General features: G+C 41.9%; 4 protein-coding genes, 7 long non-coding RNA genes, 1 other non-coding gene and 1 pseudogene across 23 annotated transcripts; 6 read left to right on the top strand and 7 right to left on the bottom strand.

Moving 5' to 3' along the window:
• Positions 1-43360: 43360 nt before the first annotated feature.
• On the bottom strand, positions 43361-99183 carry MRPS9 (mitochondrial ribosomal protein S9). Its single transcript, XM_005575177.5, has 11 exons — positions 99023-99183; positions 88815-88994; positions 71430-71492; positions 71316-71346; positions 63100-63179; positions 54168-54253; positions 53242-53317; positions 50686-50854; positions 49611-49719; positions 45967-46136; positions 43361-43638 (listed from the first exon to the last, which is right to left on the bottom strand). The coding sequence occupies exons 1-11, from the start codon at positions 99155-99157 to the stop codon at positions 43547-43549; spliced, it is 1191 nt and encodes a 396-aa protein (XP_005575234.3). The 5' UTR covers positions 99158-99183; the 3' UTR covers positions 43361-43546.
• LOC141408309 (uncharacterized) lies at positions 98484-261924 on the top strand. 4 transcript variants are annotated; one of them, XR_012422001.1, is made up of 7 exons: positions 99355-99746; positions 148155-148247; positions 198652-198796; positions 249560-249651; positions 252307-252462; positions 255499-255763; positions 256745-261924. It is a non-coding gene; the product is annotated as an uncharacterized lncRNA (long non-coding RNA). The 4 variants fall into 4 exon arrangements; XR_012421998.1 differs by lacking the exon at positions 256745-261924 and having other exon boundaries at positions 255499-256527; XR_012422000.1 differs by lacking the exons at positions 99355-99746; positions 148155-148247; positions 256745-261924 and having other exon boundaries at positions 198658-198796; positions 249564-249651; positions 255499-256527.
• On the bottom strand, positions 185624-187429 carry LOC141408310 (uncharacterized). Its single transcript, XR_012422002.1, has 2 exons — positions 187205-187429; positions 185624-186244 (listed from the first exon to the last, which is right to left on the bottom strand). It is a non-coding gene; the product is annotated as an uncharacterized lncRNA (long non-coding RNA).
• On the bottom strand, positions 204531-237730 carry LOC141408311 (uncharacterized). Of its 2 annotated transcripts, none has more exons than XR_012422003.1 (3): positions 236895-237030; positions 208744-209666; positions 204531-204926 (listed from the first exon to the last, which is right to left on the bottom strand). It is a non-coding gene; the product is annotated as an uncharacterized lncRNA (long non-coding RNA). The 2 variants fall into 2 exon arrangements; XR_012422004.1 differs by lacking the exon at positions 204531-204926 and adding an exon at positions 237656-237730 and having other exon boundaries at positions 208480-209666; positions 236895-237005.
• Positions 261925-269734: 7810 nt separating the features above from the next.
• LOC135966759 (uncharacterized) lies at positions 269735-274516 on the top strand. The gene is made up of 2 exons (XM_065526698.2): positions 269735-270148; positions 270907-274516. Exon 2 carries the CDS (start codon positions 273284-273286, stop codon positions 274364-274366), a length of 1083 nt encoding a protein of 360 aa, XP_065382770.1. The 5' UTR covers positions 269735-270148; positions 270907-273283; the 3' UTR covers positions 274367-274516.
• Positions 274517-279022: 4506 nt separating this feature from the next.
• On the bottom strand, positions 279023-283479 carry POU3F3 (POU class 3 homeobox 3). The gene has a single exon (XM_045368687.2). It carries the CDS (start codon positions 282086-282088, stop codon positions 280586-280588), a length of 1503 nt encoding a protein of 500 aa, XP_045224622.1. The 5' UTR covers positions 282089-283479; the 3' UTR covers positions 279023-280585.
• A 925-nt stretch (positions 283480-284404) lies between these two features.
• On the top strand, positions 284405-330865 carry LOC123568308 (uncharacterized). Of its 8 annotated transcripts, none has more exons than XR_012421994.1 (4): positions 284405-284484; positions 325703-325731; positions 325822-326007; positions 330598-330865. It is a non-coding gene; the product is annotated as an uncharacterized lncRNA (long non-coding RNA). The 8 variants fall into 8 exon arrangements; XR_012421995.1 differs by having other exon boundaries at positions 325628-325731; XR_012421993.1 differs by having other exon boundaries at positions 325585-325731.
• A 35964-nt stretch (positions 330866-366829) lies between these two features.
• LOC135966760 (high mobility group protein B3 pseudogene) lies at positions 366830-367608 on the bottom strand (annotated as a pseudogene).
• Positions 367609-382309: 14701 nt separating this feature from the next.
• Positions 382310-392090, top strand: LOC141408313 (uncharacterized). The gene is made up of 4 exons (XR_012422006.1): positions 382310-382676; positions 384307-384421; positions 389217-389385; positions 391573-392090. It is a non-coding gene; the product is annotated as an uncharacterized lncRNA (long non-coding RNA).
• Positions 392091-392276: 186 nt separating this feature from the next.
• Positions 392277-435652, top strand: LOC141406938 (uncharacterized). The gene is made up of 5 exons (XM_074012529.1): positions 392277-392313; positions 392529-392879; positions 419395-419571; positions 421087-421152; positions 433698-435652. Exons 1-5 carry the CDS (start codon positions 392277-392279, stop codon positions 433937-433939), a joined length of 873 nt encoding a protein of 290 aa, XP_073868630.1. The 3' UTR covers positions 433940-435652.
• Positions 405369-405497, bottom strand: LOC123568497 (small nucleolar RNA SNORA72). Its single transcript, XR_006691872.2, has one exon. It is a non-coding gene; the product is annotated as a small nucleolar RNA SNORA72 (small nucleolar RNA).
• Positions 435653-458383: 22731 nt separating the features above from the next.
• On the top strand, positions 458384-481876 carry LOC141408312 (uncharacterized). Its single transcript, XR_012422005.1, has 2 exons — positions 458384-458625; positions 480902-481876. It is a non-coding gene; the product is annotated as an uncharacterized lncRNA (long non-coding RNA).
• Positions 473469-478663, bottom strand: LOC123568311 (uncharacterized). The gene is made up of 3 exons (XR_006691509.3): positions 478274-478663; positions 476236-476385; positions 473469-475081 (listed from the first exon to the last, which is right to left on the bottom strand). It is a non-coding gene; the product is annotated as an uncharacterized lncRNA (long non-coding RNA).
• Positions 481877-487174: the final 5298 nt, after the last annotated feature.

Below are 487174 nucleotides of genomic sequence, written 5' to 3'. Positions count from 1 at the left end.
CTGCTGGCACCCCCTACATGGGAGACCACAGTGACTGAAGCCCAGAGGGATGACTGCCCCGAAGGAGTCACACAGCCTTGCTTTAAGCAAACAAACAGGGCCCATGCCTGCTTTCTGCTGCAGTAGAAGCAGAATGTGCAGAAGAGAAAATGGCTCTTCTCTCCTCGCCAAAGGCCAGAGAGTGGGTGAGGATGCCTACTGCCGGCCTCAGTGGGATTCCTGGACACCGTGGGTTTCCCTACTACCATGAATCCAGGAAATAATCCTTGGGATGCTGAAGGGAAGGGCTCATTCTCTGTCCCCTCACCCCAGTCGAACTGGTCTCAGTTAATGGAACACAATGTTCCCTCTCCTGCCTCCCCACGCCTTACCTCTTCTTATGAATCTGTCCCTGACAACCTCAGGCAGAGGAAGGTCTCTTCAGTCTGAGTCCCTGGGCCTGCGCTGCATTTGTGATTAGAGCTGTTGGTTGTGATGAGAGCTGTTGGTTGCTGTGTGCATTGTATCAGCCTCTCTAGACTGCACGTACTGAGAGCTGGAACTGTTATCAAGTCTCAGTGTTCCCCATAACATCCTGTCCATTGCCCGACCTGGTACTGGTACAAACAATACTTCATATAACATACACACAAATAATAGGCTGTCCTCCCAAGGAGTGTGGCCCAGGCCAGGATTTCCATGTTCTGTAGCCAGCCCAGCAACTAGCCCAGGTGACTCAAACCTGCTCACCTGCCAGCACTTCCCTGGGGTGGGCAGGGCCTGGGGAGGAAGAGATCTGCCTCTGTAAGGCACATTCAAGGGCCACGATGATGAGTCTCTGATTTTGTATCTTCACCTCCTGGTTGCTGTATATTCTCATCCCCAAAAGGGGAAGCACAGTTACTTGCCCTGGCATGGTCCTGAATTTCAGTGACCTTGTTCTGAAAAGAATAAACCTTTCCCTTTTCCTTGTACGTTTCTACCATTTTCATTCCCTCACTTGCAACTCTCTTTTCCTTCCCTCTCTTGTAATATGGATTATGGTGATCTTTAAAGAAACCTTTTGGTATGCTTTGTATCAATTAGACATAATGTAGCCATAATGTAAAATTGAGTCTAACGCTGTTGTGGAATGAGATGAACAAGTGAAATATGTGGTGTCTGGTTCTGCTCATGGGAGGACTCTCAAATTGTAGGTCTTCTTGCAGAATGAAATATTTGGGGGATACTCAGACCTTCTGATTCTTTCGGGAAATAATTTTTACCAAAAATGTCTGGTAGTGTGTTCAGATGAAACACAGTGAAGAACATTATGAGGACCCATTTGTTCTTTGTGGACAATCTGACACTTCAAACCAGCTCTAAGAGAGAACTCTATAAACTATGAAAATGACAAAGAACTTCAGTCTTGATAAAGAAATAGAGTTTGGTTTAGCTAAATGGAAGACTATACAAGTGTGGAAAGGACAGCTTGTGGTGATGAATGGATTAGATGACTATAAAGATCAACTTACGGAAGATTAATGGAAGGGGAGATGTATAATATCTGGGCTTCCAGCTGTTGAGGAATGCTAAGCTTATTGACATTGAAGATAAGCTTAGATAAAAGACATTTAGTCCAAATGGAGAGAAAATACTTTAAAATAAGCCTAATGCTAGCAACTAAATTAAGGCAGTAAATATATCTGTGGTTCCAGCCCATTTACTATTATAGAGACGACAGATCATTCTAATGAACAGTAGATTATTAACCACAGAGCGCCCTATGCATCACAAGGAATTTGAGCCAGTCACGCTCCCACATCAGAGGAAATCCAGTTGTCTCGACAAGGAAACTTTCATATCCTAGTTGGAAACTAAAAAAAAGTTGAGAATGTCATATGGGGTGGTTCTAAATCATCAGGGGTCCATGTCCCCTCCCTGTGGACCCCTGGATGAGCTTGCCGATCGGGAATACTAGAAGAGCTGATAAGTGGTCTCCTGGGACTAGATCATAACAGGCATGTACCCTGTGGCTCACTTGGAATGCTTACCTTCCAATATTCCCTCCTGGGAGACACCCACTCAGAACTCAGCCTGGGAGAGGTCTAAGCCACAGGGAGAGGTCGTAGAGAGGTGCTCAGGCCAACAGTCTCAGCCTTTGAGGCATCTCAGCCCAGGCCCCAGATGTAAGAATACATGTGATGATTCCAATGTCTGTCTTCAAGTTACCTCCAGCTGTTTGAATCTTTCTAGCTGTGACCGCAGTATTGTAGAAAAGAGATTAGTCATCCGCTCTGTATCCCATGCAAATTCCTGACCCAGGGAATCCATGAACATAATAAAATATGATTGTTTAATGCCATTAAGTGTGGGTAGTTGTTATGTAACAAGAGATAACACGAATACCGAACAATAGACAAGCATATGTCAGGTGGAATGAGACAGATTTTGCCTTCAAAAAGCTTACAGTCTTAGCAGGAATCAGTGTGAAATAAGCTGAACATGAAGGGATCATGCTGAATTCCAGGCTGTTTTCTGCCCTTTCTAGATGCACAGACCTGGGAAGGTGTTGACTTTTGTGCCCAGTGTCCCCATCTGTAAAATAAGCATAACAATAGTACCTCCTGCATGGGGGCTTGTGAAGAAAGAATACGTGTGGAGCACTTAGGACAGGGTGCCACTCCGTAAGTGCCAGTCCATCGTTAATATTATTATGCTCCAGGCACATTTATTCCGTGGCACATGCAGGAGAAATGGCTCCTGAACCCTGACCATATCACTGAGTGATCTGTGTTTCAAGAAAAGTAGATTCCTGTAATGGGTTTGATTAACAAGCCCCAGAGTTTTATAATGAGTTCACAACAGCTTCTCTTCAATCAGAGTTTTATCATCTCTTCTGGACTGTCACCTGCAGTAAGAAATACATTTTATATTGTGACCATGTATCTACCCATATAAAACTATATTAAAATTTTTATAAAATAATACTTGCCCTTACTAAGTGCAACATACTCTGTTTTCTATCTTTTCCCATGGCACTCTTCAAAATCCACTAAATTGATTTCACAATACACAAACGAGTCAAAATCTGCAATTTGAAAGCCATGCAATAAATAATAATTTTTATATGGTTTCTGTGATGGTCCATCTCATGTGTCAACTTGACTGGGCGAGGAGATGCCCAGATAACTGGCAAAACATTGTTTCTGTGTGTGTCTGTGAGACATTTCTGGAAGAGATGAGCATTTGAATCAGTGGACTGAGTCAGAAGATCACAGTCACCAGCATGGGTGGGCATCACCCCATCCCTTGAGGGCTCAAATAGAACAAAAAGCAGAGAGAAGGGCAGTTTCGCTGTCTTTCTTCTTTAACGGGAGCATCCATCTTCTCCTGGTCCTGGACATTAGAACTCCAGGTTCTTGGGCGTTTAAACTAGGACTGGGACTTACACCACCGGCTACCCTCACTCTGAGGCCTTCGGGCCTGGGCTAGAACCAAACCACCAGCTTTCCTGAGCCTCCAGCTCGAAGATGGCACATCATGGGACTTCTCAGCCTCCATAATCATGTTAGCCAATACCGTATATGCAGTCTCTTTGTATAAATCTCTATACAGTCAATGGGTCCTGTTTCCCTGTAGAACCCGGATGAACACAGATTCCTTGCCCTAAATTTTGTGTTGCTTTTGCCCTTGTTTGCCTAACTCTTCTCCACTTTCTGTAAGTCCTGCCCCTCCGTGACCGCCAGTCTGTTGCCTCCCCAGCACAACTGACAGTTCTGAGTTCTGGTAGAATCGTGGATCTGTCCCATGTGGTGGTGCTGGATGTCAAGCTGTTTGATGTCATGGTTACTGTATCAGATGCATTCCTACTGTTTCCACAGTCCCTAGCACCATACCCAGTACATAGTAGGTGTCAGACAGATTCTTCTGAGTTGATCTTGGCATGGGAATACTCACCAGTATTTTTCTGCTCACGTTATGTGTGTGCTAAGCAGTTAACTGTTCTCAGATGGTGTGTAATTTGATGTTATTATTGATGATGATGTAATTTAAGTGTCAGGGAGAAGCGATTTGGGCAGGCTTCTTTACTGTGGTGTCTCAAGCAAACATACTTGAGGAGTTCTACCTGCTCACCTCTGACATGATGCCTATCCTTCTTGAAAGCTGTTTTCATTTTGTAACAACAAGGCATTTAAAATCAAAATCCAGAAAATGCCTCCCATTAAAATTTTACACTGTCTATTGCTGCACGCCAGCTTTGCTATGGGTTGATGTTGCTGCCTATTAGAAATAATGACCCTAGGACATATTTTGTTATGAGAACCATTAATCAACACGCCATTCTGCTCACATGAAGGAAGCCATGTATCTGCTAAGGCGACTTGTGGACAGGTTGTTTTGTTTTTGTTTGTTTGCTTGTTTTTCTACATAAGGTGGTAATTTTACAGAAATGTAAATTACAGCTGCTCTTGAGTTTTCAGGGCTCATAGTTCAAAACACTTTTTTCTGCTCTTGGGCTGCTATTATCAAGAGTGTATTTGCATGGGGCTGTCACATTAATGAAGGCCACCTGAATGCCATGGCCTCAGATGGAGAGAATTGCTTTCTCTTCAAGGGTAGCAGTGTGATGGGGTAGAGAGTGGGTTTGATGTCACACCAAATTTGGCATTGAATTGCAGCTCTGCCATTTATTAGCTGAGCAACTGGAAGCCTGTTACTTTAGCTCCTGAAGCCTCAGTCTCCTTATTTGTAAGGTGGGGATAGCATTATACCTCTCCAGGTCATAGTACTAGAGAAAAGCTCATGAACAAAAAGTGGCCAGAAGCCATTCCTTGGTCATATGAAGAATGCCTGCCTTGTACCATGTCTTCCTGACTAAAACAGAAGAGGCCAGGGCTGATGGCTGAGCCAAAAGCAGCCCACTACGGGCTGACCAGTGACCAGGCTATGGCCTAAATAGAAAGTCACCAGTGATAAATGGGCCCAGTCAATTCATCTTTAAAAATAACTTTATTCAAAGAAATGATTATCAGAAAAATCCAGACAGTCGGTATGGCAGTCAGAATAATGGCCCCAAAGATGTCCGTATCCTAATCCCAGGAACGTGTGAATAAGTTACATTATATGTTAAAAGGGCTTTGCAGATGTGAGTAAGTTAAGGATCCTGAGGTGGAAGGGGTCAAAGCCCTTTTTACCTTTTAAGGCAACATATTCACAGGTTCCGGGTGAGCACAGAGTAATCACAAGGCTCCTTCTAAAAGGGTAGCGGGAGGGTCAGAGGAGATGCCATTGCTGGGAAAGGCCAGGAACAGAGGAATGCTGGTACCTCTAGAAGCCAGAATAGACAAGAGCCTGATTCTCCCCCAGAGCCTCTGGAAGGAACGCAACTCTGCCGACACCTGGATTTTAGCCTGCAAAACTCATGTGTAGACTTCTGATCACCAGAACTGTAAGATAATAAGTTTGTGTTGTTTTAAGCCACTAAGCTTGTGGTAAATTGTGACAGCAGCCATAGGACACATCTCTGAATGGAGAAAGGAATACAGAGAGTTGGTGGACTTCGGAAATGCTGACCACAGTCCAGTTTTCATTTTTGGGTGGTGGTAGCATGGGTGTTCCATTTATAATGACCTGTTCAACATTAGAACCATGTTATATATGCTTTTCTTCCCGTAAATTATATTTCACAATTTTAAAAAGAGTTTCAGTGGATTTTTTATCTTTTATTTTATTTTGTTGTTTTCAGACAAGTCTGAGATCCTGCAGGAAGTAAATCAGACTGTCCAACCAGAATTGAGAGAGTTTAAAGAAGGGATATTGACAAGCTGTGGCCAGGGGTTAGGGAAGGAAACAAAAACCAGTGCAGAATCCTGAGACTAGCAATGGTGGGAGGCGGTGACCCCTCATGGCCCTGCAGAGGCCAAGGGAGAGGATGGCTACCAAAACCGAGAGAAGCAGCTCCAGGCAGACAGGAGCTGTCAGTAGAGAAATCACTGTGGGGGTGGTGACCGCAGGCTCCTAATGGTGCCACCATTGGCTGGTCCCAGCCAGAAACCAGAGTGCAAGGGACCTGGTCGATGTCACCCAGAGAATCTCCTGCCCAGCCACGAAGCAGGAGAAGGATGGAAAGTGGATCTGGATGGGCTGATGCCAAATATCCTGTAGAGTCTCTCTCCTCTTGTCTTCTGTTCAGCTAAAAAATACTCATGGTCTCTAAAGAGGGACATGCAAAATCTCGCTAGATATTGCATCATTGCGGGTGATGTCAGTTCAGCCATAGGCACTGTGAAATCTGACACTTTAGCCCTAACAGTGCTTTTCCTGCCATGTAGCAGGGGTGATGAGAAAGAAGGAAGAATGAAAACAATGAACACAAACGTATCTGCTGCCGTCTCCTCTTCCATAGCTGGTTCTGAGGCCCACCCGGGAACTGCGGCTGATTTTATGCTATGTTCCTCTTACTCTCTGCAGCCCTCAGCTGGGCAAGGGTCTCTGTTGTAGGGTGCTGACCCAAACCTCCAATCTGAACAGGTTTGAATCCTCAGTTCACTGCAGTTTTCTGTGGATGAGGACTGCTGGGCAAGAAAGTACTAGAAGGCTGTGGCTCCTGAGAATCCCTGGGCTACCTATGCAATCCTCCCTGTCCCCATGGGATAGCAATAATACAGTTTGTTTGTTTTTTTTTTCCCCTGGTAACTAAGATCTGTCACTCTCTCAGTTCAGTGACCCTTTCCAGGCCTTTTGGTTCAGAAGCTGAGGAACCCCAAATGGCCAAGGGCCAGTCTCAGCTTCTAACTTAACACAGTGCCATGGTTGTGTTCCTTCTGGGACTTCCACAATCACCCATTCCAAGGCAACAGAATGAGAAGCAAAAATTCTTCCAATGAGTTTTTAGGTATCACAGGCTCAGAAACACAGCCACTTCAACTCTTTGATTCTTAGACCCATGTATCTGGCTCCTGGGGAGATCAACCAAAATACTGGCCATTGGTTTGAGGTACTTGCTGATTGTCCTAAGACAGCCTCCAGCATCTCTGAGGTTGCCGCCTCCCATCTGCTACCATAACTGAGCCTCCAGCAGACCATCCTACCATTGTATGAATGCTGCTTCCAGGTGATGGGGGCGTGGGGTAAGACCAGTGCATTTCATGAACTTTCATCATCATACATGGTGTCTCCTGGCTATTTGTTTATGAATAAGGAATTCTTGAAGCCCACACTCTGAGGGTCTGGCAGAACCTTGAGGACAGGGGAGGCAAATTCATACCTAGATTATGAGTTTATCCTTTTGAAGACAGTTTATCCTTTTGAAGACAGATTGTCCCCTCTATGATGACAGAGGCCAGTGTAATAAACCCCTCAAGAGGTAGCACATTGCCCACCATATGCTCCAACTCCCCAAGAGAATGGCACCATATCAGGGGCTCAACTGGGTACTACTGGAAGTGCCCGGATCCACATTAGTAGGGAGAAGGCCCTGTTGCTCAGTCCTGCATGACTCCCATCCTGCCCCCAGGGCCACTTTGTACTTGTACAGTATGGTAGGGAAAGGGGCTGACTGACAGCTACAGGACATGACATCTTGTGAACCTGATTATTGTATGAGAGCCTTGATTCTGGTCTCTTGGGAGGATTCCCTTGGATTGTGAATTACTTCACATTCCAAGAGCTTTATTCACATTCCTTTCTCCAAGAGCTCCTTGCCACCAGCTCTCTAATTTTATTCTTTCATCCCGTAAGTCACCGCTTGTGAATCCGTGTAGATCCAGACCTGTTCTTCCTCACAAGCGGACATCCTGATGTATGACCTGAAGTTTTGGGAAGATTTCCCTTCACCACTGTCCCTGACTGTGACTGCACTGCCATCTGCCTCTACCAGCCCAGGTCCCAGTTATTCCTACTGAGATCAGGGAACCTATTCTGTTGCAGTATCTCCCACCCTGACCTCACCTTCAGAGGACACAGCCACAGAGTTCAGCTAAGAAATACTCATGGTCTCTAAAGAGGGACACGCAAAATCTCACTTTTTCATGCAACAACTCATACAATGATACAGGTGCCCATTTCTTAATTCCTTGGTGAGGGGGATGTCATTTAGACCCTTCCAGGGAGTATGCTTACAAGGTAAATGTACAGATGGCACGTAATAAATCCATGCTGACCTAACATACCTACCTCATTAAGCCTGTGAACTCTTCCCCTATGGAATACCTGGGGCATTCAGGAATTTTGAGTTTGGTAACTGTAAGCCATGACTGAATCCAGGCTTCAAGTAGCTAACCAGCGTACTATGAATGCGTACTCTCCCTGGGTGCTTGCATGTATGAGAGGCACAAAGGTGGGCTGCCTTATTTCCAATTTAGGGAAGGACTTGTCATCCAGCTCTGGGAAGTACAGTCAGTAGAGAGCTTCTAGCTGTCTAGAGCTGCCTCACCTGGATCATGCCCTTTCAAGGCCACATCTTGTGATTAAGTCAGGTGGGGATATTTGTGTCTCAGAATAGCCCAGATATTCTGATCTGTCATGACACTCCTCTGATAGGATACACTTGTTCCAGAGTTCCCACCAGATGGGCTGGGGCTTGCAGTTTGATTTTCTTCTCAGCCCAATCCTCCAATCCTGCTTCTTCCTGCTTTGAAAATAATTTTTTAAAAAATTCTGGTGAAACAATCAAACATAAAATTTGGTATGTTAACCATTTATAAGTAGAAAATTCCATGGCATTAATTCCATTCACGGTGTTTTGCAAACATCATCACTACCTATTTCCAAAACTTTTTCATGATCACAAACCAAAATTCTGGAACCATTAAGCAGTAACTCCCCATATTCCCCTCCCTGCAGCTGCTGCTGACCTCTAATATATATTCTGCCTCTATGAATTTGCCTAATCTAGAAAGATCATAAAAGTGGAATTATACAATATTTGTCCTTTTGTGTCTGGCTTATTTCATTCAACATAATATCTTCAAAGTTCAGCCACGTTGTAGCATGTGTGAGAACTTCATTCCTTATTCTGACCAGATAACATTCCACTATATGTATACGCAGCATTTTGTGCATCCATTCATCCATTGAAGAACACTTGAGTTGCTTCCACCTTTTGGCTATTGTAAATAATGCTGCTATGGATATCACTGTACCAGTATCTGTTTGAGTCCTTGTTCTGAATTCTTTTGGGTATAAACCAAAGGAGTGAAATTGCTGAGTCGTATGATGATGATTATATGTTCGGCATTTTAAGGAAGTGCCAAACTGTTTTCCATACCACTCACAATGTACAAGAGTTCTAATATCTCCATATCCTTGCCAACACTTGTTACATTCTGATTATTATTATTATAGTCATCCTCGTAGGCATGAGTATCTCATTGTGGCTTTGATTTGTGTTTCCCTAATGACTTAAGATATTGGGTGTCTTTTCATGTGCTTGTTGGCCATATGTATATTTCTTTGGAGAAATGTCTATTCAACTCCTTTGCTGTTTTTTAATTGTGTTGTTTGTGTTTTTGTTGTTGAGTGTTAAGAGTTCTTTATATATTCAGGATGTTAATCCTCATCAGATAAATGATTTCCAAATATTTTCTCCTATTCCATAGGCCGGTTTTTTACCCGCTTAACAATCGTCCTTAGATAGAAAAAGTTTTTTTTTTTTTTTTTTTTGAGACGGAGTCTCGCTGTGTCTCCCAGGCTGGAGTGCAGTGGCGTGATCTCGGCTCACTGCAAGCTCCGCCTCCCGGGTTCACACCATTCTCCCGCCTCAGCCTCCCAAGTAGCTGGAACTACAGGCGCCCGCCACCATGCCCGGCTAGTTTTTTGTATTTTTAGTAGAGACGGGGTTTCACCATGTTAGCCAGGATAGTCTCGATCTCCTGACCTCGTGATCCACCCGCCTCGGCCTCCCAAAGTGCTGGGATCACAGGCTTGAGCCACCGCGCCCGGCGAAAAAGTTTTACAGTTTGATGCAGTCCAGTGTATTTTTTCATTTGTCACTCACGCTTTTGGTCAGTTAGAGAAGAAGCTGTGATGACAGAAGCCAAGGTTGGAGTGATACCAGTCCTGGGAAAGGGTCACGAGCAGAAGAAAGCAGATGCCTCTAGAAGCTGAAGAATACAAGGAACAGATTCTCCCCTAAAAGCCCAGTGCCCAATCCAAGGTTATGAAGACTCACCCCTATGTTTTCTTCTAGGATTTTTATAGTTTTCTTTCTTATTTTTAGGTCATTGATCTATTTTGAGCTAATTTTTATTTATATGTGAGGTAGGGGTCTAACTTCATTCTTCTGAATGTGGAAATCCAGTTGTTCCAGCACCATTTGTTGGAGAGACTGTTCTTTCCCCATTGACAGACTTGGCACCCTTATCAAAAATCAATTGGCCACACATGTATGATTAATTTCAGGACACTCAATTCTATTCCATTGGCCTATGTGTCTATCTTTTTGCCAGTACCATATGCTTTGATTACTTTAGCTTTATAGTAAGTTTTGAAATCCAGAGATGTGAGTCTTCCAGCTTTGTCCATTTTTTCCAAGATTGTGTGGCCATTTGGGGTCCCTTGCAATTACACATAAATTTGAGGGTTGGCTCTCCCAGTTCTGCAAAGAACACTGTTGGAATTTGAACAAGGATGGTGTTAAATCTGTAGACTGCTTTGGGTAGTGTTATTATCTTAACAATCTTAAGTCTTTCTATCCAGAACACGGGATGTCTTTTCATCCATATCGACCTCCCATCTTTCAACATGTTTTTTAGTTTTCACTGTACAAGCCTTTCACTTCCTTGGTTAAATTTATTCTCTGGTATATTATTCTTTTAGGTCATTACAAGTGAAACCATCTTCTTAATTTTCTTTTTGGATTGTTCATGGCAAGCGTTTAGAAACACAACTGATTTTTATATGTTGATCTTGTACCATGAAGCTTTGCTGAATGTATTTATTTGCTCTAGTAGCTTCAGTGTAGATTCTTTTGGAATTTTCTAAATGTAGAATTATGTTATCTGAAAATAGAAACAGTTTTACTTCTTCCCTTGCAATTTGGATGCCTTTTATTTCCAACGTGTGTAATTAGATCAACATATTTAGCAGTTGGTGCAGCCCTCACATTGGGTACTTGGACTGTGGGGTAAGAGGTACTGTGAGAATGGCCAAGTGGAAACCTCTGAAACTGCCCACCCTTCCACCTAGACAAGATAGTTGGTCGTAAACAACATTGCATGGGGTGGTGGCAATGCAGACATTATGGACACTTTTAAGAGTGTAAAAGATGCAGAGACGGTAAGCCCTATCATACCTCCTTTTGATCACCAGTTAAACTGGTTGGATCCTGGAGGAAGACTATAGATACACCACAGGCTCAACAAAGTCATGCCCTGATTGCAGCTGCTGCACTAGGTGAGGTGGCTTTGCTAAAGCGGGGTGATTGCCTTAGACTCTTTGAGCTGCTTTAACAAAATACTTTAAACTGGGTGGCTTGCAAGAACAGAAATGTATTTCTCACAGTTCTGGAGACTGAGCAGTCCGAGATCAAAGCACTGGCAGATTTGGTGTCGATTCACCTTCTGGTCCATAGATGGCGCTTCTCACTGTATCTGCACATGGTGGAAGAGGCAAGGAGTCTCTCTCAAGCTTCTTTTATTAGGGCACTAACTAATCTCAGTCCTGAGGGCTCTGCCTTCATGACCTAATCCCCTCCCAATGGCTGTACCTCCTAATACCGTCGCTTTGGGCGTTAGGATTTCAATATATGAACTTTGCGTAGACACAAACATTCAGAATACAGCAGTGATTCAGCCTGAGGCACATGCTATGCAGCCATTGATCCAGAAAATGTGTTATTTTCTATCACAATTAGAAGAAGAGGATCAGAGGTAGTTCATCTCACATGGAACAGGCAACAATATACATATACAGTTTCCCCTGAGGTTATGTCAACTCACTCTCTGTTGTAATGTTGTCTGAGAATATCTGCACTATCTGGACCACCTGCACTGATCCGTTACATGCATGACATCATGTTGACTGGGCTAGATAAGCAGGAGGTGGCTAGGACACTGGAGGCCCTGCTAAGGCACATGTGCTCCAGAAGGTGGGAGATAAACCCCTACAGAGATTTGAGGACTGGCCACATTGGTAACATTTTTAGGGGCTCTATGGACAGAAACATGCTGGAACATCCCCTTCAAAATGAAAGACAAACTATTCCATGTTGCACCTCTCATGATGAAGAAGGAAGTACAATGCATGGTGGACCTCTCTAGTTTTTGGAGGGGGACTGCGTCACAGCATCTTCTATACTACTTCTGCCCATGTACTAGTAACATAAATGTCTCCCAGCTTTGAGTGGGGCCCAGAATGAGAAATGGCCCTGCAGTGGGTCTAGGCTTCAGGGCAAGCATTTATGCCACTTGGAACTTATGGTATTGGAAATATCAATGTAGGAAAAGATGACATGTGGAGCGTCATGCACATGCGTGTGAAGAGACCACCAAACAGGTTTCGTGTGAGCAATAAAGCTTTTTAATCACCTGGGTGGAGGCGAGCTGAGTCCGAAAAGAGAGTCAGCCAAGGGAGATAAGGTGGGGCCGTTTTTTAGGATTTGGGTAGGTAAAGGAAAATTACAGTCAAAGAGGGGTTGTTCTCTGGCGGGCAGGAGTAGGGGTCACAAGGTGCTCAGTGGGGGAAGTTTTTGAGCCAGGATGAGCCAGGCACAAGATAATGTCATTGCTTAAGGCAAGGACCGGCCATTTTCACTTCTTTTGTGGTGGAATGTCATCAGTTAAGGCGGGACAGGGCATTTTCACTTCTTTTGTGATTCTTCAGTTACTTCAGGCCATCTGGGCATATACTTGCAAGTCACAGGGGATGTGATGGCTTGGCTTGGGCTCAGAGGCCTGACATTGAGTTTGTGACAGGGCCCAGTGGAAGAATCTTGTCACAAGACCCTGAGGTTCTGTAATGAAGCCATGCTATCTTTTGACAAGCAACTTCTGCCATGCTGCCAGATCCTTGTAGAGTTATGTCTCCTGACCACAAAACAGCAAGTGACCAGTGACCAGGCAGGGAGAATTACTTATCACGAGCTGTTTCCTGGCAGACTCCCCAAGTCATAAGGTTGGGTTGACTCACAAGCAATCCTCTGTAAGATGTTAGATGAAATTGATGCATTCAGGCATTCCAGACTCAAGGGAATGCATGCACAAGTGTTCCAGACCTCAATGACGTCTACCTCTGTTGTACCAGTTTCCCTAATCTCAATTTACATTCATGGCCATGTGTGTTTGTGTGGGTCCTTTACAACCAGAAGAAGGAGGAAGAGAAAGCCTGAGCTGGGGTTGCAAATGGGTTGGCTTGGCATGTGGGTGGAAGTTGCAAATGGACATCAAGTACACTACAGCCTATGCTACAACAACTAGAGTACTTTCAAGGGTGACCTTGAAAGACAATGGCAAGGGAAAATATTTGCAAAGGCCAGAGCTTTGAGCAGTATACTTGATCACTGACATTATATGAGAAGGGAAGTAGCATGAGTTAGAATATATATGGACTCTTGGGCAATGGTAAATGGTCTGGTTGACTGGCTAGGAGTAAGGAATGGAGTAAGGTTAGGAATAAGATTGCAATATCATGTACAAAGAAGTCTAGGGTAAAGTCATGTGGATGGATGTGTGGGAGGGATCATGAAGAATGAAGATAATTGTAAAACATGTTGTCATCCACAAGAGTGCATCCACCTTGGAAGAGACAGTAACTTGTCAACATTATTGATACTTTGGGCCATATAATTCTTTGTTGTGGGGACCGTCCTGTGCATTGTAGGATATTTAGCAGCATCTTTCATCTCTATCAACTAGACGCCGCTAGCACCCTCCCACTTGTGACAACCAAAAATGTCTTAGGCATTACTAAATGCCTTCAAAAGAGGGGTGGGCAAAATTGTCTCCATTGAGAATCATTGCGCTAAACAACCAAATAGACAAAATGACTCAAATATTTGATGACCAGCCAGTCTCTATCACTAACCACTAGTGCCGGCATGGTGAGCACATGAATTAAATGGCCATGGCAGCAGAAATGGAGGGCACACATGGGTACAATAGCATAGATTCCTGCTTACCAAGGCTGTTCTTGCCACAATCTCTGCCAGATATTTGACCTGTCAGCAACAGAGACGGACAATAGGCCCCAATATGGCACCATTCCTCAAAGTGTCCAATTGGTCAGCTGGCAAGATGATTACACTGGACGTCTTTCTTTCCGAGAGCCTCAGTGGTTCATTTTCACAGGAAAGATACACATTCTGGATCGAGGTTTGCCTTTCCCATTCATGCGGCCTCAGCACCACCATCCACAGGCTTACGTGGTGTTTGAGCCACTGGCATGTGAGCCTGTATTGTGCATATCTTTTTATTCTGATGCTTTGTCATGTGGGGCCTTGTGACCCTAGGGAAGCTGCCTTTTTTTTTTTTTTTTTTTTTTTTTGAGACGGAGTTTTGCTCTTGTCACCCAGGCTGGAGTGCAGTGGTGCAATCTCGACTCACCGCAACCTCCGCCTCCCGGGTTCAAGTGATTCTCCTGCTTCAGCCTACCGAGTAGCTGGGATTACAGGCATCTGCCACCACACCCACCTAATTTTTTGTATTTTTAGTAGTGACGGCGTTTCTCCATGTTGGTCAGGCTGGTCTAGAACTCCTGACCTCAGGTGATCTGCCCGCCTCAGCCTCCCAAAGTGCTGGGATTACAGGCGTGATCCACTGCGTCTGGCAAAGCTGCCCTTCTTAGGGCTGGCCAGTTCCTGGAGACAGTAGACGACTTACCTGTGAGTGTACTTTTCATATGCACCAATCCAGAGCCCACACACTGACCACTTCCTTTATGAAGGTCTCACACTCCGGGCCAGTATTTCCCTGCCCTTCATACCCCAGGGCCAGGTACCAGATAACGAGGGAAGCCCCTGCACCCCAGAGCCTGCTGAAATTATTCAAAGGAGCCAATCCTAAATCTGCAAACCATGCCTCACTCATTCTTTCCTGTGGAAGCCACAATGAATGTTCTTGCCCATGCTAGCCAGCATCCGTCCCCTCTGCCTCCTAACTGACCCTGGTGTTTCCTCATGTGTCTCTGCATGGCATGACTGCCCCCCTCGTCTTGGGAACTGTGAGTAACAAACTATCTTTTCAAAGGCAGTCATCTCCCAATCTGCTGGTCTTACCATACCTATATAATAACAAAATCTGCATTGTAAATAACAGGCCCCACACAGTCTCAAACTAGAGGACCAGTTTACAATGACAGCAAAGGAGGTGTGCGGTGAGCTCCTGACCGTGGACACACTAGTTGTATCACAGACATGTTTTCTCTCAGAGACGGAGGTCTCTGGGATCCAGGAGAAGATGCAGTTACCTGAACAGGGCGAGGGGTGGGCTGGGATAGACATGGAGCTGTGCCACTTTCTACGAGGCAGCACCGCCCTGCCCAGCGCAGGAAGCAAGGGCCACAGGCACCTCTACTCATCAGCTCCTTCTAGTCCTTCGAGCTGCAGAGAGCTGCCTTGCCCGAGATCACACTCATACAAGGGCCACTCACATCTACAGACTAAGTGAGGGAGAGGAGGAAGGCACAGCTGTCTTGTGATTCTGGGGAGCCGTTCTTGCCTCAAAGCCTCCTGCCAGATTGGCTACAGCTTTGTGGGGGTGCATGTCACAGTACAGTGTCCTTCTCTGTCCACTCTTTCCTCTGCCCTTTCCCTTCACAGGTTCTGATCTCTGTGTTAGTCATCTTGGACTGCATAGCAAAGTACCATAGGCCCGTGACCTTAAACAACGTAAAATTATTTTCTAACAATTCTGGAGGCTGAAAGTCCAACATCAAGGTGTCAGTAGGGTTGGTTTCTTCTGAGGCCTCACTCCTTGGCTTGCAGATGGCTACCTTCCTGCTGTGTCCTCACATGGTCTCTCCTCTGAGTGTGTCTGTGTTCTAATCTCCTTTTCCTCTTGGAAGGACACCAGTCCTATTGGATGAAGCCCACCCCAAGGGCCTCATTTTAACTTAATCACCTCTGTAAAGACTTCTGCAAATACGGTCACATTCTGAGGTACTGGGGGTTAGGGCTTCAACATGTGAATAATGGGAAGACGTAATTCGGCCCATTTAAACCTCCAGTGAACATCTTGCACCCAAGCTCCATCTCAGCATCTGCTTCTAGAAAACCCAGCCAGGGACTCCAAGCCAACGGGCAAAGTCCTGATTCCTGATGCTAACAGGCCTAGCCTGATCTAGTCTCCTGTGTCCTCCCTTCTGGTCCACAACCCTTATCATGCACCCGTCTACACTCCTGCATTGCTCCTTCAGTCGGTGTAAATGCTGTCTCCTCCTGGAGCAAACAATTGAGTAAAAAGCCTTAACATCTTAATATAAATACTAAGTATTTCTTTATTTTATTTTATTTTTTGGAAGTAAGTTTATTAAGAAAGTAAAGGAACAACTAATGGCTACTCCATAGGCAGAGCAGCCTAAATATTAATATTCCTTTAATTTGCCTCTCTGCCATTCCACTGCCCCGCCTTAGTTAAATTCACCACCATGCCTTGCCTGGGTTTTTGCAACAGCATCCTCAATGGCCTCACTGTCTCCTGTCCTGTGCATGTTTAATTCATTTCCTGTGCTGCAGCCTGAGTGATCTTTCTGAAGAACTCTGCAGGCATAATGTTTTTGTGCTATTAAACTGCTGTGTTTTCCTTTCTTGTAGATGATGTAGGTTACCCTTGTATGGAATCCGTGGCAGTCAGAGCTTGGGAGGAAGACTGCAAATGCCTAGAAAAAGGGATCCCTGCTCAGGTTTAATGACAAATCAGGTATTTTGAGTCCATGGCAGGAGTGTATTCTGTAGACCTGGCTGGAGTAAGAAAAAGGTTTATTTGTTTTTATTTCCTTCTATGTTTCAAGAGCATTCCTTTGCACATCAGGAGCCAAGTGGAGAGTCCTGAGCACAGTTTGCTGAGGACACGGAGTAGCAGTACAAGGAGATTCCCCACTGAGGGGACCAAAGGGAGCCCCTCTGGAGTTGAGAGGAGGAACTACAGGAGAGAAGGCAGGCAAGGATGCAGAGAGGAGGACTCTGGTTTTGCCTGGGGTTGACCCGCCCACACCCACACCCATGTCCATGCCCACCTGAAACTTCTAGACAGCTTTGAAGGAAACCTCAGGACAGGGAGGGTTTCATCTCTATCCTTTGGGCAGAGGCCATCAACTACAGAATCCCTCCCTGCCTCCTTCCCTCCCTCCTTCCCTCCTTTCTTCCTTCCTTCCCTCCTTCCCTCCTTCCTTCCTTCTTCCCTTCCTCCTTTCCTCCTTTCCTCCCTCCATCTCTCCTTCCCTCCCTCCCTTTCATCCTTCCTTCCTCTCTTCCTCCTTCCTCTTTCTAAATTAACCATTCGTGAGCAGGGAGTATAACATGGTCAGGAGGGAAGACCCAGAGATGCTAGCTGTGAACAGGCTGCTTCAAACGTCTTCAGCGCTTGCTTGCTTGCTTGTATGTTTGTGTCACCTGATTAGCCTGTTCTGGTGGACAGATGGCTATAAATGCAGCAGTTAAGTTAGAAGCACTGTAGGGGGCTCCTGTGATCCTGTCTCTTCCTCATGTTAATCTCCTCCCCTTGAGTGTAAGGGGACCCAGCCAACAACTAACCTTAAGATTGGCCCAGAAGGAAAGACTAGAAAAGGTGATATTTGGACTTTCAAGAAGCCATCTCCTTGAAGGCAAAGCTCCCTTCCCAGATATCAGCAGCACATGCCATGTTTGCATCTAAAATGATGAGCAGTGTCTGGGTGCACATAGCACCCGGAAGCCCTGGGCTTTCCTTGCTTCAGGGAAGAGGGTGAAAAGTTGGTGGGCTTGGGGGTGGGGGCGGGCTTTAATCTGCCCTCTGTCGAGGGGTAAGGCTGTCTGTGCTCTGAGCCTAGATGCTGGTGAAGGAGTGGGTTCAGAACCCGGAGTGGCCTCTCCGACTTTTCCCAGGTAGATGCTTATCCTGCAACTATGTTATTTCGTCTAAATTGAATGCCCCCAGAATATTAAACATACGCATAATGAAACATAAGTACAAGCCCACATTTGAAAGTCAAATAGAAAAGATTTCCCGGATTTGTATCATTTGGCATGATCCAGGCCTCTGCTTTCATCCACAAGAATGAATAAATAAGAGTAGTCTCAAACCAAAATAATTTTCTGGGCAAAGCAGAACAAATGTGTTAAAATGAAGAAGAAGAAGAAGATGAAATCTCTGGAGATGAAAAGGTTTTCACCCAAGATTGAGCTCAGAGAGATGGAATATGCCTGTTACTTTCAATTTTTATCATCCAGCTTTTTTTTAAATCAAGGTAATGATAGGGGAGTGGAGCCATTGTGGAGGGGAGGAAAGGAAGCAAAAATGAACCCGCAGTGCTCATCAATTAGCCCCAGGCAGGCACTGCTGGAGCCCCCAACACCAACCTCTGAACACATTAGATTCTAATCAGTTCTCCTCAAGGTCCTAATCAAATTCTTTTTTCATGAAAATCAAATTTCATTTGATAAACTTAATTAATATTTTCAGAGAGAGCTTGAGAAAACAGCCCACCTAAGACCCTCAGTAGGCTGGATGTTCATTCAGATTAAGGAGATTCTCCATTCTGTTTCCTCTTTCCATTTTTAGAAAAGAGTAGACATTTTATCGCTAGAGGAATTTTCAAACCCTTCTATATTGAAGAGAGATAATTTATTATAAAGCTGTTTCTCTTCTGACAACTTGATATTTCTCATCTTGGGTTCTCCAAGAAGGCCTATCTGTAGTTGTAAAAAAGGCCTTCTTGATAACATTTATGCAAGAATTAGCTCTATTTTTAATTACACACAGATCTCCCCTTGTCAAATTTAATAGGTGCTTGGATTAGAGAAATGGAATCCACGGCTTGAAATCATATTTTTAAAGAGGCTACTTAGATTTTTGCTTCTCTGAATACAGACGATGCACTTTTTACTGTGAAATATGACGTGCATGTAGACACGCACAGCTTAGTAATTCTGAAGGGAACACTAGATAGATCCACTACCTAGATCAAGAACTAGAACATTGCCAGCACCCCAAAATCGCACCCTGTGCTCGCTGCCTCACCCACAACCCTGACTTTGCTGGCGACCATCTCCTTCCTTCTTCTTATATGTTTACTTCCTAGATATGGATCCCTAAAGACAAATTTCTCTCTCCCTGCACTTCTCTCTTCATACACTCATTATGGTCCCCCAGATTTTTGTTTATTCCTTATTGTATTTTTATTTTTTATTTTTAGAGACAAGGTCTTTCTCTGTTGCCCAGGCTGGAGTGCAGTGGCCCGATCACAGGTGACTGCAGCCTCAAACTCCTGGGCTCAAGCAGTCCTCCTGCCTCAGCCTCAAGTAGCAGGGACTACAGGCACAGGTCACCACACCTGGTTAATTACATTTTTTTTTTTTTTGTAGAGACTGAGCCTCACTATGTTGCCCAGGATGGTCTTGAACTCCCGTGTCAAATGATCCCAGATGAACACCTTGGCCCCCAAAGTGTTGAGCCATCACGCCCAGCCTCCTCTTCCTTATTTAAAAGTGATGATTTTTTTTGGATGTTCAAATTGTCCTGATCTGACCAGAGGAAGCCCTTCAAGGTGGCTTCTGTGTCCTCTTGACTTCCCAGTTTAATCTTTTTTTTTTTAAGCATCAATTTAAGTGCAATATTAGTTATAGAAAATAAAATGCAATCATTCTGACTTCTGTGGAGTTCAGAGGTTTTTGACAAAGGTAAATACTTGTATGATCCCACCATTATCAAGACACAGAATTTTCATCATCCTACCAGTTTTCTCGTGCCCCTTTTGGGTGAGTTTTGGCACCACAATCTACTTTCATCACCACTGATTCATTTTGTCTTTCTCAGTTTTCGTATCAATTAAATCATACAGTACGTGTTCTTTTGTCTGTTATTTTTTCATTGGCATCATGTTTTCGAGATTTATCTACACTTTTGTGCGTATTTGTGGTCGGGTCTTTGTTATTTCTCAGTAGCCCTGCACCGTAACATATACCAGATTTGTTTATTCATTCCCCTGTTGACAGACATTTGGGCTGTTTCAGTTTGGGGTTTGTGAGAATAAAGCTGCTATGAAATTTGCAGTGTTTGTGTGGACATATTATAGTTTTCACAGGTGTGGGATCGCTGGGTCATATGGCAAGTGTGTGGCTAACCTTACAAGACGTTAGCACAGGACGACCATGCTCCCTTTCCACAGTTGCTGACCTAGACACTCCTGGCATTTCTCCAAGGAGTCAGGATTTCTTTAAAATAAACATGAGTATTTAGAAATTGGGATTGGGGCTTGGTGTGCTCAATTTTACTGGCGGAAAAATGAATTTTGACTTAAACATCACAACGTACACAACTAAAATCAAATGAAAACAAATCACAAGCTTTTAAAAATGCAAAATGTCAAACCATCAACCTTTTAGAAAAATGTAGAACATTTTCTGGACTTAGGACTAGGAGTTGGAGCTCAGACTTGATTCCAAAAGCACAATTCATAAAAGGAAAAAATGGACTCAATCAAAATGAACAATTTTGCTCTGCGAGAGATCCTGGCAAGAGGATGAAAAGACGAGCTACAGAGTGGGAGGAAATATTTGCAAATCCCACTTCTGATAAGAGACTAGTATCTGGCATATAGAATTCTCAACACTCAACAACAAAACACAACCAAAAGCAATCCAGTTAGAAAATGGGCAAAAGATATGGACAGAGATATAACACACCTTCACTGAAGAGGATACAGATGGCCAACAGGCTAGTGGAAGGATGTTCAACATCACTGACCACTAGGGAAATGCAAATTAAGCCACAATCAGATATCAATATACACCTGGAAGAATGACTAAAATGAAAAATAGTGATGACACCAAAGGCTACTGAGGATGTGGTGAAACTAGGCCACTCATACATTGCTGGTGGGAACGTAAAATGGCACAGCCAACTGGGAAACAGTTTGGTAGTTTCTTATAAAACTAAACAGGCAATTACCACACAGTTGTGCTCTGGGGCATTTATTCCAGAGAAACGAAGACCTATGCTCACTCCCAGACAGGTACATGGATGCTCATAGCAGCTTCAGTCATTCCCAAATTGCAATAAAAAATATTTTAAGTTAAAGAAAATGTAAAAAATCAGCCATATTCATCTGCACTTGCAAAAATAACCGCCCCACACTTTACAAAATTAAAAATAAAAGCCTTCTATGAAATTATTTCCTGCTTTGTAGATAATGCGATCAGTGGATAATCAGGAAAAGTTCTTGTTATGATAAGCTGTTTTCTATTTAATTTATTAATATTTCAAGAAGATTCTCTCACACCTGAAATGCCTTTTGAGAATAGAAGTAGAGAGAAATTTCTCTGTTTAAATGCAGAGACTCTGCCAGACCCCGGCGGAGAGCAGCAAACTTCCTCCTAACAACATTTTAACGTCTCTTATCATCTCGATGAATCGGCAGAAATTAGCACTTGGCTTCATTTCTTGTCTCTCTCATTAGAAAAACCCATAAACTTTATATTCTACTTATGCTAATGTTTTTAAACAAATCTTTCAATCTTATGTGCGTAATATCAAAATATTGTTTGAAATCTTATATTCATTTATGTTGGTTCATTTCAGTCTCAGACATACGTGAGCACTGAGACAAGCCAAAACCTCCTGTGACCCCTAAATTCCTCCGCTCTGTGAAACTTAGGCCTCTGACTGACAGGTAGCTGCTTTCATCGTCACTGCTGCTGGCAGTGCCAAAGATGCTGAGAGAGCGGCCTCAAACAGACCAGCCTATGCATTCCTTCCAGAACTGGAGGTATTTCTCCTACAACTTAGTGCTGGATTAGAGACTGCTCTACAGCTTGCTGTGTGCCAGGCACCGTTCTAAGCATTTTATATATGCTAATTAATGTATTTCTTATAACCACTGCATTGTACTATAAACAACAACAATATGGTAAATAATATTGTTATCCTCATTTTACAGTTAAGAAAAGTGAGGCAAGGGGAAGCAAATAACATGCCCAAGATCACACAAGTAGGTGGCAGAGTCTGGATTCAGGCCAAGTGTTTCAGATCTGGACTCAGGCTGTGCTACCTCCCAGTTGAATGAAAGAGTGAATGACTGGAGAGCGCATGAATATGTGGATGATTGAGTCAACAAATAAACAAGTTTGTCCCATGTGGCCTAAGGTGTGGGGAGGATCCCACCAGCCCGGGAGCTCCATGGTGCCTGGGGCCTATCTGGGACCTGTGGCCTTCTTCCTGGCCAGGACTCGCTTTTCCATGAATGTTGTGGTTGCTGAAATGTAGTATCAGTTCAGAGTTGGGAGGCGGGAATCCCTGCCTTCTTGTTTTGGCAGCACCAACCAACCAAGTTTCTGTGTGTTCTCAGGGGAATCAATGACCTATTTCCCCTTCCCTAAATGAGAGAGTTCAGCAAGAATCATTTCTAACATTCCACAGTGCCATACGCTGGCTTGTCCGAGTGGAAGTCTATTGGCAAGGCTAGAAAAGTCCAGCTCTGATTTTGAGACTGATTTTGGAGAACATCCTCATCCCCACATAAGAAAGCACGGGGCCTCAGGCCTCTAAGTGGTCTCCATGAACAGGTTTTATATGGGCAGGTTACAGTCTATGTACTGTAGACATGTATATTCACCTCGCAACTTGAGAGTCAACTTGTGTTGACTGTTGAGTTTAATAAGTGAAGGATAAAAGTGAATGCTTGGTTAGATCGCCCTGTCTTCAGAGCTGAAGCAGAACTCTGTACAAAGTAGGAATTATAGAGAGTGTGAAATTACACCTTCAAAAGTTTAATAATGCCCCAGAGAAAACCTGGTTCATTTTACAAAAGGGGAATTTACAGTCAGATAGCTCCATTCATTCTATGAAACCAGGGGTCCTCACAGAAGTATTCGTCATCTGCGTGGGTTTCAGTGATTGGGAACAGTACTCCAGTAATCTTGCTGCAAACATCTCCATAGATCTTCAAATACAAATGGCTTTTCCCTGAAGTCCATCCAGTTTGACTCTGCCATTTTTCTGTTATAAAAGTTTTGCTTCTTGGCCGGGTGCGGTGGCTCAAGCCTGTAATCCCAGCACTTTGGGAGGCCTAGACGGGCGGATCACGAGGTCAGGAGATGGAGACCATCCTGGCTAACACGGTGAAACCCCATCTCTACTAAAAAGTACACAAAACTAGCCGGGCGAGGTGGCGGGCGCCTGTAGTCCCAGCTACTCGGGAGGCTGAGGCAGGAGAATGGCGTGAACCCGGGAGGCGGAGCTTGCAGTGAGCTGAGATCCCACCACTGCACTCCAGCCTGGGCGACAGAGGGAGACTCCGTCTCAAAAAAAAAAAAAAAAAAAAAAAAAAGTTTTGCTTCTTATCTCTATGGGTGATTCAAGCCTGAAAGAGAGAAGTTAGTTCTGTTTTTCAGTTAACAGGGGCATGAACACGTGTAAATTCTCTGCATTCGTCCCGATCCCCTGGTTCTTCCCATTAGTAGGAACTGAGTGGTGTTGAGGTTGTCTGAGAGCCCGGGCACAGCACATGGCATGCTGCCCACTTCACAAGGGACACAGGGCATTCCCTGGTGAACAGCTCTTCAGTTTCTGGGCTTACTGCTGAATTTAGGGTAATGGCTATAATTGTTTCAGATATCCACTAGTGCTGGAGAGACAATGTATTGAGGAGGGCGCATCAGATTATCTTGTACTTTCAACTTTTGCCCAGTGTTCCCTCGAGACAGCTTCATCTAAACCAGTCTTCCTAAGGAGGAGGCAGCCAGGACCGTCCTGCAGGCACACCCTCCTCAAAAACATTTCCACAGTGAAACACTGTCAGAAGTTGTTAGGGTGAGAAGGAAGCTTAGGTAGACGCACTAGAGGAAAATTACTATGATTAGCATTTAGAGAGATTAAAAACTGCCATTTATTCCACAACCAAGGGACATAATGAAACCAAGAAATATGACTACCTTGCTATGTATGGCTCTCGTCTTGAGAAAAGATTCATTTCTTCATTTCCTCATTTGGCAAATATGAGTTGATGTTTTACTCTCCATCACAGACTGGGCTGAGGCAGAGATGACAACTGAGTCACGTAAGGGAGACGGCACAGTGGACGCTCACGTCTGGGGTGGACATGAGCAGTGAGGGCGCGTGCTCAGGGCCCCCCTGGGGCTGCATGGAGGCCTTGCTTCCTGAAGGCGGCGCTGTGGATCCAGTCCCACGGACGCGGAGGGCCAGGCCCGGGACCAGGGGAGCGCCCTGCCAGAGGCCGGGTGTTGGTCAAGGTCACGGCCCCAGAGACCACAGTAGCATTGTGTCGCTGCAGCCAGGGAGAGCAGGCGACAAGGCCTGAAAGGTAAACTGAGACAGATCCCCCAGGGCTCGGCACACGCCCTGGCCTCTCAGCTGCGTCTGTAGGCACAGAGGAGACACTGAAGGGTTTTTTTATTCTATTGCATTTTTCTTATTGTAGTTTAAAAAATATATACATACACACATAAAATATACATGTGTGCATATTTAATATATAAAACCATATATTATATATACATTTTGTTTTATATATATTTTGTGTTAAGCAAATATATATAAAATATTTAATATTAATATAAAATATAGAATATTACATATATTATATACAATTTGTATATATAAATATATATTTTATGTTATAAAAACGTATAAACGTATACATATAACATAAAATTTACCGTTTTAACCATTTTAAGCACACAGCTCTGTGGCATTAAGTACATTCACATTGTCACAGTACCATCGCCATCATCCGTCTCCAGAATTTTTTCATCTTCCTCAACTAAATTCAACCATTGTAATTCAACTAAACGTAACCATTATACAATAACTCCCTACTCCCCTCTCCTCAGCCTCTGGCAATCACAATTCCACTTTCTGTCTCTATGAACTGACCGCTCTAGGTATTTCCTGTGAGTAGGATCACACAGTCTTTGCCTTCCTGTGACTGGCCTGTCCCCCACAGCACAGCGTCCACACCGCAGCATGTGTCAGACCTCCTTCCCTTTAAAGGCTGGATGACATTCCATTGTGTGATACGCCACGTTTTGCTTATCCACTTGTCCCTCGATAGTCATCGGGTTGTTTTCACTTTTGGCTGTTGTGAATAATGCTGCTAAGAACACGGTGTACAAATATCTCTTCAAATGGCTGGGTTTTGAGCAGAGTAGTGGTTGGAAAAACCCTTTAGAAAGAGCTCCCTGTTGGTGCAGAAGATGATGATGATGATGATGATGATAACACAACTAATACTCAATGTGTGCTAGGTGCTGTGCAGAGTACTTGACATGCATCAACTCATTTAATCCTCATGACTGCCTCATCCTCACACTTACTTTTTTGAGGTTGATGTTGTTATTATCTCCATCTTAGGAACCAGTGGAACCTACCCGAGCTTGCAGATAGCAGAAGACAGAGCCAGGAACTGCATCTGAACAGTCAGCTTGCAAAGCCTCGGCACTCAGGCTGCACCACATGGCCTCTCCTGGTGGACTGGGAGGGGTGAGCTAATGCATGGAGGCAGTTGCTGAGCCATGGGAATAATCCAGGCAAGAGCTGACAAGAGATGTGAACTGAGCTCAGGAAGCAATAAAGAACAGGCATGTGGCCAGAGACTTGAGATTCTTAGGGAGTGAGATGGACAAGCTCCCCGGAGTGACTGTGGGTGTGAGGAGGGGGAAGGGTCTAGGATGACAGACAGCTTTTGAACTTGATCACCTGGGTGGAGAGTGGTGCCACTGACTAAGAGAACATGGGTAAATTGGCAGGTGTTGTGGGAGGGGAAAAGAATGATTCTATTCAGTACCTGCTGAATCTGAGATTCCACAGGACATTTGGATACAGGTGCCCAACTCATATGGTATGAGTCAAACTCAATAGAAAGATCTTGTTGGAGACACAGATTGGGAAGTCATTAGCATAGGGGAGAGTCGGAATCTTGGAAGTAGATGAGCTTGTCTGTAGATCATGTGTGTGGAACTGAAAAGAAGAAGTGGAAATTGAAACCCAGGAATGGGGACTTGAAAGATGGGGCAGTGGGAACACACGAGGGCTTATAATTTCAGAACTGACATGACAGCAGAGAGAGGGTGAGGCCCCACTGCATTGCCCCATGTGCATTAACCCACACTGTGCTCCCTTCTGGGGGGAAACCAATGGTTAGGGGCTGGGTCAATGAAGAGGGGACAGCAGGCATTTGGTGGGAAGCATCAGAAGGGTAGGAGTATGTGGAAGCCACGGTGGGGGAAATATTTCTGGAAGGATAGTATCAAATGCCTCAAAGAGATCAAATTAATTGGGACCAAAAAAAGTACACACTGACTTCTACAGGTAACATTGCTGGTGACCTTACAAAGGGACATTCTGTGGAAAGGGTAGGAAAAGGGGCTAGCTTGCCCTGGACTGAGGCATAAAGGAGAGTGTGGGTGTATATGGAGTATAGACGTCAGGAGAAGTGTGCAACTGGGGGTTAGGGGAACAGGCAGTAGCTCCTAAGTCCTGGCCTGTGGGAGACCAATGGAAGATCTTGAGCTCATTCACAGATAGAGGGACAAAAACCAGTGCAGAAAGGTGGTCAGGGGGATCAGGACTGGGAGGTCAGAGGACAAGAGGAGGAGCTCATGTTTACGAGCATTCCATTTCAGTAGAGGAGGGCTGCCTGAGACCGGAGAGGAGAGCGGCTGGGCAGGCACTGCACTGAGGCCGTGGGGAAGCCAGAGCCTTTGGAAAATGCGAGCGCTCAAGGCTGATCTTGACACAGTGGGGCTGGGACACACACGTCGGAAATGGCAAAGTCCTTTGGGAAATCATTTGGCAATGGATATAAAGTTAGTCTGGGGAGTTTACCCAAAGGATAAATGAAAGAAAAAGCATCCGTACAAATATGCTCCCGGCACATTATTTACAATATTATTTTTAAAAAGCACATGTGGCTAATGGTATGGAAACGAGTTAAGTAAATTATGGAACATATGCTCAATGGATGGAATATTATGAGGTCATTAAAGTTATAATTACACAGCTTATAGCTATACAGAAACATGGTTATGATAGTAAATGGAAAATCCGTCCTAAAATTGTATGTATACTCTAATTGCAACTATGTGAAGTATGCTTTCCCATGAAAATACATTATAAGAGAATCCGTAAACTGATACTAGCTGTTGGCTGGACATAATGGTAAGATTATGGTTGACATTATTTTTTCTTTTTCCATTTGGAAAGCTTGTTTTGAATCCTAATGCTACAGTTCTCATTAAAACAATAACAACAACAACAACAAAAAGTAGCCTTATATTTTATTAGCTATTACCCTATTTAAACAGAACATCACTGGATTTTTTTCCTTTCTACCTGACACTATCGAGGCCTAATAGGATGGATTTTATGTGGCATGGCCATTCCATTCAAAGTTCCTCACCTCTGATGTTGAGATTGAGTGCTGATGGTAATGGGAGTCTGCTTCCTGCAGTCCAAAGCGTACTTGGATGCTTCTAATAGAAAAGATGCTCGCTAAACCTTGAACATTCCTAGCCCAGGCGCCATGCTGGGATGGGTTGCAAATGGCAGGCAGGGCAGAGACAGACATCCTTGCCAGTCCTGTATCCAGCACACAGGTACGTAGCTTTCATTCTATTGGGGTTCATCCCTGGAGGAGCCCGCGAGCGGCTTTTCATAGAACCCCTACCTCCCTCGCGCCCAAGTCTTAGGATAGACTGCCGTCCTAAGCCTCAACCTCTTAATATTTTTCTTCTATTTTGAGTTAAATTGTCTCTATTTTTCTCTTTTTTGGGTACACTAATATTTAGAGAGCTTATGAGTGGTTCAAAATATTGATACAAATAGGCATTTTGAAATGGCAACTCAAAAGTCAAATGGTAGCCATTTGATGCTAGAGACAGGGCAACGTGGGGTGGAAGAAGTGGATCCCAGCCTCCCATCTGCAAGAATTTCCCTTCATTAGAAGAAGCTGCTGTTGGCTGGTAGCAGTAGCTCATGCCTATAATTCCAGTGCTTTGGGAGGCCGAGGCAGGTGGATCGCTGGAGCTCAGGAGTTCGAGACCAGCCTGGGCAACATGGCGAAACCTCATCTCTACAAAAGATACAAATTAGCTGAAAGTAGTGGTGCACGTCTGTGGTCCCAGCTACTTGGGAGGCTGAGGTTGGCGGATCGCTTGGGAGCAGCAGATCGAGGTTACAGTAAGCTGTGACGGCGGCACTGAACTCCACTCTGGGTGACAGAGTGAGACCCCATCTCAAAAAAGAAAGAAAGAAAGAAAGCTGCTGCTGCTAAGTACCCTAGCTCTGGCTTCTAGTCTAATAATTTACCTCTTTCATTGAAAGGAATCAATTTAATAGGTAAGATAATTGTAGGCTCAATGTAAGCATAAGAAAAAATCAGAATTTAGAGATTCATCTGCAAGAGATGGATTAAAAAGGATAATTAATACGCCTGATGTTTTCAAGAGGCATTAAAATGCGCATGAATCACTAGATTACATCCAGGAGTGGGGCAGGAATTACATTCTCTTCCTCCTGGTCTCTGTGCGCCTAGTTGCTTATTCGGTTGTAAACTACTCCATCTTGTGGCTAAACAAGGGTACTAATCGAGATCGAGGTGCTCTTATTTTCACGCTGAAAATCCGTTTTCCCCTCTTAAAAGTTATGCATAGACTTTAAGAAATCCAAGCCATTTAAGAAATATGAACGAGCTTTAAAAAATTCCAAGCATATATAAATGCAGAAAGTAAACATAATCCAAAATCTCGTTATCTAGACTTATCCACACAGGCATATATTTTTAGGCAAATACAGGCACATAACATGCATACTGCTTTACATGAGAACTAGTTACAATTTGTCTTTTTTTCACTTCAAATGAATCATTATGTTAATACAATTCAGGAATGAGGGCTGGTCAGTATTTGATTAAAATTAACAGGTTGAACTTTCTAGTTGCTATGGTAAACGGAACAATCAGGAAATGTGTAACTTTGGGCAGGAGAGCTTTATTTCTTATAAAGGGTTACAGACTGTAAGGTACACATTCCAATACGCTGGGAAGTGTAGCCTCCAGCCAAAGCCATAAAGGAAGGCACTTGGAGAGAGGGAAGGGTAAGACAGGAAAGTCAGCTGAAGGGTTTGGCCAGGTATACATATTCAACAGGATGTAGGAGGATCCATGAATATTCATGAAAGGGGGTCTTGCACATGTGTAATAAGCAAACATGCATGTTGTGTACATCCCAGGTTCTCCTTGGGTTGGAGATGTAACATTTAAATGAATTATAATTAGGCCTTATATGTCGAAAGGTGAAGCAGGGCGTCAACACACTCAAGTGGGCAGCCTCTGTAAACCAGCCAGAACCAGTCCATGGCCTGTGGTCTCTTATCAGGAGAAAGTTACAGAAGTCAGTCTCTTGTCCAATCAAAGCTGTAGTTGCAGCTGGTGGAAAGGGGGTGAGTTAGTCAGTGTCTGGCGGTGGATGAACTGCAACTAGTTGAACACTGCTTATATCAAGGCCAGTGCTTGTTCAGCTGCTAGAGAGAACAACCTCTGGCAGTTAGAACCTAGTTTATTCTTTAAATGTTGGGTGCGTGGCTTAACCCTTCCCTGCCATGGCCTTAGGTCTTGTTTATAATTTTATACCTTATTGCCACAAAGAGTTTGTTCTGTCAGTCTTATGGTCTCTGTTATAATATTAATGCCGGTCCGTTGTGTCTAAACTGCAAAAGGGGGAAGGTATTATATAATGACACATCTGTCCTCCTGTCCTGTTATGGCGCAGAATTTTCATTAAGGTTCCTCTGGGGTCCCCTTGGCCAAGAGGAAGTTATTCAGCTGGCTGGGGGGCTTAGGGTTTTATTTTTAATTCTCACTATACATATGTTCATAGCAGTTAGGGTTAACTACAGTCTCCTTGGGCCTGGGCCTCCTGATCTGTTAAAGGGGATGAGGGGCGGGTGTCAGAGATTGCACACCAGTGGACCCCAAATCCCCCCCGCACACCTTCTGGCCTCCAAGGTGCCCAGGGTCTTACAGTGCTCCCTGCATTTGTTGCCTGCCTGGGGAAGCATTTGGCTTGCAACAGTGGCATTAAATGATCCCTAAATTCCCCGCCACTTGAGACATTCAGTTGATGCTGTTTTTGTCCTGAGAACATTTAATAAACTAGAGAAGTGATTCTCAAAGTGGGGTCCCGGGACCAGCAGGATCAGCATCAACTGGAAAGTAGTGAGAAATGCAGATTCTCAGGCTTTCTCTCGGGTGTCCTGAATGACCTGGGGGTGGGACCAGCCACGCGTCTTGGGCCCTCCAGGTGATTGTGGTGCACAGGTAACTTCCAGAACCACGGATGCAGAACATCAATGAGATCACCCCTTTCTTATTCATGTATCTTTCACCCTCTCACTACTGATTTTCACCATCTTATCTCTACACAGATGAGGCTACTGCAATTCAACTGACCACAATACAATAAATTCAGAGGCGGGCTCCTTTCCTCCAGCTCCACTGTTAGCACTGTGGGCCAAGCCACTGCCATCTGTCACCGGACTCGCAACAGCCACCACCCTGGGCTTCCTGCTTCCATTCGCACCCGCTGCAGTTAGCTCCACTCAGAACGCTCCCATGGCTTCCCTCTTAGCCCAGGAAACACGGCTGCCTTAAATCATGTCAGGGCCTTATCGGCTGCCCTTTGGCCTCTCTGACCTCATCTCCTACTATTTCCCTGTTCTCTCTGCTTGAGATGCATTTGCTTCGTCCTCATCCCACCACAGGGCCTTTGCATTAGCCGAGCTCATTGCATTAGCCTTCAGGTCTCATATGTGCATGTCGCTTGCACTCTCGCTGCCTTCACATCTCTGCTCAAACACCACTGCGGTGTCGAGGTCCCCGTGATCATCCTATTTAAGTTGCAACCTCTTCTATCTTGAGAACTCTTAATAAACTAGAGAGGTAGTTCTCAAAATGGGGTCCCTGGACTAGCACCCCCTTCCCTCCTTCCTGGTGCTTCCTACCAGGGGGAACATCAGGCACTTGGCTCCGTTTAAGGCTTATTTCCCCAGCTGGCACGTGAGCTCCATGAGGACTAGGCTTTTGGTCTGCTCCAGGGACATCCTCAGTGCCTAGCACAGGGCTGCGTGGGGCAGTGATCAATAAGCATTTGCTAGATGAATGAAACAGATGCTTATTAGGGGCATGTGCACCCTGACGTGGGGGGCCCGTGACTGAGGGCAACCCCACTCCCATGCTTTGGCCAGCTTGCATCTTGCTTCACCACCTGTGTATGCTTGGATCACCCAGGAGGGCACGGGAGACGCTCTCAGAGCCCCTGCCCCACTGAGGTTACCTCAAGTCCCACAGGGCTCTTTCCGGTCCAGTGAAACTCACATTCTGAGTTGTCCCAGCACGGGCTCCAGGCTACCACACCCGGTTAACCCATCCATGGGCAAGGCCCAAGACTTGGCCAGTGAGAGGCTTCGTCATACGTAGAGGAAAAGAAATTTTATTATTTGGTTTGTATCTGGAACATCTATCTCCCAGGCACCTTGAGTTGTCGCACCAGCCTGATCTCATCATTCTTTTTATCTGTTCTGAAACATAAAACCACCAGTCTCCATTCTCTCTGGTGTAAAAGTAAAAACCGGTACTCTATAAACACCTGTAGCAGCTTCTATGGCTGCTGTGATGGATTACCCCAGGCTTAGTGGCTGAAACCAGCACGATGTCTGATCTGATGACACCGTAGGTGCAGCCTTGCTGGGCTAACAGCAGGTGTGGGCAGGCTGCGCTCCTTTCTGGAGGCTCCCAACACCTTCACAGGGAGGCTAGGAATCTATTTTGAGGTTAGATTTAAAATATAGAATATGAAGGAGACTCAGATCTAACAGTTACTGCGTGCTTATTGAGCTCAGAAGTTAATCAAATAGCTTAAGATTATTCTAAAAGACTTTAGAGCTATTAATATAATGAAATGGGTCACAGCCACATACTAAGTGTGTTAGAAATGAGAAATACCAGGCCGGGCACAATGGCTCATGCCTGTAATCCCAGCACTTTGGGAGGCTGAGGTGGGCGGATCACTTGAGGTCAGGAGTTCGAGATCAGCCTGGCCAACATGGTGAAACCCAGTCTCAACCAAAAATACAAAAATTAGCCAGGCGTGGTGGTGCGCACCTGCAATCCTAGCTACTCAGGAGGCTGAGGCAGGAGAATCGCTTGAACCCGGGAGGCAGGGGTTGCAGTGAGCTGAGATTGTGCCACTGCACTCCAGTCTGGGCAACAGAGTGAGATACTGTCTCAAAAAAAAAAAAAAAAAAAGAGGAAAAGAAAAAAAAGAAACGAGAAATACTCAATACTTTCTTCAGAGCCACTTTCGTCTTGTTATCCTTGCAGCCTCACAAGCATCGAGGCATGCTCCCTGGACAACAGGATATCGTGGCTCTCCTTCTAAGTGACCCAGGAGTGGTTCCATTCTCTCAGGGGAGCTGAGTTTGCAAGTTCAAGATCTGATTGGAGTTTGGGGTGGCTTATTAGAGATTACCAAATTCTCCTGCTGCTTCCTCGACCCAAGAAACCCACAAAGGTTTCTACCGATAAGCAGGGCAGCCTCAGCAGTGGCGAGTGGAGACCCAGGCAGCTCTGTGATGATGGGCTGCCCCCACCCGCCCAGCATAGCCCCCTGCTGCCCTGCAGGTCCCACATGCCGAGGCAGGAAGGCTGGGAGCAGAGAGAAGGGAGGGAACGAGAGTCAGTCTGAGCAGGGAGAGTACCCACATGGAGAGGCCCCACAGGCAGCTAGAAACACCCGTCACACACCACACGATACTCGGGGCTTATGTTTAGAGAAATTATGTACAAAATCAATCAAAATTAATCCACGATGCTTTTTAAACAACAATTATTTTAATGGCAGGAGCAAGAACATTGGAAACTAAATACATTGTGATCAAATTTGACCACAAAATGTTGAAGGCTGGGCACGGTAGCTCACGTCTGTAATCCCAATTATAATTAAGAGGCCAAGGTAGGAGGATCACTTGATGCCAGGAGTCTGAGACCAGCCTGGGCAACATAGAGAGACCTCATCGCAATAAAACATTTAAAAAGTTAGCTGGGCATGGTGGCACACACCTAGAGTCCCAGCCACTCGGGAGGCTGAGGTGGGGGATCACTTGAGCCCAGGAGTTTGATGCTGCAGTGAGCCCAGGAGTTTGGTGCTTTAGGATTGCATCACTGCACTCCAGCCTGGGCAACAGAGTGAGACCACATCTCAAAATAAATAAAAACTGTGAATGTGTGCCATCATAGTAATGAACTGAACAGGAGCTCTGAAGCTGGTGGGATGTGGACCCCAGCCCATGGTGTGTGTCAGGGGCACTGAGAGTCCCTCGCTGCCGTTCAGCACGGCTTGTCCATGCTGCTGGCCGGGGTGAGAGTCCTTTGCTTTCATCTGACTCCATTACCCCAACGTGGCTTATGGGAATTCTGGGGTCATTTAAATTCAGCTTATTCCGACAGAAGGCCAATGTGCTGACCGTGTGCACAATGGCCTCTAGCTTTGATGTTCTTTGTGTGCAAAGATGTCTATGGAGAAAGCCCTCCTAACCTTTGAGCCGGCTGCAGCTGCTCACCCTGTGACTACCGTGCTGGAGCAGGCAAGGTGCAGGGAGAGACGTGAGGACCAAGCAGGGCCCCCGGAAGAAAGAACATCACCGCGAACTCCAGACCAGCCAGTGCAAGCCAAACCAACTCACAGACGGAGAAACAACCATGGCCTGGGACTCCCAGACCCAGTACAACAGCAAGTGAGTATCGTTTTCCGATGAATTCTTTTCTCAGGGAGAAAAGCTCTGCCTCTCTAAACGCTCCCTGTGACTCGGGCTTCACTTTCCCCTTGGGACAGCCTTGCTTTTGCTGTCGATGAGATCACACCTGCTTACCCAGGGCCCATCCTGTGTCAGAAACTCTGCTGGTGTTGCGTCTAAGTCCTCAAGTGGCCCAGAGCCCTGGAGGGTATGGTTTTGTCAACATTTTTCAGGCAGGAAAACGGAGGCTCACAGAGACTCAAAGAGAGGCGTGGCACCTGAGCACCTAAGATGTGCCCGGCACCATGCCAGGCCTCTCCCAGCGAGAGCCCAAGACCCCACAAGGCTGTTACCTGCTCCCAGTCTGATCTGACAGGTGAGGTCGCGTCCCCACCATGTGGGGACAAGCCCTCAGCATTGAGTCATTACCCTGGCACTCACAGTCAGCACCTCACAGCCAGGATTTAATTGCTTTCTAATTGTTTTCTCTGTTTGTTGTTTTTCTGTAATTAGACTCGAAGCTCTCAGGACAAAAACTCTGACTTGACTGTATTTTGTAACCCTGACTGCTGGACCCAAAGGCGTTATTAGTAAATATGGATTGACTGACAGCAGAATCCAGACTGCACAAGGCAGACGGGTGGGCAGATGGCCACCGTCCAAATTACCTGAACACCATTACGAGGCATTGGTCATGAGGTCCTCCAACTACTAGGCAAATACTGATTTCTGTGCTTTCTGCATGCCAGGCCCTGGGGACCAAGGATGGGTGGAACAGGATCCCTGTGTGTCTGGGGGGAGGAGAACACACACATGACTGAACCCCAGAAGCACCCTCATAAGTGCCCCAGGTAGGTGCTGCAGGGCATGAGGAGATGTGGGGTGGAGGTGGGAAGGGACCAGGCCTCCCCTGTGGGCAGAGGCAGAGGGAGGTGCTAGGGCCTGTGTGGGCTCAGCCATCTGGGATGGCGGGTGGGAGGGTACTGTGGGGAGGAGGAAACAAGCCGGAATGAAAGATGGGGCAGAAAGACATTTCGTGAGGGGCCCCCAATACCCTGTGGTAGAGAGAGGCTTCAGACTGCATTCTACAAGCTGAAATGACAACTTCTACTTCAAGATGGCTCTTTCGTCTGTGCGACTCACTGCCTTCTGGGAAGCGGACCCGCTGTCTGCTAGGAATTATTCCTTCTGCTCCAACCACGAACTTCAACTGGAGCTGCCATCATTCCAGCGTGATCCCAGCTCCCTAGAGCCAGCTCAAGATAAGCCAGTGGCTGATTTCCTGACATCTTTTGGAAGAATCCTGAGAAGCAGTTCTGCCTAGGAGGGAAGAATGCAGACACGGTGGCGACGGGCTCTTCGGGGGCATTTCAGCTGTGAGACCCAGCTGCTGCTACCCTGCCTGCGGGTCGGCTGTTCAACTCTTCTCTCAAGAACACTAGACACCCCAAGACCTTCTCAATAAACTGAAAGAGCTTCCTCCTTTCAATTAAAAGATAGAACAAGTTGGACTTTTGCAGCCTGCAACCAAGAGTGTCCTAATATCACCGAATACAACCCCTGACTGAAATACAGTCCTCAGCGTCCTTTATTTTATCTATTAAACACCACTACGAAAAAACACCTTCCCTCCACCACTTCATCGCCTCACTTCAAAGAAGCAATATTCTGAAATTACAAGAAAGACATTCAACTTAATAGAGGGGGACGCTGTGAGGGAACAGTTTACTCCACAAAAGTAATGATGGCAACCTCGGTGGAGAAGGTTTGCCGTGAGGTTAGATACAATTATGGAGAGTTCGGATGAATCTTTCATTCCTGCCATGGAGGGAGAGACCTCTCACTGCGAGGCTGGCTCCCCTGGAGAGGTTTCAATCTTTCTCAGAAAGTACAATCAAGTCCTGGGAAAATGAAAAAGGAATACATTTGAAGTTCTCCTGAACAGTTTTCCTAGAAGATCCAACAGCGGCTGTAACTTTCGTTAAAGCTTCCATGGCAGTGATTTAATGAAAAGTGCTATGAACTCATCACTCTAATAAAGGGGTCTTCCTTCTTCCTTTTCAAAAAGTTTTCTAGAAGGAACTTTGGCTGGCTGATGCTTATCACCTTAGTAGATAAATATTTGATGAGTGAATGAAAATCAAATACAAAAAGACACAAACACAGGCAAGTTATACTCTGATCTATTTTACTGCTATAGTAACAGTGCCAGACATTATTATTATTATTTGTATGGGGAGGTCAACCCATCAGGAGACGACTGCTATTGAAAAGACAGCTTATTTTTCACAGACCCCAGGAGGGGGCAGCCACGCCGTGCAGGACCACGTGGGGAGGCAGGAGTGAGGGTACACATGGGCAAGAGCCTTGACTGTGGTTTTTCCTTTTAGGATCGGCTACTTTGAATCATTTCATTTGGTTTATGATTAGCTATGTTGAATAATTCCAGGGGCTGTAGAATTAGCTACTTTGAATAATTTCAGTAGGTTTAGGATTGGCTACTTTGAATCATTTCAGTGATTTTAGGATTAGCTACTTTGCATAATTTCAGTGGCTTTAGGATTGGCTACTTCGAGTAATTCCAGTGGGTTGAGGATTGGCTACTTTGCATCATTTCTGTGCGTTTAGGATTGGCCACTATGCATCATTTCAACAGGTTTAGGATGAACTATTTTGCATAATTTCAGCGGGTTTAGAATTGGCTACTTTGCATTAAATTCAGGGGGTTTAGGATTGGCTACTTTGAGTAATTTCAGTGGGTTTAGGATTGGCTACTTCGAATCATTTCTGTGCATTTAGGATTGGCTACTATGCATCACTTCAGGTTTAGGATGAACTGTTTTGCATAATTTCAGTGGGTTTAGAATTGGCTACTTTGCATTAAATTCAGTGGGTTTAGGATGGGCTACTGTGAGTAATTTCAGTGGGTTTAGGATTGGCTGCTTGCATTCATTTCAGCAGGCTCTGGCATGTGGGGATTGCCCTTAATTCTTCGATGCCCTGGGGTGATCAGGGCTGGGGAATTTCTGCCTGGGGTGTGACGGCCTATAAAGGAGGTGGCTGGGCGTGGCTCTGGATTGGCTGGTTTGTATAGGAAAGGTGTACTTGCAGGCTAGTCCTTCACTATCTCTAGAAAATTTACTATTTTTAAACATTGGCTAGCTCTGGAAGGGCCAGTCCCTCCAGGGTCAGCAAGGCCCCAGAATTTTGTCAAAGCATCAGAAAACCATGGCTAAATACAGGCCTTTGCTCCATAAAAATCATGCTCTTTAATTATCCTCTAATTCTAATATAATTATTAATTCTATTGTTCTTTTTTCTTGGCTATGACATTAATTTTATTGATTACTTAGTTTAAAAGGCTAATGGCCTATGTTGAAGGAAAGGTCACACAGTAACATGACTTGAATTCTTTTTAAAATATATTTTAATATTTTGTACCTCAGTATTAATCTGTATTTTCTGTGAAATGACAGAAAAATAAATGTACGATTTTGCTTTTGTATTCATTTTGATTTTGTGTTGAGGTTCAGTAGTTTTTATAGCTTAGTGTTCAAAGATTACTTTCAATTTTTAGTAACGAGTTTATTGCCTTTAAAGTGTTTTAATCGAAGACTTAGAATAAGAAGAAAGGCTTAAGCTACACTTCTGTAGCCTACAAAGTTATTGAGGAAAGGTGGTAATAATTGTTTGCCTGATTATTATTATTACGCCTTGCCTCTTAATTTTGGAGAATGCATTACAGCCTTTCTATTAAACTTCAATATTTATAAAAATGATGTACTGATCCTTTCTTATAAATATTTATAAGTTCTTAGCAGGAGCTACCTAATATGGTTCTGATAGTTCTGTGAGAGGCTGAACACACTTAACGTCTGTGGGGTTTCCTGAATGGAGACTAGCTGAGGTATTTTAACTGGCATAAAAACACCTGGTCTACAACATCAAATCTCTCCAACATTGATACCATTCCGTTTTAATTTTTTCTGAGTAGTTAGGTCAATGAACTTAGCGCTAAAAAAGGACGGAAAATGTACCGAGTGACTTTGTCATTCATTTTCAAGGAAACTACTTATTTATTCCATCACTGTATGGCTTCCTCTTCCACACTCTCGGGTCTCTGTGCACCCTGGTTCAGCCCTATGACAGAGGTTAAGAAGCGATTTTCTGCGGGGGGAAGAGAATCATAACCAACGTTTATAGACCTCTTCCTATAGACTAAGCGGCTCACGTGGATTGCTCCGAATCCTCGAAATCCTTGGACAGGTGCTACTATTCTCCCTTCTTCACAAATGAGCAGTAGAGGTTTAAGGTGATCAACTTGTCCAAAGTCACACAGGAGCTCCAGAGCCCGTGTTCTGAACCATGTACGTGCTTCTTCAGGTGGGCTTTCATCTGATACCGTAGTGCACAAGAAGCACGCGAGTCATATTTGGAAGGTATAATAAAGTGGACACTAAGGTAACCACCCACCAGCTTCAGATAAACATCACCACCAATACCTCTGCAGTCTTGCCGGCCCGCCTTCCACTCCCACCTGGTACAGGTCTTATCTCCAGAGCCTCCTACCAACCCCTGCTGCACTTCCCCCACTGGATTCTGTGCTGCAAAGGCTAGGCTCATTGTCCTTAAAAACAACAACAACAACAAAAACAAAAACCGAACTCCTTAGGCCATGGACATGGCCCCGTTAGGGCAGGTTCTGAACAAAGGACCTATGCCGAGAAACAACGCACATGTCTATGACACTCTGGAAATGACTTCAATGTTTGGCAGACTTCTTCAAACTCATGATTTATCATTCAAACTGGGACGCTTGGAAGTAAAAGGGGGAACTATCTAGTAGTCACACTGGGATAGCAGGATGGTGGGGCCCTCCTGGGCAAACAAGTGGCACAGTCACCTTTACTTCATCCCTGGACTCTCGTAGTTCTTCCATCACAGTGCCCGGAATGCTCTCCTCCAAACATATGGCCCACTGACTGTCCTCGTAATGATCCCGGCTTGATGGAGTGGTTATGACGTCGCCTTCCTAAATAAGATGAGGGTTCTAGCTTGGTTGGAGAGCATAGTATATATAATGCTTACTAATCAACACCCATCCATTAGGATCTGGCTGACATCCACCTCTCCCATCAAGTCTTCTGACTGTATCAATGCCGTATTCTCTCCTTTTGCAGATGGTTTGAGCACAGGCTGTGTGCCTGGCTTGCGTGCTATCATAGCCGGCCTGGCATTCCTCCACAGTGGTTCAGAGCACTGGCTCTGGAGCCGGGATTCTAGGTTCCAACCTGGCTTGGGCATTCACTAGCTTTAGGACTTTGGGCAAGTTATTGAACCTCTTTGAGCACTAATTTTTTCAATATCTACCTCATAGGGTTGGCTGAGAGGATCGAATGTGTTACTTGTATTTAGAACAGTATCTGGAACAGAATAGGAGCCATAGAAGCATTAGCTCTCACTGTCACCTTAAGGCAATAATATTGTCAAATGCCTGTTTAAAAAAAACAGCCCCTAGAGAGCCCTTCCCAACGTATGCACACAGTGTGTGTCAAAAATACTTCCCAACAGGTATTTCCCACAAAGGTATGGGATGTCTGAGAAGCTAAGTGCTCCTGTGGTAACAAACCTGGTGACAAAGGAGCCTGTGTCAAGTCCGAACAAAGGAACAAGGGCTCCGATATACTTTAATCCTCTTCCCTGGCGGCTTCACATCAACACTGTCCACAGTCTAGTTCCTGTGACAGCTGGAATGGAGCAGATGGCCGGTGGTTTTACACTTATCTTACTTGATCGTCACACAAGGGCAGATGGGGCTGGTAGGGCAGAGAATGATCCCAATTTGACTCAAAGAAATTGAGACTCAAGGGGTACAGTGGCCTGCGAGGTTACAAGCCAGTGTTTCCTCCCGACATCACCGGGAAAGGCACCTGTAACATCCGCCTCTCCTGGAGGCTGCTTCTGGGTCGTCACTGACGACCCTGACCGCTGTGCTTGGCTTGCTGTCTTCCTATCACCGCCCACCACTCCCTTTGCTGGCTCTTCCCTCCTTCCTACTTTAAACTTGATGGTTCTTTCTCTAGTTGAGCCTTGGCCTTTTCCCTGCCCAATCCTCCCTGCTGATCCAGCCCATGTTTCAAATTCCCCTTCCATACAGCAGCCTCCCAAATCTGTCAGCAGGCTGACCCATCGCCTGAGTCACAGCCCTCGTTTCCAACTGTTTCAAGCGTTTCATCTGAGGTGGCCCCAAACACCTGAAACTCAAGGACACCCAAGCCAACCCCCTCTGGTGTCTCCTCCTACTCCCACCAACTTTTCTTCCAGTCTTCCTGGCTCTTTGCATTCCCACAGTCTGTGGATCTCATACCAAATACCCGCCCCCAGCTCTCCCGCAGCCAATCAGCTATCACACTCCGTCCAGGCGAGAGTGGCGACATTTCTCACACCTACCTCCTTTCTGTTCCCGGTGCTGGGTCCCATCCCCTCCGTGTACAACAGTTGCCTGGCAGGTCTCCTTCTAGTGACTCCCTGCTCCTGCAATCCCTCCGTTAACCTTCCTGATGGGGACATCCTCAAAGCCTTTTCCCAGGAGTTCGGGGTTCCTGAGACCCAGAAGAAGGTGAGACTTAAGGGTCTGACTTTGTTGTTATATTATGTACTATGACTCTAATTAATATATATATTTTTAAAGGGTTGCTAAAATACAGTTTGAAAACAGTTCTAATTTCAACCCTCATCTGTACTCTCAAAGGAGAAAAAAAGACTAAGTGATTCCCCTTTGGCAGTGCAGGAACATCACCACGAATTTCAGGCCCTCCACAAACCTGCCTCAGCCTCCTTCCCAGCTGGTTTCCACAGGGCTCTCCTCCCTCCCCAGCAATGTCCTGGCCTGCTTGCCTTCACTCCCTGCACACTTCCTGAACTTTCCTTCCTCCTTTCTTGCCATTTCCTCTATCTGTACTCCCCACCTCTCCTCCCATGGCCTCTTTTTTCCCCACCGCCGCCTCCTCAGGGTGCTACCGTCCTCAAGGCCCCCTTCCTCAGCTCTCCTCCTGTGGCATTGTAGGAGCAGGTCTCCCATTAGACTTGAGAACTTTGTCTCTTCCACGTCACCAACAGTAGCTGATGCAGGACCAGACTGCATATACTCCAGGCTGCCCCGGAGGACACCCAGGTATGGCAAGAGCTCAGCAAGTGGGCGATCGGTGCTGACAGGGCCACCCGCCATCCCATCTCAGCACACCCACGCGACATGGGGGAACCACTTATCACTTCTCTCTTGTCAAAGTGATAAAAGTATGCTCCAACAGATACAGGCTAAATCAACACCACCGATCAAACCTGCCACAGACAATTTCACTAGAGAATGACTGCCACACAGAAAGAACCCCAGAAAGTATTTTCTACAGTTTCATCTGGAATGAAAAGGGCACTGGGTACCGCATGATGGTACTCACTCTCACTTGTTCATCATCACGTTATTTTATTTTACCACATAAAGGATTTGATGTGTATATACAGGTCTCAGAACTTATTCAAGATTATTTAAAAATAAGACACTTATGAAGAAATCAGTGGATAATTGAGCATTGAGGGGGGTCTAATTCTTGAAGCAATATTTTTACTTAAAATAACTGCATTGAAATGAATTTTTTTTGAGACAGGATCTGACTCTGTTACCCAGGCTGGAGTGCAGTGGTGCAATCTCGGCTTACTGCAACCTCTGCCTCCCAGGTTCCAGCGATTCTCCCACCTCAGCCTCCTGAGTAGCTGGGACTATTGGCACATGCCACCACAGCCAGCTAATTTTTGTATTTTTTGGTAGAGATGGGGTTTCGCCATGTTAGCCAGGCTGGTCTTGAACTCCTGGCATCAAGTGATCCACTTGCCTCAGCCTACCAAAGTGCTGGGATTACAGGCGTGAGTCACCAAACCTGGCCTGAAATGGATTTTAAAGTACCCGTCACCAACTGCCCCTTTCCCCCCTCAAAAACCTACTGCACAATTGCATTAGAGTCAAAATGCCAAAGCTTCTTCGTTTTAAGGTACTTTAGAAATCCTAGAGCAAAATGCAGCTGAACGCTTAGCTATGACGGAGGAGTCTAGCTCCTGGTTGAACACCGATGTGTGATCCTTCATGCCAAACCATGGTCAATCATAAAGACTGCCGGGTGGGCCTCGCGGGGGCAAGCTACACTCCCCAGCCCTGACTTGTGCACAGCCAGTGCATGACAGGTTCTGGGGGCTGCAGTCAGGGACTCAGCCCACCTCCCGCAGTCCATGCTCTTCCAGAGCTATGTGCACTCCTGGCTGGGTGCCTTCTTCAGAGGGATCTGTTCCCTTCAGCCAAGTCCTCCCTCAGCTCACCTCAGCTGAGACTTCCTGGGGAACGGGAGCTTGAAGCCACTTTTCTCCACATCTGTGCTGATCCAAAATGGAATCCACAATTGTTTCAATAAGGAAACTGTGGCATATAGATACACAATGGAATACTATTCAACCTTGAAAAAGGAGATCCAGCCATTTGCCACAACATGGATGAACCCAGAGGACACTAGGATGTAAGCCAGGAACAGAAAGATAAGTAGTGCAAGATCTCACTTAGCTGTGGGGTCTTAAAAAGTCAAATGTATAGAAGCACAGAGTAGCACTGTCATTACCAGAGGCAGGGGGTGGAGGAGGGCGAGATGCAGGTTAAAAGGTACGAAGCTGCAGTTACGTAAGACGAGTGAGTCTAGAGACGTAACGTACAACATGAGGACGACAGTGAATCACACTCTATTGTATGCTGGAAATGAGACCTTAGGTGCTCTTTCCACACACCCACACATAGGAAACTGTATGAGGGCTATGCTAGTTTGCTTGACTGCAGTAATCGCTTCACTCTGTAAATGTGTATCAAAACATCCTGTTGTGTACCTTAAATATACACAATAAAACAACTTTTAAATACCCCCAAAACAAAACTGATCCAAAATAGGGGGCAGGGGTGCCTTCTCTGCTGTAGCCTTGCTCGTATTCCTGCAGCGAGTGAGCACAGGCAGGCTCGGCTGTGCCTTTCACTTGGCTGTTGTCTGCACCGGCACCTCCCACACCTGGCAGCTCAGCTCCCTGGCTCCGCTGAGCTCCTGACCGACTCCAGTTACTTCATTCTTCTGAGCGAGCACTCTCACCTCTCATTTTGAAGAACATGCGGTGACAATTGCCAAGTGGGAAAGCAACAGAATCAGGGGAAGTGAGTGCTAGTCTAGCTCTAGCACGAAAAGTCCCAACAGTATGGCTCTGGTTGGTTGCTTAATTTTGGGGGCTTAGCCTTCTTGTCTGCAAAATGAGGTAACTCAACTATATATTGCTGAATATTCCTTTCAGGTCTAATATGCCAGATTCTATGAATTATGCTTCTTAAAACTATCTTCTGAAAAAGTTAAGAAAAATAAAGTGGCAGAATGAGACTAACATTCTTCTTTTTCCTTTTATTTTTTAAAGGTCACCTTTACAAAGTAGCATTTAAAAATAAATCTATCTCACAACTCAAAGAAATTTCTGACAGTACTGCCCTCATGCTGGGCAGTCACTGTTTCCTCTGTGTGTGCCACGTGCCAGCGCACATACACAGCTCTTCCTCTTCTTTCCTGGGAGCAAACAAACCCTTAGCGCTTCTTCCAGGTAAACTTTCTGCGGGATCCCTCTTGGCCTGGCTTCTTCCGTTCTCTCACACGTGGATCAGTAGTGAGGAGTCCAGCTGCAGCATAAAAACAGAAGCCTTTAGGAACCATTAATATGCACGCTGCCAGGAAGAAAAGCAGGTTCGTGAATTTATACGTACTGTTGTCTGAGAAAAAAAATTCGAGGAAAGCAACCAGACCAGTAATTTACCAGCCCAGTATCAACCTCGTGACGGCAGTTTGCTTCCACTCTTTGAGGATATTCTTCCAACCTCTGAGACAAACACCAGTTCCGTTATTTAAACCTGCTTTCCTTATCTCATAAGAATCATGGTTCCCTTTTGGCTTTTCAGCTGGTCTCATCTAAGCGAGATAAAGCTGCTCTTGTGGGGGCGGTCACTATTCACTGTAAAGGAACTTAACCTGCACACTTACTATTGCAGAGGCCAGAGTTTTAATGGAGACAAGAGGCAGAGAAGAAGAACTTACTGTAAAGGTGAAGTATGAGAAAGTATTTAGATATCATCTATTAACAGTTTACATGAATATGCATATACATACAAATATGACTTGTCAAACATTTAAAAAAGGAAACTTATTATTTTAATTTATGCCATAATATTCCCTGTTTTTTTGTTTGTTTGTTTTAGAATCTAAAAGATAAGTTTTAGAGTTGTATTCTCAGCACAGGCAGTTTCTTCTAGAAGAATAAAGTCAATTGAAACAGGAAACTGTCATTCTCCCAGTCATCAGGAGTGAGTATGTTTCTAGGCAACTGCTGGGGTGACTCCTAGCTATGGTCCACACGGAAGAGCCCAGCAGTGGCAGCAGCTATAGTAAGTTAGTAAAGACCACAGATTCCAAGAATACCACTGATGGGAAAGCTCTTACATTGCTTTTATAAATACGTAAATGTACTTTTTCCTTGTCTTTTTCACTCTTCCAACGTTAGCACTCCTCTTACTGTATACAAGGCTTGGGTATTTTATTAAGGACCATTTAATGTACATATAGCAACACTTCAATTATTTATTACATGCCCGTAAGCTTTTACACTTGCTTGTACTTAAAGGACATACATGGAATAAAACAGCGGTATTTGACAAAATACAGACAAGACCTAAGTTCTAGCTTCAGTTGTAAGTAAGAATGCTTTATTACTTTCAGATATGCACAGGAGCTTAAACTAATCAAATTGTTAAGGTTCTAGCAAATTACTTCAATGACTAGATATGAATCCCATATGATGACAAATTGCTTATAAGCAAATGGATTTTTAAGAACCTTAAGCAATTAAGTAGCCTAAGCCATAGGTAGTGTTTTTATTGAACCCCAGTGGCTTGTACTAGCAGGTCTGGTGCCCAGAGACCATCCTTCTTGCCCAGAGGAGGAGCTTATGAACTTCGGTGCTAAGTGACTTGCTCAGGACCATGCAGCTGGCTGACAGCACACACGGTGCTTTCCTCTTCTCATAAACAGTGCGAATATAGTCTTCAGCTCAAACTTCCCTGATTTATTCTAACTGCTAAAGCAGTACCCTAATTAAAGAATCAACTGCCCATCCTTTTTCACATTACACAGGGACTCTTGTATTCATGCTCAGGTAACAGGGTTACACAGAGTAGGGTAAAAGAAAATTCAAACACCGCAATGGGAAAAAATTGAAACCTTCAATAACTTACAAAAACAAAATACTCAAAGAACTTTATCATTAACCAAACAATTATTACAAATTTCGATGACAGACCAGGTGTGGTAGCTCATGCTACGTAATGTCAGTGCTTTGGGAGGCCAAGGCAGGATTGCTTGAGGCCAGGAGTTCGAGAACAGCCTGGGCAACATAGCAAAACGCAGTCTCTACAAAATACACAAAAATTATCCGGGTTTGCTAGTGCACGTCATAGTCCTAACTACCTGGGAGGCCGAGGCAGGAGGACTGCTCGAGCCCAGAAGCTTGAGGCTGCAGCTAGCTATGATTATACCACTGCACTCCAGCCTGGGTGACGCAGAGAGACTGTTTCAAAAACAAAACACCCACACATTTCTTGACAAAACAAAAACAAGCAATTTGTCTCTTAAATATAACTAAGCTAAGCACTTTGTTAAGCTGGACAAAAGGTTATGCATTAAGGACAAAATTAACTTTTCCCTGAGCTTGGAACTGAACATTTTAGCAGGGCTCAAATAATCAGTGCGGGCAGTTCTCCCCTTTTTCTAATTCAAGCTCACCTTGTAGAAATCAAACCTGAGAAATACTGTTGGTTCAGCAAGAAAGAAGATAGCGAAGGGAAATATTACATATGTAACTATGTATTTTCTCACGAACTTCAGGCACTAGTACAAGAAGCAGATGAACATGTATAGCCAGTATTGGGCCACTATGCCCATCCCACCCAGACTCATACCTTGTCTCATCCACTCGACCTCGTCCTCGGTGACAAAGCTGCACAAAGCTTTTGCCATTGCCAATCGTATCGCTCCAGCCTGCGCCGACCTCCCGCCCCCTGAGACTGTGCAGGTCACATCGTGCTTTCCCAGCCGGTCCACAAAGTGGAAAGGGAACATCAGCTGTTCTCTAAAGCACAGCACAAGTAAATGTGGTTACATTTACTATAAAGATACATAATTATGTAAACAACTGAAATTCTGAATATTCATAAAAACAATATTCTGCATGCCACTGTTATACTTTCCATACTTCTCAATCAATCCATTTTACCAAGATATAGAAACACATTTCTGACATTTTGAATGATTTGCTGAGAGTTGTAAGGTTTATTTCTTTTTCTTGGGTATAGCAGTACACTCTATCTTACTGTTTGCTGATCCCCTTTATCTCAGAAGATCTTTGCAAAGCTTGAAAATAACTTCGTAAAGATGTCTTACAGTTGGGGAACTCCATTAATCAACTGAATTTAATGTCTCTGGACTGAATGATCAGATATAAAATCAATAGGCCTTCCCAAACAATTATCAAATGTCATTTGGATTCCCTAAATATACTATAAATATATCTGTATAATGTATAATGCTCATCTTGATATGGTTAGTTTTTAAAGTTTCTAAAACTGTATTCGACCTTGCACTTCCCTGACACCAAACGCATATTCCCAATATTCTTACAGTTCTCTAAAGTGCAGGGTCCTGCTACCTTCCTGGGGCCAGGCTGACATTCTACACAACCCCTGGCAGGCCTGCTCTCTCAGGGTTGGTCAGGGCCCACAAGACCCTGGGGCAGGCACCACAGACAGAACATGGCCCTGGACTTGCTCTTGCTCAACTCAACAAGTATTTGTTGAATACCATTTTCACGCTAGGGAAGATGTTCACCATTACCTTTGTCAAGCACTTTGATTTTGCTATTTTGCCTTAATATCTTGCTACACTTTTATTCAGAAAAGCTCACTTATATTGTATTTGCTTTCTTTGACACTGTAGCTTCTGGACCCAAAATAAAGTTTATATAACACAGTTAAGCTGAGAGACAGGTGTGGATAGGACATGCAAGTGCTATTCTTTATACCACACTAGTAAAATAATCACATGCAGATGGGTAAAAGATGACTTTCAAAAGCCACAGCAAATCGGAATTAATACAATCTAGGGATGACATAACTCCCACAACAACAAAAAAACCCATAAACCTATACTGTCTTTTTGAACAAATGCTTCCAAGAAACCAAAAAAAAGTAGCCATAAGTTATAAAAACAGTATTATTAGTAGCTATTAATATACTATGATAACTAAAGAAAATTCCAGCTGGGGACCTGCAGTCCAAGCTGTCAAGAGGCTGAGGTGGGAGGACTGCTTGAGCCCAGGAGCTTGAGTCCAGCCTGGGTGACATAAAGAGACTTGTCTCTTAAAAAAAAGAAAAAAAAGTGAATATAAAAGAAAATTTAGGTTGAGCGCGGCGGCTCATGCCTGTAATCCCAGCACTCTGGGAGGCCGAGGCGGGTGGATCACCTGAGGTTGGGAGTTTGAGACCAGTCTGACCAACATGGAGAAAAGCCGTCTCTACTAAAAATACAAAATTAGCTGGGCATAGTGGTGCATGCCTGTCCAGCTACTCAGGAGGCCGAGGCAGGAGAATCGCTTGAACCTGGGAGACAGAGGTTGTGGTGAGCCAAGATTGCGCCATTGCACTCCAGCCTGGGCAACAAGAGTGAAACTCCGTCTCAAAGAAAAAAAAAAAAAGAGAATTTACAGACCGAAAATCTAATTCCACTATTGCATTTATGTAACCATCTGGGTCCATGACTCAGTTATATACCTAGTAATTACATCATGAAATCTATTTTTCTAGATTTTAATTGAAGTCTCTTTATTTATCTTTATTTACATAAGCATTTGTTAAAGAATCATAAAATTTTAAAAATGAAGCTGGGTAAGAGTTTAACCTCCCAAACAACTGGCTATCCAGAAGCCTCCCTTATAACTTCACTTACATGGCTAACCCACTTAACTGTGTGTTAGGTGATGAGAGAACTCCGATCAAGATCCCTGATTCTGGGTTCGCAAGTCTTCCTATTAGTCAGTGGTCAACTCACTGCTGATTTGTAAGTTCCTGACGTGGCTGCCCTAAATCCCAACAACTACTTTAAAATAGTTGTAGGTGCCCATTCCCACCAAGACTAGCCTTAGGCTTCCCAACCATGTAGGAAGTTTCTTGCCAATAGGAATCATATCTCAAATATCTCTGATATCTTCACAATGCCCAGAACAAGACTGGAGAAACAGATGATCCTTAGTAAATAGCTGCTGAATTCAAATCAAAGGATAAGATCTAAGAATGTAATTTCATTATGAGATCAAGCCATAACTGAGACTTGCTGTTAAATCATCAGGAGTTATGTCTGAATACAAATCAACAGACAGGTTATTGGTTAAAGGACATTCCTTCTACAGTTCCCAATGCTAAAGTTATCAGCCCCCGGAGTATGGGTTTCTCTCTGGCTTTTCCTAAGGGAAACAAAAGCTTCCTCCATCCCCTGCCCTGTGAGGATAATAGCAGAACTAATTCATCTTAAATGGAGTTAAGAATCCACTGCTTGTTGACACAGGCACACACAAATAAAATAAACATACACATCCTAAAGTAATGATTGCGTCCAGAAGCTTACACTGTATTAGGAGGTTCCTCTTTTGCCTACATCAGCATTGGTATCAAAAGAGCTTTAGCCCTTTTGACCTTAAATACCGTAAGACATGCAGGAAACAGGAGAAGGATTAGGAAAGGAGGAACTAATCATACCAAACTTCTGTTACTCGTGGATAATGACAGTAACTACTGGGAAAATAATAACCATATCAAGAAGAGGCCTTTATATAGCAAGTCAGAGAGAGTTCTGAGATGAGTATATTTAGATTAGAAGAGCTGTAGTATCTATTTATGATTAATGCCTATTTCTCCATAGGATACAAAGTTTAAAAATTAAAACTGCCATATTTAACACCCAGCACTAAGAAAAGCCTGATGAGTTCTTACTTTAACCCATAAATGCCAGGTTTCTTTGCTTGCTCAATACATATAATCACATTCCTCTGAATAGGAAAAAAATCCAAAATGATAAAGCAGAATTTTTTCCAATATTTATGATCAGAAAAACAAACACAAGCCACAAGAAATTACTCGCACTTTTCCTTGCCTAGTGGGTTAGGTCAGTTTTAAGTGCCAAGGCTGGTTTTTGTGGTGATTGTTTTGTGCACACCGGTCCCCAAACTAGAAGGTGGAAATCTACCTTTCTTATGTTTTGGCACAGTCTGCACTTCAGAACATAAGCTACATATAAGACTACTCAAACTGCAGTAGGATCTGATGAAAAGGGGAGTAAGAGTCAATTAATGAGGAATTCTAGAGATGCTTTTTAAAAAATCAGGAAGCTGCTTTAAAAAATAGCTTCAATTAGCTAGTTTGATATGTTACATTGGTAAAGAGAAATAATCATTCAGATAAACAGAATTAGAAGATCACAAGCGTTCTTAAATGATCATGATGTATCATAAAGCATGTTTCCTTTAAAAACAAAAAAACCATAACCCAAAACGAACCTGTCCTGTGTGACGGGGAAGTAATGCTGGTAATCAATTCCATTTACTTTTATTCTCCCACTTCCATGTTCATAAACAATTGCTTCTGCTTTTGCAGTCTTTCTTTTACCTTCAAAAATATAAAATTCCTATTAGTAAATATCTTGAAGACCTGTGCTTTGAGACAGGTAAAACTACATTAGAATTTGTTTCCCCAAAATAATATACAACACTGTATATAAGCAGGTCCTATAACTATTATTTCAAGTCAAACCAAAATAAAGCAGGTAAACTACACCGCAACAGATGCAATAAAGCTCACTGTGGGGTAATTTTGTTCTTCAATTCCATTTTAGAAACACTACAATGATTTTAAATTAGTTTGAACAACCAAGAAAGTAATTTATATTCATTTCGCTTACTTATGAGAATCCACAACCAATTTACACAGCGTTCTTCTTTCATAAACAGTAAGAATATATCTAACAACATAAGTTTTAGAAATATATAAATAGTACGATGAAATATTACTAGTAGAAATAAAAAAATACTCAGGAAAGGTCACATTTCTTTGAAAACACCACAGTAGTTAAAAATGACAATGATGAGAAATCTTTTAAGAGTTGTAAACATTTTAATAGGTCAAGTCTTCAAAGCTGGACTACGTCTAACGGCTCTGAACAAGAATAATGTGAGTTAGGGATGTGAAGTTTTCATATTACATAGTTTCGGCATTTGATATGCAGATTCACTGAGCATTTTCATTTTTTGCAAGGAAAACTTTATTATAAATATTGTGCCAATTCTAGCAGCTTAAAATGTGAAAATTAAAAGATTTAATAATATAAATGTGTGAAAATAAAAAGTGTTAATATGACTGTATAGGTATGCATCCACATTTTTTTTCTTGGGATATTATAAAGTTCAGTTTTGAAAAACTTCAAGAGAATCTTAAAAATTAGGAAATCCAATGTAACAGTAGCAAAAATAAATAAATAAAAAATCTAACGGATAACAGAGAGCAACAGCAAATAAAAAAGAATTGTAGTTTTTCAACCTTCACTGAATTTATTTTCTCTCCACAGAACGTCATTACCTTCGCTTTTGCTAAAGGCCATTCCTTGCTCGTCATACTGTACAGGTTCAATCAGCTGTGTTTTTGATGCAACAGCTATCTTTCTTCGAAACCTCTGCACAAATTCTTCCTCAGCAGCGCCGCACCGCGATGTCAATAACTTTTCTAGCAGCTGAATGAGTTTCACATACTGCAGACAATAAAAATTCATTAGAAGGTGCAAGTGTAATTGCATTTGCTAAATTTTTTCTATTTTTGCATCCTTGATCTTTCCAATGTCGCTTTTCCTGATGAATTTTGACGGGATGACACTTCTGCATCTTCCCGCTGCTTTTAAAACAGCATGCAGATGCATCGCTTTTCCTGCGCATCTTTAGTGCCAAATCTTTTCTTTCAAGAAACAAAGAGATTTATCATTCAAAGAAAAATCAGTTTCTCTGTATTATGATTATGAAATTTCGATTTAAATTCACTTTCAAAAAGTATTTAGATGATCTTCAAGTGTAATTTCCACTCTTTTATTAGAACTGTATCAAGTGGAGCTTTATAAATAATTTCAAGTAAGTTATGTATAGTAATATGGAAAGAGTTTGATTTTGAGAAAATGTACCTCTTAAATTATATTTCATAATACATTTGGCAAATATATCTTTGGCTGTTCAAGCTGTGTTACTTTAATGTTTATGATTTCCTTTAAAACCGAACAATCAAGCTATTTAAAAATTCAAGAGATACTTGACTTAAAGGGCAACCTCTTGAAATAAATTATCCTTGCTCCTGTGTGCATTTTTTTTAATAGTTCTTGAACATGTGATTAGAAAGTAAACAACTTGGAATTAACCCCTTAAAATTAGAAGCCAGAATAATCACTCTAAAGTGTTTATGGAGAAGGAAACAACTAATGCTTGAGATTCTTAGTTAATATGGATTGTGAAACTCAGTCTTTGATAGCCTTCTTTATGTTTTTTGTCAGCCTTAAATATCATACTCATCTTTGTCACTATTGCCTTTATTGTAAAAATCTGCCATTAATAGTTTGAAATTTTTAAAAATCTCACCAGTAAGATTAATATTAAAAGAACTACTTCGACTCCAGCTTCCTATGACGTAATGAAAGAGAAGGCACTCTTCTAGTAAGGGTGAAACATTTAGCTACCTAGGATATTGGGTGGACGGAGCTCCATGCTCCTCTCCAGTCACCCGTCTGGACGTTCTGTGCTTAGCTACTCTCTCGATTCCATCTCACAGACTCTCAATGACTACTTTTGCACCTACAAAGGGGCACTACGGGTGGAACTCAGCCTTGCTTCTGAACTAGGTTAAGAAGTCACTGACCACCTCCACATCCCTCATCTCGATACCAGCCATAAACATCAGGATTTCTTCTGATATCCAGTACCCCAAAGTACAAAGTATCATATATAACTTGTTTCCTTTGTTTTCATACTTGTACACCTGCATTAAAGTTCTTGGGATATTACAAAGCAGAAAAAAGAATACCTAAGTTATTTAAAAAAAAAAAAAATCAAAGCAGCCAGAAACAGAGGAAATAATGAAATTACTCCGTAACGAAAAATGAGATTTTTCAGTTGAATTCAAGTACAGCAGTACTTGGAAGTTAGGATATTAGAAGGGGTAACGCTGGATCCACCACTAACCAAATGTCCAACACTTTGTTTAAGCAAACTGCAACTTCTCCAAATCATTAATTTCTATAATACATTAAATGAGAAAAAGAACAATTCAAGTACATGACTTAAAATCTATATATGGTGGCAAAGTACTAACAATGTTAGCCACCACCATCAAAGAAAAACTCCATCTTGGAAAAATTTATGAAATTGAAAAATTTCTGGAAGATTTACCCAATCTTCCAGAAAGTAATAAATTCGGAACATCGAAATGTTTAAGACATCAACTGTCCTGTGATAATGTTGATATATTAGAACATTTAACAAAATAAGACCTAAAGCAGGGGGTCACAAACTTTATAGGGTATAAGATTCATCTGGAAAGTTTGTTAAAAAGATTCCTGGGTAACCCCTTAGAGACTGCGCTAGATCTGGGGTGAGGCTTAGGACTCTGTAGTTTGTAACCAGCATTTCAAGGGATTCCGATAGAGGTGGTTTGCAGATCCCAAGATAAAAACCACTGACCTTACAGATATGGCACACAAGGTAAACAGTAAATTGCATGAAGGTAACCATGTGCTGCATCCCTTTTCAACTTAACCAATAATGACTCCTTACACTATTATCAGCTTGTAAAATTAGCTACTGGCCTTACAGAAGGAGATCAAACAACATCTGCTGTGCTTCCCTAAAACAACTGGCACAGGACATGAGGGCACTTATGAGAGGAGGACCTGGAGACTCAACAAGGCACCTCCTGACCACAGATAAGGTCATCCCAAGGCAGAAATCAGTGATGAATTTTTTTTTTTTTTTTAAAGATAGAAAGAAAAATCATCTTAGGAACACCTGCTTTGAGGAACATTACTATTAGGATCCTAAATACAGCAATTGTCTGCATTCTTATGGCACAGGTCCCCTTAAATTAAAAAGATTAATTACTTACATCTTGATCTGACAGGTTTTCCACTAACATTTCTTCTAGTTCCTCCTTAATCAGCCATCTGCTGCCAATCAGGTTTCTGTTAAAATATCACATATATTCTCTTTTTAATCAGCCATGCAATTAGAGTTATATCACAAAAGATCCCACATATAGTAGCAATTTTGTGATTTGGAAATAAGTTTTTATGTTATATAGCAGTAATTTTACCCAACTAAACTATTTTTGACATACGTTCCATTTCCTCAATCTACTTTAGAAAAGGTATCTACTCTAGCAAATGTTTTAAGAGTTAAATATGCCACTATGGAACTCATTTGGTATTAAAAGCCCACCAGATTTCTTAAAGATTAAAATTGTGCCCGTATAACTTACTTCAAAGAAGATGTTATGGATACAACGTTAACCTGTCAATAGACTAATGTGGTAGCAAGTCCAACTAAAGGGACAGGAGTGCATTTAACTTAACTTAAACAAGGTGTTCTTCCTTTATGGAAGAAATCTTGAATAGATAGGCCAAAATTTAACACTGGCTGATCAGTTTGATGGATCTGATCTATTGCTGTTTGCCAAATGGAAGCAGAAACCTTGATATACCAAAACATAAAAATAAAATGTAAAAAATTAAAGCATGCAAATGCTAAATAAATGTGTAGCTATATACATAAAAATTCTGAGGGCATCATATCCAGGTATAGTAATTAAATATCCTATCATATATAAATCTGGGATAAAAATGACATAAAAATAACTTCAAGTCATGCTTTCTCCTAAATAAAAACCACCTATTATTTTGAACCCTAACCTTAATGCTTAATGATAAAATACTGAACAAATTTTAGGCTTCAGGTATGTCTAAAAAAATACCAATGAGTGGCATGTTTTTAGTTCAAATTTTATTTATATTTTAACACAAGAAAAGAGCTTACCTGGTTTCAGTTTTTTCTGGAAGCAGATCTTTGGCTTGCAACTGACTTTGATGTTTTTCTAAATTGAGTAACATTCCATATACATCCTATGGCAAATAAAATATACAGTACATACTAAAAATTAAGAGCAATGACACATTATAACTTCTGATATATTTTATAGTTTTCTCCTGTAAGTACTTCCTAAGGTGTCCTCGTCTTCAGAGAATCAAGCTGCAGAGTAAATAAAACTGAAAATGCTTTTAATAACACTATTTCTCATTTAAACTAAAGGATGATAGAGTAATTTCAATGAGAATTTAGTGTCATACATCACAGCACACTTAACTTCAGCTGATTTTAAAATAACTCTATAAAAATTTTACAACTCTACTTCAGTGAGGTTGGTTAAAAAAAACCAAAAACCTTAAACGATTTTCCCTTTCCTTTGGAAAAATCATTAATTTATATGGCAATGTGTACGTTAAACTTAGAGAATTATCCAGTAAAATATATGGTATTTACAGGTACTTATGTATTATTTAATACAACTTACTACTTATTTAATATTTAAATAATATTTAAGTCCTTATCATATAGTTTTTATCTTAAAAAGAGCTTCTATTATATTTATTTGATTTCTTCCTATTAATTTACTTCCTAAAAAAATCTGTGAATGTATGTCACTTGTTAAATTACAATGGAAGTAGAAGTTTGCCATTTTGTTAGAACTTGCAAAAAGCAATAATCCAGCAATAAGGATCATCAATGAAATGTATTTTCTAGGCAATGAGTTTACAATAAGCAAAACAGTACAGCTTTTGCCTGAGCAAACTTAACTTTTTGAAACACTCAATACATTTGTATTTATTCATTTATAATTTACACATAACCTACCATACTAATACCCAATGAGCAGACAGGCATTTTAAAAGAATGAGCTAGAGATGACATAAATTTACTTTTTGTTTTTGTTTTTTTTTGCTAATCATGATACCTTCTAGTATCAGCAAATCTCAGAAGATACACCTTGTTACTGATAAGAGATGTCAATCCATATCTCAAACAGTCTTAATAATTTCAAGTTTTCAGGGGCAACTTCTTGTGGGCTCTGATTAGACTGCCATATTACCTCATAATGTTGCTGATAAAGTTTTATCTAAGTGTAGGAGAAACGTCCCTTTGCCCCGTCATCATATTTACTAGTGCTTGCATTTCAGCACGGTCTTCACTCTGCAACCTGTTTTCAGGAACTGAAGGAAGGAATCAAAGGAAGGAAGGAGGGAAGGAAGGAGGGAGGGAGGGAGGGAGGGAGGACAGACTAAGCCTTTGAATTTTTGTAACATAGGTGAGAAAAGCTGATATAATACTCAATGGGTAGGACTCCTCAGTGAATAAGGACGTAAAAATTCATTCCTTTTGGCTGGGGAGATTCAGGTAAGTGTTTTTGGCTTTGTTTTTCATTAAGGGTAGTAGAATTGATAGTTTAGAAAAGAAAAAAAGAAGCAGAGACAAAAAGAAGAAACAGCACTTAGAAGCTACAAAACTGGTGGTGAGCTAGACATTACCAGTGGACGTGAGTATCTCAAATTGAAAGTAAATCCATCACTCTAGCTCAGCAATTCTAAAAGTGCAGTCCCTAGATCAGCAGCAGCAGCAGCAGCAGCAGCATCCAAGCCTAGACTGGCTAGAAATATACATTCTAAGAACTATAGAGAATCTAGTTCAACACAATAGCAAAGGGACAAATGAAGTTAATTTAATCCTAGTATTCATATTAAGTGTAACTGTCCCTACAACTACATTCCAAGTACACATCCATCACCTGCAGCAGCAGAGGAATGTATTTGACAATTAAAAAGCAAACAAAAGCCAACTGTCCACCCTAAAGCAAAACCACAAACCATCCACATATAGAAAAACAGGGGTATATATCCACATACATATATCCCTGTCACTCAACTGAAAGTAAAAGTTTACAATTTATCTCCCAAGAATTGGTAAGCCTTGTTGATTGTGGTTAGGGTACTTTTAACTCACTTTTAAAGGCTAAAATAATGGTTTGGGACTTCAAATGGATAGTATATCAGAAAAATTTCAATGCACCTGTTTCTAGAAGCAATTCTCAAATGAGCTGAACAAATAAAGAACTCCCCCACCACCCCCCAAAAAAATGAATGCTCCCCACTTATATGAAATGGACAGACTCAGGCAAACAGCACGCCACTGTGCACCCAGCACAGCCTGACAGCAGGCTGGACCACAGGCAGACTGTGGCTCCATCGGGGCGCTCTGGTAAGGACACTGCAGTGAGCCTCTCAGCTGCCGGGTTCAGAGTCCGGAGATTCAGAGAGTGCAAGTCTATCTTTCAAACTAGTGAAGAATATATGAACTTAAAAGAATGCCAGCAATAGTAGTAAACTGCTGAGTAATTTACTACCCTCCTCTGCTTACAAGGGCTTACTTAATTTTCTGAAATAATTAAGTCAACTAAAATAACAACAATCAACCTATCTTGTACGTAAGTTTTAAGTAAAAGGATAGGCTGTCATCTCCCAAAGACTTTTGAGCAATTTTTACTCTAAATCCTTATTTTTCTTAAAGTATTCTTCCATGATGCCATTTCCTCCTAATGTTGTACTGAGATCCATAACAATGTATAAATGGTACAAATAAAACCGTCAGAAAAAAATGTAGAAGAGGAGAAAATAACCCATGAAAAGGACATGTCAGATTTCAAACACGGTGAATTCGATTCATTTGCGGCAAATGCTTACAATTTGATGATTGTAACCCATCAAATCACATAATGCCCATTAAACCACTCCATACACTTCTTTAAATAGGAAAATATATGTAAAGTACGTACTTAGCACAGTGCCTGACCTATAGTAATGGTCAAGAATGATAGCGGGGGTGAGGTATGGCTTTCAAGAGTCAAATAAACAATTTTACTGGTGCACCATTTCCATTTATTCTATTTTGCATAATAAAACCACTCTTAAGATTCTACCTTGGTTAGTTAGAGACAACAGTTCTCTGGAAAGTAGATTCTATAGCTTCAACTCCCTGAAGGGAGGTGTACTAATTTACATCAAAAAAATCCTTAAGGGTATAAAATATGCCAAGAACTGTCAACATCACAGATTACCACTGGTAGCTTCTGGTATATTGTTAAGTTTCCACTTAATTTTTAAGGGACACTAGAGAATTAGTATGACCCACCTACACTAAGTTTATATACTGTATTTAACAGTGTAATTTTCAAATATGACAGGAATAACCCAGATGTGAAATGCTGAATCATTAATCACAGCTATGATTAATATTTCATAAAATCAAAGCAAGCCTATCCACCCCTTGTGTCATCAGATTTCCATAATGTATGAGTCAAATTTAGAATGTGCCTAATTTGAAAATACCAGATGCTCAGGTTACAGAAAAGAAATGCTTAATCTAAACCCTTCTGAGAGCATGAGCACTATGATTTTTAGTATCCTTCTGAAATCTGTTTTGGTTCTATTAAATCATGTGGAAATTCCAATTTTAGGAAGTGTAAACAAGTAACATTTCACGGGAAAGTGATACAGAAAAAGTCTGTTGTATTTTGGTACATGACATAAATAGTAACTAATAGTAATTATCTTAGATACTATACAGTAACAGTAAAATAACTGACTTAAAATTTGTGTTTGTTAAAGAAATCACAGAAAATCAATTTCTTAAATAATCTCCTCAATTTTTTGGCCACTGGCATATACAAAATCAAATCAACAAATGTAAATATAATCCACTTATCATTAACTAAGAGAGGTTTACACTATATATCTCAAGTTCCAAGTGACATACTTCTGTTGTAGACTCTTGGTATTACTTTGTGAATACAATACAATATACTATATAGATTGCACATCATGTAAATGCCATTCAACATACAAAGAAAGTCATCTCAAGATGGATCATATGAAAAAGGACTCTGGGGAAGTCCACACGCAGGAGTGATGACCTGAAAAGTTCTTGTAACTCAGACAGCATATATTTTTACTATTCAAATTAAAGCCCCATCATATATTATAATAATTATACCATTACAAAGAGATAATCTAATTAAAACCAACATAGAGACAATAATATGCTGAATCCTTTTCTAAAAAATTAATTTTCTTAATTGGTACACTTGGAGCATACCAGATATACAATGGTAATTATTCATATGGGAGGAAAATGTACATTAAAGATACCTCTAGAACAGCAATTTCGACTGCTGAATTAATTACTGAATTAACTCCTGCTGTCAAGGAAAGTCTTAAAACAGCATGCAAATATGTTTTAGCACCAGTTTGTAGCTTTTTAAAAAATAAGCACTTTACATAGTCGTAGTTATTCCGCAATACCTCGCTGTGAGAAGGGTCACTATTTTAATTCCATTTTAAAAGACAGCACTACATCCAAGAGTTTTCAACAAGGTCACAAAGACGATCTAGAGACATCTGAACTAAGTAAGAATTCTGTGATACTCAGTGCCCAGGACTTCTGCTAAGAGTCTGGAATCTTCACATAACGAAGCAGCACACTTCTGGGGCTGCTTCCAGGCTTTAAGAACTGAGTAGGTTACTGAAGTCCTTTAAAATGAATTGGAGATTCTCCAAATACGCCAGGAGCTTCTTTCACAAGGCAAATGAACCCTCTTTACACATAAATTATAAGGATTAGAATTACCTGATTTTCTCTCACATTTTAAACTTTACTACTTATCCCTTCATTTTACATATACATATATTTTTTTTTCAGTATAAATTTCATCTGTGGCCATGTAACTCCTTCAGTTTAAAGAAAAAGTTTGAAAATATTGAATTGCTTACTGTAAAACTGGTTCTAAAACATAAATGAAGTTTCTACACAATGCTAAATTCCTGGTGCAGTGTTTAGAGTTGCATACCTTCCCATCTTAAAGACTGAGATGAGGGGAGCTTTTGTAAAACTTCAATAAATGCTTAAGGTATTGGGGCTGATATCAGTCTTAAAACTGGGACTTTATTAACCTCTCTTTTGAGAAAATGTATTTATCTAAGGCGAGTAATGCCTACAATGACAATGTATAGAGTTTTCAATATTCTGTACTACGGTCCTTCCCAAGCACTGGTTTTGTGGGACATCAAAAGGGGTTTGGAGTAGAAAGTGTTCTACAGTCCACTCGGTTTGAGCAGCACAGTGTGAAAGCAACGTGTTTCTTTACTTAAGGACTTCACAGAGCTTGGATTCTACTAAGTGTCTCCTTGTTAGAGTTCCCCAGTACACAATATGTAACATTCCTAAATGAACACTTCAGAGCTTTCTTGAAGAATATTTCACAGTTTGTATTCTGCAGAAAGCACTTTGGGAAGAGCTGGGTTACAGACATGCCTTGACTTAACGGGTCATGTTTTACAAAAGGGTTACCACTTCAGAGTTAAATAATCCCCTCGCATTATGAGTTTTAAAGGATTTTCAACTTACTTTTAGTGAGTGAATTTTAATTTTTTTTTTTTTTCCAGAAACATACATATTGGTAAATGTTTTTTTCTTCAAATTAAAGGACCTTCAGAAACTGAACCATGACCACCAAGGCTGCGGCCTTTGTCACCAGCTTGGTTGTCCTGGACAGGCCCAAGCTGCTGTGGGAAAGGGGGTAACCCTGGTGGGGTTTACAGCCTTGGATCCAACGGGCAGCCCACTCTCTAGCCTAGTCCTTTCTCCACTCCCCACAGTCTTCACCTAGGCTAGCCACAACTCGGTTATCTTGCTGTATAGCATTTTATTTTTTACACAGACATCTATATCCTCTTTAACATTCTTCCCTCTCCTTTACACCTTTGCTCAATTGTTTCAGGAAACTTTATTCTTTCTCTCTTTCTTGAAACCTAAAACCCTAAATCATGTCAGAAAAGCAAACAAGTTCTACTAGTTCAATGGACATTAAGGAAATGGGAAGCCATCCATTTTTGGCGAAAAAGCCACCATGCAGGGGATCCCTTCATGGTACTCAATGATGCTTTCAGAAACTCAGGAAGTTTCTTATTTCTTCTTAAATTACTTTTTATTAAGAAATTATTTGTTACTATGGTTTTATACTTTTTTCATTATATACATACATCTTATTAGTGTAAAATAAATGAGTTTTTAATCGACTTTCCCAGGAACCTGAAGACACGTGGATCATTATATCCATAGGAAAATGGGGGCCCAAGTGCCCTGCAAGTGAACCTGTGGAGTGTGGCACGTTTCCAAAACGTGAGAACATCACGGATCAGCACATCCCCCTTCACTTTATACTTTCCTATCACGCTTCGTTTCTGGGCAGGAACAATAAACTGTATCTTATATTTCATGGCCATTTTTCCTCAAAAACCTCCCCATTTCTCCACAGAAAGTGGACAGACTAAATACAGGTCAACTGGAAACAGGATCCACTAAAGCCTCATACACTGATCTTAACTGCAAGGTGCATCCGCGCCATCTTTTATTAACTGCTATAATGTAATATATATGCTTCGTATGCAAACAGTCACCAAATACTCCAAAGAAGATGTGGCATCTTGGAGGAGGATAAGAAAGGTTAATCGGCATGAGAAGGGTCTCCCCACGCCAACTGCACGCAGGCTCCAGATGTGTTTTCCTGTCACAACTCCTGGCCAATGGCATCCGGGCCTCACACAATTACAGTTGGGCAACGACGTGGGAAAAACAGTTTGGCTTAGTGTCTGTTACCCTGTCACATAGGGAAAAAATTCTATCAACGAAAATAAATGGTAGCAACAAGGATTCATTTCCAAGTCTTTAGAGCTTGCCACAGTCTTCAGGGGCGACCTCCCGTGCCGCGGTGGGGACGGCCGTCCTGTGATCACTCACGGTGGGAAGGGGACGGCTCCCCTCACCATCAAGACCAGGCAGAACAAAGAGAGTGCAGGCAGGCGAGATGGCTCCTAGTGTTATAGCTGGACTTTCTACGCAGTGCCTGGCCGCTACAAAAACGCTTCTGTAGGGTGAATGATGAACATTTTGTCACTATTTCAAAGTCTCAGTATCTCCAGCAGGTGATCGTGATATGTGTTATCTGGGAAACTAGGCTGGTGTGACTGCAGCTGTAATTAATAACACCTGCTATACATAATGCTGCAATGTATGCATAGGGCATACATTTAGAAATTACTGCATTGCACTAAAATAGAAAAGTCCAAAGGACTCTTCTATTGATCCATAACAAAACTTAAATTACTCAAAAACAAAGAATGTTTATTAATCAGATATCATTTGACATTTTAGTCAGAGAGCATGGTAACATTTTATCCACTTAGAAACTGATCAGTTTCTTGAACAATACTTTTTAAAACATAAAAACAAACTTAAAAAAAAAAAAGTTAGGTCTCTTATAGGATGTGTAATTTCCTCATTATGATGGAATGCAACAAAATATCTTGCCCTTGGGTTGTTCAGTTTCAGCCAAAACAAATGCAAATGGCATGTCAGATGACAGCTGTTTGATAAGGCTCCTCTACAAGACCTGCATGCTTTACTTTTTTCCGTGAAACTTGGGATGAAAGGCAGAAGGCAGGAAGAGAATTAATGTAGCATACAGTCTAAAGGCAATGCTACAACCGTGATTAAGTAGAAAAGTTAAAAGGCACAGATTTTCCACAGCTTCGCTGCGTGCAACCCATCCGTGTAACAAGTTGACAGGCCTAGCGCGTCAGCTCCATCATCCCCTCCGACAGCTAAAACGCAGCATTGCATCCCTTTTCAGAGAAAATTTGCGTCTGCACCATGAAGCGTTGTACATTATTTCTTAGCACTGCAGGGGGCTCAAGTCCATATGGAACCTTCACAAATATTACCACAGATCAAACCGGCGGCGTTTGGAGGCAGATTTGACATACCTATTTAAATGAACAGCAGGGGTCCTCGGGCAGCCTCGGGCTGTGCGGGAGAGAACCTCTACGAGCCCAGCCGCAGCTCCATTACTCAGCAAAGACACACTCTACATTTATCATTCATTTCATTTCTGCCAGGGCAAGAAGCTCATTTGCCCAAGGTCAACAAAAAGCGAAAAGAAGGTTTTCTTTTTCTTCCCCAAGAAATAAATGTACCTGACAAGTGGGAATTTTGTCCTTTGGGTTTGTGGAGCACAAATAAACAGCAGATAATTCTAAAAAGCAGAGTAAATGTGTGCACTGATTCAAGCCACTGCAATCTGACTGTAGATGGGGGAAGCCCAATAAATATTTCTGAAACTTTAAAAAAATCATATAACGAGTAAAATAGAACTTGATATCATGTTCTAAAAATAAAAACAGAATATTGGCATCCGGCCTTTTTTTCCACAGCAATTCTGCGGAACTCTTACAAATTTGCACACTATCAGATACTTATAGCTCTGAAAACAAAACAAAAATTGTTCACAGCACCCTAAATGCAGTTGGAAGTCAAACTGTAATAAAATCATTTCTTAGGTTGTTTCGGGGCCCAAATTCTAGGCTCGTCCACTGCATTAATCTATGAAAGGCAAAAATTGTATATAAATAACAAAAAACAAATGAGAAGTAACCATTTGATTCTTTTTCAAGGCAAATGCCTCAGAGCCCCTGACAGCATCATACACTTGGCCTCCTCCTTCCATACCCTGGAAGCACATGCACACACTATATAATTGAGCTGAACATCTATCTTCGAACATGATTTCAATTTGTAAGTAAAAGCATTTTAAAGACAAACCATTCTGATATAAATTCTATAAAGTTTACCTTTAGCAAAATGAATTAATATAAATCATTTCATCAACACACTGTCTTACCTCTAGAAGTCTTATTTTTGCCCATTATAAAATACTAGGTAAATTCTGAAGCTGAGAACAGTATCCAGTATAACTAGTTTTGTAGCTTACAGCTCGTATTATTTATCATAAATGCAATATACTTACATGCATTAATGAATAGTATGACTGTTTGCCAGTATAGAAGAGATAGTGAAATGGACGGCCATCTTCTCCCCACTGGATTGCTGATAAAAAAGCCAGATGAAAACAAATAAAAATATACACAGAGACAGAGCAAATAGCTGCATTTAACCACAGTTAGGAGACACATTTATAATTGAGTAACAAAAAATACAAAAATCACCAACATTTAGAATTTGGATATTTAGTTTAGCATATTTATATGCAATTATTTAGGATATTTAATATTTCATACCATTAACATAAAACAATGTTTACATTTAATTAAAAAATTACTAAATATTAATTATGAGAATTTCTATAATTTGTTTCAAATAAAAGCTTATAAAATAGCCAAAATCATCTTGTTTGAATAAAAAAATTTAGGCTTGGCTACATACATAATGCCCTCCCATATTTTTAAAAGGGAAAACTGATAAAGTAAACAATGCAGTACATTCAAAGAATCTAAAACAGGTAAACAAAGATGAAAACGAATGTATTTTTCTATGCTACATCATTTGTTTCAACCCTGTGGTCATCCACCTCCGAGTGTAAAACATCGACAACAGAAGGGCCTCAAAAAGGTGTTGGGTGCAATTCCTTCTGGAATACACATGGCCATTCACATCTAACTAACCACCACCAAGCAAACTGAGAAGTGGCGTTAGTCTAAGAAACAAGACAAATGCTAACTCTGTGTCCTCTGCCCATGCTATCTCTGTTGAGATGCTTCTCTGAAGCAGATTATCCTCCTTGGTCCATTACAGAAGTTGTAAACTATTTTCCCCCAGGCCGTCACTTGCCTTTTACTTTTACTTACGTTACCTTTCATAATTGAGAAGTTTAAAATATGTAAATAGTCAAATCTGTCGCTTTTCCTCTATGGCAGTGTGACTTGTTTTTTTCATGATTCAGCCCATGAAGGAATCCTTTATAGGCATTTTCTCCCTAATTGCAGCCCCCCCATGAAATGTTAATACCACAGGCACACTACACATCTGCTGATGTATAGTGTGGCCCACCGGAGGGCCACAAACCATTGTAACAGCTAGGTTTCCCCACCCCCGTGAACCAATCTTTGCCCCCCACTGAGGAAACATGCTTTAAGGCTTTGGGCTCTCTAAAATTATTTTCTTGTATTTCTTCTGGAATTTTTATTTATTTTCATGTTCAAATATTTAATCTATTGGAATTTATGTTTGTGAGGCAGAAATCCAATAACTATTTTGTCCAGCAAAGAGTCATTATCTCTCTACAGTTTTTTGAATAGGACAGGCTTTTCTATTGAAATACCACCTGTATTATATAGGAGGATGTCTTTCTTCTGAAACAAAGACCACATTTTCATAATAAATGTTGAAAAGAAAGTCTTGCTTGGCTACTTAGCTTGAAAAACCAAATTCTTATTTGCTAATGGCTTATGGATGATTTCAGCACTTTTCCACAATCATTGTCATAGACTTCATGAATCAAATCCAGCATATCTTCTAATATTTTTCTTTTCTTATGCAATTGATTTTCACTGTATGGTTAGTCTGTCAGAAAGTGATTAAAAAAAGGACAAACATGGTTGCAGACAAGACTCTACTGGTAAGCTTGGAGATATGTTTGAGTTGAGTCTCATATCATGGGATTGATTTTATTACATATGTGAATGTGTATACACACACACACACACACACACACACACACACACACACTCTTGACCTCACTGAACCTAAGGTATCACAGATTTTAAGATGCCGCATCATGTATCTTATATATCACAAAGAAAGAGGAAAAAATACGGTCAAACCACGATATGTATCATAGCTCACAAAAACTGTAAAGTGTTTCCTGCTGTCAGACATTAAAATTTGAGGAAAAAAAAAAAAGTCTTAGAATTAACTAAGTAAGGCACAAACATATGCCGCCAGTACGTTGCTCATTGGTCTGTCTACTCTGCGTCAGTAACTGCCAATTTAATTAGCAGAGCTTTTTGCTGGGTTTTGATACCAGGTATGATGAGCTCCCTTCATTACTTAAAAAAAATTTTTTAACCACTGCTTCTTGCACAATTAGACTTGACAAGTTTCTCCCAAAAGCTGTACCAAAACTTTAAGTAAAATTATATTCAATTTATCAATAATTTAGAAAGCAGCAATTTTGGAATATTGTCTTCCCTTAGAGAACCACAGAATTTTTCCAACTATTCAGATTTTCACTTCTGATCTTTAACTGAGTATCATAATTCTCTATATAAATCTCATATATTTTGCAAGTCTTATTTGTGTATTTTAGTTTCTGTTTCTCTTGATACTGCCCTCCCCTATTCAGTTATCTATAATATAAAAGTAACTTTACACAAGTAACACATACTTCCCAGATCATATGTTAAAATTCTTTTGTCAGAGCAAGGCGGGAGTTTATTGCTCTGGACTCTCTGTGCATTTACGTATGTATGCCTGCATGAAATAGGATTGTCTGTGTGGGTCTTTTAAAGATAAAAGTGGTATTAAACTGTATTTATGCTACATACACCATTTTTACTTGCTTTTTTAACTCAACAATGTTACACCTCTACTAGCACAACTAGCTGTATCTCACTCTTTTTACGGCCTGTATATTATTCCACAGCATGAGTTTATTTAGCCACCCTGTGATGAACATTTAGACTCTTTCCAATTTCTTGCTGATACAATATTTACAATTTCCGATCTGATGGGTGATAATTGCCTCTCATTATTGTCTTACAAGATGTTATTTCTGACCTCTGATATTTTCAAATGTTTACTAGTTTAATTTTTTCCATTATGAATTGCTTATTTTCCTTTGCTCATTTCTCTAGTAAGCCGTTTTTGTTAATTTGTGAGTAATTTATTCTAGGTATCAGGCCTCTGGCACATTTCAAATTTTCTGGTGTCTTCGTCAACCAGAAATTTTTAACTTCAACATAAATAATTTATCATCTTTGTCCTTTAGTTTTTGTGATTTAAGGACATAATATCTGTTACTTTAAAAGTATTGAAAGCTGTATGTATATTCTTCAACTAGCCACTTTATTTCTGTTCTAGAGTTTGAATTTCTTAACTCCAAAAACACACAATAATTTTTAAAGTCTTGACCAAACTCTGTTATCTTCTGCATACATCCTATTTTTCAGCATACCATTATATGAATTGAGAAAAGGAGGCACATGCATGCATATACATACGAATGTGTCTGTATGAGTATGTAGGTATGTATTCGTATAGTTGGAATTCAGTGTTTTTAAAACAGTTCTTGTCTGCCAAAATACATAAAGGAAGTGAAAGATTGCAATTCATTTGCTACCAATAAGACCATCATGTTACTTAGATCATCATTACATGCCATCCCATACTGATTTCTTTGTGTGTAGATGTGGCCGCCACAGAGTCATCAACTGACAGGATGCTCATATGATCTCTGCAGGATCAGCATTTCACCCTGTAACTATACTGTGGCCTGCTTGTATAAGAGGGTATCATTTTGTAAATTTTCAGAACAATTCATGGTTTAAATGCTTGGAATTCAGGGACCCAAATAATGGTAGTCTAGTGAAATTCTAATACAGTTTTTAGTGTATGTTTTCCATTTTCTAAGCAGGCAGTCATAACATCTGTGAATAATCATCAATTTTCCTAATTTCTTTCAGTTTTCTAATTCATACTTTTTACCTTTTTAAGCCACACTTTTTTTTAACCACGCTAGTTAAAACTTCCAAAACAATGCCAAATAACAGAGGTGAGTATGCACGTACCTGTCTTATTCCTGAACCAGGATCTATTGATATATTTTAAATTTGATGTGTTTCTGTTTGTCATGATAGGCTTTCTCAAACTTAGAAAGTTTCTTTTTATTTCTAGTTGTGTTTTTACCAAAAAAATTAATGCTCAATTTTGTTAATTAACTTTTATTTATTGAAATGTTTTAACCTTGACTCAATTAACACAGAGAATTACATAAATCATCCTTATTTTCCCGGAGAGAAAAAAGGCCCTCTGGTATATTCTCTTAATATAAAGTTTACTTGGTTTGCTAGTGTTTTATTTGGTGACAATAGACTATAGGTTCCTTTTTCATGAAATTTGTGACCAGATTTGATAATTGTGTGAGCCTCGGAAGGGAATTTGGAAGTTTCATTCTTTTCTTCTGCTCTGTAACAGTTTAAATAACAATAGTTACATCCTCCTTCAAGGTATGTCAGAACTTCCTGACAAAACCTTCTGGGCCTGGGCTTCTTTCATTAGACCTTTGGTGCCCTTTGATAACTTCTGCGGCTTTTAGATTAACACGGGGTACCCAATCCCTGGACCACGGACAGGTACCAGGTTCTACTGATTTTTATTTGCTGTCATGACTGGTCAACTGGGACCAGAGTGGGTGTTTCACAATAAGAGCACTTGGTTCTATAGCAGGGGTCCCCAGCCCCTAGGCCACAGACCAGCATAGCTTCATCTGTATTTATAGACGTTCCCCATTGCTCATATTACCGCCTGAGCGCCACATCCTGTCAGATCAACGGTGCCATTAGATTCTCATAGGAGCGCAAACCCTATTGTGAACAGCACACGCAAGAGATCTATGTTGAGTGCTTCTTATGAGAATCTAATGCCTGATGATCTGTCACTGTCTCCCATCACCCCCACATGGGGCCATGTAGTTGCATAAAAACAAGCCCAGGCCTCACGCTGATTCTACATTATAGTGAGTTGTATAATTATTTCATTGTATCTTACAATGTAATAATAGAAATAAAGCTCACAATAAATGTAATGAGCTTGAATCATCCCGAAGCCATCCCCCAACCCCTGGTCCGTGAAATCGTCCTTCACAAAACTGGTCCCTAGTGCCAAAAAGGTTGGGGACCACCAGTTTAACCAATACTCTCCTGATTAAGACATCTGTGGCAATTATATTATTCTTTCAACTACATGTCTGAGAGTCAGTTGAGTCTGGTGGTCATATATATATGTGTGTGCCACAACTGCCTGGGCCTCTTTCCATTCTGGCTCAACTATTTCCTAGCTGTTATGTCCTTGGTAAGTTAAACTCCATGTGCTTTTCATTCCTACATTTGTGCAGTGGGGGAAATTACAGTATCTACTTAATAAACCTATTGTGAAGAGTGTAAGTTAACACATAGGAAGCACTTAGAATTATGCCTGGTCTACTCTGTTTCAATAAACGCTAACAATTCTTACTTGAGAGATTTTTCAAGTTAGAAGAAAGTTACCCATAACAATTGTATACTTTAAAATTACCCTCTGAATATTATTATTTACAATTCTTAATATTGCCCTCTTATGTTTTCTCTTTTTTCCCTGGCCAGATTTGCCAGATGTTGATTGACTTCACTAGCTTTTTCAAAGAATGACATGGTTTTGTTTATCATACCCCTTCTTTTAAATTTCTTCGCTATGCTCCTCTATTCGATTTTTCTTTTTCTGGCTTCCTGAACTGAAAATTTAGTTCATTTATATTCATTCTTTCTTAATTTCTAACAAATATATGCTTGTCTCTGTATAATACAATGTCCATATTCCATAGGATTTAATAGGAACTGTTTTCATTGTCATGTCTGTAACCTCAATTTTGATTTTCTCTTTAATTCAACAGTAATATGGTTTTACTGATTTTAACTCAGAAAAATCTAACGATATGATTTTTACTACTTGGAATTCGTTAGGTTTTCTTTATGGCCAATTACATCATAATTCTAGTAATAGTCCATAGGCCTCTGCATAGAAAATGTATTCTTTGTATCTGTAACTATAAAATCATGCTGTGTTATTCAAATTCGTTAGAGCCTTAGTTAACAGCTTTTGCTTTAAATATTTCAATGCTAAATGTTGGTGCAAAAAGGTTTGTGGTCATCAAATCTACTCAATGGAGATAAGGTTTTATCAACATAAATTAACATTCTTGTTTCATTGAAGTATTATTCACACTCCTTGAATTCCATTTTGTCTAATATGAGGTGCTACTCTTTGCTTCTGTTGACCCAGTAGTTATCTTTGTTTCACCTAATATTTTTATCACTTGCTTTAAACCATAAAGAGCAAGACTTTTATGTTAACTCAATCTAGAAGCTTCCATCTTTTAATAAGGAAAGTATTAGTACGCTATAAATGTCATAATCTACCCAAATCTAAAATTCACTGGTACTTTTTTAGCATACAAAAAAATCAGTTTATCCTTTATTTACGAAATACAACAAAATTGGGAGGTAGGTACATAAGCAACAAAAAATATTTTACTAATTCTCAAGGAGTACTGTTTACATATAGCTACATATAGTAAACTACAACTTAAGATAATCCTACCAGAAGTGACATATTTTCAAAATAACACATGGGCATTTTGCAGGGATATATAGAAGTTTCAGTTGATACAACCTGGCTGCTGATAACAATAAACTTCTAATACTGAGAAGCTGGTACAATTTGAAAGAACAAACCAGTCTTAGGGGGCAGATGTATAAGAAGAGATGCAACTAGCAGAGATATAAAGAACGAAGAGAGAGACAGAGAAATAGGTGGGGAGCCTGAGAGGTTAAAAAAATAGAAGAGTTAGTAAAGAAGAAGAAGAAAAAAATCACTGTCATTACAAACATTTACTGAAAAGTTACTAGGTGTTTAATATAAGTTACTGTGCCCTGTGCATAGTTTTACTTCTGTAACACTTGAGTTGTATCTGCAAAAGTGATGTGCACTTTTAACATAGTCTTCATTTATTATTTCCCCAAAAGCTATTGTTAGATTGATGGTATAATTTATAATCAACCATGTCTAAGAATCGAGCAAATACCAATGATAGAGCATACTTATAAAAAGATTCAAAACATTTATAACAAGATTCAAACTAAAAGTTATCATTTCCAAGAGTGAACTGGAGAGAATAAATTCCTAGCTTTGAATGAAAATAGGACTTAGCAGAAATACCACTGAAAAATAAATAAGTCTTCTATGGAAATATCTGCTATCTTACCAATTTTTATTTAATTCTAAACACACTGATAAAGCGGCCTGCACATTGAGCACCTGTGGCCACCCAGCTGTTCTCAAGTAGATCCACACATTTTTGCTGCTGAGTTTCATGCTTACTGGTAGTTGTGTTTACTCCCAAGCCTACTTTATTGCAGTTGTACTTATTTCTATAAATACAGGAATTAAGTATTACATAAATAAATGAAATATGAGTGCAAACATAAAGTTCCTACTTCTAGGAAAACTAGGTTGAATGCTCTAGAAAGGCAAGTTGCTAAAAAAAAAAAGTCATGCCAACTTCAGTGAGGTTGATGGGAAGGATTTATAGAAATACAAAAATACTCTGCACTCAGATTTCTTAGGAAGTGTAAGTTCACTGCTCCACTGCAAGAAAATCAAAAGTGAAAGACTGCGATGATGCATCAGCGGCGATAGTTATACAAAAGCTGCAGGGGGAGCGGACACACTCACAACCACCAAACCTCTAGGGTCACAGCAAAAGCTTGATGGGTAAGTTCAAGTTACATTTGGAGTGTTTTTTTAAAGAAATGATTTATAGCTTTAATACTTTTTAAGTTAACAGAGAACTACTGGTCCTCACTGGATAAGAGGCTTCTAATGTATAGTAAATATATTATTCATTTTCTTGGCAACCTTAAAGCTTGTTGTGTATTTTCTTCAAGATTTTTTTTTTACACATTTAAAAGACAAAGAGAACATCTTAATAGAAGCCAGAGAAAACAGGAGACACGATTAGAAGATGGCTAACTGCTCACTAGACGCATGTAAGACAAGCCAATGGAATTACATCATTAAAGTATTGAGAGAACAGAAAAGAAAATCTATAGTCAGTGAAAATGTGCTTCTGAAATCAAGGAAAGTTTTAAATTTTCTTATAAACAGAAGTTGAATTAGTTGCCAGCAGCTCTGTACCAAACTCTCCCTCAAAAGGACATGTTGGAATGCAAATAATTAGTGACATTCGTATAGTCACAAGCTCTAACCCCCTCTAATTTTAGTATTTAATTTAAAAGATAAGGTTTGCAAACTTCACTCATTCATTGTTAGTTACAAAATTTTTTGACCTACTTCACAACTACCGTGACACAGGGGGGCCACCCTACAATATGTGAGCAACTGCTGATACATAACCCGACACGGAAATACGGTAAAGAAAAAACTGTTGATCTCATTCTCGAACAAACTTACCTCTTTGTTTTGGAAAAATCTGTTCAGGATGCTGTAAAATAAATTAATAATGTATTAGATAATTATCGTAACATATAAAAGTGAAATTTTTAAAATAGTAATTAAAATAACTACCTTCATTATTGGCCTGGCTCGTTTCTCAAACAAACCACTTGGGAAAAGGTAAGCAATAGCTCTCTGAAAATATACACAAAGGTTAGTTAACAACTGTTATAAAAAAAAGGTTGGAACTAATAGTTATAGAGTGCTTTCTAAAGGCTGAACATTGAATTAGAGTTTCAAAGCATTATCTTATTGCATAATTGTTTCAATGGGATGATAAAATTACTACACACTCATCCAAAAATAAAAAATTTTAACTATTAAACTGGTTATTGACAATTTTCAAGTGTGAGCTTTAAATGTGTCATTCCTTGAATATGAAAGCACAAATAATCTCTCTTTTATTTTTAAAGGATCACTTAGAGATGCGCCTGTCCAGCTTCTGTGGAAATGTGCTTAAGAGCAATTGTTCCAGCTCCCAGCTGGTCGTGCACATATCAAAGAGCAGGCTGCAAAGAGCAGGCTCTAAGTCTCACCCACTATGACACCCCTGATGTCTTCAGATGGTCTTTCAACTTTTTCCAGAGTTTTTAAACTACACTCTTCCCAAACAAGTTCTTCTTCCATGTCTGTTTTTCAATAGGGATGCTGCTGGCATTGTGGGTGTGACAGCTCCATCACAGGCACCCTTCTCCCATACTGTAGGTCACTGAATATTCCTGGCTTTTTTCCAGTCGACACCAGTAATACCCAGTGCTCGTGATAAATCTCATCCCCACACCTTTCCAAATGCCCCTACATCCTAGGGAGCAGCACTGCCTCCCAGCTGAGAACAATAGCTTAAGCCTGTATAGTGTCTTCTCCAATACCCTGCCTCACCATTAACAACAAAATGTACACTTTCCTTCTTGTTGAACAGTGCCAGAGGAAGAGTCCACGGCCTGGGACCCGGTAATGCATTTAAATACACTTCTGCTCGTTTAGAGAGCCTGTTCTGAGTGGGCCTTCTCTGCCCGCCCACATAGTAAATGTGTTGGACCAGACTTTGCCCCCGAAAGGAGAGGTCTATAATTTGGAGGTATAAATTCAGTCATATTAGGAAGCCTAATTGTGTCTCTGGGTCAAGCTTCATTCTCTCATTCAGCTTTTTTCAGAACAAAATTACACTTCAAACAAAACAAAAAACCTAGCTCAGGCACGGTGGCTCACGCCGGTAATCCCAGTGCTGAGGGAGACTGACGTGGGTGGATGAGGCCAGGTGTTATAAACCAGCCTGGGCAACAAGCTTTGTCATGCAGGCTCAAGTGCAAAATAAACAAACAAATAAAAAACTTTGATCAAACATCAGTGTGCCCCTTTAGCAAACTTTTTTGTTTTAACTAGGTCCCTCTCCAGCCACCCCCTTCCTTCGCTGCAGGGAAAAAAGGTAGACTTTTTCTTTTATTAGAGACAGGACCTCACTCTGTCGCTGAGGCTGGAGTGCAGTGGCACAATCATGCTCACTGCAGCCTTGACCTCCCAGGCTCAAGCAGTCCTCCCACCCCAGCCTCAGGAGTAGCTGGGGCTATAGGCTTGCACTACCACACCCAGCTAAATTTTTTTTTCTTTTTCTTTTCTTTTTTTATTTTTTTAGAGACGAGGGTCTTACCATGTTGCTCAGGCTGGTCTTGAACTCCTGAGCTCAAATGATCCTCTGGCCTTGGCCTACCAGTATTGGGATTACGCACATAAACCTTAATAAGTGATACTGCGACTGATTGCCATTTGGGAAAAAAAGATACAACTGAAATCCAAACCTCACATCACATAGCAGAGTAAACTCCAAATGAGTGAGAGGGCTACACATACAAAATAAAAACAAATACATACGACACGGGCGAATTCCTTTATAACTAAGAAACGGGAAAGTCTTTCATAACTATGACTCAAAATTTATAAGTAATTTTTAAAAAAAGATTGACAGGCCAGGCTCGGTGGCTCACGTCTGTAATCCCAGCACTTTGAGAGGCCGAGGCGAGTGTATCACCAGGTCAGGAATTCAAGACCAGCCTGGCCAACATGGTGAAACCCCGTCTCTACTAAAAATACAAAAATTAGCTGGGCATGGTGGCGGGCACCTGTAATCCCAGCTACTTAGGAGGCTGAGGCACGAGAATCGTTTGAACCTGGAAGGCGGAGGTTGCAGTGAGCCAAGATCACCCCATTGCACTCCAGCCTGGGCTACAGGGCAAAACTTGGTCTCAAAAAAAAAAAAAAAAAAAAAAAAGATTGACCAATTAAATTATATTTTTAAAAGAAATATATGGCTCATAACAAGATAAGTGCAATTAAAACTACTGAGAGAACACTTTTTATCTAACAGGACTAGCAAAAGTTCAAAAGTCTGACAGCACACTGTTGGTGAGGCTATAAAAAACACCCTGCCACCTTGCTGGTGGGAATGCCAACCAAGTGCTGTAACCTCTTCAGGGGGAAGGTGGGAGCTTTCTAACAAAACGACATACATATTTCCCTAGCCATCTGACTCGATGAATTTACCCAGAAGATACACCCCTATGAATACAAAAGAACATAAGCACGCGTTATTCACTGATTTATGAGAACAAAATACTGAAAACAACCAAATCCCCATACATAAGAGGTTGGTTGAATAAATGAGGGCACATCTGTGCAATCTAGTACTATAGAGCTGTAAAACAGAGAAAAGCCAAGATACAAAAGAAATGTACCTAGAACGCTGCTTTGGTGTAAGAAATAGAAAAAGAAAAGGCATGTAAGTATAGGGGGAAAATACGCATAAGCTTCTTTTTGCAACATAAACACAAAAAAAGATAAGTAGAAACCAATAAAAATCATTTCTCAAGGGCTGGGTGAGAGTAGAGGGAGGGGCACAGGGATGAGGGCAAACTCCTGTGGGCATCCCTCGTATAGTTAAGCTCTGAAGCATGTAAATGTTTTATATATTAAAGAATCATGTTTATAAAGAAATTAAAAATATAACCAGAAACAAATAACAACAACAAAATAATTGCAAAGAAATCTTCATCTTTACTTGGCAGGCTTATGGCCAGTCAGAACATGGATATTATAATTCTGAAATATTTTATGTATACTGCAGCATAAATAAATAAATAAATATATTAATTTTATGGAGACCAATATTTTATTATAGAAGAGATCCAAATGTAAAAGGGAAAACCCTATAATGTTAAGTAATATAAACTCTTATCTTAAAAACTGTTTCCTGTAATATTCAAAAAATATTATTTCCTAGTTCTGTTCCCTGAAAAAGCATAAAGCAATGGAACTTTAGGAGCAGTGGGAGGATCAACTGGTTTCTACATATATCCCAGTATAAGGAACCAAGTACCTTGGAGAAATGGCTGATTCTAGGCATAAGGCAGACAAAGCACAAAATGAGTCTGATCCCTTTTTAGAGATAGTGAGATCCCAGCTCTAAAAAAAAATTTTTAGAAGTGTGGTGGCACATGACTGTAGTCCCAGCTACTTAGGAAGCTGAAGCGAGAGGAATGCTTGAGCCCAGGGGTTCAAGTCTGCAGTGAGCTATGACAGCGTCACTACACTACAGCCTGGGTGGTAGAGCAAGACCCTGTCTCTAAAAATAAAAGAATAATGATAATGCTTCACAACACACTCAATATGTGACATGCACGTTCATGTGCATGCACATACCTACACATACACACACACACACACTTGGGAGGAGGGGCAAGAAGAAAAAGAAAACTACTTTACAGAACAATATGTTATAAAAATAAAAGTAATGACAGAAGTAGAAAATCACCATTTTACAACTTCCAAATTAACCATCAATTTCAGGCAAGGATCACCAACAAATGCTAAAGCCACTGGCTGAAAGGTTACTGAAGAATGGCAAATTCACATGAACTCAAAATATTACCCTATGGATTGGTTACAAAGGGAAAAGGCTACTTCTACAATAAAGAGGTCTAGTGGTCACCACTAGAGGGATCAGTCACAGCAGGACAAACTGACTATGTACCTCTTAGACTTTGTGGATGCAATGAGAAGTATACGATATCACCTGAGTAGTATCCTTTATACATTCTAAATCTGATCATGAGAAAGCAAGCAGAAAGCCAGGATGTGACACAATTGTACAAGACAAGTGGCCTGGATTCTACAAAACAACTAGTCAGCTATAAAGACATTCTGGGGAAAACTGAGGAAATGTTCACGAAGATTATATATATGGCATATAGAATTATTATAATTGTATCAGATGTGATGATGATATTGTGGGAGATAATGGTATGAAGAATGTACACATTTAGAATGGTATGAAGAATGTACCTATACATATTGATATATTTCGGGGCTCAGTTTATGTGCAATTTTCAATAAAAAATGTTTTACATATACAAAGAGACAAAGAAAATGTGGCGAAATGTTAAAATCTGGCAAATCTAGGTGATGGGGGTATGTGTTTATTTTTATTCAATGCATATTGAAGTTTTCTGGAAATTTGAAAAGTTTCAAAATAAAAAGGTGGGAAAAAAATGTTAAAAATTTAAAAATAAATAAGATTTTCCCAAACGCAACCTGTCTCAGTAAAGCCAACACTAGCCTATAGCACTTGTGGCCTATCTAGACCTCAGGCCTCGTTCTCAGTCGTACAGGGCAGCCCAAGGCTGGCTGGCATCTTAGCAAAGAGACCACTGAAGCCAGGGCCTGGATCAGAACACTAGACGGCGTGGAAGACTAAGCACAATTCTTCAACTTAGAGTGAACACACTGTAACCACAAAGGAGACAATTCAATCAAGTTTCAAACTGTCATTGGCATCATTTCCAAATATGAAAATTACTGTTAATTTACGTGACCAATGAATAGAATCCTAGAGGGAAACGAAAATTGAAGAATTGCAACCTACAGCTGGATTTGTCACGAAGACCAAGACAGAAAAGTCAGGAGGAAGCTAATGGGTGGAAACTGAAAAGAAAGCATCGATTGCAAAGGATGTCTAGGGCTTATGGGCAATCTCTCTTTTAAAAAGACGAAATAAGCCAACAAAGAATTTGCTAGAAGTCTTTTGAAAGTATCAGAAAATGTGGTTTTGCCTTTAAAAATTTTTCTCAGCTAAAAGGAAATTAATACACACTTATTAAATTACAATCCCTCACTATATTAGGTACTATACCAAATACTGTGAAGAGGTCCACAGAGCAAAAGATATGTCAGATAAAAAGCAATATTGCACATTCGGTGAAAACAATGAAAAACAAAAGATGAAAGAAAAACGAACAAAAGAGGGAATAGGAAATAAAATAGGCAAGTTGGTTTTAAACCAAATAACAAAACACACAAAACAGAAAAGGCATATTCCCGGCACGCGATCTGCCATCTGTTTAGTATGTGTGGAACAGTACTAACACAACCTAACCTATTACTTCCATTTATCTCCTATGGGCATTCTATGCAGAATTTTTTCTTTTTCTTTTTTTCTGTTTTTTTTTTTTTTTAAACAAATTCTAAAGCAAACAAAGGACTACCTGGCTATTACGAAAAAGAAACTGTGTTGCTTTCTGTGTCTGCTTAACTTTCAGTTACCACAGTTGTTAAAACACAAGTAGATGAATATCCTTTTGAGATAAACAGCAAATACACATAACAAGACAATCTTGAGTGTTAGTACTGAGTTGAACAGCCTTACAGATATGTTTTGGGCAGAGTATTATGTGCTATAAAACAGGAAAATCTTTACTTTCACTAAACACTGCAGAGTTCAAAAGAAAGGAAGCGGTGAACATGAAAACATGATGAAAATGTAAGTAATAACATAATCCTCATTGTGTCTTATTATAACCATAATAAGACTTTTCAAATACTACCACTCCCAGTGATTCTGATATGCGAGGATATCAACTTTATCTAGTTGTTGTGAGGATTTACAAAGGTATTTGTAAAAATACAACACAGTAGTCATTCAATACATATTAATTAACTATACAAAAATGTTCAGTTTATGTAAAACACATTATTTCCCATATTATTTTATGACATAAAATAGCATGCATTCATGAGCTCTATTTTACAGACCAAGAAGTAGCAGTTAAGTAGCTTACACTGAAATAAATGGCAAAGCCAGAACCTGAACCTTCTGAAATTTAATTTCATAACATACGCTCCTTTGTTCATACCAGGGAACCAATCTTCTCTCAGGTAACAGATTCGCTTTTTCACTGACATCAAGGACATCCAGCTATTTAGTAGTAAAATTAGGAGAAAAAGCCAAATGTGCTTAAAGAAATAGATTATTTACCTAAATAAATTTTACTCAACAAATATTTATCCCACCTGAGTTCTAGGTACTCTGCTAGTTTAGAAAGATACATATTAAGATATGGCTCCTGACCTCATTCTATCAGTGGAGACAGATGCACACATAGTCTCAAATACAGGGGCTGCTGTAATAGTACACAGAAAAACAACACGGCATGATACAATAATCCACACAGGACCTACGAGAGAAATCTTTACAGGTTACACAGAGGGTACAAAGGAGAGTGGCCATCTACTCTTTCCAGTGATACTTTGCATCTGTCTCTTTTTACCAGTCATCCAGTCATTTATTGCTTTCTAAACAAATGCCTTTGCAAATTGTTTTGTCTGCCTGGAATACTGCTGTTGTTCTTCTCCACTTAACATATCGCTGTTTGTCTTTCAAGATCTTTCAAGATCATAGATCAAATGCAGCCTTATCTGGAAGTCCTCCCTATTCCACTGGGCTCTCCATTACTCTTCTTGGTGCCACCTCAGTCAAACAGAGAACGAGCCTCTTTCAAGGTCCACACCATCTGGCCATTCCATTCCCTCCCCATCCTTGTCACTGCCTTCAGCCTCCACGTTGCTCACAGCACTCATGAAGGGGTGAGGCCCACCTTTCTCCCTTCCATACCAATGATGCCACATTTGTGAACAACCTCAAGGATCATGTGAAGCACCCATCTAAACAAGACTGTGCTCCTGGTGGCATCCAGGCCCATAAACAACTCAATTCTCACTCGCATTCCTGTCCTGAGAAGCAATCACCCACTCCCCTAAGTACCCACTGCTTTCCTCCCCAGATTTCAATCTGGCCTAACCATAATTCTGGTCCTGCAATTACTTTGTCAGGGGTCACTGAGGCCTTTTTTCAAATCCTGTGGCCTCCTTTCAGGTCTCATCCGCAGGAGGCTGCTGGCTCCCTTCCTTCTTGTAGCCACATTCCCCTCTGACGTCTCTGCAAGTTTCCTCTTGATGTCTCCTAAACACACCTCTGCTCATCCCTTAAGTGCTGTTTCCTCAGAGTTCCATCTTTGATTCTCTTCCTTTCAAGCAAATTTATGTAGGGAGAGAGACCAAATCTATTTCTGTAGTTCTAAACTATTTGTCAACTTCCTTAGGGATTTTTCCATTTACGTATCCAAACAGCACATCCAAAACTGTTCCTCAAAAAACTTATTTTGCTTTCTACCAGTTCTTTTTTCTCCCATGCGCTGTTACCAAATCTTTGATTTTACCTTGGTCATGTCTGCAGGTGTGTTTTTGAAGGCAAAAGACCTTGTCTTAGTCAATAATTTCTCACTCCAGAATTAGAACATAGCAGATACTCAAAGAATAAATCAACAACCAAATGGATTGCAGGGCGCTTGAGAGAACCAACTATAAAAACTCCTTTATAGACAACTAGGGAAATGTAAATACAAACTCATAGACAAAATTTTCCACCTCCTGCTACAGACTATATTCAGATTAATTTTCTTAGATGTGATAGTGATATTGTGGTTATACAGGCAAATGTCCTAATTTTTTGAAGATATATTTAGGAGGGAAGCATCATGATGTCTGTAATTGTATTTTACTTTAAAATAAAATAGTGCAGCCAAAAAAACATAAAGTTGAAGCAAATACAGCAAAATGTTAAGAAGTTAATCCAGGTGACAGACATATGGGTACGCATTGTAGAATTTCTCTTTTTCTGTCTGAATGAAATGTTTCATAAGAAAAAGTACACAAATTAGCATTGACTGCTGTTGCTATTAGACTAGGGTGTTTTGATGTTTCTCAATTCTGGTTCCAACATCCATGCAATATACATATTAATACATAAATACGTATATATATACATATGAAAGTCATATAAACCTTTTGTTCTTCTATAATTTGTGCCTATTTTAATAAATTTTTGTTTGTTTTTTAGAGATTGGGTCTTACTATGTTGACCAGAAGAGCAGTGGCTATTCACAGAAGTGATCATGGCGCACTACAGCCTTGACTCCTGGGCTCAAGAAATCCTCCTGCCTCAGACTCCCAAGAAGCTGAGACTACAGCATGTGCCATGGCACCTTGTCCATTGCTGTTTTATTCAGATAAAAGCAACCATGTTCTATACTTCTAAATTTCTTTTTTCTCTTTTGTAGTATTTTTGAACTGTTTTCAAAGCCAATTCTTCAGATGTTTTTAACTGTTTCAATGAAAGACAAAAGAGAAACTGTAAACCAATATTACTTATACTTCCAAGTATTCTCTTTCCTGTAAGTAACACAAGGCAAAAATTACAAATTCTTATATGGGAAGAAATGAAGGAGCAATCCTAACACGTCCAGCAGAACTTCCTCTGATAATGGAAATACTCTGTAACCTGTGCTGTCCAAAATGATAGCCAGTAGCCTACGTGGATACTATGCCCAGTGTCATGTGGTTGGTGCAACTGAGGAAGTAAATTTTCATTTTGTTTACTATCAATTTCATTTTATTTACTGTCAATTAATTTTAATCGTGCAACTCAGCACTGTACTAACGTTACTGAGATGTATTTCAGCAAGGTTTTTTAAACTTCATTAAATGGTTACAAGGTTAAAGTCTGTATTGTATTGTTATTGATCTAAATTAACAAACATATCTATTGTTACGACAGAATATTAACAACCAAGTGGTCTCCGAATAGGGGATTTCTACAACAAAGCTGGTAATAATGGCCATTGAACTACAGCATGTCATCTATACTTAATGTGAATCCAAAACAAAAAAGTGCTGAGAGAAAAGACAGAAAAGGTAAGAATGTAAATTTTAAAAATTTAATCCAAATAAGAAATGGAGTAAGGTAATCCTCATTAGTAAACACATTTCTTCCATTTTTAGGTTTTAACTAGAATACTGATATTCAACAGTTCCCTAAAATGAAAGCAAAGTATTTGAGTATATTCTTAGGCTTCAGTCAAAGTATAAAGGGATTGCAGACTCAACCCAGCAGCACTGGGTCAGGAATGCAATCTCTATTAATTAGGCATCCCAGCTGGGCAGTGGGTTTGCAGCTGTTAACTTGATCAATGACTTACCTAAATGTCATCTCTACTGATTCGCTTATAAATTACCAGCAAGTGAGACTAATGTACAGGTGCTAATTTATTTAAACTGTTCTCTACAGTTCTACATAGCTTTATAAACTGCATCTGGCACCTAATGTTAGCTGTCAGTTGTACTTAGACATGCCTGTCCTAACGACTCTGTTCATTAGAAGTGAGCACAAATTATGAAATATTGTGAAAAATGATACATCAAATGGAATGGGCACAGCAAATCAATTAGAGAAACTTCATATAGCATATTCACACTTAGGAGAATAAAACATTCTGGTTTCAGAATGAGGTCTATAATACCAATTAAAAAGTAATTGGTAGACTTCAGCAGTGCTATATATCAATTTGCTGGCATTTTTCCTGAAATTGTATAATAATGTAGAACTTAACTTTTAATTCCCAAATAAAGACATTAGGAAATGCAAGTGCAAGTCCGTATTCATAATATTTAATATAACTGAAAGGTCTCCAAACTAAACTTTATAACAACTACATGCTTCATTGGAAAAGGAAAATGCAAGTATCACTGGTCCTCAACTTTTTGGTGTTTACAGTATGATTTGGAGTAAAAGAATTTTTGATGGTGCACATGACAGGATTAAGAGGCTTCACTAAACAGGTTAGCAATCACTGCTACCCCACGGCCACTCTAGCACAAGGAGGTGTTACAAGGTCTATAAAGTTAGATGGGCACTTGCTGCCCTCCTCACCTGGTTGTTCTTTAGTCTTGGGGTCAATAAGGAAAACTGTTTCTGCTGCCTCTGTTACTCACTCATGGGCTTAGTGCTTCAGTTTCCATACACACCAAATTTTCTTTACACTAAAAAACAAGACTCACTCAGCTCAAGTTTCCATCTGACAGATTCCTCCTAACAGTTATGTATACTCTTACAGCCAAAAATAATTTGTACACACTGATCAACATTTGGCAGTAACCTGTGAAAGATTTATGAAACAGGAGTTGAGGGTAACAGCATTAAGGTCTATTTGCTAAATATTTAGTCTGCATTTAAAGTCCTTTCAGCATAACACCATATACACTACTAATTTTGTTAGAGGCTACCTGCTTTTCCTCCTGTTAGATCTTCCAAGGTTATCAGTAGCACCATCATGGTTCAGTGAGTAAGAACAATAGGTAGTTTATTTTGTTTCAATATAATTTAAGAAACTGGGCAAAAATTATACTACTTTGAAATGAAATTCTATACCTGCCAATGACTACTTCCTTTTTAGTTATAGCACTTTACTTTTTCACCAATAAAAATAATATTTTTCTTGTAAATTTAATAAAAAGATTGAGCACCAATTTAAGCTAAGTAATCCTGGAAAAAAAAAAATCCAAAATACATAGAATCCTGTAGCCCTAATAATGATAAATCTTCTAAGTGATAAAACTTTAAAATAAGTACCACCAGTGACAAGCAGAATTATTTTCATTCAAAAGTTTTATCCGTCATATTCCTTTTTACCAACTCACATTGTACTCTTTAATAAACCTTATTAAGGAAGCATTAGCATATTAGATTAGCTAGGTGTAATTTACACACATAAATTATATATGCTGTATTCGGTGAGGCCAGATTTCTATTCAAACTTAACCCTCTGAAGTAAAGTTGTAAAACTAGAAATCAATGAAAACGACCTATAAAGAATTGCAAGAGCTGATATAAATTTATGGATTTACTTACTAGGAGGGCACATAGGTCCTCATTCAGAGTCCAAAGGCTTTTAGTTTTCATTCACACACTTAACAAGTTTAGTTATGCCAGAAGGTTGGAAGACAGGTGAGGGTGGCTAGAGGCAGACACATAGACTAAGACATCTTGACAGCAAGGGAGATGACAAGAATCAGTAATACAGCATAGCCAGGCCATTCATCGCAGGGACAGTCGTGCTCTATGAGCCACAGTCAGGGGCTAACAGCCATACTAAAAAGGAAAATCCTAAAGCACTGTAAGGTTAAATTATACTCACTATATCCTACTAAATAAGGTTGGGGAGACTGAAATTTATTTTAGAAAATGTCACCTAAAAGATTAATCTGAAAGTGTAGAAAGAACAGTCTTTGGATACAGAAAGATCTTGTACAGTCTTAGTATCGCTTAAAAAAAAAAAAAAAAGATACCTGCCCTATAAGGTTTTTACAAAGATAAAATGTGGCAATGTATATCAGGCTCCCAGATGGCATTTCACACATAACACAGAGGGTTTTTAGTATATGGTAGTAATTTTCATTACAAATAACACTTAAAAATAGGTTTCCCTTATCTGGAAAATTCACTTTTGTGGAATATCTAATTTCCTGATCAAACTAAATAATTAGAGAAAAGTTACTGCACCTAGTCTTAATTAATATGTTAAAAGCCAAATATTTTAAAAGCATTATAACTTCTAAATATGTAACAGCAATTGCAACAGAAGCTTAGAATATTTTCTTGATTTTAGATAAATTATTTTTGTTTTCAGAAATAACCGATTGTTGCAGCCTGGAAATGCTGACTTATCAGCCATAATGTCTCTTTCAGTTGATATACACTGTTGAGCCACGTATAAAAACAATAGTTTAAAAAACATAAATGAAAACAGAAAACCATATGAGTACTTAATTTTAATTCTTTGGTAATGGTTGTCACAGTCCTCTTTTGCTTTTACATCTACTCAGGTGCCACAAAGGTGGAGGGGGTCCACTAAATTTAATAAAATGCAATACCAAAAGGGGTGCACTACATTTAATAAAATGCCACAAGAGTCAGTGAAGCCGATCAATCACCTGCAGCAAAGTCTAGCACAGCAGAATTATGTCACTGGTGTCAAGGAAAATGGTTAACGCTAACTTCCATAAGGGCTTTTTAGATACCAAGCTAGGTGAGACAATGTCAACCTACAGGAGATAAAGCAATCTCCCCTTTAGTCAATCAGTGATAAATCAATGTACCCAACAGTGTTTCAGATGATTCTCCCCAGCACTCATTCTCAGGTGGCATGGAAGACTTGTGTGACAAAGCAGAGAACTAGGGAACGATTCCAGTTATGGCAGATGGTATTTATTACTGTTAATAGTAACAGGAATAACAACACATTGCATTAATCTCATGCCTTTTAGATATATTCTGAGGTAGGCAAGTTGGTATTATTATTTTAGAGATAAGAAAATAATAAGAAAATCAAGTGACAGAGAGTGCTGACTTGCTCAATGACACTAGTTAGTGACATCGCAAGGAATCTCCTAATCCCAGGTCCTGTATTTTTCTACAAGACCATTTCAACTACAGTGAATTTTTAATAAAAAGACAGAAAAAAATCAATCTAATAAAGCTGTCTATGTGTTCTGCATTTACATTCCTCACAAGAAATTCAACTTCATTTTAGAAGAGTCTATATATTTTAAAGAAGCAATTGGATGTTTTTTCCTATTAATTCATGATTTGATTACTTAATTGGCTAAATCTAAAGGTAGATTTTTATAATATTCGGTTAACACAATCACACAAGATGACATTAAGTTGCTTTTATCATATATACACACGCACAGTTTTAAAAGTATAGAATAGCTGCCACCACTTATCTTTACATAGTGATGTTAAATATCTCTTCTCTATCACAAAAAAGTGCCAAATTTAGACTCTGAAAATAATTCTATATTTTGAGAACCGGAACTAAATACATTGTTTAAAATTTGTTTCTACCTGATTGAATGATAATGTATTCACTAAGCTATCCTTTTAGATTTCTCTAACTATTAAAAATGTACTCTAGATGGAATCACCAGTTTTTATCTTTTATCTTTTGTAAATACTCAAATAAAATTTTTAAAAGATATTTTAATATATGAAATAATTGTTTTAAATCTTAAATATTTTGCTCAAATGCAATTAAAAAATGGTCTTCATGATCATTTAGTAATTGGGTAACTAGTATGAAAAAACTAGTTTCTAAAATATATAACTAATAGCTTAATCTGAATACAATGGTGCATAATTTGTCTATGTGAAAATTATAGTGAGCCTAGACTTTTAACTATGTACTTGAATTAAATTATAGACCATGGCTACTCTATATAAATTAAGTCCTCATGAAAATAATATTAACATCCCAAACTAATATTCTGGGTAAACATCCAAGCAATGAACAAACTACTCCAAACAACAAAATTCATGTTTAATACTTACACTGTGAAAATACTTATCCCCTCAGACAAAATTACAAAATTGTTGAATGATTCTGTTTTCAATAAGCTACATATGCCCAATGTACATCCAAAAAGGTAGTTAAGTGGGGCTGGGCATGGTGGCTCATGCCTTTAATCTCCCAGCACTTTGGGAGGCCAAGGTCAGAGGATGACTTGATGCCAAGAGTTCCAAACCAGGCTGTGAACAAAATAGCAAGACCTTGCCTTTATCAATCAAACAAACAGACAAACCAAAAAGGTAGTTAAGAGTTGCTCAAAAACATGTTAGTGGTAAACTTAGTTGGGTAATGAAATCCTACTGCTGAGAACAGTTACTCAGGGACACATAAACCACAAGGAGAGAGGTAGGACCATTTTAAAAAGCAAGCAGTTAAAAAAACCCAACAACAACAACAACAACAACAACAACAACGCACAAAGAAAAGCCCAGGCCCAGACAGCTTCACTGGGGAATTCAACCAAATACTTCAAGAGGAATCAATACAAATTCTTGACAAACTTCCAAAAATAGAAGAGGAGAGAACACTTCCCAACTCATTCGATGAGGCCAGTATTACCGATATCAAAACTAGACAAACACTTTAAGAAAACTACAGACCAATATCAATTAGACATAAAAATCCTCAAGAAAATGCTAGCAAACCAAATCCAGAAACACACAAAAAAGAGTATATGCACCGAAGTAGTGGGATTTATTTCATGAACACAAGTTTGATTCAACATACAAAAATCAATTTGTGTGATACATCATACCAACAGAACAAAAGACAAAACCAAATCATCAAAATGGAAGAGAATCTGACAATATCCAATACCATTTCGTGACAAAAACACTAACGACCACAACAAAAAAGTTCAACAAACTAGGTATGGAAAAAAACTTACTGAATCTGATAGAGCATCCATGAAAAACCCACAGCCAACATCATATTTAATGGTGAATGACTGAATGCTTTCCCCCAAGATCAGGAACAAAATTAGGACGCCCACTCTTGCCATTTCTACTCAACATTGTTAGAGGTTCTAAGCCAAGGAAATTAGGTAAGAAAAAGAAATAGAGGTATCCAGATTAGGAAAAATGAAGTAAAACTATTTCCATTTGCAGTTGAAATATCCTACTAATTCTCGTAGTTTTTAGTGGATTCTTTGGGATTCATAAATATATGGGATATCCTGCTACACCCTTCTATATATGCGCTATCTTGCTATATCCTATATTTAGAAAATCCCAAGGAATTCACTAAGAACTATGAGAATTAGTACGTTCAGCAAGGATGTAGATTCAAAATAAAAAATAAACAAAAATCAACTGTATTCAGTTGCAATAAGAAACCCAAAAATATTATAAAAGAGAACAATTCTATTTACAATAGAGAAGTTTCTAAGGCATTAATACTTAGGAATAAATTTAACAAAAAAGTGCCAAATTTAGACTCTGAAAACTACAAAACATCACTGAGAAATTAAAGAGGATCTGTATCTATAGAAGGACACTCCATGTTCAGCGATCAGAAGACTTAATTAACATAAAGATGGGAATACTCTCAAAATCAATCTAGAGATTCAGTACAATCCCTATCCAAATCTTAGGTGGCTCCTTGCAGGAACTGACAAGCTGATCCTAAAATTTCATATGAAAATTCAAGGAGCAAAGAACAACCAAAATAATCTTGAAAAGCAAGAAGGAAAGAAGAGAACTTACACTTCCCAATTTCAAAACTTACTATAAAGCTACAGTAATCAAGACAAAGTGGTACTGGCATAAGGATAAATGTATAGATCAATGGAATAAAATAAGGTCCAGAATTAAACCCTTACAGTTACACTGATATTCAATATGAGTGACAAAATAATTCAATGGGAAAAAATAGTCTTTCCAACAAATGATGCTGGAACAACTGAATGTCCACATGGAAAAGAACAAAGCTAGACCCCTGCCTCATATCACACACAAAAAAAACCTTAAAATGGATCAAACACCTAAATGTAAGAGCTAAAACTACAAAACTAGTAGAAGAAAATACAGGGGTGAATTTTCATGACCTTGGATTAGCAATGGTTTCTAAGGTATATACATAAGAGAAATAAAAACATACGTCTGCACAAGAACTTTACAGCATGCACATTCATGGTAGCATTATTCATAACCAAAAGTGGAAACCCAAATGCCCATCAACTGATGACTGAATTTGTAAAATGTGGTATATCCATACAACCGAAAACTATTCAGTATTAAAAAGGAATGAAGTACTGACACATGCCACAATGCAGATAAACATGAAAACATTGTGCTAAGTGAAAGAAGCCAGTTACTAAAGACCAAATACTATATGATTCTACTTATATGAAAGTCCGGGGTAGGCAAACCTAGAGTCTAGAGAGTCTATGTTCTAGGTGATTTGAAAATTAGGACCTGAATTCTATTCCTGTTGCACTCTTCAATTATTACATTCCTGATAAAAGCAATAACGGTCAATAATTTTTTTTTTTTTTGCTAAACGTCCCAGGATAGCTAGCAAAGGAACTTAAATTTAAGAACTTTGAACTTTGTTCTAATTTTTAAAAAGTAATATCAAATTTAAATTTAAGAACTTTGAACCTTGTTCTAATTTTTAAAAAGTAATATCTAACATCCCATGATATTTTATACATAACTGAAGAATAGCATCTCTTCATAGATAATATCCCCCAATACTGTCCAGATTACCATAAAATTCAAAAAGAGGGCAGCAGCTACAAAATCCCTAACTACAAATCACCTAACCTAGAAGAGCAATAAGAAATCCTTCTGGACCAGGCCCAGTGGCTAACGCCTGTAATCCCAACACTTTGGGAGGCTGACGTGGGTGGATCACCAGAGGTCATGAGTTCAAGACCAGCCTGACCAACATGTTGAAACCCCATCTGTACTAAAAATACAAAAATTAGCTGGGTGTGGTGGCACATGCCCGTAAGCCCAGCTACTCAGGAGGCTGAGGCAGGAGAATTGCTTGAACCCGGGAGGCAAAGGTTGCAGTGAGCCAAGATTGTGCCATTGCACTCTAGCCTGGGCAACAGAGCAAGACTCCGTCTCCAAAAAAAAAAAAAAAAAAGAAAGAAAGAAATCCTTCTGGTTGAATAAAAAATGTTGCTCTGGGGCCTGAAAGTGATACTTCAGTACCATTTATAAATAGGAAAGGTATACAAAAAGATTGAAATTAAACTAAAGTGCACAAAATGACTAAAAATAATATTAAAATCATGTAAGAATGTTATTATCTATACAAAGATGTTGTTCTTCGGTTAAATATAAAACATCATGGGATATTAGATGTTACTTTTTTAAAATAAGGACAAGATTCAAAGTTGTTAAATTCAACTTCCTTTGCTAGCTACTCTAGGATGTCCAGCAAAAATACTATCAACAATTATTGCTCTTATCAGGAATATAATAATTCAAGAGTGAATAGAATTCTGATCCTAATTTTCAAATCACTTAGACTATGCCCCCATTTTGAAAATTCAGATATATATTTAAGTTGACAAAAACACTGGGCCAAGGTTTACTTATGGGACTTGATATAAATTTGACTCTATTTTCATTATCATCTGTTTTATCATTTTGTAAGAAAGCTGAGTCTAAGACTACACAATAGGTTAAACATTTCCCAATAGTGTATGAGCATTTATAGACTCATTTCTAGGTAACACCTAAAACTCACCACACTATGTAAATCCTGCACATTTGTCTTTGAAACTGTGGCCCCAACTTGCAATGGATAGCAGCATTTTTCTTTATTCTGACAGCTTGATTAAAACACAGAGCTAAGGGGCTCATGAAGAAAAGTGCTTTTAATATCTAAAACTCTACAGCAATTACTTTTCCAACAGAGTAACTGTACTTACATCAATATCTTCTTGAGTGAAAGTCTCTGGATCTTCTCCCATCATGTTGGCTAAATGTCTCTTTCCTATGTTGAACTCTTCAATCTGCTTTTTAATAAAATCCTCTGTGTAAGTTTCACGTTTTGAGGCGGGAACATTTTTCTTTGTTGTTCTAACTGCAGTATGTCTTAGCCTTAATATCTAACAAAAAATACAGATGGAAAGAAAAGGAAATAAATTAGACTGTGATCTTCTAGGGCACTGCCCTTAAATAAAATAATATATGCGAGTAATTGTCTTCTTTTATTATGGTAAAGTGACAAGAGTCCAAAAAAAAAGTTTAAAAGGTCTGCTAAAAAAGTTGTTAGAATCTGTCCCCTGCTCAAAAGCTTGCTTACAATGTAGTTTAAGCTACTAGCATTTCAATACATTAAAACCAAAAATACCTGTAAGTGGTATGCTACCTCCTGATCTCTTTTAAACATCCACTTTTGATAATGATTGGTCAATGTCAGTGAGTTTTGATATTTGGCACATGGGATAAAGAGTAAAAGGCCACTCCCTTAAAAAAGCAAATACCGATGCACCAGAAACCAGCAGGCAGAAAACATGAGAGCAAATGGCATGGCCTGGGGAAGAGCACCTTACACTGCGGGTATTCACCTTACTCGTGGGTAAAAATCCGGCCTATCTTTAACCATCTTTTGGCTTAGCTTAAGACTTTATTCCATGGTCCTTATATTAAAGTGATAAAAAGAAAAAATTGCTTGACTAAACATTGGGAAGATTTATTATTATTAATTTGGTTCAACATGCTAACTGCAGAAATAAGGGCTCGCATATCTTTTAAAGGCATCAGTAATTATATCACACTTGCTGCTGCTGGTCCTTTTATGCTGTGGTACTAGGAATTTCCCTCAAAGGCATTAAGATTTCGCCTTCAATCAAAGATGCTAAAGAACGAGAAAAATGTTTTCAAATGCCATTCAGCTGCATCCGGTAGCTGGAAATAACTAGAACAGATCTTTCTGGTCCTGGCTTTTCTTAAGATCTTAAACCTGTAGTTCTCAACCTTCATCCTGGCCCCAACAATTCTAAACACTCTTAAAGCAATATTCAGGCTTTAAAACCACAATCTTAGCAATCCACTCACTTCCTTTTTCATAAACATAAATCTCACTCAGACAGACATCATTCACTGGCACCATCCCTCCTATCTCCATCCCCTTCCTTTCCGAGAATCCTAAATTCAGATGCCTCTACAGTAATTTGTCACTAAAGTTACACTAGAAAATACAAGAAAAAAATACAGGAGAAATGTAACAATACCCAATTAATGAAAAAAATGTATGTTTTTAAACTCTTCCGAATTAAGATAGTAAAAATATAGTTTCTTCTTACTCTTTAATGAGTAAGAAAAGGGCAATTCAAAATTACCTGAAACTTGAGTTTATTTTTACTTAGGAGATCACATCCTTCTAAAACATACTACTAGCCAATCATTATCGTTTCTTACAATGCTTTGTGAAGATACAGTGTTGCCGTCAATGAGTAAAAGCATGACCACAACTGGCTAATGCATGGTCCCTTCTTTTACAGGCACAGCCTGTCTGTACACCCCTGCTCCCCTTGCCACAGGCCAGCACCACCAGCACCAACTCCCCACCATAGTGGTTCCCATCTTACGTTTTTACTGTTTTCCAGGGGATTTTAAAATGTGTTCTTTATGAGTCTACGTCTTCTTTAGGCAATGCAGAATGTTGCTTCACATATTCAAAGTGAAGAGAAATTATCTTTCTACCTCAAGAATCATAGCAAAGGTGTGATTAGGGGGCCGAAAAGTAGCAATCACATAGTAGAGATAATTCTCCCAAATGTTCCATTGCCAAAAGGATGATTATATTGCTGGTTTTTATACATAACATGACAAAATGTTTTTGTTCACAGCTAAAACAATCCTAATACAGGTGAACCCACAAAGACTTTCTTTCAGGTCACTACAACCACACTCCCTGCCAATCACCAACCACAGCCCTGAGGAGGAGAAGTGTGCCTCCTGGAGCATATGGCTCCTCTCACTGAAGGGATTCCAGACGAGGAGCAAGATCAGGGAGGAAAGTGATGCGTTCAGATTTGAGAATGTGTGTGAGATGTTGATGGACATCCCAGGAAGACAGATGTCCAGGAGGCAGGTGGCCTTGTGGGTGTGAGCATGGACAGACCTGAGCTTCAGATACAGGTCTGTTAATAATCCATACCTGAGACATGAGGTTGACACTCAAAGAGAAGCAGAAAAAATGGCAAGCATTAGTGCTAGGACAAAAAACAGTCTTCTACTAGTAATGAAACAAATTGTAGGTGAGGGAAGGTAGGCAGAAAGGCAAGGTTACTTATGTCTTACGCCCACTATTTTCTCCGTGAAATAGAAGATGGTCTGCTGAGACCAAAAGGTGGTAGGTTTAACAGATGGAATACCACATATTCAAAGAACTGTGATGCAGTGGTTGTAAAGACAGAAAAACTGTAAGAAAGAAATTAGAGATGGCTAGATACAGTGGCTCATGCCTGTAATTCTAGCACTTTGGGAGGCCGAGGTGGGTGGATCACTTGAGGTCAGGAGTTTGAGACCAGCCTGGCCAACATTGTGAGACCCCATCTCTACAAAAAATCACAAAAATTAGCAGGGTATGGTGGTGGGTGCCTGTTATCCCAGCTACCCAGGAAGCTGAGGCAGTAGAATTGCTTGAACCAGGGAGGCAGAGGTTGCAGTGAGCCAAGATCACGCCACTGCACTCTAGCCTGGGCAACAGAGGGAGACTCTGTCTCCCAAAAAAAAAAAAAAAAAAAAAAAAAAAAGAAAGAAAGAAAGAAAGGAACTAGAGAAAAAAATTTTAAATATCCATTCATACTAAGAAAATTCTCATTACTAGTGAGCCAGGAGAATAATTCCAAACAAACAGGAATCTATATTCATAGAATGTCTGTAATCTTTTGTCAATTTTCTTTCCCTATGGTTGGTTTCTTTTGTATGTTTCAGTGGTCTATTCAATGTGCTATTTAGTTCCAGAGAGTTATATCTTAGGGTAGATTGTACCGTTCAGCATTACAAAGTTTTCTACTCCTATGTAATATTTTTTTTTCTTCAACTCTGTTGGGTCATAATATTGTAACCCTTTCTACCTCCTATTTACATTTCCCTGGAATATCACTGCCCATCTTTTTCATTTAAGTTTTAGACAATTTTAGGTTTTGTTTTTTTAACCCAATCTGAGATTTTAGTAGATGAGAATACCCAAGTCACATGGGGTTTAACAGCTATTCTGTCTTGTCATTCATCTTATTTAATCTTTATATTTTTTATGCTTCCTTCCTATTTTCTCTCTTTTGCTATAGGAAAAAAAAATTGGGCTTTCTTTTTTATGGCTTTTGAGCTGGCAATTTGGACCATATACAGCTTGCTCTCATTTTACCAGTGACAATACATGTGTCTCTGAATAAAATGTTTAAATGTACTCCTATCAACTTCAAAAATAAATATCCAATGAATTCTGACTGACTTATTCAGCTCTCTTTTTCAGCCACAGCAATTATCTGTTCTTCTGTTCTCTACAGTTTAGATCAGCTTCTCGTAGTCTTATTTCTTATCCCTTGTTTGTGCATTCCGTATGATTTTGAAATCTTGACTCTATGGTTTTTTCCCTCTTTCTGCAGTGTCAATTCTGCTTACTGCAGCCACTATGCATTTTTAGCTTTTTATATCATTGGTCTATCCTCAAAATTCTCGCCTCAACAGTTTCTTTTAATCACATCTTCTTGTCTTATCCTATCTCATAGAGCTCTTCCTCACTCAACTGATTTTTAAATGTTCTTGACAGTGTGAAGTAGCTGTGGTAAAATAATTCTTCCATTTTGCTAGGTAAATATCCCTTTGTATTTTCTTCAGCTGTCTCTTCCACACTGTTCCTTTTGCTCCTACAACGGTTTAGCATCTTCTCAAGCAAAAGAGTTGATTATTGAAGACTTGGTTTTTCACTTGATTTAAAATTGCATCTGTCTATAGTCTCCAGAGTTTGTGACATGAGGTGGCGGCTTTCCTACTTTTAACATGATTGAGGTTTAAACATATATATAAACATTTTCACTGTTGTTCATTTAGAAAAGGTTTAAAAAATTGCCCTAATTTGCTATTTTTCATAAAAAGTCTTTAAGATCTTTTTCAAAGACATTTCTACATATTGCTTAAGAGTATGACATTCTGGAAACTTATAACATTAAATTTACAAAGTTATCACAGCATCAGTATCTGGATATTGAATATGTTTATTAAATGTCCAGAATTATTCCAGCAATGAATTCACACAAAAATATTTACATTCAAAGGAGTCCATTGTTCATTGGTATAATCCATTAAACAAGGTGAGGTTAAGAGTGTGAAAAAAACAGATCTTTACCTAAAAACACCAAGAATTCTTGAAGGGAATTTGCTTTGCCACTGTTAAGAACAATTTGCAGGCAGGTGCAGTGGCTCACACCTGTAATCCCAGCACTTCGGGAGGCCAAGGAGATCACGAGTTCAGGAGTTTGAGACCGGCCTGGCCAACAGAGTGAAACCTTGTCTCTAATAAAAATACAAAAATTAGCCAGGTAAGCTGGTGGGCACTTGTAATCCCAGCTCCTTGGGAGGCTGAGGCAGGAGAATGGCTTGAACCCGGGAGGTGGAGGTTGCAGTGAGCCGAGAGAGCGCCACTGCACACTCCAGCCTGGGTGACAGAGTGAGACTCTCTCAAAAAATTAAAAATAAAAATAAATAAAAATTTAAAAAAGAAAAGAGAAAAGAAAAGCAAGCAGGCAGGGTCCAATGGATGTCTATCAACTAAAAGTTATCCATGCAGGTTCAATCAGAATGTGTCCATTAAGACAAAATGGCATTCCAGCTGTCCTGCCTGTATGCTCAGGATATCAGGAGGAGGAACATCTGATAGGATTACTTTGAGTCAGGTGTCCCAGATTTATTCCGCACTATAGCCAGATCTGCTCAACTATAACCAATGAAAAAGAACTAATTCCTCCTGGGGAAATTGGGATGCTACTATGAAGGGGAAATGGATACTATGTTAAGTAAATAAGGAAATCCACTTATTTAAACAAAATTTACCATTTATGTTAATTCCACAACCTGTTATAAATTAAAACACTTAATATACTTATCAATCAAATAAAATGCATAAACCCTGTTTAACTCCCAATTAAAATAAACCAACTATAAAAAGCTACCATTGGGACAATTCAGAGAAATTTGAACATGAAATAGGTAACAGATGATAAGAAACTACTGTTCCTTCTGTTAGATACGGTGGGGGCAAGGAATCTATTTTTTTTTTTAAAAAAAACCTTTCTGTTAGAGATGCATATTCAAGTACCTATAAGTAAAATAACAGAATGTTTGGGGTTTACATTAAATGACTCTGGGGGGTGGGAGGGGAGAAATAAAAACAAGACTGGGAAAATACTAATAATTGTTGAAGCTGGTTGACAGATCTGTGGAGTTCATTATATTATTCTATTTTTTATATGCTTGGTTTTGCAGAATAAAATTCTAAAAATAAACTACTTTACTAGTTCATTTAACAAATTTGAGCAATTATTATAGACCAGGCTCTGTATTAAGTGTTAACAGAAAAAACTGTAAAGAAATGAGTGATATTAAAATGAGAATGTTGCCATAATGAGATAAGAAAACAAAACATAGTAAAGATGCAATTTTCTTTAAGCTAATAATCCTATCTGACAGAAAGAATGACACAGCAGGTGTTCAGATGTACCCACATGTGCACACACATAGGCACTCATATATGCCTGCACATCAGAACCGTAGAGGAAAGACCTAAATACATGAGAGAGACACTGAGATAACAAGAAAAGAAGTATATGTGGGTTTTCCACTGTTGTAGGCAGCTTCCAAGATGGCTCCCAGTGAATCTGCCGCCTGCTGTTCTGCTCTCTTGCTTACCTTTTCTTCATCAGCCTGAGGGAAGCCAGATGTGCTGAGCTGCCCTAGAGGCACATGTGGCAGGAGCTGAGGGAGGTCTCTGGCCAACAGTCAGCAAGGACCTGGGGCCTTCAGTCTGACAGCCTGCAAGAATCTAAATCCTGCTAATGACAACACTGAGTGAGCCTAGAAGCAGACTCTCCCCACCCACAGTGGAGCCTTGAGATGACTGCAGCCCCGGGCAATACCTGGACTGTTGCCTTACCAGAGACCCTGAGCAAGAGGACCCAGCAAGGGGTGTCTGGAGAACCCTGACCCACATAAACTGTAGAAAACAAATGTCTGTTAGTTCAGCTGCTAAGTTTTAGGATAATTAGTTATGTAGCAATAAATAACTGATACATTCATAATCCTAATTACAACAACGAAGCATAGTACAAGAAAGTTTACTTATCTTGTTTTATAAGGGAAGGAGGGGTGGGAATGACAGTAGCATTTATTATCAAGCCCTTATTAAATAAGACACTTATAAATTGCCAAATAAGGAAAGTGTAAATTTTAACGTAGAGGTATTTTTTGTAATTAAAACAATGAGGAACACACTCAATTCTATCCTTACAAGGACAGGATTAGATCTCAAAGGCAATAGCTTATCCTACCAAAGGGCTTTTCTTTTCCGTTGCTAATAAACTGGGATTCAAAATAAATATATTCAAAAATTATCAGGGGCGGGGGCATAACTAATTTACAGAGCTGTGTAGAGCATCTGATACAAATTCAAGTCAATTATACCATTTGTTTTCCAAAGCGTTTTTTAGCCATTTGTCAAAAAAAATTTATGAAGCCCCTACTAAAGTAGACCAACAGAATGCTGTGATAAATACAGTTATTATAACCTCCAGGAGCATGGGAGATGAAAAAACAAAACAAAACAAAACAAAACAAAAAGATACTTGAGACAGAGACAGGAATGTGTTTACAGTGTAACCGAAATATAAAGGACCAAGCCATTTAATGCCATTGATCACTTCTCTAGCAGACGGTCTAAATCAACAAAGGAATCTTGGCTTGGCAAAAACTAAATGTTTAAGCACTAAGAAAGTGTTCAGTAGTAGAGAATAATTAAGAAGCACCCTATTAACGTTTTGTAGAGATATTTCTCAAAATAGCATTGCTTTTGCTTTTCCTTATTACAAAAATCACAAATATTATAGAAAGCCAAATTAGCATTCCTGTATTAGCCATATTGATAGAGGATTTATGAATTCATGGGTAAACTTTGTAGTACAGCATGGAAGGGAACTGTCAACTGCTCATAATAATGCTAACACTATTTGCATTTGTGACAGATAAAAAAAATCAGCTACCTAAGCATAGCAAAACAGACCATACTGATTCCCGCCAAACTTTCCAGTCCTGTCTCTCACCATTCTCTCACCAAAACCCTATGCTATAACCAATTGTTGCTGACAAAACCCGCTATCACTCAGTACATCTCTATAGCCTTGTGCACCTATTATGTCTTCCTTGAAGAGAATAGCTTTCTGTTTTCATATAACTTCTAATTGCTGCTAAAGACGCTATTTCCCTTTGCTTCCTCGGGGAAGCTGCCCATGACGATCCTCTACCTGGTCAAAAACTCTAGTCTGACTCAGGCGTATCATTTCTGTGCTCTTCTGTACTTACCTCTGTAAATATCACAATACACTATAGATCCCTGATATTCATGGATATATAATCTGAAAAGTTTGGCCATTCATGAGTAAGACTGCCTCTTCCGCCCCAAATTTGGGACACTCAGACATTTGCAATTGTACTGAGGTATTAACACAAAACATGCATACCACAAGACTGGTATGCAAGAGGTAGTCTGCTAGTGAAGGTCTCAGCTGAGAACCCAGGAATAGCTTAAGAAAACTCGCTTCTTTTTCCTTATTGAATCAGTGTTTCTCAAACTTTTTAAACTGTGACCCATAGTAAGATCTACTGTTTATATCACCACCTAGTATACATTTACATATATAAACAAAATGCAAAAATACTCTGCAGGAAATGCACTTTATTATTATTCTATTCTCCTACACCCTTCAAGTTTGCTGTAACCTCTGAAGAGATTTTCTAATTAAGGAAATTAAACTTTGAACAAACAAAAGACCAGGTATAGTGTTTTGTCACTCATTAAGTGATTAAAATTTTTATTATTTTATAAAATAATAAAAAACTTCTCTTGGGCTACCAAGAGAAATCTAACTATTAATGTTGTAGGCAGAAGTGAAAAAATGTTAATATTTAAGACAGATAAGCTCTGCGCCAGGATAAACAAAAATCTTTATCAACGTCTTTAGGTATATGTATGCAATCATAAGAATCTAAAGGGGAGTCAGCTAAGTGTTTCAGTTATAGCTGAGCTGTACTTCATGTGGTAAAACACATGCTGTAGTAGTATTCAGGAATCTGGGGATTCAGCCATTTCAGGACCATCCCTTAAGAGTGCTAAGGGTGGACACTGTCTTGTAATTGTTCGACTTTAAATTGTTTACTTCACAGTGCCTGGCAAAGTGCTCAGTAAACATCTGCCATATGGGAGAAAGGGGTTGTTTCAAGACTGGTCAAGGAGATGAAAATTAAAGTAACAAGGAGAAATCATTCTTCATCCATTTTACTAAACCAGTACTTAACAACTAGACCAGATGTTTACTGAAACTTTATTGGTGCAAAGAAAGTAGAAACAAAGCAAAAGTCCATCAATTGTTATATTAACTTTGATATATTCTTATCATGGAATAGTATGCAGCAGTTAAAAATGCTTTTAAAAACATAATAGGGGACCCTGAAAAATTTCTACTTTATAATATACTGCATATGTAGAAGAGAAAAGCAAAAAAGTAAAATGCAATCAAATATGGTCCATTTTTTGTAAAGTACACCTGTGCATGTATGTTTATACACGATTATAAGAACACGAAAAAAGCATAGAATAGATACCAGGAGGGACAGAAAGTTAGCCATCCCCCAATACACACATTAAATGTCAACAATAAAAATACTCTGTATGACACAGTCCCTCTCATAATCATGTGTATACAGCAAAGATATACTCAAAGAGATGCATGAAAAAATAAAAATTTCTAGCACATTTTCCAGTAAGAAAAAAAGTAAAAGCAAATATCCACATGAATAGATAGAATGGATTGGTTGATCTAGGTTCAAATATAAAAGAAAGAACATAAAAAAAGATGGTTTTTTTTTTTTTTTTTCCAATATAGTTTTTAAAGCATGGTGTTTGACTTCCCTGCAATAATTGGTACTGGTTATCACTCTCCCTCCTTGAAACATTCACCTGTTTTCCATGATACCACACTGGCTGGTTTCTCCCCTGCTTGTTTGGTCCCTCATTCTCAATCTCTTGGGGCCTCCTATTTCTTATTTGTCCTTCAGGGCCCTGTCCCTCTGCCTACTTCTCAGTACACTCTCCCTAGGTAATTTAATTTGTTTACAAGGCCTCAATTACCATCTACAAGATAACAGGGCACTTCGAAATCAGTTCTTCTCCTGAGCTATAGACTTGCCTATTTATAGACCTACTGGAAATCCCAGATGCCTAAAACATAATCCCAAACTAAACTCGTTTCTTCCCTCTCAAATCTTTTTCCTCCTCTGAGATCGCATGTCAGTAAATTGGCATCATCAGCCTACCAGCTGTTGACTCCCCACTTCCCTCTGGATTAAACGAAATGTACAAGTTCTGGCCTGCATCTTTCCATAGAGAAAGATTCGGGAAAATTAAGAAGACAGAAATTGCGCAGATTGAAGGCACTTCTAAAAAGTCACTGTCCTCTACAGAACGTGACTTTCTCCATTGTCTTCCAGGCCCCTGCAGGAATCCAATTCCCGTCATTCTTCTCTGGCGCGGCTCTCCTCCTCTCTGGACAACAGGGCAGGGTAGGACTGGACCCAACACCAGACCTAGGGCACCGACCTTTAGCTCAGCCGCCAAATGAAAGAAGAGGTCGCTCCACTTCCACCTGCAGGTAAGTTCCCCTCGCTGCAACCCGCGAAAAAACAAGTAACAATCTCCAGAGCGGCCGCTGCAAGCCAACACCCACCTCCCCACCCCCAACCTCAGATCTCCACTAAATATCTACCCTGCCTGAAGGCACGAGACGCTGGGGGGTGTCCGCGCTGGCTCCACATCCTCGCGCGGCAGAGATAAACCGCTTCCAGTCCTCCCAGGCCTTACCTGGGATCTGACATTTGGTTGCAACTCAGCTGCCGCGGTTTTCCAGAGGCTTTGCTTCCGGACGAGGGTACCCCTACCCCAGAGAAGAAACCAGTAGGAAACTCTTCCGCCGTAGGACACACACGGGGCCGCCATGTTAGCTGTGGGAGATCCAGGGCCGCAGGGGTGACGGGGCGGGGCCTAGAGACGGCGCAGGCGCTAATGGACGCGGGGCTCCAGAGGCTGTCCTGAGCAAGAGCTTCTAGGGCCTTTGGATCGGGGGGCGTGTCCCGCGACCCGAGACGGCAAGTCGCTGATTGGGTGCATGGAGTGCGCGGGCCGTATCCGACTCCACCCCTGGCTGCTGTCGCCCTCAAGAAGGAACGCTAGTGGGTAGTTTATCGCGGCCGCTTTCTCTTCACGTCCTGAATTCTGTCTCTTTGGAACTCACTTCCACGCTCTCCTAGTCTCTTTGGCGCTCACTTCCACGTGGCACTTTAGCCAGCCCTTCCCTCCCAGCCCCCTTGCTGCATCTCGAGCGGGCTCTTCCTCCACCTTGGCAGGGCGGCCGGGGCCCCAGATGGATTCCAAGCATTGCTTCCTGTGTGTCTTATCCTAGTAGGGGTTTTCCCCTCCTCTAACTTTCCACGTTCTTCTGGATCCAAGTCAAGACTCTCCTGCAGCAGCTGTCAAACTGGCACTTTCCTGCGTTGTTTCCTAACTGTACAGGATAAACCTTAAACCGGTGAGGTCAAACACTACCTTTCTCGTTTTTGCACGTCCCTCCCTACGCGTTGGTACTAAGCCTTACTTGAAAGCCAATCAGAACTGATCAATTGTTAGAGATGAGTATGTCTTGCTTTCTGAAACTTGCGTGCTCCTGACGGTTAACTCCCAGGGCGCTTTCTACGAAACACATATTAAATGATGTAGTAACACACTTTAAAAGGGTTTACAAACCCTTAGATTTGAAGGGTCAGTAAAAGTAAAACACAGAAAATCGGAGATCGTATAAAGTTGTCAAGCAAACACCCTGTACTATCACCATCATTTCACGAAACAACTTTTTAACATTAAAAAGGTAGAATGACATAATTTCACAATAAATAAAAATCTTTTAAATGGAATACATTTACTTGTATAAAATGCTCATCCTGTTGTTCTTTCTGTTATTAGCTTTTAGACTAGCAAAAAATATCATGAGAAATTGGCAGAGGTCAGATGACTAAACTCTGATTTTTTTATCTTGCCCAAATTCCTATACACGTGGTTTGGGGAGTCATGCCCTACAAATCATAAATTCTTATCAGATGGGTTTTACTTAACCCTATATATGGTGACTTACTTTCCAACCTGACTCTGGCATAACATTACGAGACAAGGAAGAAAATCAAAATATTTTACCCCAAAACATGTTTCTTTGCCATATCTTGAAATGGCCCTGCAAAGCTGTCCTTGGAGGGGTGGGATATGCATCCGTAAAGAATCTCTGTTAACATAGCTAGATCTTTTTCTTCCAGACCCTTCCAATCCTAAAGAGATTAACTAAGATCTGAATAGGAAACATTTGTCATCCATTGTCTCTAAGGGCAACCACTATAAGACTTCTAAAGAACTTTGGTCTCCACAATCTTTATCTTAAACTGAACATTCCCTTTCTATCAGTCCCAGGTCTTTCTGGACCAAACCAATGTATTTCTTAAATGTATTTGATTGATGTCTCATGCCTCCCTAAAATGTATAAAACCAGGCTGTGCCCCAACCACCTTGGGCACATGTTCTCAGGACCTCCTTAGGGCTATGTCACGGGCCATGATCACTCATATTTGACTCAGAATAAGTCTCTTCAAAATATTTTACAGAGTTTGACTCCTTTTGTCAACAGATGGATAAACTAGCATTTGGGAATCAAGACTTTATTTATTTATTTTATTTATTTATTTTTGAGATGGAATTTCGCTGTTGTCGCCCAGGCTGCAGTGCAGTGGTGTGATCTCGGCTCACTGCACCTTCTGCCTCCCGGGTTCAAGCAATTCTCCTGCCTCAGCCTCCTGAGTAGCTGGGATTACAGGTGGCCACCACCACGCCCAGCTAATTTTTGTATTTTTAGTGCAGATGAGGTTTTGCCATGTTGGCCAGGCTGGTCTCGAACTCCTGAACTCAGATGATCCACCCACTTTGGCCTCCCAAAGTGCTGGGATTACAGGCATGAGCCCAGCAGAGAACCAAGACTTTATAGCTCATTAAAATAGATGTCTTTAAACAGTAGTTCCTACACATTGTGAGATTATTTTAAATTTTTTTTAAAATTTTAATTGTGGAAATTTAACCAAGTAAAAAACAGTAAGTATGTGGAAGCAGGATTTATACTATTAAAAAATTATTGATATTAAACCATATAAAAACTAAGTACTAAAATTAAGGTTAGGAGTGGTGGAGATTTTTCCTTTTTCTGAAATTCATGTCGCAGTTCTTTACTAGAATGCTGTCATGCACTGCATTATGCAGTTTTGGTCAACAGTGACCTTCACATAAGACAGTGGTCCCATAAAATTATAACAGAGCTAAAAAGTTGCTATCTCCTAATGACCTTATAGCCATCAAGACATCATAGTAAGGGAGGAGACCACCCCTCATATTGCCTTATGCCCAATTTGTGCCTCCAAAGAAAGAAGAAGTAAAAACTAAAAGGCAGAAATGGAATCCACAGGCAGATAGCCCAGCACTGCACCCTGTGCCTGGTAGTTGAAAATCAACCCCTAACCTAACTGCTTGTATTATCTATAGATTTCAGACATTGTATGGAAAAGCATCGTGAAAATCCCTGTCCTGTTCTGTTCCGTTCTGATGACTGGTGCATGCAGCCCCCACTCACGTACCCCCTGCTTGCTGAATCGATCATGACCCTCTCACGTGGACCACCTTAGAGTAGTCAGCCCTTAAAAGGGATAGGAATTGCTTACTCGGGGAGCTTGGTTTTCGGAGATGAGTCCGCCAATGCTCCCAGCTGAATAAAGCCCTTTCCTTCTACAGCTCAGTGTCTGAGGGGTTCTTGTCTGCAGCTCGTCCTGCTACAATAGTACAATGCATTGTTTACCCGTTTGTGGTGATGATAGTGTAAACAAATCTATGCACAGCCAGTCCTATTAAAGGACATACAATTATGTACAATACATAATACATGATAATGAACTATGTTACTGGTTTATTTATTTATCAGGCTATACCCTATAGTTTTTATTGTTAATTTGGAGTGTACTCCTTCTACTTATAAAAATAAAAAGTTAGCTGTAAAACAAACTCAGGTAGATCCTTCAGGAGATATTCTAGAAGGCGTTATTGTCATAGGAGCTCCATACGTGTTATTGCTCCTGAAGACCTTCCAGTGGGACACGCTGTGGAGGTGGAAGACAGTGACGTTGGTGATCCTGACCCTGTGTAGGATAATGTGTGTATTTGTGTCTTTGTTTTTAACAGACAAGTTTAAGAAGCTAAAAAACAAATTAAAGAATAAAAAAAGCTTATAGAAGAATAAGGGTATAAAGAAAGAAAAGGAATATAAAGAAAGAAATGTTTTTGTACGCCTGTACAGTGTGCTTATGTTTTAAGCTAAGTGTTATTATAAAAGAGTCAAAAACTTTTAAAATATTAAAAATTTTATGAAGTTAAAAAGTTATAGTAAGCTAAGGTGAATTTCTTATTGAAGAAAGACAATTTTTTAATAAATTTATTGTAGCCTAAGTGTATTGTGTTTGTAAAGTCTACAGTAGTAAACAGCAATGTTCTAGGCCTTCACATTCACTTACCACTCACTCACTGACTCACCCAGAGCAACTTACAGCCTTGCAAGCTCTGTCCATGGTTAGTGTCCTATGCAAATGTACCATTTTTACCTTTTATACAGTATTTTTACTGTACCTTTTCTATGTTTAGATACACATTTACTTACCATTGAGTTACAGTTGCCTACAGTGTTCCAGTAACATGCTGTGCAGATTTGTTTCCTGGGAACAATAGGCTGTACCATACAGCCAAGATGTATAGAAGGCTACACCATTGAGATGTGTGTAACTACACTCAATGATGTTTGCACAGTGATGGAATCACCTAACGACACATTTCTCAGAATGCATGATTGCAGATTGTACAGTAAAGCGAATGTAGTACATTTTCCACCTCTAGGGGCAATGCTTGTACTCCTGCATTACATTTCCTGTGTAGCCTTTGAATTTGGGAACAAATGCACTGCTAAATGTTCACATTAGATTCATAATTTGGAGACACAGGAAAGATTGAAATGCACTGATTAATCTTTAAAATATGAAAAAAAAAGAGGCCGGGCATGGTGGCTCACACCTGTAATCCCAGCACTTTGGGAGGCTGAGGCGGGTAGATCACCTGAGGTCAGGAGTTCAAGACCAGCCTGGGCAACATGGTGAAACCCCGTCTCTACTACAAATACAAAAATTAGCTGGGAGCGGTGGAACACGCTTGTAATCCCAGCTTCTCAGGAGGCTGAGGCAGGAGAATCACTTGAGCCCGGGAGGCAGAGGTTGCAGTGAGCCGAGATTGCGCCATTGCACTCCAGCCTGGGTGACAGAGCGAGACTCTGTCTCGAAAAAAAACAAAAAAGAAAAGAAATGTACTCATGTACTTTACCAAATCGCTAAAGCTTAGATTCTTTTCATTTTGTTCTCACTTTTTGAGCACCTATTGTAGGCATCAGGAATCCTAGGTCCTAAAAATCCAATATAGTGGGGTCATGTCTAATGTGAGGGTTTTGTTCTAAAGTCAGCTTGTTAGATGAACATCAGGAAAATCAAAGTGTTGTACTAACACCAAGTGTTGCTGAGATGTGGGATAGCAGGAACTATTAGATGCTGCTGATAGGAGTGTAAATTGGTACAACTCATGAAATCAACCAGGTAATTAGTAACCTATTCAACTTAAGATGAGCACAGCCAACAATTCATCAATTACATTCCTATATACATGCCCTGCAGAAGGTCTTGCACAGTGCATCAGGGGACATGTATCAGGATGTTCATAGCAACATTTTTATTTTGGTAACACAAAAATAACCTGTCTGTTGATAGGAGGATGGATGGACAAAAGAGCACCATACAGCAATGAGAATGAATGAACTTTAATTATACATATGAATATGGTTGAGTTTCACCAGTACAGCAAAAACTAGGAAGTCACATATGCATAGCCACAGTAGGATTCCATTTACAAAAAATAGGCAAAAGTAAGCAAGATATTGTTTAAGGGTTTATCCCTACATAGTAAAACTGTAAAGAAAAGCAAGACAATGAAAACACAAATTTCAGGATAGTAAATACCTCTGGGAGGAGGAAGAATGCCTTCAGAAGGGTACAGGAGGTGCCAATGTTTTTTATCTTTAGATGACTGGTGGATAAATAGGTGTGCAACTTACCATTATTCTTGAAATGCTACATACTTGTTTTATATACTTCTGACGAAAAGAGTTGATTTTCACCTTCCATCTCTCTCTGACTCACACTGAAAGGTATGGCAGGCTGTGGCACCAGTGTAAATTGGCACAATTGTAATTTCTTTCTCCTGTGTTCCACATACCTCATTTCCTTATTCCTGTCTCCTTTACCACCTCTTCCCCATCCTCCTCCCCTCTTCCTACCTAGTGAGCATAGCTAAATGATGTAGTCCTCAAAAAATTGATGTGCCCCTGCTCTGCCCTGCATTACAGGATTCCTGGAAAGCATCCCTGGAGCTGCAGAACTTTGTGGATCTATACAAAAATCTAAGCCTGGAAAAAAATACAAAGACTTAATGGTTTCCACAGACAAGTGAGATCTTTCACTCCCCAAACTCCTTCCTCCAGCCCCTCACACCCACCATTCTACTTTCTGTCTCTATGAGTTTGACTGTTTTATGTGCCTTTTATAAGTGGAATCATATCCAATATTTGTCCTTTTGTATCTGACTTGTTTCACTTTGCATAATTTTTTTTCATTTTGCCATTTTTTTCCAACTTTTATTTAGATCTGGGGGTACATGTGCAGGTTTGATATATGTATATATCATGTGATGCTGAGGCCTGAGGTATGAATAATCCTATCACCCAGGCACTGAGCATAGTTCCTAATAGGTAATTTTTCAGTCCTTACCCCCTTTCCTCTTTCCTCCCTCTAGTAGTCCCCGGTGTCTATTGTTCCCAACTTTATGTCCGTGTGTACTCAATGTTTAGCTTCTACTTATAGGTGAGAACATGAAGTATTTGGTTTTCTGTTTCTCTGTTAGTTCACTTAGGATAATGGCTTCCAGCTGCATCCATGATGCTGCAAAGGACTTGATTTTGTTCCTCTTTTATGGCTGCATAGTATTCCATGGTGTACATGTACCACATTTTCTTTATCCCTCCACTGTTGGCAGGTGTCCAGATTGACTCCATGTCTTTGCTATTGTAAAAAGTACTGCAATTAACATACTGTCTTTTTGGTAGAATGATTTCTTTTCGTTTTGATATATACCCAGTAATGGGAGTACTGGGTCACATTATAGTTCTATTTTTAGTTCTTTGAGAAATCTCTAAACTGCTTTCCACAGTGGCTAAACAAATTTACATTCCCACCAACAGGGTATAAGCATTCCCTTTTCTCTGCAGCCTCACCAACATCTGTTATTTTTTTGAGTTTTTTTTTTTTTTAATAATAGCCATTCTGACTGGCACGAGATGGTATCTCATTGTCGTTTTGATTTGCATTTCTCTGATGATTAGTGATGTTGAGCATTTTTTCACATATTTGTTGACCAGTTGTATGTCTTCCTCTGGGAAGTGGCTGTTATGCTTTTGCCCACTTTTTGATGTGGTTATTTGTTTTTTGCTTGCTGAATTATGTTTCTTATAGATTTTGGATATTAGTCCTTTGTCAGGTGCAGTTTGTGAAAATTTTTCCCATTCTGTAAGTTGTCTGTTCACTCTGTTGTTAGTTTATTTTGCTGTACAGAAACTCTTTAGTTTATTTAGGTCCTATTTGTCAATTTTTGCTTTGGTGCAATTGCTTTTGAGGACTTAGAGATAAATTCTTAGCTGAGGCCGATGTCCAAAATGGTATTTTCTAGGTTTTCTTTTAGGATTTTTATAGTTTGAGGTCTTACACTTAAATCGTTAATCCATCTTGAGTTAATTTTTGTATATGGTGAAAGGTAGGAGTCCAATTTGATTCTTTTGCATATGGCTAGCCAGTTATCCCAGCACCAGTTCTTGAAGAGGGATTCCTTTCTCCATTGCTTATTTTTGTCGGCTTTGTTGAAGATTAGATAGTTGTAGGTGTGTGGTTTTATTTCTGGGTTCTCTATTTTGTTCCATCGGTCTATGTGTCTGCTTTAGTACCAGTACTGTGCTGTTTTGGTTACTGTAGCCTTGTAGTATAGTTTGAAGTCAGGTAATGTGCTGCCTCCAGCTTTGTTATTTTTAGCACAATGTATTCAAGGTTCATCCATGTTGTAGCATTTGTCAGAATTTTCTTCCTTTTGAAGCTTGAGTAATATTCCATTGTATAGATATACACATTTGTCTACTTATTCATCCATCGATAGTCACTGGGGTTGTTTCTACCTTTTGGCTATTGCGAATTATGCTGTTATGAACATAGATGTACAAATATCTGTTCAAGCCCCTGCTTTCTGTTCTGTGGGGTATATACCTAGAAATGGAATTTCAGAATTCTTGTTTTTAATATGGCCAGATTTTTAAACTTAATCCTCACAGCCAGATACCCACAAAAGATAGCTTGAGTGGTATTTAAATCTACAACTTGAAAAGTCTCTAATTATCTAGACCAGGGGTCCCCAACCCCTGGGCCGTGGACCAGTACTGGTCCATGGCCTGTTAGGAACCGGGCCACACAGAAGGGGGCCAGTGGCAGGTGAGCCAGCATTACTGCCTGAGCTTTGCCTCCTGTCAGATCAGTGGCGGCATTAGATTCTCATGGGAGTGAGAACCCTATTGTGAACTGCACATGCGAGGGACCTGTGTTGCATGCTCCTTGTGAGAATCTAACTAATGCCTGATCTGAAGTGGAACAGTTTCATCCTGAAACCATCCCCCAAACCCCAGTGGTGGAAAAATTGTCTTCCATGAAACCGGTTCCTAGTGCCCAAAAGGTTGGAAACCGCTGATCTAGACCACTCCCAGCTAAATAAATATATATGGGGTAAGAAAACAAGTAATGTAAATTTCACTGAAATTTAAAAATGCTTATTAGAGGAAATTTTAGTACATAATTGCTATATATTAAGCTTCTATACTATTCAAAATGGAACCTGTCCTAGCCCACAAGTAAATCTATCCCAAGATGCATATATTTTACCATATTAATTGAATCTTAATACATAACAAATAGAGCAAGTATCTTCTTTGATTTTTTTTCACTGTGTTCGGTATGGACCAAATCCATACACATGTGCAGCTCTTTAGCTATGAGCTGTCAATTATGTTTGCTATAAAAGATGCAACACTTAGGGAGTTGTCAGTCAATGCTGTTGTGATGCTTGAAGCATCATTTCTCCAAGTTTAGCTGTCAAAAATAAAACAAATTTACATGAGACCTAAAGGTAGATTGATCGCACCGCTTGCTGTGCATTGAAAATGTCTTCGAAAGTCCCCAGGTTCAGAGACAATATGCTTAAGGTCAGTGTTTCTTTGGCCATGTTTGTAATTATTTTACATAGACTTTGTTATCATTATTTTTTAAAGTGGAGGCCAGGCACAGTAGTGTGCATCTGTAGTTCCAGCTACTTAAGAAGGCTTGACTCCAGGGGTTTGAAAGCAGCCTGGGCAACATAGTGGGATCCCATCTCAAAAAACAAACAAACAAAAAGCCCCCTAAAAGTGCATGTAGACAATGAAAGTAGTTGTTGTGAAATGGTGATGGGATTGTAGTGCCTCCTCTATTTGAAATAATAGTGTGTAGACAATTTCTATGGTGTTATGGACATCTCTTTCACACATGGATTTGGAGTCAATGTAGGACTACTCTGTGATGAACAGAGTAGAGGTAAAGAAAGTCTAGCAAAAGAGAACTAAATGACCACAATTATAGACTGGATTTATTCAGGATACTGGGACTTTCTGAATGAAAGAAATGAATGTGAATAAGGAACATAACTAAAATCAATAAAATCATGAAGGGCGTAGTGAAAATAAATAAGACTTAATCAAATTTCAGAAACTAGAACCAAAGTGAAGCTGCTTCAAGCATAAAAGAGAGGAAGTACCACTTTACACAGCAGGGAGGCAACTTAAAAATCACATTGTCCCTAAGAAGTGGATGCAGCCTGAAAATATAAGCAGAAGATGGTGATTCAGAACCCAAAAATGAGAAACATTCTGAAGTGGGTAATTTTCATTCTTTTTTTTTTTTTTTTTTTGAGATGGGAGTCTCGCTTTCGTTGCCCAGGCTGGAGTAATGGCATGATCTCGGCTCACTGCAACCTCCACCTTCCAGGTTTCAGTAATTCTCTTGCCTCAGCCTCCCAAGTAGCTGGGGTTATAGGCGCTCACCACTATACGCAGCTAATTTTTGTATTTGTAGTAGAGATTGGGTTTCACCATGTTGGCCAGGCTGGTCTCAAACTCCTCACCTCAGGTGATCTGCCCACCTTGGCCTCCAAAAGTGCTGGAATTACAGGTGTGAGCCACTGCACCCAGCCAATTCAGTTTTCATTCTTAATCTTTTTTTAAAATTAATTAATTTATTTTTATTTTTAGATGGAGCCTTGCTCCCTCACCCAGGCTGGAGTGCAGTGGTGCAATCTCAGCTCACTGCCACCTCCACCTCCAGGGTTCAAGCAATTCTCCTGCTTCAGCCTCCCGAGTAGCTGGAATTACAGGCACATGCCACCACGCCCAGCTAATTTTTTTTTTTTTTTTTTTTTGCATTTTCAGTAGAGAAGGGGTTTCACCATGTTGGCCAGGCTGGTCTCAAACTCCCGTCCTTAGGTGATCCACCTGCCTTGTTCTCCCAAAGTGTCGGGATTACAGGCATGAGTCACCATGCCTGGCTTCATTCTTGATCTTTTGAGGAAGCAAAGGTAAGAGTGACATATCTCTTGTGTGTCTATCAGAGAAAGAGTATTGATTGAAATGGACCATGGGATGCAATTCTAAGAAATACAACAGAGAATAACATAAATTATACATATATGTGCATATATGTATAATTTATACATAAACAACACACATTATATATAACATTAAAAATTTTAAAGAACATTATGTAACATTCGATGGCTAGGCATGGTGGCTCACGCCTTCATCCCAGCAATTTGGGAGGCCGAGGCAGGTGGATCACCTGAGGTCAGGAGTTCAAGACCAGTCTGGCCAACAAAGTGAAACACCGTCTCTACTAAAAATACAAACTTAGCTGGTGTGGTGGTGCATTCCTGTAATCCCAGCTACTTAGGAGGCTGAGGCAGGAGAATCACTTGAATCTGGGAGGTGGAGGTTGCAGTGAGCCGAGATTGCGACATTGAACTCCAATATGGTCAACAAGAGTGAAACTCAGTCTCAAAAAAAAAAAAAAAAAAAAAAAGAAAGAAAGAAAAAATTCAATGGCATTAATTGAGTACTGTACTGAGTACCTTAAAGGTTTTATCTCTGTTAGTCATAATACCATCCCTGTGAGGAAGGTACTGTTAGTATCCTCGCATTAGACATAATGAAGCTGAAGCGTCTCCTAGTCCTAGCACCTCATCCTCGCCTTTATCCATGTCATCTGCCCTCTGTAGCCCTTCTCTTTAGGGACCCAGCTTACTTGTCCTCCTACTTCAGCACTCAAGCCCCACTGGTTAACTCTGCCTGCTGTTCTCACAGTTATCACCTATGCCATCTCCTGTGTAAGGACATGAGATTCTATTTGTCTAGGTTGCTCTTTAGAAGTGAAAAATCTGGCAACCCTTCAGCTATGGTTTCTATGGCCTGAACAGTGTTGGGGGTGTGTGTGAAATTTAAACGTGGGTGCTATGATTGATCACACAACGTCCCTTCACCATGTCCCCAGCACCCGTGGTGTTCCCACATTAACAAGACAGCCTTGCATTCTACAGTGCCTATCATGAGTTCAATACATGCACACTTGGCAGATGCAAGCATGAACCCCAGAATTGTTCAGGCTTTGCCTACTCCATGAGGGATTGGAGTGCTGGGGCTAAAAGACCCCCAGGATTCTTCCAGGAAGGTCAACTGGGAGACTGGATATTTCACAATTTGGAGACGTGGACGATCCTGCCCAGCATTCCTGCTGACTTTGCTGCCCTGCTGGAAAGTAGAAATTTGGTACTTTAGGAATTAAAGTAAGAATTTAATCTATACAAAGGTGATTTTATCTCTATCAACCAATATTTAGTGACACATGCTTTGCAAGGCTCTGTTGTCAAGAACCATCTAGGTGTTAAGATGATACCTGCCTTTGAGAGGCTTATTAGCTTATAGAAAAAGAAAAGATGTTTACATGAATATGATAATTCTAGGAAGACCATGATAGAGTCAAGAAAAAATTGCAAAGTAAGTTGGGAGTTCAAGAAGGAAAACATTACTTCCTGCCAAATGGTTCAAGATGGTTTTATTTCCTAAATGTTTTATAGAGTTGCAAATCAAAATAAAGAAACTGTCTAATTCGTTTTTTTACTCTTATGCAGAACCACTTCTAAATGCTCTCTGAAAGCAATTAACTCATCCCATTTTATAGTACCTACAAAGTAGAATCTTCTGTCTCAATTTATCAAATCATATGATTAACAATTATTCTTCAGTAACCTTAAATGATTCTTAAGCATTTGCATGCCACCTTTCTTATTTCCACTGGAGAAACATTCTTGGCCCATTTTCCAAGTGTTTTCCAAAATCAAGTATCATATCTGATATTTAAAATTGTGTCCAATTTCAATGAGCATATCACAGCCTAGTGTGTGATTAAACTATCTCATCTCTTTATGAACAGAGTTTGCTGTGATTAAATTGTAAACACCTGCATGATGTTATTTTGACTTTAGACTCAAAGGAACATTTTATCCTGGGAAATACAGACTTCCTGAAACAAGCATATCAGTTTTCCAACCAACCTATTAGCATTACATTCTTAATGACCTTTGAAGCTTAGAAACATTTGTGTTTATATGGCAAATCCATGTTTTCCTGTCATCTAAATTATGTGTCCAGCACTATTTAGATATAGATTGCTGACCTCAGGGCATGCACTTGTCAAATATTCATATTCTCAGTAACTTCTTATCCAGTCGGCGAAGTGTTTCTTTATGTTGTCAAAATTAGAGTTCACTGTAGAAATTCAACAAACTCGTGCAGTTTATAGCAGGGAAGTTAAAACTGATAGGACAAATTAGCATAACTTCTAGATTTATATGTATATACATTTGGCTCATTATTGGAAAGAGAGAATGTTAAAAAAGCAGTGGAATTGTAGCTTTTGCCATCTTTTGTTTCTTGTGTGTGCTGTAATCACACAAAAAATCATCAGTATTTTAGATGCACACCATCCTAGCAACAGAGAGAGATTCCCACTAAACAGTAGGCACAAGCATTGGCTCAGAAACAGCACATCCATTGTGGTCAGTTGCAGGCAATGGAAGGAGCTCTAACTGGTTTCAGTGAAAGGAATTTATACCAGGTATTAACCATACAAAATTATAGTAAGGGAAGCTGGGTCATGCCTTAGCTGAACTTTGGGAACACCTCTAGTCCCTGAAATGACACGGCCTCTGCCATGAACTGCACCAGCCAAGGGATATCTTATTCTCTGCCCACCTATTCCTACTTAATTCAGTTCCAAATCCAAGTCTCATGTGAGTGTCTCTGTCAGTAGAAACTAAATCAAGTCTAGAACTCTAGCTCACAAGAGGCTTTAACTTTTCATCATTAAGTGTATAGTAGGAAAGTTTTTTTTTTAACTGTTTTACTCATTGCTGTAATTCCTAACAGTTTTCCAAACAGTACCCAGTGCCTAGAACCTGGGACATAAATGTTTTTGAAGGAGTGAATTGGAATGGATGTTGAGCAAGCTAATCCACAGTTTTTGTAACAACCGCTTAATGAGGATATTGCAGAGGGGTCTTAAATGTCTACTAGATGGTTTCGATGAGAGGAATTTGAGGTCATTCTCAAATGCTTTGAGGGCAGGATCCATGTCTGTTTTGTTTATATTGTATCCCCAATCCAAAACATGCCTGGCATATACAAGGCAATCAATAAACACTTGGTAGAATGAGTGACTGTGTAACACGTAAGTTTCCTTTTTCTCCTATATTCTTCCATTTTTTTGGTGTCATATAGACATTTATGACAAAATATATTCGTATTATATTTTGTCATTATTTTCAGTGGCAAAAACTGCAATGACTTTTGCATAAACCAAATATTATCTTTTATAATTTTATCATTGAGTTTCCTCTTTCTAATTTGAGGATGTGTACACATTGAGAATTTATATGTTTTTGTGCACTTTCTCTATACCGACAGCTAACTTTATTTTGGTGCTTAGTTAACTCAGGGAAGGACTGGCTGTTACAGGGACTGTGTGTGGTTGTCTAATGGGTTCATGTCTATTTTTACTGCACAGAAAATTATCATTGAATATTTTTACCCTCACAGAAGATGTCTTCCTTTTAACCTTAGAAAATGGTATCTTAGCAGCACACCAACATGGCACAAGTATACATATGTAACAAACCTGCACGTTATGCACATGTACCCTAGAACTTAAAGTGTAATAATAATAAAAAAATAGCATTTTTTTAAAAAAAAAGAAGAAAAATTAACATCATTTACTGTGAAGAAAGTAAATTTTTAAAAGTCATGTTTATAAAATAATACTTTCATAGCTTATATATTAAATGTCATATTTTAAATGGATTTTGTAATCAATAAAATGATGTCATATCCAATCAAAACAAAAGGAAAAAAAAAAGAAAATGGTATCTTAGCTCTCGAAGGAAGGCAAACGCAGCATGATTAATTGGATTACAATGGTCGTAATGACAGTTTTCAAAGGAGCAAGTGCTTGATTCAGCTTTGTTTCTGAGATATCGGGCTTAACAAGGAGAAGTGCCAGTTGTTTGGCACGTGGTCCCTTATGACCATATTCACAATAGGAGTTTTTTCCTACATATTTTTTACTTATAAAGAACAACCGATTTTTTTCCTTTCCTAAAAAAAAATTCATTGGTGTTTTATTTTCTGTTCAGATATGTGTAGAAACCTCCATTTTATTTTGCATGCAGACCCAGCATCTGTGTATTTCTATAAACGAAGTATTATAATGATTATTTAATTGAAATATCCAAAGTTCAGCACCTTTAAGAATTAAAGTGAATTTCTTGCACATTACACACAGCTCCATGTTTTATTTTACAGGCTTCTACTGTGTAAGATTTTTTGTCAAAATTAGATTTATAACTAAGAACTAAATTCATACTTTTATTATTCAATAATTTATGTTTTTCATAGTTTACCTTGAGTCTCACAATGACCTAATTATATTTAAAACATACCAGAAACTGTTAAGTTTGGATACACTGGCTTGCATGTTTTAAACACTAAAAACAATGGAAAGGTGTTATTTTAACATCTAAAAAGAGAAAAAGTGCTACCTATTCATATTGTGAAAATTAAATACTTCAAAAGAAAACAAAAATGTTATCTAGATTGGTCGAGAAAACAGAATAACTTCTTAAATTTCTTAGATGTTCTTAATTTCTTCACACACACACACACACACACACACAGAGGGAGACAGAGAGACAGAGAGAAAAAAAATCTAAAATACTCTCAATAATATGAGAAAATCTTTTAAAAGTTTTTGAAATAATTTCATCACCACAAACACTAATTTGCCCTAAGGATTGGTATCCACATTTCATGGAATGTTCCTTTGGCCAGATGGATCAAGTTTATTCTTCAAATTCAGAATAAGAGTGAGTGAATGAGGATTTAGAAAAAAAACAATTTGCTGAGATATTCCTTCTATCATTTCCTTGCCATTTTCCTTGCTTGGCTTATTATCCTCTCCACATAAACCATTTCTCCCTCAGCTTGATAGTGATGTCTCTTTAATTTTATCTTTTTAAAAAATTGTGGTAAAATATACGAAACATAAAATCTCCCATTTTACCTGTCTTGAAGTGCACATTTAGTACTATTAAGCACTTTCATATTGTTGTGCAACCATTATCACCTTCCAAGAGTTCCTCCTGGAACTCTTTTTATTTTACAAAACTGAAACTCTGAGCCCATTAAACAAAAATTCACCATTCCCCCATTCCTCTCAGTCCTTGGCAACTATCTTTCTACTTTGTGTCTCTTTCAGTTTGACGACTCAAGGAAACTTATACAAGTGAAATCAGACAGTAGTTGTATTTTTGTGACTGGCTTAGTTTGCTTAGCTTGATTCCTCAAGGTCCATCCATGTTGTAGCATGTATCAGAATTTCCTTCTTTTTTCGGGCTGAATAATATTCCATTGTATGGATATGCCATATATTTTTTATCCATTCATCTATTGAAGGACTCTTGGGTCATTTCCACATTTGGGCTATTGTGAATGATGCTGCTATGTGGTTACTATTTGCATCAAAAATATTTTTCCAGCCTTTCACTTTCAACCTATTTGTGTCTCTAGAGTTAAAGTGAGTCTCTTATAAAAAGCATATAGTTGGATTGTTTTATTTTTCTGTATTCTGCTAATCTCTGTCTTTTGACTGGAGATCAATTTAATTTAATCCATTTACATTCAAAGTAGTTACTGATAGGAGGGACTTCTGTCATTTTTCTTTGTTTTCTTTATTTTTATTTTTATTTTTATTTTTTTTGAGACAAAGTCTTACTCTGTCACCTAGGCTGGACTGCAGTGATATGATCTCAGCTCACCGAAACCTCTGCCTCCCAGGTTAAAGCGATTCTCCTGCCTCAGCCTCCTGAGTAGCTGGCATTACAGGGACCTGCCACCGCACCTGGTTAATTTTTGTATTTTTTAGTAGAGACAGGGTTTCACCATGTTGGCCAGGCTGGACTTGAACTCCTGACCTCAAGTGATCCACCTACCTTGGCCTCCCAAAGTGCTGGGATTACAGGCGTGAGCCACTGCACCCAACCTGTTTTCTATATGTCTTATAGATTCTTTGGTTCCTCATTTCCCAGATTGCTGTCTTTTTTGTTTTTAATTGATTTTTTTGTAGTGAAACATTTTAATTGTCCTCTCATTTTCTTTTGTGTGTGTATTCTATAGATATTTTCCTTACGGTTACCATGTAGATTACATTTAACATCCTAAAGTTATAATCCACTTGTTTGAATTTATACCAGGTTAGCTTCAATAACAAATAAAGCTCTTCTCCTTTAACTGCTCAGTCCCTACCCTTTTATAGTGATTGATATAACAAATTACATCTTTGTACGTTATGTGTTCAAAAACACAAACCGATAGTTGTGTTGTTATGCATTAGCCTCTTAAATTATTTAGAAAACAAAGTGTGGAGTTACAAATCAAAGTTACAATTACACTAACTTTTATACTAATAATTTTTAAATATGTATGAGTCCCTTAAATCATGTACAAAAACAAAAAGTAGAGTTACAAACTGGTGTTACAACACTAGCTTTTATAATTGCCCACGTATTTACCTTCACTGACATCTTTATTTCTCCATACAGCTTTGAGATCCTGTCTGGTGTCCTTTATTTCAACCCGCAGTAGTCCTTATAGCAGTTCTTGAAGGGCAGGTCTAGTGATTACAAACTCCTCACTTTTGTTTATCTGGAAATCTCTTACTTTCTCCTACATTTTTGAAGGACATTTTTGCTAAAGATAGGATTCTGTTGGCAATCTTTCTTTCAGCCCTTTGAATATATCAGCCCACTGACTTCTGGCCTCTGAAGTTTCCAATGAGAAATCTGCTGACCATCTTATTGAGGATACTTATATTTGACAAATTGCTTCTCTTTTGCTGCTTTCAGGATTCTCTTTGCCTTTGGCTTTCTACAATTTGATTATAGTTTGCCTTGGTGTGGGTCTCTGTTCATCTATTTGGAGTTTGTCAAGCTTCTTGAATATTTATTTTCATGTCTAAATATAATATTTATATTCATGTCACCTTTAGGAAGAGTTCATCCGTTATTTCTTTGAATAATTTCTCTGCCACATTCTCTTCTTCTTTTAGTCTCCCACAATACATATATTGGTCTGCTAGATGCCCCACAGGACCCTTAGAATCTATTCAGTTTTCATGAATCTTTTTTTTCCTGTTGCTCAGACTCAATAATTTCAATTGCGCCACCTTCAGGTTCACTTATTCTTTCTTCTTCTTGCTCAAATCTGCCTTTGAATCCCAAGGGAATTCTTTTTTTTTTTTTTTTTTTTGACAAGGTCTTGCTCAGTCGCTCAGGCTAGAGTGCAGTGGTGCAATCCCAGCTCTCTGCAACCTCCGCCTCCCGGGTTCAAGTGAGTCTCCTGCCTGCCTCAGCCTCCTAAGTAGCTGGAATTACAGGCATGAGCTACCATGCCTGGCTAATCTTTTGTATTTTTAGTAGAGACAGGGTCTCACCATGTTGCCTAGGCTGGTCTCGAACTCCTGAGCTTGGGCAATACGCCCACCTTGGCCTCCCAAAGTGCTGGGATTACAGGCATGAGCCACTGAGCCCACCTCCTAGTGAATTTTTCTTTTTTCTTTTTCATTTATTTATTTATTTATTTATTTATTTATTTATTTATTTGAGACAGAGTCTCACTCTGTCACCCAGGCTGGAGTGCAGTGATGTGATCTTGGCTCACTGTAACCTCCTGTTTCATATTTCAAAACAATAAAATATTCTCCATGTAAATCTCTGCAAAATTCTTAATAGCTTGTCCCTGCACCAGTTAAATAATTTTTCAATAAACACCAAGTAATATATTAATAGGGAAAAAAGGATGACTTTTTTTTTGCCGAAAGCAAGACATTTTTTCTATTAACATGTTATTGTATTGAGGGGCAGAATGTTTTGTTTTCCAGATCATAAGCAAAAGCCATCTTAACAAAGGAACTACATCTTTTTGCAAGTGCTATCAATATTGAGACTGTTCTCTATGCCAAAGTTTCTTAACATTGGCTGCATGTACAGGCTGAAAAGACACATGTTGAAAAGAGACATGTGTGGTCCCAGGCCCAGAGATTCTGGTTGAATGATCTGGGGTGTGACTTGGACTTTGGGATTTCTAAATGTTTCCCAAATAATTCTAATGGGCATAGGAATCTCTGCTCTATGCCTTTTTTTCTCTGATGGCCATGAGCATGCTACTCAACATATGATGCTCAGATTTTTAAATATTTTTCCTTTATGACAGAGCTCATGATTTCTGCATGCACATTTATCCTTATATTATAATTCCAGGCATATTGTCACATGCCATACATTTTATGTGAGCAGACAAGGTATTCTTCCATTCTCGCAAGGAAAATTTTGGGTTATTTTTAAGTTGGTCATGGTGGTTCAAGAGTCGTTTGGGGATCACTTGCAGATGGAATGACATAGTGGGTTCAGTGTAATTTCTGATCCGTGAGGATCCAGAAAGCACTGCCCTAACAATTGCTCATTTTTCCACTTAAGGCTGCAAGCTGAGCCAAGAAACAAATACTGGGTCAAGAATAAAAGTAACCTAAGTCGTCTTTTAAGGAGTAGTCTCTCTAGTGCGAAATGGAGGCCAATAGCTGCATCAAGGCAGCGCTTTTCTGCATACACTAATTCTGAAGCTGAATAAAAGGCTTCATTTTCCAGAGCTGTCAGTCTGGTGCCTTTCTCGACAATTAGATTTACTAAAGAATTTTATAGAGAAAAAAGAGAGAGAGAGAGAAATTAAGCAAAATGTCCAGATGTCATCTGTTAAAAATGCTTTATTGAGACAATAAACAAATAACATCAGCAAGTACTAAAATTTTAATTAAAATATGATTTACAATGTTGCTATACACCACTAGAATCTTTCTTATTGATGGAAAATAAGATTGTTTTGCTTGTATCCTTAGGACACTCAAACACCCCATTTGACTTTGTGGGTCTCCCATCCAAGTCTTATAATGTCTTTTCCATGCCCATGAGCATGAACATTTTCTTCAACACTTTAAAACACAATGGCAGTATCAATCGTTCCCTTTCATTGCTGGCTACATCACTAAAGATGTGTATATTATGTTCTCTTGCCTTCTGCTCAGAAAAATCTAAGTATTGCATTTCTGTCAATTCATTGATTGAAGAGCTTCCCCTCAGAATGTTGACAGCTGTTTCAGACATTTATAAAATAACTTGGATAACAGCTGCAAATGGATTGGCTAAAGATTTCGAACCATGTAATTAGCATTCATCAAATGCACACATTTCCATTGAAAAACCTCTTCAACCCAAAAGTTGACTATCAGGAAGCTGATAATTCTTGCTAAGTCTCCAAACAGGACTTGCTAATGCTTAACCCTCCATTAGCTGATTTTCGATGGAGCATATTACTGTATTTACTACTAAATAATTTAATATTAAATGCTGTCTGTAACTAACACTGCTTTAATTTTTGTCCTTTGTCCATCTAGACACTCATCCATGTGAGACTGATATCAGGTAAAAAATTAACATAAATACATATATCACACACAAAAATAAAAAAAGATGATAACTCATCGTGGTGTGTGATGATCTCTTAATGATAAAATGCACTGATAAATCCTGTGTACGTGAGCATATGTAATTCCCCAGGTATAAGGTGAAAATAAACCTTGTCACCTAATTAATTACCCTTATGTACATAAAAAATAATCTTAGTAGAACATGAAAATGTTTATGTATTTTAATCACCACTATATTAAGAAGTGCAATAAAATCCTAGAGGTAAACACCCAAATATCAGTGATTGTTGCTCAGCGTAGCATGAATATAAAAGACTTTTTCTTCTTCCTATATACTGTAAATATATTATTTGAGCATGTAATTCTTATATAATTGAAAAAATAAACTTTATATTAGAGTGCTTTGAGTACCTGAGGGAAGTACAAGTGTACCTTCAGAGCCAAGGAAACCACTGGTCTACTTAAACCTCTTGAAAGCATCTTCAGTTTAAAAGGAACTTCCTAAGGGACGAGGTTCCTACAGATAGATAAACAGATCATACACTGTTTGTTGCATAAACATTTCAGTACCTATGAAAAGACTAGTGTCCTACAAAGAATAAAGATACTCAAACATAGACTCACATTTAAAAATACATGATTATATTTGATATTAGAAATATGACTGCAAATCTGAATATCCATGGAGCAAAACTTTAGAGACCTGGAAGAAGGGATACTGCTTTTCAAGACCACCTGTAAGTATTTCCAAATCTGTGCATTTGTTCACCAACTCAGTCTACTAGAAATTTCCTTCCTTACCATCCTATTTAAATCCCTTAGGGTCTGTTTTAAATCTTGCTTCTTGAAAGTGTTTGTGTACATGGATTGCAGCTCCCACAGTGATGTACAGAGCAGTGTGTGGAGACTTGCATCGTGAACTTTTGCTCCAGAGCTACTGCAGAAATAAACCAGGAAAGCTGAGAGAACCCACAGACCCTCTGAAGGAAGCAGATTGCTCCTGCGGGACCCAGGAGACACCCCAAATACTGTGCTGGTGTCCATGACTGAGAGACCTGCAGATGGTTCATATCACAAGACTATGCAGACAACCCCCAGTACCAGCACAGAGCCTGGTAGACCTGCTGGGTGGCTAGATCCAGAAGAAGGATAACAATCACTACAGCTCAGCTCTCAGGAACACATCCATAGGAGAATCGGGAGAGTACTACATCAAGGGAACAGCCTGTGGGACAAAATCTGAACAGCAGCCTTGAACCCTAGACCTTCCCTCTGACAGAGCCTACTCAAATGGGAAGGAACCAGAAAAACAATTCTGGTAATGTGACAAAACAAGGTTCTTTAACACCCCCAAAAGAATCACACCATCTCACCAACAATGGATCCAAACCAAGATGAAATCCCCAATTTACCTGAAAAAGAATTCAGAAGGTCAGTTATTCAGCTAAGCAAGGGGGCACCTTGCTTGGAGGTACCATGCTTGCAGGTGAAATCCAATTTAAGGAAATAAAAAAAAAAGGATACAAGAAATGACGGGAGAAATCTTCAGTGAAATAGATAACATAAATAAAAAACAATCAAAACTTCAGAAAATAATGGATGCACTTAGAGAAACGCAAAATGCTCTGGAAAGTCTCAGCAATAAAATTGAACAAGTAGAAGAAAGAAGTTCAGAGCTTGAAGACAAGGTTTTTGAATTAACCCAATCCAACAAAGACAAAGAAAAAAGAATAAGAGAAAATGAACAAAGCCTCCAAGAAGTCTGGGATTATGTTAAACAACTAAACTTTAGAATAATTGGAAAACATATTTTGGGGAATAATTGAGGAAAACTTCCCCAACCTTGCTAGAGACCTAGACGTCCAAATACAAGAAGCTCAAAGAACACCTGGGAAATTCATTGCAAAAGATCATCGCCTAGGCACATTGTCATCAGGTTATCTAAAGTTAAGACGAAAGAAAGAATCTTAAGAGCTGTGAGTCAAAAGTATGAGAAAACCTATCCGATTAACAGTGGATTTCTCAGCAGAAACCCCACAAGCTAGGAGGGATTTCTAATGGAGCTTATTTGGATTTTCTCTCTTCTTTTGTTGGTCAGTCTTGCTAAAGGTGTATCAATTTTATTTATCTTTTCAAATAACCAACTTTTTGTTTCACTTAACTTGTGTATTTTTCTTGTTCCAATTTCATTTAGTTCAGCTCTGATCATGGCTATTTCATGGCTATCCCTATCTTCAGCCTCCTTAAACAAAACAATTATCAGTCAAGAATTTTGTATCCAGCGAAACTAAGCTTCATAAATGAAGGAAAGATACAGTCTTTTTCAGATAAACAAATGCTGGGAGAACTCACCACTACCAAGCCAGCACTACAAGAACTCCTAAAAGGAGCTCTAAATCTTGAAACAAATCCTGAAAACAGAACCTTTTTAAAGCATAAATCTCACAGGACCTATGAAACAAAAATACAATTAAAAAAAAACCCCACAAGGTAACAAACAGCACAATTAATGGAATAGTACCTCACATCTCAATACTAACGTTGAATGTAAATGGCTTAAACGCTCCACTTAAAAGATACAAAATTGCAGAATGGAAAAGAATTCACCAACCAAGTATCTGCTGCCTTTGGGAGACTTATCTAACACATAAGGACTCACATAAACTTAAGGTAAAGGGGTAGAAAAAGACATTCTATGCAAATGGACACCAAAAGTGAGCAAGAGTAGCTATTCTTATATCAGATAAAAGAAACTTTAAAGCAACAATAGTTTAAAAAGACAAAGAGGGACACTATATAACAATAAAAGGCCTTGTCCAATGGGAAAATATCATAATGCTAAATATATATGCACCTAACACTGGAGCTCCCAAATTTATAAAACAATTACTACCAGACCTAAGAAATGAGATAGCAACACAATAATAGTGGGGGACTTCAATACTCCACGGACAGCATTAGACAGGTCATCAAGACAGAAAGTTAACGAAGAAACAATGAATTTAAACTACACCTTGGAACAAATGGACTTAACAGATATTTACAGAACATTCTATCCAACAACCGCAGAATATACATTCTGTTCATCGGTGCATGGAACTTTCTCAAAGATAGACCATATGATAGGCCACAAAATAAGTCTCAATAAATTTAAGAAAATTGAAATTATATCTAGTACTCTTTCAGACCACAGTGCAGTAAAACTACAAATCAACTCCAAAAGGAACCTTCAAAACCATGCAAATACATGGAAATTAAATAACCTGCTCCTGGCTGGGTATGGTGGCTCATGCCTGTCATTTCAGCACTTTGGGAGGCCAAGGTGGTTGGATCACCCAAGGTCAGGGGTTTGAGACCAGCCTGGCCAACATGGTGAAGCCCTATCTCTACTAAAAATACAAAAATTAGCCAGGTGTGGTGGCCCATGCTTGTAAACCCAGCTACTTGGGAGGCTGAGGCAGGAGAATTGCTTGAACCTGGGAGGCATGGGTTGCAGTGAGCTGAGATCACACCACTGCACTCCAGCCTGGGTGACAGAGTGAGACTCCATCTCAAAAAATAGAAAATGAATAAATAACCTGCTCCTAAATGATCATTGGGTCTACAATGAAATCAAGATGGAAATTAAAACATTCTTTGAACTGAATGATGATACTGATACAACCTATCAAAACCTATGGGATATGGCAAAGGCAGTGCTAAGGTGAAAGTTCATAGCCCTAAGTGCCTATATAAAAAGTCTGAAAGAGGACAGGTAGACAATCAAAGATCACACCTCAAGAAAAAAGAGAAACAAGAACAAACAAAACTCAAACCCAGTAGAAGAAAGGAAATAGCCATGATCAGAGCTGAACTAAATGAAATTGGAACAAGAAAAATACACAAGTTAAGTGAAACAAAAAGCTGGTTATTTGAAAAGATAAATAAAATTGATACACCATTAGCAAGACTGACCAACAAAAGAAGAGAGAAAATCCAAATAAGCTCCATTAGAAATGAAATGGAAAATATTACAACTGACACCACAGAAATACAAAAGATTATTCAAGGCTACTATGAGCACCTTTATGCACATAAACTAGAAAATCTAGAGGAGATGGATAAATTCCTGGAAAGCTACAAACCTCCTATATTAAATCAGGAAGAATTAGGTACCCTGAACAGGTCAATAACAAGCAGCAAGATTGAAATGGTAATACAAAAAATTACCAAGAAAAAAAAAAATCCAGGACCAGATGGATTCACAGCTAAATTCTACCAGACATTCAAAGAAGAATTGGTTCCAATCCTACTGACACTATTCCACAAGATAGAGAAAGCAAGAATCCTTTCTAAATCATTCTATAAATCCCAGTATCACCCTAATACCCAAACCAGGAAAGGACATAGCCAAAAAAGAAAACTATAGGCCAATATCCCTGATAAATATAGATGCAAAAACCCTTAACAAATACTAGCTAACCAAATCCAACAACATATAAAAAAGATAATCCACCATGATCAAGTGGGTTTCATACCAGGAATGCAGGGATAGTTTAACATATGAAAGTCAACACATGTGATACACCACATAAACAATTGAAAATGAAAATCACATGATTGTGTCAATAGATGCACAAAAAGCATTTGACAAAATGCAGCATCTCTTTATGATTAAAACTCTCAGCAAAATTGGCATACAAGGGACATACCTCAATATAATTAAAGTCATTTATGACAAACCACAGCCAACATAATACTGAATGGGGAAAAGTTGAAAGCATTCCCTCTGAGAACTGGAACAAGAAAAGAATGCCCACTCTCACCACTTATATTCAACTTAGTACTGGAAGTACTAGCCAGAGTAATCAGATAAGAGAAAGAAATAAAGGACATCCAAACTGGTAAAGAGGCAGTTAAACTGTTTCTGTTTGCTGATAATATGATTGTATACCTAGAAAACCCTGAAGACTCCTCCAAAAAGCTCCAGGTCTGATAAAAGAATTTTGCAAAGTTTCAGGATACAAAATTAACGTAGACACACACACACACAAAAACAAACAAACAAACAAACAAAATTAATGTCCACAAATCAGTAGCTCTCCTATACACCAACAGTGACCACGCTGAGAATCAAATCAAGAACTCAACTCCTTTTACAATAGCGGCAAAAATATTGAAATACTTAGAAATATACCTAACCAAGGAAGTGAAAGACCTCCACAAGGAAAACTACAAAACACTGCTGAAAGAAATCACAGATGACACAAATGGAAACACATCCCATGCTCATGGATGGGTAGAATCAATATTGTGAAAATGACCATACTGCCAAAAGCAATCTACAAATTCAATGCAATTCCCATCAAAATTCCACCCTCATTCTTCACAGAGCTGGAAAAACAATCCTAAAATTGATATGGAACCAAAATAGAGCTCACATAGCCAGAGCAAAACTAACCAAAAGGAAAAAATCTGGAGACATCACATTACCTGATTTCAAACTATACTATAAGGCCATAGTCACCAAAACAGCATGGTACTGGTATAAAAATAGGCACATAGACCAATGGAACAGAATAGAGAACCCAGAAATAAACCCAAATACTTACAGCCCGCTGATCTTCGACAAAGCAAGCAAAAACATAAAGTGGGGAAAGGACACCCTATTCAACAAATGGTGCTGAGATAATTGGCAAACCACATATAGAAGAATGAAACTGGATCCTCATCTCTCACCTTATACGAAAATCAACTCAAGATGGATTAAGGACTTAAATCTAAGACCGGAAACTATAAAAATTCTAGAAGATAACATCGAAAAAACCCTTCTAGATGTTGACTTAGGCAAGGATTTCATGACCAATAACCCAAAAGCAAATGAAATAAAAACAAAGTTAAATAGCTGGAACTTAATAAACTAAAGAGCTTTTGCACAGCAAAAGGAACAGTCAGCAGAGTAAACAGACAACCCACAGAGTGGGAGAAAATCTTCACAAACTATACATCTAACAAAGGACTAATATCCAGAATCTACAATGAACTCAAACAAATTAGCAAGAAAAAAAAAAAAAAGCAAACAATCACATCAAAACACACGCTAAGGACATGAATAGACAATTCTCAAAAGAAGATATACAAATGGCAAACAAACATGAAAAGATGCTCAACATCACTAATGATCAGGGAAATGCAAATCAAAAACACAATGCAATACCACCTTATGCCTGCAAGAATAGCCATAATCAAAAAACAACAACAAAAAAAGATGTTGGTGAGGATCCAGTGAAAAGGAACACATTTACGCTGCTGGTGGGAATATGAACTAGTACAACCACTCTGGAAAACAGTGTGGAGATTCCTTAAAGAACTAAAAGTAGAACTACCATTGGTTCCAGCAATCCCACTACTGGTTGTCTATCCAGAGGAAAAGAAGTCATTATACGAAAAAGATACTTGCTCACTCATGTATACAGCAGCACAATTTACAATTGTAAAAATGTGGAACCTACCCAAATGCCCATCAATCAACAAGGGGATAAAGAAACTGTGGTATATACATATGATGGAATACTACTCAGCCATAAAAAGGTATGAATTATGTCATTCACAGCAACCTGGATGAAATTGGAGACTGTTATTCTAAGTGAAATAACTCAGGAGTGGAAAACCAAACATCATATGTTCTCACTCATAAGTGAGAGCTAAGTTATGAGGATGCAGACATAAGAATGACACAATGGACTCTAGGGAGAAAAGACTACAAATTGGGTTCAGTGTATACTGCTCAGGACAAGGGTGGACCAAAATCTCACAAATCACCACTGAAGAACTTACTGATGTAACCAAATACCACCTGTTCCCCAAAACCCCATGAAAATTAAAAAAAAAAAATTTAATCTTGCTTCTTCCCTTCCTCTAGTTCTCAGAGGAGGTGTCCCTTCTCCTCCTTGGACTGATCTCTTTTCTTCGAATTTCTCTAATACACTTATTGGGCTCTGGCTTCCTCCGGTCTTCCAGACCACAAGTACCTCTCTCACAGAGTTGCTGTTCTGCAGGGCGTGAAGTTTTCACAGGCAGAAATAATCTCCTTCATTATCCCTGACAATGAGCTATAATATTTTTCATTTTTGTGTGTGACACGTATTATTTTCATTTTTACCTGACATTAGTGACTAATTCATAGTTCTTTTTTTATAACTTAATTGAGGTATAATTGACATAAACTTATATGCAGTACACCTGTGAAACCCTCACCACAATTACGATAATGAATATGTCCACCATGCCTCTAAATTTCCTCATACCCCTTTGTAGTTCCCTCCATCCAGCCCTGGTCCCAGGCAATCACTGAGCTGCTTTCTCTCACTGTGGATTAGTTTGCCTTTTCTAGAATTTTGTATAAATGAAATTATGTGGTACATACTCATTTTTGGTGGTGGCAGGGAGGGTATCTGGTTGCTTTAGCTTGATAATTATTTCAAAATTAATCCGTATACTTTTGTATCAATAGTTTATTTGTTTTTATTACTGAGTAATATTACTTGTCATGGATTAATCACATTTGGTTTATCCATTTAATAGTTAATGGGCACTTGGGTTGTTCCCAGCTTGGGGTTATTATCAATAAAGCTACTAAGAACATTTGTGTACAAGTTTTTGTGTAGACACGAGCTTTCATTACTCCTAATTCGATAAGTACCTACAAGTGGAATAGCTGGGTCATATGGCAAATGTATGTTTAACTTTTTAAGAAATTGTCAAACTGTTTTCCAAAGTAGTTGTGACATTTTACACTCCTAACAGCAGTGTGTAAGAGTTGCCCTAGATCCTTGTTAACACTTGATGTAGTCAATCTTTTCACTTTTAGCCGTTCTAGTGAGTGTGTAGGGGTATCTTATTGTTTTAATTAGTAATTCCCTAATAACTAACGATGTTGAACATCCTTTCATGTGCTTATTTACCATCTGGGTACCTTATTTGGCTAAGTATCTGTTTAAATCTTTTGCCCATTAAAAAATGGTTTGTCTTCTTATTTCTGAGTCATAAGTTTTTTATGTATTTCATATAGAAGTTCTTTGTAAGACATTTTTTTCAAATAATTTCTTCTAGTATGTGGCTTGCCTTTTAATTTTCTTAACATTGTCTTTTGCAGGGGAAAAGTTTTAAATTTTGATGAAATCCACTTGTTCTCATTTTTCTTTTTATAGTTTATACATTCTGTGTCATATTTACAAATTCTAGCTGGGTCTGGTGACATGTGCCTGTAGTCTGCAGCTACCTGGGAGGCAGAGTGGGGAGGATCACTTGAGCCCAGGAGTTCAAGTCTAGCCTAGGCAACACAGCAAGACCCCATATCTAAAAAAAAGAAAGAAGGGAAATGCAACAACAAAAAGAACTCTTTGCTGAATCCAAGGTTACTATGGTTTTGTTTTGTATTCTATTTTGGATGTTTTTAAGTTTTTGCTCTTATATTTATATATATGATCCATTTCAAGTTAATTTGTTTCCTCCCTTGACTGCTCAACAGAATCCAGCTAATTAATTATATGATGGGAATGTGAAGAAAAGGTTATTTTTTGTGTACGGCTATCCAATTGCTCTAACAACTATTTGGCGAATAGATTGTCCTTTTCCTACTGAATTAACTTAGCACTATTGTTGAAAATAAATTTACCATACATATGTTAGTCAATGTTCTAGAATCTATCCCATTGATCAGTTTATTCAGTTTTACACCAATACCACACTGTCTTGATTATTGTAGCTTTATTGTAAAGCTTACATACAGATATTTGAGTTAGTCATCTTTGTTATTCTTTTTCAGCATCATTTTGATTCTTCTAGGTCCCATGCACCTCCATATAAAGTTTAAAATGAGCTTTTTCAATTTCTATTAAAAAAGGCAGTTGAATTTTGCCTGGAATTTCACTGATTTTGTATACCAGTTAGAAGACTCTATATTTTAACAATATGAACTCTTATCTATGAGCAAGGTATATGTTTTCATTTATTTATGTATTCTTTCATTTTTATCAGCAATGCTTTGTAGTGTTAAGTACACTGGCCTTGGAAATATTTTGTCAAATTATTCCCAACTATTTTATATATATTTTTGTTGTTGTTGTTGTTGTTGTTGTTGTTGTTTTTTGTGAGACGAGTCTTGCTCTGTCGCCCAGGCTGGAGTGCAGTGGCACAATCTCGGCTCACTGCAAGCTCTGCCTCCCAGGTTCACACCATTCTCCTGCCTCAGCCTCCTGAGTAGCTGAGACTACAGGCACCCACCACCACACCCAGCTAATTTTTTGTATTTTTAGTAGAGACGGGGTTTCACGTTTCACTGTGTTAGCCAGGATGGTCTCAAGTCTCCTGACCTCATGATCCACCCACCTTGGCCTCCCGTATTTTATATTTTTTATGCTATTATAAATGGTATTTCTTTTTTAAATTTCAATTTATGATTGTTCATTGCTATTATGTAGAAATACAACTGATTTTTGTTTATTGATCTTGTATGGTGCAGTCTTGCTGAACTTACATATTAATTCTAGAAGGTATTTTGTAGATTCCACATGCTTAGCTATATGTCTGATCATGCCATCTGACAATAAAAACAATTTTAATTCTTTCTTTGAAATATAGATGTCTTTTTTTTCTTTACTTATCACATCAGTTAGAACCTCCACCATGTTGTTAAATAGAAGATAGTGAGCAGTCTCGCCTTGCTTACGATATTATAGTGAAAGCATTCAATCTTTCATAATGTTAGCTGGAGACTTTTCAAAGACTTATTGTATCAGTCTGAGAACATTTCCTTCTATTTTTAGTTTGTAATTTATCTGAAATAGATGTTGGATTCTTTCATTGCTTTTCCTGAATCTGTGGAGATGTTAATATAGTTTTCCTTTCTAGATGGATAATTTGGTGAATTATTGGTTGATTTTAATGTTCAACCAATCTTGCTTTCTTGGAATGAGCTCTAGTTGAGAGAGAGAGAGAGAGAGAGAGAGAGGGAAAGAGAGAGAGTTCGGTTTGATTTTCTAAAAATTTATAAAGAATTTTATAATTCTTTGGATATAATGTTCATAATGATCATAATGGATATATTTTTTTTAGGGTTTTTTTTTTTTTTCAATGTCTTTGGTTGGTTTTGGTATTTGGGTGATTCTGGCTTCATAGAATGATTTAAGAAGTAATCATTTCTCTTCAAGTTTTTGGAAGAATTTGTTTAGATTTGGTGAATTTTGTCCTTAAATGTTTGGGATATTACCATTGAAGCCCTGTGGGTCTGGAGTTTTAACTACGAATGTAATTTATTTAATAGATAAAGAAATATTCAGATTATCTCCCCCCCCCCTTTTTTTTTTTTTTTTGCAGGGATGTCCAAGGGACAGAATATAGTTATGGGTTCTTAGTTTCTGTTTCTGGTTCAGCCAGTGAAGCCCCTTCCTCATCCCTGTTTTCCACTTATCACTACAGACAGAAACTAAAAACCATGGCTTCAGGCTGCTAAAAGCCTAAAATAAAACAGAAAAACAACAACTACAAAAATAAGGTGGGTTGGACAAGCTTGTAAATCTAGAGTGAGTTTTTGTAGTTTATGTCTTTCAAAAAGCACTCTGTTTTCTAGAAGTTAGTGAATTTATTGGCTCAAAGTTTAAATTGAAGGCAATGGCAAAAACCACGATTACTTTTGCACCAACCTAATATCATTCCCTACCTTTAGGGTCTGTAATAATTGTCCCCTTTCTCCTTTCTGATACTGATTTTTTTTTGTGTTCTCTTTTTTGTTCTGATCGGCTTAGCTAGTGATTTATCAATTTTATTGATTTTCTGAAAGAAATAACTTTGCTCTCAGGGTTGTGTATTGGTTCTACTTTGCATTGTAGTGTCTAGTTGCATGGCAACTGATGAATCTGTTTCCAGAGTTAGAGGGTTGGGGAAGTTAGTGGGCTCTCTTCTCTCTCAGAGGTACCAGTAAGGTTTTGCATCTCAGTTTCTGATGGTATCCCTCTCATTATTTTGTGTGCCTTCTTTTGAAGAACTTGGAACAAATTCTTTTTGAGCTGGGTCTAAAAGAAATATGAGTGGTATTACACACACAAAAAACTTAGTCCACACAAGATCTCCCTCACTTCTGACATCGATTGCAAATTTAAAAGGGTCCCTAATAGCACTCTCAAGTTCAATAATTTCTTAAGAGATTCACAAAACTCACTAAAAGGCTGTTATACACATGGTTACAGTTTATTACAGGGAAGGGGTATAGATAAAAATCAGCCAGGAAGAAGCACTTCAGGCAGAATCCAGGAGGAAGTGGAGCTTCTGTTGTCTTCTCTGTGTGTAGTCAGGTTGCATTCATCCTCCACCATCAATGTGTGATAACGTTCATAGAGGATTGCCAGCCATGAACACTCACCCAAGCTTCAGTGTCCAGAGTTCTTCTTGGGTCTTCATCACATAGACATTATGGATTGATTGAGTGCTTGACCTCAGTCTTAAGGCCAACTGACACAGTGTGACTGCAATCCAGAGGGACAGAGGTAAATATTTGAGAAAGGGGTAGAATAGAGGGATGTTGGTTAAGTGGGGGAACTCTGGATACTTCTTGGGATATAGAGACTGATTAGAGCCTACGGTGGCGGATACAAAAAGTCTAACAATAAGAACAGCTAACCAGCAATTTTTAAAGTTTTGTTACGTGGTATGCATGGCAACTCTTTACTATAACCATGGTCTTTATAAAAGCTTAAATTCTCACTGTTATGGGCTGAGTTGCACTCTCCTCAAATTTGTACTGAACAAACATCCTAGCTCCCAGTATCTCAGAATTTGACTGTATTTGGAGACAGGGTCTTTAAAGAGGTAGTTGATTAAAATAGGGTCATGAGAGTGGGCTACAGTTCAATATGACTGGTGTCCTTATAAGAAGAGGAGATTAGGACATGGATATGCACAGCAGGGCAAGCGCATGAAGATACAGGGAGAAGGTGGCTGTCTGCAAGCCAAGGAGAGAAGCCTCCAGAGAAACCCACCCTACTGACACTTTGATGATGGACTTCCATTCTTCAGAATTGTGAGGAAATAATTTTCTGCTGCTTAAACCACTCAGTCTGTGGTGCTTTGTTAGGGTAGCCCAAGCCAACTAAGACACTCACCAAAATGTAGTATAAGTAGTTTAGGAAGTGTGTAAATCAGTGCACAGCTTACATGAATAAATCAGAGTAGACCAAGTATGGACCAGAGGCAACTCAGGCCAAAGCAGAAGTCTAGAAATCTATTTTAAGAAATCTCAAAATCTTTACAAAGTTTGAGGAGAGATTTGGACACTCACAGGAATATTAGGTCAACGTTACCCAGATCCAGCTGACCACAGGCCTTAGCTGTACTTAATCACCTAGGGGAGTCAGTTTCATCTTGGCAAGTGCTTATTTAGATTAGGTGTTGGCAAACTAAGGCCTGGGTGCCTCATCCTGCTCACTGCCTTTTGTAAATAAAATGTTGCTGGCACACAGCCCTGCCCATTTGTTTACATATCATCTATGCTGCTTTCTTGCTGTAATGGCAGAGCTGAATAATTGCGACAGAGGCCATATGGCTTGCAAAATCTAAAACAGTTACTAAACGTAACAGAAAAAGTTTGAAAGTTTGAAATGAAGTGAATATTACAATAAAGTGCTCCTTCCTTTCAAGCACATGATGAGTTTGCTGATGTTCGGGCACCTGGAGTTCAGGGTAGTGTTATATACTTACAATGAAACTGTGAGAGTAGTGGGGGTAACCCCAAGGGTCAGTGGCCTGGGGAAATCAGAAGAGATGTACTTGGGAAGCTTATGTTGGATTTGACAATGAAAAAGCATCAAGTCATGCTAATGGAGATGAAAGGCTGAGTAAAAGGCAGGGGAGGGGGAGGTCTGAGAACCCGGAAGGAAGGGAGGCATATTTATCAGAGGGTTCAAACAGGAAGAACCCAAGGTGCAGGAGGCATCCTGGAGAGAATGGTTTTGTTCTAGAGGTGGAAGTACTTTGTGACCCAGGTGTCAGCTGGAATGAAGTTTTCCAGGCCCTGGCTATCTAGATGGGCTTGGCTCAAAACTTTGTGGAAGTGTAACCTTCTCTCCCACCCAAGATTTCTACAAATGCTGGACTTTCATCCTTTCCGTTGTCTCTGCCTCCAGGTTCCTCATTTTGGTGAGACTGCCTCTAGTCCAGACACATCAACCTACATGTTACACTTAACCCCTTCCGTGAATTTTGTGCACACACAAACACCAACACACATGCACACACACACTCTTACACATACTCATAGAAAGTATTCAGGAGCACAAAATATTTTACTATCAGTTTCTGAGGTTTGTGGGAGCATGAGAAAGTAGTTTATGTTGTAGCAATATAAATCACCTTAAATTAAGTTTTGCGTTTTTTTTTTTATCCTTAAATCTCCTTTGGCTACTTCACCACTGGGAAATTTCTTGTGGCTGTATTTCACCACATAAAGTCTCCAGCCTCAGACCTTCTCACTCTCCAACACTATCTTCTCTTCCCATTTCTTTCTTCTGTTTAATCTATCTGTATCTCAGAAGAGAAGCAAGAAGAAATTCCTCCCCATGTTTTATACAGACCCATTTAGCCAGCCTCTTTGGGTCTCTTTAAAATTTCACTGCTGTGCCGGGTGCAGTGGCTCATGTCTGTAATTGTAGCACTTTGGGAGGTGGGGTCATGAAGATCACCTGAGCCCAGGAGTTCAAGACCAGTCTGGGCAACATAGTGAGACCCCTGTCTCTACAAAAAAATTTAAAAAATTAACTGGGTGTTACGGCACTTGCTTGTAAACTGAGCTACTCAAGGAGGGTGAGGTGTGAGGGTTGGTTGAGGCTGGGAGGTTGTGGCTGTAGTGAGCCATGAATGCACCAGTATACTCCAGCCTGGGCAGTTGAGCCAGATCTTGCTTAAAACAAAAACAAAAACAACCAACCAAACAAAAAAACAAGTCTTACTGATGTCTTCTTGATGCCAATAATACTGTTGAGAAGCCTGATGTCTTTTGGTCTATTGTATATAATTTGCTTTTTCTCTCTGAAAGTTTTAGGAATTTTAAGTCATTATGAATTTTTTTCAAGTGCTTTCTCCTCTCTGTTTGTTTTCCCCTCTTCTTTTGGCACTCCTATTACCTGGATGTCGACTTATTATTATTTCCGATGCTTTCTGGGAAGATTCGTTGACCTGCTCTTCTGCTCATGAAATCTTCCTTCTGTGGAATCCATTCTGATGTGCGTACCATCAACCCAAGTTCTTTATTTCATTAATTACAGTTTGTAATCAGTATTTCTACTTGGTTTCTTTCCTTCTTTTTTTTAGAGACTGGGTCTCTCTCTGTTTCCCAGGCTGGAGTGCAGTGGTGTGATCATAGCTCACGGTAGCCTCAGATCCCTGGACTCAAGCAATCCTCCTTCTTCAGCCTCCTGAGTAGCTGCAACTACAGGCACTGCCACTGTGACTGGCTAACTTTTTAAATCTTTTGCAGAGATGAGGTCTTCCTATGTTGCCCAGGCTTGTCTCAAACTCTTGGCCTCAAGCAAGCCTCACACTTCAGCACCCAAAATGTTGGGATTACAAGTGTGAGCCATCTTACCCGGCTGGTTTTTTAAATATGTATATACTTGCAGAGTATTAAGTAGAACATAGTAAACTATATCCAAGAATAAAGGAAACATGAAAGACTTCAGAGAGAAGAGTTCAAAGACCTGAGGTTGAAAGCGTTCACAGGATAGATAATCAAATCTTACATTTAAATACAGTATAGTAAAATTGAAGAAACTCAAAGACAAAGGAAAAATTTATTTACCAGTTCTACTCTATTTCTTTTAAATGTTCACGATCTGTATATTCATTTGGGAGAGTTGTTCAGTGTACTTTCTTTGCTTTACTCTCAAAAGAGTGTAAATAATCTACAGATAGTAGCCATTGTAGACCTGTTCTTTATTTAATGGTAGTCTCTTGGGTAGTTTGTGAAAGTGGTACTCTCTGGGTGGTTTGTGATGTTGGCATTGTTTTGAGTTAGATATTCTTTATCATGTCCAGGAGGTAGAAGCTTGTTTTTGGTTTTATAAGACTTTTTATTTTTCATTATAATTAGATGTTAATTTTAAACATATATTTTCTAAAGCAAAGAAAGCCTGCATATTGTAAATTAATACTGTTTGAAAGTACGATTGGTACTCATTGCTTACGATGAAAAACTTTTAACCTATACTCTCCAGTTTATTAGTAAATATATGTCTTAAATTCTCTTATAATAAAAGACCAAGCCTCTTAGTCTGTCACTTCCCTTTAAGCCTAATTGAAATTTGATAGTTCTCATGTTTATTTGTTAAAAGTAATGAAAATAAAAATCTCTAGTAAGCCTCAGTCTAATGCAACGTTTTAAACAACCCGTTTAGGCTTTCTGCCTGTCTGCCCTTATTCTTCCTGATTCTGTTTTTTTCTTGCTGTTTTCTAGCAATGCTGCAGTCTTACATGCCTACCTCTCTACCTTTAGCCTGTGCTATGCTATGGCCCCTATCTTTTGTTGGATGGCAATGGGCTCAAAGTTGGAGTTCTTTCAAGTGCTTGTAGCTTGCCAGTTTTGTGCCCAGGAAAGGGCCTCTGTGACTTTGGATGTCTGTTTGTTGAGTACAGAGTTCAATGTGTACACATTAGTTCAATTCTATTAATTATATCATTTAGGTGTTTTAAAAAATTCTTTACATAGATTTTGGAATATGGAATATATATTTAGTCTCTGCTTCATATCTTTTAACCCCTGTTTAATGTTTTCTCTTCTTTATGCCTCTGTACTCCATTCTATACCATTTATAAAAATACATACAAATGTAAAATACATATAACTCACTGAGCTTCTTTAAGATGACCATTTGGAATTCTTTGTCAGGCAGTTTATAACTCTCTATTTCTTTAGGTTTGGTTTCTTGTGCTTTATTTTGTTCCTTTGGTGGTGTCATATTTCCCTGATGGTTTGTGATCCTTGTGGCCATGCACTGGTATCTGCACATTTGAAGAAGCAGACACTTATCCTAGTCTTTACATACTGGCTTAGGCAGGGAAAGCCCTTCATCAGAGATTCACATAGGCTGTTTACTGTGATCCATCAGCAGGCTTGCCACTGGAGTCCTTGGACAGGCTGGCCCAGTGTCAGGGTCAGCAGGTGTGTGGGCAGGACATGGCATCTGGCTCTGCAGGGTTGAGCCTGGAGCCTGGGTCCACTGGGGTGGGCTTTGAACTTGGGTCTGATGGGATGTGCCTGGATAAGAGGGCTATATGGCTAGGTGTCAGATCTAAGACTATCAGGACAGGCCTGGAGCCCATATCTGCAGGGACTAGCCTGATTTTGGGGTCCGTGGGCCAGCCTAGTGCTGGGGTAGGCCTTAGTCCTTGGTTTGTGGAGGACAGTCTACAGCCTGGATCTACAAGTATGTTATTGGAGCTTTGGTCCATGAGGACTGGCCTGGTGCTGGGGTCTATTGGAATGGGCTTGGACTCTGGACCCAGGACCCATTGGAACCTCGGACTAGCCTGGTGTTGGGGCAAGTATGAAGTCTAGGTCTGCAGGGGCTGGTTTGGATTTGGGTCCACAGGTATTAGACTGGTGCCTAGAGTTAAGGGGGCTGACCTGGAGCCTGGGGCAATTAACAACAATTAGTGTTCCAGATTAACACATAATTGACAACAATCATTATTATTCCAGATGAAGTTTAGAATCAATTGAATTCCTTCAAAATTCCTTTGACATTCTCATTGAAAAAACACCACGTTTATCTATTGCTTTTGGGAGATCAACTTCTTTATGCTATTTGAGCCTTCCTATCTAGGAGGATAGTATTTTCCTCATTTATTTGGGGCCTCATTTTATGCTTGTTTGTACATTTGCATAGTTTTCTTTGTACCTTTACATACCATTTTCTGGTTGATTTTTTTTTTTTTTTGAGACGGAGTCTTGCTCTGTTGCCCAGGCTGGAGTGCAATGGCATGATCTCCACTTACTGTAACCTCCGTCTCCTGGTGTAGGTTAATCAAATGATTCTCCTGCCTCAGCTTCCTAAGTAGCTGGGATTACAGGCATGCACCACCATGCCCGGTTAATTTTTTTTATTTTTAGTAGAGACAGGATTTCACCATGTTGGCCAGGCTGGTCTCGAACTCTTGACCTCAGGTGATCCGCCTGCCTCAGCCTCCCAAAGTGTTGGGATTACAGGCATAAGCCACCGTGCCTGGCAGTTGAATTTTTTTAGTTGCCATTTTTGTGAATGAGGTTTTATTTTTTATTTCATTTCTAACTAGTTATGAGTAGTTGGAAAGAAAAAATACTAATGTGTAAATATTTATGGAGTTTTAAAAGTGATCACTCTTGCATTTTTGCAGTTTCAATCATATCTTAGGTAAATGCTGTCTTTTCTTCAATTTTTTTTCCTCATTTATTTGTTATATTTACTCCATTCTATAGACTGTACAAAGTAGTACTTAATAATACAAATAGTAAGCATACTTATCTTGTTCCTGGTTTTAGTCAGAATGCTTTTAAACGTTGTGAATTTAACACAAAGTTTACTACTAATTTCTGATAAATAGTGTTTAAAATGTTTAAGAAATATTCTTTTATTTTTATTTTACCAAACATTTTTATAATGGAAAAAGAATTCTATTAAGTATTTTATATCTATTGAAAAAACTCAATCACCACCAGCCATTTGGCTTTTAGTTTTGATTTATCAATGTAACATACTATGTTTCCAGTTTTTGAATGCTGAAGCACCTTGTTAATGCAAGAAGGCATCCGATTTAGTTATTTTATACCATTTTAAAATATACTGCTTCATTGTGTATGCTAGTTTTTTAAAGAATTTTGGCTATTTATTATTATTTGTTAGTTATTTATTCTTAGAAATTTGGTCATTTTGTATCACAGGACATAAACAAGTAACTAAAACAAGGCTCCAGTAAAGATGAAATATATTATCCTGCATAAGCAAAAAGTCCCAAAGTGCAATTCCAGAGAAGCTGTGAAGAAGTTGAAACTATGTTCTTTTGCTTAAATGTGACTGGTCCTTTTTGCCAGAAAATTCAAAAACTATTTTTTTATTTCTTTTTAGGTTCAGTGATTTCCACTAGGATATGTCTGTGTGTTGATAATCTCCTTTTAGTTTTTTGAGGGATATTGTATAACTCTTAAACCTGTAGATTTCATTGACTTTTTAAAAAGTGTTTAAAGTTTTTCTTGAATTATATTCTTTGATTTCTTTCCTTTTTTTTTTTTTTTTTTTTTTTTTGAGGTAGAATCTCACTCTGTCACCCAGGCTGGAGTGCAGTGGCATGATCTTGGCTCACTGAAACCTCTGTCTCCTCGGTTCAAGTGATTCTCCTGCCTCTACCTCCTGAGTAGCTGGGACTACAGGCATGGGTACCACGATTGGCTAATTTTTGTATTTTTAGTGGAGATGGGGTTTCACCATGTTGACCAGGTTGTTCTTGAACTCCTGACCTCAAGTGATCCACCTCCCTCAGCCTCCCAAAGTGCTGGGATTACAGGTGTGAGCCACGATGCCCGGCCTTTCCCCCATTTTTTTTCAGTAACATGAAATCTATCATTTTTATCTGATTATTTTATCTCCTTGTTAATTTCCATCTCATTTTACTCCCCTTCTACAGTCTTATTGTCTATTCTCTGTATTTGAAGCAGTGTTTAATCTCCTTAGTGCTGCTTTCAATTTTGTTTTCATTTATTTTCCCTCCACTTAATTTCTGACAACTGCCAGCTCATACTGTCTCTTCTTCTTGAACTTGTATTACTTTTCTTTGCCTTTTCATATTATGATAAAAATGCAATTTTTATTATATAATCACTAATTTAAAAATGTTTAGTTACAGTTTTCGTCTGCTCTGCAGCAACATTTTTCTGCTTCATGGTTCTTCATCTCCTGCTTAATTTTCCCATCCATTCCATGTTTATTTGCTAATTTCAGATAGATTCTTATGTTATTCTTTCCTCATCTAGGACATAGCATGTACCTCCATATAATTTATATCACATTCCCTTTGGACTTCTGTTCTCCTTTAAATAAGATGAGCTCTTCCTGGACCAGTTATCTATAGGAGGTACACGGCAGGGAGCAGGCAGGGTCATGCTCCAGGTTGGCAAGAATTCCTGCAACAGAGAGGCTTGTGCAGACAGTGATATACTGGGCTCTAGAGACTCAGAAGGAGGAGGCGACAGGGGAACCAGGGATAGAAAACAACACATTAGGTGCAATGCGCACTACTCAGGTGATGGGTGCACTAAAATCTCAGAACTTACCACTATATAATTCATTTTTGTAACCAAAAACCCATATATAGCTTTTTTCAATGCCGAAAGCTATTGAAATAAAAATGAAAATAAAAAACAAAAAGCACCAACAAAAAACAGAGAGCTTTGTGTGGTGTTCTCTTATATGTGACCTCTCCCTGGACAATGAACATAAATACTGCAGCTGGTTCACAGGGCTGAGCCTCCTTCCTTCCCTCCCACTTCGTTAGGGCACATCCTGCTGCACTTGTTGTCTGCCTGTGTGATGGTCTATCCAGCATCACCCTTCCTGCTTCTGGAAGCTTCCCATCAATCCACGTCCAGGGAAATTCCATCAACCAGCCCTCAGGCACTATGAACTTTGCCCTTCAGGGTGTGTTTCTTCCTTCTGAGAATGGTGATTTTCATATTAGAGTCCACTTGGGAAAACAGAACTCCACCAGTTATTTTAGCACAGCAAATTTAATATAATAAATTGATTAAACAGATTTTGGGGCAAAGCAAAAGTAAAAAGTGATCACCAAGTTAACCCAGAGATAGTAACTGCAGGAGGCAGCTAATACTTCTAGTACTGAAGGAACAAAGAGGAAAGCTTGGGGTTATTATAATCTGCATTCTCTTGTTCAAAGCAGGTCATGAGGCATCCCAGATTTAAATGGTGGGGAAATGAGAAAAGCTACAAATAATTTGTGCCTACTTCTAGTAACTGGCCATGATGCTTTGAACAGGGCATAAGCCAGGAACAGGAAATAGGGGATTGGCAATCACCATGTCAGTCTATAAGAGAGAGCATTAACATCACTTCTTTGACCGCCTACACCCATGCAGAGTAAGAATGTTCGGAGAATGAGACACTGCTGCTTTGGAGCAGAGGAGTGAGACTAGAAAGATGGGCAATTAAGGCCATTTATATCTTTTCTCTTTGTCAACAATATGAAATAAATCGGTCTTTTAAATTTCCTTTTATAAGTACCATATTCTAGGACTGTTTAACTTGGCTTCGGGGGAACTGAAATAGGCTTTCTGTAAATAACCCAACCTGTTACTGAGGCCATTTTGCAGTAGTGAACACAATGAAGTTCAAGTTCAACTGCAGATACTGTGTACAGACACTGCATACAGATGCTGCATAATACTCTATGTTTATCTGACACTCAATGTGGGTAGGGGAGATGTGTGTGTATGATGATTATTGTCTCCCATCCAGGTTCTTTTCGTGAAGTTATTGCACTTAAGAGTTGTTTTTTTGTTTGTTTGTTTGTTTGTTTGTTTTGAGATGGAGTCTCGCTCTGTCGCCCAGGCTGGAGTGTAGTTACGCCGTTCTCCTGCCTCAGCCTCCCGAGTAGCTGAGGTGCCTGCCACCTCGCCTGGCTAGTTTTTTGTATTTTTTTTTGTATTTTTTAGTAGAGATGGGGTTTCACCGTGTTAGCCAGGATGGTCTCAGTCTCCTGACCTTGTGATCCGCCCATCTCGACCTCCCAAAGTGCTGGGATTACAGGCTTGAGCCACCGCGCCCAGCCCGCACTTAAGAGTTTAAGAAGATATTTGAGATGTTCTTGACTTTGCAGCAAGCAACTCTTTGAAAAGACAAGTTCAAAATGTACTGAAATAAACTCAAGCTAATTTTCATGGGTACAAGTGAAGGTTCAATGCAAAACAATAAGTATGACAAAGATTTCGGGGCAAAATTGAAATTAGCCTAACTAGGACTGTTTATGTTGAAATGTTTTCAAAGTTTCAGTGCATAAACATGTCAGCTGGAAATGATACATTTCTACCCATATTTATCCACCCACTCAGGTGGAAGAGAAAGTATATTGTTATAACTTTAAAACATCAGTTATTTTTCTCAGGCAAATGCATCGGTGGGATTTTCAAGGCATTTTCCAATGTTACACCTGCATACTGGGGAATGGAATGAGCCTCTTTGTGTTTCAGGAAGGGGGAAAGCACCAATCACTGAATACCTGTTGGCTTTTGCACAATTACGCTATTTAGTATGATATATATTTAAATTATAGATGCAAGCCAGCATTTAGGTGTGTAGCTAATATATATTCCTAACATTACTGCTGAAATAGCAATATAATGTGATATAAGTTGGTGATGGAAACTTGACCCATCCAGTTTAGATTTTGATAATTTGCTGAGTATTGTCTGTGTCTGTATATCTGAGTATAGGACAGAATTGTGCAAATTCTTGAGAACTATATAACAAGGACACTTGCTGTTTTGGCCACAAATAGTAACATTTCATAATGATCTCAGAAGGGACCTGTTCAAATATCCACAATCTTACCAGCTGAGTTGAGAAAGTATTTGAACATCTCCTCTTGCTGGCCACTGTTCCTGGGGCTTCTTTTGAGCTTTCTCAATATTCTTCAGACAGAACAGAATGCATTCAATGCTGCAGACTTCTGAATTACCTTTATCCATTTCTTTTAAGTAACATCATATTCTTGAGATGCACAATACTCATTTTTCCCAGGAATATTTTTGTGTATAGTAAACATAAAGCTACGTATTTGTGGGCCTTTTTTGGTAAGGTATCAAGGTGCAAAGGAAAAAAACATGGGCATTGCTGTCAGATGACAACAGTTTGGTAACGGCCACTGTTTAGTTCCAAACCTCTGTGAACCTATCTCTCTGTGTATAGGACAATAGTCCCAACTATGCAAGTGGTTGGTAATAATTAGTGATAAGGTATGTACATTTCTTAGCAGATAGTAGGTGTGTTATAGATCATAGATATTGTTATAACTATACTTTGCACTATTAGAACATGATTGTGTTTATATCTGTAGTTTATCTCTTAGTTATGTACTTTACATTTTTCTTTTACTATTAAAACATTTAGTTTATACATTCTACCAGTTTCCATGTTCCATAATGCACACTCGTATTCCTGATCATGGCTTCACCAGCAGCACTTACCTCAACTGGAGACATACATGGGCTCACTGGGGACTGAGCTCTGAGCTGTCTGCTCTCTATATGGTGTCATGGGGAAAGCATTGCCTTCAGAGGCTGGAGGCTGCTACTTTGCTTTGGGAAACTATCAACTCCAGTTGATAGTTTTTACCCTGAGTAGTCCATGTGGTTATATTTGATGAAATATGACCATTTAAAAAATGTTATTATTTTTAAAACTATCTTAAATTATTTTTAATACTTTATATATTATTTTAAATTATTCTGTTTCTATGAGTTTGACTATAATTTTTGAAAAAGTTATAATAAGTATTGCTGAGAATGTGGAGAAATCAGAATCTTTGTGCACTGCTGAGAATGTAAAACAATGCCACTGATAGGGGTTGGCTGTGTCCCCACCCAAATTTCAACTTGAATTGTATCTCCCAGAATTCCCATGTGTTGTGGGAGGGACCCAGGGGGAGGTAATTGAATCATGAGGACTGGTCTTTCTCATGCTATTCTCAGGATAGTGAATTAAGTCTCATGATATCTGATGGGTTTATCAGGGGTTTCTGCTTTTGCTTCTTGCCCATTTTCTTTTGCCGCTGCCATGTAAGAAGTGCCTTTCACCTACCACCATGATTCTGAGGCCTCCCCAGCCATGTGGAACTGTAAGTCCAATTAAACCTCTTTTTTTCCCCAGTCTCAGGTGTGTATTCTTCCCCTTCCCAGGTATGTATCAGCAGCGTGAAAATAGATTAATATAGCCACTACTGTGGAAATGTTACTGTTTTAGATCTCATTCAAGTGGAATCATACTGTGTCCTTCTGTGGCTAGCTTATTTCACTTAGGATAATGTCCCCAAGATTCATCCATGTTGTAGTAAATGGTATGATTTTCGTTTATTTTTTTTTTTAAGGTTGAATAGTATTACATTATTATGGACTGAATTTTTATTCTCCCAACCCCCTGCAAAATTCATATGTTGAACTGTAATCCCTAATGTGATGGTATTAGAAGGTAGGGCCTTTGGGAGGTGGTTAGGTCATGAGGATGGAGCACTCAGAAATGGGGATTAGTACCCTTATAAGAAGAGGCCAGAGAGCTTCCTCTCCCTCTGTCTCCTGCAACAAGAATATGGCCATCTACAACCAGAAAGTGGGGCCTCAATAAACACCGAATCTGCCAGCACCTTGATCTTAGACTTCCCAGCCTCCGTAACAACGAGAAATAAATGTTTGTTATTTAAACCACTCAGTCCATGTTAATTTCTTACAGCAGCTTGAACCAAAACATCCATTACATATATGTGGATCTATTACATCCATTTAACACACACACACACACACACACACACACACAAGCATACCTCAAAGATATTGCAAATTTAGTTCCAGACCACCACAGTAAAGCAAATATCACAATAAAGCAAGTCACACAAATGTTTTGGTTTCTCAGTGCATATAAAAGTTTACCCTACACTGTCATCTTTTAAGTATGCAATAGCATTATATCTAAAAAAAAGTACATACCTTAATTTTAAAATATTTTATTGATAAAAAATGCTAAAGGTCATCTGAGTCTTCAGCGACTAGTAATCTTTATGCTAATGGAGAGCCATGCCTTGATGTTGACAGCTGCTGACAGATCGGGATGGTGGCCACTGAAGGCTGAGTTGACTATGACAATTTCTTAAAATAACACAACAACGAAGTTTGTGATTGACTCGTCCTTTCACAAAGAGTTTTCTGTAGCATGTGATGATTTTTGATAGCATTTTACCCACAATAGAATTTGTTTCAAAATTGCAGTCAGTTCTCTCAAACTCTGTCACTGCTTTCTCAACTAAGTTAATGTGATATTCTATATCCTTTGTTGTCATTTCAACACTGTTCATAGCCTCTTCTCCAGGAGTAGATTCCATTTAAATAAATCATTTTCTTTACTCATCCATAACAAGCAACTCCTCATCCATTCAAGTTTTACCATGAGATTGCAGTAATTCAGTCACAGCTTCAGGCTCCACTTCCACTTCCAGTTCTCTTGCTGTTTTAACTACATCTGCAGTTACTTCTTCCACTGAAATCTTCATCCCTAAAAGATATTCAAGATGGTCGGAATCAGCTTTTCCCAAACTCCTGTTAATGTTGCTATTTTGACCTTCTCTCATGAATCACAAATGTTCTTTTTTTAAAAAAACTTTTAAGTTCAGGGGTACTGTGCAGGTTTGTTACATAGATAAACTTGTGTCATGGGGATATGTTGCACAGATTATCTCATCAGCCAGGTATTAAGCCTAGTACCCATTAGGCTATTACCCATTAAGCCTAGTACCCATTTTTCCTGATCCTCTCCGTCCTTACACCCTAATGGCATTTGAATGATGAATTCTTTCCAGAAGGTTTTAAATTTACTTTGCCCAGACCCATCAGAGTAATCACTATCTATGGCTGGTATAGCCTTATGAAATGGATTTCTTAAAAATCAAAATTATTCCTTGATCCATGGGCTGCAGAATGGACTCTGTGTTAGCAGGCATGGAAACAACATTAATCTCCTTGTACATCTCCATTAGAACTTTTGGGGGACCAGGTACATTGTCAATGAGGTGGACTGTCAATATCTTGAAAATAATCTTTTTTTTTTTTTCTTCTGAGCAGTAGGTCTCGACAGTGAGCTCAAAATATTCCGTAAACCATGCTGTAAAGAGATGCGCTGTCATCCAGGTTTTGTTGTTCCACTTACAGAGCATAGGCAGAGTAGATTTAGCATAATTCTTAAGGGCCCTAGGATTTTTAGAATGGTAAATGAGATGGCTTCAACTTAAAGGCAATTAGCCCCTAACAAGAGAATCAGTCTGTCTTTTGAAGCTTTGAAGCCAGGCATTGACCTTTTTTCTCTGTCTGTGAAAATCCTAGATGACATCTTCTTCCAATATAAGGCTGTTTTGTGTAACCACCTTCATCAGTGATCTTAGCTAGATCTTCTGGATAACTTCTTGCAGCTTCTACATCAGCACTTGCTGCTTTACCTTGCATTTTTATGGAGATGGCTTCTTTCCTTAACCCTCATGAACCAACAGCTGCTAGCTTTAAAGTTCCCCTATGCAGCTTCTTCCCCTCTCTCAGCCTTCATACAGTTGAAAAGGCTTCAGCTTTGGCTTAAGGAAATCGTACGTCTGATTTGATCTATCCAGATCACTAAGACTTTCTCCAGATCAGCAATAAGTCTGTTTGCTTTCTTATCATTCCTGGGATCACTGGAGCAGCACTTTTAACTTTCTTCAAGAAGTTTTCCTTTGCATTCACAACTTGGCGAGCTATTTGGTACAAAATGCCAAGCTCTTGGCTTATATTGACTTTCAACATGCCTTCCTCACTAAGCTTAATCATTTGTAGCTTTTGATTTAAAGTGAGAGATGTGCGACTCTTCCTTTCACTTAAACACTTAGAGGTCATTGTAGGGTTATGAATTGACCTAATTTTAATCTTGTTGTGTCTCAGAGAATTGCGAGGCCCAAAGAGAGGGAGAGAGATGAGGGAACAGCCTATTGTTGAAACAGTCAGAAAACATACAATATTTATCAATTGAGTTTGCCATCTTATATGGTGAGACTCATGGCACTCCAAAACAATTACAATAGTAACACTGATCACAAATCACTATAACAGACATAATAATAATAAAAAAGTTTGAAATATTGTAAGAAATACCTACTACATGTGATACAGATTCAAGAAGTGGTCATATGCCTTTGGAATATGATGCCCATAGACTTGTTAGATTCAGGGTTGCCACATTTTGAATTTGCAAGAACAAACAAACAAAAAAAAATGCAGTGTCTTTGAAGCACAATAAAACATGGTATTTTCTTTATTCATCCAATGATGAACAATTAAATTGTTTCCATATCTTGGCTATTGTGAATAATTCTGCAATGAACATGAGAGTTCAGATATCTCTTCAACATACTAATTTTACTTTACTTTTTATATACCCAGAAATGGGGTTGCTGGATCATCTAGTAGTTTTCTTTTTAACTTTTTAGAACCCCCCATACTGTTCTCCACAGCAGTGGCATTGTTTTACACTCCCAACAGTGCACAAGGATTCCAATTTCTCCACATTCTCACCAATACTTATTATAATTTTTTAAAATTATAGTGAAACTCATAGAAACAGAGAATAGAATGCTGGTTGCAGAGGCTGGTGGAGGAGGATGTGGGAAGTTGTTCACCAAGTATAAGTTTGCAAGATGAATAATAATAATTTCTAGAGATCTACTGTTCAACATAGTACCTATTCCTTTTTTTGTTTGTTTGTTAGTTTTTTGGACAGAGTCTTGCTCTGTTGACCAGGTTGGAGTGCAGTGGCACGATCTCAGCTCACAGCAACCTCTGCCCCCTGGGTTCAAGCAATTCTTCTGCCTCAGCCTCCCTAGTAGCTGGGATTACAGGTGCCCACCACCATACCTGGCTAATTTTTGTATTTTTAGTTGAGACAGGGTTTTTCCACGTTGGCAGGCTGGTCTCGAACTCCTGACCTCACGTGATCTGCCTACCTCAGCCTCCCAAAGTGCTGGGATTACAAGTGTGAGCCACCGCACCTAGCCAGTACTTATTCTTAACAATATTGTATTGTGCACCTACAAATTTAAGAGAGCAGATCTCATGTTAAGTGTTTTTACCACCGTAAAAAGTTATTACATTAATTAATTTTAAATTATTTAAAAATGTTATTAGAACATTTGTCGAAAACCCATGGAATGTGCAACACCAAGAGTGAACCTTTATGTAAATTATGAGCTTTGGGTGTTAATGATATGTCAATGTAGCCCCAGGACTACCGGGTCCCAGGCTCTGGGCACTCCTCTACTTCTTTATCTTCGAGTGCTCACAGCATAGTCATGGAACCTCTCATTTCAAACCGCACTCACCCCCTTGATAATTTCATGCACTGTTACAGCTTCAAATTCCAAATTTAAATCTTCAGTCATGATTACCCCTCTGAACTACAGACTAGGAAATCTTATTACCTGCAAGCCCCCCATCCCCACTTGGGTGCCTAGTAGACCTGACTACACAAAGTGAGCTGATGATCTGTGGCCCCCTCTCCCATCCCTGCTGAACCCTCATTCTTCCTCCTGTCAGTAATGGCAACTCTGCCTTTCCAGTGCACAGACCAAAATGTGGAGTCATCTTTGACTCCCTCTCCCTTGTCTCACATCCCACATCCAGCCCATCAAGAATTCCTGTTGAGTCTGTCTTAAAAGTAGATCTGGAATCCACTCCTTTCTCATCACCTCCACTGCTCACCAATCTGGTTTAAGCCACTCTTGTCTCTCATCTGGACGGTTGCCATCACCTCCTAAGTGACTGCTCTGCTTCTGTTCTTGCTGTCTCAAGATGTTGGTCGGAACATATTATTCTTCTACTCAAAACCCACCTCACACAGAGTGAAAGAAAAGTCTTTACAATCATCTACAAAGGCCCTACGAGATCAACCTACCCATCTCCCCAAAACTGCGCTTACCCTCCAACCTCATCTCCTACCAGGACTGCCTTACTCACTCTGCTCCAGCCATGCTCGTTTTTTGTTGTTGTTGTTATTGTTCTGTTTCTGAAATATGTCAGACATGCTTCTCTGCAGGGCTTTTGCTCTCTCCTCTCCCTCTTTCTGAGTTCCCCTTACCACAGATATTCACATCTGGCCTCAGATATTCATGCGGCCAGTTTATTCCCTCAAGAATGTGTTCAAGGCCGGGCAAGGTGGCTCACGTCTGTAATCCCAGCACTTTGGGAGGCCGAGGCAGACAGATCACGAGGTCAAGAGTTTGAGATCAGCCTGGTCAACATGGTGAAACCCCGTCTCTGCTAAAAATACAAAAATTACCCAGGCATGGTGGCGCATGCTTGTAGTCCCAGCTACTTGAGAGGCTGAGACAGGAGGATGACTTGAACCCGGGAGGCAGAGGTTGCAGTGAGCTGAGATCGTGCCACTGCACTCCAGCAAGGGCAACAGAGTGAGACTCCATCTAAACAAACAAACAAACAAAAAACAAGAAAAAAAAGAATGTGTTAGAATGTTCCCTTCTCAATGAGGCTTTCCTGGATCACATTATTTATTTAATTGGCAGCCTCCAGGGTTTATCTTCCTTCATCATTTCACTTTTCTTCAAAGTATTGATGCCTTCTTGGAGTATAGTTATTCATTGTATTTATTGTCTCTCTCCCCCAGCTAGAAGGTAGGGCGTGAAACTTGTGAGTGTACGTGATTTTCACCCCTGCAGCTGTATCCCCCAGTGCCTAGAACACATGGTAGGCACTCCACCGATACAAGAATGGATGGATTAGTGAATGAAACATACATTCCCTCTGAAGTGAGAGTTCTTCCGCATGCAAATGAGGAATAAGTATTTAACTGCTCTTGAAGACCTTTCCAATGCTAAGAAAAAAAAAAAAATTAAGCCAGAATCTCTAAAAGGATTATTGTTGTAAATATAGCCAACGTATTATGCTGCAGCTTGAAATGTAAAATAAACACTATTTTAACAGAAAGAAAGCTATTTACTTGCACTAAACTCTTGCTTACCTAGGTGCCGAAGGGTAACTGAAGGGGCACATGCCTTCTGTAGAAGCTGAAAGGCAAGAGAAGTCTTATTTTTGAGTCAATGGCTTGATTATGTCAATTTGTCATATTTCTACTTTTATTACTCACTGAATGAAAAATGAGCTGAAATATTTAGCTTTGCAATTCCTTGCACTGAGGAAGTTTTAAAATTTAGTAAGAAATGTGTCTTGATTTTTTAAAGCTCTCCATATATATAGAGTTGAATTCAGATTGGAAGGAATTTCAGTGATGCTATTAAGAATTGGTAAGCAATGTGATCTGGTGGAAAGGAATTTTTGTTTGCTTTTTTTCGGGTTTTTCCCCTTCTACCTTTGCCAATTATTTGCGGTGAAATTTCAAGGAACTCTCATTACTTTTCTGTTTTCAGGTTGAGAAATATGAAGAAGAAAAATTACTACCCTTTTACAAGAATATTGTCATGTTTTATAAACTAATGTCAGTTAAGGTAAAAGTACTTTAAAATCTGAGGAAGAATTCACAATGTATTTATTTTTATTTTTTAGAAACAGGGTCTCGTTCTGTCACCTAGCTCACAGCAGCCTTGAACTCCTGAGCTCAAGGAATCCTCCTGCCTCATCTTCCCAAGTAGCTAGGACTATAGGCACGCGCAACCACACCCAACTCATTTTTTTTTACTTTTTGTAGAGACTGGATCTCGCTGTGTTGCCCAGGCTAGTCTTGAACTCCTAGCCTCTGGAAATCCTTCTGCCTTAGCCAACCAAAGAGCTGGAATTACAGGTATGAGCCACCGTGCTTAGACATTTTCATAGTTTAAGTTTAAGGTGGTATTATACATTCACCAGGTGAATGGAAAGGTACTTTTTGAGTCTAATAACATGAACACAATGATCAAAGACTTCTGCTGGGAACGTCTCCACCATATGCCACCCTTGTCCACAGGGAGGCCTGAATCCATCTCCAAATCTGTACAGTTTACAAAATTTTTTACAAAAATGCAAGGTATTATATTATTATTTTTTTCTTATAGTCAGACAAGTTTAATGAAAAGTTTTGAAAATATGGAAAGCCTCAGTTTGCTTTTTTCACATACTTCTTATAATGTCTGAACTGTTCATCTACTATAGCAACCATTCTTTTGACTAAATGCACTTTCTCTTTTTTTTTTTTTTAATTATTTACTTTAAATTCTGGGATACATGTGCTGAACGTGGAGGTTCGTTACATAAGTATACATGTGCCATGGTGGTTTGCTGCACCTGTCAACCCATCATCCAGGTTTTAAACCCTACTTGCATTAGGTATTTGTTCTAATGCTTTCCCTCCCCTTTCACCCCACCCCCACCCCCTCCCTGTGTCCATGTGTTCTCATTGTTCAACTCCCACTTATGAGTGAGAACATGCAGTGTTTGGTTTTCTGTTCCTGTGTTGGTTTGCTGAGGATGATGGTTTCCAGCTTCATCCATGTCCCTGCAAAGGACATGAACTCATTCTTCTTTAAGGCTGCATAGTATTCCATGGTATATATGTGCCACATTTTATTTATCCAGTCTATCATTGATGGGCATTTCGGTTGGTTTCAAATCTTTGCTATTGTAAATAGTGCTACAATAAACATATGTGTACATATGTCTTTATAGTAGAATATTATATCATTATAATATTATATTATTAAATTAAATTATTTTCTACTTTAGAAGAACTCCTTGATAGACAATGGACCTCAACATTTATGCAACACTTTATGTTATATTAATATCTTTCATGCTTGAGAGAATCAAGAGCAATAATGACTGTGTTGGCCTAAATTTTGGGAAAGCATTTTTTTTTTTTTTTTGAGACGGAGTCTCACTCTGTCGCCCAGGCTGGAGTGCAGTGGCGCAATCTCCACTCACTGCAAGCTCCGCCTCCCAGGTTCACGCCATTCTCCTGCCTCAGCCTCCCGTGTAGCTGGGACTACAGGTGCCCACCACCACACCCGGCTAATTTTTGTATTTTCAGTAGAGACGGGGTTTCACCATGTTAGCCAGGATGGTCTCGATCTCCTGACCATGATCCGCCTGTCTCAACCTCCCAAAGTGCTGGGATTACAGGCGTGAGCCACCGCGCCCGGCAGCATTTTAAACTGTAAGTAATTTGCACAGATGTGAGATGCTATCATAATACAATTCTGTGAAGCAGGCATGACATATTCCCATATCTTACACAAGGATATTGAGGGTTCACAAGGTTGAGATGTGTGTGAAGTCACATAGCTGGCAAGTGGAATAGTGGAGATTCTAAATCAGGCCTCTTGATCCCTCCCCCATTCTCTTCCCATTACTCATGAAAGGTGGTTCAGGTGTCAGGAGTGGGCATATTTACAGTACTATTTTTTATTTTTATTTTTTGAGATGGCGTCTCACTTTGTTGCCCAGCCTGGAGTGCAGTGGCATGATCTCAGCTCACTGCAACCTCCGCCTCCTGGGTTCAAGCAATTCTCCTGCCTCAGCCTCCTGAGTAGCTGGGATTACAGGCTTGTGCCATCATGCCCAGTTAATTTTTGTGTTTTTAGTAGAGACAGGGTTTTACCATGTTGGCCAGGCTGGTCTCAACTCCTGACCTCAGGTAATCTGCCCACTTTGGCCTCCCAAAGCGCTGGGATTACAGGAGTGAGCCACCATGCCCGGCCTTACAGTACTATTTATATTGATAAAATATTATCCTGTTTTTTCTATCAGAATTTTAAATATTTCAAAAAGAAAATCTGAAAAAAATTAACATGTACTATTTGGTGTTCTTGAAAAACCATCTTTTCATGCCCTTCAAGAGAAATGAACGTAGATCTTATACAGATGCACAAATTCCAATGGAAATGTTTTAAAATAACTTGTGTTATTGGAAAGTATGATTATACTCTAAGATCTCTGAAACCATGTATCTTCAAATCCCCCATTATCTGGTAAATAATAGGCACTCAATAGATGTTTTTGAATGTACAAATGAATAAGCGCAAGCATTTCTGTATTCATTATTTGCGTAAATGTATCTTTTCCATGTGCTAGCCTATATTGTTCGTTATCTTTGCTTGAGTGCCTATCTGGCCTTCTTAACTAGATTTTCATTTTTGAGGCCAGGAACACTGTCCTTGGGGAGCATTGTGCACACAGCATGTTTATAGTGAACATTGACTCGAAATGGAAAGAGAGATGAGTATCTGCCTCTGACCCCTCATAGGCACTTCCTCGGATGCTCCCAGCCCCCCCGCTACCTTTAGGACTCTTTGCAGCTTGTTTTCTCTCACAGCAGCCATGTCCACCAGCTCAGATGGGGCTCCACCAGCAGCCCCAACATTGCAGACTTCCCAGGGGTGGACTTTGTGCTACCTTCCCGGTGTTGATCCCCTCCTGCCTCCGAGGCCTGGGAGGTGGAAGGACCCACGTGGTACCAAAGTCCAGTGCAGGTGGTTAACATTCTTGGGCCAAACCTTCATAGACAGGAGCTAGGAGCTGTGCATGCATTCTTCTCCTTCCCTCCCCTTCCCAGTTGGAGACTGTAGTTCATGGGATTTTCAGAAGATGCTTCTGTGAGATGAAGCAGTCCATTCTGACAGCATCCTCTCAGATCAGCTCTCCATCTTCCTTTCTTTGTGCTCTCTTTCCATCCTCTTACTTCCCTAGGACTATACTCCCTAATAAAGTGGCTACTTAAATGCTTTGATCTCGGTCTCTGCTTTCTAGGGAACCCTGGCCAGGACACTATTTTGAGCAGTGCTGACAGTGGTTCCCTTTGGTTTGTGGGGTAAGGGAGTGGAAGGCAGCTTGTGATGGATTTCTGGGGGATTGACTCCTGGCAGCCTTCTCTCCTCCTTCTGGAAACGGTCCCCTCTCACAAGCCCATCTCAGGGGCTTCTGCTTTCTTCTATGGTCCCACCTCTCAGGCCACTGCAAAATGAGTCATGCACCTAATTTGAGCTGTTGACTCTTAATCCTGCTCCCACCCCCATGGCACTTGATTGGTCTAGGGTTGGCCCAAGCCAAGTCCTTCCTGTTATTTTGTTTTATTTGTTTTATTTAGTTCTGAGGAGAGTAGTCCCTTTCTCCCGTGGCAGAAGCATGAGATGTAAAATCAGGGAGCGTGTTTCATGAAGTAGAGGAAGCTGGTCAGTAGTAAGAACTAAGGAAGGCAACACACAGAGGAAAAGGAAATGAGAGGCAGAGGAAACATGAAAGGTATTGACTGGTACAAATCCCAGTTGTCCTTTGTGCTGATGAAGGCATAGTCCCTAGGCCAAACATTGGTGATTGTCCCACTCCCTATTTTGTTTGCTACTAGATTCCATATTTTGTTTAGGGCAGAAATGAGCCGTTATGACAATCCTGCTTTCCTTTGGCAGGCACACAGTTTCCCAGAGTCATATGACCCTGTTCTATCCAATAGAAAATGTCCTGGAAAGCTCTCCTTTCATGATAAGATTGACATAAGAGGAGAGTTACCTGGTGCTGCTTCTTTCCCTGTCTAAAACATGGATGAGATGGCTGGAGCCACAGCAGCCACCCTGCAACAGAAGGCCACCAGCATGAAGGTGTGTCTTAGCAAGGCTGGGCTATGATAACAAGGTTCCAGAGCCTGGGTGGCTTATAAAATACAGAAATTTATTTCTCACAGTTCTAGAAGCTAGAAGCCTGAGATCAGAGTGCCAGAATGCCTGGGTTCTGGTGAGGGCCCACTTCTGGATTCCACACTGCTGACTTCTCATTTTATTCTCACATGGCAGAAGCAGGGTGACAGAACTCTTGGGGGTATCTTTTACAAGACCACTAATCTCATTCACAAGGCCTCCACCCCCTCATGACCTGATTACCTCCCAGAGGTCCCACCTCCTATACCATCATCTTGGGGGTTAGGATTTCAACATAGGAATTTTGGGGGTACAGAAACATTCAGCCCATAATAGAGTGAAAAGCCAGTACTCTAAGGATGTTGGACTAGAAAGAAGAAATAACCATGATCTTTCATGATGTGGTCGAGCTGTGGGAACCAACCCTGAGATAACTTAATATTCAAACTTCTGATTAAGCAGGCAACATGTAGTTTTAATTAGGTGTTCTTTCTTCCTGGCAGTTGAATCTGTCTTAACAGAATATAATAGAGTAGAAATAACCTAGAATTTGTCGTCTGGCTGTTAGAGATGTGGAAGTTGTTCTGGGTCCCAAGACACACTGAAGAGAGTTGGGAGAAAGGTCCGGAAACAGCATGGTAGGCTGGGATCTGGTGGTGGTGTTGGTGGTGATAGTGACGATAGTGAGAGTGATGGTGAGGTGAGGTGGGTGGTGATGGCGATCCTGCTGGTAGTGGTAATGGTGGTGGTGCTAGGAATGACAGTGGTGGTGTGTTTATTATGGCCCAATGGGTCACCAAAGTGATCTGGCTCCATCTTAAAGTGCTGGCTTTAAATGAATGACTGAACATAGGAGCCCAAACTCTGGGTCTGAATATTTTTACAGGTTTTAGAAATGGATAGAAAATTAAATCATCAGCAAAAGATTCATAATAACAAAAGTAGTATTTTTTGTTTGTTTTGTTTTTTTTGAGATGGAGTTTCACTCTTCTGGTGCAGGATGGAGTGCAGCAGTGGTACAATCTCGGCTCACTACAACCTCCGCCTCCCTGGTTCAGGAGATTCTAAATCAGGTCCCTTGACCCCTCCCCCATTCTCTTCCCATTACTTGTGAAAGGTGGTTCAGGTGTCAGGAGTGGGGCATATTTACAGTACTATTTTTTATTTTTATTTTTTGAGATGGCGTCTCACTTTGTTTCCCAGACTGGAGTGCAGTGGCACGATCTTGGCTCACTGCAATCTCCGCCTCCTGGGTTCAAGCAATTCTCCTGCTTCAGCCTCCCAAGTAGCTGGGCTTGCAGGCATGCACCACCATGCCCAACTAATTTTATATTTTTAGTAGAGACAGGGTTTTATCACTTTGGCCAGGCTGGTCTTGAACTCCTGACCTCAGGTAATCCGCCCACCTCGACCTCCCAAAGTGCTGGGATTATAGGCGTGAGCCATCGCACCCAGCCACAAAACTACTTTTAAATGACTTTCTTTTAATTCAGGAAATTGGTGAATTAACTGGAGGTCCCAGAACAACAAAGATCTGTTTTGTGTTAGACACCAGTGGGCTGGTTTTCTTACACCCCCATTCTTTGTTTTTCTTTCTCTCTCTTGCCTCATTTTACTTACTCTCCTTTTCTCTTTCTCTTTATCAAGTAATGAGAAATAAACTGATATCAATAAAATTTGCCCCCATTTCACCTCCTTAATCAATATGTGTTCCATCCCGGTCAGAGAGTCTTGTGGGTTTTAGCTGGGAAGGCCCCCACCTCAGTCTGTTCTCACAAGTTCCATTCTTCTGTGCTTCAGCTGAGATATTAATATTATTTGAGCTTCTACAGGCTGAGAAGTAGCTATTATCTCAATATGACAGTAAAACAGTTGATTACTTCCTGAAGTACCTCTTTAAATCAAGAATCCCCCTAATAAAACCTTTTAAAAATTCTTTGAAATTATAGAATGTGAACCAGCCAGTCTCTGTACACCATGGAGCCCCCTCCTAGGCTTAATCCTGAAAAGCCCCCTTTCTCCCTGAATGGCAGGAGGTCAGAGAATGCAGATGCAGTGATAGTGGCCAAGGGGTCTGTGAGAAGCCAAGGGCCTGCCTCAAATTTGGCCACCAGCCGCATGACCCGGGATGGATTGCTGGTTGTCTCTCTGTTCCTGCTTCCTACCTAGAGCTCGACATAGCAAAAATGCCTCCATGACATCAAATAGCAAAGAGCTATGAAGGGAAGGTGCTTATGGAAGTTCCACGTCTAATTGTTCTATTTGGATTATATTTTGTGTTAATCATTTAAACTAAAAAAACTAAGCCAAACTGCTTATAGTTGGCCAGAGTGAAAACTCACAGGCTTTTCCATCATTCTTGTGTCAAACATTCGCATCTGATAGTGCTTTAATAATGCATATTCTGGCCGGGTGCGGTGGCTCACACCTGTAATCCCAGAACTTTGGGAGGCCGAGGCGGGCAGATCACGAGGTCAGGAGTTTGAGACCATCCTGACCAACATGGCAAAACCCCATCTCTACTAAAAATACAAAAATTAGCCAGGCATGGTGGTGGGCACCTGTAATTCCAGCTACTTGGGAGGCTGAGGCAGGAGAATTGCTTGAACCCAGGAGGCAGAGGTTGCAGTGAGCCAAGATCATGCCATTGCACTCCAGCCTGGGCGACAAGAGCAACACTCCATCTCAACAACAACAACAACAACAACAAAGCGTATTTTTTCTCTGTCTTTAGGCCTGATGGCTTCTGCCATTGTGAGTGCTGCATTTAGTGTCTGGCTCCCAGCACAGCAGTCACACCCGCAGATTTCCCATGGAGGGGTCTGCTCATGTCACTGTGGAGGGGTGTCTTCCATTTGAGACGATTTCATCTGATTGTGGGTGGCAGAAAAAAAGCAGAATTTGATCCTTGCTGAAGGGATTTTTACTGGTTCACACTGAAATGTTAATTCTGCATAAACCATTAATTTATAAAACCTTTCAGTGTACTTTAAACTCTTCTTTTGGAGGTAAAGTCATCCTGCCACCTCCTTTCGGTTTTTCAGAGCTAGATAAACTGTTATCATTGGCAAGGTAATGTAGGCTCCCTTGAGCGTATTTGGTATTTTTTCTTCACGGGTGCTATGGTCTGAATTTTTGTGTCTCCTCCCTAAAATTTCTATGTTAAAATCCTAACCCCCATCCTAAATTTACATGTTGAAAACCTAACTCCCAAGGTGATGGTATTAGGAGATGGGCCTTTGGAGGGTGATTAAGTCATGGGGGTGGAGCCCTCATGAATAGGATTAGTGCCCTTATAAAGGAGGCCCCAGAGAGTCTGTCTACCACTTTCTCCATGTGAGGACATAGAGGGAAGGTGCCATCTATGATCCAGGAAGGAGGCCCTCACCAGACACTGAATGCCGGTCCCTTGATCCCAGATTTCCCTGCCTCCAGGACTGTGAGCAATAAATTCCTGTTGTTTATAAGCCACCTAGTTTATGTTCTTTTGCTCTAGCAGTCTGAATGGACTAAGACAGTGAGTATGCATGCAAATGTAATCCTTCCTTATCTAGTGTAAAATACTCTCTACAGCATCTACGTTAACTAGAATATTTGAAAATGAGAAATGAAATATTCATAATATAAAGCCTACAGCCCTGAATTTTAAAATATTTTGGCATATTTTGGGAACTTAACCAATGAGATGAACTTGCTGAAAATCAGCATTTCAGTGTTTATTGAGTACGTGGGAAGGGAAGCCCCGCCCCTTATTCCATTGTCCACTGGAACGCTTGCTCCACACCGCCAGGGCAGGGCGTGTTTGGTTAGCCAGAATTGTGTCTGGCACCTGACTCCCCCTTAAAGTGGCTAAGCTTTTCTCAATTCTGGGACAAAATCCCTGTCCTATGACCACATTACACACAGACCACATATGTGATGGGAAGTAAAATTTTAATGGCTCTAAGAAGTTGTTCAGGAGGTTGGAAAAGGAAAATAACTTTAAACAAACAATATTCTCTTTACTTATAGAAACTAGTGTTGGAGGAACCTGGGCCCAAAGACAGGTCCTCCTGTGATGTTAAAGGTGGAGACCAGATGAGTGAGTCCTTGGTCTGACAGATCACCTCAGTGAATTTCAAGAGTGTGGAAGGGCAGGCATAGTGCTTAGTTTAGGGTCCACTGCAGTGCAAAGCTTACCTGAGGCAGAGGATGAACTAGTGACTTTGGATGTCAGCAGCCAGCAGGTAGTGAGAGAGAAAAGGGAACACGAGAGGGAAAGTGGCTTGAAAGATGGCAACAAATTGGGCCCAAAGGGACAAAATTGGCTAACAAAAATGTCAGGGGATGGCAATGGATTTTGAGGACAGCTATGTCTAACAACATTTTATTGCACTGCTAATTCATTCAGCAGACCTTTATTGAGTATGTATTATTTGTCAGGCCCTGTGTTAGGCACAGGAATACAACAGCTAGTTGCAAAAAGAAAAATCCAGTATCACTACTTTCCTGGGGCTTACTGTCTAGAGGGGACCAGGATATTAACTAAATAAGTGCACTTGGATTATAAGTTATGATTAGGATCTGAAAAGAAATGAACAATGTGAGGACCTTCTCTAGGCTGGGGAAAAGGGAAGGGGAGAGCAAGGCAGGGATCTTCTGAGGAAGTGACTCCTGAGCCCAGGGATGAAGAATGAGCCAGAGTTGTATATGCAAGACATGGGGAAGAGAACATTTCAGAGAGAGGCAAGGAGGAAGAGCAGCAGGCACCAGCAAGAGCAGAGTGAACAAGGAGGATGGCGCCAACTGAACCTACTGGGCTACCCAGAGATGAGATCACAGAGGGCCTTGTAATTTTTGCTAAACAATTTTTTATTTTCCTGTAAGTGAAATGGAAACTTCTGAAAGCTTTTTGATAAGGGAAGGGCATGGTCCAATTTGAGTTCCTAAGGACTCACTCTGTCTCCTTTATGGAGAATAGATTGAAAGGCGATAAGAATAGGATTGGAAAGACCAGCCTTATGGTTAATTTTGTGTGTCCACTTGACTGGGCTAAGGAATGGCCAGATAGCTGGTACTATATCATTTGGGGGTGTGCCAGTGAGGGTGTTTCCAGAAGAGATTAGCATTTGAATCCACAGACTGAGCAACAAAGATTTGTTCTCACGAATGTGGATGGGCATCATTGAACCCATTGAGAGCCTGAACAAGACAAAAAGGTGATCCAGTTCACTCTTTTTCTGAGGCGAGACATCCAGCTTCTCCCGTCCTCAGATAGTAGAGATCCTGGTTGGGGGCCTTTAGATTCAAACTGGGGCTTACACCACTGACTCTCCTGCTTCTCAGGACTTGGGCTTAAATTGGAACTGCACCACCAGCTTTCCTGGTTCTCCAATTTGCAGATGGCAAATCGTGGGACTTCTCAACCCCCCATAATAGCATGAGCCAATCTTTTACAGTAAATTTCTCTCTCTCTCTCTATATATATATATACACACATACATACATACATACATCCTAATGATTATACTCTTATTGATTTTATATATATATCCTTTCTATCTATATATAGAGAGATAGATATCTCTTCTCTCCCTCTCTCTCTATATATATCCTATTGATTATACTCCTATTGATTTTATATATATATCCTCTCTGTCTCTCTATATATGTAGAAATAGATGCACATCTCCTCTCTCTGTCTCTCTCTCTCCATATATATATAAGTGTACACACACACACACACACACACACACATACACACAAAGAGAGAGACATATAGCTAGCTAGTCAGCTGGATAGATAGATAGATAGATAGATAGATAGATAGATAGATAGATAGATAGATAGATGGATGGATAGAGAGATAGATAGATAGATACATAGATAGATAGATAGATAGATAGATAGATAGATAGATAGATAGATAGATAGATAGGTAGATAGATAGATATAGCGAGAGACATATATACATCTCCTATTGATTCTGTTTCTCTGGAAGACCCTAAGTAATACAACCAGGTGAAAGACAACTGCAGAAGCCCAGGCAAGAATGATGACAGAATGGACAGAGGTGTTGCAGTAGAAATGGAGAGGAAGCACAGGGCTACACATATGTTTAGGCCCGACCACAAGAAGTGAGTCAGAATAGCTGCCTCACACCTTCATGAGTGCCTGCAGCATCTCCTCTACAGAATCTGGCTGAGGAGGTGTGCAGTACGTTAATCGCTAGCACACTGAGTAGAGGAGAGACACCAGGCATCAGTCTGGGCATCCAAATAGTGAGTAAGGAAGTAAGTTATTTCCTTTTGGATGAACCACTGCTCGTGGGAACCATTGCCCTCGTGATTATTTCTTTTCACAACAGGTGCACGCAGACAATGCCTTTTGTTTGGTTGGTAGATCCCTTTCTATTGGCTCTGTTTCCAGCTGCTCTGTTGGCCTGGCTGACATTTCGCCTTACACTTTTCATGAGCCACCCATGTCTGAGTGCTGTTTTTCATGCCAGCATGTGTATGTCTGTTTTCCCAGCAGCCCCCGAGTGGCCCCCTTCCTCCTCACCATGTGTCAGGGTTCCCTTGCTGTATCTATTCCGAGAAGTCTGAAAAATTCTACGGTTAGCGTTTGGAGTTAAAAGGAGGGAGAAGATAGAGCGAGGCTGTGAAAATACCATGCTAATAGTAGCAGAAATGTAAATGAAAAACACTTACCGAGAGATGCCTTTTATAGCGTCTACATTATTATACTAACAGAAGTAAATTGTATTTTGATTGTGGCCGGTTGAAAACCACATCCTCCATGTATGAAGTATATAATCAGCTTAATCAGTTGCTGATCCCAGGACAATTTCATCCCAGTATATTGGGAGAGTGCAAATAACATGGAGTTTATTCCATTCTTCTTAGTAATTTAAATGTCACTTTGTTAAATGAACTTGAAGACAGATTTGCATTACTTGAATTCAGTGTTTCCAATAATAATGTAACACTTTTCCTCCTTCCAGTACTAAAGCAATAGCTTAATATAAAAAGCAAGTGGTTAAATTCAAAACATTTTCCCACATGAGTGTCTTTTACTGCTATAATTTTTTTTTGTTGTTTATGGTGTCAAATTTATTTTTAAAATCTTGCTAAAGATGCCAGTTATTAGGTGATTGTCTGTCAACTTCAAACCCACTTCTATGTAGTTTTGTGTTGCTGGGGCTGGGACTCTGCAAACCACACTTTACCTTGCCAGAGACTTTGCTGATGGACTTTGCCAATAGATGATGCTAGAGGGAGGTTGTGCTTTGGAGGTGGAAAAGGGGACCTGGCTCCTTCCTGTTTCCTTCCAGTTTGCTTCCTGTTCCTGCCATGTCATTTCAGCCTCATCTCTTCACGCAGGCAGCAGCAGTTCATTGCAGTAGTAACAGCCGGACCTAGTTTGCAGCTTTTCCAGCACTCAGAACCAGCTTCATCTTGCCCCGTGAGAGATGCCTGCACCAGTCAGCTGGTGCCCCTCCTCAGAAGTCTGCATCCCAGCGCTGTGGGGCCTCTTCTTCAAGCTTCTAAGCTTCAATAACCTCCACCTCTAGTCCTAGGGGAGGGAGCTGCTTCCTGCTGTTGTTACCTCTGTGATATCTTAGTGTTCCCTTTTTGCTTTTTCAGTTCCTCAGTTTCTAGTTAATGGGTCTTTATGCTAAATGGTCTCTGTTAAAATAGCTGGTGTGGCTTCAGTCTCCTGGCTGGACACTGAATGATATGCAAGGTACCCTGAAGCCACTATGAATGACTGACACTTGTGTGACTTTCCAGCCTCTCTGAGAATTCTGAGCTGCATTGAACAAGACTTAGTGTTGCTGGGCTGTGAATGCCCCAGTTTCGTGGCAATGAACACCCACGGCAGCCTAGTGAACTGGTACTGCTGGAAACCTCTGGTCCTGCCAACTTTGTTTTACGCAAAAGTCCACGCAATAGAGACATTTGGAGAAAAAAGAGAAATCGAAGCCATAAAAGTAGCTCTTGCCAGTTTTTCCAGCTGACGTCCACCGAAAATTCTTATATAGAAGATTAGAAGGATTTATTTCCCTAAAGGGAGCTGATAAAATAAAAGAATTTTAAGTTCTGGGCTTGCATCCCTGTAGCTCAAAGCTGTCATTAGACTTCTTGTGGCCAGGGTGACAATAGGGTAGTCAGGGAACTACCCTCAGCTGTTAAGTCCTTTTATTCTTCATTTGCAAACACCCTGACAACAAAATGCTGAAAAGGAGCTTATAACAAAACCATGTAGGCGATAGCATGGATGTGGGGTCAGAAGCCAGCGCTTCTGTTCCTGTAAGGGGAGTGGTCTGAGGGAGTTACGTTCCAGCTTCCTCATCTCGAAAAACACAACGGTGATTTCTGCCCTGGATGGCTCTTTTGAGAATTAAACAAAATAATATTTGTAATGAAGTGAGCCGGGGCTTGGTATCCAACAGGTGTGTGATGATGTGGGCAGCCTTTCCACTCCCGCCAATGTCTGCTCTCTTAAGTCCTTGTTGGGCTAAGTACTCCTAAGTACTCCTAAGTCCCAGTTGGGCTAAATACTCCTAAGTACCCCTAAGTCCCAGTTGGGCTAAGTACTCCTAAGTAACCCTAAGTCCCAGTTGGGCTAAGTACTCCTAAGTAACCCTAAGTCCCAGTTGGGCTAAGTACTCCTAAGTAACCCTAAGTCCCAGTTGGGCTGACTCCTCCTCAAAAGCACAACCTGCCAGCTTGGTGTAAAGATGAGGTGCAGACTCCTGTCATGGGATAGGAGTCACAGTTGTTTCTTGCTTTTAGTTTCTAGTTTAGCGCCACCTCCACCGACCTGCCACCCCCCCTCATTACCACATCCACACTGTCATGCAACAAATAGAGCCAAGACATATGGTGTACAATTTATATAGCTGGTTTCACGTTTTATCGACCCTGTTTTGTTTTGTTTTTGTTTTTGTTGTCGTTGTTGTCATTTTGAGATGGAGTCTTGCTCTGTCGCCCAGGCTGGAGTGCAGTGGCACCATCTCGGTTCACTGCAAGCTCCGCCCCCTGGGTTCACAACATTCTCCTGCCTCAGCCTCCCGAATAGCTGGGACTACAGGTGCCCGCCACCACTCCCGGCTATTGTTTTGTAATTTTTAGTAGAAACAGGATTTCACTGTGTTAGCCAGGGTGGTCTCGATCTCCTGACCTCGTGATCTGCCCACCTTGGCCTCCCAGAGTGCTGGGATTACAGACGTGAGCCACTGCGCCCGGCCCCGACCCTGTTTTTAATAGTTTCCCATTTCTTTGCTTCCTCTGGGACATTAGGGAGTTATGTCGGAGTGTGGCCGAGAGAATTTAAATCATGTGAAGCTTCTCTCTTGATGTAGCACTTGCTGCTCTATTTATATGGATGGAGACTCACTGCTTTGGGACTACAGGGATGTGGGCTCTGTACCCCCTCCAGGCATTTGAGAGGTCTTCAGGCCTCCCCAGGTATCTTTGGTGTCACCCAGAAAGGAAATGGGTCATTCCTTCCCAATCTAGTTCACTTAGTCCCAGAATGATTGAAACCAAACTGAAATCAAATCCCTCTCTTGCTTAAAAGCCTCAATGACTCCTCATTATCTACAGGATAATAGCTTAGCCGCCACCTAATCCTCGAAGATGCCCCTTTCATTGAACCACGTCTCCTGGTAGCCACGCCCTTGTATAGCGCCCTCAGCATTGAATCTGGGCTGGCAGAGAGGCTTTCAAGTCTAGGGCACGGGACTTCGCAGCTTCTGTCCTGTTCCTTGCAACTCTCACTTTGGAGAAGCCAGGTACTGTGAAAAAGCCCAATTAGCCTGATACCTCCATGCTGTGAGGAAGGCAGGGGTAGCCACATGGAAGGCACAGAGTCTGCATGGAGATGGAGAGAAGACAGCTGTCCCTCTGTTCCAGTCCAGCCTTCACATGACTCCAGCCCTGCCACCCACTGAGTGCATTTGTACGAGACACCCCAGTGAGACCAGCAGAAGAACACCTCGGTGGGGCCCAGTCAGACAGTGGTTGAAGCTGGAACAGTGAGGAGCTGGAGCAGGTGGAGACCGGCCACATCCCTGTCTTCACAACGTCTCAGCTTCACCGTGTGTTCACCCCAGGTGGGCTATGTTGGGCTTCCTCCAATCATGTGGTGGCTTCCAAGAGCAAGTGACCTAAGAAGCAGGAATTGGAAGTTGACAGTTCCTTGGGCCTTCCCAGGCTTAGAAACCAACATGGCATCACTTCTGTCATATTCTATCAGTCAAGCAATCACAAGATCCAGGCTCAAGGACAGGGGACTCAGACATGCTCTCTCGAGGGGAGAAGTCTCAAAGAATTCAGAGACCATGTTACAAAGTGTTTCAGTCCGATCTCTGGCCAAAAATTACTTATCTTTCTCTCGTGTGCAAAGTACACTCGCCCTTTTTCTTCCTTGCACATATTCCTACCATTGCAGGCACGATACTGTTTTAATTAGTCATTTACATGTTTGCCTGCATTTTGAACTTCCTTAGAAACAGATAGAGTGACAAATTCATCCTTAATTCCCTTGTGCCTGCTATGCTTATTACACAGCATATAATATTACCCAGTGAAGGATGAACCACCAGGCCGGCCATGGTGGCTCCTGCCTGTAATCCTAACACTTCGGGAGGCCGAGGCAGGTGGATCACCTGAGGTCAGGAGTTCGAGACCAGCCTGGGCGACATGGCGAAACCCCGTCTCTACTTAGAAAAATACAAAAAATTAGCCAGGTGTGGTGGCAGGCACCTGTAATCCCAGCCACTCGGGAGGCTGAGGCAGGAGAATTGCTTGAACCTGGTGAGGTGGAGGTTACAGTAAGCCAAGATCACATCACTTCACTCCAGCCTGGGCTAAAGAGCAAGACTCTGTCTCAAAAAATAAATAAATAAATAAAAAGGATGAACCACCATAAACTACACTGTGCACACGTACAGTCAATGGATTGTGATGAACATGCATTGAGAAAGTAGAATATCAGCTAATGGTTGGAGTGAACATGGTATTGAATGACACGTTACCGAAACAGCTATCTCCCTCTTCTCAAGTCTATTCAAATCATTCTGAAAATTAAAAATAATTATTTAAAATTTAGAAGTAGAAATGGAACCAGCAGAAGGCTACTCATAGTGTTGCTAGGGGAGCAAATAATATTAACATTCGTTACTCCGTCCTATCTGCCCACTCATGTTTTATCTTTATTTTTGCCTTCCTTTTCTACTGAGCTGGGTCAGGTGAGAGCAGGAGTCAGGCTGTGGCCTTCCTCAGTTGACAGTTAAATCACCAGTTCTTCTTTTTCTCTTACTGAAAGCACTTTGACCCAACCTGTCAGAAATATAAGCCAAGGCAGTAGGTCAGTACTGCCCTGAGCCATCATGAACCCTTGTCCATGGGAGAGAGGAGAATTGGGGAGCAGAAAAATGGAGAAAAGTTTCAATTGAGATTCAAAAAAATCTAGGAGACATTCCCATGGTCACTGGATCTTTTCTCAATTTGCAGCAAAGGGAGAATTTTTGAGCTCCAAATGTGATGTTTGTCCCACATCTGAACCTGGAAAGAAACTAGTTCCTGCCTCAGTCCATTTGTGTGCAACCTGGTGCAGGATGGAAGTTACAGGAGGGTGCTCCTGGAAGGGAGTAAGGACTCAGTGATGAGGATCTAGGGCTGGCCAAGAGAGGGAAAACCGTCATTTTATTCACCAACATCTATGTACAACCTGCCCTGTGCCAGGCACTGAGCTAGGCCCTAGGAATATGATGGAGCACTAGACAGTCGGGGTTCCCACCCTTGGGGAGCTTACATTTCAGTGAGCGGGGCACACATGTTTTAAGCTAAAAATCCACGTGATACTTATAAAGGAATCAACAAGGAGATATCATGGAGAGTCCGTGGACAGGGCAGTATTTTAGGCAACGTGGTCAAACCCTCTGAGGATGAAATATTACAGTTAAAACATGAGGGGTGAGGAGGAGGCAGCCAGAGAGAGCTCTGGAGGAGGAGAAGCAGCACCTGGTAGGTCCTAGGTACCTGACAGAGGTGGACAGAGGGAGATCCTGCAGCCTTCACGAGACAGCTTGAGGGGTATTTTAAGGACAATAGGAAGTCATTAAAGGGTTTTAAGAAGGAGAGTAAAATAATTATGCTTTAAAACCTTCAGCCTATATACTGTATGGAGAACAAAATAGAACTGGGGAAACCAGTCTTCATACTCATTCAGTAGTCCAGACAACATAGGAAGATGGCTTAGACATGAGGAGTGCCAGTGAAAGTGGAAGGAAAATAAATGGATTTGAGGCATATTTTGGCAGTATTGCCAACAGGACCCACAGGTAAATTGAGGGAAAAACAAAAGAAGACTCAGATTTCTTCAGAACCGTGTGACCCCTTATTGACAGGATCATCTTAAGATGCCTACAGACATCCAAGTGGAAAAGGCAACTCAACAATTGCATACATGAGCCTGGAACACAGAGGAGCATTCTGGAGGTGCCAGCACAGAGATTTAATGCACAAGATCGATGTGTTCACTAATGAGAACACATTATGCAAGACACACAGGAACCCAGGACCAAGGCCCAAGGGCACCACTATTTGGAGGCTGTTAGGGAAGCGAAGGACTAGGGATGAGTTGGTGAAGCATATTTTTACACCTTCACTCATGCTATTCCTGTTGTCTTTAGTGTTCTTCTTCCCTTTCTTTGACTGGTAAGATCCCATTCATCTTTCATAACCCAGTTCAAATGGCATCACTCCAATGTTGACACACTATCTCAACCAGGCTCCATGTGAGCTTTTGCTGACCCCACCGGCCCCATCCCCAACCCAGCAGAATCAGTTGCTTCCTCCTCTGTCAGCCCTTTGTTCAAAGGCTCCCTGGGTTCCAGGCAGTTACTGACTTGTCCTTTTCCCAAACATGATTGGAGCTCTTCCAGTCAGGAACCGGTGGCTTTATTTCTTCTTATTACTGGATACAGACCTGGTACTTAGCAAACTATGCATATTCGTTGAATGAATGAATGAATGAATGGATAGATGGAAGAATGGTCTACATAGTGTAAAGTAACCTGACAGTCAGCTAGTAGATGTGGGCTATCTGAAAAGATTGGATAATTTAGGTTGGGAAGTTTAGGTTAGGAAGAGTGGACAGGAATCCTCAGAGCAGATCTTTGAGAACCAAGCTGACTGTAGAATGATCCATACATAAGATGTTGCTTCTAATTAAGCTTGAGGAATATTTATTGATGAATGTTCACCACTGAGTCATTGATCTCCTTTTACAGCAATGAAGTTTCTTGTGGAAGCCACTGAAGAGACACAAGGGAGTCTTGCTAAATATCAGGGAGTCAGGGTGTGCCAATCTCCAGCAGAAATCCAGATTCTAGAATGTAAAGATGAAGACGGCTGTGAGAAGACAGGGTCCACTACTGGCCTTTGGTTCTTCTTCCCTGAGTTGATTTTCTGAATGCATGTGGTTGCTGGCAGCAGAGAATCCATCTCTCCCAGTAACAGAGTTTTGCCAAAGAGTAGCTCTAACAGGTTGGGTAAAAGCAGCAACAAAACACGTCTCCGTTCACTCACAACTTGCTGCTGCTTTCTGCGCTCCCAGCAGTGCTGGGGCTCCAGTGTTCTGGCTACAGCAGTGCCAGTGACACAGGCGTTGGGGGCAGGAGTGGGCCTGCCTGGCAGAGAGATGGCAGTCTCCCTGATCACCCAGCAGGTCCAAGGCGGGTGAGGAGTGGACGTTGAGGCCCAAATGAAGGATTTCCCTGCCCAGTCCTAGCCGGATACTTTGTCACATTTGCCAGAATTTCCAAGGCCAATCCCATGTGTGTTCTTTGCATAATGATTTAGGGGTCCAAAATGCTATCTACTCTTCTTAACACCCAGGACTTTAGGGTTGACAGGAAGGCACCCGTGAGGGGGTACCATGCTTCCGAAGGAGGTCCTCTGGCAGGTAGACATCCATCCATAGCCGTTACCTGTTCTGACAGAGGAGCAACACTGGCCTTTTCTCTCTTGTTAATGCTTAATGACCTTGACTTAAGATTTCTCCCTGGACCTTTACTTAAGATTACTCTTACAAGGATTTGACTTCTAGTTGGTTATTTGAGTTCTTGACCCTACCCACATTCCTTCTGCCATTAAACATTGGTCTGATACCTTGCTCTCCTGGAACCTGACTCTAGCACTCCCATTTCTGCATGCTAACTGGATTGATTCCATCTTAAATACAAAGACAGAGCCTTTCTGTCTGCAGACTTTATGCTTTGGGAGTCTTGACTCATCCCAGGATTCACCCATTCCTACACTCGTTACCTTTTCTTAGTCACCCCAGTGCCAGGGTTTTGGAAAGTAAGGCCATTTCCTTAAGTGTCCCAGGATCACCATACTGGTTTAAAGTAAAATCCATACTAATCATAGAGCCACTTCCTCATCCTAGCTGGGTTTCCCCGACCTTCTCACTGTAACCCTGTTAACCCTGTTTGCCTCTATCTCCCTGTACTAAACATAAGACTTTTCTTCTCTCTTGATGTATCCTGGGTAATGTGCCCTGCATTTAGTCTTTGGTTTGATTTTTTTCTAGAGACTCCAAATGTCTATTTTAATGTTTCACCTGTTTCTCAACCCTGCAGGTTGACATTCTCTGGAGCCAAGACCTGGTTCCCACTCCCACCTTTCTTTTCCATTTTCTACATTGATATCTACTGCCCTTTTCTGATTCAGCTCTTTCTCTTGATTTGAGCTGTGTCTCTACTATTCCCCTCCCCAGACAAGGAGATAAATTTTAATATTTTCTGCTAGGTGGTAATTTCTAGCACTCCCCATATCCAGCCTGGCTCTTAACAATGATACCTCTCGGTAGCATTTTAGAGGTTTAAGAATTATCTTAAAGACTTTCTGATTCATTCTCTTACATTTTTCAAAATATGCAGTTTTCTATTCAAATCTAAGATGAGGAGCTGCTTCATCGAATATGTAAGATTGCATGCATACAGGATATTGCTGGGATTTAAATGTATTTTTTAGGATGTGTCACATTATTTTATGTTTCAAAAAATATTCCTCAAATGAGAAAGACACTGTACATTTTAAAAATGCTTTTGACAGTGTCTCACAAGCCATGTATGGGGAGTTACAATTTTGGGAAGTCATGTAAACTTTCCTGAGTTGCGAGTGAATTCAGTGCTTCCTCCACTCATAAATGTTACTACCCTACAAAGAAATTTCAAGATTATCCCACATAAAAGAGAAAACCAAATTCGGGAAAGACCATAAAGTAATGAGCTGGTACCTTTTCCCAGCACAGAAAGCAGAACTGATGGCTTTAAATTAGAAGTCACATACAGCTCATTCTTAGAAAGCTCTCTGTGCAAAATTTCATTAGCATTTTGTACGATGCTTTATACAGGGTACATACACAAGAAGGATTGACTGACAGTAAATGTTTACCAGTTCAAATTTTACTGAACATCTCTAATATCAGTATCTACCCTGATGGTTTTTAAAATAATGCTATATTCATCACCATTACCACCATTATCATTCTTGATTTTTTGTACTGATTAGAATGTTTTCCATTGCAACAGAAACCCCAACTCAAAGTAGCTAGCAGCAATGAATATTTTCTCCTCTCATGACGGGAGATTCCTTAAAATGATGGGCTTTAGAGTTAGTTGATTCATCAGATTACTAGTGTCATTGAATATCTCCTTGGTGTAGTAGTAAGGTTGGTAGTGACATTTCCAGATACAGCATTATTCCAAGAAAAGAAAAGTTATTTGTCTCTTCCTATGGCTTTATCTAGCAAGAAAAGACCTTTCTCCAGGAGCTTCTCAGGAGCATTCCCTCATGACTCAGCCATGAGGGTAGGGTCACAAGCCCATTCTCAGATCAATTACTAGCATGATTGATTTCTGTGCACCCTCTAAAGCAGAATGCATCTTGGGGGATCACCTATGGTGTCTACCATACATTTATGTAGTGATATCAGCTTACCAAATGCTTTATGCATCCATCTAAGGTATAAGGTAAGGTAAGGTGGTGTTATCATCCCCATTTTATATGAGATGATGGAAGCTTATAGAATATTACCTTGTTCTTATGAATGTGCTTCTACAAGGAATGGTAGAGTAGCATGTCGCCATTTGAAAATCCCAAATAAAACAATCAGTGAAGCCAATGATTATTAATGTCTGCTAAACTATCAGATGAGTAGCCGATGGGATACATTATAATGAACAGATCTGTCTGACAATGCCTAGACCTATTAATCAAATCTAACATCACAGAAAAGAGGGGTAGTCAGATAATTCAATCTCCTGATGTGATATAATAGGTAGTACATAAACCTGAATTTCATCAAGCCTCTAAATCTAACTAACAGCTTATAGAAAATACAGGGGACAGAGGAATACATTAAAAGACATTATAGGAATGCAATAAAAATCCAGAATGTGGGAAATTTTACATAAACATTTACATAATTATGTAAATGTTATGTAATAATTTGATTTCTTCAGTAGATACATTATAAGAAAAAAAGAGAGTCAGGAGGAAACAAAAGATCAAAAGAGACTTAAAGGACATGTCAGCTAAATGCAATTAAGACCTTGTTTAGAGTGTGATTTGGACAAACTAAGTTTTAATAAACAATCGTGGAAAAAGTGGAAAATTTTCATGGTAGGTGGAAATTTGATAGTATTAAGAAATTTTTATTAATTCTGTTGCATATACCAATAATAATTTTCTTTTAGGGATACATTCTGAAATGTTTATAAATGAAATTATACAATGTCTGGGATTTGCTTTCAAATAATTCAGGTCAAAAGAGTGGCATCAACAATATGGCAGAATGTGAAGTCCCAGGCCCTCCTTCCTCTTCAGAGACACTGACACAACAACACACACACCAGCTGCCTTTGTGAAAAATCCAAAAACAATTTAAGAGGCTCCTGAACTCCAGGAAAACATGAAGCCAACTGAATCAAAGCACAGCAGGAAAATTCGTGGCACTCACTCACTAAAATCCCTCCTCCCCACACAGCACTGTATGATTTGAAGAAAACTTCCAAATCCCAAGTTCTCCCCAGGCAGAGAAAGAGAAGAGCAGAATATGTGTCCAACAAGTCTGACTTTTGGAGGGAACTGCCTGAGAGACTGCTTTTTGTCTTGTCTGGATCAAAGTGGTGACTGGAACAGGGCACTGGGTTAGGGACCACTGAGAACAAAGACAATAATCGTGGCTTGGTCCAGCATGAGAGTCTGCACTGCCACAGATAGGCAATAGGACGACCAGCAAACCTCTTCAATTAGGAGATGACACACATGCACAAGCCCAGAAAGAACATATCACAGAAAAGCCTTGCAAGATCTCTAGAACATCCAGCTGGGTCAAATGGTGAAAGATTTCCCTGTACAAACCAGACCACATAGACTAGGAGAGGTGGCTGATTTTTCAAATGCCAAGGTCTCAACAGAAGATAACAAGGCATACAAAGATCAGGGAAACACACTCAATCAAAGGAGAACATTAAACCTCCAGAAACTGACCCTAAAGAAACAGAGATAAACCAAGCATAGTGACACATGCTTGTAGTCCCAACTACTTGGGAGGCTGAGGCAGGAGGATCAGTTGAGCCCAGGAATTTGAGACCGGCCTGGGTAGCAACATAGTGAGCCCCATATCTAAAACAAACAAACAAATAACGACAACAACAACAAAAAAGAAAAACTTAATAAGAAATAGAGATATATGAATAACTTAACTGTCGTAAAAATGCTCAATAAATTAAAAGAGAGCGCAGACAGATAACAAAAACAAGAAAACTATGCATGAACAAAATGAGAAATTAATAAAGTGATGGAAACTATGAAGAAAAAACAAAAAGAAATTCTGAGCCTATGCAACATAGGAAGATTCCATTTCTACAAACTATTAAAAAACAAATTACCCAGGCATGGTGGCATGCACCTATAGTCCTAGCTGTTCAAGAGGCTGAGGTGGAGTATTGCTTAAGCCTGGGAGGTTAGAGCTGCAGTGAGCTGTGATTGTGCCACTGCACTCCAGTCTGGGTGGCAGAGTGAGACCTTGTCTCAATAAATAAATAAATGAATAAATAAATAAATAAAATTCTGGAGGTGAAGAATTTGATAACTGAATTGAAAAATTCACTAGAGGGAGTCAACAACAGACTTGATCAAGCATAAGTAAGAAACAACAAACTTGAAGACAAGCCATTTGAAATTATTGAGTCAGAAGATCAAAACACAAAATTAAAGTGAAGAAAGCAAAAGGGACTTATGGCACGTGATCAAGTTGACAGATATATGAATAATGGGAGTTTCAGAAGGAGCAGTGAGAGAGAAGTAGACAGTGAGCTTATTTTAAAATATAGTGGCTGAAAACTTCCCAAATCTGAAGGAAAAAAATGGACATTAAAATTGAAGGAGCTCAAAGGACTCTAAATAAGATGAACAAAAGAGGCCTATACTGAGACACATTATGATCAAACTGTCAAAAATCAGAAAGAGAATCTTGCAAGCAGGAAGAAAACAGTGACTTGTTAGATATGAGGGAGCTCCCATAAGATTATCAGTGGATTTCTCAGCAGAAACTTTAGAGGCCAGAAGGGAATAGGATGATATATAGTCCAAGTGCTGAAGGAATAAAACTGTCAACCAAGAATACCATTTACTGTAAAAATGTCCTTCAAAAGCAAAGGAGAAATAGATTTTCTCAGATAAACAGAAGCCAAGAAAGTTCATCACCACTAGATCTGCCTTACAATAAAGGTTAAAGGGCATCCTTCAGGTTGAAATGAAAGGACATAAGATGGCAACGTGAAAGCATACAAAAATATAAAGCTTGCTAGTAAAGAAATATAGACACAAATACAGAATACTATAACACTGTAATGGTGGTACATAAATCACTTTAAATTCTGGTATAGAATTTAAAATATGAAAGCATAAAAAATAGCTACAACTATAAACTATGTTAATAAACACAAAATATAAAAATACAGTCATCCCTCAGTAGCCACAGGAAATTGGTTCCAGGAACCCTCGCAGATATCAAAATCCATAAATGCTCATGTCCTTTATTTAAACTGGTGTAGTACTGCATATATATGCACATCCTCCAGTGTGATTTATGTTATCTCTAGATTACCTATATGTTAATAGATTACTCATACTTAAATCTACTACATGTAAATGCTTTATAAACAGTTGCTATATTGTATTGTTTTAATATTTGTATTATTTTTATTGTTGTATTTTATTTTTATTGTTGTGGAGGTGTTTTTGACCTACAGTTGGTTGAATGCATAGATGTGGAACCCACAAATGCAGAGGGATGATGGTGCTAATTTGTGTCATCAACAACATAAAGTTGGGAGGGATGAAAAAGAGTTGAGTTTTTGTATGCAACTGGAATTGTTATCAGCTTAAAATAGATTGTGATAACTGTAAGATGTTTTTTTGGGCCCCATAGTAATCACAAAGGAAATACATATGGTAGATACACAAAAGAAAACAAGAAAATAATCAAAGCATTAAAAAAAACCAACAAAACACAAACGAAAGCAGCAAGAGAGGAAAAAGGAGACAAAATAACTACAAAACAGACAAAAGACAATTAACAAAATGGAAATAGTAAGTCATTCCAATCAGTAATTACTTTAAATGTAAATGAATTGGCTGGGCTCAGTGGCTCATGCCTGTAATCCCAGCATTTTTGGAGGCTGAGGTGGGCAGATCATGAGGTCAGGAGATCGAGACCATCCTAGCTAACATGGTGAAACCTCGTCTCTACTAAAAATACAAAAAATAAGATGGGTGTGGTGGGGCTCACCTGTAGTCTCAGCTACTTGGGAGGCTGAGGCAGGAGAATTACTTGAACCTGGGAGGAGAAGGTTGCAGTGAGCTGAGATGGCACCACTGCACTCCAGCCTGGGTGACCGAGTGAGACTCCATCTCCAAAACTAAAGTAAACTAATAAATAAATAAATAAATTACATTCTCCAATCAAAACACATAGAGTGGCTGAATGGATTAAAAAAATAAGATGCCACTATGTATTTTCTATAGAGATTCACTTTACATTTAAGAATGCACCTAGGCTGAAGTGAAAAGATGGAAAAAATATTTCTATGCAAATAGTAACCAAAATAGAGCAAGTGTGAACATATTTATATCAGCCAAAATAGACTTTATGTCAAAATTTGTCACAAGAGGCAAAGAATATTATGTAATGATAAAAGGGTCAATTCTCCACGGAGATATAACAATCACAAATATGTATGCATCTAACTTCAGAGCAACCAAATATATGAAGCAAACATTGACAGACTTGAGAAAATAGACAGTAACACAATAATTATACATTTCAATACCACACTTTCAATAATGGATAGATCAACCAGACAAAAGATCAATAAGGAAGCAGAGGACTTGAACAATATTGTAGATCAATTAGACCTAACAGACCTATGCAGACACTCCATCCACCAGAACCAGAATACACTTTCTTCTTAAGCACACATAGGACATTGTCCCAGATAGATCACATGTTTGGTCACAAAGCAAGCCTTAAGAAATTTAAGAAGACTTAAATCATATCAAGTATCTTTTTCAACCACAATGGAATGAAACTAAAAATTAATAGCAAAAGGAAAACTGGGAAACTCACAAATATGTGAGAATTAAGCAACACACTCTTGAACAACGAATGAGTCAAAGAAGAAATCACAAGAGAAATTAGAAGTATCTTGAAACAAATAAAAATAAAACCACAGCATACTAAAACTTGTGGAATGCAGCAATAGCAGTACTAACAGGAAAGTTTATAGTGGTAAACACCTACATTAAGAAATAACAAAACTTGCAAATAAACTAACTTTACACCTCAAGAAACTAGAAGTAGGCAAGCAAATTAAATCCAAAATTAGAAGAAAAAATGAAATAATAAAGATTAGAGCAGAAAGAAATGAAATAGAGAATAGAATAACAACAGGAAAATTAAAAAATGAGTTTGTTTTTTGAGAAGATCAACAAAATTGACAAGCCTGTAGCTAGGCTAAGAAAAAAGAGAGAAGACTCAACCAATTTAAATCAGAAATGAAAGAGACATTACAACTGATACCACAGAAATAAAATGATAATAAGAGACTACTATGGACAATTATATGACAACAAAATAGGATAACATAGAAGAAATGAATAAATTCCTAGAAAAATATAACATACCAAGACTGAAGCATGATGTAATATTAAATCTGAACAGACCTATAACTAGTAAAAAGATTGAATCATTGATCAAATATCTCCCCACAAAGTAAAGCCATATGGACCATATGGTTTTACTGGAGAATTCTACACACACTTAAAGAAGAATTCATACCAATCCTTCTCAATTTTTTCCAAAAAACATTGAAGAGAAGAGAACACTACTAAACTCATTTTATGAGGCCAGCATTACCTGACACCAAAGCTAGGCAGATAGTGCAAGAAAAGAAAGCTGCAGACCAATATTGTTGATGAATATTGATGCAAAGATCCTCAACAAAATATTTACAAGCTAAATTTAACAGCACATTAAAAGGATTATACATCAAAACCATGTGGGAGTTATCTCTAGTATGCAAGGATGGTTCAACATACACAAATCAATCAATGTAATATACCACATTAACAGAATGAACAATAAAAATCACATGATGATCTCAATTGATGTAGAAAATGCATTTGGCAAAATTCAACACTTTTATGACAAAACACTTATATATGAATGGAAGGAATATATAAATATAATAAAGACTATATATGAAAAAACTAAAGCTGAGATCATACTCAATGGTGAAACATGGAAAACTTTCCTTTAAGGTTAGGAGCAAGGCAAAGATACTTACTCTCACCTCTCCTATTCAACATTGTACTAGAAGTCTTATAGAGCAATTAGGCAAGAAAAAGAAACAAAAGGCATCCAAATTGTAAAAAAAGAAGCAAAATTACCTCTGTTCACAGATGATGTGATCAAATTTGTAGAAACTCTAAAGATTACACACATACACACATACAAAAATTGTTAGAACAGATAAACAAATTTAGCAAAGCTGCAAAATACAAAATCAACACACAAAAATTGGTTGTATTTCTATGCACTCACAATGAAAAATCCAAAAAAGAAAATAAGAAAACAATTACATTTGCAATTTCATTAAAAAGAGCAAAACATGTAGGAATAAACATAAAGAAAATTGCTACCTAAATCCCAATGTCACTTTTTGCAGAAACAGAAAGAACAATCCTGAAATTCAAATGGAATTGCAAAACACCCTGAATAGCCATAATAATCCTGAGAAAGAAGAAAAAAGCTGGAGGCCTCATACATAATGTTTTCAAAACATATTACAATGTTACGCCAATCAAAAGAGTATGGTACTGGCATAAAGACAGACATATAGACCAATATAAGAGAATAGAGAGCCCAGAAATGTTCCCTTCACATCTGTGGTCAAATAATCCTTGACAAAGATACCAAGACTACACAATGGGGAATGGATAATTTCTCTAACAAATTTGGTTAGGAAAATTATATATTCATATGTAAAAGGAAAAAGTTAGACCCTTTTCTTATACCATACACAAAAATTAACTTGAAATTAGTTAAAAACCTGGAGGTAAGACCTGAAACTATAAAACTCTTAGAAGAAAACATAGGAGGAAACTTTCATGCCACTGGATTTGGCAACAATTTAAGAATATGACACCAAAAGCACAGGCAACAAAAGTAAAAATAAATGGGACTACATCAAACTTTAAAACTTCTGTTCAACAAAGGAAGAAATCAGCAGTGTGGAAAGGCAACCTGCAGAATGGGAGGAAATATTTGCCAACCACATATCTGAAAAGGGGATGATAACTGGAATATATTTTTAAAACTCTGACAACCCAATAACAACAAAAAGCTTGATTTAAAAATGGGCAAATGACCTAAATGGGCATTTCTCCAAAGAAGATATACAAATGGCCAAGAAGCATATGGAAGAGATGTTCAACATCATTAATTACAAGGGAAAAGTAAATCAAAACCACAAAGATATATCACTTTATGCCTGTTAGGATGGATACTATTAAAACAAAACAGAAAATAACACATGTTGGAGAGGATGTGGAGAAGTTGGAATCCTCATGCACTTTTGGTTAGATGTAAAATGGTGCAGTCACTGTGGAAAACAACATGGAGTTTCATCAAAAATTAAAAATAGAAGATTCCATCCCAAGATGGCCAAATAGGAACAGCTCCGGTCTGTAGCTCCCAGTGTGATTGACACAGAAGATGGGTGATTTCTGCATTTCCAGCCGAGGTACCTGGTTCATCTCATTGGGACTGATTGGACAGTGGGTGCCACCCATGGAGGGTGAGCCGAAGTAGGGCAGGGTATTGCCTCACCCAGGAAGCACAAGGGGTCTGGGGATTTCCCTTTCCTAGCCAAAGGAAGCCATGACAGATGTTACCTGGAAAAATGGGACACTTCTGCCCAAATACTGTGCTTTTCCAATGGTCTTAGCAAATGGCATACCAGGAGATTATATCCCGCGCCTGGCATGGCAGGTCCCACACCCATGGAGCCTTGCTTACTGCTAGCACAGCAGTCTAAAATCAACCTGCGATGCAGCAGCCTGGCAGGAGGAGGGGCATCCACCATTGCTGAGGCTTGAGTAGGTAAACAAAGCAGCTGGGGAAGCTCAAACTGGGTGGAGCCCACCGCAGTTCAGCAAGGTCAGCTACCTCTGTAGTCTCCACCTCTGGGAGCAGGGCATAGCTGAATAAAAGGCAGCAGAAACCTCTGCAGACTTAAACGTCCCTGTCTGACGGCTCTGAAGAGAGCAGTCGTTCTCCCAGCACAATGTTTGAGCTTGGAGAATGGACAGACTGCTTCCTCAAGTGGGTCCGTGACACCCATGTAGCCTAACTGGGAGACACCTCCCAATAGGGAGTGACTGACACCTCGTACAGGCAGGTTCCCCTCTGGGATGAAGCTTCCAGAGGAAGGATCAGGCAGCAATATTTACTGTTCTGCAATATTTGCTGTTCTGCAGCCTCCGCTGGTGATACCCAGGCAAACAGGGTCTGGAGTGGATCTCCAGCAAAATCCAACAGATCTGCAGTTGAGGGACCTGACTGTTTGAAGGAAAACTAACAAACAGAAAGGAATAGCATCAACATCAACAAAAAGGACATCCACACCAGTACCCCATCTGTAGGTCACCAATATCAAAGACCAAAGGTAGATAAAACCACAAAGATGGGGAGAAACCAGAGCAGAAAAGCTGAAAATTCTAAAAACCAGAGCACCTCTTCTCCTCCAAAGGATCACAGCCCCTCACCAGCAACAGAACAAAGCTGAATGGAGAATGACTTTGATGAGCTGACAGAAGTAGGCTTCAGAAGGTCGGTAATAACAAACTTCTCTGAGCTAAAAGAGGATGTTCGAACCCATTGGAAGGAAGCTAAAAACCTTGAAAAAAGATTAGACAAATGACTAACTAGAAAGAACAGTGTAGAGAAGACCTTAAATGACCTGATGGAGCTGAAAACCATGGCACGAGAACTATGTGACACATGCATAAGCTTCAATAGCCGATTCAATCAAGTGGAAGAAAGGGTATCAGTGATTGAAGATCAAATTAAGGAAATAAAGTGAGAAGACAAGTTTAGAGAGAAAAGAGTAAAAAGAAATGAACAAAGCCTCCAAGAAATATGGGACTATGTGAAAAGACCAAATCTATGTTTGATTGGTGTACCTGAAAGTAACAGGGAGAATGAAACCAAGTTGGAAAACACTCTTCAGGATATTATCCAGGAGAACTTCCCCAACGTAGCAAGGCAGGCCAGCATTCAAATTCAGGAAATACAGAGAACACCACAAAGATACTCCTCGAGAGGAGCAACCTCAAGACACATAATTGTCAGATTCACCAAGGCTGAAATGAAGGAAAAAATGTTAAGGGCAGCCAGAGAGAAAGGTCGGGTTACCCACAAAGGGAAGCCCACCAGACCAACAGTGGATCTCTTGGAAGAAACTCTGCAAGCCAGAAGAAAGTGGGGGCCAATATTCAACATTCTGAAAGAAAAGAATTTTCGACCCAGAATTTCATATCCAGCCAAACTAAGCTTCATACGTGAAGGTGAAATAAAATCCTTTACAGACAAGCAAATGCTGAGAGATTTTGTCACCACCAGGCCTGCCTTACAAGAACTCCTGAAGGAAGCACTAAACATGGAAAGGAACAACCGGTAGCAGCCACTGCAAAAACATACCAAACATCAATGCTAGGAAGAAACTGCATCAACTAACGGGCAAAATAACCAGCTAACATCATAATGACAGGATCACATTCACACATAATAATGTTAACCTTAACTGTAAATGGACTAAATGCCCCAATTAAAAGATGCAGACTGGCAAATTGGGTAAAGAGTCAAGACCTATCGGTGTGCTGTATTCAGGAGACCCATCTCACGTGCAGAGACACACATGGGCTCAAAATCAAGGGATGGAGGAAGATCTACCAAGCAAATGGAAAGCAAAAAAAAAGCTGGGGTTGCAATCCTAGTCTCTAAAAAAAACAGACTTTAAACCAACAAAGAGCAAAAGAGGCAAAGAAGGCCATCACATAATGGTATAGGGATCAATTCAACAAGAAGAGCTAACTATCCTAAATATATATGCACCCAATACAGGAGCATCCAGATTCATAAAGCAAGTCCTTAGAGACCTACAAAGAGACTTAGACTCCCATACAATAATAATGGGAGACTTTAACATCCCACTGTCAATATTAGACAGATCAATGAGAGAAAGTTAACAAGGATATCCAGGACTTGAACTCAGCTCTGCACCAAGGAGACCTAATCGACATCTACAGAACTCTACACCCTAATCAACAGAATATACATTCTTCTAAACACCACATCTCATTTATTCCAAAATTGACCACATAGTTGGAAGTAAAGCACTTCTCAGCAAATGTAAAAGAACAGAAATCACAGCAAACTATCTCTCAGATCACAGTGCAATCAAATTAGAACTCAGGATTAAGAAACTCACTCAAAACTGCACAATTACATAGAAACTGAACAACACGCTCCTGAATGACTACTGGGTAAATAATGAAATGAAGGCAGAAATAAAGATGTTATTTGAAACCAATGAGAATAATAAAGACACAACTTACTAGAATCTCTGGGACACATTTAAAGTGTGTGTAGAGGGAAATTTATAGCATTAAATGCCCATAAGAGAAAGCAGGAAAGATCTAAAATCGACACCCTAACATCACAATTAAAAGAACTAGAGAAGCAAGAGCAAACACATTCAAAAGCTAGCAGAAGGCAAGAAATAACTAAGATCAGAGCAGAACTAAAAGAGATAGAGACACAAAAAACCCTTCAGAAAATCAATGAATCCAGGAGCTGATTTTTTGAAACGATCAACAAAATTGATCGACCACTAGCAAGACTAATAAAGAAGAAAACAGACAAGAATCAAATAGACACAATAAAAAATGATGAAGTGGATATCACCACTGATCCCACAGAAATACAAACTATCATCAGAGAATACTATAAACATCTCTATGCAAATAAACTAGAAAATCTAGAAGAAATGGATAAATTCCTAGAAACATACACCCTCCCAAGACTAAACCAGGAAGAAGTTGAATCTCTGAATCGATCAATAACAGGCTCTGAAATTGAGGCAATATTTAATAGCCTATCAACCAAAAAAAGTCCAGGACCAGACAGCTTCACAGCCAAATTCTACCAGAGATACAAAGAGGAGCTGGTACCATTCCTTCTGAAACTATTCCAAGCAATAGAAAAAGAGGGAATCCTCCCTAACTCATTTTATGAGGCCAGCATCATACTGATACCAAAGCCTGGCAGAGACACAACAAAGAAAAGAGAGTTTTAGCCCAATATCCCTGATGAACATTGATGCGAAAATCCTCAATAAAATACTGGAAAACTGAATCCAGCAGCACATCAAAAATCTTATCCACCACAATCAAGTTGGCTTCATCCCTGGGATGCAGGGTTGGTTCAACATATGTAAATCAAAAACATAATCCATCACATAAACTGAACCAATGACAAAAACCATGTGATTATCTCAATAGATGCAGAAAAGGCCTTTGACAAAGTCCAACAGCCCTTCATGCTAAAAACTCTCAATAAATGAGGTATTGATGGAATGTATCTCAAAATAATAAGAGCTATTTATGACACACCCACAGCCAGTATCATACTGAATGGGCAAAGAACTAGAAGCATTCCCTTTGAAAACCGGCACAAGACAGGGATGCCCTCTCTCACCACTCCTATTCAACATAGTGTTGGAAGTTCTGGCCAGGGCAATCAGGCAAGAGAAAGAAATAAAGCGTATTCAATTAGGAAAAGAAGAAGTCAAATTGTCCCTGTTTGCAGATGACATGATTGTATATTTAGAAAACCCCATCATCTCAGCCCAAAATCTCCTTAAGCTGATAAGCAACTTCAGCAAAGTCTCAGGATACAAAATCAATGTGCAAAAATCGCAAGCATTCCTATACACCAAAAACAGACAAACAGAGAGCCAAATCATGAGTGAACTCCCATTCACAATTGCTACAAAGAGAATAAAATACCTAGGAATCCAACTTACAAGGGATGTAAAGGACCTCTTCAAGGAGAACTACAAACCACTGCTCAGTGAAATAAAAGAGGACAGAAACAAATGGGAGAACATTCCATGCCCATGGATAGGAAGAATCAATATCGTGAAAATGGCCATACTGCCCAAGGTAATTTATAGATTCAATGCTGTCCCCATCAAGCTACTGATGACTTTCTTCACAGAATTGGAAAAAACTACTTTAAAGTACATATGGAACAAAAAAATAGCCCACATTGCCAAGACAATCCTAAGCAAAAAGAACAAAGCTGGAGGCATCATGCTGCCTGACTTCAAACTATACTACAAGGCTACAGTAACCAAAACTGCATGGTACTGGTACCAAAACAGATACATAGACCAATGGAACAGAACAGAGGCCTCAGAAATAACACCACACATCTACAACCATTTGATATTTGACTAACCCGACAAAAACAAGAAATGGGGAAAGGATCCCCTGTTTAATACACAGTGCTGGGAAAACTGGCTAGCCATATGTAGAAAGCTGAAACTGGATCCTTTCCTTATACCTCATACAAAAATTAATTCAAAATGGATTAAAGATCTAAATGTTAGACCTGAAACCATTAAAACCCTAGAAGAAAACCTAGGCAATACCATTCAGGACATAGGCATGGGCAAGGATTTCATGACTAAAACACCAAAAGCAATGACAACAAAAGCCAAAATTGACAAATGGGATCTAATTAAACTAAAGAGCTTCTGTACTGCAAAAGAAACTACCATCAGAGTGAACAAGCAACCTACAGAATGGGAGAAAATTTTTGCAATCTACCCATCTGACAAAGGGCTAATATCCAGAGTCTACAAATAACTTAAACAAATTTACAAGAAAAAAATAAACAACCCCATCAAAAAGTGGGCAAAGGAATGAACAGACACTTCTCAAAAGAAGACATTCATGCAGCCATCAGACACATGAAAAAATGCTCATCCATCACTGGTCATCAGAGAAATGCAAATCAAAACCACAATGAGATATCATCTCACACCAGTTAGAATGGCAGTAATTAAAAAGTCAAGAAACAACAGATACTGGAGAGGATGTGGAGAAATAAGAACGCTTTTACACTGTTGGTGGGACTGTAAACTAGTTCAACCATTGTAGAAGACAGTGTGGCAATTCCTCAAGGATCTAGAACTAGAAATGCTGTTTGACCCAGCCATCCCATTACTGGGTGTATACCCAAAGGATTATAAATCATGCTACTATAAAGACACATGCACACATATGTTTATTGCAGCAGTATTCACAATAGCAAAGACTTGGAACCAACCCAAATGTCCATCAATGATAGACTGGATTAAGAAAGTGTGGCACATATACATCATGGAATACTATGCAGTCATAAAAAAGGATGAGTTCATGTCCTTTGCAGGGACATGGATGCAGCTGGAAACCATCATTCTGAGCAAACTATCGCAAGAACAGAAAACCAAACACCACATGTTCTCACTTGTAGGTGGGAATTGAACAATGAGAACACTTGGACACAGGGCAGGGAACATCACACCTGTTGTGGGGTTGGGGGCAGGGGGAGGGATAGCATTAGGAGAAATACCTAATGTAAATGACGAGTTAATGGGTGCAGCAAACCAACATGGCACATGTACACCTATGTAACAAACTTGCACGTTGTGCACATGTACCCTAGAACTTAAAGTATAATTTAAAAAAGAACAAAACTATAAATTTCTAGAAAAATCACAAGAAAATACATATCCAAAGCATGATCCATAACAGAAAAAAAATTGTACTGATATTGATAGACCATATTTTGTTTATCTATTCCCCAGCTGATAGACATTTGGAGTATTTCTAGTTTTTACAATTATAAATAATGCTGCTGTGAACATTTGAATAGAAGCTTTTGTGTGCACATACATTTTCACTTCTCTTTAGGTAGACGCCTGGGAGTAAAATTAATGGGTTGTATTGTAAGTGTACATTTAATCTTTTAGATATTGCCAAATAGTTTTCCAAAGTGGTTGTATCATATTACATTTCTACCATCCATGTAAGAGCGTTCCAGTTTCTTCACATTCCTAACAACACTTGCTATTGTCAGTCTTTTTAATATTAGCTATTCTGGTGAGTGTCACCAGTAGCTCATTGTGGTTTTACTTTGCATTTCCTCTGTGACTAATGATGTGATCATCTTTTTATGTACTTATTTTCCATTTGCATATCTTCTTCAGCAAATGTCTATCCAAATCTTCCACCACCCCCTCTTTTTGTTCTATTATTGATTTGAAAAAGGGCTTATATTTGAATTGTAATAGTTTGTTATATATTCTGGATACAAATCTTTGATCAGACATATGTTTTGCAAATATTTTCTCCTGGCCAATGGCTAACCTTTTCATTTTCTTATGTCTTTTGAAAAGGAACATTTTTAATTTTGATGAAATACAATTTACTAATTTTTTCTATTATGGATCATGTTTCAGTGATATACTTTCTTGGTTTTTTTCTAGAAAGTTACAGTTTTTGTTTTTCTGTTTTTCGTTTTTGTTTTTTGTTTTTGTTTTTGTTTTTTTGGTTCTTTTTTTTGACGACAGAGTCTCACCCTGTCGCACCCAGGCTGGAGTACGGTGGCGTGATCTCGGCTCACTGCAACCTCCACCTCCTGGGTTCAAGTGCTTCTCCTGCCTCAGCCTCCCAAGCACCCGGGATTACAGGCATGTACCACACACCAGGCTAAGTTTTGTATTTTTAGTAGAAACAGAGTTTTACCATATTGGCCAGGCTGGTCTCAAACTTCCAACCTGAGGTGATCCGCCTGCCTCAGGCTCCCAAAGTGCTGAGATTACAAGTGTGAGCCACTGTGCTCGGCCATTTTTGTTCTTATATTTAGGTCTATGTTCCATTTCATGTTTATTTTTATGCATGATGTGAGGTAAGGATCAAGGTTTATTGGAGGGTTTTTTTTTTTTTTTGCATGCAGATAGTCTATCGTTTCTGCCATTGAATTACACTGACACATTCATTGAAAATTAGTTGATCACATATGTATGAGTCTTTTCCGGACTCTTTATTTTGTTTCACTGACCCATATGTCCGTCATTACACCAGTATCACAGTCTTGATTATTGCATCTTTATAACAAATATGGAAATCAGTTAGTGTAAGTCACCCAATTTTGTTCTTCTTCAAAATTGTTTTGTCTCTTTTAAGTTAGGAGTTGCTCCCTGTTTTTGTAAATAAAATTTTATTGGCACATTAAAAAAATTAAAAATAGAATTACCATATGATCCAGAAATCCCACTTCTGAGTATGTGCCTAAAAGAATTGAAGGGAGGAGGAACACGAAGACCTATTTGCACACCCATGTTTATTGCAGCATTATTCATAATAGCTGAAAGGTGGAAGCACCCTAAATGTCCATACTCAGATGAATGGATACAGAAATGATGGTGTGTGTGTGTGTGTGTGTGTGAGATATTCCATGCAATGGGATATTATTGAGCCTTTGAAAAGAAGAAAATTCTGTCACATACGACATGAATGAACCTTGAAGACACTGGCTAAGTGAAATTAGCCAGACACCAAAAGGCAAATACTTCAAGATTCTACTTATGTGAGTGTTTCTTAAAGAGTCAAATTCATAAACAGAGAGTGCAATGGCGGCTGCCGGGGCTAAGGGGAGGAGGAGGGGTGGGACGGGCGCTGTTCATGGGTGTAGATGCAAGATGGAGGGTTCTGCGATCTGTCGCACAGCAGTGTGCGTGTGGTTGACAATATTGTCCTGTTCACTTGAAAATCACTGCTAGGGTAAATTTGATGTTACATGTGGTTTTGCCACAACTAAAAGATAATAATCCAGTGCAGGTTGGGGGGCTGATGAGTGAGTGGGGTGCAGATGTCTGGCCTTACATGGATAATCAATCACTGAAGCTGAGAGATGGGTACATGGGGACTCATCCTGTTCCTCTTTCTAATTTTGTATATATTTCATATTTCCATAATAAAAGTAGTTTTTTTGAAAAAGGAAGGAAATATTTTTCTTTCTTGTGAGCTTTTAATTTTTAATAGCATTTATAGGTCTGAGTTTATGAGTTGACTGATTTGCGAAGGGTGCAGGCCTTGCTGCTATTAATAGTTCTTTCTGCTAACAGGCAAGGGCTGTGTTCTCTTAAAAATGCTTTAGCCCCAAACCTAAAGTAATGGAGGAGTAAGGAGGTCATAGAAGAGTGCGGGGTAGTCCTGGGAAGTTCAGATCCCATCAGTCTCCTGACAGAGCCCATGATTTGTCTTCCTACCCACAGCCCAACCTCAGCTCCGAAACCAGATGGAAATTGACCATCAGACCCGAACTTCACAAAGTCACCTGTCTATTGAGAATTAACCAGTGCATAATATAAAAACTTCCTTTTACAGTTTGTTCTGAAACATGTTTTCCCATTCACTTCCTCTCCCTAGAAGTTGAAGATAAGCTCCTATAAGATAAATTGTACCTTTTGCCAACAATTGTATCACATGCTAATATGCCAGATAGTTTTTAACAATTTGATCACAGTAAGACCTGGAAAATCAACTATTCATTTGTGTCTTTGGAAACAGGAAAGCAGAACTGAGATAAGAGCCCAGGCTTCTCTGTGGATTAAATGAAACAAACAAACAAAATCAAAATGCCAAACTGTAACCCTGCTTATTGTTGTAGGATTGTATCTATCACAAGGGATAAAGTAATCTTCCGTATCCAGAGTCCCACGTATGTTCCAGCCTTAGTCCCACCAGACTAAGTGGGTTATACTTTTTCCTTATGGAATAGAGTCTATGGTAGGATTTTTTCCCTGAGTACATCAGTTTTGCTCTGTTCTCTTTTCCACCTCACCTGGCCACCTGTCTTCCTCACACGGAGTGATCTGTCAGAAAGTTTTGGTAGAAAGCCTTCGTAAATTTAGAGGGCAAGGCTGCTCAGATACAGGAAGCACAGGAGTAAAGGGAGTCAAAGGTGATGAAATCGAAGAGAGTGCATCAGCAGCCAGGGATTAAACGTCCAGTTTGTGTCTCTCTGTTTCAGTTTCTTCCCTTCCTTCTTCCTTGGTGTCCAAAGGCCCCTCTCTGCGGGCCTTCCCGCAGTCTAGAATGTGAAATACCAGATTGTTCAGTGGATGTAAAGATAAAATAACTCTTCGAATGTGTTTTCCCTTAAACAATTTGTGAGCCCTCCAGTAGTTATCTAGTGAGTGTGTCTGGGGAAGTTTTGGGTCGCACGGATGTGCTAATGACAAGACATGCCCCACCGCTGGGTGGTTTAACTTACTTTTCTTCTTCGTTACATATTGTGAAGTTTAAACTTATATGTGTCCATTTGGCTAGAGACAGAAGCACAGAGGACACTGATGTTGTAAAGTAGTTAACAAGAAGCATACAAATGGTCACATCTGCAAATTCCTCTTAAAGCTATCTGCATTGATCCACACACAACCATGTCGCCAGTATTTCCAAATTCAATGTGAAAAAGATTAAATGTATCCAACATGGCTTATTACTTATTGGGAATTTAAAATGTCAAACTATACTCTCAATGTGTTAGTTGCAAAGTGTTAACAAATATCAGTATGAACTTTCTCCCATAGTTTGTCATTGAGAAACAAAAAAAAGCAAAAATTATAAAAATAAAGCTCCTGATATTTTAAGGGCAACATGCAAGATTTCTCTGTATCAAGGAATAAAAAAGGCATTCTTGTATATTTGACATAGTAATGTGTAATTGTTGTATTGTGTGTTAACATACATTCAGTCTTCCAATGATGAGACAATATATCATTTTAAAGCAAATTGGCCAACAAAATATTCAGTTTTTCTAAATTATGACTTTAATGTGAATGAAATGTCCTATGTCATTTATTTCTTGATACAAATAAGGTCTATTTTATGGACAATAATATTTAAAGATTATTAAACATGAATTCTAAGACAACATTTTAGTAACATTGACATCAAATTTTTAAACAAAATTTTACCAGAAACAGTGGAACTATTTGGAACAATTACTAAGAAGATCTAGGGGATTAAATTATTACTATTGAAAGAGTTTACAATAAAAAAGGAAAAGGCAAGGACCGTTGCTTGGTAAGATCCTCACCAAATGCCCCGTTTCTGATGTCCTGGTGCCACTCTTGAAGGTCTTTCTTTTGGTGTGAAGATCTCTGAGGACAGCTAGCACGCCACAGCCAGAAGCTGCTGATTGCCAGCAAATTCACAGCTGCTCCCTGGAACTGGCTTTCGGGACTTCTCAATGCTCCAGGAAGGGCTGAGCAGAAAGCCTGTTCTCCCCAGAGATTCCAGCAAGGATGTGAAGTGCACACCGGGGCTCCGAGGCTCCGCTTGGCTGTGTGGGGAGCGTGTTTTGCACCCTGATGAGCTCAGAGGTCGAGCAAGGCCAGCAGGTTGCAAAATGAAATCAATAATGACGTTTTCTGTTGGTTAAAGATAATTACCAAAATGAGTAGGGTGACATCTCTCAAAATGAACAAAGTGACAGTGAAAAAGCTGGGGAGATCTGAATGAAGTCTGCAGTTTAGTTAACAGCACTGAATTGATTTTAATTTATACGTTTTGACGAATGTACTATAGTAGTGTAAGACGTTCTCATCATGGGAAGGTGGGTGGGGAGTATATGGGGATTCTCCGTATGACCCTTCTGCAGTCTAAAATTATTTTAAAATAAAAAGTACATATATATTTAATATATATGTGCAAATATTTCTTTTACAAGGAGTTCTAGAGGAGTTAGGCTGAGAGATTTTGATGCCACATGGAGGGAGTCTGTTGCCGATCTCAAATACGGCACCTGGCCTGATAAATATTTTGTGGGCAGGACGTTGAAGAATGCATCTCCTGTGCCGAGTGCACACAGTTCATTCTTTTGGAGCACTTTCCTGCCCTGAGGATCACTGCGAGTCCCCCGTGGTAGTCTGTTTGCACCTGGAGATGTGGGGGCAGCACCCTGCCCCATCTCTTTTATGTCCTAATAATGCTGCCGTTCTGACCATCCATTGAATCGGGTCCCTACTGCATTTCACACTTGGATTAACTCAATCATGCAAATTATGTCAAGCCTAAAAGAAATCGGGCTGTGGGCAAATAAGAAACGCTAATAAAAATTGAAAATACGGCTCACAGCCGAGATGCTCCTTTAAGAGGCGGCTGCTCTCACAGTCCTCAGGTTCCCCGGCTTTGGGAGAGTGGGAGTGGGGTGGGGGGGTAAGCAGGGTGGGGGCGTAAGCAGACTTGAGCTGCAACATAAAGAAAACCCACAAGGTCAATTAGATTCCCAAATCTGGATTCACCTCTTCATGTGGAATGAAATGGTCCCGACAAGATTAGCAGGACACGATGAACAAAGCATTCCTTGAAATATTTTTGTTTGTCCTTACCAAGCAAAGATTTCCAGCGGACTTTTAGTAGGTTTCCCAGTATTCCGTCTTGCATTAACACACAGTGTTTCGGTGCCAAGCCTCTGCTCTGCTGGTTCCTCCACTTGGAAGCCCTCTGGTAGACATTTCTATCACACATCTGGCTCTTTACTGTCGTCTGAGGTCCGGTTAAAACACAACCCCTTAATTCAGACAGCTTTCCTGACTGATCTCAAGAGAAGCACTGTCTCCTGCTCTGAACCCTGTCCTGTTTTGCTGGTTTTTCACGTACGTCACCTAACATTTCCTGCCTTACATCAGACTCATTTGTGTACACTCAGCTCCTTGCTGCCTGGAATGTAGGCTGCCTGATGGAGAAGCCATGCTCTCTGGGTACGACACCACAAGTTCTGGTGTCATGGTTTATACACATCATTGTGGGTGCTCAGAAGTTATTTCTAGAAGGATTTCCTTGGAGTTTAGGTCGTGAATGAAGAAAAGACTATAATGGGAGAGGCTATGAGAGCTTCTAACTTCTATGTCAGACTGGCTTCATGCTCAATTTGGTCTCCGTTCTTCATCAGTAGGGAACATTAGGTCATTAGGTAAAGGAAGGGACCTGGTGTGTGTGTGTGTGTTTTCTTTCTTTTCTTTTCTTTTCTTTTCTTTCTTTCTTTCTTTCTTTCTTTCTTTCTTTCTTTCTTTCTTTCTTTCTTTCTTTCTTTCTTTCTTTTCTTTCTTTCTCTTTCTTCCTTTCTCTCTCTCTCTTTCTTTATTTCTTTTTTTAGACAGTCTTGCTCTGTCACCAAGCTGGAGTGCAGTGGCACGACCTTGGCTGGCTGCAACCTCCTCCTCCGGGGTTGAAGTGATTCTCCTGCCTAAGCCTCCCGAGTAGCTGAGCCTACAGGTGCACACCACCATGGCCGGCTAATTTTTGTATTTTTAATAGAGACAGGGTTTCACCATGTTGGCCAGGATGGTCTTGATCTCTTGACCTTGTGATCTGCCTCGACCTCCCAAAGTGCTGGGATTACAGGCATGAGCTACTGTGCCTGACCAACCGTGTGTGTTTCTAAACAAAAAACCAAATTTGAAAAGAACCATGAATATGCAAGGAGGGCCTGGACCCTGTTGGAAGCCCTCAGAGGCATGACTCCAGCTAATCCTTAGCTTCCAGGGGTGAACCCAAATGTGTAGCAGGTGCTTGGTTTGATTCCCCGCTTACTCCTGAATTCTTGATCTACTCAGCACTAGTCTCCCTTTAGGGGTTTCACCTACTTTACTTGAAAGCTATTGACCTAAGATTGCCTGTGCAGATAATTTCCTGTACCCACTAACATGGATTAGATTTAAGTTTATTGAGTGCAGAGATGACATTTAAAACTTCTCTGTATCATTCACAGCACCTAGCCCAGAATGGAGTTCAAAAGTATTAATTCAGTCATTGCCCCCACCAGTGGGATAAGCTGAGCTGGCAGGACCCTTCTCCAACCTCTCCTTGTCCCTCCCAGCTACTCCTGCCAAGCGGATTGAGGATATTGTGTGGAGGATCACAACCTAGAGCAAATGACACTGTCTCTGAGGATGGAGATGATGATATTACTAATAGCAACCCCAAGAACAACGTTTACAAGTGCTTCCACCTATGGACCATGTGCTGTGTTTAAGTACTTATGTGCCTTATCTCATTTAATCCTTAAGAAATCCTCCAAGGTATGTGTTAAATGAGTGTCAATGATGCACCTTTTACACACAAGAAACCTGAGGTTTTGGGAGAATCAGAAATGTGGATCTTAGAGCCCAGGCCCTGAGTCAGCAGGAAAACCTACACTTCCGGTCCTGTGGTCTTGATCAGCTGTGCTGGTGCAGCCAGCACAGAGTGGAGGCTTTGAAACATACATCTTCTCACAAAGAACCATTGTTTCCAACAGAGGGATCAGAATAGCGCTGCTTCTGTCTTCTGGGCTGATGTAAACAGTCTGGGTAGACCAGGGTCTTATCTCCATCTACAGCTGAGGAGGCCGGAGACAATTTGATAGAAGCTGCACTTCAGTGACCACAGGCACACACAGAGTCTGCACAGGTTCACCCAAAGATCTATCTCCAAAAGCTGAGCTTTTCCTAGAACAGCCATAATATCTGGCTTTATTCCACATTTGTTTTTACCTTGCTGCTTCTCCTGAAGAAAGCCCTATGACAAAAATTGGCAATAAAATTATTAACCATAATCATTTTTATCTTAAACCAGCTCACTTATGTTTAATAACCACTGAAGTAAGTGAGTTAAAAATAACCTCGTATTCTATTTCTCCTTCTGGGTGATTGGCATCTCTTTCCATTCAAAATTAGAGAAAATACCAAAGCTCAGCCGTGATCTTCCTTCTAGAGGCTTGTTGGAACTCCAAACACATACCCCTGACAGATACAACAGGGATTAATGAGCCATGACCAGAAGTTTGATTTTTCTGTCAAGTGCTCCCATCCGTCTTTAATAAACAGAAGAATAACATAAACTCCATTGCCTGCCTTCCACTGCTGAAACTGAGCTGGCTGTTCCTGGTACCGTGTGTGTTGAGTTGAGTTATGATTCTAAATGACTTGACAAACGCTTTTACAAGCCCCTTTGGTCTGCTACTCTGGTGACTGTCTTTGCTCCCCAAGTTCCATTTCTTTGCCTCTGTTCAACGTGGGCAGCTCAGTGCTTTGCCAGTGGAAACCGTCAAATGTAATATCACATTTACAACTAAACGACTTCAATTTAGTGTCACTGGTGCACTATCTGTGGTGTAAAACTGCCAAAATACCCACTGTTTTCCCTTTAAGCCATGCTGTGTGCGTTTTTGCAGAAGGCTGTCTCCTGCGAGGACCAGAAGTTGAGCCAAGGCACAGGGAACCTACAGTAGCAGATGGTAAGAACCAGGTATGATCGCGGAGCAACGCCTGATGTCATGGCACTCTTCCTCTATTCTGATGAAGCTGTATTTTGTTTCAGGAAAATATCTGTCCTTAACAAAAATAATTGCTCAGTCCACGTTCACTGAAAAACTGCGTTGCTCAAAAAAAGAGAGGTTTATATTGCAAAGATTATTAAGAACAAGAATGTATTTCTTTTCTCTTTTCTTTTTCTTTTATCTTCTTGTTCTTGCAAAATAAACTAGGATTTGTGTGGGACATTTATTTCTTTATTCCCTACGATTGTTGCTGAAAAGACTGGCTGCCTTAAACCAAGCTGACCACAGGATGTCCCCAGTGTTCCATGAAAATTCCACTGAAAGGGCATTTACCTGGTAATGCAAAACTTGATTCTTAAAGAAGAAAGGTCAGAGCACGTAGATGTGGTCACATCTACAATTTCAAACAAAATCTGGTTTTGCAGAGGCAGCCTCAGTGTCATCAGATAAAAATCAAAGCAGATCTGAATGGAGGTTGTCCTTGAAGAAGAGTGTGCCACCTACAAGTAAAGCCACTAAACTTAACAGCCCAGAGCTGCTATTTAATTGCCCCTGAAGAGAAGTCACCCTGAGGTGGAGTTAATAACCAATACTAGATCTTTTTTTTTCTTTCACTTTAATTTTCTTTGAAAGCTTCATGCTCAAGCGACGTGGTGACCAATAGCTAATGAAACTATGCTGCTCAAATACCTTCCTCGGGCTGACATATTTAGCAAATCCCAAAACGAGAGTCTGAAGGAGCCCAAAAGAGAAAATATTTGAAAGAATCATGAATATGCATCTAAACTTATTGAGTTAACACATTTTAAAATAGAAATGAGTTAAATATTTAACTCAATCTGCTCTGGCACAAGGGCAGGGGTGACATAGCCACGGTGCAAAAAAGCAGCTATGGACTAGGTATTTCACAGAAAATTCCCAGGGAAGGCAGTGGGAAAGGGCAGCTCTATCTGTCACTGAACTCACGGAGGCATGGTGTGGAACTGCGTGTGTGAAATATTTCCTTCTGTCTTTTCATGGATTGATAGGTCACAGAGTTCAGTGCTAGGTCAAGTCACCCAAGGACCACGGCAACTCGTCAGCCTCCTCTCTGGCCTGGATGATCCCAGGTTCAAGCAGATTTCTGTTGGTCTATGTTATCCAACCTTCGTGAGTTGAGTCAACAAGTATATCACACTGATCAATTCCACTGGTGGTATAATAGCCCTCACCTCTGCTTGATTTTAACTTGTCTACAGACTGTGAGTGTCTATTCTGCACTGGGGAACAGTCACAGAGCATGCAGCTTCACCTCAGTGAAAGTATTCAAGGGTCTGGATAGAGTCTGTTTCCCATTTTTTTCTTTTTTAATTAATTACTTTTTATGTATAATTGACATAATAAGTGAACATATTTATGGGATACAGTGTGACGTTTCAATGCATGTATACATTGTATAAATGATTAAGTCAGGGTAATTACCACATTCATCACTTTAAACATTTATCATTTTTTTTTGTAGTGATAACATTCAAAATGTTCTCTTCTAGCCATCTTGAAATATACAGAACATTGCTATTTGCTATAGTCACCGTACTATGTAATAGAACACCGCAATGTATTCTTCCATCCTAACTACAACTCTGTATCTATTGATCAACCTCTTTTGTTTCCCCTTACCCCTCCCCTCTCCAGGCTCTGATAACCACTATTCTACTCTCTATTTCTATTAAGGCAACTTTTTGAGATTCCACTTATGAGTGAGATCATGCAATATTTGTCTTTCTGTGCCTGGCTTATTTCACTTAATAATGTCCTCCAGGTTGATCCCTTTCATTTATATACCTGTGTATACAAATCTGAACTTCTGTTATTTTAAAACTCTTGATGGAAGCTGTGCTTCTACTGATGCGGAGGCTATTATGAGCTGAATTGTATTTCACCAAATTCCCACGCTGAAGTCCTAACCCCCAGTACTTCAGAATGTGGTGGTATTTGGGGATACGGTCTTTAACAAGCTAAGGTTAAAGCTTGTCATTGGCATAGGCCCTAATCCAGTGTGACTGGTGTCCTTATAAAAAGAGGAGATTAGGGCACAGACATGCACAGAGGGAAGACCATGTGAGGACATAGGGAGAAGGTGGCATCTACAAGCCAAGGAGAGGGGCCTCAGAGGAATCGACCCTGCCCACACCTTAATCTCTGACTTGGAGCCTCCAGAATTGTGAGGAAATAAATCTCTGTTGTTTAAGCCACTCACCCTGTGGCACTTTGTCATGGCAGCCCTAGCAAATGCATATAGAGGCAAAACATTTCAGTATGGTAGTACTAGTTATGTATTATTAGTTACTACCTCTTTGGTTAAATACAGCTCTCCTAGGCCAGGCACAGTGGCTCACACCTGTAATCCCAACACTTTGAGAGGCCAAGGTGGGAGGATTACCTCAGGTCAGGAGTTCAAGACCATCTCTACTAAAAATACAAAAATTAGCTGGGTGTGGTGCTGCACGCCTGTAATCCCAGCTACTCAGGAGGCTGCGGCAGGAGAATTGCTTGAGCCTAGAAGACAGAGGTTGCAGTGAGTCAAGATTGTGCCACTGCACTCCAGCCTGGCCAACAGAGTGAGACTCTGTCTCAAAAACAGAAACAAAAACAAAACAACAAAATACAAAGCTCTCCTAACTCAATAATAATGGCTGACATCAACTTAGAACTTGGTAAATTCTGCGCATTCTACCAAGAGATTTACATATATTAACTCAGATAATCATCAAGGCATCCTTCTGAGGTTGAAATCCCCATTTTTCAGATGAGAAAACTGAGGTAAGCACCCCTGTCCCATCAGCCTCTAGGGCCCACACTTGAGGACTAGCACAAAATCTTCCAAACCATGGGGAGGGAGGATCACAAAAAGGTAGAAAAAAAATTGTGCTATTTTCTTCATATTCCTGTTTTATCTGCTAACTTCTGACACAGTATTTTTGCCTCTTGTGGGTAAATCTTGAATAGAATACACTTGCCCTACACATATGCTGATTACCCAAGAGTTAAGCTTGATTTCCACTCTTTAATCATGGGGCCACACCTTTTCCCTTTTTTAGGGCACATCTATATCCATGGGTATATTCCAAATTATTTAATCTAATCTTCCAAATTACCTACTACCGCCAAATCCCCGTGGATTGTATGAAGAAGGCCAGGCTGGACAGGGGCGAGCAGGACATGGTGAGCATTGAGTGAGTGAGGCCAGTGACTGGGCATAACCCAGTTGGTGAATCCATGATTCACATGGAATCAGAGATCTGTGGAGCTGGGCAGGCCTTATAGATCTTCTGGTTCATTTAATTCATGGTTCCATTTCAGCACTCATCACAGTCTGGACTGATTTAGAGTGGGCTGTGTGTGTGTGTCTTCCCTTCCCACCCCTGAAAAGGGGTTCCCTGCAGACACAGTGCAGGGAGAGAAGCACCAAGAACTCCTCCTTTAGCAGCAGTACACACTGACACTCAGGGATGTGTCCTTGGGCTTGTAACTTGCAAGGATGTACAGCTAGTGCTGGACCAGCCCAGAGGCTGGCTTGGCTCATAGTCCAGTGCTGTTTCCATGACAACACACTGTCTCATAGAAATATCCAAATTTATTTTTTAAAAAAGATACACTGGGCTGGGCACGGTGGCTCACGCCTGTAATCCCAGCACTTTGGGAGGCCGAGACGGGCGGATCACGAGGTCAGGAGATCGAGACCATCCTGGCTAACACGGTGAAACTCCGTCTCTACTAAAAATACAAAAAACTAGCCAGGCGTGGTGGCGGGCGCCTGTAGTCCCAGCCACTCGGGAGGCTGAGGCAGGAGAATGGCGTGAACCTGGGAAGTGGAGTTTGCAGTGAGCCAAGATCACGCCACTGCACTCAAGCCTGGGCGACAGAGCAAAACTCCGTCTCAGAAAAAAAAAAGAAAAAAAAAAAAAGATACACTGGTAGATAATTATTCTCATCACAAAGGAATATGTTACTGTGAGGAAGGATTCACTGTTTAGGACAATGAGCTTCGTAAGAAAACAGGGCATGAGCTTGAAACCAAACTTGAAATTGAAAAATAAAAAAGCAGCAACTAGACATTCACTACCTCAAAAATAGAGAAAAGCATATTGACCTTCTGGTTTTGAAATTGTTTAATAACTGGAAACTAGTTTCAAACTTGAGTTTGGCATAGTTTTAAGAACTCAGTCAAGAGGAATGCAAAACCCTATTTTTAAAATACAGCTGCTACATTTTTAAGGCAACACCATCAATCTGCAGTGGAGGGAAACATACAAAGGAAATGTACTTCAAATGTTTTATAACTAATGGATGTATAAAGTAAAATATAAAGAAAATTTGTTTAGTTTTAGCAATCGCAGAGTATTAAAAACATCCATTTTTTAAGGATTACGGAAAGTATTCAGGTTATTATTTGTTCAACTCAACCAGTTAATTATGTGAATGTCTATTTCAAAATACCCAACCGGAATCTCAGGGGATGTGTGTGAGTGTTCTATCTCATGACTCTTTATAATAATAAAAATAAGCAAAAAGTAAATACAATTTGGGTTTAAACAGCTTTCCTCTTTCCTCTGGCCACTTGGGCCTTCGTTTTGTTTAATTAATCTGTTCATTTCTGGTGAGACCATCTCTTGGCAATGCTTTGGGATACTTAGGTTTCCTGGAGTACAGAAGAACGGTCCGTGTGGTTTCATACTGAACTGTGCGGTTGGAGGGGGGTCTGCTGCAGTCGTTCTGGACACATTCCTCCTCCTATCTTGTGTGTGATAAGAGATTTGATCAGCTCTTAAGCAGCTTCTGCCTGTTTTCGGCATCTACAGCGCATCACTTTCCTGGCTGGACTCACCAGCTTAGAGAAAGCAAACAACTTAGAAAAATCACAAAGCACAGTGCAGGTGCCCCACTGGATGGAGGGGACACGCTTTTGCAGTTATCTGCTGCTGTGTTGGGTGTTAACTTCTGTGGCTGAATATTTAAGCCTGGGAACTTTCTTGGTTTTCGCCCTCACATCGGGCATTATCTGGCCTTTCCCTGGAGGGTGACTTGTGCGGGTGGGGTGGGGTGGGGTGGAGGGAGAGGAGCGCGAAGGCAGGGATGACTGCCCACCTTGGATGCCTTTTCCAGCACGATGCGCTGACTAATGAGCAGAGGCCACTGCTGAAGAGCAAGGCTGGGTCTCCTTTTCCGGAGACTGAGCCCATTACCCTCTCGGCCCCACTAGCCTACAGGCACCCTGCCTGCCTCCCAAATGGATGACTTCCGGCTCGCTACGCCGCTCCCGGTCCTGGTGCCAGTAGCCGTGAATAACCTTGCTTTTGTGTGTATTTATTTTATTTTGAATTTCTCCACCCTGGATCTTTCCACCTCCAAACCCCACCCCCTGCTTGCCGGCCCCATGTGGTGATGTTTCTTGAAATGTTAGATTCTTTCTTCCTCTATCCCCCCCTCCAGTTCTGGAAGCATTTTGTTTCTGTACTGCTTTGTGAAGCTGGTGCTGAGTCCAGATCCTTGGGGCTTTAAAGTTGAATTAATTATTAAACAGGAAGGGAGCAGTACTTTCAGCAGGCGCCAAGTAACTATACTTAAACTGCAACCTGGCACTGTTTTTCCCACCCTTGTGCTGTGGTTTGCTGAAGGCAACTGGAGATTTTTATTCCAGTTTTAATCAAGCATTTCTGTAAGTTTTCAGGCAGTTAAGATTTGGCAGCCAAGGGCTGGGAAGTCAGTCTTCATCACCTCCTGACCAGTTTGGCCAAAGACAAAATTAAAACACAATCAGAAGTACTTTCCCAGTTCATAAATCAATCTGAAATTGCCCATTCTCTACGGGTTGCTTTTCCTGAGGACAGGGTGGGCTTTTCTCTCAAATATATGTGTATTTTTTATTGATTAGCTCCCATTTGTAGAGAATGGTGCTTTTCAAATAAAACCATCAGAACGTTGGCTTTAGTTGCCGTGTGATTGTTATAATCACTGCTTTAATTTAGGGGCTATGTTGAAGATACGAAACCCTTATTTAAAAATATACTCAGGAAGGCTGGGTACAGTGGCTCATGCCTGTAGCCCTAGAACTTTTGGAGGCCAAGGCAGGAGGATCACTTGGGACCAGGCGTTTGAGTCCAGCCTAGCCAACATAATGAGATCCCCATCTCTAAAATAATGAAACATTAGCCGGGCATGGTGGTACGCCTGTAGTCCTAGCTACTCAGGAGGCTGAGGCGGGAGAATCACTTGAGCCCAGGAGTTTGAGGCTGCAGTGAGCTAGGATATTGCCACAGGACTCCAGCCCGGGCAACAGAACAAGGCACTCTCTCTAAAAATAATAAGAGTAATAATAAAGTAAAAATAAAAATACGTGTGAAGACACAGCAGAATTTCTTACTTTTCTGAGGCTGGGTATTGATGTTTTTCAGAAATTCGCAACTTGATGGAGTTGGTAGGTCAGCTTAGCCCCGATACTGAATACAGACATTCTCGCAGAGTGATATGAATGAGACAGTGGCTGTGTTCTAGAGAAACCCAAAGCCTTCCTAAAGGTATCAAACTAATACCCTTAAATGACAGCAAGATGCTTTTTGGAGGCTGCCCCTGCAGAGGGCTGACCCTCTGATTTTCACCTGGCTCCTGGCATTTGGTGGTGGGCCTTTCCCAGTCTTGGCTGACTGCTCTGCAGGAAGCTCGCTAGGAAGTGCTCTGCTCAGCTCCATTAAGTCTCACCCTGTAGCTGAGCAGCGGTGCAGGCTGTCGGGGTGGGGAGGGAGGAAGAGCTATCTGGGTGCAGCTGGGTGCGTAGGCAGGAGTGTGAAGCAGCCTCAAGAGGAAAGAGAACAAAGATTTGGTTAAAAATTTAGATTCATGCATATAAATTTGGAACAGGGCAAAAAAAAGTAAGCCCAACGCACACAACCCTCCCGCACCCCTTCCAGTTGGCTTGTGGTGAAGTGTGCATGTGAGAACAGCTCAAAACCGAAACACCGTACACTCATGTCACCCCTAACGATGTGCTGGGAAACCTTGCAACAGATATATCCTTAGAACTTTTAAAAATGAGAGACATTCTGTGAGCCTTCAGTCCAAATACTATTTTTTTGGACTTATTTTCTATTCAGGGATTTTTTTAAAAAAGTATTCTTGCTGACAATTCTTAATTTAAAAAAAAAATTAAACATTTTAATCATACATATAATCTATGTCTTCACTGTGTAATTTCCATCAGTCAACAGATTTAATTATAATAAATTAATAAATATACTTACAATAAGCAAAAAACTGTGGTCCACTGGCTTCTTGAAAAAGATTAGCTAGAAGAAACCAAATAAATGTACACTTCTAGGAATTTAAGCTCAAAATTTCAAGCACCTCTATTTTTTCTGAATTGTCACCTTTTCCAGGGACTGATCCTTTCTCAATAAATCATCCTCCGACCTTGGTGTTGAGATTGTCATGGGGCTTCTACTCTCAGGATGTCAGATTTGGTCATATTATTTAGGATTCTATCATGGCCACATTGCACTTCTAACCACAGGAAATAATTTAAAACCCAGACTGGAAATGATATATTCCTCAACAACCAATATTTGGAAAATATATTTATTAAATGCACAACTTTTGTACAATTTCTATCTGTTCTTTATGTCCTATTTTCTTTCCAGAAAACATATTCTGCACTGGTTTTAAAATCACATGACAAGATTTCTAATCTTTGGGCAAAAGTCCTCATCCTTTATGTTTGGAAATGGGTTGATACTCTTATCCCTCACCCATGGGAAGTTCGCAATATAAAATTTTTAAAAATACTTTATTTAAAATAACTTTCCAACAGCTGGCCTAGTCTTCTATGTTTAGATATTAGAAAACACTTGAAAAGCACTTTCACTTAGTTAAAAAGGAAAACTAGTCAATAATAATCATAACAACCCTTTAAACAAAAAAAAGAATACGGAGAATACCGAACAGGCATGCATTGCGTTGTAAAAGCCTTTTTCTTTCCCTAGTTAAGGATAACTCTGAAAATATTGTGTATACCCACCTATGGTTTCCTGAGGACTTTCTTGCCAGTCTGCTGAAAAGCAAAAATTAGGAAATGATGTCTGATTTGTGTCAAATATGTTCCAAAGAATCATGGGGTTTTCCTTTCACTATAAGGAGTATTCATGGAGGAAGTCGTCCTCTGAGCAGTTGTCACCTTTTCTTACGTGGTATTCCCAACTGCAATGCCAGGCGTTGGGGGCTTTGCCACCGTGGGAGCGGCTCCAGTTCCTGGGTGAGCCCAGGGCCTGCCCAGACGTCGGCCATCTCTGCAGGTGTATGGGCTGCGGCCCTAGGCAAGACTGTCTCTGCCTTCCCCAAAGGTCTCTGAGCCCTTCTGCGGCCCAGATGGTTCCAATTTGAGGCCTACATTCAGTGCTGGAGCTGTATTGAGTTTCTTCCCTGAAACCAACAAAACCTGCTTCAGCATTTTGCTTGGATTAAAATATTTGTCCCTTTTTTTCACAGGGCAGAAGGAGGACTCCTGAAGCCTCCGAAGGAAGGAAATCATTACAGGGCCCTACAGAAGTAGGTCATGTGCTACAGCTGCTCATAGTTTGAGAGGAAGAAACACGGGACCTCAAACCTGGAACACGACTCTTTCAAAATGCTTGTGAGTAACCCAAGGAAAACATCCTCCCCAGGCTTATCTAATAACCATGATCTCTAATCGTCTCAATGTGTGCTCAGGTTTCCTTAGGAGTTTGCACCCACTTCTCAGAGCTAACGAGACGCCGAAACAGAACACAGCAAAAAGTAATGAAGGAGATTTAATAGTTTGTGTTAAAGCTAATATGGTCCATTAGGAGCTGTCATTTTTATAAACAATGAGGATATGTTACCCTCTTCTTTGGTGTAAAGTCATTCCATGCAGGACCTGTAAACATTCGGTAATGATCTGTAGAACATGCATGAATGACAATTAAAGCGCCACTTGAAAAGTCTGCTTTCCTCACATATTTGGTTTCTCGCTAAATAAACTTGTAAAGTTCATACATGTGTACGCATATGCTTACATTATAAAAAAAGGTGTGCATTTCATTAAGAAAATCAACGAACAGATATCTTGTAAGTGTTTTTGGTTCCCATTAGCTTGAGAAATATCAGAAGTGATTAGTTAAATGAGGAGCATAGGTTCTGTTTTTTAGTGCATACTATAACAATAAAACAAGTAGTCTTTTATGGTAGCTTAGTGAAATAAAATTATAGTTCACAATGTCATGAAAGGCATGATTACTGAGTACGATCTTTGAAAGTTACAAGTAAAAAAGCTTCTATAAAACCTATCTGTTGCAAAAAAAAGTACGTTCTACAGTGATTCAGATATATTTCTGAAATGTATTTTTTAATTGTGGCTTATACCAAGCAGAGACAAGACTGGAGAACTTGCATTCTTTTTGAGACTCACTGAATGTACTTGAGAAAATAAAATCAGGTTGACTCCCTCTGACTTTGTAAATAGAGTTTGCTCCCTTGCTTTCTCTCTCTTTTAAAGGACAAATGATTCCTTTTTATAGGTTTTAGGTTTGGCAGAATTTGATTAAAAAAAAAAAATTCTTACAACCCCCTAACATTTTCTGCTGCAAACAGGAGTGGGTAGGGAGTAGGGGATAAAGAAAGGTCCAGATTAAAATTATTCTAGTTATTCACATAGACTTGAAAGCTCCAGTGACGAGGTTTGAGAGGTAGCCTTAGGCAGAACTTGCTATCAAAGAAGGCCAGGAACAAAAAACATTTAAAAGCAGATTACGAGTCTCTCCTAACAAAGCAAAATCAAATCACTGATGGATAAGTGCAGCTGGGTTAAAATTGTTTCCTTAAAAAGGCTTTAAAAACTTTTTTGAGTGATAAGCTGGAGGCTGACCCTTTTATGCTTTTGAGCAGACTCCTCCTGGAAAAGCCTTTTCCATCTCTTCCAGGGCGACCTCTTTTGGGGTGAGCCAGAGTCTCTCTCTTCTCATTTAACACAAGCAGGCCCTTGGCTGGAAAAGGCTGGCAATGTGGTTTCCAAGAAAGGGAAAGATGCTCTTTGATCTAAGTCAAGCCCTCCAAGAGAGTTTAGCTACTAGTCCCAACAGCATAGCTGGATTCCCCATGGTCATCTATGAACTATTTGTGCAATGCCCAAGCTGGAATGACCATTATTGGTGTAAAATCAACTTGAAACCTGAAGAAAATCTTCAACAAAGAAAAGCCCCAGACTCCAGGTCACTTAAGCCACAAAAATGTGCTGGGTAGATTGTGGCTCGCTGTCTAGATCAAGGCCATGTGGACGACGTGGAGGCATACCTCCCAGCGTCAGATGTAACTCAGATGCTGGGTCTTTCAGAGACTGATTTCAAACAGGGCTTTTAAAAACAAGGGAAGAGGGGAAAAAAAAGAAAACCAATGAGCAAGTGGTGTTCAATTTATTCACATATGTTCCAAATGGCACAGAGATAAGCAAAAAGGGTTCTGGTATGTTTTTTAATGATTTCATTATCACCAGACAAGAATGGAAAGATCGTCCAGATGCTATTGAAGAGATAGAAAAAGAAGATTTAAAAAATAAGAATAATATCTTGAATGGTTCCCTGCCCGGGTACATAAACAGTGAAGACTGACCAATGAGATCTTTGAAGTTAGGTCTATTTGCAAGTCCATTTATTTAAAAAGGAAGGTTGAGATGATGTAGAAAAAAAAAGAAAGAAAACTTTTAGAAAAATTTGATCTTGGCCTGGCTGTCTTCTTCTCTGCATGAGCATTGTTTGCCTGGGGTGGATTGTCATCTGAGCCAGTGATTAAGCAGGGAGGGAGAGTGAAGCAAAGCTACAGTCCCCTCCGGTAGAGCAGGGGCTGGGCCAGTGCCCTGCTGGGGAAGCCCGTGTCACACATAGCACACAGGGAGGATGAGGATTATTCCCATTGCAAGGGCTGCAGCTCGGGTCACAGATCTGCCTCTTTCCTTCTCTTGGCTGCTCCTTGTCCATCCATAATAGCCGTTGTGGTGTGTCAAATTCTGCACTATTGCAAAGTGCCCCAGCCACTGGGTCTGAAAAAAGCTCTCTCCCTTTTCTGGAGGCTCTCTGAAAAGTGAGTACTCTCCATTGCTTGTGTGGATATACTTGGCCACCTAGAAAGTGAGTTTATGGTCTCTTTTTAGTTTTATAAAATTATTATTATTTATTGTTAGTGTTTTTAAAGACAGGGTCTCGCTCTGTTGCCCATGTTGGATGCAGGGTGCGACAGCCTCAAACACCTGGGTTCAAGCTGTTCCCCAACCTCAGCCTGCCAAGTAGCCAGGACTGCAGTGGCACGCCATGCCCTGCTAAGGTTTGTGATCTCTTTATGGGTGTGTGTGTGTTGTGTTTCTAAGTAGATTGTAAGCTTCCTGAAGGTGGAGGCCACAGTCTTCCTGATCAGGTCTATGACCTTCTAATTGTTCAGTAGAAATGGGTCTGTTGCTGGGTGCATGATAATGAAACAGAATAGACCATGCCCAGGAAAGTGCGTAGAGGTGCAAGTCTTAATCAAGGATGCAAAGTGTGTTTGGCGTGACTCAAAGTAAGCCAAAAGTATTGCTCAAAGCAGCCTCTACCTATGGAATGATCGAAACAACGCCTCTTCAGAAAGACAGCATGTGTTTTACAGACCCACGGTTCCCCTGGAGTTCCCGAAATCCACTGAGAGTGTGGGGACTTGGATTCTTCTCTTCCCCAATTCTCCTGATTCACTGCCACACTGTCCCTGGGCTTTATTAGGGTAAAACTTGCCAGTATCTGGAAAAGTAGTAAAACCCTCATTTCTCTGAAAGCACTGGAATTGTACATGCAGGATGGATCATTTTCATTTATGTTTGGTATGACCATTATTTCAGCTGCTTCGTGTCTGTCAGAACTTATACATGCTGTTCGTTTCATGGCCAAAATATGGTGTGACCTATCTTGAAACCCCAAGAAAATTTCTCTAGCAACAGCATTGTTTTCTGACATTGTAAATCATCTCTCCTTCTACATAATTTTGCATGGCCATGATAAAAATAAATGTGGATATCTGAATTTTATAGTTGAAGACGTTAAGAGGGTACTTGTAAATTAGATTCTCTGAGTCCCAACAACATCTATTTATTGTTTTGCTTATAATTCTTTAATGTTTACCAAAGGGACCTCCTATTGCTTACAACAAAATAGCAAAAAACACAATATCTAGAAGTGTGTTTAGTCCAGCTAAGGGCTGATCTGGGGCTGCCCATGCAATCAAAACCTCTGTCTTAGCTCTCCCTGTGCCTTGAAAGGTAAAGCTCTCACCCGTTAACTCGGTTCACGGATATGTCACCAGAATTATTTTTTGTTTTGTGTTGTTGTTGTTTTTTTTGTTTTTTTTTTTTGGATATGGTACAAATCATATTGGAAAGAGGCAAATTAATCTCTTTAATACAAAATCATTTACTTAGTACCCACTATATGCAACACCAGTGACAGAAAAGCTACACAAAAAGCACATCAGTTGGGAATGTGGTCGTGTTCAGCTTCTTGCTCATGTAAATAATTGGAAACAGAGTCAGTGCGTCGCACTCCCACAACTCAGGTGCTGTTTCCCTTAATGGTTCCCTCCCTGTTCAAAGGCAGGATCATCCCCGGATTACTGCAGTTTTAGACAGCACGCTAATGTTCACTAACAGGGTAATGGAAATTAAAAATGTAAATAAGTGCTTGGGTTCCCTACCCCCAAATATGTCAGATAACTGCTTATTTTCCTCTAAATTAATGTGCTTTGAGGTTCTGTAGGCAGAGGCTAAACACCTATTACGAATATTATCATATGTCTTGTTTTTACTAATCTTTGGTTTGGGTGACTGGATTTAAGTGACGTAAGCAAGAAGGTATGGAAAGTGAGAGTAATCACAATGTGAAAATGCCAGTGAGACCCCTAGTGCCCTATGGCCTATTGGAGCAATTCCACCCGCCTTTTTGTTTTGTTTTGTTTTTTTGAGACGGAGTCTGGCTCTGTAGCCCAGGCTGGAGTGCAGTGGCTGGATCTCCGCTCACTGCAAGCTCTGCCTCCCAGGTTTACACCATTCTCCTGCCTCAGCCTCCCAAGTACCTGGGACTACAGGCGCCCGCCACCTCGCCAGGCTAGTTTTTTGTATTTTTTTTTTTTAAGTAGAGACAGGGTTTCACCGTGTTAGCCAGGATGGTCTCGATCTCCTGACCTCGTGATCCGCCCGTCTCGGCCTCCCAAAGTGCTGGGATTACAGGCTTGAGCCACCGCGCCTGGCCTCACCCGCTTTTACAAGTTTCTCCCTCCTCCATCCCTTCTCCTCCTGGAACTTCCTGCCTTGGTTTTCACTAGTTCAGACAGGCACTGTGTCTTCTCACCAATCTCAGCTTCCTTTCACTCTAGATTTCTCCATTCTGGCCTGGGAACTTTACTTGTCATTCAGTCACCCCAGAGTCTCTTCCACCTCATCCCCAAACAACTTTCTAAAGTTTTCATTTAAGTAAAAACTAGTAAAACACTGGTAACACTGGTTAAATAACCTTTGTGAAATAAAAAATATGTAATCGAATTTGGGACTTCTTTATCTGATGACAATCTATGTTATTCATTTTGTGATGTTTCTAGAAACTCTCCAAATTAATCTCCATGTAAATCTGGTCCTTCCACCTTCAGAGGGCCTTTGGCTTGTAAAAATCTCAGTTTTCCAGTTTTATTATATTCGTGTACTTATCTGAAACAAATGCTCCGTGTGCTTGTGCATGTGTTATTGTGTGTGCATGTGTTATTGTGTGTGCATGTGTTGTTGTGTGGATTGTGAATTCTTTCAGGAGGACATATCCTTTATCGTCATCATCTTCTTTTTCTTATTTTTTTTCTCTTTTCATCATGAGTCCTATACTCACTGAATATCTATAATCGCAGAAGTCCCTCAATAAATGTTGTAAAGTTATTGGCAGTTTTGTGCTTAGGCAAAATTCCCATGATGTCAATAAAAAACTTTACCTGAAAAAGAAAGATAGGATAGAGCAGACAAAACAGTATAATTCCGAGCTAGTTGAAATCTATATTATACCCATTTAACAAGGAAGCTTATTAAAAATAATTAAAGAAAATGAGTAGTTTTAAATGTAAATTTTGTTCAAAATTTCTAATTTTAAATAGGTTTTGAAATACATAAAGCATAGTTTGTCATCATACAATGTATTTTCCCTTATCGGACCTACCTTGCAATTCCAAGAAAATTTCTCTGGCAACGGCATTGTTTTCTAACATTGTAAATAATCTCTTCCTCCACACAATTTTATATTTGTGTAGCCTAAAACATTTGTGGGTGTGTGTGTTTTATGAGAGTTATTCAACCAAATAAGTGATTACCAAAGATATCATTTTATTGTTTTGTTTTTTATAAGTATGGATAGAATTTTTAACTCAATTTTTGTTTTTCATTTAAAACTGCGTGGCACGGCAATTAGACCATCACACCAAAAAGCAAGTTAGAAAGGGAACAAAGGGCATAGCCATTTGTTTTGCATTCAAGGAAACATATTTCATAGGAAATAAAGAATATCTACCTGCGTTAAGAGATCAGAAACAAAATGGTGGTGTCATCCACAAGGACAAGGTGGAGCTAATGTATTCCCATCAGATGTCCTGGCAAGGCTTTTGAGTTTTGTTTTGAAATTTACTCAGACATACAAAGCCCGGGTAGAGAGTAAACAGCGTACTGGAGTTCAGTAATCCAGGCGACATTTCTAGTGCCTAACCTGGGAGAGAAGAAATGTACAAATTCTGAATGAGGTAAAGAATAGGCCCCTATTACTTTACTAGGAGATTTCTGCAGGGGAATTTCTGCAAACACCAGCTCATTACGACGCAGTAACAAATGCAGTTCTATAGAGACACCTACTAAAATTCCTGATTAACTAGGGACAAACCTGGCTCCTTGTACATCTAATGCCACTGTATTTACCTAGAAGTCAGCAAAACCCACAATAATGTACCATTATTTTCCTAAGTAAAAGTAAATGAATGTAAATCTAAATCATCCAACGCTATTGTGCCTTAAAAAGGCATATGTTCATAGAAAGTAACAGTGGGAACTGCGGAGTTTGTTGTCTGAATTAAATACAAATTTACACACCCAAATGACTAAAATAATGAAAGTGATAGATTAGGGTATTGATGCATAATCACTGTCTAGAATGCAGAACTTACGAGCAGCCTGATTTTGAGAACAATTACTTGTAATTAAAGCTGTGCTGGTTACCAAAAAAAATAAATAAATAAATAGAGAAGTCCTTTGTGTGTAACACCAATTAATTACTTTTTTTTTTTTCCCCAGCAAGAATAGCTCTTAAATGTTTGTGCTGCTATTTATATCTGACCACGTTCAGGAGTGGTATGAAATATGTATTGCTTAGCACCTTTCTCAGAATGCTATTTGCAACTCACGCTTTTCAGTCAGTTTTCCTTAAACCCATTTAAAAAATAGTAACATCCGTAAGACTCTAAGAGTGATATTAAGATTCTTGTTTTCTTCATAATTAATAAAAACAAATCCCTAGACCCAACTAGACAGTTTGTAAATCAATTTCTCTAGCTGCCACCACCACCTGAATAGTGATTCAATTATAAACACAGTGCTGCTCAGGTATAGCAAGTATTTTTTTCTTGGTAAGGACTCAAAATATGACTGTGTTGTATTTAGCCACACAGCAGCCCTGTGGTTCTTAGTCAACCCAAAACAGGAGGTGGTGGTGGTTGGTGATTGTGTCACTGAGCACTCTTTGTCTTTTGGGAGCAGGGCAGGGTCAGCTGGCTGTCAGGGGCTGAAAGAGGATTGGCCACTGGCATCCAGCTGCCACCCCAGCTCCCAAAGGTCTGATGACTGGCTGGCTCATCCACTGTCCCCAGTTTGAGGTTCCTGCTGGAACTGGCCCTAGGGAGAGAGCTATGAGCAAATGCACCACTCAGTCCCCTCCTCCACTTAGTGACAGAGCAAGTTCTGGATTTTTCAGAACAGCCCCTTTTTCAGGTGAGTTTATTATTTGCTGTGTAACCGACAGTGACTGAATTCCTTACCTATTGTGAATCTGTTCATAAACTAGGCAACTACATCAGTTACAGGGTTCTGTTTCTACATCTGGAGTTCTGAAAAGAAAATCACTGTAGGAAACAGATCAGAGTAAATGTGAATATGAATTTTATTTGGGTGAATAATCTCTGAGTGTCATTTTTCTTCTTTTCTCCATTTTTCCAAGGTGAATGTAACATCTCTGCAATGAATAGTGATCTGTGTTGTGGTTAGAAATGCAGGATCAGAGATCCTGCTGCCCGGGTTCAATTCCTGGCTTAATCCTGTATTGCTGTAAGACTTTGAGGGACTTATCTTCAGCCAGACACCAGCGGCTCACACTGGTGATCCTCGCACTTGGGAGGCCAAGGTGGGTGGCTCCCTGGAGATCAGGAGTTCAAGACCAGCCTGGCCAACATGGAGAAACCCTGTCTCTACTAAAAATACAAAAATTAGCCAGGCGTGGTGGTGCCTGCCTCTAGTCTCAGCTTCTTGAGAGGCTGAGGCAGGAGAATCGCTTGAACCCGGGAGGCAGAGGATGCAGTGAGCTGAGATGCTGAGATCATGCCACTGCACTCCAGCCTGGGCGACAGAGTGAGATTCCATCTCAAAAAAAAGAAAAGCTTGTCTTCACCAAGGACTCCATGGGTCCTCTCTATGAAACTGTAATGGTAAGGCTGTTGTGAAGATTATGTAAGATATATATATAAAGAAGTTTTTACATTGCCCAATCCAAAAGAATCACCATTAATTAGTTGCATTTAAAAGATTATAAAAACACAAAAATAAATTATTTTCTCATGATTATTATGCCTCAAATTCTCATAATAGTGATCACTTCTTTAAGATGTTAAGGCATAAGGTTTTCCTGAAACACATTTAAAAAATAGTAACATCAGAAAGATTCTAATGTAAGAGAGGCATTAAGATTCCTCTTTTCTTCATAATTAATAAAGACAAGTTCCTCTACCCAGCTAGATGTACTAAATATGGACCTGGTTTTATGCTTAGGATATTTTTCAAGAACGGCACACACAAAACTCTTAATAGTGATTTCCTCTGTGGAAAGGGAGAGTCTGGAGAAGGAAGGAAAACTTTTATCTTTTATATTTTTCTGTAGCATTTTTACTGTGCATGGGTATGTCTTTTACATTGCCTATTACAATACTCATTAACCCATAAGTGGAAATAAACGTTTAAATTAACTAGTGGAGTACAGGATTCTGAAAGACCGGAGGTGAAAGTGAAGGAGCAGTGCAGGGAGTACAGACGAGCCCACGGCCCACCTTAGGGTATCACTGGGACATCCTGGGCCACTGAGCAATCCTGGGCCACAGACGCCATTGCTGACCTCAGCATGCCCTAATGCAGGCATGAAAGCACATAGGATTTGGGCTCAGTCAGACCTGATGTTGAACATTGGTCTGTTCATCAGTGATCTGTGTGGCCTTAGGGAAGTTGCTTAATTTCTCTGTACAGCAATTTCCTCACTGGATATCTTTTTAAAAGGAGGATCATAATGTCTACTTTCATTTCTCCACGTCTAAGTGTGTTGTGAATACTATGTAAGTTCTGGCCTAGTGTAGGGTGTGGGGAAAGTTAACAAATCTTGGCTCTTCTTTCCCTCCCCTAACTCCTTGTCCAGTCAACTTTTTTTTTTTTTTTTTGAGACAAGGTCTCACTCTGTCACTCAGGCTGGAATGGCACAATTATAACTTACTGCAGCCTTAAACTCTTGGGCTTGAACAATCCTCCTGCCCCAGCTTTCAGACTTACAGGTGCACACCACAGCACCTAATTTAAAAAAATTTTTCTGGAGATGGATGTCTCACTGTGTTGCCCAGGGTGGTCTCAAACTCTTTGGCTCAAGCAATTCTAATGCCTTGACCTCTCAAAGTGCTGGGATTAGAGGCATGAGCCACTGCACTGACCCATTTTTAAAAAATTGTAAACGTGTTAATATTTATCAGAGAGTTAAATCCCCATCCTTTTCTCTCTCTCTACCCTCTCTCCTTTTCTTTCTCCCTGCCTTCTCATCTTTGTTTGTGTGTGTCTTTAAAAACTCACCAGAAGGAAGCTTTCCTGACCTTGTTGTGATGAACTGGATATCTGTGTGCCCCCAAACGCCGTGTGTTGAAATTCTAATGCCCAAAACGAAGGTGTTAAGAGGTGGTTAGGTTTTGAAGGCAGAGCCCTAATGGGTGGGATTAGTGCCCTTATAAAAGAGACCCCGGAGAGATTCCTTGCCTTTCCCACCATGTTGGGGCATAGTGAGGCCAATTTTTATATATGTACTTTAAGTTCTGGGATACATGTGCTGAATGTGCAGGGTTGTTACATAGGTAGACACATGCCATGGTGGTTTGTTGCACCCATCCACCCATCATCTACATTAGGTACTTCTTCTAATGCTGTCCCTCCCCTAGCCCCCCACCACCTGACAGGCCCCAGTGTGTGATGTTCCCCTCCCTATGTCCGTGTGTTCTCATTGTTCAACTCCCACTTACGAGTGAGAACATGCAGTGTTTGCTTTTCTGTTCTTGTGTTAGTTTGCTGAGAATGATGGTTTCCAGCTTCATCCATGTCCCTGCAAAGGACATGAACTCATCCTTTTTTAATGGCTGCATAGTATTCCATGGTATATATGTGCCACATTTTATTTATCCAGTCTATCACTGATGGGCATTTGGGTTGGTTCCAAGTCTTTGCTATTGTGAACAGTGCTGCAATAAATGTACATGTACATGTGTCTTTATAGTAGCATGATTTATAACCCTTTGGGTATACACCCAGTAATGAGATGGCTGGGTCAAACAGCATTTCTAGTTCTAGATCCTTGAGGAACTGCCATACTTCTTCCACAATGGTTGAACTAATTTACACTCCCACCAACAGTGTAAAAGTGTTCCTATTTATCCACATCCTCTTAAGCATCTGTTGTTTCTTGACTTTTTAATGATTGCCATTCTAACTGGCGTGAGATGGTATCTCATTGTGGTTTGATTTGCATTTCTCTAATGACCAGTGATGATGAACTTTTTTCATGTTTGTTGGCCACATAAATGTCTTCTTTTGACAAGTGTCTGTTCATATCCTTTGCCCAATTTTTGATGGGGTTGTTTTTTTCTTGTGTATTTGTTGAATTTCTTTGTAGGTTTTGGATATTAACCTTTTGTCAGATGGATAGATTGCAAAAAATTTCTCCCATTCTGTAGGTTGCCTGTTCACTCCAATGATAGTTTCTTTTGCTGTGCAGAAGCTCTTTAGTTTAATTAGATCCCATTTGTCAATTTTGGCTTTTGTTGCAATTGCTTTTGGTGTTTCAGTCATGAAGTCTTTGCCCATACCTATGATGAGGACAATCTTCTATGAACCAGGACAAGAACCAAATCTGGCAGCACCCTGATCTTGGACTTCCCAGTCTCCAGAACTGTAAGAAATAAACATGTGCTGTTAACACAACCCAGTTTATGGTATTTTGTTATAGCAACATGAACTGACTAAGACACTCATCCAAAATGGGTTCTTAAACAAATATACAAAAGAACTCCCGACTGGGAAATTCTGGCTCAGAGTCTAAGCACTTTATGGCTGGGCTAATTTTCTCTGATTCTGTCAGAGTGGAAGTTCAGCCAGAAGCTATTCTTCTCTCTAACTCTGAGGAAAATTAATAGTTTTTTTCTCCTTAGCCTTTATTCTAGGCTAAATAATCACTAATCATTTAGCTTTCCATTGTGGTCTTACTTTAAAACTATTTTTTGCATTTGAAGATGTTTCTCTTACACCTTCTCTAGGTTCTGCATGGCTCACAGTTGTAGCACCCAGTTCTGCATAATCCAGACAGAGTCTATTTGGTTGGTCCAGTGGCCTCCTCCCCACCCTCTTTTGCTTGTATTTGAGGGTTATTGTAAGGGACACAAGTCAGGAGAGTAAGAGGAAACCTTGGGAATTTCTTACCCACTCAGTTTCCTTCTTCTCTTATTTCCAGTCTCACAAGCACATCCTTCCAAACCTAGAATCAATTCTATGTTCATTCCCATTTAATACCCTTCTCATCTTATTCTCATGTAATGATCTGACATACAAATCAACAAAAGTGTTCTCAAATGAAGATATAAAGGGCTACCTTTCCCAGGCACAAATGGTATCCAACAATGCCCATCAAAGTGAAGACTGGATTTGCTGGTGGATAAATTGGTTTCCCAGTTCTTCTAATCACTTGTAGGCGTGAATAAGAAAACACTAGATTGCTCCAAGGTAGGCTAGGAGTGAATATTCATTTTCCCAGAGATTGTCTTCTCATTAAAGGGCTTCATGATAGAACCTAAATTGCAGATTCCTTAAATTGCACTGAAAGTTGCTGGATTGAAATATCTTTGCAGTATAAAAATTGCCATGTCTATAATGCTCCCTACCTTATTTTTGAAATCTGGTGCAATTAATAGATACACAGGGCTATTTTCATAGTACCCTAGATTCACAGAGGAAGAAGTAAAACTAATCACCTTTTACAAACTAGCAAAATTTCGGGACTGCTTAATGGAACTAGTGAATAGTGTAGCCAGTAGAGGTTACATTTCATCAAACAGTTATACGAAGCTCAAAAGTGAGATGCAAGATTTCAGACAAAGAGTAAAATCAATTCAGAAAAAGAGAGGATGAATAGATCAAAAGATGAAGCGATGAGGTTATGAAGAGTTGGAAGTGGAAAATGAATTTGAAAACTGTTTTGGTTAGAGGTTATAAAGGAGAAGGATCGATAATTATTTCACAGTGTTGAAAATCTTGTTAATATGAGTCCAAAGTTGTGAAATGTGATACTTCTTGGAGATAGATCTTGCAATTAATTGGAAGTAACGAGAACAAAAGCATCAGAGTGGGCCGAGGGAGAGCTGCTTGGGAGCAAATGAGTCTTTACATAACCTTAAGTAACCAAATGTCTTTGCAGACAGAAGATTGGGGTTTGAGTTTACTCCCCTCCCCATCAATTCTGCATAGCAGTCAAAATGCTTTTCTAAACAACTCAAATATCATCATGTCCTTCCTTAGAATTGGTCAGTAGCTTCTTGTCATTCTCAAAATCCAAAACCTGTAACATCATCTTTCCATAGGTGGTCTGTGTCCAGGCTTGCCTGGGACTGTCTGGTTTGTGCTGCTTGTTCTGGAGTGATTTTTTAAATAACATATATTTTTTTTAAATCATGGTAAAATACACAGAACATAAAATTTACCATCTTTTCAATTTTTAGGTGCAGAGTTCAGTGGTATCAAGTACATTTATGTTGTTGTGCAATCATCACTATTGTCCATCTCTAAAATTCTTATCTTGCAAAACTGAAACTCTGTATCCCTTAAACACTAACTCCCCCTTCTCCTCTCTCCCCAGCCACTGGCAAGCACCATTCTATTTTGTCTCTCAGAATTTGACTACTCTACCCACCTCATAGAAATGGAACCCTACAGTATTTGTCTTTTTGTGACTACCTTGTTTTTAACCACTGCTGCTCTCTTCTGGTTACTATTTGTATAGAATATCTTCTTGTCCTTTCACTTTCAACCTGTTTGGTCCCTGGAGCTAAAGCGAGTCTCTTGTGCATAGTTGAATCAGGTATTTTTCAAAAAAATCTATTCTCTCAATCTTTGTCTTTTGATGGGAGATTTTAAAATATTTACACTTGAAGTAAGTACTGATATGGAGAAGCTTACTTGTGTCATTTTGCTATTTGTTTTCTATATGCCATATAGCTTTTTTGTACTTCATTTCTTGCATTACTATTTTGTGCTAATTGATTTTTTGTAGTAAAATGTTTAAATTCCCATCTCATTTCCTTTTGTGTATACTCTACAACCATATTTTTTTGCAGTTACCCTGAAGATTACCCTTAACATCCTAAGGTTATAACAGTGTGATTTGAATTTATAGCAGCTTAATTTCAATTAAAAAACAAAAACAAAAAACTCTGCTTCTACACCCTTTCAGGTATTGGTGTTACAAAATTAAATGCTTAAATATTGCATAGCCAAAACCAAACAAATAATTTTTTAAATGCATTAATGTCTTACATTATGTAGAAAACAAAATTGGAGTTACAAACCAAAATTACAATAATACTAGCTTTTATAATTTCCTATGTATTTACCTTTACTGAGTTCTTTATTTAATCATGCTGCTTCATGTTACTTTCCAGTGTCCTTTCATTTCAACTTTAAGGACTCCTTTCAGCAGTTCTTTCAGGGTAGGTCTAGTGGTAATGAATTCCTTAAGCTCTTGTTTATCTGGAAATGTCTTAATTTATTCCTCACTGTTTTGTTTTTTTTTTTTTTTTGAGTTGGCGTCTGGCTCTGTCACCCAGGCTGGAGTGCAGTGGCACGATCTCAGCTCACTGCAAACTCCACCTCCCAGGTTTACGCCATTCTCCTGCCTCAGCCTCCCCAGTAGCTGGGACTACAGGTGCCCACCACTAAGCCCAGCTAATTGTTTGTATTTTTTAGTAGAGACAGGGTTTCACTGTGTTAGCCGGGATGGTCTCGATCTCCTGACCTCATGATCCGCCCGCCTCAGCCTCCCAGAGTGCTGGGATTACAGGTGTGAGCCACCGCGCCCAGCCTATTCCTCACTTTTAAAGAATAGTTTTGCTGGATATAGGATTCTTGCTTGACAGTTTTTTTTCCTTTCAGCACTTTGAGTATATCAACTCATTGCCTTCTGGCCTCCAGAATTTCTGATGAGAAATCTGTTGATAATTTTATTGAAGATCCCTTGTATGTGATAAGTTACTTCTCTCTTGTAGCTTTCAAGATTCTCTCTGTCTTTGGCCTTTGACAGCCTGATTATAATATGTCTTGATGTGAGTCTCATGGAGTTCATCCTACTTGGAGTTCATTGAGCTTCTTGGATGTTTATGTCTTCCATCAGATTTGGGAAGTTTTTGGCCATTATTTCTTCCAAAAATCTCTTTGCCCCATTCTCTCTCTTTTCTCCTTCTGAAACTCCCACGATGTATGTTGGTCCATTTGATAGTGTCCCATGGGCCTCTGAGGCTCTGTTTACTTTTCTTTGTGTTTTTAAGGCTCAATAATTTCAATTGTTTTAACTTCAAGTTAACTGATCCTTTTTTCTTCTGCCTTCTACCTTCTACCTTCAAATTCCTCTAGTAAATTTTTCATTTTAATTATTGTGTTTTCAGCTCCAGAATGTCTTTTTAGTTTCTTCTATTGATAGTTTCTTTTTGTTTATGTATCATTATCTTGACTTTTTCCATGATTTCCTTTAGTTTTTTTTTTTAGCATCTTCAAGACAATTGTTTTAAAGTCTTTGTCTAGCAAGTCTGTCATCTGGTCTTTCTCCAGGATGGTTTCTGTTGGTTTTTCTTTTTGAATGAACCATACTTTCCTGTTTCTTTGTGTGCCTTATGATTTTTTATTAAATTGAAAACAGGACATTTGAATCTAATAATGTAGTAACTCGGGAAATCAGATTCTCCCCCTTACTCAGAGTTTATTGATTTCTATTTTTGTTTTTGTCCTGTGATTGTTGTAGGCTGTCTCTGTACCAGGGATTAGCGTGAGGTATAAACTTAAAGTCTTTTCAGATCTTTTTAAAGGCCTGCATCTATCCTTGAGCATGTACTGTGACTTTCGAAATTCCTGAATATGTGGTCATTTTTTTTTTCTTTGAGATGGAGTCTTGTTATTTGGAGTGCAGTGGCACGATCTCAGCTCACTGCAACCTCCGCCTCCTTGTTCCAGTGATTCTCCTGCCTCAGCCTCCAAGTAGCTGGTACTACAGATATGTGCCACCACACCTGGCTAATTTTTGTATTTTTTAGTAGAGACAGGGTTTCATCATATTGGCCAGGCTGGTCTCAAACTCCTGACCTCACGATCCACCTGCCTCAACCTCCCAAAGTGCTGGGATTACAGGTGTGAGCCACTGCGCCCAGCTATGTGGTCACTTTTGAATGTCCTAGAGTCTGAATGTTTGGCTCCCAAAATAGGAAAAACGAGAAAAATGAAGTGAGAGGAGGGCACTAGCCTATTAAATCCCCTGGAAGTTGCTTCAGGCAAAGGAAAAGGGTCCTTTTTGCCCTCCCTGGATCTTAGAAGCTGCTGGCAAGCTGCTCCAGGAACCCATGTATGGCTGCCTGACTTGGGACTGGGGGCTGAGTAGCTGTTATGAGTGGAAATTGATCACAACTTGCCATAATTTACTGTCCAAGCTTTCCCCCAGGAAATTGCAAGCTTTCCCCCAGGAAATTGCAAGCCTTCAAATGTACTCCAGAGTTTCAAAATAGTTACATCAGACAGATTCTGCCAGTGCAATTATTGTCTAGGTGGGGAAACAGATTCCTGGGACTTTCTACTCTGCCACCTTTCCAGAATTCTGTCTATTCCTGGTATGATTTTTGACAGCACCCCCTTCATGCATATGACCATCCAGTTTGGACACTGGCTTGTCTGCACCACCAGACTCATATCATGGCCTCCTCACCTCCATCACTACTGGTCAGATACACAGCTGGTTGCTCCCATTGTGTGGTCCTCTTCTTTCTCTTAATAGTAGACCTCTCAATTGTTAGCTGAGCCCCTATCTCAAGGAGTAAAGATGATTTCTCAGCCTCCTTAGCAACTAGGTGTGGCCCTGGACTATGTATTAGACAAAAGAGTGTATGCAAAAGTGATGGATGTAAGTTTGAATAAAGACTTTAAAGGGAGGAGGTGTGCCCTTCCTCCCTCTTCCTAATCCTGCTGCTTGGAACACGAATGTGGACGGAGACTTCTTGAACCATAGGGCTAAGAGTTTACCTAAGAGATTGTAAGACAACTGCAAATGAATTAATGGTGCAGAGCTACATAGCAGCTCTGGATGACCTACTGTTGGACTGTTGTATAAGTGAAAATGAATACCTATTTACTTTATGTCACATTTATTTTAGAACCCTTTTACATATAGCTACATGTATAGCATACCCAAGTAAAATAGAATCTGATACTAGAAGTGCCTAAAATATGTGGTATTGACTTCAAGGTGGAAGCCAGCTTCAAAGACTCAGAAATTGCAGGCTGGAAGACAATTGCCCCTTTTTATGGTATGGTAAAATGCTTGGTGAAACCATCTTCTGCAATAACCTGGAAGCCAGATCACATACTGACCACATCTTAGCTCTAGGGAAAATTGGTCGGGTAAATTTAAAATTCTGTTGGGTGCTGGCTGCTTCTTGCTGCTTTTTGCAAAAGGCCTAAAAGGGAGAGAGAAGCTCACATTGGAGATAGTCAGTTGGCAAGCAGTGATGGAAGGGGATTTTGTGCTGCAAAGGGCAGAACTCAATGTCTGTAGCGTAAAAAGTCAGCTGTGGCTGGGTACAGCGGCTCATGCCTGTAATCCCAGTACTTTGGTAGGCCAAGGCAGGTGGATCACCTGAGGTCACGAGTTCAAGACCAGCCTGGCCAACACGGTGAAACCCCATCTCTGCTAAAAATACAAAAGTTAGCTGGGCATGGTGGCGTGCGCCTGTAATTCCAGCTACTCAGGAGACTGAGGCAGGAGAATCCCTTGAACCCGGGAGGTAGAGGTTGCAGTGAGCTGAGATTGCACCACTGCACTCCAGCCTAAGCAATAGAGGAAGACTTCGTCTCAAATAATAATAATAATAATAAAAATAAAATAAATAAATAAATAAATAAAAACTCAGCTGTTCCTGTGCCCTGAAATAAAGCCATTGTAAGTAAAGCTACTTGATTAGGAGGAGATAAGTTAGTGATCCAAAGTCTTTTTCGGCCACCTCTGTGTGTGCGTGATTTTTCCTTTTTGCCAGACAATGAGAGAGAAAAAGAGAGAGAGAGAAAGGAGGAAGAAGAAGAGGAAGAGGAGAGGAGAAGGGGCGAAGAGGGAAGGGAAAGAGACAAGGGAGGAGAAGAGGCGAGGGGAAAGGGAAGGAGAAGAGAGAGTAAATGGCAGTCCAGTGTCAAATACATTGTATGGCTTCCTTTCTCAAGCCTATCGTTTCAGGAGTCTCCAAATGCTGTCATGCAGTTAAGAGAAAGAGAAGTAAATAGAACACAGGGTCAGTAAATACAAACCAAAGCTTCAGGCTTAAAAACTGTTGTTAATTGGCTGAAGTTACTTGCACATGGGATTGATAGGCCAGGAGATGACTGAGTTTTTGAGGCAATTACATTGCCAAATAAGTTGGATGTTTGGCCTGCCCAAGCCTGTGAACACTCAACCTCTAAAGCCACTCCTGGGCCTCTGAAGCGGCACTGGCAGGAATGGGCTCTGAAAGCTGGACAGCTGCCAAGAAGGACAAACCCACCAGTGCTCATCTCAGATGTTGCCAAAGAGGGGAATGGATTAAGTCCAGAAGGCAAAGTCCAGGAACGCTGAAGACCATGTGCAGGGAAGTTCCTCCCAGAGGGCAGGATGTGGAGCTACCAGACGGTCCAATGTGCACACACACACAATGCACACTGTACTCCACAGGGAAGCTACCATAAAATGTTTTCCTGAATGAGCGGTCACTGGAAATTTTTCATCTTTCTCCTTACAGATTGGGGCAGGAGAGTGTTATAATTACTCTATGTATTAGCCTACTAGGGCTACCCTAACAAAGTGCCACAAACTATGTGGTTTAGTGTCATCTCCCAGTTCTGGAGGCTGGAAGCCTGAGATCCAGCTGTTGGCAGGATTGGCTCCTTCAGAGACTGTGAGGGAGAATCTGCTCCAAGCCTCTCTCCTGGAGTCTGGTGGTTTGCTGGTGACCTTGGGTGTTCCCTGGTTTGTAGTGTCATACACCATGTCTGTCTTCCTTGTTCACATGATGTTCTCCCTGTGTGTACCTGTGTCCAGGTGTCCTCATGTTATAAGGACACCAGTCACCTTGCATAAGGACCACCCTCCACCAGTATGGCCTCATCTTAACTAATTACAGCTGCAATGACTCTATTTCCAAATAAGATCACGTTCTGAGTGACTGAAGGTTAGAACTTCAACATATGAATTTTGGGGAGACCCAATTCAACCCATAACGCTCGATTCCTTCTCTTCCATTGTATAATGGGTATGTCAAGGATAGACAATTTGTCTCTTAGTTCATGGGTCACTAGAATAGAGTTCTACATCTGGGCCTGCTGGAGGGAATTCCAAATTGAAAGAATTTTACTGGCAAGAAATCCTGAAACTTTGAACCAGATGCAGTATCCAGATGTAGGCTTGGGATTTTATGACTTGGGAAGTCAGTGAGTGTGTTCCAAAGGGAGATCTGCAGAACTCTTTGCAGGGACAAAGGAACAAACCATAGCAGAGGTTATTCTTATGCTCTAATTGAACAGAATCTTCAGTTTTTATCTAGGTACATGGATGCCCAGAATGAAGTCCATATTTCCAGGCTCTCTTGCAGCTAGGTTTGGTCATATAACTAAACTCAGGCTAGGGTGCACCTTCTAGGTCGTATCCTGAAAGGAAGAGGATAATATATGTTTCTTCCTTCTCTTGCCCCATTCCCCAACTCTGCTACTTAGAACACAGATGTGGGGGTGGCTGATGTAAACTCTGAGGACAAGGGCAACTCCCCAGCAAGGGAGGGATAAGAAAGAAGAATCCTGGCTTCTTGGACATGGAGCTGAATCACCACCCTAGTCCCAGGCTGCTTATTCATGTCGTGTTCCTGAAGAGAAAATGACTTCTATGCTACCTGAAACCAAATGGATAGTTTCATGAAGACACTGAACTTCCCTCACTTCTTTACAAAGCCAAGTTAGAATTTCTTTGCACTTTGGAGCCTTTGCACAGACTGTGCCCACTTCCTCTTCCCTGCTGCCCCCTTCTCGAACTCCCATCCCCCAAAATTTCATTCAAACATCACTTCTTCAGAAGAACCTGTTACCTTTAGACTTGCTCAGGCCTCTCTCTTATATACCCTTGTAACATCCTATGCCTTGCCTCTATAGCATATCAATCAATTCTAACTCAACACAGTGGAATTATTTGATTAAAAATTGTCTCCACAGCCATAGTTGTTGTCTCTATGACAATAGTCATCTCAAGCTCCTGGGAGCAGGGCAGTTGTATTAGTCAGGGTTCTCCAAAGAAAGAGAACTCATAGTTGCCGGGTGCGGTGGCTCACGCCTGTAATCCCAGCACTTTGGATTACAAAGTGGGAGGCCGAGGCGGGCGGATTAAGTGATCAGGAGATCGAGACCATCCTGGCAAACACGGTGAAACCCCATCTCTACTGAAAAGCCAAAAAAATTAGCTGGGCATGGTGGCGGGCGCCTGTAGTCCCAGCTTCTAGGGAGGCTGAGGCAGGAGAATGGTGTTAACCTGGGAGGCAGTGGAGCTTGCAGTGAGTGGAGATCATGCCACTGCACTCCAGCCTCGGCAACAGAGCGAGACTCCGTCTCAAAAAAAAAAAAAAAAAGAAAAGAAACAGAACCCATAGGATAAATGGAGCCATACCTATGCATAGATGATAGAGGAAATTTAGATTGCACACTGGCTTATGCAATTATGGCTTATGCAATTATGGAGGCTGAGAAGTTCCACAAGCTGCCATCTGCAAGCTGGCCCAGGAAAGCTGGTGGTGTGGGTCTCATCCCAACCAGGGGAGCCAGTGGTGTAAGTTCTGGTTTGAGCCTGAAGGCCTGAGAACCAGGAGCACCAATGACTGAGAGCAGAAGAAGACGGATATCTCAGCTCAAGAAGAGAGGGAGCGAAATCACCTTTCTGCTGCCTTTTTATTCTATCTGTGCCTTCAGCAGATTGGATGGTGCCCACCCACATTGGTGACAGCTGATCTTCTTTACTCAGGCTACTGATCCAAATGCTAATCTCTTTTGGAAACACCCTCCCAGACACACTCAGAAATGGTGTTTTGCCAACTATCTGGGCATCCCTTAGTGCAGTCAAGTTGGCCCATAAGATTAACCTTCGCAGCAGCGTAGGACTTGCTCTGTCTGTTAGGCAGCCTCTAAGAGGGCCCCAGATCATCCGTGCGACCTGGGACTCCCATCCCCTCCCCTTGAGTGTGGGCCCACCTTATTGACTTGCTCTGCTAGAATATGGGAGAGAGAATCAGAGGTCATTTGTAAGACTAAGAAAAAGGCTGTGGCTTCTAACTAGGGTATACCTCTTGGATCCCTTCTGCTGGGGGACGCCAAACACCATGTCATAAGGCAGCCCTGTGGAGAGAGGCCCACAGGGGTGAGCTTGGGAGCAGATTCTCCAGCCCTTGTTGTGTTTTGAGACAAATGGAGCCTCAGTGACAGCTGGACTGTAACCTCATGAGAGATTTTGAATCAGAGGCACCCAGGTAAGCCACGCCCAGACTCCTGAACCATAGGAACCATGAGATAATAATCTGCTAAGCACTGGGTTCATTTCTTACCCAGCAAGAAGTGACAAATACACTTGTTCATCACTGCATCTAAGCACCTATCCTAATGTTTGGCACAGAGTAGGCTCTTGATAAATCTAGTTAAATAGATAATGTATAAATTAAGGGATTATCTAATCATAAGCTCTCAGGCTCTCTTAAATCTTGAGCTCTTTGTTATTAAAATGAGTTATATTTATCTTTAAATGAGAAGTAGACGGTCTTCTGCGTTAGAGTATCTTATAAACTCTAAGGGATGGCACAAATATTAAAATTGTTTCATCATGTTCATCATGTATGTTTGCTGTATGTTTAAGAAGTGATCTGAGGGCACCGATGGTTTTATTTTCTATGAAGGGCCACCCTTGCTGGAGATGCGTACAGCATATCATATTGCTTACTTTAAATACTTCACAGTCAACCATGGATGTGAAGTGTGTGTTCACCTTTGCTTTAAAGGACATCCTAGGAATGGCAATCAGCATCTAAAAGAACCTAAGCAGAACCCACACCTCAGGGGTGAGGAGTTATAAGGTGAAAGATTTTCACCAGGAACCCACACTCCAAAGGAAGTGCTTCAAATATCATTCTCTAAATGTGCCCTGGAGAGTCCAACCATTTGCATCCGAGATGTTAGAAACAACCTCTCACTAGGACCGGGCGCGGTGGCTCACGCCTGTAATCCCAGAATTTTGGGAGGTCGAGGTGGGTGGAGCACAAGGTCAGGAGTTCGAGACCAGCCTGGCCAATATGGTGAAACCCCCGTGTCTACTAAAAATACAAAAAAGTTAGCCAGGCTTGGTGGCGCATGCCTGTAATCCCAGCTAATCGGGAGGCTGAGGCAGGAGAATTGCTTGAACCCGGGAGGCAGAGGTTGCAGTAAGCCAAGATTGCGCCACTACACTCCAGCCTGGGTGACACAGCGAGACTCCGTCTCCAAAAAAAAAAAAAACAACCTCTCACTGATGAAATAAACGGCAGTGAAGATCAGTGGTTGGCTTAAGGGATTTGGGGATCCTCACTACCCTTATGTCTGTAAGGAGCTGGTGTAGTTTTGGCCCAGTCCCCACTAGAGGAGGCCTGCCAGGCTGCCACAGACACCACTGTGTGGGCCACGGAGCCAGCCTTTCATTCAGAGTGCAAGACAGAGTGGGACTTCCCTAAACTTCTCAGAGTGGGTCCCCATGATTCTTTTTTCATTCGTGTGGCATAATTTTGCCAGAGACTTGCTCTGTGTGTAACAAAGGGTTGTGGGGCGGGAGACGAATAGCATTTATCTACCTTCAATTCATGGCCACTACTCAAATTCAGCTGAACAACCTGATGTGGTTGAACCTCTCAGTTGTCTCAGGCTAGCTCACAAAAGCAAGTATCCGTAGGCGCTTCCTGAACTTCAGGACTTACCGTGGCCACATTGTCTGCTACCTGAAACAGGGCACTCGGTCAAAACTCAGAAAGACCAATACAATTACTATTTAATTAATCCGATTTGCCTTAGGTCTCCCCAAATGGAGAGTTCTGATGGGAATCAATTTGCTAGAAATAACTCAGGTCTCCAGGCTCTTGCCATGCCTTCGTGCAGGTCTCCAGCTTGTCACAAGCGTGACCTTCTGAGTGATCCTGTGCTACCTCACATGCCCAGCTGTGTCTGCTGCTGCCTATGAATATAGGTCCTGCAGGCACCTGTGAGGCCTTCAGGGCTCCACAGAGAGGTTGGCAGACTGTCCTTGCTCCCCGCAACTCTTTGTCACCTTCTGTCACTCTAGCCCTGAAATATCCCTGCTTTTACCACGGTCTCAGGGAGTCTTTCCCAGATTGCAGCTTGTGCCAATGGCACACCGACTGTCAGGGTCAGATCTTCTCCTTGCAGGGAGACGGGACAGGAGATAAATACTGTCTCTTTCCCTTTTCTCTCTACATCCCCTTCTGCAGGGAACATCATGCTATCACCCTCTCCCTCCTCCTCCTGCTAAAGCAAAAGTCCCTAAGCCGTCTGGTTCTGAGTCAGCCAGTCTTCCAACTGCCAGACACACCAGATATACCCACACCCTCACCACGGACACTGACAGGCTCCAGCTGGGATCTTGGCTACTTAATTAATGTAATTTCATAGCAATACTTTAAAAACATCAGGTCCAAGAGGGCTCTTGGTTGGGCGAAGATAGGGAATTTTCCCCCTACTCTGTCCTCATGAAAAAAGAAGTCTCACTCCTCAGTTTCTTCCTCCAGCTCTCACAGTCTTGGCTTCTGCAGCTTGGGAAGAAATGATCAGCTCCTATCCTAGATCAACCCGGCAGAGGAGCTGGAAGGTGGAGGGGATGTTTTCCTGGCAAATGTAAGAACATGCAGAAAGTGGCACTAAGATTTTACATCAACAATTAGTCCTCTGTTGAGTTAACAAGTGGATTAACACCATTTATAAGTATGAACCCAAGAATGTCCTGGAAAACATCCTCTCCAAGATGTATTGGGATGGAGCCGTGAGAACAGATGAACAAATTCTGGCCAACAGACCGGATATTCTGTTGTCTGACACACTTAATAAAACAGAGATGCTTACTGATATTGCTTTCTTACTAAATAGAAATATCCCGAGAACATATGCGGAGAATAGAAATAAGTATGTGGCTTTGACAGAGAGTTGGAAAGAAAACAGAACGTGAGAGACAATAGAAAAGCCAACTGCCTTTTCTATATCTTCCAGGGGTTCCCCAGATCCAGCAACTGGACATTCACTTTGAATGAGCCTCCCCTAAAAGGCAAAAGCTATGTATACTTCTATGTTGTTATTTTTTTTTTTCGTTTTAACAATAGATAATCAAATGTGCTTAGCTTTTGTTTATTTTCAAAGTATATACAGAGCCATTCATCCCAATAACAAGAATGTAAAAATAACGATGTGAAGATATATCAGGCTCTATATTGAGGGTGCATAGGTAGGGGTACATTTTCTGTGTGTGTGTTATACTTCAATGGAAAGGTTTTAAAAATGCCAGTGCTGAAGATCGTAGCTCTCGTCTCGGCCTTGGTGAACCAACCTTATTCACATACGTTTTCCTGAGTGCTCTGTCTGGTGTTAAATCCCACAGCAGAGCCTTTGATTGCGCGATTCCTGGACCAAGTGGCGACTTCAGCACTGGCCACCTGAGTCTTCTGATAGACCTGCATTTTGAGCTCTGATAGACACAGAGGATGATGTCGGGAACATTAAGACTGTTACCCCAGGGCCTTCGTCAGTGCCCAAGCCTCTGCCTTTCACCTGAGAAGGAATTTCCAAACTGCCTGATGAGGGAGAAAACCATGTCCGTGGTCCCAACAGAGTCCAGAGGACCCCCTGAGAATCTGGATAGGAATCCAGAAGATGTGCCAGAAAAGACCCACAGATGATACCCTGGGATGCAAAAGGAAGACTCCTTCAACACCAGCGAAGGGATATATGTAATCCTGCAAGAAGCCAGCTGAGGATTCTATTCTTTAAAAAAAAAAACAAAAAACAAAAAACAAACCCAACAGGCCCTTGTCTGCATGGCCTGTCACAGCCACAAGCGCTGCCATTGGCTGCGGGCTGGAGAACAAGGCCCAACAAAGCTGCCTTTCAATTGCCCTGCATCCAAGTGGTTTGCAATCCTGTGGCTATTTAGTCAGTAAGCCCACTACGTTCTTCTTTGCAATCTAGGTAAATGAAATAAAAACACGCATCTTGAGAGTAATAATTCAAGCAGTATGAAAATTTATTGGGTTGAAAAAGTCTGGAGATGAGTAATGCTTGAACACATTCCAGAATCTTCTGTCTGAAGCAAACCCAGACTGATCCGCAAGGTGACAGTGGCATTGGCACGGTGAATGTCGCACACCTCAGAGTCAGAAGGGAGCTGACATCATGGCATCCTCATCCCGTGGGGTCGCACAGGGCTGCTCACTGCCATGTGTGCTCACCCTGGCAGGCAAGAGGCATCCCCAGCAAAACCAGTAGCCGCCCATGGATGCCCAACCTGTCATGTTGTGCATATGACCTGGGTTGTGCTCAATGTTCAGGCTTGGAGCACCCTTACATAGAAATAAAATAAGAGAAAATAAGAAAATAAGTAAAGTACACATCTTGAGTCTTGTCTTCAAACCCTAAAGATAAGAGAGAAAAAGTGGCTCTTTGGAAATGTGAAAGAGAAAATAGTCAAGCTACTCAGGTATTGAATCTGAGCAGATTATCTTTATCCATCTGTTAGCAACTCCTGTGCCGCTCCCTGCCCCTCCACACACACCACATAGGGATTTTTTTAAGCATGCTTTTAAATGGTGCTCAACAGTTTTGGGGTTGGAAATGCAAAGAGCAAGCAAGAGTAGAAGCAGAGCTGGCTTCCGTGAGGGTGCAGAGGCCAGTGATGCCGGTGAGTCATATCAGCTATGATGGAGGCTTCCCCAGCCCCAAACTCCCTCCTTCCCTCTTCCTTTGTTTATTCAAGAAACACTTGTCAAGCACCTCCTACAATGCCTAGATTCCGTGCTTGATGCTTGCCTGACCAGCATGAACAAACTCGGCACTGCTCTGTGCAGTGATAGCAATCAAACACGCTGCTCCGAATCCCTGGAGGATATGGCTCCCATGACTGCACCCAGGGTGCTGGAGGCAGAGAGGGCCTGTGAGGCTCCAGGTTTGGGCCTGTGGGTGGCGTGAACACCCAAAGAGCTATCAACAGGTGTGTTGCAGTCAGAGGTACACTTTTATTGATAGGCTTGATTTCAGGATAAAGACTTTTTGAAAATTGGCTCTTAAATTTTTAATATAATATTATTATATATCAGCTTGTATTTGCTTATTTATTTACACAACATAACTTTTCCGTGTCACTTACAGCTTCTCCCCCTCTCTCCCATCTCTCTCTCTGCCGAGACCACTTGTTTGGGTCTGGGGTAGGTGGAGTTTCCTGAATCAGCTTTTCATGCTTCCAAGTCTTGGATGGCTCCTCTCTTTGCAGTTGTCCTTTCTCTTCCACGTCTTTTCCTCCACTCTCCTCCTTATCTTTGTTTTTCAACTTGACTTGAAACACTCATGGATAAACGCATGCTTTTCATTTTCTCTGTGTCAGGGGTAATGTAGGGCTTTCTAAGTCCTCAAAGCCAGCCATGAACCTGCTGGGAGATGCTCTTCTCCCAGGCTTTCAGGACATGGTTCCCACCACACTTCTCTTCCCAACGTGCAGCTTTATGTTCCACTCTGCTGTTCCACTCTGTCCGCTGCCTGGGTCATCACAGGCAGCATCTCCCTTTCAGCACATCCCTTGCAATGTCTTATGACTGTTTGTGGCCATGGAGCCCTTTTTTTTTTTTTTTTTTTTGAGACGGAGTCTCGCTCTGTTGCCCAGGCTGGAGGGCAGTGGTGTGATCTCAGCTCACTGCAACCTCCGCCTTCCAGTTCAAGCAATTCTCCCTGCCTCGGCCTCCCGAGTAGCCGGGATTACAGGTGCCTGCCACCACACCAAGCTATTTTTTTTTTTTTTTTGGTACTTTTTAGTAGAGACAGGGTTTCGCCATATTGGCCAGGCTGGTCTTGAACTCCTGACCTCAGGTGATCCGCCTGCCTTGGCCTCCCAAAGTGCTGAGATTACAGGTGTGAGCCATGGTGCCTGGCCCGTGTATCACATTTTGACCATACAGTTGTCCCTCAGCATCCATGGGCATTTGGGTCCAGGACCCTTTGGGCTATGAAAATCCTTGAATACTCAAGTCTCTGATATAAAATTACCAGTTTTGTGTGTATGACCTACTCACATCTTCCCGTATACTTTAAATCGTCTCTAGGTTACTTATAATACCTAATACAATGTAAATACTATGTCAGTAGTTGTTATACTGTATTTTTAAATTTGTATTTTTTTATTGTTGTATTTATTTTTTGTTGTTATTTTTTTCTTTCTTTTTCTCCTGAGCATTTTACATCCATAGTTGACTTAATCCGTGGATGTGGAATCCATGGATACAGAGGACCGACTGTATACAGTTATCCTCTTTCTTAAAGTCAACTTACTCTCATTTTGCAAAAACTCCAACTATTTGTTAAACTCTCAGTAAATTTGAAACCATTCTTCCATGTGGAGAGCTTTATGATCTCCTTCAAGTACAATAGTAAAATTAGCTAACCGTTTTGGAGTACTTACTATGTCTTTAGAAGCTTACTAAGCACTTCACCGTCACAATAGTTGATATATCATCTCTCAATTGACTCTCACATTAGTCCTATGAGGTAGGTATTGCTATTTTACAGATGAGTGAAATAAGACCTGGAGAGTTTGTGCGATCTGCCTGTAGTTGCATGGCTGTCAGTGGAATAAGGAGAATGCAAAGGCACGTTGAGTGGAGGAAAAGAGAATTCAGACATAGCATTTCTTTCCTTTCCGCTTAATTTACAGAGTAGAGAAGACGCTGCTTGTAGATATTTTGCTTTTCTAAGTCTTAGGGGAGCCAAAGGGAGCTATAACAATCACCGTTGCCCAAACTTGACCTTCATTTGACCCCAGGGAAAGTTGAGCAGCCCAAAGAAGACATGGGCTGAAGAGCTTGAACCTCATAAAGAACCCCAAGCCCCTCTATCGTACCCCATTTTTAGTGCTTGAGTCTGTCATAAGGGCTACCATATTTTCCTCAGATACTTAATTATCACCAAAGCCAAGTTGTTGGTTGATCATAATGTGATTTTTAGACCATCTATATAATAACAAAAATGATGAAATGGTGAAAAATTCAGTCAAGTGCTTGGTTGAACCTTTTTTTTTCCTTGTTTATGTAATGTCCAATAAAGCCAAATCTAATTTTTTACAGAATGAGTTGGGCCCACATTTTTCTGTAAAAATAGATTTTCAGGGAAAATGGGAAATTGACAATTTCCCTAAGAATTATATATGAAGAAGTGCTCTCTTGTATTTGAATAATGACAAGAGATTAGGCATTCCTGCATGCTTTTTCCCCCTTATTAATGAATTAGAATCCACAATTGATTTAAAATTAAATAAAATTCGCATAAGCATCAGTCACGTCTTCATTACCAGTCACTTGCGCTTTGTAAAACTGGATTTCCATTTAAATGGCTTCATGTCAAAATGGGAGTTGACTGTGGCTGTGGGGAGCCCAGCTGGGAGGCAACCTGACCTGGCCCAGCCCGCAGCCAGTGCCCTGGCACAGGCAGCTGTGAGGGGCACAGCCAGACATGGGCAGAGGCTGACGGGCAGGCACAGACACAGAGGGCCATGACCAGCCGGAACAGGGGCAGCAGGAAGCACCAAGTGAGACTCCTGGATCACGGGCACCTTAGAGCTTCATCTCATGACACTGGCTTCTTACAGTAACACACACATCCCTTGGTTGGCATTGAAGGAGTCTTCCTTTTGTGTCCCAGGGTACCATCTGTGGGTCTTTTCTGGCATATCTTCTGGATTCCCATCCAGATTCTTAGGATCCTCTGGACCGTTGAGACCATGGACATGGTTTTCTCTCTCATCAGGCAGTTTGGAAATTCTTTCTCAGGTGAAAGGCAGAGGCTTGGGTGCCGACTAAGGCCCTGGGGTAACTGTCTTAAGGAATTTTGGCCTCATGATTCACTAGTTGAATTGAAAATGTGAGAACACAATGTTACACAATTAATTTTATTTCTTAATTCTGGTGCTGTTTTCAAGAAGTGACAGATTTCAGAATAACTAAATAATTTCTAGTGTCACTTTTTTCTCCCAATATTAGTATCTCAAGTGAAACCTGGTATTTTGAGACTTTTCATCACCCATCTGGTTCTCTAGGAATCTTTAAAAAGTGCAAGTACTTAAAAAAGAAAAGAGTAAGAAAGAAAGAAAGAAAGAAAGAAAGAGAATTGTTTTAAAATATACACGTATGTCCATCTTGCCTAAGTATTTTCTAGTATTATCAGCAGGACACAATTTACTATGCATCATTATCTACTCTTATGAAATAATTTAAATATTTTAGCATAATTGATGTCTCCATGCATTGCCTAGCTTAAGGATTGATTCTTAACATTCTTTGCTGTAGACCACTGGAAAATCATTAATGAAACCATATTTAAAGTGGATTTAAATAAACCTGAGTGGTTTCCCAGCTGGGAGACAGGGTAATCTTCTGCACTCTTGCTCGAATAGAGTTGATCTCAGCTTCTCCTACTCTGCTTATATATCATTAGATCATAGAGGATCATGAGGTCACAGCGATGAGTGAAGACAGTGGGAGATTCCTCAGCTGCTCCTTTCCCCTTGGACAAGGTGGTCATGTGCTCTTGAAAATTCACTCATCTTTCTTCTACAATTCTTTACTTCTTACTCATAATGATTGTACTCTCTCATCTTCTCATCCAGAACTATTTCTACAAAATTATCACTGTTTTACCATGTTATAAACCTGTGTGAAGATATGAGTTCTGAATCTTGGTTTCTTTTTTCTCTTCTTTTTAAACTTTGCTTCTAGAGATGTCCTCATCCCAAAGCATTTTCATCAATGACAGCCCCAGAAAGTGAACCATCCATGTCTGGGGGTACTCATGTACGTTGCTGCAAAGATCCTGAATAAAATATTAGCAAAAAGAAATGGCAGGGTACACTTGAAAAAGACCAAATGGACTTCACCTCAGAAGGAAATAATAGTTTAATATTAAGAAATCTATTCATGCAATTTGCCATATTAATAAATTAATCACCAATCATTTGTTAACCTGAACAAGTACTGAAATGTGTCTTAATAAAGACAATATCCAATCCTGACTTCTAGAAACCTTTCTATAATAGGTCCAGGTGTATACATTCTTAACATGATAAAATCACACACACACATGCACACACACACGCACACACTCACACATTCATTCCAGTATCGGTATCATAGTATCATGCTTTATAGTAAAACCCTACAAGAGAAGTGTTTCTACTAAAGTCAATAGCAAGTCAAGGGCCCCCGTTATCACCAGTATTATTTAAAATTGTTCTAGAAGTACTAGTCAAAGTAATTAAAATAACAAAATAAGAAATATAAATAGTAGAAAGAAGGAGGCAAAATTTTTATTACTTGCAGATTATGTAATAGGATTGTATACCTGGAAAATTCCGTAAGGATTAAACCAAGCCTTAGCCAAAAGCAAAAGGAATAGATAGCTACTTCAAAAAATAGTAACAATAATAGCTTCTTATTCTGCAAATATAAGACAGGAGAAAAAAGCAGAGGCAACATCCATTTATTTGCTCAATGCTTTTTTACTTGAGAAGCTCCTTTGTGCCAAGCCCTAGGGACAGAGCTAAAATAGGAGAGTAGTTATTCTCCAATCAGTTGCTTTGTAATTAAAGGAAATAAGCAATACACTAAAAAGCAAATACACAAGGATACACAAGGCTTTTCAGGCAGTGGCAAATGCTGTGAAGGAATTCAGGAGAATAAGCGGTGGGATGCTGGAATTAGAAAGGTTAGGGACAGATGGTTGAGGAAGTCCTGCATTCTCTCTCTCTTTTTTTTTTTTTTTTTTGAGACGGAGTCTCGCTCTGTCGCCCAGGCTGGAGTGCAGTGGCCGGATCTCAGCTCACTGTAAGCTCCGCCTCCCGGGTTCACGCCATTCTCCTGCCTCAGCCTCCCGAGTAGCTGGGACTACAGGCGCCCGCCATCTCGCCCGGCTAGTTTTTTGTATTTTTTAGTAGAGACGGGGTTTCACCGTGTTAGCCAGGATGGTCTCGATCTCCTGACCTCGTGATCCCCCCCGTCTCGGCCTCCCAAAGTGCTGGGATTACAGGCTTGAGCCACCGCGCCCGGCCGGAAGTCCTGCATTCTCTAGAGTGGCCCAGGAAAGCCTCTCCTAGAAGGTGGAATAGGAGCTGAGATGTAATGGATGAGAAGTATCCACTCATGCAAAGAGTCAGAGGAAGGCGGAGAAGCAAGCACAAAGGAAACAGCGAAAGATCTGTGGAACAGGAGCTTGGCATGTTAGAGAGATGGGGGAAAGAGCTAGGATGACGAGGAGGGGCTGGGGCAGGATCCCACAGGATGCCTGCTAGGTCTTTTTTCGCGTGCAGTATGCCACCGAAGGTCTGGAAGGTAGGGGTGTTGGTATGATTTTGTGGACTGCTGAGAAAGCCAACCCTGGCAGATATGCAGAAAATAGATTGTCGAAAGTATTGGTGGAAAGCTGTGGCCCAGATGAGAGAGAGAGAGAGAGAGAGAGAGAGAGAGATGGCGGTGGGGTGGTGACAGGTTTGACGTATACTTCAGATGCGGAAAGAACTACCAGTACTTGCTAACAGATAGATGTGGAGAACGAGGAGGAGGAGAAATGAGGAGAAGGAGAAATTGATGTGGAGAATGAGGAGGAGGAGTAATTCAGAGATTCCATTCACAATAGAAAAACAAACAAAAACACGACATGCCTAAGAATAAATTACACAGGCAATGTCCAAAATCTATATGGAGAAAACTAAAAATCTGCTGAAGGACTTAAAAAAAATCGCATAATGGAGAAACAACTTTGCTGGGACAGGGCAGATATCGACAGGTTGAAGAAGTCAGTCCTTCCCAGCGCAATCCCAATAGAAGTTCCTGTTTTAATGCCACCAAAAGGACACCAAGGTTTATCTGGAAGAATAAACATTTATTTGGGATTAACCAGGACAATTCTAGAAGGAGAAAAGAAGAGCAACAACAGAAAATAATCTCTACCAGACACTAAAATGCACCATAAAACTGCAATAATAAACACTGGGAGACATTGTACAGGGACAGGAATTAACAAGCAGATTAATAGATCCAATGGACAGTCTAGAAATAAACCCAGCTACTGATCCATTGTCTGTATTATAAAAAGGGCATTCCATGCAGAAAAGCAGGGGTATTACATGCAGATTGTGAACTAGTCAACTAGCCCTTCAAAAAAATAAAAGTGGTTCTCTGTTTTACTTCTCATGAAAATAAATTCAAATGGGTCAAAGATGCAACAGGAAAAAAATGAATATGCTCTATTTCTATAATCTTAAAGTGAGGAAGACCTTTCTATGCATCAAACAAAAATTAGAAGCTGTTTGAGGAATGATTGCCAACTAGAACTGCATGAATATAGAAAATTGTTTGTATGCCAATGAAGCAAGCAAGCAAGCCAACCAAAAACTCTTCCGTCTATTTGTTCATGACTTTCAAAGGCTATCACCAGCCAAACATGTTCCCATTGCTGTGGGTTGAAATGTGTCCCCTCAAAAGGTATGTTCAAGTCCAAACCCCCAAAACCTGAGAATGTGACCACATTTGGAAACAGGATCTTTGCAGATGCAATCAAGTTAAGATGGTCATACTGAATTAGAGTGGGCCCTAATCCAAGAACCAGTGTCTTTATAAGAGAGTATTTTGGACACAGACACACACAGAGGGAAGATGGCGTCCTGCAGAGGAAAGCAGAAATTGGAGCAATGAAGTTATAAGCTAAGGAGGCTGAGGATCGCTGGAAGCCATTAGAAACTAGAAAAGAGGGCTGGAACACATTCCCTCTTAAAACCTTAGAGGCGTGGCCCTGCCAATGCCTTGATTTTGAACTTCTGGCTTGCAGAATACATTTCTGTTGTTTTAAACCATGCAGTTTGTGGTAATTTGTTATAGCAACCCCAGAAAACGAATACACACATTAATGTCTAATAAGACACTGAACTTAACTTTGTTAAAACAAAACTCTTCTTCAGTTCCATATTAATATATGTGTAAGTAAAATCTGACATACCATTCAGCAGACAGTTACAGTAGTTAACCCTGGAGGGTAAGAATAAGGGGACTTCCACTATATGCATAAAGTGGAAGTATGCAGTTTATAAAATAGTCTACGTACTAAATGCTATGGTCTATTTAAAAAATTGCATGTGTTACTCTTATAATAGAATGAAATTTTAAAAGAAAGAAAATAGGTAGTAGAAGTCTGCCATGATGCTATGAGTGGGATCCAACAAAATCAATTGTGTGAGATGAAAGGTCATGTTATTGAGCTAACAGACCAGGATGCACATGAGCAGCCAGCCAGCGAGGAGTTCCAGGTGTCCAGATGCTCATTTCCAAATCCATCCTCATCCCAGTTGGACCTTGTTGCTGCGATGGTGGTTGTCTGTGCTGGTTAAATACCCATGGGGTTGATACCGGGTCTTGGGGCTGGCTAGCATCTCTGGAATAACGGCTCCATTTCCTACGTGTTTCATGAGCTCACTGGGAAGCCTGGCCTTGGGAATTCAGCAGACCCAGAGACCCACTCTCTGCCTTTCTCTTCCCAAACTGCATAATTCACCTGCCTGGTCTCATCCCCTCCACGCCCCTCTCTTGCACCCCAGGTACCACAGCCTTAAGGGCTTCAGCCTTGGAGGGCTTGGAATGTGTAAAGGACAGGAACTGATATACATCATCCTATATACCAGACGTGTAAAGGTCAGGAACTGATGTGCCTCAGTATACATTTGAATTTGCCTTTCTACAGGGTGTATTAAAGAAGTGTGGTGCCATATCATAGATTACACCACGATTTAGATAAGGAACACTATAAATGATGTTATTATATCCTACATGACTCAAAGCCCGAGTCTCACCATCCTAATGTTTTCATATTCTTGTTTGAGATTCACGTTTCACAGATTATTGGTTATTAACTGGATTCATTCCACTGGATTGCCCTTTACAGTACATACTCATTAATACTTTATTTCTTGATCTTTTGGTTGATTTTTTTATGTAAATACGAACTCACATTTCCAGGACTTTTTGCTATACCCATTTCACTCCTACTTTATGTACACTTTACTGTGGCCCTGTTGGTGACATATGATAGACTATACTGTAATAGGTTCAGATGAACTAAAGGTACATCATTTGATCACCTAAGAAGGTTTTAATGGTTCACTCTCTGATAATTAGCTCTAAGTAGTTGACCCTCCAACCGTTCCCCACAGCTGCAGAGGAGACGGTGCCACTTAATGTGCTACTTTGGGCTACCTAAAATATTGCAAATCCAATTGCTGGCAACTTGCTCTTCTCCTGATGGAAATTCCGGCTTTGTGATGCTTTGCAAATGCTTCATCTCCACAGTACCTACCATGAAAGTTCTGTTTCATACTCTAGGCCCTCTGGAACCTTCCCCATCTCGGAAAACTAAGTCCATTCAGCTAAGAATCTGAATCTTACCTATGACTTCCAATCATTCCAACTCACCTTGGCCTTTCCTTGAGCAAGGAAAGGAACTTGCTGGTCATTCAGCAGACCAACTTGAGTGAGTATCATAGCAAAATCAGAACCAAATCTTAATATAGCTGATGTATGTACAAGCCAAAGAATGAAAAGGCCATCTTCCTGGCAGAACTCGTAGAGCCTCTTAACTCCCGCAGACAAACGTTTTTCTAACAGAAAGGTTATAGGAAGGAGAGGCTGAATTTATTAACCGTCTCCTTGTCCTGCCACTGCCTGACTTCCTTTGGGCTCACCAGACAATGTTTAGGCGCCAGACACGTATGCCTGGTGCCATTTGCGTGTCTGTGTTAAAGTTGACTTAATTAGGAGAGTTTACCTCAAATAAATGCTTAAATGAATTCTCTTAGTGGTGTAACGTTTTGTCTACTGCCTATTGCTGTGCCTTGTGGCTGAAACAGAACAGCACATATGAAGCATGCAGCAGCTCTGAAGTCATGTTTACACGCATTGATGTGCAGTAGGAAAAGAAAATGGGACTAGGGTCAGGTGAACTCCTGTAGGATAAATAGAGATAAATAATTCAGATTCTCATTATGATAGAGCCATATAGCACCGGTGCATGGGAGCACCCTGCCTTTGTACAAATTGGTATGCAGTGGCTGTTCAGAAGCCATAGCATGTAATCTAGCATTAATATTAACATAAATCAGAGGCAGGAATTAGCAATATTTCTAAAGTCTTATAGGATAACTGAATTCACACTATATTGTTTAGTCCTCCTGGGCATTTTAGTAATTGTGTAATAGAAATGTTGAGGTAGTTGAGATATTCTTTATATTACACTATGAAAGGATCTCTAACACAATGTCTTTAGCAGACAGTTTTGATAGAACGCGTTGAACAAAAAGAAATATGCCTATTTTGGTAATATGGGTATGTTTCATTAGCTCAGCCTGCAGCGATATGACATTACATTCTAAAAGGAATACAATTAATAACAATGAGAGATTTTGAGCTCTCACAGTGTCGCTGGAGGAACTAAGCGCGATGTCAGGGCAATTAAGCGGAGGCCCTGGATTACCTTTGTCTGCACACCCTTAACATCACCCTGTCTCAATGTGGTGAATAGTTATTTCTTTAGTGGAGAATTTGTAATTTATTTTGATGTTTCTTATAATTCAGACCACCATTATAAAAATGTTTTTTTCTCCCTTTTTTTCTCAGGTGAGAAAAAAATCATTAAACATAACTAGCTAGTAGAAATTAACATTTCTTCAGATTGCCATAGCTGCCATTTTTTTTTTTTTTTTTTTTTTTTTTGCTATAAGGGAATGAATGACTGCAAGGGAGATGCACACAGTCACTGCTGGGAATTCGACTGACCACTACTCTCCTATCGGTATAGCAGAACGGTGGGAAACCACCCCAAAGCGTGTACCGTCCACATGTTCTATAAGAGCAATCCAGGGGAAAAAGTTGTACTTTGAGACTATTAAAATAATCAGCCAGGGTATTATTTTATTCAGTGTTAACCTTTATGTTTTATGTTAAGTGACAGTGAAGGTTCTGGAACACGGGGATTCCCCAGAGTCTCGGGAGTTGAGATTTCTTTGATCTCTAAAGAGGCTTCATTCCACTCTGCAATGCCGAAATGCTCTTACTCCCTCTTCACTGGTCAGTTTTAATAGGTGCAACAAAAGATAAAATATTTTAAAACATGAAAACTCTGGTTTTTAAAAACAGATGATGAAGAGACTGGCTTAAAAATCCCCCTTCTGAGTGTCCTATTTGCTTCACACTTTCGGAGTCGTGGCTCTGTTGGGCAAGGAGAAGGTTGCAGGTAATAGGGAGTGATGGGAGAGGGGGCGAGAGAGGGAAGAGAGGGAGAGATAGGGAGAGGGAGGTAGGAGAAGAGAAAGAGGGAGGGAGCTTTGCCAATCATTCCTGACTCCCCAAATTTCCCCTGATGGACTCTTCCTGGTGAACATCTACAGTCTGTAAGCAGGTGTCTAGAAATGTTGCTGCTGAGTCTAAGCCTTGGGGCATTAATACGCAACTCCATTTCCACTCATGAGTAATGTATTAAAATTTTGTAGCTAATAAATTCTTAATCTGAGAAGCTCCAGGTTATTTCTTACTTACACAGTGACTTGGTTAATGGAACACCAACCTGGCCATGGCTCTGGCTGCCTGTTATTTTCTGTACTGTTTTCCCAAGGTTTTCAAATGCAGTCAGCTCCACTGCTAACTCCCTCTGCCTGTGACCACTGCTTAGTTCCTGCATATATGCAGAAGCACACACCTCTTCAGACAATTAAATCACACCAAACTGCTCGGGGACTGGAGACCTGCGAGTGTTATGTGAGCAGTCCCCCTCCCCTGCTAAGTATTATTGACAAATCCATCAAGGGCAGTGATGCATTGGTTTCCACCTTACCTAGAAGGACACTAGGGCAACGGTGACATGCTGTCACCGTGGTAACTGCGGCTGAAGTGAACAGCCTGTTAGGATAGGTGACCTCTGTTGGCAGTGCGCCTAGAGATGTAGCACTCACCCGGCTGCCGTGTCATGGGGACCCCAAGGAGCAGCTCAGTGCCCTCAAATTGATTCATTAGGCCCTAAACATATCGATCGCTCCAATTTGCAGGAATTTATTATATTGATATTGGACTGATTAACATTTTGTGCCAGACTGGTTCGATATGTGCTTGTAACAGCTTTTAATGATTAATTGACTTTTATGATTCCATCTCAGGGCTGTCAGTGAGCTGTGAACTGTGGGCAGGCTCGCTCCTGGGTTGTCTCTCCAGTGGCACAGGGCAGTGATTGAATACCTAGGAAATTAGTGTCCTTGCTGTCTCATTTTATGAAAGATAAATGCTATGACATTTAATGCAGACCTTAATTTAGAACAGAACTAAGCAGATCATTTTGCAATTTAATCATAAACAGGTAAATATCAAAACTTCTTTAGCATTTTACAAGTTAAGCACCCAGAAAACAGAGGTAAAGTGGAGCAGGCAACCAGGGGAGACAGCAAGAGGTAAAATAACATAATATGGGCAGGAACTGCACAGCATTTTAATAATCATGTAATTTATTAGGGCCAACATCCGAGCCCATTTTTCAGTCCAGAATATACTGCTCTCATTCACTCGGTAGTGAGCCGAGGGTGTGCCACTTGGCACGGGCTGAAAAGTTAGCATTTACCTTCCTGGCCACAGGCAGCCCTGCAATATTGCCCGGTGAGTCAAGGAAAATACATTGATTTGCCACAAAAGTAAACAGCAGAATAAGGGACAGGCTCTAGTTTAATATGGGCCCCTGACATGTAATAAGGGGAATATCACATTCAGTATGGTTTACGTGTTACCTAAAACAACCATAAACATTATGAAAAGATGACAGGAGAAGATGAGATTTTATTGTGCTCGCTAACAACAGTGAGAGAAGAGTAGGAAGACTGGGGGCTGTCAACTGACACCTTCTCGCATTCATATTTAAAGCGTATTTTCTTCCTCTCATTTTAATTAAAAGACTTAAGTTAGGGGGAAACTGTCTAAACATCATGTCAAATTATTCATGTTTGTACATATAAGGAATAAAATGGAATGGTTCTCCTGCTCACGGTTCTTCTTTCTTCTTTACCATTCCATATTTTTCCATGTCGCTGTGCAGCATAAGGACGCCTTCACTTGATCTGCAAGGGTCAGTTGTTAAACTGTCACCGAAACATGGGCAGTATACATCGTTTATGGCCCTTGACTGAGATACACTCACACCATAGCATTTTTATTTTATCCAGCCCTCCACTGGTGAGAAGAATTGGAGGTCACCCAGTCTCCCATCATAGTGTCACTAGAAACTCTATCTTGCTGCTCTGCCCATTTTCAACAAAGGCCTAGGCCACCTCCCTCCCTCCCCCAATGTGTAGACAAGCTACCTGACATCGTCTCCATTTCAATTTGGAACTATGGCATCTTGTGATTCTTGCGATCCTGGAGAGGAGGATTTAAGTGGGCTCCCTGCTGTGTGCTTCTCCACTTAGACACACACGCACAAGGGCAGTCTTCGAATGTGTGTATTTCACCTGCGTGGTCGGGAGTGCCCTCACCTCAAGTCTGTCTTTTGCCACGGGCCTTGCTGGGCATCCATTGCTGTTGACCAAGCATGACATCGCGGTCCCCTCCCTGTTCAGCGCCCAAAGTGTAGATACGACGAGAACCTGGAAAGCCTCAAAGTGGTGGAAATTGAGAAAGCACAAACATAATTGCTTTTGTTGGATCACAGTCCTGAACAGCAAAAGACATTTTAAGCATCTGCCCTTCCTTTGATTGGTTCTACATCCTCTCTCTTTTTGGCTACTGTTCATTATTCTGCATTATATTCATTACCGAGAAATCTTCTCCAAGCCAGTATTTGCATTTGGATTCATTTGGAAAGATGACTTGGATTCAGGGTATTAATCTGATCCGGCCCCACACAAACCCATAATAGACTATGACACATCACATATAGATAAATTCTATAGAGAGAGCTGTGTTTCAGGCTTAAGGATCTGATCCTGTCTATTGTGCCAGAAATGCCATATCCTCAGGCACAGAGGGGAAAAATGGATCTCTTTCTAGTTTCTCTCCTTCACCGGAAAGGGGAAAGGAAAGAAGCAGGGCTGTCCCGAAGCTCTGCTCTGGGCTCACACTGTACTCATGCTGCCGCCCCGGAGTTCCTCTGTGGGTGTGGAAACACACACACCCAGGCACACCAGGCACTCACAACCCACGCTGCCCATCCGTCGCTTATGTGTTGGTTCTGTGAATTTTCCTGTGTCAGGGAGGAGTCATCCTTTTGAGTGTCTCAGTGGCACTTCATGCTCACCATGCTCCTTGGATTAGAATTCAGATTTCTTCCTTTGGTCATATCTTATTGGTTTCATCTCACTGGCATTCACTCTAGAGGGAGAATTTTCAGGAGTCACTGAATACTCTCTGGCCTCCTTCCTTCCAATCACTAATCGAATAACTTTCTGTATCTATTTTGTCTTCTGGTTCTGCTGTCAGATACCTGTCATACTATTAGCAGGAATTCCATGAAAAATTAAACAGGAAAAAAAAATGTTGATTCCCCAAAGTGGACTACTGGAATACATTCTTTCCTTATCCTGTGGTAACAGCCTTCAAAATGCTTACCTTTTAGTAAGCATTTTAACTCAGGCAGAAAAAGGTACAAAAAGAATGGGAAGTGATCTTACTCTGAATCTGGCATCTAAGGAAAATATTCAAAAATTCAAGCAGAAAAATTCAAAGTGTCTTATTTTTTAAAAACACTTTTTATCTGTACATTTTGTTAGTAAGGCTTACCAAAGGACCACTATGGTATGCTTTACTTCATAATCATAAAATATGACTGTCTTTAATTAACTCTTTATATGTAATAGAACCTCAGTACCAAATATTTTACATTTTTGACACTAGAATTTCTATTCTACACGGGAATTTTACTTAACAGTTATTGCCATTAAACTTGACAGCATAATTGATCACACTGGCTTGAAGACTTATTTTATTTTATTCTATAATCATATTTTTGTGCCTCTAATCTAAATAATAATATCCCCAGGAAAAGGTATGTTCATTTAAGCATCTTAGTTCAGGCTGCTATGACAAAGCATTATAGACTGGGTGATGTACAAACAGCAGAAATGTATTTCTCACAGTTCTGGAAGCCAGAAGTCTGAAATCAGAGGACCAGCATGGCTGGGACCTGGTGAGGTGCTCCTTCCGGGCTACAGACTGCCTACCTCTCCATGTGTCCTCAGTGGGTGGAGAGAGATGGAGCTGGCTCTCCACCTTCTTCTTAAGCGGGCACTAATCCCATTCACAACATTCTTGAAGCCTCCACCCTTGTGACTATCATCTCCCAAAAGCCCCACTTCCAAATTTCATTACACTGGGGATTTGATTTCAACACAGGAATTCTGGGGGGACAAGAACATTCAGTCCCTCATATCACTTAGGAAAACAATTTTTTCTCAGATATTTCAGTAGCCACATGAGTTGTGGTTTTGAACCCAGCCAAGCTTATCTCTTAATCTATCTTCATAAGGCCCTAGAAAGAAAGCCTGTATTGGCCTCCACGTGTTGGTCTTTGAAGGGATACTGAAATGTCGTATCCACCCAGCATTTCCAAATATCTAAACCTTGGTTGAAATGCATATAAACATCTGGTTTGAGGTGCAGTCTCACTTTTTATCTAAACATTTCAGCAGTGTGCAGACAAAAAGACTGACTTCTGAGTCATCACTGACTGATTCTCCATTCCTTTCCAGCATTGATGAATGCTTTGCCTGAGAGCAGGGGTATCTGTGTTCCCCGCATGGGGTTGGGGTTCATCCTGGGCCTTGGAGTGGGAGTTTGCGCCACTCACCACTAAGTGGGCTTGTGAGCTGGCTGGCAGTGCTCCTGGGGATTGGCTGCGTGGGCTGTAGGAGGAGGAGGCTTTGTCCCCTTCCTTCTTCTCCCTATTCCAGGTGGGAAGGTAAAAATGGATGAGCAAAGGGATGCTCTGTTTTCCTTTCTCCCAGGTGTGGCTCTACCAAAATGAACAATTCCTAAACACCTGCCAGGGTTGGGGAGCAGAGACCCGGGTCTCCAGTTCTGGGTGGAAGGGCTCCGGGCAGCTTCTGTAGGAATAAAGACTCAGTACAACTGAGGGTCTGGTTCTTCATTCTGACTCTTACTAGCTGTGTGATCTTCGGCAGCTTACTTTATGCTGCTGGCTTCTCCTTCTTTAGCCCTAAAGTCAGGTCCTTTCAACTCTAAAATGCAACGCCAACCTTGGCATCTCACTCCTGATCTGAGGTTAACTCCCCTTCCCAATTCCTCTACTCCTGGACTATCAGGTATTCCTGACACAGGTGTGCTGGGATTTTAATGGTAAGCTTGTAAGGAGAGAGGAGGAAACTGGACTATTTAGGGCAGGGATTCAAAGGTGCAATGCAAATTTAGGACTGCCCCTGAAAAAGGGCATCCAACAGCCAGAGTCCCTTGATTTGAAGCTCCGAGGACCAATCTGTGTTGCACCCATGTCAAGAGGCCTGACCTGGTGACCCAAGCAGGCATCCGGATCCCACAGATGAAGGGAACACCGCTGTGGGATATGAGACCATCGTGATCCCACATCGGTCCATCTTCACTCAAACAGGCTTCTCCAGGAGATGCTGGGTGCAGGTGTCAGCACTCAGGCTTCACCCAGTTTCGATGAGGGAATGAGGAGAAAGGGACTGGGAAGTGGAGTGTCATGAGGAAACTGAGCAGAGGGGATGGTCTGGCTGCAAGCCAGGCTCTCAGCCACATGATTCAGCCGCACAACCTCAGCCTTTCCTAAAGATGCCTCGTGTGCTACTCGTGGATGAGGTTGTGAGGGGATTTTAGAAACCTACTTAAAATAGAGTTATTACAAAAGTATGGGGGAACAATGCAGGTGTTAGAACTGGGCTGAACTTTGAAAGATGCCGTATTATCTCATGGAAACTCCCTCACAAGCTTCTAGGGTTTCAGGAATTTTTGGCTTAGGATCCTGCAGGGCTCTTTAGTTCATCTGGAATTAGATCCCAGTCTGGCCTTAAGTCCACGTCCTTTGGATTGCACCAGGTGGCCTGGGGGTGCAGGTGGCTGGGGCCCTCATTCCCCCAAGACACAGGGATGAGAGCAGAAGGTCCATGCAGGGACCGCCACCCAGCCAGGTTTGGGTCTAACAGGTATGGGGATGAGAGGGCCAAGCAACACACAACTAGATACTCTGGAGTCCTTCCGGCTTCCTTGGAGCTGGGAGGAAGCTTCCAGCACCACACCCTTTTACTCAATCCTGCCTTATTCTTGGATCCTAAACCCTGGTCTCCACATTTGAGTTCCTGCTCCCTGCCGCTCAGGCTTCCCAGTGCTGACTGCCCAGCTAACCAGCCCTTGTGTGCTGAAACAGAGTCCCTGGTCATCTGCCCCAGCTGCCCACCTGCAGGGCAGTGCTGGCCCTTCTTGGAGATGACTCTAGAAGCTTCCTGGAGAGAACTCATGCTCCCTAGGGCTAGCTGGCCTTCAGCCCATGGCCTTCTAAGTCAGATGCTTCTTTGCTCGATTATGCCCATTTCTGACCCAGCAAACAAATCCTAAGTAGTTACACAAATGCTCCAAACTCCCAGATGAACAAACTTTCTCTTCAATATTTTATCCAATAGACCCAACGATTACCTCTGAGGTTAAATAGAAAAACTGCGGCGTAGGAAGTGGAAAGTAACATAAGTAGCAGCAGGAATAGGGTGCAGAATTATTTCTCATTTGCGTTTGTTTGTCTCTTGTGGCTCTTCTGTTTTTCACTGTGTTTGGATCTCTGGGAATAAATTTTTCAAATTGCATGTTAATTACTGCATTTGTGGCTTCCGTAGTATCAGACACTTTCAGGAAATATTACAGTTATAATTTCTAGATTAATAAAACTGGAGACAAAGTTGACCCAGTAGACATAATTTACTGTACTTTTCAGAAAGCTTCTGATAAGGTCCTTCCTAAAAGGCTATTAAGGAAAATAAACAGCCATAAGGTAGAAAGCAAAGTCCTGTAAATTACAGCATCCAAAGGAACTGAACCAGGTGAAGAGAGTTGCAGAGCTTGCTTGTATTTTGTTGTTTACCTAAAATATGTGGGCAACTGGTAGTGAAGATTTTTTAAAAATACCCCTCAAGTTTCCATCAAGCTTGATTGGCTTTGAAATTGTCAGGCCCCTGTAGAGAAATAAACACAGCAAAGGCTTTGAGGACTGCTCAGTACAAAAAGGTGCAGCTGTCTGTGAAGTATGGACGACGCTTGAGGGATAGGGCCAGTGAGAAAACACACACACACACACACACACACACACACACACACACACCCCTGCGCACACACATGGTGAAGATGCCCCAGTCTGGGCTCGGAGGTCTGATTTATTTGGATTTTTTGTAAAGCTCTAGATAAAATCCCTCAGGAAAACAGTACAGTGAAGGAAAAGATGAGCACATGCATAGAAAAAAAGAGAGAACACCAGGCCCAGAAAATAGACAAGGCGGCCCTAGGGGAGACCTGGGAGCTCCCTGCTTGTTCACACCCCTGTGGGTGCAGGGAGCAGGGCTGAGTCTGAGTCTCCAGAACAACACGGGAGAAAGACCAGCTCCCCTTAGCATGTCTATATTGTAGGGTCGTTTATAATGATCTCTATGCAGATTTTTTGGACAGTGTGCTTTTCACTGAAATAGCGATGATCTTGGTAAGGGAACTCTTACTATCTGTTTCTTTTGAACTCTGTCCTGAAAGGCACAGCCTGGCTACCAGTTGACTCCATGGGGCGCCTGGGTCAGGAGGTGACCACACAGCTCAGGTGGACTAATCCCCTTTCCTCACCCCATGGTGGATGCAGACCCAGCACTCGTGAAGGCTTCAGGGGAGGAAGAGGGAGCATGAGCTGAACTGTTAGGCGCAGACCCGTCACCCATGGGGCTGTGACCAGGAACCCTCCGGAACTCACCATCTTGGTTTTTTTCACCTATAAATGGAAGTTCTTGTCAGCATATATCTCACAGGAATCATAGGAAAAAGCTTAACTAATGCTTTCATATAACAATGTGGAAGCAGTTTTTAAAGGCAGACCATTAGATTAAAATGGTATGTCAGTGTGGTCAATGCAGAAAAAGGCCATTCTACATAAAATTCTTAATTTAATAGTGATAATGCCTAACATTTGCTGTGCAACAGCTACAGCTTGTGTGCGATGCATATTTGATCCCGTTTAATCCTCACAGAGACTTTCACAAAACCCCACTGGACACACAAGGACACTGAGGCACAGAGAGGCTGAGGAATGGGCCAAGCCCATGAAGCTGACTAGCAGAACCAGGATCTTAACCGCAACAGCCAAATTCTGAGGCCCATTGGCTCACCCTTCATCCTGCCATATTTATGTAATTTCATACAATATGGTGTGTACGTAGCTATGCCATAGGAGTGAACACGATTGAAGCACCTACTTGTACTTAGTACAAACCCCTTGGCGTGCACTGCATCTTTTTTTTTGTTTTTGTTTTTGAGATGGAGTTTCACTCCTGTTACCTAGGCTGGAGTGCAGTGGTGCAATCTCGGCTCACTGCAACTTCCACCTCCCAGGTTCAAGCAATTCTCCTGCCTCAGCCTCCTGAGTAGCTGGGATTATAGGCACCTGCTACCACACCCAGCTCATTTTTTGTATTTTTAGTAGAAGCAGGGTTTCGCCATGTTGGGCAGGCTGGTCTCCAACTCCTGACCTCAGGTGATCCGCCCGCCTCAGCCTCCCAAAGCGCTGGGATTACAGGCCTGAGCCACTGAGCCCAGCTGCATCTTTTAATCATCATCCAACTCAGTGAAGTCAGTGCAATCACCATCCTCACTGAAAACAATGCAGCATCTGTATAGATAGTTCTGGTCCAAGACATTTCTTTTCCTTAGGTAGGTCAACCATTGCCCTCTGCAGATACCCGGAGACTGCTTCCTTTCCCTTGTGCGGCCACAGAACCCAGTGGTGGGTTTTGCCTTCTCCGCAGTCCAAAGAGCTGATCCAAGTAGCTCATTGCTCAGGACACTGGCCCAGGCTTTTTCAAGGTGACATCCAGACCCACGTTGAGCACAAGAGGAAGCTGGCCCAATGACAAGGGACCCGTCACACTGGGGACCGTCCTCACCATTGGAGAGTTTCTTTTCTTTTCTTTTTTTTTTTTTTTTGAGATGGAGTCTCGCTGTGTCTCCCAGGCTGGAGTGCAGTGGGCGATCTCGGCTCACTGCAAGCTCCGCCTCCCGAGTTCACGCCATTCTCCCACCTCAGCCTCCGAGTAGCTGGGACTACAGGCCCCGCCACCTCGCCCGGCTAGTTTTTTGTATTTTTAGTAGAGACGGGGTTTCACCATGTTAGCCAGGATGGTCTCGATCTCCTGACCTCGTGATCCACCCGCCTCGGCCTCCCAAAGTGCTGAGATTACAGGCTTGAGCCACCGCGCCCGGCCCACCATTGGAGAGTTTCTAACTCATCTTTGTCAACCTGTGTTTGTTTTGTTTTCAGAAGAATGTTAGCTGGGGCCCTGAGCACACCATTGAGTGACTGAGTGACTCGGAGGGTTCTGAAATTCTAACTTTATGCTCATGCACATGAAAATGGTATACACACACACACACACACACACACACACACATATATGTTGCTAATCGTCCATAAAACTTCATTTTGCAGAGCTGCCCTCTCCTTACACATTTGGGGTTTTCTGTGAATAAGCCTGCTGGTCGAATCTAGTGAAATAACACGAATGCCCTTGGCCAACCCCTGAGTCGAATTGTACAGGCCTTGGTACAGGTAAGCCTCTCAAAGAGAGCTGTCCTCTTCAGTCTTCTTACTCACCTTCCATCCTCTGAATCTAAAGCATGAATCCCCATCTAAAGCATGAATCTAAAGCATGAAGCCCCAGTGGCTCACATCTGTAATCCCAGCACTTTGAGAGAATGAGGCCAGAAGAGCATTGAAGCCTAGGAGTTTCAAACCAGGCAATTCAAAGGGGAACAAATTGAGACTCTCTCTGTCTCTCTGTCTGTCTTTCTCTGTCTCTCTGTCTCTCTGCCTCTCTCTCTCTCTATATATATATATATACACACACATATATATATGTACATATAAGATCAGCCAGGCATGGTGTGTGTGCCAGGCATGGTGGCACACACTTGTAGTCCCAGCTACTCGGGAGGCCGAGGCAGGAGGATTGCCTGAGTCCGGGAGGTTGAGGCTGCAGTAAGCTGTGATCACACCACCGCACTCCAGCCTGGGTGACAGAGTGAGACTCTGTCTCAAAATAAATAAATAAGGATGAATATCTCACATGGTCACATGTTCATGACTGAGATTGTTAAATACTAAAATGACTCAGTTGCTTGAAAGCTGCAGCTTCTCACTAATTCTGCCACTAACGAAGTGAATAAGCCTGAGGGCGTCATCCCGGGGCAATGCAGTTGGCTGTCCTTGTCCCACATGGAGGCCAACAGATATTCCCATACTCTTGCTCTCTCTGTGATGGGCCATCTTCACCGCAGGACAAAATCATGGAGTTAGAAAGTATGACTCACTCTCTCCCATCCTGTCACTTGATAGGTGAAGGGTGCCTGGCCAGCAGTGTGCAGAAGGTTCAGGGCATGCTGCTCAGGTCTCCAGGTCTTCCCCTCAGGCACGGTGTCCAGCTCACATCATCAGGGGGTTTGATCAGAGCCAGGTGTGCGCTTGTGTCGCCTGATGGAAAAATTTTGCTACAAATTATCTCCCTGTTTATACCTCAAGAATGTTGCTTCTTCAGTGAGCTATAAGCATAATGCACTTTAGGCTGTGTCTGAATAATGTATTTCTCCAACCAAGAAGCAAAAACTCAGATGGTTTGTGCCATATTTTTGTATATTTAGAAACAGCTGGGTGATTGACTGGATTTTTAATTTTTCACAGGAATGTTTGATGTCGGGGAGACTGCGCCTTTAAAATCCTCTGAGGAAAGAAGATTTCTATAAAAGTTTTCTCCTATAAATATTTTATGTTTCATTGAATTACTATGAACAGAAATTCGGTGATGGAAGAGATGTGCCTTCTCTGCCCCCACACCAACCAAAGGCCCATTTCCAAACTCATGGCCGCGCTCTGCCACCTAGGAACCTGCCCATCTAATCCCCTCTTCAGGATTCAGTCGCCTTCAAACCCTTCTATCACATTTTAGAATTACTCTTCTGATTGATTTGTGCTATCTGGCTGCTGTGATTTTGAATAAACAAGCCTGAATATTTGGTCAAAATGTTTAAGTCACCTGGGTTGCAAAAAGTACAGCAAGACTGATTTCGTGATTTGCACATAATAGACACCCAATATATATTCATTAGGTATATATTCTACCAATATTAAATATTTATTAATTTTAATATACTAAAATATTAACATATAATTACTGTATGTTATCTAGTAATAAAATATTGATATAAATGAATGTATAATTAAGAATATAAAATATATTAAATTGAATGATATCCCTCAAGGCTGATATATACGGGTAAATAAAATGATCTGATTCAAAGAGCTACAAGACCCTGGATGGAAAGAGGAGCTAATGTTTACTGAATATGAAGTAGGTGCTAGGCGTGGTGAGAGTTGCTTCCTAAATGATCTCTTTTAATCTTCACAGAAACTCAGCAGGTAAGAGCCTACTTTCTCTAGCTTACAGATAGGAAGCCTCAAGGTTCAGATAAGTGAGGGAACTCGCTCAGGGCTGCACAGCTAGTAGCCGGAGCAGCTTGAAAGTTATAATCTAGACCAGTCTGGTTCCATAGGCCGTGGCTTCACCCCTTTTTGCTCCCTCGAACCTGCTCCCTTATAGGGTTCCCGTAATCATCCCGACTCTGCCTGGAAAATTCTACCACTGGGCGCACTTGCCAAGATTAGAAAGCAGAATTCCAAAGGTCCATGATGAACATGCACCCATGTGGCCCGCGGTGGAACGGGTGGGGTGGGAATCTTTCTGCCTCTTTTACCCGAGTGAGGAGGAACATATCGGATGGGCGGACTATGCCCCTGCATGCCTGTTAAGGCCCAGCAGGTTTGACATGATAGGACCCTCACCTCCCACCATAATTGAAAAGCACTGACGCAGGGGCCAGGAGACCCAGGATAGCCAGAAAGAAGAAGGAGTGAACAACGCAGGTGTTTTTCACCAAACACTTACGTACTTGGAAACATTCCGGGGGTGGCACTTTTTCTTGTGCACAGGAATGCTTGATGCCACTTCCCCTCTCTTATCAGACACAGGCTGCTCCTCGCACGGGGAGTTGGGCTAATGAGGTCGCTCTCCTCTGAGATGTTATTGTGGCCATGGAGATGAAAGAGAATAAAAGAAAGACAAACCTTGTATTGCAGAAAAAGTCAAGTTCTTGTCACACGACTGAGAAAAATCAGGCTCGCGGACACATAGAAGGGTGAGGAGAAGAATTTATTGGGCAAGAAGGAAAAAGGAAAAGCAATGCAGCAAAGTGAGATGGAGCACTGCTAACAGCCTTTGCACCTCACGGACTGAATCCCAGGTCCCCACCCAGGGACAGGAGAGACCAGGCTCCTCCCCACTGCAAGCGGTGCAAACTTCCCGTGGCTCCACCCTGTCCTCCCAGTGCGCAGGCTGGTCGGAGATTCTGCGGGGAGCCCTTTTCACTTGGCTCTCTCACTTGGGACCTGAGAGTTCCATGAGAGTCAGCCACAGTAAGATACCGAGGGTTAAACCTTGAGGTCGCGAGCTGCAGGGTGAGGAAGGAAAGGCACAGCCACGCGCTGCCTGCCTGTCATCCAGGCAGGCCACCCAGGTTCAATTTGTTCCTTGCCCTTTGGGTTCTGATAAGCCAGTGAGTAAAAACAAAAGCTTACAAGAAATGATTATTTAAAAACAGTTTTGCTATATATCAGAAACAGCTGTTAATTAGGCATGTTGAACTTCTTCCTCATGCCAGACTTTATAATGTTTATGAAAGTTGTAAACTCACTCAAGTTAACAAGCGTTTGCCTGGCACTTGCTATGTGCCTTCTTGAACGATGCCAGGTAGGAACATGAAGAACTGTTACCTGACAATTTAACTACGATAGTGCCCCTTCCACCGTGGGTCTCAGGGTTGGACACTCTGTGTCATCTTAAAGAGGTGGCCCTTATCAGAGGGGAAGAGTAGGCTTTGGAGGTGCTGGCCCCATTGACCAGCTCCGGGACCTTGGCTGAGTTACTCAGTTCCTCTAACTTTCCGTTTTCCTATTTATAAGGTATATAAATGCTACTGAGACAGCCAGGTGGGAGGGGCTCCCTGGCAGAACCTGCAACCGATGGGCACACTGGGAGGAATGCGCACTGGGGTGGAGCATGGGGAAGTTCCCTATTTGCAGCTGGGAGGAGCCTGGCCCGTCCTCTTCCTGGGTGGAACCTGGGATTCAATCTGCGGGGCGGGAAGCCGCACTAGCAGGACCTTGGCTTTGCAGGGAGTCCCTGTGTGCCTTTTTTCTTTTCTGCTCTGTAAATTCCATTATTCTCACCCTTCAAAGTGTCTGTGAGCCTAATATTTCATGGCCATGTGACAAGGACCCGGCTCTTCGCTGAACTAAGGAAAAAGTCCTACAATACTATCTCTTTTTTGCGAGTACATTTGAAGTTTAAATCGCATCCTGGAAAACATTCAGTAGCGCAGCCTCTGGCTCCTAGTCGGCTCTCACTGTTATTGCAGCTAAGGAGGTGGGCCTTCTACATGGAGTTCCACTCGTGCGTGGCAGAGCAAGGCTCAACACATTGGTGAGAAGCTAGGTTCAGCTTATTTTGAAAAGCATCATCAAGATGTGATGAAAGGTTACAAGTAGGACAGCTGAAAACAAACATTTTAGGTCTTTGCAGTATGGATGCAAACAGGGTTTCCCCTCTTTTCAGTGGTATGATTTGGGAAGCACTGACTAAAGTGTTTGGATCGGTGAGAGGGAGGGTGGTGGTGAAGGAGAAAAGAGGGAGGCCTCTTAGCCAAGATTTGCAGGTGTTAAATACAAACCCCAAATTGGTTACTGTGACTCTCCTGAGAGTGGGGAAGGAAGTGAGTGGGTGGATGGGTGGGGTAGGAGTGGCAAAATCAGGCCCGAAACCAAGGACTCCATATGATGCATCTTAACAGATACTCCCTCAAATTTCCTTCCTTCTCCTGGGGGTGGGATTTACATAAGCATTTTCTTGGGTCCAGATAACAAAACCATGCCTTGAAAGACATTTCACTTTTTCTGCCCATAATCAAGGCTGGTACCTTCCAAGATTCAGAGATCCTTGATCAACAACAACAGAAAATGTCCTCACCGTGTTCTGAAAGCCTTCCAAAGCACGGCAGAATGAAGAACGAGGAGATGGCAGACCCTACCACCAGCCTGGGGTCCCAGCTGCCCTTCTATCCAGAAATGTTCTCATCTCACCACTCAGAGCTTCACATGCACCCTGTTCAAAACCCACACCAGCTTCTCGATTTCTTGCACAACAGAAACTACTCTGTCAGACCTTCGTAATAAATGCTAACCCTTTAAAGAGTATCTAATGTTTGCCCCCCAAGAACCTGTAAAAATATGTCCATTTCACACACACCAGAGCAAGGCTGTCTCCAGAAAGAGCGAGGTGTGTGTTTTTCAGATGAAAGATGTCTTTTTTTAAGTGCAGCATTGTTACTACAGGTGCATTATATCTGAAATGGATGCACTCTTGAAAGATAATGAATGATAGCACTTCCTTATTGTTGGTACCCACCCATCACTCTTCTTAAAAGCACGTGCTGTATAGCATTTGCGGTGTTCCTACAAAAGAAAAATTTGAGATGATTTAAATACCTAACTGCTCCTAATTGTTATTCAGAATAAAAGGTTGCACTTCTTAAGTGTTCCCCGCTTTTAACACTGTTTTTAGTACCTCCATTTAAAGCCTGAAAATAAAATGCTTTTGCATGTGAATGGGTTGCTGTAAGTTCACGACCATGGAGGCATCCGTCCTTGCGGCTGGGCGTGGGCTCCGAAGGTCTTGCACAGCTTACGCTACTCTCTTTGGAGTGCACCTGGGACTAGGCAAGGCCTTACGAGCTGGCATGCTTCGCAGCTCTCTAGAGGTCACAAATGAATGAGATTTTCTGCCCAAACTTTAGAAATTTAAAGTTTTTTTTTTTTTTTTGGCAGGTAGAACCATTCCATCCAAGTGTCCCCCGCTCTGGGCTGGGGACAGTGAGCAATTCCGCATCTAAAATCACCCCACACTGGTAGACGCCAGGGTAAGTTTAAAGTCCTCTTGGAAGAAAGTTTCCAGAGATTCTGCATTATTCCATGATTCTTCCTTTAAGCCTTATCTACGCAACTCAAGACATGCCTTGATCAAATGATGGAGATGCATTCTAAGAAATGTGTCATCATGTCAGAGGCATGTAAACCAGAGCAACTCCATCTTGAGTAGGGGCTAGGTAAAATGAGGCTGAAGCCTACTGGGCTGCATTCCCAGGCAGTTAAGGTGTTCTAAGTCACAGGATGAGATAGGAGGTTGACACAAGATACAGGTCGTAAAGACCTTGCTGATAAAACAGGTTGCAGTAAAGAAGCCGGCCAAAACCCGCCAAAACCAAGATGGCGATGAGAGTGACCTCTCATCCTCGCTGCTACACTCCCACCAGTGCCATGACAGTTTACAAAGGCCATGGCAATGTCAGGAAGTTACCCCATATGGTCTAAAAAGGGAAGGCATGAATAATTCACACCTTGTTTAGCATATCATCAAGAAATAACCATAAAAATGGGCAGCCAGCCGCCCTCGGGGCTGCTCTGTTTGTGATGTAGCCATTTTTTTTGTTGTTGTTGTTCCTTTGCTTTCGTTTTTTAAATTTTTTTTTTATTTTTGGGGATAGAGTTTCACTCTTGTCACCCAGTCTGGAGTGCAATGGCGTGATCTTGGCTCACTGCAACCTCCACCTCCCGGGTTCAAGTGGTTCTCCTGCCTCAGCCTCCCCAGTAGCTGGGATTACAGGCATGCACCACCATGCCCAGCTAATTTTGTATTTTTTAGTAGAATGGGGTTTCACCATGTTGGCCAGGCTGATCTCGAACTCCTGACCTCAGGTAATCCACCTGCCTCAACCTCCCAAAGTGCTGGGGTTATAGGTGTGAGCCACTGCGCCCGGCCTGTTCTTTTACTTTCTTCATAAACTTGCTTTCACTTTACAAACTTGCCCTGAATTCTTTCTTGTGCGAGACTGAAGAACTCTCTCTTGGGGTCTGGATCGGGACCCCTTTTCTGTAACGGTTATGTGATTTTCTTGTTGTGCAAACATCACAGAGTGGACTTACACAAACCTAGATGGTATAGCCTGTTACACATCTAGGCGCTATGGAATGGCCTGTTGCTCCCAGGCTGCAGACCTGTACAACATGTCACTGTAGTGAATACTGTAGGCAACAGTAACCAAAGGGTTTAACTACACATATCCAAACACAGAAAAAGTACCATAAAAATATACTATAATCTTGTACAACCAATATTGTATATGTGGCCTGACGTTGACCAAAATATTGTTACACAGCACATGACTGTTCTTGGACATTGCACAAGAAAGCATTCAGGGTGAGTCCTTAGAGTAAAGTGAAAGCAAGTTTATTAAGAAAGTAAAGGAACAGGCGAGGCACGGTGGCTTACGCCTGTAATCCCAGCACTTTGGGAGGCCGAGGCAGGTGGATCACCTGAGGTCAGGAGTTCGAGACCAGCTTGGCCAAAGTGGCGAAACCCTGTCTCAACTAAAAATACAAAAATTAGCCAGGCATGGTGGCAGGCACCTGTAATCCCAGCTACTCAGGGGGCCGAGGCAGGAGAATCACTTGAACCTGGGAGGCGGAGGTTGCAGTGAGCTGAGATTGCAGCATCGTACTCCAGCCTGGAGGACAACAGTGAAACATTGTCTCAAAAAAAAAAAAAAAAAAAAGAAAAGAATGGCTACTTCATACGCAGAGCAGCTAAAGGCTGCTGGTTACCCATTTTTTGGTTATTTATTGATTATATGCTAAACAAGGGGTGGATCATTCATGAGTTTTCCGGGAGAGGGGTGAGCAATTTCCAGAACTGAGGGTTCCTTTCCTTTTTACACCATATAGGGTAACTTCCTTGGGTTGCCATGGCATTTGTAAACTGTCATGGTGCTGGTGGGAGTGTCTTTTAGCGTGTGAATGCATTATAATTAGCATATAGCGGGCAGTGAGGAAGACTAGAGGTCACTTTCATCGCCATCTTGGTTTTGGCAGGTTTTGGCTGGCTTCTTTACTGCATCGTTTTATCAGCAAGGTCTTTGTGGTTTGTACCTGGTGCTGATCTCCTATCTCTTCCTGTGACCTAGAAAGTCTAACCTCCTGGGAATGCAGCAATGTAGGTGTCAACCTTACTTTATCCAGCCTCTATTCAAGATGGAGTCACTCTGGTTCAAACGCCTCTAACAACTGTTTATACCATTAGTAGCAGGAAGGAAAGCTGGCAGACTTTCTTCAGTCATATAAACTGTGGTGTTCACCAAAAAAATGCTTGGATTGATTGCACAGCTGAGAGTATTCTACTGTTCAGATCACTGGACAGACATTTTTTCAGTAACAGAGTTTAACCTAAAATCCTTATGCTTAATGTTTAAGTCAATTTCCCCCTTTCTACCCTGGTTAAGGATGGACGATCACATTTTTTTTTTTTTTGTCACAGACTGGGATGTGCGTCCTACATTTTGTGTAAAAATGCTGCCCTCTTGCCCCTTGCCCGTTCCACCAGACAGGTCTCAGTGCACACTAAGTATGTGAGGAGCCATATCAGACGCCTTGAGTGGCTCTGTTTTCAATGACCCCACACCTCCACATTCCCTATGAAATAACCTCTTCTTTTCTCCTTATCTGTCCCTCGGAACACCTAGGTTTTCCAAAACAGAAGTCCCTCTCCAATAACAGGATCACTAAGACGTCCAACCTTCAAGCCCAACTCATCTCACAAAGGGGCTTGGTGCTTCTGCCACAATACAAGACTACATGACTGACTGCTGTGGGCCCTTCTGAGTCAGAGAAGGGTCCTTGTAAGTTTACAACACCACACCTTTGGTGGGTTTTTACAGGGCTAGAGGGTTTGCCTAATTCAACTGAGACGTGGGTGCCCTGCAATTATCCCCATTAGCCGCAGTGCCAGATGTACTGAAGTGGAGCGGGGCATTCTGGCTTCCTCAGAAAACCAGCTTCCAGGTTTCTTCTTCAGTTGGCTTGAGGCTCACAGAGAAGCTTTTCTTAAGTTGATGTACAGCCATTAGTTGGATGCCTGGGGAGATCACAGTGGTCTCCTGCGGTGTCGACCTGAGCCCAGCCTTCTTAGAGAGTCAGTGCAGGGCTGAGGGAAGGGCTCCTCTGCCAGCAGCTCCAGTTCCACGAGTTCTCATCCTACACTTGATCAGACATCCGCTGCTGCTGGGTGCATCTAACCTCTGGTATTACCCTGTGTTTGTTCAGAAAGACTTCTTTTGATACCACCCCCAGACAAATGTGTTTTGAATTTCACCACTACTCCAAAGTAATTCTGAATTCTAGTCACATTCTATCCGGTAGAGTCACACTCTTCCCTGTCCCCTGTTCCATAGTCCACTCTACAGATCACGCCAGATTGGTGTCATCTGTAACTTAATGAGCATGGTCTCTATGCTTATCAGTCCCCACAGGTAAGACCAATTCTACCTCGTCTGCAATTTGAAAGGGACCCCTGGAAACTCACCCGGGGAAGCGAGAGTTGCAGAAACATTCTTTTTTCCATCTTCCTCCCATTTCCTGCCCTTTCCCAGTTCTGTCCATAAGCTACTGGCAAGCTCAGCCATTCTGAGAAGGGATCTCCCTAGGAATCAGGCTACTCACTATCCCAAGCACATGCTGACTTCCTACCAGTGAAGGAGCCTTTTGAAAACATCCCCCTACTCCTACCCTCTATAGCCTCCCAGCATTCAGAACCTTAATGATATTTATTCTGGATGTTTGCAACTTTAGAACACAACACACTGATTTTCTGACATTAAACACACCAACGGCTATGAGAGAGTTCTAGAAATATGTTCCCCCCTCTGTACTGGGAGTAGGGAATTGCGTTTGTCAGAGTCTCCCAGGTGCTAAAAGAAGAGAAATGGGCTGAGAATGGTGAGCTGGACAGAGTCCAAAGCTGCTGTGTAATCTCTCTGACTCTTCCTTGGCCAGCTCCTCCATGTAGGATAGCACACTGTGCACAGAGCTCCCACAGAGGAAAGAGCTGCTGGTTTCAGCCCTGTCTAATGAGAGACCAACGTGTGTGCATGGCCAATTTGAAGAAGAAGGGAAAAAAACAAAAACAAAAACAAAACACAACCAAAACTGTAGCTGTGCGGCTTCTATTGCCCAAAGCAAATCCAGGCTCTTAAGCTGTTTCATGAAGCCCCACGGCCAAGGCTGCGATGTGCCTGGGGGAGAGGTGCAGCTCACACATGGTGTCGTGCTGCTGTGTTACCCACCAGGACAATCCTACCCTGCTAATGGCCCTGGGCACTTGTAGTGGGCTTCTCCCTGAACACAGATCAGAAATGTAGGCTCCTTTTCTGCAGTACTTCTCCTTAATCCCGGCAACTCTCCATAGCGAAGACTAGTTTTCCACAAGGAAACCAAGCTGGTCATCTCCTCTCTCTGCCAGGAGAGTTTGCCTTGCAAACTGCTGTGGGAATGACTTCCCCCCTAGGACCTATCTAGGTGCAGAATTACATTTAGATGGTTATTATTTTCTCATATTCAATATTCCTCTTACTACCACCTGTCATTTTCACCTATTGTTCTGGTATTCAATTCTAATCCTAATACTCTTTGCAAAGCTTCCACTTTGTTCTTTGATATTTCTTGGTTCTTTCTGGAGGAAGAAAGTAAAATTAAAATTTAAAGAGGAAAGAAAATAATCATGTGGGAAGGTGTACATAACTCTCGAAACACTTAGAGTGTAAATTTGTTTCTGAATTCAGATTTCAAGTGTTTTAGTCACACAGTGTCAGATACGAAGATGATAGAATTCATAGATTACTCTGACCATCAATGTTTGAGATCTTAAAAGTCAGGACAGCTTTTAATTCCAATATTCACTCTATGGATATTTATTTAATTCCAATATCCACTCTATGGAGAGCCTCGGTGAGGCTGAAGGAAGAAAAGCACAGTTAAAAATATTCAGGGCACGGTGTCTCACACTTGTAATCCCAGCATTTTTGGAGACTGAGGCAATGGATCACCTGAAGTCCGGTGTTCGAAACCAGCCTGACTAACAAGGTGAAACCCCATCTTTACTAAAAATACAAAAATTTGCTGGGCATGGTGGTAGGTGCCTATAGTCCCAGCTACTTGGGAGGCTGAGACAGGAGAAATTGCTTGAATCCGGGAGGCGAATGTTGCAGTGAGCCGAGATCACGCCACTGCACTCCAGCCTGGGCAACCGAGTGAGACTCCATCTCAAAAAAAAAAAAAAAAAAGCCAGGCGCGGTGGCTCAAGCCTGTAATCCCAGCACTTTGGGAGGCCGAGACGGGCAGATCACGAGGTCAGGAGATCGAGACCATCCTGGCTAACACAGTGAAACTCCGTCTCTACTAAAAAATACAAAAACATAGCTGGGCGAGGTGGCGGGCGCCTGTAGTCCCAGCTACTCGGGAGGCTGAGGCAGGAGAATGGCGTGAACCCGGGAGGCGGAGCTTGCAGTGAGCTGAGATCCGGCCACTGCACTCCAGCCTGGGCGACAGCGCGAGACTCCGTCTCAAAAAAAAAAAAAAAAAAATCAGGTTTTCTTCCCAACCAGAAATATTTTCCAATCAGAAAGCTGATTTTGTCAGGCCAATACCTGAAATTTTAAACTCAGATAAGACTTGAAAAACATACAAACAACCTTTCACTTTGTAACACTCTGTATGTATTTTTAGAAACCTATTCCTTAACAGATTTTATCTGCTGTAATAATCTTTTAGTAAGTCAATAACTCTCCCAACTCTACCAACTAGGCAATAGGCAAAATAACAACTTGCTTCATTATTTTCTTTAAAGTCCAGGTTTTACTCATCTTTCTCCATTTTCAAAGAGAGAAGAAAAGAAGAGCAACCAAGAGAGGCGGTGGAGTGGAAACACTGATAATTATCTAGTGACAGATATCCGGGTAGAAGAGTGGGATCACCCATGTCTGAGGCCAAGGGACAGTTCTCACTGGCTACGTGTTCATGTAGCACCAGCTCAAGCTGCAGAGAAGCACATGGGTTCCCGTGAGCCACGTGGAACCCTCCATCGGAACCCTCCCAACAAATCACCATCGTTTAAAACTTTAATCAAGATTATTTTCCTGAATTTAGGTAAATGTATTAGTTTTTATAGATACACCAATGTCTATGTCTAATGAAAATCAAGACAATCCATTGAAAAGCTGATTTGAAAGAACACCTACGTGTGTGTATGTGTGTAGAGAGAGAGGGAGAGAAATGGAGACAGAGAGACAGCAACAGAGAGAAAGAGAGAGGACAGAAAGAGAGAGAATGCTTTGAACCTCTGTGTAACCATTGCATATTAAAAAGATTAGGATGGGTGTGGGGGCTCATGTCTGTAATCCCAACACTTTGGGAGGTTGAGGCAAGAGGACTGCTTGATGCCAGGAGTTCAAGAACAGCCCAGGCAACTTAGTGATACCCCCATCTCTACAAAAAAAAAAAAAAATTTTTTTTAAGTTAGGTGAGTGTGGTGGCATACACCTGAAGTCCCAGTCACTGAAGGGGTGGAGGTAGGAGGATTGCTTGAGCACAGGAGTTCAAAGCTGCCATGAGCCATGATTATACCACTCCCTCCAGCCTGGGCAACAGAGAGAGACCTTATCTAGGAGGAAAGAAAGAAAGAGAGAAAGAGAGAAAGAAAGAAAGAAAGAAAGAAAGAAAGAAAGAAAGAAAGAAAGAAAGAAAGAAAGAAAGAAAGAAAGAAAGAAAGAAGGAAAGAAGGAAAGAAAGAAAGAAAGAAAGAAAGAGAAAGAGAGAAAGAAAGAAAGAAAGAAAGAAAGAAAGAGGAAGGAAGGAAGAGAGAGAGAGAGAGGAAGGAAGGAAGGAGAAAGAAAAAGAAAGAAAGAGAAAAAGAGAAAGAGAGAGAGAGAAAAAGAAAGCAGGAAGGAAGGAAAGGAAGAAAGAAAGAGAAAGAAAAGAATATATATGAGTAAAAGAAGTTTATATGTGAAATAAATGGTATGTTATTCATCCCTCTAAGGGTCTAAAGTCTTTAAGAAATAATATGTTCACCTGATGAATGTAATAAGTTATTTTTGATACACTGTCTTTGTCTTATGGACTCTTTAGAGCATTTAGGTGATGAATCTAATTCCACAAGTTCTGCCTAGGAGTACACGGCAGCCTTGAATGGGTTTATCTAGTGGAATAGCCCACCATTCCTAATGCATCCCTGCCCAGGGTAAAGAAAACCTGTCCCAAACTCTTGGCCCACAGAAGACATGACATGGTGCTCTCAGGCATTGCTGAGAGAACACAGGGACAGCACAGAACCCCTAGAGGACTGGGCCAACAAAACACAACCTTCTGACCTTTAGGACAGAAGAGGAACATGGAGTGAAGGGGTCTTTCTCTTTTCTGTGTGCTGGCACCTATCCATTGGCACGGAAAGGCAAACAAGTCAGAATGGACTTGAGAAAGTAAGAGTGGACTGAGGTGGACACTTACAGGGAGGCAGTCACCAGCAACACTTACAGATGCGGCCAAGGATCTCCACGGCAGCATGGTTGGGCACAGGGCAGATCTGGGATCGGGCAGGATTTGTGAGCATGTTGGGGAGCCCTAGGCTGCTCCCCAAGAAGAACAGGTCTCACCGTCTCCACTCCAGCTGGCCCCAGCTGAGCTCATCGTTGTACAGACTGCACTCTGTCCAAGCACAGAACCTGGAAGTGGAGCCAAGGGAGGGCTTTCTCCTCCTCTAACGTTGGAGAGGGCATTGTTGTAGACTACGTGAATGAAGGAGAATCTGGCACGAGGAATCTTTCTACCGTCCTGGCTGTGGAGTGAACAGGTGGCCCCAAATCTGTCTATGTGGTGGGGGGCGGAGGCGGGTAGGGAGAGGATGAATCTGAAAATATAATGTCCTGAAGCTTAAATCTGAACCACATAAAGGAGAAAGAATAAGCTTTAAGGTAGCACTCCCAAAAATTTCCACCGAAATATCAGAAGAAATTGCTTACGCTTGGATAAGAAGGAGGAGGTATTGGCCCAAAGCCACCCTCTCTAGTCACAAAATGCATGCGAAGTCTTAGTTTTTGTTTTTAAATCATATGGTGATTTTGTATTCTATTGTATAGTAGATCTGTGATTGTTTTAATATAAAGGTATAGTTTGAGGTTCTCAGTTAAGTTACTTAGCTTGTTCCCCAAAGAACCACGTGGTAAAGAGATGCTCCGGGAAGACACCCCATACTTAGTTCTGTGACTTGGTTTCTGCAACCTGGATACATCCCCTGCACCTCTTGGTAGGTATGAATTTCACAAGCACAGCTAGGGAACAGGAGATCTCCTCCTGAAACAAACAGAGAGAGGCCACAGTGGCAGAAGGAGGTCACGCAGCAAGGAAGGAGGGGAGATCAATGCAGCCAGTGCCCTGCCCCTCAGGGCACCCCACTTCAGGGCCACCCCATTCTGCTTACCAGAGGACTCAACCACCAGCCATCTTTACACGCCCCAGCCCAAATGTGGAAACAACTTACTTCTGGTTGTTTCTCTTAACCTAGCTGAGACAGGTAATTTTTTTTTTTTCAAAGAAATTGGGAAAAAAATAAGGAGAAATAGGAAAACAAGTACAAGGAAAATAAAAAGCCAGCTTTCTTCCCTCTCCATGTACCCTCCCCTGTGACAGCCACACGTTACCTCAGATGACTGGAAGGCTGTGCAGCTGTTTTACCCAGCACCAGCTCACATGCCCGAGCCAGGGCTGGTCTCCCAAACACCCCAAGAAGGAACTGTGGTCAGAGCCCAATCGCAGCTTAAGACATAGGTTCCTTTCTCAATTTCTTCTCTCTCTGTCCCTCTCTCTCCATCTATATGTGTGTGGTGTGTGTACTGCATATGTTGTGTGCCATGTGTGTATTGTGTGAGTATGTACTGAAGATTATGTGTGTTTTGAGTGTGTGGTGTGCTCTGTGTGGTGTGTGTGTGTGTGTAGTGTATGCTGGATCTGCTGTGTGTTGTACGTGGGTTGTACGTATATGTTGTGTGTGCTGTCTATGTTTCGTGTTGTGTATGTTGTGTGTTGTGTGTGCCATGTCGTGTGAGTGTGTTATGTGTTGTATTTGTGTGTTGCATTTGTGTGCTGTGTGCATGTTGTAAGTGTGTTGTGTGCTGTGTGTGTGTTGCATTTGTGTGCTGGGTTGTATGCTGTGTATTGTGTGAGACACACAAACACAAATCTGGACATAATGCAGTGAATCCTAGGACCAAACAGAGCTCTAACCTATCTTTGCCACCCACCCAGAATGCCCCCCTCAGTAATTCCACAGGGGAAGTTCATTCTTCACCAGGAGGTGGCAAGGATGGGGTGACTGGCAGGTTAAATAATCCCAACACTTAGGGAAGATGCCAACTTCTATATACAGGATTTGCCTCAGCCTTGTAGTCTACCAAGTGTTAAATAACACTAAATTCATACAATAAATATAACAGTCACACAGTAATTCTAACTAGAATAGTAAGAGTGCAGCCTTTTCACAAAAGCATAATGTGGAATAAAAGCACCAAGTTTCCATTGAGGATATGCAGAAGGTTGCAAGTAGTTCAATTTAATTATTTCATTACAGCCTATGCTGTAGTATGTGCAGGTAGACAATATTTATATAACAATATAAATGATATATCTTAGGCTTTCCCTATAGCATAGTAGAGAAATTGGCAGGGAGGAAAAAAGGATCCACTCCACTGGAAATAATTCATTCTTATTTCCAGACCAAACTCTACAATTGAATTCAGCCTCTAAAATTTGGGTAAATTGCATGATTTTGTTTCCCCTCTGACCTTTGGAATCTGGCTGATTAAGGCTGGGTCTGCTAGCACAGCTGGCCTCTCCTTCCACCAAGTTGACCTGCTAGAAACCAGCCAATTCAACCCCACAACCAGCTACTAATCAGCCAGCTTCTGGTTAATCTGTACTGCTTACAAACTCCCAGATTACTTAACTGCCAGCATCCAGGGGGGGTGAAGGAACCTGTCCTTATTCCCATGAGGACAGGAAGGACAGTCTCCTGCGGGAAGAAGGGTCATTGTACAACTTAGAAAAGAATCGGTGGCTGGGCATGGTGGTTCACGCCTGTAATCCCAACACTTTGGGAGGCCGAGGCGGACGGATCACAAGGTCAGGAGACTGAGACCATCCCAACCAACATGGTGAAACCCTGTCTCTACCAAAACTACAAAAATTAGTTGGGCGTGGTTGTGGGCGCCTGTAATCCCAGCTACTCAGCAGCCTGAGGCAGGAGAATGGTGTGAACCCAGGAGGCGGAGCTTGCAGTGAGCCGAGATTGCACCACTGCACTCCAGCCTGGCGACAGAGCGAGACTCCGTCTCAAAACAAACAACAAAAAAAGCCAGGCCACACACACTGCGCACATCACTCTCTTGGTTTTGTCTCAGCTAGGTCCCACTCTATCTGCACTGTGACTAGAATGGAGCTGTATAAATATGGGTGGCATTAGTGCACACTCCACCATCGGTGGAGATCCTCCACTGATATGAAAACAAGACACCAAAATGAACTGCAAAGTCCTGCCTGTGGTCTCTGGGTTTATGGGAAGGGCATTTTGCAGGGTAACTGTGTGTTAAGGATACACTCCCCTGGCAGGGTCAGTTGGAGGGAGAGCTAATCGCTCAGTAAACAGAGAGAAGAGAGATGCTTATACTTAATAAGCCATTGCAAATGGAAAAAGCAAGTTCCTACCCACCGTGATTCTCTCTAGAAACAAATGGCTTGGATCCAAGCACTACAAAGCCCTTTCAGAAAGCTGAGAGGGTCTCCGGGTCCCAGTGCCCCCAAACGTAACCCTTTTGTGTGGTTCTCTTTCTTGTGGAAGTAGCTTTAACAAGGGAAGAGGCAATGACTGTGTATGTGTGTGTATGCCACAGTCACGATTTTTCCTTTTGTCTTAAGTTATGGCCCTCCTGATGTGCAGTTCACCCTTCCCCCTTGGAGGCAGATGCAACAATTACAGGGGAGGGCCAGACTGAGGTGCTGAGTGCTGTTTCTGCAACACCTTGTCCAAGGGTGTTCCCAATCCCCTTCCTTCAAGCCCCCTGAACCCCGAAGAGTGAAAGCAGCACAGAGCTCTAGTGGTTCAGCAAGTGGCAAAGCTGGCCTGGTGGCAGAAGGGAGGTCGAGGTCTCTGCCAAGGCTTGCTGCTCTGGTTTCTCTCATCTCTGGCCTGTGCCAACCATCCTGTCAGATGAAAGAAACAGTGTGGTTCCATGCGCCAAGTCAAAGCTCAGGCTGGGAGCCGCAGCCACGACCCCGTCTCCACAGTCGTTTACATTTATTATTTTGTGCCCGCTCTGGATACTTTCACTTAAAATGTGGAAAATAAAAACACAAACCTGTCTCCCAAGGCTATAAAAAGCAATGACTAATATAAAAAAGGGGAAAAAGGATCATAGAGCATTTTGTAGATACACTCCCCATAAATCCTAAGTAAGCCTGGTGTGGGGTATTGGCAAATACAGCCATGTGAGGAGGTAGACGGGCACTTTGTCCCTGAGAGAGCTCCAAAACCAGGGAATTCCAGGCATAGAATGACAACCTTCCTGCTTGCACAGTTGCTGTTACTCGGCCCTTTTCTAGGAAAAAGGACTTCAAAGATTTCCACCAATCACCCACATGGCCACTGTCTAAGGCACCAGTATTTCTTTCCATTTCAATTTGAATACAACAAGGAATCCAGGAAGAAGACAAGGAACAGTTTTTTTTTCTCTCTTCTCCACTTAAGAGAGGGTGAATCTCTGGTCACTTTCTAGAAATAAAGGAAGAGCACTCACTATTAATATAGCCCTTTGAACTTCCAGCTTCTGATTAGAACCAGGGGCCTAGATATAATCATCCAATAGTGTTCGTTCTGTGCACCCCTCCATCTCTTTGTCATTTCTCTTCTTCCTGTTTCTAAAGCTAGATTCAAAAGTTGAAAGTGGCTGGGTACGGTGGCTCATGCCTGTAATCCCAGCACTTCGGAGACTGAGGCGGGCAGATCACCCGAGGTCAGGAGTTCCAGACCAGCCTGGCCAACATGGTGAAATCCCATCTCTACTAAAAATACAAAAAATTAGCCGGGTGTGGTGGTGTGCACCTGTAGTTCCTGCTACTTGGGAGGCTGAGGCAGGAGAATCGCTTGAACCCGGGAGACAGAGGTTGCAATGAGCCAAGATTGCACCACTGCACTCCAGCCTGGATGACAGAGTGAGACTCCGTCTCATAAAAACATAAAACAAAACAAAACAAAACAAAAACACAACGCAACAAAACAAAAGTTAAAAGAGATTTATAATAAGTATTGGGATATATCCATTCTGCTAAAACTTGTAGCTAATTTGCCAAGTCTTATTTCATTGTATTTGTACATTTGCTCTTATAAAAAAAAATGTTTCAAAACCACAATGAGATATCACTTTACACCAACTGGAATGGCTGTTACTAAAGAAACAAAAATTAACAAGTGTTGGTGTGTTGGTGAGAATGTGGAGAAATTAAAACTCCCGTACGCAGCTGATGGTAATGAAAAATGGTGCTGCTTCTGGGGGAAACTAAGGAAGTTCTTCAAAAAACAAAAAAAATTACCTTATGATTCAGCAATTCTACTCCTGGGTATATGCTGAAAAGAATGGAAAGCAAGAACTCCAAGAGACATTTGCCCTCCCTCATTCACAGCAGCATCATTCACAATGGCCAAAAGGTGGGAACTAACCCAAGTGTCCGTGGACAGATGAATGGGTAAACCAAACGTAGTAAATACACACAATGAGGTCTTATTCAGCCTTAAAAGGGAAGGAAATTCTGCTACATGCTACAATATGGATGAACCTGGAAGATGTTAAGTGAAATAAGCCAGTCACAAAAGGATGAGTATTGTGTGATTCCACTAACATGGGGTCCCTAGAGTAGTGAGATTCACAGAGACAGAAAGTAGAATGGTGGTTGCCAAGGGCTGGGGGCAGGGGAAAGTGGGAATTATAATTATTACTTAATGAGTAGCGAGTTTCAGATCTGTAAGACAAAAAAGGTCTGGAGATGGATGATGGTGATGGTTGCACAACAATGTAAATGTACTTAATGCCCCTGAACTATGCACATAAAAGGGTAAAAATGGTAAATTATATGTCATATATATTTTACTACTATAAAAAAGTGTTTTGAACATCTGACATCGTGTTCTACCTCCATAACATTCGTGACGGAGGAAGAATAGGTATTTTAATCTGTGTATAAACACAGGAAGACAGATAGAAGGCCTCAGTCCTCTAACAGCTTTGAGCATGGACTGGTGAGATCTATCATATTCCCCTGGAATAAACCACCTGCCCAGCTACCTCCGGATGCCTCACCCTTTGCTTGGAGGTATAAAGATAAGTCCCCCATAGTGTTCAACTCCAGGGCCAATGGCAGCTGCGGGGTCCCAGGAGAAAGGGTTTGGGCCTTACTGGCACCTCTCCGCCCTTCTCCTGCTTTCACATCTGGCCAGGGACACTCCCGTTCTGCTAACTTCTCAGACTCCACACGCTGACCCAACAGGAGTGCATGGTCGCGATTCCCTCCCATGACCACTGGCCCTCACAGTGGCTGGGTATCCTGGTGGGGCGGCCTGCACCTCCTCAAGCTCCAGCCCCCTCTGGATGAGCGAGTAACTCCCTCGGTGCTTCTGTCCTGTGTCCAGCTTCCTTTGTCCTCTCCAGAGGTCCCTCCTGCGCTTCACCACTGGTGATGCTCCTCCAAATAGCAGCTCCCAATCCCCAGGACAGCTCTTCAGGACACAACCCCTTCCTCCCAGGAGACCCGCAGGTTTCAGCTCTCCTGGGGCCACGGCTGGACCAAGTCCTCAATTGCTTCCTTGCCATTATCCTCTTTGAACTCCCTCTCTCTCCTCTAAAAGCCCCTCTGGCTGCAGACTCCTTAATTCCGTGATTGCTCCTTTCCAAAAGCAGGTGCGCCTACCCCGGGCCTCTTCGGACTTTCCATCACAGGCCAAAGGAAACCCAGAGAGAGCTTGCAGGACACCGGGGCCGTATTCAGACAGGCGCAAAACGACCCTTCCTCTTCTGTGCGCCTTAGGGAACGGCTGAAGGCAGGCAAGCCTGGGGCTCAGGGGAGGGTCCCTGAGCGGGCAGTCAGAGCTGCCCCCAGGCCCTGGCAAGGAGGTTTTCCGAGGCTCCGCAGTTCTCGAGTGTGTGTGTATGTTTTTGGTGGTGGTAATTGGGAGGCAGGGGGTCAAGACCGGGAGCGCAGAGAGTGAGAGAGGACCTCCTCCGCCCATCCTGGGCTCCTGGTTGATCCTAACCTCCACCCAGCGTCAACTTTTTGCTGCTCCCGTTAGATGGCGCCCAAGACTTTCTAACCACTTGTGAAAGTGCTCCTGGCCCGGAACAAAAAGAACCGTGGGGTGTGAGTCTGAATGTGTGTGAATGCGAGTGCGCGCGCGGGGCTGGGCACAGGGCACGGGAGTCGCCTGGCATTACGCTTGGCCCCGTCGCGAGTCGGCCCGGCCCGGGGCTGGAGCGCGCTCACGGGAGGAGCTGCGCGGCCGGCGGAGAACTTCCTTCTTTTCCCTTCGCTCTCCCTCTTGGGCTCGCGCCTAGGCCCTGGCCACTATCCCGGAGAGAAGCCGGGCGACCCGGCCGCGGGCTCAAGCAGCCAGCGCTGGCTGCAAGTGACCGCGGTGCGCGGGCGGAAAGGGGTCCCGGACGTGCGGGTTGGAGAGCTGGGACGCACACGACAGCCCCTTTCTCCGCCCTTACCGCCCCAGCGCTCACAGCCGCTGCTCTGTTTTTAAGAGAATGGGGCAGGTGCAGGTTTGGCTGTAGCGGTTTTCGCCGCTCCAAGGCAATCGTTCAGTGTAAAGTTTCCTAAGCGTACTGCGTGGGCGTGTTTCCAGAAACACAGGGCAAACTTTCTGGCTCCCAAAGCCAATTACATTAAACAGACTCTCTTATGAAAAGGCCCTTGGGGACCCTAGGGCGTCAGATGCGACAGCTAATTTTAAAATAACGGGTGATTAAGGAGCACGCTTTCTCTCCAGCACCAAGTTCACCTCTTCTCCCACCCCCTCTAAAATAAGTGACTTGACGATAACTGATCCCATCCCCTAGTCCTCTCCTTAATGCCAGTCTGGACGCGCACTGTCCAGGAGAAGGGATGCGTCTCCTCTCCCTCGAGAACCAGCGCGGAGACCTTCTTTTGTGCCTCTCCTTGGCTGTGAACTTTCCTGCGCGGTAGGTTCTCCTTTAAGAAAGTAGCATCCCTATGAATATTTAATACCGTGCGCGGGCCAGCGGGGCGGAGGGGAGCCCACGGTCCGGGTTTCCGCGCGCGCCGAGACCCGGGCGCAGAGCGAGGGGGTCCCCACCAGCCTGACCGCCGCGGGAACTCGGGGACGGGGAGGGCGGGAGTTAGCGGGAGGAAAGGGTAGACTGAAGAGGAGCTGGGAACGGGAGGGGGGCTCGGGGCGAACGGGCCGTCGTGTTCATTTCCATAAGAAAGCTGAAATCGCAGTTGGAAGCAGGATTTCTCGCTCCTGCGGCCCTTCCCCCATACCCGGTTTTCTGCAAGAAGCGGGCTCCGGAGCTCAGAACCCGAAGTGTGTGCTCTGGTCTTTGATGATGTTGATAAAATGTGGTTTCAAATGTTGTCCCGAAGAGGCCGGTTTCCTGTCTGTGTGTGGAATGGAAGGACCGTGCCGGGTGAGTCCAGAGCACTGGGGAGCGGACAGGAGGCTCAGGGCATAGGAGAGGGAGGGCGCAGCTGATGGGCGCAGGGCATCTCTGCAGGGGAGGTTCTTCGGGGGGGTTTTGAAAAGGGAAGCCAGGTTGAAACCAAGTTTCTCGAGTAAGGAAGATTGTGTGTGTGTGTGTGTGTGTGTGTGTGTGTGTGTGTGTGTGTGTGTGTGTGTTCAGGGGTGGGGAACACGATGAGGGAAGAGGTCACGAAAGCCCCAGAACCCAGGCGGCCCGCGCGTGGGAAGGTCTGGCAGGTCTCATCTCCCTCTTCAAAGAGCGGGGGAAACTTTCGCTGGCCGCTGCTGACCCTCTTCCTGCGAAGGAATAAAGTGAACTTGCCCAGATACTGGATTCCACTAGCGGTTCAATTGTTCAGTTCTTTCTGCGTTCGCATTGAGCACTGAGTTTCTTTTTGACTTGCAGTGTGAACAGCAGCCATGTGACCTCAATTCTATATGATACACACACACACACACACACACACACACACACACACACACACACCTCCTAGGTACTTTATGATCCCATCTGGAGAAATTAAAACCCAGATCTGTAATGTTTATTCTTAGATAGTTTACCAAAAGCAGGGGGGAAATGTGTGAGACACATGTCTGCAAATATAACAAAAGTACTTTCCCTTGTGCTTGAAAAGTTGCCTGCAAATGGCTGGCTTCCATTTACTGACTGCACCACCTGTACCTCTCCATGAAACTAAATGGAGTCAGGAATAAAGCACCAATCAGATCAAGCAATTAAATACCAATTATGACTATTAATGACTTTATTACTAATGACTGGAGTTGAGGACTCCAAACCCGATTGAGGTAATCAAGCTGTTTTAAAATTCTGCTACCTGAGATTTTTACCGCATTCCTTCCCCAAAATAAGAGGTTAAAAAAGACAGAAGTTATGTTTTCAAAGAGTTCTCCAGTAGGTATTCATGGTCAATGTTGAACTTATTTTTCTCAGTAAAGTGTATTGCTACTGCTAGTAAATAATGGAGTCTTCCTTTCTGGCTCTGCCAAGTTATGCAAAGTGTAATTGATGATGGTGGTTACACAATATATGGTACTTGGTTTGGATGCAGAACTGGGATGGGGCAGGGGTGCTTTCTTCAGTTACTCTGACAATCTGGCAGACCCTGGAAGATTTTAAGGAACAAGTGTTTTAATTCTTCAGATGGGGTAATGGCTATTGGGATGTTTCGAAGGTGAGGAAATGAAGAATGGGGAATCCAGACAGCAAAGAGAAAGAAGGAATTAGGCCTATGTTTTGAATTTTCTTTTTGCTCACGAGTTGAAATGCCTTTAACTTGCCATAAGTTACGTGACTGAAAAGAAAAGGTTACTGAGAACAGTATATTGGTGTAAAGGCTACTGTGTAGCCGGGGTTATTACTGAAGATGATTTGCCAACCCTCCTTGCCTGTTGATTGACACCCCTTCTTATCCCACATGGAAGTCCCGTTCATTCTGGGATAGGAGGAGAAGGCCTGGAGGGAGGAAGGGAATAAATTCCTGCAGGAGTCCATGAGAAGAAAGGAGGGGGCAGTTAGTAGGAATTCTTTAGTCACCATGAAGCAGGCTGGGGGCAGCTGGGCTCTTGGAGGAGCCAGCAGCTCATCTTGATGTAGGTCATCTCTGTTTATTGTCCCATAGTTCAGCTTTTCAGGACACAAGAAGTGTTTGGAACAATGAACTTCAAGTCCCTGGCTTGGGATCTTTCCCCTTCACCTCCCTCCTAGGTGGAAGCCTACAGCAGCGCAGCAGCATCTGGTTCTGATGTGTTTACCAGGCTGGTATGGAAATGCCCAGGCTGCATGGCAGAAACCTGAGCTGCTAGTGACAAGCACACTCCTCTGCTAAGCAGCGAAAAGTTTTGATACTTTTTGAGCACTGGGTGGCCTCTTCTCTTGATGTGAAGCACATGATCCCCCCTCCTCATTTCTATTTGTCAAGAGTTAATTGCCCTGCAGTGGAGCAGCTCACACTTCAGGCAGTGCCAAGAAATACAACAGGGAAGGAATCCTGCACAGGTAACAGGATGGCATGGTGTTACCTTAGACACATAGGGATTCAAAAACCTCAGTGGAATGGAATGGGCCTGGGGTATTCTCCCTTTGGTGCCTACCTAGGGACAAGCCTCTTTGGCCTGGCCCAGACTGTGGGCAGCTTATGTATGATGGCCCTGAGTCCTGAAGGTGAAGCTAGTCACTTTCTCTAAGTGGACAGTCGACTCCAGAGGCAGTTCTAAAGAGGAGAGCCTCAGGTGTCCACAACAATTTCGTTTCTGTTCTGGGGCACCAAGAGGCACCCTGAGAACTCAGAGGACCCAGAGGCTCCCCTCAAGCAAATTTTCTGCTGACCCTGGACACCCCTTGAAAGAGGGGACAAGAGGCTGCCTCCAGCAAGGACTCCCAGCAAACAAGTTCAGCTTGGGCTCTGCCTACCACTAAGCCTTTATGGGGGTGGGGGGAGGCAGAGTTCCTGAACAGGGCAGAGACAATCAGTTGTTCCCCTTTCTGGTGTCAGAGGCAAAGAAGCCTGAAGGACTGGCGGTGGTGCTGGCTCTGGATTTATTGACTCTGTGATCCTGTCCAGCTGTCCTACAGGGAGTTCCAGAGCTCTCCCAAAGTGCATGGGGAACTGCACAAGCAGGACTGGGGCACAATACCAGAAGTTATTTGTCTCCTAGAACCTGGCACCCGCTCCACTTACCTTACAGGAGACCCACATCACTCAGTTCCCAGGACACCTGGTGGGAGAGTCTGGTGAGAGTTGGAGGCAAGCTTCCTCTACTTACAACTTGTTTGAAAATGGACATAAAGAGGAGAACAGACACTCCATCGCCCATACAGGGCCTCCTTTGTGTCAGGAAACCTATCCTCTCCCAGGGCACCCTTGACACTCCCCTAGGTGGACCTACACATTGTTCAGGACCTGTTCCCTGTCCCCAAATAAATATAAATGAGTTTGTTTCTTTAAAAGAAATATTACATCTTTAAACTTTTCCCAGCCAGAATCCACTTAATTTCATCAAGGTCTTTTGCCAGCAGCCATAACCCAGGCCAAAGAGGCTTGTCCCTAGGGAGGCACCAAGGGGAGAATACCCCAGGCCCATTTCACTCCACTGAGGTTTTTGAACCCTTAGGTGTCTAAGGTAATACTACCACCATCCCCACCTGTTTTCACTTCTTTCTTTGTGTCTTAAGATCGCATTTTAGGAGGGTTTATATAATGTTGTTCATGTCAGCAGCCCCACCCTCACCCCACCGCCCTATATGGAATTATAGTTGGAAAGCACACACACATAGAAAATCTTTGAAGTTTTTTTTTTCTGCTATTCTTCCTGACTAGAAGAGTTGACAAGACATAGACACATTAAGTTGCATAAAATACAGTAGCGTGATCAGCCTAAATGCATCTCATTTGCACTGTTTGTAGCCAGGGGTGGGGGCTTGTGTCACTCATTGCCTCCCCCTCCTCCGCCGAAGCCAGACCAGCCGGCTGGAATTTCAGAGCAGGCCCCAAGGCAGCAGCCATTAGGGAGGTGGAAGCCCTAGCCCACCCCAGGTCAGCGGGGGTAGGGGGTGGATAGGGAAGTTGTCTGGAGGTCTGGCCTGAGGGCTTGAACCAGCTTTGGCAGACCTGGGCTCTGAGAGGCTTGGCCGGTGGGTGCCCGCGGCTGGAAGTTGCAGGTCTGCAGCCATGCTTCTGAGCTTCTCCTGGGCTGAGTTCAAGAAAGGGGACACCAAGAAGTAGGGGAACAGTCACTGACTATATTTTACATCCACGCCTACCCCTTTCCCAGAGTTGTGTTCTCACCACCCACTTTGTCGGCGGACGAGAAACACTCCTGCCTTATGGGTTCCTGCACCTGCTCCTAGACCTGAACTCGGGCCCTGAGCTCCTCACTGCCGCCTGCTCTGTACTGAGCCCCACTCCTGAGACCGCGAGGTGCCAGAACAGCGCCTCTCCCACCAACTTCTAGACGCCTGTAGGACCTGCGCAGGAGCCTTCAGAATCCCGTAGGGGTGTGGGGGTGAAGTTGGAGGTCATCCGGGTGATTTTTTCTTACTTTTTCCCAATTGTTCTCCTGCATTGATTTCAACTCTTCCAGTCTCCCGGTGCTGGGGCGCCAATCCTTTCCCACCAATTCCTACCCATCAGCTGGAGGTCCTGGCCCAGGGTCGCCCCAGGATTCTATGGCGGCAAGGGGCGCCGAGTAGAGGGACGGGAGGAGCTGGGTCCTCGGGAACCAAAGGGGACCTCAGCAGGGGCGGAGTGCGCAGCCTTGGCTGCTGGGAAATGCCCAACTAGCCGCTGTGAGTGCTCACAGCTTGTCGTGGGGGCGTCCGTTCTGCAGCTCAGGTGACTCAGACGCCCCGCCGGCCCCACCAGCTCCCGGCTTCTCGAACGCTCTTCTGCTCGCCCAGCGGGGAAACTTCAGGGCCTGCCTCGTCAGGCCAGATTGCAGCCCGCGACCTTCCCGGATTAACCAAGGGCGAGGCATGTTGCCCAGCAAGGCTGCCGCGTAACTGAGCCTCCCGGGGAACAGCCATGACCAAAGACCCGCGGGCCCAGGCGCGGGCACCTACCCCTACCAGCGCAGGCCTGTGGGAGCGCAGGGGCCGAGGCCGAGACTCTGGACATCCAGCCCCACACCTCTGACGACCCGGGCACATCTGCGGAGCCCGGGAGAACAATCAGCGGGCTCTGCGTCCCGGGAGCTGGGGACACGCCTGCAAGGTGTGTGATCCTTTAAAGATCCTTAGTACTAGTTTTGCAGGAAGCCTTTGTTATAGCCTTGTCAGCCTGCGCGCTTTCAGCAGCTCCCCCTCCCGGACCCCTCGATTCCCTCCCGGCTCGCCCCCAGCGGAGAGGGCCTGGCGCAGGGGATCTGCCCAGGATCAACCGCCCTCTTTCAGCTCCCCTTCTGCAAGGCTCTTTTCCGTTGGTGACAATCTCCCCTCCGTGCCTGGGGCAGATAAGCACGGTTAGCCCCGCCTGCAGTATTGGGGCGATGCTGTCCTGGAAGAACCGGCTTTCTGAATGTGACCTCGGGATGCTGCATCGGCGCAATACTGCTACTGCTGAATGAGTAGCTCTCCTGCCACCGCAGGGCGACTGCGGTGGGCACAGCAGGGCGCACAGAGGAGGGGGTAACCTGCCCGCCCAGGCTAAGGATTTGAGGGTTCTGACAAAAAGAGCTGGTTGAGGATGACACAGTCGTGAACAGACCTGGCTCCTACTGCCCCACAAGACAACCAGGTCCCAGTAGTCTTGGGTACCACTGCCCCCACCATACCACCATTGTAAAGTACGGAGTCCTACTTAGCCAAGGTGCAGCTCTAGGCAGGATCTCTGAAGGATGCTCTGGCACACGGATGGTGGAGGTATAACTTTACCTGCACACAAGCTTACATGTGCCCTGTCATATATGGCTACACGTTTCCCCATTTCCCCACAGTCTTCCTATTTAACCTGTCTTCATTCCTTCTTTCTAGGGCTTTCCGCCTGCACACAGTCATTTGGAGAAAATCAAGTGAGTGCACCTCTCCCCACAGAGGATTCTGTATGTTATGTAACACACTCACACTGGGATTCCTCAAGTTACCATTTTGCCCCAAATCAGCCAGCACTTGGTTTTCTGGCGGGGGTGTCAGGATGATGCAAATGGAGATGGAAGCTTCATTCCCTGGGGGCTTTTATTCCCCTCCTTGAAGCCCCAGTTCAAGGCCCAGGAACAAAGGGGAAAGGTAACTGATCTCTCTTTTGGTCTTTCTCTCCCCTCACTTCCACCCCCTCACCTGCAGTCCCTCCTCTTTGATAAATAGAGGAAAGCCTTTGGGATCAGGTACATATGTAAATACTGCTGACCTTGGCCGCCCCTCCTCACTGAGAAGCAGAAAGCCCGTTTCAGGTGCAGGCTGCTCCGTGCCTTTGAGTGTCCACCACTTCTACTCCCCCAGGCTGTGTGGGACTCAAGGCTGCTCACTTAGCCTCCCTCTCTCGTTAAAAACATTCAGGACAACTATTAAATAGTTCTTGGAAGAGTTAAAGACCTTCTTTCAGTAGGGAAACGTTTTTAAAGCCCTGCTTGGCAGAAATCTTTAAGGCATACAAAGTCGAATCAGTAGGCTTGCCTGAGCGATTTTGAAATTTGAAAGATTTCTCCCCATGAAATGGTAATTTAAAATAGTTCGTAGATGTTGTTTTGTTCTACGATGGTTTTTTCACTATTGTCACCTAAAGATTCTCAAGACTAAGCTACTAAGACATTTCTTTTCATTTGGTCAGTTTCTGGGTGATACTATCCTTTCTGATTAGACCTATTTAATTTATTTTTTAACTCTGCAGGAGAGTATTCAACCTTGGAAATGTAAGTGAAACAGACTCACCCTCCTTCTGAGACCTTGATAGGGGCAGAAAGGAACAAATCTGGCTAGCCCCACTCACACCTCAAAGTTTCCCTGTCTAAACCTGGATACAGTGAGGGTGGTGGGTTTTGACACCGTTTATTTTCTTGCTGGCTCAAGGAAAATTCTTTGAAAAGAACACCTATTCTATTTCAGTGTGCAATGTTCCAGCCGACTAAATGGGCTTGCCTTATGCGGAGAGGCAGTCCTGGAGGACAGAGCTAATGGGTGGTCTCCCAGGAAGCTCATCAGAACACCTCTTGTTCCTTTTCTTTAAAAGAAAAAACAATTTAAAAAAGTTTTTCCTTCCCTCTCAATGTTCATTCCATTATTTTGTAGCTACAATAATGAAACATGGGCAGCAGCGATCATTCTTTTTGTACTATGTAATCATGTCTAGTGCTGGGACCTTACAAAGCCCCAGACATACCTCAGGTGTATTCTGCACTTTTCATATTTATTCACTGCTCATTGGGTCACACAGATAATTCACACTTGATTCCACCTTCCTCTGGACAACTCTCCTTCAAACAACACCCCTCTATCAACTTATAGGGAAAGGGGATTCCCTTAGAGAAAACTTCTTGAATTAAAAACCAGACTCAGTTTCACCAGGTAACTGATCCTGGCCATACCGGTGACTGGGAAGTCATCACCTAACACTCTACCTAGATATAAACTCTCAGGAAGGAGGCAGGCTGGTGGGCACATTTCCACAGACATTTCTAAAACTGTGACAACTGAATACATTTTACAGATACAGTTTTCGTATATTCCCATCCAGCTTAAGGCATTTAAAATGCAATTTTGTTCACATGCACGTGCGTGCACACATACACCACACGCACTTGTCAACTAGGGGGATATTACCAACCCATTTCCACTGGGCAATTCTGGTAACAGCAACTACAACTAAGAAACTTCTTTTCTGAGGAGTAAAAAAGAAAACAAACACCTCTCTATTTTAAAAGGTTATTTTATATTGTTTAGCATTCTTTCAAAGCAGGAATTGGCTGGACACTTCTGCTCCCTTTTCAAAGAACAGGTAAACTACTCTCCTACCCACCCCCTCCCCAAGACCCAAGCCATTTTTAAAAGCTAAAATTTCTGTTTCCAAAGGAAGAAAAAGGAACAAATTCCATTAATGAATTACATACATGGAATGTGGCTTGTCTAGGACATTTGTATTTGTAAATAAATGGCTCCCTGTTTATTATGTATGTTTTACTGGAAGAAAAAAAAAAAGGAACTCTAATGCCTCTGAGCATGTTATAATACATCAAATATCTCCATTTACGGTTTGTTTAAGTTCCACTGTTTCTTGGTACACACTAGAAAGAAATCGGGTTAAATGGAGTCAGTTATGGGGTTTAAAAGTCCAGGCTGACTTGGGGACGCGGCACCTCTAAAGTTCTCCTGTTTGCCAAAGTGAGGGGGGAAGGGGAAGTAGCTCCCCAGGAATCTTATGGGGATTAATCTGGGGTTTCGTCTTTGTCCCGGGATCTTTCTAGGGCTGACCACTGCCTCCGTTTGCAGCTTCAGAAGCGAAGCTGGCGTGCGATCTCCTTGGCGGGAGGACTGGGCACAGTCCCTGCCTTGCCCAGCTGCCGGAGCCCGCACATCGCGGTCTCAGGATTTCCCCGTAGGCCTAGGCCTGCAGTCCTCGGGCGGAGACGGGGCCTGGGGGAGGGACCGTCACCGGGCCAGGAACAGGCAGTCTACCCCGGTGCCTGTAAGGTGCTCGAGTTTCCCACACGCGGGAAGCGGAGGCGTGGGCCAAGCGCCGGGGGCTACCCAAGAACACCACTGCCCAGTGAGACGCGCAGGGCCTGGCGGCGCGAAACTTCCACAAAGCCGCCGGCCGCCTCCGGCCTTGCCTCCGCTACGCAATCCCAGCTGCCTAGACCTCGGTGTCTTCCCAAACAATGAGCCCTGCCAGTGCACTAGACTGTTCCGCCCTGACTTCTTCTGCCCGCACATGGGGACCCCAGCGAAAGGTTACGCTTTGGAACCAGTCTGCGCATCTCCTTCCACGCGGCGCATCCTTCGGGAAGACAAACAGAGTACGTCCTCCACATCAATTTCAGGCCCTGGTCTGTGGGCTGGGCCACAGTCCTGGAAGACCCAAGGGGTCACGGGTCCAGATCCGTCTTTACTTGGTCCTCCGCTCCAGGACTCCAGGGCCCTGGGCAGCAGAGAGGTGGATTTCAGAGAGAGTCCGGGTCAGCCAGGCCTTGAACTCAGCCCCTCTGAACTCCACCGTCAGCAGCGGGGGCCGCAACTCAACTCTCCCGGGAGGAGGATGCACCCCCAGAACGGAAAATCCGCAAACGTCGCGCAGAGAACCACAAGCATTTCTACCTTTCTTTCCACAAGCCCCCCAGAAAGTTATCGCCAGAACCTCTGGGACCTGAGCGGACTCCAGCCTCCAGCAACTCCCTCAACCTTCCAAGGAAACTTTCAGAAGTTTCCCTTTCCCTGGCTCCTCAATTCCTTGGACTTTCTCCAGCCCCCAGGTTTGCTTATTACTCTGCTGGCTGCCCTTTAGTCTCTAGGGTTCCCCAGGCCTGAGTGTTTCCAGAATAATAATAATAATAATTGTTATTACGAGGCTGGGGAAGAACAGGATCAGAGGGTAGGAGGGACTGAGGGAGAGAGTGGAAACGTTTATGAAAAGGTTTATTTAAACCTGTGTTTCAAAAGGGTTCAGTTGACAATTATCAGTAACCCCGATAGACAACTCCATTAAAAAAAAAAAAAGAATTTACTACTGCTCTTGAAAGCCGTTATTTTTTACATCGCTTTTTAGGAAGATAGATGAACAAAACATCGCGTTTCAAGCCATTTTGATCTGTAATTGAAAGGCAGGATCGGTTTGTATTCTCCTACGGCTTTTACAGAAGTTGCAGTGATCCAAAGTCGGGTTGCTGTGTCAGAGTGGCATTTTTATTAATGAGAATACAAAAAGCTTGCATATTCTTAGCCCTGCTTGAATTTAGTTGCTAAGCAACCGGTGTATGGTAATTCATCCGCGAAATTTAAATCTTCGAGAAAGGTTCGTGCGTTTTGCTGAATGGTCGCCACGAGGAAAACAACTTGTGGGACCCGCAGCAGCTGCCACAGTCTGGCCGCCCGGCCGTGCCGGGCCGAGCAGGGACCCGGCCGCCCCACCGCGACCGCCACCGCCCCACCTCCGCGCCCAGCCCTGCCCTCCCTCCCGGAGAGAAGCGAGCTTTGGACACCCGGCTGCCTCGGGTCCCCCTCCCCCTCCGCCTCTTCTGATCCCGGGTTTTCACCAGAGGCAGGCCTTCCACCTGACCCAGTCGCCCGTACCCCTAGGGCTTCGGGGTCCAGACTGCGAATTTCCGCATTCCCCTCCGCTCACGCGCACCCACATGCACACGGCACGCGCGCGCACACACCAGCGCACACATCGTGCCGCCACGAGAATGACTGTTGCCCTCTTCCCAGACCCCTCTGAGGTCACTTCCAGAGCCAACTCTTCCTTGAGGAAGACCGGACTCATCAAGAACGCAGCCCACAGCCCGCCAGAAGGCCAGGCGGCCGCCTCTGGCCGGCAGTGACATCATAGGCTCCTGCTCGCCAAGCTCGCGCCCACATTTTAGGATACAGGAACAAACACGGATGTGAAATCAAGAATGAAAGAGAGAGTAATCTAATTAATAGGCCATGAGCCAGGCTAACAAAATCAAAGAATCTGATTACACAAGTACCCGTCCTGCTATCTCCGCCGCCCCCACCCCCAGCTCCTCCAGCCTGCGCACTATTTCCTTTCCTAGGCTACAAAGTTCAGGATGCAAACGCAGAGCCCTCTGCTTTCCTTATTGAAATCAATGTCAAGCCTGCCATGGGGATCCCGCACCCAGGAGGTCACATGGGTGAACTTCAGGCCCTCAGACCAGCAGCCCTGAGGAGCTGAGATGACCAACTGACCTACAGAACTTGGAGAGCCTGAGGGGTTGCCTCACACTTCTCAAATGCATCACTCTTAACAACAGCAGCAGCAGCAGCAGCAACAACAACAACAACAACAACAACACCTGTGCTGATTGCTTATGCTGTTAGTAGCTGGACTAGGACAAAGGGCTTCTCCACTCGCAGTCATTTTATGGATCATTTAAAGTTTTTTCTTCAGTATAGCACAACTCTTCTTTTTTCACATCACCTTGCTTCTGGGTCACCGCAAACTCCCAACTCTTATTACAACTCCCTTTCCCAACATAGATGTCTGAGCACAGTCAGGTATTAGGATATCACTGAAACACAGCATCTGCTCTAATCGTTGCAGCCAGCCACGTGCATTTCATGAAAGAAGCAAATTCTTTAATTTCTGTCTTTCTGCCTTAAAAAAACAATCAGGTCCACCTTTTAAATAATTAATTTCAAGTCTGCATCCAGTGCCAATACTTGTTGCATCCATTTTAGAGTTGATTAATTACCCTGGAACTTGGGCAAACTACACTCCATGTGGAGAGAATGTTTCTTCCTTCAATTTAGTACTGAAAGCTACAAGTTATTAATGGATTTTACTCAATTTACATACAAATTAGTGCAAATATGCCCATCTCTTAAAGTACATTTTTGTATAAATATATAAAAGTATCATTTTTGATTTAGCTTGAAGAGGTTGATCATTTATTACAAAAATAAACGAATAAATACAACAATATATTGTTGCTTTCAACAGGATAAATACTTTACAAATATATAATTTAAAAAACAAATTTAATTGTTAAAATTATTTAAAATATTACACTTATCGATAAAACTATCAATAGTATATACTGCATTTAATATTAGAACCAATTATTCTCTGAATGTTCAAAACCATTCATACAAAACAGATTATGAGCATGGTCATGAGCAAACACTGGAGGCTATAGGGCAGCAGAGGCAATCGCTAAGATCAATAATGAACAGTTCTACCTGGAACAAAGAAGTAGTCCTTGGCTAAGTACTAAAAAAAAAAAAAAAAAAAAAAAAATTCAGAGCAACAACAGCGAAGTGACTATTTTCAATACACCTTGAATGATTTATCGCACAAACTTGCCAGGGGAAAATGGTTGTGGCGGTGAGGTGACCGACGGAGGCTTGGACAACTGATCAAGAGCCACAGGAGACTGTAAACTGTAAGTGGGCCTAGCTTGGGATTAGCAAGGCTGATGGAACAGAACTTTGTCACTTTCCTTTGGGTTGGAAGGGGAGGAGGGGTTGGATTGAAATGGAGGAAACAAATGGGCGCTTTACGAAGCACAAGACACTTGCGCTGCAAAGGAACACAATGACCAAATTCATTAAAAAGATCTGGTGATATATAACAATATTTTCATTATTTACATGTGTAACAATATAAGCCTTAGCACAAAACCTCTCAGTTATATCTGCCCTCTTTTGTTTTTCAACCATGAATTTCATTTTGTAATTACATTCAAAGGGTTGATTAAAAAAATGGAGTGCAAGCATTAGCTCACTTTATAAAATGCAAATAATGAAACAAAATGGGTTTGCTTTCCTAGCTTCTCCAATTAAAAGTTACTCTGCTACCCTCAAATCAGGGATTCTTCCAAAGTAATCAGCAAAGTTTGCTTTTTAATAGAAAACAGTGTGAAATCTAATGTTAGCTCTTTTGTTGTCAGCTAAATCAAGTAAGTAGATACCTCCCAAAATTTTTTTAATAGACCCATTACTTGTCTAATCAACCACCACCATTCCCATAGGAAAAACAAGATTCCATCTCACGTGCCAGTAGTATCCACCACATAAAAACAACCTGACCAGTCCTCAGCTTTCCACGAGGACTTTTTTGCTTGCCTCTCTAGACACCCCCAAAATGGTGAACTTCTCCCCCACCCCCACTCCAGGTTGTAAATTTGCTGGGCATAGGGATTACAGCAGCAAGAGAAATAGGGAACAAGAAGGCAGAGAAAAGTAAATTGTGGTTTCTGGTCTTCATTTTTTTTCTTCTCTCTGTTTAATATATGTGGCCTTTTTCAGATTTCACAAATCAAAATGATTGTGATTTTTAGTAGGATTTGGTGTTTAAAATAATGCAACCCAATACATGGCCATCTGGCTGGGCTTGATTTATGAAAGTGACACAGGGCCTGTCTGGGAGAAATAACTGTTCCTTGCTGGTCTCACAGTTTTCAGGGTTTTTTAACCCCTGCATTGGTATCACAGGGAGAGGGAGTGAAGATGAGAGAAGGAGGAAAAAAAGTGAGTGACAGCTAAGTGAGATTGGGGGAAATTGGTCTATAAAATCATTGCTCTATCACTGCTAAATACTTTTTTTTTTAAAGTACAATATATAGGGACTCAACTAAGCAGAGCCTTTAGCGTCTTAAGTACTCACAACCTGAGGCATCACACTTTCATTTCCCCACATTGTAAATATTGAAACACTAACTTGATCAATGTGACCACTCTGCAGGGTTTAGGTAAAAGGTGACCTAAAAACTAAAATCCCCAGCACCAGTAAAGAAGATCTAGAATCATACTGGGGAGAGAAAAAAACACAGAAATATAGAACCTTAAGTCTGAGTTGGTGATTGCACAGACGATATGCAGTGTGGACCATAATCAGGATTTTAGAACTATATTCTTTCATTACAGGGGGAAAAAAAATCCCCAAAAGCTTAATAATTTAAATTTAATTACATATAGTTATTGACGGGAAGTAATTGATATCAAAATATTTTATAAGACTTATAGGCAACTCTTAACAACTATAGTCTTGAGAAAAAGAGAAAAGAGGAACATGTTGGGAGGGGGGCAGGAGAAGAAAAAAGCAGCTGAACTTGGGGGGAGGGGCTGTATTAACCATTAATAACCAGTTGGCTCATTTTTACTGGTGATATCGTTCAATCTTCCGATAAGAAACACAGGTATCTCCAAGAAAAGGGTTAATATTTAGGCAATCTCACCTAAAAACACTAAAGACATCCACTAAAATTAAGGGAGAGAAAAATATTGTGAATTTATGGATTAACGAGGAGTGACTACGATGTTAAAATACTAGCTGTCTCAGCAATGCCTATGCTTTACTCTAGATTTCCAAAAGTACCTTAAGTGGAGCAGGCTCTACTTCCTCAACGCTATTACTTAAGGATTTTCATTAGTAAAAAAATATTTCTTAAAGAACTCTTTTCTTCCCACACAGTGTTTACGCATCAGACACAGACTATTTCATTCTAACAAATTTATTTTCTCGATCAGCTCTTACGGAATCACTACTCAAATTAAATTACAATCAAATGATCACATCAAAAGATACCCTTATTACCTAACAACTGTCCATATTTTCATTTCATTTTGATTTGTGCTCGTCTGAAAAAAACACGTAATACAAGATCTGGGGAAAAATAAATTACCGTTTTGCAGCAGTTCATAAGTATTCTGAATAAAATATTAAAAGAAGTCATTTAATGAAAATATAAAGCAAATATTTTTAGATCAACAACGGATCTAACAATTCTATATTGCCGTCTTTTGAAAAGTCTGTTTATTAAAACCTACCAAAAACACTGCTTGGAAATGGCAGTATTATATAATCACATCCACAGCACCCATTCAATCAAAGTTGGCAACGGATTGAGGAGAGAAGTCCAGAGAAGTGCAGCGGCTGGTGCTCAGTCTTTCTAAATTCCTTTATCTGAGTCAGTCCAGAAATAAAAAATAAAAATATTAATAAAAAAAATATTAGCGGTGGAATCTTTAGGCATCGTCCACCCTGAATGGCAGCCGTCAAAGCCTGGGTACGCGGCCGGGCCTGGCTCGGCGGCCTTGCTGGCTGGGTCCCCGATCTGCTCCCAGTCCGCCCGCCCGCCCGCGACCCGACTCGGCCGGGGCCTCTCGCCACTCCTCAGCGGACGTCCCCCTCTCCCTCTGCTCCTTCCCGATGCTTTTATTTCCAAGGTTACTTTGAGGATACTTTTCTTTTGGCTTTGCTATTCAGTCTGTTAGTTTCAGAAGCTGTCAATATAATTATTTTTTTCCTGGAGACTGTTTTCTTTCCCCCTCCTTCCCATTTCAGAGTTGATTTGTTTGTTTCCAAATGACTTTAATATGGCCAAGAAAAACAGGGTCCCAGAGCACGGTGTCGTCCCCTGATGGAACCTGGTGCCTCTGTTTTCTCTCAGGTCGCTCCCAGGAAATAAAGTTTTCGTGGATCTCTTTAGGCAGCTATTTTGGGGAGAGAAAGTGAAAGGAAAGGGGACTTTCTCTCTCTTTTTATCAAAGAGGAGAAGACGAGGCAGGTGCTGTCCACCGCTGCCGTGTAGGTCATCTCAGGGTGGTAAAACCTCACGAGTGCAGTTTTGGTGCGTCAGGCATCTTCACCCTTCTTTAAAAACAAAAACAAAAACGAAACACCACCACAGTATAAACGAGATCTCATGATCGCCCCCTTTTTCTCTTCCGGTTTTGTTTGTTATACATGTATATAAAACAGTCTGGGTGTTTATTATGCTTTTTACTTTTTGGCCCCTCCTTCCTTGCACTGCAAAAATGCCTCCTTGGTCTGTCTCTCCCGCGTTCTCTCCTCCAAGGGCGGGCATGCCTGTCTCTGGGTGGAGGGGAGGGCGGAGGATGGGCCTGGGCTGGAGCCCGGAGCGGCCCAGGTGCAGGGTCGGCGCAGCGGCAGCGGCAACGGCGGCGGCGGCGGCGGCGGCGGCGGCGGGGGCGGCGGCGGTGCTGACGGCGGCTGCGGAGGCGGCGGCGGCGGCCCTCTTCGCGCTGCGCCCTGGCTTCACTGCACGCTCGTCTGCAGCCCGTGGTGCGGCGGCGGCGTGTCGGCGCTCACGGTGCCCACCTGCGAGTAGACGTCGTCGGGCGTCTGCTGCTGGATCCCGGGCGGCGTCATGCGCTTCTCCTTTTGGCGCCGATTGCAGAACCAGACCCGCACCACCTCCTTCTCGAGCTGCAGGCTGTCGGCCAGGTTGGTGATCTCCTGCGCGGAGGGCTTGGGGCACTTGAGGAAGTGGCTCTCCAGCGCGCCCTTGACGCTCACCTCGATAGAGGTCCGCTTCTTGCGCTTGCGGCCCTGCGCCGCGATCTTGTCGATGCTTGTGGGGCTGCCGGTGCTTGAGTCCGCCTCCTCCAGCCACTTGTTCAGCAGCGGCTTGAGCTTGCACATGTTCTTGAAGCTCAGCTGCAGGGCCTCGAAGCGGCAGATGGTGGTCTGCGAGAACACGTTGCCGTAGAGCGTGCCCAGCGCCAGCCCCACGTCGGCCTGCGTGAAGCCCAGCTTGATGCGCCGTTGCTTGAACTGCTTGGCGAACTGCTCCAGGTCGTCCGACGTCGGCGTGTCCTCGTCCGAGTGCGGGTCGTGGCTGTTGAGTCCAGGCCCCGCGCCGCCGCCGCCGCCGCCGTGGTGCGGGGGTCCCTGCGCGTGGTGCGGGTGCGGCGGGTGCGGGTGCGCGTGGTGGTGGTGGTGGTGATGGTGCTCGGCCAGCTCCGGCGTGTCCCCGCGCACCAGCCCCGGGTGCACCAAGCTCTGGGCTCCACCGCCCGCGCCGCCGCCGCCGCCGCCGGGCCCTGGGGGCGCGCTCAGCATGCCGTTCACCGTGAAGCCCCCGGGCTGCGAGTAGAGCAGACTCTGCGGCGGCGGCTGCTGGCCCCCGGCCATGGACGGGAGGTGCGCGGCGGCGGCTGCGGCGGCGGCGGCGGCGGCGGCAGCGGCGGCCGCCCCCCAGCCCCCAGGGTGGCCCTGGTGTGGGGGCGGCGGCGGGGGTCCGAGGTGCGGCGGCCCGCGGTGGTGCAACGCTGTGCCCGCGTGCAGGTCGTCGCGCCCGGCGCCGCCCTTCACGTCGGGGCCCTGCGGCGGTGGTGGCGGCGGCTGCGGTGGCTGCTGGGGGCTGCCAGCCATGCCCACGGCGCTGCCGGACCACGGCGAGCTCGCCTCCACGGCGGCGGCGGCGGCAGCGGCGGCGGCGGCGGCGGCGTGGGGCAGGGCTGTGACCCACTGGTGCGCGTGGCTCAGCATATGGCCGCCGTTGCTGGCGGCCATGGCCCCCTGCATGAAGTCGCTCTGGACCATCTTGACAGAGGACGGGTCCCCCCGGTAGGCGCCCGAGGTCACGGCGGCGCTGCCCGGCTGCATGCCACCGCCCCCGCCCCCTGCGCCGCCCCCGCCGCCACCGCCGCCGCCACCCCCGCCGCCGCCAGCCCCTGCCGCGTCCGAGTGCACAATAGAGCCGGCCGCGAGCAGGCTGTTCCCCGGCAGGTAGGGGTTAGAAGCCGCCGTGGCCATGCCGCTCCGCTCCCGCCACCCCACCGCCGCCACCACCGCCGCCGCCGCAGCAGCAGCCGCGGCCGCCGCCGCCGCCGCCGCCGCCGCGCCCCCCGCCTCCCGCCTCCTCCCCCCCTCCTTCCCCGCCCCCGCCCCGGGCCCCCGCCGGCCCCGCCGCCTTCGCCGCCGCCTCCTCCGCCGCCGCCTCCGCCCCCGCCGCCGCCGCCGCCGCCGCGGTCCCCGGCTGCAGCTGCAAGGCCGCTCGGCAGGGCGCGGGGGTCGCCGGCCGGCCTTGGTCACCAGCAGCAGCAGCAGCAGCCGCAGCCGCAGGAGCAGCGCTCTGGGGAGGGGGGCTCGCTTCTCGGGGTGCGCTCCGTGGCCACCCCCTTCAGGGGGGGTCGTGGCCGCCCCCCAGCCCTGGCGCGCTGGGCTCGCTCCAGCGGGGCTCTCCGGGCGGGGCGGGGACCTGCACTCGGGGCGCTCTCCCGGGACGCGCGGGTTCCCGCTCCTCCTCCTGTCCTCGGGCGAGCCCGGACTCTGCCCGGTCGCGGGGCTCCGTCCACCTGCTAAATGAAGGTTTCACGGGAGATAACAAAGAAAGAAGCTGCTCCTTTTTTCCTTAGCCAAATTACGGATGACCAGCAACCGGTCCGCTCCTTCCCTTGTGCGCTCTCTCCTCTCCTCCTCAGGAACACATTTCACTCGTTTTCCCTTAGAGTAGTAAAACTTTTTCGTCCTTGAAGGCGTGGTGCTGCTGGCTGCTCGCGAATGCGGAGAGGGGAGGCTGGCTCCTGCTCTCCCCCTCTGGTCCTCTCGTTTCAAGTTTTGTTCTGTCCTAGGAAAACTTCTTGCGATGGTGCATTTCTCTGAAGTTGCTATTGCCCGAGCTCTTGGTTGCCTCTGAAACAAGAGTCCTTTTTCATTCTCCTCGCAACAGTCACAGTCTGATGCGACATCTTTCCTTTTGGGCAGAAATTAGGAAACAAATATAACAAGGAAAAAATTGAACAGGAAAAAAAATGATGTCGAATCGCTCTGTTACCTTGTTGCTGACGGTTGGGGTTGGTGTTTTATTTTTTTCCCAGCAGTTGTCTGGAGAAGGAGGAGGAAGAAGAGTGCATTGGTGGAGGTGGAGGTGTGTGTGTGCATATAGGGGATCGATCCTTGATACACAACAACTCCAGTGGGCACGTTGCACTGCTCGTAGAGTGCACCGACGGCGGGCGCTGGCGCTGGCCGTGCTGGAGCAGAGTTGCAGCAGGAGCTCTCTCTGTGCCCTCGTTCGCGCTCTCTTTCCCTCTCTCACTTTCCCTCTCCCTCCCTCTCTCTCTCTCCCTCTCTCGGGCGCCCGCTCTCGCTCCGATCTGACAGTTCGCTCTCTGTCCCTCCCTCTCGAGCGGGGACTGTCGAATGTTTACCCTCCGCCGCGAGCGCGCACCCACCACCACACTTTCCCAAATACAAGGAAGTCGAGCACCAGGGCCCCCGCTGATTGGCTACCCGCTGGGTGATTGGCAGGCTCGGAATGACGGGCTCAGGACGCGAGGCCCCCCTTCCGGCCGTTCCGATTGGTTGCTTTTTAATTTAGGCAGAGCGTCGTAGAAGCTGGAAATCTGTGGTCCCCCAGCCTCCCTCCCCCTCGCCACTTTCCCCTCCCCGCCCCTCCCCCGCCGCCCCCTCCGCCACATCTTAACTCTTAGTGTCCGGCCCAGACGTTGGCGTTCCCTCGGCGGCTCTGGGTGTTCGCAGTAGGTCTGGGCGGGGGGAAGAAAGGGGAGATAAAAGGGAGGGAGGGACGGGAGAGGGGAAGAGAATCAGAAGGAAAACGAAGAGGGAAACATGAAAAATAGCAACCTGCCCACCCCACCTAGTACGCGTCGGGTTGCTCACCCCCTTACCCCCGCCCCGCCAGAGATTTGTAAAGCGCGCGGCACGGATGTACCATTCAAGCTAATACCTATAGACAGATGTGTCCCCAGTGGTTTCAAAGTTTCCTCTTCCCTTCACCAGCCGGCCCCCATCTCTGATCGGCGGGGGTGGGAAGCGGGGGCTCGCATCGCCAAGAGCTCGGGTCGTGGCCGCGCTCCTTGGAAATCCGCCACCGCAACTTTCCGCAGCCGCTGCGCGCCGGCGGCGGCCCCCTTTGTTTAAGTTCTCGGATGCCATCATCTGGGAAACCTGCAGCCCAGGACCAGCGCGGTGCCCGCGCGTGCGAGACGGACCGCTCGCTGCCGCCGCTTGCTCGCTCCTCCACCCCCTCTCTCCCTCCTTCGCTCTCCCTCCCTTCCTCCCTCCTCCCTCCTCTGGGATTCGTGCAAGTAGCGTGCGTGCCCTTGTGAGTTTGGAGGGTGCCGGTCAGCGGAGCCGTGCGATGTATTTGAAAAGCAATCAGTCCGACCTTCCCCCATAGATTCATCGTAAGTGTATTCGACCCCGATGGCTTTAGGAATTCCCGCGGCAGCAGAAGCCGGGCGAAAGAACCGGAATCGGCTAGCCGCGCCCTTCTCTGCTCCACCGCTTCCTCGTGTGTGTGTGTGTGTGTGTGTGTGTGTGTGTGTGTGTGTGTGTGTGTGTGTGTTATTAGCGGTGGGGGGTTTGCCCGCTCTCTATTCTTAGGCATGGTGGTGCTTTTTTTCCCTTTCCTTTCTGTCTCAGATGGATTTGCGTGGTGGATGGGGCTGGCGGCGACAAACGCTTTCTCAGCTCCAACCCAGCTGAAAGAGTTAAGGGGGACGGGAGGGGGAGTGCACCCGGTGGGCGAGAGAAGCGGGGGTGGGGTGGGGTGGGGTGGGGGGACGCGGCCAAGCGGAAACGTTGCACAGAGGAACCTCAGCGAACCAAGAAAAAAGAGAAAGTGGCAACGAAAACAAGGGCAAATTGAACCCTCCTCGGGGATTTCCAATGAACTAACCCAACTCGGACATTCAATAAATACATGGCTCTTAATGAGCGTGCGTGTGCGTGCACCCCGCACCCCTAGCTGCGGGTGCGCTCGCCTTGCGCCCGCCGCCCCCAGCCAGCGCCTGCATCTGGCAGTCCCGAGCCAGAGCGGCGGCCCAGAACGCAGACGAGGAGCAGCCGCCGGTGCGCTCCGATTAAAATGTGAACGGGCCTGCCCTTCTCTCCCGCTGTATCGTGCCTCTGCCGAGCGCAGTTAAGTGAACTCAGTGAAAGCAGGAGTTCTCCTGCCCAGCCTCAGCCAGGCAGCCCCTGCGTGATCTCAAGATTAACACTAGACGCGTAGAATTTATGTAGGCTCTCGTCCAGCTCCTGCTTGCCGGGTGAGATACCGTCGTAGGTAGGTTTTAGCAAAGCCATTATTGCCAAGGTATAGATACCAAAGGCGGTGGTAACCAAACCCCAAACAGAACGGATTTTTTTCCTCTGCGTCCCCCAAAGGTTGCTTTTTATATTTATGTATGCGTATATGTATATATAAAAGATGGAACACAGATTTCATTGAATAAATCTGAGATCTCCAGGTGCAGACGTTTGAATAGTCGGTGCCAGCACCCCATGTTTTCCTTTCCTGCCGATTTTGCTTGGATCCGGCTCAAAAACCAAGAGAGTCTCGTGGTTTTGTTTACACTGAATGGGGAGGATAGGAACAGAGCCATGGGGCCGCCTTTCATTAATATACAGTGAGGATTTTGTCTAAATTACTGCTATGAATTTCACAGTACACGCTTTCAAAAGCAGTCTCAGGTGGCCTGATGAAACGTGATAGCGCCTCTGCAAACAGATCCACTTTCTTTCTTTTCAAGGAGGGTGTGTGTGCGCGTATGGGAAGCCCCCCAAAACGTTGTGCTCCTCGATAACAGAAATACACTTCTGTTCTGAGGTCTGTCCCCTTCTTCCTCCCCCCTTGCGTCGTACTTAATTCTCGAATCGCTCCCCGGCCTCTCTCCCCCCTCCACGCTGCCCCACCCCATCCGCCCCCTCCCTTTGCGAGTGTGATTGTTTTGTCTGGAAAAAAAAAATCCAAAGTATATAACAAGGGGAGAACAGTTAGTGCTGATTTTCATTTGCATACATTTTCATATATTTTGGTGAAAATAATAGACTAGTGGAGAGCTGGGCTTCGAGGCGTCAGTGTGAAGGGAAGGCTAAGGACGCATCGGTGCTGGAGAGTTGAGAATATGCCTACCCCTCCACTCCCAACCCAGTCACCTTATTTGAAAAAAAAATTAAAAAACACATTTTATTTAAAAACCTAACCCTGGAAGTTTGCTCGGTAAGTGTTTTTTCATTTTCTTTCCCTGCTTTCTCTTCTTTTCCCCCTCCTTTTTGGCTTATTTATTTATGTCCTTGTAGGTTTGGGAGCTTATTTTCATTGCTTGGGACAAGAGAGGGTTCACAGAGCAACTGTTTGAAGGAAGGAAGGGAAGATATGTTGGGGGGGGGAGTTAAAAAAATCCAACCCTGCTAAAATATTACATAAAAAGATGGACTCAGTCCAAAGCCCCACACAGCAAAAGCCACTTTACTTTGGAGGGGTGGGGGGGAAATGCTATTCATTGTAATTGTTGATCGTGAAGGTGGGGTGCGGGTGGGGGGGGAAGAAACCTTGGAAAAGAAGTGATTATTAAGCATGCAGTATATAAATATTTCTTGATTGGGATTTTTTTTTTTTCCCCAGAGAATCAGGACTAGAGGGGAAGAAACCCTATTTCTGTAGCCAGTGGTGATGTCCTGAATTGTGTATGCCTGCCTGGATTGGGGTGGGGGGACTCATGCTGGGAGCAGGAGGATGGAGTGAGGAGGGGGACTTGGCAAAGGGAAGGCAGAGAGCTGGAGGAGGAGGAAGCGAGGCAGGAAGTCAGGGCACCCCTGGTTAATGCTGTGTCTGGGGAGCAGGCGGGGAGCTGCAGCCTCCCAGCTCGGTAGTGAAAGCCCATCAGAAAGAGGGTGATCAATCAAAACTAACCAGGACATCCCTACACTTCATTCCCAACGGAGGCTGGAGCTTTAGCATCGCAGACTCGATTTCACTTTGTTTTCTATTTTTGACAGCCTCACTTGTTCCCTCCTTGCCACTGTTCCTGGGTTTTGTAAAAATTGAGGGTGCAGTTACTTGCTAGGTGCAGTTAATTAGATAAACATGGCCGGAGGACATAGCTAGGCCAAGTCCAGGCCCATTTGAGTGCCTTACCTTAGTGAAATAGGCCGGAGAAAATTTTAAAATCTTCTTGGTTTTGTTCTTTTAAAGGAAGCTGCGTCTGTGATGATGAGGGGGGAGAATCCAATGGCTGGAATTTTATTGCACTTTTTTACACAGAACACCTTGCAATTTAGAATTGGTAATTTATTTGGAAACAGTTGATGCCGAATCAATGAAACGGTTTGTAACGAGGGAGGAAGAGGTTTCAGTTGGGGAGGGGGCTAAGAATCGCCAGTTTTCCACTCCTTGTTTACGTGCTTGGCAGCGTTGCTTTTGACTGGGGTTAACTCTGTGTGCTCCATTGGACCAGATGCCATATAGAGCTGCTCCCTGAAGATCATTTGTTTCCTTGATGGGGAACATTTCTGAGCAGAGCATATTGGTTGCCATAGAGAAAGAAATAAAAGGAAGAACACTAGTCACATTAAGCTATATGTTTGTGCACTGGGCTTTAGATAAAAGAACCTTGGTTCAGCCAAAGAGAAGAAGCCAAACTAGAGATTTCTAGTGCCACTAAAACTAGCTTTATTTTGTTTTGGACTTTTACAGTTGAAACATATAAGCTAATTTTATTGGCTGTTGTTAATTTTATATGACACGGTTTACTGAACAAAATAAACTTTGCTCAGGAGTCGCACTATTGGCTCGTCAGCAGGGGGCGCACTGACTCATCTTAGCGAGTACTGAGGAAAATGTAGCTGTTTCAAAAGCAAATCTGCTCTTCCAAACTTGCCAAAGGAACAAATACCCCTACCTTTCTATGCATATTCACAATGAGGAGGGAATTCATTGCATAACACAGGGTTTTAAAATATGAGGACAATGACTTCCCCATCCCCCACCTGCCCACGTCTGTGAAATGGCCCAGAAAGAAATACAGTTCAAAAACTATTCCTCCATTTCAGTGAAGTGTATTCTGGGCTGGAAAACAGAAATGAGATGTGAAGGCAAGAATAGTTTTTGAAAATTATTATTAAGGGGATTTAATAGGCTACTCTTAAGAAGCTACCTTTCAGGGTTTTTTTGTTGTTTTTGTTGTTGTTGTTTTAACAGTCAAGAAAACGAAATGCATCCTAAGGTATTATCTGTTTAAATAATGAAAGTTCTTCAACCTGATACATGCTTTGACTTCTAAATGCAACTCTGGGTCCTAGAGATTTAGTCCACTGGCCCAGGATCACTTTTACTCCATTTGATATGTAGTGGCTACTTTCATTCTTGTTACCACTTATGGTTTTAGAAAGATTTTGGATTTATCCTTGAAAGACTTGGCAGGGAAAAGAAAATACAAAATAGCCACGGGTTAGAGGTAACTGTGGGCTTGAAACTTTTTAGTGCATTACTTAACCCAGTTGAAGAAAAGTTTCAACAGAGCCACAAGGTTTCTGCCTCAAAGATATTTACATACTGCCAGTGAAGACTAAACTTTATTGTGGTAAAGGACAAAAAAGATACGTGGAAAACTTCCTAAAGTAGTGAAGGGCAGATCCTGACTGGTTCAGAATTAGTCAGTTTGTCATTAAGAATTTTCCCAAGGAGATTCAGAGAGTGTGACTAGGAAAGGGAAGCCGGGAGTGACTGGAAGTGAGAAGCTGGCTTCCACGGTTCAATAGCCGAACACACCTGTGAATGTGTCACAGAGCCTGTTAGTAAGGGCCACATTATGTGATGGCTCTCAGGTTCCTGTGCAAGAGAGGAAAAGACACTTTATTCTTTCTAACCCAGCTCCAAGTCAACCGGGTTCCAAGCAGGAGAAGTTTTTCTTTGACACTAACTTTAGTAAGTCAGAGTTTGGATCTAAGTGGTGTGTTTTCTAGGAGGGTCAAGAGATTCTGGGAACAGTATAAGCAAAAGGGGCACACTCAAACACATTTTAATCTGTTATTTTCACCCTGAGCTCTCACATTTAGAGTCAGGAAAGGTACTCTCAGGTTTGCGCTAATAAAACAGGGAGAAATGAGAAAACTGTAACTTGAGCCCAAACATTGCTTTCTCTTTGGCTTTTGGGACATTTCAGACAAAAGACTTCTGGGGCAGATCCACATGAAGTGGACGAATGTCTCAAAGCTCTAGCTTACTTTGCATGCCCAGGGCTGCCGAATGCATTTAAAAATTATTAAGGAGAAAGGAAACTTTTCAATTCAGCCAGACATTCTGCAAAAAACATTGGTGAGGCAATCATTATATATATTTAGAGCATAATTTTTGTGTGCCACTTTTCATGAGATCTGTGATTGTTCCTGTCTTGCTGCTACTTACTTTCCTTTTTTTGAAAATGTAATTAAACAATAAACAGAAAGATAAAATGCTTGCCCCTCATGATATCTATAGTCCTAGGTTCCTTAATGTAAAAGAAACAGAAAATAAGAAATCTGGGTAGAGCAACAAGTTAATTTGACAAGAACTAACGTATTATAGAGATGGCTTCAGTATTTTATAATGATTTGAGGGTGGAAGTGATCAAGCTGGGTATGAATTAAGATTCAAAGTGCTGGGCGAAGCTACAGACTTTTAATTGTTGGGGATGGCGAAATTGCTTTTGCCAAACGAGAGAATGAAGAACATTACCTGGGTCAAATGTGCAAAACACAAAGTGGGTATTTACTCATTTGTTTCCATTTGAGAATGATAAGGAGCTCTGATATCGCTGCAGTTCAGAAGCACATTTGCCATTAGCATTTACAAATTAAAATGTTAAGCATACTGTCAACCCATACTCTGTGTTATATACAAAGGGGACGACTCTTCCACGGTAGCTTTTGGGTGGAAAAAAGTATTTGTCGTCTTGGCAGTGGATGAGTTGTTTCTTGGTCTTGCTAAGTTTTCTGAAGTGTTTCTTCCCCTAATTATTTGTATCATTTTGATAACTGATTTGTCTGATCTGCAGGAAAGGAGCAAGTACATAGGTTTTTAAATGGTTTCAAAGAGTAATACATTCAAAGACATTATGATTTTTCACCCGAAAGCAAGAAGCTTTCTTTCTGATACTTACAGGACAGCTTTAAACTACAGGGCATTTCAGATTGGGGGAAATAAACTAAGAAAGCACAGTAAGTTGGTAATCGAGTGAATGCTTTTAAAACAACCCATTTCCAACAGTTTGCCCATTCGAGCTGCATGCGGGCGTGCACCTGACAAGTCTGGTAATGAAAGCTACCAATTGCCAGGGAAGCTGGAGCTGACATAGTGTGATGGACTGCTCCTGCCTGTACCCTCATCACCCTCTCTGCCTCCCTGCTGAGTGCAATGCTCTTCAAATTTAAATTCATAGGGCTAGATAACATACAGCGGGGCTGATTGACCAGAGACGATGATGATGATGATGATGATGATGATTCATTAACAAAATTTGGTCATTTCTTAGCTAGAAAAATATTCCAAGGTCAGCTTGGTGGGTTTTGTGTGTATTTGTACGTGTGTAAAAACAACATCCAGAAATACGAACTCAGTTTTACCAGGAAAGTGGTTTGATTCTTTGAGGTTGTGGTGGTCCTAACAGAACTGAACAGCTTTCTCTGTCCTGAGGACGCTCCTTATGCCAAACATTCCTCATACATTATTATACAGCATCGCCTTTCTGGGTCGAACAGGGAGTAGTCTGGAGGTGGATAAGAGATTCATATGGCATACATCCCAGAAAACAATTCTTGCACTTTGGCACCTCTGTTTATTATTATTATTATTATTATTAGATTTTTTTTTTTTGACATTTGAACTTAGCTATTGTCTGAGAAGCTGGGTGCAGATGCAGCATGTCAGGCTGACGGCTGCTCTTTTCGGCATTCCTCTCAAACTGTTCTTCTGTGGTCTCTTCTCTCCAGTGAATGCTGAAACACCCAGTTCACTATCTCGCTCCTTCCCCCAGGCCCTAAGACACCCCAGTGCCGGCCCTGGATGGCCAGCCTCGGGGGTGTTTTCAAGAAAATGTGTTTATTGTTGTTCGCCTTGAAAATACAGTGCCGAATGTATTCGTTGATATTTGATACTACGAATACCATGGTTTGCAGTGATACACTTTCAGCATAAACATATCTGGTAGACGCTTTGGTGGTAGAGCTAAGTGACCTTGCTCACTGTAGCTTCAGGCAGCTTGGAGTTTGTTAGTCTCAAGTTAAAAGTTACGCGTCTGATGTTGCTTTGAAGGCTCACCTCTCTCCCTGAATTTTTGGTAGGGAGCCTGGCTGCTCAATAAAGCCCAAGGGAAGGAGCTCAGGCTTTCAGTGCCATTTAATACACGTCAAATGTCAATTTAGTATTAAATCAGGGTGCAAAAAGCCTCTAGAAGTCAAGGCATATATTGTTCAAATGGCTGCATTCCCTTCATTTTTAATTCACATCACAAAAACAAACAAGTAAAACTTCACTTGGAAAAACACTGACTATTAAAGTATCCTAAATTCAAAAATACTATGATTATATTGGAGGGATCTGGCAAGCAATTCCTTTTCAGGGTTAGAAAGTAAGAGGAGAACTTTTCCCAGAAAGGTTTGCTTTGGAGTCTCCAGCGCTGAGGTCCCGATTCCACAGCGGCTGGGTCCTCCTCTCACCTCCCCCGCCCCCGTTCCTGTGATTTGTGGGCACCAGAAGCGACTTCTTCCGAATCCCTGGCGATTTTGGGGGCCCCAGGGCTAAGCTCGGCCTCCTTAGATAGCATTCTAACGGCGTTTTATTTTATTTAGAGCACAGTTTGCATAATAAAATTAAAAGGATCCCATTACTCCCCTTTTCTCCCTGAGCACTGCCCAACAAGGTCTTTCAGACTGTTATTTGAACATCTAGAGCGGCCTTCAGAAGTCAAATTAGCATTGCTTTTCTATGGGAAAGAAAAAGGGAAAGAGGTAAATAGGGCAAAGTGAGAAGCGGGTAAGGTGCAAGGAGTGAGGGGGATTAAAAAATGCAGGGAGCGGTGAAGGAGACTGGGGACAGAAAAGGACAAGAGAGGAGATGGGGCAGCAGGGAGGCGAGGAGATAAACGCTGAGTCACCCTAACATTGGGTACACAGGAGCGAGATGCCGCAGCCCAGGAAAATCCGGGTGCAAATCGCACCCCATCTTCTGGGCCTCCTTCCCGCCAAGCCGTAGGAGCGCAGGCTTGGAGCTCGGCGCCGCCCGCTTGTCTTTGTCACTGATTCGGTGCGCGGCCGCGGGCTCCCGCGGCGGGCTTTGTTCCGGCGGAGCAGGGCAGGACCCCTCGCACCGCCGCGTCCCCGCCCTCCCAGAGCTGGGGACGGTGGGGGTGGGGACTGCGTGACAGGGACCGGGAACAGAGGAGCAACGGCGGGCGCCTCTGAGCCTGGGATTTCGTTCCTTGGCTCCTGTTCGTAATTGAGCTGTTCTCCCTTCGGGGAGGGGGCCGGGGCTGCGCGGGAGGAGGAAGAGCTGGAAGGGTGGTACCCGCTCTCAGCCCGCAGCAAGGGCGAGGCGCAGCTCTCCGTGCCGGCGTCCCGGGATTTGTATTGCATGCATGTACGCATGCAGGGATGGATAGATGCATGTATGGATGAGGAAAACCGGTGAATTGGGTCCCATGTTCTAGGTTTCCGGTCGAGCTTTTGGCAGCTGCAGGGCGCCTCAGGTCGGTGCCTGGTTAACCCCTAAGATCTGCTCTCGAGGTGTTTGGGGTCGCGCGTGGACACTGTGGACGCGCCCCGGGTCGAGGCTGCCCACCGGCCGCGCGCAGATGCCGCCGTGGAGGCCTGCGGCGGGGGGACAAAGGCGGACACCCCGAACAACCGAAGGGCAGGCGCGCACAGGCACCCACGCACCCACGCGCTCTCTCGCCCGGGCCCCTCCCGGTGAGCCCCCGCGGCTGGGAGTCAGGGCTCTGAGCCTGAAAAGTTCACTTCACGTAGACCCTGCTCCCTCCTCTCGCCATTGCATTTAGCAAACAGCGTGTGAACGCGTATCACCCTCTCCCCAGCCACCCCCAAAGGTGTGGGCAGATTGCAAGAGTTACTGCTCTGTTATTGTTTGTCAAATAGGGTCCTTCTCTTGGGAGAGGGTCGAGGGGCATGTGGCGGATCCCGGGCCAGGATTACATTAATCAAAGCATTATTTCCCCAGAGAAGCGGAGCACAAATGAGAGTAAATCCTAATAAAATTGGATCGCGAAGAAATGGAACGCTTTAAGTAATCTGTGCTGCCTGATAAAAATCTCACATTTACAAGATGTGGGTCTTAAAAAAAATCCGCACACGTCTGGCCTCGGCTTGGCTGGTGGGTTCGGGTCAGGGTGGGGGACAGACACTACACGAAGCTCAGTTGAACTTCTGAAGTGAGAAAAGAAGCTGGACACCCATTCGGAGTTTCACAAGCTCAGGTCTGCTCAGGAGGCACCTTCGGCCCTGGGCACCCCTCTGGAGTATTTGCGGAACCCGTGGGTCCGACGGAGTCCCCATCAGTGCCCTGAGAGGTCTGGAACTCTGTTCCTCTGGGAACGTGGTCCCCACTTTCCCCTTCGAACTCTGCTGCAGAACAGGCAACTCCCATGGGTGGGGGCGCAAAGCCCCACCGAGTGGGAAGGCGGACGCGGCCTACCGGCTGGGCAGGGACCAGACACCCCGACGCTGCGCCCGCAGCAGATTCGCGAGTAGCCCCCAACCCCGCCCGGGTCTCCACCCTAGGGCCCGCCAGGTCCGCCGGGCCGTTTCCTAGGCAGCCTGGGGTTCCTTCAGCCAGGGGAAGGGTGTGCGTTTGGGATGATTGCCCGGGAAGCCGAGGGCGCTGCTCGCCAGCGAGACTTCTGGTACTTTCGGGCCATCCCAGCGGGGAAGCAAGGCTCTCGATCCATCCGCCTTCGTCCCTCGAGTGGTAGGAAACTTCCCGACGCCTCCCGCGGCTCTGCCAGGAAATAAGATACAAGCTCCCCCTCCCAACCCCTTAGTAATGACTGAGTTTAGCGAAGCCAGCCCGCCGGGAGGCAAACTCCCCCTGCCGCCCCGAGGCCTCCTCCAGCCGCGGAGACTGGAAAGCGGACTGCAACGCCCCGCCGGCCGTCGTCGGTGACAAGTGTGACAGCACCGTCCCGGTCCTACGGGTGAGCACCAGCCTCAGGGCCCCGCCGACCCTCCAGAGAGGCGCGCGGGGAACCAGCTCCCGTCCGGGTCCTCCTTCCAACCCTTCCTGGCCGGGCGAAGGCGGGCGGCGGAGAGCCCGAGGGGCGCCAGCGCGCCGGCGCCCCCTGCAGGCCGGCACTTGGAGGGCCGGCCGGGGCGCTCCCGCCGCACCGAGGTCCCCTCGCTGGCCGCGTCCGAGGCCGCCGGCGCGCACACGCACAGCTGCCAGCCTGCAGGCTCTCGGTGGCTTTTCCAAACGCGAGTTCCAAACGCGGCGGGGAGCGGCAGGGTGGGAGGGGAAGAAGGGAAAGAGGGCTACAGAGGGAGGCGCGGAGCGGGGTGGGGGCAGCCGGCGTCACCCTCTCCCCAACCCCTTCGCGCCCTTTCTCCGGTCCGCCCTGGTGCCAGCGGCCGCGCGCCTGGTTCCCGACCCGCGCGCTCCGGAGCCCAGAAGGCCGCGCTGCCTCCCCACAGGGGCAGGGACCAGCGCTGGGTACCAGGCTGGGCTGGGCCGGGCTGGGTCGCCTCACCTCCGGTGAGCGCGCCCCGGAAAAGCCGTTTCCCGTGCAGTCTAGAGGGTAGAGCGGCGGGGAGCAGTGTGAGTGTGTGCGCGTGCGAGGACGGGTGTGCGTGTGAGTGCGGTGCGCGCGCAGGGCAGGGCAGGGCAGGACAGGAGGCGCTACAGGATGCTCTGGTGGAAGCATATCCTTTTCAGCCTTGAGATCTAAATCTGCAACCTTAGAGCTGATTACTCTCCCCCAGCCCCCCTCCTCGGTTCTCTACACAGGCATTTCCCTCTTTCGCCTGAGTCTTCCCAATCAGATTCCCAAAGAGATCCCCCTTGTGGTCCGGGGATTTTCATGGACACCCCTGACCCACGTGAGCCAGGCTGGAAGGGACAATGTTAGCCTAGGGCATGTCCATCATCTAACCTGCTAGTTAGTCTGGATTTCACGCACCAGGAAGCCACGTTTGGGGACTTGGGTATCTGCTTTCTCTCTGTCTTGGCCTTAAAAATTGCTGCGCAGAGGCTGTTTTTAGTTTTGGAGGGATAGGAAGGAGGTAGGAACCAACTGCAAATCACTTTTGGGGCTTCTCCTTATTTACCTGACCAGTGTTAGCCCTCCTATGCACCTTTCCAACTTACTGGCTTCTTTCCAGTGATGGGAAATTTGGGGGGAGGGGGTCCAGTAAAGACACTCATACCTTTTCAATTCTGAAAATGACTCCCCTTTCCCAGTCTGTGATTTCCATAATTTCATACAAAACAAGGGCTGTCAAGGAGCTCTCTGTAAGAGAAAAGGCAACTAGCAGAAGAAAACTTGGACCAAATTAAATTCCTCCTTCTTAAAACATTAACCAAGGCCTCCCTCCCTCCCTGGTCCCACCAAGTTTGTTCTGCTCTCAAGGGGAAACAGGACAGAAAAATTCAGAAAAAGGTTAAACATTCCTCTCCCTCACTGAGACCATGAACCCAGTTGCCAAAATATATTTTTGATAACCTGAGATTCAGAGGGATTCTAAAAAGAAACAGAGCACATGCTTTTAGTTGTCCCCTTGATTACCCTACTGTTTGCATCTAATGATTTTCACGAATTTGGAAATACCTGTGATATGTATTTTTTCTGTCTTGGATTTATTAATATTAGATGGTTTTACTGTTAGCCATAATTCTTTATAGGACCTGTTGTCCTAGAGAAAGGTTCTAAGTAACATTTAGACACACTCACTAGCTTCTGCCAAAGGCCCTCCCCCAGCTACTGCCTTCACACAATTTCAATCACTGTTTTTCAAAAGATAATTTATAGGCAGGTAAATTTTAGCCAAGAATGTTAATGGTAAAATGTGAGTGTTTAACTCGATGAGCTTTTGTTTTTAGAATCAAGGTTTAGCTTTTCTTTGAATTATTTATCAAGCTGTTTGCCCATAGGCCTTCCTAAAAGAAGGGGAAGGTGAAGAGGAGGAGATCACTTTTATTTATTTAAAGCATATGTTGACATAACATTTTAAAACTAGCCTTTTGGAAAACAGCGAATTACTAAACTATGTCTGTAAACACCCACCTTTGGGACTGTGAAAAGCAAAAAACAAAAAACAACCTAATTACTTTCACAGGAAACAGTACTCAGTTAACTAAAATATTGTATGGCAATCCTTGGAAGCTCCTCCTCCTCCTTAAGTATAGTACAGTTTGGTAATATACTACACATATTTATACATGATGTAAATATACATATGCACAAGGGTAGATGTTTATGTACATAACATAACAAAATATATACATACCCCAACTGAATACATTTGCATATAACATGCCCATGTGTAATATAGCAAACTTCTATGATTAACAATACGTTCTATAACAGATAGTCTTAAAATAAGAAGTGAGTGAATCTTATTCATATTGAAAAAATTTCAAAATTTGTTTTGAAATCCGAATTGTGCTAACTGTAGATGACACCACAGAAATCAGTAAATAATAGGTTCATAGTATTAATATTTTATGCACACCCCCTTTAAAAGTAATATGAACTTAAATAACTTGTTTTACATAAAATAAAATGGACAGCATATTTAAAATATAAACGTTCCATCTACAGCCGAGTACCTATTTTTTTTTGTCTTTTTTTTTCACACATTACATACTGCTGTCTTAGAACAAAAATTAAATTTTAGAGGCAATGAAAGAGATCAGTAGTTTTATTTTCTGTTCTATTGTAAAGAAAGTATTTTTAACTAGTTGATCTTATGGTCCTCTATATGCATTAAAAGACATTCAGTAATCTAGTGATAATTTGAAATATAAAAGCAAATTTGAGGCATATATTGTATTTGATTTGTATAATATGGGATGCCATGTTACTTATTTGCTTTCTTGAAATGGTATTTTGAATCTTTGGATTTTCAGAGGCCTTTTCTGGTTAAAATAAGAACTACAGTTAAAATGAATACATTGGCATTCATTGGCAAGAGTCCAAATGCTCATTTGTTTTAAGAAAATGCAAAGAAATGATATACCAGAATTTTATACTTTAAGTGTTATTTGTCCTAGTTGATAAAGGAATCAAAATGATGAAATTTTGAAGTTTTATGGAAGATCATGATAAAAGGGGCTCTTTCATGTAATGAGAGTTATTTGTACTGAATTATAAAATATTTTGTTTATTCATGTTTATGTAAATGTATATTTCTTTACAAAAAACATACATGATGTTTATGATGACATTTATTCCTACATTTGATTTATTGCTTGTTGATTTCAGAGAGTATTTAAAAGACTGATGACTCATTGGTGGTGTCTAAATATTAGTGATGAACTTGTGAAAATAGAAATCAGTTTAGCCTAACTACTTTTTGAGGTTTGTTTCTTAATCTCCTAAAAGTCTGAGGTTGAATTGATAGAAATACCGCAAGTGAAAATTAAAAAACAAAACAAAACAAAAACAAAACAAAAACAACTATTACTTGGAAAGAGGTAAAAATATTTTACTGTAGTTGAGGTTTCAGATCAACTGCAAAAGTTAATCTTTTATGTTAGAAAGTTTTATATCTGATGGCGTGAAGTGATTTGAGGAGGCATAGGCTATAAAATAACATAAAAATGCACAACGTTGATTCAAAAATTTGGATGAAGAGTCATTTGCTACAAAATTGTAAAATAATCTTTTCTGTCAACTTAATTAATGAAGTGGGTAAAGGACTATTTCAGTAGACTCAAATTACATATGTAGAAAGATTTGTAAGAATAAATACTTTGGCATTCTGTGGCCTAAAAGCAGACAGAACTATAATATAGCAAATAAAACTCCCCAGAATGTAGGCATCCAAGATTCAATTTCATTAAAAAATTTGGCAGTTAAAGAAAAGAAGGAAAAATGCTTATTAAATCAGGGCAACTATAAAATGTTGACAGATCTCAAGTTTCATATCCAACTAGGCTCTTAGAAAACTGCTGGGATATTGGTGGAGTATAAGTTGTTCTGTCAAACCATTTTTCGTAGTTAATTATTTTTTTCAATACCCTCAAATTTAAACTCCAGCTTCATGACTAACCATTTTCTCTGTCTTTTTCTTTCTCTCTTTCTTTCTTTCTCTTTCCCTCATTCTTTCTTTCTCTCCATGTCTGTCCCTCCCTCCTTCCCTTCTTTCTTTCCTTTCCCCCACCTCCAAGTGTGTAAGCAGTTGGCCAAGGCTATTTAGAAAGGCTTGGAGAGACACCCTAGGGGGATTGAAGGTCCTCAGCCTCAGTGGTTAGACATTATCAATGATACACATTGAGTGTACTGAGGTATATTGGTGCCCTCTTAAAACACATTTATTTCCTTTCCTCATGCAAATACCAGTTTCTTTTAAAGAGAAAGGCAGACGATGTCTACTGAAGGCAAAATAGAGAATTGAATTAATCATTTGGATAATCCAGGCATTGTTGCTCTCCCTTCTAGCTGCTAAGAAAAAAAAAAAAAAAGACATTGAAATTTGAACAATTTGGACTGGCTATCTGTGATTAAATGCGTAAGATATCAACTAATTCTATAAGCTGTTGCTTGATTCTTCATTCTATCGATGTTAACAGAGATGGATGTGCACACCTGAATGGACCTCCAGTGGAGGTCGTTATATGGGTTAAGACATTTACCCCAGATCTAAATAAAGGGAGTTGAGGGGCATGACTTGTCAGGTTTTGCTGAGTACATTGACAGAATTTATTAGATAATTTTTCACCTTTCTACTTTGCCCCACGAGAGGAGACAATGCTATATTATGAAATACTTTAAACATGTTAAATAGTCCAACTGGGATCACTAAAGTTTATTTACATTTAGCAATGGATTAAAATGTTAGCATTATACATTTATTGAATTAGGATCTTATTCTCCTTGTGTGCTCTGACTTGGAAACATTTGCTGAACAAATCTCCATGAGTATTTTAGGGAGGACAAGTTTCTCAGTGTAATTTGGTGGCTTGAAAGATGCAGTCTCTTTACTTTCTGTGGCGGGCAAAAGAGAATAAGAAAGGACAAGATTAAAAATTATAGGTGGTAATTAGGCCCGTTGACTATTTTAAAGTAGTCTTTTTGGTAGAACAAGATAAGATTGAACATCATTTGGATTTAATCTAAAGGACAACAGTAAACAATAATTACAGGCCATTTAAAAATATACCTAGTTGCAAATATGACTTTTGAAAGAGCACCTAGACTTTATATTAATAAACTTTCTTCTTTGCTTGAAAATCTCTGGCAAATTATGTCACTTCATTTTATATTCATCTAATTAAATAAGCTGAAATATTGTTCTAAAACATAAAGCATGAGTATTCCAAGAATAAGTAAAAATGTGTGCTAGATTAAAAAATTTGCTGATTTCATTTTTTCTATAATTTCAAGAGAGAGAGTAGCTAAGTGAAACCTGTGGGTTAGTAATGGTTTTTATTTATTTAAAAAGTTGTTTTATTATATTAACAGAAATTATATTTCCAGATTAACCTTAGAAAAAGTATGCTAAATATTTGAAATTTTTAATGATTCCTATTTCTAGATGCACATAAAAATAGAAAACTACTTAATAGCTTTAATGTTTGTTTGTACAGAAATTAAACATATACAAAGATATTAGTGAATAAGTGAATAAAGGATGTTAAACAACTAGGCATTTAGTCCTAAGATTGTATTTTGCTGGTTACAACTATTAGTCACCCTATACTATTTTTTTTTCATTGAGCCTTAAAAAACTTATACAGTGTGAAATTGTTCCAGAATCACTAATTATTCTTCACCCCAGACCCTTTTCAATAAAGCGATGCCATCCATGGAAGATTTAAGGCAAAACAGAATAATAGACTTATTATCAGGAATTTCTCCTGGCATAAGTATTTACAAGATTTTCTAAAAAAATAATACCTATAGGGACATTTATTTTGCTTTTTTCCTTCCTCATTTTAGAGGTAGGGTCTAATTCTCCATGTTGGCCGTTGATCTTGATGGAGGCTGTTGAGAGGTAGCCATGTAATTTCTTTATCTTTCACCTACAAATTACACACATTATTTTGCAGCTCAAAATAAGCATTCCCAATGAGTTGCATTCAGTAAATGTCTTTTCACAGCATTAGTACAGAACTGAGGTACAAAAGAATATTAATCTAATACATTCCAAAATTCAAATACTTGTGATTAATAAGCATTATTATCTATAAATAAGGCCCTAATGATACTTTGGCAGTGTTGTAAACACAAGAATCAGAGGCAATTATTGTCATTATTGTTCGGCAAGTACTTCCCATGAATACCAAATGAGTATTGCTGTCCAGCTACTTGGCAAGTAAGGTTCCTCTAAAGAAACAGATGTTGGCCAATCAGGACTGGCTACTATTAACTGCCCTTAGCTCAAAACTCAGAGTCTTTAAAGAAAAAAACACAAAAAAACAAAACCAAAAAAAAAAAAAAAAAAAAACCAAGACATCCAAAACAGTTGGGATGGGATCTTAAGAAATGCCCTTAATTATAAATATAAAAGCATCTTGAAAATAATGCTCTTTTCCAATACTGACTTTGGTGAACTGGGTACATTAACAGCTATGCATTAGTCAGAAGCAAAGGTCCCACTTGTGAGGCTCTTAGACCCAGTGTAATGGGACACTTTTGTAGTAAGATCAGTGCACAAGGAGAAATAAGTTGCAGCTGCATCCAAACCCCTTCAGAGAGCTTGAGTGTGACCAGGTCTCCATCTTTTTCCCCTTTCCCAGGCCGTACAGAGCTCCCTCCTCTGTTAAGCACATTAAACATGACCAGCCCACCAGGCCCAGCTCCAGCTCCGTATGTGGGAGGGGGGAAGCCGCTGTGCAAGTTAAAGAAAGTTCCTCACTCAGAGAGAGCTCCACACAGGCCCCTGGTAGCACATTTGCTTGCACTCTGGGCGCAGGTCCAGTGTGCCAATGAACTGATTTTAGCTTGCTGTCTTAGGAAGGTCAATGGCATTGGGTAACAGCCAAATTGTTTTTTGTGGAGAGGAGAAAAAAAAATTTTGTATATATTTTCTTAAGGGATAGGTGCATTAACCATTGAAGATAAATTTGTTTTCTATTTTTAAATTTCCTGAGCCAAGCCTTACGCATTAAGGATGTTACCGTTTTGTACAACGGGGGTTGAGAAAGCAAGGAGCGGGTTTCCCAAGGCATTGGAAAAACTTAGCGAAGACAAGGACTGAGGTGGTGGGGTTGGTGGTGATATTTCAAAGAAACAACCGTGTTACCAGCCATGGCCACTGGCCATCAGTTTCAGCATGGGTGGGTTCTTTAGGGAGAATAGGGGTGGAATGCGAAGCTGCCTCCTGGAGAGGAATGAGATTGGACTGATTCTACCCCTTTCCCCACCAGAAAACTCTTTACCATCACTTTAGCAGGAACTAGAACATAAGTAATTCCACTATCTTCACAACAAACCAGGAGGGGAACCAGAGGGAGTATTTTCACAGGAGATTTTCACTCAGGTCCCTGTGAAAATGTTGTTGATACCCCCCACTTCCCCACACCCTGCCTAGATTTGTCAGCAGGGTGCCAAATCCATGGAGAGGCCCAGGTGGCTGGACTCCACATGGGTTAGGGCTTGGGCCCTGGGCACTCTCTCCTCTTTTCCATTTTGAGCTTCCCTGAATGGGATGGAGAGGGAATTGCCCGCCTGAATTCAGCAGAGGTACTCACTCTCGGAGCGTAGGGAGAAGAGAAAAAGTGAGTTCTTCTAATTTCCATTTCCAAGCGTAATAACTCAAAGGAGAATTTCTGTAACAACGATGATGATGGCAAAAGTAATAATAATGATAAAATTGTACTAAAGACTTACCACGTACCAGGTATTGAAACACGCCCCTCAGGTTTTATGTTATCCTATTTAAGCTCCTGAAAGCCCTCTGAAGGATCATCTGTATCTAGGTTGATGAGCCCGCTGAGGCCTGTGGGGCTGAGTCACCTGCCCAAGGTCACATGATGGTGGCACCGGGTTTTGAACTTGAGTCTTGTCTCTTAAACTCTGGGAGACCCTGCTGCTTTCTACCTTTCTGGGAACTCCCCAAACATTGCCCCTTTAGGGCCTAGTCTGTGCTGGCTTGCAAAGCAGTTCTGTGACATTTGGTGAATGCATCCCCTGCCATCTCCCTAACCCCGTCTCCGGTGAAAACAAAGATGGCCAAGGCTCCTAAGACCTCTTCACACCCCATGACTGCGCTCTTTGCCACATCTCCCAGCCCTTCATGAGGATGAGAACAGAATTAGGCTGGACATAGGAACCTGAAATGATGATTACAATTTGGTTTGGATGCTCCATTTACAATGAAGCACGGCGCGTTAGGAGAGGGGACTCGCAAAGTGCATGTGTGTGTATCTTTAGACTCTCTTGTGCTAAATCTAAGTATAGGAGTATGTCTGTTTCTCTGTATATGAACACCCTAGGGAAGAAAACAGCTATTAATGGGAAGTAATGTTCTAACCACGACGTTGACTATTGACTCGGGAGCTTATCCCTGTTTCTGGGCTGCGAGGGACACCCAGTCAGTGCGGAGGGAAGAGCCCAGAGGGCTGGTTTGGCTTTTTTGGTCGTCACTGTGTTCAGCTCACGCACACCTTAGAAAGGCACCGTGTGGATGCCTCACTGAACACAGGCAGGGCCACCATCCAAACGTTCTCGTTGGCGTTGGCATTGTTGGAAAAACAATGAAGCTGTTTCAGGCACACCAAGCATCAATCAGGGAGGCCGGACTCCAAGCCAGGCCCTGCCCCTCGAGGGAGATCTGGGAGTCTGGTGACTGCTACTCTGCACATTGACCAGAAAGCAAACAGAACAGGCGAACGCTGGTTCTTGGCAAGAGAAAAAATTTGTGCTTTTGCTTTGAGCCTGTGAGGACAAATGATCAGCTAGGGAACTCTGAGACACGGGTGCTCTACTCATGGCAACGATGACATAAAGTTGGAAAAAACTTCCCTAGTGATTTTATATGAAATGAAATCTTCACTGCTGCCGCTGGACCCCAAAGGGCAAAGTGTTATTCGTAAAGGTTGAAGTGAGGAAGTTATTTGGCTTTTAGAAAATAACTTTCACCTAATTAATTAATTAATATTCTACCTCATTCCAAAGAAGAATGTGAGGCAGTTTATAAAAATGCAGGTCGGTAAGAAACGAAGTTGGGAAAAGGGAGCCAGCGTAAAGTGAGCGTCCTCCACTGTATGTCCGTAAGGGCCTAAGTGCTTAGAGATATTCCAGAACCACAGAAAATGACGTGAGATTGAGTTTTGTTTTCTCCAAAGGAAAAAAAATAAAAGAAGAAAGAAAAAATTTTAAAAAGCTGAACAATAAGGGGTTAATCTATGCTAACTTCTGTCTAAAAAAAGAAAAAAGACACCGTTTTCAAGGTGGACTATCAATTACATGTTACTTGAAAATGTTTCCTAAACATCTTTGATATCTTTAACCCCAAAGAAAAGTGTTCGTAGGGGAATTTGCTACATCGTTTGTATTCACAATAAGAAAGCCAATCTTGAAGTCTGTTGGAATTTTACATTGGAGAAAGGTCTTTATGATATTCTTTGACAACCTTTAATGCTAGCAATTGGCATTTTACTTTCTCTACTTACTTTGATACTTTGCAAAATATGGGTCCTGTTCTGCTTCTTCCCAGTAAATCCCAGGAAATCAATAAATGGTATGTTTTACTACCTCCTCTATTTTTTGTTTAGGTAGTCAAGAGGCAGATAATACGAAGAGCTCAGAAAGGTTCCTAATATTTAGGGGTATAAAAATTCATGTGTCCTCTGCCACAACCAGCCTAGCGACGTGGTGGCCTCCCATAACCCTCTTGGTTTCAGTTTTCTCATCTGTAAAATAAGGGTGTGGGATTTAGTTGATCTTTAAGTTGCTTTCTAGTCATAAAATTCTGTGTTTTGAATTTTCTGTCATCTAGAGAATCCATTAATGTAAGCATGATTTTTTATATCTGGTTATATTTCAATTGTTATAGAACTTGCATGTAAAGAAGAATACAGGGCATTCCATTATGCAGTGTAAATCAATAAAATGAAAATGTATCCATTGACAACATTTGTATTTTCACCTATTACTGAGCTGTGCCATCTCTTTGAATACAATACACTTTTATGCCCCATTAAAGCATGCTTGACATAGCTTTCAACTGCTTGCAAATGCTGAGAAGTTGAAAAACATAACATTTACAAAAGATACATCTGGTGCATATTTATATGACTTGGAATAAGGAATCATTTAAATACTGCTGAGCCATCTCCATATTAGGAGAAAAGATATTCCATGTCCATATGTGAAATTGGTGATAAAATACGTGTAGGTTTAAATTTCTCTTGCACATTTTTTTCGTTGACACATGTTAAAAATATGGAAATATTGATTAGGGATTAAATCATCTATTTGAGTTGTGGGAATTGCTTTTCCTTTGAGTTTTATAGATTACTTCATTAAATCTAAGTTTATATGCTGAAGGTGGTAAGTTTCCAAAGGGATTAAAAGTAACACTTCATATTTAGAAAAGCTGCTTTTTCAGGCGCAGGAGTTCTTACCCTGGAGACCAGAGGACTTCTTAAACATTCAAGGATGGGCATCAGGGTTCTGCGAGCCCCCTGAGTTTATACGCTAGCATTGCATGTATATGTGTATGGACTTTTTTTTTCTCCTAGAAAATACCTAACTTACATCAGTATCTCAAAGTGGCTTATGGCCCTCAAACTTGGAGTTACAAGAAATACCTGGGGTTACTCCTGATGTGTTGTTTCACCCTGAAGTACCTAAGACACCTACCTTCTGTAAGCCTCACCTCTGAACTTCTGTAGATTACCAGTATTAAAAACTGATAACCTCAGTGCGATTCCCAGCTTTAGCATTCCGGAGCTCTGAGTCAGAAATTTACCTTCATCTACCTAAATCCTTAAGCCACCAGTGCCTTCAGCGTTTGTTCTTTGGGACTGCGTTTATCTTAGAATTGTTATTGTGGAGGTCCTGGGTGGAGTATGGGAGAGGTTATGCCGAATAGTTGTAGGACTACATATGTATCAAGTTGAGAAAAAAAGCACACCTAAAAATCATACAGCTCTTCTAGAATGCCATGTGTTACGGCATATGAAATGTAACTTCTACCCTCCAGCTCACACACACTTTAATTAATGTTATGGGCTGTGCTTTAAACTGAGAGAAGTGAGAAAATCAAGGTTAAGGACGCTCTGTTCTTTACTATGGAGAAGAAAAAAACGAGACAGCTATGTAAATTAAGGATTTTGTACCTCCTTGTCAATTTCTTATCTGTCAATTTCTTATCTGAATGATTTCTAAATCAGAAGAATGCTGAAGATCTGTTTTCCCATCAGTTCTGAGCCTGAGGAATTTGGAGCTGAAGTTCTGAGCCAGGAAACAGTCCTGTTTTGAATTCGGAGGCTCTACTGCGGAGCACAGATGACAGGCTTATGAAACATTCCAAAAGGTTCAGCTTGATAGTTCAACCCCAGAGGTTAGAGAGAATTCCTCAGAAGGGCAAATGAAGAATAGCAAAGGTGTCCAGGGAATCTCTAGTTATCCTGCTGGGAGTGTCAGCACCTCAACAGGCTTTGGCAATGTGGCCAGCCAGGAGGCACCCACCTTTAACAAGTAGAATATTGCTCTGGTGGGTCCTGCAGGCCTCAGGCTATGAGATACTTCTACATTGTCATATATTTGACATGGTGTAGCTCCAACATCTCTAAGGCTTTGTAAGTTTTTCACCTTAGTTATTAGGGTGCCATATAGAGCCAACCTCCAATGCTGAGACGATCTATTGTGCAAAAATTCTTCACTTGAGAGATATTAATTGAAAAGATTCTCACCCTTACAGTCCTTCATGTCTGTGTGGTAGTTGTGCGTATGCACTAACTTCACATGCATGCTACAAACTCAATTCTAACTTCAGAGGTAGGCTCTCACCCCACCTTTCTTTCCTTTTCCCTTTCCCCAGATATCTAATTATATTGCAGATTTATCAAAACTCTTTCAGTATAACAAGGGGTGGTGCCGTTTTGAGTTCAAATCCCCAGAGAGACTATTTTTCAGAAAGAATGGTCTGAAAGGGTTCCATAGGGCTAAGATGTTTGCAGTCGTGAACTTTCTATGAAGTCCAACTTAAATCACATACATTACAATTTATACTGATGAACCTTGGGAGCCTGGGGATGCTGAGTTTTTTTAAATTATTAATCTATTTATTTATTACCAATTCGTATTTCTAATGCTTGACAAGACTTTTCATGACCAATTGAAATGATAAAAAAAAGATTAAGGATTGGAGTACCATAAACCAAATTTCAGTGAGGAAGGAAAGAGAATAAAGAGCTAATATGAGGCTGGATGTGGTGGCTCATGCCTGTAATCCCAGCACTTTGGGAGGCCAAGGCGAGTGGATCACCTGAGGTCAGGAGTTCGAGACCAGCCTGGCCAACATAGTGAAACCTGGTCTCTACTAAAAATACAAAAAGTAGCTGGGTGTGGTGGCACGCGCCTGTAGTCCCAGCTACTCAGAAGGCTGAGGCAGGAGAATCACTTGAACCTGGGAGACGGAGGTTGCAGTGAGATGAGATCGTGCCACTGTACTCTAGACTGGGTGACAGAGTGAGTCACAAAAACACCAAACCAAACCAAACAAAAAAACCCCAGAGCTTATACATACCTTTTTCTTTTTCTTTTTCTTTTTTTTTTGAGATGGAGTGTCTCTCTCACCAGGCTGGAGTGCAGTGGCGCTATCTTGGCTGACTGTATCCTACGCCTCCCAGGTTCAAGTGATTCTCTTGCCTCAGCCTCCTGGGACTACAGGTGACCGCCACCACGCACAGCTAATTTTTGTATTTTTAATAGAGGCGGGGTTTCACCGTGTTGGCCAGGATTGCCTCAATCTCTTGACCTTGTGATCCACCCACCTCAGCCTCCCAAAGCGCTGGGATTACAGGCGGGAGCCACTGCACCCGGCCAATGTGTACCTTTTTTTCCCTGAAGGACCATATTTCTAATGATCCAAAGCCTTGTCAAAACCAGAAATACATCCTGCCCTGAATTTTTCCTTAAGCAGTTCAGTTACCAATCTGCCTCTTACATTATTGACCTTGATGAAAAGATACATTGACTCAACCTGAGGAGGTGGAAAAGTTCAGAGTAAATTTGGGTAATGATACTGTATTTTCATCTTTGGTAGGAGAGGCAGTAAAAGAATGCTGACTTTTGATGCCATTTTGTCTCCATTAGGAGAGATGTGAAATGACCTGTCCCGTGAGAGCTCTAGGTCCTGTGGCTCTTTGTTTCTCTCCAGCCACCCCAGCAGAGTTTCTCCTATTTGGCAGTCAACACGAGTGCAGCTCTTCTGTTGCTGGGTAAACTACACTCCGGCTTTCTACCTAGGAATATTCTCGGGTTGAGAAGCTTTTTGAGCATATCATTGATAAAGCATCCACAATAAAGTGGAATGGCGTGCCATCAATAATGTTAGCTGGCTTAGGTTTAACCATGACCCTGTCAGTCAACAATATATCTCTTTATCCACATGCATGTATACAAGGGTAGTACCACTGGACTTCAGTAGCATAAAGACTGTGGGAGAAGAAATGAAATAAGTTTATCAAAAGCTCCTTAGAAAAAACTGCTTTATAAGTCAAAACTATTGTTACTTTCACAGTGACTCAGTGTTGCTGTGCCACAGCTGGAGATCATAAGACATCCCATGAAATGGAAGGTGATATAGAAATTATAGAAATAAACAAACAAAAGAAGATCTCAGACACACTCTTTCGCCACGCACCTTATTCAAATTTTCCAAGTCCCTTTGCTAGGGCCCTGGCATTTCCTGCTGCACTAAATTATTTTAACTTGGAAATACCATTTGTGTATCGTGATAATTTTTTTTGGTTGAATATTATGATTGAGAACTGGGAACTTTACCTTGGAGAGGTTATGTATTTGCATAGGTGAGAATTGAGAGCCTTAAACTCAGATTTCTACTTTGGGATATGCCCAGAGAATACTTTTTTATGTCTCATGAACTTTCACAGTTATTTCATTAATTCATTATTTATGTGAATTCCAGGGCAGTTTTGCTAACTATGAAGTAAATATGAAACATCCTGTCTGAATGAAAAAAAAAAATTAAATGTTCTGTCACCTTTCTCCTCTCTAGCAAAATCTGTGAGACCAGAACTCTAAACGATTCTTCTACAGATGCTATTTAGAAAATATGACCGCAGCATTACAAAAATGAGCCAACACAGTTTCAGTAAGCTGTATTTTTGTTTGGGGCTGGAAAATGTTATCATTTTAAATTGTAGGAACAATTCCTTTTTTTTTTTCACTAGTTGTTCTAAGAATACTATAGAAGTTCTCAAATTTCCTGTTTTCATCATATTGTCAATAGGAAGATTTTGCTGATGGAAATAATTACTGAAGAAGATCAGGAAATGTTCTCTTAAAGGTATAATTCTCCATAAGAAAATACATGAGCTACAAAATTATCCCTCTAACTTTGGGAATTTATGGGTTGGTGAGTGCAATAATGAATGTTCATATTGTAGATCCAGATCTTAAGAAAAGCCATTTTGCCAATAATCCACTGTGAGGAAGCAGTGCAAATTAATTAATATTGAAGAAAGCACATTATGTGTCTGTATGCTTAAATGGCTGGCCCATTTGGACTGAAATGAATGATATATTCAGCTATAAATTCCAGTTAAGTTGGTGAACCAGTTAACTCAGTAAACGAATTAAGTAGTTCTAAATTTTAAAAAATGAATTGGATCGTTCGAGTAGATAGATCAAAATCAAAGATTGCTGTAAAGGAATATGGATGTAGCCCCCGAAATGAAGAATTTCTTGTGAGGCCATTTGCAAAGATGTCACAGAACATCTTTTGTAATTATTTGAGATGAATATGTAACTTTTCTTGGAATATAAAGTAGGAAAATAAATGGAGAAAAAGTCTTCAGTAAAAATCTGGAGGCTTACAACAAAAATATTTTTTAGAAGCCTACATGTGTTTTGAATAATGAAAGGCTTTCCTTTCTTTTATTTTGGTTACACTTTTTTTTAAGTAGCTAATATATTTATCAGCATTCGTAACCTGAGTCAGATGAGCTGGTCCTTGATGGTTCTTCTGGTGCCTCTGATGCCAATTTCAACCTGTTTTCTAAGGAGATAGTATTTATTTACTTTTTGCAGAAATAATGTTGACTCCTTCCGGTCTTTCAGTTTTGGTTTATTGCTCTTTGCTCCTTGGATTTTCTTCTGTTTTGTCCTTTTTCCCTCTTTGCATTTAAAACTAATCTCCCATTTCCATGCTTTTTCTTCTTTGCTTCACTCTTTGGTTCCCTTCCTTCCAGTGATACTGCTGGAATTTCTTCTCGACCTCACATTCCCTTTCCTTCTCCATATTTCTTGATTTTTTTTTTCGAGTCAGAGTCTTGCTGTGTCGCCCAGGCTAGAGTGCAGTGGCACGATCTTGGCTCACTGAAACCTCTGCTTCCCAGGTTTAAGCAATTATCCTGCCTTAGCCTACAGAGTAGCTGGGATTAAAGGCACGTGCCCCATGCCCAGCTAATTTTATTATTATTATTATTTTATTTTTATTTTTTTAGTAGAGACAGGGTTTCACCATGTTGTCCAGGCTGGTCTTGAACTCCTGACCTCGTGATCCGCCTGCCTCGGTCTCCCAAAGTGCTAGGATTACAGGCGTGAGCCACCGCGCCCGGTCCACTTCTCCCTATTTCTTAAGCATCTACTGATTATCCTTTGTCCATGTTGCCCTAGTGTCTCCCTACTCTCTTTGCTTCTGTAGCTATCGTACATTGTGCTTTTCCTATAGAGATTTCTTTTTTTTTTTTTTTTGAGACGGAGTCTCGCTCTGTTGCCCAGGCTGGAGTGCAGTGGCGCGATCTCGGCTCACTGCAAGCTCCGCCTCCCGGGTTCACGCCATTCTCCTGCCTCAGCCTCCCGAGTAGCTGGGACTACAGGCGCCCACAACCGCGCCCGGCTAATTTTTTGTATTTTTAGTAGAGACGGGGTTTCACCGTGGTCTTGATCTCCTGACCTTGTGATCCGCCCGCCTCGGCCTCCCAAAGTGCTGGGATTACAGGCGTGAGCCACCGCGCCCGGCCTCCTATAGAGATTTCTATATAAAGCTACTGGAAATTTCAAACCAATGTTGATGAACAACACATTTTTTATACAGTTTTCGTTATCTTACTAATTGGAGTTGCTCCTGAATTTCTTTTCCCCAGTTGCTCAGTCTTGCCTTGTCTTCCTAAGCAGAGGTCTCTGTTCTTCCTTACTTGCTTGTTTTGCTCTTTCTTTGTAAGGTAGGATTTGGTCACATCTAAGAAAATCTAGGTTGAGAGTCCTGCCTCCCCAACTGAACCTGGGAGCTTAGTACATTCTCAGCAACCAAATAGGTGGCACCTTCACAGTCACTCTTTTTGGAGCAGACTTGTCTGGGAGCAGCAAGACTGCTTAGACGGGAGGTTGGCATCATGTGTGTGTTGGCACCGTCTGTGTCTCTGGGCACTCAGACAGTGATCAAACAGGGGCTCTCCACTTACCACTGTTTGTGTCCCCCTGGGTAAACCACTTAATTCTCTGCACCTCTCTGCATTCTTGGACTCACTAGTGCTCACCTCATAGGGTTTTGCGGAATTTTGCAGTTAGAGCCAGTGACTGTTAATCCTCTATGTTCTTACCTGGGTAGAGACCCCAGAAAAACCTAAAACTGTATAAGTTAGACCCAATAGACATGGTAGATGCAGCAGAAGCTAGGAATGGTAGAAATAATACCATTAACGTAACACTTTGAATACCTGAAAGCACACTCATATCATCCATTTCATTTTGTCTTCACAACAACCCGGGGGATGTGTGAGGACCACAGGCTTCTCAGTAGGGAGCTGGGGCATCTCTTTGGGCCACTGCTGCCACGCGATTCATTTGGGAGGAAAGAAATGCCCACTAAAAAACCACTAGGATATTATGAAGGTAATGGCCAGTAAGAGCTCATCCTGAGTGTGGAAAATTGGAGCCATTCGGCCTTGCAGAAAAGAAGAGTTTTATGTTTCATTCCCAAGTCCGGAGAAAAGAAAACCTTTCCTTTTCTTTCCTCTTTGTTGTTTTTGGCAAGACTCTGTAAGGCTGCAACTCACATATAAGACACCCTGGGCCAAATTTTCAAAGAGCCTCTGTACTTTGCATGTGTTAGATTTTTCATGCCCAGCTCCAGCTCTGGGTGGTGGTAGAGTTTGTGGGGTGGAGGGGAGGGTGGGCACAGATGGGCTTTTCACATTTGCTGCCCCACTTTGAATGTGGAAATATACTAACTTTTATGAGATTTGGTTTTCTTAAAAGTAGAGTTCTTTAAGGAGGCTTATCCCTTCAGCAGTGCAATTTTGAAATGAACAGTTCTGCAAATGATAAGGAGATCTATGCCTGTCTGCCTGGATAATGGTAAGAAGGTGGTTTATTGTCTGAAATAGAACTCGGCCAAAAGAGATCTCCAAATTCTTGCAGACCTTGTGTGGGTGAGTGACTTTCAGTTCCTTGCAGGTCATGGAATACCTTTTTCCTAGGCACTTTTTGTCCAGAAACACTTTTTGATCTTCACTGGAGAATGATTAAATGTCTTGGAATTCGTGATTGGATAACAGGAAGCCTTGAGGATTTGGTTTATTACCGGAGATATGTAGATTCCTTTTTCCCCAAAGTGACCACAGGTGACTTCTAACTTCCTTGTTTTGGCTCTTTGCCATCTGTATCTATTAGGATAGGGTAGGTTATGATGTGGTAGAAAAGAACCACCAAAATTGCAGTGGCTTAAAACAACAAGAGTTTATTTTTTGCTCTTGCTGCATGTCCACTATGGGTTGGAAGGGGGTTTACCTGTCATAGACACTTAGAAAACTAGGGTGATAGAGGCCCCCTCTCCACCTGCTTCCATATTCACCATAACAGGAGGAAGGCAACATGATGAGGTTCACACTGGCTCCTAAAGCCTCTGTCCAGCAGTGACACCTGTCCCTGCTACTCACATTATATTGGTCAAAGAAAGTCACATGACCAGGCCTAACTGCAAAGCATTGGGAAACTGTTCTGTGTCCCACCATCTTTCAGACATAACTGCACAGGGAAGGGGTTTCTCTGTGTTTATGATAATTAATGCTGCTAGTGTGAAATTCTCTGCCCCAGACGTTTCTACATTGGTAGAAAAAAGTGTTGTCATCTAGCTTCACAATAGCCTCCATGAACTGAAATTCCTACATCCTTGGAATTTTATAATACAGCAGCCTCAAGGACTATCGATACTTTGAAATCCTTTCAGTGACAAGGACTGTGATGAAAATAATAATAAAGAATTAAAAACTCACCCATGGAGAGAAATACATCCCTCAAGCAGCTGTTTTAACTTCACTTCTTTTTCTTTCTTTCCAATGTGCTTTCAAGTTTTAATCAAAGAACAACATCATTGTAATCATATTAATCAACATTTGAGGGATAGGAATTAAGACTCAGAGAAGATAGGCGGAGTAGATTTCTCAAGTGTCTAACATACCAGTTAAAGTCTTTAATTCATATTTTGGGATTTGAGTGCAATCGCCATTACCATCACCATCATTACCAACATCACCACCACCATCAACATCATCACCACCTTCACCATTACCACCACTGTCACCATCACAATCATCACCACCATGACTGCCATCACCGCCATTATCCCCATCACCACCACCAACATCACCACTACCATTACCACCACTATTATCATCAGTGTCACCACCACCACCACCATCACCACCATCGCCACCACTGTCACCATGATGACCATCACCACGACTGCCATCACCACCACCATCATCATCATCACCACTACCACCATCACCACCATTGCCATCACCACCACCACCACCACCACCACCACCACCATCACCACCACCTTCACCACCACCACCATCACCATCACCACCACCACCATCGCCACCACTGTCACCATCATGACCATCACCACCATGACTGCCATTGCCACCACCACCACCATCACCACCACCACCACCACCATCACCACCACCTTCACCACCACCACCATCACCACTGTCACCATCATGACCATCACCACCATGACTGCCATCGCCACCACCACCACCATCACCACCACCACCATCACCACCACCTTCACCACCACCACCATCACCACCACCTTCACCACCACCACCATCACCACCACCACCATCACCACTGTCACCATCATGACCATCACCACCATGACTGCCATCACCACCATTATCCCCATCACAACCACTATCATCACCATACCATTATCACCACTATCATCATCACTGTCACCACCACCATCACCAGCACCACCACCATCACTACTACCACTATCACCACCACCACCAACACCATCACCACCACCACCCATTACCAGCACCACCATCACCACCACCACCGTCACCACCACCACCACCATCACCACTACCCCCATCACCACCATGACCACCATCATCACCATCGCCACCACCATCACCATCACCACACCACCATCACCACCACCACCACCACCACCATCACCACCATCACCATCATCACCACTACCATTATCACCACTATCATCACTGTCACCACCACCATCACCACCACCACCATCACCAGCACCATCACCACCATCACCACCACCACCACCACCACCACCACCACCACCAGCATATCACCTCTGTCATTGTTAGCCCCACTACTGCCACCATCACCATCACCACTAATACCACCATCTATCATACACTTGTGTGACCCATATAATGTTTCTTTTCAGACGCCAATGGGGACCATAAAATTGGGTAAGATTGTTGGCAATTAAATTTGTTTTTTCTACACATTTCATAATCCAAGAATTAAAAAGGTTTATGGCAGAAAATTGGCAATTCAGAGCCGTCTCGGGGACTGGGTTTGGACTAAATTTGTCTTTCTCTTTCTTTGTCTTTTTCATTTTTTTTTTTTTTTTTTTTTTTTTTTTGAGATGGAGTCTTGTTCTGTTGCCAAGGCTGGAGTGCAGTGATATGATCTCAGCTCACTGCAACCTCCACTTCCCTGGTTCAAGTGATTCTTCTGCCTCAGCCTCCTGAGTAGCTGGGACTACATGCACATGCTACCACACCCGGCTAATTTTTTTTTTGTTGTATTTTTAGTAGAGACGGGGTTTCACCATATTGGACAGGCTGGTCTAGAACTCCTGACCTCATAATCTGCCCACCTCGGCCTCCCAAAGTGCTGGGATTACAGGTGTGAGCCACTGTGCCCAGCCTCTTTTTTGTTTTTCAATATCCTTCTCTCCTCCTTTAAACTTGAAAGAGAACCAAAGGTCAAAAATGCTACACTTCATAACATGCAGTCCTAGAAAGCGGCCGTGTGTTACTACAGTGCTGACTTCTAACCCCTTTCCTATCTATACCACTTGGGGATGACCCTTTGTCGTGCAAAGATGTGGCCAGTATTTCCAAAGGAAGGGCTTCATTTTTATTTTTATTTTTATTTTTTTTTTCCTGCCAAACTCTGCCAATCAGCAAGGGGAAACTAGAAGGACCAGCTGAAAGTAGAATGATGCATTTACCAAATTGGCGTGATTTGGCAGAATCATCTTTGGCAGATGTCACTTTATGAACTCACCTGTCTGCTCCGATTTGGGTCTGATGCTCCAGGCCTCTGGAAACAGTGTTCAGAGTGGGCTTGGAGGTTATTCGCGTTGCCCATTGAGCTGTAGACGTTAAGGCTGTGTTATTTCCTGTGGCTTGTGTAAGGAGCGATGCCATCTTGGACCCCTGCTTATGGCCTATGCAGTTTTAACAACTCTTAGCAAGGCTCCCAGGCATTTGCATCTTTAACATCCATGCAGGCTCAGGTAGCAGTGGAGAGGTGAAGAATAGGGAGATTCTGGCCCATGGCTAAAAGCCCAAGAGCTTTACCCTTCCCCCTTCAAATATTAATAAGACAAGGATGCTATTAAATTACCAATCCTGGCTCCAATTGAATATTTGCCAAGAATCCCCATGCTCCTACCTCACATAATACATTTATTTTTCTTTTGGGGATTTGTTTTCTGAATCAGTTTACTTCTCTGTGGTTCAATAATCACCAAATGGAATTTGCTCCATCTTTCATCCTTCATCATTAGGGGAAAATACAGTATCATTTTCTGGCAAGGAATAAATATCCCAAAATGAAAGACAATATTTAGTGACCAAAAAAGTCCCCCAAACCCTCAAGAGTACAACTTTTCTGATGAATCAAAACTGGAAGTGATTAAGGGCTCAGTGCATTAGAACAACGAGCACCCACGTCCATTTCTTCATTTCATAGGGAAATCAAACATTGTCTTTTAAGTAAGCGGAGGCTGCTTAATCAAACTCTTTAAGTGAGCCATAGATAAGTGCATTGGCATGGTTTGAGGAAATGCATAAAGGAAATTAAAAATATTTATTTTATTGAACTAATAGCTGTCCCTGCTGGAGATTAAAGTAGTAATTGAGCCCGTAACTACAAGATAGATAACAATTCAGAAGTTTAATTTCTATTTGTTTTGCTCCTAACTGTCAACTTCAACTTGAAGTTCAACATCGTAGCTTACTAAATGCTGTGAGTGTTTCTTAATTATAAGATGGAGTTGCCTCAGATTGTAATTTTAGATAAAAATGTACTTGGTTTGATTATTTGAATTAGTGGAGATTTTTTTTTTTTTTAACCCATTCAGAATTTGAAATTCCTGTGAATGTAGGTTGGCTAAAAAATTGTTGTGTTGTAGAGCTTTGTGATTTTAAGATCATATATTTTGGTCATGCGAGTTTGGAAAGTTCCTTGTGCCATTTTACAATGCGTTTCATAAGAACACATTCTAAGAATGTTAAGAATTATTTAGAAATCAGGGCTAGCTGGCTATTTTCATTTTAGGTTGCTCCCTCTTAGCTACTGTGATCAGCGCATGCTATTAAAGCTTGTTTGTGTTCAGCTTACGGTTAGGAACTTCTTCGTGGATGCACAACTGTAGTACCAATTTAATTTTCATTTTGGATTTATAAAGGAAGGGATATTTGGAATGCAACCCATTACACTGAGATGGCTATGTTTTTCTCAGGAGGCAGATAGTGGCAACAGAAATAGTTAAGTTTTAATGAGTGCTTACTAAGTGCTATGTTCCAGGCAATAAGCTAAAGGATTTTATGTCCATTATTTTGGGTGGAGACAGCAACCCTATTTTGTAGTAACTACAATTACCATCATTTTGCAGGTGAGGAAACTGACAACTCAGAGAGGATACCTAGCTTTCCCACAGGCCCCTAACCAACAGTGGCAGAATGGTATACTCCTGACATGGCATGGCTGGGTCTTGCCGCCAAATGTAGGGGACCTCTCCCTCAACAGGCAGCAGCCTGGGTATTTCATTGTGGTCTTAAAGCTCCTGGGATGAAAGGTGACCAATGCAAGGCTACATTCCCATTCTGCTCCACTTTGGTAGAAATGCTCCTGCAAAACAACCATGCATTTCAAGCAGGCTTTCCATGGAAAAGCTAGCGTGGGCACACACTCAATTCAATTCCCAGGGTGCTTTCTCACAGAGGTTCTTCCACAAGATTACAAAGACTGGGAACCTAGCCCATTATTATTAACATTTTTACAAAGCTATTCTGGCTGCTTTCAGGGCCATATCAGTTTCAAAGATCGCTGTTGGGGTGGGAGCAACTGAAGTTGAAATAGTCTGAATGTTAAATGTAGCCTTGGAGCGGAAACTTTTCTTTGGAGTTGAAAAGTCGGTGGAATATTCATAGAAACGTAATATGAGCACAAGATACCAAGTCAGTGTCAAAACTTTGTTCCAAACCATATTTGCTGTTTGTAAAACTGGCTCCTCAGGGACTGGCTGGGGGATAAGGTAAGAAGGCGAGTGGGTTGGGTTCCTGCATGCCTTGAGAAAGGTCTGGAGGTCAGGGCTCCCCTTCTCCATGGAGGGGGATCTTGCATCCACAGGACTTAGGATTTTGAGCGGTGGTGGTGGTAATGGGGTCCAGCCCTTCCTGCTCTGGGAGGACCATCTCTGACTCAGATATGAATCTCATTTCTTTATTTTGCCACCTGTGTTGTGCATGAGAAATAGAAGCTGTAGAGGTGTCTATCGAAAAGCATTGTGTGGTGTTTTGCGAGTGCAGAAGTGACACGATTTGCATTTTCTTTGAAAGTCTCCTGACCAAGATATCGATTTTTAAAAAATCATGGGGCATAGACCCTGATGGACATCATCTTAGGATTCTGGAACTATACCATAAAACTAACCAAAGGGATCCAAAACTGATGACCTAAATTTCCTTTCAAGAATGAACAAATCTTTCTCATTTTTTCCCCCTAGGAACTCTACTCATCTGTAGTTAATCTAAGAATTAACATTTAGCAAATTACTGCCTCAGTGTCTTAAATGAGGTATGTGCCTGGTGGCTCTGTTGATTAGAACCTTGTGCTAATGAGGTCATGGGTTCAGTCCCCAAGAGGGCTGCTTCATTCATCGTGGTCCCCCTCCAAGCCCCAGTCAGGTCTCCAAATGGCCACTGGTCACAAATGGCCTTTTCGGAAAGAATCAACAAAATTTTTCACCATTTATGGGAAAAACAACTCAAAGCAGATGACTTGAGTTAATTTGGAATATGACAACGATCCTATGGGGTAACAAAATGGTACCCCAGAGGCTGTAAGGACTTCTTGCAGACTGTGCCAAGTGCCACACTTCGTGGGGGTGGCTTCCTTGCTGGGAAAATTGATTGACGTGTGTGGGAGGTTCCAATCCTACCAGTTAAAGGGGAGTGCCAACTAATAACAGTAGGAGGCTGAATGCTTATTCAAAATGCAGACTCAGAGGGACACTTTAGTAGAATTTTGTTGAATTTTTGCTAGTCACTTACCTAAAATAAGAATCATTTTGGGCCTTCTGATTAACATCTGAAGTTATGCAACCCATGGGGCCATTTCTACCACTGCCAGGCCACTCCAACCATTTGTCTCAAGCTGCCAGGAGACGCAGTAGCTGGGAGCACTCAGAGTGAGGGTGATTCTCATTCTCATGTATTCTTTCCATTTTGCACTCCCAACCCTCTCTCAGAAACCACTTTTTCAGGTCCAGTTCCAATACCAAGTCTCAGTTAAGCATGACTGGATGCAGTGACATCCTCTGAGGCCATTTCTTGGATTTAGGGAAGAGTAATGCCTAATGAGCTCCACTGGCTTTCTCCCAGTTACCAAGAACCCCTTCTCCAGGGTAGACGCTAGTTCTTTTTTAAAAAATTTAAAAATTTTTAATTACTATACCCCTTTCATCTAGCAGAGTGCTTTGTGTATAGTAGGAGTTAAAAAATATTTGTCGAATGAATGAGTGAGTGGATTAAAGAACCAAATGTAGAACTGGTTCCATTTAAACGAGAATCATTTTTTAATGTTATAATTTTCTTGTTTTTCTTTTTACAAAAGCATATGTGATTATTGAAAATAACTTAGAAAGTAGAGAAAAACAAAATTTAGAAGATAAAAATCACCCATAACACCATCTCTTAGAGATAACCTTCCTTGCCATTTTGGAGTGAATGATATCGATATCCATATATATATCTATCATATAGCTTGACCGTGTGTGTCATTGTATAATGTTTTTATTCATTATATCAAAATGCTTTGCATGATATTATATATTCTTCCACATTATCATTAAAACATGTTTTAGAGCATTTCATTGCATGACTGGACTTCAACTTAATCAGTTGCATATGAAATTATACTTGTAGCAAAAATGTTCTACGTAGCTTTGTTTATTTCCTTGGGATACATTTCTATAAGAGGAATTGCCTGGCTCCATGGTTTTCTAATTTAATATGTGTTGGCAAGGTATTAATCAAAGAGGGGCCACCAATTTTCACTCCTATTTGCAAAAATCTAGTGTACCACCACTATCCTCCTTTGCCAAACAGTATTATCATCCTTTTAAATATTTGCTAATTTCATAAGCAAAAGTATATCAGTGTTCTTATACTTTATATTTCTTTTACTAATAGTGAAACTGAGTTTTTAAAAAGTCTGGTCATTTTAATGTCTTCTTTGCAAATTGTCAGTTAATGTTCTTTAAGACCTATATATTTGGAGAGGCAATAGACTTACCCCTTTCTGTTTCATAGGGCTGTTGTAAGAATTTGTTGAAGCAATCTATTTGAATGTATTTGAAATCTACAAAGCAATACACAAATGTATTGATCAAATGTGTGACCTGGTAGAGGAAGGGTCAGGAAGAATGGTCTCTACTGACAAATGAGCTGAGTACTGGGTGAAGGCTTGCGTAAGATTTGTTGGAGGAGGGATAGGGAGAGGCACCTGTACAGAAAGGGAAAGGGGCCTTTTGTCAAGAGATCTGTGACTTTGGGAAGGTCTCTGGAAATAGACAAGGTCAGAAGCAATGCAGGGTCTGGCGGCTGGAAATGAGAGCCAGTTAGAAAGAGCAGGGAACAAGACTGGCCAGAGGAACTGCAGAAAATAAAAGAGAGTGAGTGGGAGTAGGAGACATCTCAAATGTCCCAAAACCACCAACGGAGAAAAGAAAAAAACTGCAGTGCGACTTCTCTGAAGACTCACCAGTAGGCCAGTGTAACCAAGGCAGCAGGCGTGTTCAAGAACAAATAGGGAAACAGTGCCACCGAAGACAGGTGTGGTCCCATGGCCACAGGACGTCCACGCTTTCCAACGAGTCCCTGGAGGAATCACACCTGCAAAAGGCACACAAAATAGATAATTAAATAAAGACAAAATACGGCACTAAAATTCCCCCAGCTTGTGTATGATCCCACTTATGTAAAATGATACATAAGATATGTGTAGAGTATATAATATATATGCTATATATTAGATATGTATTTTATTATTTATTTATTTGTTTTTTGAGATGGAGTCTCGCTCTGTTGCCCAGGCTGGAGTGCAAGGGCATGATCTTGGCTCACTGCAACCTCTGCTGCCCAGATTCACGCGATTTTCCTCCTCAGCCTCCCGAGTAGCTGGGATTACAGGCACGTGTACCACCACGCCTGGCTAATTTTTATATTTTTAGTAGAGGCGGGGCTTCACCACATTGGCCAGGCTGGTCTCAAACTCCTGACCTCAGGTGATCCGCCAGCCTTGGCCTCCCAAAGTGCTGGGATTACAGGCATGAGCCACCGTGCCTGGCTTATTCTTTATATATTATACATGGATACAGGCATATACACACATGCCCTTGGTATTCTTGAGATAGTGATAATGAAGTGGGATAGGAAGAAATAATTATATTTGCTTTTATTCACCTTTTTAAGTATTGTTTTGCTTGTTATGGTAGGTACATATTACTTCTCTAGTTTGAAAATAAAGAAAAATTAAAGGAATGTAAACTATGCTGTGAGTGTTGCTTGCCGTCATCCACTCTGCAGCACACAGCGTGGGGAATTCACGAGGCAATGGGAGCTAAATTTCTGGGCTGTCACTGGAGCCCAGGCTAACTCTGGCAGGGGAGTCCTAGGGACCATCTGACAGTCACACCTGTGCCTCTCAGGGCACCAGGCTTATCACCATCTTACACTTAGATAAGAGGACACTTAGGTAATAAGGGAAGCTGTGCCTCCTTGGCAGGAAGGACCCTGACCAACAGGTGGGACATTTCTGTGGGCTGGGAGCAAACAGAGGTCTTCCTGCCAGATCAGGTGAGGGTGGCCACCTTGCAGGGAGGAGGCACAAATCAATTGCAGGGGAAAGAATTTGAGCTTGGGACCAGGTGCGGTGGCTCACGCCTGTAATCCCAGCACTTTGGAAGGCTGAGGCAGATGGATCACCTGAGGTCAGGAGTTTGCTAAAATACAAAATCTGAAAATACAAAAATCAGCTGGGCGTGGCGGTTTGTGCCTATAATCCCAGCTCCTTTGGAGGCTGAGGCAGGAGAATCATTTGAACCCAGGAGGCAGAGGTTGCAGTGAGCCAAGATGATGCCACTGCACTCCAACCGGGGTGACAGAGTGAGACTCTGTCTCAATAAAAAAAAAAAAAAAAAAAAAAATGAGCTTGGTGGAGGAGGGAAAAACCTTTCTTCTCCTTCAGTTCAAGGGCTGCCATTGCAGCAGGTGAAACAAAGCCCTGGCTGTGTGGGGTTTTGTGTTGTTTTATATTAGGTGAGCTGCTTTGAGGCAAAACCCTGTTTCCTGTGTCCCTCATGGGCCAGACACTGTGCCGGGGCTTGAAGTGTAGAAATAAGGCTGAGGTGGCCTCTGCCCTTCTGAAGGTCACAGTTGAGCTGGGGAGACAGATGGTACAGGAGATCCCGGACCAACAGAGCATCGCCACACGTGGCAATGACGGCTCCACAGGAAACCCACTAGGCATGAGGGTGAAGATCAGGGCTAGGACCGCTTTGGACCGGAGGCGCTCTCTGGCAGGTCTTTCTGAGCAGAGGATATTTCAGGCAAGTCAAGGATGAAGCAGAGGGGCTGCCAGTGAATAGCGGGATGAAGGAGACCCAGGAGGTGGGCCTGGCGCGTGTCCTGTTCGCCTGCAGAGCCATGAGCTGGGCTGCTGGGTAAGGGTAGGGTGTGAGAGGCTGGCTTCCCGTTCAGGAGTTTGACCTTCTCCCAAATGCAAAGGGTAGGTAGTGTGCTCAGAAATCCAACGATGGAGCGCCTCTGCCTCCACTCAGCGCCTACTACAAATGCGCTGAATGAGCAAAAAACAAATACAGTAGATGGATGTTGCATGCTCAGAAACATTCCATTTTATTTTATTTTTAAACTTTGGTTTCGATTTCTATTATATAAAAAGTCACTTCCATTTAGATTTGTTTTCACTGCAAGACCAAGCTACAGTGGGGAGAACAGGGTCTGGTGTGTAGCCACGTGCCTGCAGCTAGAGGGACGCAGCCTGAGATGCCCTCCCACTGCCTGGACCTCATGAAGTGCTTTCACGAACCAATCTGTCCCCTTTGTCGTCACCAGACATGCTAGGCTGAGCAGGTATTCATATGGTCTCCACTTTGAAAGTAAGGATGCAGAGCCTGGGAGAATGGAAAAGACTTGGCAAGGTCTCTGGAACATGTGCCTGTGTTCTGGTGAGCTTTCTGTGAGCCTGAGGCAAACGGTGGCCACATTCAGAATTACTTGGGCTCCTAGCAGTGGCCTCAGAGGCCTTTGCTGGAGGAGTCTGTGGTGAGTGGGAAGGAGCTTAGGGTGGCTCTGATAGACCATCCCCACTCCCCTTACCACTTCCACACAGTTAAGTCCTTGGTTGGTGCCTGCTCATCAGGTGGACAGGAGACTCCATCTCCCTAACCACACTCTGTGCCCACTGGGTGTCCACATCCTAAACTTCATTAGGACTCTGAAGTCCTGAGGTTGGGGAGGGACCAAAAAGATCAATGGAAGTTCTGGCTGTCTCCCCCATCCCTACACTTAAATGTTTGTGACTGGAATGATTCTGGATATGCCGACTGTCTACTGATGAGCATCTTGGTCCTCTGGTATCCTGAAGTCCTGGCCCAGTCTCCTCCTTGGACTTGTTTCCAAGGGAGTCTACTGTGATCACTAGGATCACCCCTTATCATGTGAGATTCATTTAGGTGTGTCAGCATTTGGGGACACGTGTGACATTCAGAATAGCTAGTGTAGATCTTCAACTACCTTCCATTCTATGTTTCCTGGCAGGAGTCCACTGGTAATTCTTTGAAGCAAAGCAATACTTTTGCAACTTAATCTTCAGCATTTGGAATACAGTATCTCTTGTCTGAGCTTGAATGGAAAGAACCCACAGTCTGTGACTTCTAGCCATTTAGAAAAATGGCGGTTGCCCTAAGACATGAACTTGGCATTTGAAATCAGCAGACAATGAGGAGTTAGTGTAATGTAAAGAGACAAACATGGGATTTGGATATGGGGAGGGCTGGGTTCCACATGCTTTTCACTTGCTGTCACAGGACTTTGGAGTGGACAATTTTCATGATCTCACTAAAGCCCATTTTTATCACCTTTTAAATGGGGGATAATACCATCTACCTCATAATATATTTGTGAGGATTAAAAGAGAGGAATTAAAATACCTGGCACATAAGAAACACTCAAGAAATATTAGTTTCTCTGCCCCTTTACTCTTAATGATTTAATTAATCACTCCAAAAATAGAACATTCTTCAGAATAGACTCCTACCCATTTGTTGTTGATGGGACATCCAAAGGGATGTGCAGTTCTTTTGTTTGGTGTATAATAAGTTGACTTTGCACTTTAAAAGGGGAAAAAGGAAACCTCTGGTACCTCAAACAACGACCCTTTTAAAGTCTGCGCTGGACACCATTCTCAAAGAATATTCTTATTAACATACTTTCTTATAAATGGAGCTCTACTGATCAAATATGTATAAGTTAGTAGCCTGCAGAGTCAGAGCAGTGCTTGGCAAACCTGAGGACGTTTCCCATGTGCGCTGTGGGATGGCATAGGCAGGGGATACCCTTTAATTTTGTGACATGGTTTGGGGGGGCTCCAATGTGAGGTACTCTTGGCATGGTTTCTTCCAGCTCTGGGCCTGTTCTGGGGCCTGTCAGGACTCCCACATATCCCATCCTTGCAGGCAACTCCCTTTGAAGTCCATGGGAACTCTTTGAATGGAAAACATACACAACGGGGTGTTGATGCCAGTAAGAATCAGGCCTGATGTATGCGAGGAATAAAGGTGCTTCTCACCCCAAATATTAGCTCTTTAGCCCAGAAACTATGGTTTGATCATTAAATAAAAGAGCACTCCCCTCCTCTCACAATCTACCACCAAAGCTCCACCATCCATTTGCTCTGGAGATGATAAACCTGCTAATTGCTGGAGAGTTTTAATTAAGCAACAGATAGAGACAGTGTAGGGCTGTGTTTTTACTTTAAACATATCAATAGAATAAACATTCTCAATTCCAGGGCAACTTGCTAAATGAAAAAAAAAATAAACATTACTTTCTTTTGAAATATCACTCATTGGGTGTGATAATTTAGAAAAATATCCCTATTAGAGATAGTTAGGGACGTTTTTTCTTTTTCTTTTTTTCTTTTTTGGTTGAAAATGCAATCGCCGATGGAGCACAAAGCTGCAATTTGTAGACAGGTTAAGTAAATTAAATCACTCACTGTCTTTTTCTTTTTTCCAATGGCTTTAAAAGTTAAAGGTAATTTGCAAAGAAAATGCTCAGTTTGAATTGGTTTGTAATATCTGTTAATGATCTTTAAAAAAATCCACTTATTCACAATTCTGTCCCTGGGGGAATTCCGATGTGCTATCAGAAAAAATTTCTAAAGTCTGAAATGTCATTAGCTGGTGATTTCTTTGAAGTAAAAAGCCCCGAAAAAAATAAATTATATAAGGTATACAAGTGCACAGGACAATCACTTTGATGAATAGTATCTCTTTTTTCGTAATGTTTCATACCTAAAAATGCAACAATTGAAATTCAAGCTGGTAAATTATAGAGCCATCTTTTGAATTACCTCAATGTAGGCATGCCTTCTGTTTATTTCTCACATATATTGAGTTCTTCCATGTATTTATAGATTGTTGATATAAAAACAGTAGTGTTAGGAACAATTTTGATTATATTCATTGTGTTTACTTTTTGGAAACACAAGGTGTTGCCTAAATACAGGCGTACAGGTGTTGCCATCCGGGGATTAAAACAATAGCCTATTTCAATATTCCATCCTGGATCCCAGAGCCAGGTGCCGTGAATGGAGGTGCAAATGCTACTCAGCCCGGGAGAGTTGTTCAATATTAGATAACAGAGCCATGAAATACTACACCAAAGGGAAAATTTTCTTCCTGACCCCAGCTGGTGATCAGTTTTTGCCTGGAAGCAGGGGAGTCTTTGTAATACAATACTTGTCAATGTTGCTGGTTTGGCTGCTATAAATAGCTTTTTTTTTTTTTTTTTTTTTTTTTTTTTTTTTTTGGAGGATGGGAGGAGTTGGATTTTACTAAACCGTTGGCTACAGGTTAATTATACATTTCACACAAAAGCATTTCTTGTAGCCAGTCTAAATTTGTTACGTTTTAATCCCATTTTATATAAGGCTAGAAATATATGAGCCTCCAGCAGGCCCGTTATTATTGTCATTATTTTATACATTGGACCTTCAGCTCTCTCTCTCTCTCTCTCTCTCTCTCTTTTTCTTTTTCCTCTCTATGCATTACTCACCTCTTAGCCAAATTGCAGAGGGTCCCAGTTTCATTCATTCTCCCTCACAGGGAAGGCATTCACTTCCTCTTCCTCCAGCGGCCTGAAAATCATATGTGTGGTTTTTCCTCTTTCCTGCTCTGTAGCTGACATCAGGGGAGCAAACTGAACACAGGTAAGAGCCAGCTTGGTTAGCAAATTAAAATTGATTGATTTTAATGAAGATATTCTATAATATTTTCTTATTCTCTTTATTTACTTAAAGGAAAACGGAAATCAACATTTGAAACTTTTAAATGGAAGCTTTATTGGGGTTCCACATATGGAAAACTGCAAATAGCAGAAGTGTGTGACTTGATAAATTAATCTGGAGTGACCACATCCTCTAACTTTCTCCCAGGACAAGAAGGAGAATGTGAACAATGCTCCTGAAGGCCCCTTTCCCTCAAAGGTAACCATTGGCCTGACTTCTGACACCATATATTTGTTTTGCTTTTTTTGAAGTTTATGTAAATGGAATCATATGATAGGTATTCTTTTTTAAATTTCATCTTTATTGTGATAAGAACATTAAACATGGATAGGTGTTCTTTTGTCTGTCTTCATTCTCTCAACATTATTTTTGTGTCTATGTTGTTGGGTGTACTAATAGTATGTTTTCCTTGTTATATTTTCTTCCCTTATATCCTTATATAAGTAGTATAGCACAATTTATCATTTTTTTTTTTTTTTTTTTTTGAGATAGGGTCTCCTTTTGTCACCTAGGCTGGAGTACAGTGGCATGATCTGGCTCATGGCAGCCCTGACCTCCTGGGCTCAAGTGATCCTCAGACCCAGAGTAGCTGGGACTACAGGCTCATGCCACTATGCCCTGCCTGGCTAATTTTCATTTTTTTTTTTTTTTTTTTTTTAAGAGACAGGGTTTTGCCATGTTGCTCAGGTTGCTTTCAAACTCTTAGACTCAAGTGATCTGTCCATTTTGTCCTCCCAAAGTGCTAGGATTACAGGAGTACACCACCATGCTCGGCAGTTTATCCATTTTACCCTTGATGAACATTTGAGTTGTTTTGAGTTTTAGGCTATTTTCAGAGAGTACAGCCAGAAACTTTCTTGTGCATGTCTTCAATGCTTGTGTATATGCATTATGTTTAGTCTATACATAGACTAAAGGGGAAGTCACCAAATTGTAGAACATGACTATGCTCAACTTTAATAAATAATGCCAAACAGTTTTCCAAAGAGATTGTGTCAATTTCCACTCTTACCAGCAGTGAGTGATGTTCTACATCCCTGCTAGCACTTGGCATTCTCAGTCTTCTTGATTTTGGTCATTCTGGTGGTATGTATAGAGTCTCACTGTGGTTTTAATTCCATTTTCTTGGATTATTATTACATTGAGCATCTTTTTCATGTATAGTGGCTATTTGGATATTCTCTTTTGTAAATAGTCATATTAAGTCTATTTTTCTATTGGACTTTTCATCTTTTCTTATTGATTTGTAGGAGATATATATTCTGGATATAGCTTTTTGGTTATATATGTTAAAAATATGTACCACTCTGAGCTTGACTTTTCGTTCTCTTTGTAGTGTCTTTGGATGAATAGAAAATCTTAACTTTTTTCTTTTGTTTTGTTTTGCTTTTTGAGATAGGAGTCTTGCACTGTTGCTCAGGCTGGAGTGCAGTGGCTCAATCATGGCTCAATGCAGCCTCAATCCCCAGGGCTCAAGTGATTCTCTTACCTCAGCCTCCTGAGTAGCTAGGACTACAGGCATGTGCCACCATGCCTATCTAATTTTTGTATTTTTTTTTTGTTGTTATAGATATGGGGTTTTGCCATGTTGCCCAGGCTGGTTTTGAGCTCCTGGACTCCTCAAGTGATCCTCCTAACTCAGCCTCCCAAAGTGCTAGGATTACAAGTATGAACCACTGTGCCCAGCTGATTTTAATGTTAATGTTAATATAGTCTATTTTCCTTGATGGTTAATGTTTTCTGTGTCCTATTTAGCAGAGCTTTGCTTACTTCAAGGCCATGATAATATCCTTTCATATTATCTTTTGTAAGTTGTGTTGTTTCACCTTTCACAATTGGATCTACAATCCACATGGCATTGATTTTTGTATATGGTGTGAGGTTGGGATCAAGTTTTGTTCTTTACTCCATGATATCTACTTACCCTTCATGATGAATGGGAAAGACTTCCTTTCTCCATTGCTATGCAGAGACACTTTTGTCATAAATTAAGCATCCACTTCTTTATAGAATGATCATTTTACTTTTTTCCTTTATTCTGTTAGCATGGTGAGTTATTCAATGGGTTTTTGAATGTTAAACCAATCTTGCATTTCTGGATTAAACTCAACTTGGGTGTGATGTAATACTTATCTTACGTATTGCTGCATGTACTTTGGTCATATTTAAAAAAAAATTTTATAGAAATGTTTATGAATGAAATTTACCTGTAACTTTCTTTTATTGTAATGTCTTTGTCAAATGTGTTATCAAGGTTCCATTGGCTCATAAAACAAGTTGAGAAGTATATAGTCTTTTAGAAATTAAAACATAAATGAGTCTAATCTCATATAGTAATTAAACATATATGTAATTTATCCTGAGAAGGACTCACTACAGTTTTCTGTCTTTCTATGTTCCTGTGTGTTTTAACTTAGACTTTTAGCAAGAAGCTGATTTTGTGTGAGTTTTGCATGGGAAAATAAATAGGAATTAGGCTATCTTCTAGGAGTTTCCATATGGCACTCAGCAGTATGTTCATGTGCCCAAGGCTGAAATTTGTTACGGCATCTCAATCCTCAAACCCATAATCAAGGCTCATCAGTTGAGAAACCTTTTTGGACATATGACAAGTGTTCAGATAAAATATCTGATCCCTGCCAAGAATTTTCTAGGCCAATTTAATCTCTGACTTTTGACCTTATCAGTCACTGCTCCACAGACTTTTTAATTTTTATTTTTAAAATATCCTTTAGTAGCATGCATCTCATTCCTCATCCCAGATCTCCTTTTCTACTTAGTATTGTCCCAGTTCAAGGCCTTGTCACCTCTTGCCTGGGCAATGGCATCTATGGGATACTATTCCCCATTTCATCTTCTTCTCAGCCATGCAGGTGCTGACTCTGAAATAGAAAGCTAACCACCTCAGTCCTTTGCTGAAAACTAGGTGATTTCTGTATTGCTCTGCAAGATGAAGTTCAGGTTTATCAATGTGGTGCAGGTTCTTGCATGATCTGGTGTCTTAGTCCATTCAGGTTGCTTAACATAATATCTTAGATTGGGCAATTTATAAACAATAGAAATATATTGCTGGTAGTTCTGGAGGCGGGGGAGTCCAAGATCCAGGCATCAGCAGATTTGGTGTCTTGTAGGACTCCATAGATGGCACCTTGTTGCTGCGTTCTTACGTGGTGGAAGGGGCAAGGAAGTCCCCTGGATCTTCTTTTATAAGGGCACCAGTCTTACTCATGATGGGGGAGCCCCCATGACTGAATCACTTCCCAAAGGCCCTACCTCTTAATACGATCCTATCAGGTATTCGGTTCCAACATGAGTTTTGGAAGGATACCAGCATTCAGACCATAGTACCTGGCTCTTGCTCACCTCTTCAGTCTGCTCTCTTGTCTCACTCTAGTCTTTGGCTTTACATTCCTGCAACTCTGTCTTCTGGTTCAACTGTGTGTGCTCCCTGTGGTTCTCTGTGCCTGTGCCTTTTCCTGTGCTGACCTTTCTCCCTGGAATAGACTATCCATATCCTTCTGGACAATCCATTCTTTAACAGCCAGCTCAGGGTAGGTAACCTTGCCCTCCACCCAGCTGGGCTCCTTGCCTCTCCTTTCTGCCCATGTGTCTGTCTGTCAGACTGGACTGTGAGCTCTTTGCAGGCAAGGTCTGGATTTTAGTCACTTATGTACACCCATAATTTCCTGTTTGTTGGTAGATAACAGGTGCTCAATAAACAATGATAGATCCAAACAGAAGGAAGAATGGTGACTAATTGACTATTTTGAATCTAATTTCATTTCTTTTTGGAAGGCTGAGATGGAATAAAATGGTCAAAATGCCATGACCAGAAGGGAGGCAGGAAGGCAAAGGCTCGGGAAGATCTGTAGATACAATCTCTTCCTGTATAACTGAGTTCAGTCTAGCTGATTAAAATCCTCTTATGGTGGAATCTGCTTTTTATAGAATGGATTAGCAACAAGGATTTGCTGTGAAGGTAGATTTTTCCAGAGAAACAAATTTGAGCAATTTAAGAATTTAAATGGAAAAAAAAAAATCCTGCCCAAGAAGCAAATTGACCAATATCCTCCCCCCATCTCTTATTAATAAAAGAGTTTACACAGACACTCTTTATGAAATCATGTGAGAGATTCACAAGGATCATTAAGTCTCGGCTAGTCATTCACTTTCACTTTGTAAAATTGGCTATACCCTCAAAATGGTATCACGTAGAAACGGACTTTCTGGGGCTCTTATCTATGAATGGGTTCTAGCTGCACAGTGATGCCATTCATTTTATTTGGCCCATTTATTGCAAGTACATTCTAAATTTGGCCTTAATTATTTTTCCTTTCACAAAAATATTTTGTGGGATCTTTTTGAACCCTGACTACTTCCTTCTTGCCCCTTAAAACAGAAGCCAGGAGCATTATTTTTGTTCTCTTCTAATTAAAATAATTGCTTGGCTCCTTTTAACTAGATTCATGCAGTTATTAGCCTAATACATGGATGGGTGCCACGGAGTGCTTGAGAAACAAAATGAAAAGTGATCATGTAGCTTCACATGAAAAAGATTCTGTGGTGCCAAGGAGCATTATTTCCTTTCAGCCGGTATTTTATAAGGGCTTTCGTAAACCTGGCCCCCATACCCTCACTAAAAGACTATTAAGTGAAAGAATAGTTCTATTTTCTTTATTAAGGTATACAACTAGCTCAGTACAATTTGAAGAGGGGCACTTGATATGCTGAGCATGGCATAAAGACCTTGGGTCTGGTTTTAATCTCTGCCCCGGCTTTGTCTTTCAGAATCACTGCAGTTGAAGGAAAAATGCTCCGTGTCCCCTCTGCTGGTTGGTATTTATCAAAGGACGATGGAGGAAGAGAGACAAAGTGCCTGGATGTGTGTGTTAATCAAGAGTTGTCAGGACCCTGCCTCTAAAAGAAAGTGCTAAAATGATGCTTTTGACAAGACTTTTCTCAAAGTGGATGCAGTCTAAGGGTTGGAAAACAAGTCCCAATCAGGCTAGGTGCGACTTGTCGCCTGCTTTCGTAAATAAAGTTTTATTGGCTCACAGACACACCCATTTGTTTTGTATTATCTACGGCTGCTTTCGCTCCACAACATGGAGTAGTTGTGAAAGAGACCATATGGCCGACAAAGCCTAAGATATTTACTCTCTGGCTCTTGACAGGAAAAGTTTGCCAATTCCTGATGTTCTCCATCCAGTTCATTACCAATACCTTCTCCATAATGAGAAATAAATTTGTAGGTATTTTTACGTAGTACTTATTTGAAGAAAGGCTCAGGGCCTTTGGCTGTGAGTTAATTTTATGAGTATTCGGAGCAGGTATATGGAAGACAGGCAGCAAGAATGATTTAAGGTAAGAAGTCATGATTAGAGATAAGATTCTGCCATTATTGTCTCAGGGGTAAATCACTGATTATGGCCATCTTTTTCTCTGCCTGCTCTCTGGAGAAGAAGGTGTACACATATCTGGGATTTCTAGCTTGGAGCACACCTTTATTAACTACATCAAGGCATTATGGTCAACATTGTGGACTTCTGCTTCCAGGACAAAAGATGAACATCCTTTCCCACCATTTGGTGGTTGGGCGGATCAAGTGACAGAATGTGAATCCATGTGTTTTCTAAATCATATAGGTACTGTATTTGTGGTATAGATGCTATCTATAAAACTTTAGAATAAATTATCATCCCTATTTGGCATGCGAGGAAATGTGATTTAGGTAGCATGCCCGAGATCATATAGTAAGCCAGTAGAACAGCTGGCAGTTACTTCTCCTGGCTTTAAGTCACTGCTCTTTCCGGTATACCATAATGCTTCTTTACATCATGTCTTTTTCTATAGTTTTGGAAATGTTCAGTCTTTTAGTTCACTGGTTCACTCATTCATCTGCTATTTAACATCATTTAGGAGCCTTGTATGAGCTAGAAAAAGAGCTGAAATTTTCCAGGGAGTGATGACTGTATAAAGATGAGTTGTAACGCTTCAGTTGTTTTGCTCTTAGACTCCTGTGGCTGGAATCCTCCAGAAGTCCATAGATTCTTCTTCTGGTTTTTTCTGTGCTGTCCAAGGAGTTGGCTTTTATTTGTGCCATGAAGAAAGAGAAAGTAGATGAACTTGGAGAGGGAGAGTAATCCTATTGTTCTAAAAATGTTGCCTGACACCTTGTTTTACATTGTGTGCATCTGCATGTCTCTTGAGTGCACATACCATGAGAGGAGAGAGAAAGAGAGATACTGAAATGTTGATAGCACATTGTTCCAGCAACTAAAATATGAAAATGATCCAGGCTTGGGAAATGTGAAAGCTAAGATTTTGTACATAAAGTCCAAGTTAATCCATATCAAAGAAATTTCAGATGTGAATTACCCAGCTAAGCAACATATATTAAACAAGAGTGCGGCAGATATAGGCTTATTTTATCATACCGTTCAATACAGTTCTTCATTCAGATTATATTTATTCAATGATGTGTCTTGTAATTTTTGAGATGAGATGATAACCTGCTGGAGGAAGCAGCTTCGGCCAAAATATTGGATTTGCCTTGTCATAGTAAGAGAAGTACTTAAAGGTTTCTGATTTTGATATTTGCCCTTTTAGTGGGGGAAGTTTGCCAATATTTTCCTTATATTCAGTGTTACTAGATACTTGTTGTATGAGTTTGTTCTTACACTGCTATGAAGAGATACTCCAGACTTGGTAATTTATAAAGAAAAGAGGTTTAATTGACTCACAGTTCTGCGTGGCTGGGGAGACCTCAGGAAACTCACAATCATGGTGGAAGATGAAGCAGGTATGTCCCTCTTCACATGGTGGCAGGAGAGACAAGTGCTGAGCAAAGGGGGAAAAGCCCCTTAAAAACCATCAGATCTCATGAGAACTCACTCACTGTCATGAGAACAGCATGAGGGTAACTGCACCCATGATTCAGTTGCCTCCCACCATGTGTCCCCCCCATGATACATGGGGATTATGGGAACTACAATGGGCTATGGTGGGGACATAAACTGTATCACTTGTTCTTATCAGATTTATTGGTGAACCTAAAAGTCATATGATTCTCTAAAACAAAGGTGCCAATGAAGTTGCCTAATGAAAAAAACAACCTTCCAGAATCTTCCATTATACAGTTGTCACCTACAAAGACCTCTGAGCGGTCCTGTAGAAAGTTCTGCCTTACTCTCCTTGTTTCCCCCACAAAAGGCAGTCTCAGCTTTGCTGACTGAATATGGAGGTGATAGTATCAATTCTGTGATTCATCCATAAAGTATACCACCTCTCAGATATTCCTAGGACCCAGGACACTGCTGTTTTAAGAAACATAATTTGTTTCATCATGCAAAAGGCATATCCTTAGCAGGACTTAGTGCTGCTACAGATAAGACATTTTGTCTGTAAGGAAGTCATCAACATTAATTTATTTAACTTTCTTCTAACAGAGTGAATTTTCTTCCATTTGCTGTGGAGCACACTTCTTTCTAATTCTATTCACTTAGCAGGTATTCTACTGAAAAAATTGTCACCACATTGGAAACGTTTTGTAGAGGGGAAATAGATTTTTCAACAGAGTGTAAGATTCCACTGCAATGGAATGTGTGTAAGTCTGTTTTTAATGATTGCGCAATACTGTGGAAGAAAGTTAAACCTCTTTGAAAACTGTATTGTGTTACTACTATTACTATGACTATGACTATCATTACTGTGTGCACTGTTCTTAATGGCTTAAGTCTATTACACTGAGTTTCCCAGAAAGTAGAGCTTGAGGAAAATCTCATGTGCTGCCTCTTTCGTGGAGAGTTCCATCCCAGAGGAGTAGGAGTTCGGAAGAAAGGGTAGTGTGGCTGAAATGCAAGGAGCAAATACAATGGTGTGTTATTGATGTATTTGATGACATGTAGCTGTCATCAAATGACATGTAGCTGACTGCTCCATCACCTGGGGCTGTGGTAAGCTAAACATTGGCCCCTAAAGAAATATCCACATCCTAATCCCTGGATCCTGTGAATGTTACCTTATATGGCAAAGACTTTGCAGATGCCATTTAGGATCTCGAGATGCAAGATTACCCTGGGTTTTCTGGGTGATTGCTACAGCCCAACACAAATGTCCTTGCAAGGAGGATGCAAAGGCAGGTTTGATACACAGAAGAGGAGAGGGCAGTGTGATCAAGGAGACAGAGATCTGAGTGATGTGGTCATAAGCCAAGCCACAGTCACCAGAGGCCAGAGTAGGCAAGGAAGGAATTCTCCCCTAGGGCCTCTGGAGGGAGCACACCCCCCGCCAATGCCTTGCTGTGAGCCCAGTGATACTGATTTCACACTTCTAGCCTCCAGAACTATAAGATAATACATTTATATTGTTTTTAACCACCAAGTTAGTGGTAATTTGTTACAGCAGCTACAGGAAACTAATACAGGGACCATCCTCCCAGAGCATAAGTGACTAAATCTCAGGACAGACTGATTGGGTGGAGGGAGAGTGACGAAGGGAAAAGAATTTGTTTGCCAGCTTCAGCCTCTGATTGATTGGTAAGTGGCTTTTGCCATGGGTTATTAATCTTCCTTTATTTCCTCCTCTTACCTCTGGACTGAGCATGGTTGTGCACTGAGTTTTGCTGGGATATCTCATGCTTCAGGGGCAAAAGAGAAGCCCCAGGGTGGGAGGAGAGAAGCCAGGCAAGGTACCCAAGGAGAGGCTCTGCGGGATCATGTGCTCTACAGTCTATTGTAAGGCAGCTGCGGTGAACAACTGGTCAATGGCCCTGGGCAATGTGGCAGAGTTGGCACCTGAGAGATAGCTGGCAGGGGGGTCTGAGACAATGGTCTTCTTAGTTGGCACCACAACTCCACAAGGCAGGGGGATATGATGTCTTCAACAGGCTTTCATCTTAAAGTCTTGAATCCTGCTAGCTTGTGGATCCTGCTGCCCCTCAGGGCTGCACTTTCAACTCCCACTGGAGGAAAAACTTGTCTTCTTGTAGCTCTATGATTGACTCTAGTTTTCCTTCTTTCTTTCTTTTTTTTTTTTGAAACAGAGTCTTGCTGTCGCCCAGGCTGGAGTGCAGTGATGTGATCTCGGCTCACTGCAACCTCTGCTTCCCGGGCTGAAGTGATTCTCCTGCCTCAGTCCCTAGTAGCTGGGATTACAGGTGCACACCACCATGCCCAACTAATTTTTGTATTTTTAGTAGAGATGGAGTTTCACCATATTTGCCAGGCTGGTCTTGAACTCCTGACCTCAAGTGATCCACCCACCTTGGCCTCCCATAGTGCTGGGATTACAGGCATAGCTTTCCTTCTTGATGTACATAAAATAAGGCTCATTCTTATACATGAAAGCTCTCTCCAAATATTTGAAGATTGTTTTTATCTGTTTTTTTTTTCCCCAGGCAAAACAGTCTTAGTTTTTTCAACTTGGCTTTGTGGAGGAGTTTTCTTTTTGTGTCTGGTGGCCACACCAGCCCCCTGCTCTGGATAAGCTGTAGTTTGCCTTCCTCTCACCTTACAAGGCAGCTCACAGAATGCACCAGAAATTCGGGGATGGTCTGCTCAAACACACAGTACTTTGACTTCATGAATGTTGCCAGAGATGGATTTTATTTTATTTTATTTATTTTTGCCAAACACATCATTTTTATTTGTTTTATGCTGAGTGTTGATTAAAATGCTCTTTTATACTTGGGTATAGATACCTATATAGAAGCTCATAGTTTTAAAGGTACCCAAAGAGCCTGAAAGAGTCAATCTATTTGCAGATGCTATCATTATAGGTAAAAGATGAAAATGCCACCCCACATCAGGGCACATCAACATTCACAGTTTTATGCTGAATTGAGGTCAGTAGGCGATTCCCACAGTTTGGAACCAATCAGCCATGCCAGCCTGGGGAGCATTCTCAGTCAACCCTGCCTACCACCAACCCTTCCCCATAAAAAACCAACTTCTGAAGGAGCTTCTGGAGGTAGATTTACCCAGGTGGGAATGTTCCCTTTCACATCTCTAGCAGTCAGCACTGATTTGGATTCTGTTCTTGGTCCAGTCCAAGTCCCCAGGGTCTTCTGTGAGAAGAGCCAATACTGCAGACTAAAAAGGCCTGGGTGGGCAGGCATCCATCATCTCTCATCTTCATACAGCCCTGTGAGGTAGGCATTACTGTCTTCATTTTACAGATGAAGAGATGGGCTCAGCATGTCAGACTTTCTGCCACACCAGGTAGCAGCTAGAATGAACGTGGAGCTCAAGGGGTTGGAGGGCGCCTTGGATCTCTGCAGTTGAACCGAACCTGGAACTGACCCTTCTGAAGTCCCTTAAAGAGCTGAGTAGCACACAGTTTTTACAGAATGGCTGGGCCTCTGTGGTTCCGCTAGGTGACTAGGCCTCCTGGAGTCATTTATGTCAGGGAAGCAAGGTCCTGCAGTGTTCTGGTCCAGCCTCTTCCATTCACAAATGTGGGAGCTTCATTGGCTTGGCATGTATTCACGAAGTGCCTGTTGGGTCTTTTAGGCCAAGCCAGGGTCAGAATGCAAAAATAGAGACCCTTGGTGTAGGTCGTGGTGCCCATGAGTGAGTGGCAGGGGTTGGAATCGGAGGTGTTGGTGTCTTACTCCCAGTCTGGGTTCTGTGGTGGACCCACACACAGCTTGTGAGCTCTCTCTGGGCCGCCTACCCAGACCTCAGTGTTCTTGAACCCATGAGGTGGCATAATATTGTATGAGCATTATCCACCTTTTTACCACTTAGTATTTCTTTTCACCTCTACCTCATTCAAGCAACTGGCCACTGCCTGCTCGGGGCTTCGGGGAGGGAAACTCCCTGGAAAATGAGTCTTCTCCTGTGTGTCACAGATTCTTTAGGTTGACTCCCTCAGTCCCCTCTGCAATTCCCATTCTAACTGGCATTTAAATATCCCCACTCTAACTAGCCTCCTGCTGTGGAGGCTGGAAAGCCAAAAGCTCCCTTTCCCATCTGCCCTACAAACTGGGGTGCTCAGATGCCCACAGTAGCTCACCCCATGAGCTGCAGGCCACCCACAGTCCATCGCGGCTGTTCTTCCAGGTCCAGCTCCTTCTTGCTCCCAAGGTAGGCAGTGGTCAGGGCACAGCTGACCTGATTGAAAGATGGAAAGAGCCTGGCTCCTTGCTTGTGTCTTTGAGCACTGTATCAGATATTTTTATGTCCTGTAATAAATGTTATTGGTCAAGCCATTGTTGTTGGGGTTTCTTATATAGTCATCCATAGGCAAGCCTTACCCAAGACATTGTTTTGTAACAGTCCTAGTCCTTAGGGGAGCAAAGAGGACTCAGAGCCCAGCTGAGCACATAAGAGAACACACCCAGGGCAGTAGGCAGGTCTGCAGGGAAGTGATGGTCATGATGGTGGGGTCTCAAGAGAGAAACAGCCTTGTCCTTGTTCTCCAGATACCAGGGCAAAGGCCACATGGGTGGAACAAGAGGGTGTCCAAGGCAGTTTGAGTGAACCAATGCCTGAGGACTGGGTGATGGGGCGTAGCTGCTGGGTTCACAGTTCCAGGGTCTTGACTGACCTCCATTCCTGGCCCCCATTCTCTCTAGCAATCTATGAGGCATGTGTCAGTCCTGGGACTGGTTTTACCATGCAGGTGGATTCTGGAGGCATGGTGGTAGAAAGGGATTCTGGAAGGCAGGGCAGGGACGGGACACTTGTCTGTTGGTGGCATTCATGGAAATGCTGCTGAACACTGCTGATATGGAGGGGGAACTGGGAAAATCAGTTTTTATTTTGGAGATGATTACAATTAAGCCAAATCATTCCCTGTCTTCTTTTCAGCCCACCACTTCTCTGATTTTTCATTCCATTAAATTCGATTCCTTTGAGCAGCTACGTAGTGGTTACCTGGTACTCTCAGTACTGGCTGTGTGGCTTTGAATGCATCTTTAAAACCCAATAACCCATTTCATGTTTCTCTGCGTTGTCTGGAAAATGGAGGGAATAACAGGACCTGCCTCACAGGGTCACAAGGTCATGTGAGGGGTAAAGCCCTCAACGGGGCTGGCTCATAGCAGGTAGTCAATGAATGCATGGGCATTCCCATGGGCCACGGGGTGTGCTGGCTCCCTCAGGTTCCCTCACCAACCCTATTGTTCCCTGGGAGACAGCGGCCATCAGCCTTACTCTGACTGAGCTACAGAGCCAGGCACAAATCTAACATTTATTTATTTATTTATTCTGCACAAGAGCAGCAGAGCAGCAAGCAACAAGTGCATAGCTTTACCTAGGCTGCCTTGTAACTGAATAACCTCACTCTTTGCATTTGGTTTGAGAGGAGGATGTTTGTTCCAATTCACTCCCTTTACACTTCCTTGAAAGGTAGTTTCTCTTCACTGATTCCCCACAGAAGGGAACCCTTGCTCCACCTTAGTTGGGGCTTCCAAAAGTTGGCGAGTTGTGTTGCAACCCTAAATTCCCCATTAGGACATTGCATAAAGTTGGAATAAACCTTTTAACATAAAATCCCAAATTGCATCATTTATTTTCTTTGTTCAAGTCTAATAGTTTAGCTATTGATGATGATGATGATAATGATCACAGCAGCAGATTCTACTCCAGCTCCCACCACAGGAAAGGATTCTCAATGACAGTTGGTTTCACTCTGTTGCTCAGAAGAGACATATTCCGATGAGCTCCCACCCTTCATTCATTATGCTACAATCATATTGCTAGTGGACAAAGATGAATGCCGTGTACTTATCTGATTAAACTGCCTGTTGTTTTAAATCTATTTTCGCAGAGAATTTTTCCTCTGATAGACATCCAGTGACATAACACATTAAAAATTATATCTGTATCAGTGGTTTCCTCCATTGTATTTATGTGGTATGTATGTGTGTGTGTACATGCATGCTCTTTTGTGCTAACTCACTGGTTCCTGGTTATGATCAATATATATTCAAAATTATGAAATAATTGCAGCTTTTAAAAAGGCAAAGTTGGATATATATATTTTATTGATCAGTTAAAAAAAAACCCCAGGCACAATTATGTAAAACACCAAATACACAAATTACATTAAAATGAAAAAGTACAAGAAAACACAGTATCCAGCTGGGCACAGTGGTGCACGCCTGTAATCCCAGCACTTTCAGAGGCTGAGGCAGGTGGATCACCTGAAGTCAGGAGTTCACGACCAGCCTAACATGGTGAAACCCCATCTCTACTAAATACAAAAAAATTAACTGGGCGTGGTGGCGCATGCCTGTAATCCAAGCTACTTGGGAGGCTGAGACAGGAGAATCACTTGTACCTGGGAGGTGGAAGTTGCAGTGATTGTACCATTGTACTCCAGCCTGGGCAATGAAAGCAAAACTCCATCTCAAAAAACAAAAACAAAAACGAAAAGAAAAAAAGAGAGAGAAAGAAAGAAAACACTGTATCCACTGACCACCGAAACCTTTCCACCTGAATGACAGACATTGTGGTGGACTATTCACAGGCCTCACTTCCAGGCCATTTTCCTCCTCGTTTTGCTTCTGCTTTTCAGCAGGGCCTAAGGGACAGGATTGCAAATGTCTCAGTCCTTGCCCACTGCTGTCATTAGAACCTTCATTAATCTTTGAGTTCTTCGCCCCCACTTTGCCAAAAGAATAATGCCTCCCCCAGAATTACACAAAAATCAATGGCAGAGTTAATTGAAATCTGGATCTCTTAATGTTTTTCTCTTTCTTAAGTGACTGCTTGGTTTCTGAAAAGTGAGGCTGAACTCAAAGGACGGCTTTAATTGAGGGTGAGTGAATTGCTAAGAGAGAGAAAGGAGAGGTAGATAATTTTCCAAGTGACTGAAAGATAATGTTTACATTTAGGATTTCATTTCCTTTCAAGTTTTACATCAGGGGCTGAAGGAATGTGAGTAGACGGGAAGAATGACCAGGGCATTTCCACAGCACAGCTCCATGCCTTATTGTCTCCTTAAAGGGCTGGAAAGGCTTTGAAGGAGCTGGACTTCATCCCTTTCCTCCCAGGAGGCCAGAGACAACAAGAAGGAAGAGGGGACAACATGGCAGAGGAACTGACCATTAGAAGGTAGCCAGCTTCTTAACTGGAATAGTTTCCTACCTTTTTGGTGATTGAGGGACCCATAATATAGGCACTTGGGCCTTTACTTTGGCTTAAGACTCACAATATGTTTTCTATTTAGAGAGGTTTATAGCATGGGAAGTAGACTACGTTTCACCAGATTCTTACATCCATGTGTTGAGGCCAATGGGAAAGATATTTATCTGTCTACTTGTAGAGGTAGAAACGGAGCTGCTTGCGGATTGTATTAGTTCGAGGCAACCCAACCAGAGATATGGGTGTGGAGGTACAGGTCTACAGGGGAAAGACCTGTACCTTTTAGGGGAAGAGAAATGGGGCCAGGAATTTACCTTGATGGAACTCCTGACAACGGAGTCGGCAGGACTCATCTTCAGCCAGTGGGGACTCATGCAGAGTCCCTATAGCGCAGTCCCCTCGCTGACTGCCAATCAGGCTACGGAGTGCTGCAGTTCAGCGCCCTCGTTCAGACTTCCATTGGTATCAGCAGCTTCCAAAATATTCAGACCAACAGCCCTGAAAGTCATCTGGTCAAGCTTTGCAATAGAAGAAAGCTTATCCTCCGATTCCCAAAGCCCTGAAGTCAGGGATTTGATTACGCTTATCATGATCTCAGCTTCCACTGCTCCAAATGTGATTAGTTTTGTAATTAGTTAATGTCATTACCTGTCATCAAATCCAGACAATGTTGGTCTCTAAAACCTCTCCTGGCAGAAAATTCCACAACCTGACATCCTTCTCCTGTTGAACACAGTTTCTTTAATAATCCTGGCAACGATCTCTCATTCTTAGACCACAGGTCTGAAAAGTTGGGAGAAAGATGTATTTCTTGTATTTTTTTAAAAGGCAATTTAAAATACTTCAGTCTCAACATTTCTTCACTCCAAGCAAAGCATAAATACAATCTTTTCAGCAAATTTGGTACCCCATTATATTTTCCTTCTTATATATCTTGGCTATATTGCTTTGGGCAGAATGGCCAAAATAAGACCCAGTATACCATAGGGAAACATTCCGTTAAGAAATATTTTCATTATAAAAAATACGGCTTGTCTCTTATTACTTAATTCCTGTTAAATATTGGGCAAACAGTTTTCTTCTTTGCTCCTCTTCAGTCTTTCAACGAATATCCTTTGCATGCTCACGGCTTGCAGATACTTGGGACACAGCAGGGGATGAAACTGGCTAAATTGCTGTCCTCCAGAATCTCATTTTCTAATAGGGGAAGGTAGTCAATGAACATCTAAAAGTAAAGTACACAGCATGTGGGCTGGCCATTTTCCATTTGCCTCCCCATACCTCCTCTATACCCTTTTCTGCCCTGCTTTGTGGAGAACCTGTGGGGCATAGGTCATTAAAGAGGGAATCAATGGTTTCCTTGCCTTTCAGAATCCACCTGGGTCAGTAACCTGAGACTGAAGAGCACAACAGTGAGCTCAGCCTCCCGATGGCTCTGTCCCTCTTGATGGCCTAAGGGTAACACAGTTGCCTCCTTTTTGGGAGGAACTCAGCCCACTCCAATATTGAGAATGAGTCCTCCCCAGTGTTGGGAATCAGTCCTCCCTAACAGTGAGGTCAGCCTTGCCCAGTGTTGGGAATCAGCCCTTCCTAATGTTGGGAATTAGCTCTCCCCACATGTTGCATATCAGTCCTCTCCGATGTTGAGAGTCAGCCCTCCCTAATGGTGAGAATCAGCCCTCCCCAGAGTTAGGAGTAAGTCCTGTGCAATGATGAGAATCAGTCTTCCCCAATAGTGGGACTTAGTCCTCCCCAGTGTTGGGAATCAGCTCTCCCTTTTGGTAGGAATCAGTTCTCCCCAATATTGGGAATCAGCTCTCCCTAATGGTGGGTATTTACCCTCCCCAGTGGTGGGAATCAGCCCTCCCTAATGGTGAAAATCCATTTTCCCTAATGATGGGAATCAGCTCTCCCCAGTGGTGGGAATCAGCCCTCCCTAATGGCAGGAATCAGCTCTCCCCAGTGGTGGGAATCAGCTCTCCCTAATGGTGAGAATCTGTTTTCCCTAATGGTGGGAATCAGCTCGCCCCATTGGTGGGAATCAGCTCGCCCCATTGGTGGGAATCAGCTCTCCCCATTGGTGGGAATTAGCTCTCCCCATTGGTGGGGATCAGCTCTCCCTGATGGTGGGTATTTACCCTCCCCAGTGGTGGGAATCAGTCCTCCCTAAAGGTGGGAATCCACTCTCCCTAATGGAGGGAATCAGCTCTCCTTAATGGTGGGTATTTACCCTCCCCAGTGGTAGGAATCAGTCCTCCCTAGTGGTGGGAATCAGCTCTCTCCAGTGGTGGGAATCAGCCCTCGCCAGTGGAGGGAATCAGGTCTCCCCAAGGGAGGAAATGAGTCTTCTGCAATTTAGGGAATCGACCCTCCCGAATGGTCAAAGTCAGTTTTCCTTAATGGTGGGAATTGGTATTTCCTAATGGTGGAAACTTGCCCTCCCCAAAGGTGGGAATCAGCCCTTCCCAGTGGAGGAAGTCAGCCCTCTCCAATTGTGGAGAAGTGCCACTGAGAAAGGCCAGTTCCTTTCAATCTCCACAATGGAGGGAGTTGGCCCTTAACAGTGGTACTTCCAGCTTAGGAGTGATAACTGCTCACCACTGTTTTGGTGTTCTTAACCCTCACTCCACCTCTGTAAACAGATCCTTCATTAGTGTCACCCCAGTTTACCATTTGAATGAGCCACCTGTTTCCCACAGGGGTGCTGACTGCCACAGTAGCTTAGATGGTGATAAATGCCATGGAAAAATGTCATTTTGTCCCCCCAACCCCAGTTTTGCAGTAATATTACTTGTTCTTACCTGCCACGTTTGGACTAAGTGTCATCTAGCATCAGGTTGCATTGCTGTCCTGTGGTTCAATTACATGCTGATAAGCTGCACAATTCACCATCATCGTACATTCTAAAGCAAGGGAACCCTCATTGAATGCGTCCTGAAGGCAGCAACCATGTTCTGTGACGCTTGGTGAATCCTCAGCTCCTCATGTAGTGCGAGGGGAGATAAAGACCTATTTATCCACAGCCCAGTTCAACAAACTCCCAGCAGTCTATACAAGGTGGTGTCCCAGCACCTTAACATGTTTCCCGAGAACCTTCCTGCCCAGCTCTGCTTCCTGTCCCTGTCAGCCCAGCCCTTGCTCTGTGCTCATGGGGCCACGAGGTAGTACATTCCTAGTCTACTTCGTGATCTTATTTGGCTGTGAGTAAAGACCCAGTTCAAGTGTCCTCTTCTCTGAAACCTCCGTTGGTTTCATCATTTCAAAGAAGTGGGGGGCCTTTCCCTTTACCTTTGGGAGACACACATTTGTATATCACCAGGCCATCTCAGTTGATGGCCTTTTTGTTTTCTAAGTAACTTTTATAGATTCTTGGGCTATTTCCCCTGTCCAGGTCACACTGGCCTGAACCGGCTAGGTAAGCCAAACCCAGTATTTTCCTTGTCTGCATTTAAGCTTATTGCTTAGCTTTGGGGAGTGAACCTGGGCTCAGAGCTCTGCAGTTCATGCATCTCCCCATTTTGAAAATACGTTCCAAGGATTCAGATGGTCTAGAGCTTGCTCCATGTTTGCGGGTGGTATATAGACTTACCAGTTTCCTTCTGGAAGCCCCAGATGGATGCCATCCGGTCAAGGAGCTTTGCTCCTCTGTTCAAGTTTTTCAGGTTACTCCATTACTTCCCCCCTAGAGACGTCAATCTGTGTTAAGGCCACACTAGAATTTCCTGAGCAAAAAGCCCTTGAAACGTGAAATTCTTCACTTCTCTTGATGATAAAAGTGATGCAGAAAGAAAAAAATAACAGTTTCATTACCTGATGGTACTTATGAGTTAGCTCCCCTCAGAAGCAGTACTGAGAGATTTCATGTGCCTTTGAGTTATACTCTGGGAGAATTTGTCAACATACGTCACTGAGTGGACACCACGAATGTGTATATTGTTTTCATCTGCAATCGATGAAATAAGGATAATATTCGTCATTTAACTATGTACTTAAGAACCATTCAGTATCAGTTTAAGTTGAAAATTCTCAATGTATAGCAGCCTATTTTAAAAAAAAAAAAAAAAAAAGAAAACACACCAGTCTGGCTAAAAAATATCCTCAGGAAACCAGCCTGGAAGAACAGAGGGTGAAACATGAATGAGCTATTTAGCTTTTCTTGGAAAATGGCATAATTCTCAGAGGAATGAAAGGCCAAGCATTCCCCAGATTTTTGTCAGACACGTGTGCCAGTCCACAAAGTGCTGGAACCCCAAACAGAGAACCTGGATGGATTTCAATTTCAGTAATTCAGGTGTTTGTGGCATAGAATAAACACCACCCAGAAGGCAGTATCGTGAGTTACCAGAAGTCCCCGTGTGTAATATAATTTTAGGCAACATTTTCAGCTTCTTCTGCACTGGGATAGTAAGTTAGTCATTCAGTTCAGATAAGCAGCAGATTTAACTATTTAAAAAAAGAAATCTGGAATCAACCAATATTTGGGACTAATCTGCTAAATTAATTTGTTTCTCTAGGATCATGTAGACTTAACTTTAATTTGTTGATGTCTCCATTTCAATAACTCAACAGAGTGTCTGTTGCATGGATATGATGTAGCCTCCGTTGTGTTAGACGCTAGGAGCTACCAGAATCCACCAACGTGGTTCCTGCTACTTTCACAGACCGTGCAGTCTTGGCAATGAGGTAAATACTTATGAAACAATCAGAGGATAGCCCAGGACATTGCATAAATATGTGAACATTCATGGGACAGGAATTGAGTAAACAGAGAGAGACAAGGACTACGGGACTACTTCCGAGAAGACTTTACGCAGCAGGGGAATTGAATATAGCGCGGAGGAATTTGATTAGTTTGAGGAAGAGAGATAGTTTACCAGGCTGGAAATTGGCAAAAGAAAAGTCACTAATTGTAAGAAAATACATATCTCTCAGGTATTTCTATTTACTTATTTATTTATTTAGAGACAGAGTCTCATTCTATCTCCCAGGCTGGAGTGCAGCAGAGCAATCATGGCTCACTGCACTCTCAAACTCCTGGGCTCAAGTGATCGTCCCACCTCAACCTCCTGCCCAAGTAGCTAGGACCACAGTTTCAAACCACCACACCCAACTAATGTTTTTTTTTTTCAATTTTTTGTAGAGATGGGGTCTCATTTATGTTGTGGAGGCTCTTGTCCTCAAGCAATTCTCCTGCCTTGGCCTCCCAAAGTGCTGGGATTACAGGCATGAGTCACCAAGCCTGGCCATGCATTTCTTTCTAAAAAACAAAGAACTTTACATGCATTCATGACTTTACATTTTAATAACCATATGACACAGGTATTCTGGCTCCCATTTTGGAAGTGAGCAAACTGAGTCTTAAGGACATTCGGTAATCTGTTGAAGATCACCCAGAAGGAAACCACTGAGCTGGGATTGTTTTGGGGATGCGGAAGAGGTCTGCCTATCTGTTTTGTTCCTTACAAATGAAAATCACTGACACTCTGGGCAATTGCATTTTGCATGTTCTTCTTACACTGTGAGTGAAGAACTGACTGGCAGAATATAGGTGCTAAGACAAAAATGCATCTGGATATTTTCTAAGCTTAGAGCTAAGAGAGGAAGGGAAAGGTTGAGTATGTTGGAGTCTCAGTATTCAAGGTGGCTGCAACCATTTGCCACCCTTAAGTTACGCTGCCTTTCTGGCTCCATGAGCTCTGCAGTGTGCTAGAGAGGATCCTGGGTGGAGGTCTTCCTTGTCCAATTAAGGACAGATTCTATGCACAGGCTCCAGTCCTCCGGGGCAGGTCACAGAATGTTTTATACCCAAAGAGAAGTCTAGGAATATGTGGCAAATGGCTAGTTTCCTCCAAATCCATGTTTCCTTTCTTCCTCGGTATGAAACGATTCGGCTAGAGACTATACTTCCCAGCCTCCCTTGCAGGCTATGAGACTAAACTGTTGCTTTTAAAATGTGGGCACAGGCGATATGTGCAACTCCTGTTTCCCCTCTGAAATGGAAATCACTCTTCTTGGATGTGCTCTCTTTCTCCCTCCAACAGGTGGGCACCTGATGTGCTGGCAATCCCATTGTACCAAGCAGATGAGTACTGCCCCGCAGGACAGAGGAGCAAGAGAAAGAATCTAGATCTCTTAATTATTATGTGTGACAGAACATCCTGCCAGCCTAAAGCAAACAACTCCATAATATATGTGAAAGAAAAATCAATTCGGGCTGGGCGAGGTGGCTCACCCTGTAATCCCAGCATTTTGGGAGGCTGAGGTGGGTGGGTCCCTTGAGGTCAGCAGTTCAAGACCAGCCTGGCTAACATGGTGAAACCTCATCTCTACTAAAAATACAAAAATTAGCCAGGCGTGGTGGTGGGTGCCTATAATCCCAACTACTTGGGAGGCTGAGGCAGGAGAATCACTAAAACCTGGAAGGTAGAGGTTGCAGTGAGCCAAGATTGCGCTATTGCAATCCAGCCTGGGCAACAGAGCAAGACTCCATCTCAAAACAAACAAACAAACAAACTCAATTTGACCTTATGAGCTACTCTATTTTGGGGTCGGTTTAATATAAGAGCTTAAGTTTGACCCTGAATAATGCACAATAGCTCCAGGCTAGAAAGTAGAACACTGACTTCAAGTCACTATTTTGTCTTCTTTCCTTTTTTCCTTCCTCCCACAAATATTTACATGCATCGACTCTGTACCAGGCAATATGCTAGTTGCCGGTGATGGTAAACAAAAAAGCCACGTTCCTCTCTCATGGAGCCTACATTCTAGTAAGAAGAAGCAGACAAAAACAAGTAGACACACATAAAATTAAAACATCTATAGACTGGAATATGTGTTGCAAAGGACAAAAACTTGGGCTGGGACAGATGTGAATGGGGGAGAGAAGGCTACTTTAGATAGCACAGTCAGGGCAAGTCCCTGTGAAGAGGTGGTGTTTTAGTTGAGCCTTAATGGAAGAGAAGAAGCCAGGGATGCCAGGAGTGGGAGTACACTAGTCCAAGCAGAGGGGAGCGTGTGCAAAGGTCCTGGGGCAAGTTGAGCACAAGGAACTGAACACAAGAATGAAGCAGGGAGAGAAGCACCTCAGAAGACTGACATTGTAGATGGGAGCCAGGTCTTAGTTTCACCCTCAGTGCATCAGGAAGCTCCCTGGTGGAAGAGTTTTAAGCCAGTGATGGAGGTGGGAGGTGGGATAATTCACTTAATTATTTCAGGATAACTTTCACCGCTTGATGGAGAAAGGACAGGGAAAAGGTAAGAGTTTATATAGTTGCCACAGGCCTTAGTGATCCTGGCAGTGGAGGTTGGAACAGGTTTTAAGAAAAATCACGGAAAACATTTTTCTAATCACATAATAATATTTGAAAGCAATTTAAGTTTTTAAAAATAAATGTAAGTCAGTTGTTTTTGAAGAGTTAAGCAGGAAGAGAGTTTCTTAAATAGTATGCTGCCCTAATTCCAAACAGGCTGGGAATCGCTGGTTTGGAGGTTAGTGCTGTCATCTTGTCAGTATTTGTAGTTTTTGGTTGTGGGTGAGGCTGTTGAAAAGGACGTCTCCCCAGAAGCACTGGGCACAGCTCTTTCTGGGGCTTGTAAGAGTTGTTGCCATGGGGCTTTAGAAAGCTTGTGAGCGGCCTGGTCTTTGGAATTTCTGCTCTTCATTTAGAGACAGCAAAGAAGGAACTGGAAATATTTTAATTTTAAATTAAATATTTAAATGTAATTTGAATATATACTTAATTATAGTTTAAATATACATTTAAATGAAATATAGTTAAATATTTTAATTATAAAGTAAACCTTCCCAGATCATTAAAGCTGCCTCTGTTTTTCAACCAAGTGAGGTCCGTGTTTAAGAACCACCATCCCTTCAAATATTAATTCCTAACGGGGATTTGCTTTCCTAAAGAGCAACATCCTGACTCTCTTTGACATAACTATTGACAGGGAAGGAAATGACGCCGTTCCCAGATTTGCGGAGTCTGATGAAGTTAGTATTGGGGTTTTCTTTCTAAGGTTTTAAATATTGCCCTTAGAAATAGGAAATTGATTTTTATCTTTTTTTTTGGTCAGAGAAGTGACACCACGGTCTGAACCGGTCCAAGTTAAATCTATTTCAAGACTTGCTTTTGTTGGGTTAGGTTTTTGCATATCTACGAAATCTAACAAGAAAAGAAGTCCAAGTTTCTGCGTTTGCACATCAGGAAATGGTTAGCGTGCCCCAGTCTCGCCTTACAGACCTGCTGAGGAGGAAAACCTTCTTTTCTCTTCCCTCCCCCTGCCCTGTCCCTCCTTTCTATCTCTTGCCTGCCCCAAAGCCTCCTCGGAGGGAATGGGCCGGGGGTCTGGGCATGCTTGACCGCCCCTGGAGAATGGCCCGTCGTCAGCTCAGCTGCGCTCTGCTCCCTTCCACGGGAATGGGGACTCTCCTGGGGGCAGGCAGAGGGAAGACGGCAGCGAGGAATCACACATGGCTGGGTTTCCTATGGCAAGGTTCCCTTGTTTGTGCTTTCTTCCTCTGCTCCAAAAAAAAAAGCCCCTGGAAGAGGCCTGGGGAGCCAGATCAAATGTACTGGCTCCGAGCCAAAGCTTGACTTCTCCGGCCAGAACTCTACGTTCTCAAGTCTTCATTTCTGTCCCGTTGAAACTGATAGGGAAGGTTAATGAGATTAACATGGCAAAACGCTGTGCGCTTCTGAGAAGGAAGGGGCCAGATACGTGCTGTCCACGGGGAAACTACGGGCCAGTCCATTCCAGCTGGGGACGTTTTATCGAGCTCTCTTCCAGTAAAACCTGATTATTTTTATTAGACAATTCAAAAGTAGGATGTATTCAGGGCTAGTCAGAGGAAGTTTCACCAGTGGCTACTTAGTTAACTCCTGCTGATCAGTGAATGAATGAGGGTCATATTTTATTTTGCCTCTGACCTTTTCACCACCTTAGCCCAACAAATGCCAATCTTTCCAATACACAGTGATAAATAATTTCTAACGCATGTCTCTTCATTCTGAAAAGAAGTTGAATGTATGATGAAATGTGACAAAATGAAATCATTAAGGACAGAAACCAAGTACTTTATCAAGCAGAAAGATGAAATAGCTCTTTAGCTAAAGATTTTCTGAATAGAAGATTCCTAAGAAAAGTGGAGAAGATAGGAATTGTGTGTATGTATGTGCATATTGGTGTTTATGAGTATTTTTAAAACTGAAATATAAGTGGAAAGAGGAAAAGGAGGAAGAAGTTTTGGTAAATCTATAAAATCGCCACAATTTATGAGAGTTTAAAAGGCAATTTCTTTTTAAGGAGCAAATTCCTAATTTCCCACATAAAGTATGGGAATTGAATGGTAAATCCTTCTCTGCTGACAAGAGCCCTGAAAAGGGGCATGAAAAAGAGTTACTGTTCCGTTTCCATTCATGTCTCTTGAAAGCCGGTGGATGTGACACTGCGTTGGAACACACAACCCTGGGTTTCAAAGCTGCCCGGATGACTTTTCAGAAATGATCTATTGTGGCGCTTTGTTTTGTCCGGGTCGCCCTCGTTTTGTTCTGCTCGGCTGTATCACTCTTCTGCTGCTGCCATTAATCCACCCTGTCTACTCCTCCCCATTCAGAGGCACATTCTCGCCCTGCACAGAGAACCCAGGGATGAAATGGCTGAACGACTCATCATCACTGCCGAGAGAGGGACGGAGGGAGAGAGATGGAGAGGAAGGGGGGCGAGAAGGGGTGTGCTGGGTCCACAGGCTCACCTGCGTGGTGAGGGTGCTCAGGAAGAAAAGGAGAGTAGGGAGAGGGAGGGGGACAGGCATCTGAGATGGGCTTTCTCCATCTGTTGGGAGTCTGGGCAAGAGGGGAAGAAGCCTTTTTTGTACACTTCAGTTGTATGGCTGAGCTGCTTGGCAGGACACTGGAAACGGCGAACTTGTGCAGCTTGCAAATGAGACCACTCTTATTTTTCAGTTTTGATGTGATTCACTCACTTGTAGTTAGGTAAATACAGGCTCTATGTGGCTCAAGGATTGTCAGGCTGGGGTAAGTGGCAAAAGATACGGTGATGATGACGAAAAACAGAAAATTAAATTAGAAATCTTTTGGTTGGTAACTCAAATTTAGTTCACTTTCTTCTGCCCTCTTGGATATATCATTCTCTTCAGTTATATTCTACATAGGGAAGTTTTTTTCTTCCACCTACCCTCTGTCCTACCCATTGCCTGTTTTTAATGGTGCAAAGGGATGGTCTGGAGGTCCCAAAGGATCCTCTGATATACCAGGTTGTAAAGTGGTAACAAACATTCCCCAAATATCAGTGGCTTCATATACCAAAGTCTGTCACTCTCACTCTATGTCCAGTAAGGGGCAGCAAGGGCCCTGCTCATCAGTGTCATGCAGGAGTTTGGAGCAAGGGAGGACCACTCTCTACATATGCATAGATGATCTCTAAGGACTGAAGAGGGGACCTCATGAGGCTCTCACACTGGTCATCAAATCGCTGGCTCTGGAGATACTTCCTCTTACAACGAATCCAATGACTACACCTGCGCACAGGCTCAGCCTCTGATGACCAGGAGAAAGACGACAACCAGCCATCACTACAGATGCTGCGCACCTTCTCAGGGATACCCAGGGAGTTAAATAAGAACCAGACGAGCAAAACATTTTCAAGACTTTAGCTGAATAATAAAAATCAGTCTTACTTCGTTGGCTGGAGTTTTATTACAATACAAATCTAAGGTGAACATTTCAGTTGGACCAAGGTTCAAGAATTAAACATTTTGAACACGATATGATCAACCCCAGCCTCCACTCTCAAGTGAGCTGTGTGGTTCAGGCAAATTACCTAAACTGTTGGGCCTCCATTTAATCACCCAGATAGTGAATCTGGCTTCAGAGTCACTGGGGACACTTGTTAAAGCATCACTGTGGGACCTCATCTGCAGAACTGCTGATTCAGCGGGCCTGGGGTGGGGCCAAGGACTTTGCCTTTCTACCCAGTGCCCAGGTACTGCCCGGGATGCTGGTCCAGGGACCACACCTTGAAATGGTTCCTGGATAAACACTAGAGCCCAATCTAGCTAGAAAACCCAATCGTCCCTATAGGGGGATGAGGTAGAATTTCTTGATAAGTTAACAAATAGCTACAGTAAAGTTTTCATATAGCTACAGTAAAGTTCAAAAAGCTACAGTAAAGTTGAAATTTGACTGGAAAATAATTCACTGGAGTGTCACTAACCCTTAATATTTTTTTTGAGAGCACATTTGCATGTTGGGTTGACACATATAGTTTAAAGACACATCTCAATTACATGATGTGGTCTGGACAGCTGCCCTTGTGGGGACAGAGGCTGCCACTAAACTCTGAGCAATTACTTAAAATTAGACTTGTCAAATTTGTTTAGGGTGACCAGGCAAGTACACACATTGACCTAATGTCACTCTTCCTGGAGAGACGTTGTAATGATTTTGTATATCAGTCAAACTATTTAAATACTAATGCCGGCTTCATGCCATAATCACCATTCTAGTCAGATGTCATTTTTAGAAGCCCTTGGGGATTTGCATCTCTTAATTATTCTTCAATACCCAAACCAAGCATTCTTTAATTGGTGTAAATTGAACAGTGTTCCAGTGCAAACAAGGAGAGGGCACACTGATCAATGATTCCGTGCATGTCTATTGGAAAGTCATCACCATTAGATCAAGTAACAAATCCTTAACCCCTTTGGCTTCAGTGGAAACATCAGGTTGTGGGGCTGAGAAATGCTACTTCTATTTAAGTCATCACCATTGGGAAACAGAGGGCTGTGATTGCAAAATCTCAGCTTTTGAGGAAAAGGTTAAAAAAATCCATCATAAAAATACCCTCCGTTCCAATGTCAAAAACCGCATTCAGAAGCCTTTTATGAGAGTTCAACTAGAAACAAAGTGTTTCTATCCTCTGGCAATTCAGCTCCTTTCTCTCTCTCTCTCTCTCTCTCTGAATTGGAAAGAACATAAAAAATTTTGTTAACTTGTCAAGCCATTCTTTCGCGCAAATATTTTTTGTTCTTGATAGTGTGTGCTCCATCTAGTCACACAGCCGAGTTGTGGGTAGATAACATGAAACAGGTGTTCTCTCCTATGTTTAATACAACTGAGAAAAATCAAGACACTATACTTAAGAAGCCCAGGAAAAATCCATCTTAGAAATGTGCCATGCATACTTTCCACTCTTGCCTCTTTCTATCAACTTTATGAAATTGATTATTTATTATTGGAGTGGGAAGAAAAGGAAGTCACTGGCCGATCACACACCCCTGGCCCCCATCTGCCCGTCTCTCACTCCGAGACTCAGACAACTGTACTTGGGTACCACTCGAGGGGTAGTGGGCGTGTGTGTTCCTTTTAAATCTCTCTGGTTTTTGACAAAATGTGCTGGTTCTTGGGGAAGAATCTTTCAAGTTGATTTAAGTTGGAGTTTTAAAGCAGTGCAGTGCAGAATATTTAAAATGAGTAGAGAGGAGGAGGAACGGAGTCATCAGCTTCCTTGACAATCTGTTCAATTGCTTAGACTTAAAGGGGCGCTTTTGGTGGGGAAGCTTGTCTTAACACATTGGGCTATAATTTATACACATTCTGAATAAGTGGATATTGCTTAGTTTTCAACGATCCAGCCAAGCATTTTGAAGGCCTGGGGTGAACCTTAGAAAGTATGTCTTGGCCTCTGGGGTCCAGCCTAGCTGGAGGAATGTGTGTGCAGAATGATACTCGGTGGTCATCTTCCTGTGCTGCTGTGGGTTTCAGGGGCTGGAACACCTTCCTTCACGTCAGAGCACTTTCATGATGGGAAGCCAAGGGGGATCAGTATTTGTTTTTTTTTTTTTTTTTTTTGAGATGGAGTCTCGCTCTGTCGCCCAGGCTGGAGTGCAGTGGCCGGATCTCAGCTCACTGCAAGCTCCGCCTCCCGGGTTCACGCCATTCTCCTGCCTCAGCCTCCCAAGTAGCTGGGACCACAGGCGCCGCCACCTCACCCGGCTAATTTTTTTGTATTTTTAGTAGAGACGAGATTTCACCGTGTTAGCCAGGATGGTCTCGATCTCCTGTTCAGTATTTTTAAAATCGGGGGCTGGGTGCAGTGGCTCATGCCCGTAATCCCGGCACTTTGGGAGGCCGAGGCGGGTGGATCATTTAAAGTCAGGTGTTTGAGACCAGCCTGACCAACAGGGTGAAACCCTGTCTCTACTAAAAATACAAAAGTTAGCCAGGCGTGGTGACACATGCTAGTAGTCCCAGCTACTCGGGAGGCCGAGGCAGGAAAATCGCTTGAACCTGGGAGGCGGAGGTCGCAGTGGAGATCGTGCCACTGTGCTCCAGCCTGGGCAACAGAGTGAGACTCCATCTCAAAAAAAAAACAAAAAACAAAAACAAAAAAAACCCCAACCAATCAGGACCAACTTTGTGAGTGAAAAAGCCAACTTGAAAATGGGCTGCGGAGCAGACCTGTCCCCACCCCATCTCCATTTCTGAGGGATCCCTCAGGATATGCAGTGGTGCAACCCCCCATCTTCCCTGGTTCATTCTCGTCTCCCTTGTTCTCACAGACACTACTACCTGACCATCGTCCGCCTTCCCAAGATTTGGATGGTCTGCAGGAGGCTTTGCATGTGATGGGCACATTGAATTTGGGAATAAAATCCTTGGTTCCGATCCCAGCTTTTCCTCTTAGAAACCGTATTACCTTTCTGGGTTTTGACTTAGTTATCTGTAAAAGGACGAAGTTACTAGGTGAACTGTCAGATCTTTTTGAGAACTAACAGCTGAAGAGTTATTTTCTTCAATACCCACCCCCACTGAAAGCCCAGGGAAGGGAACTCACATGGCGTTTCCTCGGAGTTCATGCTCTGATTCTCACTCATTGAAACAGGCATTGAAATCAGTGCTCCCTAACTTTAATGTGCATTCAGATCTCGTCGAGCCGTGTTAAAATGCAGATTCTGGTTCAGTAAATATGGCATGGGGCCTGGATCCTGTCTTTCCGACAGCTCTCAGGTAGTGTAGCAAGGCTGGAGAAACCAGGCTTCAGACTATAAGCTAAGTGAAGCCCCGTGATTGGCCTGTTTTGCTTACTGAGTCTTCACAGCCCTGCTCAGAGTGCACAGTTACCCTGTGTTTGCATAAATGAATGCAAACGGCGTGTTCTGAGAGAGGAGTGAGCCAGGAGTACTGATCCCGTGGTCAGAGGGCATCCACAGTCTCCTGTTTTACTTTGGATTGGATCAGAAGCTTCTGGCCACTGAACTGGCCCCTTGCCTCACTGGGCCCTGTGCTGTTGGGTGGACAGCCATCAGGGTGCTGCTGGGGAGTGGCTGTTGGGGAGAATGGTGGGTCCACTGCATCTGTGCCCTGAGGCAGACTTCAGACCATCACCAAGAGCCCCCAGCCTTTGTGTGTACATGCTTGCTCTCCCCACTGCAAGTTTCTCTTTGATGTTCATTTCAACTATGGCAAAATATTTTAGGGGAGCCCAGGTCCTGTACAGTGACTGTGGCTCCAAATATCACAGTTTTGTGGAGGGAGCACTGGTCCGGGAGGTGAAATACAGGGTGTGATTCTGGCTGACCCACTAACTAGGGGAATGAATGCAAGTTAGTTACACGCTCTGAGCTCTGCAGTTGGAAAAGCCCTCCCAACCTAGCTGGGCCACAGGGGAGCAAGATGGCAGGGACGCTGCAGCGTGCTCTCTTGTAGGAGAGCAAGCATGTCTCACTTTGTCACTCAGGCTGGAGTGCAGTGGTGCAATGAGTGCAGTGGTGAATGAGAGCTTGAGTTTTTCTTTTGCTGTATGAGGGTCAGTCCTCTTTGGAGACATCATGCCTTATGTGTCTTTTGTAATCCCCGGCCCGTACCAAGTGTGAGCACAGAGGCAGTTCTCTCTCGCTCTCTTCTCTTTCTTTCTCTGTCTCACAGACACGTACACACTAAGGGAAATGTTCGCTTTTTGGGTGTAAACTATTTTTAGTACAGGGCTTCCCAACCTTTACTGATAAGAATAATTTGGACCTTGTCTAATTCCCTGATTGCTAGCCTCTTCCCTGAGTCGGTAGGTCTGGAATGAACACTGAGAATCAGTCCCCTCAGGCCTTTCTCTCTCGGTGAGCAGTTGGCCTGAGCCACCTGTATGAAGACACATCCTGCTCACATGCTGGCTGCCCCAACCCCTGGCAATCGCTAGCACTCCTGGGACCCATGCAAGTGAGGGACCCTGACATGATGCTTATGTTTTATTCCCATCAAAATAAATCCATCTCCATCCCCGCCGAGGATGGGAATTTTAAAGCCCCAGGGTTGCAACTGTAACTGAACATAATCATCACCAGGGCAGCCTTGACAAATACTGAAGCCTAGGCCGCACTGGCAGAGACGCTGATTGATTTGTTCTGGGTTGTGGCCTGCGCAGCGGTTTCAGGAGCTCCCCTGGTGATTGGGGTGGGCAGAGGTAGGAAGTTGAGAACCCATCACCATTGCTGGTCCTCAGAGAGGTGGAGTTTTCTTCCTTGTAACCCCCTGCTATACTTTCTTTTCTCCTGAAGATTCTTTCCCACTACCTTGTGCCCTGCTCTTCAGTCCTTTCATTGACTGGGGACCTTGGTTGACTTGTTCTGTCTCTGCGTTAGACCCCAGTTCTGGCGTCAGGCAACACAGCAGTGAACATGGGTTTTGGCCCTTCCTTTTCAAGGACACAGGTCTGGCTCTAGTACCTGCCTAAGTTCTTTTGTCCTCTTCATATTCATGATCCAGACTTAGGACAGATTTTTGATCCACCAAGACGTGAAGAGTTTCTTCTTTATCTTTTTCTTTGCTTTTTTTTGAGACAGGGTCTCACTTTGTCACTCAGGCTGGAGTGCAGTGGTACAATCACAGCTCATTGCAACCTTCACCTCCTGGGCTCAAGCGATCTTCCCACCTCATCCTCTGGAGTAGCCGAGACTACAGGCGCATGTCACCATGCCCAGATAATTTATTTCTTTTTTGTAGAGGTGGGCTCTTGCGATTTTCCCCAGGCTGGTCTCAGATTTTTGGCCTTGAGTGATCCTTCTGCCTTGGCCTCCCAAAGTGCTGGGATTATAGGCGTGAGCCACCACACCCAACCTCTTTCTTCTTTTCAATTGTAAAGGGACACATAACATAAAATTTGCCATCTTAACTATTTTTAAGTGTAGAGTTCAGTGGTGTTAAGTATATTCACATTGTTATGCAACAGATTTAGAACTTTTCATTTTGCAAAATTGAAACTCTGTACCTACTGAGCTACAACTCCTCATTCCTCCCTCCTTCCAGCCCCTGGGAACCACTGTACTATTTCTCCCTCTGAATTTGATTTCTCATAGGTACCTCATATAAGTTCATATAAGTGGAATAATACGCTATCTTTATTATTATTATTATACTTTAAGTTCTAGGGTACATGTGCACAACCTGCAGGTTTGTTACATATGTATACGTGTACCATGTTGGTTTGCTGCCCCCTTTAACTTGTCATTTACATTAGGTATATCTCCTAATGCTATCCCTCCCCCCTTCCCCCACCCCATGATAGGCCCCAGTGTGTGATGTTCCCCGACCTGTGTCCAAGTGTTCTCATTGTTCATTTCCCACCTATGAGTGAGAACATGAGGTGTTTGGTTTTCTGTCCTTGTGATAGTTTGCTGAGAATGATGGTTTCCAACTGCATCCATGTCCCTACAAAGGACATGAGCTCATCCTTTTTTATGGCTGCATAGTATTCCATGGTGTATATGTGCCACATTTTCTTAATCCAGTCTATCACTGATGGACATTTGGGTTGGTTCCAAGTCTTTGTTATTGTGAATAGTGCCGCAATAAACAGCAATAAACATACTTGTGTATGTGTCCTTATAGCAGCATAATTTGTAATCCTTTGGGTAAATACCCAGTAATGGGATGGCTGGGTCAAATGGTATTTCTAGTTCTAGATCCTTGAGGAATCACTACAGTGTCTTCCACAACAGTTGACCTAGTTTATAGTCCCACGAACAGTGTAAAAGTTCCTATTTCTCCACAGGAATCATACATCTATCCTTTTTGTGACTGGTTTATTTTACTCACATAATGACTTCAAGTTTCATCCACATAGCATGAGTCAGAATTTATTTCCTTTTTAAAGCTACATAAAATTCCACTATACAGATATACCACATTTTGTTTATCCATTCATCTTTTGATGGACAGTTGGGTTACTTCCACCCTTGGCTGTTGTGAATAATGCTACAATGAACATGGGAGTGCAAATATCTCTTTGACATTCTGCTTTCAATTCTTTTGCATATGTACCAAGAAGTGAGATTGCCGGATCATATGGTAATTCTATTTTTAATTTTTTGAGGAACCTCCATACTGCACCATTTTGCAATCCCACCAACAGTGCACAAGGGTACCAATGTCTTTATATTCTTGCCAACACTCATAACACTTTATTTTGGTTTGTTTGTTTTGTTTTGTTTTTTAATAGTGGCCATCCTAATGGCTGTAAGGTGATATTCTGGTTTTGAGTTGCATTTTTCTGATGATTAGTGATGTTGAGCATCTTTTAATATGCTTATTAGCCATTTGCATATTTGCATATAATCTCTGGAGAAATGTCTACTCAAGCCCTTTGTTCATTTTAAAATTAAGTGTATTTTTGTTATTATTAAGTTATAGGAGTTCTTTATATATTCTGAATATTAACTCCTTATCAGATATATGACTTGCAAATATTTTCTCCCATTCTGTATGTTTCTTTATTTTTCTTTATTTAAAAAATTGTTTTTTTCTGAGACAGAGTCTCACTCTGTCACCCAGGCTGGAGTGCAGTGGTGCAATCTCGGCTTACTGCAAGCTCCGCCTCCTAGGCTCACGCCATTCTCCTGCCTCAACCTCCTGAGTAGCTGGGACTACAGGCGCCTGCCATCATGCCAGGCTAATTTTTTGTATTTTTTAGTAGAGATGGGGTTTCACCATGTTAGCCAGGGTGTTCTGGATATCCTGACCTCGTGATCTGCCTGCCTGGGCCTCCCAAAGTGCTAGGATTACAGGCGTGAGCCACTGTGCCCGGCCAATTCTGTGTGTTTCATTTTTGCTTTGTAGACTGTTTCCTTTGATGCACAGAAATTTTTGAGTTCGATATAGTCCCATTTGCTTTATTTTTGCTTTTGTTTTCTGTGCTCTTGGTGTCATACCCAAGAAATCATTATTCAATTCAATGTCATGAAGTTTTCTCCCTGTTTTCTTCTAGGGAGTTTTAGAATTTTAGGTTGTACATTTTGATCTTTAATCCATTTTGAGTTAATTTTTGTATATAGTCTAAAGTAAGGGCCCAACTTCATTCTGTTACATGTGGATATCCAGTTTCCTCATCACTGTTTGTTGAAGAGACTGACCTTACTCATTGTGTACTCTTGGTACCCTTCTCAAGCAGGGGATCTTTTTGAGTCTAACATTCATTTCTTTTATCACAGGTGAAAACTAATGCCCTCCCAGGATACATTTGCCCTGCTGATTTGGCTGTTTGGCTGGTATCCTTTGGGCTCTGTGCAGAAAAATCTTGGATAAATTTTTACTCAGTTTCCTCTCTGAGACTCAGTTACTATTTACTCATCATTTTTGTTTTCAGATCTTTCTTTGAATGTACCCATTTTTCAAATCTTTACTTGTGGATCCATTTACCCTCTTTTGTTTAAGTTATTGCCTAAACCAATTTTTCTTTGAAAAAACAAAACAAAATAAAATCTTTTAAAGCCCTTAGTTCGTTGTAGTTTGCGTCTCCTCCACCACGTAATTTTCAGTTCTTTTAATACAGCCAGGGGTCTGATTGGCACTTCTCTAAGGTCCTGTAACTCAAAAAACCCATTCTATTTTGATGGGAAGCACTAGCTAATCTGGTTAAATCTCAGCATTATTGTCTTTTTTTTGAGACAGGGTCTCCCTCTGTGGCCCAGGCTGGAGTGCAGTGGCGCAATCTCGGCTCCTTGCAACCCCCAACTCCCAGGTTCAAGCGATTCTCCCACCTCAGCCTCCTGAGTAGCTGGGATTACAGGCGCGCACCATCGCGCCTGCCTAATTTTTGTATTTTTAGTAGAGACAGAGTTTCACTATATTGGTCAGGCCTGTCTCCAGATCCTGACCTCAGGTGATCCACCTGCTTCGGCCTCCCAAAGTGCTGGGATTACAGGCATGAACCACTGCGCCCGGCCTTTTATCTTTTAATGTATTTAAAATGTGTAGAGTGGAGACTGCTAAGTGTTTACCGAAGTTAGCTTTCTCTTTCCACACTAAAGAACTGTTGTCGGGGGTTGTCGCTCAGCCTCCCTTGCTGTTAGGTGGCATCATGCAGATTGGCCAACAGAATGTAAAGGTAAATGCAGCATGCATTTCAAGGCTGAGCCTTTTAGGAGAGCAGGTGTGTCGTCCTGCTCTCTTTGCGGCTGTTAGGATGCAGCTGGCAATAACATCTTTGTTATCTTGTTACTTCAGGTATGGTTCCCAGACCAGAGGCATCCACACCACCCAGGATTGTGTTAGAGATGCACCCTCTCAGGTCCCACCCAGACCTACTGAATCATTGTCTTCATTTTAAAAAGACGCACATTGAAGTTTGTGAAGAAATAGCCTAGTCCCAGAGAATGGTGTAGTTATCAAATGGAAGGATTTGGGTTCCTGAATGACCACGTGGTGGAGAACTGCCCTACCAACTTGAATACCTCTACATGACAGTTAGATGAACAAGAACTAACTTTCTGTTGTGCTGAGCCACCAAAGCATGGGGGTTTATTTGTTACTCAGCCTATCTTATCCTAACGAATCCACACTGATGTTTGTATTTAACTGTGTCTACCTCTACTCTCACCTGGAACTTCCTGTCAGCTCCTTTTCGGGTAGGCTGTATTTTCCATGGGGCAAAAATTAGACACAAAAATGATTTTTTTTTGACAACGTGATTATGTCGTCAAATGCAAGCTCCTTCTTTATGAAACTTCCTTTTTTTAAGTTCTATTATTTTGTTTATCCTATAAATCAAAGTTGGTAAAGTAAGGCGCATGGGCCAAATTCAGCCCTCTGCTGTTTCATTTTAATTGGAATGAATTTTATATAACATAAAATTAACCATTTTAAAGTATATAAGCCAGTAGTACATTCACAACGATATGTAACCATCACCTCTCCCAGAAAACTACTTTGTATAATACATAGTAAGTAATTGCTCCTTATTCTTCCCTCTCTCTAGCCACTGGCAATCACTAACCTGCTTTCTATCTGTATGGATTTACCAATTCTATATATTTTATGTAAATGAAACCATACAACATGTGGCCTTTTGTATCTGGCCTCTTTCACTCCACATAATGTTTTTGAGGTTCATTCATATCGTATTAGGTTGGTGAAAAGGTAATTGCGGGTTTTGCACCAACGTATTTCTTTGTTTCTTTTTGTGGCTGAGTAATAGGCCATTGAACCTCTCCAAAGTTTTTTTGATATAGATATGCCCGTTAACTTACATGCTATTTATGGCTGTCTTTGCATTTCAATGGCTGAGTTGGGTAGTTGTGGCACAAATCATAACAGCCTGCAAAGAAAGACTAAAATATTCACTGTCTGGGCCTTTACAGAAAAAGTTTGTTGATCCCTGTCATAAATAATATTTTTGGGGAACTTTATTATGAAAGTGTGGAAGTTCTAAAGTTTCAAAAAAATTTATTTTGTATCATGATATAATTTTAAGCTTCAGCTGGATGAATACATATGATAGAAATGCTACACAGATTTTGAAAAAAAAAAAGGAGTGATTGGGGAAGATTTGCCCTATGAGATAGTACAGTATGTCATGGACCAATAAAAGTGAAAGAATATGGTACCAGTGCTGAGGCAGGCAGGTCATAGAAACGATGGGAAGGCTGAGAAATGCACAGAAACGCAGGACAGAGGTGGTGCTTCTGACCATTTGAGAAGATATGGATTACTCTACTCCTTCGAAATAAATTTCAGAGGAATAAAATATTTAAATGTTTAAAAAAGAAACTGTGAATATACCAGAAAAAATACTGATGACTGTCTTAATAATCTTGTATAAAGAGATGCTTTTAAGTTTGACAAAAAAGACAATAAAAAGCAAAAATTTTATTACCATGGCTACCATTTGATACAATTTCTTGAAATGTAAAATTTTGTATGGCAAAAGCACTATAAGTAAAACTTGAAAGAGAACAAAATGAACCTGGGAAAAGTATTTTTTTGTTGCTGTTGTTGTTGTAGGCAAAAATTAGTGTCTTCAACAGTAAAAACCTCTTCTCAGTGAATGAGACTCCGAAAAGTCCAAACTAAGGGGGAAATGTGGAAACCGGCAATAATGCAGTGATTGCAAATGAGCAGTAAGCATGATACTATAAATGTTCAATCTAGTAAATAACTGATACAAATGTACTGTACATTTAAACATGATGTCATTTTTATCGTTGTTGACTTGACTGAGGTGATAATTAAAAAAATTCAGAATCCCCAGTGAGGGCAAGGATATGGAGAAAGGGATTTTTTTTTTCCCCCACATTGTTGGATTCAATATTTTTGGAGGGAAATCTGGCAGTAGAGATCACATTTTGAAATGTATATGACTTTTGACCACACGGCTTCACGTTCTGGACATTTAACTTACAGAAAACTAACATAAAGGTGTTTTTCGCTGCAGTGAGAACCTGGAAACCATCTCAGTGTTTATCAGTAGGTTTGATGAAACAAGTAGTGGTATATCCATACAATGAATCTCAAAGAAGCCGTTGCAAAAGAGGTAGAATTTTCAACTTTAATATAGATTATAAGTACTCTCCTTGTTCTTAATCAGGCTGGTGAATATGTTTGCTTTTCTCTTTTATTAAAAACACTTTTCCTGGATCCATTACGATGTAAAATAATACACCTAGTTTTCAACCTAGTGAAAATGATTTTCATTACATACTTTTTTTTTTTTTTTTTTTTTTTTTTAGATGGAGTCCCATTCTGTTGCCCAGGCTGGAGTGCAGTGGTATAATCTTGGCTCAATGCAACCTCCGCCTCCCAGGTTCCAGTGATTCTCCTGCCTCAGCCTCCCGAGTAGCTGGGACTACAGGTGTGTGCCACTATACCCAGTTAATTTTTGTATTTTTAGTAGAGATGGGGTTTCACCATGTTGGCCAGGCTGGTCTCGAACTCCTGACCTCAGGTGATCTGCCTGCCTCAGCCTCCCAATGTGCTGGGATTGCAGGCGTGAGCCACCATCCCTGGCCAGCATTACATACTTTCAACATTTGACTTATTTAGTTTTACTTGTTAAATATATTGCATTTTACATTATAGCAATAGAGATTTGAAACAAATCCATATTTCAGAGCCATGGACTTAAGTTTGTGTCCACATATATAAGCCTGTGTGCATGTATACGTATGTGTGCCTGCACATATGTATGTGCACATATGCATGCATGCAGATGCATGTTTGTATGCATGTACACATGTGTGAGTGCCTGTGTGTGAGCATAATATCCTAGGAGAACTTAACATCCAGCTGAAGATGCAGCCACACCCCAGTTATTAGAGAAATTACTGCTTCCTTTTAAGATAGACTCAGGGAATTAATAAAGCAAGTAAGGATATAATCTTTCTCTCCCTAAGGATAAAACCTTTCCACATGTAGGATCCCTTTATCTTCTGAATGGGACAGCATGGGATGTGGATGCCAAGGGAAACCAGATAAGTCTGATGAAATTTGCTATTTGGCAACAAACCCTACAATTACTACGAAACACTTTGCAAATTATCACACTTCCTTTCCTATTCTTCCTGGGGCTTTGTCCACTGCTTCTGTTCCTTCAGAACCAATTCCACCCACTAACTATGCCCCTGCCTGCCTGCCTGCCCCCTCTCCACTTTACCTCCACCCTCTTTCCATCCTGCTGGTCTGATAAAAAAGGCAATGGAGATTTCAAAATGCTGGGTGCTTTTGGTCTTACAGATACAGAAGTTAATTAGAGAAAGAATAAGTTGCCTAGAGCTGTGATTGCCAAACTTTTCTGATTGTTCACCCTTATCACTGAAATATTTTGATCATGAAGTCCCAACCTATGCATACTTAAGTCCATGGCTCTGAAATATGGATTTGTTTCAAGTCTTTATTGCTATAATGTTAAATTTAATATCTCTAACTAGTAAAACTAAGTAAAATTTTTGAAGGTATGTAATGTCCATCATTTTCACTAGGTTGGCAACTAGGTGCATATGTATTTTACATATTTATGTATTTATAAGTTGTGCACCTTTCCTATTGTATTAGTAGATTATATATGTTATGAAATAAACAAAAGGTAAAAAACTAAAAAAGATGAGATTTAAAAAATACATATAGAAGTTCTAATATTTTCTTTCTGCATTTCGGTGATTTGATGACTAGTAGACCAGAAATGGAGAAGGCTTCGTAAGTCTAACTTTAAAAGTCTCAAGAGCACTACAAACTCTTTGGCCCTGCTCAAGGACAAGGCTTCCTGCCACGGTGATCTGCCCAGGTTCAGCTAGCTGCCCACCAGGTCCACAGGAGATACGGTGGTGCTGCAAATAATCTGAAAGATTTTTTTTTTTCTTTCACTCTTTCTTTCATGTCTTTCTTCACTGACAGGCTCTTCTGTTTGCCCTCCTGTGATCTCTGTTTCTTGATTAGGACTCATATTTGGCTGACCAAGTCCTAAGTGATGCCTGAAGTTCCAGCCCTTCTCCTCTCTTTCATGGGCTAGGCCCCTGCTTAGAAGTCCACAGCATCCTCAGTCATTGGAGACTTGGACTTCTTTGCCCACAGCTGTACAAACTTGGTTTTTATAGCCAACAGTGAATGGTCATGAAAGGATGAACCCAAGGTCTCAAGGAGTTTCCCAATCCTTTTTTTTTTTTTTTTTTTTTTTGAGACAGAGTCTCACTATGTCACCAGGCTGGAGTGTAGTGGCACGACCTCGGTTCACTGCAACCTCCGCCTCGTGGGTTCAAGCGATTCTCCCACCTCAACCTCCCGAGTAGCTGGGATTACAGACATGTGCCACCACACCCGGCTAATTTTTGCATTTTTAGTGGAGACGGGGTTTCACCATATTGGCCAGGATGGTCTCGATCTCCTGACCTCCTGATCTGCCTGCCTCAGCCTCCCAAAGTGCTGGGATTACAGATGTGAGCCACCGTGCCAGGCCTTTTCCAACTCTTTAAAGGTACAGAAAAGCAAGGAGACAGAGATACTAAACCAGTGTGTATCTGCACAGCAGAAATGTGTGACAGAATGGAGCCCACCTGATGGGCGCCTCTAAGATGCAAGTCCCATGGGGGAAGAGAGTCTTCCAACCAACCCCTACACCAGCACTGAGGGCAGTGCCTGGCACAGATGAAAGGTTTGTTGAATGAATGAGTGACACAAATTTTGTCGTGGATTGGTACCAATCAGAGGACCTCTTCCACTGCTTTTGGGTCTGAAATAGCACTTTAGTGCACACTCAGTTGGATTTTCTTCCAAACTGGGGGAAGGGATAGAGGGAAGCCAAGGCTCAGCTTTTGTGTATTGTCTCACTGATTTATTCAAATTGAAAACTGGAAGTTTTGGACAAAAACATCCTCATGCCATTTCTAGCAGTTCCTCCATCCAGCACACTTGGAGCCTTGCTAGTCCCCAGCAGGAGGTCCAGCCTTCCTGGGACTTTGTTTCATCATGGTGCTTCTTCATTGCTGGACACAAGTTTTCCTTTTTTCTTACTGCCTCAAAATCTGTCAGTTCCTCTGGCCCCCTCCCTGCTGCCACAAATGAACTTTCACTTGCTCTGGTTTTCTCCCCACTGCCATCCATCTTTTATAAAAAGGAAATTCAAAAATTAAAAAAAAATTGGTGAAAAATACATGACATAAAATTTACCATCTTAGCCATTTTTAAGCGTACAGTTTCATAGTGTTAATTACATTCACATTGTTGTGAGACGGATCTCCAGAACTTTGTGATCTTGCAAACTTAAAATTCTGCACCCATCGAACAACAACTCTCTCTCCCCCTGGGAGCCCCCGTACTACGTTCTGTCTCTGTGAATTTGACTACTCTAGGCACCTCATAGAAGTAGAGTCATATAATATTTGTCCTTTGGTGACTGGGTTATTTTACTTAGCATGATATGCTCAAGGTTCACCCATGTTGTAGCATGTGCCAGGATTTCCTTCTTTTTTTTTTTTTTTTTTTTTTTTTTGAGACGGAGTCTCGCTCTGTCACCCAGGCTGGAGTGCAGTGGCCGGATCTCAGCTCACTGCAAGCTCCGCCTCCCGGGTTCATGCCATTCTCCTGCCTCAGCCTCCCGAGTAGCTGGGACTACAGGCGCCTGCCACCTCGCCCGGCTAAGTTTTTGTATTTTTAGTAGAGACGGGGTTTCACTGTGTTACCCAGGATGGTCTCGATCTCCTGACCTCGTGATCCGCCCGTCTCGGCCTCTCAAAGTGCTGGGATTACAGGCTTGAGCCACCGCGCCCGGCGGATTTCCTTCTTTTTAAGGCTGGATAATATTTAATTGTATATATATGCCATATTTTCTTTAGTTATTCATCTTTTGATGAACACTTGGGATACTTCCATCTCTTGGCTATTGTAAATAATGGTGCAATAAACATGAGTGTGCAACTGTGTCTTAAAATCCTGCTTTTAATTCAGTCTTTTGGATATACACCCAGAAGTAGAATTGCTGGGTCATATGGTGGTTGTATTTTTAATTTTTTTGAGGAACTACTATAGTATTTTTTGCAGTTGCACCATTTTATAGCCTCACCAATCGTGCACAAGGATTCTTCCTCAACATTTGTCATTTTCCTTTGTTTGTTTGTTTGGTAGTGACTATACTAATGTGTGTGAAGTGATATTTCATTGTATTTTTAATTTTTTGAGGAACCTCCATACTATTTTTCATAGCAGCTGTACCTTTTGACATTCCCACTGACAGTGTACATAGTTTTTAATTTCTCCATATCCTCCCCAATACTTGTTATTCTCCTCCTCCATGTTTTTGGTAGTGGCCATCCTAATGGGTATGAAGTGATATCTCATTGTGGTTTTGGTGAACATGTCTCTAATGACTAGCAACGTCAAACCCCAGTACGCTTGCTGGCCATTTGTATATCATCTTTGCAAGAAATGTCTATTCAAGTCCTTTGCTTATTTTTTAAAATGTAATACTATTTATTTAACTTCAAAAACATTTCAGCATTCTAAACATACAAAAAAACCAGAACATTACAAATCATGTTTAAGTACAGAAGGTTCTTGAACTTTCATTAACATAGTAGCTCTTTGCTTTGCTGACAATGAAGAGTTCTACAGTTTGTTTAAAAACAAACAGTTTAAAAACTAATGCACTTAACTAAGAACAAAAACAAAATAAAACCTTTCATGTCAGTTGACCCCCTTTGTCCACAGTTAAGATGGCAGCAGAATGCTATGTCACTATACACAAAAACAAGACAACCTGAAGCTAAATGGATGCCCACTGCAGAGTCAACAGATCCAGCCTCATAGTGCACGCCCTGAGCTACAGCCCCTCCAAAAGGCATCTTCCCCATAGCCTCAACGCAAAGCAAGGACCATCGAGAGTTTGTCTTGCTTGTTTTGTTGTTTTTACAAACTATAGATAGATATATACAGGTGATAACTCAGGTTTTCCAGCCAATAACCATGTAGTTAACACCACCTTATAAATAATAATAATAAACAATGCAAGAAACATCTTTAAATGTCTTGTCACGCCAGGAGCAAAGTGCACAGAGTGAGAACATGAGAGTGACTTTTCGTTTTAAAAATGTTTGGAAATATGTGCAACTTTGATACAGTTTCAGGGTGCTGCAGACACCCATGGCCACTTGACGTAAACCACTGAGAATTTCTAGAGCACTTTGAGAGACTACAATAGGCTTGTGATCAAATTTTATAATTAAACCTAATGAGGGCAACAGATACTTGTCAAATAAGAGATGTGTCAATTATGGTGCTCCCCTACTCTAAGGTATTCACAAGGAGACAGATAGAGTTTCTTTATTCATTCTCCTCCTCTCCTCCTCCCCTTCCTCCTCATCTTCTTCATCTTCCTCTTCCACCTTTACCTGGGCAACTTTAGCAGGATCCTTTGCTCCATCAAACTTTCCTTTCAACTTGTAGTCAGCAACATCCTTCTCCTAATTCTCTTTCAGCTTTGCCGCCTTAGTGATGTAAGGTTGCTTTTCACTGTCACTTACGTTATTCCACATCTCACTAGCTTTCTTGCCACGTCTCCAATAGAGATGCTAGGGTTTGTGGATTTGATCTTGGGGTGGAATTCTGAGCAGAACAGGAAGAATCCAGACTGTGGCCTTTGGAAGGCATTAGGATTCTTCTTCTCTTGTCTCCCTTAGCTGGTCAATAATCCTTCATTTCCCAATCACAGTGCACTTTATCCGCCTCTGCCGTTTCAGCAAATTTAGATTTATCTTGTCCGGACATTGTCTTCTACCTCTAAGACCACTTCTTGGAAAATGCTGCAAAATTGACAGGGTTTTTCTTCTTATGTTCTTCTCTGCACGTCTGCAGAAAGAAGGCATAAACAGACATCTTGCCCTTTGCTTTCTTGGGATCACATTTAGCCATCCTGACTGTATTGCTCACTAGCCTGGGCAGCGCAGCTCAGTGCTCCCTAGCCTCGGGTTGGCTGCCTCCATGAGAGCCTCTTCTTTGCTTATTTTTAACCAGATTATTTAATGATGTTGTTGTTGTTGAATTGTAGGAGTTCTTTATGTATTCTGGGTATTAACCCCTTATCAGATATACGACTTGCAAATATTTTCTCCCATTCTGTATGTTACCTTTTTGTTCTGTTGATTGTATTATTGGGTGCATGAAAGTTTTTGTTTGAGTTTGGATAAAATACTATTTATCTATTTTTGCCTTTGTTGTCTATGATGTTAGCATCATATCCAAGAAATCATTGCCAAATCTGATTTCATGAAGATTTTCCTCTATGTTCTCTTCTAGGAGTTTTATTAGCTTTGGATCTTATGTTTAGGTCTTTCCTCCATTTTGAGTTAATTTTGCGTAAGATATAAGGTAAGAGTCCAACTTACTTATTTTGTATGTAGATATCCAGTTGTCCCAGCACCATTTGTTTAAGAGATTGACCTTTCCCTGTTGAGTGGTTTTGGCATCCTTGCAGAAGATCATTTAACCATATAGGCAAGTGCTTATTTCTGGGCTCTTTATTCTATTATTATTTTTATTATTATTATTTTGGTTTATATGTCTGTCATTATGCCATTACTATACTGTTTTGATTACTGTAGCTTTGTAATATGTTTTGAAATCAGGAAATGTGAATACAACAACTTTGTTCTTCATTTTTAAAATTGTTTTGGCTATTTGAAGTTTCTTAAGATTTCATTTTAGAATATTTTTTTCCTATTTCTGCAAAAATTGCCGTTTGGATTTTGGTGGAAATTCCGTCAAATACATAGATTGCTTTGGTAGTACAGACATCTTGAAAATATTAAGTCTTCCAATCCATGGACATGAGGTGTCATTTCATTTATTTGAAAGTCTTCTTTGATTGCTTTCATTAATGTTTTGTAGTTTCCCATGTATAAACCTTTCACCTTCTGATTTAGGTTTATTCCTAAGTATTTTATTATTTTGATGCTATTGTAAATGGAATTGTTTACTTAATTTCCTTTTCAGATTGTTCATTGTTAGTGTATAGGAATGCAACTGATTTTTGTATGTTGATTTTGCCTTCTGCAACTGCTGAATTTATTAGTTCTAAAAGTTATGAGTTTTGGTATTATCTTTAGCGTTTTCTATGTGTAACATGATGCCATCTGTGAATAGAGATAATTTTAATTCTCCCTTTTTAATTTGGGTGCTTTTAGTTTATTTTTCTTGCCTAATTGCTCTGGCTAGGACATCCAGTACTATTGAAGAGAAGTAGCAAGAGTAGCCATCCTTATCTTCTTTCTGATCTCAGGGTAAAAGGACTTCAGTTTTTCATCACTGAGTATGACGTTAGTTGTGGGCTTTTCATATATTGCCTTTATGATGTTGAGGTAGTTTCCTTCTATTCTTAGTTTGTTGAGTATTTTTTTAATCATGAAAAGGTACAGAATATGTCAAATACTTTTTCTGCATCATTAAAGAAAATAATAACTTTTTGGTTCTTCATTCTGTTAATGTGGTATAATTCTGCCATTCTTTGTATAGTTCCTAAATCCTGTTAAATTTTCCCTTCTAATCTTTAGCTCCTTGGCAATAATTTCATTATCCAGTAAGGATTTTTATCAGTATTTTATACGTTGTGATATATTAATTTTTGGAACAGATTTGATATTTCCAGCACCCATCATTCTAAGCCTTGTTTCAGAGAAGTGTGATCATGTAGCCCTTATTTTATAAAACTTTTCTCTGAGTTCTCTTTTGCCTCTTTCCTATTTTTAGCCTCCTCTTAAATCCCTAGGTAACCTCCTCTGTGTCCCCCAGAAAATTTATTCAGAAACCTTTTTCTTTTCTGTGAAATTTCTCAGTATGATGACTCACAGTGAGCCAATGTTAAAACAATAGTAACCAGAACTCAACATTCTCATGCATGCCAATATCATCTCTTCATCTTGAATATTTTCTGAGCCTATGCAACTTAGATGCAGGCCGTAAGAATAGCCTTGGTTACTGGTGCAAAAAAAAGTCAAGCAACAAAACAGAACAAAATGATAATTGGACCTAGGAGACACTTGGCAGGGTAGCAGTTTTATTTTAAAAGTCAAATCATATTTTTAAAACTTCAGGCCATTTTATCAATGCTTTATTTATAGGTGTAATCAGTTCCATTCAGAGAGAAATGTCTAAAGAATTAGATCATAAATGAAGGGAAAACAGCATGGAACAAAATGGAAACAACGGAAAGCATGAGAAATGTCTTGTCCTTTCTAATACTTGTGATTCCTCAGTTCTGCTTTCTGGAGAGGTCGTGAGTGGGCAGAGACAAAGCGTGCAACACAAAAGGAGTAGCATGAAGTCAACCACGAAATGCTGTCTCATCACAATTATTTTCTAAATACTGTCATCATCACATTTCACTGTTAATAGGTTTATATCACAGTGGTATTAATGAAAATGACATGTCTAAAAGCAAAAATTTGCATAAAGTTTTGTATTAGAGGGTCGTGAATGCTAGCTGAAAAAATTCAAAACTCTAGTTGGGACTTTTTTAATTTTTTTTTTTTTTGAGACAGAGTCTCACTCTGTTGCCCAGGCTACAGTGCAGTGGCACAATCTGGGCCCACTGAAACCTCTGCCTTCCAGGTTCAAGCAATTCTCCTGTCTCAGCCTCTGGAGTAGCTAGGATTACAGCCCCCTGCTACCACACCCAGCTAGTTTTTGTATTTTTAGTGGAGACGAGGAGGTTTCACCATGTTGGCTAGGTTGGTCTTGAATTCCTCACCTCAGGTGATCCGCCTGCTGCGGCCTCCCAAAGTCCTGGGATTACAGGCATGAGTCATCGTGCCTGGCCTGGACATCTTTTAATTAGGTAAATTGGCAATTGGATCTTTTTCTACCTTTTTCTTTTGAGAAGGTTTTTTTAGTTGTTGTTAATCAAAAGCTTTTTCCCCTTCATTAATATCCAAGTACATAAATGTCTACCTTACACTTATTTTTGTGGGTAAAGTAGCTCAGTTTTTGTACTAGTATTATAAAATTCTGGTTTTGATAATTCGAAGTTATGGGGTCTATGCAGAATTTCTTATGAGAAACACACACAGAAATCCAGTGTCTTATAAAATGATTTATATTTCATTCATGTTTCAATTCTATTTTTGGTGAAACTTGATCATTAGCAGACATAAATGTACCTTGAAGCCTTGGTCAGTATATGATATGTGATATATCATCACATACAGCACTAAAATCTCCTCATCTTTTGAAAACTGGGCTAGAAAAAAATGAAATATGCAGGACAACCCCAAATTCTCATCTTTTCAGAGATTGCCAAGCAAATGTGAACCCTCTGAATTTGCTGAGACTCTGATCTCCAGTGTGAATTCAGGTTACCTGCCCTTCAGATTCTAGTTATGGCCTTCAGAGACCCTGCTGAGGCACTGCAAGGATGATGTTCTTTGTCACAAGGTCACTGTGCACTTATTTCATGCAGCCAGGCAATAAGAGTATCAAATTCACCTTCAAACTTTTGGCTCTGTGGCTTGAAAAAATCCCAAACAAGAGATTTTCTGGAACAGCTCTTTCAAGAATCCTAGTTTGGTTGGTCTGACTCCCAAGGGCTATTTGTGATTGGATGATCCCTCCTAAGGGTAATAGGTTCTGCCGAATTTCACATGAGGTCCAAGTTCTTCATGGCACTAGTGTATACTGTAGTATAGCCGCTGGGATCACAGCCAAGGGCTAGATGGTGGAAGGGCAAACTAAAATATATAGGTGTGTTCCAAAAAGGAAGAACAAGTGCCCATATAAAAAGAATTATGCTATATATTTTATATAATATAATGAAATTTATACTACAAGCTGAATTGTCAAAGTTACACCAACAACAAATAACACAAATAAACAGAATCCCATCGTTCCTCAAAATCCTGGGGCTGTGTAACTTAGAAACAGAAATGAGCGTGTCTGGGACCATACAAAGAACCCCAGAAGCACTCGTCATGTTCTTGCCCAATGTGGTTCAAACAGCGCCATTTCAGGATACCGGTTGACTTCAGAAGTGAGGGTGATCAGCTCACTGCTGCCTCAGGCACTCTCCCTGGGCACCCCAGCTTGGAGCACAGTATCAACCTGAGCGGAAGAAAGTTGGGTTGCTCATGGGTCCGTGAACCCAACTGAGAACTGGTTAAGTGGTTAGCAGGCAGGGCTGTTGAGTGACATGCAGGCCCCTCTCTCTTCCGAGGCAGCTGGGCTTCCGGAATGCAGATGCCCGGCCGCCTTCCTGCCAGACAGTGGAGAGTTGGGTTAGAAGGGGGAACATCTGGGGAGATTTCCGGTAGCAATCTCCGGAGGCTGAGCTAGATAATCAGGTTTCATAAATTGGGTTGACTAGACAGTAAAATATTTATTATGATTCTTCCTCTTTTTTTTTTTTTTTTTTTTGAAGTTCAAAAATCCTTGTCATCCCCGGCTGAGGTCTGTGTCCACATGAGAGGAATTCGTAATGAAATGAGAAGTAACCTGCCACCACTTCCTCACGACCTCCACCTGCAGCAGGCGGGAGGCAGTGATTGGATCTGCATATGTGCTCCTAAAAATTGTTTTTTCCTAAAAAACCAGAAAAATCCATGAAACAACAAGAAAAAGCAATCAAAAAAAAACCCCAAAACAAACAAACAAAAAAAACAACAACCCATGTGATGGTCTTTTATTCATTCCTGATTATCAAATATTTTCTTACATGGGTGAAAAACAGAGGCAAATAATTTGGATGTTGTTTAAAAATAGACTTTCGTATGAATAATGTTTAGTCTTAAAGATACCTATTATTACTATTTTAACCTTGAATCTCTACTAAAAACAAATGGTGAGTTGTGGAATTATTCAGATAATTCAGACCAAAGTGCTGGTTTCTCTGTAAATATTTAGATAATGGAACAAAAACAGCCACAGCTGATGTGTGTGATTTGTGACCAAGTGCTTTCTTTGGGATAGTGGATGATGTCTTGGCTGTACCCTCAAACTAAGTCCCATGTCAGTGGAAAGCATTCGAGGTTTATTATAAAAGAGGGATTCAGATTTCTGTCTAAGGTGGACAACTTTTTTTTTTGTTTTTCTGAGCCAGGGTCTTGCTCTGTCACTCAGGCTGGAATGCAATGACATATTCACAACTCACTGCAGCCTCCACCTTCTGAGCTCAATCGATCCTCCTGCCTCAGCCTCCTGAGTATCTGGGACTACAGGTGTGTGCCCTGTGCCACCATGACCAGTTAATTTTCTTGTTTTTTTTTTTTTTTTTTTTTTTTTTTTTTTTTTTTTTTTTTTTTTTTTGTAGAGATGGGGGTGGTCTCACTATGTTGTTCAGGCTGGTCTCGAAATCCTGGGCTCGAGTGATCCTCCCGCCTTTGCCTCCCAAAGTGTTGGGATGACAGACATGAATCCCTGCACCCAGACTTTTTTTCCTTAAATGCTCACACTAGTTAATAATTTGGCATTTTAATGTTTCAGTCAATTGGTAATCAACACTGATTACAGAGAACAGCGTCTTCGTCTTCACCTGGGTATAAGAAGACTGCTACTTCAGGCCTCGCTTCCCATCTAGCCCCAGATCCTGCCATTCCCCACAACATCCCATGCTCCAGTGAAACCTCCTCAGCATTCCCAGTCTCATGCAGATGGCCCACTCCTCCGTGACTTCACACCTGCTGTGTGCTTCCAGATTTTGTTCCTTGGGCAACCTACTGTATATGCCCTCATGGGGCTCCCTGCTCCCATCCTCATCAACTCCTCGATACCTTTCCAATCAGCCCGCCTTCCACCACAGTCTATGCTGAGAAAGGTATCTGCCTTTTGAGCTTCCATTTTCTCCTATTTACATCTCTAAAGTATCACTTATTTTCTTTTCCAACAGCCACAGATATTTACCGAGTGCTTCTTCCATGGTAGGTCTTTGCTCACGTGGTGAGAATACAGACACAGTTCCTGCCCTCCTGAGGCTCACATTCCAGGTGAGGAGAAAGATGATAGACGTTCTTGGGAAATGATGCCAGAAAGTGCCATGACAAAGATACAACAGAGGTTTTTCTTGTTTGACTTTCCCCGTAGACTAGGAACTCTTTGAAAGCAGAGATGGTAAATCTAGCATAGAGTGGAGTGTTAGCATATACTACACATCAGTCAATCTTGAATGAATGAGCAAATGAAAGGCGTATTTAGTGGACTTCTCATGATGTTTCCAATCCTTCCAGTAATGGAGGATATAAAAGAAATAAATAATAATTTTACTTATCATTATGTTTGGAAAGTTTTCTCAAAAAATATCTATAAGACATTTTCAAAGATAAAGAATTTTCCCTTTGACTACAAAACAACGATTAGTTTAGATAGCCAGGCAAAAGGCCATCACCTCTTCTGACTGTCACTGATCATCATTCAGACAGATCACCCACAAGACATGTAAAAAATGGTGGTTCTCTACTCCAGGTTTTAATTTCTATTAACTTCTGTGGCATATGATCTTGAACAAACATTTGTAGTCAATATTTGATAAAAAGCCCGATTCAATCAAGTAAATAAAGCATTAGAAAAAATAATTTCATTCCTTTGCTAAACTAAATCCATTCAGATACCAGTAGAACTGAGGACAAAGGATATTTCAAACAAAACAAAACAAAACAGTGAGACCCATTGCTCATTTGCATTTTAAAATTAATTGCTGCCCTAATTATTCGTCAATAGAAGCATACATGAAGCAAATATAACTTAGCGTAAGCTTTTAGACACCCACAGGATTCTCCCTGCAAGAGTAAACTGTCATGATGGTTCTCAGTGACAGTTTATTTTTGTTGTCTTTCCATGACTGAAGAAAAAGAAGATTGAAGCCATACAGAAATGAAACAGACTCAAGGGAAAGAGATGGACACTAGTTACTCTTAGTTTTCACCTGTAAGATGGAAGAAGAAGGGCTGGGCATGGTGACTCACGCCTGTAATCCCAGCAGTTTGGGTGGCTGAAGTGGGAAGATCGCTTGAAGCCAGGAGTTTGTGACCGGCCTGAGCAATATAGAGAGACCCTGTCTCTATGAAAAAAAAAAAAAAATAGCTGATCGCAGTGGTGTGCACCTGAAGTTCCAGCTATTCAGGAGGTTAAAGTTGGAGGATCTCTTGAGCCCAGGAGGTCAAGGCTGCAGTGAGCCAGGACTGCACCATTGCACCCCAGCTTGGGTAAGAGCGAGCAAGAGCTTGTCTCTAAATAAAATATTTAAAAAGATAAGATGCAAGAAGGTAATAACCAGTAAGGAATGTTGGTACCAAGGAGCTGCCTTGGCAACCTTCCTGAAGCTGCACTTTCATTAATTGTAAAGTGTGATTGACTCCATGACCCCAAAATGGAACCAAAAGCTGAAAAATGTAGTTCAGCATGGAGTTGTTACCTGTCTTGCTTTGTGTAAATCTGATGGATTGACTTGAGTATTTGCTCCTTCTACTTTCCCTCTGCTTTAGTTTCAGCTGCTATAACAAACACTGCAGACTCGGGGTGGGGGTTCACACGATGATTTATTTCCACAGTTCTGCAAGCTGAGAAGTCCAAGATCACGATGCTGGCTGATCAAGGTTCCTGGTGAGGACTTTCTTCCTGGTTTGCAGAGAGAGAGAGAGAGAGAGAGAGAGACAGACAGACGGGTTTCTTCCCCTTTTTATAAGGTCATTAATCTCATAGTGACAGTGACACCTTCATGACCTCATTTAACCCAAATCACCTCCCAAAGTCTCCACCTCCTGATACGATCACATTGGGGGTTAAGGCTTCAACGTATACAATTTGATGGGGACACAAGCATTTAACCCAAAGCACCCTCCCACCATGTCGACAGAGCTGTAGGAGGAATTTAGCACAGCTGGGAAAATTTCTCTGGCACATAATCAGGCATTCATTGTTGGTAATCTCTATCAAAAGCTTATGAAGCAACACAATGATGCTGAATAACAAACAATTCTAAATCTCAGTGATTTAAATTAACCATCATCTATGCTCATGCTTCCTGGGCTGCAGGTCAGCTGTGGCGTGGGTGATCTACGTGGGTACAGCTAGGCACCTCTCCTCCAGGTATGCCTTGCAGGTGCACGGGTCAGTTGGAAAAACTCTCCTTCAAGCCACAGTTTGTATTCAGATCTATTTTATCTGTCTCATTCTGCAGTGATCATCACAGGGCATAGAGCTATCTGATTTACAACCTTTTTAAGTTGCGAGTAGCAGCTCTCAAAGTGGTATGTGTAAACATGCAATGCCTTAAGGCCTAGGTTCCAAATTGATATATGGTCATTTCTGCCCGCATTTCACTGGCCAAAAGAGTCCCATAGTCAAGCTTGACATCAATAGGGTGAGAAAGTCAACTCTTCCCATTGGAGGCCAGTATGTTTCTGTGTTGGGGGCAGGAGAGGTACTGAATATTTGTTAAACAATCATTTAATCTATCACAACTATATTTAAAGAAAGTCCTTTACTTTCTGACGTAGGCCTCTACACATGAATTATTTCAAGTTTGCCCCCTTCCTGCTTTTTTTGGTTTTCCCCTGAGTTTGTTATGAGTAGCCAGAAAGATCTTCTCTCCTTAGGAAAAGTATGTAGAAGATTTAGAAACACCTGACTTTGCATGAACTTCCAGAAAAAACAGCCAGACGTGGTCCAGTTGAGTCTTTGTCCTGCTGCTTGAGGAAGGGGACCATGGGACGTGGGTCTATGGGTCTCATTTGGATTTAAGGCCATGTGTTGAGCCGCCCAGTACAGACCAGACAGCAGAATTTCACCTCCGCAGATGTGTACCTGACTTTACTGCTCCGATTACAGCATCACCTCTCCCCTGTCACCAACTGGCAACCCACAGCAAAGGATGTTTTTCTGATCATTTTGCACTCATTAAACGCAGCTGTCACAACAGTGGATGCGAGGATGCATGCAAAACTTTTCTGCCACATCAAAATAAAGCTGAAATGCTTTTTAAAAAAAGAGCTGATGCCTTTGAAGTCTATTCTCAAGGAGTATTGGAAATATTGCTTTTTGTCGTTGACAATTGAAAGTGTTCCGTTGCAACACAAATTAAATCTCTGCCCAGGCTAAAGAAGTATCATCCATCAAAATTTTGCAGCAGAAAGCATTTGGCCTACCATTTGTGGGGTTCAATCATACTATTCCGGTGTCTGAATGACTCATATTCATTGTACTGGCTGATCCCTGCTCATGGTTTCAATAGGGAGAAGTAGTTCCCTGACTCTCAAAGGAATGTTACGAGTATGAGATAACCAGGCACCTATACAACCCCTATTAGAGACTTAAAACAAGTGAATAGATTCTTGAGCTTCAACATGGACCCACTGGACTAGATTCTCTGGATGGGAGTGGGGACTTTCCCTGATTCCGATGCAGTCATCAGAATCCATTTCACCAATCCCCAGGCCTGTGTGGGAACCAATAAGGACTATACATTTCAGTAATGTGCCTGCTGATGTAGCACCTCTTACATTTTCCTGTTGTTTACTCAGTGTCAGTCTTATCTCTTGATCAGTCACAAGTTGACTCTGGCCTCTACTTCTCTGAGAAGCCCACCATCAGCTCCCCCTGGGCTACATAATGAGACCACTACCTGTGTCCCCTTCATACCCTTTGCCCACCTCGATAACAGTAGCTCTCAATCTGTCCCCGTCATCTGCTCACGCATCCCCACTAGACTGGAATTTTGAGAGTAAGGACTGTGTCCATCATCATATGTGTGGTTCTAACAGTATAACACAGGGCTTGACACAGAGAAGGCCCCCGGAAGGGTTGGTGACAGACAGGAAGGAAGGTATGGGGAAGGAGAACAATAGCATCAGATTGTTTCCAGGGGTGGGTGGGCACAGCTTCCAGCCAGATGCTGCTTGTGCACATCAGGTGACTACAGATACAGACTTTTTAGTCTTTATCTGCCTTCCTTCTTCTACCCCAAAGGCTACATGACAGCCTGGGCACACAGGCAACAATTATTAAGTAATGAGAAAAGATAAGAAGAGCTCTCATCTTCTGGGTGGCTGTATCAGTCAGGGTCCAGCCAGGAAAACTCACCTCACTAGATATTTCCTGCCTTGCCTCCACCTACATTCCCCTTTTGACAAAGCCTAATGGGAGGCTGGGGAAATGGAGCACCTGTGCCCTGAGAGCCAAGTGGCTGAGCAGTTTGGACTCATTCAGTTCCCTCTCTCATCACAAGATGGGACACACATTTCAATGACCCACAGCCAGCTGCACAAGCTATGGTGTCTGATGAGGACACACCCTCGCTCTGTGTTCTTGCAATGTGTGATGACATTGCGGGCTACTTGAGGAATACGTGTAAGAAATTGAGATGCTGCCTCTTCCATGATATCACACTGGAGAGAAAAATCCAAAGACAGGATAGAAATAGTGAATTTAAGGGAATTATGGATGAACACCTAGAATCCTCTGGTGTTCCAGTTACTGCGTAAGTTAAGGCTGGGCACTGACCGGAGAGCTGAGATGAGAGGAAAAGGAAAAGGTTGAGGGTACAAGGGCTCTGAGCTTGGTGAGTTTTGGTGTCTTAAGTGAACCCATCTTAAGTGATCTTAAGTGATCCCTTTCCTTGAGGGAGGCCATTGTTTACACAAGGCTCTGTCACCTCCTGGATAACAAAGAATTCATTCACTGGGTGCTTTTTCTATACACAAGCCTACCGTGGTTAGATTGTGTTAGTAATTTGAATGTATTAGATGCATTATATTAACTGTTATCAACAAATCATGTGACTGTGTGTCTGTCATGTGCAAGATACCTGTACCAGGGATGCCACTGTCCTTGCTGCATAGCTAGCACTTTCTCTTCCTCCTATGGGATGACCCAGAACATTCCCTCCAGAGGCTGCCCTGAAGCATCTCGTTGGAAGTTGGTCTCTTCTCTATCATTTGTTATCTCAGGACCTTGTCCCTACCTAACCATAATTCTAATTGGCAATCCATTCATTTATCTGCTATTTGTTTGCCATCTCTAGAAGGGCAGGACCAGCATCTATATCCTTGATGCTTCGTGCAGTGTCTGGCACATAATAGAAGTGAAGCAAAATGTGTAGCATGACTAAATACACACAAGGCATAATACAAGATGAAATCAGATCCCTTTCTTTTTCTCAAAACTTGGCAATATTGGGAAGAGCCATGTACACAGATAAGTAACAAAAGAAAGCATTGCAACGTAATTCCTTTGAAAAATGATGCAACTCTTAGAAAGAGCTGCAGATGATCTTGATACAGGTACAGGGGGGTACCATGATTTTTCAGATGAGTAGAAGAATCGGGGAGTAGATTTGTGGTAGAAGCAGGAGCAGCACCCATGGCCTCATGAGCAAAGTTCTTCCCATTCACTGTTTTTTTTGGGGTTTTTTTTGTTGTTGTTGTTGTTTTGTTTTTTGGTTTTGCCTCCAGGCAGGATGTGTGAGTGAGTGATGAGAGTGTGTGTGTATGTGTGTGTGTGTCTAGCTACAGCCTGAATTGGCACATGGAGAGCTATGCTGCTTGAGATGAGTTGCACTGGATTTCTTTGGGTCTTTGTTTTTGTTTTTGCTTTGAGAAAGAGTCTCACTCTTTCATCCAGGCTGGAGTGCAGAGGCACGATCTTGATTCAGTGCAACCTCCACCTCCCAGGTTCAAGCCAATCTCCTGCCTCAGCTTGTCTAGTAGCTGGGATTACAGGCATGTTCCACCATACCCAGCTAACTTTTATATTTTTAGTAGAGACGGGGTTTCACCATGTTGGCCAGGCTGGTCTCGAACTCCTGGCTTCAAGTGATCCACCCACTTCGGCCTTCCAAAATGATGAGATTACAGACATGAGCCACCACACCTGGCCTGGGTCTGTCTTTCACTTGGTCTCCTTCCCCACTGTCAAACTGATGGCCATGTCCCTCCATGCCAGCAGTGCATGTGCCTCCGTCATTCTCAAGGGCAATAGCAACTTACAACCATTCCATAGGTAGTATAGACAGTTGTTTAATTATATTTTTCATGCCTCTCTTAAAAATAACATCTGTATACCTTTTATTGTATTAAAAAAGTATTCATAATTCAATATAATTGGAAATATTTCTGGCTATTTCCTGAAAACTCTTAAGGATTATTCAAGTTGCATGGTGTGGGGAAAACCAAGGCTGGCTCTCAGAGGGTTAAAAACGCCTGTCTGGAAGGGGACCCTGAAGACTGCAGCTCATCTGAGGAAACTTGCCCAGCCCTGCGCATTAAGGCAGGAAGCCACCTAGAATGGTAAGGACCACCCTGAACTCGGGAGGCTTTACAATTTATTTTTTCATTAATGAGTGCTTCAGAAAGTGCAATGTCCCTAATTCCCTTCTTTGAAAGACGGAAACTTTAATGTGCAGTTAATTAAATGTTGTGTTGATTTGCAAGCCCTGAGCTCTCAGAGGCCTTGGGGAGGTGGAGGCAGGTTTAGAAATCAAACAATGGGGGGACTGACTGTCCCCGATCTGACCACAGTGCAGGCGGCACTGTTTGCCGCAGATGCCTGGGAGGCGTCCGAGGCACCCCTGTGGCCAGACCTGCCGTTCTGAGCCTCGGTGATTTGTGGACGGCTCTGTTTACCGTTGAGAGGAGCAGAGCCCAGGCAACAGGTCCAGGCCCCGGCAGGGAGGAGGCTGGTCCGAGCCTACATCTCTCTCCTGGCTGCCTGGCTTTCAGAAGCATTCTTTAAAAAAAATTTTTTCCTAGTGCTTCAGCATGTCTTTGTGCTGAGAGGAGCTGTGTCATGCTGGAATTCTTTTCACAACAAACTAAAGAACCCAGCTGTGGCGCTGGCTGCAGCCTGAGAACCTGCAGTGTTTCTGTATGCAGTTATTTACTAAGGGGAGCAGTGAGGCTGCTGAGGTGGGGTTACTTGTGCAAATCCTCAGCAGGCTTTGCCATGCTGGCAGAGCTGGGGTAGGGGACTGTGGGCATCCACCGTCCGGGTGGGATGGGGTGGGGCGGGGCTGGATGGAAGTGCAAAGGCACTTACGGAATCGCAGAGTGCAAAAGGGCCACAGAGCTTATCTTACCTCTCTCCCATTTTATAGACGAGGAAACGTAGTCAAGAAATCGAGTGTGTGATTTTGCAAGAAAAAGGGTGGTTTGCTCCAAATAACTAGAGCCGGTTAACAGTGACAAGTTTATCATCCATTTGGCCCTGGCTAAAGGCACAACTTATGCAGTTACCACGTGACAACTTGCAGGGTTATTGCCACCACAGCACACTTCCCTCAGCCCTCACTCATGGCAAGAACAAAGCATCAATACCTAAAGAAAACACACTTGCTATTGTTTTGGCATGGGAACCCCTTTCTTGTAACTCTTCTGCATGGTCAGTTTGTTTACGATGCCCCCAAAGAGCTGGCGAAGATCTGAGGATTGACTTTGGAGGGTCTTGGCAGTGCTACTATATTCTTATTATGAATAAAAATTTTAAACTCAAGCTGATAAACATATTTTTTTCACACTGAATTCATCAGGAATACATTAACATTTTCTAAAAGGTAAAGACAGAAAAAATGAAAGAATTGAAAGGAGAATATTAGGACGTATTTGGCCACTAGGATCTCTGTTTCCATCAGCTCCTGTGTATAAGCCAGAACTTCACCCCGTATAACTAATGCACAGGGAATTAGCCTATGGAATAATGATCATTCCTGATGAACAGAATAAGAGCTTGTTCCCGTGTATGCGCAGAGCCATTCATCCTAAGAAAGAAATCTGGAGTGAAAGCGCACAGCATATTTTGCATAGGTTCTGTAAAAGGATCCAGGCAAAACAGGCTTTGCAACATTAGTTATGATCATATATGGAAAAAGCAGTTACTTTCTGGGGTGACATATGGCTGAATTGGTACAATGCCCAGGAATCTCAATGTCCCCCTTAGAAGGGTGAGCCCTGGCTTCATCTTTCACCCACATTGTCAGTGGGACAAACTGCACAGGCAGTTCGTGGACAGGTCACCGGTAAAGAAAATCACATCCACCTGTGCTGAGACCAAAGCTGCTGTTGGGCTCTGCACTTGGCAAGCGCTAAGGTCCCCTTCTGTGATCATAAGTTTTTCTAAAGCAAGAAAATTATGAATGGAACCCAAGCCCATCTGCTTAAGATTCAAGCATGGTGACATTCCGTAGTAAACAACAACAGTGACAATGCTGACAAAAACACAACACATTTATTGTAAGGGCGATTCCACCTTTAAATGTTGAAAATCTCACCTTGCCCTGATACTCTTCTGTAACCAGTAAACCTATTTGCAACATACCTAACATGGCCAAGCCAATCAGTTGAGCCTGATTGTGGAAGAGATGGGGAAATGTGATCACTTGAATGTGTGATATTCATTCATCCAGTCATTCATTTTGCTGACCATTAATTAATTCGATTCACCCTCCTGAGTACAGCTCTGTGCTAAGCATTAGGGACTCCAGATGATTCTTATCTTCAAGGCATCCAGCCTGGGGAGAAAAACAGACGTACAACTAAGCTGCAGAGGGACACGTGCTTTAGTTATGGGGACACCTGGAAGGGAATGAGGAACTCCTTACAGTTCACTTTGGGAAGCTGGGGAGGACTTGAAACTTCTAAGTGGCCCTGGGAGCCACTGGAGGTGGGAAGGGCCAGTGCCCGGAGGCCTGGGCCTGCCTGGCTGAGGATCCCAGCTGGGCTACTGCCTTGCTGTCTACAAATGATGGAGCCCTTCCAGCCTCAGCTTCCTCACAAGTAAAATGCAGACGGCAATGCCTCCTTCCAGTGATGTTGCGAGGATTCGATGGGAAGTTTCACGAAAGCGCTTAGCAGGGTTTCTGGTGAGTGCTCAGAAGGTGATAGTTTGGTGTTGCTGGGGGAAGGGAAGCCTGGGCTGAGAACAGGGGCCGTGGAAAGCCGCAAATGGTCTTCAGTCGTCGGAAGGCACTGTTAGATTCACTGTTTACAAAGAACGTTTTGGGACATCTTGGTCTACGGATGAGAAGGAAGGACAGAAGCTGGCGAGCTGTGGGCCGCAGGAGCAGCAGGGAGGATACTGAGGCAGTTCACAGATGCAGCTGTGAGGGTGTCCTGGAGCTGGGGAGAGGGAGAGGAGTGGTTGGGAGACGTGTTTGGAAAGTGTTAATAAGGTAGGCAGGACTGAGGGGAGAGAATAAGGGAGACAGAAGGGGGCAGATTTTGATGAGAGGTGACAGCAACGGCAGTGACTGAGAGGAGCAGTAAAGCCAGCAGCAGGCTGAGGGAAGAGGGAGTGGCTTCCTTCAGAAGAGGCGCCGCCTCCCTAGCAGTGAGCAAATGTGTTTAGGAACATGTTCTTCCTCCCAATCCAGAGACGGATTGTTGAGATGATTCCTGCTTTCCGGCTCCCCGACACCCGCTGTTCTTTAGATCCGCTCAGCGGCACTTTTTCCTGTGCCATGTGCCCAGATCTGAGCGAGGCTTGGGAAGACGCGAACGGGCTGTAAAATCTGTCCCCAGAACAGGAGAGTAAGAACGCGCGGTGTGGGGCTGAGCTGAGTCCAGGGAGTGCGAGAATTTAGCAGTTGTGCTGTGCCTGGGCATTTCAGACTGTGCCACAGCCGGGCCTGCCTGTTCGGCAATGTGGCTGAGGAAGGGAGCCAGGGACGCTGCTGCAAGGCTGGCTGTGGGCAGTGGCAGGAAGCAGACAGAGGCTCTCTGGCCACTTCTCTCCCCTGGAGGCCCTGCTCCCTCTACTGCCCACTGTTGCGGACAGTTGCATCCTGGGGCTCTCTGTGGCTCTTCCATTAGTACCCTGGGGCTGGCATAAGCGACTCGTCCTCTACCTAGGGCATTCAGGCATTCATCAGTACTTGGTGAGCACCTCCTAGTGCCAAGCTCTGTCCTGGTCACAGGAGAGCACTCCTATCCGTGTGTGGTCCCTGTCCTCACTGCGCTTTGGGCCAGAGAGGAACTTACTGTCTGATCCTTTTCCCCAACTGTGGCTTAAGGGGTTTCATCTCTTGCTAGAGCCCTTCCAGGTAGGCAGCAGGTCCTGGTTTGTGAGCAAGGGGTTCCTCCTCCCTTTTGGAGCCTGGGCTGCCCTGCCTCCCCAGTAATCTGGTATTCTGGTAGTGCCTCTCTGCGCCCTGGCTTTAAAGGCTAAGAGAAGTTGTATTCTGGAGACCAGCTCCAGGTTCCCCCGCAGAGAGCAAGCTCCAGGGACAGGCAAAGTGTGTGGCTTCAGAGAAGAGCGAGGATCTTGCCATCTCTTTTACAGGTTGGTGCGGCCTTTTTAGCAGCGTTAAACCCCTGATTGCTGTCATCGGTGGTGTGATTTTAGCAGATGCTCCCTCAGTACTTTACAATCAACCTGTACTGAGCACTTTGTGCAGGGGCGTGGCCTGGTCTGGAGACCAAGTGCTTTACCTTATCTAAGCCTTACCCCTAGATCCTTGGAAGGCAGAGAGAATTTGGGAACATCTGTGCTATAAGCGTGGAAAACTGGGACTCAGGTAAAAAGGCTGGTTCCTGATTGCACCGTTGGTCATGGGTGAGTGTGGTTTTTGAGCTCTGATATTTGGATTCTGAGTACAGAACACGTTATAGTCTGGCCCACGCCCTCTTCCTGAGTTCTTGAGTTTTAATGATTTCATTTTCCACTCTTTTTAGGCACTTTGGCAAAGGAGTGTGAATTTTGGGGAAGCTCAAGGAAGAGGTACCAGGTAGAGAGAGGGCCAGGGCTGAGTTCATGGGCTCTTTCTAAACGGAAATGTCTCACATTCAAGTAGGTTATGGCATGTGTCAGGAATATCTTTTGTCTATAACAGTGATAGGCAACATGCAGTCATCAAGCTTTAGGAATGCAAACATCGATCTAGTAAGTTCAGGGGCAAAAACCTCAGTTCAGGTGGTGGAGCCCTCGTTCAAGTTTGAGCAGTAACTGTGTCTCCAGCTGGAGCTGACCCTGCCAGGCTGGGGCTGAGGAACCATCTACCAGCCCAGGACAGACAGAGGCCGACCCAGAGAGATGGCATCTGAGGCCATGTGCATGCAGCTGGTGTCCTGGATTGGGGTTGAGAGAGAGACATAGTCCTCTATCCTTTCCACACATATCCTCAGGAAAGGATCTAGCAGGATGTTCATTCTTCACTATTTTGTGAGCAGTTGGTGGAGGAGGCAATGCCACCAAGGAAGCATTTTGCTACCCTTCCTTCCTATGTACTGAAGACATTCTGTATATGTGTATTTTACATATAACTCCTAAAAATATGTAGACCGTAAATATTTTGATTTGTCCTGAATTTTACTTTATGCAAAAAAGACATCATACTTTAAATTCTTAGTGATGAGAGTGAGACACCTGAGATGGCTCTGGTGGAAGATGGTAGGTGTACCGTACTTGGATTCCAGAAAGTGAGGCCTCCCTGTGTCTATGCACTGGGAATTGGTGGGGGCTCATTCCACTGGGTGTTGGAGGGGTGTCCTGTGGCTCCTGTAAATTGGAGGTTTCTTGCCATCTCAGGGGCCTGAGCCTTATGTGGTGGAAAGACACCAGCAACAGGGAAGGGATGGTCAGTGGGGACAAGCTAGGTCAGCTTTGTCCTCAGTTCCATCCTCAAGATGGGCGGGGAACTTATTGCGCCCAGTAAGTTCTCATCCAGATACTACCTTACCTCTGAGGTTCTATCCCTGGACATATTCTTTTATTTTAATTTAATTTTTATGAATGCATCTTAGTTGTATATATTTATGGGATACATGTGATATTTTGATACAAGCATACAATGTGTAATGATCAAATCATAGTAATTGGGATATCCATCACCTTAAACATTTATCATTTCCTTGTGTTAGGAACATTCAGTTCTACTCTTCTAGTTATTTCAAAATATGCAATAAATGATTGTTAACTATAGTCACCCTATTGTGCTATGGAACACCAGGTCTAATTTCTTCTATCTAATTGTGGTTTTGTACCCCTTAATCAACCCATTTTTAATCCCTCCTTCCTCTCTACCCTTCCCAGCCTCAGCCTCTGGTAGCCATCATCTGTCCTCTACCTCCATTAGGTGGCCTTTATAGCTCCCACATGTGAATGAGAACACGTGATATTTGTCTTTCTTTTTTTTTATTTTTAATTTTTTTGAGATGGAGTCCTGCTCTGTCTCCCAGGCTGGAGTGAAGTGACGTCATCTCGGCTCACTGCAACCCCTGGGAATATTCTTGTAGTACAAACTCCTGCACCTTCTGCCACAGCTGACACCTGTAGGATAATTATTCCAGCTTCAGAGGAAAGCGAAATGATGACCAGAGACACCTAGATATTGTTCTGATTGTGAGTGTGGCTTTCAGTCAGTTAACGACAGGGATGTTGAGGAGAAAGAGGAAGTGCATTCCAAAGGCGAGTCGGTGGTGGTGTTTGCTCATGAGGCCTGCACTGCTGCACTGGCCTTTTCTCTGGTCAGATTTTGAGGGGTTGCCACCTCAGAGTTGGCCACGAGAGCCAGGACTTCCTGGAGCTCCATCCTTTCTGGCATGAAGACCCTGATGGGTCTGGCAGGCTTTCTCACAGCGGGAATGTCACCGAGGGGTCCTACTCATGGGGTCAGTCAGGGAAGTTTGGTGGAACTCTGGGGTGGAACTCTGTCCTCTGTAAGGACAGATACTGAGTCTAAGTTTAGCTGGGAGTCACTGCTCACATGGACACTGTGGCCTTCCTTAGCGCTGGGCTGTTGGGGTTTGGCGTGAACTTGTCGATCACTTAAGATGAGATATGTGGTACTTCGGCCATTGAATTACTTATTTGTACAACTTAACAGATTTCTCAGGTGTGGGGAAAAAATTTGCAACTTAGACCAAGGACTTGCAAACTTTATTAGTACCTCTGCAGGTTTTTTGTTTTTGTTTTTGAGATGGAGGCTCATTCTGTCGCCCAGGCTGGAGTGTAGTGGCACGATCTCAGCTTACTGCAACCTCTGCCTCAGCCTCCTGAATAGCTGGGACCACAGGCTCCCGCCAACACATCCGGCTAATTTTTGTATTTTTAGTAGAGATGGTGTTTCACCATATTGGCCAGGCTGGTCTCAAACTCCTGACCTTGTGATCCGCCCGCCTTGGACCTCTGCAGATTTTTAATCCCTTTGGGGGCAGGCATCACAACCTTCCATCTGTGAATTTCATGCAGCACCTACTAGTGACCAACACTTGCAGGAGGCTCCACCCTGATAGGCACTTTTCCACCCTCGTTAGCCTCACCACGAACCTAGGAGGGATGTACAGTTCTTACCATGTTTCTCCTGTAACTGAAAAGTTGATTTTGAGCATATGACTTGCTCAAGATCCCACGCTGGCAAGTGTCTGGGCTGGCCTTTGGCCTTGGTGCACACAATCTACCCTTTAAACCACGTGGAAGTCCAGGCGGTCCTGGGGAGGGTTTGTGGGTTAAGATAACCTGGGAAATTTTCTCCTGGCTTTCACGTTAGACTGAATCTACACAAGTGGCACAGCTCTCCAAGGAAGGGTGGGCCAGTCCCTCTAGGCAGCCTCTACAAATGTCCTTACAACTCTCATTGCCAGGAACTCTTTTTCTGATATTGAACTTAAATCCTCCTCACTCAAGGTTAAGCTGCAAACTTCTCACTGCATGCTAGATGGGGATGAAGTTGGTTACAATGCTCTGTGTGTAAATCTACACTTCTTTGAGTAGACACCCACACACACACACACACATACACACACACACTAAACAACCCAATTCCTCTACATGCTTTCCTTGCTATATAATAAAAAGCTCAGAGTTTTGACTTCAGGATTATTTTCTTTTGTTTGGAAAATATTCCCCCAATCAAATCTAACTTAACTTTCAATTTCTCAAAATTAATATTTTTCTAGCTGATACAATTTCTGTATGTATATTTTATGGCAGAAATAGTTAAATTACTGAGTTTTAGAAGTCCTGGCCTATAGACTCTTAAAATTATGAAGTAGATAAACTTCCTAAAGCAATACACACCACATGTAATAAATTCTTGGAAAGGAAGTGTCCGTGAGCTTAAGAGTTAGGTGATATTGTCTCCCTGAATGGAAAGGCATTAAGAACTAGGATTTTAAATTTGGAACAATGTTTGCATCATAGCAATTTGTACTACATAATAGGAGAAGCTATAGCACTTGGCTCTATTCTATTTTTATTTCCATTATGGATTACTTTTGTGTGTTTCTATGAGATCCTATTCAGAAAGGAGCCAGAGCTGTGCAAGTCAACAGGTTTCCATTTGGCCAATATCTGAAGTAATGGGCATGGGTGCAGCAGGGTGAAGAGAGGGAGGTGGGATGGGAGCAGAACCCCTTGGAACCATACAGAGCTACCCTTGCCTCCTTTTAGCTGCCCTTGCTCCTGCCCCCGGCCCTGGCCTGCATGGTCACAACCTCCTGCAAAATGCAGAAATGTCAGGAAAATGAATGGAAATGCCCATATGGTGGGTGGGGACTTCTAGGGGAGGGACTCATTTCTGATTTTGTTCTGCAAGAGAAGGTAGGAAAGCTAAAGCAAGGGAGAGGAGAAAGGGAGACGGGGAGAGAGAGGAATGGAGAGGAAGGAAAGGGGCAGGAGGCAGGGAGCAGCTGTCAGGAGGGAGAAGAAGCAGTAAACACCAGTCCTACCTCCGGGCTGCTAAAAACCTCCTCCGTAGACTCAGCCCCTGTAGGAGCTGGCAGTGTGGCCCCTACTCCTCCCAGTCCCCTTGCACCTGGTCTAGGCAGTGAGGTGGCGCTGGGGAGCACAAATGGCCCCACTCCTCAGCGTCCTTTACATTCTCCACTCCCTCCCTCCATGCCCATCCTCAGGACACCTAGTGAGGACCTCCTGAGCCTGCTCTCCAGCGTGGGCTGTGCCACCCTTGCCTCCCCCTCCAACCTCCGCAGGCCTCAGCAAGTCCCTTCTCACACAGCAGATGCCCTGGCTCACCTCTCCTCACTAGCTGCCTCTCCTGCCCCCGCTGCCTGGAACCCTGTGCTTTTGCTGCCCAGAAGTGTTGGCAGTTTCCCCCCCAAAACCAAGGAGTGCACATCTTGCTTCCTAAGTCTGGAATAACACACACAACAATCACTACTCCACCTCGCACCCGTGCCAGGCGTGGGCTCAGCCCTTGACATGCACAGCCCTACCAGGTGGGCACCAGGATTGTCTCTGCTTTCCAGCGCTTACACTGAAGCTTGGAGAGACTAGCCGATTTAAGGGGAGGCTGGCTGGCCTGTGCAGGAAGGTGTAATAGACAAGGAAAGGGACACAGAAAAAGAATGAATATACATCTAGCACCCACTAAGTATCAGGCTATGCTAGGCATGAGCGTTACTTCCGGATCTAAGACGCTGTGATTTGAATGCCAAGCAGTCATATTTTTTCTAGAACAGAGATTTTTGATCACTGTTTAGTCAGAAGAGAGATATTTCATCTTCTGCAGACTTTATTTTCTTGCTATTTAAGCCACGGCATTTTCTGGTTTGATAAGGTAAAGGGAGTCTCTCTCACCTGCCCCTTTTCCTATTGTCAATCTTCTTTTTGGTTCCTTTGCTTGCAGCTGTTGTCTGCCTTTGAGTCACACAGAACCACTTGCAGGAAGAACTCTAGAGAATTTGGGAAGAAAGGGGGAGAGGACAGACAAAAGGTGCATTTTTTTTTTTTTCAAGAAGCAGGAAAATGTAAGGAAAATAGAAGGTGTTCACAAGTGTGTCGGCTGCCTGACACAGGTACCATTTCTTTAGATGGCTTCGCTTCCCCTCCCTCATGCCTAGCCAGTTCTTCATCATTTTTTAACATCTCTTTGGGGACAGGGACATGAAAGTGAACCGCAGGTCAAAGGCAAGAATTAGGGGTTCTGGGGCCCTTTGTCGGACGGCCTCGCTGCTCCTTTGTGCCCATGCCTTCCCGGGAGCTGGTGCAGTGGCTCAGTGCTCCAGCCACATCAGCCTCTGCTGAATGACAGCATCACACCTTCCTCCATCCCATTTACATTTCAAACTGCCACCCGCCTGCTCTCGATTAATTATTTAGTAACCCTGGCCACTTGTGAGCCTTTCGGAGCTCACGTTTCACGTCAAAGGTCCAATCCTTTTTTATCCAAATCTTCTTTCCCTAAATCCATGTGTAGTTTTCTGCATGAAATGCCGTGATATTCCTTTTGCAGCCTCAACACCCAAGGTACTGGCCTCCCTTCTTTGTGGTGGAAACTCCTGGACATTCAGCCACCGGGCATTCACAAGACTGGAGTCTACTTTCCCTACCTACTTCTGACTTTGGTCAACTCTATTATTATTATTATTGTTATTATTATTACTATTATTTTTAAGACAGTCTCACTCTGTTGCCCAGGCTAGAGTGCAGTGATGTGATCATAGCTCACTACAGCCTTGAACTCCTAGGTTCACACGATCCTGCTGTCTCAGCCTCCTGAGTAGCTGGGACTACAGGTGCATGCTACTGCACCCGGCTTAACTCTATTTTAAAATAAGTAAATAAAGGAGTCTGGAAGGCATAGCCACAGGCTCTCTTCTGTTTTTAATTATTGATGGAATCTGTGTGAAGAAGTGGGAGAGATGTGGGCTTTAGAATTCGAGAGCATTTCAGTGTGTCCCTGGCTCTGGCACTTCTTTGCTGTATGAGATAATGGGTAAGTTACATACTCTGAGCCTTACTTTCTTTACCTCTACAGTGGGTATGGAAATACAGAGGCAGCAGGGGTGTTAAGAGGGATTCATGAAGGAGTAGCAAGAACAATACATGCTGAGTTCTCACCGGGAGGATTTGATGACTATCTCAAACAGTGCAAGTCAGATAATCCACACAGGATCAGTCCTCAAGAACAGTCAGGATGGCCGGGCATGGTGGCTCATGCCTGTAATCCCAATACTTTGGGAGGCTGAGGTGGGTGGCTCACTTGAGCCCAGGAGTTCGAGACCAGACTGGCCAACATGACAAAACCCCGTCTCTAATAAAAGTACAAAAATTAGCCGAGCATTGTGGTGGGCACCTGTATTCCCAGCTACTCAGGAGGCTGAGGCTGGAGAATCACTTGAACCCAGGAAACAGAGGTTGCAGTGAACTGAGATTGTGCCACTGCACTGCAGCCTGGGCGACAGAGTGAGGCCCTGTAGCAAAAACAAACAAACAAACAAAACAAACAAACTAACTAAAAAAACAGTTAGGTAGTTTATACCATGACACCTTTACCCTGTGTAAAATTCTTACCAATACTGATGTGAACTAGTATGAAAATTCCATGGTAAATAGTAACTTTTCAATTTGTATCTTCTGAGCTTTGGAATTCTATTTCTTACACTAATTAGTTGTGTGACTTTAGAAAACCTATTTCATTTTTATGGGCCTCCGTTTCATCATCTGTAAAATGGTCCCCACTAAACCTACCTCTGAAAAGTGTGAAAAAATGAAAGAGGTGAGGTAGGTTAATACCTGGCACATAATAAGCATTCAACAAATGGGCTTGCTTTTTTGACATCACGGTTATTTAATATCTGTTCATAGATAAGCTTTTATCAATTCTCAAAAAAACCCCAAAGGAATGTTCATATTTTTCCATTTTGTTACCAAAAGTATGATTAGATTTTAAAGAAAACAGAGCACATCTTTCACCACATGAGAATAAGGAATCTACTCTTTTTTGGCAAGAAAAAAAAAAAAGCCATAAACACAACTGACGTTAATTCTCTGTGCATATTGCATCTTGCCTCCCTGCTTTGCAGTTTTCGGAAACCAAGCGTCCATCTGTCTCTAAAGACCTATTCTAGGTTCTAGAAAAGAAAACACCGTCTAGATCTGTTGACGCGTCGATTTGGCTGACTTAAAGCCCTTGCGTGACTTCCTCTGCTGGCGCGTGCGTGAGGCCGGGACGCTGATTTATGGCTGCCTCTGTTCCGCAGGTTAACCCCGTCGCAGGTCACTCAGCTCTGTTAATTGCATCCTAAACCTTCCTCGGCTCTTCGGCAGCGAAATCGCAGCAGAGGAGATGGCGCAGCTTGGTGCGCGTTGCTCATTTGTGCCCACATGAAAAGAACTGCCAGGATGCCCAGGACACCAGCCCCCTGGCTTCTGCGGTGCTTGTGCAGTCCTGAATCCGCCCGAGAGCTGTGGATCTGTGTCCACTGGCTGCATAGCCGACTGCCGACTCCATGGAGGGGCCTGTGCCGGAGAACACTCACATGTTGACTTCTTTCTTCAGTCTAGGCCTTTCTTGGCCCCCTTGGTTATTCATTCTACATGATACACCTCTTATTGTAGTTCAAATGTGTCATGGAAGAGGCATTGAAGAGAGAGTGGATGCCCGTGTTTGTTGGCAGTAGGTAGCTTTTACCACTCCGGCTGTAGGAAAAGAACAAAAGGAGAAATTACATCTATTTCTCATATTTAAGGGAAAAGCAATTAAATTACCAAAGTCAGATTCTCGAGTAATTGCTGGGCCCTCGGAGGGGCAGGCAAGGTGAAGTGTGAGGCCCCAGATCTCTGTCTTGCGTGGGGCTGACGTTGCCTGTTGGGGACTCCAAGCAGAGGCGGGGACAGGGAAGGCAGCCTGCGGGGAGAAACCCAGAGCGAGCCCCTTGCCAGCCTCCCGTCCCAGCTGCTATCCATGCACTTGTGTAGCTTCCCGGCTGTCCTGGGGCCAGGCAAGAGGTAGTAGGGCTCCAGCTACAGAAGTTATAGGAGGCGACTCTCAGAGCCTTGATTTCCTGCATTTGAAATACTGAAAACAGTGTCTTCCATGCCTACTTTCTAAAAGCTGTTATGAAGATTACCTAGACTCATACCTGTGAAGGCTGGTGAAAGAATAAAGCAGCGGAAACATACAAGGTGTTAAAAAACTTCCCTTCCAACTAATTAGTAGATGAGTTCGAATCCCAAGCATACGGACAGCAGCAGTCACAGCAGAGGGCTGGGGGCCCCGGCCCTTACCAGGTGACCTCCCATCAGTCAGGAGGACAATGGCATGTGGCAGTGCCGAGCACCACCTGGCTGGGATCAGTCCTCCTGCCTTCCTTTCTCCTTGTCCGGCCTGGGTCGGTAGCACGGTCCAGAGAGCCAGCAGACGCCCTTTCCCAGTGTGCGGAGGCAGAGGAGCTGTCTGAACGTGCAGAGCCGCCGCTGTCAGCGCGGCTCGGGATCAGGAGCTGCCCTGCACCCAGTGATCTCTGCAAATCAGTGCTCACCCAGAAGGAAAACCGATTTACATTGGGTGAGTAACAGAGAATGCCAACTTCGTGTTAGGAGATGAAGTTCTTCTGGATGAAGGGAGGCAAGAGTCCTTTCAAAATAAGATTTTCTTTGTATGTGTTCCCGCTGCTGAATAAGGTGTTCCTTAGGCCAGCTCTAGGCAGAATTCTGAAGCTCCGTTTCAGCTCCCCAAATCCCCCCTTGTTTTAAAATAGGTCTGTGACTACAGGTGCCCGCCACCTCGCCCAGCTAGTTTTTGTTTTTTTTTTTAATTTCTTTTTTTTTTTTTTTAGTAGAGATGGGGTTTCACCATGTTAGCCAGGATGGTCTCGATCTCCTGACCTCGTGCACTCCAGCCTGGGGGACAGAGCGAGTCTCCATCTCAAAAAAAAAAAAAAAAAAAAAATAGGTCTGTGAAAACTTAACAATATCCAGGTAAGATGGACAATAGTAGAACTGACATTTAATCTTCATTTTGAAGAGCAGTTAAATGGGAGTGAGATTATAACACTGTTAAAATAAGATTAATGTTATAATAAATGCTAGCATCCCAGAACAATTGAATAGAAATATAATGAACAGCCAAGGCTGGTAAGTGGAAATGTCATCAACGGCCACATAGGTAGAGTAAGTTACTACCTTTGAGGATTGAGTTGGACTGAGCATAAAATGAGATCCAGAATAACTGTGGCTTTAACTAGATAGAGGTTTATTTCTTTCTTACATAAAAATCTGGACACCACCCTCCCTCTTTTCTCTGTCTCCTCTGGAGTAAGGGCGACTTTGCTTATCTAACACCCTGCACGCTGGGGTGTCTGGCCTCCCTTGCTCATTGCTTCTTCTTTCTTGTGGCTGCACATGGGCTTCTATTCCCCAGGACACCTCTAGGTCCAAGAAGACTGCTGTAGCGCTGCCCATCACGCCTGCATTCCCGCCAGCAAGAAAGAGGAATGAGGAAGATGTGGCAAAAGGCAGACACCTGCTATCTCTTAAAGAAGGTTCCCAGAAGCTGCATCACACACTTTCAGTTACATCCCATGGGCTGGGCCTTGGTCTAGGGCCATACCTAGCTGTATCTATTCTGTCAGCCAGTGCCTGCAAAAAACAAGTACTATGAAAGAAGTGGGAAGCATGCTGGCTACCACTGATGATCTCTGCCATTTGTGTAATTTCCAGATTTCTGGGAAGTGCCTCTGCCTTCCCCTACCTTCCCACATCTCCCAGTCCACTTAGCTGATCCCTGCATCTCTCAACAGTTGTTAAGTCTCTCACTAAGACGAAGAGGACTTTCTCGTGCCGAGACCTTCTTGCTCCAGGTCACTTGGAGGGTTCCCAGTGCTGATTTGTTTTTTTCCCAGTATTTCCTCAGTTGAGCTGAGCTGATTTCCGGGTGATTCACCTCCAAGATACTTTTTTTTTGGCTGTCCACGCTCTCAGAGAGCGTTACCTGTTAAAGCAGACAGCAGTCACTGAGGCTCACAATATGCCAGCTCCTACACTCAGTTTTATATTCTTTTTCTCACGTAGTCTCTAGCACAGTCCTGAGATGATTGCTCTTCTTAGAAATTAGGGTCAAAATTGTGGTACACACCAGTGTGATCCTATGCTCTAGCCCTGCTGCCAACCATTATGCCACACTACCTCTCCTGTATCCTGTGTGATCTCTGTCGCCACCCCCACCTTATAGGTTAGGGAAGAAGGTGAGTAAGTTTCCATGGTAGGCCAGACACGGTGCTGAATCGTGGGGAGAAGGCACATTTCTCTAGGTCCTAGTTCTCAAGGCGTGTGTGTAGAGCAGAGGGGAGGAGAGCTGGAGGAAGCTACACACAATTCTCCTATGATATAAGGCCAACTGGGATGTTTTCTAAGAGGTGAAAGTAGGTTACTTTCACTGCAGGTGTTCAGGAGATGTAAGGTTGAGACACCTAAAGGGTGGCATGAAACGAGTCAACTACTCTGCCCCAGCTACCCCTCCTTTCCTGTGGCGTGGCTGGAGGGCTTCACCAGTCCACACCCAGTCGAGTTAAGGTCCTTACTATGTGAGCCAGCTGGTCTCCTGCCCCGGAGGATCTGGTCAAATTTGACTAGAATCCTCATTCCATGGCCTTGGAAGAACTCAGGGTCCTTCCTGCAATTTCTTTTCCTTAGTACGTTCTTCCTTCAGCCTCCCCTCGCCTCAGTGCCTGAATGTCACCTCCCTAGTCCACGCCATTTTTTTCATGAAAGGTCATTCTGAAGCCTGTTTCTCAGTTTAGCAGCTTTATCAGAGAATCATTCTCTGAGATAGGACCCCCTTCTAGAATCCCCCCAGTCTTTTACTAGAAAACGCCACCCTTTTTGCGTTTTCTCTCCCTCCTCTGGGATAACTTCAGTTTTATGTCTAACACATGATTCCTCAACACTTGTGAATTTTATATGCAACCAATTTATGAAAGTATTTTTCTCACCAAGACCTGATTTCTTACACTGTAAGAGATCCTGGAGAGTTAAGTTTCCTTTTCTTGTTACTCTTGACGTTTTGGTGACTGTATTGGTACAGCAGAAGTTAATCTAAATCTCCAGGTCAAATAGCAATGCCATGATGCTGTTGAAAGTGGTGATGAGAAACGCTGGTCCCTCATGTGGGCCTGGGAGGCAGGGCCTTGAGATTATGGTGAGGTCATTGGCTCTGAAGCAATGGGACTGGCTACTTGTCAGATGTGGCAGTTGCTAACAATTGTTAAGATGGTTGTAATGAAAACACCTGCTTCACAGTGTATGCGTTGGGCCATTGATGAAAGCCCTAGAGATACCTAATGCTTACCACATCTGGATATTCATTCCTGAGCACATGGGAAGACTCAAGTTGCCCTGAAAGTAGTTCAAGATCAATTAACCAACACTGCCCAGTGGACTTTGAGTAAAAAGGCATATCATTTTTGTTCTAAGGCAGTTAAGAGTCTCCCATGCTTGCTGCATCCCTGGGAGCCAGGTATTGAAATGGTAGCAGCACAGAATGGAAAGACCTTAGATCCCTGAGGCACCAGACGGAGGAGAGCCCTGCTGACCTGCATCAGACTTTGCATGAGCAAGATATAAGCTTCTATTAGGTTGAACCCCTGCTACTTTATTTGTTACTATAGCATAGCAGAGTGTGTTCCAACAAACACAGATAATATGGAAATATATATAGCTTTTACTCAGCTCTGCCACTGGGATATTTCTGGATATTTAGTAGCTTCCAAAGGTTTGCTGGTTAAGGGGTGTTTTGGAAGAAGAAAGGGATGATTTTCTGTATTCTTTACTTATTTCTGTTGCTTTTTTCTTAAGTGGTCATTATTTCAAAAAGACTAGGTAATAGAGTGACAGGTACTGAAGTAGAAATGCCAACAGACAAAATTGGAGAGAAGCATTTGGTAGGATGGTTTGCATAAAACCCCTCAAGCCTCTGCTTGCCTAATTGATATGCTGTTCTGGAACAATTCAGCCTGACACAGGTGCTCCCGCAGGTTAGTTAAAAGGAGAATGCGGTGCGGAATCCATATGCTACCATTCCACCTTTCAAAGCAGCAGAGAATCTGAGGCTCTGTCTCCGTTAGTAATCACCAGACATAACAATTAAACATATATCACACCAGGCTCAAAAATCCCTGGAAGATACTTTGTGTCCATTCTGTTTTACTCTGAATCTGTTCGTAATATTGGTAAAATGGGACAAGAGGTTGGAGAAGAAGGAGAAGGGAAGGAAACCCCCAACAAGTTTTGGAAAGCAGAGAGTTCACGTATTCTACTCTTGGAAGCTTAATGAGTGCCCAACAGAGTGCCTAATAAAGTGTAAAGTGAATATTTATTGAACCAATGGTGACAATAAGCTAAGATATTGAATATACTAGTTGTCAGTGGAGATTCTGGCTCTAAAGAGAGTTGGTTAGTACCATCCAGTGCAGCTCACCACCTGACACACACATGGCAAGGTCTGGGGCAGCTAAGTCTGCATATGATGTGTGTAGTTTAATCTTCTGTTCCATATTCTCTGATCCAATTCCTGTGGGCACGGACGCTCCAGTCACAGAACAGCAGCTCACATTTGGAGGCTCCTGAAGAAACCAGACTGTGAAAATGCAAGTGAAAGTCCTGCTCTGGTGTATTACAGGTGCTGCTTCTAGAAAACCCCTTTATTAGAAAGCAGCATGAAACCAGCGTTGGGATATAAGAGGATGTGCTTTGTTAAAAGAAAACCTCTTTCTAATACTCCCAACCAAAGGGCCCGAGGTCCTGTCTAACTAAATGCCACCTTTCTCTGATTCTTGGAGCTTCATCTTCAAAGACTGAGAGGATCCTCCTTCATCTGAAACCTCTCGGAAAGGGAAAGGTTGGTCGTGACTTGTTCCCTCAACAAGGAACTTCAGGTACTACCAACTGTGTTCAGTAACCCATCTCTGACAGGTGAATATGTGAGGGGTCCTGGAATTATTCTGCCAATTTTCCGTGTTGGTGGGTTGCCAACGTTTACTAGTCTTATTGAGAAAGGAAAAAATGAGCAAAGAAATCTTTCCTTTTCTTTCCAGGATGCTCTCCAGGAAAATTCCTGCTAGCTTAACTCAGAAGAAGAGCAGCCTGTGTGTGAGCCTGTTCCCCTTGAGAATTTCCTCTTCCTTCATTAGTGTCTTGTGATGGCCACATTTTCCATTTCTGTGACCTCCTATCAGCTTTTCAAATGCTTAACTGCAAACTAAAGTTATTCTGGCATTAGCAATGTGATCTCAGGATTCCCACAACTAGCTTTCCTCAGGATGAATATTGGGACTAGTTTGGCAGCAGACTGTATGATAAGGAGCACTGGAATGGGAGTCAGAAAGCACTGTGAACGCTACAGGGCAAGTGACTTCACCTCTCTCAACCTCATTGTCATCAACTGTAAGTGAGAGAGTGAATGAAGGATGCTTCCAGCTGTCAAACCCTGTAAGTCAAGAGAAGCTGTGCTCCAGAGAAGAACATGTACATTGGCAAAAAAAGTATTTGTACATCCTTCACCATATTTTTGTAGATGAGTCTGAAGGAATTTTGAATTCACCTAGCAATTGCACTATCTTGATTTCATATGGAAAACACAATTTCAAGAAGTTAACCGCAAGGCTTGCACACTGGCTGACTTCCAGCCTTCTCCTCACAGAGTAGGTTAACTAATCCAGACAATTACTGTCAAACAAAGGAGCAGGTTGGAAATTCTTGGAGGAATTTTTTTTTTTGTACAGCTTATTTTTTTTGTACAATTTATATATTAAAATGAGAGCCCTCAAGTGGAATTGTTTTCATGAATAATGTAAGTAACTATTCTATTTATCTAGTGCTGGTTGGGTAAAAAAAATTACAAAAATTACAAAAGTTGGGTCAACTGACCAATTTGAAGGACAAACATGATTCCAGCTTTCTTCTTTTTTTTTTTCCCTAGGACCACAGCAATTAGAAGAATTTTATCATGAGTTTGAGCAAATAAGTCATCCAATCCCAAACCGAAAGTATTTGAAAAGTAAACCATCACAACACCCCACCTCAAACAGGTTTAACGGGAAGCAGTGTGTATATATAGCACATCTTATAATATGAAATAGGCAGGATATGAAATTTCTGAAAACAAAAATCTCTCAATGAGGACCTTCCCCATGTGTGTGCCATTACCTTGATAAAACTGAGACTCGACCAGTGGCTCAATAAATTTGGAGAAAACAGAAACAATGAGGCTCTCCCTTCAGATTCACACTTTTTAAATTTTCTTTTATGTTTTCAAATTTGTGGTCATAATGCAGGCCAGGTATTGCATTTTGACAATAGAATCTGAAGCAGCTACAACTCTAGATTTTGTAAATTCTTCTTGACTATGGCGGTGGCTTAGTTTTAACTGTGATTACTGTCTCATTGGTCAAACTGTTTGGACAGAAAGGACATTTTATTGACAGGTTAGTCCCCCAAAAGACATGTTTTGGATATCTTTTTCAAATGTTCAAATTATGGATGGCTTAGTGTATACCCTTTGCCCCAAAATGAAAATTCTGGCATTCTCATTAGCCTTCTCACAAAGCAAGTCTTTAAAGCTTCCCCAACACATGTGAAAACCGAATTTTATGAGGATTCAAGACCAGCCAGGAAACTTTAGTAAAGACTAGATTTCAGAACAGCAGATCTCTAGTTGTGCAAAGGACATTGCTAAACTTCTGGGTTGGAAGGTATCCTGATATACCTAATTCTATTTATGAAACTGCATATGTGCTTTGAAACTCCGTTTAGATCCAGCTCTTTCAGCGAGAGATGGAAACCATATGTGTGTCTAAGGCCCTTCTGTTTTGCCTTGGAGAGTCTTAGATTTTGTTTTGATTTCCAACTTGGCATCATTTTCAGATTTGGAGGCATCCTGGGTATGTCCTTGACCCTCTGTGTCACGCAGAAACATTTTCGTTATCCATTATTACTCTTCTTAGATGAGTCCCATGGCCATATGCTTAGAAAGGTGTTGTGCCTTTCATTCTCAAAAAAGTGGTTCTAAGTAAAACAGAGATCGAAAGAAAATATGTGGAACATTCAGGCTCACAATCTTGTACATAGGTAAAATAGTTTTTGTTTATTGTGTATTTGAATTAATCAGGTCTTCCTTTCCCCTTTATTCCTTATTTCTTTTGTGGGAAGTGGACTAAAGTTTCTGCTGCACCATGAACCCAAGAATTGTAGACATATCCCAGTGGCCAGATGGCTGGCTACCCAGCAAATCTATCTTCCCATTCTCTCAAGGTAATGATCTAGCTGTAGCCCAATATGTGACCTCTCAGTTGGCGACTGTGTTTCAAGAGCCACTTGCAGGTGTGTGTCTGAGTTCCTTCCAATGGAATGTGAGCAGAAGGGACAGGAGACATTTCTAGGCCCCGGGTCTGACACACAGCCTTCCCTGTAGTTGGTGCCTAACTACAGAGCAGCTGGAGACCAACTGGCTTTGAGCATGCAGGTGCAGGACTACTGTATGAGAGATGAAAAACCTTGTTTGTCCTTAAAATGAACTTTTTCCCTGAAATCGCATGTAGACCTTGGGGCTCATACATAAGAATTAAAGAGGAAGAAGAAAAGAAATCTCTTTTTGTTTTCTTGCGTAGAACCAAGACATGGAGGAGTTTGGTGTCTTAGTAAGTAGTTGGATTTGGCTGAAATGAGCGTATGAGGGTGTGTAAGAGTGTGTGTGTGTGTTTGTGTATTACAGGAGGCGTCTTTTTTAAATTTAAATTTAAAATTTTTTTGAGGCAGGGTCTCACTCTGTCACCCAGATTGAAGTGCAGTGTTTGATCATAGCTCATTGCATCCTCAACCTCCCTGGCTCAAGCAGTCCTCCTACCTCAACCTCCGAAGTAGCTGGGACTGCAAGTGTGCATCACCATGCCTAGCTAATTTTTTTTGTTTGTTTTTTGATAGAGACAGAATCTCTCTATTTTGCCCAGGCTGGTCTTGAACCCCTGGGCTCAAGCAATCCTCCTGCCTCGGCCTCCCAAAGTGCTGGGATTACAAGTGTGAGTCATTTCGCCCAGCTGAAAGACTTCTTAGTGAGCACAATAGGGACAAGCACTGGGGTCAGATTCCCAAGGTGGACCCATATTTGAGGGATGGTCATGGTCAGAGACAGTGTAAGGGAGGGAAAGAGTCCAGGAAAATAATGAAGGAGCAAATGCTGGAGAAAGTGGTATCAGGAAGCCAAAGAAGAAGTTTCCAATTGATACAGACATTTGCCACTACATTTTTTGCTGTCTTTTTTTGAAATGAGAGTAATTCTTATTTTTCTTCTGTAAGACTTTTTCTTATGAAATAAGTTTTCAAAGGGAATTCAATGAAAAAAATTAATTTATTCTTTGATCCTAGGGCTTGGTTTAGATCAATAAATACCCATGTCATATACCCAGTGCTACCTGTGATGGTCTAGTTGCTCCAAATACTTGCTCTGCCTCTTTGAACAGTACTTTTTCCAAGCTGCTTTAAAGTTCTAATTTTTTAGCAATAATTTTAATGACTTTGTCATTGTTGAGGAGAATGTGGTAAAGTATCAGAGAGATAAGAGAAACCGGATCTATAGAGTCAAAGAGAAGAGACGCAAAGGAATAATTATTTAGATGATTTAAGACGAGTTCCACTTTTTAAAAATTAGTTGAAAAATTTTAGACTGGGATGATTGAGAAAGTTGTTTCAAGACTTCAGAATTTATGAGTTAGGATATGCAGGAATGAGATCTATGTTTCTCCAACTTGTCCTGTCTTATTTGACTAACTAAGCATAATGGTGAAAGGTATAGATTTGAAAATCAGGTGGCCTGGAGTCATAGCCCTGCTCAGCCACTCATTAGCTGTGTGACTTCAGTCAAGTTATTCAGCTTCTCTGTGCTACAGCTTCTTCCTTGGCAAAATGGGGATAACGACAGAATCTGTCATAGCCCAGGTTCTCCCCAAGGTGGAGTGTGAACAAAGGGTTCTGTCCTCTGAGTTGCTTATCTTAGAAAGGGATCCCAGATAGCAGGAGAGAGGGACAGGGGAGGTGGGACAGGGTCAGAAGGAAGGCCAACTCAAGGATGTGTGTTAGGATGGCCACTGCTGTGGGAGACAGATTGCTCCAATGTTGAGGACTTGGTCTGTCTTGTGAAGACACTGCATATGGCACCAGGCTGTTCACTTTAATCAATCTTTCATAATGTTCTCACTGTGTCCTTTTCACATGTTCTGCCATGTCTTCTTGTCTCTTTCTTTTCTTTTCTTTTTTTCTTTTCTTTCTTTCTTTCTTTCTTTCTTTCTTTCTTTCTTTCTTTCTTTCTTTCTTTCTTTCTTTCTTTCTTTCTTTCTTTCTTTCCTTCTCTTTCTTTTTTCTTTCTTTCTTTTTCTTTTCCCTTTCTTTCTTCTCAGGGCCTTTCTCTCTCACTCAGGCTAGAGTGCAGTGGCACAATCATAGCTTACTGCAGCCTTGAACTGCTGGGCCCAAGCCATCCTCCCAGCACAGCCTCACGAGTAGCTTGCAACAGTACCTGGGACTACAGGCGTGCACCACCCCTGCCCAGCTCATTTATTTTATGTAGAGTTGGAGTCTCCTTATGTTGCCTAGGTTAGTCTCAAATTCCTGGCCTCAAGTGACCCTTCCTTCTCAACCTCCCAAAGTGCTGGGATTACAGGCATGAATGAGCCACCGCGCTGGGTCATTTTCCCTTATTTTGCTGAATGTCACTACCTACCCTGTCCTAACTTCAAGGAATCATCAAAAGCAGATAGGGGAACTCACAAGTGATTGCCCACATCAACAATTCCTCCCCAACCAGCCCTACAACCCGATTGCCCTGTGCCTCTACGTTCTGGTTTCTGCTGGTACATATCCACCAAGTCCTGCCATCCTTTCAGTGTGTGAGTCATTTCCATTCACATCAAAGACTTTATTTTCCTGCGCAGGCTCTGCTGAGGCAAAGGGAGTGGGGTGGGAACAGATCCTGAGGAGGACAGGGATTGTCATCTGAGAAGCATGCTCTAGGTGAGATGTCCGCAGGGATCCAGGTGGGGAAGGCTGCTCTCTTCCACCACAGACCAGGGCATTGCTTGTACCAGTGCAGAGTTCAGGGGATCTGATGTTCAAAATTCTCAGACTCAGCTTATCCACCAGCCTCCCTGGCCTCTACAAGGTCTCAGGGACCTGTGCTTTCCTATGAGTGCCCTGACTTCCACACAGCAGACCCGTCCTGGCTGTGAACACAGTCTGCTGTGCACCTCTGCCTCTCTTCACAAGGCCTTGACTATGATTTTGAGCCTACATTGAGGTGAGAGTTGACTCATCTGAGCCTGTCATTCTCTTTCTTATTAACTTCCTCATATTCAAAGATATTTTATCTTTTAAATTAATAGACTTTTTTAAGGGTAATTTTACATTCACAGGAAAAATGAGAGGAAAGCACAGAGAGTTCCCATGTACCCCTCCCTTTACCCCCATGCACAGTTCTTTTATTAATAATGCCTTACATTAGGGGGGTACATTCATTACAACCGAATGAGCCAATATTGATACATCGTTAGGAACTGAAGTCCATGCTTTACATCAGGGTTCAAGGTTGATGCTGCTCATTCTATGGGTGTGATAAATGCAGAATGAATGACATGTGTGGTTTCCTTTTTAATGATTGTCACTAACCTGATGCTTCACCATCACCTGTCCCCCATCCCAATCAATCACAGACAAGAGTCGCAGAGACTGACTTTACAAACCCACTCACCCCAGCAGTGACATCTTTATGGCCATCTGATTGATTGGTCAGTGACCCAGCTCTAGTATTTTATTCTGAGCATGCTATTTCCAGGGCTATCCTTTTACCAATTGCCTTAGTCTCCTAGGACTGCCATTCAAAATATCACGGACTGGGTGGCTTAAACAACAGACCGTTCTGGAGGCTGGAGATCCAAGACCAAGGTGCTACCAGGGTGGATGGGTTTCTTGGTTTCCTGTGACAGCTGCCTTCTCACTGTGTCCTCATATGAACTCTTCTTTGGTGCATGTGTGTGGGAGCAGGGGGAGAGAGAGAGAGAGAGAGAGAGAGAGAGAGAGAGAGAGAGATGCAGAGAGAGAGAGAGAGAGAGAGAGATGCAGAGAGAGAGAGAGAGAGAGGAGTTCACCTTTTGAGTTCTCTTTTTATAAGAACACTAATCCTATCAGATTGGGGCCCCACCCATGCTCTCGTTTCACCTTAATTACCTCTGTAAAGGCCCTGTCTCCAAACACAGTCGCGTTGGATGTTAAGACTTCAATACCTGAATTTTGGGGTAACATAAACATTCATTCCATAATGCCAGCTATCCTAACTTAGATCCCCTGAAAGTAGAGGACAAGACAAAGGTTAACATGTGAGTAGCTTATGGGAATGAGATCTTAGTGCACAGGAGTAAAGAGCTGGGAAAGAGAAGCCTGGAGGGAGGGAGGGACTAACTGAGGTGACCATGGTGTATGGCTGGGCTGCTTGGTGCCTAAGACCTTACAACACATGCCTCAGAACTGTGCACCTTTCATCTTCAGTGAGCAATACCCTTGCACTTCCCAGCTCCACGTGGGAGTGCTGAGCAGGACTCCGTGGGTTTCCATGTGACACCAGGGCATCCCTGGGGCAGGAGGTAAGAAGCACAAGGAGCAGTCATGAAGCAGAGCCTGTCATGAAGGGCTGTACCCATGCAGAAATGCTTGCAGCCCGTACAGAGCTGATCATGCAGCAGTGGTTGGAACGAGACAGGAGGTTGGGGGGATTAGAGGTAGAAATTCACAGGGTTGGTGTGCAAATCATTTTGCATTTTACACAAAATGAATGTGTGTAAAGTGCTCAGAACACTGCTGATATATGTGACCGCTAAAGATCTGTCAACTGTGATGATGATGATGATATTATTATTATTATATGGAGCAAAAAGAACCAACCAGCCATCTACATACTCATCTACAAGATTGAGTATATTTGTCTCTCTCTTAGGAAGCTGTCATGTATTATAGATGGACCCCTGATGTCCCCTGATACCAGCCGGTTTTTGGCAACCCCTAGTTTGAATCTGGTCCCTGCACAGTTCAGACTTTTAAAATACATGGCTTTGCCTGAGTCAGGTGAACGTGTGAATTCTGGTATACTCCTCCCCAGCACACTTGCTTCAACCAAGTAAACACCAAGCATGCAAAGCCATGTTGTCACCAATAAGGAGCAAATTTTTCATTGAGTATTTTTATCTTGGCTTAACAACATGTAAAAGACAACTTACTCATTAAATATTTTTAAGAATATTTCCCAATATCAAAATATTTCTAACGTTTAAAAAATTCCTGTTATTAACCTATATTAGTTGATAGCTTTTTTGTTAAGTTCACTGAGAAATAAAAACACATGGTTAACCATCAAATACATTATGACTAGATTTAATATAAATTACAGGCACTGTGCCTTTGGTTATTACTCCTTCTACGATCTCTAGCCTTGCCAAGTACTTCTTGGGTTCACCCTGGAAGGTGACATCTACTAGGCAGCCCTGACATTTGGCGTGGAGAAGTTGCTGGTGGCATAGAAGAGTTAGAAAGTTCCACTGTCTAGGGTAGCCAGCATTTTATGTTAACAAGTATGGCCAGGTTGAATTGGGAAGGGTCAAGCCAATCCTCTTTCCTCAGCTTGTATCCAGACCACAGTATTGTGGAAGTGAACCTGTGAGGAGGGACTAGCAAGGCTGTGGTGGGCATCCAGGGACACGGGTTACCTATGCGAGAGGTCATCCCTGCACTGTGCTCTAGAGGGCGCCATTCGTGCTGGACTCCGGGTGAATGGGGTTCCTGTAGGCATGCGTGGTGGCCCTGGTCTGCTGCCTGGGGCTCTGCCCCTTGGCCAGGTCACAGGTGAGATTTGAGCTCTCCCAGCACTTGCAGCCTTGCTCTCAGAGCTTGGGAGCACCGCCTCTTATCTGTTGACATTCTTTCCAAGCTATTCACACTGATAGCGCAACACTTTCTTCTTGACCTGGTTTATTACCAGAGTTTGTAAAACCAGACCTAGGGAAAGAATTAGGTCTGGGGACACATGCGTGGCCTTAATATAGCCAATCTTTAGAGCCTGTCCTATTACAAAGTCAGAACAGCAAGATATTCTCAGGAGCAGCTTCCTCCGACCCCCCAGTGTGTTCCTTTTGAGCGTGTGAATTCTGGCATACCGCTCCCCAGCACACTTGCTTCAACCAAGTAAACACTGAGCATGTAAAGCCATGTTGTCTCCAATAAGGAGAAAAGTTTTCATTGAGTCTTTTTATCTTGGCTTAACAACATGTAAAAGACAACTTATTCATTAAATATTTTTAAGAATATTTTCCAATATCAAAATATTTCAAACAATTAAAAACATTCCTGTTATTAACCTATATTAGTTGATAGCTTTTTTGTCAAGTTCACTGAGAATTAAAAACACATAGTTAACCATCAAATAAATTATGACTAGATTGAATATAAATTACAGAGGCTTAAAGACTGCAGACTGCATGCAAATTACAAGGACTTCACATGTATGTGTTCGCGATATGTTCTTAAATGTAAGACAATTTGATTCTTGATCATATCAGTTCTCCATCACCTCCACAGAAGTCCTTTTTGCAATAAGTGAGTATTTAAACAGTTTCCAGAATAATAAGTATCTTCTGCCTATTTCACCAAAATACAGTTTTGTCTGTTAAAGAAAACAAAGAAATACATTTGTCAGCCATAATGAGTTTTAAAGACATTCTATAAATGCGGGTGTGCCTCGAATTAAGAAAACCAGACATTTAAATAGTTGACCTTACAGAGCACATAAATTAGAGGGTAATTACTTAAATGTTCTTCAGTTTGTGAAAGGATTTACAACAGGGTTCCTCTAAATAGCTAACTCTCTAGTGAATTTAAATTACTAGTGTGTGTGTCTTAAAATTAGTTCATTTTTTTTAAAGAAACATACCTGTTGCATAACATAAGGTGTGTTAGAATTAAGAAATGCTGGTGGGTTTTCCCCTTTGTTAAGCAAGTCTTTAGGTTACATTAGAACTCATATTTACCAAGCCTTTTTATGGGAGGAAGAATTAGTCAGCAAAAAATGCTGAGCTCATGTTTGCACTGGCTCCATTTCCTGTCTGCAATAAGAGGCTGGGCCTCCAGGGAAGTCCTGGTGGTATGAGCTTCCTTAGGTTTCCACTGTGGAGTGGGGCCAAGGGGATGTCGAATGTACTGTGGAGCCCATGGCCGTCCTGGGCTGAGCCTTTCTGTCTTGGAGTGGGAGTAATGAAGGTGGGAGTGGGGTGGGGTGGGGATGGTCATTATTCCAGTGGTGAAGACTATCAAAGAATATTGAGGGGGAGAAACCATTGACCTCATTGGAATCCAGCTCTGTGACCCTGGGTGAAGATTGAAACCCATTCTAGCCTCAATTGTACCATCAGGCATGGAAATTCAGCCAACGACAAGAAACTGTCATTCTCAATATCTCCACCTGTCATTAACCCCGGTTCCCTCTAAAGACTAATCTCATGAACGTTATTCCTAAGGGGGTTCACTTTTTGAAGCCGTAGAAAAGTTTCTGCTTCTTGTTACCTCATGCTTGGCTTTTCTTTCTGCCTCTGCTGCAGCTTGTTCCTCTAAATAGAGGCTGTGTGCCATGGTTTTGCCATTCATGTTTACATTCAACTGGACCAGTTCTGCCATTTTGAACAAAAAGCGTGTCTTCAGGATTGGGTGCCAAGATCTTTATGTCCAAGCCTTAGTCTGCTATTAATTACCAATCCAAGTGAAGTGTTCATCATTCATTTATTCTACAAATATTTACATGTCTCCTAGTTTATGTCAGTTACTGTTATTGTCACTGGGGATATCAATGAGACAGATAAAATGTCAGTTCCAGTTGGGGGAGATAAGCAATGGTAAATAAAACAAATAGATACATGATTATTCTTCGTGAAATTTTAAAAATAAGGAAAATGTATTATATATTTTGTATAATCATAGGAGTTTTAAAGTAAAAAATTGCCATTATGCCAACATTATATATTTCTTAGTATTTTAGAATCAAAATTTTATTTATATTTATTTATAATTGTTATATCAGATGATGATTAAAAATTTAGCACAATTAAAAGTTGGTGTGGTAGCTGGGCTCCAAGATTGTCTGCAGTGATCCCTATGTGGTGGTATTTGCCCAAGGACGTAGGATTGGTACAAGGGCTGGTCTGTGTGAACAACAGAATGTAGCAGAAGTGATGGTAGTCAATTCTGAGACTGGTTTTTGAAAGGCATTATTTCCTATTGAGGTCACCCTCTCTTAGATTACTGGATCTGGGAGAAATCAGCTGCCATTTTGTGTGCAGTCCTATAATGAAGTTCACACAGTGAAGAACAGCTAGGGAAGAAACAAGGCCCATTGCCAACAGCTGTGTGAGTGGGTGTGGGAAACAACCTTTCCAGCCCCAGTCAAACCTTCAGATGATACAGCCTCAGCCAACATCTCAGCTGCAACTTTATGAGATACCCTGAGCCAGATCCATCCAGCTGGGCCTGAATTCCTGACCTGTGCAATAATAGATGTTTATGTTTTAAGCCACTAAAGTTTAGGGCAGTTTGTTATGCAGCAATAGATTGCTGATAGAGTTGGCAACCTGACTGCTGTATTACCTGCAAATAATGAAAACCTAGAAGTGTAGCAACCACCATCCCATGTGAAAATAGATTCTCTTTGCAAAGGAATCTGGACAAAATTATACTTGTTTGTGCTATCAATTATTCTGTGTGTTCTGTTCCTTGCACTTGTCAATGTTACTGCTGTTTAGACCTATCACACACTTATGCATGAACTATAACTTTAGTGTGGCTGCTTCTCTTGGCTGAACTATCCTATCTCCATTTCCTTTATCCAAATCCTATTCCTTCTTTTAAGTCACATTATAATGCATTAATAGCAGTTATCAGGTAGCCAACTAATACTTTTTTTTTTTTTTTTTTTTTTTGAGACAGAGTCTTGCTCTGTCCCCCAGGCTGGAGTGCAGTCGTGCGATCTCGGCTCACTGCAAGTTCTGCCTCCTGGGTTCATGCCATTCTCCTGCCTCAGCCTCCCGAGTAGCTGGGACTACAGGTGACAGCCACCACACCTGGCTAATTTTTTGTATTTTTAGTAGAGATGGGGTTTCACCATGTTAGCCAGGATGATTTTGATCTCCTGACCTTGTGATCCACCCTTCTCAGCCTCCCAAAGTGCTGGGATTACAAGCGTGAGTGCATTTTTTAAAGATAATTTTCCTAGAGAATCTGAGAAGTAGAAGGAAGACTATTTTACACCTGTTTTTTTAATTAATGCTACCCTCTTTCACTCTTAGAAGTGTCCAGCTTTGGAAAAGTCTTATGGCCATACTAGCTAAAAGTAAAAATCCTACCAATTTATTTTAGGTTGTCTCATTTTGCAGATTTTTAGGGTGGGGACTAGAGTCCTTTTTTGAAAGTGAGTGATAAGATAACTAAACTTGTCTACATCTCCTCTATGTGGTAATATTTTCCTTCCTGATGTCTGTGCGGAGAGACATAAGGCTCCCTTGGCCCATGGAGTTCCTAAGTAAACATCAGCATTAGAGCCCAGAGTTGTAGCTGGCTGCCTAGCACTTCCACAACTGTATCAACCATAACGATGAACATTAATGAGTTCCTTTGCTCCCTGAAGTGCCGAGGGAGATGCAGTGAAATGGTTCTTCTCTTGTAGCTTAGAGACTGAAGCAGGTGTCTCTGAAGGCATCTCCAACTTCCACACTGAGCTCTGAGAGACAGGCTTAGACCTAGAAACCATTATCAGCAGGTGTGTTTCCTTCAAGTTCTGCCCTTGGACAACCTTGGCAGTGGGCTGACTCTCATCATGTGGGCAGACCCTGACCTTTCTGTGAAAGTAGGATGGTTCTGATTTCTGCCATGACAGTCAAGAAAGATTCCTCTCACACTTGGGTTTTATGGCATGGAAAGTTAGGGTGCCACTAGAGAGGCAGTGAAGAGAGGGGAAAATGACCCAGGATTTGAAGGGGGACCCATCTGAATTTCAGTTCTTCTGGCTAAACTGCTTCGTGTCTCTGAGCCTCAGTTTCTTTCTTTTGTACTAATGCCAACTTCAAAGTGTTATTATGAGGATTAATTAGGACAAGGGTAAAGCACAGAACACAGGGACTGGCATAATTACAGCATACTGGCTATTTCTGAATAATGGACTTTGAGACAGAGTCTCAAGCTTAGAGACTTAGGGAAGTCATGAAGACTCTCTTCAATGTGTTTCCTTGCTCCCTGCATCACGTTCAGTTCAGGGTCTTTGAGGTTGCTGTCTCCCTCTGCCTTGGACATCTTTCCTCTCTTTGCCTATCTATACCTTGTCTATCCCTCAAGCCCATTTTTCTCTATTCCATATTGATTTCTTGATCTCTCTCCCCATCTCTCCATCTCTAGCTCTGTGATTCATCTAGATTGAGCCTTTTTATCCTGGAATTTAATAATTGTGTGCAATGTTAGAATCTGTGTCTCAGTCCTCTTCAAGCTGCTAGAATGTCTTCAAGCATAGAAATAATGTCTTGGATGGGGCAGGGTTCAGGCTATGTGAAAAATAAATACTAATTGGTTGTCCTTCAAAAGAGCTATGAATGTAGAGGAAATACTTTTATTTCTGGAAGCACTCAAATTCTTGTGAGGAGAATGTGGATGGTTGCACCAGCCTCTTCTCTGATACATCCTGTATTATTCTGTTCTCATGCTGCTAATAAAGACATATTGGAGACTGTGTAATTTATAAAGGAAAAAGGTTTAATAGACTCACAGTTCCACATGGCTGGGGAGGCCTCACAATCATAGTGGAAAGTGAAGGTGGAGCAAAGGCATGTCTTACATGGCAGCAGGCAAGAGAGTGTGTGCAGGGGAACACCTCTTTATAAAACCATCAGATCTCAGGAGACTTATTCACTATCATGAGAAAAGCATGGGAAAAACCCACCCCTATGATTCAATTACCTCCCACCAGGTCCCTCCCATGACACCTGGGGATTAGAGGAGCTATATAAATCAAGATGAGATTGGGTCAGGGAAACAGTCAAACCATATCACATTCCAACTCTTTAGTGTTAATTTTTAAAAAATCAAATACAGAGTGATGACATAGTTCTTTTCTTCATCTCACAAAATTTTGGTTGTGAATCAGTGACTGAGGAAATCTGACCCAGGAAGACTTTAGTACCTAAAAATAGTTAGAAAAATCCTTATTTATAGTGGTCCTCTACACCTTCAAATGCACAGGTAGATTTCAGTGTCTCTCAGCTCAGCTTCAGGCACGCCTGGAAGTTGAGGATGTATTCCATGGAATACAGCATTGGAGGCTTCAGTCAGCTGAAACTAACCCGCTTGGACCAAGGGCTCACAACTGGAGACATGGCCCAAATTGCACTAGCATTTACTCTGTGCCAAGGCAGTCAGCTTCCAGAGTGAGACAAGATGGGGGTTTGGGGCTATAAACATGTGAATAAAGTCCTGAGCTATAAAAATAATGAATAAGTAAAGACCAGGAAAATATTTCAAGGTCTTATGTGGCAACATCACTAGGTCTAAAATGTAGCAGGAGGAAAATAATTGAAGACATTTGTCATGTGCTACAGTTGAACTGTGACCACATCTGATATCACCTGCAGCTTCCTTATAACATGCCCACTGGGCAGAAAGGGTGAGAGCTAGGAGAGCACCAGTGTATTTAGGACCAACTTTTGAAATTTAACCATTAAGTTCAGTCCCTCCTACTCTCCAGAAAACAGGCCCATGTCTTTTTCATCTTGGTCGTCCCAGCACTCAATAAGTGGTTGTGAAATAGATAATGACCAAAATGTGTGCTATAATTTTAGTTCCTAATTTAAATGGCAAAAAATGCATATTTCACTTTCTAATTGGGAATCTGGCAAGCTGTATTCAAAGCATTTTAGAGTCTTGCCTGCTATTCACTATTTCTTCTCCTCTTCTCCAAATATAAGACAAAAGAATAACCATTTATGGAAAGTTAAATGCTAAGCTACATGTCTTCATGGATTGCATCTTCTTTGAGAAACACATATTCACTCTACATTCCATGAGATTTTTCTTCTTTATTGAAAGGTAAAATATTATGACATTTCTGGGATGGTTTTCATCATACTGATTACCCTCGTTTATTTATCAATTACCATTTGGTAGTGACTTCAGCTTTTTTTGGAATTAGAAAAAGATACATTTGTGCATGTGAATTTTGTGTGCTTGTCCACTTATTTTCTTTGGATAAATTTCTAGAAGAGAATTCTGCAATAAAAAGCATACATATTTTAAGGGTTTTTTGATACATATTAGAACATGTACTTCCACCATTTGATTATTGATCAGTTGCAAATAACCAAAACCAACATGGCCAGTTTAAACGGAAAGGAATTTATTACTAATTGTTTGGTGTTTACAATTGTTGGAGGGCTAGAGGACCTGTCTTTAGGCTAAGCTTCTACGGAAACAACTAGTCCTTGGAATTTAATTACCTGTGCCACGATTAAGAAAGCAGCCAGTTCTGCCATATCAGGAGGCTGCTGGTAGTAAACCCTAACTTCTTCCACTAAAATCGATACCACCAAACAAATACCTTATCATGGTCACCAAGGATGGTGCATAGAGGCCCCTGGAGTTGTGGCAAGGTAGCAGTCTCAAGTTCCACAGCATTATGCCATAGCTAAATTACCCTCTGGAAGCATTCATTCCTGGATATTAAAGGCTTTGGAAAAGTAAAGCCCAAAGCTGCAGGCACAGGAAGCAGATTTTTTGGGGGCATTTTTCAGTGGAAAAGTGAGAATGTCAGCTCTACTTTCTGCCCTTGGATTCTGGACCAATGTTTTCTAGTAAGAAAGAAAGAATGCCCTATATTAGTTGGTGGTTCAGAGCACACAGTGCAACTGTAGGATAGCGCCTTAACTGTACAAGGTTGTTGTTTATCAGTTAGTGCCACAACTGAGGTTTCAATAGGACATTCTGGTATTCTTTAAGTGGCGTTCCATTGTCTCACTTGCTCTACTATAAAATCAATTCCTTAATCAGAAGCATTGTTGGACACTGTGTTTGTGACTGTTGCATTCATTAAGTCATGGAGAGTTATTGGCAGAAGCAAAGTAGGCAGCAAAGTAAACATTCAGATCCATATGTCTCCATGCCAGGGAAGACATTGCTGCCCCTGCCATTTTGGAAGGGATCCAGTTCTAACTGATCTGCTACTTAGTGGTTGGCTGGACCCTTCCTTTGAGCTATGAGGCCAGCTAGATCAGCCTTGGGAAAGGCAATCTATATGCTGTCTTCATTCATGCTACTATGGCTACTTAATTCATGAGTCCATGGCAAAGCATTAGGGTAGTTGGGGAAAGGCATCATGGACACCCACAGGATACTCATCTTTTTCTCCTGATTATTGAGAACATCCTTCTCAAGAAGACCTTTTGAAGAAGATTCACTTCTCACACTGAGTCTGTTGTAATATATGCACTCCTATACCTGCTCTCCAAACTCCCTTGTTACTAATCCATCACTCTTGGTTTTTCCAAACTTTTGACCATATGGCAGAACCATTAACCATCTCCCATGAATCAGTATAGATCTGTACCTTTGGTTATTTCTCTTTCTAGACAAGGTACAAAGCAAAACCAAACCAAACCAAATGAGAAGTGCTACTTGAAGTTCTGCCTAATGGGGGGCTTCCTTTTCCATCATTTTTGGGGGATGCTGTTGCAATCGGAAAAGCTGACTCAAGATTGTTACTCATATTATCATGTAGAATGGACTGTAAACCAAGTTACTTTTTTGTTATTTTCTTTTTAACCAACTGTCCATACTGAACTCCCCGTGAGGCTTGAGCCTGACATACTTGAAGACTGGGCACGTGGAACTTCATGGTGTGATGACTCAGACAACATTTGGTTCTGGATGGTCAACTCAGGGCACATGGTTACTTGTTGCCCCATAATCAGGTTTTTTGTCTACCAGGATCCAGAAGGAAGCCAAGATCTGTTTCTCAAAAGAACAGTAATTATGTTCTTGGGAATGTAACTTGGCTTCAAAGTCCTATGAACCTTGACTGTTTATTTCCCTACCAGGGTTTGCCATGGGCTCTGTCCAATATTCCACTCTGCCCTAGACACTTCAAGCACAATGGGATCTGCTGTATCTGAAGGTCCAAATGTTTGCAGCTGTTGGGCCATCTCAAGAGCCTTCTCTCTTTCTGGGCCTCCCTAAGAGGTGGTGCCCTTATGAGTTACATGGTGAATGGATCGAAGCAGCACAAATGAATATGGTATCTATTGCCTCTAAAGCTCAAAGAAGCCACATTCTTTGGGGTAATGGGTTCATGATGCAGCACATTTTCTTGCACTTGGGAGAGGCTTCTCTGATACGTCCCAGAAAACTAGAGCGGATGAGCTTTGGATATGGGGGCAAGTCTTTGGATTTTTATCTCCTATTCTCTGGTACTCCTGTGTCTTACCAAGGGACCTAGGATAACTACTATCAACTACTATCAACATTCCATCTTATGCCATGGTGAAATGATCAAGGTATCTGTGGGATAAATTATGAAAAAGTCAGAACAGACGTAACCCTGAGATCAGATGGTGATGGTGTACTTCTTCCAGGTGAAAGCAAATTGCTTCTAGTTAGTTATAGTTATTGAGAAAGAAAAAGTTTGTCAGATTGACAGATGTATACTAGGTACCAGGATCTGTTGGTTTGCTTCAGTAACAAGATGACTTTAGGAACAGAAAGAGCAGTTGACATTACCATCTGATCAAGTTTGCAATAATCCAACATCATTTTTCAAGGCCTATCTTCCTTTTTTATAGAATAAATAGGTGAATTCAATAAGGATGAGGTGAGAATAAACCCTCTTGAACCTTTTGGGTTTGTAATGGTGGGTCCTATCTCCATCATTCCACCTGTCATGTATGGTAGCATTACTTTTGGTTTGTTATTTTCCATGAAGACATGGCTTGAGAATACAGTTCCAAAGGTTCCCACCTGGCCCTTCTTTATGCTGTGGTTCAATTTCCCAGCATATCTGTTCCAGCTATACACTTGGGAATAGAGATCCTAACCACAGGATGGGCTTAAAGACCTACTCTCACCTCATCTTCATTACACTTCAGTTGATTGGTGGACCACAATGGCATTCTGGGTCTCCAGGAATTGATCTTCGCTCAGATCCAGTATCTCATAATCCTTGAAAGATGTATTTTTCTTTTCTTTTCTTTTCTCTTCTTTCTTTTCTTTAGACAGAGTCTCACCTTGTCACCCAGGCGAGAATGTAGTGGTGCAATCTTAGCTCACTGCAACTTCTGCCATTCAGGTTCAAGAGATTCCTCTGTCTCAGCCTTCCGAGTAGTTGGGATTACAGGCATGCACCACCACATCCAGCTAAGTTTTGTATTTTTACTAGAGACGAGGTTTCACCACGTTGGCCAGGCTGGTCTCAAACTCTTGACCTCAGGTGATCTGCCTGCTTCTGCCTCCCAAAGTGCTGGGATTACAGGCATGAGCCACCATGCTCGGCCTGAGGATATTTCTTTCCTCAATGCACAGCCAACTAAATCAGAAGTTATAGGCTCTTCAAAGGGATGCAAGAAGAATGCATATAGCATATGTTTGTGTATTATGATAGCCTCTTTCCGCATCCAGATTCCCTGCATATAAGGGTTCTTGCATACAGAGTATCCAGATTCTCTGCATACAAGGGTTCTTGCTTTGTGAACAAATTTAGTCTGAAAGTGGAAAAAGCTGATCTGACTCCACATCTTGCTGCTCCAGTTGGACATCTGTTAACCAAATTTAGAGGGTTTTCTTGGAGCTTGAGGTGGAGTGACATACAGTTTAAGTAGGATCATAGTGGGCTCCCAATTCATTTCAGTCTGAGGGGCCCCTTCTTTATGAGCTCCTGCCAAAGAACCCATCATGTCACAGTAATTTGATTGTCATCTTGGCTGTATTTGGTTATCATGGTGGCCACGCCTCTTACTTAGCAGTTGAAGGGCTGTTGCTTGGCCTCTATAAATCTGAGATCTCATGATGCCTGGTGAAACCAGCTAGCCCATTTTGTTGGCAGCATCCCTCACTTTTCTGTCTCGCATGCAGATACAGTCACTACAATATAGCATTTTCTGAGGCTTTGGAAATGTCCCTTGGCAATACATGTCTGAATGCCTTTGTGAGTGGGAACTCTGCTGGGTTTCTCTGGAAATGTAGTGAAAGGGGAGCTGGGTGAGTCTCATGCAATAAATCCACTCCATGATTACCATATTTTTATGTCTTTCTATTTCTTTCCACAGTGTACCAAAAATCATTTTTTTGTTTTTATTTTGTTTTTGTTTTTGCCTAGTATACGACTGAACCAACCAGCCCAGCTGCTTGAGACAGCACAATGAATCTTCGGCAAGTGCACTTATATTAGTAAATCTGGCCCAAGATCAAGTGCTATCTCTCCCTCCACGGTCTGGCCCTCTCACAGTTCATTTCCACACTTTTCTCCAAGTTTATGATCGTCTCAGTTAGAAAACCTTACAACTCTTTAACTCTTTTCCATTCGTTTGGCATGTAAACCTCCATCTCCTTGGTGGGATGATGCTCCCCGTCTCATCTCCACTCTTCCCCATTATCTAGTTACAGCCTTGGAAGGAATACAGATAGTAGGCAGGGAGCGAGGAGAACTGACATCTTCTTACAAAATAACAACCCCGGGAGAGGTCATTACAGCGTCCTCAATCAAGGCAGGAACCGCCTCCCTCCACAGTGGAGGAGGACCTACATCTCTTGGCAAGGGTTCTCGGGATTGAGGTAACTTGGAGTCATTCAAGTCCACCCAAAATTCCCTATGCCGATTCTTGGGATTCCTCCATTTGCAGTCAATTCTCTAACACTTATATAAGAGACATTGTGAGGCTGTCAATTACTATAATTTAACAACCATCAGGCCCAGATTCTGCTCCAATTTTGGGTTATTCTAGGCCTGCTACAAGAAAAGAGATTATTTTAGGGTCCTCTGACCATGCCCGGAATGCGGCATGTCTTTCTTTAAGCTCTCTAGCTGATTAGAAGGCTCTAGTCCATCACCCCACAGCCCCTGCATCCCTATTTCTGATGGCACTGGCTTGTGTAAATAGGCATTCAGTTGTCCAGAGCTTTGCCTTCCCAGGTGACCACAGATGACAATTTATGTGAATGTTTTGTCATTGCTTACTGTGAACTACAGTGTCTTGTCCTTTTATATTAACAGGATCTAATCCCAGATTCCCACTCTCTGAGTGTTACTCAGTACTTGGTGGGGACCAGTTACTCAACAGATTAGCATTTAGTTACAGACAAAAGAAGCTATCTCGGGTAGATTAATCCGAAGGGTATTGTATTTATCACTGTGTTAAGTGTCTTTCAAAATCATTATAATGGTGGTGGATGATGTTCCAGCTAAGCCCCCAGGAATAATTTGTAAGGTCTAGGATCGCCATTTTTCCATTGTGATTGAGAAAGTAATTTTTTTTACCACTGCAGCAAAGTCTATTTCAACAACCAGGTCGGTGCCACACAGGTTAATGTCTTTACCTGATGAGTGTTTATGATTGGTGGATCCTAAATCACATTCATATCTTAGCTACAAGGAATATGGGTGACAGAACTTTGAGCTTTGCAGCCTCTGCAGTAGAGGAAGGAACACTAGGAGGGAGTTGACATGGATACTGAAAGAGACAAACAACAGTCTTTACCTTGGGTTTGGAAGTTAGGGTTTCCTCAAACTTTCCCCTTATTAGATATTAGCATCCTTTAAATTTTGGTCAGTTTAGTTAATGAAGCTATTTTCTTGTTATTTTAACTTGCACTTTATTAGTTGAATGCTTTATCCAATTCTGGTGTTTCTTCTTCTTATTTTTTTTTTAATTTCTGTTCATTTTCTCTATTTAGGTGTGTCTATTTCTACCATATTGATTTATAAAAGCTTTTTAAATATTTTATCTTTTTGAAAGATGGTCGTGGCAAAGTTTTAAATTTTTTTTACATACTCAAACATTTTACTTTTTTTCTGTCTTGGCTACTGCTTTTGGAGTTTAATTTTAAAGGTTCTTCTCTACTTTATGATTATGGAAATATTCAGTAATTTTTTGGGTACAGATTTTGGCTTTATTTTTACATTAAGGACTTAATCCATTTGTAATGTGTTTTGGAATATAATATGGATTCAGAGTCCAACTTTGTGTTTTCCAAATAGTAATCCAATCATCCTCACACTATTTGGATCATCTGTTCCTTATCACTGACTGAAGGTGTTACTTTATCATATGCTGAATTCCTATATGCACCTGAGTCTGAATCGCCTATTCTCTTTCATTGATCTTTCTGTTTCTGGATCCGTATCACACTTTAGCATTCTTGTTTCTAAAATGTGCTGTGGTTATACTAATAGGTTAACTCGTGTCAATGCAATTTAGGAATTTTTTGTCAAGAATTTAAAAATTCCATCAGTATTTTGATTTGGAAATTAACAAAAACTGTGGATCAACCCATACATATTTGATGTTTTCTTTCTTAGGAATATGGGAGGTGGTAATGCTTGATGATTAAGGGTATGAGCTATGTGAGAAACTCATCCATTTGGGTTCCGGCTCTGCCAGGATTTATACTGTGAGGTCTCCAGCAAGTACTGCATCTTTTTAATTGTTAGTTTTCTCATCTGTAACATGGGAAGAAATATTGCAGCTACTAAAAAGTTGTGGTGAGGATTAATGAACGGGTACTTGTAAAACTCTCAGAAGAGTACCTGGAGCAAAGTTAGGCTGAAAATGTAGTACCAGCATGTCCTGCCAACATTCTTGATGAATATGATGATACTACTTTTTAAGACAGTATTAGTCTGTTCTCATGCTGCTAATAAAGACATACTCCATTTCCCAAAAAGTCCCTCATCTCCATCTGAAACCACCTCAGCCTTGGCTTCATTGTCCATATCACTATCAGCATGTTGGTCAAAGCCATTCAACAAGTCTCTAGAAAGTTCCAAACTTTCCCACATTTTCCTGTCTTCTACTGAGCCCTCCAAACTGTTCCATCCTCTGCCTGTTACCCAGTTCCAAAGTCGCTTTCACATTTTCAGGTGTCTTGACAGTAGCACCCCACTCTACCAGTACCAATTTACTGTATTAGTCTGTTCTCACACTGCTAATAAATTACCTGAGACTGGGTAATTTGTAAAAGAAAGAGGCTTAATTAACTCACAGTTCTACACGATTGGGGAGGCCTCACAATCATGACTAAAGGTGAATGACGAGCCAAGTCATGTCTTACATGGTGGCAGGCAAGAGGGGGATGTGTGGGGGAACTACCCTTTATAAAACCATCAGAACTCATGAGACTTATTTGCTATCATGAAACAGCATGAGAAAAACCTGCCCCCATAATTCCATCTCCTCCCACCAGGTCCCTCCCACAACAGGTAAAGATTATTGGGTGGGGACGCAGAGCCAAACCATATCAAAGGCATACAGTAGAATGTTGTATCTTCATTCATTCAGGTGATGAACAATTCTTCATTACATTTATTTCTTGGTATTTTGTTATTGCTGTTGTGTGCCAAATAGCAGAGAAAACACCACACTTTGGAAGATGTATAAGATTAAAAGTTCGATAAATTATATTATGTCTCTGTTTTTGGTTTAGAAAATCTTAGTTTTAATCTATCTTACATTATGAAGCCTGAAAGTAATAGAAGATAATACTATTCAGAACTCCACATTCTGGTCAATGCTTAATTGTCTCTTTAAAGCCTTACTTCTTCACTGGGCTGCAAGTTCCCTGGGCTGCTATGACCTCTTCCACTGCCATGTGTCCCCTATGGGCCTGGGTCTAGTATGTGCTCAATACATATTTGCATGAACAAATAAATGGCTTCACCTGGACATCTCTTCAAAAGCATCTAATTTGCCTCTTTTTTCTCACCTTTACAGACTTCCAGCTATGTCAAGCTTCTTGTTCTTTCCTGAACACTCCAAGATACTTATTCCTCTGTGCCTTTTCACATGCTATTTCTTCTTGGTGTCAGGTCTTTGTACCTCTCTGTCAACTGGAAGACTGTCATCCAAAGACTTTCCACAAGAAAACTTTCCAGAGGGGTCACTGGCAGTGTGAGTCACTCCCTCACTTAGGCTGATAACATTTTCCAGTTGACCTCTTGGTGATTTTGAACCTTATTTGTGTGTGCCCACATCTGCCTTCCCATGTAGATTCTGCCCAGCACAGTTCCTGGCATACGGGTATAGAATAAATGCATGAAGCTCAGTTCTGCCCTTTGACTGAGGACTAAGAATGGTGATATATTTGTCTGGTTCAGAGGGGAGCAAACATTTTCAATACTACTCTTTTATAGTCTCCTCAGAACACTTTCTTACAGTTAAAATTCTACAATAGGCAATCCTACAAGGTGGCAATGGAAAGGAAGAATGCCTCCTGTATTCCAGTGATCATATTGTTTTGTTAGAAAGCCCAAGTTGCTAGTGGTTGGAACAAGATGGCAGAATACAAGGCTCCACTGATCATCTCCCTGGCAATTACACCAACTTAACAGCTATCTACAAAATAAAGCACCTTCATAAGAACGAAAAATCAGGTGAACAGTCACAGTATCTGGTTTTAACTCTCTATTACTGAAAGAGGCACTGAAGAGGTAGACGTAGAAACGAGTCTTGGATCACGAGTGCTACCCTTCCCCCATCCCTCGACAGGAGTAGCATGGTGCAGTGTTTCTGTGTGCTGGGAAGAGGGACAGCACAGCAACTGTGAGGCATTAATCTCAATGCTGCCTTATTAGAACAGAAGACAAAACTGGGCCATACTCAACTGAGGCTCATCCAAGGAGGAAGTATTGAAACCAGCCCTACACAAAGCGAAACCACCAATTCCAGTGGTCTAAATTGAGTTCCCACAAGCCTTGCTCCTGTGGGCTAAAGGGCTCTGTGGCTGCAAATAAACTTGAAAGACAGTCTGGGCCACAGGGACTGCAACACCTAGGAGTGCCCTCGTGCTGAACTGGATCAATAGACAGTGGACTACGGGGCATGTGACCTACTGATACACCAGCTGGGGCAGCTAAGGAATGCTGGCATCACCGTTCCCCTAGCCTCAAGCTGCACAGCTCATAGCTCTAAAAGATACCACTTCCCTCTGCTTGAGGAGAGGAGAGGGAAGATTGAGGAAGGCTTCATCTTGCATCTTGGGTACCAGCTCAGCCACAGCAGGATAGGGCACTGGTTAGAGTCACGAGGCCCCTTTCCAGGCCCTAGCTCCTGGATGACATTTCTAGACACATAGACACATCCTAGGCCAGAAGAGAACCTACTGCCTTGAAGGGAAGGACCCAGTCTTGGCAGCATTCATCACCTGTTAACTGAAGAGCCCTTGGGCCTTGAATAACCAGCAGTGACACTCAGGTACCATGTCAAGGGCCTTGGGTGAGCCTCAGAGACTTGCTGGCTTCAGGTGAGACTCAGTACATTCCCAGCTGTGGTGGCTATGGGGCGAGACTCTTTCCATTTGAGAAAGGCAGAAGGAAAAGTAAAGGGGTCCTTGTCTTGCACCTGTGGTAGCAACTCGGTCACAGGGGGATAGAGCACCAAGCAGGCTCTTGTGTTCTTTGATTCCAGGTCTTGACTCTTGGACAGCATTTCTGGACCTGCCCTGGGCCAGAGGGGAGCCCATTGCCCTGAAGGGTGAGTTCCAGACCAGGCAGCCTTCACCACAAGCTGACTGAAGGCCTTTTGGGTCATAAGGGAACATCGGTGGTAGTCTGGCAGTATCCCTGTGGGCCTGTGGTGACAGTGGCCATAGGTAGAGACCCCTTTGCTTTTGGAAGGAGGAGGGAAGAATGAGAAAGACTGTATCTTTTGGTTTCAGTGCCAGTTCCACCACAGTACAATAGAACACCAGATAGATTTCTAAAGGTTTTGATTCTAGCCCCTGACTCCCTGGTGGCACCTCTGGACCCACCTGGGGTCTAGGAGATCTCACCAGCCTGAAGGGAAAGACATAAGCCCAGATGGCTTTACCACCTGCTGATTGTAGAGCCCCAGGGCTTTGAGCCTGGGAATGGTTATAGGAGGCCCTGGACAAGACTCAGTGCTATGTTGGCTTCAAACGTGACCCAACATAGTCCTAGTGGTGGTGGCCACAGGGTGCTGGTCTCACTCCACCCCCAGCTTCAGGTGGCTGAGCAGACAGTGAGAGAGAGACTCCATTTGTTTGGGAGAAAGTAAGAGAAGAAAAGAGTCTGCCCGGTAATACAGATAATTCTTTCAGATCTTGTCCAAGACAATCAAGGTTGATTCTTCTACGAGTCTGCAAGAGCTACAGAATTACTGGGCTTAGGATGTCCCTAAATCAGATACAGCTTAGATCACAACACCCGTGTCTTTTTGAATATCTGAAAAGTCTTCCCAAGAAGGACAGGTTCAAACAAGCCTAGACTGTGAAGACTACAATAAATACCAAACTCATCAAATCCCCAGGTGAACATCTACATGTATCAAGGCCATCCAGGAAAACATGACCTCATCAAATGAACTAAACAAGGCACCAGAGACCAATCTTGGACAAGATCTGAAAGAATTCTCTGGATTAACAGGCAGAAACTCTTGGTTTTTTCCCCTTACTTTCTCTGAAACAAATGCAATCTCTCTCTCACGGTCTGTGCTGAGCCACCTGAAGCTGGGGGTGGAGGGACACAAGCACCATGTGGCCACCACCACTAGAACTATGCTGGGTCACATTTGAAGCCAGTACAGCACTGAGTCTTGCCCAGAGCCTGCTGTAACCACTCCCAGGTTATGGATTATGTTCTCGCAAGGCCCCGAGACTCTGAAATAAGTAACCTTTCAGGCAGATAATTTGAAATAGCTGTTTTGAGAAAACTCAATTAAATTCAAGGTATCAGAGGGAAGGAATTCAGATTTCTAACAGATAAATTTAACAAAGAGCTTGAAATAATTAAAAAAGAATCAAGCAGAAATTTTGGAGCTGAAAAATGCAATATGCATACTGAAGAATGCATCAGAGTTTTTTAGTAGCAGACTTGATCAAGCAGAAGAAAGAATTAGTGAGTTTGAAGATGGGCTATTTGAAAATACACAGTCAGAAAAGACAAAAAAAAAAAGTTAAAAAAATGAAGCATGTCTACAGGATCTAGAAAGCCTCAAAAGGGCAAATCTAAGACTTATTGGCTTTAAAGAGGAGATAGAGAAAAAGACAGGTGTTCTTCAAAGGGATAATAACAGAAATCTTCCCAAACTTAGAGAAGGATATCGGTGTCCCAGTACAAGATGGTTATAGAACACCAAGCAGATTTAACCTAAAGGCATTTAATAATCAAACTCCCAAAGGTCAATATGCAGAAAGGATCCTAAAAGCAATAAGAAAAAATAAATAAATAACCTATAGATTCACTCCAATACATCTGGCAGCAGACATTTCGGTGGAACTGTTTTAGGCCAGGAGAAAGTGGCATGACATATCTAAAGTGCTGAAGAGAAACAGCTTTTACCCTAGAATAGTATATCCGGTGAAAATATCCTTCAAACATGAAGAAGAAATGAAGATTTTCCCAGACAAATAAAAGCTGAAGAATTTCATCAACACCAGACCTGTCCTATAAGAAATGCTAAAGGGAGTATTTCAGTCAGAAAGAAAAAGACGTTAATGAATTTTTTAGTAGAGACAGGGTTTCATCATGTTGGCCATGCTAGTCTTGAACTCCTGACCTCAGGTGATCCGGCCACAATAAGAAATCATCTGAAGGTGCAAAACTCACTGATAATAGTAAGCACACAGAAAAACACTGAATATTATAACACTGTAACTATAGTGTGTAAAGTACTCGTATCTTTTTTTTTTTTTTTTTTTTTTTGAGATGGAGTCTCGCTCTGTTGCCCAGGCTAGAGTGCAGTGGCACGATCTCGGCTCACTGCAAACTCCGCCTCCCGGGTTCACGCTATTCTCCTGCCTCAGCCTCCCAAGTAGCTGGGACTACAGGCACCTGCCACTACGCCTGGCTAATTTTTTTGTATTTTTAGTAGAGACGGGATTTCACTGTGTTAGCCAGGATGGTCTCGATCTCCTGACCTCATGATCTGCCCCCCTCGGCCTCCCAAAGTGCTGGGATTACAGGCATGAGCCACCGTGCCCAGCCTAAGTACTCTTATCTTAAGTAGAAAGACAAAAGAAGAACCAATCAAAAATCATAACTACAACAACGTTTCAAGACATAGTAAGATATAAATAGAAACAACAAAAAGTTAAAAAGCAGAAGTATGAACCTAAGGCATAGAATCTTCATTAATACTTTTCTTTTTGCTCATGTGTTTGTTTATGTAAACAGTGTTTAGTTGTTATCAGCTTAAAATAATGGGTTACAAGATAGTATTGGCAAACCTCATGGCAACTAACACCAAAAAACATACAGCAGGTACACAAAAAATGAAAAGCAAGAAACAAAATCATATAACCTGAGAAAATCATCTTCACTGCAAGGAAAAAAGGAAAGAAAGAAAGAAGGATGAATAGACCACAAAACAACCAGAAAACACATAACAAAATGGCAGGAGTAAGTCATTACTTATCAATAATAACATTGAATGTGAATGGACTAAACTCTCCAATCAAAAGACAGAGTGGGCCGGGCACAGTGGCTCATGCCTGTAATCTCAGCACTTTGGGAGGCCGAGGTGGCCGGATCACCTGAGGTCAGGAGTTCAAGACTAGCATGGCCAACATGGTGAAACCCCGTCTCTACTAAAAAATATAAAAATTAGCTGGGCATGGTGGTGGGTGCCTGTAATCCCAGCTACTCTGGCGGCTGAGGCAGGAGAATTGCTTGAACCCACGTGGCGAAAGTTTCAGTGAGCTGAGATCGTGCCATTGCACTCCAGCCTGGGCGACAAGAGTGAAACTCCATCTCAACAACAACAACAAAAAGACAGAGTGGCTGAATGGATAAATGATAACAACAAGAAGAACCAATTATCAGTTGCTTATAGGAAACACACTTCACCTGCAAAGATACATACAGCTTGAAAATAAAGGGATGGAAAAATATGTTCTATGCCAATGGAAACCAATAAAAAGCAGCAGTAGCTATACTTATATCAGATAAAATAGATTTTAAGATAAAAACTGTAAGAAGAGAGCAAGAAGGTCACTATATAATGATAAAGGAGTCAATTCAGCAAGAGGACATAACAATTACTATTTGAGCTAAAGAGAGAGATAGGCCCCAATACAGTAATAGCTGGAGGCTTCAACACCCTACCTGCAGCACTGGACAGATCTTCTAGAGAGAAAATCAACAAAGAAACACTGGACTTGTTCTGTACTATAGATCAAATGAACCTTACAGATATTTACAGAACATTTCATCCAACAGCTACAGTCTACACATTCATTTCCTCAGCACATAGATCATTCTCAAGGATAGAGCATATGTTTGGTCATAAAATAAGTCTTATAACATTTAAAAAAAACCTGAAATAGTATCAAGCATCTTCTCTGACCACAATGGAATAAAACTAGAGATCAATAACAAGAAAAATTTTGGAAACTATACAAATACGTGGAAATCAAACAATATGCTCCTGAATGACCAGTGGGTCAATGAAGAAATTAAGAAGGAAATTGAAAAATTTTTTGAAACAAATGGTAATGAAAATACAACATACCAAAACCTATGGGCTACAGCAAAAGCAATACTAAGTAGTTTATAGCTATAAGTGCCTACATCAAAAAAAGAGAAAAACTTTAAATAAACAATCCAATGATGCATCTTAAAGAACTAGAAAAGCAAGAGCAAACCAAACCCATAATTAGTAGAGGATACGAAATAATAAAGATCAGAGCAGAAATACATGAAATTGGAATAAAGAAAACAATACAAATGATCAATGAAAGCAAAAGTTGGTTTTCTTGAAAAGTTCAACAAAATTGACAAACCTTTAGCCAGACTAAGAAAAAACAAGAAGATCCAAATAAATAAAATCAGATATGAAAAGGGAGACATCACAACCGATACTGCAGAAATTCAAAGGATCATCAGAGGCTATTATGAGCAACTATATGTCAATAAACTGAAAAGTCCAGAAGAAATGGACAAATTCCTAGAGACATACAACCTACCAGGATTGAGCCATGAAAACATACAAAATCTGAACAGACCAATAACAAGTAACAAGAATGGGGAAAAACCGAAATCCTGTCCTCTAAGATTTGGAACATAACAAGGATGTCCACTGTTATTCAACATAGTCCTGGAAGTCCTAGCTGGAGTAATCAGACAAGAGAAATAAAGGGCATCCAAATTAGAAAGAAAGAAGTCAAACTATCCTTTTTGTAGATGATATGATCTTATATTTGAAAAAAACTAAAGTCACCATAAAAAATCTATTAGGACTGATAAACACATTCAGTGAAGTTGCAGGATACAAAATCAACATACAAAAATCAATAGCATTTCTATATGCCAACAGTGAACAATCTGAAAAAGAAATAAAAGTAATCCCGGCCGGGCGCAGTGGCTCACGTCTGTAATCCCAGCACTTTGGTAGGTCGAGGAGGGTAGATCGCAAGGTCAGGAGTTTGAGACCAACCTGACCAACATAGTGAAACCCAATCTCTACTAAAAATACAAAAAATTAGCTGGGTGTGGCCGTGGGCGCCTGTAATCCCAGCTACTCGGGAGCCTAAGGCAGGAGAATCACTTGAACTCGGGAGGCGGAGGCTGCAGTGAGCCAAGATTGCGCCACTGCACTCCAGCCTGGGCGACAGTGCAAGACTCCATCTCAAAAAACAAAAACCAAAACAATAAAAGTAATCCCATTAATAATAGCCACAAATAAAATTAGGAATTAATCAAAGAAGTGAACAATCTCTATAATAACAACTATAAAACACTAATGAACAAAATTGAAGAAGATATCAAAAACGTAAAGATATTTTATGTTCGTGGTTTGGAAGAATCCATGTCATTAAAATGTCCATATTACCCAAAGCAATCTACAGATTCAGTACAATCCCTATCAAAGTACCAATGACATTCATTCAGAAATAGAAAAAAAATCCTAAAATTTATGTGGCACCATGAAAGACACGGAATAGCAAGAGCTATCCTAAGCAAAAAGAACAAAACTGAAGGAATCACATTAGCTGACTTCAAGTTATATTACGCAGCTATAGTAACCAAACCAGCATGGTGCTGGCGTAAAACCAGACACAAAAACCAATGGAACAGAACAGAGAACTCAGATACAAATCCACGCACCTACAGGAAACTCATTTTTGACAAAGGTGCCAGGAACATACACTGGGAAAGAGTGTCTTCAATAAATGATGGTAGGAAAACTGAATATCCATATGTAGTAGAATGAAACTAGACTCCTATCTCTCACCATCTACAAAAATCAAATCAAAATGAATTAAAGCCTTAGATCTAAGAGCTCAAACTATGAAACTTCTGCAAGAAAACATTGAGGAAACTCTCCAGGACATTGGTCTGGCAAAAATTTCTTGAGTAATACCCCACAAGCACAGGCAACCAAAACAAAAATGGACAAATGGGGTCACATCAAGTTAAAAAGCTTCTGCACAGCAAAGGAAACAATTAGCAAAATGAAGAGAGAACCCACAGAACTGGAGAAAATATTTGCAAACTACCCATCTCACAGGGGATTAATAACCAGAATATATAAGGAGCTCAAACAATTCTATCAGAAAATAATCTGATAAATTTATTTAAAAATTGGCAAAAGATTTAAATAGACATTTCTCAAAATAAGGTATACAAATGGCAAACAGGTATATGAAAAGGTGCTCAACATCGTTGATCATCAGAGAAAGGCAAATCGAAACCAAAATGTGATATAATCTCTTTCCAGTTAAAATGGCTTATAGCCAAAAGGCAGGCAATCACAAATGCTGGGGAGGCTGTGGAGAAAAGGGAAGCCCCTGCCACTACACCGTTCGTGGGAATGTAAATTAGTACAACCACTATGGAGAACAGTTGGGAGGTTCCTCAACAAACTAAAAATAGAGCTACCATATGATCCAGCAATCCCACTGCTGGATATATACCCAAAAGAAAGGAAATCAGTATTGGAAGAGATATTTCCCATGTGTGTTGCAGCACTGTTCACAATAGGTAAGATTTGGAAGCAGCCTAAGTGTCCATCAAAAGATGAATGAATAAAGAAATGTAGCGGTTATACACAATGGAGTAAAATTCAGCCATTAAAAAGAATGAGATGCTGTCATTTGCAACAACATGGATGGAACTGGAGATCACTATGCCATAGTGAAATAAGCCAGGCACAGAAAGCAAACATCACATATTCTCAATTATTTGTGGGATCTAAAAATCAAAACAAACTCATGGACATAGAGTAGAAGAATGGTTACCAGAGGCTGGGAAAAGAGTGGGGGATTGTGGGGGAGTTGAAGATGGTTAAATGGGTACAAAAAAAAAAAAAAAAAAAACAGAAAGAATGAATAGGGCCTAGTATTTGATGGCACAATAGCGTGTCAATAATAATTTCATTGTACATTTTAAAATAACTGGAAGAGTATAACTGGATTGTTTGTAAACCAAAAGATAAATACTTGAGGGGATGGGTACCCCACTTTCCATAATGTGATTATTACTTCTTGCATACCTGTATCAAAACATCTAATGTACCCCACAAATATACACACCTACTATGTACCCACAAAATTAAAATTAAAAAATTTTTAAAAATCCAAAAAAGTATAAGTTGCAAACGGAATGTTTTTAGGCATGATTTAAATGTGAAGAAAGCAATTTCTTTTTTTTTTTTGACACGGAATCTCGCTTTGTGGCTGGAGTACAGTGGCACGATCTCAGTTCACTGCAACCTCTGCCTCCCGGGTTGAAGCCATCCTCCTGCCTTAGCCTCTTGAGTAGCTGGGATTACAGAAGCCTGCCACCACGCATGGCTAATTTTTGTATTTTTAGTAGACACGGGGTTTCACTATGTAGGGCTGGTCTTGAACTCCTGACCTTGTGATTCACCCACCTTGGCCTCCCAAAGTGCTGGGATTACAGGTGTGAGCCACCGCACATGGCAGAAGAAAGCAGTTTCTATATTGGAAGAACATGGGCCAACTATACAAAGGATGAAATTCCTTAAGAGAAAAGGGTGGGTGGAGGAACAAAAAATCATGCACAGCACTGAAGAGCGTATTTGGTCATCTGCTTTGTCACCTTCAGATAATGGAATCAGAGGATAAGCATCATGATGCATCATACAGAGTCTCCCTTCACATACAGTTATGAAAATGGGGATGGCATTTCATTTCCTGAAATGCATCAATGCAGGTTAGATAACTCATGAAATATAACTTCAGTTTTCAGGACAAGGTTTTAGTGAACAAGACAATCTAACATATTATTTTATTAATTTTAAAAGCTTTTCCCCCAATAGAGGTGAATACATTGTTTAAGCAAGTCAATAGAAAAAAAAAAAAATCCAGCTGTCAATAATAGGTTATTTTAGAGACGCAGCAGAAAGAGTACAATAGCGTTCCTCCAACTGGAAGCTGAGGACATTGGGGTAAATTAGAACAGAGGAAATGTTAGGGGTAGGTATTTGGAAGGGACAGTGGTTGATGGCAGTTTTAGAACAGAAGATCGCTTAAAGGGACCTAGGAAGGTCTTAGGTTGGCAGAATAGTCAAGGTGACCCACGCGTCGGGCTGGATGGCTCCAAGAGAGGCAGATGAAGCCCATGGACAAGTGAGGGTTCTCACCTTCTAGTGGCAAGACAGGGCTCATAAAGCCACAGCACCCATGGTGGGGTTGACACATCTATAGTCTTTCACAATGAAGACAGAGAAATAAGCACATATGTTTTTTTAAATATTATTTTATTATTATCATTATCATTTGGCTGTGAGACTCCATGGTGTATTGCATAGCTGTGGAGTCTACTGCCAGGTTTCAAATTCTGGCCCCACCTCTTCCTGGGACAAATGACTAAATCTTTCAGTCTGTTTTCTCACGGGTGCAATGGGACTGTAAAACCAGGGCTGTAACAAGGATGAAATGAACTAACATTTGTAAAGCACAGAGCCCATATAACCGCTATTATTTTGTTTATTTTTATTAGGTATAAACTTATTATGTATAGATTATGTATTTAGCATAGTACATATTTTATGTATTATACATACGTAAATAGTTGATGTATCATACTTGCCATTAATTTTGTGCTCTGTTCCAGTGTAGGGTTATGATTACATAAGGACTTTTTACATATTCAGAAGCACTGACACTGGGCCCTTACTTTTAACTTTTTGTGAAATTCGGTATGATAGGGTCTAAGTTTTGCTAGTGTTTAAATGTTGAAATATACATTTCATAAGGAAGGAAGTAACATATGCTTTTGTTCATTTAATTTTATTTGAATTTTGAAAAGATATCTTAGATTTTCTTTTTTAATATTCCTTCAGCTGTCATTCAACAAGTGTCTACTGAGTGCTTCCTGTGTGCCAGGCACTGTTCTAGATGCTTGGGAGACAGAGATTCCTGCCCTCCTAAAAGACTTCTGAAAACCTAAAGAACAACTTGGTAGCTTATTTTTTATAAGCAATTTCCCAGATATGGGGACTCAAAAAATTCTGGGGGAGCCAGGTACAGTGGCTCATGTTTGTAATCCCAGCCCTTTGGGAGGCCTAGGTGGGCAGATCACTTGAGGTCAGGAGTTCTAGACCAGCCTGGCCAACATGGCAAAACCTCTTCTCTACTAAAAATACAAAAATTAGCTGGGCTTGGTGGTTGCCTGTAATCCCAGCTACTTGGGAGGCTAAGGCAGCAGAATTGATTGAACCTGGGAGGTAGAGGTTGCAGTAAGCTGAGATTGCGTCACTGCACTCTAGCCTGGGGAACACAGGGAGATTCCGTCTCAAAAAAAAAAAAAAAAAAGTTCTGGAAGAGAACATATTTCACAAGATATGATGCATAGTTCCCTTCTCCCAAATGATGTGTAGATGTGGGATGAATGAAACCAAATCTTTATGTTGCATTTTGTGTCATAAAAGTTACCCAGATACATAGGTCATTATCAGATGCTGAAATTCAGGGTCTACCCTTGTGGAAACATACAGAAAATGAGGGGTGTGAAAATAAGACAAAAAAATAATCCTGGAAGACTGCCCAGGCAATAATTAAGCAAAATAATAGAAAAATATAAAAGACTTAAAATTTGTTACAAATAAGAATAAACCATTTTAATGAAGTCCAGGGTCCCCGATTTCTCAGTATAAAAATCAGGGATTACAGTTCATTGAAAATCAGAAGAGAAGAAAAAACCTAACGTGTATATAGTGTTTATAATCTATGCGTTGCCCATATTCAATCTTATTTAATCTTCACTCACAACTTTGAGGAGGATTTTATCTTCTTCACTTAATGGAAGAGAACAGAGAACTGGAGGAGGTGGTAACTTCCTCCAGTTGTATTCCAACTGGGCTTACCCAGTTGGAATATGCTGGAGAGAAGGCGTGAACTTATCCTATTTGGTTGCAGATCCTAAACATATCTTTGACAAATAACGTGCAATCCCATGGGCTCCAAAAATCGTATTTGGCTCTGAAAATGATTCATTCTCAATATATCATAGTTCTATATTCTTAATGCAACCATCTACCCTCAAGAAAACGTTCCCATTCTCCTTCAGGTCAGGACTGAACTAGCTATCGGGCCAGCACATTCTTCACGCGCTCAGGGATTCATTCCCCAGTCTCACTCAGCACCTTTATGTTAGGTACTCTGTTAGATGTTGGTGATAGAAAAATAAATAAGATGGAATCCCTACTCTCAAAGGGCTTACAGTATAATCGGGCAGAAGACAGTTACTTTAGCAAATAATTTTATGAGATGGTAAGATATGCCAATGTGATTATTATGAAACTCTTTTAATTTAGTTTTTTTCAATTAAATGCAGAAAATACTTATTAAGTGCCGACAGACCGTGTGCAAAGGAACTGGAGTTGCAGAAATAACCGAGCTCTGAAAAAGCAGTATACTACATAGGAAACAGTGCAATGAGGAGAAACATATTGATGCTTGCAGACTTGGCATTTTCACAAAGACCAGACTGGCTTTGCCTGACAGGATGTTTTAGGAAAACTTACCTGAAGATTTGTCCATGTAGTTTTTAGCAAGAACAAAATTTTCACTTGAGCTCACCAAGGGCTTAAGTGTCCTCCCCCAGGGTGTGCTCAGGTTGGGAGATCAACGGAGCTATTTTCAATTAGGACAGAAGCCACAATTTGTTTGGCTCAACCAAAATTGTCAGAGTGTTATAATAAGGTGAACTCAAAGTAACTATTATCTGGACACCAATTTAGCATATTGCTGTGCCTTTTTTTGTTGTTGTTTTTTAAGCATATGCTGCTCTAACAAAATGGCTTGTCTAAAGGCATAAAAGGATATGAAACAATATTTGGTTATGAATTGATATATCTCCAATCAGGAGACCAAGTAATATCCAGAACTATAAAATTAGATAAAAACATGCATGAGGTTAAGTGCAGCTACTATTAGATTATTGCTTTAAGATTACTTTTTTTTTTCTGGATAATTAGTCCTTTGTATCTAAAGTTTTGTTTTTTATTTTAATTTAGTTTTAACTTGTGTTAACCTGTATATTAGGCATTTAAGATCATCCATAGAATTTGAAGTCACATGCCTCCATATGTTAACCAAAATAAAAATGCTAAGATGTATCTATGGAAAATAGATTTGAAAATGTCTAAGTGTTCTAGGTAAAGCTATAAACCCTGAGTACTTTTTATAGGGTTGAAAGAGTTAATCAAAAGACGTTTTTGAGTCAGAGAAAACTCAGTTCCATGTTAATTTCTACTAAAATGAGACCTTAAATTCTATTGAAATAGAATTTGACACAATTCAGGTCAGATTTCCTATCAACACCACCTTGAGCTCTGGGACACATCTGTCTAATTAAGGGACTTCCTTCATTAGTCATCCTGTGTCCGGCAAGCTAAATCCTAATCTGTGGAGGAAAAGCAATGAGATGTTTTAAACAATGATAAGAATATCACAAATAATCAATTTCTATGGCATTACCAGCTACCTGGTCAAGGAGAAGTCTGTAAGTGCAAGAATGTATTGTAGAACTCCAGCTCGCCTACTGGGCATTGATTCTTTGCAGTGTGCGTAGATTGCTGGGTTTAAAGAGAGATTCCTAATGATGCTCACCTTTAATTTTTCCCCTCAAATAAAGAGAAAGCGAGTTGCCCATAAAGGCCTCAGTATAAGCAAATGAGTGTTTTTATGGTTGTAAAGAAGTATTGTGAGACTTTTCACAAAACTAGGAAACCAGCAAACTGCTTGGGAGTAATTAGACGTAATCTGATGCATGCAACCTCATAAAGGAGGAAGAGCTAATTACAATTACAATGCACCGTGCTTAGAAACATATTTATTGTGCTTATTTTTAAGATGTTTACTTCACCTGAAAGAAAAGGCCTACAAAAGCATTTCCGTGTAATCAAAACACAGATCTTCTTTTACCAACCACATTTATTTGAATTTCTAAAGTTCATGGCAGATAGCATTTTAATCCACATTAACCTTTGGAATCCTTACATGTTCCAAAACTAGTGTCGCTTAAGAAAAGCACACATATTCACCCCCAGCCCTACCCACCACCTCTCTGTGCTGCCCCCACACTGGAGACAGAATGAAATACAATGATTTGACACAATAATTTAACCATAGCTTCCTCAAGAAAGGGCATCGACAGACTTATATATTCATTAAAGAATTAAACTTGCATTTAATCTTCAAAACTGAAACAAAACACAAAAGACCCCTAGAACTTTCCCAGCACACTTTCATACATACTGCCTTCACATGGAATATTCATTACTCTCATTAAAGTAATACCAACTGGAACCAAAATCTATGTTGTGCCTTTAAAATAGAAAAATGGAGATGGATTAATAATATTCTGATTATTAAGACTTCACTTTCAGTTACTAAGAAGCAAAATAAGGCAAAAAAGTCCACCCTAAACCCCAAGTTAATTTCCTTTTAATTCTATCCAGAACGTGACTTCTGTGTTGTACAGAAGATACCTGAAATTAAAGTTTAAGTTGAAGGAAAAGGCAATTAAAAGGATTAAGCAGATGATTGTAACTTTATAAGAATTCTGGGGCGATGCATTTGTTTCTTTTAGGGCATGGCTCGTTGAGGCAGGCAACAGTGGCCGTGGTTAAGATTCTGCGCATCTCTAGCCTGTGCCGGGAAGAGGGGGGCGCACGCGCAGGTGGGCGCTTCAGAGACAGTCTGTCAGCTCCACCTGGAACGATGACAGCAGCTCCTGGCTGTCCCTGGCATTCTGACCACACAGCTTGCGGAGTTCTTTGTACAGTCAGAAGGAGAGGCCGTACCTGTGACCTCCCACGGCCTCTTCTGTGATGCAGCCTCCATCCTCTCAGTGGCCTGAATGCAAACCTGCTCCCTGGAGAGGGCAAATCATTGAACATATGTTTAGTCTAAAAATATAGCTTGCAAAAAATGCACTTTTGGAATGCGCTAAGACATTTCCCTACAGTAGAACCTTCTCTTTGCCCCAAAGATTTGTCAAGTGGAATTGAATGCACACACATCAATCTGCACGTTGTTGCCAGACTAGGACCATTTCTGTGTGTCCTTGTGTATTTTGCAGAAAACGCCAGTCGTGTTGAAACAAGGTGCCTTACAAAAGTTGTGAGCACATTACTACTCCAGGTTTCTTCCCATAGAAGATTTAAATTTAGAACTCACTGAATTAACATTTTATTTTAAGGCACGGGAAAGATATGCAATGTGCCTTATCAATAGTTGAAATGAGATTGGAGAGTATCTCTCAAGTTTATCAATTACTAAACAAAAAGATGTATATAACTTCTCCAAGATTAAATTCTTAAAGATTTAAGATGACAGACATATTTTTATAACAAAGATCTACAATGAAGCCTTGGTGGTGGTTAAAGCAATGTCAAGATATGTAATAAAGACACTTTTGAAAATACCATGAGCCGAAAATTAAAACAGCAACCATTTTTTTTTAACGTGGCTCTTTGGTTGTCTTCAACATTTATATTCCCAAAATGTGAAAAGTGTAGGAACCACTCGAGAGCATCACTGAGCAGTAAGAAAACCGGGGTTTTCCCATAAAGCTTTGGTACCACCTAAATCAGCTTTAGGCCAAAACCAACGACTCTGAAAGAAATCAGAATTCAAACAGCCAGGCCACGCTGCTGAAGGTACATGCTTACTGTGAAGGGCACACTCCCCACCTGACATATTCCACGTCTACAGAGAACCTATCAGACAGAGACTCAGACATGATCACTGACACCAGAATCGAGTTTTCTCACCGAATGCCACATAAATGGGAGGGACCGTAATCACACACACACACACACACACACACACACACACACACACACACACACACACACGCTCTCTGCCTTCCTCCCTCTCTGCATGTTCTTGCAGTGAAAATAACACACGTATAATGCGACAACCTTGAGAGAGTACAAACTGCTGGGAAACATTACCTTCTGTGCTGTGGAGAATTCATGAGTTTTCACCAGCTGCCTGGATCTGTCCGGACATGTTCCAGTGCTCATCCTGTTAAGACTCGCAATTAAACGGAGTATTACAGCTAGGAGACCCCAAATTTGATTCCAGCCTCTCTCCTCTTTACAGAACCCAATTTGATTTTTTCCCCACTAAAAAAATGCATGCGTAAGTGTAGCTGTATACGTGTGCCTGAGTGTATGCATTTCTGATGCACCTAAGCAAAAATGACAACTCTACAATAAAACAATATGAATTCCTGCCACGAAAGAAAATGAGTTTTACAAAAGTACAAGTTCTTCATAGCTGTTTTAAACAACTGTGTGTTTAGCAATACACCTGCTTTCATATTGTCTTTTAACTGTCTCCTCTTGCTACTTAGGCTGGCAAAAGACAGCCTCGATGGTTAATCACCGAATGTATAGAGAAATGAAACATGGACTTTTAAAAGAGTAGTAAGCTGGAAAGAAGACAAATAACAAATTAGTGAATAGGAAAGTCTTGCAAATCTATGACATGTTACAAAGGGAAAATACAAGCAGAATCTGTAAAATGTTACCAAAATACGAAAAGAACCTAGAAAAGGAGCACATTGTATGTTTATTCGAAACAATTCTTTGCTGAGATGAAACACATTTTAACAAGGGACTGTGGGATAGGCAGATTGTCAGGGGAGCTGAAAATGCAGCAAGAATGACCAAAGTTAAGAGATCTAATGACTCATGACACCTTCCCTTAAAAATAAATCCAAACAGGGGAAAGGAATAATAAATTTTAAAATCGCTAACCGATTGGCAACCCAGATTTTGCTTTATTAGGGAGGGCAAGTAAATTTTATGTGATAGTTTGTTGTATTTAAAGACAGTGTAAAACTCTCATTGCAAACAGTTGTTTACAGTGCGTTTTTCAGCGCCGAGCTGTTTTAAAGCTCAATTGTGCATTTTGCAGATAAAGTGGGAAAACTAACTGAAGGCTGTATTGTAAGCAGTGGTTGCCGTGGAAACCCCAGTTTCAAGAGCTGGTTCTCCATTACCACTTAATTTAGGCTTCCTAATTGCATTCCACTAAATCGGTAGCGACAATATCTGCAGAGCAAAACTGCATGCCCAGTCTAGCGCAAACCTCTTTGAAACAGGCTTTTTGAAAGCCAGGAGCTATAAAAACTCAGCATGACGTGGAGCATATGAGAAACCTGTAGTTCAAATGTACTACTGCCTGCTTTCTCATCCTTGGTAACTTCAGTGCGCTCCACACCAATCTATTAGTTCAGTCTACCTTAAAGATCATAAAGCTCTGCCATGTGGAAACTCATCTGTCCAGCAACACATTGGTGCAAAATAGATTTAATTGTACTCCCAACCCTGTATCATGTCCACCTTATTTTACTGCACACCAGCAGGTAGCCAGTGCAGTCTCACTTCCCTTGAACTGCCCTTGCTCCACAATACGAGGAGAACAATACTTTCTCAGTTTAAATTATTTGCCACTGTTGGGCTGAGCGGAGAGCTAGACCGCCCATATGTGACCTGAAGAAGAGGCTTGTCAGAACCACTAGACATAAAAGCATTCCAATTATCGACCACACTGCTTTAATAGAGGAGGCAACTAATATGATCGTGTAAGTGACTGCACCAGTGAGGAGCTCTTCGTCACTGTCAGACTAACACTTGAGTTAAACTCTTGTAAATCAGTCACATTATGCTGCTGGTGGAGCAATAAACACAGATCTATTAGGCTTAGGATTCCAGAGAGCTCTTTCTGCAAAAGGAGTTACACTGGATGCCTTATTAATATGAAATTTGCCATGTTTATTATTTTGCAATTACTAATACGGGTAACGTTGGCACATTTAAGTTGCCTGTGATCAGATTCTGAAAGGGAAGCAAATGCCTTTGGTGGTCAGAGAGCGGGCCAGCCTGTCTCCGTGGCAGGGCACCGCAGGGCACGGTGGGCATTCTGCGTGAGCGGCCAGTGGGAGAGGAAGTTGGCTGACTCTTGATTGACAAAAAATCCCACAATTCTCATTTTTCTCTTTAAACAACGAATGCTTTCAAGCAAAACGCCGTGCTATCTTGGAGCACAGGACTTCATGCCAATCCCCGGTGAAGCTCATCATTTCCTCACTCAGGACCTGAGGATTTGGCATCTATATTGTAGGCGAAGAGACTCTTTTGCTCCAGAGAGGCAAGTAAACAACTGCAGCGTTTTATCCTCTCCCTGGCGTGGGTGCGTGTTGCTAAAGCAGCCCAGGCACTGCTGCCAAGCACTCCACTATTGTCTTCTGTCTCCCAAGGTTTCGAACGCCCCTGCCCTCCCTACGGCGGGTCTTCTGCAGGGATGAATGAGGCATTTTCCAGGACAAGACTTTATGAATGAGACAGACTGTGTATTACAAGGCAAGAGGCTCCTGTGCATTTCCTGAAGAAGAAAGCCAATGTGAAGACTGCATCCCAGTTTCAGCAGCAATGTGGAGGAGAAATCAACATCGCTGACAAGATTTTGCCAGAAAGCCTCTCCCTCAGTCACGATACAAGGAGTTGATGATCGATTCAAAGGCCAGGCATATAAAAGCCCTGGACAAGGTAGATTCTAAAGGACAAATAGGTGCTCTTCCGAGGTAGTGGGGAGGGGCGCCCGCTGTTGGACCATTTTAATCCACAGAAAATCAGGTGCACTGCTGTGGGTGTGGCAGCTGCAAAACATGGCAGGATTGCAAGTCATCTTTGGATGAAATAGAATGACTCATGGTTCTGCGACTGAGAACGTGTGATCTTGGAGACAAAGTTTGAGCAAAATTACGAGTGAAAGTTCTGGTGTTAGTTATCCTGAGTCAGGGAGACCTAATCGAAGTACTCCTTTCTGATCCCCTAGAGCTTCCTTAAGAAGGCCTTGGCATCAGCTTCAGGGTGTGAATACATTTCTCTATTTCTGATGCACCTGCAACCTGGGTGCTGCAACCGTTCTTCTCTGTGTGTTTCTTCCTCACTATGGATGGAAAAAAGTAAACAAGTGTGTTTTGTGCGTCACCTTCATGTTGCCACTCTTCAGTTAAGCAAGTAAAAGCTAGCCCTTCCTCCCCAACCTTGCTCTGTGCCTCTGTTCCCAGAGCAAGGTTTCAACCCTCTTGAAACTCTGTTTCAGCCCAAGTCCAGGACCCTCAGAGATTTTTTTTTTTCTCCCTGAGGGGATAAGCAGGGCTTTAAAAAGATTCTACTCCCTTTCCAAGCCCACGAAGTGCTCAGAAGCAGCCCCGAAAGGAGCCAGCAGGGAAAAGTAGACTCAACCTCGTCCAAGCATCAGGTTCCTGCTAATTTCCTCTCCTGCAACCCTGATGAAATCACCTGATTTTATCTGTGTTCTCCCACTTTGCCACTGCTTATCTCTGATCCACCCATGGAACTAATAAAATAAAGGACTAATGTTTCCTTCTCATCCTTAACAATTAATTCTAATTCTAAAACTTCTTTGATCTCCTCTCCATTATTCTAAAACGAAACGCCAAATCTTTGGGCTTAAAATCAAGCCTTGTTTCAGTACATAGCCTAAGTACCCCATGGAAAGAAAATTGCAGCAGCCACAGTAAATGATTACTGCTGAATTACAAATCACAGAGAGTTGCATAAATAGTTATGAGGGAAAATCACAGGATAATGTTGCTGATACAATCAATAGCATCCTTGATAGTGATAGGCCCAGGGGTTCTATATATTATCTATCCACCAAAATGCCAATATAATAAAACCTACAGAGGAATTTATATCAAGATCCATTCTCTGTTAATTCCCAAGTGAATAATACATCAAATTGGATACCTGAAAGATCGTCTCCTCTAATTGACTTGTTTAAGAAACTGGTTATACTGGTCATTATGCTATTCCAACTAATGTGTGTTAGGAAGCATTTCTCTCTCTTTTAAAATTAATACAACAGTTTCACATATGACCCATGATGCAAAGAAAAATATATATTCTGTAAGTAATTGGAACTCATTATAATTATATTTACTAAAACGTTTTGTGTTTCCATCATTTCTCCCGGAACTGGTCAGTAAGGGGCCCAGAGTGTAAGAGGTTTCCTATTAAATGCTTTTTGAAAAAGTGAATATACATTGATCAGGCTTTCTTTATCTTTAGCGATCACTGCTCATTTTCTCTTCTTTCCTTCCATTGAACATCTTTTAAATTAATTAATCTATGAATTTCCGAATGTTAGATAGCAATCTATATATATTTCTGTAGAAAAATTAAAGATACATTTTAAATGGAAGCCTTTTGTGATCCCAGAATGACACTACAAATGAGATTTCCATAGGTCTTATAGTTAAGGCAGGTGTCTTTCAAAGTGGCAAGAATTCCCCCGGCTCACTAGGGGATTGATGATTAAATCTTACTAACACAAACATGACTTTCTTATATATTTCTTTACAAGAAATAGGTTTTAGAGCTCCACATCATGGCCTACATATTGGAACAATATTTGGTATAATAAAATTCCAGTAAAATAAACATTTCTCTTCTCTCTGTCTTTTTTTTTTTTTTTTTTGAGACGGAGTCTCGCTCTGTCCCCCAGGCTGGAGTGCAGTGGCCGGATCTCAGCTCACTGCAAGCTCCACCTCCCGGGTTCACGCCATTCTCCTGCCTCAGCCTCCCGAGTAGCTGAGACTACAGGCGCCCGCCACCGCTCCCGGCTAATTTTTGTATTTTTTTAGTAGAGACGGGGTTTCACGTGTTAGCCAGGATGGTCTCGATCTCCTGACCTCGTGATCCACCCACCTCGGCCTCCCAAAGTGCTGGGATTACAGGCTTGAGCCACCGCGCCCGGCTCTCTCTGTCTTTTTTAAAACAAATCCTTCTACTCCATTTATTTGTTTTGCAGGGGAATTTGGCCTGATTTGAATAATAAAGCAGCTATTTCCTATATGTCTTAGGCACCAAAAAGTGTTATCTGAAGTGGTCTTATGGCCCTAGGCTAGGGGCTAACACATGAAGCCCCCAGAGCTTCATCTGGTGGGTGTTAAGGTCTTCAATAACGTGGCACTGTCTTTACACAAAACCTAAGTATCAATTCCACTTGAAACAAAGACTATTCAATAAATCGTATTTCAAAAAGTTTAGATTTGCTACTTTAATTCTTAGGAGAAAAATCACATGTAGTCTGGGCAGGACTGGCTACACAATTTGAGGAGCTCTGTGCAAAATGAACAGTTCCCCTTGTACAAACATGGTAAAAGTGAATCTCATGACTGCAACAGCAGAGCATTAAACCAAGCACGGGCCCTCCTGGGCACAGGGTCCTGTGTGACTGCAGGCACGGCACACGCCCACAGCCAGCCTTGGTTTGGATTCCAGCTGAAGCTCCCCCTTTCTTAGCTGTGTGATCCTGGCAACTTAACCTCACGTAGCTTGGGTTTTCTGTGACTTTCAAGCACACTCTACCACACACTGGTATGGTGCTTGTGAGCATAAAATGCAACAGTGCTTTGTAAATTCTGGAACATGATGTAAAATCACGCGTTCGGATATCATTATTTCATTATTACTTTTAAATTGTTAGGTCATGATTAGGATTGGGAACAGACAAGATCATGACGTCATCAATCCAATGTTGTCTTCACTTTTCTTTCTCTTGCCTGAGAGTGAAGTGACTCGATACTCCTCTCAGCCTCGTTGGGCAGCAGGTCACACGAATAGACCATCTTGTTCTTCTCCGTCACAAAAACCACCACCGTATTCTATCCCGTGTCATGGGTCCCTGCTTTCTCTAGTCCTGGGACCCATGAGCGAGTCAGTCACTGAGAAGGTGTCATACTGAATTGATGGGATGCCTGGACATATAAAATGGTGATGTTCCCATGAACCAGTTTTCTGAGCCCTCATAGCGTAAATATAATGCACTCCAGTTGAGCATTGTGTCAGAAAGACATGATTCTCCCCCCAGACTCAGGCAGGGACAGTGCTCAAAAACCACAGCCACAGGTCCCATCTAAGCTGAGCAGCTGCAGGAATGAGGGCACCTCCTGAAGGTCTCTGAAGCCGCCGCCCTCTCTAAGGGTTCCCTGACACTTCCATTGCTTCTAAGCAAAGGGACAAGCCTCAGCCTCCCTTTGTGGTAAGACACTTCTGATCAGATTGACTTGTGAAGTGGGATCCAGGAGGCTTAGAGTTGAGTCTGATTATAACTTTCAGTAGCTTAACTGAGTCTGAGAAGCAACTTCTCAGATGTTTCCACAGAACCTTGGTGTGCAGTCTTGGCCTGGGAGGCCCTGTCACCATGGAATTGCTTCAAGATGTCAGGTGTTGTCTCAAAATCTGTGAGGGCAAAAACCACCACAAACAGATTCCAAAGGCAAACCTTGGCAGACTTGTAGGATAAAGGCTAATGCCATTCATCATAAAGAGCTCCTAAGATTTATGAAGAAAAAGATGAAGACTCTGTTGGAAAAATGTGTGAAGGACATCAGCAGGCAGTTGCCAGGATAAAAGAAATGGCCCTTGAATACAGGAAAAGATGCTAGAACGAAAGAAATGCAAATTAAGAGTATGCTTAGCCACCAGATTGGCAAAAACTCATGTTTGTCAGCATCGTTTGTGGATGAGCCTGTGAGGAAACAGGCCCTATTCTATATTGCTAGGAAAGGTGTAAAAGGGTATGACCCCTTATGGAGGGAAATTAGGCAACGTCCAGAAAACTTACATAGGATTTGACCCTTTGAAACAGAGCTCTCACTTCTAGGAATCCATCCTTTAGACACATAGCCAAAAATACTATAAGGCATATGCACAAAATTATTCACTGCAGCATATTTGTATTAGCAGAGGACTGGAATCAACCCAGGTGTCTCCATTAATAGGGGACTGTGGGAATAAACAATAGAGCATCTACACAAAGAAAGTTGATGCAAAAAAAAAAAAAAAAGGGAGAAATGTAGAACACAAACCTTTCGTGTAAGAAAGAGAGATGATTAAATATATTTACTGATTTGCTTACATTTTCAAAAAGCAACCCTGAAGAGATAAATAAAAAATAAATATAAATCATTATCTGTAGAAGAGGGCACAGGGGACAGAAGGAAACCAGATACCTTTGAATCATGTCAATGTTTTGTAGATTCAAAAAACATACATTTTAAATGAATGAGCCAACTCTACATCAATTTGGTGACATAATCACACAGAGAAAATAATGATTTCAAGTGACTTTAGAAGACATTATTTAACCTGTGCATGCATGAGGAAATATTTTATAGGAACAAATAATGCTGCCACACAGTGTTCAACTCCATTCTGCAGTCTTACTTTTAGTAGCAACATTAGTAATAATACTTTGTGATAATTCTACATAGTTTGTATGATATAGCAAATGAATAATTTGAAGCCAATATTTTTAACATAAGAGAAAAAAAAGGACAAGTGTAAAGCCAAAGGGGATAAGAAAAATTCCTGCAATGTAATTGAAACTATCAGGATTAACTCATGATTTAATTTTTTTTTTTTTTTTTTTTTTAACTGGCCCAACCTGAAAGCAAAGGCAACATTGCAGCACTAACTACTCCTAGTGCCTAAAGGGTGATCTGTAAATACTATTTCCCAATGGAAGAAATCAGTTCTGGGACAGAAAATATGTAAATGAAGTGGGACATTTTGGTGTGTCAGAAACAAACGGAAGCTATCGAGGACTAGTGGGCATATGTCAAAATAACACACTAGACAATATGCAAGGGGACCACTGGCCAAAGACAGAGCAAATTGAGCATCAAAAAATGATGCTTAATTACCAAAATACACTAAATGTGTAAAAACATGAACTCTCCATGCTATTGACAAGGGGAGTTTAGAAACAACAACAAAACAAAATGAAGTACACACGCTAAACAAAAAATAATTCACTGGTGACCATTGTAGGTAATTAGGACTTCAAATCCTTTGAACGTTGGCAATGGAAGGAAAGGAACAAACCATTTATCGTGCCTTGCGAGGACTAATGTGATAGCCCTAGTTAATGAAAGAAAATTATTTACAAAAAAAGGTGGAAAAATAAACCAAATTAGAAGGTCACCCTTTATGACCTGTAATGGATGATCTGACTTTGCAAAGCACACAAGTGGAGGACACAGTGAGATGGAAGTGTGGTGGGAACTTTATGGTGGAGGGATTAGACTGTCACCACCTCATGTGCCCCCACATAATTGCGATTGTGCTCCCAAAGATGGCCACAATGGTACTTCCCATCCTCTTTTGCACTGTGACCTTGTGACCTCCCCAGCAAGAGGTAGCGTCTATTTCAAATCCTTTTGACCTACAATGGTCCCATGACATGTTCTGGCCAATTGAATGAGATGGATGGGACGCTCTGTAGCTCTCAAGGCTGGGCCTTAAGAGACCCATAGCTTCTGCCTTTGTCACTAGAACACCCTCTTCAAAGGCAGTCACAAGAGCAACCCAGAGACCATCACGCTACAAGGAAGCCCAAGCTAACCATTTGGAAAGAGAGGATGACCACTGAGGAGCCAGGCCCATGAGCAAGACCTTGTTGGACTTGCCAGCCCAGGTACCAGCTGGATGCAGTAGAATGAAGGAATCCAGCTAATGCCACATGGCTGTATCAGAAAAAAACTGCTCAACAAAGCTCTACCCAAACTGTGACCTGTGGAATTGTGCACAAATAATTGTTTTAGGCCGTCAAGTTTTGGGATAGTTTGTTATGCAGAGCTACTGCATAATTCAAAAGTCACTGTTTTGGAACTATCATGAAGTACCTGCTTCAGGGGGGCACAAATGATCAACGAGGAAACCAATAAATGCAAGTTTGGTAGCGGTTTTCATATTGGAAAAAGTGGCTGTCACCATCTGAACCTTACTAAGAGAGGGACAGCCTGACAGTAGGGGTCTTTTGATAGGATGTAATAAGGAGTGCCCAGTTTCACTTATGAAATATTATTATAGCACTTTGGGAGGCCAAGGTGGGCGAGTCACCTGAGGTCAGGAGTTCGAGACTAGCCTGGCTAACGTTGTGAAACCCTGTCTTTTCAAAAAATATAAAAATTAGCTGGACATGGTAGTGCACGCTTGTAATCCCAGCTACTCAGGAGGTTGAGGCAGGAGAATGGCTTGAACCCGGGAGGCGGAGGTTGCAGTGAGCCGAGATTGCAACGCTGCATTCCAGCCTGGGTGACAAGCGCAATTCCATCTCGCTCCGCCACTGCACTCCAGCCTGGGCGACACAGCGAGACTCCGTCTCAAAAAAAAAAAAAAAAAAAGAAAGAAATATTCTTGTAGAAAAAGCAAAACACAGAAGATTTAGAGTTGCATTGGAAGAATCCAATGGATTCTTTAGCACTAACCTTCAATTTACAGAAAATACAGAGACAGAACTATCGGTTAAATGACATCGAGAAGAAGCTAACAGAAGCACCCAGGGAGAGACTTCTATGGGACAACTGACCTGGTTGACCTTCCAAAAACCAGTGACACAAAAGCCGGGTGGAACCAGCTGTGGATTAAGAGTCTTAAGAGGCTATCAGCCACAAAATATATGAATCTTGTTGAGATCCTGATTCACACAGGCCAAATGGCAATAGACAAACGGATACACTCCGCGAAGTCTGAATATGGAAGGAGTGTCATATTTCACCAAGAAATTAGTTTTTAATTTCTAAAATGTGGTAATGGCATGTTAGTTATGTAACAAAATATCTGTCTTTTTTTAAAAGACACATATGCTAAGTACACAGGTGTGAAATGACATGAAGGCTGGAATTTATTTTAAATGACTTTACCAATTAAAAAGAAAAGAAGAAAGGGAGAAGGAAGGCAGAAAGAGAAATAGGAATGAATGATACAAAAATCTCACTAATTGTTAAGTTTGGAGAGGCAATACGGGGACTCGCTATATTAAAATTTCTATACTTTTGCTTACAGTTGAAAATTTTTTTGATAAAATTTGTAAAATAAAAATGTACTCTCCAGGCCTGGTGGCTCACGCCTGTACTCCCAACACTTTGGGAGGCAGAGGTGGGAGGATACCTTGAGCCCAGGAGTTTGAAACCATCCTGGGCAACATGGTGAAACCCCATCTCTCCGAAAATTACAAAAAATTAGGCAGGAGTGGTGGGCGGTGGTGTGTGACTGCAGTCCCAGCTACTCAGGAGGCTGAGGTGGGAGGATCACTCGAGTCCAGGAGTTGGAGGCTGCAATGAGACATAATCATGCCACTGCTCTCCAGCCTGGACAACAGAGCAAGACCTTGTCTTAAAAAAAAAAAGTACAAAATATGAAAATTTATGTAAACTTCTTTTTTAAGTCATGTCAGTATCTCTTCTAATATAAAAGCATGACTTTACATTACCAATGAAATAAACTAGTATCTTTCCCCAAATATTGGAGAAAAATTGATGTTCCAGAAAGACCTGCCACCATTTCCATTAAGCTAAGCAGCCAGGGCTTCTTATATCCTTCCCCCAACATTCTCCTATTACTTGCTTCTGGCTCATTCTTTTTGTAATGGTTTTCAATGTTACGTGTTATCTATTTAACTATTTTAGTAAGTTGTAAGTACTTTTTGGGCATTGATGGGCTAGGAAGAAAGAAATTTAACATATATATGATAGTTCTTGACCCTCTTACTCTGCTTGCTTTTAATAAATGGATCAAGGCACAAATGTACTTGGTATGGGATTTGGAGTCCACCGCTCTGGGTTCAAATCCTGGTTCCACTACCACCAGTTGTATGACTTTTAACAGTGACTTCCTTCTCTGTGTCCATGTCCTCCTTTACAAGATGAAGATAATACTAACAACTCCTATTTGTACACCATGTTCATGGCAGTGTTATTCACAATAGCTAAAAGACGGGAGTAACACAAGTGTCCATTTATGAATGAACGGACAGTAGTAGGATAGAAGATGGTAGGTCTGAGGAGTGGGGCTAGAGATGGGTGTAGGTTGGGATCTCTCTGAGGGGAAGTGTACTTTCTTAAAGGTTTTCAAGGAATACTGTGGAATGTGTTGCCTACTTGGCTGCTCTCTGAAGCCAGTCCAGGCTTCGTCTTTAGCAAATAGTGTTCATCGAATGCACGGGCCATGGAAATGGAAAGAATTTACAAGGGGTTCTTGCACAGATTTTGCATCACTGTATTAGCAGTTCCCTTAGAACTGCTCAGTGGCTGCAGAGAGTGAAGGCAGCTTTGCAATGTCATTCTTTCTTCCTCTTCCATGACTTTTCAACATATGCCCATGCTTTTTTTTTGACATTCAATATGCTTGCATACATTTCAGGATGATTTTTGGTCATGAGAGCAAATATTTACTGGGTTATTAGCCAAATGAAAGGAAAACAAAACATGACCTTCCAGGGCTGAGCCCATTGTCTAGGATATGAGTTTAAGAAACATAAACCCTTCCACAAGGATTGGGTATGGGCCTGAATGTCTAAATCCTGCAGGGATTTTCCCTCTTTCCCTACCTTGCTAATATTCAAGAAAAACAATGATGCGTGTGGAACCCAATGAGATTAGACTAAAACCCAGAATAAATAAGGATTTTGATATCATCCTGTCCTGACTCATGTCTTGCATGTTTTAAATTCTCTTGGCCCCATAAACACATTACAACTAATTATGGCTGAAGCTCAAAAGGCTTGGGAGTTGAATACATAGTGGATTCCAAGCATGAAAGCCTAGCTCGATTTCTCTACATTGGCAAGGGCACACTCCTACTCAAGGGCCAAAAACGCTGGGGAGGTGGTGTAAGTCGTTTGCAGCCAAATACAGGGGAAGAGGAAAGAGAAATAGAACTCAATCATCAATCATCACGTTGTTAAAACCGCTTGGGGTTTTGGTTTTCCTTTATTTTGCCCATTTATTGTAACAGCTGGAAGGGTGAGCTCAGCTGACTTAATGATATTTTGTAGCACTAACGTATTTGGTGACAACGCAATGCTTGGAAGCTTAACAAAAGCAGAGGATTAAAACCGTAGCCAGAGATTTGAGAATTCTCTCACATCATAGAGAAGAAATACAAGTTTTCCTTCTTTGCTCTTCTATTATGACATGGTTGTGATTAGTCATCATTTTTGAAAACTAAAACACAACAGCAAAAAACAACAGGGAGAGAAGGCAGAGCATGTGGCTCAGGGAGGGCCTGGAATTTTGAAGCCAGCTCTGGCCAACATATTAGGCCTAGGGGCACAGCGCCTAAGGTCTGCAATACTTTTAGTAGAGCACAAAAATGTTTTCATTTCTTATAAATTCAGAAAAAAAAATACAGTTTAAGGTTAGAAAAAAATTTAATATAAAATATTAATATATTTGTTTTATATCAACACAGTTGGAAAATATTATTTTTAATCTTATTTTTATGGATGAAGGGACTTACGCAGGCAAAAGTGTCTGGGGTCCATGAAAGCCATCTGAAGTTCTGTTTGAAGTTATTGGCATATGGTTATAAGTCGTCCCTCTCCAGCACCGCTACTGACATCTGGGTCCTGGAAGCAGCCCTGGGGAATTGGGCATTCTCCCTTGGCCATATATCTCTTTGAATTCACTGTTTCCATCTAGGAGATGTGCATGGAGCAAGAAGGATTTGGATTGTGGCCATTTCCCTTTGCTACTCAGTTATCATGAAATCATTTGAGTTTCTTCCCCTTTTGAGGCTAGTATCCTACTTTCCAGCCAGCCTTTTGGGCTAGAGTGGAGAGAAGCAGATCCCAGTTCTGGAGAGAAGAGTAAGAGATCCCTAGTCCCCAGGGAACTCGGAATTAACCCCAGTTAATTCCCTCAGGGATTTGGGGCAGCTGACTGCAGAACCATGACTATCTGTGGCCAGTATCTGGTTATAAAGGTGGGCAGTGAGGTCAAAAGTGCACAAAACTAGAAACCCAATGGCCTGGGCTCTAAATCTACCATGTATCAATGGTGCAACATTAGTCCCTCTGAATTCTACAAAATGGGAATAGTCATAACCATCTAGGTCACCTGCTGTAGTTGTTGTGGAAGCAAAATAAAATAATACACGTGAATGTATTTTGTAAATTTGGAAAGTGTTCTACAATATAAAGACCTGGGCAGGGCACGGTGGCTCACAACTGTTATCTCAGCACTTTGGGAGGCCAAGGCGGGCAGATTACCTGAGGTCAGGAGTTCGAGACCAGCCTGGCCAAAATGGTGAAACCCCATCTCCACTAAAAATGCAAAAAAAAAAAAAAAAAAAAAAATTGGCCGGGCATAGTGGCACATGCCTGTAGTCCCATGTACTTGGGAGGCTGAGGCAGGAGAATTGCTTGAACCCAGGAGACGGAGATTACAGTGAGCCAAGATCGTGCTGTTGCACTCCAGCCTGGGCGACAAGAGCAAAACTCCGTCTCAATCAATCAATCAATCAATCAATCAATCTGTGATCCATTTCACACATATATTCCTCAGTTTCTTTACATTAAAATGGGGAGAAAATGATCCTGGCCTGCAGTTCACCTCAGAGGAGCACACCTTTTTGTCAAATGCACACCTTTTTCTAGGAGACATAGGCTAAACCTGAATAATGATTACATTAGGCTACGAGACCTGACACCACCTCCTCACCTGCCTTCCTTGGCCCCTTTTTCTACTAATAACTTTGCTGAGTTCCATCATGAGCCAGGCCCTGGGCCTGGGGGCAGGGCTTCTCACAGAGTTCACATTCTTATCAGGGAGAGAGACAAAAATGCAAATAACACAGGTAAAGAGACAAAAGAACTAAACATTGTGAAAAGTGGTGCAGAGGAAGCTGTCCATTCCACTAGACCCTCTGGTTCTCCTGCTCTCCCCTTGCCGGGACTGGCATCTCTCCACCGACTTCCACATGCCTCCTCCACCTTCACTCTCAGACAGGGCAATTACTTAGATGTGATGTGTTAAATGGAAGGGGGCAGCCTCGCCTTTCCTCATCCTGCCGTCACCAAACCTCTGCCTTTCTCCTTCCTGCGTTGCTAGGCGAAGGCCGCGTGGCTCACCGCTAGCTCTTGTTGCTTCAAAAGGGCTTCCCACCTGTAGCTCTCCTCCCATCCCCCTCTCGCTGCCTCAGTCTTTCTCTCCTACGCGTTTATCCCCAAAACCATACAGACGTACGCAGCACTGCCCACCCTAAAAAATGAGAAATGTTGTTTGATTTTACATTTCCTGCCAGTTTCTGTGCCACCTCTCTGCTCCTTTTCAAAGTTGAACCTTGTAAAGTTACTGCCTTCACTAGCTACATAACTTGCCGGACCCCGTGCACAACAAGAATGTAGGGCCCACTCAGGCGGGAAGTTAATATTCCCTTCCCAGGTGGCTGTGCAACCCCTGTGGCGGACACCTCTCCAGAGATTGCAGCCTCTGCACCAGATGCTCTCTGGACCTGGATCGTGGGTGGGCAAGAAAATACCACAGAGCTGCCCCCGAATGCACTGAGGGACGGAGATGGCCATGGGCCCCTGCCCGAGATATCATGAGGCCCACGACTGAGCCCGACCTTCACACATCCTGGCCCAGGTCTCACTGGGGATTAGGGGGCGGGGTGGAGGATGACTGTAGAACGGTGGTCTGTCTTAGTCAACATGTGGTGGAGGGTGGCAGTGGTGGTGGTGATGGGCAGGAGGGAGAGGAGGAGGCCGGGCAGAGCCTGGGGTTCGGGGTTGGGGGTTGGGAGTTGGGGAGGCCCCTTCTCCTGGAGGCCAAAGGAAGAGGTGGGACTATGCAGACATGAAGGCCCAGCGCCCCAGTGCATGCTTTTCTGCCCATAGTCCCATCAGACTTCACTTACAAAGCAAATTCAAAGACCAAAGTCATAAGAATGTCTAGGCTGGCATGGGGCACTGACTTCCAAGCACAGGGTGTCAGAACAGGCAGCTCTGCTGGTGGCACTGACCACACCAGACCAGCTTCTTCCCTGCGGGCTCCTCCTGGACCCATGAGGGCCAGGCTTCCGCCCCTTGCTGCCCTCCCTGTGTTCTTGTCAAGGCTGCCACAGACTGGGCTGCTTTGTTGCCCCCTTACTCAGCCTTCAGCACGTTCAGCAACTCTGGAAGCTCAGGAAGCTCCCTCCTTCCAGAACTCCTGGCCTTTGACACAGCATCCTCTCCTGCTGGCCTCACTCCGGCTGGCTGCTCCTGAGTGAGCAGGAGGCTCCCTCAGGTCTCTGGCGTCCATCCTGGGTCCCTGGGGTCTATCCTGGGCTCCTCTCTTCTCACTGGCCTGCACTCCCTAGATGACCCTTCAGCTTATGGGTCTGATACCATTTCGTGACCACGGCCCCTACATTCGCCTCTCTGGGCCTGCAGTGTCTCGTGAGGTCGCCTCCACATCCAGCATTTCATTAGCCGATTCTAGCAAGGTTGGGCCTGCATCTGTGGTTCTCAAGCTTGTAAAGCAGCCACATCTATTCTTTGTATCTGGAACAAAATCATACCTTTTCAGGGCATTTGCAACTTGCAGTTACAGAAACCAAGAATACATTCTGGAAGTTATGTTTCTTGGTGACCCATATGATCATGATCATGACTCACGGGTTCTGTTTTTGTAAACTGGTTCCCATAGGAATTCTAAAAAATTACATTAGTCGTGGCTGTAGTTAGGAGTTTCATGATCACATGGCTTAGACTGACAGGTACCTAAGTACTCAGGATCCCAGAGTTTCACCGAGAGGCCCAGAAGCTGTGACTGAGGCATCGGGAGGGAGGCTGCCTGGGTGGCAGCCAGCAGTTCCTCTTGTATTTGTTTTCTACATTTTAATTTTATGTACAATTTCATCAGAAGGAAGGACACTGCATTCTAAGGAACATAAGTGACTTGTTAAGGTCACACACTGGGGGCTGGAGGAGTGGCGACGAGAGCTTTGATTCCCATCGCAGGTTGCCTCCTTGGGGCTTCCAAATGGTCCCGATGTATATAGAACTCTGTAACGCTGAAATTCATTTTGAGCTTTAAAAACTTGGTCTCCATTTCTCTTGCCAGCATATCTAATTTTGAGGAACGTGTATATTTAGAGCTGTTTTGGTTTTAAAGTTTAGTAATAACCTTTGAGCAAACACCGAAAGACTTGGAGAGACTGGATCAGTGTCTCAGCTCCCTTTCACGGGCATGGCATCTGGGGCCACTCAGCTTGCACTCAGGATGAGTCACTCCAGCATTCTACCAGCCGTGGGAGTGAGGGCTGAAATGAGTGATTGTGCTACCTGAAGATAGGCGGGTATAGTTTAGACCAAATCCTGACTCTGGTACATTTCAGCTATGCAAAATAATGCACAAAGAAGCTTTAAAAGAAGCATTATTTTGCTTCTTTGTGACATGGAGAATGTAATTCCCTTTGTATGCCTATGCTAAGAATTAATTTATTTTATTTTATATAACAATAAAAATTTTGAGACGATCTCACTCTGTCACCCAGGCTTCAGTGCTGTGCAGCCTCGACCTCCCAGGCTCAAGCAATTCTCCCACGTCAACTTCCCGAGCAGCTAGGATTACAGAAACACCACCATGCCAGGTTAATTTTTTTTCCCCACTTTTTGTAGAGATTGGGTCTCACCATGTTTCCAATCTGGTCCCGAACTCCTGAGCACAAGCAATCCTTCTGCTATGACCCCCCAAAGTACCTGGATTACAGCCATGAGCCACCGTGCTCAGCTGGAATTAATTTATTAAAAAATATGTGATGTGGAACATTAAACATAGTAGATATATAATCAATAAGAAATATATAACTGTCAGTGATCAAAGGATGAATATGTATCATTGTATCTATGTATCTATACACACATCTATATGTTTATATACGTTTTCATATTATTTTAGTTGTTTTTTGTGCTTGAGGGATGCTTTCACTAACTAGCATAAAGACTTGGAGAAAAAATAGTTTTAAATCACAACGTGAACCCCACTTGTCTTTGTATTTATTAATGCAATAAAATTTTTCTTGGGTAAGCATCATGTACAAAGAGACTGTATTCAGGATACAAGGAGAAGAAATATTCTTCATACTGAAGGAGTTTAAAATCTAGAAATAGAACATAATACTTCCATGTGGCCACATGACTTTTTTTATTTATCTTGAAAATTTCAAATGTCAGGCACAAATTTCTCTGCAAACTAAAAGACAGTTTCTGATGAGTGTTGAGGCATTTTGTCTTGAATTTATGTTATCAACTTGATATCTCTGCCGTGTTAGGGGGATGCTCACGAGACAGCTGAAAGGGATAATATTAAAATAGATTAGGTGATTGTATTCAGTGTCTATAAAAAGCCATAATCTAAAGGGCTCGATAGTTTATTTCCATAACTACTAAAATGTAAATGGACATTCAAATGTAGCATTCGTATTTTTAGCGAAACATGGCTTTTATCACATATAAACAAACAAGTAATCCGAGATTGTCAAAGAAGTTGTTAGAAGTATAAAATGACTAATTAAAATAAGAAATACCGGTCTTATTACCCTGAAATGGTCTGGAACTGAATTGAATGCTGTTTGATTTAGGAATTATAGCAATTCATATCTTAAGGGCTCTGGAGTCTTCATCAAACCATGGAAAATATGGTACATTAACTCTGGAGACCGTACATGGAGATGCTAAGCTCAGGAACATTCTAACCAACAGAAATTCCTAGAGGGGGAGCCTGCTCCTTTCTGCGTTCCAGTTTGATCTGCTTAGTTTGGGATAACCTTTGTTCAACACCTAACATTGTCATCAAGTCTTTTTCTGAATTGGTACCAAATTCTCCTATTTTAAAAAATCGCCTATTTAATAGGCATATTTCCTGGGTCGGTCCTCTTTACAGGATTTCTGTGAGCTTGAAGATGGGGAAGGTGATAAGAAACCTGTAAAACTGGGGAAGAGGGCGGCATAACAGGCCTGGGCCAAACCAGGGGTATTAGGTATGTCAAGTTACAAATTTTATTAGAACACAAGGGTGAGTTAGGAAAAATAGTTTGTCGAAAATCAATCAATGAAAGCAATGTAGTGTGTTTCTGCTTTAGTTTAGAGGTTTCTATTGGAATCCTGACATGTTTTCTCTCTGCTAGTCCCTAGCCTTGAATGTGACTTTTTCAGGCTTACTTTGGGTCTTATTTTAATTTTTTCTTGCACATTCTTTAATGAAAACACTACTCTACTGCTAATGGTAGCTCTTCTTTTCTTAAAAAATAAAATAAAATAAAACAAACAGAGGCTCACACCTGTAATCCCAGCACTCTGGGAGGCCAGGCTGGGCAGATCACTTCAGTTCAGGAGTTCAAGACCAGCCTGGGAAACATGGTGAAACTCCATCTCTGCAAAGAAATACAAAAATTAGCCAGGCATGGTGGTGTGCACCTGTAGTCCCAGCTACTCAGGATGCTGAGATGGGAGGATTGCTGGAGCCCAGGAGCTGGAGGTTGCAGCGAGCAGAGATCGTGCCACTGCACTCCAGCTGGGGTGACAGAGTGACTCTCTGTCTCAAAAACAGAAAGAAAAAAACCCAAAACATTTTAATGAGATATTATTGAGCATTTTAGTATTATGTGGTCCATCTTACATGGATAAAGAGGTTGTGCAATTCTTTTGGTGGACATGAATTAACACTGGTTAAAGTTTTGCCACAGATTTTCCATTATGTTGAACAGGACAAGTGAAAAATAAAAATCAAGTTTAGCACACATCCACACAATCGACACTGTCAGGACACTGGCCTTCCTCCACAGTTGCTGCTTGGGAAGAAAATTTCTGTTTGCCCCTCTCCTTTTTGTTTTCATTTTCATTTTACCTCCCTTCTTCTCTCCTTCCCTTTCTTCTTTTATCCAGATACTATGAATGAACCTTTTCATTTGTAAAATTCTTAATTACCTTAAGAGAATTATCATTCTGCTTCTTCTTTCTGAAACAAAACAGAATTTTGATTTGTTGTTAAATTGGCCTTTAAAAAAATACATCATTACTTATTGGATATTTTCTCATAGGATAAAAATCTGGGTTTGTATTGTCAATGCTCCTCTCCAAATCACAATAATTTGATCTGTCTATAGATCTATACCAATAGGTGACCAATAATAGATATCAATTTTGGAAAATGAAAGAAAGTCAATTAAACTATTAGAAAGATATTCAAAAATTATGTCTTGAAGTCTGAGGATGATTCCTATAGAAAATGCTTCTTCGTTTCTGCTTATCAAATCTATTAAATTTAGCCAGTATTTATAGAGAGCCTACACTATGTGATATGTAACAAAAAAAATGCATCCAAGTGTAATATTTTGCCACACCATTCTAGGAAATGGTACTTGGCTTGCTGCTGACATTCACCTATTGTCATTGAAAAACATTAAACACTGGACTTGTAGAAATGATTCTCTGGAGAGCACTAGTAGGTTTTTTACAGGATACTGTCTGTAAGGGAAAGTTCCCGGAGCACGTGAATGAAGGCACTGAGCCACTGCCATGGGTGAAAGGCGACAGCTCAGTCTTTTAGTCTCTGCTCCTTATATCTAACAACAGCACACAATTTGCTATCCAGACATGCAGTCCATTTATTACTGAATCAAGTCCAGAAGTACAGGGTCCACCTACTTCAAGTACAGAAGGAACTCATCTTGCTAGCTTAACAACACTCTATGGTAACATCTGTGGCAAGGCAAAGATTCTTGAAAATTTTGTCGTTGATTTTCAAACTTAGCAGATAGCACATTTAAAAAATTACCTCACTTCCTCAATTATTTTTCTTCATTGATTCACAGGTGACATTTTATATTTTTAATTCTTATGTCCTTGAAAAGTAACTGCATTATGCCCAAATGTCCCATACTCCCAGACTCCAGTTAGAAATAAAATGTGAGCAGATACGTGTGATAAACATGTAGCTGTGAAAAAGTTCAAGCCAGAGAGTCCAGCTGCCTGTGTTTGCATCCTGGCTCCATCATTCACCAACTGGGCAGTGCTTGGTGACTTACTGACCCTCTCTGTGCTTCTGCAGGATGTGGTCGATAATGAAGTCCACTCATAGAACTGTTGTGAAGATTAGTGCGGTGAAAACATTTAAAGCAATTCTTGGGACACAGTGAGTGCTCAGTGAAGGCTTATAGTTACATCAAAAGATACAGATACATTTAAATCTTAATGAATGTAGTCGAATTCAATTTCACAAGGACACTTTTTCTTGAATATAGGAGGGCATTTGCCTATGGAGAAAATAACGTGACATGAATTAATCATTATCAACGGCAAATGATCGTGAAATACAGACATTCAGCAGACAACAACAGATGAAAGGCGATGGTTCTGTCTATCTTGTTGGTTATTTTTCTCATTCATGTGGTTACTTCATGACATTCTGAGGTTCTGTGCCTTGAAAGAATCTTTTCTTTCTTTATTTTCAGCAGCTTTAATCTTCCATCAACTTTGCATCTCCTTTGAGGTCTAGAGTGGTCTCCTCATGCTTTTCAGTTCCTTTAGGGCCATTCCCTTTGTCTTAAAAACCTTCTAAAGATACACGCAGCATTTGGGCCACCCTCTGCTCGTAGATCTGGACTGCTGCGAAGACGTCATTGTTGAGAGGAGCTCAAGGGCAATGGAACTTTGGGTTCTTCGTTAAGGAAACAGACCCAGAGAGGATCTGGCTTCCTCATAATTACTATCTATGATTAAGCATGAATTAGTAACTACTAAATCCATATCAAATTAGCCATGTGAAAAATTGGGACTAAATAGGCACCCAATCTGAGTTCTCTGAATTCCAATTCGGAGGTTTTTGACACTGTTCCACATTAACTTCCACAGCCTTTGGACTAAGAGTCACTTGGGGCTTGGATTTTAGTTTTGGCCTTGTCATAAAATTACTTACTGGCAAACACCACGTACCTTATGGCAACCAGAAAAATGAAGGAATCATAAGGATGGTATACTGTTACAAATTCTAAATGAAGCTTTGTTTGCCACCCTAGAACTTCTTAGTTAAATCCCAGCCCTAACATTAACTGTCTCTATTTGCCTTCATAAGGTTAGTACCTTGGTAAGAGAATAAATACTATTTTGTTCTTTATTTCATTAATTCCATAAATAATAGGATTTTTATCCTAACAATGTTTATAGTCTACATATAAGCCACTTTATAAATATTTAAAATTTCCACGTATGTAGTTAACACAATCTTAAAAATTATGTTTGAACGGATTTTACCAACTGTCATAGAGTGTTAACTGAAGACCACTTAGGAGAACACCAAAGTACATGTGGAGTCAATGTTTACAGTTCTTACTGTTTTTTTTTCCTCCAAAGTTTAGAGAAACGTGATCAACCCTCATCTATTCTGTGTTACTCAATGAGATGACATGAATGTCATATGGACAAGGATTCAATTTCTTTCCATTGCAGGGGAAGAGGAAACTATTCCCAAGATCAATTTAAAAAGACAACTGGGCCACACAAACTTACCAAAGCCCATACCCAGTGATTAAGTGGTTCTGCCCACGTAAATCAAGTGTGTGCTGTAGCACACAAGTCTCCAAGTGAAAGAAGACCTGTCTAGTATTTTTCGTATACACTTTCTGAAACACAAAAACAAAAGTAAAAACAAGTATGGTGGTAGCTTTGGTGCCCAAAGCAAAAACCTTCAAAACCAAACACTTAAACTACACTGGTATTGTGAGAATAAATGCTGGTGTTCAGGAATAAATGCTGTACCAAAAACGCTGATTAAAATATTAATAAAGCCTTATCTTTTTCGAGATCTCTTTCCTCTGTAAACTTAGCAGCTTCAATAGGGTTTGAGTAACGATGGACTTAGTAACAACTTCATCAAGGTTGGAAAGGAAGAAAGCAATTTTATGGTAACTGTCGGCTAATTAGTGAACTAAAGCCTAAATTGGAACACATACACATACACTTAAAAGGCTTTGGGCTTTGGAGAAAGAAAATCCATTGTAATAAAAAGTCGAGCAGTCTCTTCAGTTGACACCAAGGATTCTTCTCCGTTTTCTATGTGGGAATGCAACCCTGTCACATCAAATTATCCAACTAGTTAGTAAGAACAAATTCCTTTGGAATCGCTTATTATTTCAGTGATCCAAATAAACGCCAGTCACCTCAACCTGTGCTTGGTGGCTCCCAGGGATGACTGGGTCTGTCCTGCTGCAGGCTGTGTGGTCCCAGCCGAGTTGGTCAGTTCAGTAACTGGCCTTCATGAAAATGGCCTGGGCCTTTCCTTCTCCAACATGATGGAAATAATTTCTGGAGAGGCCAACATTTAGATAAACCCTGATGGCTTGCACCTTTTTATAACTTTCCAATCTGACCCGTAAGTCCATAGGTAGCCAAGTTCAAACCTCCCCTTGGGTTCTAGATGTTCTGAGAACGAACTGGTGATTGGAGAGAGTTTAAATCTACAACTTTGGCCTTAGAATCCAGAGAGTACAAGTCATCCTGCTGGTCCTTGCTATGGAAATCATTTCCTTTCTTCCTTATTATGTACTGTACAGGAAAGCTGCCCAAAATGTGTTTTTTGTTTATTGGTAAAGGGTCTTGCTGGAATTAAGTTACTTAGGAATGTGTCTATTGCAATTAAAAGAGGCATAATGTTTATATTAACATTTTAAAGTTTGGTTACTCAGGGAGCATTGGTTTACATGAGTGTAAATAGGCGATAATGAATATGTTGAATTATTCCATATTAAAACTGTAGCTTCCTAGGAAAATGTTAGTGTGGTTAAATAGACTCTCTAGTACCAGCTGTAGGATGACAGAAGATACTACTGTTAGCATTTAGTCCCTGTATGTCTTAAATAATAGGTAAACAAAAAAGCTGGATATCATTTTCCCACTTAGAATTTTAGTGACTGCATTGACTATAGGTTGCTTACGATATGATTGTGAAGAACCAGATTAGGAAATAATTGTGGGAAAATAAAACTAAGTATTTGGATTTAAATAATTTGCCAAAAATTCTGATTAAAATTATATTGGTTAGGAGAGGAAGATTCTGGATCCAAAGGTACATTCCATTCTACTTCCTGCGGTCCACTCAGTGGGCTGTGGTTACCTGCATGTGTTGACTGTGGACCCAGTATGCACAGTGATTCCTTCTCCTTCTTCTCAGTGACTTAGTTATCTCCTAAAACACTACAGGTGCCTCTCCTCTTCTCTCACTCATTTTCATTCCACTTAGCACATCATCCTGTGGTGGAGAAGAAGCCTTGAGTGCACATTTCTTTTTTTTATGGTGTAAAGATACATATTTAGAATTAGCCAGCTGGACTTGGTTTAGATGATCTCGATTTTGTTGGCAACATCCGAAGCATCTTAATCAGGAGCCAGTGGAACATATGCCTTCTTCTCTCCATCAGGGCTGATCAGGATGTGGACTTGGCCACATCAATGTCAGAGAACTTCTTCACAGCCTGTTTTATCTGGTGCTTGCTGGCTTTAACATCCGCAATGAGCACAAGTGTCTTCTTTCATCTAGCTTCTTCATGGCAGACTCAGTGGCTGGGGGAACTTGAGGGAAGCATGGTTAAGCTACTTCTTCCTGGGGCTGCCTTTGGAGCGTTGGTGTCTTGGGCTGCTGGAAGGTGAGTGACATGTGGATCTTTTGTGTGTGTGTGTGCCTGTGTTGCTGTGGATGCTTTTCAGCAGTGCCTTCTTGGCTATCAGAGCCTTTGCTTTGGCTTCAACTCTGGGGGAGGAAGGAGCTTCCTTCTTGGCCTTCAGCACCACTTTGTTAAATGCACCTCTCTTACCCTGCTGTCCTGGGGTGAAGTTGTATTCCTGCTATCATCCCCTTCCCCAGACTCTGGTCTGTCTTTCGGAATCTCGCTGCCTCATGGTGGGCAGAGCCTAGAGATCAGAAACACATTTTTCGTCTCTTCTTTTAAATTCTTAACAAGTCTGGACTTTGTCTTTCTCCAAAGATACTTTAGTTTCTGTTCATTTTCCTGGGGAGTTTACAGCTTCCACATTCAAGAGCCCCAAGGGCCAAACTGAAAGAAGGAAACCACACCTCTCATTGTTCTTTGGGGGAAGATTTTCAAATCAATTCAGTAAATACCTGTTGCATGCTTATTATATTGCAGATACTAGATGCTAGAGACTGGTAGAAGGAAGTAGATATGGAAATACAAAGATGAAAGTTCCAGCCATGGAGAAGGCGAGGCTTGGGTGGAGAAAAGCTATATGCACACAAATCACTGTATAGGATACAATGTGAGAATAGAAAAGAGATTTGAAGTGCTGCAGAGCTACAGAATAGGCAGCTAAATTATCCTCCATGAAAGGATGGAGGAAAACTTCATGCGGGTGGTAGCACTTCTGATGGGCCTCGAAATGTGGCTGGGATTCAGTTATTAGAGATCATAGGTTGGGTGTTAGGGGAAGATCACCAAGGCCAAAACAACCAGGAATCAGAAATCGGTAGGATGATAAATGCTACGCATGGAGTGGTGACCCAGGCACTGACACTGACTACATGTGTGCATACATGCATATGTGAGTGGGTGTGTGTGCACTGGTGGGGAGAGAAGAAGGGCTGTGAGAGAGGTGATGGGTGTGGTGGCGGTTGATTGTGGTGGACCAAGATGGTGGTTATGATCTCAATCAGAGCTGTCAAATGATTTTTCAAATGTTTTATTTTCTGAGAAAATTCAGAAACGACTTAGAGGCATCAAGAAGAAAAATATCCCTTGTAACCCTCCTCTATGTTCTGAATGCTGTTCTCCCCGACCAGCCCCCAATTCATATGTTGGGATCCTTACCCCCAAGGTGATGGTCTTCGGAGGTGGGGTCTTTGGAAGGTGATTGGGTCCTGAGGGTGGAGCCCTGATGAATAGGATTCGTGCTATTAAATGAGTCCCTTCCACTCTGTGAGGACACAATGAGAAGGCACCATTTATGAACCAGGAAGGAGGCCCTCACCAGACAGTAGATTTGCTGGTGCCTTGGTCTTAGACTTCCCTTTCCAGCCTCCAGAATAGTGAGACACAAATTTAGTTTCTTTTTTTTTTTTTTTTTTTTTGAGACAGAGTCTTGCTCTGTCTGGGGTGCAGTGGCACGATCTCCTCTCACTGCAATCTCCATCTCCCACGTTCAAGCAATTCTCCTGCCTCAGCCTCCCAAGTAGCTGGGATTACAAGTGTGCACCACCATGCCCAGCTAATTTTTGTATTTTTAGTAAAGATGGGGTTTCACCACATTGACCAGGCTGGTCTTGAACCCCTGACCTCAGGTGATCCGCCCGCCTCAGCTTCCCAAAGTGGTGGGATTACAGGTGTGAGCCACCGCGCCTGGCCAACAAATTTCTGTTGTTTATAAGCCACCTGGTCTATGGTGTTGTGTTAAAGCAGCCCAGACTAAGATACTCTTCGACCTTGATAGAAATTGCCACTGATCTTCAGAGGCGTTTCCTGCTTATTTCTGCTTTACGAATTTAAGAGAAACAAATGAGATATTATATACATGTTCTGAATATTTTCTTTATTATAAATTTGTGTGTTATTAATTTATATATAAATTTGCACATGTATAGCTTTGTATAAATTTCCTTGCATATGTTCTTACCATTTAATCAGCAAAATTTTAATGGCTCTATAATATCCCAGAATTCACATATATTTTACTCTGTTTTAGGGTGGCCGGTTGATGTAGTACTGCCATTCAGCATTCAACTTTTAAAAAGGAATTGTATTATGCATTGTCTAACCCTTGTTTTCATAATGCATCACAATTATACCCCAATTTACTCCTTTTCCTTACTGGAAATCCATGCCACCTGACAAAAACTCATGGCAGCAGGGCCCCCGATCTCTCTTGGACCACAGCCAGCTTCCTCGAAGGCATCAGATCCACTTATGGGTGCTCCTTCCCCTGCTCCTGCATTTCCACTGTCCACTCTTAGATGTCCTTTCACTTCTGTACACTGCCAGTCGACCTAACAGTTCCAACTGTGGTCTGTAGGGTCTCAGGTACCATGCTCTCCTTGCCCATCATCATCTCTGCCCTGCATCTGCCTTTGGCACGGGCCCTTCCTGGATGGGCACTGCTCCTCTGCCCATCACAGGCTTCATGGCCAAAACCACGCTGCTGCCCAGGTGATGCTCTGTGAAGAAACCTATCCATCTTCGGCCAGACTTCCCATCTTCCACCCACCATGCAAGCACATGCAAACCTGGAGCCTTCTCCCTGTTCATGTATCCTTTGTCATCATTATTAATAACCATAATATTCCATCCTTTATTTACTTATTATTGCTCATATCATAGCAGTTATTTCAGATCTTTTACTCTCTTTAATTTTTTTTTTTTTTTTTTTTTTGAGATGGAGTCTTGCTCTGTCACCCAGGCTGGAGTGCAGTGTTAATTTTTTTTTATACTTTATGTTTTAGGTTACATGTGCACAATGTGCAGGTTTGTTACATATGTATACATGTGCCATGTTGTGCTGCACCCATTAACTCGTCATTTACATTAGGTATATCTCCTAATGCTATCCCGCCCCCCTCCCCCCACCTCACAACAGGCCCCGGTGTGTGATGTTCCCCTTACTGTGTCCAAGTGCTCTCATTGTTCAATTCCCACCTATGAGTGAGAACATGTGGTGTTTGGTTTTCTGTTCTTGTGATAGTTTGCTGAGAATGATGGTTTCCAGCTGCATCCACGTCCCTACAAAGGACACAAACTCATCCTTTTTGATGGCTGCATAGTATTCCATGGTGTATATGTGCCACATTTTCTTAATCCAGTCTGTCATTGATGGACATTTGGGTTGATTCCAAGTCTTTGCTATTGTGAATAGTGCTGCAATAAACATACGTGTGCATGTGTCTTTATAGCAGCATGATTTATAATCCTTTGGGTATATACCCAGTAATGGGATGGCTGGGTCAAATGGTATTTCTAGTTCTAGATCCTTGAGGAATTGGCACACTGTCTTCCACAATGGTTGAACTAGTTTACAGTCCCACCAACAGTATAAAAGCGTTCCTATTTCTCCACATCCTCTCCAGCACCTGTTGTTTCCTGACTTTTTAATGATCGCCATTCTAACTGGTGTGAGATGGTATCTCATTGTGGTTTTTACGCTCCTTAATTTTAATTTCCACCCCTGCTCAACTCACTCCTAGAAGCTTACCTTACCTTCTATTAGGAAGATTGAAGACACCTAGAAAATCCCTGTCTGTATTTTTACTTATCTTTTAAGAAATCCCTACTTCAGCGCTCCCCTTCTGCTTCACAAAATGCCATATCACGCATAAAAGTGCCAAAACATAGAAAAGGCAAAGCAAGTGGTACATTTTCAGAATCTAAATAATTAATGAATAGATTTAAAAAACAAAACCAGGCCAGGCGCGGTGGCTCAAGCCTGTAATCCCAGTACTTTGGGAGGCCGAGACGGGCGGATCACGAGGTCAGGAGATTGAGACCATCCTGGCTAACCCGGTGAACCCCTTCTCTACTAAAAAATACAAAAAACTAGCCGGTCGAGGCGGCGGGCGCCTGTAGTCCCAGCTACTCAGGAGGCTGAGGCAGGAGAATGGCGTAAACCCGGGAGGCGGAGCTTGCAGTGAGCTGAGATCCGGCCACTGCACTCCAGCCTGGGCGGCAGAGCGAGACTCCATCTCAAAAAATAAAAAAAATAATAAAAAAATAATAAAATCCTTTATTAAAAAACCAAAACAAAACAAAACTGTGTTCTGCTTTTAACAAATCAAAAATACCCTGTTCATTTCAGTAAGAATATGAGTTTAATTTCAATACTTATGCTAATTACGCTCCCTTTGCACACTATTAAGAATCTTCAAAAACCTGGTTATAACAGTAATATGTTTACTAAAAAAATTGGAAAAATACACAAATAACACAAGGGAGAAAATAACCCATAGAACAACACAATGGATAATGTTATGCAGGGCATAGATCATCTAGGATCAAACACCACTGGCCACCCAATGTATTAGTGGAATGATCTTAGACAACTTAATTTCTCTTTGCTCTGGTTTTCTCACTGTTAAAATAGAGATCAAAATAGTTCATTCTGTGAACTATTTTGATGAGTGAGCAAAATAATTCTGTGAAGTTTTTATTACATTCCTTGGCACTTAGTAAACTTCGATGTAGTTTTTCTTTCTTCCAAATTTTATACACACATATTACACGTCTTATGCATATGTAATATTTATAAAACTGGGGTCACGTTGCATTTAACATGCTGTAGCCTCCTTTTTAACTTAACATTATCTTGTCAGCATTTCCCTGAGCCATTTTGCATTCTTTGAACACATGGTTTTTAATGCCTGAATAGCATTCTGTTCTATGGATTTACTATAATTTACTTAACTAAATCCCTATTGTTGCTTAATTAGGCAGTGGCAATTTTTTGCTATTATAAATAGCATTGCAGTGAACATCCTTGTACATAATTCTTTGTTTGCTTCTCTGATAATTTCCTTGGGATAAATTCCAAGAACTGTAATTATTAGGTCAAAGGATAAGAACATTTGTAAGAATCTTGATCTATGTGGTCAATCTGCTCTGCAGAAAGTTTGCCCTCATTTATATTCTCTGCTTCAATATGGGAGAGAGCCTTTGTCTCACCAGACCTTGGCCACTGGTGGATAATGCACAAGGACCTCGTTTTGGAAACGGGCTGTTTCTTCGATGAAGGAGACTTTACAGCACTTTTCACTGGCGGGTTTTGGTTGCATGAGTGATTTTTGGGTGATGTCAGGAGAGTAAATCCGAGGAGCCGATTTCCCAGAGGCGGCTACCCCCAGAGTACGGAAATGAACTTGAAGGTCTTCAAGATACACGTATGAAAGGTGAAAGGCAGCTCTCGACACTCATTTTATAGACAAATATTATACCTGCTTGAAAACATTGATAAAAATCATGCGATTTATTTAAGGTAATTAATCTGGAGTCCTCGGCCACCCAATAATCGTTTAGCGACCTCACCTTTCCTGTAATGTGGGTGAGGACAGCGTGTCCCCCAGAAGTGAAAGGAGTCCATGGCTTTTTCCACACCAAGGCCTTCTTCTAATCTCTTTCACGCGTGGGCACCAACTCTGGGGACTGACTACTGGGCGCTTGTAAGCGCTTACTCTTGACATTTGAAGAGGGATCAAAGGGAGGCCTTTTTTGTTTAAAATGCACTTCTTCCCAAGAGTCAGTGGCAGAGAAAGAGTTTGGTTATAGGATCCGATGAGAAAACAGAGTTCAGCAATACTGACCCCCATCTGAAGATGCTGGACTTGCCCAGATGCTCTAACTCCTATTTTTGAACCCCTTTTACCACTTACTCTTTAGCTAGTAAGGCCAATGTAATAAGTTACATCCATCACTGCAGTGGTGCACTTCCTATGCATACGTTTGTTAATTGCGTATGTGCGTGTTTAAGCTGTGGGGATTTTTGGCTTGAAATAATCTGTGCTGTTTAGAGAAGAGGGGGCTTGTCCTTGCGTGAGATGGAGATTGTAGTTTGTGTGGCATCCAGGCGGCTGGACCGAGGAGGGTAAAAAGACAGTCCTTCATTCTGCCTGTGAGTGTGATGGCAATTAACATGTTTGTCTGTAAAAACAGGAAGTAGTCTCTGTGCTATGGAGAACTGATTAGAGCCCTGCATGCTCAGAGTAAAAAGCAGATGGGGTGAGGCGGGTAGGGAGGTGGTCGGTATTAGTAAGTTCTGCGAACACTTGTGCAGGGCCAGACAGCTGAGAACAGACTGGAATAGAAAGCAAATCATTCCGGTTGGTGAGAGTCCACGAGACAATCCATGGCTGAGCTACCGAGAAAGAGAAAAAGGCAGAGCTGATGTAAACAGAGCTTAGTAAGAGTTTGCTCCAGTAAAATGGTGGTTTCATATCAGATTTTAATGGTTCTCCTCATAGCTTGATTAACTGGTTTATCAGTTTGGTTTTGGTTAGAAGTTTGAGTTTGTTCAGTCTACATATTTCCTCTTTTTTTTTTTTAAAAGGCCCCAGTTTGATACCGTCTTCTGTATTGACAGGGATTAATTTTAACTCAGATCCTTTGCTGATGAACATGCTGACTTGTAAAGCATAATGACTGGTGTTTTCATATCACACTGTCATCATTTAGGTGTAAGGGGTGACTAGATTAAGACTGCAGTTTTTAAAGTTTTTGGTAGCTTTGTTCAGCAAATCCTCTGGAAGTTGTGATGCTTTGCCAGACACAGTCTTTGATTTTGGTTTAGACTGTGCTTTGATTCACTAGCTGCTTGGGATAATCGTCTGTGTTAGCACAGAGTATATCACTGACTCAGATGAGAGCCCGGCGTGGAGATGGCTCTGTCACTACAATCATCTAGTAAGTCATTCCAAGTTGGGGCTTAGGACTCTGATTTCCTCTCCCAGGCTTGAATGTGTGCTTTTGGCACATGAATCCTTCTTGATTCTTATCTTAGTCTGTAAATAGCTTAGAAATTACACATGGAAAAATGGAACAAATCATACTTTCTTTCAAAGGGCAAATTAAACATTCCATAGAATAAGGAAAGAGTTGTTAGCGAGGGAAAAAAAAAATGCAACCTTGCTAGCTCCAATGTGAAAAAAGAACAGAATAAATTGGACTCAAACGCAACCTTAAAGAACGTTTTGAACACTTGCACTTTTTTTCTTTAACCACCCTCTTAGCCCTCCTGCCAAATACCAAATCCTAACTTTTCCAAAGGTTTGAAAATATTCCCATTAATTTTTTTTTTCTCTCATAGCCCTGTATTTACCAGGGCTTGAAATGGAAATACTGAAACCTAGTAATGAAGGGCACTATAGAATTCCCAGTCCGTCAGAGGCCAACTGCTCCTGGCAAAATGCTCAGGAAGTCCCGTTCCTACCAGGCTACAGTGGGGTTTTCAGTTACAGACTGTTTTGAAAATTCAGGTAAATTAAGAACAAGCAGTTTACCTAAAAGAAAAAATGAAGTAAGCTGTTTCTTCGATTCAATACATAAACAAATTTGCAGATGAAATTATGAAACCATCTTCCTGAAAAGGGAGAGAGGGTGAATGTCCTGTGAAAATGACATGGATTGATAAGATTCTGCCTGTCTTCCGGAGGAGACATTGGGTATGTCAACTCTGAGCTGGACAGAGTTCAGCAACACACATGGATTGTCACTCATTCGTGGAATTCTGGAATGCAACATCTCTTATTCCATCCATAGTGCCTTCAAGAGGCAGCTGTTGTGTGAGCACCTCTAGGACGGTGGCAGGGGGGTCCTGATCCATTCAATTACAGTTGTTCAAGGGATGACTGCACAAATTCGAATAAGGGCAAGAAGTGAGTAGAAAGTGAGTGAGAGCAAGGCAGGCTCTCTCATATATTAGAGAGCTAGTGGCTCTGGCTCTGGCTCTGAAGAGGCTGCAGGCAGGGAGGACTGTCTTGACCACATTTGCACAGTTGGTGAGTGGCCCGTCAGGACTAGCATCCGGATGCTGCTTCCCAATTCTGCCTCCGTTCGCCAACCATGCCGGCCCAAGGAGCAACCAATTCCATCACGTTACATCCTGGCCCCGAGTATTAAACTTATGCTGGTTCAATTTTTCATTTATTATTCTGGTCCCGCCTTTGTTTTTTTAATTTATTGTAGTATTTATTATATTATTTATTTATTTTTTATTATTCTGGTGCCTCTGAATTTGGAGGTATTTGCGGCACCACTCAAGTTTCCACTCTGCCCTTCTCTGTCTCCTGGCGCAGGTACACATTTCTTCAGCTTCCTCACTCTGTACCTCTAGGCAGAGCATCTTCACCCATCTGTCCTCTCGCTCTCTGCGACGGCCATCCCCATTCCTTTCTCGGAGAGATACCTTCAGCTAGGCTCTCAATCCCATCCTCTTCCAGCCCTCAAGGGTGAGGATTCTTTCCATCCCTCGTGATGCTGGGACTGAGTCATTCTCTGGGTAGGCTGTACCCCGTGCTGTGCCAAGGCTGCTCCAGCCGCCATCCTCTGCCTGGGCAACCCTGCTGGGTCTTCCCTCTTCTTTTGTGTGTCTATTGTCATTCATTGACATTCGCTCTTAATATGTTAATGTACATACAGTCGATTTTAGGAGTGGTAAAAGCTCCTTTTAGAAAATACAAGAAAAGAGGTTGGGTGCAGTGGCTCACACCTGTAATCCCAGCTCTTTGGGAGGCCGAGGTGGGAGGATCACCTGAGGTCATGAGACCAGCTTGGCCAACATGGTGAGACCCTGTCTCTACTAAAAATACAAAACATTAGCCGGGCATGGTGGCGTGTGCCTGTAATCGCAGCTACTTGGGAGGCTGAGGCAAGAGAATCACTTGAATCAGGGAGGTGGAGGTTGCAGTGAACTGAGATCATGCCACTGTACTCCAGCCTGGGCCACAGAGTGAGGCTCCATCTCAAAAAAAAAAAAAAAAAAAAGAAAGGAAAGAAAATATGAGAAAACAAACCATGCAATAAAGCTGAAGTCACTATAGTTCTATATGTATCTTAGGCTACTTCCCCCCCCAGGTTTTTAAAAAGCAAAATCATAATCCTATAGTATATATATATATATTTTTTTTAGACGGAGTCTCACTCTGTCGCCCAGGCTGGAGTGCAGTGGCGCGATCTCGGCTCACTGCAACCTCCACCTCCTGAGTTCAAACAATTCTCTGCCTCAGCCTCCTGAGTAGCTGGGATTACAGGCATGTGCCACCACGTCCAGCTAATGTTTTTTTAGTTTTAGTAGAGATGGGGTTTCACCATCTTGGCCAGGCTGATCTTGAACTCCTGACCTCGTGATCCACCTGCCTCGGCCTCCCAAAGTGGTGGGATTACAGGCGTGAACTACCTCGCCTGGCCATAATCCTATAGAATTTTTAAAAATCCCCAACAGCACATGATATTTCTTTGATTGATTTTAAAAGTCTTTTCTTGGTAGAATATTTAAAATATATAGAAAGGTCCAAAGGAAAATATTTCCTAGAATTTCACCCTACATTTCAATGTACTTCCTTAGGACATTTTTTTCTAGGCACATCTAAAGAGCATACTTTTGGCATGATTCTTGGGAACACCTGGCACAAGAATAGTCACAGCTTCTACATGGAAGAGCACGTAAAGGGGGAGTTTAGCGGTAGGTAACAGCTGCTGTGGGGTGCCTTAGTAGTCTTTATTGATTAAAAGAAAACAATCCTAAAGGGTGGTCATTCCTCTAAAGATGCAATAAAACATTACTCAAGTTTTTGGCAATAAAAATGCCCTAATGCCAAAAACACCACATTATTTTATTTACATATTTCTTGGAAGAAAAAATGCTTTCGTAATTTAATAGTTCTCTTAGTGTTTCAATTGTGTAATCAGCTTAGCTGGAACAGGATGCTGTCATTTATTAGACTGAGAGGCAGCTTCGTTTCCTGGTTAAAAGTAGGATGCCCCTGGCTGGATAGGCTCTGCAAATTACTATCTGTAACTTATTAGCTGGTGATAGTATGAATTCTTATCTTCTCCATCTTCATAATTATCTTAGCAAGAAGCTGGGTGAATCAATGCTAGCAGCCACTACTAGCCAAATGCCTGACAGCTTTCTCCCCTTTCAGAATCCTCTCAGGCTTCCCCAACCTGCACCCTCCCAGGAGTAAAATTAATTTCTCCATTTTTTGTGCTCTCATAGAATAGGTACTTGTCTCTCATAGTATTTATTGAAATGTGTACTGTATTTTTTAAATGTCCATCATCTGTCTCTTCCCTCTTGCCAATACTGTAAGCCTGTGAGCTTATTACTTATGGGGACTTTACAAAAAAAAAAAAAGCTTTGTGTCTTCAGAGCCCAGCCTGGACCTAGTGAGTGCTTAATACAAATGCCTGTCAGATGCATAAATACTGTACTCTGGAACTGATTTTCAAACTAAAATGCATAGCTTCCTATTTATTTCTACTGCATTTTACCTTTTGGGCCTCAACATCCCAGGGGTATTTATTTTTACTTGGTTGGAAGATACAACCAAAAAAAAAAAAAAATCAAAACAAAACTTAACAAAACTGTGCCTCAGCAGAATGCAGTGATATAACTTACTTGTATGAATATTCCATGTGCATTTAGTCATGTATACAAAAATTACTTGCGAGCGAAGGAGGTGCAGTGGAATTTACAGAAGCAATAATGACCAAATAACAAGGAAGATATTACTTATTATGATAACGTATTCATGTTTTACAAAAGAGCAAACTGAGGCTCAGAAAGGCCACATGATGAAGGGCAACACAGATTTAATGGCAGAAATAAGACTACAACATGCTCTTCAGGGGAAATGATAGCTGTCCTTGAAACACAGTGGGTAAGTATGGGGTGTTACACAAGGCAGCCCTGATGGAGGAGATGTCTCTGAGTCTTGTAGGGAACGGACTAGAAAATAGAGAGATTCCAGGGTAGAGAGCTGTAGTCACTGAGCACATCATGATGCAAGCTCCAACACAGAGTAAGACCCTCCAGAGTGACCAGATGTGCGGCAGAGTAGCACATAGTCACTTTTTGTGTGTAACTTGTAATTCCTTTTCCTCCAAAAGGCGGCAACTGGCTCTTGTGTTGGAGCAGCCTACCGTTTTACGCACTTTCCCTGCAAAATCTATCACCTTCCTCGAATACCTCCAAATTCAGAGGGACCAGAATACGGTTGAAGGAATAATAGATGTGATAAAGAAAAGAAAGATGTTCGAAAAGAAATTGGGTTGTCTATGCATACTATGGTCTGAGTTTTAATAATTCATAATCCCATTAAAATACTAATTCATAATCCACTTAACATGTGCAGAAACATGAAACATTACTTAAACTATTTTTAAAAGATCTGGGAAAATATTATACATTATTTTAAGTTATTTACTTTGAAGGTATTTAGCATACTAGATATGACAGAAACTTTTGACTTTTTCCATAAGAGAGAATATGAGAAGATAAAGGTTTTATTAAGAGTGCCACAATACTTACTGTCAGAACAATTTCAAAGTTAGCAGAACAAAAGGAATTTGGAGAAACTGAAGATTGTAAATGAAAAACTTCCAAGGCTCGTGTTCGAGAATTGTGCATACTGTGTGTTTTTGGCATGCTTTAAATTCATGAGTCTGCTATAAAAATTCTGCAAACTTTTTCATAAGGCTTTTGCATCCCTAATCAGTTTCTAAGTGTTATCAGTTAATAAAATGTATTTCATAAAAAACATTTGGTAAATATTTAGCGTACTTATTGAATTGCACTTACCTCAGGTTTTTTATTCTTTTTCCTCCACTTCTAAAAAAGCATGCTGTAGATTTCAGGAGAAGTTGGCAGCCACACAGATGTTGAAGTGTGAATTTTGGATGTTTGCAGGTTGTAAATATGTGGAATTTTGATCGTGAATGGGAATTTAACATTACAACCTTACATGGTTGGAAAGATTCTGCAATAGCAACAATTTCACATTTGCATAAACAGCTTTATTATAGTTGGAGTAATATATAGAAAGAACACAAATTACTCTGACCAGAGTTAAACCTATAAAGCAATCACATTTGAATGAGGATTTTACTTAAAATCATAGACTCATCAACTTTAAAGTGTTTTTATCTTTCACAAGAGACAAATTTAGCCTGTTATGAATAAAATCCCTTAATATCTGCATTTTCTGGCTGGCATATGTACATTGCCTCAGTGGAACTTTAAAATAAAACCATACATAGGAAAAAATTAAAAAGAGGCAAATAACGAAAGCACTAGACCAAAAAAATGTATTTTTTACATCAACTAGTAAAATAATTGTCAAAAGTGTTTGCTTTAATTGAATTTTAAACCTAGAATCTTTTTCAGCTCTTGATTTCACTGTAAGAGTACAGAGAGTACAGAAACAGCTAGAACCTTTTGAAATTTACCCTTCTCTTACCTTTTGTTAATGTTATACCATCTCTGTCACTTTGCTTGGTGGAGGTATAGTTTTGATTGTGTAATTTTACAGGTATTTTATTAAAGTATTCAGGAAGTTAGGTAGCTACATTCCAAATGCAACAAATTACAACGTGTTCTTGATTAATCAGAATGCTTTATGACACATCTTTTCAAGCCTCAGGTTGAAACAATTTGTATATCCCCATCAAAGGTGTGATAGTCATTTGAAGAACTGTGCAAGTTAGTTCAGCATTTCAGATAAATGTTGGATTAATTATTTGGCTCCTAGGAAACTTCACTCAGGCATGTCTTAGTTGCATACTGTTTGAAAATAAAAAGCAATTGAACTGAGAAATACAAATACAGTATTGCATGATATTGCTATTTTTATTGTAACTCTAAGTCAGTTTTAGATAGCAAAACTCCGAACTTCAATTGAGGAAGCCTTTATAGTTTTTAACTGGTTATTAACTCCATCTCTTAAAAATATTAATTTGTAAATTTGAAGGGAATCAAACAAAATTATCTAATCACTTGAAAGTTGGTAAGACCGTTTAGAAGAAAAGCACTCATATACAGAATGTTATTTCTCTAGTCTCATTCACATTGATGCTTGTCAAACCTTTTCTCATTTCTATATATTTTACCCACTCTTAAAACACTGAATGGAGTTTTGCTGCCTTAAATTCAGAAGTGGAGTGTTAATTCAGGAGAGAGAGCAGCAAAAATGTGAAAGTCTTTGTATTTCTCTCCTGACTAATCAATGGCTTATACAGATATGAGGGAAATAAATGCATGTTCCCAGTTAGAGTTCTTTAAAAGGAAGGATGAGGAAAGACGAAGGGAATATTACTAATGCTTCTCCAAACATTAGCTGGAGATTGGAGTATATCTCAGCTGATTTTAGTCTTTACTTTAAATTTGAAAACTGAAAGAAAGCTAGAATTTAATAATAATAGGTAGCATTTATGGAAAGGTGTCTGCGGGTTCTCACATCTTTACACCTATAATCTCATCACATTTTTAAGCACAACCCTATGAGGGAGGAACAGATATTACCCCATTTTACAGGTTGATTAACCTGGGAAGAGATAAATTATGGAAGCTGTCAATGGTTATTCTGCAAGCATTATGATCCCAGGCAGTCTGCCTCTAGAGTACACACTCCATTGAAATCTATGTGACTGCATCTTGTTTCCAGCCCCAAGCAAAGGGCATGACAAGTAATTCTGAACATCATTCATATCTTATAGATGATCTGAAAATAAAGATAAGGAAAAATAATTTAAAATCACATGGGATTCCAGGATCCAATGACAATAATGGTGTAGTTTTTGGAATGTGTATTTCAGGGTCTTCAATACTTATGGACATACCTGAACATTTGCGTACATTTGCCGACCTCTCAGCTTTTCTCAGGAGAACAATACTCGTTGACTGATCAGTCAATAAATCCCTGTTGCTTCTCACCATGGAGTATTCCACACAGAGTAGCCCAGATAAGAAGCAGCTCAACAGCAAACCAAAGTTTTCAAATGTCTGTCTTTGTGTGTGTGTGTGTGTGTGTGTGTGTGTGTGTGTACGTATTTTGCCCAAATTGTTGCTAATCTTCTTCTGTGTCCACACTATTGTGACATGGGAGACATTTCTTTCTCCACAGTTATAGGGCAGTCTCATGACTCCATTTTATTAATGGTTGCTTTAGAGGTTGACGGCTCAGATCCTGGAGGTATTCTCAAGGGCTTTCCAAGTAAATTTTTGGGTGTCAAGTAACACACATTTAACCCAGATGATCTTAAATATACTTTCCAAAATTTGTTCTGGCCCCTGCCGGCCCCCTGCCTCTTTCTCTTTCTATGGCATTTCTTAGCACTTTTCACCATTGATTTCCAGTTAGTGGTTTTCCAGCTGCATTGTGGGATTGCATTTTCTGGCCTCACATGTGTGGTCACATGACAGATTCGAGCCAATGAGGTACAGCATTCAATTGCTAGTGCAAGACCCTCTAGGGCACTGTGGCTCCCACAGATTTGAGTCAGGTGTGTAATTTTAAAGTTTCTGGTAACACATTAAAAATGTACAAGAAACAGGTGAAATTAATTTTAACAATATATCTTCTTTAACATATTGAAAATATAATTTCAACATGAAATCAATATAAAATTATTGAGGTATTTTATATCCTTTTATAATTACTGTTTTAATTCGGACAAAGTCTTTGCAATCAGGTATATATTTAGCACTTATATCCATCTCAATTCACCCAAGCCCCATTTCAAGTACTCAATAGCAACATGCGCCAAGTGGCTACTAGGCTGGGGAGGCCAGTTCGGGTGCGCTGTTTGACTCTGCTGCAGTGCGGCCATGTTTGAGGTGGTGACTGTTGTATTCTTGGATCACACAGTGAGGGGATGCGGAGCAGGGCTCCCTGCTGCCAAGAGGACCTGGAGTATGATGAGCACTAAACCTTGGTTGCTATAAGTCTCTAACATTTTTGTGTTTTTGTTATATTACAGCATACGCTACCCTATCCTGCCTGATATTTCTTTCTTTCTTCAAAATGGGACCATGCACTGTCTGTTGTTTCGCACTTGTTTTTGCATCTAACATGTTTTAAATATCCTTCTATTTGTCATGCATTCCTCTCCATCACAGCATCTTTTCTATCAGCTTTATAACATTGCATGGTATACACATATCCTACTGTATTTAGCCAACTACTCCAGTGTCACACACTTAGAATTGTTCCCGTTTACTTAATTTAATGATACTGTAATATTTATCCCTATAGTTAAATCTTAGGGTACAGTAATAATAGTGATGATGATTTTTTTTTTTAACCACAGATTCCAAGAAATAAAGTGGACCGGATAAAGGCACAGCACTTTTTATAGTGAATGGTAGTTACTTCTGGTTGTTTCTTCAGAAAGTATCAATGTATTCATCTACTACCTGATGTATAGCACAGAATATTAATGTTAGTTTATTATTTAGATTAAATACTGTTTCATATGCGAGTTAGACATTGTATTTATTATTTTTTCTAATTGCTTGTTCATTCCAACTGTCTTTTCCTACTGACTTGTTTGTCTTATTGATTTGTAATAATTCTGTCTGTGTGTAGACTATGAAACTTTTGCTATCGTCAGTATTATATGCTCTTCATTTGTCATTTTTTCATCTTTGAGATTTAATTAAAAAGAATATATGACTGCATATGACTTTGAGCGTGCTTTTAGATATAACTTGTTTTTAAACCTGAAAATTTTGATTCTTCAGAAGTAAATGTGAATGCAAAAGCATAGGTTATTGCATGTCAAATATTCAATTTTAATAAAAAATACAGTACAAATAAAGACTGCTCCATTTAAGTCCAAACAAAAGTAAAGCATTACTGAACATTTTTAGCTAATCATTACATGTTCTTTCATTCTCTTAAAAAGCTACCTGTGAAATCTTCCTGTATTACAGAACGAGATATGCACTATGAATCCTAAACAAGACATCCTATTTTTTTTTACATGAAATACCTTCTCTAAGTTGTGTATTTGCTTTCCACATAGAAAACATGTAATGCTCAATCAATATTTCTAGAAGAAATTTAGACTAACTCAAACTAAGTATATGTTATCGTTTGTTACACCAACATTACTCCTGATAATAATTTAAATTAAAAAATGAGAGTTAATTCTCCTTTCCCACTTGGCCATTTTGGTCCAGTGTCTCAAGAATTCTTTCTAAAGGATTCCCTTGGTTGTAATTGGCTTGGTGGTCCTTAATTCTTGTTATCATTCTATGCTTGCAACATGTGCCTGTTGTTTCTGGAAAAATGTATTGTGAACTACAAGCTTATGCTATTTCTTAGCACTTGTATGTCATTCTTAACACACACAAGATGATTTGCATTCATTTGTAATCATTGTTCTTTGCAAAATACTGGTAAGAGGGCTATTATAATAACCACCATTTTGCCCATGGGGAAACTGAGACCCAGAAAGGTTAAGTGACTTACCCAAAGGCATACAGTGAATTGATGGCAGAGCTGGAATTGCAGGCGGGCATCCTTAGAGGTTGTCTATTGTTCAGCACACTCAGCAACAAGGCCTCTCGGCAGTGCGTTCTTTCTTCCAAGCATCACATTTTCTTATTCCTTCGCTAAACAATTATTTAAGAACATGTGACCTGCTTATAATACAAGGTTAGAATAATAATATCTTTTCTTCTATTTTTTCCTTCTCTTACTTAAATGTATTATTCCAACAACTTGGAAATAGGTGGGAAACAGAGAAATCACTCAAGCTTTTTACATGGAAAACAATTGAATGACATCATTGAAGAATCCAAAAGTGTATCTTGTCTTTTCCCTTAGGGGATGGGAAATGCACTCAAGTGAAAAGGAAAACTGTGTACTTTTGTACACTCATTTATGTTTACATAATAAGAGGTGAAGAAGAAATATTAATAGTATCACAAATAAGTGCTGTGATTTCAAAGTCTTTGTAATTCTTCAGAGTGACTAAACAGTGTACAATGCAAAGTCTGTAGGGATATTAATTCCAAGTGATCCTTCAAATTTATTTTGGCACTACAATTTTTTTAACCACTCCAGGTACTATAAAACTGTTAAATGGTATAAAACTATACTAATTAAACTGTTGAAATAACAGGTTATTAGTGGAAAAGGATTTTCCAGTTTTAAGTAATCAAAGAACAGAATGAATTATCCTTTGCAATGTTTTCTTAAAGTATAGACTAGTATTGTTTTCAAGATTAAATTTTGGGGGGAGTTTGGGGATTTTGCATGTGTATATGTTTCCAAGATTAAATTTTGGGGGGAGTTTGGGAATTTTGCATGTGTATATGTTTCCATATTGATTTTGTGGATGTCAAATCAATACTGTATTCAGAAAGAATAACATGCTATAACTTAGAAATTCCTATCTCCTCCTTCTCTCATGCCCCCATTTTCCATTTTAAAGAAATTTTGTGTTTGTCCTATTTAGAATACTGTTTGTGGATAATTTCCCTACATTTTAAAAGATATAGTTTTAGCTCCTATTTTATGTACATTATTTAAAAATATAATTTTAATAGGGATCTTTGGAAAGAACATGAAGGATATGAACAGAATTGTTGTTCAACTTAATTTAGGACCCTAATTTAGAACATATATCATGTTCTTTTTGCTTCCAAATGGCTTTTTAGTAATCCTCTGCTCCAAGAAGTTATCAATTCTTACCCACCCTCAGGAAGCAAGTCACGTGTATTCAAACGTAATCAGATTAACAGAGAAACTTAATCCGACTTACCTTAGAAGTAAGATTTTTTTCTCCAGCTTTCAGGAATAACACTTAAATACGTATTTATCTAATTTTGTGGTTTTGTATAGAGTATTCAGTCACATTGCTTCCTGGAGAGGCTACTCATATCTGCTTTCTCCTTACTCCACAGTGTTCTTCCTACCTCAGGAAAAATTGGAGATAAGAAGAACTCACCGTCTTTTAGGCAACCCTAGGCTTCAGATTTCAGAGAATAATAAAAAAGGAAAATCAATGAAACAAACAAAAGATCCTTCAGATTACCCCAAGTCAAGTGGCTCATGCCTTTTATATGGAAGCATAACCTTTCTCTCTCCCATCATCTCCTCTCTGCCTTTCTAGCCACCTCTTTGGATTATTTATAGTTCCCCCTTCCCTACCTACTCACCACCTCTTTTTTTGTGTGTGGCTACTTCCTCTCTACCCAACAAAGGAGGAAGCTTGAGATACATTATCACTGTGGGGTGGGGGCGCGGTTCCCCTGCCTCTGGGAGGGTGAAGGGAATCAGGTTGAACAAGCAACGTCACTGGCCTGTGTCCCCTCTGCTCACCTCTTGTCGCTGAGGCTGGGGACCAATCAACCACCTTAACTCTTGCACCTTGTGCCTTGGAGCTGTGGAAATCGAACTGTCCAGCCACAGTAGAGTAGACCAGGAAGGCAGGCTTTATAATCACTGTCTTTCTTCTCTCTTTTTTTTTTTTTTGAGATGGAGTCTCCCTCTATCGCCCAGGCTGGAGTGCAGTGGCGCGATCTCGGCTCACTGCAACCTCTGCCTCCTGGGTTCAAGTAATTCTCCTGCCTCAGCCTCCGGAGTAGCTGGGACTATAGGTGTGCGCCACCATACCTGGCTCATTTTTCTATTTTTAGTAGAGATGGGGTTTCACCATGCTGACCAGGCTGGTCTCGAACTCCTGACCTCATGATGCATCCGCCTCGGCCTCCCAAAGTGCTGGGATTACAGGTCTGAGCCACCGTCCCCGGCTCTTCTCATTTTTAACAGCATAGCTTGGGCCTCGTGCGAGTCCTTGTGTGATGTGATTTGGAAATCTTAAAGAGGATATGGAGCTCAGGGGCCCCTCAAATTCTCAGCACCCAGCAGAATGTGCTATTGCTTAGGGTAGTAGTAAATCTCCCACGCTCTCATCACCTGTCCTGTATTCAGCTCTGTCCTCTACATGATCATACTCTGACCTCCAAAATAATTAAGAAAAAGAGAAGCTCCTTCAACCTCAGCATGTGCAAACACAATTTCAGAGGTAAATAGTTACCATGTCTAGCAATCAACTCTTTGGGCTCATTTGATTGAAATTCATGAGTTTGGGGAGAATATGACAGGCTAAGGAGTTTGGCAGCCCCAAGCCTGCAATGAACATAAACTCCTGAACCACCCTATGAAAACCAGATACCTGGCTACATTTATCGATGTTATTTTGTCTAACTCTTTTTAACATACATTTTTTTCCCAGTTAAAATCTCACTGAAAGCCTCATATAAGAGTCCCTCTCTCTCCAGCCCTCCTTCTCCCTCTATTTCTCTGTCTGTTCCCTGGAGAAATTAAAAAAAAAAAAAAAAAAAAAAAAGAGCATATTGACGCTAAATAAAAACCAGAAAGAGCAACCTTATGTCATTTATTTCTCTGAAATTGAAAAAAAAAATCATTTTTCCCCTTAGAAAACTGTTCTGGTTTAAAATAAAAACACTTCAAAAGGTACTTTGCATTATATGTATGTCTTCCATGAGAAACAACACCCACATCTAGTGATTTTCTCATCTTGTCCCCGTCTGACAAGATCTGTACTAAAATATATTAAAAAAGGAAAAAAAGAAAAAAAAAGATAAAGAAGAAAGAAAAAAGTGGGGGAAAAGCTGACTGGGAGCAGCAGAAATCTCTCCCTCAGGCCGGGGGCCTTTCCTTTCTCTCCGGGGCAAGGGTGGGGGCCTCAGCCTGGGCTTCCTGGGGCTCCAGCTCTGAGACCCCGCGACCTTCTGACTCTGGGGCCCCCTGGGTTCTCCGACTTCAGCTCTCACCTCATTCATTCAGCTCGACCTGGGAGCCGGGCTCAGCTTCCCTCCTGGAATTCACCCCGGGACCCTGCTATTGTCCCTCTCGTCTGACCTCTGCTACGCTAAGTTCCAACAAGGTGATCTGGAAAACGCGCCACTCGCTCCCTGGCGGGCTCCCGGACTCGCCTTTTCGCGCCCTCGGCGGCGGCTCTTTTCTCCAGGGGGGACCACCTAGCGCTCGGCTTTGCACGGCCAATTTATGGCGCTGTCAGGAGCTCGGGCGCCGCGCCCATTGTGCGGGACGCCGCGCCTGACCCCGCCGCCAGCGCCGTGTAGCCCGATTGTTCCCTCATTAGGGCGGCCGGGAGCGGCGGAAAGGCTCGCGGCCCTTTCCCACAATCCCTGACAATGTGCGACCGCAGGCTTGTCACAGTCGCAGGCGAGGAGAAATGGAGAGGATGTGCCACCGAGTGGGGCGCAAGGGACATCGCATTCCCACGCAAGGAAGGGGGAGAAAGCCACCATTCAAACACCCAAATCCAAACTGCAGACCTTGCACCGCCTGGTGTAGTTTTTTTCTGAGGTTTTGGTGGCGGCTGTCAAGACTCACAGGAAATACCCTAGGGGAAGACTCCACAGCGCCTTCCAAAGAACTAAATCAACGCTTGAGCCCAGGAGTTCGAGGCTCCAGTGAGCTGTGATCGCACCACTGCACCCAGTCCTGGGGCCCAGAGTAAGACCCTGTCTCAAAACAACAACGACAACAAAAAAAACAAACCAAACCAACACACACACACACACACACACACACACACACACACACACACACACCCCTAAATCAAGAGTTGCAAAGAGCCAGACAGCCGGTGAACTTGGGCAGAGGAGAGCTCTGTGCACAGGGGCAAGAAGTGCCCAGATGCAAGCGGGGCTGAACTGTGCACTCTCGGGGGCCGGGGCTGCGGCCACGTGGAGAAAGCAGGAAGGAAGCGGGCGGGGCCGTCAAGCAGGCCTAGGGCGATCAGCACTGGCACAGGCTGCCTTCACAAGCAGGAGCCATCCGCAGTGTAGCAATCTCTTTTCCAGCCTTGCTCCTAGAAGGAGCCAGCTGATCCTTTTCCCTTTCGTGTTCTTTGCCCCACTGTGCCTGTTGCTGCTGTTCTTTCCCAGTGATGCCTCCCAGAGAGGTGAGGCAGCCTGAACACCACACTTCCACGCTCTCACTTTTCCTCCTGGCCAACCAAGCGAGGACACTGCCCAGACAGCCCTTCTCTCTCCCCCTCCTCCACCGGCCTGTTGCGTTGAAAGGGCCTTCTCTAAAACTGCAAATAAAGAGCACAGCTTCAGAGAAACCGGGCAAAGGCTCAAGGGGAAGGCACAAAAAGGACTATCTCTGTCCTGTCTGTCCTGGCGCTTAGATGTATACAAAAAGCTACGCTCAGATTCTTAGGTCTGTGAAATGCTATTTGAGTTGAAACACAATACCCGCCTACAGGGCATGCATAGAAAGTGATTTTAGGCGGCAATAACTTAGGGTAATTCTCTCTATTTTATAAACATCATTAGCTCCCCTTAAGAGATAATGCAAAAAGATTCAACGTTTCTTTGCACTTTCTCAAAAAAGTGAATTCTGGGGCTAAGGCCGTAAGCCACCGCATTTATTAGCAGGTGATTCAAAATTGCACACCCAAAGGAAAACTTCGAGAAGTTTCAGGGATGTTGTGCACAGACTTTTAACTTTAAAACTCTTCTCAAAACTGTGTTTTTGAATTGAAATGTGTTTATTCCTTTAACAGAATATAAAGCTAGAACTGAAAAGAAAAGAGTTTATATTTCAAGATAAGATTTGTATAGAATATGTCGAAAGATATCAATTGTCTGTATTTAAACTACGGTTGAGAAATTCTAAGTACTCCAGAATTTGAAATTATTCTTAAAACGGAACTAAAGATATTTTCATGATGGAAAAATAATGTGAATTAAGCTTCTTAAAAAAAGACCAAGTCTCATCTTTGGGGTGCATGTTGTCCTGTTATTTTGTCCGAAGCTTTCTTGACAGGGTGAAAAGGGTTTTAGGTTCTCGTGTTTACTATTATAACAAGAACTAGGGTACAATTTGTGTGAGTTTATAAAATCTATTGCAAAGATGATTTTGGTTGTGGCAGTTTTCCTTTCTTGCTTTTAGCAGATGGCTTTCTATCGACTGTTAACTTTAAAATCAAATGTGTAAAGCTTTTTATTTAAAAGAAAATAGTGATCTTAATTTGAGGTACATTGTGTGTAGTCTTAAAGTTTGTGATGGCCGGTTTATGGTGGTGGGGAGTGTTTCTTTGTAACTTTGAGTTTTCTCTGAGTCTTTAAATTTCACTGTTCTTGTAGTTCTGAGCTAGTATATCTGCACTTGATCTGGGCCCAAACATATTTTGATTGTAAATAAAAAGTCTTCTTTTATGAGGATGTTCACTTCGCAGCTTGAGCAGTGTAATTTTTATACAGGTCTCAGCAATCAATAAAAAAGCCACAGGAGGAATGATTTATCTTGTTGGTTACAGAGACTGTCACCGAGAGAAATTGTAAAAGATCAATTTACACAACCTGGTGTGAGAATGTTATTGATATAACACGGTTGATCGGTTTCTGGTTGTCTGTGCGCAGGCACGGCGGAGGGAGCACCACCACCACTCGCCAAGGTCTTAATAGACTCCGCGCTCCATAAAGTGGACACAGAGCCAGTGACGGCGGAGAGGGCCCGGCGGGCGCCCACCGGCATTGGCTGCGCTCCGATTACTTCGTTAAGCAGTGTCATGCTTCTTCTTCTTCTTCTTCTTCTTTTTTTAATTTTTCCCTCCTACTGTGAGAACTGTTCACTTGGAGACTCCCTGTCCTAATTACAAAGAGCCCTTTTAACCACAGGTCACAGGACTTGGCTCTCTTGACAGGAAATAAGGAAACAAGCTACCTTCCTGGAAAAAAAAATTCAAACTTCTACTTCTCAGATTAGTTAAATGAAGCTTGTCGACGGTTGGGAGTTGAGTCTTATGACAGTTGGTTAATCGCAGTTGGTACATTAACTATGTTTTAACCAGAACTGTTTGGGATCTAAGTAGATTCAAAAAATAAGGCAAGCCTAGGCACGTCCCACGAAAAACACCTAAAATAACCACAAAGTTGATATTGGTTTTACTTGCTATAGGTATTACAATACAAAATAGATTCCTGTACCTTTAACACTGTAGTTAAGTAAATTTACAAACATTAACATTTTTTAAATGACACTAAAGCTGCTTTAAATCCTAGGAAGGCCTCCCTCTCTCTCTCTCTCTCTGCTCTTTCTTTTTTGATTCTACCTTCAAAATGTCCTCTGTCTATATTTTTTATATTAAATATTCTCTGCAAAGTCTATCTAGTAAATATCTGGTTCCAAGTCTGTGTACACCATTCTCAAATATAAAACTTTTCAAATGAAGATAAACCTTTAGTTGAATTGGTTTATTTTCTGATTTGATTCTTTAATGTTATTATAGAAGATGGAATATCATTTGCAGTAACATTAAAAAAACTCTGGTGGTTTTCTTATTGAAAGACTATTATAATAACAAGCAGAAATAAAGCAACCAAGATTTAGAAAAATATCAGTGTTTTTGTGTGTTTATTATTTGCACTAACATATAATGTCAGAATGATAATTATAGTGTGGCCTGAGTTACAAGAATATAAAAGAATAAAAAGTCTAAGAAGAAAAACTTCCAGTGTAGACTTTCAGTTATGATTTTAGTCATATTTTTTCATGTAGGTTGTCTTTCTAACAGATTCCACATTTCTGTGTGTGAGCGTGTGCATGTGTGTGTGTGTGCACGCGCGCCAAGTCTTTTATATTTAAACCCTGTTGTTGCCATTTTCATTTCCGTGGGAAACATACACACATACACAAAAACACACACATCTTTTACTTGGAAGATGGATGAATCCTGTGCTTTCTGAACACCTACTTAAAAGGTAAGAATCGACTAGTTTTGTGCATGCTATTAGATCGAATTTTAATTGCTAAATGTCCAATTAGTATTTATTTGCTTTTGTTTACAGAAGAGTGAATAAATGTGATTTTGCTTTCATATTTCTGTATATTAAAATTACATAATAGCTCTCATTGTCTTTTCATTAGCTAAAATTAGTCCTCAGATCTCTCACCGCATTCATTATAAACTGAACACAAACAAAAGACTGCTCACAAAATATGCTTTCCTTTCATTTTCCCCCTACCCAAGCTCTTTCATGGCATGTGGATATTCCTATCTCAATATCAATGATGCCTGTAATCTGGCATCAGAAAACTTTGCACTTATTTCCTCTTCAGGGCTTTAACGGAATCAGCATTCATGTTATGTAGCTGGGAAGAACGCTGCAACTCTCCAGTGGGAGCAATGTTCCCTCCAGATCAGAGAAATAAGTCCTCGATTTTTTTCACAGCTGGAGAAGACAAACTTGCTCTTATCTTCAACTCGTGTCTTTTCTCCCCCCATAAATGCAGTTTCCATTCCGGCCACTCTCCTGATGGCTGGGGGCCCTATGGTGGTCTAGTACTGACTGTTCTCTGCCCCAGTCCTCCTCCCAGCTCCACCCTCCTAACCAGACCAGCCCCTCCCCAGCCTCCTACAGATCCAAGTTAAAATGCAATTTCCTGCTTTTGATAAGTAGACACTATCCAGCCAGAACAAAACAGAACACTCTGATACAATTGTTTCATGGCCAAAGGCAAGGGCAACTCCCACCCTTCAAGTCTCCCCTCGTTTAATCCAAGCAGGAAATGCAATTCTGATTTTTATTCCTGTATTTTTTTTTTTTAACATTTTTTTTACTATACTCTCTGGGAACATATTGACAGGGTCTGTGCATGCAAATCATCGAGGGATGCGAGGCCAAGATCCTAATTACAGGAACATTTCCAACAATCCCACTCATCCTATCAATGCAAACATTTATAGATACTTCTGATCTTGAATTCGCAACTAATCAGAAGTACCCTACTTCAAAGCTTCAGAAATGTGTTTTCATACCAGACATGATAGTCTACCAGAATGTACCTTATTTTGGGAGGGTGCCAAACTACGTAGAAATATGGCCACATGACTTTCCGTGGGAGCTACCTGGCTGCATTCTCTCTGCTTAAGACAATCAGTTCCTATTCAATAACCATTAACCTTATTTGTTTGTCTCTGCTTTTCTTGAAGTAGCTAAAGTACATATAGTTATGAATAAAGCTCTCTAGGTTGTTTCATAGTGCACACAGTAGGCAGATGGAAGGGAGCTACATAATTAATCAACCAACATGTTTCTTCAGCATGTAAAGCACGCTAATCACCCCCAAAGGAGTAACAGAAGAATGGAAGACATGGAGTTTTACTGGAAAGAGCTCATAAATTGGTTGGGAAGAAATAGTGCTCAAGAGTAAAGAGTAAATATGAAATTGGTTGAACTGACTCTGTGTTTTTCAGGAGAGTGTTGATGTCAAAGATAGAAATAATTTTGTTTGAAGGAAATCAGAATGGAGAGGATTAGAGATGAAGAAAGAGCATAGGAGATGGTGTGAATGAAGGAATGACTCTGCCATGGTCTTGAGATGGACCCATATTATGCACCGTGTAGTGATGGGAACAAGGCGGAAGGATAGGCGGCCAGCTTGTGAAGAGTTTTAATGGGTATACCAGATGTTGAATAAATGTCTAGTGATTAAGTAAAAGAGCTGAGATTTGAGGCAGTAGAATGTAAACCAATGAGTAGTTCTGGGCAGTAGCATGGCTTAATGAAAGAGACCTTTTCAAGATACTGCTTAGACAGCTGTGGGCTTGCTGTCTGTTGGGGTGTGTATACGTGGCCGGAAGGAGCATGGGCAGGAGAGTGCAAAAAAGGCAATGGTTACGGTTATCAGGTGACAGATAATGAGAACCTGAAATAGAATAACAGTGGAAATGAGAAAAGAGAATGTTTCAGAAATTTCAGAGACAAAAAAAGCCTGGCCCTGAGTGGGCAGTCAAAATGAGGTTGATGATAGACAACGTGAGTACTGGAAATGAGATGGCCCCAGATTTGGAGACTAACATCATGGTTGTGCCACTGGCAGGGGGGGATTTTCTGATTTGGTTGGGGAAGAAGTACACAATTTGGGGCAAGTATGAGGAAGAAATTGTAAACATTTCGAGTAAAACATCCAATAGAAAGTTAGACATTGACTAGATTTTGGTTAAAAGAGTAGAACTGGAGATACCTGTGTGAAGTCATGAAGATCTTATATTGGTTTGAGCGTGGTGACTCATGCCTGTAATCCCAGCACTTTGGGAGGCCAAGGTGGGTGGATCACCTGAGGTCGGGAGTTCAAAACCAGCCTGATCAACGTGGAGAAGCCCTGCCCCTACTAAAAGCACCAAATTAGCTGGGCGTGGTAGCACATGCCTGTAATCCCAGCTACTTGGGAGGCTGAGGCAGGAGAATAACTTGAACTTGGGAGGCGGAGGTTGCAGTGAGCTGAGATCACGACACTGCACTCCAGCCTGGGCAACAAGAGCAAAACTCTGTCTCAAAAAAAAAAAAAAGAAGAAAAAAAAAAAAGAAGATCTTATATTAATCAGTAAATCCTGCATGTAGCCTGTATCTACATGCATTTAATCTGGGTTTGAAGAGGAACAGGCTATATTTAGTCACATAACTTTTTATTTTTAATTATGAAAGTAGTATATGCAGATTAAAGTAGCATAGAAATAGCATACAAATATAATGTATGTAATCTAAAATAAGCAAAATGAAATCTTTTTAGACTGAAGCAGGCTCTATTATTATATTTTTGGGAGTAAAAGACTCATCCCATTTTAGCATTTTTAAAATAAACCATAAAGATGTGTGGACAGAGAAATGTGAAAAATGCAACATCTCATCCTGCTAAACAAAGTGCCCTATACTGAAAGTTCTCCACACTCACTCATGTTTCACAACTAGGAGTTTATGAACACTGAAAAACATCTTTTGAGGAAAAAAGGAGTTGAGTGAGTGATTGATGTAATAAAAGCAGGACTCAGGGTCAAATGACCAGGCAACACATTTCAGGCATGTAACTAGGCACCATGGTGCTTCTCAAAGCCTGGTTTGTTTAGGAGAGCTATGTTCTTTCAAACAGTACCTTTACTTCAATCTTTGCCAAAATTAACAGTAGGAAATGAAAAAAATATATAAAGTTATTTATGTGACAAGCATTCTAATGACAATGGAAATTTAGCTATTGACAGTATTGCCAGCTCCATTGTGAAAAGAGTATTTCGTATAAAGAATGTTTTAATTTTAATTTGAACTGACACCACTTAAGACTGAAGTAATTGATATTGAGTAAAACTGAAAAATAGCAACAAACTAGTTATAATAATAACACCGTGAAACCCTTTTAAAAGCAAATGCATAGAGTCATAAGTGACAGTCCTCTCCTTTCCAGAAGGCTTGATCTGATCTTGGGTGAAAGAACTCTAAATTATTTGTGAATTAATGATAGGAAAACTAAAGTTATAATAGGGGAGACCAGACATAGACACAAGAACAAAATAAAAAAGGAAAGAAAAATATATTTGTGACAAAACACTTAGGGCTCATTTAAAATTCTATGACACAGTAGATGAGGACATCTGACCTGCTGAGATTAACTGAAAGCACTTTCAAATTATTAAACCTTGAGCTTATTTTAAGTGTGAGGTCGTATGAATATCCTAAAAACCTTTGTAATCAAAACACAGTTATATGAAGCCAAAGAATACTGATATCCTCAAAGAGAAACAAACAAATTTCATCCGTGAATGTAATAGAAGAAACTATTCATGCCTAAGAAGAATTCATAGGAAATTAAGAATAGAAGAAAATGTACTGGTCCTTATTTTAAAAATTGTGGTTATGTACACATAACACAAAATTTACATTTTTAGCTATTTTTAAGTTCACAGTTCAGTGGCATTCACACTGTACATTCAAGTTGTTGGGCAACCATTGCCACCATCTATCTCTAGAACTATTTCATCTTTCCAAACCAGACTCTACCCGTTAAATACTAACTCCCCATTCCTTCCTCCCTCCCTCCCCTTGCAACTCTCATTCTATTTTCTGTCTCTGTGAATCTACTCTAGGAACTTCATATAAGTGGAATCATATGGTAGTTCTCTTTTTGTGACTGTCTTACTTTACTTAGAATAATGTCTCAAAGATTTATCCATGTTGTAGCCTGTGTCAGAATCTTCCTTTTCAAGGATAACATTTCATTCTTTGTGTAGCCCACGTTTTGTTTATCCATTCAGCTGTCGACATACGAGTTGCTTCCACCTTTCAGTTATTGCAAATAATGCTGCTAATGGCATGGGTGTGGAAATATCTTTTTGAGATCCTGCTTTCAATTTCTGCGTTATGTACCCGGAGGTGGGATTGTTGGATCATACGGTAGATCTACAGTGAATTTTTTGAGGCCACCATACTGTTTTCCACATCAGCTACACCATTTTACACTCACATCAGCAATAAAAAGGGTTCTAATTTTTCTACAACCTCACATCCATCTTTCTCTCTCTCTCTTTTCTTTCTTTCTTTCTTTTCTTTCTTTCTCTGTCTCTCTCTCTTTCTCTCTCTCTCTTTCTTTCTTTTTCTCTCTTTCCTTCTCTCTTATTTGTCTCTCTCTCTCTGTCTCTTTCTCTCCCTCCCTCCTCATTCCCTCCAACCCTCCCCTCCCCTCCCTCCCTCCCCTCCACTTCCCTTCCCTATTTTCTTTCTCTTTCTTTCTTTCTTTCTTACTTTTTTTTTTTTGAGACGGCGTCTTGCTCTGTCACCCAGGCTGGAGTGCAGTGGCCAGATCTCGGCTCTTTCTTTCTTTCTTTCTTTCTTTCTTTCTTTCTTTCTTTCTTTCTTTCTTTC

Source organism: Macaca fascicularis, chromosome 13 (genome assembly GCF_037993035.2).
Source record: "Macaca fascicularis isolate 582-1 chromosome 13, T2T-MFA8v1.1".
NCBI lineage: Eukaryota > Metazoa > Chordata > Mammalia > Primates > Cercopithecidae > Macaca > Macaca fascicularis.
Note: the sequence above shows the minus strand (reverse complement) of the source record. Positions and strands in the feature narration are given on the sequence as shown.

Bases quoted from the DNA above. Each gene is read 5' to 3' on its own strand.
- MRPS9 (XM_005575177.5), bottom strand. From the start codon at position 99,157: ATGGCGGCCCCGTGTGTGTCCTACGGCGGAAGAGTTTCCTACTGGTTT. The intron at 88,995-99,022 runs GTAAGGCCTGGG...ATTTTTTGTTAG, and splicing joins AACCAAATGTCAGATCCCAG to ATATTAAGGCTAAGACATAC. The intron at 50,855-53,241 runs GTAAGTAATTAA...TATTGTCTGCAG, and splicing joins AAAACCTGTCAGATCAAGAT to TATGTGAAACTCATTCAGCT.
- LOC135966759 (XM_065526698.2), top strand. From the start codon at position 273,284: ATGGGGATTAATCTGGGGTTTCGTCTTTGTCCCGGGATCTTTCTAGGG.
- POU3F3 (XM_045368687.2), bottom strand. From the start codon at position 282,088: ATGGCCACGGCGGCTTCTAACCCCTACCTGCCGGGGAACAGCCTGCTC.
- LOC141406938 (XM_074012529.1), top strand. From the start codon at position 392,277: ATGCACTTGTGTAGCTTCCCGGCTGTCCTGGGGCCAG. The intron at 392,880-419,394 runs GTGAGTAACAGA...TCACCTTTACAG, and splicing joins GGAAAACCGATTTACATTGG to ACTTCCAGCTATGTCAAGCT. The intron at 421,153-433,697 runs GTGAGTTCCAGA...TGTTTCTTTTAG, and splicing joins GGAGCCCATTGCCCTGAAGG to GGCATGGCTCGTTGAGGCAG.